This window comes from Pomacea canaliculata, linkage group LG11, assembly GCF_003073045.1.
Source record: "Pomacea canaliculata isolate SZHN2017 linkage group LG11, ASM307304v1, whole genome shotgun sequence".
NCBI lineage: Eukaryota > Metazoa > Mollusca > Gastropoda > Architaenioglossa > Ampullariidae > Pomacea > Pomacea canaliculata.
In genome coordinates, this window is record NC_037600.1 from 16,428,842 (window position 1) to 16,993,158 (window position 564,317).

The 564,317-nt window shown below is 40.9% G+C and overlaps 18 protein-coding genes and 4 long non-coding RNA genes across 67 annotated transcripts; 14 read left to right on the forward strand and 8 right to left on the reverse strand.

The window, feature by feature from the left end:
- Nucleotides 1-7,794: 7,794 nt before the first annotated feature.
- On the forward strand, nt 7,795-32,150 carry LOC112575399 (serine-rich adhesin for platelets-like). Of its 2 annotated transcripts, none has more exons than XM_025257251.1 (29): nt 7,795-7,845; nt 8,937-8,993; nt 9,382-9,421; nt 10,041-11,792; nt 12,711-12,744; nt 14,110-14,163; nt 14,389-14,442; nt 15,207-15,946; nt 16,322-16,441; nt 16,699-16,842; nt 17,411-17,610; nt 17,834-17,934; nt 18,239-18,311; nt 18,794-18,876; nt 19,357-19,463; nt 19,774-19,896; nt 20,298-20,399; nt 20,795-20,899; nt 23,010-23,125; nt 23,415-23,453; nt 24,710-24,773; nt 24,949-25,052; nt 25,574-25,718; nt 26,246-26,323; nt 26,574-26,689; nt 26,974-27,060; nt 27,235-27,313; nt 28,264-28,439; nt 28,582-32,150. In XM_025257251.1, the coding sequence occupies exons 4-29, from the start codon at nt 10,041-10,043 to the stop codon at nt 28,736-28,738; spliced, it is 4,953 nt and encodes a 1,650-aa protein (XP_025113036.1). In that variant the 5' UTR covers nt 7,795-7,845; nt 8,937-8,993; nt 9,382-9,421; the 3' UTR covers nt 28,739-32,150. The 2 variants fall into 2 exon arrangements, with proteins under 2 accessions (XP_025113036.1, XP_025113039.1); XM_025257254.1 differs by having other exon boundaries at nt 7,797-7,841.
- Nucleotides 32,151-48,732: 16,582 nt separating this feature from the next.
- LOC112574940 (voltage-dependent calcium channel type A subunit alpha-1-like) lies at nt 48,733-327,047 on the forward strand. 29 transcript variants are annotated; one of them, XM_025256343.1, is made up of 51 exons: nt 48,733-49,560; nt 127,434-127,558; nt 207,467-207,731; nt 248,148-248,342; nt 279,289-279,394; nt 279,961-280,100; nt 282,238-282,344; nt 282,993-283,160; nt 283,508-283,722; nt 283,947-284,050; nt 285,174-285,289; nt 286,421-286,480; nt 286,734-286,856; nt 287,695-287,776; nt 288,343-288,470; nt 288,980-289,092; nt 289,500-289,612; nt 289,795-289,926; nt 290,143-290,215; nt 290,494-290,614; nt 290,984-291,081; nt 291,381-291,502; nt 291,924-292,075; nt 292,730-292,750; nt 294,362-294,506; nt 294,737-294,926; nt 295,199-295,305; nt 297,565-297,582; nt 300,528-300,624; nt 300,756-300,916; nt 301,313-301,456; nt 301,750-301,951; nt 302,239-302,403; nt 305,656-305,781; nt 307,928-308,011; nt 312,766-312,882; nt 313,057-313,122; nt 313,399-313,490; nt 313,662-313,833; nt 314,328-314,455; nt 314,980-315,076; nt 315,360-315,465; nt 315,634-315,738; nt 315,890-315,999; nt 316,221-316,235; nt 317,177-317,191; nt 318,007-318,122; nt 318,503-318,596; nt 319,648-319,764; nt 321,494-321,803; nt 322,285-327,047. In XM_025256343.1, exons 3-51 carry the CDS (start codon nt 207,499-207,501, stop codon nt 323,424-323,426), a joined length of 6,963 nt encoding a protein of 2,320 aa, XP_025112128.1. In that variant the 5' UTR covers nt 48,733-49,560; nt 127,434-127,558; nt 207,467-207,498; the 3' UTR covers nt 323,427-327,047. The 29 variants fall into 29 exon arrangements, with proteins under 29 accessions (XP_025112128.1, XP_025112114.1, XP_025112109.1 ...); XM_025256329.1 differs by lacking the exons at nt 48,733-49,560; nt 127,434-127,558; nt 282,238-282,344 and adding exons at nt 153,949-154,649; nt 281,039-281,130; XM_025256324.1 differs by lacking the exons at nt 48,733-49,560; nt 127,434-127,558; nt 297,565-297,582 and adding exons at nt 153,949-154,649; nt 297,469-297,480.
- LOC112574942 lies at nt 161,267-164,235 on the forward strand. Its single transcript, XR_003101527.1, has 2 exons — nt 161,267-161,337; nt 161,544-164,235. It is a non-coding gene; the product is annotated as an uncharacterized LOC112574942 (long non-coding RNA).
- A 413-nt stretch (nt 327,048-327,460) lies between the features above and the next one.
- On the reverse strand, nt 327,461-330,065 carry LOC112574941 (ubiquitin-related modifier 1 homolog). The gene is made up of 5 exons (XM_025256354.1): nt 329,890-330,065; nt 329,322-329,389; nt 328,568-328,649; nt 327,967-328,015; nt 327,461-327,722 (listed from the first exon to the last, which is right to left on the reverse strand). Exons 1-5 carry the CDS (start codon nt 329,916-329,918, stop codon nt 327,654-327,656), a joined length of 297 nt encoding a protein of 98 aa, XP_025112139.1. The 5' UTR covers nt 329,919-330,065; the 3' UTR covers nt 327,461-327,653.
- An 11,515-nt stretch (nt 330,066-341,580) lies between these two features.
- LOC112575898 (galactoside 3(4)-L-fucosyltransferase-like) lies at nt 341,581-362,384 on the forward strand. Of its 5 annotated transcripts, none has more exons than XM_025258036.1 (6): nt 341,581-341,780; nt 357,925-358,295; nt 358,852-359,164; nt 359,523-359,629; nt 359,772-360,147; nt 360,464-362,384. In XM_025258036.1, the coding sequence occupies exons 2-6, from the start codon at nt 357,946-357,948 to the stop codon at nt 360,788-360,790; spliced, it is 1,473 nt and encodes a 490-aa protein (XP_025113821.1). In that variant the 5' UTR covers nt 341,581-341,780; nt 357,925-357,945; the 3' UTR covers nt 360,791-362,384. The 5 variants fall into 5 exon arrangements, with proteins under 5 accessions (XP_025113821.1, XP_025113820.1, XP_025113822.1 ...); XM_025258035.1 differs by lacking the exon at nt 341,581-341,780 and adding an exon at nt 345,586-345,617 and having other exon boundaries at nt 357,922-358,295; XM_025258037.1 differs by lacking the exon at nt 341,581-341,780 and adding an exon at nt 345,586-345,606.
- Nucleotides 362,385-362,503: 119 nt separating this feature from the next.
- On the reverse strand, nt 362,504-369,266 carry LOC112575897 (alpha-(1,3)-fucosyltransferase C-like). Of its 2 annotated transcripts, XM_025258030.1 has the most exons (7): nt 369,087-369,266; nt 367,794-367,962; nt 366,953-367,347; nt 365,713-366,025; nt 365,232-365,338; nt 364,485-364,860; nt 362,504-364,139 (listed from the first exon to the last, which is right to left on the reverse strand). In XM_025258030.1, exons 3-7 carry the CDS (start codon nt 367,312-367,314, stop codon nt 363,813-363,815), a joined length of 1,485 nt encoding a protein of 494 aa, XP_025113815.1. In that variant the 5' UTR covers nt 367,315-367,347; nt 367,794-367,962; nt 369,087-369,266; the 3' UTR covers nt 362,504-363,812. The 2 variants fall into 2 exon arrangements, with proteins under 2 accessions (XP_025113815.1, XP_025113816.1); XM_025258031.1 differs by lacking the exon at nt 369,087-369,266 and having other exon boundaries at nt 367,794-368,476.
- A 4,547-nt stretch (nt 369,267-373,813) lies between these two features.
- On the forward strand, nt 373,814-397,316 carry LOC112575004. Its single transcript, XM_025256485.1, has 9 exons — nt 373,814-374,443; nt 374,631-374,754; nt 376,309-376,447; nt 376,691-376,753; nt 377,397-377,447; nt 378,005-378,315; nt 378,403-378,507; nt 378,987-379,522; nt 396,185-397,316. The coding sequence occupies exons 2-8, from the start codon at nt 374,752-374,754 to the stop codon at nt 379,488-379,490; spliced, it is 1,176 nt and encodes a 391-aa protein (XP_025112270.1). The 5' UTR covers nt 373,814-374,443; nt 374,631-374,751; the 3' UTR covers nt 379,491-379,522; nt 396,185-397,316.
- LOC112575001 lies at nt 384,633-405,141 on the forward strand. Its single transcript, XM_025256482.1, has 7 exons — nt 384,633-385,146; nt 385,488-385,626; nt 387,114-387,176; nt 388,094-388,144; nt 388,649-388,959; nt 403,954-404,058; nt 404,531-405,141. Exons 1-7 carry the CDS (start codon nt 385,069-385,071, stop codon nt 405,032-405,034), a joined length of 1,251 nt encoding a protein of 416 aa, XP_025112267.1. The 5' UTR covers nt 384,633-385,068; the 3' UTR covers nt 405,035-405,141.
- A 6,555-nt stretch (nt 405,142-411,696) lies between these two features.
- Nucleotides 411,697-446,253, reverse strand: LOC112575002. 2 transcript variants are annotated; one of them, XM_025256484.1, is made up of 7 exons: nt 446,181-446,253; nt 440,202-440,340; nt 439,899-439,961; nt 439,403-439,453; nt 438,504-438,814; nt 413,082-413,141; nt 411,697-412,567 (listed from the first exon to the last, which is right to left on the reverse strand). In XM_025256484.1, exons 1-7 carry the CDS (start codon nt 446,199-446,201, stop codon nt 412,061-412,063), a joined length of 1,152 nt encoding a protein of 383 aa, XP_025112269.1. In that variant the 5' UTR covers nt 446,202-446,253; the 3' UTR covers nt 411,697-412,060. The 2 variants fall into 2 exon arrangements, with proteins under 2 accessions (XP_025112269.1, XP_025112268.1); XM_025256483.1 differs by lacking the exons at nt 411,697-412,567; nt 413,082-413,141 and adding exons at nt 437,145-438,092; nt 438,261-438,365 and having other exon boundaries at nt 446,181-446,250.
- LOC112575006 lies at nt 429,387-430,747 on the reverse strand. Its single transcript, XR_003101549.1, has 3 exons — nt 430,683-430,747; nt 430,301-430,351; nt 429,387-429,693 (listed from the first exon to the last, which is right to left on the reverse strand). It is a non-coding gene; the product is annotated as an uncharacterized LOC112575006 (long non-coding RNA).
- Nucleotides 446,254-448,019: 1,766 nt separating the features above from the next.
- Nucleotides 448,020-455,490, forward strand: LOC112574999 (galactoside 3(4)-L-fucosyltransferase-like). Its single transcript, XM_025256477.1, has 6 exons — nt 448,020-448,210; nt 451,346-451,740; nt 452,317-452,629; nt 453,484-453,590; nt 454,113-454,488; nt 454,910-455,490. The coding sequence occupies exons 2-6, from the start codon at nt 451,379-451,381 to the stop codon at nt 455,234-455,236; spliced, it is 1,485 nt and encodes a 494-aa protein (XP_025112262.1). The 5' UTR covers nt 448,020-448,210; nt 451,346-451,378; the 3' UTR covers nt 455,237-455,490.
- A 2,857-nt stretch (nt 455,491-458,347) lies between these two features.
- LOC112575000 lies at nt 458,348-468,445 on the forward strand. Of its 4 annotated transcripts, none has more exons than XM_025256480.1 (7): nt 458,348-458,988; nt 463,090-463,225; nt 463,471-463,533; nt 463,978-464,028; nt 466,082-466,305; nt 466,515-466,619; nt 467,117-468,445. In XM_025256480.1, the coding sequence occupies exons 1-7, from the start codon at nt 458,887-458,889 to the stop codon at nt 467,618-467,620; spliced, it is 1,185 nt and encodes a 394-aa protein (XP_025112265.1). In that variant the 5' UTR covers nt 458,348-458,886; the 3' UTR covers nt 467,621-468,445. The 4 variants fall into 4 exon arrangements, with proteins under 4 accessions (XP_025112265.1, XP_025112263.1, XP_025112266.1 ...); XM_025256478.1 differs by having other exon boundaries at nt 458,349-458,988; nt 466,082-466,392; XM_025256481.1 differs by lacking the exon at nt 458,348-458,988 and adding an exon at nt 462,511-462,742 and having other exon boundaries at nt 466,082-466,392.
- Nucleotides 468,446-475,841: 7,396 nt separating this feature from the next.
- LOC112574998 (alpha-(1,3)-fucosyltransferase fut-1-like) lies at nt 475,842-482,720 on the forward strand. Its single transcript, XM_025256475.1, has 6 exons — nt 475,842-475,895; nt 478,402-478,761; nt 479,198-479,510; nt 480,581-480,687; nt 480,986-481,361; nt 481,609-482,720. Exons 2-6 carry the CDS (start codon nt 478,430-478,432, stop codon nt 481,996-481,998), a joined length of 1,518 nt encoding a protein of 505 aa, XP_025112260.1. The 5' UTR covers nt 475,842-475,895; nt 478,402-478,429; the 3' UTR covers nt 481,999-482,720.
- A 158-nt stretch (nt 482,721-482,878) lies between these two features.
- LOC112574995 (galactoside 3(4)-L-fucosyltransferase-like) lies at nt 482,879-494,555 on the forward strand. Of its 2 annotated transcripts, none has more exons than XM_025256470.1 (6): nt 482,879-484,351; nt 487,953-488,317; nt 488,771-489,083; nt 490,865-490,971; nt 491,264-491,639; nt 492,132-494,555. In XM_025256470.1, the coding sequence occupies exons 1-6, from the start codon at nt 484,268-484,270 to the stop codon at nt 492,456-492,458; spliced, it is 1,572 nt and encodes a 523-aa protein (XP_025112255.1). In that variant the 5' UTR covers nt 482,879-484,267; the 3' UTR covers nt 492,459-494,555. The 2 variants fall into 2 exon arrangements, with proteins under 2 accessions (XP_025112255.1, XP_025112256.1); XM_025256471.1 differs by lacking the exon at nt 482,879-484,351 and adding an exon at nt 485,464-486,740.
- Nucleotides 494,556-498,066: 3,511 nt separating this feature from the next.
- Nucleotides 498,067-500,517, forward strand: LOC112575007. The gene is made up of 2 exons (XR_003101550.1): nt 498,067-498,292; nt 499,910-500,517. It is a non-coding gene; the product is annotated as an uncharacterized LOC112575007 (long non-coding RNA).
- Nucleotides 499,893-501,951, reverse strand: LOC112575005. The gene is made up of 3 exons (XR_003101548.1): nt 501,671-501,951; nt 501,058-501,260; nt 499,893-500,256 (listed from the first exon to the last, which is right to left on the reverse strand). It is a non-coding gene; the product is annotated as an uncharacterized LOC112575005 (long non-coding RNA).
- Nucleotides 501,952-512,016: 10,065 nt separating this feature from the next.
- On the forward strand, nt 512,017-523,011 carry LOC112574997 (galactoside 3(4)-L-fucosyltransferase-like). 3 transcript variants are annotated; one of them, XM_025256474.1, is made up of 6 exons: nt 512,017-512,074; nt 518,156-518,541; nt 520,337-520,649; nt 521,637-521,743; nt 522,053-522,428; nt 522,590-523,011. In XM_025256474.1, exons 2-6 carry the CDS (start codon nt 518,189-518,191, stop codon nt 522,914-522,916), a joined length of 1,476 nt encoding a protein of 491 aa, XP_025112259.1. In that variant the 5' UTR covers nt 512,017-512,074; nt 518,156-518,188; the 3' UTR covers nt 522,917-523,011. The 3 variants fall into 3 exon arrangements, with proteins under 3 accessions (XP_025112259.1, XP_025112258.1, XP_025112257.1); XM_025256473.1 differs by lacking the exon at nt 512,017-512,074 and adding an exon at nt 515,837-516,140; XM_025256472.1 differs by lacking the exon at nt 512,017-512,074 and having other exon boundaries at nt 517,435-518,541.
- Nucleotides 523,012-526,027: 3,016 nt separating this feature from the next.
- LOC112576247 (complement C1q tumor necrosis factor-related protein 4-like) lies at nt 526,028-528,239 on the reverse strand. The gene is made up of 3 exons (XM_025258553.1): nt 527,907-528,239; nt 527,415-527,594; nt 526,028-526,993 (listed from the first exon to the last, which is right to left on the reverse strand). Exons 1-3 carry the CDS (start codon nt 528,127-528,129, stop codon nt 526,779-526,781), a joined length of 618 nt encoding a protein of 205 aa, XP_025114338.1. The 5' UTR covers nt 528,130-528,239; the 3' UTR covers nt 526,028-526,778.
- A 1,106-nt stretch (nt 528,240-529,345) lies between these two features.
- Nucleotides 529,346-543,311, forward strand: LOC112575305 (anaphase-promoting complex subunit 5-like). Of its 3 annotated transcripts, none has more exons than XM_025257063.1 (18): nt 529,346-529,431; nt 530,692-530,817; nt 532,492-532,733; nt 533,216-533,298; nt 533,792-533,907; nt 534,144-534,348; nt 534,930-534,996; nt 535,293-535,394; nt 535,858-536,048; nt 536,366-536,447; nt 536,972-537,064; nt 537,894-537,961; nt 538,320-538,433; nt 538,746-539,180; nt 539,880-540,027; nt 540,284-540,446; nt 541,109-541,189; nt 542,230-543,311. In XM_025257063.1, the coding sequence occupies exons 3-18, from the start codon at nt 532,494-532,496 to the stop codon at nt 542,439-542,441; spliced, it is 2,400 nt and encodes a 799-aa protein (XP_025112848.1). In that variant the 5' UTR covers nt 529,346-529,431; nt 530,692-530,817; nt 532,492-532,493; the 3' UTR covers nt 542,442-543,311. The 3 variants fall into 3 exon arrangements, with proteins under 3 accessions (XP_025112848.1, XP_025112850.1, XP_025112849.1); XM_025257065.1 differs by having other exon boundaries at nt 541,112-541,189; XM_025257064.1 differs by having other exon boundaries at nt 529,358-529,431; nt 530,710-530,817.
- Nucleotides 543,312-543,460: 149 nt separating this feature from the next.
- LOC112575307 (1-acyl-sn-glycerol-3-phosphate acyltransferase alpha-like) lies at nt 543,461-549,303 on the reverse strand. Of its 2 annotated transcripts, XM_025257069.1 has the most exons (8): nt 549,176-549,303; nt 548,305-548,621; nt 547,388-547,521; nt 546,839-547,014; nt 546,498-546,593; nt 546,214-546,286; nt 544,624-544,748; nt 543,461-544,427 (listed from the first exon to the last, which is right to left on the reverse strand). In XM_025257069.1, the coding sequence occupies exons 2-8, from the start codon at nt 548,487-548,489 to the stop codon at nt 544,401-544,403; spliced, it is 816 nt and encodes a 271-aa protein (XP_025112854.1). In that variant the 5' UTR covers nt 548,490-548,621; nt 549,176-549,303; the 3' UTR covers nt 543,461-544,400. The 2 variants fall into 2 exon arrangements, with proteins under 2 accessions (XP_025112854.1, XP_025112853.1); XM_025257068.1 differs by having other exon boundaries at nt 543,461-544,748.
- An 81-nt stretch (nt 549,304-549,384) lies between these two features.
- LOC112575306 (dimethylaniline monooxygenase [N-oxide-forming] 5-like) lies at nt 549,385-554,250 on the forward strand. Of its 2 annotated transcripts, none has more exons than XM_025257066.1 (6): nt 549,385-549,806; nt 550,537-550,775; nt 551,345-551,689; nt 551,903-552,112; nt 552,354-552,519; nt 552,825-554,250. In XM_025257066.1, the coding sequence occupies exons 1-6, from the start codon at nt 549,422-549,424 to the stop codon at nt 553,079-553,081; spliced, it is 1,602 nt and encodes a 533-aa protein (XP_025112851.1). In that variant the 5' UTR covers nt 549,385-549,421; the 3' UTR covers nt 553,082-554,250. The 2 variants fall into 2 exon arrangements, with proteins under 2 accessions (XP_025112851.1, XP_025112852.1); XM_025257067.1 differs by having other exon boundaries at nt 549,742-549,871.
- Nucleotides 554,251-557,412: 3,162 nt separating this feature from the next.
- On the reverse strand, nt 557,413-563,539 carry LOC112574740 (dimethylaniline monooxygenase [N-oxide-forming] 5-like). The gene is made up of 8 exons (XM_025255973.1): nt 563,415-563,539; nt 561,242-561,679; nt 560,360-560,598; nt 559,512-559,675; nt 559,043-559,229; nt 558,569-558,778; nt 558,148-558,313; nt 557,413-557,778 (listed from the first exon to the last, which is right to left on the reverse strand). The coding sequence occupies exons 2-8, from the start codon at nt 561,624-561,626 to the stop codon at nt 557,525-557,527; spliced, it is 1,605 nt and encodes a 534-aa protein (XP_025111758.1). The 5' UTR covers nt 561,627-561,679; nt 563,415-563,539; the 3' UTR covers nt 557,413-557,524.
- Between the last annotated feature and the right edge of the window lie 778 nt (nt 563,540-564,317).

The following is a 564,317-nucleotide window of genomic DNA, read 5'->3' on the forward strand; positions in this document are numbered from 1 at the left end:
ATTCACATCCCCATTACAAGACTGCACAATATTCACACACACACAAACACTGACATTCTTAAGATTGTACCAGTTCACGTAAACCTCAAATAGCGCATACCAGCTGAACTTCTGTTAACTTCCTCATTCGGATGAATGTCCAACATGCAGAACAGTTGCTTTTTGACGAACGTGAATCGCATACATCTGCGCACCAGGGGTGAGGAGTCCCTTTTCCTCCAAGGACCATTTTGATATTGATAACATCATTCGCGGGACATAAAATTATCTACTTCCGACTTTTCGCTAATATTAGTTCGTGGTTCACATAGACCGCTGGCAGCCAACGAGAAGTATACGTATCTGTCCCGTCATGTACTCACGTGTGTCGATCCTGTCTATCCCGTATCTGAAGTTCTTTGATTGTCCCTCATAATTTACGTTATTAATATTACTATTACTCACATAATAGTCATGTTTGTGTTGCGTTGAAGAAAGTTTATAGATCAGACCGTCTATATATTCGATATCTAGTCATGGATCGAGTTTCTAATGCAGGGGTTCCTCATCTGGGGTGCTCGCATCGCACCAAAGGCATGGGGGATCAGGGGAGTGACAAAGGATGTCTTAGACTTAGAAGATGATCATGCACTAATCGAGCCAGCTGCCAGAGCCTTGCCAAGTTGTGCTGCGTATAGAGACTAGCCGCTCGTTGTTTATTTAATCAAAATGAGAGAATAACATAATTAACATAAGTAATGTGACTGATTATAAAAGTATTAGCCGTACAATCATTATAAAGCAACATCTGTTCACAGTTGGGATGATGCTATTTAATTTTTTTTTCAAAATTAGAATAAGAATGTAATTGCTTAATTTACCTTTGGATTTTTTCTCTGAGTTAAAAAAGTTCAGGTTGTTAGCCCGCCGTATTTTTTGTGTGTGTGGTTCAATTAGTGGTTACAAATGAAAAATTAGACTCCATCTTCATATATGATGTTACTTTTGTAGGGTGATCCAGTATAGGGTGTGAGGCATACAGCTTGGTCTAAGGCTTCCTTTTATTCTGGATACCATAGATACGCTCGAAGATACAAATGTACTCAGCAAGCAGTAATACTTTTAATGGACTCGTTATGTTTAGAAACATTTCTAGGAACTTTGGTCATCTGCTAGGCACTAATGGGAACACTGAAAAGTGCATTTAATGATGTAGATGTTATAGTCGTGTGCTGTTGGTGCACCAGTTGTGTGCCACTGACTGAACCTGCTCAAAAATCTGACAAAGCGAGAGACCACTTCATCGTTGCGAGCTTGCAGCAAACGAACGCGGTCTCATAGACGTTTTGAGCAATGACTAACTCCTGTTCATTTAATAGAATTCGACGGTTACATGCTCTTTAATGGCTGAGCCATCAAAGAGACATTTCGTTTAATTGAATTCGACAGTTACATGCTCTTTAATGGCTGAGCCATCAAAGAGACATTTCGTTGAATAACACATCGATGTTAACCTTTTTACTCGTCTGGCTGTGCTGGTTCTCGGCAACCCTGGCTCCCATTCTCACAATACGTTGGTAACTGAGGGAGAAAGTCTGGTCCTCTATGGACATCATAAATCAGCTGTCTGCTGCAGAAACTCCGACATACTCCGGTGGCTAAAATAAGCAAGGTGCTAGTATGCTCAGTTTGGTCTAGCTGCCAGCTAGCGCCCTAGCGGCGTTCTGCGCACCTAAACAACAATAATAATAAATAATAAATGCTGATTTATACAGTGCAGAATGTTTGCCTTATTAAATCTCATCAACTTAAAGAAAAAAGGTGATTACAACATACCCCTAGGGGTACAGCAAGGGCTATATAGGGGTACACAGCGACATAAGCACAGGCCAGACGGGATCTGTGGACTCACCCTTCATTACTGTACCGAACAACTTATTGGAGTTTCAAAACATCTATTCCAGCTGTCTGTGGATTCTGGTCACATTCCTGATATTTGGAAACTTTCACACCTTGTGCCTTTCCCTAAAATCACTAGACCCAGTCAACCCAACTTCTTCAGACCAGTCGCTCTTACGCCAATCATGAAATCACTTGAAGCAATTGTAAGCAGCGAGGTTATGACTGCTGTTGATTCCCATCTTGACCTGCTGCAGTTTGCCTACAGAGCTGGAAGAGGTGTCAGTGATGATAAGCTGTTTATACTAAATACTTTGTGCGAACATCTGGAGAAACCCAGAGCTCATGCCAGGTTTCTCTTCGCTGATTTTTCTTCTGCTTTTAACTCTGCGCAGCCTCGCGTGTTGGCAGAGAGTCTAGTTTCAGACTTCCATCTGTCTCACCAACTCTCTGGATTCTGGACTTTATAACAGGCAACAGAGGGTTTCTGTTAGTCTTCTCTCATATCTTGTTGCGAACTTGCGCGCGAAGGGTACCCGCGGACACACTTTCACCCTTTGGGCGCGAAAAAGGTTGAGAATCTCTGTCCTTCTCTCTCCTAGAAGACAGAGGAGAACGGGGAAATAATCGTTAGCGATAAGATAAGAATGGCGTGACTGTTGCAAACATCCTATGTGTCATCTTTTGCAAAAAGAAAAAAGCGCTTATTGTACAGAGTCTTCGGTTTCTACATTAAATACATATTATCTATTTTTCTGTGTTTTTGACAATTATTTTGCGAGTTGGTCGCTGAGCTGTGCTGGCAGTCAAAGTGCCATCTTAAAGACACAGAAGAAACAGTCGTTTTTATCAGCGCCTTTTGGCTTTATTTGGCGAGAACAAATGTAACTAGTTATTTTGAATATTTATGGACTGAATAATCTGAATTTTAGTTTAAATTAAGGCATGTACTAGATGTATGAACAATACTTTTACAGACTGACAAACCGAATAGCCATCCACTTTTTTAAAAAAGGAAGTAGTGTCACAGCAAGGTAGACAAAGAAAATTCAAACAATAAGACTGTGAAATTCCAGTTCCAGAGAACGAGTAATTTTTCGCGGCTTCGTTATATAATTATGGTATGGTAGAAGCAGAAAGAAAGAAAATTCACCCTTTTCTTATTTGTGTCACCTAAGTAATAATTTGAAAAAAAGTATAAAAATCACACTAATTTTTGTTTTGGGGTTTTTTGTTAAATTTTTTCTTATTGTTTCATCTGCCTGTTTGTATCTGATTAGCTTTTAAAGACGAAAGAGAAAGAATTAATTAGACACTTACGTGTCATATGATACAGGCCGTTTTTGAATTCTCATGAATTTATCAGCGAATATCACATATTGCTTTTATTTTTTGCGTTCTCTTTTTTGTTCCAAAATAAAGTTGTACACGGCCGGCTGCTGGGCGGCGAGTCAGCTTTTTTCTGGAAGTTTCTGACTCTGAGTAGGACACAAACTCCTTTGCCCTCCCTAAGATAAAGAAAGGAATTTCAAGCAACGGTCACAATGCAAATTTGTTTTCTGCATACTGACATGGTTTGTTGGTCCTACTTCCATCTCATGTACTGCTCCACTCCACCGGCTCTCGTACTCTGCTACCAGGATCGTAGAAGCTTGTATTAGTGATGACAAGTACTGGATGATACCAAATAAACTTAAACTGAACGATGATAAAACAGAATTTTTCCTATTTCGAGAAGAATCCATCTTCACTCGTTTGTCCACCAAATCACATCAAGGTTGGCGAAACATCACCGTCAGGAATCTGGGATTCATTGTCACTGCAGAGATGACTGCTGTCCGCGCTGTGTTTTAATTTCTTTGCTGGCACCTGCCCTGATTATTTCTCTGAACCGCTCTTTCCTTTCCCAGCTATACAACTCCGCTCCTCGTCTGATGATCGTCTCCTTACTCTTCCTGTTCACCAAAACAACAACATATGGCCACAAGATTTTTAGTTGTATAGCGAAACAATGGAACTCTCTTCCTTTCCATATCCGACATCTAACCACTATTGAATCCTTAAACATGCACTGGAAACGCACCTCTTCCGTTAACATTGCTTCTAACAACCTTTCCCATAATGCTAGTCCTTGTTCACACCCTTCCTTTTGCAATATCATGTTATTCTCAGCTCTTATTCTTGTTATTTGGTTCCTCTTTGTGTTTTTCTGTACTTTATTTTATTTTGCATTAGTACTGTTGTTTATTCTTTGATAGTTCATATGTTATTTGTTTGTTTTCCTGTCCTTCGTGTGCTGTTCATGTTTCGTCCTCGTTCTTAAGCGTTAAGAGCATGCTCCTTAGGAGTGCGAGTATATTCTTTACAAATTTTGCATTTATTATTATTGTTATTATTAATAATAGAACTGGATTGTAAGGACTGATTGTGTCCTCAGAGACCAGTATCAGTGAAGGGACGAGTCAATGAACGAAAACAGTTTTGGATCGCTTACCTGTCCTCGGGGATCATTAACCACTACTCGAAGCGCTTGTCAGTTTATTTAGCTAAATACCTAGTTTATATACTTTGCATAGTTTGACTTATTTTTATGCAGTACTATATACACTTTAACCTAGGTATTCGTTTTAGTGTAATACCCAGCATACTCTAATTGCACTTTTTTTTCTCATTTGGTCCATTCGACGTGATTGGGAGAGAGATAGTATGAGCTGAAGAATAAAGAAAATCAGAAATATTCAATTATTGTTATCGTTCACAATATGACGCTTAAAATCTGTTTAACTCTAGAACGAAAAATATATTGACATAGAGACATGCAGATAACCAGCTGTCAGTATTAATTAATAAAAATATCAAAGCATTAGAGTAAGCTGTGAAAAGAACAGTTCTGCGACTGGCCAGGTGTGGTTCAAAGGCTCATTTATGAGCACACGTGGGATTTTAACCAGTTCTTCATTAACTTTGTGGAGCGTTTTTTTTTTTTTTTAAATTTAACAGTAGATAAATCAAGGGTTTCCCCTCTCGTTTATGCTGATATTAGCTTCATCTATCTATAACATACGTTTTCAGATCGCAGAACAAAGTGTATTAATATACAAGGCATGGAGAAGACGGCACAGTAGAAGGCGCTGATTGTCACGGGAAGTATAAAGCTGCACGCTCGTTGACTTCCTTGTCAGCAAAACCACGCAGACCCCAACAGGGTGTTCGTTGGATGATAGTGCACGCGCCTGGTGCCGCCAGTCACAGATATGAAAGTTTATGTAGGTGACCTTCAGTTGCTAGCTAAAGAAAATCACATCAGATCAGTGAATGACACAATCACACAGCGGTCACCACCCGGGCATAGCACGATCACACAACACCTGCCACCTGAACGCGAACTTTTTTCCCCTCCACCCGCTGTGCAGCTTGCCGATAATATGCACTTCTGAAGCTGAGCTGTTGCTTTGATGTGAATCCAATGGAGCTTGGTGACAAAGCGTGTGTGGGTGTCTGAGAGAGAGAGAGAACATGCGTGCATGCTTAACTCTCATCATAGTTATACTTTTTTCATTTTCTAAAGATTGTGCTCGTTTCGGTGGGTTTCTGTAATTTGAATATCTTGCGTAATTTTTTTAGAAACTGGATTACTGCATAAGTTACTGTCAGAGTTAAATTTTGGGTTATAGTTAGGGTCTATGCTTGGGGCTTGAGACTTTCAGCACGTGTGAGAAGAGTAATGTTGCCACCCGGACACACGCAATCCCACCACGCCCACCACCCGGATGCAGTCGACAGTGGTGCGGGTACGAGAGAAAGGGTATATTCTGCAATATTCATAACTGTGCGAAAATAAAGCAGTGGCAGTCGCTCTGTCGGCATACTTAAATCTGGACTGTTGGTGCAACCAATCGCTATCGTGATAAGTGAATGAAAGCATGTGAGACAAGACCATTCACCTAATGAAATGTAATATATCTGTGAACTGTTGTCAAATTTGGAGAAAATAGTCCAACTGTTCACTCTCTTGAAGACACATATCGACATATAGCTTTTGTAATTTACAATCCTGAGAAGAAATTCTTTTTTCCCTTCTCTTTAATCCGAGACATTTAAAGACAACGCATATGTAATAGCACAAGGTGTTTCCGATCCTTGTTTATGCACGTAGAGTCTATGTAGACGGAAATGGGAATGCTTATGGATGTTAAGTAAAACAGTGTTAATAAACAGCAACAGATTCGACGGTGATGGTCCTATGAAAACTACTTCTAGCTGAAGTCAAAGCAAGTATATATTCTAAGCCATTAAAAACATAATGAAAATACCGTAGACAATGTGTATATTGGTAAAAAAAAAAAACAAAAAAAAAAAAACCAACAACAAAAAAAACTCTTGCCTAATAGGTTCATTTCAAACAGCACCTAAACTGAGTCGGAATGGAGAAATGATCTCGCGTTGTTTTGTCATCTATCCACTGCAATCAAGTCTAGTAAGTGACAGACAGAAACTTTAACAGCGACGACCACAGCAGCAAATTAAAATTCCATATACTTTATTTGTGTGTATCAAGATTAAGCAATACATTGTTGGTTTGGTGTCTGTTTTGAACACACGTGCAACAAAAAACCAAACCAAACCAAAACAAAACAACAACAACAACATACAAACCAACAAACAAAACAAAACAACAAAAATATATATATATCGACTGACGCACGCATTTCTCTCTCCTACCGCCTTTTCTCTCTCTCTCACACACATCACCGTAGAGGAAAGTTAATAGAGACCCTCTCCTTCTTTGCAATGCCCTTCTGCATCCAGTGGATGCCATGTCTGTCTACTGACTACAGTACAGCACACCCGAGTTTACATTATCTATATGGAACAGGGAAGGTGTGACAATATAGGTACATATACTGCAATTATTTATGGTGGTTGAATGTATGGTCGTATAACGCCATTCAAGTCCATAAAACTGCTCTCTGCAGGCAAAACGTTTCCAAGATGTGAAGCTTCAAACACAAAAGGAGGAGATCCTGAGATGATGAGCAACTATATACATGGTGCTCGCATTTAATCAGCTTACTATATCCTTCTAACCCTCGACTTGCGCAAGGAAGCAAAGATGGCAGCCACAGCGAGCTGCGCCATGGCCAACAGCCAATCAGAAGAGGCTCGTGACGAACTATGACACGTGGGTCCACATGAATGATCTTTGCAGCGATGGCTGAAGCCAGTCGAAGCTTTATTTGTGTCAATTATTTTCACTCACATGTCTCTGCACGTCTTTCGCCATTTATTCTCGCTGTCTGTCTAGAATTATTCTCGCTGTCTGTCTTGATCATTTCCTGCACAGATCATATGAGCCAGGGTTATCAACAAAATATGTTCAATCACAAATAAATGTCGTTTAATATGCTTTATATATATTATGAAAAAGTAAATTAAGAGCATGCGTTGGCTACTTAAAAAGCATTGTACGTATTGTGACATAACGTGTGCATCTCATAGTGAAAGACACGATTCTCGATGAGAATTAAAAATTGCAGAATGGGATAAAATTGTGAATAAGTATCGCTTACTGCATTAGCGAAAACCGCATAAACGCTGTGTATATATATATTTATAGTTTGAAATTTGTATACTTGTGTACAAGAGAAGCTCGCACTGCTAATTATTTTTGAAAGAAAGTGATAATCAAGAGAATGGTGAAAAATAACGAAAATAAATATTCAAACACATGATGCGTGCGTCGTAAATATAAACAATCGCGTAGGTTTGTACCTCGTAGGCACATTTCTTAGTTTTGCTTTGTTGCTCGCCACTCGCATCATAACTTTGAAGTTTGTAGGGCAGATGACTGACATCGATGCACGCCGACTGTCAGCGCGGGAAATTCAGGCTATGAGAACAGTCGCCAGTGCGCATGCGCGGTAGGTTTGTTTCTTCATGGCGGCCTCCGAAGATTTTGTGGAGTGGGTACTGTATGCTTTGCTTGTGGCCTAAATCCTTCAGAATGCTCGCAGTGTGACCTATCTATATCTTTTATGCCCTTTAGTATCTGAAATGTAGATTCTTCAACTTTCATCCAGGATTAGTGCTTATTATTATAACAAAACTTCAAGCAAGCATGGTGGTAATCATTCTTCACGATTGGCGAGAAGTCGACCTTTCATGATGGCCAATGTATTACATGTGGGAAAGTACGCTTTTGCCTGATATTTACTTGGGGGAAATACAGTGTTATGCGACAGATATATACAGCATGAAAATTATTTTGGTGTGGAATGAAGGGATTTCTATTGTTCATGAAAGAAACAGAGAAGGTACTTTGATTTTTGCCGTTGGTGCCCGGAAGCAGTGGTGACAAGTTAACTGACAAGTATGCGTGCTGTCAGTGTGTTTGTAAGAGACATATTTTCCTGCTTCCTTTGCATTTAAGGGTAGTATTGCATGCAGGACTTTCCCAAGCTTAAGTGTAGATCCTGGCTAGAGGGAGCGTCGTCTATTACTACCTCAGTGAATTCTGTTTTATGTATCCACTTCAGCTTGCTCTTAAACTAAAGTATTTGCTTAAAACTAAACGTCAAAAACTATAGATATGAATTTACAATCAGTATTGTTTAACAGATGTATATGTCATTCTTTGGCTACATAAGCTTATATAAGTGCGATGAAATTTCCCTGAGAATGATCATGCGAGAAAAAGATTATAACAGTGACATAGTTTACAAAAAGACAGCTGACATCATTCTGTCATAACTTTTTGGAGAGGAAAGGATTGGTAGTCACTGATAGACTTTCACTCCATACACCTGTCTTGTCTATAGATGTTAATTGCCAGTGGTCATAATATCTGTTTGCATACAAGATTTAGATGTCTTATTGACTACAACAGTCTACTAATTAATTTGCTTTTAGAAGATTCATATCAGTAGTAACAGAAAATTTGTTTGGAAATAATATAATTCTAAGGTTGATAAATTTGCAAACAAAGAATATTAACAAAGTAGGTCAATTACAGAGGATAAAAGAAATAACAAAGTGTAAAAAGAAATTTTCTTTCACAGATACTGACAAAGGATTTCACAAATCTGCATTAAACTGAACTGTCTGATTTGCTGCAGGTGAGTACCATTTATTTGAAATGTCAGTCTTTGAACCAGGTAAGAGATATGCATGTCCAAGTTATATTTTCAGTGTGCTTTTAAAGTAATTAATTGAATGACCTTAGGCATTCAGGAAGTATCATTTTTGTGATCTGTAGTGGAAATAAAAAAAAAAATGTGTTGGCCAGCTTAGTGTGTAAGCCTTGGATCTAGCTGTTTAACAGGGGAGTTCATCTTGTTTGTTTCCTTTCTGTTTAAGTGACACTTCCTGTTCATCAAGTATGAAAAGAGACCGAAGCTGTCTTGTATTTTGTGCTATTCACTCAGTACTAATGTATTCTATAACATGCTTGTTGGAACTTTATTTTTACATATTATTTTTACACATAGCTTTTTGTCATTTTAGGACAGGAGATTAGATGTTGCTGCTGCACTTGCTGTAGGAGGTGAGTTGTGGGAGGGAGGAATTGTCTGTACACACTTGCACATTGATATCAAATACAGTATATTTTAAGAAGAGGTTTGTACAGGTTTTGCCAACAGAAATATTAGTTTGTCCTTCATATTAAAAAAATTGTCTTTGGTATTTAATTCCGTCTACACCTCATAATAGGCAGAAAATGGAAAAAATTCCTTTTTTTAAAAAAATCTGACTTTTGAAATCTTGGGAAATTTTAAGGTTGCGCAGTGGGATAAATAACAAATTACCAATTCTACTGACAATCATTTATCATGAAGCAAAAAATGAGTAATTTGGTAGATGCTGTACAAACTAATGATTAAATAAAAATAGAGAAGGTATACATGTTTGTAACCTTGAGTGAATAGCAGATTTAAATAAGATGCAAATGTTCTCCAAAATAATTAAAATCAACCTTTTTTCATATAAAATAAATATTATAACCTTTTCCCATGGAGATAGTTTTTCACTCTGTTAACAGTTCTATCTTTACATAGATAATCATGTATAGTAAATACAAAATAATCTTTGCTGAAAAGATAATGTGGAATATTAGAATAGCCTCAGATCATTTAAAAAATTATTGAGAAAAACATTTAATGCAGATGGAGACAGTGGAGCAGTCAGAAGGTCAATCATCTCTTGAAGTGAAGGAGACCAAAATGGTGACATCTCATGGAGTTAATGGGGAGACAGAGCCACATCTTCCTGTAAAAGATGCCTGCAAAAGACAGTCGCCTCCATCTTCACCATCCTGTAATTCTCCGGAAGCACTGGTGAACTCTGGAACCAATAATCCCCTGAATGTCAACTTGAAAGAGAGCAAAGCCTCTCTTTTAGATGCAGATGGTGATGTTGAACCCAACAAATCCATTTCAGTTCAGCCGATTGAGCACGACTGTGTAGAACGCTTTTGTTTGTCTGAAGTGACTAACTCTGAAAAATCAGATGTATCAGAGAAGGCAACAATAGAGAAGGTAATTTCCAAAGGCAGGTGTGATACCGATAACCTTGATTGTGCAGAGGAAAGGGATGCTTCTAGCACAGGTTTTGGTGAAGTCTTGCCAAAAGGTGGTATTGCCTCAGAAGTTTGCTCCTCAGATAAAAACAGCGGTCAAGTGGAGAGAGGGAGTGATCAAGTGACCAAAGCTGCAAATGAAGCAGAAATATGTGCACATGATCCAGATGCATCTTCTGAGGAAAGCAAGAACGGTGGAAATGAGTCTGAAAAAGAAAATATTCCTGTGGCTGACCACATGAAAATCAAAGAAGCTCAAAGTGAGACTGTGGGTGGACTTTTTAATGAAGAAGGTAAACAGGATGATTCTAAAAATTGTTCAAGTGGTGGCTGTGTACCTCATGTTGAGAATACTAAAGCTGTTTTTAGTAAGCTAGTTGAAGAGAGAATTCCACAGAATGCAGAATCTGTCAGCATGGATGATGGGGAGAAGGGTATTGCAGAGCATCCAACAACTGATGACGATGTCAAGCCAGTTGTCATTGTGAAAGAGAGTGAAGCGGATAACATGAGAATAAAAACAGAACAGCCTTGTAGTGAAATGTCCTCTGGAAACAGTAACTTTCAACACCCCCTTGGAAAATCTGTGCCAGACTCCTCGGCTACAAAACCCGCAAGCAAGATGAAGGCCAGAAAATCAGGACAGCCTGTCCGGCAGGCACCCATGATAATCCGCAAAGATGGCAGCACTTCTGAACCAGGGACCATCAAGATCACCAATCTTCATCCAACAGCAAACATCACTTTGAAACTTTCAGAGTTGGAGGAAATGTTAAAAGTGAAGGACAAATGTGTCAGACCATTTGCAGGTGGGGAAAATGCAAAGAAAGATCGAAGCAGTGATGGTGGAATGTCAAGAATGGATACAGCAAACAGTGTTGCAGATTCAATCAAGGTGGAGCCTGAGGATTCTGAACCTTCAACTTCCCAGCAAAGTAAAGACGTGAAGGCCAAAAGAAAACTCAGGGTTAAACTTAGAAAAAAGCGGCGACGTGGCACTTACGATTTTCCTGGCAAAAAACCTCAGAAAAAGAAACGACTTTCTGGGAAAGAAAGTGATGATGAATCGTGTTTCCCATGTAATGATAAGTTGTTTGATCCTTTGAGACATGTTGGTCGAAAATCTATAGGATCACCTCGTAAACAATACAACGTCCTGGATTTATTGACCAAAAACTCACACAGGGCTTTTATGAAGAGGCGTAACACCTTTATACGTCGCAAATGTCGTGAAAGTCCTCTGAAAGGAAAATCTATTATGGACATGTTACGGGGAAAAAGGCGGACTTCTGGAGACTCTGGCACTGAATCTGCAGGTGTTGTGCATGAAAAAATGTCTGTAAGTGTCATTTATTTTGTTTCAGCTTTTGTGTAAATTTAAGGTGACTGCAATTGGGATTAAATTACTGGAGATGTTTCTGTATTAGTTGAACTTACATTGTAGCATGGAGATGTTTAATACTTTGAGTCTGGACCTTGACTTTTGATTCTGATATCCATAATAAACTTAACGTGGCATGAAGATGAATTCATTTATAAATTCTTATTAATTATTAATTTATTCATAAATAAAAATTATAATTAAAGTTCAAAGTTAAGAGAAGCTGTACTTGTAAAGTCAAAGGAAAAGTATATCAAATCACATTTCAAAAAAAGAAATTTTGCTTTAGACCTATGCAAAATTGATGGTCACTGTAATGATTAGTCCTGTATTCATGTGATTTTATGAATAACGTGACATAAAAATGAAGAACTTTAGTGTTGGAAAAAGGCTTGAAAATGATGAAAATTGCTTACCATCACTGTTTGTGCCCTCATGTCACGGTCGTTTTTAAAAAGAAAAAGAAAGGTACATCCAAAAATATTCAAAATCTTCAAATTAACGATTTTATTTTAATTTGCAAAGGGATGTAACTCAAATGTGATTTACCTAGCTAAATGACTAGATGTTGCCTCTTTTTGTTTATATAGTTGTGCAGCAAAAATTATTGAATATGACAGACATAAGTGGGCGGCCCGATCTCAATAGCTGCTCAAAGAAACATATTTGTCTAATGAATTAAGAAGTTTAGAATTGGTTATACCTATGGTGCAAATCTATTAATCATTTTTCATATAAATGTCTTCAGTAGTTTTGCACACTTGAGATTAAACTTGGGGATTTACTGTTTACCCAAATGTGTAATTGCTAATGCTGTGATCACAAATATTTACAAGCTATTTCATGAACTGTTTGTTGTGTGTGTTTTTTTTTCAGGCAACTCACAGCTCACCAAGTAATTTGGCAACAGGTAGTACAATCTGCAACTGTTTTAAGGTTTTCCAAAGAACAACATTATTTTCAGAGGATTGTTGTGTTTAAACAAAGCAGTCTAAAACAACTATTAATAGTAATTCTCTTTCATAAAGAGAGGAGTCAACCCCATTGATAGGTTTTGTTTTTATCTTGCCTAATACTTAATAAAAATGCTTAGGATTTGTCTTTGAAGTGTGTATGTGTGTATATATTTAGTGTCAAACTTCTGTAAGTCAATCTTCCGTAAGTCAAAATTCTCCCTAACTTGAATTTTAAACATCAGTTGGCTGGTTTCCCATTAAAGCAATGCATATTCAACTTCCGCAGCTTGAATCGGCCTTGCCAAAATCTTCTGCAGCTTAAATAATTTTAAGCCGGTCAGCATGTTGAAAATATGTCAGAAAGTGTAAAATTGCTCCCATATTTTCCTTTCTGTATAGGAAATACGTGTACGATAAGTGCAACTCCATCTCCGCAGAGTGTCGGAGTGGATTTAAAAGAATGACAATGTTTTACTGTCATTGACTTGTTTATTTTAAAAGAAATGAAGAGAAAATACTGTATTTGCTGCCAGCACCATAGAAGCCTTGATTAATGAAGTCAAAGACTGGATGGAGTCAAAACAAACAGAAACTTAACTCATTGAACTCGGCTAGGCTAGAGAGCAGTTTGACCCACTGGTAGGGATGACTTGTTCCCTTTTCCAAAAAATTATTAAAAAACAACTAAAGGAGGTAGAAGAATAATTCAAACTGATAATGATAGATCAAAATGTGTAGAGAAGGAACAAACTATCTGAAACTTGCTCGAGAGCTCACTTTTATTTTTGTAATTCATACAGAATCGGGTAGATGAAGTGAAGTTTTTCAAGCACCTGTTTACACAGGTTGTCATCAAACAAGAAGTTAGACTAATAGGAACAGAGTGTGATGTTTGAAAACCAAGATGAAATGCACACACATTGTTCTTGTCCATAGAAATTCACAAATGATGCCAGAATTCTTTAAAAAAAAAAAAAAACAGTAAATGGTTGAATTGACTGCTCTCTACACCCCAAATCTGGTTGTCATTTATACATAAGAAGTTATGTAGTTTTTGCTTCTAGTATCATCACTGCTGCAGAATGTGTGTTTCTTTAATAATAATTATGAAGTCTGTACATACAGGTTTTTAGTAGTGTAGTTATTGGTTTCTTTACATTGGTTGCTTTAACTGTCATTACAACTGACACTGACATGCAGTTACTGTGTGTTGAAATATACATTTTGCTAGTTTGAAAAAATATGTAACTATAAGTTGGTGTTGCCTTCTTACTTTTCCCACAGTTCAGTTTATTAAAAATATTTCACCATCTTTTCAGGGGACAGCAAAAACAGTGAACGTTTGGAAAAACAGCGAAAGCGAAGAATTTCAGGTTGGCTAGCTTTACAAATAGTTAAATTTCTAAACAAAGTGTGCCCTTTAAACTGTACTTTTAAAAAAAAATACTTTATCAATATTTATAACTATATATTCTGTCCATATCTGCTTATCCCACTTTGGTCCTCAATTGTACGGGACAATGATACAAGCTGACTGTCCATGCGTGAAACTATGTTGCACCAGTGTTTTGGTTTTTTTTTCTTTGTGTGATTTCCAGCTGAAAGTGTTCAGTCTTCAACTGTGCGGGAAGATGACAGTGCAGCCATTGCAGGTAAGCTTATTAAGGGAAAAACTTTGGAGTCCATTTTACTTTAAGAACCAAAAGAATGCAAACCTAAAGTAGGTCTTTCATCCCTTGCTGGAAGTAGATGCATCATGGGAACTGAATTTATTAAGTAAAAAAGTAAAGGTTGTCCCCTAATCTTTTCAGATTGTTGGGGAGTGAGGTGACAGAGACCCCACTTGGGGCCAGTCTTATGTGAGGGAAATGCCCATCCTCTCCCTTGCTGCCTTATCTTCTCCCAACTCTCTAAAGAGTCATGTACCCATTCCTGCCAGCTGGGTCAGCTGGGGAAAGTTTGCTGCACTACATAGGTATCGAACCTGTGTGCCTCTCATTTCAGACACCAGCCCTTTGATCACTTAGCTACTTCCCCAAATTTACTAGATTCAGTAAATTTTATTTTTCCTTATTGAAATTTGAAGCTGTGCAAGTAGGCTGACACATTTGAGACCAAATGAACATTCAGCTGCCTTTATAAGAAATAGAAAAAATCCCCAAGGAATTGACAAGTGTCAACTATGGGTGTTTTTTGGTTAAGGCTGAGAAGACAGAGAGGGACACAATATGGAGGTTGTTGTGCTTGACCTTCCAGTTAATGTCCTAGACACTTAAACCACTTCTGCCACCTGTCCCTGTAGTCACTGAATTGTATGAATCAGGACATTTTACTGGTAAGATGAGCTGAGCTGTTGGCCCAGGAGTGTTACTCATATATAAAGTATGTTTGCATCAGTCTGTTGCATCCTCCACAGGAAAACGTCAGAAGACAGAGGATAGTCCTGACACTCCTCCCCCTGTGCTGCAGCCGGTGGTGATGGTGGTCACCAAACATCTCCCCAACACACCAGGGCTGCGCTCCATCTTACCAAAACTGAGTGCCTCCAGCACTCCTTCCTCCCCCTCCTCCCAAGCCACTCCTGTTGTGGTACCTGCTGGACAACCAATCCTCCTGGCCGCGTCCTCACTGCTGGTGCCAGGAAGTAAAGTCTCTCTCGTGCCTGCTACGTTGACCGCTGGTGCCAAGACTGCACTGCCTCTGCTGACCAGCCTGGCTCCTTCGTCTGCTGCTGGTGTGACCAGAGGCGTGGCAACCTTGCTCAACTTTCAGCCCAAATCCTCACACCCCCTTGCCAAAAGCTCAGATGCCTTGAGAGCGTTGCTGACAAAGTCCGCCTCCCTGGGAAAAACTGTGTCGGTGATACCAGGTCCTCTCACCACAGCCACAGTAGTTTCAGTTCCAACCTCAACCTTGATGACCTCAACAACCATGTCGGCAGCTTTAGATAAAAGTCAGGTTGTAAACAAGATAAGCATGTCATCCAGGTCTACAGCCAAACCGATGTCTTCATCTTCCTCCACCACCTCCTCTTCCTCTTCATTATCGGATGCTGCCGAGGCCAAGTCATCGAGATCAATGCCAAATGGTCTGTCTCTGCCTGTGACACCACCCAAGACACCAGAAGAAGAATCAAATACGGATGGGTCTGTTTCGGTGAGCTGTCTTTGTGGTTTTTTTTTTTTTTTCCAACTTCATACCCCGGTGCAGTTCATAGTAAATTAAATATTTACTTTCTTTAAGCCGACAGCTAATTTGCAAATCTTGCAGAGCTTTGTCTTTATAGATCTTTTGTGCATGGAGACAACATAACTATTTGAATTTGTTGTGACACTTCTATTATTGCATCCAAACTACTTTGGAACATTTTTAAGTATCTGATATTTTTCTTTACTTTTCTCTCTTTTTTTTCATGGTTTTGTAGGGGCTAGAATACTTTTAAAAAGAAAATTTGTTCATAACTAGTTGAGAAAACCAGGGACTAGTCATAGATTGTGCTGAAAGATGTATGCTTGTTTGATTTTGATGCAGTTAACAACCCCAGACAGTGATGTTGTTCCACTTTGTTGCTGCAAGATTGGTGGTGCCAATTTCTCCCGATTATCAACAGGGGCAACTTATTGCCAAGCTCTGGACTCTGTTGATGGAAAGGTTAACATTCATTAATCATTTCTTTTTAAACACTTGTCTATGTTATAAAACTACAGGAGTGAAGGTTTTTTTCTTGTGTGTGTTTTTTTTTTCAAGATGCTTGTTGTGAAGGACAGTTATACAAGCTGGTTAGGTTCTGAGTTATGCTCTTGGGTTTCACTAATAAATTGATCTGGAAATGTATGCAATGTCCATCATGAAAAGGATTCTTTGCATTCATCATCATGAAAATCAGTCTGGACATGGTTTGTTAACAGGTCCTTGGTTGCTGTAACAAAGTGACAAACACACAACTGGTGCGTCCAGGTGTTAAGATTCCATTCATGGCAGTCTGCGAGGTGCATCGCAAGCGCCTTAAAATGCATCAGTGCTGCCCTGGCTGTGGACATTTTTGCACTCAGGTGAGAAGATTTTGACACATACACAGTCTCTCTCTCTTTTCCTAAAATGGTTTAGGAAAGCAAGCACAAAGGCGTTTGCTATTACCTGTTGTTTATTTTATGTGTAGTCTTGCATTTGCAAGTAAAGTACAACTCTAAGCTTGACATTTTCTAAATTTTTATTAGGTCTAGTCGTCTTTCTTTGGCAGGTAAAGTATAACTTTGAGCTTGTATAGCAGGAATATTATGGTATATGCATGCACTGGTTCTGTTATGTTTTGTAGTTTTTCAAGGGTGAAGCAGCAATTACAAAATGCAAATACAAATTTAAATAAAGAACGAGTAACTAATTTTATGTAAAGAGGAGGCATGCATTTTGTTTTTACTCTTTGGGTAAAGGAAGTTATAATCAAAATTACTCTGATGTGTTTTTTTAATATGAGTTTGTATTTTATTCATCCATTATCAGAGATTTGTGTGTTATTAAAAATGCTGTCAACTTCTCGAGTCAGTTTTAAATGTTTTGGTAGATGATGAGACCGTAGATTATATTGAAGTGCAGGAGCCATGCTTGCATTATTTTTGACAGGGAAAATTTTTACAATGTCGTCGAGAAGGGGGAAGCTCAGTGCACAACTTTCACAAGCAGTGTCAGACAGTTCGTGATGCACGGCTTTTCTGCCCTCATTGTGGGGAAGAATCGGGACAGATGGAGGTTAATCTAACACTCCACGAACCTAGACCTAACCAGTCAACAGAGCAGATCCGTGCCAACCTTCGAAAGACAATGTAAGTGGTTTTCTTTTTTATCTGCTAAAAAGAAAAATGTCTTTTGCTCTTCTTTACAATAGATATTTTGTTTTTATTGTTGTGTTTGCGTGCTTGAAAAACAGACCAAATGGCTAGGGAGGGTCATTGATGGCTGCCTATATGTACAGTCCAGAGGATTAAAACTGGATGAGATTTTAGAATACAACTTACACAGCCTTTCTTTTTTCTCTCTCTCTTGCAGTTTAAAGGCCAAAATGAGCTTTTCCATGCTTAAAAAATCCACAGGAGAAGCACAGCCTGGGACAGCAGTCACTCTTCCTAATTCTAAAACAATATCCACAGGTAATTAGCATGTGTGCTAATATGTATATTAATATTTAATATAAATAAAAATTTGCACTAATACTATATACAATAGATTTTATCATTGTGTTTCACAAATCATAGTATACACCTGCAGTTGCTGGTATTCATTGGTTAGAGGGTTTGTACATCATAAGTTTCACTGTATTTAGATTTTTAGAATAAATTGATAACTTAAAAGTTATTTTTTTCATCAAGATAAAAAAAATTTTTTTTTTCTTTGACATTACCAAATGATATAAGCATATGGAGAGAAAAAAAATGTAGAGTATCTTTTTTTCAGATGGTTTACCAACAGGTCCAGATAAAGGTTATCTCGAGAAGCTTTTGAAACTATGCATTGCAAAGGAAGAAAGGTAAGATAGAATCTGTTTATATCTGAGAGAGAGAGAGAGTGTGTGTGTATGAGAGAGAAGGTGCACATGTGTATTTGTATGTGTGCAAATATCGGTAGCAAGCATGGACAATAAAAAGGGAGAACTTTCATTTTATTTAGTAGTAATTTATTATATTTTTAATTGATAGTAGTCTGAAAATAGCTTTATAACCTAAATCTCGACAGATACTCAGTCTAATGACAAGGCATTTGTAATCTGGTCTTGCTGTAACCTAATGTAATAAATTTGTGAAAGCAGACAAAATAATTAGCAGATTAATGTTTTCATGGTCATAACTATCATTTCTTTTCATTACAATATTGATTGTAACATAGCCATTATTTGGATTGGAATCATGAACTGTGATGGCTGACAAGATGACAAAGGAAACTTTAATTGCTTTCGAAATGTGAAATATTGATGTACATTTGCCTGAAATATGTGGTAACTGATTCTGCTAGGCCAAAGAAGTACCGTGTTCTGCCAAAGAGCATGTATCAGCCAGCCTCTGAAGGTGACCTGGATAAAGTTTTTTATATGCTGAGTGAGTATTTTTGTGATGCATTTGTAACAAATTCATAAAAACACATGTTTTTCCATTAAGAATAGTAAAGCTAAAGTTTGAATCGCAAAGATTCAGCTGATCTTACAAAGCTGTGATGCAAAGATATGCTGAAACTAAGTTGTTAAGGTGTATTAGTATATGTTTTTGGTAGCATGGGTAGTTAGTGTTTCAGGCTTGCACATCAGCTTGGCAGATACCAGCAGCCACCTAACTGTTTGTAAGTGGACTGTTCCAAAGTGGTGCAGAAGGCAGGTCTGGTATGCCATGAAAAGATGCATCTAATGGTTTGCAGCATTTAAGGAAAAACTTTCTAGCATTAATATTTTTCATTCTTAATATTTTTCCTCACCAACCTTTGTTTCAGTCATTACAATCAGGTGGTCTTAAACAAGTAAGAGTTTTTAGATAATTATTGATTGATGATAACTCTTTTGATAAATTTTTATAAACCACTTGTAGTGGATGGCATGGATCCAAACCAAAGGTGTGAAGAGCAGGATAACCAGACAGTGATGCATGCTGCAGTGTACTCTGGGAATTTAGGGCTTGTCTATCTGCTGATACATGTAAGTGTATGTGCAGTCTTGTGAGCTTTGCTTTCTTTTGTGTTTCTGATTTTACTTGGTCCTTTATGGGTATTACTTTTGGGGTTTTACCTTTTGGAATGTTTTGAAGAGGCACAACTGCTCCAGGGATGGACTTTAAAAAAAAATTTCTGTTTTTTTAAAAATATATATCACAGGTAGTTGATGCATGGCAAATGACGCAATATCTTTTTAGTAATAAGCAGATAACTAAACACTTGAGAAAAGTTGTTAGGTAGTTAAGCTGGCAAGCTGGCGTCTTGTGAAAACAAAAATTTATTTTTATCTGCAGTCAGGAGCAGCCATACACACACCAGACAAGTCCCTGAAAACTCCATTAATGGTTGCTGCAGAGTGTGGTTATCTCAGTATTATGAAACTGTTGGTCACTGCAGGAGCTCGTCTTGATGATAGGGTGAGTGGAGTGGTGGTGCTGATACTTACATTGCTTGTATGAACAGTGTGTGAACATTACATTGACAGATGTGGTTCACCAGAGCATCTTGTAGGTTGTTCTCTCCTCCTGGAGCCCTGATTTTTTAAGCTTGGCCAAATTGTCTGCCTAGTCTCAATAATTCCTCTCTGCCAACTGTTAGGATGATTTTTATTCCTGTGACGTCAACATGCAAAACCTACCTCATGATTTGTCAGCATGTAAAACCTAATTTTCAAAACCTGCCTCATGATATGTCATGCAAAACCTAATTGCAAAACCTGCCTCGTGATTTGTCATGCTAAACTTAATTTTGCCTATCCTGCCTCATGATTTGTCAGCATGCAATACCTAATTTGCAAATTCTGCCTCATGATTTCCAGGGAGAGGACAACATGACTTGTCTGCACTATGCTGCCAAGGCAGGTCACTTGGAGGTCATTCAGTACATTCTGGATGTCAGTGCTGTAGACATCAATGCCACTGTAAGTTCTGGTCTTCTGAGTCTGTGTATTTAGTTTCTGACTATGTCTTATGTGGTTCTTGGCTAATGTTTTGTGTGGGTATTAATAACATTTTGAACTTATGACATAACATAATATCTTTACAGCCCTTTACTAGTCTTTGTATTGTTCTTTGTTTTACATTGATTGTGTCGTGGATTCTGTTCTGTGCAATGAACTTACTTGTTGGCCAAGATATTGTGCTACACAAAGAAACTTATTAATGATCAAGTTTGGAGGGAGCTTGATAGGAAATGACCTAAAACTCGTGAACAGAGTTATTCTTCCCTTTGAATCATACTTGAAGATTTTACAAGTAGTAGTGCAAATATGCATTGAGACATGCACAGTTTTCTCTTCTTGTTTTTGGAGCATAGGATGAAGGTGGCTGGACGCCTATCATGTGGGCTACAGAGTCACAGCTGGTTGAAGTAGTGCAGTACTTAGTCTCACGTGGTGGTGATCCCAACAAGAAGGACAATGTGAGTACGACCTGTTTGGCTGAATTCTTTACAGTTTTTTTTCCTTATCCACTTACTCTGGTTGCTTGTTGTGATAGAGCCTTAGTTCCTGGCAGTGTAAAGCACAAATATCACTGTAGTTGCTTTTGTCCGTTAGTAACCAACAGAATTGTGAAGAATTAAAGGTTAAGGCTCCCATAGCTTAGAGCAGGGGTGGGCAACTTCTCCGGTCGGCGGGCCGGATATGGGGAAATGAAGTCCTTGGCGGGCCAGACTACTGGATCAATACCTTAATCGCGTATTTATCTACATATGCAAGGAATAAATCGTGTTTAATGTAAACTCGTGAACTTTAATTTTAAAGCATAGAGACCGAAAACAGTATTTAATGATGTTAAGGTAATGTACTTCAATAGCTGCTAAAGTCAATGAGACAGCTGCGGTCGATCAAAGTTGTCAACAAGTTGCTTGAACTCTGGGTGCATGTCGGACATAGAAATCCTCAGTAACGACTGCACGTGAATATCAGTTAGACTGGAACGCAGATTTGTCGTTAATGTTCATGGTCGAAAAGTAGTTTCATGGCCATCTTTCTCAGGTTGGCAAACTTGGACTCATTCAGTGATGCATAAAATTTGTCAATGAGTCACACTGCAGGTCATCAATTCCAGCTGTAGACCATCCGGCACCTTTTCAAAGTCAGTTGTAAACGTTGATGACAAGATATCAAATTCAGCAGCAAGTGTCTGGAAGTCACAACATGTTTCATGTCAAGCACCCTTTTACATAGCGCTTCCTGGTGTATTATGCAATGTAGAAATATCAGCTCCCTGGTGCAAGCGACCTCTGCAACACGGTCACCCAATCTCTTCAGTAGACCAACTTTCTTTCCTGTCAAAGATGGACAACCATCCGTAGTACTACATGTGTACTGGCCATTTTCTGCCATGGTAATTGCATTGTATACATGGCATTTTCCACACATTCAAAAATATCTTCCCCGGGAGTAGTGTCTTTCATTGATTCCATTGACAGCAATTCTTCTGTGATTTCAAAGTTTTCTGAAATGCCTCGTACAAAGATGAGCAACTGTGCAGTGTAATCGATGTCAGTGCTTTCATCCAATGCCAAAGAAAACAGCTGAAATGAAGGTACCCGCCTTTTCAGTTATGATGTCAGGTCTTCACCAATTGCTTCAATGCGGCGAACCACAGTTCTTCTCGACAAACTGCTTTCTTCAAACTTCTTTCTTTGTTGTGGACAGACTTGATCAGCTACATGGAGCATGCACTTGTTGACAAATTCACCATCACTGAACGATTTGCTGTGCTTGGCAATGTTGTATGCGACCACAAAGCTGGCATGAGTAGCAGCTTTCTGGGCTACGTTTTTACGAATACACTCTGCTGCTTTACAAGTTTTCTGTCCAGTTCTGTTGCTCTTGTTTGCTGTTCCGCTGCCATAGCCTGCCTTAGCCTGCCATAGCCTGCATGTGTCGTCGCATAATGGCGGCTAACGTTCTACTCTGTCATCACGGCAACACTTTCACTGCACAACAAACATACTGCTTTCTTGCCGACTTCTAAATCTAATTCTAACTGAAAACTAAGAATCAAAAAACAAAGAAAACAAAGAACCAAAAAATAACTAACAGTCACTATTATTCCACGCAGTAAGCAAGTAATTAGCAGTGGGAGATTGCGGCAGAATGTGGCCGCGGGCCACATTATCATGTACCACCAGAAACAGTCTGCGGGCCAGTCAAAATTCCGTCGCGGGCCGGATCCGGCCCACGGGCCGTATGTTGCCCACCCCTGGCTTAGAGGCTGTGAGTGCGATCCACTGTGTCTAGGGCACATTGTGTGGAGGAGTCCAAACCCCCTCCTTTCTGTCATTACCTCCCCTGATAAATCAAGTACCAATTTTCTGCCTGCTGAGGAAGTTGTCCATCAACAGGTCTGTCATTCACTGCAGAAAAGAGAGGTGGTGAGGGAGGTTTATGTTCAGATGAAGAGGAGTCTGTGGTGGAGTAACCATTTAGTTATGGTAAAGAAATACTGCAATAATTTTATGTGCATTAATTAAATAAACGACTTTGTTTATTGATGAATAATTTTGTCATGCTTATTAGGAAGAAAACACAGGACTTCACTGGGCAGCCTATGCAGGCAGTGTGCAAATCACAGAGCTTTTTATGGATATGGGTTGTGAGTTGGATACACCCAATGAACATGGTGACCGCCCACTGTAAGCCTTGTTTTAATTTCTGCTTATCAGTACCTGTCTCTGATTATCTCCCTCTTTCTCCACTTGGCTTTGTAGTAGATTTTAAAGACAAAAATTCTTTTAAAAGTGAAGCTGTCAATAAAAATACTGATTTATAAAAACAGTCATTAATTGCATGATGTCGTTTGTACTGTATCTTTTATTTCCTTACCTGTAAACAGTTAAAATGGTGAGAAAGAGAAGAACTTAACAGAGGAGTTTCAGACTCTTTTGTTTGTGGCCTTCATTAATCTTTTTCAACCATTTTCAGGCACATTGCGGCACGTCAGGATCATTATGAAGTGGTTGTGTAAGTTTGCTTTTTCCTGCATTACAAAATTCTATAGGTGAAACTAAAAATTACCATTCAGTAATTTTTTTTTTCAACTGTACCAGACAACCCACCCATAAGAAGCTTATTGGCTACAACTGCTCTTTAACCAAATGAACCATTGCCTGTGGTCAGTGAGGGTGGTCCAGTGGTGCAATGCTTAGTACCTGTCACCAATACAGTGAGATTTGCATGTGGTATCTGTTTACAGGGCTTGCTGCAGAATCTGTCTATAAGTTGTTTGACCTGAGGAAGCTTATCTGTTCTTGATCTGTTCTTTCTAATGACTTCTCTTATGACTAACAATTGCAGATCTAAACTCTAAATCTTTAAATCTTTAACGATGAAATGTGTCACCAGGCAGTACAGGCAAATCTGGTCCTCTGTTTTCTTGTCTTCAGGACTTCTTTTTCCATAATTTATGCATTTATTTAAATTTCAGACTTATTGGATAACGGAGTACTATATTAGTTTAGTTGTTAATAAGATAGCACTACACTTTTTTGTTTCCCCCAATCCATGCTTTTATCTTCTTTTCTTTCCTGTTGTCTTGTTTGGCTTCTTCAATTTCTCCCTATTATTGTTATTGTTGCTATAATCAATATCATTTGTAATGCACCATGAGCTTGTTCATAGGGCTGGGATGTGGTGTTATAGAAATTCACCTTTATTACCAGTAGTTGCTGGGTCAGAGTAAAACACTAGTCTTCCCCATCATTCCTCCCTTGGTCAATGGGGTTAATGACCCTGGCTGCCAAAAGCTCCTGCTGGACCCAGGGGCTTCCTCTGTTGGGGACGGGGTGATAAAAAGACTGCTGAGCTCTTTTTTAGAGCATTCACTATAGACTGGGTTCAGTGGGGCCTTTAGCAGCCATGGCTACTAATCTCACTGACCAGGGACAGCATTTCATTTGGTTAAAAAACAGTTGCATCACCTAAGCTTTTAATAGTCGGGTCATTTGTTAAACATTGAAGCAAGATAATTTATAAGTAAATATCATTTTTCAGTTTATAGGCTACTGGTTACATGCCTTATTAAAAGTTTGCAGCATGAAGAAAAGATTTACTTTTTGCTGTCTTATTCTTGTGTAGTATTTGGTTAAGTGTTTTAGTCATATACATGTGAAACCATCTAGAATTGGGGTGTGGAGGAAGTATTTGCATCCAATGCAGAATTATGTTGCTTTGTTTGTTTTGTTAGTTAGATTTTCATGTTCAATGTGATTGACCTACAGGGTTCTTCTTGCAAGAGGGGCCAATGTTGATGTCAGAAACAACAAGGATGAAACTCCAATAGCTGTGAGTACCTTTTTTGTTTGAAAGGAAAGGTTTGACCGATTTAATTTGGTGTTATGAATATGAAGATTAAGTGGTTCAAATATGCAAATGCCTTTTATTTGCCCACTCACTTTATTCATTTGGTATTGGATAACAAACAAGATTAATTTGAGGCCCCATTTGCATTTTCTTTTAGTGCTGCTTGGATCAGAACAGTCAAGTATGCATGGCACTCAAAGTTAATCGACAGCTGCGCAGTTTTGCATCAAAACTGTCCAGACCAGAACGCCTCTTGCACAGGTACTTGCTTGATAATTTATATTTTTTTAGAGGTAGATCTGCAGTTTTTCTTTTGTTTGTTTGTGTGTGTGTGTTGTTTTTGTCCTATGGTTATATACAATTTTTATATGTAGTGCAGATGTCTTGAAAGTGCAGAATGTCTTTTCTCGTAGGTGGAGCTATGGTGTCAAATGACCATGAAAAACTTATATTAGTTGTAAGGTGTAAACAGCACACATTTAGCTGTTGTCATCCCAGTAGCACTTATTTTAATGGTATTAGTTTCCCACAATTTTGTGTGCGTTTGGGAAGGATGTGTTGTGTTTTGGGGAGATGTGTGTGTGCGAAAGAGAGAGAGGGAAGGAGTTGGGGGGGAGGGGAGGAAGGAAAATATAGAGGAAAAAACCCAGCCTTTTCTCTTTTGAGAAAAATTTTAACAGATTTTACAGTTACCATTTTACCTTATAAAAAGAAGTAGCTTTTGTACCACTAGTGGCACTTGTCAAAGATGCTTATAAATTTACTGTTTCTTCCATATACAGAGATATATCTCTGGGTCGAGAGAAGAACCCTCTGCCGTGTCTGAATGCTGTAGACAATGAGCCATACCCCACAGACTATCTGTATGTCAACCACAATGTTGAAACACAAGATCTCCATATCAATGCCATTATCACTAGCTTGCAGGTACCTTTTTTTTTAGTTTTGTTTTATAATAAATATAAATTAAAAAACTGGGAAATTATTAAATATTTCCTTTAATTCATATTGACATTTAAAGAAAAGAATTTTTAATTGCAGCTTATTGCTCTGATCTACATTTTTAGTAGAAATGAATGCTAAGTGCCTTTATCCTACACGATCCAGTCAACCTAGCATAATTATTAAAGGATGCTATCAGTTTCAGAATATATACATTTTCTAAAGCAAAGTTAATTTTTGTTGCAAAGTTTGAAAAGTTTCCTGTTGCTGGGATTAAAGCTCACTGCACACACTGAATCATGTGACAAAGAGTAAACTCAGAACAAATTGCTACGGCCTGTCTAGAACTAGTTTTTTTTCCTCTGAGGTCCTATTGTGCTTTTTTTAAGTATGCTTCCAGTGACTCTTATGTTTACTTCCAGAATAAGCTTATCATCTCTGTCATGACCATATTTCTTTCATGGCTGAAAAACCACTCAATTTACTATGCATAATTTTGTTTTTATAAACAGAGCTGCCGATGCAAAGATGATTGCTCATCCCTATACTGTGTTTGTGCACGCAGTAGCATTAAATGCTGGTATGACAAGGTGGGTCTTTGTACCAGGCTCTCAGAAATGTCTTTCTGGATTCAACCGACCCTACTATTTCATTCAGCTGCAAAAAATAAAAAATTTGTTCTCTGCTTGTGATTTTTAAAGAGAAGGAAATTTAGTGGGGTAAAAGTAACTTTAATTTTTTTAAAAATGCAAGAGCGTATAGTCTTGTTTTGCTTTTAAATATATTTTTATTCCACTGTCACTAAAGTCATGTATATTCTTTTCGTCTTGCTCTTTTTAGTTTGGTCATCTTATGGAGGACTTTAACATGGTAGATCCTCCACATATATTTGAATGCAACCGAGCATGTCGATGCTGGGTCAACTGTAACAATCGTGTTGTTCAGAATGGCATTACGTAAGTGTAACATGATATTTATTTGTCACATTTACTTCTTTATACTATTAGCAACCAATAAATTTGTGATAATTTAAATGGTACTTTGATGTTATTCTTTCCATTTTTTATTACATAATTAGGTGCTGTGTTTGTTTCTAAAATTTATCATGACAACATATACATTTATTTAAATGTTAAGCTGTCCCCAAAACCTAGACTGCTGTTTGAGCAACTTTTAATTCACTAGGACAATAGACAAATGATCTTGGTGTTGTAGTGTACTCATTTAAAAGCTTGTGCAGGTGCCGGCTCCAGGTTTTCCGTACTGTAGGTAGAGGTTGGGGAGTGCGATCTCTTATGGACATTCCAAAGGGAACCTTCATATGCGAGTGAGTAAAGATCTGATCAAGTTCTTTTTGATTACCTGCCTTATAAATTTTATATTACCTCTACACAATTTTAAATTAACAGTTACATGTTTTTGAAAATCACTACTTCTTAGTTGATCAGGAATGGAGATTAAGACTAAGTTCTTGAACATAACTCACCTTTGTCATGTCCAGGTACATTGGGGAATTGCTATCTGATTCAGAAGCTGACCGACGTGAAGATGACTCTTACCTTTTTGATCTGGATAACAAGGTACCAGGAAGAGTGAAGAATAATGTTTGATAAAGACATTTTGCATAAACTTACTCTTCTTGGCTTCTGGATATTACTTACGCATGGAGGCTAGTCTCTGAAATCTGTTTTTGCTATCCTTTTATCATTTGGCTAATAGCATAGGGGGCTGGTCTCTGAAATATGGTACTTTGTTATCGTTTTTATCATTTGGTTGAAGCAGGTATGAGCTGCTGCAATCAGCTGTCATTAGCCAACCAAGAAAAGAGTAAAGTGTTTTCACAAGTATCATGAACTTTAGACGACTACTGCTTGACCCAAGCGAGCATGATTTGCATGGCATATTGCAAGAGCCAAAAAAATCTTGTGCTTAATTCATGAAGGACATTTGATTGTCTCTTCAGAAGTTGGAAGTAGTCACGCCTTAAGAAGTCAGAGAAAACAATTTTAAAAAAAAATCCTTACTAACAACCTATAGATATTTTAAAATGGATTGTATATTTCTTACTTCTGTTCTTTTCACTGTTGCAATATTTTGTGAGAAAATCTCAAATTAACAGTAGCTGCATTGAAGTTATACAAAGAATTTTGTTACTTCTTCAGATGAGGAAAGCCCTTGTGCAGTTCTTATCGGAGAATTATGTGGGGGGTGGTGGAACCCTTCCTTAAGTGGTCTAACAGCAATATCCACCCATCAGCTATTCTTATTAATATGGCTCATCAGATGGTGGTGGTGGTTGTAATTTCTGCTCAGTCCACCACAGTCAGCTGGTGATTGTAATGGATACTAGCATTGCTATTTAACTTCCTTATGGAAGCAGTTGTACTGTTTGAATATACTATGCTGGGTTTCTGCAGGTGGAGAAGGAGTACTTAAGTTTATAATCATCACTAGTGTTATTAGAGAATTGGATTGAGATTTTGATGATCAAAAAGAAAAACTGCTATGACATTTTCTGTTTATGACACAGGATGGAGACACATACTGCATTGATGCTCGCAGATATGGAAATGTGGCTCGCTTTATCAACCATCGATGTGAGCCAAACTTAATCCCTGTGAAGGTCTTTATTGAACATCAGGACCTTCGCTTCCCACGGATCTGCTTCTTTTCATCATGTGATATTAAAGCCTACGAGGAACTGGGGTAATTATTATGAGCCATTTACTTAAAATAGGCAAATAACAATGTCAGTTATGACAACTGAAAGCTTATGTGGTAGTCGATACTTTACACTTCTTATTATAAATTATTATTATTTTTTCGTTTTTTTATTTGTTTCTAACAGATTTGACTATGGAGAAAAATTCTGGATCATAAAGTGGAAGCAGTTTACATGCACATGCGGTTCCCCCAAATGCAAATACTCCAGTGAAACCATCCAGCGCACATTGGCCGAGTACCGGGCTCGCCACGAGGATGAGGAGGCCACGCAGGAGACTTGACGGGGGCATCTTTTGCCATCTTGCCAAATTTTTGTATTTTCCAGTTCTGCTCTAGTTCGAAGAACTGGTTCTAATTTGAGAAACTGGTTTTAGTTGAAGGGACGTCCTTTTCTGCAGCAATTGTTCATATTTAGATGCCTTGGGTGAGGAGCATTGCATGGAAATTCTTAAAAACTGATTTAGCCTTCTTGGCAGCAATGTTAGTGGGCCTTGCAGCAGGGGTGTGTGTGTGCGCACGTATGTTTGTGAGGGAGGGGGAGATAAATGAAGAGAGTGAAATTGTGTGCGTGCACCCAGAGGAGCACACAATTCATGTTTGCATATCAGTTTTTTATTTGTGAGAGGCTCTGTATGGTTGTCTTTCAGTTTATATTATCTCTTTTTTGATTATTTTACATTTTGGGAATGTAGTCGATACCATGATTAAGTGACAAAATACCATTAGCTGTTTGATGACTACATTATGGTTACGTTTAAGTGTACATGCAGCATAAACTATATAAGGTACATAGGCCATATGTAAAGAAGAATTTTTTTTATTTATTTATCATCGGGACACTTTATGGAGCAAATTTTTAGCAGTGAGTTAGGAATATTAGTTGCCCCACGCAAAAAAATGAAATTTAAAAATAGTGGGAAAAGAGATCAATCACCAAACAGCAGTAGTATTTACACAAAATGTCGGCTTTTTACCTCCTTTTCTTAATCATATTTGTAAGTTTTCACACATTTTGTTCACTTTACATTTATTCAGAAATAAATTTATTCCACAATTGCATAAAGTCATACTGATGTTGTAAAAGTTATCATTGTACATTTACTGTCCTTACCATTAACGTTTGTTATTGGTATATAATGTCCATATGTCAGTCTGCTAAAAATGTTTGCAGTGAGAAGCAATCCTTTAGAGGCTTATAGCAACTCTTTGATGCTCTGTTATATTGTGAAGAAGATTTCAAGATTTAAAAGATAAATTGTGTTGAAATTTTATGATAGATCATTGGCTGCTTGTGAAGACGTGAACTTGAATGTATCGTGTCAGTCGTTACACCATAGCTTTACTAGCTGTCCTCACGTCGTTACATCGTGCCTCTAATGCTTGTGATTAACAACATTGCATTCAGGCCTAGCAGTGCAAAATTGAATACATAACTGCCAATCTATTGGTTTTTTAAAATCCCTATTGTATTAGATACATGTTTATGCATCTTCCTGGGAAAAAATATTTATGATTGTCCTTGAAATTAAATTATGTATTGAGATTTTTAATAAAAGTCATATATGTTGAAAGCATTGAATGAATCTTCTGCTCTTTCTTTTTCTCTTGTTCTTTTTTGGAAGATAACTTGGTTAATGCTAATTGTGGCTGGTGAAGCATTGTTTTTCCATCTCATCATCATTATTTTCCTCTCATTATTTTCATCTGACATTTAAAAGATGTCTGCTTTCTGCCTTTACAAACTTCATAGGATTTGCTAGTAGCATTTTTCTTAGTTCTGTTTAATAGCAATAACTCTGTGATGTCTGTATTATTGCTTCAGCTTCTGTGGGGAGTGTCTGTTTATGTCCCTTTTTTTAAAAAAAAGCTTTGAAAATGTAGTTGCAGAAAATTTCTGTTACTTGTAGAAATTGAATACATCAAGAATCATTGTATCTCCTCACTCATGTCAACATCCACTGATCCACGTTTCTCATGTCTTTATTTTTTATTTATTTTTTATGTTTGTAGGGGGTTGGGTGGGTATGAACACATGTCTGCAAAACAGCATGAACACAGTTCAGCATCTGACCATCATTTATCCATAACATGCATCAAGAATTATTTTTTTAATATTACAGGACATTTGGTATAGATACAGACCTGTTCATTCTTTTAGAAAGTTGGAAAACGCAAAAGAACAGCCTGATATCTACATTGTACAAGTTTCTGATGAGCTAGCACCATTGCTGAGCTTAGACCAATAAAAAGGGAAAAAAAAAACATTTCGCCCTAAAATTTACAAAACACCAAAGAAATAAGCCTTGTATTCCTGTAAGAAAGTGATTAAAAGGTTGAAGTGCAACACGACTTTATTCAGAGATGCAATTCAGTTTATCGCTCACCACGATTCAGGCTATGTTGCTGGTTACAGCATCAAGTACCAGCAAAGCAGTCCTGTTTAGCACGTATATATTATAAATCTTTATATGCTGTACATTAACAATTGTACAAAAATGTTTTTGAAGTCTTTAGGGTCACATGAATTATTAAACTGTTGTGTACTTGTTAATTCTTGGTGAGGGAGAGACAAGATGAGAAAATGTTTAAAATGCACTTTAATGATAACCATTTACTCATGATCTTGTGAATGGGTTTCTTTTCCGGAAAGATTTATCTTAGTATCCTTTTTCTTTAATGCAGTAGTTTTATTTATTTTACAGACAAAAAAGGTCTTTTCTTTAAGGTCTTTCAGGAATTTGGAACCGTCATACACAAATTGAACCTCTGAATTATATAACACTATATATAGTTTTCCTTATGTGTGATTTCACTGTTTTTGTATGCTATACAAACAGTATTGCCTAGTCTTCTCACATGGGTTTATTACTCTTTAGGACATACAACTGTTTTTTTTTCTGTTTTCTATTTTCTGATAATCAGAAAATCCTAGAAAGATTGTTCTCTGTGACTGAACTGATCCATGATAACAGAATGACAGGATTTGTATTTTGTCTAACACTGTGACCTAAAAATATTCTGTTGTAAAAAAAAGACTTGCTTCCTGGATGGGAGTACTCTTTGCTTTGGCCTAGAATAACCAGGTCTGGATGTGGTTTAAAGAACACATAAAGGGCAGATTGAAAACACTTCTCTTCCTCTGGTTTTGTGTGGAATCTGCGATGCTCTTCAGATTTACAGATTGTTGTTAATATTGTTTCATTGTTTAGAACCTGACATGAAGACCACGGCAGCATCTTGACTTTCTCCCAGATGTTTATGTTAAGGCTGAAAGTGATCATACCATTTTCATGCAAAACAAGAATGTATGTTGACCGCTCATTACGTTTATCGTGTATGGACTTTGAATGCCAAGCCATACATAAACTGTGGATTAAAACTAACAAATGATATTTTAATTGCACCTTTGTCAGTAAATACCAAGCTTACAAAGGGCTCACCATCACTAACTGCTGATCACTATATTCTAATTATTTTTCTAGAGGTTGAGTTCTGGTTTCTCATGTGTTATATTCACAGATGCCTTGCAAAGGTTGGGAAAGGGGAAATGGTTACTTTTATTACTCTGATAACATAATAAAGGTAGTATTATATATTTAGAGTCGGGGATGCAGGCCTTACATGTAATTTCATTGTATCTAATGCTCAGTTCTTTTGTCGCTGGTGCAATATTAAAGACCCACGATAAACTGAGATATGGCTTGCTGTCACGTGTCTGGTAGAAGATAAAAGTAAATTGTCCCACCAACTGAATTGTAAGCGTGCTTGGAGTACAGAGGAAGGTGACGCCCGGTCCTCTCTTTCACCTCCATATCGGACACCAATCTGCTGGATGTGCAGGAAGTTTCCAAGTTGAAGGCTTGATTGGAGCTGAGAGGAATCATGAACCCACCACCCTCTTCTAATAATGTCCATAAATGCCACAGATATCCCTCTTTCCAACCCCTACTTTCTTGATTGTTTCCCCCATAAAACGATGTTATATGCCTCGCATGCCCACAGTAGGGCACGTCACATGAAGATGTATCCCACTAGAAAGTGAGTTCATTAGAAATGGAAAAGGAGGTGAACTACACATTATGACAAAGCCCTAATGAAAGGAAATATATGTTCAGAGGCTTTTATTCTTTTTTTCTCTCGCTTATACCATTGAGTCATGTTAGAGCAAGGATGGGGAATGTCACCGAGGGCGGACTACCCTGAGGCATGGAGCCCGGCCCTGTTCTTGTCTGGTGGATCTTCACATGGCGAGGACTATTTCTGTCAGTTCTGTCTCCAAATGTCATGGTGGCTGTTGTTGCATAGTTTTATGGTTGAGTGTCGTGTGTGGCCAAACACCTCAGGACTCCCTTTGTTTTTTTATATGGCTACTTGCCCGTGTATCATGGCCGCTACATTCTACACTGAGCACGGGATCTCGCCCGAGAATGATGTAATGACCATCGAAATGGCCCTTGGAGGAAAAAAAGATTCCTCACCCCTGTGTTAGACAGATGTAATGTGTTTGTCACACTGATAGCAAAGATTGAGAGAGAGTTCATATAGACATGACAAGAGTACCAAGGTAACCTGCGCTGTTACCTTAAAAATTATTGAGGTCAATCAAGTGAACAAAATTAATCTTACAAAGCGAGATCAGAACCGGAAGTCAGAGCTACTATTTCATATCCTACTATTCGCATATCTTTTCTGCTTTTTTGTTGTTAATGAAAAGTAAAATTTTCATCAGAATGGCTTCTCCTGTAAATCATATATTTTCTGTTTCCGCTCAGTTTTAAATATGTTGGAGCTTCTTCGTCCCTTTACAAAGTGTCTATCCAAACGACAGTCAATTTAAATAAAGAGAAGCTTGTGTGACATTAAACTAGTGACATTTAGTATTTCAAAACTGGAGGCACATAGTAAACAGAAATGTTTTTGTCATATAATGGCATTTAGAGCAACCACACAGCGCTGACAGTGAACCAGACAAAGTAGTCTCAAGAAAAGTGTTTTCCAGACCTGTCTTGTTTTCTCAGTCGATTTCTGCGCACCAGACTTCCAGATAACCTTTTGTCTCCCAAAAATGAAGTTTGCATTTTCGAAAGAGATGTACTTATTTCCGAACAACCGTATTTGGGTTTGTCGCTGTGTGGTAGAATGACACTATAAATTTTATTTTAATCTTTTGGTTTTGTTTTGTTTTCTTCCTGATGTCTTGCTTTATTTAGTTCCTTGTCATCCTCCATCCTTTTCTCTTTCCTCTTTTCTCTGTTGCCTGTCGCCAGTTTCAGTTAGTACAGCAGTGTAATGTCGATGGCGCAGAAGCTACATCCCAATCATGTTGCCACCGAAGCAGACACATCGGCATGGTCGTCTACAATCAGTCCTAGACGAGTTAGGGTTTGGGTTTTGATATTTAATTGAAATTTTTCCCAAACCACTAAGAGATGCATGATCCGAATATTAGAACAGACAATTTAATTAAGTCTTCTGCTCCTCAACGCATCTGCAACCTCGTCCACCACTGCAATCCAATGAAAGTATTACAAATTCTCTTCTCCCGCAAAAATCCAGTTGTCCATGGAATCGCAAAAACAGAAAAGCTGTTTCCGGAACAGTTCTAAAATCTGTTTCTCATGCTTTTGACAGAAACCTGGTCTGGCAAACATAATGGAAAAAAGTGTTTTATTTTTCTTGTGATAACCTTAAAAGTTTTCTCAAATTTCTAACAAAAATGTGATGAAAAAAGCGTTAAACCGATCCCTGACTGTACGCACACACAACAAAGATGGAAAGAACACATCCCAAGAGTATACAATACAGAAAAATGTCAGTACTTTCGGCCACCAGCTGTCTGAGAACTGTTTATGATGCGCAGATCAACGACAGTTATAAAAAAAGTGGCCCCTGAGGTGAAATTAAGTCACGGCTGTGGCCGCAAACGAGAACGTGAAAGCAATCGAAAACGAGGCTTGGTGGGCATTGCTATCCCCCGACATCCGTCCCGTGGTGGGGCAAGAAAGAAGAGAGAGATTTAACTGTCGAGGTGTGATAAATGATCGACAGGCAATTACAAGGCAAGGATGTAGTGGTGCTGAGAGAGCAGGCCATGTTTTCACACGGGCCACCAGCACGTAGGGGGACATTCGTCTGGGAGGGCTTTCTGCTGGGTGATCTACTTGGAGTAACTCTTAGACTGAAGTTTCTGTGGATGATTTTCCTTTTGGAAGGAGAGTTTTCAAACAATGAAAATGATCAGTTAATTTTGTTATTTCTCATTACAGCACACGTTTGGAAGCTATGTATGTGTGAAAGAGAGAGAGAGTGAGAAAACTAGGCTCGATGCGTGGTTGAGAGTGCGTGCTCGCGTGTGTGTCTGTGCATGTTTGTGTGTGGGTGGGTGTATGCAGAGGGGGAGAGGGGTGAATAGTAGACGGGTATAATATCCTGGAAAGGCCTTGAAGAAGAGAGGAAATGCAACTCAGAAGCAGCTGCCGAGTACAGGATGGTCAACAACTATATCAGGTAAGGGATGAAGGCAGCTTCGGAGAATTGGATGGAGGAGAGATCCCGTGAGATGGATGAAGGGATGGCATGGGCGGACAGCTTGAAGGCCTTTCACTTACTGGCGACCCTCACTAACGAAGGTCAGCAGAAAACATCGGTCATCAAATCAATGAGCCACCCGACTCAGGTTATGTTGAAGGTGATCTCAACCACCCCACCCCTGTTCTGATGAACTGTCAGCAGAATAGCAGGCCGGCTTCAGGACAGGCAGAGCACCAACGGCGCCCTTGTCGCTGCTGTGTTTAATCGGGTATACCACTACCCACACCCCGACGACAGGTATCGGCAGTGTTGTCCATAGGAATGGGAATCCCATGGGAATCCCATGGGAAACGTCCCATGGGATGGGATGGGACGGGACAGCACACACTTGTATTTCCCATGGTAGTCGATACTTGATATTGCAAAATAAATTTACTGTTATTTCATTCATCAAGGATTTAAATCTTTCATCTGAATCATCTATTGTATGTGAAGTAGCAGGAATTATAGAACAAAAGCCGAAAAGTGGTTTTCAGTGTTGTCCATAGGATTGTTAATACCATGGGAATCCCATGGGAAACGTCCCGTGGGATGGGACGGGATGGGACAGGCATAAATTGCCATGGGACGGGATGGGACGGGATAGAAAAATATGTCCCATGGACAACCCTGGGTATCGGTGGGCCGGCTACCATCATATGTGTTGTTGACAAAATATACAATATTTTAATATATATCTTCGGAAAATACGAGGATCTGATTTAAGCTCTACCAGCTCTTTGTGAATGGGGTTGGGGAGGTTACTATTTTTATAGACGGCCATGTCTGGTCATTTTCGAAGTGTGAGGTCAGTCTGGGTTCATCCCTGCAAATGGAACTGAAAAATGTATATATGTATATAAAATGTATATGGACATAAACTTGCCCTTCTGGCAGAAGCCTGGTCATAGCGCGTGGCATTCTGGAGGGTCTGTTGACTTTACAGACATGGATTCAGTGAGGTCACGGAGGTAAGGTGTGAAGTCATTTTTTTTCTGTTTGAAATCCCATGGGGATAGAACACCAATGTTCAAATTTTGTATTTCTCAATCTGTGAGCTTTTTGATCACATGTCGGGAATCAGTATAATTCTAATGGTGAACTAAACTCACTCCCTTGAAAACACTTTTTCACGCGGGGTAGCCTTTAAGGTATTTTTGGACTAAGAATTTAAGGTTGTATACAACTCTTATCTTTGCTGGAATACTTAAACTTAATTATATCATTGACATAGCAACCTTGGGTGTCGAGGACACGACGGCCGGCGAGCCATTATGAGGCTCAAACAGACGGACAGATTCTTAGACCAACTAAGAAGGGCTTCCATTTATTTTACACTTAACACTTCCGATCTGCCTTCTGGCTTCTGCCTGCGATGTAGAAGTTGCTGACTATCGCAGCTGATGGCCCTATGGATGTAGCTCTACCGGTCCTTTTCCGAAGGCAAGGAGGGGCGTGAGTGGCACTATGGGAAACGGACAGCTCTTTTCACGCTGCGCGCACTACATCACTGACCGCGCAGTAATGTCATCATACGGGCAACTGAACCCTCTCACCGCCTTTTGATCCCTGCGCCCAGTTTCTTGTCTGCGGAGTCTTTGATCCGCTGTAGGCGTTCAGTGGAGTCGATACAGACACACACCCAACCTCCGGGTGGCGAGGTCCTTCTCCACTTGACGAGGTTTTAAAAAGACAAGGCGGATTTGCAAGCTTTGAGCTCGAAGTTTCAGTTTCCAAACTGTCAAAATTAAGTGGATGACGATCCCCACAGCTGCTTTAGAAAATTAAAAAAAAAAAAAAAAAAAAAAAAAAAAAAAAAGGTTTCGCAGACTGAAGTAAATGCCTTACTTGGCCTCATCGACATGCTAATGTGTGTTGTTGTTGTTGTTGTTGTTGTTTTTCTGGACGTGACAAATAGTCTATGTACCCGGTTAACAGGCTTACCTTATTAACATTTCTCACATGGCAGGAGAGATGACACTAGTCACGAATTGTCTCGTTTGACATAAGAGGGTCACAGTAGTCATCACGAGAGGTGGGAGGTCACACTAGTCACAATTTTCCCATTTTTACGAACTTACTAAACATGATAGAGTTATGGCCATCGCACTAGACATCAACTGCCTTATGAGATATAACAGGTCACGCTAGTCACAAACACACCTATGAAGTATATCAACAGGTCATACAACTGCCAAAACTGCCCTTTATGAAGAACTTGTAGTCAGGCCTGACGAGAGGGGGGGACAGGGGGGCTGGTGTACCCGGGCCCGCGGCTGTCAAGGGGGCCCGGCCTTGGTCAGTGGATTTTTTTTTCTTCTTCTCCTTTTCTTTTTCTTTTAAAGAAAGGTCTAAGGACAGAACACCCAAGCATTACACATGCAGAAGTTGAGTTTGAGTGTAGATATTGAGATTCGAATTGTAAACATACATTATATACTGGGAAAATAATTTACGATCACAAGTACAAGGGGCCCGGAGAGGTCTGTCCCGGGGCCCGGGCTGGCTCTCGGCGGCCCTGCTTGTAGTATTCTTTAAGCCTTCTGAATTTTATAAGTGATTTGACAAATTACTTTGTTGAAAAGTGATCTCCCAGTTTGCATTTGCTTTATGGAAGATGAAGAGAGGAAGCGGAGAAAACCAGGGTAGCCGGATACCTCCACATCCTCGAAAGTTAGACCTTTCAAGAGGAACATATCAAGTTCAGGATACCCAGAAGTCTTCTAGAAAGTACTTTCAGAAAACCCGCTTGCAGCTCTTTGGCTTTGATGCCATCTGACGCCATTCACGAGGACCCCATACCTCCCGTGGTTCCGACACCTAGGGCAAGAACAACGGCTTATCCCTACCCCCTGTCTCCCCCACTACCCACCTAAACATCACTACCCCCTGTCTCCCCCACTACCTACCTAAACATCCCTACCCCCTGTCTCCCCCACTACCCACCTAAACATCACTACCCCCTGTCTCCCTCTCTACCCACCTAAACATCACTACCCCCTGTCTCCCCCACTACCCACCTGAAATCTCGAACGTTCCATCACATCTGCGTGATCGATGTGCCGACGGTTGCGCAAGAGCGCGTGGCCGACCCGCCACTTTGTGACAAGGCCCCTCGCACGCCAAGAGCGCGCACCACGACATTCTACAAAATTAATCAACGCCGACCACATCCCCACCAGGGTGTAACCCAATTAGGCATCCCGGCGTGCACTCGGCGCGAGAAAGACCAGCCAATGGGGATGCAGCACCGGGCAGCCTCGCTTTGGCGCCGACCGAAAAAAAAATTAGCGCCGAGGAGAGGCAGCACTCGCCAGATACAGAGAGAGAGGAGTGGGGAGGATGTGGCAATGGCTTGTCCCTCGTCCCAGCCCCCAGTAATCCCGCTGTAGTGGCGGGTAATGAGTTGCCAGACCGCTGCGACGGATCGCCTGTCGCGTGCAGCTGTGTGCGCTGTGGCGCATCCTTCCGCGGAGGAGGCCGGGGGGATGAGGTGGTAGAGCGTGGTCCCTCCCTACGACACCTGTTTCTGCGGTTAATCGCTGTGCGGGTCCCGCTGCTGCGACAAGATACTGCATTATGCAGCGACGGTGACAGACTGTCGAGTTCTCGGAAGGATGGGGGAGTGGAGGGGAGTGTTGGATTCTTTTTTTTTTTTTTGGTTTTATTTTGAGGATAGTGGTCACGGCCTCAGTTGTGAGGTGCACATCGCTGTCTGCGGTGCATTCTGCGAATCTATAAATATAAATGGTTCATCGTCCGGTGAATTTGGTGAGAGGTGAAATATATATGCTGCAATGAAACGTTTCATCAGGCTGAGGGTTTTTTTTTTTTTGGTAGGAGCAGGGGTGTTCTGGAACACCTTTCCAAATCTTTCTCTTTTACATAATTTCTCGATATCTTTTATCAACAGCGAGAGCAGTAGGATGCTTAACAAAATGAGAAACTTCGAGAAAGAAATAAAATGAGAAACAGAAAACAACCATCATCAGTGGTCGACATCGTAGTTAACAGCATTCCCCTCTCAGCACGTTTTTATTGGGTTCAGATCTCGTCTTGGCCACTCAGTTTTTTTTTAATTATCATTATTTGCCTGTGGATGTGCAGGGCCGGGTGCTCGGCAGCGATACAAACTGACTGTTGGCTCGGCGTCAGATACAAAATCATTTCCACCAATACCCGCAATAAGTAGCAACACCAGTAGACATTGATATCAATCACCATAGCCAACAGTAAACGAATCAGAACCATCGAACACATCATCACATCGAAGGACAAGAATAATTGCTACACCTATAGCCAGGTCCACAGTCAGGACAAGAAGTACCATCCCCACTTCCTGCAGTGGACCCCTTTTCAATAAAAGAAATTAGCCGACAGGACTGGCGGACTGTACCCTAAACACCGCGAACCTGTTGAAACCCTCGGCGACGCATGAGGTGCGGGCGCTGTACATTACTTATGTATGAATATATGTATGCACATCGGTTTGTACATCTTGCCACACACACATTTATAAGAAAAATTCTTAAAAGATCATCTCATTTAAAAATCCTGTTATGCACTATTCGTGTTTGTTATGTACATGATTCTTTCAGTCTACGACGTTTCCTCACGGGAGATAATACACGGAGAGAAAGTGAATATGAGTACTCTCCCTTGTCGACAGTAATGTCTAGCGAATGTCGAGGAAAGGAAGACATTGGAAATGAATGAGATGAAAAGCTCCCAAGGACAGGTTAAACTTCGTCTCCTGAGAACAGTTGGTAATTTTTTACACAACACAGTTGTCAGTGGTCCCCGTCCTGACAGACCTCAGTGAAGAAACGAGAAAAGCTGTAGTCGCCGACTTTTGCTGACTACACTTGTCATACAGCTACCCTCCACTCAAGATAAATGTTAAATTTGTTAGAGCTTTTTTCGAACAACAACAATAAACTTACACATCCAGAGCAGACGACACCTGTTACAGACCAAGAAACACTAAGTTGAAAAAAATTACTGAATATCATGAGATAAATTTTTATTCCAGTTTATTTCATATCGATCACAATAATGACTTTAATTTTTTCATTTCAAGAGCCTGTCAAAAATGAAATACATATCCCAACACACGTATTAAACGTGGGGAGGACACTCAGGGCACCAATAATAATAATAATAATAATAATAATAATAATAATAATAATAATAATAATAATAATAATAATAATAATAATGTGAGCTTTTATAGCTGGTATCGCAGCCAAAGCTAGGGTCTCCACGCTTTACAAACACATCGACCTCATCACATGACAGGTTGCATGGTTGGTTGGCTGTTTCTTTGTCGTTTGTAACAAGAAAGTGTTGATTTCTGCCTTCAAAAGTGTGTTAATTCATTTATTTACTCCAGTGACTGGGTGAGGAGGACAGAGACGTGGTGAGGTTAGAGACGATGATGGCGGTAGCTGACAAGGCTAGACTCATCAGTCGATCAGTGGTGTCGGCTTTGTTGATTAATTGATTGCAAAGTGCGTCCACCTCGTGGTATTTTCGCATTCAAGAGGAAAGGGTAATGAAGCAGAATAAAAATAGGAGTACCCGGCAAACCTCCCCGACGGCCAGTGAGGCGGACACACAGGAGTAGGCGTTCCTTTGACAAGATGTGTACAGGACCTTGTAGTCGTAGTCGTAGTGTGTCATAACCTGACATATCACGGTCTGTGATGTAGACGGGTGGGCTGGGGCGACCGTGTAACTTCCTCTCTGTAGACAGCCAGATAATCATTTAGGTGTTCAATCATACAACTGTTCAAAATTATAGACTAGAGGACATTGTAGCCGAGTGACATGAAATGTAAGTCACGCGAAATCTTTGTCTGGGTAGGTGGTCAAAGTTGGTAGGTTTATGTAGGTGTGTAGGTCTGAGAAACTTGATAATACGCTGTAGTCAGGACAAGGAATTTGGGCTGTTTTTGCTTGAAATGGGTAGGTCTGACTGTGCATCTGTCGGGTAGGATTAGTTTTACCAAAGTTTGTCAATGTGTGTGAGAAAGAATTTATCCAGCACAATGTTAACTCCGCGGTTTGAGAACCTTCGTGGCACCCGACTGGTCACTCACACTCACACCCGAGCTGAACCATCTTAGAGACAGCCAGTCAGGCATCTAACGGGTACACGACAGACAAAGCCACCCCGCCATTAGCATCTCCTAGTCACCTGACCTCACCTTACCTGGTCCTTTGCCAAACCACCCAGGCTGACAGATGTGAAGTGCGCATGCCCCACCACACCAACTCTGGAATCGAGTCGCAGACGGCGCTAATAAGCCTCTTTGAAAAGTAATTATCAAAGTATCCTCCCTTCTATGCTTTCCTGTATAAACTTAAACATTCGTTAACAACAGCTAAACTGCAAGTTGGAAACGATTATAATAAGTCAAGAACTAAAAGATGAAGCATGTGAAGACTATCAAGTTTTAGTATTTGATAGAAAAAGGAGTCGAAATCGTATCTTGTATATACTGCGGTGATATACTTTCCACATACTTAGGCACGCTGGACCACCAGAACCTGCTACTTGTGTACTTCTACATGTTACTACAGACTGTAAAGATGTGGAGTAGAGCAAGGCTTGGCTGGTGGCATCACTGTCCACGTGATCTTTGATGGCGGAGGTGTGTGAGACACACAACAACTCTTGATGATTAGCTTCTGTCATGCGCAGCAGCAAAGACAAATGCGGGCGGCTGCACCGAGTTACCGATCCGTCAGAGACTCGAAACCCGCTAGGGGGCGCCCACTGACACATCCTGTCGGCTGCGGACCCCAAGTCTGGTGGCTGACGACTAACTCGGCGAGAAGGGCAACATGGAGAGGCTCGTCCACTAACCTGTTTAGTCCTTGTCGCTCCCAGTTGACTAACCCGGTTATGCACTGTCGCGGTTAGTCCATCAAACTGCATGGGAGGTGCTGTTTGTCTCTTCCTCCCTTGTATACGATGTTTACCCACCCACCCCTTCACCCTTCCTGGACTGGTTGCTAGGCAACACTTTTTGAACGGTTGGAGAGCGTGCTTGTTTTCCGTTTTTAGAGGCGAACTTGTGACTAGAATTGTCGGCTTCATGAGTAAAAATCTGCATGTGAATGTGTCTTCAGCCTCACATCGTAGTTTAACTGGTATTGAAAACGGAATGAATTTCCTCCTCTTTTGTCGGTTGCGCATATAACAAACCCTGCGGCCTGCCATCAGGCCATGAAAGCTGTTGTGGAAGAGGAAGCATCTCCTTTACCGCCATAAGCTTCAGTTATCTCCCGTCCTAATCTCTTTCCTCCCGTTCCATCTCTATCACTTCCTCGTCTCCTCCTATCGCCTCCCCCACTCTTTCTCTCCCCTCTGTCCTCCCTTCCCTGCTATCTGTCTTTCCCGCTCGTGTGTATGCTTATTTGTAACATAACCCGCATCTCGGATTACCAGGAAGAAACTGTTCGATTGACAAACTGAGATCGGGTTCGTGTTAAAAATGAACTCCTTGGCAACGGCCACATGTTTCATGGAAGGAAAAAAAAAAAAAACAAAAAACAAAACAAAAACAAAAACCCCAAACAAACAACAACAAAAAAAAAAAAAAGGAGGCTATTTTGGAAAGCCATAGTTTGTGGCCACCAACCCCTCACCCTACCCCAACCGTCATTAAGTAAATTTTTGTTCCTGAGCACAAAAACAAGCTCGTAAGATGCTGGACTCGAATTGCACGTGCACATGGGGGCGTTTTAATCGACCGCCTCGCGTCTGTAACGGTCAAAAAAATTTGTTATCTCATAATCAAGCCAGCACGTACACAAACACAGATGCACAAAGGGAGGGACATCTAGTCAGAGGAAGAGGAGAGAGACTGAGGGAAATAATTCAGGCAGTAGCAGCTCAGGTCTGTCAGACCTTTTTTGAAGGTATAAGAATGACACACACACACACAAAATAAATGTCAATTTAGAATTGTAGATACATACATATCCACTTCCCACATCAAAGCTATGAAGGAGAGGTTAAGATGAAGAAGACCACATAGAAATGGCGGATATTAAAGCATTGTAACAACATGAAGTAAAGTAGAAACGAGATGAAACAACCAGGAGCTTAATTTTTTAATTTCTTTAAATTGAAAGTGATTTTGTTAATGTCATGCTTGTGTAGAGCAATAATCCAGATAATAATATTATAATAATAAAACAATAGACTCTAAACCCTTTACAGTAATAAGAGTGCAGGTGTATAGAGTGCATCGCTTTCAAAAAGACAAACTGAGTAGGAAGAGCAAATAACTGTCCAACGAAGAAACAAAACTCAAAAAAGATGAAGCAGTGATGTGACACATCACACAATATGGCGATAGCTTCTCTTCTTTGAGTAAACCCTGTACCTTTTTTTTTTCGTGTAAAATGTCTTGGTAGGAAATAAAAAAAAACGGTTTTGTGAGATCGGTCACACCTACGCACGTTTGTCGGCATGCGCGCTCACTGACAGAAGCACGTGCAATATGCGTTCACACTCTGCATGCTCTGTGTGTGTGTGTGTGTGTTGTTGTTGCAGATGACTTTCTCAAAGCCTTCTAAATATAGAAAGTTTCGGATGTGCCAGGCTGGAGGCTGGCTTGCAGGTGAGCAAAGAGCTGGACGGTCACGCGATGACGTTCAGGCCAACCTGCAGGTGGTCAGCTGGGCTCCAACATCTGTGTGGATGCGTGTTCATGCGCGTGCATGCTTACATTTTCATCATTTGTGTGTGTGTTTTGGTGGTTTTCGAGGAACTATTTTTCTATGAGGTCTGTCACAACCTCGCCACTCAGGCGTGCGACGTTCAACCGTTCTTTCTTTCCACACACAACAAACCATCTGCCAGTGGATTTTTAAATAACAAGAAACTATTGTAATAACAATTAATTAATGAATAAAAAGTTTGTACTTCAGACAGTTTCCTTCCATAGACTCTCCGTCAAGTCCACACAGTCAACTCACTGGTCACTTCAACAAAATCCAACGAATTGCCTCCTCACACAAATATAAATCTCCACACTCGCCCCTTCACAGCGGGCCTTCACTGAACGAACTTTTTCTTCTCTAAACATCATCTGTCACACATCTGGAGAGTCCGTACTCACCTCACAGCGGGCTTTGAACCGAGTGTCCTCTTCTTCTCAACTTTCTTTAAACTCTCCTCCACTGGACAGCAAGTTGCTGCTAGAAATATTACTATCAATACGTATAATACTTTAATAAGTTTCTGCTAGAAATATTAGTATTAATACATGTAATGCTCTAACAAAGTCCAGGACAATAAATCTGTACCGACCGGAAGAATCCTATATGGACTAACTGTGCTTAGTGCCTGACATCGAATGAGCATCGTGCAGAATGGAAACAGATTTACGACTGAGAAAGTTCGAGAAGCTCTGCCAATTAGTGGAGAGAAAAGCATGCTTGGGTTTTCGATTACACGCAGTATTGTGCAGCAGATGGCCATCACCAAGCTTAACGGTTGCGCACCGGAAGCTATCAGCTCGCCATTGGTATCCCAGAATGCTTGTTTCCAAAGAAGAAAAGACGTTGAAGAGCCTGTCATCATAGGTAGTCATCGCTGGACGACCTGAAAGATAAAAGAAGTTGATGGATGTATGTGGTAAAAATGTAGGTATATAGCGAGATTTTCTTCTTAAGGGACGAAGGATACAAAAGGAATAAAAGAGGGTTTAAATAAAAAAAAAAAACTACGTTTAGAAGCGTTAAGTTGTAAAAGTATTTGTGAGTGGACAATGCAGGGATCAGATGAGTTGGAAAGCCATTTCCGGTAGGATGGGGTGGCTGGGTGGGGTATAGACGTCATGGAAATAGAATTAGGATTCTCTTATCACTGAATACCCGAGCGCGTGAGAGAGAGAGAGGGAGGGAGAGAGGTTTTTCTCAGAGAAACACCAGCAGATCAAACAGAAATGGGCAAGGCAGAAACTATTATTATAAACGAAGAAGGATTTTTGTTTTGGTTCTCACTTTTTTTTTTTTGCTCTTGTCTTTCCGCTCGCCGCAGCCGATCCCCGCAACATGCCATTGTATTTATTTTCCTTTGGGAATGTTAAGGAGTCGGCCTTTGCCGGGATGAGAGAGGCTCCCCGAGTGTCGAATGCAATGGATGTCTAGGACCTGAGGTGACGTCAGTCCCATAATTCACACATCGATTTTAGTTTCTTGATGAAGGCATCTGTGACGAGTTGAGGCTGATAAAGTTATGTACGATGTTGGTGAGGACGTGGAGGAGAGGAGGGACGATGCAGAGGGAGTTGGCGGGTGGGTGGGAAGAGACAAAAGGGGGGGAAGTTGATTATGAGACAGACATAGAGGAGAGAATCCAGGAACAAGGACTAAAAAGTGTATGTCCACACACGCACACAGGTAGACAGACCCCACACTCCACCACATAGATACACTCATAGAAAAGTGTCATTGGACATTTACATCATCAATCATCATCATCATCAAACATTAATCATCCTCAAATGTTATCAGACAGTCTTTGACATTTCCTTTGAGAGTACAGGGTGTGTACTTTAAAGAAGAGCCGCTTTTACCCATCGCCATGCTTTTAAGGCACAAGCTAAATTATCATAAAATAATAAATAAATCTCAAGTGTCCACCTGTGGTCAGATGAAAGATGGACGATATCTGTTGGACATTTCTACTCCCCCGCGCGATGTAGACCCTCGGGTATGCAGCTTTGTATCAAGTGAAAGCGCGGGGAATGGGTGGGGTTGGGTGGGATGACTGAGCCAACCTTGACAGATTCCGTTTCTGCAGACGCAGGTCATCAAAGCCAAAGCGATGACATGACATCGTTACCTGAGAAGACTCTGATGGTTTATTTACTCTCTCTTTCTCTCTCTCTGCACGAGCTTGCATGTGTATTCTTACAAACACTTTGTTTTTATGACATCGGAGTCGATTGATACCATACGCTACTTATCTTGCACTTTCATTACATCGCTGCCTCAGAAATCGTGCAGAGCTGCTTACATCGGCTGGTAATCAATTTAAAAAAAAACCAAACCATTAAATCGCTTCCACACCCATTAAATGTTATGGAGGACACGAGCAAGTCAGCCTGTTGCAAAGGCTGTTTTCCAGGTCTTGGCATTTCCGTAATGTTCTTCAAGAAACCCGTAGAGAGAGCAGGCGACATTTTAAGGAAAGCAGGCTCTTAAAAAAAAAAAAAACTGAAGTAAAAATCGAAGAACGCAATTGGTCACAGGAGACAAGCATTATGAATCTGGTCTATACTCAAATTTTCATCTGATTTAAAATTACTTATTTTGGTTCTCTTCATCTTCTAACCCCCCATGTAGAAAGTGTATTTGATTGTTTGTGTATTTTTTTTTTACATAGTAAACAATTTGAACTTACCTGGTATAAAATTTAATCATCTTCTAACTAAATTGATATCTCAAATTTATAAATGTGGAATTTGAAAATTACGAACTTGAAAAATGTCGCACGTTTGTCCGTGTTTAACTGACAATTCATTGGAAAGAGCAGGGAAGAGGGGGATAAAGACATGTTGTGGAAAGAGAGATAGAGAGACAGGTTGGGTTGAAACAAGGAGCATTTTCTCGAAGCCAGCCATCATATCAACACCATCATGTGAATGCCAGCTCCGTGGAGCGGGGATCTCGGCAACTGCCATCCTGGTCGTTAGACCTTTCACTGATTTTCAGGCCAGCTTCTTGCCTGCGGGTTGCAGACTGCTCACCGATGCTTTGTTGCAAATGTCAGGCAGGAATCCTAATTATGTTCACGACATTAACCAGCTGAGCCGTTTGGTCAGCCCTAGCTGACTACTTGTTAGACATATGAAGGAGGTTGAGCAGAGTGGTGTATAACCAGTAGGTAGTATAAAACCTAATCGTTTGGAAAGAGAGTTTTGTTTTGTTTCTTGCCCCAGTGGCATCAGCCCACAGTCATCGCCGATGTCGCAACACTTGTACGAGTGGATTGATGAGAGAATCAGTTATTTTTAATCTTCGTGCCTGACCTTTTATTGAATTATATGCAGTCATATGAACATCACATTAAATACAGTTTTAACGCCTACCTTTGTTGTGAAGATATTAAGTACTTTTTCCCAAAGAATAAACCTCGAAGGACAAGATCGTGGGTGTTCTCGAACGGTAACTCCCCGGCCCTGACCCCCATTAGTGTCACGAAGATCCGTAGCAAATTGATAAGAACCTCTTACATCCACGAAGACGTGGACAAGGATGCTAAGCTCGTCGCCATAAATTGAAATAATTCATTTTCCGAGACCCTTTTGTGTCACTGTCTGAACTCCAAGAAGAAGATGCTGCTACAGATGGCTTCTCCGGATACTGGCCATTATTACTCACGAAGCCGTGCAGCAGACATATTGCACGATTAGAAAGAGAGTCGAACCGGTTTCCAGATTGGTAAACCAGAATGGTTTCTGGTTGTTCCAGTTATTTCGATGGTCAGAGGATGCAGGTCTGAGATGAGAGGTTCTTCGGGGATGAGGACATGGAAGGTACTGGTGAAAGGCTGTAGCTCGTGACAAACGGTTAATCACCACCACCATCACCACCACCAGCACCACCAGACATACACACCCAACCCAACTGATCTTCTCAGTCATCAACCATGCCAGTCACTGCTTTCTTTAACATGTCTCCACAATTTCTTTTCTTTCTTGGGTGTCTGAGTCGTTTACAAGATTATTTCCCTGCACATCATGTCAGAGGACCAGAGTTTATTAGCAATAAGATGGACCATGGCAGTACCTAATAAGCTCATTGACGGAAAAAAGCTCACCACCAGCGGGTGACATGTCGCCAACAGACCCTGGAGAAAAAGGCGGTAATCAGAATTCCCATTTTACTGCCTTGACAGGCAGTTACGACTCCGCATTATATCAGATGTTCACAAAAATGTCTTAATGAGCTTGGGTGAGTCGATTTGCATCGATTGTCCGCCTTCTTTTTGTCACACCACCTCTACTTTTCTCGTTTTCCAGCAAAACGAGTCGCTCAGTTACAATTTGATAAAACATTTATTTTTGAGTCTGCCTGTGGGTTTGTTTCATGTCCACCTCCATCCTTAAAGACCTGAACATTCATACAACAAGGTCTGTTGTTCACCCGTCCACCCAGCAATCATTCAGTCATTCTGCCCAAAGCCGTTTGATTACGAACGAGGCGAGTGTCAGAAAAGGAACATTATTCTTTTTACGATGGGAAACTGAAAAATTTTCACACGACATATCTCAGGGGGTTGAGGTTTAAAAAACCAGAACCTGTGAGAAGGAGGTCTGACGTGTCACTGAGGAACAAACAACTTTTGTCAGCTGTAAAGGCAATTAGACCCACCTCCTCCGGGGTGTAGGATGTTTTTGTTTCTTTGCTGGATCGTGCTGTTTCTTCAGAATCAACCGAAACCGCCGTGGGAAGAAGAAGAAGAAGAAGACTCGATCGCCTCTCAGAACCAAAGACAAAAGACAACTGGAATCTTAGCCGCGCAATCTCAGTCTCACTAAATCAGTCTCGCCGTTTAAGGACCCGTCCTCCCTTCCCCCCAACATCACCAAACCTCCTCCATCCCTTCTTCCTTCCTGTCTTCCTCCTGCGTCAAGTGGCAGACGATGGTTTCTGTGTGTGTGTGTGTGATCCCCCGATGGAACTCGACACACCTCCGTGTCACTGGCGACGAATTGGTCACGTGGCCAAGATCGATGGTTCGATTGGCTGCCAGCCGGCCTTTGACGAGCCGCCGAAGCAAGCAGGTATGTTTCAGCCGCGCGGCGGGAGGTGTGCGGGTGGAAGGGGAGGGTCTGGTGAGGGTGGACCCACGGCAACGCTTGTCTTGGGAGGGACTGGCACATTCCAGTCGCCCAGGCCTGGCAGTGTCGTCTGCTGGCGCTGCCTGTCTTGTGCGCGTGCCCGCGCGTGCACTCCGGTGTCAGTTTGCATGCCGAGACCTGGCGGCATCAATAGGCTTGATGAGAAATTGCGCGCCAGGGCCTCTCTGTCGCCGCTTCCGAAGATGCTAGCCGTTTTTTTCTTCCTCCCTCTGTTTTTCTACCTTTTCCCAGCCTCATCCCTGCAATAACTGGCTCTCCTGGTCGCTGCGAGGTCTCACCGTAGAAGAACATATGTCTTTCTCCCATGCATGATTGACTAGAGCAGTTGTTACCCTCATTATTTATTTTCTTCTTTTTTTTTACCCTTTTTAATTAGACATTTTGTGTTTGAATCCTCCTTTAGACGATTTTTTTTTTCAAATTTTTGTTTTCCTGAGATTGTGGAAAATTTTACCTACTGTTCCGCGAACGACGATTTCTGTGAACGGATTTCGAAATTCTGGGGAAGAAATCGCCCCTGGCATGATCCTCCTGCCACGTTTGTGGAGAAATAGCAGCAGTCACTAAGGGACAGCATCCAGCATCTCAGGCTCACGAGGCTTTGACTTCTCAGTCGTGTCGCTGGGCGTCGCTTGAACAAGGTAAGTGGTTCATCGTTCTCACCTGTCACACAGCCATTGTCTTCCGCAACTGTGGCCAACGATAATGAGTGTTGTATGTCGTAAACATTGTGTGTTTGTGATTTTGGAATTTTTGTTGTTTTCTCCCTTTGAAAATTTCAGCATCGTCCCTTTTTTGCAATCAGCGGATAATAATTGTCTGCCATCGCTGAAAGGAAAAGACAAGAAACTTTGTAACAAACATGTAAGAAATATACTCACGGCAATGTTCGAGACTTGAACAAGAGCGTGTAGTCATTATAATTACAAAATTACTCTCGTCAACTCTAATTACTCTTGTCAATGCTGTCTTAACCTACTGCAGTTTTAGATTTTTAAATGTTGAGTTCTTGGACATTATTTGGTTTCTCCGTCCTCTAATGAATAATATTCTTGTTCTAGTCCCACTTCTTTATTTCCCAACTGTATTATTATTATTATTATTATTATTATTATTATTATTATTATTATTATTATTATTATTATTATTATTATTATTATTATTATTATTATTATTATTATTATTATTATTATTATTATTATCGTCATCTTATGCTAAGACGTTGTGTGTCATAAGCCATCTATTATGTTTTCATTATCTGTGGAATCTTGCTAAATATGGTAAATTTTATGTTAGTCAAGATGTCCGTGACGATGAGAAGAGGAAGCGGAAGAATACATAAGATAAAATATTGCTTTGTAAATTGGAATGTTGTGGAAGGAAAAAAAAAAACCCTTGCACGTTGCCTTGTAACAAGTTGCCGACAGGCACAAGGTGTGGAACCGTGTGACAGCTGTTGGACAGCTGTGGGAGAACCAGCTGCAGCTGTGCCTGGATTACTCTTCACGCGGATTCATTGAAATGTGTTGCTTGCACTTTACCTCGCAGGATGATTTTTTCAAAGATGAAAAATATTCCTACGATAAATGTATTATTCATTGCTCTTAGTTTCCATGGTTGGAGTTTCCTTCTGAAGAAAAAGTGATAAAAATATCCTGCAGCTGCAATGACAAGTAGAGTTTTTGCCTTAACAGTTATTTCAGCACCAAATATACTGAATAATTCAGCTCCAAGTATATTGAATAATTCGGTAGAGGATACTGAATATTTCATCAGTTTCTGCAGCACTTTTGTGAGTGGTGTCCGCGAGGTGCTGTTAGCTGGCTTTACTTTCTGTAATTTATGTGAGAGCAGTCCTTTGATCGTCACAACAGGAAAAAAAGCTTCCGAGGTAACCGCGGGTGGCCCGCCATTGTCTAGTCTTAGACTAGCGGCGGGTGAGATGGTTTCCATGGATTACCGGGGACATTAGCTCTCCCTCTGTCTGCCTGTCTTTTCTTTCTCTCATTCTCACTTTCTGTGTGTGAGAGTGTGTAGGCACTTATGTCTCTTACACACGAGTGTGTCGCATCTTTAATTATCTTACCTTCATTTTACTCAAGTATTATTAACTTGCTGATTCGGAAAGTTTTCGTTTGAAGTAGTTTTTCTTTCCTGCCTGGAATTTTTTTTTTATGTATATATGTACAGAAAAGCAGAGAATCTATTGATGGAGACTTACTGGGGAGAGTATTCAAATATTCCATCTGTTCATGCATTAGTGATTCAATATCTGAGTTATCCGTACCTGAATTATTGAAGGGGAGGGTTAGGCTCCGGCTTTCACATTCCGTGACCTAGACACAGTGAACCACTTCCAGAGCACCAGACAAACCCAGCATTGGGGAACATCTTTACATTTCATTACATCCGTGACACTTAACAATCTGTGACCTTTGTGTCAGATTCTTTATAATTCCCAATATTTACCATTAAAAAAAATTTTCTTTCATTTCTTTTCTTTCTCTTCTGTACTCATTCACCTTCGAGCGGTGTTCTGAGCTCCTTGCGACCAGATGGTGATCATGGAATAATTCCTGCCGGCAGGTCTTTGCCAGCCTCAAAAGTGACAATAATCCACAGAGTCCCTTTTTTTTAAACCTTTGTTAGGTAGATATATTTTGTTATATATTTGATGCCCTGTGTTTTAAGCCAAAGTTCCTGGACCATTGCTACCATGTTTTGAAAAATTTACCAGGGCTTGGCTATAAGCATTGGATATATTTTTATGTTTGTCTTAAAAATATCGTCCTTCATTCTTCCTGTCTTTAATTAAACTAAAATATTTATCCACGTCATACAGCGTGCTTTCTCCATCTATGCATCCTCTTTTCGTTCTTTCATTTTCTTTTCATTGATTCATTGATGTTTTCCGCGTTGATTTATTTTGTTCATTTTTGGGTTGTTTTTTCTTTTACAAAAATCTTTGATGTTAACTAAAAGTTGGAATGTGTTTAACTCTGGACGGCGAACAGGGAAAAGGAAAAAAAAAATGGCTGTGCTTTTTATTGTACTGTCAGGCAACTGTTGACAGTTATTTGGTCCCTGGAGTACACTGAAGCTGGTTGTCATTGTATGCAGTCGCCAGGCTGGCACAAGCAATATTTGTCAAAAGATTACTTTTGGTTGGGCTGGCGTTATTGATACGCCAACGTCCAACATGCCGGACTGCTCATGCGCACTGCCACTACTAAACGAAAAGGGAGCTAACGCCAAGGGAGAGAAGGGAGAGAAGGAGAGGGAAAGAGAGAGAGACAAGCAGAGCGACATGGGGAGGGGGAGAAACGGCGACACAGATTTTGAATTTGATTTTTTTTGACATTGAAAAGGCTTTCGGTCTATCCTAAGGGGGATAAAAACAACACAAAGAGATAAAGCATCACAAACTTCAGATGTACAGAGAGATTGTAGTGTGCTGAATAATCAACTATTAATTTTAATTTCCAACTTCAAATGCTTCAAAGATGTAATTTGCTACATTGATACATGAAGACTCTCTAACATTAGTTGATAACAGGGACGAATGAAAACCTGGCGGATAGTTAGGAATATACTTCCTTTTCAAGTTTTGTATACAAAGAGAGAGAGAGAGAGAGTAAGAAATACACAGTTACATGGATTGATAAGCTGTTATGGCATAAATGTTTTTTGTGACCATGGTGCGTGTGTTGTATGGTCAACACATTTTGAGAAAACAAAGTCAATAACAGTAAATACACTGTTAAAACATTCTGTCTTTTCTGATTTACTTACTATTTTATTACTTGTGTGTGTGTGGTTAGGTTTGTTGGTGTGAGGTCGTTTCTTACCTAATAATCGAATCTCAAGACTGATCATAGAAAAGACAGATATTGGCAGGTACATTGACATTACTCTGAAAGAAAGAAATAAAATGACATCCTACCCGACATTTTGATTCCCTGCTATTATTGCTATTCCAGTTTATTGGATAACAGTCTGGAAATATTCCATGTTCTTCGTGGCGTTTAGTGTTTTGGTTGGCGAAGACTTATCTCTCTTTTTTTCTCTCTCTCACACACTCATTCACTCACTCACACGGAGAAACATATTGGTACGATTGAAAAATGATGTATGGACCTCACAATGAAACGATAAAGGAGAAAGTAAGATCAATCTCAACACTCGCAGTATCGGTAATCGATACTTTAAACAGCTGCCATCGCTTTGCCACAACGGCCTTTCACCAGACTATTCTCTCTTAATTGCTTTCTGATTATCGACCCCTGGCTTGAATCTCCAATGCACCGACTGCATTCTTCTGTCTTCCGGAAAACATTGCGTAATAGAAATGCACGAGTGTGAAATCAGTCTTCCTCAGTCCTCTCCTCCCATCACACCCGCCTCCCTAGCGTGGCTGTGTGAAAAGTGGTGACAGTGTCGATCGACTCCCACTTCCGGCGAGAATGGTACACCGGGCGAATTGCAGTTTAAACTGGCCAACAAGTTTTTGTTCCGAGCCACGCGAGCTGCTGGACAATGAAAACCCTGGGTCGACGAATGGGGGAACTGTTGATGCGGCATTTGCATCGCCTGCATTTGCCTTTTGATTTGATGTCAGCCGCTGATTCGGGAAATGCAATTTAACAAACTGAAAATTGGTTCTGAAAACTCTTTTTGGAAAACCTTAATAAGATTTTTTTTGGCTTGGTTGATGACGCAGCTACAGACTGGCGTTGGATGCTGCGAGTGGGATTATCTTCTGTCCTCCTGTCCTCTTGTGTGGCCAATGTGGGCAATGTAGGCAATGGATGCTATGATCATGGCTATATGGCGTGAGTGGGATTATCTTCTGTCCTCCTGTCCTCTTGTGTGGTCAATGTGGGCAATGGGGGACATGATCATGTCTCTATGGTGTGAGTGGGATTATCTTCTGTCCTCCTGTCCTCTTGTGTGGTCAATGTGGGCAATGGGGGACATGATCATGTCTCTATGGTGTGAGTGGGATTATCTTCTGTCCTCCTTTGTGGGCAATGTGGGCAATGGGGGACATGATCATGTCTCTATGCTGTCTCACAGTGAATGGGAGCCAAGATCATGTTTATCTTCTCTTACAGGGAATGTTTGAGACCAGAGATACACTTTAAGGATTTCAAACGATCGTTTCTAAGGTAGAAAATTCTTTTTAAGAACCACTAGGCACCAACCAAACGCAACCGGATTTTGAGTGAAGATTTCCTCTACTAGTGCTCCCATAGAACTCGGAGAGTAACGGCGCTAATTAGGATCACTGGTTGCGGATATTGTTCAGAAAACTCGTGGAATTGTTAATATTCACTCAGAAACCAAATGACACATTCCATATCGCTGAAGAATCGACTGACCGTGAATTACAATAAACTAGCAAAACGAGTCTTTCTTGGCGGTACGTGAGGCAAGTGCCTCTTCATCCTTTTCAAAATGAAATTTCAAGAAAAAACGGACATCATGCCATTGTGTCGTGCAACAAAAGTAATAATGTCTCTCTTCCTGGTCACATTTCCCTACAAGTTTAGATATGGCTTACATTCAACAGCATCACCACCTGTCATCAGAAATTTTTTTTTAAATGTTTTTGCCGTCGCTGGTGACTTCTTACCTCCAAGTCTCGTTAATTAACTCCCCCTTTTTAATTATTCCCCTTGCTCAGCCTAAGAGACGTGTATGCATTTTGATTCCTGATGTCAGGAAGTGGGGGTTGATATTGGAGAAGCTTGGTCCTGAAGCAAGTGTTCACATCCAACGTGGGGATGAATTATTTACGGACACCTGACAGTCGTGCTCGGCGGTTATAGAAACTCAAACTGCTCCCTTTCTGTCTCTCGACATCTTTCATAACAAGAAGACTAGAGATGTCTGGGGGTGAAAAAATGTCATATAAACAGCCTTGAGCATTTCTTGAATCTTGAGCGAAAGTAGCAAAGCAAGCAGGTTCACCTGAAGTCAGTCATCATCATTTCATGGAGGTGCAAGGCGACCCTTTATGTTCCGGGAACTGACCAGGAATGGGAGAGCTGGAAGAGCTGAGGAGAGGGCTCGATCTCGGCTTCTCTCGGCGACAACGAGAACTCGGCGAGATCTGCTCAGCTAAAGGGAGGTCACTGACGTGTGGCGTTTGTTGACTCCCTGTGATTTGTAAATATTGGTCATGTTTGTCTTGCTGTGTCAGGACAAAGAGCAGATACTTCGGAAACACCGCGGAACCGATGGCTGTGGGATTTTTGTTAATGCAGCGAACCTTAAATAAACACAGGGAGGCGCTGTGATAATAACAGACCATTGACTTTTGCTCTTTCTCGCCCTTTGGCACCATCGGTGACAGTTTACATAACCTTTGGTATTTTTGTTTATTATCTTACAAGATTAATTGTAAACATACAACAACGAACAGCGGAAATTTGGACTGTGGGGGTACTTTCAAGCCAGACAAGTTGAGGTTGCAGCGAAAATACAGTAAATTACAGGTGTAAACAGCTATTCCGTAGGTATTCAAGATTTTGCTCAGCATCAGAGCAGAATTATAATTATGTTATAATCTGTTATAGTTTCAAGAAGCTATTGAATAAGTTGAATGATTGTGTCAAATCCAGATAAACTCATTAAAAAAAATTGCAATGGCTATTGCGAACCTTGAATGGCTCACCGTGTCTAATTATTGTGTATGGATGCACGTCTCGTTTCAACATTCCTCTTCAACTAAATGCTCACCTGAGAGGTGATCGAAAGTTTCTGCTTCATAGTCGTTAGTTCCAACCCCATCTCAGACTCCAGATAACTTTTATCCACCGTTCAACCAAACTCTTTCTTCCTGCGATCCTTCGTGTTCATTAGTTCGGAGTCCGCTATTTTAATTAAAAAAAGTGTTATCACTGGCCACGGGTGTTTTTTTTTTTGTTAATTTATAAACGATTTTCCCTTTAAATTTAAGGGGTTCATAGCAAGGAGCTTACTCACCCCACACAAAAATGCTTCTTTAGAAGTTCAAACAGTTTTTATTTTGCGGCGCCAAGAAGTGATTACAGTTGAGGACAGGGTTCTTTTACAACCTTCCTTTAGTTTTTAGTTTACTTTTGTACACTCACTCCTGATCTCTCCTTGCACACATAACGACACCAGTCTAGCCAGCCAATACTGTCCTCTCACAGCAGTGCCAGATATTGGCTGGAATTTATGGCAGTCGGGACTTTAAAATCGCTCTAGACTTTTCTTATTTCCTAAATTTCATTAACTGTCGGTGAGGATTCTTGCCTGTTCTTGTCACACTTACATGAACCTTGCGACCCCTGAACTCAGAAGTGATTGTGTTTCTCGCATAAAATCAGGCTGAAGTTTGCTCCTATGCTCATCAGGTTCATGGACATGTGGATCCAGTGAGCTTTCAAACCTTTGTTATACAGAGGACATTCAGTTGTGGTGTGTGTATAGCAGATACGATTCATTACATAAAATATACGGATAATTAAAGATTAATATGAGTGAACTTTCCTCCCATCCCTATAACAGGAGTTAGTTATTAATCATTCTATACGAATAATTGTCTCGTGCTAAACTACAACAGTGCTTTTCTCACCTGACCTTCTTTTGATGTTTACTTTTAAAACTGGAAATGTACAGGTGTGTAGTATTTTCATCTGCTTTGTCTTATTTTACCAAAAATGTTCCGTGCATAAATTAAGATACGTCCATGCAGTGGATTGAATAGCAAAATTAAAACCTTTAAAACATCTGCTCACACAGTGCGCCAACTACCTACAGTGATGGCGGACAGGTAGCCAGGCTCCATGATTACAAGTCTTGTCTTGGGCAGAAATTTAATGGGACAGACGCAGTAGGGTGTAAGTGGGGTCGATGTCATGACAACAGTTAGTAAACAGGTCTGCAGCAAACACGGTGCCAAGTGGAAACCTCGTCGACAAACATTTTTTTTTCCTTTCTTGATGATGTGGAAGGATCGTGGATATTTTACAGCCTGTGACATGTGACATGTTGGATGTAAGCCTTCATGCTAAATTGTCTTTGATGACACACTAGACACAGAGAGATGAACACACACACACACAGATACACACCCTTACACGCTGATATAAAAAGACACATGTATCTTGATGCACGTGTCAAAAACTTGATTACGGATCTTCCAGCGCCATTGGATGTGCTGAAACGAGATAAAGAATAGAAAAACAAAAAACCTGTTGTCTTTGTTGTCAAAGGGGGGTGAGAAACATCCAGAAGAAATATTTCCCAGCACGTTGCAAATTAACGGATTTTCTGCACACAAGACAGTTCCGCCAGATGAGGCTCGGAAATGTGATATTTGATTTCACACAACAAACATAGGGAAACAATGCCGACGGCGTTGAAGAATTTCTTTGTTACTTTTGCCACAATTCTTTGAAAAAATCATTGTCAAGCTCCATTTTCTGGTTTGCACAGGTCCACAAATAACTGCTCGTCCAGAATACTGTTTCTGTTTTCTGGTAATTTGTTTCCTGTCCAAAAGTGTATGAACAGGACTACCGACGGCTGTTTGTCAAAGGTTTTGGGCCAACAGGGTGGGCCAACGTTTAGGCCCCGTGCAGTTCTCGATGGCGAAGACGTTGGTCACATGGATTGGCACCAACTGCAGGACTGTCGATGGTGGTGCACAGACCTCACATAAATGGCAGTCTGGGTTTTTTTGTGTGTGAGAGTAGACTACTCCTGTAACCATGACAGCATTTCTGTATTTCATCCTTCATCTTACTGACTTGTCTTTTCTGGTTCAGCTGGGAAAACGGTTTGTGAAAGATGACAAGTCACAAATCCGTAAAAACAGAATAACTTCTTTTTTTGAAACGAACAAGACCTTTTGGGTTAGGTGAACTGCAAAAATGAACACAAATCGACAACCAGAGTTGATTCACAAATATTCTCTTTCCCCACTACAGGGAATTCTTGCCGAAGAAACAAAATAGAAATATTGTCGCTGTCACCGGGGCATTGGAAAAAAAATACATTTGTGACAGTGGGAGCGTGCTTGAAGATATGAGATGTCAAAGGGTACAAAACCTGTTTACTTTTTTGTTCAAAATGCTCTGAAAATCCAGGTCACCAGTCACATTTTATTCTAGTTTCTGCTAATTAGGAGTGGTCCACCATGTCTAGGACTTGACTTGTGGAAGACGGCGTGTTTTACATTTTTTGATAAACCTGTTGGTAAGTTACTGGTTGGATGTGGGGAACAATTACAGACTATACTTCATTTGCTGATGTCTGCCTAAAGTCTTTAAATAAGCAAACATTAAACAAACAAACAAACAAACAATCAGTTGCCTGAGCGAACCACCAGCACACCCACAAATTTCGACAGGTGTGTTTGATGTTTGCACATCTCGAGAAACGGGTTTCCACCCAGGTTTTGAGACAGAGCATATTAAACTCGTCTCAGTCCTGTGAAAACAAAAGCTTGCAAAAAATTCTTCAAAGAGTTTAGAAAATAAACAAAGAAGGGATAGAATCAACCCGTTCAGTCAGGTATAAATTTTGACGATTTTCAGTCGGCACCCTTCCCAAAAAAAAGCGAAAAAAAAAAAAAAGAAAAGAAAACCAGAACACAGTTTTCGTAATTTTTTTTTAAGACTTTGTGTTTCAAATTATTTGAGTTTCTAGAAGGCTTTGGGTGTCAGTGAAATTGTGTCCAAGTCGGAGAGATTGTGAGAGCACCACACCGCGCCATTGCGTCTACCTGATTAATGTGTTTGAAGGAAAAGTTACCGATGCCCTATAGGTGGCGCGGCTGTCTTGAGGGAAAGTTGACTTTTTTGTCCACGTGATTGTAAGTTTAACCTGGTTTTGTCAGTGAGGTCTCAAGTTTTCATCCCGTGTACTTGCTTCCAGGCTGCTTGATACAACCGCCATCGACAAGAAGGGAGCGAAAGGGATTTAGCAGACGCATTCATTTGTTCACAACGAGTGCTTTAACCGCCATTTCTTAGTCCCCCCCCACTTCTACAACCCTCCCCCCATCGATCGGCTGGCTCAGAAAAGCTGAAGCACTTTTCCTGTTGGCCACAAGGACCATATAGATCAAGCCTGAAAATATATTTCGATCATATTAGTGGCATAAGAAGCGCCCCTTCCCACCAGCAGATTGATCAGATGGTAACCAATATATCTTACTTAGCTTCATCGACGCCTCCAGTAGGGGCGGGAGGTGAAGGGGATTGACTGTTGGGGATGGGGATAGTGGAGGGGAGGAGGGGATGGTAGATGGGGATGCCTACTACACAAAACTCCTCTCCTCTCTCTCTCACCCACCCACCTCCCCCACCAACCCACTCCCTCCAGCACAACCTCTCACCTTCCCTTTCTCACCCCGCGCAGTCTGGTGACCTGAAGGGCGAGCTTTAGTCGCTTGGTTTAATCAGCTTCCGGTCACGTGATGTGCGACGTCAGATGGCTGGAAATGGAGCTGCACGCGCGGAGCCGTAGACTGGTCTGCGTTGGGTGCGCATGCGCGCAGCACCCCGGCGATGACCTTTGGAGGGAAGCTAATCTACACATCTGCTCGCGCCGCGCCGCACGTCGCAAATGTCATCGCGAGAGGAAGAGAGGAGGGGAAAAATCAAGCGACGTGCCACGTGACAGCCGAAGATTTGCGGCAAATTGCAAAATATTTAATGATGTAAAACTAAAAGCATTTGTGATTTGAATCGAGCTTTCCTTCCTTCCTATCTCCCTCGCTCTCTTGCAATTTTTATAACCATTCCTCAGTATTGTATTCATCTGATTAATGTTTCATGAAAGTTGTGTTATTTTCTTGGTAAACAAATTGTTTTCCTTTTTTTAAGAGAGAAGGTTACATGAAAAACCCTCGTTCCTTGCGATCATCTTTCTCAATAAAGAATTGTCATGGTAATTGTGACAACGATGGTAAGTTGGTGGGAATGATAGAGAGAGTGAGTATTGCTATCTGTGCTTACCTAGATGAAGACATCTCGCCATGGTATGACAGAGATGTCAGGATGCGCGGAGGTATGAAGGTCAGACCGTGCGAGGATTCCTCTGTCTCTTTGCTGAGATGAACTCCGGTGGATTTTTTTTTTCGGTTATCCGTCGGATGGTGACAAAGTTCGCAGACATTTTCTTTCGCAGACTTGACCTTTACGACTTATTTTGAGGCCAGAATGGCTGGAAGAAACTCTTAAAAGGCGCCATTTGCAGGGAGGAGAGCACAGAGGTTGATGGTACTGTCTGTGAAAACGCAGGAGCACGTAAAAAGAACGTAGTCACGCTTAACGCACGTCAACACGTAAAACACATGAACTGTCACAAATTACAGACAGGTAGAGCAACACACTGGCCTCACTCTTAGGTAACGTGTAAATTCCAGTTCGAGTAAGCAAGTAGTCAAACAGATTTATCACCCCCAGAAAATAAGGGTGTGTGTGTGTGGGGTGGGGATGACAGTTGCTAAACAAAGGGCATGCCCACACTTGGGCGCCTCGAGGATGAGGGAGGCTGTCACACTTCTCAGTTGGCCGTCTGGCAGATGACAAATCTGAGACAGAGGGCTAATGTACTTCAAAAAGAAACACAAAATTAGGGTGAGTTATTTTCGTAGGGTCGGCGGAGTGACGTCAGGAAAACGAGCCGTTGACAGGCTGGCGACAGTCACGTGCTTGGTATAACACGTGATTGGTTGTCCCGAAAATGAATGGACCAGTCAGATTCGCCACCAACTGTTCACGGACTTTGAATTCAGGAATGAGTGTATAGTGGGGTGTGTGCTAACCCAGTATAGGAGTCGACTCATTTGTTACCTGGATTAGTCGAAGAATGAATATTACTGATACCCTTACAGAAATAGATGATCAGAACTATTTGATGTTTTATGGCATTTGTGTAAATATCATTGAAACTCTTTCATTTAATTGTACACTAAACTGAGTTAAGATGTCCACTGGAGACATACCCTGAAGGCTTGTAGTCACAATAAAAACATGTTAGCAATTTCAGCGTTTTGCGTAGACGCACATGTCGGCGCATGCGCAGGAGCGGGGTTGAGGTGGAAAATCGAGAGTGGTACTGAACAAGGCAGAGACACATACCCTTCAGTTTACCTGTACCTGTCTTTACTATACACTCGTCTTTTATTGAGTCAAACGTACACAGAAACATACAAATCAGCGAGCACAACAGTCACACACACACACACACACTCAGAGACAAACACAAGGATGGATAAAGAAGGGGAGGGGAGAGAAGGGTAGATGACTGCTGAAGTGCAGGTGTCCAGTCTCTTCTGTAAAACTCCACCCTCGTCCACCCCATTATCTACTCAGTCCTCGACATATAAATAGAACTTTAACGATTCCTGTCGAGTGTTCTGACAGTCGCTGACACTCTTTGGTTTCCATGGCATCGTCTCCCAGTCTAGGAGACAAAGCATCCTCAATAATTGAAATCATAATCATTACATTTAAAATGCTTTTTTTGACATTTTTTATACGTTAAACCTTTTTGTTTTCATTTTCGTGTCCATTCTCCTCTCATTCTGTATTTGTGTGTGTGTGTGTTCGCGCTTTGGATGGTCCTCGTCCAGGCTCGCAGTCCGTTATGACAAAATTGCTGGCATGATTACCACCAATTCAGCCTCACGCACGAAACACGAACTGTGCGCGAAAATAGACTGCAAGCATTTAAACTTCACGGTTCGGCTCCAAGCTAAGCTCACCCGACATCAGAATAGCGCCACCTAATGGTGGACATAGCGCCACCTAATGGTGGACGGCTGGACCGGCGCCAACACTTCGCCTCGGCGGCGTCCGATGGTATGGCGGAGGATCGAAGACAACCATGGCGAACGACATATATTATTGTTGAGCCCCTGTGCATTTAGACGGCTGCACTAATGACCCTCTGAGTGGATTTAGAACTGGAACTAGAACCACGTGACCAGAGGACAGCCAAGATGGACCCGAGAGGAGGCGACAGGTGGGCAAAGTAACCCTGAGACACGACAAAGACCGGAATGACCCGAGAAATCCCACAGTGACCCTTCACTGCTAGCTTATTCATCAAATAACTTTCCACGTACCTTTATCTACAGTTTAAAAAATATATCAGACATGCAAATATAAACGTTTTTTTTTTTTTTTTGAAAAACCAGAGAATTGAGACGAGTAAACATGAAAAAATTCGGTTTGTCCCAAATTCAGTTCCGAAAAAAGCTGTGTGTTAACTTTGTAATCAGCATGGCATGATGGAAGCTTATTTTTCAGTCTCTCCACAGGACCTGCCTATGTTCATGAAGCCTTCATCGATGTCGTTTTAAGGTCCATCGATCTGCGTCACCCAAAGGGTGCGTAAAGGTTGGCGCATGCGCATTGAAGCAGATAAGCGATGAACGTAGTGGCAGCGTGGATGACCGTGTCACCGACACAGACATGTCCATAAGTCACACCTGCTGACCGGCTTATCGACATTTTTTAAGACCGAGCGAGCGAGAGAGAGAGAGAAGGACAGACAGACAGAGAGAGCGGCACGCGAGTAGCTTCCCCTTGCCAGCTCGGTGGTAAGATGATGGAGTTGTCTGCCCTTCAATACCGTTTTGGCGGCTTGCAGCCACATGGCCTTCTTGGGTCCCATCCACTTCCATGTATTCATTAAGCCCTAAAAACAGACCCCTGCTCAGCTTCATTTGTTGGGTCCATCTGGCCTTCTTCCTGCTACGGTCAATAATGTCAACGCCCGCACAACCGCCAAGGTGTTAGGGAAAAACGTCGATAGGTGAGGGAGAAAAAAAAGTCCAGCTTGTCAAAATTCCTTGGAGCTTTAATCAGCTTCTTGCAATCAAGGCTCTGCCAGAAGTTTTAGACCTTTGACAACAGACGCTCATCAACATGCAGGGTATCTCTGGGTATCAGAAGTGATGAGCAGGGAGAGGATCTGATTCTCGGCCCAGCAAGCCATGAAGGGTGTTTCAGGACTTCTGATTGAGTTTGGCCTCAACTTCCGTTGGTGAAAGAAAATGCAGCAAGCAGGTCGTTAAGCTCGTGCGTCACGTGTCACCGAAATAAAAATGTAAACTGAAAGACATTTGCGAGCAGACAGATGACTGGACACGAATCTTGGAATGGACGTTTAACCCAGTAGTTACTTTATTGCACACTTAAAGAAGTAGGTGCTGGTGTATATAATATAAAATTTCTTGTACTTTCACGAATGACACACGAATGGCTGTAAAAGTCTTGGAATGAACTCTTGATGACACGACTTCTCTCTGTGTCTGACTTGAAGACCCCTGGTTTATCACATAGCAACCTGTAATTGGAATTGTTCCACAACATTTATTCTTATTCCTAAAAAGTTCTTGTCAACAGCCCTCCGCTCTCCCCCTCCTCCCCAACCCATTGCCACGACAACGATCGTCGTGTCGGTTAGTACAACATCGTCTCCGTGTTTTAATGTTTCGTTGCCTCATCTGATTGATGGTTTGGCTGTCTGTTCCCACCTGAGCATGTCTATTGATCATGCTATTCCAAGCTGCTTTATCTCTCATCTCTCTTCTTGTCAATTGTCTTTAAAAACATTCACTCAATTAAAAGAAGCAGTCAATCTCCTTGATTGAAGACAGTTATCAGTTAGCTTTGAACTGTGATGAAACATGGTCAGCTGGACGGTAATGAAGCGAATTCCTGGATGAAGAACTGAGAGGATGCAGACGGTAAATAGACAACAATGATCCACTCCTGTTTGCACCGTACCCCCAAGGGGTACTGTAAATATTAACACACTTCCATCCATACCACATTTTACAACCACCCACCCACACACACATGTTATCAAATCATCGAGTTCACCATCCTTAGTAAAATCTTCACGAATCGAGCAAATCTGCTGAGGGTCTTTTTATTTGTTGAAGTTAATAATGACTGGAATTTATAAACATCTGGGTTTGAAGGAGTGGAAGGAAAGATGTGAGGTCTGCTTTCTACAAAACCCTAGACACAGTGAACCACACACCCTTACTGCTGGCTGGACCTACTGTACGAATCTGCCCAGACATTTTTATTTCTGCATGGTTGTAATTTATGATATACTTAAAACCCATCGAATTCGGTTATACGTGGTCTGTAATTTTGGTGAGGTTAATCCAGGCAACAAATAAACTTATTTTGACATTTTATACAATAATAAAATGTCACTGATTACATTTCCCTAGAAGAAAGTAAGAGAAAGACATTTTTCTCTTTTTAAAACTAAAAGCAAGATTTTAAAAACAGAGGAAAAAAAAAACTAAAGATCACACATCATTAGTTTCACGAGGCTAATTTTGACGAGGGTTGGAGTTTGTTTCTTGTGTTCAAAAGCGACTCCTGCTGTTGGACAAGAAAAACATGGGTTGGGTGGAGGACAGGAAAACTGATTTGAGTGCACTTCTGAGGCCAGTCTATTTTGAGAGTTCAGGGAAATTCGGAGGCAAATAAAGATGCCGTCCACGCATCCGGGGGTCGCCAAGGGAGCGAGCGACTAGTCTGGGGGTCGTGTCTCGGTGGAAGATGTTGCTGGACCTACCCCGGGATCATGTCGACTTCCTTAGTATCACTTGCTGACTAGCGGCGGAAAACCTCACCTCCGTCGACAAATCTGGATGATAGCTTTTATTAGGCTGGGGAAAGAAAGAAAGAAGACAATAGACTGTGTATAGAGAGGAGGAAGAATAACCAGAGATGAAGACACACCACAGAGATGAAGACACACCACAGAGAAGAAGACACACCACAGAGAAGAAGACACACCTTCAGAAGACATGGAAGAAGAGATTTACACTGAAAAAAAGCCGAAACGATCGTTGTTGATAGGTCCTGACTACCCGCCGGTGCTAAAATTAGTCTGGGCTTTAGTTTGAGGGAAGATTTCCGATGTCTGGTCCTCCCGTGAGACATCAGCGACATTTCTTGCTTTCTAATGCTGAAGATCGACGACTGCAGACGGCTGGAGGGAGAGCAGGGGGATGCAGAATGAAGAATGCACTCAGTCTTGCTGTTGACCGTGTCTACACACCTTGAGGAGTCAGGGTCGCCCGCAATGTCTTATATGATTGATATCGACCACGAGGGTCCTTGAAGGTAGTAAAGTATCAACCAAAGTCTCTGGCAGCCATCTTGAGGCACTCACGATGAGAAATTTACTGCGGAAAAAAAAGAAGTCAATCGCGTTGTGAGACTGAAACACTGGGATTCGAACTTCAAGCATTACAATCTTCACTGAAGTCAGATATTCTCCATTTTTGTTTATTTCTGCAGAATTACAGAATTATTCAGATTGCTTACCCCATTTTTATTGTTTGTAAACAATAAGTGTCTAATTCAATTACATTGTACTGTACACAATTTTATTCGTAACCATTTCCTCCAAATTATTAGTTTAAAAACTTGGTTGAAGTTCTGTAGAGATCAGTCAAGTATGTATGATCGATTAACCTGTCTAGTCGCTAGCTGATCAAGAAGCCCCGAAATGTTTAGAGTGAAAAAAAATCTTTTGCATTGCATGCGGATGTGAAGGCGTCGGCTTTATCACAATGCTCATAAAGACAGACTAGAATCTTCTTCAGAAGTACTCCAGACATAATGTAACTTGAGCGCATAAAAGCCTGGTGTGTTTCGGCTTCCGAATCAACAGGAAATTAAATTCAATCCCAGCAGCCCTACATGAAATTACACGAGAAGCAGGCGGCGAAGAAGTGTTAGTCCAGCTTAGACTCGCTTGCGTGAGTATTCCAAGTTTTCCCTTTCCATTGGCGAACGCATCTGTGTATATCCCGCTGGCTTTTTTTTTATTTAAAGGAGCTGGGGTGTGTTTCATAAACACATCCGTCTGTTTATGTATGTAGTTTGCTTAGAACTTGACCCATTGTATGTTTTTGAATTTTCAGTCACTAAGTGGACTACAAATGTACAAAGGCCGACCTGGACGCCTTCATGTCTAGAGTACCTCCAGGACTGGTTTGCATGTTAGAGTTTGAAAAAGTTTTGACTCGCCTGTATCAAATGTATGTCGACTTTGTTAAGTTTGGTCTTAATAGTCGACTTGCTTATTGAGACCGTTGACTTAAAAACTTGCACGGCAATATTTCTTTTGGAAACCGAGAAAAATGTGGGTTTAACACCCTTCCATGCAAGCCACCCAAGGTGCTAAATAAATCGGCTTAACTGTTGTCTGTTTTATATTACCTAAATCCTATTATGCACTACATCGCACTGTATGTCTATGTTCTTGTCTACCTTACCCCTCGACATTCGCGAACTGACTGGAGGCTGAGAGGGTTAAGTGAAAGAGAGGACACTACTAGTCGCAAGACAGAGCATACGCACACTCATGCAAGCCACTCCAGACCTTAAGTCCACTTCGTTAACACCGTACAACGTGCGCGGCTTGGTGGATGCTGCTGTACATAATGCGATCAGACGATGACGTCAGCAACGGTTTTAATACGGTTTTAACAGTCATTGATGAAACGGAAATTTGTGTTTGAAGGAAGCTTTTATTTTGTTGACAAAGGGAACTGCATCGGGATATTTGCGAAGTCAATTTACAGCCGTACATCCGCAGCAGGGTGGAACAATTTTTTATTCCGGTGGAAGAAGAAAGCACCAGCACGCGCTATACAGATACGAAAATAACTTTAAAACGGTTTCTAAGTTGTTTTCTCAGTTGATCAAACTTCCATCCATCAGATTTCCATGCCATACCTAACAAAACATCACGAAGATGTCGGTTTGGTGGACATAATAGCAAAGAGGCAGCAATCATCCCTCGAAGAAAATAAATGTCCTTTATTTATAGTTCCATGTATGAAAATTTTATTCTATATGAAAAACGGTCATTTTGGTGGTCTGGCACCCTGCGAGTACCCTGACTGTGAGAAGGAGAGGGTTGGTCAGACTTTGCGCCACAAATGAGGTCCGCTTGTAAATGTCAAGGGATCGGCGGTTGATAGGCCGGACAGGACGAGAACAAGACTGACAGAGATCCCGAAAACGAATTTAATATTGACTCGCGCTGGTCACTGGAACTGCGGGCTCTCGAGTCTGAGCGAGACTTTGTCGAGAAGTCCCTGCACCTATACCCGAGCCTTAAGGTGAAGGTTTGAACTAAGAGTCGGAAATCTTGGACTGTGACTCCACAAGGGAGGAGTCTGAACACCCATCACCATTTGGATCCACAAGATTTCTATATTTCACATCTTTGTGTTGTACTCTGTTGTTGATGTGCATTTTTCTGTGACAGTCGCTTCCATTTCAGCCGTGCGTCTCTCCAACGACTAAATTGCTTTCTCAAAGGGCTGTTGGCGATTAATGGTCGAAACAAAATTGACGGTTAGGGTAAGGTTGACAGACATGCGACAATGAGGCTGGAAAGATGAATAAATTTTCAAACTTTTCCATAGGCATACTTCTGCTTCTTCCATACCCACCCGACTTTAGGGGCAGCGGGTAGTCTAGTGGTGAGGACCGCAGCGTCAGAGCTCGATGGTTTGACACCAATGTGACGTAGCCTGCTCGACACAGTTGACCCAGCAGTGGTCATCCGTTGAAGGCTGGGTGGAGAGGACATGTACATTGTACCCACCGAATCTGTCCCTGAAATAATCCTCGAGTTTCTAACATCTACCTCCATTGACATCACGGCGCAACCTTGACCCCACTTCACCTCGTCCTCCTTGCAAGCAAAGCTCGAGAGCAAGTTTCAGCAAGTTCTTTCTCTTTTTCATTCTCAGGGTTTGACGAGGGTAGATGGCCGTGTCCTGCTCGCGCCATTAATTAAGCAAAGTCATTTAACTTGTTGTCCACATGCCGGCACTAACAAGGTTCCTTCATTCGCCAGTCGTCGCCATGATACCACACGGAAACCACCGGCTATCCAGGGGCCAGAAGGTCTAGACGCTATGCGCAGTCCTAGTCAGGGGCATAGCCTCCATTTGGCTCACGAATTGCTGGTTGTGAATGCTGGGACCGCTGCTTCATAACGGGTCTGAATGGATGCCATTCTTGCCGCTTTCACTGACTATGAGAGCGCCCCAGCGGGAGACTACTGCCTGGCATTAACTTTTGCAATCACGGTTACCTTCCCTTATTAAGAACCCAGATTTATTTTCGCCGGCGCGTGGTTTGTTGCCGGCGGGGAGGAGGGATGAGGTTGGACTGTGCTGAACAGCTTTGCAGTGCCGAGGATGTTTACGTGTGCAACAATAATCTCATTACATTCTCATCTACATGAATTTTTTAAAACGAGGGAATGGTGCAGCTGTCGATGAGGCTGCTGTGAAGGGTTCATTAGCAAGGACATGATTGAAAGGAGATCGAACTGCATGTGGTGTCTGCGACAGGCCTTCCGCAACTGGGCCGTCAATCATGGCACTAGCTTTAAGGGGCGGTTAACTCGAAAGGACATTAGTACATCTCAGACACTGAGAAAAAAAACCCGCCACACACACACACAATCACACCCACCCACACACACACACACACACACGATCAGATGACTTGGTGACCGTGGATAGAACCCGTCTGGACAGCTTTTTGGTGCTGGGTCGCCCCACAAGATGGCCGTACCTGAAGGTCTGTCTGACTGAAGTCGAAGGGAAGACAATCGGTCTCGTGCTTCTAATGCCAATTTATTAGGCTCAAGATGACGGTGGGTTGTGGATCCTGATGAAGAAAGCTTCTAGGGAGGTCTATTTCACACAGTTTGAAAACGCCTTTGACTTTCCTAAAATACAGGATCTTTGTGTCATCTTCTGTCACAACTGTCGGCAGGCTCTAACGGGGCTTCGTCATGCTAGGTGCTGTCACTTCGGAAGTCTTTTAATTTATTTCTTATTTATTGTAACGAGCTAGCGCCAGTATTACAACTGGAGGGGTGGCTGTGGCGGATAAAAGCTTAGAACTAATATTTATGCTTTTTTCTTCCATTTCAGAAACAATAACAGAAAAAAATCAGACATGCATTATTTGTTGTGTTTTTAATATTGTAGCATGCGTTGCTATGGCAACAGCTTTGAGATACTCCAGGAACTAATATGTACGTCCGTGGATACACCTGGTCTTTTGCTGAGGTACCTTTGCTGCTTGTAGTCAACTCCTTCATGTTTACCGGCTTCTTCTTGCTCTGTTCACTTCGGTCCCCACCACCTTTCCAGGTACCTTGAATGAAGATGTGAGACTACAGCGTTCTGCCGGGTCACGTGGTCGAGCCAAGACCGATTGGATCACTTCACTGTTGCCAGGAGAGGTTCATGGAGGCATACGAAGGTGGCACCTGGGGTGTGTGTGTGCTGGTGAGAGTGAGTGACGGAGGGAAGGAGACTGAGAGTGAGAGAGATGCAATCAGATATCGGTCACCAGACCTAGAACATCTGAAATTCCCAGCTCCATTTGGATCAAATGGCATCGGATCCAGGAAGTGTTTCCAGCTGCATTGCAAGGACACCAGAAATTGAATTCTTTGTAGCCTAGATGCCAATTTTTGTGAGAGGATAATGGATTCTGGTAGGCAGACTAAATTTTTTATGGGTAGAAATATCGGCTGCCATGATTACACAAACACATGTTTTCTTTGGAGGGACGGGGGACTCTTATAGGTCGCTACATTTGACTATGCTCCTCGAGGAGTAACAGGAAATAAACTACAGGTGTGAGGCACTTGGGTGTCTGTACTTAGGCCTGGTGACTATGCTAACATTTCGTGACTATGCTGACAGTTTGTGACCGTTCTCATAATGGTGACTGCTTTCATTCTGTGATAGTTCTGAAATTTACTTACTGTACTCGTCTTGATATATTTTGGAACTACTTACATGTGGTGACTCAGGTGACTGATAACAAACTCGGCAGATTGTTGCTAAAATGTCTCCTACAGTCCAAGCAACACCGACAGCATCGTAAATCGTAGCCAATAAAACTTTTGTTCCCGAAATATCCTGTAACCATGGCTAATAAACTTTTCGACAACACAGAGATTAATATTTACTTCTCTTCTTACTTGAACATGTCTCAATCTCTTTCCCTCCCCAACCCTCTGTCATTCTATGGATAAATAAAAAAAAATTATGATGATAGAATAGGTAGGTTGTAAGACGATGGTCATCAAGTGACGAATCTTAGTGGACATGAGTAAACCAACGGACAATACCTTTTATATAAATGCCTGTATATGCTTGGAAAAAAGGGGGAAATCCCCTAAGTCTGGAAGGCAGGAGATAAAAATTTACAAACTTGTGCTTAAAAGGTATTTATCTAGACCCTCTTCTTGCTTCAACAATTTTTGGCAGAAGTTCATAAATGAGCTCATGGACAAACTGTGGCAGAAGAAGGTGACATGCCGAAATACCAATTTTCTGAATACCAGTTATATTGAATGTCGGTGGTACAGGGGGGTACATACAGACCTTCTGAGGGCAACAGTGTGACCCAGGGTGCAATCTGTAGGTGCTGGTTCAGTGCTGGGTGTCGCACCAAAGCTTGAAGCTGGCAAGATGGCAGTCTTTCTCCAGGAGGGTGGATTTCAAAAAACGAATTCGGGCCGCTAGACAAGATGCCTGTGGAGCCAAGGGGGGTGTGGAGGGTCGGACGGGGGACAGGGCATTGGGAACAGAACGGGAGGAATCAATGTCGTGAGCGGAGATGGCGGTAGACAGTCTCTTCCGCTTGAGATCCTCCTGGGAGTCTTTAGATGTCCTGGATCGGTATTTAAGTGAATGATTTTTGCTCGTCACCCTGCCTGGGAATGAGTGAGTGAGCGAGAGTGAGAGAGAGAAAGAAAGAAAGAGAGACTGTGTGTGTATGTGTGAGAGAGAGAGAGAGCGTGTTGGCACCCAGGCAAGGTTGGCAATGCGTGTCTCGAGGAGCAGGTTCCCCATTGCCCTCGGTTATCTGAACTCGATCAAGACTGTAGGGAAGGTGCGTGACGCTTGAGTGGCTGTCGTCTCTGTAGTAGCAGCAGCTCTGTGGATCGCTGATTCAAGATGTATCTGGTTAAAGTGAGTACACATTGCCAACGAAATTTTATCTTAAATTTATGTGAGGAAATTGACTTTGAAACTTTTAAACCAAAAAAGAATAAAAAAATACCACTTTGTATGCGTAAGTGCAAGTGGCCTTGCTTTTTCTTTTCTTTTTACAAACTAAGGGCCGTTAGGTCTGTACCCTGGGGCTTGATTTAACCCCGATAAATACCTTCAACTTAAGCAAGTCCTTTACAGCCACACCCATGGACAGTACTATGACAGAAACTGTAGACTGTAAGTCTTACCAATCCTTCTGTAGTCACAGCTGTGAACCCAGACCAAGACAGAGGTCACTTCGGTCTGCGCCTGCTTCCATGTATAGGACCCTGTCATTGGCTAATCTCGAGGTAACGGGACCTCTTGATTCACGACAACAGCTGCAAGTGCAGCCAACATCAGGGTTAGTGTTGTCGATAGTTGTAATAGTCTATGGACTAGCCCAACTACTCGTCTTCCTCAACAGATTTATGACACTCTCCATCTTTACTGTTTGTTCCCTGATTTCTCTTTGTGTCTTCTATGTTTGTTTATTTTTATTTCCGTCCTTCGTATTCTCTCAAACTTGTCACAAGCGCCGAGAGTTTGCTCCTTTATGATCGTAATTATGAGCTATTTAATTCACACACATATTATTATTAATTTTTTATTGCAATGGTTAGGTGGTTTAGAGTGGCTTTCTGAAGACATCCTAATGGCGAGGCGGTGTAGAGATGTTCTGGACGGTTCTAAGATCGCCGTTCACTAGTCGCACTCGCATTGTGAACATCTCACCTGAGAGCTCATTCCTAGCAACACCTGCAGACTGTAAAGAGGTCAGGAGAAATCGATTTGTCCACGTGTCGGATGAAATTAGTCCATTTTTGGCATCAGTCCTCGTGATTTGAACCCACCTGGACTTGCCTCTGGTAGAGACAGCCTCTTGAAGTCTGCTCATAGATGAAATGGCATCCGGGCATCATCATATCATCACAGGTATTTTCGTAGTCTTGGCTGCAGAATGTGAAAACCTGACGAGTGAGAAAAAGATATATATATATATATAGAAAGAAAATAGAGAAAATAAGAGAGAAAGAGAAAGAAAGAAGGTGCAGAGTCGTCAGAGAAAGGACTGGTCAGTAGTGACAGGATGCTCGTGGGTCATGACCTTTTTGAGCTCTTGCAGCCGAGCCCAGCTTCCTCTGAGCAAACCATTTTTTCACACTTTATTTACTACTGACAACCATGACATCCTCATCTACACACAAACATCTGTCAAAGTCTGACAACTTCTATGTCAGTGGAATGAAGCTATGGTTGTTCTGGAATGGGCTGCAGGTAAAAAAAAAAAATTCGACTCACAAACAAAGCCCCATATTGGATAAAATAAAAATAACATCAGTAAATACATATTAGAGGAGAAAGTGTCACAGTCTCACCGACACACGCGCGCGTGCACGCACAACAGCACTTGAGAAGCGTGTAAGATCGGCGAGACAACAAACAGGAACAGCTCTTCGCGCATGCGCTGAAGTTTATTCTTGCTCGAACAGTCTTCAGCGGAATGGAGGTTTTCAACCCTCCACCCGAACGTACACAAACATGGAGTGGTCGTCTGGTGTCGCGAGAGTCTCGTAACAACACGCGAGATGTCGACGGTGTTGCTGTCAGTTCATATTTGGCTCTCGAAAGGTCTGCGATTACTTGGCGATATCTTGGAGATGTGTTTTGTCAAAACACATCCATTGCATTCCACATTTTGAGTATTTTCTGCAGATCATATCAAACCACTCCAGCTCCTGATTTTATTCTGGCTTTTAACGATTTCTCCAGTTCAAGGCTGCAAACCCTATTGAATTAATGTCAGGAAATTGTCAGCACCATATCCTTGTATTCAGAAATCACCACTCCTCAATAAACAACTTTATTATCATTTGAATATCCTAAACTGTAATTATAATAAAATATTTTATACCTTAAACATAATAATAAGCAGTAATATTCATAAAACTAATTATCTAATAGAACACTTTCATGTCATTCTTAACCACGAGATCCAAAGGATCCTCAGAACGGATATAAAGAGTTCAGATAAAGAACAACAACTCAGGAATATTTGTTATTTACACTGATTTACAACTTTCAGACCGAGTGTTTACTCCAATAAGTGTTAAAAGTATTGGGACCTGGCAGCTTCAGAATTTCTTTTCTGCCGACAAAACATCAGAACACAAACTAAGAGAAACCGGAAGTGACCTGTCACGATTTTCAACCCCGGCTCATTAGCTCCACCATTATTTTTAGCTACAAAGAACATAAAATGTGTGTGTGGCTCAGATACATGTGAAAAATCGGGTTTTCGCATTTACGGTCTGCTTGTTTTGATCTTCTTGCAAAGCCCAATCGTGACTTCAAAGCTAATGAGTTCTGCAAGTCCGGCAACTCTGGACGAGTAGAGAGCGAGTGTGAGGCTGGTGTATCTGTGTGTACACTACGTGTGCGGCTAAAGTGAGGCCTCAGCCTCGGTACAAACCATATGCTAATCTGGAATCGATGGTGCGGCCACGACTCTTTGAGGAGGAAGCCCCCAGTTTCCTTTCGCTTCTTTGATGGATTTTTGCTTAAGTCCCCTTGGCTAATTTTTCTTCTTTTTTGGATTTCTTTCTTCCGTGATTTATGAGATGGATACAGTAAAAGTGTTACATTTTCGTTCAGATGCGATTTCACCATTTGGTAGTCCACAGGGATCATTATATTAGTTATCCTTCGTGCGTGAGTTTCATGGAAAAACAAGAGAGCATGCTAGCAGCATCATGAGCTCTCTAGGAAGAAAGGACGAAATAAAATCGTTTATTTTTATTTTCAATTTTTTTTTCTTGGTAACTGTAGCTTCCAAAAAAAACCCACCGTTTATTTTCTTGTGATATTTGCCCTCTCATCACTCACATCTAATATCCTTAACATCTCACAATTCTTGCAAGGGTGTCTTCTCACAGCCAGTCATTGTCTCCCTTCTATCAACAGACTCTTTTTCCCTTCTTTGATTTCACAAAATAGCCACCCCTCCCATCCATCCACCCATCCACCCATCCACATTAGCTCACCTGCTTGGGCTTCCCTTTGGGAATTTTTAATTGCCTGTAAAAGAGTTATCGATCCTGGAGTGGACTGAAAGAGAAGATAATGGTCCAGAAGACATCACATGGAGACTGGTCTGCAGGCTCGACACTGAGTGCACGCACGAGCAGCGACGCAGAATAAAAACTTATCTTTATCAAGCTTACCTCCTGGAAGAAGAACCAGATGTAAATCTACGCAAGTAAAAACGTGGTTATCATTAAATGTCAAAAAATGAACAGAAACGAGGTTTATCAAGAAAATGGCGAAATGATGAGAGAAGAAGATTTACAGTCTCATTTTTTTTTAATGGAACGAGCGCCTCACTTTCATTTTGTGAGTGGCGAAAAGGAATATTGTTTAATAAAAATGTTACTACCCTCTCTCCGACAGCGAAGGGAGAAATAAGAAGAGAAAATAAAATTAGCGCTTAAGCCCCCTTAGGAAGTCTTTGGAAGCAACTATACATCCTCCAGCCATTTTATTAGCAAAAAATACTTTTTTTCTTTTAGGTTTTTTTTGGTCTTATTTTTATTCTTTTTTTGCTTGTCGGCGCTGCCTATCGAATGGTTTCCAGTACAAAAGCGTTCCACTTACTTCTCTATTGCATTGATCTCCAAGGCCGACCCTCGCTTTGTTGTTGGCGCTTTATGGCCCGGAGACCAAACTTCCGGAACCCGGATCCTGGAGTCGAGGAGACGTGGTGGGGCCTGACAGGAAATATGCGGTGTTGACCGTTATGGCTGCTACGTCGTGACTACGTTCACACAACGTGCTGGCGCCGACGTGCGCGGTCACCTTCAGACCACTGCCCTCGTTAGGGGTCGCCAGGTCTCGAGCTGTTTCCCATTTTTTCTCCTCTTCTTTCTTTATTTTTTGGGTGATGGCTGCCAGTCAGGGTTTTGTAATTCTGTTTTTTTAAACTTTAAGTAAACGTCACGAGGTTTTGTGCCTTCCTTCAAAGAGTTATCTGTTCCTGGAGACTTTTGATCTCAGTCTTTCATCACGTGACTCATTAAATAAAAGAGGAGTACCGCTGGCATGTGAAATGTGTTTCGTTTTCATCAGCTCTGACATTTTTTTTTTATTAATGGATATAAAGCGGGAAGAAAAGAAAGCAGGATATCGACTGAACTGTGAAATAATGGGCGAGAGTGTATACAGGGAAGTCACTCTGCTCGCTGATTGCAGACAACCAGAGAGAAAAACAGAAAGCGATTGATTCCGAGCTTGACAGACTGAGAGATTGAAGAAATATGAAGTTACGTTTTCTCTTTCAGGCCTGAAAGAAGACAGAGAGAAAGGATGAATATGAGATTAGTTAGAGCTCACAGAGCTAAAGTAACACAGGCGGGGAAGCTAAATAAATCTGAAATTACTTTTCAGATAAAGACACTGAAAAAAAATACTGCGATTATTTTACACAGAGCTTTGGACAAACTGAATAAACATGCGATTACTTGGCTCTCACGGAGACGAATAAAGCTGGAAAAATTCCTGTGCGCGCGCTGAAAGGTCATGACAATAAAAGAAAGCTGAATGTTCTTCTGTTAGCGCAATGAAAAACCAGGGCAATGGCGGCCGAGTAAGAGTTCGCTCCCATTAGCCCACTAAAAGGTCACGGAGATGCAAAGAAAGGAGAGTTGGCTCCCATTAGCCCGCTGGAATGTCATGAGATGGAGGAGAAAAGTGAATGATATTGCTGACGATACAGTCGAGGTACAGACCTCCAGCAACGACTTCATTCACAGTAAACATTCACAGGCGGGGTAGGGATGGTTGGGGTAGGGATAGGGGTCAAAGGTTTATTATTAGGAGCGGGTAGATGTTTAGGAAATGAGAAAAAGGTTGCCTTTATTCCTTCGATGATAGGGATGGCTAGATAACATCTTTGGCGCTGAAGGTAGTAGTGATAATGAAGAGGACGAAGATGATGATAACAATGATGACAAAGTCGTTCATTCCTTCCACCGTGGTTATGTGATGTTATTCACATTCCTTCAATCTGTTCATAGTTTAAGCTTTTTTTTTTACAAAATCAAGTCACATTCGTATGTATAATATAAATAAAATAATATATATATTATTTTTTTATATCTTTTTAGCCGAAGGTATTGGGTAAGAAAAAGAAAGTGGGATTGATCGATCAGGGAATAAAAGGGAGAGAAACGTGAGAAGTAAGAGAAGAAAAGATAAACTGAACTGTTTATTTGAGGGTTCAACGATCGTTTCATTACAAACAAAGATTACGAAAGATCAAAATCACAGGTAACAGATATGCTGGAGCTCTACAGCAAGGTAAATGAAAAAAAATCATATGAACACGAGAGAGAACTTTGAACTTTTGTTTTTATTTTCTTGACAATTGTAGACAATCTTTTTCTCTTAAATCCGAGTGGGGAAGCAATACAAGGAGTATAATATAATTTAATATAATATATTGTGGGTGTATTCTGGACCGGTAATGAGAACAAATGAAGACAAAAGTTAATGAGAGAGAGAGAGAGGGATGACAGCTCTTCATCCACTTGTCCTGTTTTCAAGCAGACTACCCCACTAACTGTGATGTTTCTCGACCTTTGTACTAACCACCCGTGTGGAAAGCAAAACCGTTTTGTTGCTTGCAGTAAAAGCTGGCGATTAGCACGTGTCTGGAACTGCAGGCAGCAGACAGACTGGAGGAGAACGGTTACAATTACCTTTGCTCTCCACCTCGCGCCGGCTTACACGAGGTTTTATCGAGGAGAGTATCGAGTTCTCTCTGTGTCAACAGATGAACAGAACATTGCCAAGGCTATGTTATCGTCCAGATTTTTACAATTCCTCCTTTTTCACCTGTTCAGGCTTTTGTTGAGAGAAGTGTGGAAGGAGAGGAAGAAAAAAAGATTAAGACGGAATAGGTTGCTGACATTTTCAGCTTGGATTTGAAACATGCAAACTGTCTCAGGAGGAATCTCTGTGTATTTATCTATCCATCTTCTGGAAATTTCTATCTGTAAGACATTTATAAGTAAGAGCTAGCAGTGATGGTGATCACAAAACAGAGCAGAGACCTTCAACAACGGAAAACAAGTGGAAGAGGAGAGCAGTACCTGGGGATGGCAGCTCCATGGCAAACATTTTATCAGAATTCCAACATAGTAGTAGTGGTACAGCAATACACCATCAGCAGATTGTACAACTCATTGTATATAGAGTGTACATAGTCCACTTTCTGATATATATGTATACATGGACACTGCTTGCTATTAAAGATCAAAGACTCCAGGAATTAGAGACCAGGTGCGACAATTTTTTTTTTCAAATTTCTAAATTTCTTGTAAGTAAATTTAAAGGTCAGTAATTATGTTAGGGTCACGGTTCTGAACCCGGGTGGGCTACCAAATGCTCCCTTGGCAACAGTGAAGCAGAGTAAGGTGGTTTGGCCATGCCACCCAGGCCAACATTTGTGGAGGACCATCTTTGGGGGGGAGGGTACCTTGGAAGGTAGGAGGCGCCGCGGATGGAAGAGAAGCCAGTGGTTCTGTGGACTCCTGGTGACCACACCATCTACTGGTCACCACACCTTGCAGGACTTGCTTAGTGGCCTAAGTGGCAAGACTTGTCAGCCCCTGTGTCTGTCCAATTTCCCAGGACGACTTGTAGACCAGCATGGCTAAGTCGTCAGCTGCTACCAGTCAAGGAAGGAAAGAACGAATGAAATAATTGAAAAGGATGTGTGTGTGTGTGCGCGAGCGCGTTTCTACATGTACACGCGTATACTTCTCAAAAGACACACACACATATTTTATGTATAATTACTGTATGTGTAATGAAGGTATGAACACATGTCTACATTACATGCTCACTCATCTAACATGCACAAACTGAAGGCAGTGTCAAATAAAATATCCGGGATCGATTCTCCTATCTTTTTAATTTAAAAAACCTTCTTGTTACATGCAGCGTGTTCTCCTGTCACAAGAGGAGAAAACAGTCTCATCAAAGAGTTGCCTTCTCTTGTCATTACCCGCTCTTTGATCAAAAAGGAGGGAGGCCTGAGTCTGCATACGGAAAGCCTTAATAACCTCCCTCGGACGAAAGTGAGTCACGGGTCTGGGCATGGTTCTCATTACCTCCTGTTTTCAGAACCCAATCTTTTATTTGTGATGGCTGCCGCGCAGGTAATGGGAGATATTTAAGATTGGAAACCAGTCTAACAGCTGAAATAGATACTGGCATCTGGCTTTGTTTGTTGTTGTCGAGGTCGTTTCTTGATACGGGAATGCATTCAACACAAAATGGTGAAATCGAAGCACAACTATTTTAAGCTCGAAAGTATTAAATTAATCGCTCCATCTTGTTTAGTAAATTCTATCTAGCGACAATAAAGCGTCTAATTTAATTAAAAGATTTTTTTGAAGTCGGTTCGTTGGAATGAGTTTTTTTTTTTTTAAATTTGCATTAAATCATGTGATTGATTTATATGTTGGCAACACTGGTGATCTTGACAATGCTTTCGTAGCGGAACACTAGTGAACACCGACTTCACCTCCCCACCTCTCGGCAGAAAACAAAAATTTTACTTACTTTCTTAAAATATTTTACATTTTAAAATGTCTGGGAGGATTAAAGGGTAGCAGCTACATTGTGGATTCAAAAATGCCAGGAATGGATGATTCTAAAATTACTTCCATCTTAGGTCTAACAGCTGATGAAGGCGCTTGTAAATTTAATTGCTGAGTTGTCCATGTTGTCTGTTTAGCGACGATGAGTCAACTGTTTCATTTACTAATATTTTTGTGAAAAGTTCAGTTTGTGACCAGACAATGATGAGCAACTGTTTAACAGGGTGTTGTGATAATGACTAACCTGTCTAATTATGATAATGACTAACCTGGCTAATTCTTTGTCAATCAATGAAGCCAAATATTTATTCAGCATTGTGAGATGCATCATTGTGCTAGATTGCATCCTTTCTGTTGTCCAACCTTTCCTTCGCCATTAGAATTTCTAGAGAAACGTTAACTCTTTTTCTTGTGAAAAGCAAAAAGGAAAAAAAAAAAAGAAAAGAATGAGCTAGCTACCTCCAGAATCATTAAAGCTGTTTTTATTGTCCTGAAATATCAGCCTCAAAAGGTCTCTAAAGCACACACAGAGGGAGGGAGCGAGAGGTCTCGTTCCTCCAATAGATTGTGGACTTCCCGGCATGCTTTATGGGCGGCAAGGCCAGATGTCAGCTCCACAGCCAGCGACCCCTAGCTGTAATTAAGCCAGCGTGATGGCCCTTCCTTTCCTCTCATTCTCTCTCTCTCTGCGGAAGGGCGAGCGGGTACATTTGGAAGACGTTAACCCTTTGTCACCTCGTGGACGTACCGTGCACAGTCCGTTAATGGCTTCCATAGCAACTGCCGTCCAGGCGAGGATGAAGAGGCTTAAGGTGATGATGGTGATGATGTGATGATGATGTAAAGATGATAATGATGATGTGATTCGAGTCTGGAAGGTCGTCGCCTCGGTTAGGTTTGACTTCTGCTCCTTTTCTTTTAGTGAATCTTTGACCACAAACCGATCCCATCGTTAGGAGAAACAGAAGAAGAAAAATAATTTTAAGAAGGTGAAGACATAGAATAGGATTATAATAATAAAAAAAGTAGAGCAGGAAGGAAGAAGATTATAAAGAAAAAGATTAGAATGAGAAGGAGGAAGATGACGAAAAAAAAAAATAGAAGACGAGCAAGGAAAAATTAAGAATGGAACACGAAATAGATGGGAAGTAGAAGATCGTGACGTGAGGTCGAGACAGTCAAGTGACGTCCATTGGCTGAACACTTATTGTCACGTGATTATCGAACATCTGGTACGTGACGTTAGCTGGGCACGAACAACGTGACGTCACCGGAGTTCAAGAACGTGACATGAGGTCCACACAGTCAAGTGACGTCCATTGGCTAAAGACTTATTGTCACGTGCTTATCGGCGTACATCTGGCACGTGACGTTAACTAATCATGAACACCGTGACGTTACACAAGAAGTGACATGAGCTCGACACAGTCAAGTAACGTCCACTGACTGCACACACCAAAGCTGACGATGTGACGACACGTAACTACGACACCCGACACCCGGCCGTTGTGTCAGTCGAGGGCGGACTAACATTTAAAGTTCGCCGAGGAGAGGACGTGCCGAGGAGGCGCTCTCACGCTGAGGAGAAACAGTAAACCATCGTCCAATCATCGCGTGTCCGCGCATGCGCAGTTGTGTTAGGAAGAGTGGAAGGGCCGACAAATCTGATTTCTTACACGAATTAATAGTAAAGGCAAATTTTCTCTATCGAGTTGAACGCTCTAGAGTAGTTTTGTTCCCTTTTTTTTTAAAAATTCTAGTTAAACACTTCTGCCACACAACTAACTTTTCTGATCCATTAAAAAAGGAAATTTTATTTTATTCTCTAACATTCCAAAGACATTTTCTTTAAGAGATTTCATTTCAACTGTTGTAAGTTTTATGAATACTTACAATGCAGGCCTTGTAGTGGGGTCCAGGACTTAGTTTTAAATGTTTTGGTGAATTTTTTCTGAAGGTACCATCAAATGGTTATGTGGTGATGAGCAACTTTTACTTCATTCACAACTTTGAAAGCATCGTGGACTGAGGACTTTGTGAGTGAAGTCGATGAAAACCTTATTACAGCATCGACACAAATAATTTATGGCTTGTGCCTTGACCTCTAGTTTGTCCACCCAATGGGCAGTGATCACTTGGAACTTGTCCTCAGACATGAAAGAAAGCAGAAAAATTTTCAGTTAGAAGATAAGGCAAGCAGTGCATCAAAACTTAACCTAGGTTAAAAAAAAACCAACAAAAAAACAAAACAAAAACGAAAACAAAAAACAAAAAAAAACAACAAACAAAACAAAAGAAACAACAACAAAAAACAAAACAAATAAAATTAAATTAAAAAAAAAACAACCCCACCCCACTCTTAGGTCTCTCTCTCATACAGAGGCAAACACACGCACAGACAATTACAGATAATCACACAGAATTTCAAGTATGTATTAACTTGTCTATCTATATACAGGCTTACCATAATGTTTGCCTGAATTCCATTAAACAAATTCTCTTGCCAGGAGAAAGTATGTGTGTGTGTTCGTGCATGTGAGTATGTATTTATTTTGAGATCTGCTTTGTAACACTGAGCTGACGAGAACTGTGTCCACGTTGCGATCACCTGTAGCAGAGTAAATTAAAATAGAAATTTAGGGCATTAAGCCATTAGTTTGTTTACAAACGCCTTCTCCCTCACTTTCATAACAAAATGTTTCCAAAAAAATAAACAAATAAAAACCAATCCCCTGGCGGTTAAGCGTTGTAAAATGCCTTTTGCCGGAACTCTGTCCACACGTGACAACACTCTCCAATCGTAATGGTGTGGAATGGTCTGTTCCCTGTCTGTGCTGGAACTCATCGACCCGGCGGCGGCTACTTTTGATGCCATTGACCACAAGATATTGATCCTCGTTGTCGTCCTCCACGGTGTCCATATTGGCCCACAGTTTGGTTCAGGATCCGATCTTTGGAAGACCGACACTGAAGATAGCAGCTGCTGCGTTAACCTTCATTTTGTTCGTCTTTCCTCCGACTAGTATTCTTCATGATTGTAGGCTGTAATCCACCTCATCACGAAAATGGAGAAAATCACACCATCTTTTTTTTTTCTTTCCATCCTACTTGCTACCTCTTCCTTTTCAATCTCACAAGACGCGGTTAACCTCGGAATAAGAATCTGACTTCTTTCTTCCCTCCCAAGATGCCGGTAATTTTTCTAAAATTAGTTATTATGTTTTGAATGTTGAGATATACACATATATATATATCTCCTCACCAACATCATCTGTAATTTGTATGTAGCAGCAGCTGTATATGTTTGGGCTCACGATAAAATAAATTGTAGTATCCCACATCCTCCTTTTTTAGTCTGTTTTATTTATTTATTCTTCGTCATTTATGACACATTGAGCGAATGTAAAAATTTTTCAGCTCCATCAGTCATCTTTCTTCATTGTATAAACAAGCTTCAGTGTAAACCTGGATAAACACACCCAGGTGTCCGTTTACATGCTTGTCGGAAACTGGATTTTGGTAAAAAAAAATTTTCTCTTCTGAAGCAAGCTACTTTGGTCAAATTGACACTCCGTCACATACACCAGAACATAATACTAAGAAAATGCTACCTTGTTTTCATCCCCTCCACTCTCACTATCCATCTTTCTCTCATTGTCTCCCTTTGTTTTGAATACCTCGAGCGTTGCGGAAGTACACGAGCGACATCTGACGACGCGGACGTGGCAGTTCAAATTTCACAGAGAGACGAGATTGCTAGAATCCGACACTGCAGCCGACAGCCGGTGGTGGGAGGGTTATGTGTGGGTGTGGGAGGGATTCTTGTCCAGGGAGGTGGTGCGAGAACACAAGACTGAACGCTGCTCACTGTTGTTGCGGTAAGTGGTTCAGCGGGCAAGTCTGATTTGTTTAGTTTTGAAGGCAGGTGCGTTCACAATCTCCAATCCAAACATTCACACCAATGAGTTTGCAAAACCAGAAAGAACATATAAACACTTAATTACTTTTTTAAGACTCGAATCTTTATTTACTGTAGAATGAAGGAGGGAGGTAACTAAAAGAGTAATTGTAATCATTTTTTTGTTATTCCCGACAAGGACCGTGGCTTCATTTTATATTTCATGTGATTCCTCCGGAAATTGAGACAAAAGCGTTTTCTAAATCGGGAATCGCTTGAGGAGTGCTCGCTCGATCCCCAGCTTGAATGTGCGCCGGACATGGAAATTTCAGTGGATTAATGGATTCATGGATAAATCAGTGGTGATGATATCTACCAGAAATAAAAATCACCTTTTTTTACTCAAAGAACAATAAGGTTGCATATTTTAAAGCCTAAATGTCTACATCATAATAAAAACCTTGATAATTCACAGGACAAAAAGCGATGGGTGCACGCCTGGGCGGACCTTGGGGCCAGCTGCATGGCATATCACTAAGTCTGTGGTTGTATAAGCATTTCAGTTGAGTGTTTTTACCGACCTGCAGTGGTGTCACCTGGCCAAAACGGTTCCCACCTCGTCACCAACACCCAGGCACCAGCACCAGACAAGATGGCGAGACGCCTTCAGCCGCGACAATCTCTGTGGGACTCGCCTTGTCTTTAAAGAACCTCATTATCTCCCTCTCATCTTCCTCACTGCCAGTGGCGTCACCGTCTCCATGGCGACCTATGTAAATCATGTTTTTCCCCTGGCAAGTGTTCCCGCTAAGGTGAAGGCGGCGGGCGGGGGATTAAAGGAAGGGTGCATCAACGTTCCGCAGGTGATGGCGACGGACGGAGTGCGTGGTTACTCCGGGTACCTATGCGGGATGCGACCGTGGACAGGAACGGAGGAGAATGTCTTCGGGTATGTGCTCCTGGATATACACATAACACGCTTACATAACAGAAGTTCTGGTTGTCTCATTACAAAAGAACGGAACAAAGGATATCAGCCAGTGACGTTACATCACAACGTGATACCCACGTAGTTGTGGTGAAGCTGCTGTATGAAAATCTACGTTGCCAGTCGTCTTGAAAGTATAGGACATGCACTTGCATCCAGTATACATTTTTTTTTTTTTTTTTTTTTAGGCCCTTTCACCCCCCCTGGGGCATAGGCCATCGACTACAGTCTTAACTGTTGTCGATGTTTCGGTAGCAAGGATTTGTTTTACGGGATGGGGGTGCTGGCCCCACGCCCAACCCTCCTCCTTTTTCAGCCGGGCTTGGGACCGTCCTTGGCGGAGAGCAGGCCAGCCCTGTAAACAGATGCCACGTGCAGAGAAAGAACAGCGTGCCCGAGACGAGAAATGAACTCAGGGCAGCCAACCTTCACTGTATTGGTGACAGGCGCTAACAGCGCTAACCGTTGCGCCACCGGGCCGCCATCCAGTATACATTAGGAAATGATAATAAAATAAGCATCTATTTCTATTCTGAGTGCTAGTGAGTGAATATGTGTTTTGATTTCTAAGCTTTCTCACTCGCACGTCCACTCGTGGTCCACCCTCCTCCCTCACAGGTGTTGATACTGTTGCCAAGTTACTAGTGGCCAAGTTGTCGCTGCCTTGAGTGTGTGGTCATTCGCACGTCACTGTCATGTTTGCTCAACCCATCGGCCTCCCACCCTTCAGCTTGTCCGCTGCCTGCTTCGACACAAACAAGTGTCCGTTGTTGACACGACTTGTTTTTCTTATGAGAAATTATCTTCGCCGAAAGTAGTGCAAACGGTTTGCAAACAATGCTGTGGGTGTATGACATTAATGAAAGCAATGGCACAAGACAGCAGGGTAACCGAAACGAGACTTTCCGTGGGTGTGACGTGATGGTCGTTATTTCGTGTGACGTCACGGAAAGCGCGGAATTAGACGTGACGCGCCAGCTTGCCAGCACGTGCAAAGGACCTCAGTCTTGATTGGACGCAATGACTTGAGTGTGTGAGGGGAACCGCAAGATCGTGTGTGTGCGTTCGTGTGTGTGTCCTCTCGTGATGTTAATGACAAAATGCATGGCAGAAGAGGAAATTAAATTTGAAACATCGGCTTGTCTTTCTCTCTACAATCAGCTCTTTCCTGTTATTCATCCCTCCTCTGTTCAACAGCGCCAGGTTGTGTGAATCTCAGTCATTAGCTCGGTTCCTTTCTTCTCTTTCCCAACCGACCCTCTAAAACCGCCGGACCCCATGTTTTACACACTTGGTTGAACACTCCTGGAACTCCAACATCTAGGATGCGATTACAACCAGTACAGTCCACCACAACCGCATTGCAACTTGAGTGACAATAAAACTCGATATCTTTTATTGAACTTTTATAAAAGCGGTATAGATGAAGCAAACTAAAAAAGCCAGACAGAAAACAACTGAAACATCAGCAAATAAAATATTTTCGTCGCTAAGATTTAAGAGAAAAAAAAAACAACTTTATTATGAAAGATTTTAGAAAATTTGCAAAACAGAAAAAATATATGATGAGCAAAGTTTTCCAATATTGAAAGTTGTGTTGTACGAGTCTTTACTACAGGAACCGACAGACTGTTGGCTTTGTCGTTCTCTCCCAAAGGAAGCCGAGCAATTTATTTTGAGTGAGTACAAGCCCCTGCGATAATATCTTTACAAAAAACCCCCCAAAAAACAAACAAACAAACAAGAGCAAACAAAACAAAACAAAACAAAAAACAAAAACAAACAAAAACACACAACCCCCCCCCAAAAAAAAAACTCAAACAAAATAAACAAAACAAAACAAAAAACAAAGAAAACTGGACAGGAAAAATAATATTTGCGGCAATCTGTCTATTTTTTTTTTTTTTTTTTTTTATCGTTGAAGCTTTCGTTATCAGTCCAGCCTCAACTCTCCTCCCCTGGACGCTCGTTAGCTGCCATCCAGCAGTCATAGCCGGGTACATTGGGTTTTGATGGACATCTGATGTGGCAGTCTGATCTAAATTTAATCGAAACCTCGATGGAGTTATATTGTTCTAGTATGATGGTTGGAGTGAGAGAGAGAGAGGGAGAAAGAAAGAGCGAAAAAGAGAGATTTGCTTTGCCTTATGCATAACAACAAACGACATTTTTCGTATCAAGAGATGAAAATTTACATACAACTTAAAAAGTAAAAACAAGAATAAATAAAATGAAGAAACTCCAAAACATATCATCATCATCATCATCATCATCATCATCATCATCATCATCATCAACAACAACAACAACAAAAAACAACAAAGAAGTAATAACACAGAGGGAAACTATTAAAAACCGCCCTAAAAACAATAAACATATCATCATCATCATCATCATCATCATCAACAACAACAAAAAACAACAAAGAAGTAATAACACAGAGGGAAACTATTAAAAACTGCCCTAAAAACAATAAAACAATAGAAACTTTAAAACAAAAACAGACAACAATTTATTTTCACTTTTTTAACTGGTCTGACTCCTCATCCTGGTTCGTACAACTGTCAGTCACGTGGGCCGTCGACAAGAAGTGTGACCAGGTCACACCCATGTCTCTATTCTCAGACCCCAGATGGCTGGGGGTCAAATGGTCAACAAATTTCTCGGGAAAAGAAAATCTTTCGGTTTTTGTATTGTAACCCCAAGCACATATTCGATCACTGAGTGTAATCCAGTTTACCACCGGGGCTGAAACGTGTGACAAGAGGGAAGCAAGATGGCCGCACGACAAAGCCCTTTATTCCTTTTTCATTCTATTTTTCTTTCTCTCGGAACCCTCCACCACTGCCTTCCGCCCTCTGCATCCACCGTTTGTTCATCATCTCTCTGTCTCCCCCTCACATCATATCTCTGTCTCTCCTTCACATAATCTCTCTGTCTCTCCCTCACATCATCTCTCTATGTCCCTCCCTCACATCATCTGTCTCTCCTTCACATCATCTCTCTGTCTCTCCCTCACATCATCTGTCTCTCCTTCACATCATCTCTCTGTCTCTCCCTCACATCATCTGTCTCTCCTTCACATCATCTCTCTGTCTCTCCCTCACATTCTCAGAAAGCCACTCTGCAGCCAGTCTCCCCGAAGCTCTATGTTGGTCGCGGAATGTTTGTCGCTGTGGCTGGTCCGCTGAAAGGGCGGTCTTCTCCGCCGGTTTCCATGGATCCTGACGACTGCCGGAGACTGGCTTGTCGAGCAGATGACGCAGCAATGCCTGCGCAGACACTTCCTGTGTGCGCACTGCACTGTCCGCGACTGTCAGTCAAGGCTTCCTTCCTCCTCCCATCATCATCCCCATCCACCCAACAACCTTCACCAAAAGTAGTTCCGGCTGTTAGTGGTGTGACAACAGATTTGTCGTTTAACGACAACGACGATAGCGACAACAAAGGGACACAATGATTGTAGGAGTCAGGGGAGGTCATATGACACTAGGAGTCAGGAGAGATGATTGAAAGACACTAGGAGTTGAGGAGTAGGTGGGGACTTTTCTAAAAATATTATCTAGAAGTGATTTGGTTCCTGAATTTTAAACAGGTTAAGAGTTTTGACCGATTACAATATTAATTTCACATGGAATATTATCGATAGTATTTGAGATAAAGACTTCAAAATGGAGGTAGACTAAGTCGGGTGTTATCTTAATTATCGTTTCAAGTGTGTTTGTATTTATGCATGCATGTGTGTGTTCGTATGTATGTTCATGTATACCCGACTGTCTAATTCGTTTTGGCTGTAGCTCCCTGTTGTAGTTAGTGATGCCGGGTGGAGGATGGAGGCGGGGTAGTGTCAGAAGGAGGCTGGTCACACTCTGATGATTTCATTGCATTTGAAAAAACCGATCGCCAATATCTCGGCCTCAGACAGCACCAGCGTTGAAAGTGAAAATAGTCCGGACCTCGTTCCCTCCCCTTTGTGCGCCTGCCTGCCGGAAATGAAACATCGCAGTGGAAGAAACGCCAGGCGGAAGTGGTTCGCACGCATGGGCGAGAGAAAGTAAAGGCGCCCCCTGTCTACCTTCTCCTCCTTGTTGTTGCTGGCACCAGGCATGTTAAGGTGACCCCCTGGCACCCGGGGGCAGGATTGCAGGGTCTGTGCTGAGGATCGGTGCTGGGCTAATTTTTACCTCGGGGGGAAAGACATGGCGCATCGCCAAGCACCTCCCTCTGCCCTCGGGCAATGACACTCGTTAACAACTTAGTTATCGAACTTAACCTTAAAATCTCAATAGCTTTGCTTTTTCCTTTGAAAGAGACTTTGAGCTCTTTTTGGGTGTTATTAACATATTTGTTTGCAAAAAATTCTATTGGATAATGTGTTCAGATGGCGCTCAGTAGGTAAAGTTTCTAACCTTGTGTTCAGATGATTTATGATTAGGATCAGCTTTGACAAGTTTTCTTTCCAGAGGCAACACAAACCGGGATGATTAGTGTAATTCTGTGATACTGAAATATTAGTTACAGGGTCTTGAGTAGTAAAATTTATTTTTTATAAAATTAAAAAAATTAATTAAACTCCGCGGTGAAAGTTTGGACTTTAAAGTCCATTCCTTTTCTGTATCTCGGCTCTAAAAGAGGAGAAAATACTTCTACACTTTTAATATAAAACAGCGATGAATCAGTTTATTTTACAAAGGAAATTTGTTATTATCCAGTTTGTGAAATTCATTGGACATTTCTTTAAAATCCTCACTAAAGGAAAAATATGTTACGTGAAGAAGTTTTTGAAGAGACTGCGAGAAAAATGAAACGAGAGGTGGGGGGTAGTTTTGATTGCAAATGAAATAACAAAAATTATTTTGACTTTAATTTATCGAAAGAGGGGTTTCTGTTGTTTATCTCAGGCCCAAGTGTTGTTTTTCTGGAAAAGAGAGGAAAGCCATGCGTGAAATAGACTATCACTCTTCTTGACCTCGTGTCATGAATGGCTCGAGAGTCGCACGAGACGGAGAAGGGTGGCTTTGGGTTGAACCAAACTCATGGACGAATGAGATCGTGCTGGAAGCCCTCTTCCTCAGGTGAGGAAGCAAGCAGTGAGGATGGCGGTGGAGCGTGAAGGGGAATTAGATGTGAGGAGAATTGGATGGAAATCCCCTGGGCAGGGCCAGCCACCTTTGTCCAGTGTGAGAAAGTTATTTCTGTCTTCAGCCACACATCGTGGGTTGAGGTGAAACCGGAACCACTTCCTTGACCTCGATATTCGAGAGTACAAGGTTGCGGTAAGCACGCCAGGGGAGATGACCAAAGCGGCTGGACGTGTCCTGGTTAGTCACCAGCAGGCTGTTAGTGATGAGGTAGCGTCCCCAGTAGGCAATAACTACTTTTTTCCAGTTAACTACTAGAACGAGGCTGGTGTGTACAAAGCTTCCGGTTTAGTCACATTCATTGTAAGTACTCAAGATGGTAAACAATTAACCACTTTTGGGTACATCATCAATAACCATTACGACTCATTGACTTTGTGAGGAAGAACTACGGACGATAATCAAACTATACTTTTATACACAAAAATGCGAGTTCATCAGAGGTTGCTCAGACTTTGCCAACGTCTCTCCTCTCTCTCCTCCCCCTCACGCTCTCGACATGTAGGACACACCCTGCACGCCATGTCATGGAATAAAATTTTTTTGTGCGACATTTATAGCTTCCAAAGACCCACACCATCTCTCTCCATCTCTCTCATTCCTTTTTTTCCCACAGCCCAACAAAGATGTTCATTAGATGTTACTTGAATTACAGACAAGAAAAACGAAGACGGCTCATTTTGGACCAAGTCTTGGGAAGCGGCAAAAGGAAGGTTCTCGGCCTCGAAGAACGAAACTTGAAACCTCGCGTTTTTCTCGTTGCCGTGAGGCCCAATCAGGGTGGGAACACAAACCACCACCGCTTGTGATTGCCAATATTCCCCGTGAGAAGGCATCGGAAAGTGCCTCTGGGCATAATTAGTGCCTCCTTGGCTTTAGCAGCTGGGGTCGCCGCTAACCACGGCCAACCAGCTTTTCTTGTGGCGTCCAATGACTTCTTTGGCCGTCGTAACTGTGTTTGATGTCTGAGATTTTCACCCAGACGTTAAATGAAACACTTTGAAACGGCCGACGAGAGATACATCAATGACCTTAACACCCGGCTGGACTTCAGACCCAAGATGTCGCCTGGTGAGGTAAGGACGCTCTCGTGCACGCGTGAACTCACGAGAACACGAACATCCTCAAACAAGAGAAGAAAACAGCTGAACAAAAATTAAAACATCAACCTTTGTTGTTTAAAACATCTTCTGCTAAGGAGGCGAAGGCGAGGAAGACTAAGACTAAAATACAGTTGCCTCCCTTCGTTGCTAGCGACGCCTGTCAGAGTCGATGGTGACCGGTCCTTGCTCCGTACCCTGAGCATTGCCTAATGTGACTACATACCCTGTCAGGGTGCCTCCTCTCACATTACTCTCTCATTTGGCGCGGTCTGTCGGCGCCCTCTAGGCGCGCCTTTCAAGCCGGTTATCGTCCCTAGTTTCCGCGAACAGCAGCGGAGGAAGAAAACCTGGAAGGTTTAGAGGGAAGTGGCTGTCTATTCCAGTGCTGATGGGCCCTGCCAACCTCCGGGACAGACTGGCAGGCGGAGGATGTTGCCTAGGAAATCATATCATAGCCATGTCCCGCGGCGATTATCTCCCCCAATGAGGAGGCCACTCGATTGGACAATTTGCCCTTCATCCGATCCTTGCAGCAGCCGCTGGCAACCCACGTCTTGTGTCTCGTCCTGATAATAGCCTGCGTCATGTCCTCTCTCTCTGTGCCTTCCTTCCTACCTTTATTTTTTTTTCCTTCTTCGTTTGTCCGTCCGTTTGTTGTTAGTCTTTTTCTGTGCTACCTGTAGTTGGTCATGATAACATTATTGGAAGCTGGTACCTACCGTACCTGTCGGTAAATTTCTCTAAACTGCAAGATGGATAAAGATAGAGAGATTTGGTTTCGCTTCTCTTTATCCTAAAGTTTTTCACAATTAATTGCCTCGCACGAGATATTTCTTTGCCCTCAGAACATCCCAGGCAGTACTTGCTATAAAGACTGATATGAAGGCTTCATTATAATTCACGATAAGTCATCAGAGGTAGATGTGCATCAACTTTTCCACCTGTCCCCTGCATCATCATCTTAATACTAATCTGCAGTTTACTATTTCTTACATTATTACCTTCTGTGACCAGCATCATTACCCTTTGATGACAAACTGATTCGATTGAAAGTTAATTTATCGTCTACGACTTAGTTCTAGAAATGGACAGTCTGTAATTTCCAGGCAAAGTATAAAAATAACAAATATCGTGACTGACATGTCTGATGGATTCGTGAAACATGGCTACCCTCAAAAAAAAAAAAAAAAAAAAAAGACTTGATGTAGGTGTTTCCTATGTTGCCGGTCCGCCGGTTAGTTTAGAAATTTGAAACCAGCTCCACGAAAAAAAAAAAACTTTGCCCACGCCTGGTCTAGCCTCGTGATATCCAACTGTGAACCTGAAGTCAATGGTTTTCAAGTTCTTGCCAACTCTACCCACTGTTGGCTGGATCGTGATGACATAACACAACAGTTTCCATTAAAGCCGAGCTTGAACAACGAGTTTCCATTCTTTTGAACCTGGCTCGTTTTCATTTCCTTTTATGCCTCCTGAAACACCCGTTTCCTTTTGCGCGTGACAGGTACAGAGAGCTAAACTTAGCGAGGCGTATTTCATCCTGTATATGTAACATTCACCTGCACAAAAGCGAATTGTGATGACGAAGGTCTGGTATTAATCGATTTCAAGGAACAAGTCTGGCATCAGAATGGACATTTTTTTTTCTCTCAATCGTTTGCTATCCACCAACGCCAACAAACCGTCGACAATCGGCCCACCAGGGAAAGGGTGTGATTGTAAAGCAGGGGTAGAATGCACCCTCAAGTAGCCACGAAGGGTTAACAATTAGCTGAATGGAGGTGGCAATGTAACCAACACATGGAGGGACACGAGAGGACCGAGCAGCTGATGGCAACATTAAGTCTCTCGACGCTTTAGTAGCCTCGCTTTGAATAATGTCATCGATCTTCTCTTTCTTCCCCTCATCGCGTGCCTGCTTGTCACACCCGCTTGCTTGAGCTCGGCCCAGCTCCCCCTCTGTCCCCGGCTCTCCACCCTTCGCGGGACGACGGGTACCAAGAGGTAACCGGCACGTTTCCCGAAGATCTCGTGCTGTCACGTGATTGACAGGTCACAGCAGCGCCCCTTGTTTTTTTTTTTTTTAAAGAAGATTGAGTGATTAGTTTGAATTAATAGCCAGTCTCATAACAGACACAAACTCGAACATTTGAGTTGGTATTGTCTTTCTCACACAGATCGTGAGTGTAGTCTGAACGTTCACATCTGGATGATGACTATGAACGTTCAGTCCTGTGTCCTGAGAACCTTTCACATTATTATAAACTCTCCTTTCAGCAATTTTGGTATTTCAACCAACTGACACATCTTTCTGCATTTCGAGATCGACACTCGTTTCATGTGATTTATGAAACTACTTTTTCGAACACTCCACCCGGCATCCACCTGCACCCGTTGGTACCTGCCTTTCGTGTTCACACAGACTTCCATTCATCGGGGGGGGTCCTTTGAGTGCACGACCATGTCAAAGGGAATCGATGAGGAGACCGGCAATGAAATCAGAGCTCAATGTTTTCCTCTTGTGTCAATGACTGAGAGTAATGAAGCGACTTCACAACCATTCTCTAGCGCCGGTGTAGAGAGAGTTAACGACGACATCACAGACTAGCTCAACAATAACTGTTGCCACTGCAGCTGTTGGAGATCAGTTCTCTTGTATCATTTCTATCACAACTTTGTTTACAGAGCTATTTTCTCAATATTTATTATTGCATGTCACACACTCGCTCACTCATTCACTACTTTACCATGCTATTCAAAAGGTAAATTTTCAACGACTTATGTACAGAAAAATGGAAGTTTTATATACACATGTATATATATAATTATTTGATGTTGAACATGAATTTTTGTACTGTAACATATGTTTGTATCCCCCTCCCATGTCATAATAACCACGAGTCATTGGCATAAAAAATGTCATTTCCCTTCCTTCATTCAGTCACTCATACACTTAATGTTTATCTATCATGCCAACAGATAAATGATATCTAAATAAAAGGAAAAAACTGTCAAGCATAGAAAAAATTAAAAACTCCCCAAATTTCAAAATAATTTTTATTTTTTTTTTAAAAAGAGAAACAGTGAAATAAAGACACTGGGAGAGATATACGACAATAAATGGTCTGGACGAACCGAAAAAAGTTGAAATAATTTCACGACACTATGAAAAAAAGGGCAGGGAAGGTTGTCGGAATACAAAAATTCTGAGATTGCCAAATATGGAGGAGAGAACGTGTGCACGTGGGGCTGAGAGTCTGGATGGCGGGGAAGAAAATCTGAAGGAACCCAGAGGAGAGAAGACAAGGTTTAAAAGCCTTAATGGAAGTCTGGCATACAAGGAGAGTGAAAAGCATGTAAGTATTTCGAGAAGTAACAGGATAAAAATTCGCAGAGAGAAGCAGCAAGTGATGGCAAATTTGGGGAAATTGTTATGAAAGAGATTTTTTTTTTTTTTTTGGGGTGGAAAAGACAGAACATTCACAGAGGGGTGGCAACCAAATTGAGAAATGCACACAGGAGAGCCTGCTGTTAACGGCTTGGAACCGGAGGAGACAGCTGAGGATAGAAACATTTCAGTGATGCAGCAGCTTGGACAAAGAATGGACCTGGAAACAACATTTTAGTGGCAATGGCATCAAAAGACATTCGAATGAGAGTTCAGACTGGTTCAAGGATAGTAGGAATGTTTAAAATGTATTTATACGTGATCAAGCCATCGTATATGTTTATGTATATAGACAGCATACATAGATAAAATCACAGTTGGCCTCACAGTTGATGCCAAAGATCCGTTACAAGGTTCACGCGCGATGTTGCGGAGTTTGCCAACGGCTCTGCGGACTATTTGTCGCCGCGGACTTTTTCCAGACCCGGTCACCGTGTCGATGCTGTCGACTACAGTGATGCACCAACCGACAAACCTTGTGAAGCGTTCGTTATCACATTTCACAAACACTTGACCTTGCCTTCCAAGCCATCAGCGGCGGCTGCGGAAGTGAGGTGCGCACGCACAGAGTTACCTCCCCTTTAGCCGAGGACATGCCACAGGGTTGAGGATAGTAAACGACATGTTGTTGGTGGGACAGGTACCAAGGAACTTATGTTAGGGTTGATGTTAATGATCTGAATGGAATTCTTTTACTGACCAGGCCAGTGGTTCTCAAAGTATTTCGGACCGCGGACCACGTGACATGCGTGCAGCCCACAAGTGGTCCTCTATTCCTGATGTAAGTGAGATTTGTTGCATTACAGGATGTCCGCAAAAGATAGTTCACAGGGTTGAGTTAGTAAGTGGGATGTTGTGCTTTACAATAATAAAATTATAATAAATTTTAATAATTTACAACAACAACAACAACGTTAACCTTTGACACTGCGATGCAACTAGCCTTGTGTCCCAGTATCATCTCCTGGTCTTGTCCTTCCACATCCCGAATCCTCCACTGGTCGTCATGGACACGTGGGGATTCCGAAGTATTGTCAGTCGCCCAGATCCTTGGCGAGGGCAATCGGTTATTGGAGGCCAGTGGATCTACGGGTATCGACCCGAGATCAGTCGGCTGCGGGCCAGGGATGTTCGGTGGTGGTCTCCTCCTGCCAGCCTAAGCTACTTAGGTCCCGATGCCTGACCCACGGACATCGGTCATCAGATACTAATGATGCCAATCAGATGTAACTACATGACAGGACCAACGTCTGCGTCGGTCCGGCAATCTGCCTCGGCTTCCTGTTTATAAGGAAGTCTTTGGATCCATTCTTAACCATCCCTAAGTCGTTTTATTAAACAAAATTGTCGTCGTTGTATTTAGGACTATTTATAACTGGAAGCTGTCGGATGTCGTTTCAAGAGAAGGAGGTAAGAGTGGTCTGCTAACGGAATTTCTTACTAAGATAGCCTGGACGGATAAGATGGGATAATACAATCCCGCAGACATTAACATGTCCGTCAAACTGCTACACTACAGCTCAAAGTGGTTTCGCCAGAAACAGAAGGAAAATGGTCTTTGTCAGAGAAGGACAGTGGGAGGTAATTGTAACTGCATCACACACACACACACAAACACACACACACAAATCTCAGACACGAACACCGTGATGTTCTTTTGAATGGGTAACTGCCCACCAAACCTGGAGTGAGAAAGAGATATTTTTTCAAACTTGTTTGGCAAACCCTGTATTAAAATGAGATTACCTTTTGAATATTAAAAAGTATAAAAAAAAAAGAAACCTGGAGAGGGCGAGAAACGAGAGGAAGTGACGTCAGACGTCCAACTGTCGAGTGACTTCATCCTGTAGACTTTCCAATACTTCCCTTGGACACTCAGCTACTACTCACTGCAGACCAGTTCCAAAATCTTTCCCAAAATAAATTCCAGCATTATTTTTTCTAACCGGTTCGAATAAGTTTGCTTTATTTGTTCATTCGTTTCTTTATTCTGTTCGTTCTCTCTTTCCGTGTTTGTTTGTTTATTTTGTCTGACTGCCTGTACGTTTGGCTATAAAAAAATTGTTTCCACCAGACTCCTGACAAGTTTAGCAACTTCCAGTGTTGGCACAAGATAACAGGCGCGTCTGCTTTCCTCGGCGCATGCGCAGTGACCGATCTGGCGCGCGCCGATCGAATCCTGGCAGTAAACGTGCACATTTCGTTACAGCCCAAATTGTTTTCCATTAAACTTCTTTGGAAAAACAAAAGTGTGTGTGCGTGTCTGTGTATTTAACGCAAGAACTCGATCGATGTCAGGCGGAGGGGTTGTCGCACATGCGCACTCCACCAGGGGACGTGCTCGTTATCTCTCGCCAGGCACTCGACCTGCCAGGGGGAGACTATCGGACTATTGAACGCCGGGCAAGACCACCGAGGTAGGCGAGGAACGCCAGTCCCCGTGTGGTCTGTCCCCCTAGTCACCGGGGGACCATGGGACTGTTTTACGCAAACTACGCTAATTTATCTCTCCCTCTTTCTTTCTCTCTCTCTGGAGTGACCCACGTGACTGGATGGATGCTCGTGCATCTGGGGTTATGTCCAGCGATGACTTTACCAAACTAAGACATGGACAATTATGGGTTCTGGAAAACTAAGCACAACTTTTCATGATGGTGGGTTTGTAGTCTTTGGTTTCATCCTCAGGTGCTTTGCCAGGTGAGACCTGGAAGCGTCGAGTTTATTCCTGACAGCTCTGAGTGTCTACTTGCTGTCATGGCACGTCGATGGCCGTGCAGGTGTGAACAGACTACAGACTGAGTACTCTCCAGACCTGTCTGCCACGTGATCGGACACTGACTACGAGCCATGATTTATGTCGAGGCAATGAGGTCCTTTTAAATATATTTTATGAGAAATCTATAGAAGTGGTAAAAAGGTGTGTGGATAGACAGCACATCGGGCTATCGCATGCTCATGGAGGAAATATTTCTAGATGGTCTAGCACTTCCTGTGTCACGTGACCTGAGTCGGCGGTCCATTAGCGCAGGTCCCTGCAGATGTCTGTGCACATTTTATAGACACACCAGAAGGTCTGGATGTTACATTTGCACACTCAGCTCTATGATAAACCCATTACCCATCGGATGGAAATATTCGATTTAGATGATTGACTCCCACATAATTCAATGAGCCTTTGTGTGTTTAGTTTATAGCATGTCGTGTTATTCGAGATGAGTCTGGTCTGATTTTCCTACTAGAACCAATGGGCTATGTCCGCATCACTTAATGACGAGGCATGGTGTGCTATGCCAGCATAGCTTCTTCTTTTACGAAGCTCTTTTCCCAAGGGACCAACCAACTATTTATAAGTTTGTTTGTTTTTTTGTGGAAAATGCAATTCAAGCTGCTTGTTTGCTCTCGTAAAGCTGACAGCCGTCTGAAGATCCAACCTCATCAAAGATCAGTCGTGTCATTTCCCCAAAAGTTTTCTTTTTTCTCGCAGTTCAATATTAGAAGCAGATATTCTAGTCACGAATGAAGAATTAGCATCGCAATGCTTTAATTAAGGTTTAAGCCTCGGGTCCCTGTATTAGCAAGTAGACTGCACAGCCACTGACAGTTGTCATCACCCACAGCTCTTCCTCCCCTCAGTCGTGTTTCACTCTTGGTTTAAGTGATTCTTACAAAATAATTTCACACACATCATCGGGGTGCCTTCCAAGAGTTGTCTAGCGCCTGGGAAAAGTCTCCTATCTCTGCCACAGCTTTCAGAGTATTACCTGATCCTTCGATCAAATATTTGAACATATTTTCCACTGAATATTTTTTTTCACCTTTTTAACGGTTTTGTATTTGTGAAAACTGTTTTCCGGCGTTATTCTTGGCAGTTCCACTCATATCACACGCATTCTTAAAGTCTAGTGAGTCAAAGGACATTGGAAGTAATAATGGAAACAAAATTTATTTCATTAGAAAAAATAATAGCAGGGTGAATATACGGGTGGCTGTAATAAAATTCTGTATATGCAGCATCTAGACATTTACTGTTTAGGTTGGTATATATGTAACCAATAGATGTATAAATCAAACAGCTCTATTGTGAGTGTATATATATATACGAAATCGCCCTCGGGTGGAAGCACTTTCCCATCTAAACAACCAACCAACCATGTATCTGTGTGTTTACATTTCTATCTGCCACAATATCGCGATAACCGTGTAGACGAAGGGAGACCAATAGCGCGAGCCCTTGTCATCCAGAGTTCACTCGTCCAACGTCATCCCGGGTGAGCAGCGCGCGCTATTGGGAGGACGACTTAATTGGCGGAGATCCGCTTGTCTCGTGCAGCCCCGACCAATTCCGCGAGAAGATGCGAGAACAATGGGGTGGGTACTAATAGCAGAAAACGAAATTTGTTTCAGCGACTTCGTGCGATTGGTTCGCTTTGTTGCAGCTACTCCATCACGATCATGGAATTACGGAGCCTGTGAGAGAAAAACACTTTAACTGCCTCCCTCCTCATCTCTCTCTCTCCTACTATCCCACAATTTAAGGCGATTTATATATATATCGAAATATGGGCTCAGAAGCCTTGTTAAGGCAATGTGGAGATCACGTGCAAAGACGATCCCATAGAGAACAAGTAGAAGAGGAAGAAGAAATATTTGCAGACAACATCCAAGAGTGGACTTGCTGGTCATCACATCTCTGAGAATGGTAGAGCAAAAGCTGTCCTGTAGCCTTTCTTAAACAACAGTCACCTATTTATGTTTGTTTATTTACATCAGTGTGTCTGTTGATCGAAGTAAGGAAATAAGTCAATGAAAAATAGGAGAGAGTGAAAGAGAGAGAGAGAGAGAGAAAGGAATGAACGGGAGATAAAGAACCGTAATCTCGAGTCCAAATTAGTTTCCTGCTTCACACCGATTTCTAGACACTCCAGCAGTGATATTGTTATCTCCCTTTCAGGATGGTGCAAATTATTTCCCCTGGCCGATGCTTGTAAGATGTCATGTGCTCTCGCAGTGAAGGATGGACAGTCTGTGGTCAGTCTGCTTGTTAGTCTGCTGGTTTCTCGAGGAATACTTGCTGACATCACCCTTTGTTGTGCAGTTAGGAATCCCTTCCCACCTGTCAGGTAACGTTTAACCACGGCCGCCATCTTCTCCTACGACAACCTAGTGAGGGCGGTTTGGCGCTCGTGTCATCGGCACGGTGATCGGGGATCATGGGTTCATGTCTCGTCCCGGGCACTCTATTTTTTCTCTGCATTCACTGCGCCATTGATGCTTCGCCATGACAATATATTCCTTACTTTCTGGCTGGGTGTAAAATAGCAATTTTTTCTGCTCCCACTTGCAACACCATAGCTTTGTCATTTTATTGCGCTGTCCCAAACGTTGCCTCCCTACCCCCGGAGAAATAACAGCCGGTCACGAAACACTGACATCAGTTAGGCCCGTTGAGGGTTCCACAAGCACCTTTCCACCAGCAAAAACAAAAGAAGATTGAAATCGTGGTAAGAAGGTTCTCTGGACTTATATTACACATCCATTTTCTACTGTACTCTGCTTCCACCATCACAGAAGTCAGAATTAATGAAGTCAAAGACCTTCCTATATATACATAGATTAGTTGATGCTTCCACTGAGTCACCCAGGTTCAGCCTCCAAATTTCAGAAGTGTACAACAATATTTGTACAATCTAAGTGTCAAATATGTTTAAAAACATTCGAGCAGAATTATATTTTAGCTTGCTCATGGTTGTCAAACTTTCAGATGTATTCTTCTTAACTTTAATACCTACATCATTAACTGTATACTTAGTTTTATAGAGAACCAAAGCCTAATATAAATGTATGCATTCACCATCTCGTTTCTTCCTCCCCATAAATCCATTTTCCCCTCATTGCCAAGTGACCACCTTTTCCACAACAATTTTACAGAAGCCATGTTAACCTTGAAACAAATTCTCTGAACTGCTTGATGTAGTGTTCTAAGTTGATTTGTAGTCCTACAACAGTTATTGATATTAATGACAAGTCATCTGCAAATAATAAGATTAAAAGCTCCAGCTGATGGAGTGATCATGGAACCCCTGGTGTCTACCCTTTGATAACATGTCTTGGGATACTGAGTTAATACGAGGTGGAAAGAGAGTTGAGGTTAGCACACAACCCTGTTTAAATCCTATCAAGCATTTAAAACTGTGACATTTTCTGGTTATTTGATATTTGCTTGGACATCTTTGTACATATTTTTTATTATTGCCTTGTGTCCCCAATCTTGCTGGCTCCTGTAGTCATGTTGTAGACTATTGTACACCTGAAGAAATATATAAATACTACACAGAGCTTCCTGGTTGGAATTTGTTTCTCTACCTACATCCCCCTTTCTCTCACTCACGCATCTTGACTGTCTGAAACTTCAGATGTTGTGGAAATGTCTCCCGCGATTAATGTTGAGATCTCTCCTGCGTAGTAGTCTATCGCTTGTAGCCGCTGGCAACATATTAGAATGGAGGGAAAACACATCAACAACAATCAGGCTCCACAGCAACTTACATCAGCCCAACAAAGCCTCCATCTTAGAGATGCCAGAAACATTTCTGTCAAATGTGGTGAAGATAGAATAAAAAAAATGTGGGGCTTTGCTTGGGAGTAGAATGGAAAACTGAAAACGACAAACAAATTCGGGTTTATATATCCATCCATGCTTTATTTTTTTCTCTCCAGGAAAGACATCCTTGTTTTATTTATATCTTGATGAGTGACATCCCTGCTTGATTTACATCTGTATGATGAGCCTCAGTTTTTGGACTCTGATTCCAATGTCTGTCGATAAAGTTGGCAAATCACGTGACATACGTCACGTGTAATCATCATGTGATGCGATGTGATTAAAGCCAATTTGTTAACCCGGGAAGTGTGCTTCAGTGCACGAAAAAGAAAGAAAGAAAAAAAAAAGGTTTGAATAGAGACAACAACAGCAGAAACTCTTATGTCGTTAGTCTGCCCACGACAGCTCACTCGTCAGCACGAGGCTTCTCGCCGGAGTCTCGCGAGGGTCTCGCCGAGGACGGGAAGTGTAAGTTATTGTGAGGCGTAGCTCATGGTTAGCTCAAGCATTTCTCTCAACACGATGCTCCCAGGCTCCATTACGTCTCATAATGGGTCCCCAGCCTGCAGATATACTGCTGGCTAATCTGTAGCTTGGTCCAGCAAGCACCGTACACATCTTTCTTTATGTACCCTTCGGGGGGAGAAAGTGGTCCTCCGACTCTCTCCTCTCTTCATGAAGTGTCAGTCTGTGTGTTTGTGTGTGAGCACGCGCGCACGCGCTCTACCTCTCTTGACTCACACCCTGCCTCAACCCCGGAACCAATCCATGTGAAATATGCACCTTTTCTCATTCTTTCTCTCCAATCTTTTTCTTTTATCTCGTCCTGTATCGGACAGAAAATATTTTTTCTGAAACAAAAATTCAGCCTGATTGCAACAGTCATCCCCCTTTCGTTGACGACTGAGCTGTCAACCTTCATAAAATGTGAGACTAATGTTTTTGTGTTTAACTTTACTAAAATGTGTCTGAAAGGGTTAATGGAATTGTAGTTGGCCAATAATTAAAAAAAAAATTATGAAAAATTTATTAAAAAGTTTTAAAAAATTGTATGAAAGGCAATCGCTGTTATGGTTCATTTAATTTTTGTGGTTCTCTTCTTGAGAGGACAGCGAGAGTGTGTTTATTAATGTAATTAAAGTTTGTAATTATAAATTCAGAATCAGGTAGAGTATGATAGAATTAAAAGTAGAATAATTGTTTATGCATAAATGTAAAGTAGGAATGGTGTTAGAGAATGAGAGAGAAAAAGAAAACATGTGAGAGAAACAGAAAAAGAGAGAAAGGTGTGTGTTAATAAAATTATCTGAGTGCGAGAGTGCAAGTATGAGAGAGAAAGAGAGAGAAAAAAATGTGTGTATGAAAAAAAAAGTGTCAGAGAGAAAAAAAGTGTGTGTGACAAAAAGCATGTGTGTGTGAGTGATGGAGAGAGAGAAAGTGTGCTTGAGGAAGAAAAAGTGTGTGTGAGTGTGAGAGAGAAAAAGAGAGAAAGTGTGAGTGAGAGAAAGAGGATGTGGGTATGAGTGTGTAAGATAATGTGTGTCAGAGAAAAAAAGGTGTGTATGAGCGAGAGAAAGTGTGTGTGTGTGTTCGTTCAGTTTTACGAGCAGCGCCTTGTAGTCATTCCATGATGTCCTCCCCACACCTCAGACAATCCAAGAAATCACAAATGTCGGTAACTAAAATTTTATTTTCCCTCACGCTGGTCAGATGTGCGCCAGCTTGAATACCCTACGTCCGCTACATGGACTAAATCCGTCTCCTAGCAACGGACCAGTCCTTATCTGTTGCTGACCAAGGTGCCAAGTGCAATCATGTGGTGCCACATGGAGACGAGGCGGGGATCTTGGTTTATTTTTGACAGTCTTACGCGGGTGTATCGACCCCAACATTAAATCTTCTCAAGATCCCATCCAAATGATGCACGTGCGTGTGTGTGTGTGGTTATCTGTGAGTTTGTGTACGTAAATTGTCTCTGTCTCACCACTCCTCTCTCCTCTCCTCTCTCCCACGCGCGAAGACGATGGACGGCACGCACGCACGCATTATCCAACGGTACAATAGTGGCATCCCCCAACCCATTGAAACAAAACCCTTGGTGACAAAGACTGACATCAAAACGCTCACTTGTCTCCCAGGTTTCCATTGATCTGTTGCATGATGGGAAACTGGAGCCGCCATGGGTAGTACGGTCTTCTAGGCACCTGGTGCCAATTATTCTACATTTCAAACCCAGTCAAGACAAAATCTCCACATCTCTTTTCTTTTTATTTTCCAGAAAAGCTTTGGCGAGGCTCTGTTTTTATTTTAGTGGAAGTCGATCTATAGTGTTTTTTTTCTCAGTCATACCGTTTCTAAATATTTTCGAACACTTTTCGTATGACTTCAAGATGGATGTCTCTCCTTCGGCATAGACCGTCATGCAAAATATCGTTTTGAGTGTCTAGTGTTCGAACAAATATATTTTCGATTAGTTTTCAAGGGCCTGGAAGTCGTGACAAACACGTGACGGTCTTGAGAACAGCGCCCTCTGGGGCATTCGTCTACCGCGATGTTTGATTGGAGCGGAGCACGTCCACCGGAAGAGACCGTCCTGCGCAGTGCGGAGCGACACCCGGTCTTCCGTCTTGTTGATCTTGTCAGGCAGGCATGAGGTCCGACAACATGGCCACGCACGCACAAGAGATCAGCTGCACTGATATACAGGGCGCGTGAACTAGTTCTCAAAGGGAGAGCTGGGATATATGTTAATTAGACCAATCGTGACGTCACGACTCTCACCCAAACTTTAGGCGACGGGGAGGGAGGAGAAAAGAAGGGAAGCATGCATGGAGAATGAGTGTCCTGCACTGACATTTCCCCAGTCATCAGAAGAAGGACTGCGACATCGATTGACAAAGACACTAACGTGGATAGTTTGTCAGTGACGAGCTACACATGAATAATTTGCCGACAACGAACTGCACACGGATAGTTTGTCAGTGACGGATTGTACATGAATAATTTGTTAGGAACGAACTGCACAGGGACAGTTCGTTAGTGACAAATTCTACATGAATAATTTGTTAGGAACGAATAGTTTGTTAGTGATGACACGCGCATGAAAAATTTGAAAGAATCCCTCATGGATAATTTTCCGGTAAATTATTGCGCATGGATAATTTCTGAGTAATGAATTGCATAATTTAATAGCGATGACCAGTGATGACATGGACAATAATAAATTGAAAATGATAAACTGGACAGGAATTATTTTCCAAGACAGTCTGCACGCGCATGACTCACCAGTATCCATCCTCCTCCGTGCATGTCCGGTGTAAAAAGACAACATTCTGCACTAAGAAATTTCTCTGACATCTGGAAAATTAAAACCCCTTTCCGAACATCTCGGAAATTGAAGTAGCTCAATTTGCTTTTTATATTGCCATTTCGGACAATTTTTTCTATACACTTTCTTCGCAGGCTTACAAAATACTTGATCGCTTTAAGAGGCTGCGTTCGAATTTCCGGTTGAGAGCTACTATCTCCTCCACATTGCGGAGGACAAAAGTGATCATTGGTGAAAGAGCGAGAAGGGAAAGGCAAAAAGAGACATTAAATCAGGATCTTGAAGACCACAGGCCTCAGCAAATCCTTGAAACCGTACTTGTTTCTATTTATAGGAGATGAACGTGAGTCCCGATGGCGCATCGGTTAAATACTTCACGTCCTGCAGTCCAGAGAGTATCGTTAGTGACGTCATTCAGTCCAGAGAGACTACCCCAGTAATAGAAAATATTATCTACAATAACTGCTTCCTCTCAACACAAGATACTATTGGCCGAAATCTCAGTATCTCTAGAACAAAAAGTAGATATTTATCCAGAATTGGGTTAATATATTTACCTAGTCATCAGTAAACTATTGCATTCCACTAGATTTTTTAAAAGTGATGGAAGGTTGCAAAGAATCATTCTCCTCCAGATAGCTGTTCTCTTTCTGTGTTTCATTATGTTTTCCCCCTTCCCTCTTTTCCCGTCTGCCCTTTACCACTTCCGTTTTTCTTTCTCCGTGTCTCACTCCATCTCAAGCGTGATCGAATGGAAGAAAGAAAGAGCAAGTCCTGGTTTGTGAAGGCGTGCACGCGAGGAACCCTGTCGCGTGCGAAGAGCGTGGTTTCCAGGGACGCTCTCTCTCTCCTGCCCTTGGTGGTGTCACGTGATGAATAAACGGGTGTCTTTCCCCGCCCCTATCCCCACTATCCCCGCTATCCCCTCTCATCACCGCCGCATGGCCAATGGGCCAGAAGGACAGGCGGTCTTGCGAGTGACCTGTGGAAATCGTGTTGTCAGCAGGTCGTCCCACGTTTTGCTTGGCAATGCTCGGATTTTATTTGTAGGTGTATGTGGGGGTGGCCTCTGGGGGAAAGGGGGCCGGGAGGGAATAGTCTTGCACCTTTTTTTGTCATCATTGACCACAGCTATAGAACTTACATGACTAATAGGAAAATCAGTTCTAGATTTAAAATAAAAGTGAAATGCTACAGGTGAGTAAAATGTCAGAAAGGAAGATGGTCTGACGAATGAAAGATTAAAGGACAGGTAAGTGACTGTTACAGGATAGGTACAACGACTACTGATATGATGAGAATCAGCGAAAGGTGTGAGGAGATTAGGAGTTAGAAAAGAAGACAGGAAAAAATGGTGAGACGAGTGGTTAGAGTGTTGGCGTCTGAACTGAGAGGCCCGCCAGTTCGATACCCGTGTGGTGCAGCGAACCTTCCCCCAGTCAGCCCAGCTGTCGGGAAGGGATGCCTGACTCCATAGAGAGAGGAGAGAGGAGATGGACACCTCCCTCGCAGCCAGGAGTTCAAAAAAGGAGGAAATATCAAGGAAAAATAACCAAACTTCAAAACAAAAGCTGTGACTGAAAGAAAGGATTTAGAAATGTTTGGAATCATTAGCAACAGCAGGAGATCAACATGACAGTTGACTCACACACCTCACGCACGTGAGTGCTAGCCTGTCAGGTTGGACCACGTGGGATGAAAGATGTGGACAGGAACCAGACCCACGAGAGTGCAACATCTTGTTTGATCGATGCATTTCCTCCGAAAAGTTTCCTTTACAAAGACTGTAGCGATGATGACAAATGATAACTAAAATGACAACTGTAGTTTACAGCTGGAATATGTTGCTTAAATTGCAGCTGGAAATCGTGACGTCAACGACAGCTGGAAATCGAAGCTGAAACTGTAATCACAGTCTCCTATCAGTAGAAGTCGAAATAACAGTTGTAGTGTCTTGCCAAATGACAGCTGTATCTTGTAGCTAAGCTACCAGCTGTCGTTGTGTGAGGGACATATTACAGCTGCGTTGTAGTCGAAATGACAGCTGTCGAGACAGACCGAGTGAGGGAGGCAGGTTGGCAGTCAAGGTTTTGCCCGCGGTTTCTGGGTCAGACCCCTGTCCTCACACTAGACACCCACATCCATCGATTCATCATTTTCATTATGCCCGCTGCCCCCCCCCCCAACCGCCATCCCCGACTTCTCGCCCCTCCACCCGACTGTTATTTTATTAGTTTCCTCGCCTGGAGAGTGCCAGTGCTCGCTGTTCGCCGCTTGACAGCTCTCGGATGTTGGAGGCCAGGATGGCGCACAACATGTTAAGTGCGCCACCGGCGACAGGTCCGACTGGTGGACGTCCACCTCGCGGAGGTGAAGAAGTAGCGCGTGCAGGTCACGTGGACGCGGCTCCCCACTCCCAAAGCCAAGTGCAGCGCCATGTTGCCCCAAAGGGTGTCGGAGGGAGGCAAGGACGGAAAATAAACCTAATTTCACCCTGCATCTTTTTTTTTCTTTGGCGTGCAATATATTTAAAAAAAAAAAAGATAGACAAGACAGGCGTGAGCTGACTTTTCCTCCCTGGCCATCTACTTTGCCCGACATGTTTGTCAATGAATTCACACCCTCAGTCCACGGACGTACTACTACGTGAACGTAGCTACGTACACCAGGTTAAAGTTCATTGCGGACTGATCTTAAAATGTGGGATGGGGCGAAGGATGGAGGAAAGACTTCCACTGAGAAGATAGGAGGGTTGGGGTGGGAATGAGAAGTCCTCATGTACACCGATTCGGGGTTGGTGGAATGGGGTTCGTCGCTAAGCGACTGTCAGAGGAACAGTAAGCTTACTACACTCAATGCTGTTCCTTCTTTCTATCGATGCTGTCTGTTCCTTATTTCTCTACTATCAATACTTTCTTCCGCTGCTGCTGTTTTCTCCTGATATCGGTGGCACACATTTGTTAAGTTGGCGCTAACCATTTGATATTTCTTTGCAGTTCTGTCCTTTTTGCCTTGGGCACAATCCTGTCATTGTTTTTCTTTGAGCTTTTATTTGTTTGTTTTGTTTTTCTTTTGCTTTTCCTCCTCACAACCTTTTTTCTTTGTATCCCAAGATTTTTAATTCATTTTGTCCCATGCGAAATAATAACTGTTCTCAACCCCTCAAAGAAGACTGTAGTTCATTGGCCAGAAGGAAATTATTTTCTTACCAAGCATGCAAACCTCAGGACACATGACTTACCTCCCGACAGTCATAGAGACCAAGCATTAAAATGTAGTTTTGTCCATCTTCACCTTTCATAAACTGAACAAGATGTCTCGGCTTTGATGTGAATGAAAGGCGTATAAAACCCTTTTAATATGTCACTATGTTCATTTTTATATGTCACTGTCAGATTGAAGTTTTCGAAATCATAGTCACAGAGAAGGACTGTCTGGCGAAGAAGGTCCTCAAGAGAGAGGGTGGGTGGAAGGAAATGCCCAGAAAAGGGATAGCACTTAGAAGACAAGCAGACAGGAACAATGATTCAATCAGTGCTGGGAACCAACACGATGCCCGTCAATTGAACCCGCTCCCCCGGGACGTGCGATGCTCAAAGGAACTAGGTCTCGCCCAACGGAAATATTATGCCTCCATTTTTTCCACCTAAAAGCACGAGCGAAACGAGATACTAAATCCTTTTTTGAAAGCATTTTTGAAGACTTGACGTCCTTCAGGAAGGTAACTCTAGGGTATCAATAAACATCATCCCCAGTGACCGCTTTCTCGTCTGTCAGTTATCTCCCTTTGCCCGTCCCTGTATCTACTCTCCTTGTCTCGTTTTGTTTGAACTCTTTGATATCTGTGTGTGTCATCTGCTCTAATAATTGGAGATGTAAGAAAACTGAGTGTTTTCTGTGTAAACAATAAAAATATTCACTTAAATTTAGGTTTAAAAAATAAAATATTTATCAGCCAAACTCATGATTAAAGGATCACATTAAAGCAGAAAATATTAAAAATAATGATAAAATAGTAAGTGTAACCGACTATCCAAGCAGGCTTTGAAAGAGGAGAGAGGGCGATAAGGTGAAGTGGTCCCTGGACATCGGCACACGGTCAATGAAGTCTAGACCGAGTCTACACTTACTTGCAAAGTTAGTTTATCTAGTCTCCTACAACTCGGTGTCAAGTTTTCACCGCCAGGTTCCCGGTGGCCGGGCTAATTCTTGTTCTGTCAGGATGTATCCTGGCTTTGCAGCCTCATGATGCATGTAGCAGACAGTAATGTAACCTTGGCAAGCCCCGGTGGTAGTGTTTCCAAACATTGTTTGCTTTTAAAATGGTTTTACTCGCATCTCGGGGTGTTTGCTCTCCTTCCTGGTCTGGTGTTTCTAGGGAGAACAGTTCCTACAGTCGGCTGATTTTAGTGCACACAGTAAACAATTTTAATTAATTGGGGCGCTCTGTAGTGTGGTTGTTAAACAGTTGTTTGTCACCATTGCAAAGAAAAAGATGGAGACCATGGGTTCAAAACCCGTCTCGGAACACCTGTAGGTGGAAGCACTCTCAGCCAGAGCATCCAGCTATTCGATATGCACGAAATTAAACAAAAGATTTTAAAGGGTCATACTGATATCTACCATTAGAGCTCAGTAGAAACACACACTAATTTGGTTGATTTTAAAAATTAATATCAAAACCTACATCAAATAAAAGTGGTCAACCCTATAGGTCGTCCTTAGAGATGCAAAGTTAAAGCATCATACCTTAGCTCAGCTCTGCAGTCGTATAGATATGGATTGGATCATAAGGTTGCCGGTTCGAAATCTGGTGAAATCAAAGCCAGAAAACAGCCTGTGACTCCCCATCAGTGAATGGGGTACCTGGTATTTCAGACAAGCCTGGAGGCAGGGTAGGAAGAGGGTTGCAAGGCGTGCCTTAGACACGGTGAACCACGAACATTTCACTAGCCTCACGGCCACGTGGCAGAGTCCTTTGCCCTTTAACTTCACCTCTGTGACCCCGACACGAGTCTTGTAGTAACCGCCATTAGTCGCTGTGTCTGCTGGTCCGGAGGGCAGGCTGCGGGTGATGCTATTTTGTAACTGTTCTTGGCATTTCCATCATGGCAGGTCTGTAAATTTTTTTTTATTATTTTTGTTTTTTTATATCCCGGAGGTGAGTTCAGCATACTACATTATTTTTAAATAACTTTTTTTTGAGACTAACTCTCCTTTTTTCACCGTTCACGCGTTGCCATGCACGGGAGGAGGTAGACCTTTGACCTCACAAATTGATACCCTTGATCGGCACAAGGTCCCTCCCTGACAACCGTTGAAGAGGATGTTTCTAGACCTTAGTCTCAAGAGGTCGAAGCAGGGGAATGTTCCCTCAGATTTAGGGAAATACTGTACTGAGCTCATCCAGTCCGTGATTTCCTACCTGTATGTGACCGTATGTCCCAAGGAATATTTTGCTTTAGTCATTTCAGCAGGCAGTTTAATTAATTTTTATATTTTTCTTTCTGTTATCCGATCTTTAAATAATATCATTTATCACAGAATGTAGAAGCTCCATTTCAAAAGAGTTTTTTTTTTAAATTTAAGAAATCAATAGTCCTGAGAGCAAATATTTCTGAGAATAAAAGCATGAAACTCATAAAGAGGGAATATTGAAAAATTTGGGTAATAAATATTTTCTTTCAAAGATTCGTTTCAGCCAAATTTATGATTATTTTCAAATTATTCTGAAAAAAGACACAAATATTGAAAATTGAATATTTCTTTCTGCTGCAATTCTTCTCAGCTGATTAATTAATCTAGTTACTGACCACTATTTACAATTTTATTTTGCAATACATATAATTTTATTTTTAATGATGTCGAGCTTTTAAAAGGTTTTGAATTTTACAGTTAAACAAATATTTTAAACAAAAATATATCTTACTGGTTATATCAGAGTTCATAATATAAAATATCACACTCATTAAGCAAGCTTGCATCTCACCACACCTGTAATGAATATTTGCAATGAATAAAGAGTAAAGGAATAAAGAGAAGATAATAAAAAAATGTATGTTAATGGAGAAAATAATTAAGGAAATAAGATTTAAAAAAATAGCGAAAATTATATGTTGAGGGGGAAGATAAAATAAGACGAGACATGTCAGGCAAACGAAACAGTAAATGAGATAGTCAAGCATTAAATAAGAAAAGCTCATTACAAAATGTTGATAAAACATGTTTATGAGGTGTTTTAAATGTGTGCTTTAACGGTTAACTGTCGCATGGAAGAAAAAAAAAACTAAAGACCACATTTGAATGTTAAATCAACGGCAGCAATGAAGACACACGGAGTGCACGTTCCTTGTGAGAAGAATCCTTGGATGTCCCATTCCATGAAGCTTTTTTTTTCTTTTTTTTTCTTTTTTTTTTTGAAAGCGCTGATTTGAATAAAGTGTTTAGGTCTTGTCAACGGCCACTCGTCGTCAACACTCCCCCCAGAGTCTGCTGGCCAGACAGGTGGGGCGAGGCTGCATGGAGGACAACAGAAGCGAGGGGGTTAATGGGGTTTGGCCAGCGAGTCTCAAGGAAATTTGCGGATGGAGACGAGCAAGGTTGGTGTGGGAGCCCGGTGGACTCTCACCTAAGTTAATTGGACACTCGGACATCCCCCACTCCTCGCTAAATATGGCAAGCCGTGTGAATCAGAAATTATATGCCGATCCCGGGCGTCTGGACTGTTAGCCAAGACCTGGGAGGTACACAGAACCCGGAATATTCCTCCCCTTCATCCTTCCCCCCCCCCCTCGATGCCAAGAAAAGTCGGGCAGGCAAGGCACGCAACTCCTGTCTGGCAGAGTGGTCGTTCCTTGGGGTGTGATGGTGGGTACGGTGAGCTGGAATATCGTTAGGTGAATAGAGCGATTGCGTGTCTTAGTACATGAGTTATCCTAGAGAGTGACACACACACACACACACACACAGGTATAAAATATTTATAGAATGCATCGAATCGCTGTTAGACAGCAGGCCACTAACATCTGAGTTGATTTGTTGAAGTGCATTTTTCAAGACATTTTTCCGTCTTATTTCTCACAGTATAGTTTGTCACGAAATTCTGTCTTTTGTTCTCATTCTTTCTTTCTCTCTGAGAGAAAAGGGTATGGAGGTAGTGCAATTGTCCCTTACCAGTACATCTGAGTTTTCCCATCCTCAAAGAACTCAGTAATGTGTCCACAACCTCGTCCAGGCAGGTGTCTTTTCGCTTCGCCTCTGTTGACATTTCAAATGTTCATCCAAATATAGACCGGAAGTTTAAATAAAACCAACAACCAATCAGGACTCGAAATGTTTCCCTTCATTAACCACCCCGACATCAAAACTGAACACACCTGTTTTAATGTCGGCTTTAACTTTTATCATCACGTGTCTCGCTAGGTGGAACAGGTAATCACAGTGTCCAGTCTGCGTAAATGATGTCATTTCCGGATACACACAGTAACGGTCGATGAGGTCATTTCTTCATTTACACATAATACGCGTGCGTGGGATTTTATGTCGATGCAAATTAATGGGCAGAGCAGTTGGTTTATTGATGAGTTTATAGGTCTGGGTCCAGTTTTTGGCGACATGAAACTGTTCAGAAATGTTTCGCACGTTCTGATTGGGTCTTTAGCCACACGCAATTTCCGGTTCAATTAAATCTTTCGTAAACAACAGGAGCTAACAGTGTTTTGTGAAGAAATTGTTTCCTATTCAAAGTACATGACGGTTTCACACTTTTATTTAAGCACGGGTTCAGGTGCACAATTTTAAAAACATTTAGGTCTTAAGTATATTCGTCAATTTTATAAAATATTTCTAAAAATAAAACAACGAAAATTTAGAAAACTTTTGACTAAAATCCCTTAAAAGGATATAAACCTGTTTATGATGAAATTCCACTCCAATGCCAGTTTAAACAATAGAGGCTTCCACACAAAATCAGTCAAAGGAAAAACTTTTATACACAGTAGGAGACGAATTACTAAAATAATGGATTGCTTACTCATCAAATTTAACAATAGTATAACAAATTAAGTTTCATCCATGGCGGTAATTTTTTTTTAAATACAAAGAAATACGTGAGTATACTATGTAAGAAAATCGAGTTGATGGACGAGCATTGAATTTATTTTCTTGAAACCTCAGATGTGCTTACGTCACAACGACCTCGTCAATAATTCTGTTGATGTCTTTTGTTGAAATACAAAACGCTGAAACAAATCGCCGTTGATGATTAATTTCATCATACAGTCTTTGGTTTTTTTGTTTTATTTTTTTTTGTTTTCTTTTTAATACCTCCAGTTCCCTCAAGCTGATTTTAATACCGATGGTATCGCTTTCTAAACTGATTTAGCGACTTTATAACAGCTCCGAGAGGTTTTGAATTATAAAAGTTAATATTTCTGAAAACGACTTCAATGCAATTTCCAAAAACACTTAAATTTTCTTCTACAAAAACCGTTTAAAGATGTAAACGTGTAGTGCAAGGGAACTCAACGTAGTGTGTACAATAAGGGTATCTGGACAGTCCTGTGCTTCGTGTACCCGTTTCTACCCCGCTGTATTACTGAACACTTCTCATGCTATGTCGGTAAGCGATGGATGAGAAAGTGGGATGGCATGCATCTAAACAGCTGGAGGTTCGGTCAGAAAGAACTAGAATATCGCCTGCCTCTCTAATGGTTGCGAAATGAAGTTACGTAAGTGCAACCGGAGCTTGGAAGCCAAGGACTGGACAGACCGCAGGCCGATGGCTGGTGGTGATCCATTACTTTCACACCCCGGGTGTTGAGGAAGCTCGGAGAGTTCCCAGCCACGATTAAATTTTTATTCTAGACGCACAGTCTCTTTGTTTGGCCTTTAGTCCACCACTCCCATCTGGTCCCGTTTGAAAAGATGGAGCCGCATTTGATCGCATGAATAAATCATGTATGTGGGGACAGGATTTCTTTCCAAAGTCTTTTTCTAAGTGCTTATTATTAAATGCAAGCCTTCCACCCACACCCACACCCCACCCCATACAGAATGACAGTTGATGATTCGTAGAACTAATTTTTTACGTAGCCGTCGTTATTAAATAAATCATCAGCGATGAAGCTTGTAACGATGTGGCAGTCAAAAGCTGAATTGTGTAGCTGGACATTCGCGAGAGGAAGGACATCCTATTCTCCTTCCTTTCTGTCTGATTTTCTCCTTCTATACAAGTTCTTTCATGCTTTCATCAGCCAATCAAAGAGCTTGAAATGTACATTAATTAGACACATCGTGCTGTCGCCATTTGTAACCTCCTTCTGTGTATCATGATGCTTGATTCTAAAGAATTGAACAGTAATATTCACCCATACTTTGTCCTAATCTCAATCTGTAGAAAAGATGGCACCCCAGTTGTCCTTTAACTCGTTGGAAGCAGTCGGGTTGCTTCGTGGAAGAAGAGTGAGGGGTGTGTGGCTGGGTGGGTGATGGAACCGCTGGGCAAGGACACCCATGCCCAGCCTGACAATTCTTTCTGCTTGGCTTTCTAGACATGAAAGACTATTAAACAGATGCTGAGGTACAGAAGCGACTTGGTTGATCCCCTGTAGCGGAAACCTCGCCTTCTCATTAGCACCAGGAAGGGAGGAGGTGAGGAGGTGTCTGGAGCTCTGGATGGGGGCAGACAGTGGATGCATGAGATGCGTGCTTGGCTTGCACATAGCATGCATCCTGCGCGTGCCAACGGCATTGGGAGTTAGCTCCCTTGTCATCGTTTGTTCAGAAAACGTTTCATCTGATGTTAGCTCGGATTAAATTTGCAACTACAAACAGATTGTAGTGAAAAGAAAATTTTTTTTGCATGATAATGAACTAAAAATAACGGTAAATAAAAGGATGATTAATTGTGTTCAATTTTGTATTTTTCTATCGATTGTTTGTGAAAAGTTTCTTGTTTGGTTGTTTGTTGCCCTTTTTTAAAAAAAAATCACTCATCTTTTCTTAAAACAAGTATTTGATACAATAATGATTCCAAAAAGGTTTCTCAGATAAAAGATGGAAAGTGAGAGAAAGTCAAGAAGAAATGAGGGAAGAATAAACGATTAGAGGTAACCATAGGCCGAGAATAAAATAACTGTGGTAGATGAATTCGAGATGACATATCGATTTCGCTGCACTTACGCAGACGTTTGGCCAGTCATCCATTGTGCACGCTACTTCCCGACCCCTTCTCGGTCTCGATGACCCTCACTTCCGTTTCGGCGACCCAGTGGCTACCAGGAAAGTGTGAAGGTAATGCAAGCCTGTAGCTCTGGCCCTTCTTCACACGCGAAGAAAGAAAGAAAGAAAAAACCCCGTCGCACTTAGTTTTCCCATAAGTGATTTGGACAATTTCAGAAATTTCTTATGTAAAAATATTAGAATGGCTAAAAAAATGTGATATGAGTTTTCAAAGTGTGATCTCTGTTGTGGTTTTAATTAATATTTAATACCGTTCTTTCTCTGTGTTTGGTGGGCAAACAGAAAACTTTCACAGGGCTGGCGATCTCTTGAAATACTAGTTCAGCTCGTTGCAGTGATAAAATGAAGTCCGGATGTTTGAGGGCGATAATACTACAAAGTATAGTCACGATAAATACATTTGTGTCACGTGATGGTGGGTACAACACGGCGATAAAGTGTGTGGACATATCTCCTCGGGATGTTTTGGACATTTCTCCTCGGGACCCATGATGTCCATAAGAGTGCTCTTTGACAATATGTCCACCTTCAGGAACTTTGGACATTGATCAGCTGATGACATCGTGACATCGGCAACATTTCTGCATGATAGTCTTGTAAAATTTTGGCAAATATTCAGTAAGGTGTGTCCGGTGAAGACAGTACCATGCTGCTCTTCTGTCCATGAGGGCAAGAGTGGATTGCCCCCAGAGGGCGCAGTCTACAGACTGATGCAGCGAACACGTGTGAAACTGTGATCTGCAGCACAAAACAAGATTTAAAGAGAAGCAGAACAGCTCTAGGGATGGCTTTGTAGTCAATGTCGCTTTTCTTTTTGAATCGTCGAATTGAAATTGAATTGAACCTGGAAAATAGCCTCTGGAGTCAGGAAAAGAAAAGGCTGTAGGCGTTGTAAATGAAGTGAGAAAGTTTAGTGAGTAAGCGAGTGGATGGGAAAGTGAGTGAGAGAACTCAGGTTCCTTTACTGAACAGATCCGTGGGCTGTTGCAAAGACATGGTGTGAACGACAGCAGCATCAAACGCATTCTTAAGGTTTACTAAGAAATCATTTACATTATTAACGTGGGTGTTTCTAAATATCGAAAGCAATAAGACATTCAAATGCACACACACACACAGAGCACATAGAAGAAGAGAAAAAGTGAGGAAAAATAAAAAAGGAGAACATAAGGGACTGAGAAGAATTGCAGAGAAAGAATTGAGGGCTTGTGTGTAGAAATGTGTGTGTGTTCCTCTTGCTGCCCCTGGCACTTTGCAACTGCGTGCCCTTATCTTCCGGTGCTTATGCTCCACTTCTCGCAAATGCACTTGAAAATTGAAATTTATTGATATAGTTACGCTTTTTGGGATTATCGATTTTAGCATCAGATGTTTTCTCATTCTGTCATCGCAGTAACCTCCTTTGTTTCTATCTCGCGTCCTGTCTCCACGTACATTTATTTTCTTATTATTTTGAAACGCAATTTGTTGACCACAGTCAGCACTGTCCATGATTGCCAATTATAGAATTTTATTTTCTTTTCTTTTCCTGACTGAATTCTTATTAGAACAAACTTGTCCTCGATGTTCACGGTAAAACCAGTTTCCATGTCTCCTCCTTCTTGTCTTCGTCCTTTGCCTGTTCTTGTCTTCGTCCTTTATCTGTTCTTGTCTTCGTCCTTTGCGTTCTTATCTTCGTCCTTTGTCTCTTCTTGCCTCCGCTTTGCCGTCTGTTTGGGATTGCTCATTTAAAATACACATTCAACTCTTCTCACATTGTGTTTGTATGTCAGCTTCCATGGGATGCTGTGGGAGGGAACTTGATGGAAAGCACGAATGGCAGATTACAAAAAGGAGAGTATGGCTTTGTGATAGACATGTACGCGTGATTTCCAGTATGTTGTAGAAGAAAAAAAAAGATGTCGGACCAATATCAGGTTGCCTACAAAAGGCAACATCTCCTTGCCATTTGAGATTTATTTCTGTTGAAGACAAAACATCGTCGACACTTGAAATCAGAATTCTTTATCCCATTACGTTTGTTGGAGGAGGGGAAGGCAGATCGCGTGCATCCAGCATCGTGTTCCTTACCGCAAGCAGCGCCCTCTTTAAAGGGAGACTAATCTCGACACGGCATCTTAGCCAATGCAATCGTCTTCTCGGCATGATGACCTGAATTGGTTTCCATGACAATCAATGAGGCTGGTCAGCGGTGCCACGTGAGCTAGATATTGTGTCAGTAGATTGCTAGTACACCGGCTTGCGTGATCTCCCCTGTTTTTCTCCTCTAGCTCTTCTCCTTTCGGATTTTCTTCTATTTTATTTATCTGTTTAGAGAGCAAGTGTGGTCGGCTGTGGCTGTAAACATTGTGAATAGTAGTCACGTGCACATTGCTCGACATGGTGTAGTTGAATGCGTTTCCCAGTAAAATTTCGCGTTCAGTTGAAAGCTTTTTTAATGTCGTGTGGACAAAGATAAACGTGCGTGAGGTGTGTATGTATGTGTGTGTGCGTGTGTGGCGCTCCCCCCTCTAACCCCTAACCACACATAAATAACTACTTTGCATATTACATTTTTTATTTGGTTCCATGGACACATCAGCAAAATAAATAAGTCCCACTCTCTTCTACGTCATTTCCGCTTCGTTCTTCTCTCGAAAGTCTGTTGCGACAGTTGGATGGACTGTGCACGCAGACCGTGCGTGGTGCGTGAACTGAAGCCTGTGTGTGGTGGAGTGTGTGTGTGTGTGTGCAGGACTACTTGCGTGTGGCGGAAGGTTCTATTGATTGCGCGGCACTACAAGCAAGTGAGGAAGAAAGCGCCGGGCGCACGGACGCTGTTGCCAGGTCGGCGACAAGAGCTTTTAGGCAAAAGATTTAATCTCGGCACATGCCAAGCGCCGCTGCATGTTGCCATATCTGGAAACAAGTTTCTTGAAGTTCTGCTGAAGAGAGGTCAAGGTAGAATCACACCTTGGTTCCCAGCCCTCGCTCAGCCTCGTGCAAGATGGTCAACCACAGGACGCCGGTAGTCGGAGTTCTACGCTCTGTCCAGTCGTGGCGAGCAAGGCTAACCGAGACTGTAATGATCATATCATTAATAAAGAATAAACAAAAGACTGAGCTTTCTTAAGCAGCTTTTAGCCTGAATTTCTGGCTGTAGAACTTTCCAGTCGTCGCTCACCGCAGGCTGCCAGAGTTGGTATTCGAGCCAGTCTCTCAGACCGGATGTGAGGGGGAATTAACTTTGGTGATTGCCCGGATGTTGTTCAGCTGCCTGCAAAGAGAAGGCATGGGGAGCAGTCTGTCATTCATTTCTTCCCACTCGCTCGCTGTCTCAGGAGGTGACTGAGATTGTTTTCGCCTTCAAGAGGAGGGCCGAGGATGACAGTAATCGTGAAGAAGTTGCTGCCATCAGTCAATCAACCAATCACGCTTAGTCTTTCTGCTTTCTTGACACACTTTCTTTATTTCCTCCTTTCGTTGTTGATATCATTCATTCAATCAATCCAGTGATACTTATTTCAAACATTTTTTAAACACATTTTGTCATTTCTTCTTTTCTCTAATTCCTATTTTTCTTTTAGTCTTCCTTTCTTTTCCTTTGACCCTTTATCTATACAATTATTGTCTTTCTTCATTTCTTTTGTTTTTTTCTTTGTTTGTATTTCATTAGAAGCATTTTGGAGCATGTCATCATGAGTAGTTTAGAGTGATTCAGTCCCGACGGGTATTTACACAACGTGCCAGGTGTGCTTCGTCAGGTGTATGTTGGCAGAATGCATGTTCTTGCAAGGTGACATCACGTGGGCTTCAAAATCGATGGATAATGCAGGGAACACTTTCACAGTTCTCTCCCTTGCACTCATCTTCTGACGAAGGCGTAAGATGGCGACGATGATGGCCTCGGTGCCGGTGTAGTCCCACGGCAAAGTCTCGTTGTTGACAGCTACATTACTCGACTGTGTGTGTGTGTGCTATTTTTAATTCTAGATGTATACAAAACTCAACATCCACAATACAGTCGAACTGCAGGTAAAATTCATACCCACGTTGATTCTCAGGATGGAGGGATGTTTAAATTTCAGTTGAAGTCCTGAGTATTAGTTTTGCCTCGTCACCTTCCATTGTTTCTTAGCCTTTTTCTTCTTTTTCATTAAAAAATTCCCTTATTTCTTATTTGTTTCGTTTTTTTGTGATTGTTTCTGTTCTAACCCTGCTCAATGCAGCTCACATCGCCTTCTCACCTCCAGGAACATGAGAGTTGATAATGATTGGACAAGACAACCAGAAACATGGCCTGCGTGCCTCGCATTCTTCTCTTGCCTTCCTCCAACCCACCCACCTTCCAAAATGTCATCAGCTTCCTGTCGCATATCTTGTTTCTTTCGCTGGGTTTGGACTGCTTTTTCGCTTCAAGACATAATCATGATTATTTTGTCGCCGCGGGCTATTGAGTGTCACCGGACATCGGTTCAATTTCGAATTTCACCAGACGTTAGGGGGGGTATTATTCTTTTTTTGCGTGGTTTCTTGAGGCAGACTTCATTCTCACTTGCTCAAATAGGCGCGCGGACACACGCACAATCATGCGCGCGCATCCCGGATCCAAACAGCAAGAGCCATGGAACTAGACATGTATATCTTACAGACGATCATAAAATCTCACGAGATAACATATTGGATGCCGACAATAAAGGAGCTTTCTAAAAAATAGCAGAGCAAAAATTGTGTTCTTATGGTTGGCCATTGTGGGTTCTTCTGTTCTCGAGATGCACCTAAAAAAAAAAAACCAAAAACCAAAACAAAACAAAAACAAAACAAAGAAACAAAACGACAAACAAACAAAAAACAAAACAAAACAAAAACGACAAACAAACAAAAAACAACAAAGAAACAAAAAACAACAAACAAAAAAAACAAAAACAAAAACAACACAACAACCAACAAAACAACAAAACCCTCGGAAGCACGCGATCTCTCTCTCCCCCGACGATCTTCTCCCCCGTCGTCTATTTTTTTTAAACTTTAGTTACAAAACATGGCCGTCACCCTTTCTCTCCTCCCCCAACTTGCTTGTCTCAATGTCAAACAGAGTTATCTTACCGCGGTACCGGCTGGAATATTTGCTGAGCTTCTCCATCAAAATCTTTTGTCCTTCTGCTTCCGAGGCCGGCGACAGCAGGTCACGCAAAACCGCCTGCAGCTTGCCGGCAAGGGAGAAAAATAGGAGAAAAAAGACTAGGGGAGGTAATTGGAGCAGCCTGCTTGGCCAAAAGACGTTGGCTCTTCACACTTGTGGACAGGGGGCGCCATGTCAGCTGGCTGGCAAGATGATCATGGCTGGTCACATTGCACCACAAGAGATCTGGTTGTCTCCCCCAATGCCTCACATTTAAGCTGTCTAGAGCCAGTCGAGATGGATGCATGCTAATTCCCATTATTCTCTCCCTTGTCCGGTTGGCGAGCAACGGCCAGGGTCGAGCTAATGCTCTTAGAAAGAATCCGATTGCACTATTTAGTTCGAGTTGTAATAATAATAATAAAGGATGATGGGAATACTTTCTGGGGGGGAGTGGGAGGGCTTTCTTAGCTCCTGAGGATATTTGTCAAAAATTACACATGATCCTGCTCTCCGTGAGTTCTCGTGCCACGTGATATTGACAGGAAGGTTTGATTTTCACATCAAACAAACATAAATTCGATTCTTCAATGTGAGGCACGGGAGGAGTGTACCTAGGAGAGGTAAAGCAGGGTTAGCGCTTAAAGATCATCGACAATCGATGGCAGAAGCTGTCACAGGCTGTGTAAAGTTGAAACAGCAGCTGTGGGAGGTTACGTGAAGTCACGTGAACGTGACGTAGTAGTCACAGCAGGTGTGGAGAGCCGGAGGTAGCGGCTACGACAGATTATGTGACATGGAGACAGGACTGGCAACAGCTAAGGTGAGATAGTGATACAACATTTTATGTCAAGAAGCAGCTACAGAAGGTCTGATGTAGCGGCTACAACAAGTTATGCAATGTTCATGTAGAGAAAATATTAGATGAAGTCGGTGTAGCAGAGGCTGTGTGAAGTCCAGGTAGAGGCTTCACCAGCTTATATGAAGATTAGATTGTATCTACAACAAGGTGTGTGAAGCAGATCCCCGGGTAATATTATCATCAAGGTGTAATATTATTTCTCCTGGAGTCCAGACTTAATGAGTTTAGACGTGTTCAGTTCAGTTCCTGCGGTATCACAAAGTAAAGATGAAAAATGAGTTTAAATACGATTTCGAAAACCAAGTATATTTTTGTTTTTAAATATGTTTTCTGAGTCCACTGTAATTTTGTTTTGTGATTTGTAATTTTGTTTCTTTCTACGAAATATCAAAGGGTTTGAGACACATATCCCTGGACAGGCGAGAAAAAATGCATCCTATGGTCATTCAAAACTTCTTTCCATGTCTGAAACGACTGTGGGATGGCAGTTTTAGATAATTTTGACTGCTGATAATTTTATAATGCAAGACGTATGAAATGAAATTATAAACACACCACACCACACGCGCGCCTTCACACACATTTGGCCGCGTGCTTTCACATTTAAACAGTTTCTTGTTAAAATGAGTAAGCCAGTTCTAGTTATAGTTTCAATTCCCGCTAGCCAGTGTATTTTTTCCCTCCAAGACTTTGTCAGCGGGTGTCGCGAGGACTCGACTACACGAGACGTCGCCTGAACAAACCCTCGCACTCCTACGGACATCGCCCTCGCAGGCTCTCGCCACTTCTGCGCACGTCACTTAAGACCGTAATTCGCTGACTAATGACCACAGCGGCAACTCTTTGCACCACAGCAATTGAGACCTCCATCCCTCCATCCTTCACTCTCCCCCACCACACCATCCCCACCCCTCGGTCTATCCACCTTCTCCACTCCCCACCATCCATTCCCCCCGTTCTATCCATTCTCCCCACCCCCACCATCCATCCATCCCAAAGGGCATTGCGGTTGTTTCCCCCTTTCCCGCAGGTTGATCCTTGAGCTCCGTGCATGTTGCAAAATTTCGGGGAGGAATGAATCTGGCAGGAAAATCAATTTTGCATTATCAGTATGAAAGCCGCTCTTTTGTGGCACGAGAAATGGCATCGGTGCAGGCGGAATCATTCCCCTCCCCACTACCTCCGCCATCCCTTCTGGTCATGCAGGATCCGGTTCGTAAATACTGCTATTTCCTCCCGGAGCCAGGAAACGGGCGTGAGCCGTGCGCAGCCTTCACGTGTACGGTTCCTTAAGGTTCGAGCGCGAGAAAGTTGATTTGATTGATTGATTAGGTTCGTCAAGAGGTCGTTGCCCTGTGGAATGTTGATGACGCAGTCATGGTGAGGAGGTTAGTCTGAGCTACTACAGTGACGACAATTAGCAATTTTTTGTCGTCTGCGCCGTACGGCCCTCCGTTGTCACCTTTAAACTAGTGATCGGAGAACCTAGGTTCGCATCTCGTCTCGGGCACCTTTTTCTTTCTTTATTTACATCACCTGTTTACGGGGCCAGACAATTTTCGTGATATAACTTTACTTCTGAATAAGGAGTAAACAGCGATTTCCCATAATTTGAGCAAAAGATTCGATTTTGACCTGAGCGAAGACAGTGCAAGGCCTTCAACCACACGATGCTGCCGTTCTTCAGGCGTAACGTGGTCACGTGGTGTGACGTGCCGTAACTTGTCCTGCGTGACGAGGTGAGAGAAAGGGCAATAACCACGCGAAACTCTAGGTAAGCCGTTACCTCTGCAGTTACTGCCTCCTTCCCTCCCCTTTCCCTTCATCGCCACATCCCCCTTCCTTCATGGCGTCCCGGTCCATTAAACCAGACACACGCTTGAAAGGTCTTGGTGTTGACAGTCACCACCAAGCGAAACTTGTTGTTTCCGCCTGGGTGAGCACTGCACCATGACACTGCACACTGTTAGATGGAAATCGGTTGCCAGAAAGATTCGTCCTATTCCACCCCGGGTGGCATGGGGAGTCAGATAAAGGTCCTCCATCAGCAGGGAAACTGAACATAAACAACAGTGTTCTACTACCCGGTACCTCTGGACTACAGAAAGTGAGAAGACAGCTGTGTCATCCGGTGTGCATACCCAGCTGTGTCATCAGGCGTTGATCATTATGTGTCACCAGCTGTAAGGAAGTGTGTCATTAACCATGTCATCAGGATGGTTCTTCTAGTAAGTGTCACAGCTGTGGGTGTGAAGCATGATGCTGCGCCATTGCCTCTCTCATCTCTTGTCCATCCCAGTCAGTGTCATCAGCTGTGGAGCTAGCTGTTCGTCATCAGCAATGTGTCATCATATGTGTCATCCAGCGGGGTATCTTTCTCTACGTCACCAGCTATGCCTCTTCAGCTGTATTCTCAGGTCTTTGCCATTCATTATATCTATCAGCAGCTGTGCGTCACAACTGTTTGTAGGTAATGGTGTCATCATCTGTGTCACAGCTTTGTGGTTAATGATACCATCGACCTAAAACGAGATGAGAATGAGGTCTGGACCTTCATTCACAATCCAAATTTGAATAGTGATAACTGTATACCCGCGAACGAAACAAAAACATTTGGTCATAATTGGTCGATGATGACGATGATGATGGTGATGATGATGATAATAATAATAAAATTTGTAGAGTATATTCCACGGGGAGTGGAGCTTAAAAGGCTGTTCATAAAAGTCTGCAGAGGAACCAAACCTTTTAACTATACAACAAAAAACTACAAGCTTCCGCCAAGGGAGGAAACTATGATAAACATAAACAAACCGCACGAACGAAGACGAGGAATTGAACAGTGAGTCGAAGAGTTCTCAAAATTAAGAAAGATTTGAGGTCGGACTTGAAAGCATTCAATGAAGACACTCTTCGAAAAGAAAAAGAGAAAAGGCGAGGTGTAGGAAGAAAAGGAGGGTCTGTCGACTTTCTCTCGTCTGATGGGAGGACCAGGGAGGAGGACATCAGCAGCAGGCTGGAGAGACTGACTCTAGGGTGGCAGGGCGTCAGACGTCGATCTCTTGAAAAATATTTGACTTGTGGCTGACTTTGCCCGGGTGCTTGGGTGGTAGTTGGCTGTGGAATCTCTCGTGACGGATCACCTGACTAGGGTCGATGCAGTGACCAATGTTGCCAGGGCAACAAGCAATGGACTTCTTGCTTGAGGCTGAACAAGCCAACAAACGACATCACACACACACACACTCACAGACGAGAGGTTTATTGATGGACTGGTTTATTTAGCAGATAAGATGAGAGGTTTATTGAGAAGCTAATTAAGAGAGAGGGTTGTTAAGTACTGCATTAATATAAAGGGTTAATAAGAGAAAGGTTTATAAAGAGACCAATTAAGAGAGAGGTTTATTGAGAAGCTTACTAAGAGGGAGATTATTGAAGAAGAGGTTTCTTTCTCGTTTCACTTTTCCTCTTTTAACCTGAGAATAATCAGCGCCATCTTTAATGTGTTTCGGACATGCCACAAAGTGGAAAGTTTATCATTCATAAACACACGTTTATCTAGAGTAAACATATGTTGGACGTGTCTTTAAAGTTGATAGGGAGTCAGTCGATAAATATCATGACTTTTACGAATAAATAAAATAATAAATAAAAAAATTAATAAATTTTCTTACAGACTGCATCATGCAGGGTAGTAAGTAGTAGGGCATGGGCAGACAACCGCACTAAAGGCAGACTATAGTCATCATGTCTGTGGAGGAGACACGGGCGGCGAGTTGTCCGCCCTCGGCGACGCGCATAGCAGAAAGGAAGGAGAGAGAGTAGAAAAGGAAGAAGAAAAACCTGTGCAACTCTCCATCTCCATTATTTCTTTATTGTTGTTTGTTTTGTTTTTTTTTTCTTTTTTGCCTCCTGTGCCTCAAACTCGTGATTGTTCCGTCAACACTCCCAGAGATCTTTCGCGAGCACGCGCGTTGGCGAGGTCATCGACGAGCCTCCGCCGAGAGGTCTGCGCTGTGGGAAATTAGGGTCCCTCCCCCCCCCCCACACCAGCCTCGGAGTGACGGAAGAGCAGTTCTTTTATCGACGGTTGGCCGCTGCCACAGTCTGCAGCAACGTCGTCAACTGCTTCCTCGTGCGGCAGCCAAAGCTCGTGTGGTTGTAGCTGCTGCTGTCCCGCTCCTCACCCTCGCACCATCCATCTCCCCCTTTCTTCATTTTCTCTCTTATTTGCTCGTTAGCTCCGGAGTGTTTGTTTCTGCAGGCGCCTTCCATGAGGCCGACCTTCTCAGAGGGACGGATTGGTGTTGGGAGACGGGAGGAGAGGGTCTGGTGCAGGATTGTCAAATGGAAGGCGAGGACATTGGGTGGTCTCGCGAATCCGTGTTAGTCGTCACCGACTCTTTCTTATCCGAACTCGAGCACAAAAAATATGTATGTACATGTCAGACATTTATTAAAACTGAAAGAATTCAATAAACAAAGGCCTTCATGGTTTCCATTAATTCTTCATATAAAGAAATCCCTACTCCCTTACTTTGAGAGCACGTGTCCGGATCTTGAAGTGAAGCAGGCAGAAAAGAATGACCTGAACTGAGGATAAAGAAGAACGAAAAATTAAAAGTCAAAATAAAATAGGAGAAAAAGCTAAAACTCAGCATAAAAGAGAAGTAAGAGGTAAAATCCCAGGATGGAAAAACAGTTCTGAGACTTCTCAGTACGGGTGGATGTTTTTTTTTTCACTTAAGGACCGCAGAACAAGCTTTAATTAAGAAATAATGATGGAGCAAGAATAATATCCTCCATTGTCCTATTCACCAGACTTTTCTCTCTCTCTCTCTCTCCACCTTCTCTGATCCTATAAAGGTCCCTTCCTCCCGAAAGTCATATATTTCGACACAGGAATCGACCGCCCGTGCAGAAGAGTTCCACGCTGCTTTAGCCACGGTCCACGACACGTGCATGGCCCTGGCTCATGATTGATTTCGATTAGGAGATCAATACTCGCAAGGCTTTGCTCATTATTTTGCCTCATAAAATAAAAAGGCCGTGTATTCGTTACAGAATGACAGTGTATTTGGCTCGAAAAAAAAATGGTTGAAGGTTGCGCGAGGTAAAGTAAGGAAACCGTTGCAATCAGTTGTCGTGACTGCACTTTACGACAATCGTAAAGAGAAGCCTATTTCTGCTTTTCACTCTCGAGAGAGGCATTCGATTGTTTTCTTTTGCCAGAAATAGATTTCAGTGGAAGAGTGAATTTCATATGCACAGTAAACAACCTTAAGAGCCATCGTGAGAAAGAAGGAATGTAAACAAAATGATGGATGACAGGAAATAAATTTTTTACTGTCTTGCGTTTACTAGTCGCGTGGATGACTGTTGGGTGGTGTTCCACCCGGAACTCCTTCAGAGCTAAGGTGGGAAGTTGGAATCTCTGGATTCTCAACTGTTGAATATTATATCTTAGTGTGGTGGGTGGTGGTTGTCATGACTACTCCGTCTCTCGTTGTATCTGTCATGTTCAGTGTCTTGTTTTATTGCCTGTCTTCTGTTTCATTCTTTATATTATTTATATACTTTCTTGTTCTCTCTCTCTCTTGCTGTAATATTAGCATCCTTGTCTGTCTCTGTATTATTTGCGGGTCCTGTGATCCATCATTCGCAGATATCACCTTCGTAACGGGTGGCGAGAAAATGGCGCGCGGGCCACTTCAGTTTCCATTTGGCCACCACGGCCCGCTCCTGCGTGACAGTGACATTTCCTCGCACGTGCCTCGACAGAACCCTCTCCCTCATCCCCCATCTCCATCCTCTCTCACTGCGCATGCCTGCCGCCGCCGAGCCCTCCCACCCCTTCTTCCACTTCCTGCTGCCCGCTTCTCACTTAGTGGTCTGCCCTTTTGCATCGGCGAGCAAATTGTCTGCCCCTTGCACGGGGAGCTAACAGCCAGTCTCTGCAGACACAGTTACATGGCCATTGCAAATTAAACTTTTTCCTCCCGAGTTTGACGTTTCGAGAAGTACAGCCGCGCTTGCTGGACAGCCGAGCCCGGGGAATAATTGGTGTGCTGTGCTGACATCACCAGAAAGGTTTGTTTCAGCCGAGATCTGTCGAGGGGTGGTGGGACGGGTGGAAGAGACTTTTTTTGTCGGCGGATGGTAGGTTCTGATGATGTCATCGAAAATCACCCATCCACACACACACACGCAAACACCTGACCACCTGACGACTAGCGGGTCATTAGTTGCCATGGTGACAGTCTGTGAGATTAGGAGGACGTGGGGTTGCAAAAGATCCTCTTGAGGCAAACTCGACCCGTCTTTGACCTGTCAGGCGTGGGCAATTCTTTTTTTCTGCTGGCTTGGAGATTTGTCAGGCTTATAACACCGGGCAGACATTCAGTCTGAGATATAGTTATCCAAAGTCACAGTCTCCTGCAGTCTCCCACCACATCAGCGGAAACTTATCTTTGGCGGATTTGCTGTGTCTGATATTGGAATACCTAACTTGGCAATATTCGATGTGGAAGTTTCTGAGGGGGTGAGGTTCTATCTGTTGAGGCTAAAATTTCAGAAATATTTATTTGAAATAAAACAGCTGCAATTTTCTTTTCTTTTCTTTTCCGTCTGTGAGTCACATCAGGAGTAACAATGGGGCAGGCGCGAGATTTTCCGCCAACACCGGATGTAAAGTACAAGGATGGTCCAAAGACATTTTTTAAAATTGCAACAAATTCGACAAGCTAACTGACTAATTATTGTAGCTTTCCACCGTTAGTCAACGTTCAGTCTCTAGTCTCTCACCCACCCACTCTTCCACTCGCTACAAAAATAGATGACCAGCAGTAACACGATTACTCTCAAATCGACCCTCCCCAAAATAGCATCCCTCGCTCCCTCAAGCCCCGGATGTAAGTGAATTTGAGATTAATTAACACTGAAACTGGAACTTGTGAAGCAGATGAAAGGCCTGGCATCGAAGATGAAGAAAATCTGATCTGATTTCATGAACAGTTGGAGTTGGCAATCTGGAAGCAGGGTGGAAAGGTTATAGCAGGGTGGAAAGGTTATCAAAGTGGACCATCTGTGGGCTCTCTGTTAGTGGGTCAAATATGGCGGCAATAGAAAAGATATGTGGGCTGAGAGGGCGAGGGGATAGATGATGAAAAAGAAAAATGTAAGTATGCGCTAGTTCCGGAGAACAAGGGACATCACTCTCAACCTAAAATAATAATGATGAGGAAGATGCAGTAGAGCATGAACAAAGGTGTCGCTGAGAGAATCGGAGGCTGCAGCCGATTGGTGAGAGTGTAACCAGACCTGCCTCACCTTGTCACCCGCTGAACTGCTCTTTAAAATAAAATTTAAAAAATCTGTATCCGCCATTGTGGTCGTCGCTGCCACTGCTAAGGTCTACTGGTCTTCACGCTGAGCTTCAGTTACCCAGTCATCCCGCTTTTGCTATGTTGTGACAACTCCCGTTTCTGACAGTAACCTCCCCTTTCTAGTAGTAATTTTGTTATTGTTGTTGTCAAGGCCTCCCACAGACTCTTATAATTCATACATGCTCATGTCTCACCTGTTCAGATGAGTTGCTTTTCAGAAGAGACCTGTCCTGTCTACCAGTTACCTGTCTTTTTCCGTAGACTCACCTGACCACCCCAAATAGATAAATTTCAAAATCGGTGAAATTTGTGTATGATGTAAGCACTTACTTCTTGTGGTGATAAGAACCTTCTGGTGCCCCCCCCCCAAAAAAAAACCCAACCAAACAACAACAAAAAACAACAACAACCAAAAAAACAACAAACAACCAAAACAAAAAAAAAAAACAAAAAACAAACAACCAAAACAACAACCCCCCCAAAAAAACAACAACAAAAAACAAACAACCAAAACAACAAAAATAAAAACAAAACAAAAAACAAACAAACAAACAAACAAAAAACCTTCTGGTGCATGCTGGGAGTCGACATGCAACTGATGAACTGTTCGTGTTTGTGTGATTGTTGCAGGAACTATGTGAGCGCCGTGTGGATTTACTGTTGTTGACAGCTGCAGCTTCGTTCAAGATGGAGTAGGCCGTCAGACAACGCGAGATCTCGCGCCATGCACTGGAGTTTACCGTCAACAGAATAAGGTAGGACGTGAATGCCTCTTCCCTGCCCTGAAAAACGAGGGCCAACACAAACAGAAAATACAGGTTTATTTTCTCTGTCTGTCTTCTTGTCCTTCCTGCGTTTCTATTGCCTTGTGCAAGTATTATCAATGATAAACCTGTCTCTACTGCTTTCTGTAGGTACAGATAAACCTTCACGTGCATACCTGGTCTATAGCATCGTCTGTCTCTTCTTTCTGATTGTCTCTTGTATAAACTTTTTCTTCTTTCTGCGCCCAAGTCGTAAGTTCCACTCGACCAAACTGTGTTTACACAAGCCTGCGTCCTCAACCAGGATTTTTGCCATCGAGCCATGTTTACACAAATGTTTTTTTGCTGCCTGGGATTCAACCCTTCACATTCTCTTCTCTCTTTTATTTTTGTGTTGTTGCATCTGTCACATAACTTAGAGAGCCATTTTCTGTCTTTATTTATTTCGGTTAACAATTTTCTTTCTACTTCAACATCGGATGAGCTAAGGGTGGGTAGGTCCACCCTCCCTCTGTCCTCATATTGCAGTTGATCAAGGTTCTCAAACATTTTCACCAAGCGAGCCTTTCTCTGTCCTTTCTCTTCTCCTCTTATCTAAGTTCTTCACTTTTTTGTCATCTTCATTTTCCTTGCTGATTGTCATGCTTGCCTCTTGTTTTACTTTCCTTCCATCTTGCCGCGCCAGGTTTATTTACGCGCTATTGCTGCGTTCGAGAAATTCGGAATAAAAATAAATATTTTTTTGAGACTCTTAAGGGTCAGTGTGTGGAGGGTGGGCAGGGGCTGGGGCTGGGGATGGGTGGGATTCTGTCGGAAGGAGGGATGAAGCGTTTTATGTGAAATATTCGTGACTTCAAACATTCGTTCCGTGTCAGAGCAAAAACGTTATCGCTCGATTCTATCTTTTATCTCTCTCTCCCCATCTCTTTCAACCTCGTTCTATCTTTTATTTTTCTGATGCTCTTCCCTTCTTAATTCTGCTTTTCTCCATCTGTTTCTCCTCTCCACTTTACTTTTCTCTTCTGTCTCTTACTCATTCCCTTTTTTCCTCGCACTCTTTTCTTTTTCTCTTGTTCTCTTTTCTTTGTATCCTATTTCCGTTTCCCCTCTCCTTATCGGGTTCTGCTTCTTCTCTCTCTTTAATGTTTTCCTTTCTCTCTCTCTATTCCTCTTATCTCTTCTCTCTATCTCTTATTTTCTTTCCTCATTTCTTCTATTTTTCTTTTATTCGTTCTGTTGTCGGCATTTGTAAGATTAGACATAAGAAGAAGTGTTTGCGAGTGTTTGTTGTTGTGTGTGTGTGTGCGACTGTGTGTCTGAATGCGTGTGTGTGTGTGTGTGTGTGTGTGTGTGTGTGTGTGTGTGTGTGTGTGTGTGTGTGTGTGTGTGTGTGTGTATGTGTGTGTGCGACTGTGTCTGAATGCCTGTGTGTGTGTGCGTGTGTGTGTGTGTGTGCGACTGTGTCTGAATGCCTGTGTGTGTGTGTGCGTGTGTGTGTGTGTGTGTGCGACTGTATCTGAATGCCTGTGTGTTTGTGTGTCGGTGACCACTCTACCAAGCCTGACAAGATCTGATGCTATTTACTTTCGTTTCGTGTACCGCTGGTAAACAAAATCGTGAATACAAAACGAGAGAAAATGGAAGGCTGAACTAGCGAGAAAACAGAGAAAGGAATAAAAAAAAAGAGCGAGAGAGGAAAGAGAGCTAAGAGGGAAACTAATTAAAAAGGCGGGGAAAAACCCTAGTTCACAACCTTCACCCCCGGGGTACATACAGACCTACATTGCCACCCCTTCTCACGAACCTTGAGGTGAGAGTCGCCACCATGGGTGCCAAGACCTGCCAGACCTTCTAATGGCTAGAGATGCTAGCCTGAGTGCTAGGTCCTTGCTAATTGCAAACTAACAACGTGCTCCGTCGTAAATGTTTGAGGTGACCAACTCGGCCCTCCACATCGATCTTGGTGGGGGAAAACCCTCGCCACCCCTCTCTCTCTCCCTCTTTCTTTCTCCTCTCATCCCGGCTGTCTTCAGACTGCCCTTGATCATGCTGCTGTGGCAGATTTTTGTTTGGCTACATTGTTTCGCCCATAATTGATTTGCAGACGACATCTAGAGTCGAGGCAGTAGCGGTCGGAACCCACCGGTGTGCACAAGATAATTTCACCCGCTGCCGGGGGAATCTTTTGGCGCCGAGTGCATCAGCGTCGGACGACGAATGTATGGGTGGGTGGGGAGGTGCAATGATGAAAGGCGAGGACCACACTTCCAAGTTTGTGCACGCAAAGTTGTGTTACTGTTTGATCTTCCCCTCTGGATTTTTTATTTATTTATTTTTTCTCTCTCTCTCTCTCTCTCGGTTAGCGGTGGGTTTTGAAACTCTGGGCGTTAAGACGAAGAAATAAAAGAAGCGAGCAAAAAGATGATCCTTAGCTGCCACTCTTGAAAATATTGACTCTTGGACGAACTGAAATGAAATTACAGAAACGAGGGGCTCAGACCAGAGCATACCATCCTTCTTCAGAGAGGTTGAATTACAGTCATTACAAGATCGGTTTCAGGACAAGTCCGGAGCAAGTTTTTTTATTATTAGGTAAAGCTTAATGCAAGATATTATTTCCCTAAATTTGGGTTAAGAGACCTATTCGATTCTCGAGATACGAACATCATCCTGTACCGAGTTCGAAGCGAAACATTGTAGTTGCTGATGCAGTTTAAAGACAGTGAAGTGCTTAAGGTCTTGTTGGTGCAAAGCTTCTATAGTTTCTGAAGAATTTTTAATGAATAGTTCAGTGAAACGTTCACATTTTTGTCCCCTTAATATATATATTTTTTTGAGTGAGTGGTTGCCCCCTAACCCTTGACCTCTCCCTCTGGTTCCTACGTTCTTCTCTCTGTGCTTGGTGCTATTAATAAACACCTTTCCTTCCTCTCCCTGATTTTTATTTTATTTTATTTTTTTTGGTTATTGGGTCCTGCGGTGTTTAGGGAATTATCTTTGAGCATGCCGCCAGCTGGTTCGTGCAGATGACATCTTACCTGGCACAGACCAGGTAGGTGCTTAGTGGATCAAAGAGCGCCGCTTCATCAGCATTAGTGGCTGTCAGTCAACACACAGCACGTGCGACAGGCGTGCACAAGAACAGGTCAGCAAACACACAGTTCTGTACTCGTCCATGCCACACCTGGTCTGTCCTCGCTGTCCACGTCGTCAGGGATGCTCTCCAAAACATCTACAGACGATAGTCACGATGTAGCGAGTCACACACCTACCCTGTAGGACATCCCTTTTTTTGAATGATCGAGATTTTGATTTTGTCACGAGGGGTTCATGGTTCGATTCCTAGAATCCGCTTCCAAATATAATAATAACAAACAAGAAAAATAAACAACAAAACAGATAAACCATGCAAGAATTAATTTTTATGATTAAATAAATAATTCTAAACAGAAAACATTAACATCTAAAATCTTTCATCTAGTTCTGGACGAAATAAATTAACTGTTCACAGGATGTTTTATACAATGTCTTAAACTGTTTTGTATTCAGATCTCGGGTAAAACAGCAATTCCAAGTCACCTCGCTTACAGATAATTAAATCACAAAATGTCGAGTGTTTTCTCTATCAACCCAGTTATCTAATCTTGAACATGTGAAAGGACGCACTCATAACTCCTGCGAACATCCTTGTAGCAATCGAAACTCGTGAAAGCATCTCGAAATACAGAATTTCTTTTTGACTCTTTTATTTATTTATTTATTTTTGAAAGTCATTTCAATTCCACGATGTGTGGCTGGTCATCGTGTAGAGTTTGTAGAGAAAAATGGTGGAATGTGAAATGTTGACAGGTGTATTTCATGATGAATAACGGTCACACCTGTCACGACACAAATGGAGAACACAAGTCTGTCATTAAGAGTCTGATACCTCTAACTTCCCCAAAGAAAAACATCCGGTCTGTGAGGAAGTACAAAATAATAACAAAGTCTGTAATGTCCCCAATTTTCGGACGCCTTGCAAATGGCCAACCTACAGTTGTAAATATTCATCAGGCTATCAGACACCCGCCATGATGTACGCCTGTCACGAAGGACACGGGTAGCTAATCTGTAGTGACACAAAAGGGGATAACACACGCTTGTAATGGGGAAAAGAGGGAACACTTGACCGTTCGGAGTAAATGGCGAAATTTGGAAGTGATCACTCGCACCACTCGCAGAGATGGATGGCTGGCCGTGCGGCCAACACAAAGCCTGGAGTCATGCGCGCGGTGTTAAGGCAAGAAAGCTTGTTAATTATTTTCGTGTCGATCTTTATGCCAGTCAAATGCGTTTTCAGCATCGTGGCCCGTCGCTCCCACGTGAAGGGTTCGGGGAAGGGGAGGTTGGGGAGGATGGGATGGGAGGATGGGAGGATGGAGGGTGAATTTTCTATCGTTCAGATCGCGAGGACCGGAATCAATATGTGCGGCCTAGGACTGCAAGATCTACCCAAATATTCCCCAAGCACGACATGCCAAGACTAATTGCTCCTAATAGCTTGTCCGGACGTGTAAAGCACACGAATAAATCATACTCTGCAGGGCGACAACTGTCATGACGTGACGTCATTGTCTCCCTTACCTGTCGCTGGCGAATCGTTGGCGACATGACGACGGTATGTATATGTGTGTATATATATATAGTGTAGACATCAGTCACATACATTAATTGTCACACTCACATACACTCTCTTCTTGACCTAGAAGTAGTAGAGAGAGGAGAAGGATGAAGAAGTGAAGATTCAGTAAGAGAGAGAGATAGAGAGAGAAAAAGAACAGAGTGAAGAAACTAGTATGAACAAATAGGTTGAACAAAGAGTTTACTCTGTTTGCATTTAATAAAGGGGTTTACTTTAATACAACGAACTTCACACTAGTTGGATAATAGCCTTTGTTTGTTAGCAACCAAATTCTTAGGCTCTGCGTGTGTGTGTGTGTGTGTTTGTGTGTGTGTTTGTGTGTGTGAGAAAGAGAAGAAAGAAGGGGATAGATAAGGAGTGGAGATGAAAGAAAGGGAAGAACAGTGGAAGATGTATTTTGTTTGCACCTAGAGACCTTCACGATGCATTATTTCTGAACAACGATGACGTCAATGGTCACGAGGTCGTTAAGCCTGATGCATTTCGGGAACGAGAGGTTGCGAGTGATGGGGGAGTGAAACAGATCTCAACATGGTAAGCTAATGGACGAGTCAATAATGCTACCCAGCTTCCACTTTTAGCATCACTCCGCCTGGCCTGTGACCAAGGTGATCACTCACTCCGGGCACACCTTCCGGCCTCTCGTGACGTCACCAGCTGAGCCTTTGACCTGTCGCCACGCGCTCACAAGCTGCGTGGCTATGTACACAGGTCATGTTCACAGTTCACTGGCAGGTATCTACCCTGAGTTGATGCCTTTCCTCCGTTCTGGCGCAAGTATCAGGGTTATGCACTCCTCCATGCAGACTAGTGCAGTCTGGGTAATGTAAACAACAACATTAAGAGTAAGCCCAGAATAATTAGACCATGGAGAGTGTGAAACGTAGGAAAGATCCGGATGAACAACTTCGTCAGCTGCCTCGTCTTTCTTTCTTTCCTCCTGGTGGGTGGGGCTCATTTAGATCATCTAACCTCACCGAGGGCAAATCCTCGGAATATTTTGTTGTGGATGTTGTTGTTTTTTCGAAATGTGTGAAACGATCCTCCGAGGCATCTTATGCACAAAAGTAGTGAGGGAAGTTCGTACTGAGATGAAGATGCTGAAACAACTGACTAAAAACAATGTAATAATAGTCACAAGGGGACTCAACTCAGCGTGGAATCAAACCATCTTACTTTGTTGTTCCGATAAGTTCCCTTTGATGGATCTTTTTCAAACAAACATTTTAAATCCGTTTGTATGTCTGACTCGCTTCTCTATGTGTGTAAGAGAGATTGTGTATGTGTGAGTCTCTGTGTGTGTGTGTGTGTGTGAGAGAGAGAGAGAGTCTGTGTGTGTATGTGTCTGTGTGTGTGTGTTTGAGAGTCTGTATGTGTATGTCTGTGTGTGCGCGCGTGTGTATATGTGTCTGTGTGTGTGAGAGAGAGATTATGTGTGTGTGTGAGAGAGAGAGTCTGTGTGTATATGTGTTTGTGTGTGTGTTTGGGAGTCTGTGTGTGTATGTCTGTGTGTGTATGTCTGTGTGTGTGTGTGCACATATGTCTGTGTGTAAGAGAGAGAGAGATCGGTGCCGCTTCCAATAACTCCACAGTTGAAATGCCAACCGACAGGCATGTCCATCGCCAAACACAATTTCCACAGTTTTACAGAAATCGTCGATACGCTCAAAAGAAAAGCATCAACCCCAATGTTGCGAGGCGAGGGGTGGATGAGGCTGGGTGGCCGGGAGGGAGCAGCAAGTGGATGGGATTTTCATGGGCACAACAGCTAGTTTATCCCCAGCCCTCCACGTTGGGAGCATTAATTCCCATAATGCAGCGGAAATAAATTGCAGAGCTCTCGTACCCGCTGATCATATCCGTCCTCCTGCACCCGCTTGCCCCCTACCCCTGGTCATCAGGGTGGGTGTGGGTGTGTGTGTGGTGCTGGTGAAGGGGGAGGGTCAGACGGAGGAACATTGCTTGCTTGGTGCTTTCAAAAAACATGGCCGACTTCTTGTGTCGAAAGGAAAGCCTTTAGACGAATGAAATGAAAAGTCAAGAAGCACATGCAACAGTTTTTTTTTGCCGCCAACGGGGTCTGCAGGCTGTCATTACGTTTTCTTTCTCTCCCTTCTTTTTTTTTCGTGTCTTTTTCTTTCTCTCCCAATCCAGCGCCGTATTAGAATGTTACGGAATGTAGAAGCAGAAGGTTTCCACCACCACCACCCACCTACTCTGTCGTTGCATCGAGAAACTTAAAAAAATTTCAAAGAAATGATCAATAAAAATCCATTTGTGTTTTCTCTCCGCCTTGGAGTGGGTTGCATGAAGTTTTCTTACTTTTTCAGTACAGTAAAATGGTTTTATCTTGTAGAGGACGAGCGCTCCCAACTGGGACGAATATATGGAAATGGGGGGCGAGACTGTTCGTGTATCCTGACTCGGAAGTCGAAGAATCCAGTTGATGAAAGTTAGAATATTCACCTGCGGCAGCGTCTGGGAGAGTTTGTGTGTTCACTGTGTGTGAACTGAGAGAATGTTTGTGTTCAGTGTATTCAGACTGTGGTGGTGATGATGATGATGGATGGGGATGGATGGATGCATGGAGGATGAGGAGGATGTGGAGTATGAGGATGAGGATGAGGATGATCATGATGGATGGAGGATGAGGAGGATGTGGAGTATGAGGATGATGATGATGGATGGGGATGGATGGATGCATGGAGGATGAGGAGGATGTGGGGTATGAGAAGGAGGATGAGGATGAGGATGATGATGATGATGCTGATTCTTCACAAAATACTATTGAAGACTGGGTATCAGATATCCATCGACTGTGGTCTGATGCAAGACAAGACAGCGAAACTTGCAGATGTTGACTTTGCAGTTCTATTGTCCTTGCTGTTGTTTACGAAATATAAACATGGATTTTTTTTTCCATCCAGTCAACAGAACTTCAACGAGGACAGTAACGAGGCAGGAGCTCTAAGGCAGTTGAAGTGCAATTTTTATTTTTTTTTAAAATAAAATATTTTTTTTAGCTTTCTTTGCCCAGTTAATTTATGTGTGGGTATAACTAGCTCGGTCCAGCTCGGTATACCTTGGTCTTTGTTTGTAATGCTAATTACGAAAGTTTAGAAAGAAAACTTGGGAGAAACTTCCCAGCTGTGTCCTCCTTATAACGCAAACCAAGGATCAATCTGTCTAGATGTTTCTCTAGACCTTTGACCTATGGAATCGGAGCGGAAAACGAGAGACAAAGTGTCTGACATGGATCTCCATCGGGGTCTGTCGTCTGATAGACACTCGGGTGGGTTACAGGAGGGTAGGGGTAGTAGATGAGTCCGCACTTTCCTGTGTTTCAGACAAGTTTTAGTGCTGTCGTCACTTCCTGCTTGCAGCATAGCCTGGCAATGACTGCTGATGCATGTCACGTGTCCAATCCATGCCAGGAAGTACAAGAGATTCGACAGAGACAGCCCCTCTCTAACCCCGAAGAAAGGTCAAAGGTCAGACCAGACAGACCTGAGAGGTCGGTCTATAAAGAAATATTGAAACACTAAAAACAAGTTAAACAACAGCGAACAATCCTAATCTTAAAAGAAATACTCGAGGTAAGATAAAATAGTCAAAAAAGTCGTTTAACTAAAATCTCGAAAGAAATTGTTGCAGAGGGTAGAACGAGGGTATAAAAAAATCAGAACAAATACATTACAGAAAGAGATAAAAGCAGATAAAATAAAAAATGGAAAAGTAAGTGAAAAGAAGAAAGTGAGCAGAGAGTCCCACTCCAGGATAACAGTTAGGCAAGGGGCCAGAGGCAAGTCTGGACAGATCATTGGAAGGATTTCTAAAAATAAAAGCGAACTCCGGGAATCGATCGCACAAAACAGAGCAGCCCCATGTACAAGAAATCAATGGCTTAGAAAAAAAAAAATCAGCAGGCGTTTGGCTTATTAATTATTAATTGATTAATGATCTGGATCCACTCTGCATGGTGTCACTACTTGCGGTGCTGCTAACACTCTCGCACTCATCGATTGACGAGAGGAAAGCGCGTGTGTGATCGCTTCTTTCATCGAGCAAGACGTCACTGGTGTTGACCTCTGTGACCCAGTCAGAGAATATGCTGGCAACTGTGTGGTAGTCCAGATTACAGTCAGGTTTGATGTCGGTTTGTGAGTGTTTTTTTTTTTTTTTTTTTTAAGTCGATTGTAGGCGAGAGCTGGGGGAACGCGGATATTTCAATCCTCAGAAAAATTGCGTCCGAGGGATGATGTATTCAAAGGATCGCAGGTTCGATACCCATGTAGCTCAGAGTATACCTTCTTCACTCAGTATAACTGAGATTTCTTTAAAACACTGTTAATACTGTTAAACAGCAGAATTAAGACAAGGTGAACCAGTCATAGCCTTGTATATAATTGTATAATGGAGGCAAAGTGACATTACTGAAAAAAAAAAACCTCTACAAGATCTGCTCTCTCTTAAAGAAACGGGAAGAAAAACAAAAATGGAAGCAATTAAAAAGAATTAAAAAGCCTGTGAGAGAAGTTGTCACCTGTACTGCAAACAGCCTCATCATCGTGTTCTTGATGCAAATGAAGACAGAGGTCCTTGCACATCGCTCTGTCCCCCTGTCGTGTTTCAGCCCAAAGAACGAGTTCGACAAAGTTCGACAGCTTTCGGTCGACTAAGATACAATAAATCTATTCTTTTTTTGTCATTATTTTCTTTACTCTTTCTCCTCAAGATCATTAACAATATCATTATTATAATTATCATTATTTTTTGTGTTATCTGTGACACCACGGAGCTGTTCCCTCATTTCTTTAACGAGACCAAGTTCGCACATTCTGAAAGTTAAAAAAAAAACATTTTCTTAACCGATTTTTTGCCTTCACCTTTCTTCAGTGATTGGATTTGCTTCCCTCTCTCTCTCCACCTCTTAGCTTGCTGAGTACACAGTGGCCGGAAGCTGGGACCGGAGGTGTTTGGTACCCGAAATAGCCAAACAATACTTTCCACCCATAACAGTGCTTAACGAAGGAAACCATATCATTACCATAACAGAAAAAGCCCAGTCGATGGTGTTCTCTATCGCCTGGTCGCTCTTGTTGCCCAAGAATTCGATTTTCTGTACAGCGGCACGCCATGCCGCACGACGGCCGGCCATGCGTTGTAGGGGAGACAACTCGCTTGTGATTAGCTGCCGCTTGACGTCCCCTTGTCTCTCTCTGGCGATGACCTTTTCTTTTCGGGTGGGTTGGGGCTCAGATGGGTATCTGAAACGGGATCGGGTAGGTCGGTAGGGTTGGTAGGGACGGGGTGGATGAGGTGGAAGAGTGTGTGTGATTTTCTGTCTGTCGTTTATTCGTTCATCACTTTATTTGTCTGGTCGATCCGTCCCTCCTTTCCACATTCCAAAGCACGACTTGGGAACGAAATAATACCAAAAACTCATTCATCCGTTTGTATTCTTCGTTCAATCGCTTATTCCTTCTTTCGTTTGATCCGTCCCTCAACCTTTTTTTAGATGAGTTTGTCACGCAAACATGCGCAGGCCGCCGTATAATTTATTTTGTGCGACCTTCTGCCCCAAAAATGTTATTAACTACCTCGGTGAGATCTATTTACTAATGTTGGTGTCACGTGGAATGCAGGAATACAGACCACATACACAGTTTATTAATAATGGATGACTTTTGTTCCAAGCCTTTCTGGATGATTAAGTGTTTGCCTCCAGGATTCTGCGAGCAACTCGTATTATTATTTCTCGAGAGTATAGTGTCAAAGGTCACGAGCATACATTACGTGGCAGCTGTCGTTAGAAGCTGGTGATGTTTCTGGTGGTGTTTCTGTGCAATGTGATGGCAGCACCTTTGGAGTAAAGGTCGTGGAACAAGTAAGTTGACAAACGAGTGACAAGACTATTAATTATGCACAATTAGAACCCTGAGGAATTATGGGTAAAAACGATTGTGCCACAAGTTCTCCAAGCTACAGGGAAATCACCATGTCCCTCACCTTAACTAGACCTTTAATTATACTTTATGTATGCGTTGTTCTTTACCTTCTTTACCTTTCTTATCTTCTTACCTTCTTTACCTTTCTTATCACACCTAAGGTAGAGGTTGTAGTCTCGTTCATGGCGTGACTTCACGAGAATGGACGGTATTTTGTTTTAATCACAGAGCATCTGTTTGGCTATACTGGGCAGACTACAGCAAGTCCTTAGCTCTCCCCATCAATAAAGCACACTCAGAAAACAATTTAGGGGAGTACTGAACCTTGCTGATAAAGGCGGGGCATTCTGTTTGATTGGCAGGCAATTAAGTCACAAGAAAGTCGGCATTGTCACCCCGCCTCCTCCACCGATGCCCGCTTCCCTCGCTTAGGTGACTGAAATGAATGTTATTATTTGTTTTTAACCCCTTACAACCATTTGACCTATGAAATCGTGTCGACAGATGCACTTCGCTACTGAAAGGTTTGATGCAGGCAGTTCCTAATACGGTTACAAAGATGTGATCAGAGTTTTTGTCTGTCAATAAGAAGGTAAACTGATAGAAAATGTTCTATTCTTGAAAACACTAATTAACTTCATAGAGGTTTTTTTTAGAAGAGTCAATTCGTTTCTGCATTCTTTATCCATTGTCCATTTCTAACCAGCTGCTGTGACGAGGATTACTCTGTGTGTCCTCCGAGGTCAGTGAGTTCAGTAGGTGCAGGATGGTGACGTGGCGAAGCAGAATGATGGGTAGGAAGAAGGGAGGGTGAAGGGCCACTGAAAGCATGCCAGTGCCCTTGCCCACACCTTAAATCTTCAAAACGGTTCAAGAGTTTTGGAGAGAAACAGGGAGGGGAACGATGGTCTTTGGTGATCTCTGCCTGGACAAGTATTTTAGGGCCGACGTGGGTACAGTACCCGCCTACCCGACTAGTCCTGTCTACACTATCCTGTCTCATCTGGTAGCTGGAAGGCGCTTGGTGTATTCCCGGGATTGTTTTGGAGACAGCTTTTGGTCGCAGTTGGTCAAAAAATAATAAAACCCCCCAGAAAAAACAAACAAAAAATGTTAGAACAGATTTCTGACAGTGAACAGAGCTCTCTCTCTTCTTAAACATTAATGCGAGTACAGTCACAAAGAGTACAGGTAGAAAGGGTATCGTTTCTTGCCTTACCTAACGCTGGCAAACGATTATGATCTTGGTCACATGACCAGCCTGTGTATGTGTATATACATATATGTGTGCTTGAGTCTCATTGTACTATGGCGCAAGAAAGGACAAGAAGGAGAGAGACTATTTCCATGGCGCCCACGACTTATCGGCAAGTGAGGACAAACATGTCTGTCAGCTTGGCTGTCACAAAGTGATGCCGTGGGCGAAGTCTGTGTACAACTGATCGACATATTGAGCCACAGCCTCTGCCGACAGTCCCTTTGCGAGATGTTTGCCGGCCTGTCACAGCAACACATCATCTCCATCTCCTGTCCACAAACCTTTATATTGCCATCGACAACCGCTATCTTGGAAAGAAACATCCAGGTGTGTTATGAGTGAAATAAATATGAAGTACATATTAGTATGAATTAATACTGTGGCTATAGGAGAGGTGAACTAGAAGTGGTTCACTGTGTCAAGCGGATGGCATGGCCTTCTACCTGTCCCGATTAAACAGGTAGTAGTCTGTTTCGGAACCTTCGTACTATCACTATCAAGGAAGATGTGACAGCCAAGTGTGACCAAACTGCACTCACTCAGAACACAGAACAAAATGATTTATTAATAATAATTTAGTTATTTTAGACAGGACAATATAAAACTCGCCTTCCTAACAGATTTCAAACCAAGTCCAAAACACATTTGAAAGCTAAACCAAACACAGAGTGTGGAAAGATGAAGACAGCCAAGCGATGAATCGCAAATAACATCAAAATTCACTTCAAACAAAAACCAAGTTCCGACCCACAAAACCTGGAGTCAAAATTATAAAAAAAAAAAAACAACCATGGATTCAACCCAAGCAATGTCTTTAATGCAGGGGTGGGCAAACTTTTTTGTTGCGAGGGCCGCATTGCTGGGTCATGACTAGTCCGAGGGCCGCACCTTGTAATTGAATACAAAAACGACGTAAAATCGCCAAATTGTAAACAAACGCATTTATTTAATAATGAGCACATGAAATATGTAACACTGTAGGAATAAATATAAAACCAGAATGAACAATTAAGCACACACAATTTAATGAGAAAAATGTTTTTGAATACAATTTTGCTGAACAATTCTTTTAAAATTTGGCTCAAAATTACTGGTAGATACTCTCATAACTGACTGCAAGTTAGCATCTGAAAGCAAAGACCTGTTCTTTGACTTGTTTATATTCATGCAGGAAAAACTTTGCTCACAGATGTAACTTCAACCAAATATTGAAAATAGCTGGGCAGCAAATACTCTTAAACAAGGAAATGATTTGTTGGAGAGGCACTTATAAAACTCAACCAGTGACAGGGAATAAAACCTTTCCTTCAATGCATGATCTGATTGAAGGTGTATCAGTTCAAGTTGTAATTCATCAGGTGCATCAAGGCTGGCCATTACGTACGCAGCAGGCATGGGAAGGGACTAAGCGTAACTTGTTTTCGGTAATATTTTTTATGTGTTGCCAAAGGGCTTCTGCGGGCCGCAGAGAACCACTTGGCGGGCCGCATGCGGCCCGCGGGCCGCTATTTGCCCACCCCTGCTTTAATGGAACCCTCCCGTGAACTAAAGAACACTTTTACGCACTGATCTCCCCTGAACTGCAAAAATTATGAAAATGGATCAGGTACCTGGCCATGGCATCCGTCGTCCCAACTGATAATTGTTAATAATAATTGTCAATATTATACAATCGTCGGCAGCAAAAGATCATGGGTGGGCTATTGAGTCCTTTGCATCTGGATTTTTAAGTTGATACAACTGTGACGTCAGTGCAGGATCAAGAGGCGTTGATAAAATCCACTGGCCGAGGGCTGATCTCACCTGCAGTGTTTGCAAACAACCTGACGAAGGCATCAGGGTGACGTCACGAGGGAAAGCGAGGTTCTTTCTGGACGGACATTTCTCTCCTCACGTGCCACAGATGACGGTGCACTCTGGGATCATCCATCGTGTGGCGTAAAATGAGTCCAGCACGTGACCTAGCGACATTCGGAACAGGTTACAAAGATGTAGACTGTCAACTAAGAGCAGGGGTGGGGTAGGGAGTTCGTTGACCCCGTGTCCAGGTCACGCCCCTCGAGGTCATGCCCGTTGGTCGTATGCGGCTCTGCTATCAAGACAACTTATAACTCGGGCGTTACGGTTTACTGCACACTTCTACAGTGCTTACATTACACTCGCCCCTCAAAAAACATCTCATTACACCGCAAACCTATTGGCCATATATTTTCCGTTATTAACTAACCGTAGAACTGTTTTGAAATCAATGAGCTATACTTTAACTGCCATTGCAAATATGACAGAACAGAAGGGCAAGTATTTATGACCGCCATTTGCCGTCACGCCGTCTGCCTCACCAAGTGGCTACCCCTACCCTAGACCCCTACCCTAGTCCTAAACCACACCCTGAAAAGAACTCTAAGTTTCGGTCTGACGACTGGTCCATATTATGGACACTACCTTGTTCCTCCCTAGCGCCAAAAAACACTCTGAGTGTAACTCTAGCCACTTCATGAAATCACTTGGGAAACCATTCCGGAAAGATAATTAGGTCGCTTGGGATTCGCAGCATAAGGGATGGGAGTATAAATTCGGTCTGATTAATAGGGTACATGGTGGATCGCCCAGATAATAAGTCCCAGAGGAGCAGCCGGCTGATCGGAATACGCCTTTAGCAGAGGGAGGAGGAATTCCTCCTCCGGCATTTGTGAGGAACGGGGGACATAGAGAGTAAGCGGACACACACACACAAGCGCTGAGATGAATCCAAAAAACAAGAAAGATATTAAACTGTTGAAAAGATGGGATTGGGGTCAATGATTTTACGACCTACACACCCTCTTCCCACCCTCTATCACGATCAGTCTCGAGATGACTTTCCGATGGTGTGAAGGTTCGCTCCATGCTTGTCATTGGCTGCTGCTGGCTGTTCGTGGAGGTGAGGACGTCCATAGCTGTCGTCAACTTGTCTCCCCTGCCTCAGGGAGATGAACACCACTCACAACCTCGGCATGGAGACTGTATTCCCGACACGAGGAATTCCCCACACGGGGAACACTCTACGCGTGTCAGGCTTAGATGACCGTGGCGAGCACGTAGTGCCCCTCGGCACGTGACACCACATCGTGATGACGATGGAGATGAGTGGTTGGTGTTCGACTAGGGTCGTTCTCTTGGCACATTCCTTGTCTCGAGTGTGTCCTTCAGGGTTCCCGGGTCTCTCCCACAATGCTGTTGCTTTGTGTAGTAGGGATGTCGCCGGGGTCATGTTTCTTCATTGGAAAGCTCATCCATTTCTTTCTTTCAATTTTAGTTTACCACTCTTAAAAATTTTTTTTACCACTTTCTCTCACTTCCTTTAGTTCAGCAGCTTGTCTCTTCGTTGTCTGCTCCTGATTTTGGCTGCACATGCCAGGGGTGGTCCGTCAGTAAACGCATTTTGTCTGACGACGGAATAGGACAAGTAAGGGTCGAGGTTTGTGGGTCCTGTCACGTGCCCCTAGTCGGTGGGCTCCATGTCGCAAGCAGTCTTTGTCATTAATGGCTTCTTTCAGGAGTGAAACCACTCTCTCGACACATGTTTGGTAGAATTACGCAGCTGACTCACTATCACATCAAATAATTTGACATTTGAGAAAGAGAGAGAAGAAAGACATACAGACGGTGAAGAAAAAAGTATGATGGATAAAAAAATCGAAGATAATTTTGGACACGAGCTGGTAGCCCACGGACTCAGGTTTTGCAAAATAGCTTTGCAACGATCTTGCAAAGCTTTCTATCGTTGCAAAGCTTTCTACTACATTGATCTTCTAATTGTGTGAACGAGAGCCACGTTGTTTACGCCGAGACACAAAGGGAAGTAATGCAGAGCCAGAAGAAGGGCGAGTTCAAGGGGGAGGGGGAAATGGGGGGATTTCCTTTGTCGGCTTTTGTTGAGCTTTTTCCATCTCGCAATGAAAAGACAACTCTAGTAGTAACGACGGTTGGAGCCGGATGACAGCCATGGCGTTGCTAGGAGTCACGTTGCCAGGGGCAACGGCGGCGACGCGCGTAAGCCATCAGAAGCCGGTGAGCCGAAGATGAGGAAGGGAGGCTAGTCGCAGCACTGCCGTCAAGGGCTCTGGTACCGCCGCTTGCTAGCCTTACGGGGGATGCTGGGAATTTGATTAGAAACACGGAAAGGAGAAGGCAACGGTCGTTTCCTTGGCAGCTGTGTTGACATCTTCTATCTCTTGTATTCTTTGCTTTCTGACTCTCTTTCTTCTTTTTTCTCTCGGTCCGCTGTTTCTCTGAGTGTCTCTTGTGTCTATTCTGGGAATATTTACTTGAGGACTGCACTTTAGAGGTTTATCGTTTGCATCTCCATCTTACTTTCCCTTCATTCTCTTTTACACGAACAGCCAAAGACAGACAAAGACAGAAACAGGTAAGGACAGGCATTCAGACAAAACACAGGCGACACCAATAAGCACAGGAAATGACAGGCAATGGTAGGCAAGGACAGGCAATGGCAGGCAATGACAGGCAATGGTAGGCAATGACAGGCAATGGTAGGCAATGACAGGCAATGGTAGGCAAAGACAGGCAAGAGGACAGACAAGCGCAGACAATGACAAACAAAAAAAGGCACGAAGAGATAAGAACAGGCAAGGAAGATAAAAATATACAAGAGCAGACACCAAGAAGCAAGGGCAGGCAAGAACAATCTATGTTCCACGCTGGTTTATATGATATCACCAGTAATAATTTGTTTGTTGATGTTGTTGACCGGCTTGTTTATAGAGCAGCAACTAGCATCAACTTCATCGTCAGGGTGAAAGGTCATCCAACAGTTTTTTCTCTACCCTGTCGACATCTATTCCCTGCCCTGTGATCGGAATCTCATAATATTTTTTTCCTAGCAACTGTGAAAAGCTTTGTGTAATAGCTTGAGCAATGCTATTGCATCCACAGACCTGCGCATGCGCAAATGGGTTAAAATGTGTAAACAGGTAAATGTGTTCATATTAGTGGACATGAACGTTGTTTAAAAATCAATAGACTTTAAAAACCATCTTGCATTCTGACACGTAAACTACATTTGCCTCAAGCAAACTATTGGCCATTTGGTGATTGTCAACTGCCGGCGGATTGCTTGCCAGAATGTCTTGCTGTCACACCAAAGGTCGATGACAAGCATCGTCAAACGTTTGCTTCACAACGCTCTTAGAAACAAGAGGTCAGGCCGACACTGTCATTGAATAACCGGGGTGCACAAATAAAAGCCCTTAACGATCATCGATCAAAGGAAAAAAAAATTTTTCTGTCCTCGAAAATTTTTGACCGTCATCGATGATGATGTCGGGATGCCTGGCTAGCCGCCATCTGAATCACTCAAGCGAAATCTTCCTGGCAGCGACTTTCAGATATCATCCACTCTTCCTCATCCTTCCTCACCCTACCCTTGATAATCAGCCACCATCAACCCCTTCATCTAGGTCACGGCGCATGCCCCGCATGCACGGAATTACGTGCGCGTGATGCTAAAAATAGACATGGCCGGGACAGGACCGATGAGCCAGTTCCTGAAAAAGACTTGGCTGTAATTTGACTACGTCGATAGCTTTCGTTTGGTTGATTGTATTTTTTTAAAAATTGCTTGGTACAACTAATGGTGTGCAGACAGCGACTTGCCCTGCAATATACAGGTCCCCGGGAAAAAAAATACCCTTTTGGGGGGATGGGGAGTTTGAGGGAGGATAGAATGATGCTAGTTTAGCCAGGAAGGTTGCCATTTTTTTCTTGCGTTGAGGAGATTGTCAATGAGTGTTGGCAGTCTTGCTTTACGGTTTAGTGTGAGTGCAGAAGACCCCAAGAAACCACGACTCCATATTCCGTAGAAACTCACTCTTTCTTCTGTCCATTTAGAGGCGAAATCTTCTCTTTTCTTCTACAATAGAAATTACCTTCCTGTCTTGCATCGGTGTGTAACTATAGATCAACCATTGTAAAGGTCCTACTCCAATAAACATTTCTCATAAGAAGAACAACGGCAAGAAAAGTTATTGTACTCTGACATGCTTTAAACAAAAGAAAGAGGTCGAGCTATGGTTTACAATACAATACAATACAATACAATACAATACAATACAATACAATACAATACAATACAATACAATACAATACAATACAATACAATACAATACAATACAATACAATACAATACAATACAAATGTATTTATCCACAAGAGAAACTCAAGACATGGGCGATATAAGTAATTGATGACAGTCTCCATTCCAGGCCATCGTGGAGGTCGTTCAACTGTCTCTTTTTTGCGCAGTTGCATGCAGCGATGTCTTGCCAGTTCCCGCAACCCGCTCCTCCCGAGCACTTTCTCCACCTCCACTCCAATTTTCCTGCCTCCATTTTGAATAATTTATGGCCTCCTGGCAAAGCGGATAAAGGCCGGAGACCCAAGGCCGCGGGGAGACAACCGTTACGTCACCGGAGCAGGCAGCGAACCACAACTACCCGACAACTCCTGCCACAGCTCCGTCATGCGTGAAGCTGTGATCCAACGCTCCTGTGTGTGCGAGTGAGAGATAGACAGACAGAGAGAGAGAGACATAGAGTGGCAATGTGACAAAAAATATTTTTCCTTTTTTAAAAAAAAAATTTAGCCGTTGGACCTCGAGCTGTCCTCAGGAGGTCTGAGGAACAAAAATATTTCAAAAAAGTTTGTCGTCTGTCCCATCTCTGTCTGATCATCGTGTGTGTGTGAGAGAGAGAAAAAAAAAAAGAAAGAGAAAGAGAAAGAGAGAGAGAGAAGCCAGGTTTTCTCAACTAAAAGTTATTAAGCCAAAAGTGTCTACACTCCTTATCTCACTCTCCGATCTTTCTGCATGTGTGAGGTGCAAACAAATATTTTGATTCCCTTCTTTCGTTCGTGAGGACCTCAGCACTCCTCCTTTCCCTCTCACTCTATTTGTCATTCACTCCTGTCATCTCAGTGTCTCTCTTTCCACATCATTCCCTCGCCCCTTCCAGAGTTAGGACTGGAATTGTTTATCATAACTCATCTCTTGTTGTCAGCGGAAAATGAACTCTGACCTGCTGCGGCATCTACTGCAGAGCTGTGTGCTTGTGGATAGCCGAGCGGTTAGAGCGCTTGCATCCCAACTGAGAGGTACAGGGGTTCGATATCCGTGTAGCGCAGCTCACTTTCCCCAGTCGACCAGTAGGGGGAATGGATACCTGAGTCCATAAAGGGTTGGGGTAGATAAGGCAGCGAGGGAGGGGGAGATGGACACCGCCCTCACCTGGCCATCGAGATCTCTGACACCTCATTCCCTAACGACCTGAAAAAGGTCATGAGGCGACCCTTACCTGTTTACTTTTTTCATTTGTATGTGGTGACCATAAATACACAGCAAATAATATTGAGCATCATCTCCAAGTAGCTCAGCGAACATTCCTCATTGCTTGTGGTCACTCTCCTTCCTCTCCCATCTTCTCTGCCTCCAGGTTAAGTATTTGTGTTTGTCTGTCTCCAGACCTCCATTTCCTCTCCTTGTCCAACCTCTCAGTCTTCAAACCCCCTCTCCGATTCCAGACCCCACATTTCTCTCTTTGTCTCCAAGACAACCATTCCCCCGGTTTCTTTTTACTTTCACCCCACTTCCTCTCCCCACCCGCCACTCATTGTCTCTTTCTCAGTTTCGTTTTCTGTGAATTTTTCGGTGGAAACTGAAAAAGGTGCATCTTTGTAAGGGTCGTCGGGGTCATGTTTGTGGGAAGTGGTCTTACGATATAGTCATATGTGGGACGACATGGAGGGAGGTCGAGATGACACTGGCCCTCATTGGCTGTAAGCAGGGGAAGACTTGATTGCTTAAAGACATACCCGAGTCAAACATAAAATTAAGGTCAAAGTTTGTAGCAAATTAGAAAACAACCTAACACTCTTGTTTATGGCAAAGATAAGTAGTCAGTTATTAATTTAATTTTTGTTGAGAAAAAGACACATGGACTGACCTCAATTCGTAATAAATTCAATGTAAGAGAAAGAGAAGGCTGGAATTTTCGATGGCCGCCTGTCTAATGAGATATAGCCAGCCGACATCTGTCAGACTGGGACTCCATTTTAAAGTATCAGGACAGGTTCCAAACTCTTTATGACATGCCTGCTTTGACAGGAAATTGGGGGCCAACTGACATACCGGACATGCAGACCAATCACACGCCAAAATAGAACAGACAGAATTAGTCAATCAGCGAAGAACGAGACAGTACGCCGCCATCTAATTGCTGGAGGAGTCGCTTGACAAGGGCGCGAACCCCCGAGCAGCTTCCGGCGAAATGAAGGTGACAACGAAAGTACAAAATGGCCGCGTATCCGTCAAGATCGGTGCTGATGAGACGATATTCACAATTTCTCTGCGGGCAGCACTGCCACTTTACTGCATCTTTAATATCGAGAAAAAGTTTTGAAGTTTCCTCGCAATCAATAACAACAAAGACGGTTATGCAAGTCTGTGGTTAGCCTGGTCCTGCCGGCCCGGAAATTTCTCTCCGTTTGATCTCTGTCCAGGCTCAGTCCACCTTCGGAAGGCAGCCTGTGTGTGAATTGTATGCCCACTGTCATAATAATAATAATAATAATAATAATAATAATAATAATAATAATAATAATAATAATAATAATAATTCGTTAGAAACATCGTTTATTTGGTTGCTCCAGCGTCTTCATCTGGGGCCGTAGTCATGAGGCGAGGGTAAGTCACTGCCCTCAGGCAAAGTACAAAACTCAAGTATTTTTATTTTAAAAATTTATAAAAGATGTTCAGACCCCAAGGATGTTGTTTTATCCGGAGATATAATGCGGTGGCAAAAGTGTCATGTGATCAAGAAACACGAAATAGTGTCCGGATGATTTCGACTTTGCTTTTCTTTGAGGTCGCCATCTTGCCCTGGGGAAACGACTTACTCTCGCTTCATAACTACGGACCCAGAATCTGTTCACTATACACGGAGTTAATCATCTGCTAAACGTTCATTTAAACTGTTTTTATTTATTTTATTTTTTTGTGTGAGATAAAGGACTTTGTTGGTTTCATTGCCGTAGAGAGGGCTGCGTGGACATAAAGTCGTCTGGCCAGAGACAACCTCTGGATGTACAACAGGTGGGGACAATACAATGATAAACACACTTTTTGTGTTCACTTATTGTGTTCACTAGGCGAGACCCTCTGTGGTTCATGGCCACATATGAAAACGGGCTTCCGCGTTTCGCAAGCAATTGAATAGCAGCAGCCATTGGTGTTACTAAGAATAGCTTTTGTGAAGAGGACTTTTGCTTCAGTCATACGGCTGCTCTTGGCTTAGCAGAATATCAGACTTAGCATCTTTAACAGTTTTCATCTTGTTTTTGGAAGTACGGACAAAAGTGGTGTTGGAGCATTTAGTAAAGATGGGCAGAAGATGAAATAAAAGATGTAACGGCTACCACGAGGATAGCAAGTGATCAACGTTCAAAGAAAAAAAAAGCGATCAATCAAAGAAGTCTTGACAATTTTTACAAATTTCTTCCACTCACAAAAAATTCGATAAAATATTTAATGTTTCTGAATTTGTGGCTTTGTATAAAGACACTCAAGTGGAATTGCTGCCTGTTTCTTGTAGAGCCACCCACGTGATTAAATATATATATATAAACTTCAAAATAAACACAACCCCGCATCTCAATCTGATGTCAGTTATTACCTGCGCGTGTAAATATACTTACCTTGAAAATAAGGATCGATGATGATGCGATTTGTTGAAATCAACAAGGTGTTTACAGACTTTAATGGGAAAACACATTGAACGTCAACGATTTCTTTTGTTCTGTTGCATTTAGGTTTTAGCATGTATGCGCGCGCACACACACACGTGCGGAAACACCAAACCAGAAAAATAAATAAATTCGCACACAAGTAAATAATTTGTACATCGACAACACACATCATGTAGAAACCTGTTATTTATTTGTTTTACTTCTAATCTAAACGTCAGTTAGTCGAAGCCCCTGTTGTAGTTCACATGTAAGGCCTTGCTCGTGGACGCCGACAGGTGTCGCACACGTAGGCACCTACCTGTCAGGTAGTCAACAGCAACAGCTGTGATGACAAACTGATCCCCTGACATACTCCGAGCTGTCGCAATGGCGTGTTGTGTGTGTCTACAGTTTCGCAGGTCAAAGGTGGGCGGACATGCGCAGGTGGCAGGCCATGCACGTGCTTCCACCGGAGTGTGAGCACGCGCGGTGGCTGATGGGAGAGCTTGGGTGACTAACCCGTTATGACAATTGTGTTTAGGGTGTAAATGCCAGAAGTTTCTGAAATACCATTGAAACTTTGCTGTATGTTAGCAGGTCACGTGACCCAAATATTTCCACATTTTTTATTTTTTTATTTTTTTTTTTTACCTGAGTTTCCGTTTGTCTGTTTTTAAAACTAAGTCTCGAAATATAAAAAAAATATATAAATCAACAGTAAACATATTTGCTGCCGGGGCAACTGAGTTTCTAGATGGCGAGATTTTCTATGCCAACAGTTCATTGAGTCAAAGGTCGACAATGTTGACAGGTTCCGCAAAGACTTAAACAAAGGCGATTGTCTATCACCATGGCAACAGTACAGTTAGTTCCCTCACTTTGTTTTATTCATACTGACGAATTATTTGTATCATGTATAAAGAGAAGTATTTACAAATTTGTGTTTAATGGGTGGTCCAGTCTCTCCGACGCTTTAATTACTTGTTAATTAATTCATTCGCCATTATTCCATTCTTTCTTCTTCTGCATCCGGGTCTTTTCGCAGGGCTACTTGTTAGGAATGTACCATATTCCTTCAGGGAATATTTCGTTGTTCCTGCATTTGTGTGTTACCTCCCAGGTGAAATGATTGCTCTTCAGTCGCACTGCTCCCAGTGGTGGGGCAGAGAGAAAATGCTGTTCCTCCGGTTCTAATTCCCCGTCAGTTCTCTCCCTGTCTGAGCTCGACACTAAATGACTTCCCTTTGCATGCGATTTCCGCCATTGTGTGTCACTTTTTAATCCAATGATCAAAGGATGCGATAGCCCGCTGTGTAGAGTAAGTGTAATGGACTGTACCCGGCAAGTCCTGTCTTGTTCCTCCCCCAGTCGCCTTTACCCTCCTTTCCTCCCTCTCTTCCACTCTGCTATCATTTCCTCTCATCTCTTGCGCTCTGTCTCTCGACTCGAATGCTATATTCCTCTTTCCTTGGTTCTCTTGTCTCACCCTTTTCTCTTAGATGAGGTCGTGGTGATGTGTTGAAACGTTTATCCTCGTTCTTTATCTCTCTATCGGTTTTTCGATCTTTCCAGGATTGAAGTATTTAAGTTGTCCTTCGTTCGTAATCTGGATTCTTTTGTCTTATTTGTTTTTCGTCTTTTGTCACTCTGTCCATGTAAAGTGGTAAAAGGTCATCGATGTCAGTCTATTTTTTCTCTCTCTCTCGCTGCTTTACCTTACACACCCTTCAGCTGGATAGAGAGAAGCCGGCTGCGGTATACGGGAATGGAACCAGGGGGTCTCCGGGTTCAGGCACAGGTGCCGTCTAATCACTCGACTCTCCGCTTTCTGGTCTCTATATCTCCGCTTTTGTCTATGTCTTCTTCTTCTCGCTTATCTATTTTCTTGTCCCCTAGCTACTGTTTGTTTGTTCCTCTATCTTTCTGTACTTTCTATGTATGTTCCTGTCTATATTCGTCTGCGCCTCTCTACATGTCTGTCCCTATGTACCTATTCCCCTCTCACTCGAGCATATTTTCCTGTCCCCTACCATCTTCCCCTCCATCAAAGCATTTTTTCTCTTCTTACTACTCTCCTCTGCTTCTTTTCTTCTGTCCCTCTGTTTATGTTTCTATGTCTCTTTTTGTCTCCGTCTCTCTCTCTCTGTTCCCCTGCACTCAAGCGCTAATCCGTTGGTGGTTCTGGTGGCTAGAAGTGCCACTTCGATCTCATCGACCTGGCCCGTAGGAAAACTCTGCGAGAACAAATGGGGGGAAGCTGGAGGGGAGGGCAGCCAGAGGATGAACCGAACTGGCAGCGAGTTAACTCCCCGCTTCTTTGCAGGCACTCCGTCAAGGGCGCAGAATTAAGCAGGTTCAGGCTCGCGCCCATCAAGAGCCGTCAGGCTCTCCGCGCGCAAGACGACGAGCCGAGGAAAGGGGGAGATAATTAATGGTTCTACTGCAACATGATGTGACGTCAAAACACGTCGTAGTGGTGGTTGTAGAAGTTTGGCGCAGCACGAGACACTGGGGCAACTCATAACGAACAAGGGGAGGGAACACAGGGTGGATGGGGGTGGACGAGGCGAGAGCGAGCGAGAGAGAGTGAGAGAGTGGTAGGTAGGTTGTAGCGGTCGCTGACGGAGAAGGCTGCAGCAGCAGCAGCTCACATGCGCAAGACAGATCGTTGACAGTGTCTCGGTGTGGTCGTCGCTACCAGAGGCACCGACGCCTGCCGTTTCTGCTGCTGCTGCTGCTGTGCTTCGGCTGCAGGATAAGCAGCAGTTGTGGGATGCCGGTACACGACAGTCGCAAGGTGTGTTGGGAAGCTTCCAGAACTTGAAATCTTTTCTCTCAGTTCTCGTCCGAGGTCTCACGACAGACATGGAATATCCTGCATCCTAACAGAGTTATCTCCCAGTTTTCTTTTCAAAAACAACAGGTACAATTTCTTTATTCAATCGTTTATTCTGCTGGTTAATCCGAGTTGTGTGTTCAAAATCCGCTTTCTTCATTTTTTTTTCTTGATTTGTTGTAAGTGATTACCAAACTTATTCCTGGATTTTGCTAAAACCTGTTGTACGACCACCTGTGTCGGTGATTACAGTAAAATTGTGGATGTGGACCAGACTTTTTTCTGTTATGAAAAAAAAAAAAATCCGTGATGAAAGACGATAGTCTGAACCAAGTACCGACCGCCTGACCCCGCGTGACCTTTAGCACCACGTGATTGAGAGGTGAAACAGGCGCCGTTATACAGTTCCAGACTAGCCAAGTAAAAACACTTCATCAAAGTCTTCATAAGATTGAACAGTGTGCGATATTCTGGAAATTGATTTGGGTAAACTTGCGAAGTGAGTCTTTCTTTCTTTTTTTTTATACAAAATACTTGTCTCTCTCTCTCTTCCTCGCCTTGTGTTTGAGTAGAAGTGAAATCCCTAAAGCTACCTCGCACTGATACATTTCCCTGGGAAGGAAAGCACCATCTTGGCACCGGAATAACCCTCATTCGCCTCCTTCAGACACGTTGATGGACATTTAAGATGTGAGTGCGTCTACACTTCACCCACGAGATCTGAAGAAAGGACGAAGAATAGGTTTTAAAAGCTTAGGAAAAGACTTGCTCAGCCCTGAATGTGGGAGTGGTTCAACTGGTCTAAGCCAAGCTCTTAAGATAAGTCAGCAGGATTTTTCCATTCCCCCGGCATATTCTGGACCGTTTTTCTTGACGTGTTACTAGCAACAGCGTGTGTCCTCATTAAAAACCTAATACCGAGTGTGTGACAACAACAACAACAAAAAGAAATTAACTGCAGCTTCGAGAGAACAGTTATTCGTACATCGGATATTTTATAAAAAGTATTTTTAGCAAGTACATGATTGACGACAACTCGCAGCTGTCACCACCGGATGGTTTGTACTCACAGCTGTGTCGTCACGAGGGTTAGAGGAGGGGTAGACCCTCGGAGGAGTGTTTTCACCCTCTCGCCACGTCTGACCAGCTTGCAGACGATCGTGGTTTCTCGCAGCAGCCTGCAGCACGGAGAACCAGGTCGAGCATCACTGACGCACGACACTCGTTTCAGAAAGAAGTTTAAGAAAGACACAAGTTTACGACGAAGTCTTGATATCAGGCGCTAGAAATCTTTCTTTCCCTATCCACCCCAACCCTCATCCCCACCCGCTACTACCCACCTGTAAATTGTCAAGTCTACCCAAAGCCTGCAGTTTTGCTTCCAACCTGCAATGACACGTGTGACAAAAGTTGTATCACTACACGGACGTTAACGGTGCGACCTCCAGAAGAAAGACCACGTAGCTCGACACCCACAGTCACGTTCCCGTCACGTAGCTACGTCTCGTGCGTTTGTATATTCGTACCTGGACATGATGATCAGCAAGTGCAGTGGACTGTGAGTGTATCTACACATACAAAACTTTCTCGGATGTGCTGACTGGCGGAATCACATTTGACAAGTGGCGAATGTTTGTTGTTGATTGGTCATCCGGGTCTCCAAACAGCTAACCTTCACCAACAGCTGACGGTTTTTAACAAATGGAATAAAAGAATCTGTGATAGGACAACGACGACAACAAGCTGCTGTCATCAAGTTTCCTCCATTGCTACACAACTTCCAGTTTATTTGGAGGCACAGACTCGTTCGAAACCTCAGAAATTTACTGTTTACTAAAAGACAAAAAAGCAAGTTGGATAATTTTTTTATCGGTTGTTCTGCATCTACTAACAGTTCGCCACGTGAACCAAAAGATTTCTTTGAGAACCCACGACAGTTTTAATAATAATTATTGTTATTGTTATTATCGGATGCTTTATAATTCTTTTAAAAATGTTCGCAGAACAGTGAAAGGAAAGGAAATGACAAAAAAATTGGATTATGTGCCTGTGGTGATGATTTCTTGGGAAGGACGGGAGGAGTGTTAGCGGGAGGAAATCGCCGGTGGTATGCGTGTATCGGCCTGTCAGGTGACTGACTGGGCATGAGTGGCACTGCCGTGCAAGATACCCATCACCGCCCGCAGCACGCCTGTGTATAGAGAGAAACCTCCAATCTTTTTTTTCCTTTTAAACGATTTCTTCCTACAGCCGAGGGTAGGTCGGCAGCTGCGCCCCGCACGCGAGGCAGCGATTCCTGTGATGAATGTTTGATGAAAGTTCATCGCGATGAAAGTTCTCCGCCATGCGTGGAGTCGCCGGTGAAACTTCTACCATTGTGCACACCGTCGACAACGGGGACCACCCGACGTAATGAGCCATGGAGTTGCTGCTGCCTCTGATGTTGTTGCTGGAGCTGTTGCCGTGGTTGGCCGTGAGAAACGGGTGGATTTAGAGTCGGATGCAGGCGGAGTACCCGTATCAAGGCTTCATGTACGACGCCTCGGATGAGGGCGAGGAGGAGGCGCTCGCTAACGATGCAGGTAAACGTTTGATGTTACAGGTAAACGTTTGATGTTACAGGTGAACGTTGGATGTTACAGGTGAACGTTGGATGTTACAGGTGAACGTTTGATGTTACAGGTGAACGTTGGATGTTACAGGTGAACGTTTGATGTTACAGGTGAACGTTGGATGTTACAGGTGAACGTTGGATGTTACAGGTGAACGTTGGATGTTACAGGTGAACGTTGGATGTTACAGGTGAACGTTTGATGTTACAGGTGAACGTTGGATGTTACAGGTGAACGTTGGATGTTGCGAGTAAACGAGTAAACGTTTGGTGGTGATGGTGGTGGAGAAATGCATACTTGCGGGTATAGCTGTCCTTGCTAATTTATAGTTTATAAAGTTGTGGGTAAAGAAATGGCAAACCTTTGATGTTGCGGGTTAAGAAAAGGTAAGCGTTTGATTTTGCAGATGAAGACGATTTTGTAGTCATCAGCGTTCACTTCGACTACCTGCTACCCCAAAACCCACAGAAAGACACACACACATACACCCGAAGGGGAAACATTGAAATGCTGCACATACAAAGTAAAATAACTAATTAATCTCACTCATTACCACCTGTCTGTTAACCACGTCATCCACTTACATTTACTACTCAAAATTCTATTCAGTTGTGTTTTCGTGGTCGAATATTTCGATGTCTTCCTATCCATGTCCTCCCATGAAGTTTTCATGTCAGAGGGAATGATAATGAACTGGTTTATTTTAACTTCTGCCTCTAAAAATAGTTCAAGCATCATTGTTCTTTTTAATTACATTATTAATTTATGAATCCGGCCTACCCTCGGTAATCAGAAACAATTATTTCAGACAGTTTACTCTCTTTTTAAAACGACATATGTTCAGACAAAAGAACTAGACTGGAGAATTTTGTAATCAGTCTCTCCCCAAAAAATAAAACCGCATACAATAAACAAAATGTCTAATAGTCAGCATTCACTGAACTGACAAATGTCATACGGTGTACATTCTAAAAACTTAAATATCTTTTCTAAATCCATGATTCCTGATGTCTCATTCACTGAAGTACGTAGGATGGCAATTCGGGGTCGTCCAGTGAACAAAGCAAAGACACGAATAAACGGAATAAAATTCTTTTCATTGGAGGAGAATCAAGATTTAAATGTCTCCTTTCCTGTCGACTCTGTGAAGAAACAGTGGCAAAGATGGGGGTAGGGATGATGTGAGAGAGAGAAAGAGCAGGAATGGGAAAGAACTACAAATATACAAATATAGAAAGTAAATGTCAATCCCAAATCCGATGCAGAAGAATACAAAACACGGCATTTAGCTCATCGCCCACCCGTAACACCACGTGAGGTCACGTGCTTTTTACCCTCGGCTCCGTAGTTAAAATAATTCTTGGTAATGTGGATCAGGTCTGTTTGGATTCGGCATGTCACCATCTGGTTTGCTTATTGTGGACAGACATTTATCTACAGTAGATGGCGTGGCATGGAGGACATATTGTGGTTGTGTATTATCCTGTCACGCGGCACGCATCGTGCACATTGTTGTTTATCCTGAGAACAGGATCCACTTTCAGCTCGGTGATGTGCACTGTTCTTTCTTCCATGCTTCGATGGCAAGGAAGATCATGTGACGCAATGTTAGTTTGGACATGCGCATAGTCTATGATGCGCGAACTATTGATTCGACATTGTGAGCAAACCAGTGACGTGTACAACGTACCAGTAAGATATATATTTAAATTAATAATTCATCTGCGGGAGGACTGTTACTGGGCCGAGTGTTTGACGAGAACAGGTTTACCTTTCATGTACGTATTGCCTACAGAAGCCAGCTTGAGGTCTTCAACGATCGGCAGACGATTGTTTGTCGAGCGTCCGTCCTCTCGTGCATGGCACGTGCAGTCGATAACATTTCGACGTCACTGACCTACCTTTACTCTTCTTGTTTGACGAGGAGGATGTCCGCGCGAGTCCACTGCACCAGCGTGACGTGTTTCTGTCACGTGGTCCCCTCAGAGTGTTTGAATTGGATGTCAAACGGTCGTGATGATACAACCAATGTGACTGACATGGCGTTAACTACAACTGACCGACTGACCGTTTCCAACTCTTATTTCGTTTTCCTCTTCCGTAAACATTACTCCTAACAACCTATCCCATAATGCTAGTCCTTGTTCACACCCTTCCTTTTACAATATCATGTTACTCTCAGCTCTTGTTCTTGCTATTTGGTTCCTCTTTGTGTTTTCTGTATTTGATTTTATTCTTTGGTTATTACTGTTGTTTATTCTTTTATAGTTCATGTTATTTGTTTGTTTTCCTGTCCCTCGTATGCTGTCAATGTTTCCTTCTTGTCCTTAGGCGCTAAGAGCTTGCTCTTTAGGAGTGTGAGTTTGCACTTTACAATTTTTTGCTTTTATTATTTATTATTCATGTATTTCTCATCATAATACTTTTGATCCACATCCCTTTACAACTCGGAGTTATTCATAATGTGGAAAATCCCAGGCAGTCGGTTCACACAATAGGATTAATTGTATGCAAATGCAGGTCTTGTGTATTAAACGACAGTTCTAAGCTTCCGACAAGATACGCATTTCCTACCCGGCAGTATCTGACATTTTAATTCCATTATTCATTCTTGATTACCGTTTTTACATGCATTTGATTGGCTCTAATAGCAATAGGGCCATCTACGTTGATGAAATCTTCTCTTTGCACTTCATACTTTGTTGCTGCTGTTGTAAGAGTCCCAACCAACCTATTTCCTTCGACATTTGTGCAGCTAGGGTGGGTAGAGGAGGTCATTGGATGGTGGTCCTGTCCCGCTAGGGTGGGGTATAGGGGGGAAGTCATTGGATGGTGGTCCTGTGTCTCTAGGGTGGTGTAGGAGGAGTCATTGGATGGTGGTCCTGTGTCTCTAGGGTGGTGTAGGAGGAGTCATTGGATGGTGGTCCTGTGCCACTAGGGTGGGGTATAGGGGGAGGTCATTGGATGGTGGTCCTGTGCACTCTTAGAATTGAAATATTTGCCAAACATACTGGCCGCTAGGTGGTCTCAATCGATCTGGTGTGCCGTGGATTACGGAACCCGAAAAAATTGTAGCCGTATGGACACAGCGTAGGAACACAAAAATAAAATTGCAAATTTTGCAGCTATGGGGTCATAAACCGCCAGGCAAAGACGGGAGGCGAGAAAACGCCGGTAAGTTCCGAAGGAACCATAACTTGTCCAGGCGTGCAAGAGGCAACATTGGTGGAAGTGTGGCTGTATTTCAACACCACTCCTCCTCACATTCGATTAGTGTCTGATCCGGAAAAGAAAGAGCTTCAGGGGTCTTGTATGTTATGCTTTCAGGCCTGGGAAAGCGAATATTGCCTCTAAATTACCTTCTTGGTGCAGTCCTTCATTTCAGCCTGTCATTATTACTTTCGGTTTGTAATTATAGGATACAATGGCATAATTTCGTAGTAAACTGTTGTTAGCATGCCACCAAGGAATGCAATTAGGACGAAAGTTTCCAGATGTCATTATGTCATCATTTTCTGTGTCAGTTTGGCATGACATGTAGATTTGACAGTTTGTCATGCCCTTTCACGTAGCTTTCTTCCTGAGGTATGTTAGTTCAGAGTGTCATGACACCAGATATGACTTTTCATGTGCCTGTTAAGAATATAATCACTGTCATTAGTCATGTCATGTCATTGCCAGATTCATGTTGGGAAGACGCGTCCAGAAGCACGATGCAAACAGTTCAATCACTTTCTCTAATACATCTCAGCGTGTTTGAAGGCTGGTGAACAAAAGAGATATGATCATTCCTAAGTTTTAATTAAATCTTTAAATGAATTTAGTTCAATTTTGGAAAAAAAAAACGATTCGATCTGCACAATTTTACATGATGTTGGCTTGAGAAGAAACGCGAGGGTCGTTGACCTTATGACCTGACAGACTGTGTCTTAGTTCAGAAAAAACAGTTTGAGTCCGTTCTGTGTTGACAATTTTTACTGTCATCTTTACGATTATCGTGTCTCTCCGAGCCATTAGTGATCCGTGTACGTGCACGTGTGTTCACAAGTGTTCACAAGTGCGCGAGAATTCTCGTCTCGTGTTCGCACCCGTGCGTGACGGCGCGTCATGTTCTGAAAGATGGAATCGATAGAGGTCGCTGACTCAATCACAGGTCAAGCTTCGACACATTATTTCATTCGCTGGTAATTTATCATCTTAACCTGATGAAGCTGCTTGCTACAAGCGGAAATTGCGAAGCACACGCCTGTCCCACTGCCATACGTCCAGTCCTTGCACGAACCTCGCATGTTGGCCGTTACTGACTTGCAACAAAGTTAGGTTTGAGAATTTAGAGCACTACATGTATTTCTTGAGCATGAATACAGTTAATAAACCCCGATACACTATCAAAGAGGTTTGTTGACAAACACTTTCCAGGAAACAACTGTCATAGCAGCGGACTTCACAGTTCTGGAACTCAAGTCTGTCTGTCATTTCCCTCGCTGAACAAAGTGTAACACAACATCGTATGTTTGTCGGATGTGAAAATTTATATGTTTGATTCATATACTTTCACAAAATAAGCAAAACGAAAAGAACAACACGTGGATTAAAATTTGAGTACTTGTGTAAGCTCGCATAACAGACGTTGGACGGGTACCTGATCCCTTACGTGCTTGGGAAAATAAAGGTAGCAAGTTCGATACCCGTTTGACTTGTCTGTTGAATTTCTTATATAATTGAGGATGGAAAGATTAAAAGGAAGCAGAGACACCCCCACTCAACCTGACAGAAATGCGGACCCACAGAAAACTGTGGTAGCTAACACATTATCTAACACATCATGTGACACACCACTGCCAAGTATTAGTCAACACCGGGTGGATGGGGAATTTTACACCGGGTGGATGGGGAATGTGCAGACACAAGCTTCAGTTCTCTGAGGCTTGAATTTTATGACACTGATGGCAGGTCTATAATTATTGTGTATTATCACTGTCGGATAACTGCATACAACATCATTCACTGAAAATTAACACCTGTTTTATAACCAATGACTCACCTGTACCACGTGTGGCCAAGAACATGCTTGAAAGCCGTTAACAGCTGGCTGCGTGTGACGTCACTAGAGTGTTATTCTAGGCGGTTAAGTCAGTTTGACATTGTAGCACCTGTGCATTTTCACATTTTTCTCCTTACTTCTCATTTTCTCATTGCTCAAAAGTACCTCAGTCCTCATTTTCATTTCTACTGAATTGATCATTCTTCAGTTTACTCATTTTTGTCGTTACAAGTCTTTTTCATCACTGTTTTTTCTACAATCACTATTCCTATCATTATCACCATCGTCATCTATCATTAAATGTTTCAAACAACCTTTCCACATCCTATTGTAAGTGTCCCGCCTGGGAGTCTAGTGAACTCTAGACACGACCAGCAGGATGGACGCAGTGCGTAAATGCGCGTGCAGCAACAGCAGCAGCGTGGTGGTTGCTGGTTCGAGTCCCGTATCCTCATCACTATGAAAAGGTCACCAACGTGACCTGAAGAACGGGGCATCTTTTTATTTCTCAGACATACGTTCCTAATGGCTAAGTTGCTTGGGTGATGTCATTCAAAAAAGTCCCTTCACGTGGCTTGGACGTTGAACCCCGCTCGTTTTCGTTAGCACGTGCGTTGTGGGTGATTTGATCAAACCATGGCTGTAAATACGGTCATGCGCAGATTAAATTTTTTTGTTATAAAAGTTTCAGCTTAAAATAAATTTTTCCTAATTCTAAAGGTCGGCGAATTTTAGACAGACTGGTTTGTGAAGTCGCCCACACTCCACAGACATTTTGTTTGCCTTGGGGCAAAATCTTCCCCTCGTTGGGACCTCAGTAGGACTGAAGAGAAAGATGGAGGGCCAGACAGCCATCCAGCTGCGAACATCTGTGTGTATTTCCGGAGCTGTGTTCAAATGTCGGCGATGTAGCAGACGATAAGGAAACAGCTCCCAAGACTCTAAGGTGCGCACCTTGCCATCTGGTCTCCTAGCAACGAGCTCTCTGTCCACCAGTACAATCCTGTGACGAGTGTAGTCTTCAGCTGGGATTAGCAAATAGGCCAAGACCTCATTTCTCAGGACATCGCAAACATCGACTCCCTGATTGGTCAACAGCTCATTAACATAGACTCGACTCTCTGTCGTCGATTATGACCTTTGGTAAGGTCAGGAATAACAGCTTATAAGACCAATGTATACATTGTTTTGTTAGCTACATGATCTGCTAACAAATAACAGTTGTACTGTCTGCTAACAAACCAATAACATCTGTACATTCTGTTGACTTAAAATATGTTTTCAGCTTATTTTATGTTGGATTTTAAGACATTCTAGAAAATTTTCTTCCTGATGAATTATTTGTTTTATTTTCCTTTCTGTACAAAACCTGAAAAACAGTTTCAATAGTCAACTGACATTAAAAACCCCTAAAACAAGAAGACAGGTCATAAAAGGTACAGGAAAGTTACAAAACTGATTATTTTAAAACTATTTTTACAATTTGTAATTGAAGGAAAACTCAGAAAAACTTTGTTAATCCAATATTACAAGACTTGCCACCAGGAACACCATTGTAACCATCACAAGAGGTCAAGGAAAAATCGAGTGCATCAAAGGCACGAAGGAAGCGAGGTGAGGTACGAGGGGGGGGGGCATTGGTGTTTTACGCCGTGTCAGCAACTGAGGCTATATTACGGCAAGCAGCCAGCCCTGTAAACAGATGCCACGTGCAGAGAAAGAATAGCGTGCCCGAGACGAGAAATGAACTCAGGGCAGCCAACCTTCACTGTATTGGTGACAGGCGCTAACCGTTGCGCCACCGGGCCGCTCGAGGTGAGGTGAGGTACGAGGGTTTACAGACACAAGACACATTGCCTTCAATCACTTCAATCCCCTTTTTATGTACCCGGCGCCCCCGGTTTCGGTTTCCCTATAATGGCGGCCTCACATCTATACAAGCGGGTGACTGGCGTTGTGCAATGTTCAGATTGAGGCAAGACAAAAAAGGCGCAAACAAGCCTTGTCTGGCACGCGCTAATTAGCATACAGTGACGTCACCAGGCTGCTAATCGATGGCCCGGTAATGTCAAACGGCATGTAGGTAAAACAGGGTGGGTTGTAGAAGATGTCGCTGGCAGCTGCTCTCAAGGAGGAGACACACTCCGCAGGTGAAAGTGAGGATGGCCGCGAGCGGTGTTCGTCGAGAAAGTGATCGACTGGTTTATTTTCTTCTCTGTTTTCATTCAAGAGGCGTTCTTTAAAGCTGGTTGGCCTATATTCAATAAATAAAAGAAAAGAGAAGAAGATACAAAGAAGAAAAGCAAGAACATAGTGGACAAGACTGGCGGCGAATACGGAGCTTTCATGTTCTTGTTGCGAAGACGTCCTCAACCATCGACTGCTGATGACATTTTTAAAAAAAATGGGAATAACGGAAGATCACGAGCAACACCTGATGAAATTTAAGATATAGAAAGTAGCATCATCAGCTTCATCGCATGCATCATCATCAGAGCCCCACATACAAGTAGTTCATTCCCTAGCAATCCTCATCCTTCTGTGTTAATATAAAACAAACTTGCTGTCTACATCACTCATTCATTCATCCCATTACTGGTATCAGCTGACAAACGGATATGATGGTCCTCTCGGGGATGGGGAGGAGTTGGGGGAGTTGGATAGATGCCGCGGTTGACATGACTCACGAAAGGAACAAATAAAACATAAATAAAAAAAATACAAATAAAAAAGAGAGAGAGAGTTTGGAAAACTATTGTAAGAAGCACGGAAGAGACCAAGAGATCAGACGAGCTCACAAAATGATGCTGCAGACATGTGATGCAGTCATCTAGCACATGCCGTAAACTGGAAATAGTTGCTTACTAGGATTGGCCGAGCGGCAAGCATTGAAAGGGAGCCGCTAGAAGCGGTTGGCAAAAGACGGAGGGCAAACAGCCATCGATCCCCTCAGCCTCAGCATCTCTCACGGCACTGCCGCCCCCCTACGTACCTTGCCCACGTCGCCTGCTGTCTGCAGCAGCTGTTTGCGTCTGGCCAAGCAACTCGCTGGAGGGTTTGACGAGGTTCCAAAGTGACAAGGAGGGTGGCGTGAGCACAGTTTGACGTGGCTTTGGGAGGAAATAAGGGCAGAGATATTCGATGTCTTTTGGAGGAATAAGGCAGGGCATACAGCTTGACAACGTTGGGGCAGGACAGGGCAGGACAGGACAGGGCAGGACAGGGCAGGACAGGGCAGGACAGGGCAGGACAGGGCAATGGTTGACGTCGCAGGTACTTAGAAGGCAACAGACAACTTGCCTGAAGCTGTGTCTCTGACACCAGGATTCACCAGCAAGAAACAACCTGCAGACTAAATTAATTGTACACTAACATAATAAAATACACACGAGTCGTTCCCTTACTGTCAGAGCACGTGTATGCGTGCGTGTCGAGCGCATGTTTCTTCAATTTGCAGATTAAACACCTGACTGGTCAGCAGACTGAAGATGACACCCTGGGAGCAAAGGTCATGATCAGACTGTCTCTTGCCGATCGTGCTAATCGATAAAGCCGTTGACTAATGTCTCAGAGCAGACACATCAATAATTGTTCTTCTCCCGTCGTCAGAGCTTTCGTCTGGTTTTCCATTTAATCTTTGGGTGACACTGAAGTTGAAAATATTGGGGAAAAGATATCGGAATAATAATAATAATAATAATAATAATAATAATAATAATAATAATAATAATAATAATAATACGATATGACCAAGATGACGCAAAAATAAAACAAATTCTTACAAATTAATGTAAAATAATAATTTATTATCTCTGAAATCTGATCTCCACATGAATGTCACGTAATCCCATACATAATCTGTGTTTTATCGTTGGTTTGCCGTTTCTTGAGTGCAAAGAGGATGAGGTTCAGATTTCGCCTCGGGCAGGCTTTACTTTCTTTGCACGTGGAACGTTTCTCGGGCAGGCATGCTTTGCCACGTGACACAACGTGCTTCTGCTTCCACGTGAACCGTAGTTCCCATCTCTCCAGTCGCCACCCGGTTACTTCCTGTCACGTGTGGGCTAAGTACCCGCAGAGCTATGGCGGACTCTGCACCCTCGTGACGTGGCTGTGGATAAGTGGATACAAAAGCAAGCATCGCGTGCACTCTTCAAAAGTTTACAGGAAAGATTACAGAACAACACGCTTGGCTGCCCGGCTGATCATGAAAGATTGGCCACAACACAAAGGTCGCATTTGATTAGCTTCTCCTCAGAAAGGACCGCTAGCCTTAAAATCTGCGTCCAGCTCGCAGACAGCAGCACTTGCCCCGCGAGACCTGCTGTAGGTCTGCACTTGTCCATAAAACATTCACAAAGTTGGCAAAAACAATTTTGAAATGCAACAGAAATAGTTGTAATTGCATGTGACCCTTGCTTTACTTTTTACAATAATATTGAAAACAGTGGTAAAGATGTAGATAATAATGAGTGGCCCTGGAAAACCTGTAGCCGTGTGCAAAAAAAAAAACAAAACAAAAAAAAACAACAAACAAAACACCTTTGCTATGCGTAAGACGGATCTTAAAGACCGCGTGTTTATAGTTTAAGATCAAGCTACCTGGGCCCAGAGTCACGAAACGCTGCTAAGGGTTAGCTGGGTTGTTGTGATCGTGAAGCAGTCAGTTAACTATTAAAATAAGCCATTTTAGCTGGGAAAAAATGAAGGCTGGAAGTAACCGATTATTGTTAAACAGGTGTTTTAATGTTGGTAACATAAAAGGTTTGCCAGAAAAGCGAAAACGGGGCTGGATAGGACACACCCTGCGCAAACCAGCTGACACCATTGCCAGGCAGGCACTTGACTGGAATCCTCAGGGGAAGAGGAGAGTTGGGAGACCAAAGCAGACTTGGAAAAGAACAGTAGAGAGCGAGGCAAAGGAAATCAGAAACACCTGGGCCCAACTGAGGGGGGCTGCCCACAACCAGGTCCGATGGCGAGGTGTTGTTGCGGCCCTATGCTCCTCAAGGAATAACAAGAAAAAAAAACTAACTCAACACGATCTAAAAATCACTAAAACATTGCAGCATTTAAAATTTAAGCATCACACCTGAAAGAAATCAAAACCTCATTTCTAAAATACTAAAAATAGACTCTCTTTAATTGGTTAATTCCTCAACAGCTTATGGTAAAAGCCCTTGCTTTGCTGGCCGTGGTCTTTGATGATGTGAGTGGTTAGACGTGTTCAACGTGCGATTTTCTAGACGGAAATAGTAACTAAAAACATTAAACCACAACGGCTTTTTTTATCAGAGTCTCATCCAATGGAATAACTACGTTCTGATAACCTGTCAACAACTTTCTAACTTCCTTCTATGTATGACCCTTGTTTGCCTTTAACCATTCAGCCTGCGAGTAGGGGCAGGTTGCGCACCTACCCCCATAATCATCATCCGTTTTCAAGGCGAGGACACGAAAGAGATGGAAGAAGGAGTGGAAGAAAGAAAACTTTGAAATTTGTTGTACAGAGCACAGCGAAAACACCGGGATGAATGAAAGCTTCCTGCTTTTTGGCCAGCAGCTGCAGTTGACAAAGCCCTGAAGATATCTGTCCCGCCGGCCGAACGTGTCTGGAATCTTCTGACACAATCTGGATGAAGAGCTCTCTCTTCAAGAGAAACCGCTCCCCTAAATGTTTTCCTTTCACGAAACCAATAATAGAGAAGAAAGATTTGTCCACAAAGCTGCCTCCGCCATCGGCGCGGACACCCCTCCTTGCGCTCCGTCCGTCATCTTTGACCTTTGACCTGCTTAACAATGATTCATCTGCATCGGCCGAATCTCCCTTCGTTTAGCTTTATTTTTTTTTTCAGCAGAAAAAAATGTTTTTCTTTTGCTCTTCCTTGTTTGTGCGCCTACAGATGCTTCTTACTGACAAGTAGTCGTTTTTTTTATTCGTTTATTCTTTTCATCTGAGCAGGGAAGGATAGAAAAGATGGAAGAACTCCTTTATGTTCTTTGTCCTTCAGTCTAATAAATCTTGTCAAGGTCCTCTGAAAACAAAAATCGTTAGACGATCAAAGAAAAAGACAAACCATGCCGGTATCTTTGTGCAGTTTGTCTCGAAATGATGCAAACAATTGATTGCCCGGAAGTATAGCCTTCAGTTGCGTACCTTGAGTGCTCCCCCTTTCTTTCCCTCCTCCGTGTGTGTCGCAGCAAGGGGCGGCGACTGCTTCATGATGGAGAAATGTATGAATAATGGAGCGACTTGATAATGTTTGGGCTGCAGCTGTGGAATTTCATTTTTAAGTGCTCGCGCACGATACTCAACTTCCGGTTCAAACATGGCCGCCGCTTGTTTGTCTCGTCCTTGGCTTTTACGAGGACCGCCATCGCTGTGGTGGTGACGTGCATTGCTGGTCGAGGGATCTGCGCATGCGTGAAATGAAATGCAAAAATGAAGTACCGCAACCGTCGGTCTTGTCGCAACAGGCAGCACTGAAAAATTAACGTTTATAGGTTTATGGAATATGAGTCACAGGTTTATTATTATGAGTTCGAAAGTACTCAAGACGAGATTTTCAATATTAATTTTTTTCTTTCTTTGTTCACTTTTTAATTTACTCGTTCTTTTTTCTTCTTTCCCATCTTTTTCATTCTTACTATCCAAAGCAGTTCGTCTGTTGCATCAGCATCCCATCATGTGTTACAGTTCATCCTGTGTTTTTTTGAAGATGTGAGTGAATATTTAATGAGTGTGCGAGTGTGACAATGTATAGAAACTTATATTTGTATACATGTTGATAAGTATGTCTATTTGTTTGTTTGTCCATGTATGTGTTGGCTTTACCTTTATTACTTTTAAATTTGATGGTCGCTGCGTGGAAAAGATGGGAAAGTTTTTAATTTCTGTTAAGGCCGGTGAGACTGGCTTCAGCTGGGGAACTGAGCGCACTTGTTAAACTCTCTAATCATATTATTGCAATTATTATTGTAATTATTATTATTATTCAGCGTGATATTGAGAATTAAATTTTCTTCTAATTCCATTTTAAAAATGTTTTTAGCTTTAATATTATGACTAGATGCGATGAAATCTGTATCAGGGGATATCCGACATCTGGCTTCTGTTAACGAAATTTCACTGGCACACGCATGAACACATTTCTGTGTGTGTGTGTGTGCGCGCATGCGTTCTTGCGTGCTTGTGTCTGCATCCCCATCTGCAAATTTCTGTTTGTGCTCTGTATGGATGTGGATCTGCGTTCACGCACATGGAGCCGAGGAGAAGGACGGAGGAGATCGAACCCCTCTCCAGAGCCAGTCCTGGACGCATGCGCAGCGGTGGGTGCAACGTGTCGGTGGCAGAGCGCTGGCCCTTGTAAAGATATCTGACGAAGATCGATGGCTTGCAGCCTCGACCACCAACCACCCCACCTCCACCACCACCCGACACTCCCGGCGGGTAGTTTGTAGTCTACCGTTTCCACACCCATCTACTCTTGCTGCGTCTGCATCGCTTGGGAGCTGCTTCCCTCGTTTTTTTCCTCTTCACATATTTTTTTTTTAATATCACATCGCCACTTTTCTCCTCCTCCCTCTATCCTCCCCCACCACACACACACAGACCGGTCCAGCAGGAGCCAGTGGAGCGTGGAATCAGTCATGCAAGGACTGTCGGAGGGCAGATGAAGGAGAGGAGTCTGTCTAACACAACCTTGAAGTCCAAAGCTCGGCAGTTGATACACAATGGCGTCTCATAGGAGCCACGCTGCATGCCGGGACTTAAGTCGGACTTAACATTAAGTCCACGTAGGTTGGCTTAACTTCCAACTAAGGTTGTTGTGTGCTTCCTTCAATTTCTTGTCACAACCCTGTCTCTGTCACAGAACTCATTCCCTGCCAATAGTCATGTCCATGCAAGAAAGTGACTGAGGCAGGGTGACATGTTCCCATAGTCCACAGAATATGAATTGGAGCTCTAACCCTGAACTAAACATTTTCGAAATAAAGTCAAGTATTGGGCAATAGGAGTTCCAGAGTTTTTAAAGCCGGTATATCTTCTAATCTTTATTTCTGGAACATCTACCATTGTCCAGAGGCGCATTCAGAGCCTGTTCTCTCACCTGACACCAGTCTCCTACACGAAATGTTTGTTCATCTTAAATAAGATTTGACTAAAGAGTCATAACAAAAGTTCTGCTGTTACAACATTATAGGATTGTTTCTTTATCTTATCTGTTGTATTAGCATATCATTTATTTATTCATCCACATTTCATCATTTTTTTTTCTTGTTCGTATTCTCTCTCTCTTTCTTTACTTCCATCCTTTGCATAGTTAATTAACTTTAAATGATTCACTGGCAGCATAGCTACACTCTGGACTTCAAAGTACTTGTATTTTAGCCGACAAAAACAATAATCGATTCCTTACTTTGAACAATGTCTAAAATTAGAAATTCCAAGTGATCTGTTGACAATAGTTAGAGTCCCCATTCATCCTTTGCCTTCATGTCAGAAATGATAAGCTGGTGGGGACACTTGTCAGTTAGCACTGTTGTCGAAGTTGTGTTGTTGTTTTTCCCTCCTCGATCTTGTTTTCATTTGTTGGCTGTTTGAGGTAACAGGATTTTTATGATAATGCTATTATTTTAACAAGATTAACCGTTCGATCTTTTTTCGAGTCCATGGAAGGTCATGGAGGAAAGCAAAAAAATTTGCATTACATATTTTATCGTCGGTGAATATTTCTGACAGTGTCACGTATGTGTGTGTATGTGTGTTTGTGTGTGTGATCATTTAGGGACAGTTTACTTACAGACTCATAGAGGAAAGACAGACTGTACACATGACATGTCATCTGTAACATCTGTGACAGTCTCACGGTGTGCGTTTATTAAATGGCGAGCATCTGTCTCCCATCGCCGTGTTTACTTTGTGTGTTTTAAACATCAGTTAAACCCTGGCTTAGTATTTTCCATACAAGCATACCGTCAGCAGCAGCCAGATCTCTCCAGCGATTTGCCTTATTTTTCAACCAACAACAAAAATTTTATCTTTTGCACCATCCATCATGTGCGAGCCTCCTGCGCTGCTCAACCCCTCAAACGGCCAGTCAACACCAAGCAGGTGAATAATGAAATCACCAACACACAAAAGAAAATGAAAGAAAAAAGAAAATGAAATAAAAAAGAAAATGAAAGAATAAAATAAATCATTCGATCATTAAATAATAAGGATATGTTGAAAGTGAAAATAAATATTTTTTGTATGACCAGTCGTCGACTTCGCTCCCCACTGACAGCCTAACAATCAAATTGTGAAAAAGAAAATTAAAAAAAAAAGGTGGAGAGGAAAATTTCAAGAAACATGGCAGTTGGTTGGCTACTTGTTGCAGGGTCCTGGGACATTGATTTCTGTCAAATTAGTGCCCTTATCTGAAAATAATTTGGCGCGGGGAGCGAAGCGAACAGCACTCATTGATTGGCGCGCCGCGTCCTTTCCTGGCAGCAATTCCCTGACGTGCCACAACATGGCGGCGCTGAGCACAGGGGGCGCTGTATGTCCGCTATAGCACAGGGGGCGCTGTATGTCCGCTATAGCACAGGGGGCGCTGTGAATACCAATGGAAGGGCTCGAAGAAGATTGTCTGTCACTGGACCATGTGGATGACATCACGGAGGTGTATAGGTGGACTGCTGTCTGTCTGCCAAGACCAACGCTTAGTCTCTTGCGAAGTGATCCGCTGTGAGTCTCGGCGAGTCTATACAAAGAATATGAACAAACCGCAAGCTATGTCGTCTAATGCCTCGTTTTAGCAGTTAACTGGAAAAAATTCATCTGCCAGCAGTCCAGGGATCTGTTCGTGGTGACATGTGTCGCGCTGACAATTCCAATGAAAAAAAAAATTGATGAAAGGGATAATGGTGATGAAGATGACCGTTTTTGGTGATCTTTTGTTAATTGAAGTAAGAATCAGCACAAATAAACAAGTCTGTAAGCATTCTAGCATCCTAAGAGAGAGAAAATGAACATGAGACAATGCGTTGTTCGAGAAGTAAAATCAAAATACATTAAATTATCGGTCCACCAGGGTCTAACCTCTTCCATTTTATTCATTTGTCTAATTTCCCTCACACGTTTTACCCTTTCTTTATTTCGTAAACGGAAATCTCTCCTGAGACTGGCTCATGTCGACATGTCCATCTCCCTTACCGAGAGCACTCTGCAAAAAAAATATTTGAGTGATCACAACGACCTTTGCCCTTCTCTCCACGTTCCCGAAAACATATTCACACACACGCGCGTACATTGTCCCACTTCCGGTTTTACACGTTGTTTTGCGGTGTCTTCCTCATTACTTGTAAATATAATGTTAATGTTGATAGCTTTGTTATACATTTTATCTTCAGCTTTAAAGGTGTAATTATAATGTTGATGATGGCGGTTTTTCTGTTGCACTCTTTCCTTTCAAGAAATGGCTCAAACCGACTCCCCCTTTTATGTCTCTTTCCCTCGTTCTCTCACTCTCTTGCCCACTTTTTCTGCGCATGACAGCCGAGGAACGACCAGCTGCCAACGATAAGTTGCCGCGCCCAGTGGGTGAGTCGTGTTCAGCGGAGGCAGAGTCCACATGGACATTACAAACATCACAATAATCATACAGTCACGTGACCACCATTACCTCCTCCTCCATCACTCCGTAATTTTAGGCTTCCTTACAGTTTATCGCTCTTCGACTGACATCTCGTTTATATTTTGCCCAACACGTGATACGGGGACATTTGGCAAAGAATCCACATCATCACTAACCTCTTTTGTTTTGTTAACCCTGTTGTTGTCATGGATATAACCACAGCTCTCTTGGTAAATTCATTATAACTCCGCCTCTCGTGGCTCTAATGTTACTAGCAGCTCTAATATTACGACTAGCTTATTAATGGCTGAGATATTACAGGTAGCTGTAGCATTACTAGTATTACAGGTAGCTCTAGTACTACTAGTAGCTGAGACATTACTAGTAGCTCTAATATTAGAAGTAGCTCAAACATTTATCGTTGTCGTATGTACTGCATTCACTAATTACAATGCATTATTAAAGAAGACTTTCATTTCATTTATCTGATTTGAAAGAAGGAAGGAATGGTGAAATACAACTACCTGTATGAGGTTCGTTTCTGTCTTATTTTAGAGCCACTCTTGGACATTTTCTACCACCTATACACTCACAGAATGTATTTATTCTCATACATCTCATGTAGAACGTAAGGGTTAACCTTTAATCACGTGATCATACAAACGATTTGTGTTTGTTGTGACCGTTGTAAGCTGGTCCCGCCCGACACTAAGGTTTATGACACAATGACAAGCCCACAGTTCCTGTCACACACAGCTCATCTGACAAGCTGACTGCAAGGACGAGAACATCTTTTCTATTCCCTCCTCCCGTGATTTGTCCTAACGGAGCAATATTCTTCCCCTCATGAACTTAACTGTAGGTTCACGTGTCTCATTAAATTTTGGGGGATGTCAGCCAGTTCTCTCCTCCCTCCATTCAACCTCTGCCATCTCGACCTCTTCCGTTGTGCCGAGCATCGCAGGACGAGCCCACCCTCCCAGTCGGCTTAGGACGAAGATGGCAAACAAGCAGTCAAGGTCCTCGCAGAGAGCTGTCGGCACCGAGGTGGACTTTGGCCATTGTTGTCCCCCCCTGGGAGGATGGGGGGTAGGGTGAGGGGAGACAACCGTGGAGTAGCGGTACCTATTGTTGGGGCGCAGATTGGGGGCAAGTGGGGGCTGGGGCTGCACTTGTGGACCGGCGCAGACCGGAGACAACGAAGGACGATGTCGTCTCGCGCCTGTACAAACTAGATTTAACAACCCCAAGTCTGGTCTCACACTGTCTCGCGCAGGCGCGTGCAACACCAACGGACATGTCTAGTGGACTGCGGAATAAGGTCACGTGATCCAGCAAGTCCTAGCGCTGGCGTGAGAGACCAGACACGTCCGATTTTTTGTTTATTTGTTTTGACATTAAGGATGTGTAAGTTTGCATTTCAGGATTGTGAGTCCAGCGCTCCATCCACACTGATTATTTTTGTTATTAATATTATAAATTATCCAGATACTCCATTTATCCTTCTCTCCATCTTACGTTCTTACGTGGCGACACAAAACTCCGTAACACACATTCCTCAGGATCTTTTATACTTTCGTTACCATGGATACGCTTACGTTATCAAGGCTTCAACCAATGGGATTATTTTAACTTTTTGTGGCAATGATTGTATGCGGGCGTCTGGAGAACGGGGGGAGATTATTTCTGGAAATATTATTTTGCTGTGAGAGTTTTCCAGCCATTAGAAGAAATTGCATCCCAGGGGCTGGATGCAGGGAGCAGTCCTAAGCGTTAGGTGGATACTAACTCGAGGTAGACGAGATTTCTCACAGTTGAGGTAATAATACCAAGTCAGTAACCTTTCACCTACCAGGCAGGTATGCACTGTACACCTGGGCACTGTCAGTACTCATATCCCACAATTCTTAGAGTCAGTCATTAGTCGCTGTACTTAGCGAGAGTACAGTCCTAAGCTTTCTTAAGATCACGAACCGTGACAATTCCTCGTCCAAAGCTCCGCTTGTACAGCCAAGACGATTGGCTCTCGGAAGTTACATCAGCAAAATAATCGCTCTGCACTTGATTCCTTCCTTTGGATCGAAGGCACTCCATCAGCAATCAACCTAATGTATTTACGGCGGCCACAACAAACCCTTGATTACCAAGCATCTACAGCGATGCAACCGCCCAACAGTTGCAAGACCGTACTATCACTTCGTCTCTCTTGTTTGCCGTTCAAAAGCGGGGAAAAAACCTCAAAAGAATGTTCAAGAAACCTTATCCTACATGCAGGGCATGGAAGTTCGTTGGCAGGACTGTCTGGACGATGCCATCTGACGACCGGGAGGAACAAGTCTGGCGCCATTGCAGCCAGTGGTGCGGGTCTCTCGAGTGGAACTATTGGCCTGTGATGGAGGGCTGTAATTGGGGGTTACGATAGAGAGTGGGGGGTAGTACACGTGCTGGACTGTACGTGTGCCGTGCGAGCGGGTGCATGGGTGGGACAAGATGGAGGCAGCAGATGTTTGCCGAAGAAACTGAGATATACGCGATTTCTTTCATTTTTTTTTTTTGTGTGTGGCTCCATTCACTCACTCTTCCTCTCCCTCCCTCCGTCTCTCTCTCTCTCACACACGGGTAATTATACCTTTGCTATTTTATCACTCCTATTCTACTGGTGGTCTTTAGGGGAAACTAAAAAAAAAACATAAAACATTAAAATTGGCTTCTGTTAAACACTTTCAAAATTTGGGCATGAATTGAGCAATTGAACTCTGGATTATAAGGCTTCATCGGCTTTCCCGTGTATTAGTTAAAAGACAAGAAAAAAAGTTATTCTATCCACCATGATCTTGCTAAAAAGAAAATAATAAAAAAAAATAGCTTGCCTCCATACGACAAGAGGAGAGTTGAAAATATCCAGGGTACGGGGATAAAGTGGAGTGACGATGAAAAGTAATCCAGGATAATAAATAAGAGACGACATCGATTTCTTCTCGCCAGTAAAGCAGGTGTGAGAAGTGAACTCACTGAGTTACAGGCTGTAGAAAGTCCGTTGGAAGTGTGTAAGCCGGGGTGATGGTCAAATCTTGACGGAGAAAGTCGCATAAGCATCGAGGTTGAGCCCTGGGATAATGTTGTGGGGCTGAGGGTATGACACTGTCGAGCAAGCTGCTTGATGTGACGAACACACGCGAGGTTCTCGTGAAGTTCTCGTGAAGTCACGAGGTATTTCGCGCCAGTCGTTACATGTTACCAATTACATACAGGAGGTAAGTATACACACCTTGACGGATGTAATGTACACAAGACTATCTCAATACCGACCTCAAAGATACAAACATGTCTGAGGACCTGTTTATGAGATGCCCTGGAGACGTCCACCCCACCCTTGACACCCTCCACCCCGGTCTGGCACTAGCCTGCAACCACGCTATTGAGTTATGCCCCTTAGCTTGACGTTGGTCCCTGGTTACTACTATGTCCTGTACTAACAGCAGGCCCCAGTATTAAATTACGCCCCTTGCAAGTGACGGGGAGGCGTACGAGGGCGCTGCTAGCAGCGAGGGCGTGAGCACGGTTCACGCACTGGCGACGCGATCGTTTCAACGATTGCACAAAGCTGCTTCCGGAAAGGCTTCTAAGGTTGCTGTTGGCAGCGCTGCAGGTCATCATCTTTGGTGATCGGTTATGGAGATTTGCTTCTTTAGTGTGTAAAGAGAGAGAGAGATAAAAATGGTCTCGTTACCATCACGTGATTATCGCGCACGAGAAACGCGCGAGCGGCGGAATCAATCAGAAAGTTTTGGCATGCAGTCAGGGAGCCAGCGGTTTGTGTTTATGTCTCTGGACTATTCTGTCAAGAAGTTTTGCCAACAGCTGTGGGATGCCCGTGGGTTTCTGAGATTGTATCAACAACCCGCCTCGCGCCACATAAATACATTCATCTGTAGTGTGGATGTTGTGGATGGTGTGGATGGTGTGGATGGTGTGGATGTTGAGGCTTGCTCGTCCCCAACTGTGTGATTAACTACATGATTCCCTACATGTGCAGCCAACCTACCACCTTTACTCGCTTTTTGCTTCCGAAATAGCTCCAGGACTGTTACTGTGTGTAAATAAATAAAAGTTCCTAGACTGCTGGTGTGGAAATAAAAAAAAAAAATATAGTTCCTTGATTACTATTAGGTATAAATGAAAGAAATACTTCACGGAATATTGTGTATAAATGAAAGAAATAGTTCATGGACTGCTGGTGTGTACAAATGGAAAAAATAATGTTTTTATTTATGAAGTGGTGATTAGGAAGAGAGAAAGAGAACACGAGAGAATGAAACATGAGAGAGATGAGAAAAATAGAGAAAGAATGATACTGAGGCAGAATAGAGAGACAAAAGTAGTGACATTTTACAGATTCTTTTTAAGAATAGTGGAGACCGTGGCATACCACAAGAGTAGTGAGGCAAAGTGGTACACAGACAATATAAACAAATAAATAAACAAACAAGAACAAACAAACATTCAAGCTGTGAACTGCTTTACTACTATCCCCTGTGTTCACTGCCTTTAATCACAGCTTTATTATGAAACCTGGTTTTATTTGATATATTGTCGGAATATTATATTCTTTGAACAATCATACTTGTATTTGATAAAATATTTCATTACATTGAGTATTAACATTGAAATTTACTTTGCTAAGATTTAAGACAGTGGGATGCTATCCTGTTCTGAGAGCGACTGCACTACATTTATTCAGATATCAAGGAGATTGAGAGTAATCATACAAAAGGTAAACATAAATAAACAGCTTTAATCTTCGCGAGTACAACATTTTGATCTCTCATCGATCTCATCCATCTTCCTCTACAAGAAAAAAAACTGAGCTCTCCCACTTTTCCCCTTAATTCCAAGCCCTCCAAATGTTTACATACTTAAAATAACATCAGAACAAATATTCCAGTCTGACAGCAAACAGCTTACACCAGGCGGTTCAAGGATGGAATGTAAACGAGACCGCATCTCTTTCCTTTTTGGTAAAAAAGGGAAAATGTTGGGAGGCAGGTCACATGACCAATGGCGACGAGGCGTGAGGTAAGCTGCAGCTCAACAAGAACAGAAAGCTCTCGAGCTAAAAGGTAGGGTCCCCCTCCCCATCCACTGAAAATACGATCCTTTCTAATGACCTGTAATTTATATTCCCGGATGTTTGCCTACATTTCTTCTTCCCTCAACCTCCTCCGCCCCCGTGAAAAAGCTTGCGCCAGATCATGAATGTTTAAAGATGTCACAGACTTACACCAAATGAAATTCATTCTGAGAGGTTTTATTAACAACAAAATATCTTCATTTGCCAAAGAAGGACTTAAATTTTAATGTTTGCACTTAATGAATCTGCCTCAGAAAGAATAAAAATTTTAGTTTTTGGCCAGCTTGTAGAGGGAGTGCTCCTCCTCCTCCTCATCTTTTCTCTTTCTCGTCCTTTCTGTCTCCCTTTCTCTTTCTTTTTCCACTTTCTCTCATTTTTGTGTTCTGTGCCACATGTTAGACCTTAAAACCATCTGTAGTAAGGAATGGCAGGAAAGAGATGGAAAGTTCGTTCCAGAGGGCACTGCGGCTGCTCCACTTTGTGATGTACGCCAAGACTTAGCGATGACCTGTCCGAGACCTGAAGAGGGCGACCCTTTCCTGTCTCTCCGGGTCTTGGAGGTCATCGACGTCAGAGCCAATCTCGTGCTTCCTTTCCGAGGCAGAGGCTGTATTCATGACACAGATGCCCAGGAAGAAAGGCAAATCAAGGACACACTTCTTGTCTCCATAGCTACCACGCACTGTCTGCACCCGGGAATACTGCTATCCTTACTTCGCCCTCGGGAATCTTTATAATTACAGTAACAGGGAGAGTGCATCTACCCTCAGAGTCTGGGCGCTGATATCATGATAACTTACTCTTCCGTTTATTTCCCTGGATTTACTTACCCCTCGCTTTATGATCCACCACCAGAACAGAAGCGAATCTGTAACACAGCTTGTGCTTTAAGCCTATTGGCTGAAACTAGTAACGAGTCGTTACGTCACTTCCGCTCCGTTTCTCAGTTCCAGCCTCTTTTTTTGCAGACGCACCCAAATGCCGCTGTGGATCCACTTCAAGATCGCTGCTCGCTCCAGGGGGAAAATGTCATTGCATCGGCAGCATTTAAGTATGGATTCCGTGAAAGTTCTCCCGTGCTATAGAAAGTATTGATCACCACAGAAGCTTATTTGTTCTTCGTGGACCGTATAACAATGGCGGTGAAATTGCTATCTTTGTAGAGTTCTCCGGGGACGCACGGCTTCGCTTCTCGGACCCTACACACTTCTGTACTTCAGTGACGTCACAGTCTCCCACCGATGTGCACACAGAGGGCGCAGGGTGTGTGACGTCAGTGTCGAATCTCTTGATATTTCTGCAAGAAAAGGTCCGTGATTCGTCTGAGCAGCGGGCGAGTTGGAAGGGAAGTATGGATCGAATGGACGGGTGGTGCAGAGGACACTGCTTTGTCTGTTGTTACCTTCCTTTAATGAAGCGACAGGCAGACTTACTCATGCATATGCACACAATAAATCTTAAGAAACGAAAATAGAGACGGTTATGAAAGTAGGAAAAAACTTTTGAATTCCTTGCGCCAGATCATGAATACTTAAAGATGGCACAGATTTTAACCAGATGAATTCATACTAAAAATCTAATGAATTTTCCTGACTAATATTTCTCATAACATACTTAAAATGTAAGAGATTCTATCCCTGTCATGCTTCTTTGTAACAAATATTTCTCATGAGATAATTGGAACATAGGAATAAAAAATGTGTCCTTAATTCCCAGAGTAAGAGATCAAGAACCGGAAATTGTGACTCCTCTTGAAAGTCATGAAGAAGGCCTAAACCTTCCATCCAAATAGTTCTAAGTTATGTTGCTGATTCCCTAGAGAGCCAGCATCCTTCTTGTCTACCTCCAGGAGTTAGTGGTTGTTGGCAACGTTTGCCTAGCATTTGTCTTTGTTGGCAACGTTTGCCTAGCATTTGTCTTTGTTGGCAATGGTTGTCTAGTGCTTGTCTTTGTTGGCAACGTTTGCCCAGCACTTGTCTTTGGAGCCCACTCAATCGCCAACACCTCCCCTCCACCATCCTCCCAACTGCTGCCTTCGTGTCGCACCTATTGCGATAATTGAAAAAAAAAAAAAAAACGGGGACGAAAGTTCTGACGGCTTTCACACCAGAGCAGACATCAGGGCTCGTGATTTACGTCATCAACGACACGTTCGATCGCACACGTCGCTGACCGACGAGCAGAGAAGTCGCTGGGCCAGCCCCACCGACACACCCCCTCCCCGTGGCTATCCCTCGCATGCAGGGCCCAGCACGTGCGACTCGACAAAAACCCACAGCAGCTCACCCGGGGGAAAGCCCTTCAGTCTCTCCGCTAAACCGAGCAGGAACTTGTTGAGATGATGGTATGAGGGAGGAACACTGAGGGAAATGACTGGGAAAGCTGTTTGGGAAGAATAATCTGTGCTCTTACGTTCGCCGCTGTGGCCCAAACAAAACGACGAGCTCAACGAGGGCCCCCTGGGGGGCTGAGAATATACCCCTCGAGGGCTGCCCTGGTAGTGCCCCATTCATGTGCCCCTCGCATGAAGGGCTGGCTGTTATTTGCACACGGCTGTACCTCATTCACCTGGGCTTGCACACTCACAGCCCTCAACAAACGCTTCAATGCACTACCTCAGCTCTCACCCAAACCTTTAAAGCCCTCCCTGGCTCCATCCTCTCTCACCCTTCAAAGCCCACCGGCCTCACTCACCCATTGCAAAACATTCAGTATCTCCTACCCTCCTATCAACCAATGACCAAGCTTTCACTATATCGTATACTAGGATTTCAACAGATTAAACATTCTTATGAATTAATTTTACCTATACTATTATTTATCAATGGTTAAAATTTTTATTAAGTATTTTGTCTGAACTCGGCGAGAACATAAGTAGTTCGATACCCGCATGACGCAGATTGTTTGACACATCGGGTTCCTCTTCTTTTCTTCTTTATTATTATTATTATTATTATTATTATTATTATTATTATTATTATTATTATTATTATTATTATTATTATTATTATTATTCCTGCAGTACTCCAAGATGTCAGGGTCAAGCTAAAGCTGTAAAAAATCCTAAACTCTAACTCCCGAGGTGTAATTTCCCTAACCGTAGGAAGAGAGAATTCAAGAGACTATAATTAGCTGGCTCGTGGAGTTAAATTGTTTACCAGCCTTAACTTCCTTGGAGACAGCCAATCCATCACTCGCTTGATGTGCAAGGAGCGAGTAGGTTAATGATGAGCTGTGCTCAGCCTTCATTCCTCTTATTTCTTCCTCTCCACTCAGGTGCTGCTGGTGGAATGTTCTAGACTATTGGTCAGTTTTCTTTTGTTTGGTCTGCGTGTCCCTCAACAGCGGGATTCGCAAAGCCCATCCATAAAAGCCAGTTGGCTACCATCTTGGCTAATGCTTACTTTGAGCCCAGCATCTGAGCAAAGCTTCCCAGGATGCATTTCTATGCAAATTGTTTAGAGACGAATTTTTTGGAAGGTACAGTAACATTTTTGTTATGTTGAATGGGGAGTTGTGTGACCTTTGAGGTCAATGTCCATAACACAATATAAAAAAAACAAACGGATACGACGTTGATCCTTCCATTGATCGTTGATGTGTTCCACAGGTTTAGCAAGTAAACTAAATTGATAAGGATAATAAATAAATAAATAAAAATAATAAAATACATCTTTATACTTTGGCACGAGTGGACCTATCACTGTAACCCATTCATTTACTTTAAATTAAAACTGTTAGCTTCTCTCAAATGTTTTTGTTTCGTCTGTGGAAGTCAGGGGTCATTGATATTCATCTCTATTCTTGGTCCTTAAGTGTCATGTGACGTCATGTGACTTATACGGTAGAACGTGCCTATGCACACGTCACCCTGTTACTTTTAGAATAACTGATTTAACGTCTGAAACCTACCATTAATATTACTAGACAGCCAGACAGAAAAATTTATTTATGACTACTGGTGACTCGTTGCCATGGCGCTGGTACAGAAGGACGCCCAACGCTAGTGGGTGTCACGGCAAGAGAAGATAACTATCGCATCCAGTGGGTTGCCAGGCGAAGAAGAGAGGGAGGACGATTCCGATTCCATTTCTCGCATTCTCTTCTTACTGGAACCGGTTTTGTAGCATTGACAACCCCCTCAGTCTCCTCATCATGCGTCTCGACATCATGCTAACCGTCATCCTACCCCACCACCACCACCACCTCCACCAACACCCACACTCCTGTCCCAGGTCGTCCTGACCTGGACGAGTTGAAGTCTCTGTCTCTCTCGGTTGTCCTTGTCGGCAAACAGCATCTTCCTCCGAGACGTCTTTCAGCTGCAGTGCGTCATGCGCAGCTCGACCTGCAGAACGCCCCCTGGCGGCGTGGAACCTATTTAGCAGAAATATGGAGGCGGTTAGACATACCTGACAGACAGCGCCAGGCGTGGGGCCAGAATTTGCTGCGCCTGCCCGTCCAGGAACATGGACATTGAGATCTGACAAATGTTCCTCGTCTGATGGCTGACATTCATCTGAGACGGAATTTATTTCAAGAAGTATGGGTTTCAAAAATTAAAAAAGGACAGATAAACCAAGACAAAAAAAGATAATAATTAAAAAACAAAATTAAAAAAAAAGTAAAAATAGAACGATATAAATAGGAAGACAAAATTGTGAATAAAGAAAGAAGAAGGACAAAGGAAGTCAAATAAGAATTTTGGATAAGGTGACTACCCACTCGTTTATTACATAAGGGTGAGAAGATTCGTATGATATACACACATTACATCGTTTTAACATGGAGATGCACATTGATTTTTGGGAGTTCAAAAATAATTACAAATATTTACAGAAGCGATACCCCAGGCGCCTGGCTTTGTTTTTATTGTTTCACACGCCAAGCAACTGTGACCACGGTTATACTGAAATGACAGCCCTGGAAATTTCATTTTGGCTTCGAATTTTTATCTCGTCGACATTGCATTTTGTGAATGTGTGAACAGCTTGTCCCCTGGGAAAGGTTTTTTCCCTCGCGCAATAATGAAGACGAGGCATGGCTGACTGTGTTATTACTTCACGCTTCGCGGAGTTTTCAATGAGATCCAAGCAAACTGGTGTCCGTGTTTTATAGCTTCTATTTATACCCAAATCATCTTTTTTCATATATATATAGATATATACACACATTCACCCACGCTTCGGAAAATAAATTTTTATTTCGTTAATTAAATCAAAGAAAAGGTTTCATAATAGTTTGTGCAATTTATTTCTCAGCTGTTCTTTTGTTTGATGGTTCTTTTGTCGGTTTATTTATTTTGGCAAAGAATTGAATTTTTGGAAAAAACTTAAAATTTATATTTCTTTTCCAGCTTTATACCTTATTTTTTATGTAAGTCTTCCGCTTGTGTTCTTCCTTCTCTTGGTTTTTTAGTGCTGCATGATGGTTTTTAGCTCGCGGATATGAGAATGTGTCTTTTGAGCCTGAAATCTTCAGGGCCCCGATACAGAGTGAAACAAAAATATGCTGAGGCCAAATGCAATTAATGAGGGCAAAGTCAAAAGCCGGGACTTCAAAATTCAATACATCAACAGTAAAAAAAACCCCAGTTTCAATTTCATCATACAAGAAAGTTTTGCATCAAAATTTTCGCCGAGTCTCTAAATAAGAATTATTGTCCTTTTTTGCCCATTTGGCCAAACATGAAGGTGCACCTACGTCTTGAAAATATTTCTAAAAGTTTGGTGTCCTCATTCAGTTCTGGGTACAGACCCCCAGAACTATGAAAGCTTCACAGTTCCAACGAAAGCCAAACTGAGCAGAGTTTGATGGACATATCTTTTTGTCATAAGTACACCGCAGCTTTCCCTTGTGACATACAAACTTTTGATTTTGGAAAATCAAGAATCTTGAGAGACCTCGCTTATCTTTCATCTTTTATCTCCTTCATCAGGAAGCTGTTTCCTGGGAAAGTATTAGAGCTTGAGAACATTTTCTACAGTCCTATCAGGACACAGCTTGGCGCAAGCTGTCTGAAGTCCAAAAGTCCGTGGATGGAATAATTTAAAATCCGCTCAATCTTGGGTTCCAGGACAGTAACTATGACATCCAGAATAATAACTATGTCTAGCGATTTCATCGACTGACTTCAGCAGGAACTCAGATGGTATGTTGACGAGAACATGGCGAATGTGATCCTTCAACTGATCCAGAGTTTTTGGCGTAGCAAGATAAGCTTTTTTCTTTGCCCATCCCTCCGCTATCCCCCACACAGGAAAAAGCCACATGGCGTGAGGTCATGGCTTCATGCTGGCCATTTATGAGGACCACGACCACCCAGCCGTCCTCCCGGAAATAGGATGTCAAGCCACTCCCGAACAGTGCGTGCAAAATAAGAAGGGGAGGCCATCTTGTATGACGTGCAGACAAGTTCTAATATTCTACTGTCTACATTAAAACTTGTCCCCCTACAATCGGCTAATAATTTGTAAAGTTATCATTAATTTTAAATATAGAATTTCTTACTACCCACCCTGTACAGCAACACCCGACATAATAAATCTTTTCCAGATTTACTTTCATACAGGTCCTTACTTGAACTTCTTATTGAACTTCTCTTTCCATGAGGTTACAATTTTTATATTTATTATTTATATTTCTCTTTTTCCTCTTCTTCGTTTTTCAAATGTAAATAAATAAACACAAATCAATGAGGACGGACCGACCTCAGTGAAATGGACCGAGGTGGAAAGTACACATAATATTGGGAGACAGGAGTCTAAGAACCTTTTTTTTCTAAAAGCCAATTTGAGAAATCCACAAATTCTCTTAAATTATTAATACGGGGCGCACTTAAGCCTGGTTGTTGAGAATTCTGTAAAATGAAGTCGAGTTTACTGGGTTTTTTTCCTTCAATCTCTCATTTGTTACAGATTTCCAATCATTACGAAGCCAAACGAAGGAAAAGTCGCAGGAGTCGCCAGTCGATTCCAAGAATCGATCTTGTTTAAAGATGTTTTTGTATCAGAGCTCACGACCATGCAAAATAATTCTTTAGATGAGGACAGTGAGGGTGAATAGTGGCAAAAATCCGCAACAACAGCTTTGAGGTTTTGGTCACCAGATTAACAAATATTTGCTGGGAAGATGTGACAGATTGTTTCCGATATTTTCTGACAAATTGATGGCGAGGACAGTTGGTCGCCATGTTGAGTCAGACACGGTTTTTATTTTCCGACATGTTCTGATGGACTCAAATTGTGGAAAGTTTTCAACAGGTTCGAACACATGGCAGACATATTCCGACAGGCTCCACCATTTTATGCCAACAGCTCTTGCCGAAATGTTATTCCGGACAAAGGAGATTATCTCTCGTATCTAGAAGACCTGTTGCCATGACAAATCGTCAAAGTTGGACGGATGTAGTTCGTGGAGTAGAAAATGGAAGCAATACTTGGGAGGGACACGTGGCTGCAAAAAGCCTCCAGCTCCTGTCTGGGGTCTGGATTGATTTATGTCTAAATTTAGGAGGACAGGGAAGACAAACCATTATGAGATTGAATCAGATCCAGTTACAATTTAAAAAAAAATTAAATCACCTCGTTTCCTCTCAGTTTTCCCCAGCATTCTTGTCTATTTATTTTTCTACCTTTTCTACATGTGTTTCTCTGCTTCCTCTCTCTCTCTGTCTCTCTCGCTTTGTGGCTCATCCTTCTTATGTCGCATTATTTCAACGCATTCCAGAACATTCCAGCATGATCCCTGCTGATACTTGCAGACAAAAGAATGTTATTTTCTTTTTCTCTCTTTAGTCTTCAAGTTTGTCCCTTTTTTTTTCAATTTACCTCCGACGCGAAAGACTAGCAAGCCGGACACGCCGCAACATGATTGTCTGCCCTTTAAAAAGACTCCAGTCGTAGAAATCCAGCTGACCTCCCTTGATGCCAGAATGGGACTCTTTTACCTGCCCTTCGCCCATATCTCATTTAGGACTGCCTCTAAGGAATGGATTTCTTAATCTTCGAGTCGTGATGCCGGAGCGCTTGACAAGAAAGCATAGGCAACAACAAAATAGAAAAATGGACGGACGGGGAGATAAGAAAGGGTGAATGGGAAATTGAAAATCAACCACATCATCCATTTTTTAAAAAAGATGGGGAGGGGACTCTTGGATCAGAACATTCTGTTGTTCTTTTGGTCGCTGCTGAAAAATACAAACTTAGAACGCGAGTAGTTCATTTGTTAATGTCCTGTTTGTCAACAAAGCCATCTTGGCTCATGTCGTTCCTCCTTGTCATCAGGACGAGGGAAAACTAAAGAAGTCAACTGCTCTGTGACATTGCTACACAAGTCCTTGTCGGAAACTCATGTAAACTTTGGTGTGTGCACGAGGGAAGGGCTGGCAGGGAACAGGGCGTGCTTTGTTTGTCCTATTGATCTCGGCAAGTCGGTCTCGGCTACCAGGTCGAGGTGTGCAACATGCGTGTCTACATCTGGTGTAGACACTGACGGCAATGACAGATGTGAAGCAGATGTAGTTCTTCATCAACCCATTTCAGCGTGTCCAGAATGTAGGTTGTTGATCAAAGATCAATGTGTGTTTGTTGTTGCTGTCCTCAAATACAAACTTTATGCATGTTCATGAACGGTAGGTGTACAGAGACGGTTGTCCATAAATCAAACTTTTCAGTGAATACACGTTACAACTGGGAAAGATTCCAACAGCAACCACATCTCCCTACAGCACTGTCAAGTGCTTTTATAACTTCTTTTCTTATTATTCGACATTTCACGTGTTCATCTCAGTTGTACAGGTGGAGTTTTAAATACTCAGATATACAAACCTACTTTGCCTCTTGACAAGTTCTGAAGCAAATCTCATATTTGTAGACTAGAAAAAATATCGTTGGGATATCAGAGTGAATATTTTATTTTTCAATGGGTTAGTTTTAGCACCTGAGCGTTAGATACAGCCATGTGTCCGATGATTGTTTACACCTGACTGTCCACTGGACAGCGGCTTCTGCAGACGGCTGATGGTTCGCGTCTCTTCAGTAAACAAAGGAATCGGACATCTAAAGGTTTGCGAGATCTCAGAGACATCTATGTTACGTCATTTGTTGGGACTGGCGTCACTGCTGACGAGAAAGAGACCTCTACGTCATTTGTTTGTACAGCGTCACTGCTGACGAAAGAAAGAGACCTCTGTGCTACGTCATTTGTTTGTACTGGCGTCATTGCGGACGAGAGAGTGACCTCCATATTACGTCACTTAGCGTGACGTCAAGAGATCAGGTGTAGTTTGTACAGGTAGTCGCTCCACACCTGGCTGACGCGATCAAACGCCATGAACACCACCAACTTTATTTGCCAGCAGACGATGCTCACACTGGGTATTCGCCGGTAAAACTATTTCTGGGGTAAAGTCCGACTATTTCCCAGTATTCCCACGTGTACACAGCTAGGTAGTCTGTAGACTAAACACAGTAGACAACACGGAAATTATCTTTGTTTTAACTAAGGTAATTATTCAGCAAGACATTTATTGCGCAGTGGTCATTATCTGTGACACAGGTGAATCGATTACTTAACTATTTTCTCGTTACACCTGTCCTTTATCAGATGTCCTTCTATTTCTTCTCTTTTGTTCTACCATTTACTTTCATTTCTACCATTACAAACTTTATTGTTGGTCACATTATTACCTCACTATATTATTGGCGTTTGTAAGCAGTCAGGGACCTAATTTTAGGCCAAATGTATAATTAAGTCCTTCGAGGTTTTTGGTTTATAAATAAATAACTAGAGCTCAGGCTCAAGGCGCTTTACATACAGGCATGCAAGAACATCATATTAATTTATTCATATAATAAATATAATATTAATTAATACATCATATTAATTGAAGAAGTATAAACATGTTATTGGTAGGTGCCATGTAACAGGCATTGCCAATTTCTGTAGTGATCCAACCTGATGGGATCCAGCAGGCCCTGCAGGAAGAGGGGGTCAACTTGCTAAGGAACATATGGACATGGAAGACATGTTACTGACAGCAGAATCTGATATCAAACTTGTCAACATGTCCCTGACATGTAGGTAGTGGCTAAGCTCTGTTGTAAACACAATGGACTGGTGTATGGACTTAAAAACCTCAGGACACAGACTGACGCCAAACAAATAAATAATTTTGTTCAAATCCTTGACAGCAGCAGCTGCAGCTCCTGCATCCGCCAAACGATGGAGAACCTGACCTCTGGCTGAGTTCTTGATAACCACCAACCTTTCTTTCTTTGAACACCGCCTTCCTATCGTCGTCAGATAATTATTTGCTTGTTTTACGTTTCTGTGTAACAACAGCTTTTTTGTAAGGAAGCACGGAACAATTTCCTACCAAATGACCCAGATTTTCTCCCAGTAAGTAAAAATTGGAACGGAAATGACGCAGCTGGGGCACTGCGCAGGGGAAGGCATTTGTGTCAGTGCAATTACGATAATCAAAATTCAGGCTGTTGTCAACTAAAACTCTTTTTCCTTCCATGTTTACACGAGAGTTTAAAAAGCCAAGGGCAGAATAATTTATTAAGTATGTCCGTGGCTGATGGGATAGGAGTGAAAGAATGGAGTATAGTTGCTGTGGTTGAGTTCTGGTAGAATTGTTTGACACATTTGCTTCTCGTGGTTTTTTTTTAGGTCGGTTTTGCACTTTCCAGAAGATAATTTGTCGAGCAAAACGCTGTCATTGTAAGGTGGTGCTTGAGTTGAGGTAAATGTCAGAAGTCACCCAAAGTTTGCGATCACCCAGCAAGCATTGCAGCTCAGTCCTCTACCTCCAGCCTGTGTTGTGAAGACATTCCCCACAGTCACGTGATTCCACCCCGGCCTGGAGTTCACTCTGGCATCACTTTCCGCAACTGCTAATTAGTCAAAAGGGTGCTGAGCACGCGCAAGGGGCGTGTAATGCACGCCGGTAGTCACTCGCGCGCATGCGCACAGCAAGGGAGCGTACTCTGTCGCGGCAGAAGGGAGGGTAATCTGTCACTGCACACTGTTGCGGTACCAGAGGTAGACGCGGGACTTTAAGACAAATGTAGAGCAAAGGTCACGAGAGTTTCCTCCCTTGACTACATTTTTCGATCTGTTTCTCGCCAAGTTTTATCTTTTCACATCCTAAGGCGATGGCCAGATTCTCGTTTACGGACACGGAAAAGATGGCGCTGCAAGATAGAAATGTACTTTCATGTGTAGAGGAAGAATAGGGAACATTTTTCTGCAACTGAATTTATTTTCGGTTCTTTCTGTGAGTTTTGTTAGTCTTATTGAATAAGAATAATAATAAAAAAAACAATTAGACGGAGAAATAAATATCACGTGAGGTATTCCCTTCCTCTAAAACTCTCTGAGAGAGGGCTGAAATAATGAATTGTAGGATGAACAAAATTCTGTTTTTCTGTTAATCCATGCTTTTGTGGATGGTGGTTTAGTAGATAAGCAACCAACAGTTGAAGAAAAGAAAGATAAAAAAAATAAATAAATAAAAAAAAAAAAAATCCAGTGAAATCTTATGTCGGAATCGAACAGTGACAAGTCAATTTTCTCGCCTTCACTCACTCACTGTCTGTCGGGTACCTGTCACAATCACATTCGCAGTCACACATCAAAAGTAGGTCGCAACCATAAATAAATACGAGGAGTTTGAAATCTTATTTGTACTACACACACACACATGATAGTGTACGTAGTCACCTGCCATCACAACCACATCGTCGATAAAGTCGTGAATGCAAACCTTCTGACAGCTGACGGCCATGTCATGGCGTTTTCGCGATCTATTCTAGAAAGTACTTTCATGGCGGCCTCTCTGAAGGCAAAGCTTTTAGTCCAGATTTAGCTTCCTCTCATGGATTTTCCTCTTCTTGATAATCACGTCAATGCAACTGTAACCCCAAGGCTTGTTTGTCTTTCTAACAGCATGCCATCATGTCTTTATACCTTCTGCATGTAGATGTTGAGTGAATATGTTTCGTTATTAACCAGAAACATCGTGACCTTTTGCCAGTAACCTGGTCAAGGACCTTGCTTTGCATCCTTAAGGCCTCAAAATAAATTTTTAAAGGCAAGAAGTCACATTACAAAAGTTTCAAATTTTTTTTAGATTGCCGGAATTTCACTTATCTTACATTTCTAAGGCTTGGTTGTGAAAAACATGCTGTTGTGTGGGCGAGAGATGTGTGTCGAGTCGTTGGCGCCTGCGCGCGCATTCTGTGTGGGCTGCACTCGCGAGTGGAGATGGAAGATGGAGAGTGTAGTTGGATTGAATTGCTTTGCTGTGTTATCAAGTGTGATTATTGCCGCAACATCACCAACAGTTTAAGTTTAACGTGCTTTTCCATGACAACAAAGCCCCGAGAACAGGAAGGAGTCCGCCATATTGATTTGCAGGGTCAGACGACAGACACCTGTATTTACCGCGCGGCTGGCTTTTGGGCGGTCAGCTTCTTGTCCTCCACATCTGAACAAATAAGCAGAACACGGGAGATGGGAGTCAGTCCGACACATTGCAACAAATCTTCTTTTTATTCTGTAACAAATTTCTGACAAGCTTTGTGTCCGCGTGCGATTGGTAAGCTAGGAAAGGAAACTACACACTGAGTGACCGCGGGACTGAACATGGACAAGGATGTTCCGATCACGTGACTGGGTTGAAAATCTTAGTCTCTCGACTTTGGTATGGGCGGTGGGGGTGGGAGGTGGTTGGTGGGTAGTAGGGTGGGGGTAACAGCAGAAACTTGCTTTGTCACCACGTGTGTTTGTACACACCGTCAATCGTGCTGTCTCTGCGGATGTTGCCGCAGACACTTTTACAGAATCGATAACTATTCACTCCCAGCTTCCATCACTCCATCCCCCGGTCCCACCACCACCACCACCACCACCACAGCCTCCACAACCTCCGACTTCTGAGTTCTTTCCGTGTACTTTGAAAAAGATCCTCCCGTCGCCTGTGAGCTCTCTCACTTGCTAACGAGATTATTGATCGATTGATTGAAGAGAAAAGTGAGTCCGACTGGCAATGATTTCTTTGGGCGATTGCTGGTCTTCCACAACCACCACCAGCATCTTACCCACAATGCCACGCTCTCCTCCATCGTCCCCTCCAGCTGACAAAGAGACTCTTCTTCTACAGACATCGCTGTGACAACCGTTAATTCACGTGACCAGAAACTCGACACAAATGGTTTCTTTGTTTCCTAGAGACGCGTTTAAAAAAAAGACAACACCAACAAACAAACAAACAAACAAACAAACAAACAAACAAACAAACAAACAAAGACAGAAACAAACAAAAAACACCTTTAAGCCTTTTCTTTAGATTTTACTTTTTAAAAAGTTCTCTAAAGAGATATGGCCTGCAAGAAACAAATTGCAACTTAAGATTCTGAGGCTTTGGAGAATTCACTTGTGTTGTTTTGTGTTTTGTTTTCATTTGTTTTCGTTGTGCTTTATTTTATTTTGTGGTGTTGGGGATGTGCTCGTGTTGTGATTATTATGTTTTGGGGAATAATTTGGTTTGTCTGGTTTTGTTTGTGCTTTTCCTTGTTTGGCTTTGTTTTCCTCTAAGCCTCCTAGTTGTAATTCATGGTAAACAGCTGCTATTTTTTTAAAAGCAGTTAAAAGTGTCTGGCTATCATAAGTAGTTATGAAAAAAAACTTTTTCAATGAATTGACTCTCAGCCCAAACCCCAAAACAGAGATGATCGGTAAAATCCTGCAAAACTAAGTGAACCCACAGAACATAAGTCGAACTAAAATCATAGAAAGTTTGAATCCCAATCAATCAAATCAATGTCCACATTATCTTGACTATTGAATATTTCACCTTTTTTACTTAATTTAAATTCAAATACAAGTACCTTACAGACAAAGATAACTTACATAGGCAAGAAGCTGAAGGAGTGTACAAATAGTTGAATAATTCCCTTAGAGACGATAAAGTGATTCACACCTTGCAATAACCCGCTCTGTGTTTCTGCAAGGAACAAGGAAGCAAGGATTGTAAGGATTGGATGTTCTGTTTCCCAAGATGGCTTGCCTGGCATGTCCTAGATTGCTATGGTCAATCAGAATGCTTAAATAAGGTAGGTTCCCTTCTACCCCAAATTAAAAAGAAAAACGCCCACAAGTTTGGAGACTTGATCAAAGGAAAGGTGCTGTGATCGATGTTTGGAAAATTTTTCTGGTTTTTGCAGTAAACTGAGCATAAGCCGTAGCTGATAGCACAAAATTTTTTCGTTAAAGTTTTTCCAAATTGCTGACACCAATCATCTTCGGCACGAATGTTTTCATGTCAACTTAAAAGCCAGCTGTGAATGACATTTGCTTCGTGAGAGAAGAACACTACAATGCTATACTGCAAATGCAATGATGCACGCCCAAACCTTAAAAACATTGAAACTCATAATCACTCGAAAAGTAGTACCTGAAATAATGGAAAAAACCCTCCCTGCTAATTTGACAGTTCAGCAGCAGCTGTAGTTTAGCCTGTCAGGTATAAAATGTCTCCTATATCAAGACCTGTTGCCCAACTCCACATCGTCAAAACAATCCAAGGGATTCGCTAATAACAGGTTTTTGGTGCAAAATCCCCCAAAAAACCAAACAAACAAAACCACCGTATGATTGGGTTCAGTGAGACTAAATCCGCCATGACACTTATTGGTATGAAGACAAGATAATGGTAGGATGAAGCACCGATGAGGTTACAAGCATCGGACTGCACTGCATAGGAATCTTCCCACGGTATCGGACTGATAGACCTATCGTCCCGACTGCAGGGTCTAACGGGTCACCGTGCACACCGGCTCACGGTATCGGACTGATAGACCTATCGTCCCGACTGCAGGGTCTAACGGGTCACCGTGCACACCGGCTCACATTGCTCAGAGGCAGGTCCCACTAAACTGTGAATCATTCTCACGAACCGGATAATCGCCAGTCTTCAAAAAATAAGTTGCCTTGCCTTGACAGTCGGCACGTGATCGATCAGGCTACACAGTCCCAGAGAAACAGCTTTCATTGAAAGGTCTTCTTTGAGGAATTTTCACCAGAACGTTCTGAAGACAGAAAAAAAAGCGAAAATTAATGTAAGGATTCTTTTTTAAAGTATGGAAATAGAAACAGTTGTTAATGCAAAACTTATAATTGGACTGAACCAATAACTGCCACTAGAAGATGTTTGCAGGATGTCCAGGAACCAGACCAGCTCTTCACAAGACGATACCGGCACTCTTTAATAAGAAAAAGAAGCCGGATCCATGAAATTTTTTTAATGAACAATGTTACCTTTGACCCCTTTGCCAGCCATGCGGTGTTCACCTGGCTCCTTGATGTCCAGCAACATCAGCAACATCAGCCATACTGGTGATTCCCCCTTTTTTGAAAGGTATAGGAGGGAGGGGAATGGGGAGGAGAGGTGTAGGAAGGTGCTGTCGTATGCGCGTGACTGCCTTGCTGTCTGTCCCAGCCTCCCTGATGGAAGATGGATGGGCAGACAGCCTCGCTTTGGTCGTAATTGACTGGTGTACCGCGCCTTGTCGATGTCCTGCAGGGAGTGGCGGAGTGTGGAATCATTGTGTTTCATTAGCGAACCATCCACTCACTTCTTGCTGTCCCGCCGGACAGGCTAACGACAGCCATGTGTACACTGGTACCTGTCTGCTGAGTAGTTTGTCTTCATCGCCAGCCTCGCTGTGAGCAGACTGTCACAAGCGGATGCAATTTATTATAATTTATCTTCTCAGCCTCGTTCGGAGTGTTACATAGAAACCAAGTGCTGAACCCAGGCTACACAAGAAATAGATGTCAGCTCAATTCTTACTTTCTTCAGTTTTGTTTTTGTGTCTCCGTCGAGCACAAGTGTGTGTAAAGGTTTTAGGGACTCCTTAGCAAGTTATTATCTAATTTTTCTATATGCTTGTTAATTAGTTAAGCAATCATGTAAATATTTTCTAATACAATATCGTCGACACTATATAACCGGATGAAAAATAGCGAAGACGAGACAGACGATAACTGAAGTTCAAATAAATGTTGAACATGCCACCACCACCACAAATAATTATACTAGAAGACCCTAAACTATTCATAGATTGTAGAATACAGAGTTAGAAATCAGAATGATCGGTTGGTAATTACCTTTAACTGTATTTCACTCGAGATAATTGTATTTATTTTATTTTTCTTGAACCTGGATCAGGAAGATCAGAGATCATCGCCAATCCCAGTTTAGTTTTTGAAGTTGGAAAACTGAACATCCCAAACCTCGGTTGGTGATTAAATTTTAAAGTGGATTTTAAGATGGAGAAATGATCTGACATTCTACTATAGGAACTTAAAGGGCCATCGATCCTTGCAGCTGATTGGCTGAAATGCTTTGTCTACTCTCTTGGGAAAACTTATTTTGAGCTCTTGTACAGAGAAAAGAGGGAAAAAATATTGAAATTCACACCGTGAACAAGACACCACTTAGCACCGACAAGCTGGTGCTTTTAAATAATTTGTGGGAGTCGCAGGGAGGTTGAGGGACCTGCTGGTCCGGTCCTTGCAGGCAGCGGTTAGGGGCGAGTCAGGTTTGAACAAAGTTTGAATGGAAACCTGTGTCACTAGTGAACACGAAACCAGTTCCTTGCTGGTAGGATTTTCATTCACACCGAACCTCAGACTGTCTGAGCCATGTTCACACCGAGGCTAGTCGCTAGACTGGGTCATGTCGGTTGACACCTGACCGGGGTACGGGTGGACATGGCTGGCAGTGAGTGAGCAGAGCTCATGATGTGTCCGTAGGAAGATGTCGTCTGTCAGGTCTGGAGAGGGGAATGGAGGGGCAACTGACAGTGAACGATGTTCACATTCTTTACTCCTCAATATCTTTCTGAGGGGGGGAGGGCGGCTTTCCACTTTGCCCCAGTCAGGGTAGCTCGGCGATCTGCTAGGTCACGTGGTCAGAGGACGTGTCGCCATTTTGTACCCGAGAGCGACTGTCGACTCTGGAGTTTGTCTGTCATCACTCGTGTGACAGACTTTTGGAGGCGTGTCCTTTGATAGGTGTGTAGGCTTCGGGGCGTGGCTAAGCCTTGAGGCGTGTCTAGACGTTAGGGCGTGTTCAGTGTTCACACTCGGTCATCATGAACACTCAGCAGTCAGCTTCCGGTCCCGGGGGAGCCGCGGGTAGGTGGGGTTCAACTGGCTGCGAATGGGAAGAGCGCCTAAAACTCTTTTGCCTTCAAAATTTCTAATGTCAATAAAATTTAAACAAACTTATATTCCTTTATCTTTGTCTTTTTTTTTTCTCTCAGCTTTCATCTAGGATAATAATCTCATCTTTTACTTTAAATTCCCTAAATTTCTTTTTGAATTGTCTTCTAACACCCTCACACACATATACTCACACACCCTCACACAACCCCACATATATATCGCACACACATACTCACACAGCCTCTCAAATATACTCACACAGCCTCACACACACACACGTGCATCCATACCCGCCCACACACACGCGGGTTTTCCTATTGTTCCACTCCTGTTTGCTCTAGTAATATTTATGTTGACCTTTTCTGGAGAAGCTGAGGATGTCAAATAATTTTCAAAAGAAATGCATCCAATCGTTTTTACGTTGACACATGGCTGGCAAGCGCACGTGTCGTAATTCAGAAATTAAAAAAAAAATCTTCTTTCATTGATTTCACCGGTCTTCTCATTCTTCCCCTTGGGGAAAAAAATTCCAGAACCTTGAAAAATATTGTGACTGTACATACGAATCTTGAGGGCAATAGAATGGTGTCATGGCAGTTGTTGTCGTAGTTGTATCGACACCGACATCGAAACGCGCTCATCTTTTGGAGTGTACATGCACGTGCAAATATTGCATTCGCGTGCACAAAATCTTAGTCTATCCACTGTAGTCTACACATAAATAAAGGTACATCAGCAATCTTGAGTGGTTAGTCCTCGTGAACAAAGATCAAGTGAGATCGAATCCCGTGAACTCCGCTCGGCGAAGATTGGCGATCTAGTTTGTCAGGACTCAGGTCCTCGTGCCGAACCTGTGAATGTGACAAGAGTAATGCTAAATGTGTGAAATAATAATACTAAATGTGTGAAAGCTTGCTGCTCGTTGGTCGGAAGCTGTCCAGACATCAGCCCCCGCCGGCAGTATCGACCACGTGACCACTCCTGCTGGTGTCTGGACTGCACTGAAGGACGCGTTTATCAATAATTGAGGACTACGACGGTGTCGATGGTGTTGATGATGAGGACTCAGTGTTGGACACAGCCATAGGGGGCTTGGGGCTTAAATATGGTTTCGATAATAAATAGGGGAATAAAGAAGGAAGAGATATTAAAAGTATAGAGGGAGGAATAGAAACATAGATGGATGTAGATGTTACATCAGTTACGGTATTACATGTAAATCAAATTCATCCTCTTCTCAAACTGAAATAAACTCAAATAAACAAACAAAAGTAATTATTGAAAACACAAAACACATACTACCATAGCTTAAACCAATTCTTGTCCTTCCTCCTTTCATCCTACTCGATGCGTTCCTGTGGTGCAATGGTTATAACTACACAGTGACTGCCGTGGGTTCAGATCTCGTCTCGGGCAAGCTGGTTTTTTTTCTCTGCATCTTGCATTTATTTACAGGTTGGCTGCTTTGCCTTAGTTGCTGGCTTGGAGTAAAACACAAATACCTCTCCTCTACTCCTTCATCTCGCAAACTTTTCTCTAACGATTTATTCAAACTTGTTTCTCTGAACAGAAAACGGACATTTGTGCGTGCTGAGTTACCATTTACAAAACTTTGGCAAAGAAGTAGCTGGCTGAAAAAATGGTTCCTTGTCATGCCTTGATGAGATAAATGTAGGGCTTGGCTTGCAAGAAAAGTGTCAGCGACTGGCCTGCTGGGCTTGAGGCATGTCCAAGGGGCGGCCCGAGACCCGGATGTGACGTGGGCTACAAATGACCGCAGGGCCACGTTCAGCGGTGCCGCCGCCCCGTGAAATTAATTAGTGTCTGAGAGTGCCGCCTCTTGTCCCTGTCGGAGGGCGACCATGAGACTCGAATGCAGCCGAGGTCTTGGAAGTCACCAACGGTCTTTGAGAAACACATTCTTAATGTCATCTCATCGAGACTAAGCGATGACTAGTACCCGTCATCTAGAGGCTTAGAAAGAGGATATTTTATCCATTCCACCACCTACCCCCCAACTAACCCATGTCCATGTCTTCTAGCCAAGATGGCTTGTATTTGGATCATCATCTCAGAAGGGTTTCGAGACCTCATGGACACGTCAGTTAAGCCTTTAATATTTATATCCAAGCCCAGAAAAATAGTCGCTTGACCGGGAAAAAGGGGCTGTGCAGTTATTATTACTGTGGGGAAGGGAATCAAAAAGAAAGATAGATAGACAATAAGCCAAGGAAAGTTCCATGCCAGCCATTTGTCAAGCCTGGCGGCAACAAGTGTAATCAGGATTTGCTATACTTCATCGCAGCCAACGGCGTGCGTGTGAAACGAAAAGATTTCATCGTGCAGCGTGTCACTTGCACGCGCCGGCGCTAAGAAGGAAAGAAAAAAGGATGAAGTTACTTCAGGCAGCACAAGCTCTGCTCTCATTTGTGAAAACAGACGAACGCGAAACAATCACGCCAGCGAGGAGGAGTTGAAGGACAAGAATGTGTTTTTTTTCTTTCTTTCTTTCTCCACCCACTTCCTTGCTTGAAGCCTTGCAGAAGTCCTGTCCTCAAGAACCATCTCTCTCTCTCATTCTTTTTTCTCACTTATTGATGTGGGCGCGAAAGACAAGGCGAGAGGATAATCGATGAACCTGGCGATGGTGGCCCCTTGGAGTGCACCTGATGACATGTGTTCTCAGCACGCCACCCAATTAATAAATGGAGTAAAGGGAAATGACTGTGCATGCATCCTCCGCAGTTATCTGCCTCTGGAGGGGCCGGAGAGGTGAGCTTAAAGTCTATGTCAACGTGCATGACGACGACAGCGATGAATCCTCACTTCCCTCAACATGTCTTGTCAACCTTTGAGAAAAGTTTGGAGGAGTTGCTCACCCCTTCCTTCCATTACTGTTGTTGCACAGGCGTCGATAATAATTTCGTTAATAAAATATCCAAAACAGGAACACACAACCACATAATGAAATAATAAAAATGTTTGACGATTCTGTGTTGATAAGAAGAGGCAGTGAACATTTTTTTTTCTTATTTCGTTGGCTCCGGGTTCCACCGCCGATTAAAATGGATTTAAGTGAGTCATTAAGTGCAACCTGTATCTTTAATGTAGAAATTGTTTTAGTTTGGAAGTGTTGGGTTCGTTTCTACATTTTATATGACATTGGTTCCAATCTCATTAGAAATATATCGAGCTTTTTTTTTTTTTTCTTGAAAGCTATTGAACCTGAGATCGTTTGAGTATTGGGATGTGGTTTCATTTTGCCATAGGTAAACTTGAATGACAGATTCTGACCTCTGAACCGTTTCCACTGAAAATGTGGGGCTGGAAAATAATCGTTGACTTATAATCTCACCGAAAGCACAGGTCAAGAGGTCATCGTGATTCGTGGTCGTGTGACGTCAACAGACGGTAGGTCACCAAATGTGGTCAGACCTCTGCGACCTGAAGCTCAGCAGACACGACAGCCTCCGCCAGGTGACAGGATGGAGGTGAGGAGGATCGACCTGGCTTGGTGGGAGGGTGAAGGGATCGGGTGAGATGCTAAGGGGAAGGGGGAGCTAATGACTATTGCGTGCTGATCACGTGACACTGAGCTCCACCGCTGATGGAGAGTGTGGCTCCCTCGTCCCTCTCATCACATCTCTTTCTCTTTTCTTGCGCATGCGCTCTCTAGAGGCACGTCACCATCAAAGGCCGCAATGACCGATCCGTCCTGACCGACATTCCATCGTCCACTGAGCTAATTAGCCGAGTGGAGGGGTCGCCGAGAGTGAGGGTCGCCGGGGTCACAAGATAAAGCACTTAGGCGTGGAGCGCCACGTCACGACATGCCGTTGGCCTAACAAATGCAAACAAACAAAAGGAAAAATAACCCCTAGGCATGATTAGTGCACAACACTTCATTAGTGTCGACTTTCTTTGGCGGCAACTAGAGCTAATTGTCTGTAGCTTATTTTAAAAGAAAAAGTTGTGAAGGACTCGACAGATTTTTTTTAAATTATATTTTTGGAGGATGAGGGTCCTGATGTCAAGGTTGGTGCTTCTTGTAACTAGGTGGGTGAGCCCTGCTCACTTACCTGTACATCACTGATAATTCACCTGCAACACGTTTCGTTGCTGTGTCTCCAGGAAGACTGACGACAGCCGCTTACCACGACTTCAGGCGCTCACTCCTTTATTTCTTCCTTCTGCTCATCCTTCTTTCCTTCTTCTCATAACCTTCTTTGATCCTCCACACTCCAGTCTTTTATCTTGATTTTGTTTTTGTCTACAGGACATGTAATCGCAGAAAAACGGATAAATATATCTCCTCCGGAGATTTTAAAAGGGTTTAGGTGTTAATGACATTCGTTTTTTCCTCTCTTTTCCTCGGTTAAAAAAAGTTGTAGTTGTGTTTCATGATAAAACCTCCCGTTGATGTCGTAATTCACTGCTGTATCTCTTTTATTCTCGCCTGATCATTTTGTTTTATTGCTCAGTTCCTCCCCACTCATCTCCCTCGCCGTAGAAATGGCCCAACGGTCAATTAAATATGGAATTCAGTTATTTCTCGTTTTCATCCTCTCTGTAATTCTGGCTGTCCCTTTCCCTTTCCCTCTCTCCCCTCTCTCTCCCACCCCTCCACTACACACGTGTATTATTGTATATTTATTGTTGCATCTCTCATTCGTGTATAAATATTGATACACAACATTGATAGACGACTTTATGTCAGCATGAAGGTGTAAATGTTTATATACCTGTATACATTCACATGTCGCGTATATAAATATTTACATTCAGTGCATGGTTTGATCACGTGTATTTTTATTTAGAAAATATGTATATACACATAAGTGTATAAAATGTATATATGTGTGTACATTATACATATATATGGGAATAATTACCCAAGGAGTGTTCTCTTCTCTATTCCTCCTCTTTCTCCTCAGTTGATTGAAGACATTTCTGGACGGTTGTGGAGAGCCCCAGTAATGGCAAGCTCAGCCTGAAGAATATAAAAGAGTTGGATGCTTTGCACGCGCACACACTTGCAGGCTGAATTAAACTCTTCACGCGCTTATTTTATTTGTTTGCGCGCAGTTTCACTCTCTCTACAACATAACATCATATCGCGTATAGTTATCTTCTCTTGAATTGGGTGCGCGGTTCGTTGAGTTGATCGCAATAAAACTGGTTTTGCTGAATAAGTGTAGCTTTGCCGTTAAAATAATTTCTCCCTGAATCGATGAAAGAAGGGAATGGGATAGACAGATAGATGGACAGAGGGAAGAAATGCGCTGGACTTGAAGTCGAGGATGTCTTCAATATCCCCCTTAGGGTCTCTTGCATGAGGCCTCTGCCAAGAAGGGGAATGCACCCCATACAGGTTTCCAGGGTGAAAACAAAGCAGGGTGTTCATCATCTTAGACTCAACAGTGACCACGGAGGTACAAGGGGGATGACTGTCCACCTCTGTGGGTTCTGTCCATTTTTCTGCATTAAAAAAGTGGCCTCTGCTGCTAAGACGGCGAAAAAAGCAGCTAACCTTGCCAGCTGCTGATGGCTAAGCACAATTTCTCTTTTTAATGAGTTCATTTCACTAAGATTCACTAAAAAGTCTTCAGTGCTTTGCAAAGATGTCCAGACTGTCTGTCCTTCTTCGTCATAAGTTTGGGCTCTTTGATTGGTTAACGCTTTTTTTTTGTCTACGATATCATTGGCTACGGCCTTCTTTGATGTCAGAAGTAAGAAGCTAGTCAATCATGCCTGGTTTTCTAAGGAAAAATTGAAATCATTATACATTGTTTTAAAAAACTGATGACAGTTGTGTATCCTCCACGTCTCACTCGAGAAGGCCTTCAGTCTTATCAACAAATTTGGATGGTGAGTGGTTGGCACGAAGCCACTTCACGTCCGGTTGTGATATGGGCATGCGCATTAGGGAAGTTGTCTAATAAGTACGTTGTAATTGACAGTTGATTAAACATTTCATTTTTGACAAAATTATAAAGGAAACAATAAAACTGGACGACAATGTGATTGGCTGCAATGAGGATCATCGGCCAAAGCGCATGCGCAAACGAAACAAATGAGTTAATGCCCCTTCCCTTATTCACAGCAGCGGCACACTCTCACCAAAATCCTTTCTTGGGAAAACAAAACAAAACAAAAAAAAAGTAAATAAATGAAAAAATGCAGCCATAGGAAGATAGGCGACCTCATTCCACGATTACCGCCCTTCGCTCTGCGCTCTCGCGTAAATGAAGAGCGAATGGACTCGCGCGCGGTTCTCCAGCGGGGACACTTGGCGGAGGGACAACCGCGGGAGATGATCCCCCAGTCTGCGCATCAAGGCGGCAGTAACGACATTACACTTCAGCCTCACGCGGCGCGGTGCAACATTTGACCCCGAGTCCCACCCAGCGTCCCTACAAATACCCCACCTCACCCCACCGCCAACGTCCACAACCACCCCGCCAACGTCCACCACCTCTGTTAAAATGAAAGAATGGATTAAAACTGCGTCGGCCTGCTTAATGTTGTGGAGAACAGGCGGGCGCGAGCGTGAAATACTTTGTTTATTCTGCCATTACCAGCTTCGCTCCTCTCTTTTGCTCTTTTCACGAGCGCACCCTCACAGTTCCTCCCATGTACCCCTAGCAATAACGAAATACTGCATTTTCTTGGGTAGGATAGTGTTGTAGAGGTTTTCATTCACCAATCAAATGACCGAAGTGGTGTTGTGAAAACTTTTGTGTAGACATTAATTTAGATAAAAGATGTACATCATTATTTAATGATGGGAAGAACCTTTCTTAATATTTTCCTGTCAAGTGGTGCATGTGCGTGTGAGGAAAAAAATCGTCTAACATTTCCTATGAGAGAAAAATCGTCAAAAATTTGCTGTCACATAGACAGTCAAGTTCTGTGTATCTCTGAGACAATTCTTTTAGAGTTGTTGTTGTTTGTGTATTTCTGTGACAGGGAATCCTGTAAGATCTCATATTTTTTATCTCTCTGAAAAGGAATCCTTTAATGAATTTCTTCAGCAGCAGTGCCACGACTTAATGACATTGGCAAAGTCTCTCCAGTGCCACAGGATGTCATACAGGCCCCGTCAGCAATGTCACAGTCGATACCAGTGTCAATAGTGTCACCGGGTAGATGACACACCCGAGCTGAATTCAATTTGTCGGCAATAGTGTCACGGCAGAGGCAGCCATTGTGTGACACACAGCAAGACACAGTGTAACACGGACAGACACATCCCGGCTTAATTATATTTGTGAGCAGGAGGAGGCCAGACTGCGATCAGCGGGCTATTGAGCACTAATCAATACCATCCCGGGCTTGGCCGCATCTCCTGTCGCCATAGGAGACCATGTCCTGGCGGCTGGTGCTCTGGAGGTCAACTGTATGATGAGCAGCAATAACCAAGAGTCCATGCGAGGACAGGACTGAAGAAAACCCAATGTTGAACCTTGGTGTTGATGTCTGAGAATAGATGACAAACGACGATGCCATTCAAACAGTATCCTTATCATCTCCTAGTATTCACATGTATATCATGAATATATATTCACAGCAAGAAAGGAAAATGTTTATCTCTGTTACGACCAGATATAGACAATAAAGATGTATTGTATTGTATTGTATTGTATTGTATTGTATTGTATTGTATTGTATTGTATTGTATTGTATTGTATTGTATATGTCGACCCGGACATGACTTCTGTCTCCATGACAACCTGACTTCTGTAGTTTTCTTTCAATATCTTATACTCGTGTACATCCACTCATTGACCCTCCCAACTTTCATTTTTAATTATTGCCTCATATGTCTGTTTCAAAAGCTTCAGAACTGTTGTATTACGCAATCGCATCCACCCGTTGTCAAGGTAACAATACCCATAATGCTGGTCGATAAATGTTTCAAATGACATTGTTTTCTGAAAGATTATATTTTGCGGTTGTCATTTTTTTTATGTAACGCGCTGAATGCCTTGTGTCATTTTTATATTGTGACAATTTGAATATATTTTTTTAACGACGATGGCTTTATTAAATAATTAACGAACTCAGTAGAAGGCATGAAATTCTCGATACAAGGAAGTGAAATAATGAAAGAAATCTGCGAGGACAAAGGCTTCGTTGCTAGTGGGAAAGGGAAGGGTTGGAAAGACCAATCTCTATTGCATGGGTTTATTAAAAATATTTTTGAGGTGGTTGTTTTATTGAAATTATAAATCAAAAGACTCGGGTAGCGGAGTGTAAATAGGTCGTATCCTGTTTCTCTCTTTCTTTTCGTATATGTTTGCTTGTGCATTATTGTGTGTGCGTGTTAGTGGATGAGTTGGTTGGAAGGTGAATGTGTGGTCTTCTTTGTATGTGTGTTTGTCTGTGTGTGCTTCTTTCTCTGTTTAATCCGTTTTTCTAAGTCTGTCACTCCAAGCGTTACTCACAACCATGGGTCAGTTGGACATTTGGATATTTCATTCACAAATCCTCTTCCTAAATGTAGTAAATTCCCGCTGTGGTGACCACCATCGGGTGATCAAGATGGCTTCCACTGAAATCAGCCAATCAGATGATGTCCTTGAGGTGTGGTAGTGGAGTGGTGAGTGGGGTGGTGGGGTGGTGAGTCGCACTCAGTGACAGTCCAGTAAGATGCAAGCTTGCAAGACGACAGTCCTGATAGAACTGCAACCAAATCGAACTCTGACATTAAGAAGGCGTCTTACTAGCTTGGCGAATCACATGACACTTTGTCTACCTGCCAGGTATCGATCTGCTCCTCCGCTCCTGTCTCTTGTTGGCAAACTCTTTTTTTCTTTCTTTCCTTTTTCAAGTGAAACTATGTATACTCTGCCTTTTCCTTTCAAGATTAAAAAAGACAAGTTAGGAATGTCTCAAACAGTTAACATTACAACAGTTCACTTTGACAAACACATGATAACATTACATCATTAGAGAGAATTTGTAACAGCGAAATCTTCGGGACAGGCTGGTCCTACAAATAAAAAAAAAGAGCAATAGATTATAGATATCATATATATATATATCATGATTAGAAGGTACTACAACAGACTTTGTAAGCCTCACTACATGATTAGAAGGTACTAGAACAGGTTTAAAGACATCACTACAATATTAAACAGAATTCAAACAGGTTTGATAACACCACTACTTGATCAGAAGGTACTAGAAAAGGTCTCATACTGGAAGGAAAAAGAACAGGTCACATGACACTTCTACCTATTTGAACGCTGCCATCGCCATTTTCTTTCTGTCTTGGTAGTGGTCTTTTTTTTTTTCTTTTTCTTCTGGTCTGTGAGGGGTTGCTTAGCAACAAAACCCGCGGCAGGATAATGGCAGTAGATATCCGGTAGTCAGGGATAGATAGACCTGTGTGTCAGCACAAAGGAGGAAGGGAAGAGCGAAACACGTCTGGGAGAGGGGTGGCCACAGGGTGGGGTGGGGAGTAAAGCACTTGTCTTGATCACCCGGTACATTACCGCCCCACGTGAAATATTGATGAACCGCTTCAGACTACATAAGCTCTGCTGTAGGTGGCGCTGTGTAAGCAGATGACAGTGACGTTTGAGGATGGCGAAGGAATAGAAAAAAAGCAACAAAAACCAAGGAAAATCCTCGCCATGCTTATCCTTTACATCCTGTTTATGTCGGGCAAATGCTAACGCCAATTATTAAATTGATAAAATGTCTGAACGTTTTCTGAGCGAAATTCAGTGTAGTAATTATGTCAGTTTGATGATTGTTGTTTGGTTGATGATTACTTTGTCTGTAAGACCTTCAGCTACAATAAAATGGCATGTTACAATAATATGACATCAGCTGCAATAGTTCAAGCTGATAATTTAACATGTCAAGCTGATGATGTGACATGCCATGATGATGGCAGTTGTGCTTGTGGTGATTGGGACTAGGTGGTTGTGGCAGCAGCTGTAGTAAATCGGATAATATGTACAATTAATGTAATACAATAGAAGAAAACATCTTCAAGAGGCTGTGATTTGTCAACCATGTACACCTTGCTAGATTGGCAAGCAATATTTATGAGGAAGTATGCACTCTAGATAACGAACGAATGAAAGAAGAAAAAAGGAAGAATAAACACTTTAAAAGCGGGCAAAAGAGAAAAAGACAGTATAAATACCATATGTTTATTTTTTTAAGCCTTTGGATGCATTCAAAAGGATTGATAGACAGCATGTTTCAAGAAAAATATGTGATTCATATTAGGAGATGGAGAATGTGTTTATAGATAGTAGATATTTATAGTATAGATAGTATTTATTTTATACACTTAGCTAGATGTAACCTAGCTATCTCATTTTCTGTTGGCATTAGCATCAGTAGGTTAAAGATATTAGGTACTCTGGTTCATTTTTTGGAATGAAACTTTTCGTAGCTGTACCAGACATGGATAACATCATATTAAATGAAGTTTATCCTCTTTATTGATACAGAGCATAGGGCAAGTCTTACATTATTGCTGGAGTATCTTAGGGCATGATACAGGATGTCTGAGATTCTTGTGGCACATCACTTATGAAAACAAAACTTGTCACTGCTACTGGGATGTCATTAATTCATTCCGTCCAGTGACAATCTATAATCACGTGTTGAAAACATATTATAAACATTTTATAAACACTACTTACACCCTTTGATTTGACCAGACGTGTCCAGAACAACACCTATAGAGACTATCAACTTAATTTTCCCCAAGTCCCCAAATTTGTTTCTCATTATTTTCCAATCGTTCTAGCATTCTACAGGCTTTCCGTGGATGTATGTGTTGTTTCATCCTTGTTATAACTTACAGATATAAACATTTATGGTTGTATATATATATATGAGACAGACAGATAGAGATGCTTGAAACCCGACATCGATTTCAATGTGGAACACTTTCACGGCCCACATGTTGGGAGACCAAACAATAAACAGTGTCTTCCATCAAGGATGTTGTTTTCCCGTCTTCCTCTTTCCTTTGTCGGTTTCTCGATGCATCCACAGTCATCTGTCAAAAAGTCTTCTCTGTGTTTCCACAAACACTGGCGGGCATTTCTCTTGTCAGCCTCTGTGGGATTCGTACAGTCTGGCATGTCCATACACGGTGACTGGCATGGAGTTAGGAGAGACCAGGTCAGAAAAATACCGGATGCCGACGTTTAAGCGCAATACACGGTCGACAACTGCGCTTAACAGCAACATTCTAGTCACTCTGTTGTTATCTCCCTTCCATAGAGTTGCCGGCTGAGGTTACGAGGGATCTGTGTCTGTGTTAATATGTTTATTTTTCTCACTGGGTACAGCTCCTGGTAATCTGTAACTATATGCAAGCTGACATACAGGGACAAGGTGACAAAATCAAAGTGAAAACTGATTCAATATATATATATAACTTGTTGAGTAAGTTGCTTTCTTTGTGTACCGAATACTCACACAATAAAATTTGGATCGCAGTGACCTCTTTTGAGAAGTGCAGGATCCCTGCCCCGCGGTTATATAATATGGCTTATGCAAGGCTGAAATCGTTTCCTAAAGTTTCCTAACATTTCTTTTAAAAAATGTTTGGAACTCTTCCCAGACACCTAGTTTCTTGACTCGGATATAATGTTCTTACATTTTACTCTTTTTAAATTTTCTAAATTTTCGATTTTATGCATTGTTATTTTGTTACCTTTTCCTTTCTCTAATGCAAGACTTTACATTATATTTTAATTTCATTTGGATTTTTTTCTTAGCTAAATCATTTTTACGTAATATTTCTATCTTAATATTCAGAAGTTTTATTTTAGTTTAGTTTTATTTAGACAATTTTCGCTTATTTTTTTAAATAAGATGTTACACTTTTTTTTCCTATGCTTTTTTTGCCAAGAGGCAGTAAGGAGAGGAAAGCATCACATATTATCTCTGCTCATTATTTTATGATGCATGCAGCATGGGCGCAGACACACACACACACGTGCACGCGCGCAAACACTCTTTCTTTTTCTCTTTTCCACCGGCGACCATAAATTATGTCCAACGAAAGCTGGGAACTCTATTAATCTATTAACATTTATGTTGCACCAACTGCTGGTGTTTGAAGCGCCCTGGCTAAATTAACCCCGTTGATATGGATCTTAACCGCTAATTTTGTTATTTGCCCGGTATTCGCTAATATTGGAAAGAAATTGGTGCTCATTCAGTTCAGTAGATGGCCATTAAGATTTAAGTTAGATATTTAGTCCTACAAACGTTAAAATTCTATTTAATCTATCGCCCTTTTATTTTAAGGCATTTTAAGCTCCCATAAATATTTCTTGCATAGAAGTATTTTGTATATTTGTATATGTCTAGTAAGATAAAGCGTTCTTGTAATTGTTCACAGTTTCTTTATGTATTTACTTGTGATTCTACAAATTCCATAAATCAAGATCCTATCTATTCATGTACCCATAAAGCAATTAATTCCTTTGAAATGGGCTGATGGCCTAGTCAATAACGTTCGTTCTCTGTCTCTGCCTCTCTGTCTTTCACGCACTCCTTGATGTGTTCATTCTTCACGTCGATCTCTCAATCCCTCGAATGAAGGTAGTAAACACATATCGGCTCGGAAATTACAACCAGTAAGACTGTGTGGTTGGGTTGTAGTAACAACATTTAAGAAGTCTAAAAAACTACGAGGAGGACCACAATAACTGACGATGACAACAACGATGACAATGATGATGATGGCTGTGGCTGTTGTGGTGACTGCGAATTCCTTCCGTTGTTGTTTTTTCCATACACGAAGCCCGTTTTATCTTCATTCCCTAATGTGGGTGTTTAAATCTCTCTGTCACATGAAATATACAAACACATCAACAGCGTGCGGGGAGTTTTACTGGCGTCACGTGCACCCGTGTTTTAGTTGGAAACCGAGGGTTATTTCGCCCCGACACCAGACAGGATCCAGACATGGAGTCAGGAGTTATAAAAACTTACAGCAACAGCAAGTATTCCAAGATTTTATGAGAACGCTGTGGACCTCAAGTCTATCATTGCGCTTCCTACCCACCCCATCCACCCCAAAAAACTCCTACCCTTCCTTTCGTGCTAGTCTCCTCTACTCCCAACCCCTTACAAATTCCGTTGATTTGATGGCTTTTCATTCCTACTCTCACCATTGTGGCTGCTATGGCCACCGGAAGTGCAGAGTTTGGGATCTTGTTGACGTCCACCGCGGTTTGTTTTGCAAACGAAGCGGCCAAAGGAATTTAGTGAGAGTGAACAGACTCTGAGGGGGTCGTAGTAGTTGTCTTGTCACGTGACCCACTCACTTTGATGCCATTGGCGCACATTCCCGATCCCGAGGGCGTTAAGGCCGTGATGACATGGCGAGGGTGAGAGTTCCAAGATCTTTCTGTGGATGTAGCTGCTCTGGGGGCAAACACGCGATTATCTTCATTTGTACCAGAGCATGGATACCGTGTAAACACGTGCGAAAGCAGCTTGACAACAACACAGTACAGGTTGTTTAGTTCATTTGCTTTGTCTTTCTTTCATTATCCGCTCTTTCATTTTTTGTGCTCGTTCTTTGATTTATTTCTTCTCTGCTTTCTTTCTGATTTTTACTTCATTTTTTATCTTTCTTTTCTTTTCTTTTTTTCATTTTCTCTTTTGTTCGTTTTCTAATTCTTTCTATTTCTATGTTGTTGTTTTTTTATCCTTGGAAACAAACTTTCCTTTTTTTTTTCTTTTTTCGCTCTTTTTTTGATGATTTATTAATTAACTTTTTTTTCTCTCTCTCTCTCTTTCTTTTATTTGTCTTGCTTTCGTGCTTGTTAACTTTCTCCCCCTTCCTTACTTCAATCTTTGTTTCTAAACGACTTCTATCTTGTTTAACATTTTTAAACATTGTGTCGTCCTCTTTTACTCTCTCAACGTTAACGACAAATTCTTTTCTTAGCTGTAGTACCAATTAATAAAATTATTTCGGGACACTGGCTATTAAAATGAAGGGCTTTTTAAGCAACACCAATGGCTTCAATGGAACTCGTGCATCAAATTTTCATTATTACTAAAACTTCTGCTTTTATTTCTTGTCAATTTTTATTTCATGCTATTTTGGGCTTATCTTTTCCCAGCTGTTTCAAAATTTTATTTAACAAAAATTGGGGTAAGAAAGCCAACAATAAGATAGTAAATTCAGAGACACGACACAGTTGTAAACATATTGCTGCTACAAAATGTCGTAGATATTACATTTAAATTGTCGTCAGTCTGATAACATTTATTCAGACATTGGACTGTTGGTAACTGCGTCGATCTTTTTTTCTTATTTTGCCAGTCAAAGACTTCCATCCCATTAGAGTGTTGGTATCAGGATTGGGGGGTGGGGAGGGGATGAAGCTTATGTATTTTTGTTTTGAAAATGCAAAGGTAGAGAAGCACGGTCAAGCTTCGTCTCTTGCTTATGTTCGTGAAAGACAACGATGAACCTTTGAACCAGTTCGACAAAGAAATCATAGGAAAACTATGGCATTGCAATTTGAGCCAAAATACTAAGTGCGAACTTACTTTCCAGTACATTTTCCAGTACAATGAAACTTTGTGTTAGCTCGTCACCTTGTCTGGTTCAGAATGCAAATTAACAGGCATTCAGACAGGCTGAGGGGTCCTCACAGTAGCGGTCAGACCCACATGCATCAGAAAACTTACCCGTTGCATACATAGGAAAACTCACCTGTTGCATGCGTCTGTGTTGCAGCGAGCGCCAGGCTCCGCAGCAAGGGCCGCACGATGATCGGGGCCACAGGCAGCAGACACCTGGGCCAGCGGCGACGGGCCTCCTTGGCCTCCGCCTCGCTGGGTCTCACCCCGGGTATGCTGTCGCACCTGGAAGGTGTGGCCGAGGCGGACGAAGGTGGGGGTCGTTTTCGATCCGCCACCCGGCGGCGGGTGGTGGACACCAGCGACCTACGTACCTGCGCAATCCTGCAGACCCGCCTGAAGGAGATCAAGAACTACCCGGAGTGAGTACTCGATTTTGCAATTTTTTTTCATTGATGGTGTTTTGTTTTTTCGTGCATGCTTTTTTGGATTTTGTTTGTTTGTTTGTTTGTTTGTTTGTTTGTTTGTGTGTGTGTCTGTGATTCACTCTGACATTTGCCTCCGATATTTTTAGTGGCACGTGCGATTTTTTGAGGCTTGAAAATCTTGATGTTTTGTTCCAAAGGTCGCAAACACACCATTCAGTTAGTCTTAATAATTTAAAAAAAAACGGAACTCGTTGAAACAATTACATATTTTTTCTATGTTACTCTGAATGTGCGATGAGCTTCGTTTGCCCTCATTTTGTAGACACTTTTTTAGAAGTTGTTTTCTTTTGTTTATATTCGATTTCATTTTGTGCATGTTCTCAAAGCATTCAATTTTATTTATCTAAACAAATTTATGTAAAAGTCTATAAATTTTGTGCCTGTTTTCTTTAAAAAGATTCAATAGACACTAAAATGTTTCGCTCAACACGCTGAAAAGCGTAAATAGAAGGGAGACAACACTCGCAGCTAAAAAGATTTTATTTTGTAGTGTGCGAGTGAACTCCCTCTTCTAACTTTTCCTGAAACACGTACAGCTCGAAATTAAAACTAGTAGCAAGTCTTGCTAAAAGTATGGACTACAGGACTCAAAAGAAGCCTTCAGAGTTTGAAGGGGAGAGCTCTTGAAGTTGATGTTTCCGTCAAGAATTTAATTTAATGTCATTTAGCTTGATGCTACCTTGAGAGGATGTTTTCGTCTGCTGCCTTTTGAATAGTTCTGTATTTATTGTCCACTTTATTCCCTGCTTACCACTCTGAAAAGTCTGGCTCAGTATTTGATTTTTTTTTCTTTTCCGATAGCTCAGCAGCATTTTATGTGTGACAGTTCCAGACGTTGTCAAACTCGTCCACTGTGAAGGTGCTTCTTTTTAACTGGGCTAATACTGTTTTGATAATTGAACAGATTGACAAAGTTGTATGTGAAGTTCACCAAAATCTATATTTTGGAGCGAACATTTGAGACATAAGAACTTTGGTCTACATGTGCTGAGTTCAAATTTGTTTACTAATACAATAGGACGGGTGTGTGTGTGTGAGAGAGAGAGAGGTAGGAGAAAGAGGAGTGTAAAGGTTTTTCGCTTCAGCAATGGCTTTTAATCCGACTTTGTTTGGTTTAATGGATTAAATATCTGCCACGGACAGTGATTCTGTAGTGACATGTCACACTGATCTGGATCAGTGACGGTAGTCAATTCTGTTCGTGACACCCACACGAGAACGGGTCTACGTCCATCGTCGCATGGAGCCAGCAAAGAAGGACAACTGTTGTCTAACACCAATGTTCTTTTATTTAGGGCTTATCTCCCTTCCAACTCTTTCGCGTCTCTGGGCCGTTCTAGCCCGGATTTTTTAAAAATACAAACATATAAACGAGCTCAAAAGAACGGAAGAAATCTTGCAGTCTTGCTTCTCCCCCGTAAGTCTGTTAATCTATTGCTCTGTTAAAAGCTTCTTGCAAAACCATCCATGAAATAGTAAGCTACTCCATGCATTCATTCTATGTCAATCTTTCATTGGTCTCTCCCCTGTCCGTCAGTTAATCGTTCTCTCCATTGGTCACTTCAGACCATTCCCAAATATGAATAAACGCTTGATAAAAGTCTGTCAAAGCTTTTACATGAAGCTTTAATAAAATCTTCTGCAAACCCTTCGGTATAGCTGGACTGTCACAACTGTAGCTTCAGCTACACAATCATGCACACTGAGGAATATTGTGAACCTCTTGAACATCAGGACACGGATTTGTGTCTATATTGACACTAGTAGATGTATGGATAACAAGCAGATGTGAATGTAGATGTGAGTTTTTGTGTGTGTGTTGTATTACAAGTCGAAGTAGAGAGAGTAGCTAATGCGCATTAAGTACTAAATACTTTCATTGGTGTAATTAATAAACGAGTGCACTAAGGGACATTTCCCGAACAACCACATTAATGAGCTGTTAATGAGCAGCTTCATTACGGAGCATTTCATGGAGGAAAATTGTAGGAAGGAAATACATTTGCGTAGAGTATTTTCATCCGTGTTGGCAAGGTTAAACTGTTTAGTTTTGGAAGCAAGAAAATAATGAAACCTAGAATTGTAAATTGAATAGAATTGATGGCGGTATTCATTATTTGCTATTAAGGGTTCAAAAAAAAAAAAGAAAAAAGGATCGGTTGTTGAAAGTAACAATGCAGGAGAGATTACAAACACAATTCAATTTCACCTACACACGAAGAGTATAAATGGTTTAATTAGCTACTAAATTGCTGTAAAATTCACAGATATTCGAATTCTTGCCCTTTGAGTACTTGTTACCATGTGCTACAGATACAGACACGAGTTCAGTTGCATTAGCAGTGAACGGTAGTAAAATCTGTTTCTCTTTCTTCCAGCTTTCTCTCTTTCCTCCCTCTCTTTCTCTCCTGTTAGTGTTCCTTTGATAAGACCTCTTATTAGCGTTCACAGAAGGGCTATCAGCTCGGTGTTACTCAAACTAAAAATACAGCCTCGTGATTTCCTGTGTCTATGTTTTACCAATACTAACCAGATTAAAATTCAACGAAATTATGCTAATCTTTAAAATATTAACAGGCAAATTGTCCCCTAGATTTTCTACTATCTTCTCTACTATAATAGGATCTCTCAAGCTCAATATTTCAATACCAAGACCTGAACTCTCCAAGAAATATTCTGACAGTGTTCTTTGGATCAACCTTCCCTCAGATGCCCAAAGAACAGAATCCAGTCTGTACAAATTCAAAATGGGACTAACACCTTTTCAAAACCCTTTGATTATCTACAGAGGCTTCATTCCCAGCTTCATCATCTGTACTCGCACCGACAAAGTAAACATGTACCACATGTTGCCAGTCCCCTAGCTAACAACAACAACATAATAATAATAATAATAATAATAATAATAATAATAATAATAATAATAATAATAATAATAATAATAATAATAATAATAATAATAATAATACCACATACAAGAGATCGTGATTAGGAATGATACGAATCAAAGAATCAGGAATGAACAGGCTGTTCTCATAAACGCATTATTTTGTTTTGAATAGTTGTAAGTGAATGACGGAATATGGCAGAAACTGATGTGTAATACATAATATTGCAATTTATTATTATTCGAATGCTGCACTTGATTTTTTTTAAAGAATATCTCTGTCTGACAAAGCGATATTCGCTAAACGAGGCTGATATTTTCCCTTGGTGACCGAGCATGTTGGCTGGTTGTTACATCAGTGATATTCCTGCAGCCCGCCCCCTGGTGGACATCGGGGTGTGTGGTGGAGACTGGTTCAGACAGATGGACGTGTCACCGCGTGTCCACAGGTCTGAACTCAGCAAGCCGACTGTTTGTGAGGAGACTGGCTACCCCGCTCATCCCCCGCTTCCGATGCCACACTCCCCCGTGTGTTCTGTCTCCTGCGTCTTGCCCGGTGTGAAGGCGACGTGAACACGTGACATCAACAAGTGCATCACTGCCAGCGAGTGGGGTGGAGGGTGGGTGGTGCGTAGCCACGTTGGAATAAACTATTGGTGGGGGGAAGGGGAGAAGGGGGAGGCCGTTGTGCCGAGGCCGATGTGCTTATCGATCAACCATTGTCTGGCACCAGGCCGGCAGTCGCGGAGACCCGGGTGCGACATTCCTGCAGGCGTCTGCCGCGCACCGTTGGTATTTTGCTGCCAGCAGACAGGCAGAGCACGTGGTGACAGTTGTTGCCAGCTGCTTTCTGCGTGTGTCCTGACATTGTGCTGGCAGTACGTCACCATGTCCTGCCATTGTGTCTTGTGTGTACATGCAATACGTCACCATGTCCTGCCATTGTGTCTTGTGTGTACATGCAATACGTCACCATGTCCTGCCATTGTGTCTTGTGTGTACATGCAATACGTCACCATGTCCTGACATTGTGTGTTTGTGTACACGCAGTACGTCACCCTTGTCCTGGCACTGTGTCTTGTGTGTACACGTAATATGTCACCATGTCCTGGCATTGTGTCTTGTATGTACACGCAATACGTCACCATGTCCTGGCATTGTGTCTTGTGTGTACACGTAATACGTCACCATGTCCTGGCATTGTGTCTTGTATGTACACGCAGTACGTCACCATGTCCTGGCATTGGGTCTTGTGTGTACACGCAATACGTCACCATGTCCTGGCATTGTGTCTTGTGTGTACACGCAATACGTCACCGTGTCCTGACTTGGTGTGTTTGTGTACACGCCGTACGTCACAATTTCCTATGGTATGGTGTGTCCTGGACACCCAGCATGTCAAAATATTTATTCTAGTGTGCAATGTATAAACGAAGTACGTCACGCAGTAAACAATATGCTGTGTGTATACAACATGTCACAGTACCCTGGCGTGTGTGTCATTATATCAGTTCGGTGCAGCGGTAAACAGTAGGCTACAGTATTGTACCCTGTGAAGATATCAGGGTACAGTGTTACCTGTCGTGTAAAGAGTAGGGTACAGTGTTGTACCCTGTGAAGATATAGGGGTACAGTGTTACGTGTTCTATAAAGAGCAGGGTACAGTGTTATACCCTGTACAATCAGCAGGGCACACATCTTATTGATGCCATATTTTACAATACTTTTCAGGCGTGAGTCTGTGTTCCGGTCTGTTAAACATTGCAGTAAAACAGCATTCTGTCTTTAGTGTCATTAATGGTGTGTGACATGCCCCACAACACTAGCCTTATTATCGCCTGCCATCCATGAACGACTCACTAAAGGTTTCTGTCGTCCTCATCACTCGTGCACGAGCTCGTCACTTACCCCACAAAAGATCTCTTAAGTCCTTTTCCCGCGATCAATATCCACAGACGCACCCACACATTATGCTACTCACATGTTCGCAATTCTTTGTTGACAAAAAATAATAAATAAATAAAAAGTGCCGTCTTCGTGCGCTTGCACTCCGAGGTTGAGGCTAAAAATAGCAGCACGCGGTAGACCCGGGGGGTGGGGCAGGACGACGATGGTGGTGTGTGTACACGTGCAATCAATGTGTTCAATACACGTGGCGGGGTTGTAGCCTTGTAGCCTGCATGTTCATAGTCTCTGTCGACATCTACAGAGTAAAACAGAAGTGGTGAGCGCTTCTCCTACCAACGGCCATTTTGATATTTATGACATCATTCGCCGGCCATACAAAATTATCTACTTAAAGATTAGCCTGAGCTGTTTGGTCAAGCTGTTGTTTCTCCAGTGTTTTAATACTTTGCAATGTGTGCAATCCCAGCCTGCCTGGCACTGCTATCCTCTGAGTCACCGCAATCCGATTTTTGTAATTAGGTCCATGAAAAAAATAATGACAGACCTGTTTAGTGTTTGTAAATATATAATTATTTATAATTAGAAAGTACCCAGAGAAGACAGAGTATACAGTAGCAAACCCTTTTTTTCTAATGCACAATTTTCTGTTTGTGGTTGTGCAATATAATAATAATAATAATAATAATAATAATAATAATAATTATTATTATTATTATTATTATTATTATTATAAATCTTCACAGAGCTGCTGAAATTTGCGGTTGCCCTGACAATCCGGATCAAGTGATTTCAGTTGGCCCGCGGGCCGCACGCTCCCTGCCCCTGGCGTGAAAGGACAAAAGTGCAAAGCCCTTATCTTTAAAAAAAAAAAAATGCTGAGGAGGAGAGTATGGAGAGGGCGAAGGTGCGAGGGAGGGGGATATTGTGTGAAGTGCTGCTGCTGTCAGTTTTCTTCACTGCTGCTTGTCTCGGCGCCTGGCTTATTCCCGGGCAAACAAAGGACAAGCAAATAAATACACAAAATGGTGTCTGGCTTCTGTGGTGGTCACGTCCTCGAATAATTGTGGGTCTGTCCTTGTTCTTTATCTTCGTCTTATTCTCGATCTTCATTTCGATCTTGAAGATAAAGATGGCCGCATTCTTTTTTTTTTTTTTTTTTTTTTTAAGCTTCGGTAAATTTCCAACGTGTTCTGACTTAAAACAGTAAATTACTGTTTGTACCAACGCCTTTTAGTATTTGTTTGGCTAAGTTCCTTTGAGTAAGGACTTTTTGGACTGCTTATTGCAGCATCTCTAAAATACTTATTGGTGTTTGTTTACAACGTCTCTAACGATCAAAGATTCAAAGAATCCAGATTGTCCTCTCCGTACTGCAGGCTGAAGCTCAAGGATAGACCTTGGCTGACTGCTTGAAGACGATAAGCCGCCATCTTGGTCCTCGTAAGGCCAACTGTCTTGTGGTCTTCATGTCCTGCTCTGCCTGACACTTTTTTTTTTTTTTTTATTATTAAACTGTCAACATTGCGAGGTTTTTTTTTTTCTTAACTAACTGTAGTTCTTGGATTTCAAAACTGAGTAGGTTTGTGTTTATGCTTCGTGTTGGTTTATTATAAATCCATAAATATGAAGAGATGATACAGGTGGACGATGCAAAAGAATTCAGATAGGTCATAACCATAGAAAATGAGAATTGTTTGTCTTTATTTTGTCAGAATTTAGTAGTACAAACCATTCATACGCGCAGTCTTACCCTTGTCAAACAAATTTCATCAAACTTTGTTTCTGAAAACCACAAATGTTCCTGAGATGAATTTTAATGTTTGGTATCCTCGTGATGAATATAAATATTTTTTTCGTAAATATATTAATGTCGCGTCATCTTGTAAGTGTTTTAAGTCCATCGATGGTGTGATGGACCTGGTGTAGCCAGCATCACGTGGTTAAACACTCGCCAGACCACGACTGACTGCGCATGCTCCCTTCTCGCCGAGGAGAGGAAGCGGTGATGGAGGGAAGGGAGGGGAGAAGTTGGTTAACACTGGGCGAGCTGGTGGGCGGGTGTGCAGGCCTTTCTCACTTGTCTGTGACTGAGCACCGCTCATCAGGCGTGGGTGTGCATGCAAGGAGCCTGGCATGTGAAAGGGGAGCGGCTGCAGCTTTCACTAAATTTTCCATTCTCTCTCTCTCTCCACACGTTCTTTGTAGACAGCTGATATTAACTCATCGATCACCCGGGGTGCTAATCCTGTTAACTGTCCCCATCACTGTTTGCGAGGAGCCTTGTTTTTTTAAGGATATTACAGTCCGACTTTTGTCTGGCAACTACATCGGTAGGTGTCAGAGCTGGAAATCTGAGGATCGGGTGACGGTCGGGTGAGGGGTGGGGTGGGTCGGTCTGGTGAAGCTAATTCATCTTTTAGTGTTTGACTTGTTCACTGCAGGTCCTCGGCAGTCACTAGATGCTGGACATGGCCGACAAAGTTTACAAAATTACAATGAAGAGTATTTTTAGACGGTTTTCCATCGCTTTTAAAATTTTTTCTCTCTAGAAATATATTTGTCTGTGCTAATTTCATCTTTTGGGTAAATGAATTTACTCATCACACAATCCCTTCCTTCATCGACTGCTTGGTTTATTTATTGCCTCCATCTGGCGGTGTTTTAGTATTCTGGATAATGAAAGGGATGATGACGAGTAGGAAAATGATTTTCTCTGTTGTCTGTGACTACCCTGAGGAAAATAACTGTTCTTAACCGGGCAAAGTGTCGAAGATTCAAATGAACGAAGTTCCACGATGTCCCATTGTACTGTCAACATCTTGGCAAACATATCTGGACTTCGCTGCATTTTGACCACAGTCCGGGTATCCCTAACCGCTTGCCACCCCAAAAACAACGGTTTCCTGTAATGGCACACAAATCTCGGTTAACCATTGTAAAGCGATCCTCGGGTGGACATGACGACAAGGACGAGCATGCCACCCGAGGTGAGACCCAAGCTTTATTGCAATCCTCAGTTTCACCCACTGCGCTGTCTGGGTGGTTGCCCTTGCAAGGTCGAGGGATGGCGCTGTACACACACATCCATGTCCTAACATGGCGGCGCAAACCTCCAGCAGCGCCCAGCGATTGGTCGACGACTGACGCGCGTTTGACTCGGCAAGGGCAGACAACCATCGATCTGACGGCTGTGGTTTCATCTTTTTCTCGACACTGCAGTTGTCTACTCGAGGAGGCTCCAGCATTAATGCTAACAGGGTTTAATCAAAAAGATGAGCAGAGCTCACTCGGACGGGGGACCAACGTTTTATATCTCCATTTCCGTCAAGGAAGGATTTCTTCGTGGAAAAATGCTAGGTCAAGGGTCATTGTGGAAATCAAGTCAACGGCAATACAGATGATTTGTCTTTCTTCGTTTTTATTTAATTCCTGTAGAAATCTGCATTTCAAACTAGAGAGCAGGTGATACGGGAATATTTTTATTTATTTATTTGTTTTTTGTTGTTGTTGTTTTTCTTTTTGTTTTTTGTTGTTGTTCTTTTTTTTTTGGGGGGGGGGTTGTTTGTTTGTTTGTTTGTTTGCTTTTTAGTTTGACATCCTGGGTATCGGTGCTTAAAAAAAGTAAATACAACTCTAAAAGTCAGTCAGAAGAGTGTCTTGATTCTCCCTTGACACTGGAATGTCAAATCTCGCCGGAAACGCGATTCACAAAACTTGTCAAAGATCGAAACAAAGATATATATTTCCAAAGATGTATACAAAGATGCTGGCAATCAACCATGACTTTGCAACAGTACAGTCAAACTTTGCTCTATTTCAGGGCTTTATGACTGAATTGTCTCCAAAGCAAGTTATCGGCCTTTAAGAGGGTTTTTGGCAGGGACTTGTGATCCTGTGCGACCTCAGCGAAGAGCAGGGCATTCAGTCCAGTCCCTGCTTCATATCAAACCGCAGGCTCTCTTGGCACTGAAAGCATCCAGACATTTTGTCTGAATACTGAAGATTTATTTACACGGCCCGCACTCATTCCATTAAAGCAATGGGAGTAGTATAGTTACCTCCCCTGACTCATTGCATCAGTTGGTGCGGGGGTTCATCTGCCCTTGGGATCGATGGACTGTCTGATCGTGATCAGTGATGGAGCGGAACCGAGAAAAGCTGAATGGTATTCTTTGTTGTGATGGAGAGGCCATAAACTATATTGGGGTTGGTTTATTGTTTATGAATTTTACAAAGAATCACGGGTTCCCTTCCGAACCCTTTTAAAAAACAAAACAAAACTACATGATATAAAAATTATTTCAAGAGGTTAAAAATAATAAATTTGAAATTGGCATTTTGTTGAGTTTTTAAACTGTTGTAGTGTAGGGAAAGTATTTTGTGAACCTCTGTATGCACGTGTAGCATCTTTGTTTCCTTTTTATTTTATTTTTTCTGTTTGTTTCTTCTCGTCAATCACCCAGTGTGAACAGCTGGTCTACTAAAATAGAACCCGATGACATGAGGATCCTTTCAAAAGAAGTCATCCTGAAACCTTCAACATTTTATTTGTAGAAACAGTTTTCCTGTTCCATCCTGCAGCTTGCAGGATTCTATTTATAGCTGATGCCGCGGTTTGTTTGAACGGGGAGATTATTCTTGGTTAACGATGGTACCTCAGTCATCTTCACATCCTCACACAGCCACATTGACCTGCATACACCATGTTCCTGCACACTAATTAACCCTTAATTAACTACACTTTCAAAATATTTCCTGCTGAAACCCTTTTATTCAGCCTCAAATTTTTATTTGCAGGAACAGTTATGTTTTCCTATTAACTCCTGCAGTTGGTGTGCTTCTATTTATAACTGAACCACCAATTTGCTCTCATATTTTTTTATTGTTGTAAGCCGATTCTAAAGGCAAACATAAAAGTTTGCAAACTGGGAATGTTTGTGGGACTGTGTTGCTTGCATTTTTGCAATGCTTTGCATGACTTGAGCTCCTGTAAAGCGATTAGTAGCCTGTGAGTCCGGCGTTTACCCAAGTCACATCATTAAGGACCGTGGAATGTTCTGGTAAGTCGGCGACATTCGACTTCACCGTCCACAGGGGGACAGAGGGACATTCTTGGCAGACGACTAATTGCGTGCAGTTGCAAAGGACGAGGATGTTGAAGAGGATGGCGATGAGGAGAGTTAATAGCGACCCAGAGGACTTGAGTGAGGGTGGGTTGGAGATGAGGCTCACCCGGCAGCGAATGAGCTTGGACAGAGAACAACTGTGGTTTGAAAAGTTGTTTCTAGCTTCCTTGCAACAACTGCGAGAAATTTTGTAAGAGAGAAAAAAGAATTGCTGGAAGTGTTGAAAAAAAATGTTAACAACCACCTCATTTAAAACAGATAAAAATTACTAAAAATGGTTGTTAATCCCACTCCACCCAAGACCCAGATCATCAACGTTGGCACAGTAGGTCGGTTGATGATTAGTAGTTCTTCGATGTTAAAGGTTTGGGAAAAAAACAGCAATGTTTACCAATGGTCAAGAGGAAGGTCAGTTAGGTTAGGATTATTTGAAGAACTGTCCTTTCTTTTCTGTAGTCGCATTGTCGACAGAGTAAAGACAGGTGAGCACCAATGGTTCAGGACTTCTCTCTCTCTCTGTTTCTTTGTCAGTGATGATCGAAAGGCGAGATGAAACATCGACAGATCTTCTGAATATCTCAGCCATCTTCACATTCTCATTCAGACCTGTTCATTCACCTGTAGCCACCTCACCAGGTGTGTTGATTGACCAGCACAACATGTTCATCGTGGATAAAAATCTCAGCAGGTGTATTTATTCTTCAATAGGTATCTCAGACAGGTATAGCCAGGTGGTGTATCTCACTCAAGTATGTTAGTCTCAGGTAGATATCTCATAATCATCTCATTAGACACAGTCATGACATTTGTCCTGTGTATTCATCTCATGTAGATACACAAGTCACATGTAGATGTCCATGAGACAAATATGTCAGTCAGGTGTATTCCTCCTGTGTAGACATCTCTTCCTCTCTTGTCTTCTTGTCCAGATACCTTACCCAACCCCTCGTGTAAATATATCACTCGGGGATATTTGTCTCGTGCACAATATCTCAGTCATGCGCACTCCTGTGCAGAATGTCCACCTCGTGACAGTCGCATCTCGTGACCAGCGTGACCCTCGTGCCGGCAGGTCCATCCCAAACCCATTTCACAAGATTGCAGCACGCGACAGCTGGCGCCCCCTAGCAGATGCTGGCGACACTGATGGCCTTTTGATGTCGTCTGCTGCCAGAGACTGGCCAGTCTAGACAACTGTGAGACCCCCCAACACCTCACCCTCCCACTACTGCCCGCGGTCCTGCAGCTGTCGGAGAAAATGTCCTCTTTGTTCCTGATTACAAATTGTGGGTTGAGGAAGATGGTGGGTCGCTGTGCAGCTGTCACCCTCACCCCCGACCCTCCCACATCGTGATTTGCAGACTGAAAAAGAAAAAAAAAATGTGGAATGATTAAAAACACCAACAGGTCTGAGGAGAGACTATCATCCCCCTCACCTGTGGGGGTCGGCAGGGGTGACCCTCAGCTGAAGATATGGAAGAACGTGACTTGTTTCCTGTCATTTGTTATCTTCATTCTTCCTTCACTTCTATTTCTCTTATACCTTCTTGCTCCTTGCTTGAGGATGACGAGTTGAGAGAAATGGAAAGAGGGAGAAAAAAAGTCAGATTTGAAAAGCTGCTTTGCTTGTCTCCACACTTTCTTCCCAGTTCTTTGTCTTTCTCTCTCTCAGTTGAACATTTGATGAAAACATCAGTACCCCACTTTCCAAGATGGCTGATCTAAGTAACTGTGTGCTCCTGTTTGTCAGAGAAGGTAATCCAAAACAGGATCCGGTTTCCAGGGTTCGTATCTCGCATCGGGATTTTTTTAATGTACAAATACATCTACTATGACGTATACCAGCTGTAATTTTGGTCGAAGCCTTGACACTGTCAACGCACAATGCTGACGTCAGTGCTATTGACTTCTCACTGCACATGTTTGTAGACATCTATCTCGAGAACAATCGATGCATGTGTATGTCAAAGCTGTGATATTCTCTAAACTATCCGTAAGTTGATAGAAATGAGACAGGATGGCTGCTTGGAGGATTAAGATTGACGGATTGATGAAGGTGGGATGGATGGACTGGTTGATGCGCAGTTAGTTTAACCACTCAGTCGCTTGTAGACAGCATTCAGAGCGTGACGACGATGTTCATCCTAGCAAATAACGGTAATTGTCAGCCGAGGGTATCTGGTTTCGTGTCAACTATTTGCGGCAGCTACACCCACTTGCAACGGTAATTAACGCACAATCACCTGCAATCACTGAGCGGATGAGGCGCCGCGTGGTCTGCAGGTGCATTAGCACCACGACGATCGACTCGGGATGGAGATCGGACTTTGCGATGTCGGTGGAGGCAGTTGAGGGAATCGATCTCCAGGTAATACTCGCATCCACACCTGTGTAAACGGCGCCGCCTTCTCCGGCATCGACACCGGGAGGGTAGTGTTGTTGGTGGCGAGCTTGTGTGCACGGTGGTCACGCTCGGGTGCACGCATGCGTGGTGCCAGTGGTGTCTGCTGCTGACAGTTGGCTGAACCCGCAGCTGGCTTCAATATGATGTTTAAAAAAAAAAGTGATCGACACAGGTGGTTTGTGGGCAGGTGGTCCAGGTGTACACCTACTGACCTGGGTATACTGTCACGGCTGACAGTCACGTGACTCACCAGTTTGCGGACGGCTGTAAAATCGGTCAACAGAAAAACTTTTGTCAGTTTATTTGTATTAATACACTGGCATTGATACGAGTGGCTGAACACAGTCATTAAGCCTCGGTTTCCCTTTCATGTGTGCGCATGCGTGTAAAGCCTGACTGAGTGCATGTGTGAGCAGGTGTCGACATTGTGAGTGTGGTGCAGCATGGGAATGTCAAGTGTGACAGCTGTGTCAGTGTGGCAGTGTAAGGTGTGACAGTTGTGTCAGTGTGGCAGTGTAAGGTGTCACTGCTGTGGCAGTGTGGCAGTGTAAGGTGTGACAGTTGTGTCAGTGTAAGGCGTGACAGTTGTGTCAGTGTGGCAGTGTAAGGTGTCACAGTTGTGTCAGTGTAAGGTGTGACAGTTGTGTCAGTGTGGCAGTGTAAGGTGTCACAGTTGTGTCAGTGTGGCAGTGTAAGGTGTCACAGTTGTGTCAGTGTGGCAGTGTAAGGTGTCACAGTTATGGCAGTGTGGCAGTGTCAAGTGCGACACTTGTGTATGTATGTCAGTGTTTAGTGTGACAGTAGTGTCAGCGTGTCAGTGTTTAGTGTGACAGTTGTGGCTGTGTGTCAGTGTCACGTGTGGGTGTGGAGCCAGACACGAGTGTGGCAGTGTTCCAGTGTCAATCAATATTTTAAGGAACGTTGTTCATGGCGGGCTGCCAGTGTCCTGATTTAGCCACTGCCATTTTTAGCCTTCCTCCCGTCACAGCCTCGTCCTCCTCTCTGTCTCTGTCTACAACTATGTACAACTATATACAGCTATATATAACTATATATATAACACCGAGGGCCTACATACTATAGTTCAATTAGCTGCCGTTGATGCTCTAATGGATGATGATGATGATGAGGAGGAGGAGGAGGAGGAGGAGGAGCTTAGACAATTGTACTATCATAAATTACATATCTTCCTAAAGATGTTCGAGATGATTGTTGTTGTTCCTCTTCTCCTTGAAGTGATTCACGTCTGTTCAATAAAAGTTGCGTTCTCTCTCTGAATCCCATTCTCTCTTACACATATATATTACACATATTGTACTTGCAAATATACACATGTGCACACACAAACATATTTGCATACACGAACGTACACACATGCCAACAGCTGGTCTCACCATGTGTGTGCGCACGCACGTGTGAGAGAGAAAGAGAGAGAGAAAGAGAGAGCACGCACGCGGAGCACAGCTGCCGGGGTGAATGGGGCACACAGCAGCTTCCGGTAGTTAACCCAGCTGTGGATCGAAGGGTACTTGGCCCCATAGAGGTGTGTGGAGGGTAAGGCAGTGACACCGAGGAGGTGCCGACGATAAAAGTGTGACCTCGCCATCCAACAACCAGGACAGCTATACTGCTCGACAATTGTGTGGCAGTGGCACTATACTCCTCTATAATTGTATGGCAGTGGCACTATAGGCTCTACAACTCTATGGCAGTGGCACTGTAGGCTGGAGCCAAGAGAAGACCATCACGGGACCTGCGCCCAGTCATCTGTCGGCAAGACCTGTGCACGACAGGAGGACACTGTGCAGCCTCCAGGCTCCCCATTGCCCGCGCTGCCTTGATCGCCACTTGCGACCCTCCAGGGGAATGTGGGGAGGGGGAGTTGGGAGAGAGGGGGAGAGGGTATCACTGGTGGCGACCCACGGCGCTTGATGTCACTGACGATGCCAGCAGTTGCAGGAAAATGACAGCCATGCCTCGCCATCGATTAGGCTTCCCATGTGTGTAGGCGTGTTTGGCTGTGTGTGAGTGTGTGATGGGGGTGGGCTGGTGCATGGATGGACGGAAGGTAACCTCCCTAGTCACGTGACCCTTCCCTCTCAGCTACCAACACCATACTGCTGCCTCAGCCATTGAGTCTTTATGAGAAGTATGATGCTGGATATCTAGTGTTGTTGTTGTTTACAGTAGACCATCCCAAATAAAATTCCACCAGAGCACTGCCGGGTGGAAAAGAACAGTTATCCAATCTGTTAGTTAACCCCTTCGCTGTACCCGAGAACCTCGGCCGTCAGGGTTCTATGCGATGTTTCCACCCTGTCCTTAGTTTAACGGAAAGCAAAGGGTTAACGAATCTGTAGAAGCCAAAGGCAGACGCCTGGAGGTCTGTTGCATAAATTCATGTCTTGGACGTCAAGACCGTTGAGACTGACCCCTCCTCTCTCTCTCTCAAAGAAAAAAAAGGGAGAGGTGTTGAGAAACTGAAGGGATCGGGAGACTAAGCCTTGAATATTCATTGATACTGATCACTCCATCCACCAATGCAAAGTGAAGCAAGTTCCGTGGGCATGGCAGTTTGCTGTTGGACTCTTTCCCTGGTGGGCAGGTCAGAGGTCAGTTTGTGGTATTGGGGACAGGCTGTACTAATGGGCGATGCATGTACTGAAGGACAGAGTGATATTAAGCTGATTACACTCTCTCAATACAGGTGATCACATGATCTCAAGATTGAAGATTACAAAATATCACAAGCAATGTGATGTGAACAAAGAGTACAGCTTGTATGAACTCTGCTGCCAAACTCTGATACCAGAGGAATTAAAGGGAAAACAAGTCAAATGGTAGGTTGGACTTAAAGATAGACATCAATATTCTGATAGGCATTGAAGAACGGTCTTTACAACCGCGTGTACAACACAGGTGTGAGGCGACTCAGGTGGACCGCCATGGTGTCCCTGTGTGTGACAACTGTCAGCAAGACGTTGACAATAATGAATGAACCTCCTTTAGTGTGACTTGCATTGAGGTGGCTGTAGTGACAGGACAGTTTGTACAGACCATCGGACACAAAACCAGGGATTTGAACTACTTTTCAAAGGGAAGAATGTAACTAAGACAAGTCTGCTGACATTTCTCGTGACTGCTTGGCACAGACCACCATCGCTCGTGCTTTTCATATTTTTCAAACTGTCATAAGTCACGGGTGTGCTGGCCGATTGGCAGAGCTGTAGTTTTATACCACCGCCCGACATTTTTCTTGTCAAATGGAACTACTACTGACACTACTCCAGAATTTCGTGAGTATTTTTTCGTCCACTGACTGTTTCACTAAGTTTGTCTTCTCTTCCCAACGAGTCGGCAAACATGGCGGCCTGGAGTCTACCCGAAGCTGTTGTAGGCGAAATCGCTTGGAAACCTGAAATTTTGCTCGGATATGATGCCCAACATCAGCATCTATCAGTTAATCCCAGCTTAGCATTTGAATTGCTTCTCCTTTTAGACTTTGATGCTGTCCCCCAAAATGTCTGCCCAGGATCAGCAAGATACAGAGATAACTCTGAACAGTTCAAGTCTCTATGTGTTGAGCAAATGGCGGGCGTGTGACGAGGGAGCGAGGAAGAGATGTTGATAAAAATAAATAAAAAGATAAATAAATAAAAAAATCGACACCCCACTCTGCGTGCGAAACGGGAGAGAGAGAGAGAGTAAGAATAAAAATAGTCAAACATTTGTTTATATTTTACAGAGAAAGATGAATCTCGTGCACGCGTGTCTTTGTGTGTGAGAGAGTATCTGTGAAAGAGAAAAAAAGATTGTGCGTGTGTTTGTGTGTGTGTGTGTGTGTGTGTTGTCAACACAAAATATGCATCACTTCTTCACAATCATGTAACCTGCCTCTAGAGGGCGCGAAGGAGCAGGTGGAACCGCGTTCTTGGAGAATCTGCCGAGTGTTGCTCCGGAAGTGTCAAAGGTTACGTCAAAGACGACATGACCTGAAGGGAAGAAGACGAGGAAAGAATAGAGAAGCCACACGTGGGGGAGGGGAGGAGAGGTCGGAAGGAGTGAGGTAGGGGGAGGGATCAGGTCATGCATTATGAATACAAAGGGGCCGACTACCATGTACCTCCCAACGACAAGTGCAGTGCGTGCACGTGCCTCAGTCCCTTCCTGTGGAAAATCCAGCCTCTCGCTCCTTCCTGCAGATCGATGACGGCGGCGACAGCATGTACACCACGGCTGAGCACAGCGAGTGCAGCACATTCCTGTTGCTAACGGTTCTCCGTGGTGTACAGAAGTATCGGATTCCGGAAGCGCTACTTTCATGTATTTATTAATTTTTTTGCCAGGAAGGAGTTGCAGGTGAATAAATCCAATAACAAGCTGCATAAAATTATCTAGCTGTTCCCGGTTTGTTTGTTTTTATTGTTGGCTTTTTTTTAAGCAGCCTCCTTATGAAGCTAAATAAAGATGCCCTATATCCACATCGCACAAAAATCAATCCGCGCCTCGCAGGTTCTGCTGCTGAGCTTGGAGTCCGGAGGCTCGCGAGAAAATGCGGGGAAAAGAAGAAAATTTGAAGGAAATGATTGTGAAGAAGTCCCTGTCACTGGGATGGTAGTATGATGGAGATGTGATGCCGTGGACCAGACTCGAGAAGCCCTGTTCAAGACATGGTTGGATGTGGGGTCACCATGATGTCAGTCCTTGTCGACATCCGGGGTCTTCATCTGAGAACCTCTGCCATCCTTCTTGGAACTTCTTGTTCTGTGGGATGTCCGTCATCAGAGTCTTTGAACCATTATATATATATATACATTGTCTGTGTGTGCTTGCTCCTTACGAATACTGAAACATTTGGATTAAACAACATAAAAATTTTGTTTAAATTTTTTGAAATGCAAAGATGAAGTCTGAAACCGGGAGTGGCTAGAACTGGACAAGTGGTTCATCTGGTGTAGACCAGGCTCAAAAGGGAAACAAATCTCTACTTCTATCACTTTTACCTCCCTCTCATGAATCAGGTGCCAGTCGTTTTCAGTTTGGCAGGAGTTGTTTACTCAGCCAATCTCACCATTTTCTGTTTCCATCGAAGTTCTATAATTTTACCTTTATTTATTATTTTATAAATTTCACTTGTATGTACATTGTCCTCCGTGGTCCTTCCTGCAGTCACACACGTGATTAATTATGATAATCTGTACTAATTAACGAAGAACCTTAACTCATCTATTAAAACTCAATAGCCAGATATTTTCAAGTCAATAAAAAACTGAAACTGTGTTTTTTTTTTAATCTTCGCTGCTATTGGTCAGTTCAGTCAAAACGCCATCTGCTGGTGGAGCTGTGTTTATTAATAAGTTGGATAACTCAGTCTGCCCCCTGGATTGGTATAAACATTTGCAATCATCCAGCTTATCAGCATGGCCTGATCTCACACCACCCGACGCTCGGTCGTTGTGTCAGGAAACGCTGACAACACCATGGCGGCTGTCGTGGGTCTACGACGACGTCGACACTGACAGCAGACGGTTCGTGGGTCTGCAGTCCTCGGTGGTCTGATAGGACACGAGCCTTGGGTCTGTGATGGTGAGTATGGTGACAGGACGCGTGATGTTAGGGTAAGGTGTGTCATGGAGTGGCTCATCGTGTCAAGAGAGAAACACAAAGATATTATCTTGATACTTTTTGGGGGGTACTTTGGAGGAGACGGTTACTTGGGGGGACGGGGACGATTTTAAAGGCAGTATCATGAACAGGACTGGACTCAAAGTCTTCCGAGGATTGACTGAATAAAAGAAAGCAATGGAAGCATCGACCTCAGATGATAAAAGTGCGAGAACTGTTTAATGTGCTGTGATGTATGGTGTTTGCACGGGTGCTGCCGGGAAAAGAAAAGAAATGAAACTTTTACTAATTAAATGTGTTGGTGACTTCCCCTTGGACGTGGCTTCCGGTTGAGTTCGTGCACGCTTGCCTGGAGGTGTGTTTGCTGGAGTTCTTGAACTTTGGTGCGTGCTCGCGAAAATACAAAACCGAAGAATGTCATTCTGGGACTTTAATATGTGCTCATTATTTTTTTCCCTCCTTCTTAGACAAAGAAAGTGCGATGATCCACGCCCGCTAGCTCAGTGGAAATTGAAAAAGTTGATGATGTGAGATATTTGGTATTTGGGAATAATAACACAAACAGCCACGTGGATTTTATTTTAAGGTTTAAGTACGAGAACGAGATTGCTTAGATATCTACTTGAATGGAGATCCACCTGAGAAACTGAGATGTAGTAGAGATCCATAGATAAAAATGAGATCCCATAGAGATCAACAGATGAGATTGAGCATGGAGTTACAAGACTAGAAATTTATTCAGAACAGGTATATCCGGGTGGTAAGATGATTATAATTTTGTTCTCAACTTGACAGTCTCAAACACTGTGTAAGTATATATTTTTATTTATATATTTATATATTTTATTTATATATTTTTATTTATAAATTTATTTATATATTTAGCACTACTGTGATGTTTATGGGAAAATGTGAAAATAAAATAATGTACGGATGTCCAGAAAAAGAGAATCAAAAGAGAAAATGGCAGAAACCACCATTAAGCTATTTTAGGTATCATCTATAAAAGCAAGAGTTATATGACAAATAAAATCCTTGTTCAACGACAAGATAAAAGTTTCTTGTGATCATTAAAAACCGAGCTAGTTAGAGAAAAACTGAGATGAAAAAATAAAGAAGTAAAAAGATGAAAGAATTAAGATTTCATGTAAGCGGCGAAAAGAACAAGGAGACAAGAAGGACGAGAAAACAAACCAACGATCAAAATCCTGCAGGAGATGGAAATGATGGCGATTGGGCCACCGGAGACTGGAGGGGAGCTCAAAGGCGGAGTTCGATTTCACATTAGCGCTGTTTACGTCACGAGGTGGGAGGGGAGGGTGACGGGGCCTGCTTTTCGTTGATTTCTGGTGGTGTTGGTGTGAAGAGGGTGGCTTTCTGGCATCGTGGTTTTTTCTTCAAAGCCTCGCGAATCTGCAGTGACATGTTCTTTGTCATCTTAGACCATCTTGGGGGAAACTGCGCTGGTAAACACGTGGTGACGTACAGAGGTCAGCATGTCACGTGACCCCACTCCTACATTTCAGATGAACTTTCTGTACGATGGGATCCGAGCCCCGCATGTCGAGGGCTGAACACACGGTGAACCATTTACATTTACTGCCCTTAAGGCTATCAGGGTATGGGATTTCTTTTCTTTTTTTTTTTTCTTACTTTGGAAAACGATGGAAGAAAGAAGGGTTTTGCTGGGAAATTGTTTTTGTTTTTTTAAGTGGTCAGAAGAAAGCGGTCGTTTGAAACCTTTAATTGCAGAATTCGATCGTGAAGGGGAGAGAAGTTTGGAGCATGTATCGCAGCACGTGCTGAAGCCAACAAGGGCCTGGAGACTGTAGCATCTCCACGACCGACCCTTGATGGCAGCTGCCTGCCTGCTGGGGCAGGTGAGGTAGGGTGGCGGGTGAGGGAGGGGTAAAGGTCACGAACAGTGGACAGGGTCAGGAGTAGGCTGGCACCAGCTTCCATGGGCGGCCGCTGGGACTGTGCTGTGTGTGCGTGCGTGTGTGTGAAAGAGAGTGATATATATATATAGAGAGAGGGGAGTGAACAAAAGCTGGCAGCTAAGGGAGAATCATTTGACTGCAAATTCAGTATCTTCTCTACATGATGGTGGTCGGTGATGGCTGCAGACCTCTGACACAAGGCGGCGGCTGCTGTTGCGGCTGTCATCATGCAGGTCACGTTGACCAGCTTACCTCAGCATCACTTCTGTCGGTGTCCCGACATGCTGCGCGACACAGCTGACACGCACTTGAGAATGCATCATCATCATCATCATCATCATCATCATCATCATCATCATCATCCATCATCCATCATCCATCATCATGATGAAATAATCATTGTTTTCCTGGTGTCCGGTCTTGGTACGACTGCCATCGACTAACATCCTGGTCTTCATACCATCGATTCTTGTCCTAAAGCTTTTGGACAAGTGTTCTCCCTCCAAACATCATTAACAATGACTCATCAACAATAAAGAAAACAGCGATCACTGAAGTCCGTTCCAAAAAATCTTTTAATAAAAATTTCCCACGTTGAAAGTATTTACTACTGCGACAATGTTTGTAAACAGACTTGTAACAAGTCTTGCCATTCGTACTACTCCACAGAAAACAGTAAAGTAACAGTTAGTTTGTCTAACCTGTCTGTGTTTATTTATTATATTTATCTACCGCTGTTTGATGATCTCTCTGTCCAGCACATTTATTTTATATTCCTGCTGCTTGCATTGATGATGATTGAAGAGAAGATGTTTGTTATTGGTCGAGGAACTCAGCGCTCATCCACCTTCTGTAAAAACTTGTCTTTATTCATGGCGCACCTGCTGCCTTCTTTTGTCACCAGATTTTCTCAGTTTGTGAAGTAATTAATAAATATTGATAGAAATTCAAATGATGGCGAAGTGATGGGACATCTCACTCATTGCAGAATTCGATCGTGAAGGGGGGAGAACGTTGGACCTTAGACACAAACAAATTATGCTTGAATTCCGTAGTAAGAATTTCCTGCTTGAAAGTTTGGGGGCGAGTTGCTTGGTTGATTGGTTGACTCCTTCATTCATTCATTAAAAAAAAAACTTTTTATTTTATTTATTACGTTTGACATTTGGGGGATATGTGCTAGACATGTAAGAAAGAAAAAAGTGTGAAGTAGACCCAAAGTCTTACCAATCTGTGGTTTTTAATTAAATGTCTTATAATAGAAATTACTGAGTAATGAGACTATGTTAATACGCTTGACCGAGAACATTGCAAAACATGTTTTTATTTAGTTATTTAGCTTCAAACCTTTAAACATGACATTGTCCTGCAATGAATACTTTTTCTGCCAGCAAAGACGGTTGTTCAGGTGGGTCACAGTGGAGGAACTACATCAACCGCCATCCATGATGTACCGGTGTCCTGTTTATTTATTTACCACCGAGTAACAAGGGAAAGCAACTCCATTCCTTCCACAATTCCTTAGGGACTTTTTTTCTTTGAGTGAGGCGAGGAACTAGACTGGCAGTCATCTACGGGTGGAGGCGTACAGAGGGTCGGGTAGTCGGGGAATCAGTGCACTTGCACCTGGAGAGCATCCACAACTTGATGCGACCTTAACAACCTTTCTTGTCAATGTCCATGGTGAGGTTGCTTCTTGTGGACATCCCCCTCACTAAACACCCGAGAAACTCGATGCTATGGGTACCGTTGACACAGACTGAACTTCCTGGGGTCAAAGCAGGGTGGAAACCCTCAGTGAGTGTAAGCAAGGACAACTGTACTCACCTGACAGGTGTCGTGGTCATGGAAACTCTTGTTGTGTTTTTACCACCTTCTACAAGTAAATGATGTGTTGCACGGGTAGCAATCATTTTGAGAGAAAAAAAATATCATTTTGCCTGCAGCGCATAATCGGTGTTAAGACGATTCCCAGCTGCGCATGCGCAAACCTAAAACCGTTGACACTGGCCATAATTCTTTGTCCACTTAACTGCAAAATTACGGTTTACGTCAGAAGCGAACACAATCCACAGAATTTAAAATCCGTGCTTCGTGTTTCTGGTGGAGAAGCTGGTGGCATCAGCAGCTCTGGACGATGTTTCCATTAGAACAGGCTTCAGGAGATGTTGACTACCCCAGGGTTAGGTTTAGAAACCGTTATACCGTTTTTAATTTCAAGGCAAGCACAAATATCGGAGGTTAGCTGCTACTCCCGGTGTCCCAACCTTGTGTACGGGCCACAGTATGACTACTTGGGTTAGCCAGAGATGCAGGCATCAAGGGGAGGGAAAAGAAACCTGAATGTGTTGATGGTTCATCGCTCCTGTCCACGTGCCTTGTGTCTGTGACATCCGCTGAATGTCGGATCATTGCACTTTTACAAGTGGTCCTCCTCTTGTCTCGCTCCCTGTTCCGCTCGATGCAGGATCCTCTAAACAAGTCCAGATAATCGTGAGAGGAGTCCCTACCACTCCAGTCTGTGTATCTTCATTGAAGACGGGAGGTTCTCGAATCGCCCAGTAATAATGATAATATTGTGCGTAGTCATCTACTTGTCCACATTGCTACATCACACCCTTCCACCCAAGAATTGTGTAGATACTATCAACCCCACTCCTTGTTCAGTCCAACATTTTCAAATTAAAGGACAAAACTCTGAATGGCTCTGTTTTCAACCAACTACCTGACATCTTATCCCTCGTGTCCATTTGATCTCAGTATTTGTGGATGTCCTGTCTGTTCTGTATATTATCGGACTTTTCCTAAACTGTCAACATTCCATTAAATATTTTAAATTTTTTCTGAACTGTTTTGGCTCATTTGATTCCAGAACTCAGGAGGTAAATGTTTTTGTTCATTTTCCAAACGTGTAATTACAAGTGGTAAGATGGCTGCGTGATGGCTTCAGGAAGTTCTGTCAGATGGCGCTCGGGATACATCCAAGTAGTTGTAGACCAGCTCACCACCTGTCCTCCCACCCAGCCACCCACACACCAACCCTGTGAAACCTGAAAATCAGACTAGTACACATACCACAGAGCATGGTGTCGGAGTCATGGCGCTGGTGGTGAAAGGTAGCTACCTCGGTCCTGCGCCATCGATTCCCTTTGTTCCTGCAGATCGATGCGCTGACGTGTCCTCGCCTCTTCCTCTGCAAAGCATCTCGGGTAATTCCGGGTCTCGCGCCCGTGCCGGCTCCACGCGTGCCCTTGGTGTTGGAAGAGTTAATTAAAATCTTCTCAGCTGTCGGGAACCCATTTATCTGAACACGCGGCGCTCCACGCGGAAACTTGCCTCTCGATTTAGTAAAAAACCCAAATGGCTCTCGCTCTCATCTGTTTGTCTGTGCTGACCAGATTACACAGAAAGGTACCCTAAAAGATACAGAGAGAGAGAGAACGGTAAACAAAAAAAGGATGATAAGAGAAACGGAGGAAAAATAAAAGAAAATACTTCATTAGAGGACAAATATTTGTTCTTTTACCATTTTCTCCGTATTAGAGCTAGTGAACATTTCTTAGTGATTGTAGTTTTTTTCTTCTTTTCACCACTCGAGATTTTGTTTTATTTCTTCACGTGTCACTGCGTCGCCGTTACTTGCCGTTACGTTACCGTTACTTGTCATACGTCACCGTTACTTGTCATTATACTGTTGTTGTTTTGTTCCAAGCTACTTTTCATATCACTGTTATTTTTAACATTACAATTTTTATTTTAAATGTGACTGTTAGTACTCTTCATGTGTTACTCTTCTCTAAGCACGTGACGCGAAGTTTTAGGAAGAGAACAAAATATTGTGACCGGTTCAGACAGGTGGGCAACAGGAATGTGTTTTCCTACCTGCTTATTGATAGTGTGTGTACTGTAAATGTTTTACACACAGACCAGCACTTGTGGCACCTGTTGTTAGAGCAGCTGTTACCTACTCTTGCGATAAACATGAAAGCTGTAGTCAGATAAACAACATGTTGCAAGATGAACATAAAGTATGCGCAGCTTAGCTGTCTGCTTCCCATGAACCACTCACCACGTTTAGCGATGTATTGTACACCTGGCCCCCAGATGATGTTTTTACCTTTAAAAAATCGTAAAAGATAAAAACTCTCATAGTTGTTAAACCGTAAGAATATTGTGAGTGGCTCGGGACTACAACATGTGGAAGGCGAAGCTCAACTCTCTCCTTTCGCCGTCTGTATTTCTACGAGGAGATAACTGGATAACGGCGAGGTGTGGAGGCGGAGTTTGTAACCTCTAACCTCCAACAGGAATCCAGGAGTTACTGTCTATCCATCAGGTTGTATGGATTATTGTCGCCGGTGCAACAGAACTATACGGCTAGACTTTAGACACCTATGTATACACCTACAGCTATTTATAGTGTCCTTTGAACTCTTTCCTGTGAGGTCAGCTGTTCACCAGAGGACAATGTGACTTCAACTCTCGGCAATGTATAGCTCTTCCTTTTTATCCTCCTTCTTTAATGAAATATCGATGGGGCATCAAGTATATGTTGACCTTTAAAGGTCCCCGAGTTGCATTCACTTTTCTTTTGAATGTCTTGTTCAATGTGTGGATCTGTGATCCCTTGATTTTCTGTTTTATTTTTAATCGACCTATCCAGACTTAGGTTCAAACGGGGGACAAATGAGCTTATTGACAGCATCCTCCTGTAAGTCTGAGGTTTGACAGTAGATGGAGGTAGAAGAATTGCAGGCAGCAGCAGTTGTCCTCACTATACTGAGCAGACATAGAATTTTCTAGAAGCTCGCCATGCTGTGTAAATGATGTCCAGGTGTTGTCATACATGTTGTTCAGGCGATGGACGGGAACAACTAAACTTTCGCAACCGTGTTTGAACAGGGGTATCATGTACCCTCCCGTAGAACAAACAAGTGGAGCTAAGCCAAGTGAACAGAGGTGATGGGGGCATGAGTTGCGCGCCATTAATGAACTGCCGTTAATGAACCGGGTGAGAATTTAGGGTGGTTTTTTTTTGGCAGATAAAACTGATAGCACCGCGTGCCGGCCAACGGATTTGTTTATAGAAAGTTTCCTTTACATCTCGTGAATAAAAGTTTTTCTCTGTGTGTGTGTGTGCTGTCTACTTGGCTTCTTAGACTGGGTGGACATTACACTACTGGCTTCTTGACCAATGACTAGCGCCTAGCTAAAAGGCTTATCTAATGGATATGACCACCCGTACACCCGGTATTGGTAACCGAACAGCTGCAGCATCTACTTGTTGCATGATTTACATACTACATTCTCGAAACAACCATGACCACATCGTTATTTTAACAAAAATATTGATCATTTCATCCATCCATCATCCAATAAGTCAGTTACTATCGGTCATCGCTGTCGTTTGTTAGATGATGCTGATGTCAGAATTTGTGGATAACCTTCCGTGGATAACATGTCACGATCTAGCTCTATGTCCAGAACCCACATCACTACCTACAGTACCTCCCCCCAGGATTGGACCAACCAAGACCGAACCACTCCTAGTCTTGGCGACAAGCGGGTACCTGACCCCCTGTGACACCAGTCGCCATTTTGCCCTCCCAGTGCGTGCTTGTTTGTCGGAGGGAGCCTCGCCGTGCCTCAGATTTACGTGTGATTACACTTTTTTAAAAAAAAAGACACCATAGCACCTTCCTGTTCAGCTCACAGCTCCAATAATCATGGCAGGCAGGCCAGGCTTCGTGGAAAGCGCGCATGCGCAGTGGGGCTGGTGCCCTTGTTTGATCACGCTTCAAGCTGCGGCGAGAATTTAGAGTTATCGATCCTGCGTGGAGTTCATGGGATGTGTGTGTGTGTGTGGAAAAAAAGAAGAATGTGTAGATGGAACTGTTCTGCCACAGCGTTGGATTCTGAGAGCAGACGACAACAAGGTTGCTGTATCCGGACTCTGCTTACATGGAGACTGTCAATAGAAGTAACCACCTTCGGCTGCTGCTGTATTCATGACGATGATGATGATTGATTGATGATTGATGATGATGATTGATGATTGATGATTGATGATGATTGATGATTGATGATGATGATTGATGATTGATGATTGATGAATGATGATTGACGATTGATGAGCGATGATTGATGATGATTGATGCCTGATGATTGATGAGTGATGATTGATGAGTGATGATTGATGAGTGACGATTGATGAGTGATGATTGATGATTAAATTTTGTGCTGTGTGCAAAGATACAACTTTACATGCCATTTCAAGAAGGAGACTAGACAGCTTTCACTCCTCGGGTGGTTTTCCCACACCACATCCTGTCCCGAAGGACGAGAGCTCAGATGTGTCCCTCACACTTGTTGTTATTGACGAGGCGCCATGAACTCAAAGTAGTTTGACCTTATTGGCTATTTCTGTCCTGACCTTCTGCAGCCGCCATCTCCAAGCAAGCGTTTGTAGTGTCGGACTCTAGTTCGTTTCCTTTCATGTTTTTTTTTTTTATTTTGTTTTTGTTTTGTGTCTCTGTTTGTTTGTTTTGTTTGCCTCTTTGTGTTGTGTCTCTATTTGTTTTTTGTTTTAGCTTTTGTTTATTTTATTTTATTTATTTATTTATTTTGCTTTATTTTATTTCGATTTTATTGCCTTAGTACATTTAACTTGTTTGGTTTATTCCACAAAGGAATCATGTAAAATAATCCACTATAATAAACTTTCAAGCCTTACAATATCATTTGATAAATAATAATATGGAGTAAGCTCTTAGCGCTTGAGATCAAGAACGAAACATGGACAGCACACGAGGGACAGGAAACAAACAAACAAATAACATATGAACTACAAAAGAATAAACAACCTACTATATGAAGAATAAAATCAAATACAGAAAACACAAAGAGGAACCTAATAACAAAGAAGTAACACGATATTGCAAAAGGAAGGGTGTGAAAAAAGGACTAGCATTATGGGATAGGTTGTTAATAATAATAATTGAGAATTTATAAAGTGCAACATCTCAGCGTTGGGACGCCATTGACATAATAACTAGACTGTGCGGTCCTCCACAGCTTTGACTGTCAGGTGTCATGGCTTTTCTTCTCTTGTCCTTTCTTCTTTCGTTCATTTTACTTTGTAAAAGGCTCAACGATAGAACAATGCTAGAGAAAGATGGAAGGAAGTGGACTGGGAGGTTAACACGCTTGCACATTCTTGAAATGTCACGTGGCTTGTAGCAGGCAGTGCGTCAGTCATTCATCCCTTGTAGCGATCTTTGGGTGGAGGACACAGTTGGCAGGCTCCCCACTCAACACCTGTCTCAGTCAGCAGGTCCTGTACAGGACAACCAGTCTAGTCCTTCATGTTTGTCAGCCAGTTCTTCCTCTGACCACTGTGATCGCCCTTCGAGGTACATCAAAAGACTGTTAGACACAGCATTGGTTTTATGTTCCCTGTGCGAGATTCGACTCAGCCTCCTTGAAAAGTTGTTCGCCAATTCCTGGATTCTACCACCAGTATCGGAAACCACAGTCTCCTTTTCACATTCGCAAAGCATGATGGGTACTACGAGGAACCTGTAAAGCGGACTTATGGATGCCTCAGACCCTGTCCAGTCTGGTCATTACCCTTGTTTCTCTTGCAATCTTGATGCGGGTATCTGTCGGGAGAGAGGGTGGCTCTCAAGTACTTAAAAGCTGCTTACCTCTCTGATCCTCACTCCGTCCACGGAGATCTTTGCTTCAAAGTAACCATTGGCTGTGAGTTTGCTCTTGTCAGTGCTCATCTCCATTCCATTTGCATTGGACTGTCTGTCAGTCTGTTGGCAAGGTCTTGCAGGTCTCTGTCAGCATCTGCCAAGTCAGATCGATGTCATCTGCAAATCGTAGGGTGAAAATCGGTCTTCCATCGATGGAAATGGACAGTGTGAGGATCATGAAGGGTTTCGTGCTCATGCACATTGTTCTACAGAAAAATATTGAACAGAACAGGCGATCGGGGGACACCCTTGTCAGGCGCCAACTGGTGCGTGAACAAAATCTGGGTTTCGGTTATTCAGTACTTCGCTTCAATGACTTTGATGACATCCTCTTCGATTTTGAATTTCCGCACCACATGCTGCATGCTAACCCAGCAGATTAGGGCTACACTCTGTCAAAAGCTTTTTTAAAATCCATGAAGTTTTGGTAAATAGTCCCTCTGATGTTGAAGATGTTTCCTTATCACCATGATTAACATGACTCCTACCTGCGTCCATTCTTTGAGTTTTTTTCGCACAGAGCAGTCACTGCTTTTGTTGTTTCATTCACACCTTGCTTGAGCAGGTTAGTCAGGTGATTTTCTTCCTTTCGGTTTTCTTACCCTCTCTTTTATCCTCTTCATCTGCAGGCTGTTGGTTCTTGTCTTTTTTTTAGCTTTATGGATGTTACTGTCTGTCTTCAGTTAGACATTGTGTAGGTCTTCGCAATATTAAGTCCCTAGGTTGAGTACAAATGTGATTGATGTGAGGTGGCCATTGTTGTCTTCGAGGTTTGTGTTGACCTGACGATGAGAGGCTATAGTACATCCACGAGCCAGACATCACCCTAGCACCTAACTGGCATCTACACCAAGCAAACCTCACCAGACCCAAGCCAACATGAGACAGTAAAATTAAACCAAAAACACCGGAACGAGATTAAATCTTTATCTCACAAACGTTCACGTATACCCTTGCGTTGTCCTGGCAACACCCAGAGGGAAAGCTAGAATAACGAACTAAAACCATATTTTCATCACTGCCTGTCGTTTTTGTTTATCTGCAAGAGAAGCAATTGATAATCTGGTTCACTTCCTCAGCAACCACTATTGTCATCTTCGTGGATAATAACTGTTGCTTATGGTTACAATCTGCCTGATGTCAATTCTGGTCGTTTTCCATTCCGTCCTCACAAGTTACAGAAATGGACAGAAGGAGCCATTCAAGCTCGTCCCGAGCGTAGAACCGGAGGAGGAGGATTGTGTGGTGTGGGGAGGAGGAAGAGGAGGAGGAGGGAGAGGTTGAACTAGAGGGCAGTGAGTCGCGGGTATGGATGGATGCAGGCCATGAAGAAGGTCGATACCGAGAAGGTATTTTTGGCCGAGTGATTCTGTCAGAATGTGACCATCAGGTTGACGTGTGTACTCACCGGAAGTGCAAGAGGTCACGACCTGACGCTTCTTTCACGTGGTGCGCGCGCCCTGCGAGAAAACAAAGCTTTTATACAGGGTTTCATCGATGTCTCTGTGCATTTACCACACACCCCGCCATAGCTCTGTACCCTCACGGGTGGATGCCTGCTTTGTAAAGTGTCCTTACCTAGAGGTGAGTTCTCTTTCAGGAGGAGAGTGCGACTAACGGGAAAGGAAACCGGAATACTTTGTGAACATTGTAGAAGTGAACATAATGATTTAATCTCTATGTGATTGTCAGGCGCTATCAGCAAATCTTTGGAAATCCGCTATATAAATCCTCATTTATATTATCACCCTGTTGTACTCCTGTCGACAACTCACTCTTGTATTTATTCCCGTTTAGAAAGTGTGGATTGGACAATTAATTCGAATACTTAACTAATTGTATTGAAGGCAGAAATTGTATCCAAATGTTTATTTGAGTGGATACTAAATTGTATTGTTGTTGTTTACTACCTTTTTTATGGGTTGTTCCTTGCGAGTTGGTGGGTCAACACGGGTACAGGGGGTTGCTGACAGAGATACCGTTGTCCAGAAAGGTATCAATCATCATCGTCTCTCGGATTTCGAAGCTGCAAATGGATTACATTTATAGGGGTAGAATAACAAGGTTTCTGTCTGTGTATGTGTGTGGCTTGTGTGTTGATATATATATATCCACAGACTATTCCTCTTCCGGGGGTCTGTTTAGTGATGTTTAGTCGTAGCGCCATCTGCATAGAATATGTGTGATTGTGTGTGTGTTTGTGTGTGTTTGTGTGTGTTTGTGTGTGTGAGAGAGAAAGACCTCCCGTGTGAGTATTTGTGTGAGTGTGAGAGAGACAGAGACCTCTCCTGTGAGTATTCCTGTGTGTGTGTGACTGCCGAGGTCTCTCACATTGCCAGTGCTGCCCTCATTGCCAACCACGCGTCTAGCGACCTCCGCCAGTGCAGCTGACGCATTACAACAGCAGGGACAACAGCAACATGAACACGAGCAGCGACAACACCACCAGCAGAAGCACGACCACACACCAGCACTGACGGCACCAGCGAGCGAGCAAGAGAGGAGGAAAGAAACAGAGATACACACAGGGAGAGAGAGAGCGCGCGCTGCGACAAACGCAAGCGGCCTGCCGCACGAGGTCCAAGTGCTGTGCTGCGTACCACAAGCTGACGTGGACCGCCGCCACACAGCAGCAAACGGCAGCAGACGACAGCAGTGCTGCAGCTCCCGTCGCTCCCAGACTGCCTTTCTCCCCTCACTCGTCCCTCGTTCTCTTCCCCCCTTCTCCCTCCGCCTCCTTCCGCTTCTTTCGTCCGCCTGCTTCCCTCCCTTGTCTATGGACCGATTCCCCGGCTGGCCTACTTGGGCCAGCATCAGCCCAAGGCATGGCTAGTCGTCGCCCTTCCTGCTGTCGCCTCATCGACGTCGTCGTCGTCGTCGTTTCTGTGCTCGTCTGCAACTGTCGGTCTGTTGTGTTTCTTGGATTAACCTCGCGGCCGTCAGCTCCAGCAAGCTGTTAGAACACGAGAGGGGGGGTGTCTTCAAGATGAATTTCTTGACAATGGTATGTACGCAGAACTGGTGATGTGCTGTCGCCTTGACTTTTGCATGGCTCTCAGCCCTCAGTCTCCCACCCGTCCACCCTTCCACCCCGATATGTCCATATCTCCTGCTCTTAATTTAGTATTTTCTCTTTCTTTAACTCTTTGCATTCCATCACTATTTCATATGTCACTCGTCAGCTTGCCTCTCGTCCTTTCTTTCTTTTTAATTTCCAATGCACTCACACACTCTCGAACACACAGATAAACACGCGGATGGAAGCATAACATGTGTCAGTCTGTGAGAGTGTGTGTATATATATATATTTTTTTATTTACCATATTATTTTGTTGACGACCAATTAATTACCCGGGTGTCCTGTGCATTTTGTTGCACATTTTCCAGAAAGCTATTTTTCCACAAGAGGGCGCCTCTATCATTTTCTACATTATCGTTGATGTTGTTTGCGGCCCACCAAACCTTCGTCAACATGGGAACTGCGTTTGTCTCTCCATCCCACCCACCCTCGTACAATTTATGGTTTAGTTTATCGTTTGTCGATTTGCTGCTGGAGGAGCCGCGAGCTTATTTATCGTCGATGGTTGACAACCCACGACGATGTTGCTCAATGAGCGCTGAGTGAAGACGAGAGTATATCTCGCACTGGAGAGAGAGATGCCCGGTGAGGAGCGTGCTCCTCGTCTGACTCCACGCGCGCGGTGCTGACGTCATCGGGATGTCGACGGCCGCGAGGTGTCATGGCTGTCCAGCCATCGTCCACCTCATCTCCCCATGAAGAAACACATTCCCATTTTCTTCTTTCTTTATTCCCATTTTTTTGTATTTTTTGTCTTTTCTGTCTGCCGCCATGGTGAGTGGCTAGCTGTGTCAAGGAGCCGTGGTCATGCAGCACCAGCGACGGTTGGCTGTCAGTACAAGACCTTACTACCCGTCCTTGTGTTTGTTTACACAGTCTTGTGTGCTCTGTGTCGACAGGTCCTCGTTAGAACAGCATAAGAATCTATTATTATCATTGTTGTTGTTGTCGCTTCTGTTCATTTTATTGTTGGTACTGAGAGTAGCTTTATAAAGTTATGTAAACATCTTGACAGACAACAAAGGACAGTTTTCTAGAGGTAGGTTGATTTTTTTATAGTATAGTTCTTCTAGTAAGTGGGAGGAGGGCAGGGAGGATATCATGAATAGATATGAAACTACAGAGGAAACCAACGCTGTAAACATCTGGTACAATCAGAAAGAACCACGCACACCCCAAGCTGAGATTCGAACCTAGAACCTCTTAGGATGGGAGAATTTTTAAACACTGTGTGGGCTCCACGAATTTTTATTTGTCCACGACCTCTGTCCCTCACTCACTCTCTCTAACACACACACGCACACACAAAGACACACACACACACATACACATGCACGCAGACACGCGCACGTACACACTATCATAAAGAACATGTTTGCATCAGTATCAGGTACGTGTGCACTCGCACTAATTTCGGTGATTTTCTTAGAAACCTCTACGTGTTGCTTCATTTCTTGTGAACCTCGCACAAAGGGGCACGGCCTCGATGGATTGAAGTATTCGTTCATTTCTTTTGTCTTTTTCTCCTCTCTTTCCGCTGCTTACCTGCTGTTCGTCTAATTTCGTGATCATCGAACAGTCGCGTTTGTACCTGCGGAAGAATAATGGCGACCAACGCGCCACCTACGGCTATCGATTGAAATGACAGGGAGGGGGGTAGCACAATTACCTACCTGACAGGTAAACGGAACCAGGTGGCGGAACTGGCCCCGCACTCGGCGCACGCGGCCTCGTGCGAGGGGACACAATGCAGTCGCATGATGTGCAGGGTAGTGGAGCGAGAGAAGTTTTGTTCTTCCCTTTGCCAGTCACTGATTCAAACAGACCTACATTGTCAGGGTGGCCGCCATGTTGGATGGTTGAGTGCGCGTTCGACATGCGCAGACGACGTGGTGCAGCGCCGAGCCGACTTTTCAGAGTTCGAAACCTGTGATGTTCATCTTGGGAGTAAAGTGATGGCCGATCTTTTTCACATCCTCAGGTCGCTCAGGCGTTAGGAGACACAGAAGGGTGAGTCCTAGCGAGAAAGAAAATGTCTTTTGTCTGACATACATACATCCGTTAACATACGTCGCACACCTGTTACACGTCACAAGCTACGTCAGCAATCATTACAAGTATTCGTCACTTACTTGTTACCTGCATTACCTACCTTTCACACCTACGCTACACATTCATTACTTGCGTTATTCGCATGCAACAGGTGCTGCACACCTTCCTGTCTTCACACGTGACCACAGGTGATGGCTTTTATGTGTGTCGTGTATTGATCCACGTGTCATCGCTTATTGAACACGCTTCGCGGAGTTTCTGTATATATTGGTGTACATATAGAGCGTGCTAGCAAAATACTTCTATAATGAATTTTTTGTCTCTCTTTCCCTTTCAACAGAATAGAGAGAAAATAATTAAACGTAGAATAATAATTCCATTGGTACGGTTGAAAAAATGATCGTATCATTAATCTCTTTTGATTGAAGAAATGCAATCATTTTTATTGAAAGGTGATGAGGCGCGCGCGCGCACACACACACACACACACTGATTATTCCTCCGATGTCGGTTCCTCGTTCGTGCAATCTTGCGGTAGGATTTCAGATCGTTGGCTGGTTCTGCAGGGATGTGAGACAATTTGTTACCTTCCTAAGGTGCTTTTGGTCAGCAATTACTTCCAGCTGGGAAAAGCATCGGAAGTGCAGTAACGGCTGACACTCGTTAACCCGATCTCGTCAAGTACGTCACCGATCAACTGTTGCATACATACGTCACCGCAATGCTGTTGCCACAGCTGCTGTCCAGTCGTGAAGAGCAAACACCAGCTGTTTATCCAAGTCAGCCCCGGCCAGCCTAGCTTCTATTCGTCGTTTGGAGCTGAAAGCAGTTCACTGACAGCGCCAGCTGTTTGGTGACGTCACGGAGCTTACGGACCAATGGGTATTGATTGGTAGCTGGACACACTGCTCGTGCGTGCGTGTGTGTGTGGGTGAGTGGGTGAGTGGGTGAGTGGGTGTGGATGCTTGTGTGCCGCATCATTGAATCCCAACAGTTCTCTAGAAGGCAGTAGCAGGTGTAGTGGATGTTTGTTTGTTTATATTACTGAGCTGGTATCACAACAAATAATTTCAGGAACGTTTGCAAAGCTCGCAAAAAATTCTGATGAACGTCGTCAAACCCTCGCGAATGTGATGAGCCAATGGTGGGTTGTGTTTCATCCAGCAACGGTCACCATGCGCACGCGCAGTCACGATCGCTTGCGTAAACAGGAAGCGGAGACAACTCGGCTGATTATCACGTGACACTTCTCTCTGGCAGGACTGGGCAGGTCACCTGGTGCCCTGTCATCGATTTGCAGGTAACAGCTTCTGAACGTCCGACTATTCGGCTCGTGGACTGCACCAGTGTTTGTTTAATAACTGCCTTCCTGAACCTCCGATAAAATCTTTGGGAACAATGGCAGTGTGTTTGTGTGTGTGTGTTTGTGTGTGTGTGTGTGCATTTCATACACAAGGCCGGGATATGGCGCTAGAGACGCAAATAACTGTTCAAAGGTGAATTATTTAAAATTATAAATAGCGACAGACATGTCTAATCAGATTATCCTGAAACTTAACGACAGCAGGAGGCAAAACAAGGATTTCATTGCAGACTGTTAGCGGTTGAACACGTAGTCAAACATTTATGACTACAGCCTGATATTTATGCAAACACCTGTTCATAGATTCCTTATCATAAAACAGAATACGAACGAGACGAGGACGAGGTGCGATGTCTGCATGTCCTCCACCCCTTCACTACAACACACGTCATATCTCGGGTAGATCTTCCAAATCGAGCAGGGTATGCGAAAATCAGATTTTGTTGCTGCTGTTGCACCTGCTGTTTTATCTGTTCTTCCCAAGGACCCTTTGCAGTCATCTTCAGTCTGTCCTCAACAGCAGTTGTGAAGATTATAAAAGAACCATTCTGTCCATTCACCTGTGAAGCATGACAGCCAGGAAGCCAGTCATCACTTTATACCTCTGTTTATTCACCCATGTTCTTCACACTCTCCCTTCTGCCAGGCAGTCATCCTCCCTCTCTATAAATGTATCTGTTCATCTTTCAGTTCACTTTGTCCTCCCTACAGACGTCCAGCAAGTCTGTCCACTTAGCCAGCCAGCGTTTCATCTGCATTCATCATCGACTCGTCAGCTATCATCCATTTATCAATCACCCGTCCACCTCTACCTGTCCCTTCCCAAGATTCTATACTTGCAGTGGCTTGTCCCTTCAACATGTCTTTCTTTCCCCAGGAGGTTGGGGGAACGTGGTCCGAGTCTAGTCGTTCAAAAACACTTCACCACCCTCCCACCACAGCCCCACCACCGCCACTGAATACACGACAAGTCCATTGGCAGCCTGTCCCTCACAATGGACCACAAGAAGCGGCAGGCGGTGGGTCGAAGTCAGACAAGTTCACGTGTGGATGGCGAACCGGACGAGATGACAAAAAACCTTGTCACATCCAAATCTTTAGAGTCAGTCGGTCCATCGCAGGTGGCATTGAAAAAATAAACACTTACCTGTGTATCTTTGGCGCGGCTTAGAGTGTGAGTCAGGGCGTGCATGTGTGTATTATAATGTCATCCATAATATATATCAGGGTGGGGAACATCCGAGAGGCCCGAGAAATCATTGTCTGGCCCGGCCAAGGCAATCCCAGGTCAGAGGTATCTTGTCTCCAATCCCTACTCCGGTCCTTGGTGAGTACAGACGACCTGGAGCATAGATATAGGTCTAGAATAATCTCATGGATTATCTGTTTATGTGGACTTTGAACAGAGATTAACGGATTAGCTCCCCGCATCAGGGAACAAAGCCCATGAGTGCTTTACCACCCTTTGTCCTTCTTGTCACCATGATCTCAGAGATTTCTGTGGATACCCGGCTTCCGTCTGGAGGATCAACGGTAGAGGTTTATTCTGGAGTAAGGTCGACCAAGAGTTGGTCTTCTGAAGAATTTATTGACAGCATGATCTATAAACAAGAGAAGACTGATGATTTCCTCGTCTTACATTCATTGGTTATTTTGTTTAATGAAAGCAGCCAATCAGAACTAGCGTTGCTCAGGTTCTTGTCGGACTGCTGTCCTGTAAGTAAAGTACACGACTCCGGTAAGGCGGCAGATTTTTTATGACATAATCGATCTCCACCACATGTTCATAGGCTGACTTTTTTCTTCTTTTTTTTTCTATTTTTTTTTTCTTTTTTTGAATGAACCAGCTTCAAGTGAGCCAAAATTTCGTCCTCATATTTGTTCAAAAGGTTTTTATTGTGTGAAAAGCTGATATACATGATTTTATTTAGACGCAGTTATCACCTGCGGTTAACATTGCCCGTGAATTTGATTGGTCAGACCAGTCACAAAATGTACCGAGGCAGCAGCTGGACTATATTCTCGAACACAGGAGGGAGTGGTGAATAGTGACAAAGAGTACTTTGATGAGTCATCATGTTGCTGAGCGAGTAAGATGGAGTCAGGAGATGGATAGAATGTGGAAACTAATAGAACAGCTAACCACTTGCTTTCCACCCGCCACAAAGTGACAAATAATCCCCTGCCCCTTGTAGTATGGAGGACACCAGTGGTCTGCGTCGAGGGCAGTTGATTGTTGATGTTGTCTGTCGAGGGCATCAGTGTTGTGAGTGGAGGGCTGTAGATCGTCGTTGATGTTGTCTGTCGAGCTCGACAGTGTTCTCAGTGGAGGGCTGTAGGTCGTCGTTGATGTCGTCTGTCGAGAGTGTTGTGAATGGAAGTCTAAGTGGCAGAGACACGTGAACACCAGGTGCAGTCTGCTGACAGCGATGGGGACCGAGAAGGGAAACAACAGCACAAGCGTGACGTAAGCATTTCTGTTCAACATCTTTTAATCTCGATCACATGGCGGCCTCTTAAAAAAAAAGCGGCTGGCAGAACAGACATTACGAAAGAATCTTGTCGCCAGAAAGAAGCTGCCAGGAATGTATAATTCATTTTTTCTCTTCTTGTCTCTAGTTCTGTCCATCCTTTTTATCTCTCCTCCTCTCTCTCTCCCCCCCTCTCTCTCTATACCCACCCAACCCACCAAAAAAAAAAAAAAAAAAAATCCTTCTTGTTCGATCCCTTTTTCTCATCCTCTGTTGTCATTGCCTTTGAGGTCTTAAAAACTGTGTGTCGGGACGGAGAGAGATAAGAGAAGGTAGGTGGACAGGCAGAAAAAAAAGAGGACAGAAATGGAAAGAAGAGGAAGGTAAGAGAGTTTTTATTCATCCACTGCTCAATCTCCCTCGATGGCCTATCTCATGATTTGCATGAAAAAGAGGCTATGGGGGGCAATCTAGTCGGAAAATGTGAAATTTTGAAACTGAAACGAGATGGTGAAGACAAGGATCAATGTGCAAATTTCTTGGATGAGAGAAAACTCGAGAAAGGAGGTTAAACATGAAAATAGACGTTAGCACAAGCCGCTCTTGATGTCTTCGTCAAAGCCTTTTGGGTTTCTTGATCGTTTCTCGAAATCTTTATTTTTCTGTGTTTTTATACTTCTATTTATCTCTTCTTTTTCAGTCTTTATAATCTCTTTACCTTTGATAGATGGTGTGCATGTGTGCGCGCACTCTCTCTATGTCAGTCAGACGGTTTCAAGTTCCCATGCAAGGACCTGGACGACAGCAACAAAATAAAACATGATATTGATGTTAGTGGGTTAGGTTAGGGTGAGGCTGTTTATTTGTTTACTTGGCGCCACTAGTAGTAAATGAAAATTAAAATATAAAGGCTTCTGATCGAAATATATGGTTAGGATCGGACTTTCAGCGCCGACCACACAATCCCAAACTCGTCCCCTCCGCCATATATCTGTAGAGAGAGAGAAGGGAAAGAGAGAGAAGTAAGAAAAAAAAAAGAGAAAATAAGTTAAGAAAGTGGATGTGTTTGAAGATAATGGAATGAGATTGTGCTGAGCTGAAAGGTGTAAAGCAGGAGATGCAGAAGCTAAAGGATGAAAGGTCATGGAAGTCAGAGCAATGGCGGTAAAGTGTGGAAGGTGAGAGAGAGAGAGAGGTTACTGGAGATTAGGTCACATCTGTGAGGTGGAGAGCACCGACCCAGTTACTACTTGCCCTTTGAGAACTGGTTTTTTGTGAAACTGAATTTTCGCTCGTGTCGTCAAGAATTTAGGCCGAAATGCAAACCAGCGAAAAAGAACTTTTCATCTCCCCAATTTTTCCTCTCTTTCTCTTGCCGTCCATTTTGTCTGTCGAGGGAACTCTGGCATTTGGACATTGGCCTGCATGTGCAGCATGCTAGTGATGTCGGATGGTGCTGCAGCCATGGCGCATGCGTCAAGATGACTTGCACGTGCAGTCCATGCACTTCTCGAGACGTCCTGTCTCTGTCAGTCATCGGTTGCATGAGTTGGATGTGGTCCTGGCTTCAGGACAAGGATCGTGCGATCCTTCCTTTAGTTGGTATCGGCATCGTGCTCTTCATCGTCTAGAATTCCAAACAGGACTTCATCGCTAAAAGAGTTAGTTGTATGCATGAAAAATATTTTCTACAAATAAAATAATGCATGAAATGCTAAATATTAATAAATATGCTGATTTTAGGGATAATGGGGAAAAAATTTTCATGATAGGTCATGCCGATATCGAATGACAGACCGCTGGATTAGTCTCTTTTATCTTTTACAAACATCCTGGTGTTGTTTGGATGTCCAGCATGGCCATGGCCTGTGCTTCGTTGTCATTTCTACTGCGGCATTAATTCGTGATCGTCAGGGTATCGACCATGAAGACGATTATGATAATATTGGCAATGTCCAAGATGTAAATCGCAGTTCCTCCATCTTGCTATGCTGCTGTCATCCTTTATGAACATTAACTAGACTCTCATTCAAACTGAATATCGGCGATGTTATCGTCAGGTCATCGTCATTGCCGTGTTCTGTTGCTGTTTATATTAATGATCATTTGAATTGTTTTCCCTGAGTCCATTAATGTTACCTACTGCCTTATTGAGGGATGTTATATTATTGCTATTTTGTTCTTATTTTTACTGTTAAATTTGTTGTTACTTTCTCTTTGTTTATCGTGATCCTTATCCGGGATTAGGCAAACGGTTGAATACGCCGACGATTAGGAATAATGCATATTTCACTGTTGATTATGAGGCTTAAGATGCCTGTTTCCTCTTAGACATGGTGTAAAACCTCTCATGGATACCAAGCAAACATACTCTCAACTTTACTTTGAGAAGAGACAAGAAGATAAATGAAATATCTTGTGGAATCTAAGGAAAAGAAAAAATAAAGATGGAAAAAAGACATTCATAATTATTATGAATTTCTGTAGACTTTCCGATCTCACCGGAAGCAGGACTGTCGAGCAGATGACCCGTTAGACCTTAAAACATCATGCACGCCTGTCCACCCATGCGTCTGTAAAAATTCAAGGGCCGTCACTCTCGAAGCACTGGGCGGAAACGCGACAGCGTTGCCCTCTAGCGGAGAGGGGACAAGACTCTCGAGCTGTTCCTTGTCAGCTGGCTTTGACACAAATAGCAGGCTGCTGTCTGTCTGACACGCCACACTGGAAAGTAAGAAGGGGGATACAGTATGGCTGTCAGTGGAGGAAGAAGGACGGGGCTGGATGAGGATGGGGGTGGAGCCAACGGTTTTTCAACCCGAAGGATGAGAGGATTGGTGGGCTTTTTTTATTTGAATACAGAGGTTCATTTCTTTCTTTCTTTCCTTCTCAGAACATTACAAACCATCATCCTTGAGACATCTGGAACTTTTCTACTCTATTGAGAACATTTTGAAAATTATTTAATTAATATTTTGTTTTTACTTCTCTTTATTTTTTTTTTACTTATCCTCATGTCCTTTAAGAGCATCACATAGGTCCTTGCCTTGACTCTACTATCTTTTTTATTGATTGGTTGTTTGATTGATTGAATAATTGGTTGAGTGAGTGAGGGATCGATTGATTGATCCTCACATATCATTGCTTGAGAAACCTAGTGATCATATTTTAAAAACAAATCAAAAACATTTGCAGTCATGTTTCCAAAAAAAAATTTAAGATCTTTAAACATTTTGCTTGTCCTGTTTTCACCCTCCGAGCTTACATACAGTTTTTGTTTTGCTTGGATGGTGCTTTTTTTTTAATTCTCAGGGATTTTTCCACTTCTTCGTTAATATATTCACATTATTTCTGTTTTTCTTACAATTTTTGTTTACTTCTTCCCCTTTTTCCGACATGACACATATTAAGGAGGCTGAACTGCTGCTTTTTTAGCAACAGTGTTTTTTTTTCTTCGAGTTTTACCCATAATTTCTGAACAGTGTTTGTAAATTTATGGACGTACCATGTTGTTGTCATTTATGTTGTGGTTGTCGTAGTTGTCTCGTAGCGAGTTTGGACATCTGTGTTGTGGGATGAAAATTATGTTGAATGTATTCACCTGTTCGAACATCTTTCTGTCCTTTCGAGGGATGAAGTTAAACTTCTTCACCCGCTCGATGTTTCTTATGGCATTGCCAGATGAATTATAAGCCAAAGGTCTTCACCATTTTCTCACCTGTTGTTTGTGTGCAGGATGGCCACCTTTCAGGCGGACTCAGTCGGGCGTGACGACGCTGAGACCGGGTCAGAGGGAGCTTTCGGCACCATCAGCAGAAAAGCAGCGTTAATGAGCATCCCAGGCATGGCGACCCAGAGCACGCGCTCGCTGTTCATCTTCAGCGAAGAGAACTTTATCCGGAAGTACGCCAAGATCATCATAGAATGGGGATATCCTTTTGTACAAGTGGGAAAAAACCTACAGTCTCTTCCTGTTGATCGCGACTAAGACCGAGTGTACGTGCGCGAGCGTCAGTGAGAGAGAGAACATAGTGAGCGCGTGCGAGGTCTTCTGTTGGACACGTGGAATGTTTTGTTGGACTTGTTTAGTATTTTGCTGTGTGTGTTGGTTGTTGTGGGGGGGACATGTTGAGTAGTTTGTTTAATATGTGTTTATTGTTCTTTTATACTCCCCACATTTTTTTGGCCGCGTTTCTCCGCGGCTGCTTGTAACAGTTTGTTTCCATGCACACAGAAGACGTGTCCAGAACCCCTCATCCAAACAGCACTTCCGTGGACGACAAGGACGATGATCATTTTAGAGTTGAAGACCATCGTTGCTAAAATGTCTTGCTTGCAGAGTTCTTGTCCTTTTCACCAGAACAGGCAAACCTCTGTGGTGGACATACTTAACAACATTTGACTCCATTTTTTTTTTTGCACTGTGAAGCTTCTGGACAACACCGTGAATAACTGGAATCCTACCTCTCCCTTGTCCAACTAACATTCCCTCCCCTTCCTGACGACAACGTATGGCCAGCCAACATCGTAGTCTCTCTTCCCCTGGAGAAGCACAGCAAGGAATTCGATGCCATGGTCAGTGTTCGTCACAGTTCGTGCACATGGATTCTATACAGTGAAGTGTCATGGATGGTACAGTGATGACGAGGATATGGACCGTTGGAGAGCAGGACGTTGGATAAGGTTTGACGGCGGGGTGGTCAGCTGGAGGTAAGTCCATTTTCTATAAACTTTTCATTTATTTTGTACTTAGTCATTGTGAAAACAGCTTTAATTATAGGGCAATGATTTCGCCAAAATATTTCTACAAATGCGGCTTTATTCAATTTCTGTGTTCATTTCTGTGTTCATTGTTGTATTTTTCATGTAATGAGTGCTTATGTTGGTGAAAAAGTAAAATATTTTCTAGATTGCAAAACCATCGGAGGACTTCTATACTAACCCTGTCGATTCAAATGAAAATGCCGACAGTTGTTCACAGGTGGCACAAGCAGTTATTGGAGTGCTGCAAAATGTGCGATTGTTGTATTGTTTAGGAATCTTTTGTACACGCTTGCCTGATGTTTATTCCTGACAAAAAGTAATACTCCCTTCATTGTTACAGGACAGGTAGCATGCTTTGTCGTACAAAGGTGTTTGTTTGATAGGCGACTGGATCTCATTTAGAAATCATTATGGCAAAGTATATCGATAATGACTGGATGAGTCATTACCTGACTATGTCAAAATACATCGATGATGATTTGATGACAAATTACATAACCCTGATAAGGTATACCGATGATAACTAGATGAGACATTGTCGTATTTAGATAGTATCCGAATATTTAACACATTTATACATATTGTGAGTTAAGATTGCAAATACATGAACATCTATTCGAATGACTTTGTAAATGTCAAATTATAGAAAACTGACAAATTTTGAATAAATTCAACTTCTTAAGTGACAGAAAACCTAAAATAACTCCATTCATCTTTATCCTAAATATTTTTTTTCAATGAACAGCACAATAAAACCTTCAGAGCTTTTCTCCATTCTCATGTATCACAACATAAACATCCATTTAGAAAGCAGACTGTAACCGGTTCTTAGTTCCACGTGTCTATCACCTTGTAGCATATACCTTGAGAGTTTTAAGACAATGCCACAGACATTACACATCCCGGTATATTTTCTGACAAATCTCTTGTTCCTAATCAAAACATTCTTCTTCATGTCCCTCTTTCTGTTCGTAGGCATACGCAAACACCATTGGTCACACCCTTCCACTCTGACACCGGAAGTAAACATTCAGTTGATCATTTCAGCGGATTAATTGATTCAGTGTGCTTGGGAATTATGGTCGCCGTAAATCTGGGTACAAGGGTATGTTTTTTAAAAAAAGCATTAAATTTCAATCCACTAAAGCATTTTTTTTTTTTGGAGTGTCGGTGAAAGGTGAAGTTTCGAACACACAGCAGCTGCGGGTAGCCATGTGTTGTGCTCAAGCAAAGGCAGAACTCGGTCACGTGTCTGTTCAGCCAATAATCGGCTTGGTGCTTCGATCTGGACGCCTGTTTCACAGCATTGGGTGAGCCAGAGACTCCATGGCGGCGACCGGTGGATCGAATGTTGTTCAGAAAAAAATTATCTCGTGTAATTGAGCGACCTCGATCTGGGAAACGCGTTACAGGATAATGCCAAGTGGTTGGATGTGTTGGTATCCCTTGTTGCGCTGAGGAACCCGTATGTACATGCACAGACCATTGTTGTCTGATGGTGGCTAAGGTATAAAGCTTCATAAAATTAATCTCGATCTCACAAGTTTTGTCTCCTCCATCTCCATCCCAGTATATCTGTGTGGGTTGTCTTGAATGTGTCGAGCGCCATGAGCCTGTCCAGAAGACTGCGATATGGCGCTGTATATTTTTATTAGCAATAAAATCTTATCGCCTTAGTTGCTGACACGGTGTAAAATATAGACACCCAACAAAAAGTCGTATGACTGTCGTAAATCCATCTGTTTAAAAAAAAAAAGATGAGTGTGATCAGGCTTTGCTCTTGTGTGGCTGGGACAGAGTGGTGTGAGACGCATGTGGGATGTGAGCAAGACGTGTGATGAAGATGGACTAATTTGAGAATTGATACCCGTTGTTGTGTTCTACATATCTTATTGGTAAACAATTGCACAGTACTGATATAAACACTTTGTATGAACACTGTAAATGGACAAATAGTATGTGCACGGTTAATGGAGATGAGTAGGTAAACGTAATTACTGGCTGGTGAGGAAGAACGCACTTTTGTGCGAATCCGAGATGAAAAATGAAACCAACCTCACAATAAAAATTTAAAAAATAAATAGAAACCGTAGCTCTGTGGATCATCTGCAAGACAGCCAGCCTGGCATGCAAGCGGCTGCACATTTGCACCGATTCCTGATTCCCTCCCATGTTACATTTGTTGACGAGTAAATTTGTAATCCTGAAATCATTTGGTGTCAGATTTGTTGGTGCTGTTGGTGACAGTGACAGGAGACATCCATCAACGATCTCCATAACGACGATGATGAGGTTATTGAAATCGCTGAGAATCCTGTCCATTCTTTTCCACAGGAGTGACACGCAACGAAAGTCACACAAACTTTATTAATTCAGATCGTCTTTGAAAATTCGGACAGCGTATCTGGACTGACTTCATTTTTTTTTTGAGTTGGGGAGGGGTTAAAAGGTTAACCCGCAGTCGCCATAGCATCTGTACCAGCCTCGGCTTAAGGACGGGCTCCTGCTTGTCACCAAGGAAGCCTCGGTTCAGATGGTCAAGAACCACTGCTGCCGCCTAGCGATCGATGTGGCAGCGCCCCCTACGTGGTCAGGCTGTCGAGCGGCAAGCAAGGAGCACTCTTCTGTAATAGCGTTGGCAAGCGCTCTCCGAGAACGGCAAGGTCGTATGCTAATGCCGCTGGTGTTGGCGATGCTTTTGTCGGCTTTTTTTTTTTTTTCTTTTGAAGTGCTGCGGGAGCGTGACGCTCGAGAGCTCGTGCATCACGAGAAAAACAAGATGGCGTGCGCCGGCGTTAATAATGAAACAAAGTGAAATGCTTCAGAGTGCATGAGGCAGAAACGAGACAGCAAACATTTATGTCTGTAACGGTGAAGCAAGATGGAAGGCGGGAACGTTGGTTGTAAAGATGGTGTGGCTCGCACTCGTACTGACATGTGATAGTAAACAACAATAACTGTAACAATAAATCCTCAACAACAGTTTTGTTTCTGTCTCTACAGTACTTCTGACATTTTCAGGAAAGAAATAAACGAACATCGGCCTACATTTCTTCTGTTTCCGCGATCTGGAACAAGACATATTCATCTCTACTAACTGCTGTGGGGTTTGTTTTTTTTTTAAATTTTATTTAAGAAAAAAATTGTGGCGATGGTTTATCCAGATCTTGAGCAAGACCTGTGAGCTTCTTGTCTCTTCACTCTTTCTGACAGTCACGCTGTTGACCTTTCTGACAGTCAGACTGTTGATCTTCCTCACAGGAACACAAAACTGAATGTGGATGTCGAGGGAAAAGAGGGGAGGTGTGGGCGGTCTTTCGAAATTCGTTCTGGGACTACGACTACGAGTTGACCTTGACCTGTCTTCACAACCGAGTCATCGATAACCTCGCAGCTGTCCTTGTCCTGAATTTTCAAACACATTAGTATCTGCAATGCGAAGCATCGTTAACATTCTGTCAACCTTTAATTGATTGTTCTTGAACATTGGTATTGATGGCTTTGGTGTAGTGTCAAGGATGCGAAACATGAACACTGTCGTCTGCAGAAATCAGAACAAGAGATGGAAAGGAAGCTAAAAAAAGTGTTATGTTTCCAGAGCAAAGGTATTTCAAAGTTTACAACTATTGTGCCTGATTATAACTCAATTTTATATCAGTTTGTATTAAATACCTAGATGAGTGCATTCTTTTTTTCTCTTCATTTCGTAGAATACCCTCCTGGGTTCTCGAGATACACGCTGGAATGACCAGAAAGAGGACAATGTCCTCGGCATCAGGATTGTATAGATAAGATTCGTTGCCAAAACAACAGCCAATGAGAAGTAGGACCATAATATCATACTATGATAATTAGACTTCTCTGTATACAAATGTGATATCACAATGAATGGCTGCCGACACTTTATAATGACTTCCCGAGAAAGGGTTGAAGGCAAATGGTTGGTTGCAATACATTGGAAGACGGGTCAGAGTAGATTCCGTCTGTAACCCTATCCCCCTGCCCATCAACATGCTAATGTCTGCCGGCGCCATAAGCCTCGTGTATATACCAGACCTTTGACCTTATCTTCGGCAACGCTGAGCGAGGTGGTGCATGCATGTTTAAAAGAGATGCTGTTGCTGGGACTGGTGGTGTTGTGTGGCTGTTGTTGTTTCTGTATTTGTCCGGATCCCTTGTATATTGGTTTTGGTTTCGCCTGTAAGCTTGTGAGTGTCCCCAGTGTATCCTGTTTCCATTGGCTACTTGTCAGCATCCCTTTCTTCTTCGCCACTTACACAGGAGCTATTTTTAGCTGCGCTATGGGCTCATGCTTTAGCATCACGCAACCCCTCCCACCCCTAGACCTCGCCTGAGCTCGTGTACATCGGGGATCGATACCTCGAACCACAGGCGAGAGCCAGACGCTACCCCGCCACCAACGCCATCACCAACTCCACCATCTTCCTCACCACCAACCCCACCACTAACCCCGCCACCAACCCCACCACCAACTCCACCATCAACCCCACCACCAACGCCATCACCACCGACCCCGCCATCCTTTTTCCACCCCCTACTTTCACCATCATGTACCGTAATATTGACGAAAGAACATTTCCATACATATTGGATCGGCCTTCGTGTTGGAACTGTACTGATCCGTGGGACGAGTTACATAAAACGACAGAAATTCCGAGCTGGAAGACGAATGCTTTCTGCGGGGCTTAAGGAAGTCTGGGAGCTGGCGATATGGGCCGGCATCTTGGGAAGAGGTCGTGCAAAACTGTTCACAAGACTGAGCCAACGGATCTTCCCTTCCATCGATTCGTGAAGGATTTTGGAAGGTGGGGACTTCGGTCTCCCCTCCGGCATAAGTTAAAGCACAGGAGCCTGCTGGCGAAAAAAACATGGAGGTCTTTTGAGAAAGGAAAGAAGGGCAGAACTGACATTGTAGCTGGAGTGGATGTATGGCAGGGTGGGGTGGTTGTGTGCGGCTGTGTTGGTGGTGTGGTGGTCGCTGACGTAATCAACTTCGCAGGAGATATTATTTTCTCGGGGTTTTGCGCAGACGGGATTTTTGTGAGAGTTGGTCGAGACGATTAAGTATATATATATAAAAGTGACATGAGTGAAAGTGTTTCAGGCCAGCTCTGATAATGAGGTTGGTTTACTGGACTGGTTCAACAGATAAACATGCTTTAGTTTTTATTTTGCTTGACCATTTCGTCTAATGAGTCTCGTGGCTTTGGGATCGGGTCTTGTCTTTTAATCGGTAAACGATATTTACATTGACACCCACATGGTTAGGGTTCACAATATGGAGCTATGTAATGTAAGAACTTTTGACTTTCATCTCACCAATTAATCTACAATGCTAAACATTTAGCCGAGGTCCTTGGAAATAATTAAACCTTCTCTACATGTATGCTCAAAACAACAAGATTCACACGTTTCAGCACGGGAATGATGTGAAACTACAGCTCTCTATAGATGTGAAACTACGGTTCTTGACAGATATTAAAGAATATTTTTTTTTAATAAATGTCAGAAGACAGTTCTATACAAATGCCAAAGTATTTTTCCTCGCAAATGTAAAAACTCAGTCTTTACTAATGCAAAAGCCCCGTCAAAGGTCAAAGGTCAAAGCAAACGTTCATCGCCCGGTGTCAAGATCGTGGACCGAGATGAACATTAGGCACATGCGCGAAGTACAACTCATTGTTTCTCTGAGAGAATTAGTGGTATAACACGGCCTTGTAATCAGGTGTTATACTCAGAAAAAAAGAGCTTGCCTGAGGTAGGATTAGAACCCAGGACAGCCGATCCTCACTGCTCTGGTGGCAAGTGCTTGACCCAGAAGACATAAATTGTCTCTTTTTAAAATTTCCTGCAGTTTCCTGCAGTGGGTAGATGTAGGAGGGAAGTGTAGGAGTAGGGGAGGGAAGTGTAGGTGTAGGGGAGGAAAGTGGTGTGATATGACGTCATCAACCCAATGATCAATGTATGGAGGGGAGGAACAGTTCGCGCCTGGGTGTCTGTCGTCTGCTTCACTCGACTGCTCTAGGAATCTGTCCCATGGTCCCGTCGGGTGAGAGAGGTTCCTGGAGGGTGGACTTCAATCAAGGAGCAAACAAAAGAAAGGGTGAAGTGGAAGGAGAGACAGAGATGACGAAAGAACGAACGGATACTTGAACTCTTATTTTGGTTCCCATTTATCAGCGGAAGCTAGGCAAGACTTATATCGTCTTAGGGGACAAATAAGTTACAATAAAATAAAACACGATTTAAAGCGTTCAATACAACTCCCACCGGCAGGTGGAGGTCATTTCCGGTAACTCAGAACTGGATGCTAAGGTCAAAGCCTTACAGCTCCTGGCTCTTTGCTTTGTGGGTAGGTTAGGATGCAATCAGATAATGTATATTGTGTCATTACAAGTTCTTTGATGTCTAAGTATGGGTATTTCAACGATAGGAGCTCATCAAGTATGAAATCTTCAAGCTGATGGTATTGATAAAGAAGATGCCGATCATTATTTTGAGGAGTATAGGAAAGAGGACATTTATATCTGGAACTGGTTTTATTGGGTTCGTAGAAGATACGGGACCGAAATTCTAAAAATATTTCTGATACAGTTTTTAACATGTGGTTGTATGTGAAGCTTCAGTGGTATTTGCATTCACGTAAAATCTTTGCTTGTAACATGAGGGACAGAGGTGCGACAATTTGGCAGCAAGCGAAATACCCTACGATCATGAAAGAAAAAAATTGCGATGATAGTTCTTTATTTACAAAGGTGGTAGAAAAATCAGAACGTGGATTTTTTTTTAACCAATTAAGGACAACACAGAGAGGGTCCTACTCCTTCTATTCCTCCTCTTCCTCCTCCTCCTCATATTTTATCTCTTGGTGTTGTACTCCTTTGTAAAAGGCATTGATTTCGCTGCCAAGCAAGGAAATACACTCATCAATCATCAATCATCGTCATTATCATCTTGTGGACGTTAGTATCAGTTGGTATCAGCTATCTAATATGCAGACATTTTTCTATTGTCTGTCTCTGCCTCGTTTTATCTCTCTGCGTAGTATGTGCATTGTGGTGTGTATGTGTAAGTGTCTTTGGTGTGTGTGTGTGCGCTTACCGTTGGATTGACTTTGTACCGTGTGTATCTTAAAGAAAGATAAACAGTAACCGTCTACCTACAAATAATGTCTGCTGTACCCACTACCCCACAAAGTGTTTTAATATCTGTATGGATGGCCATCCTGGCTGACCCTGACTGCCTGGTGTACGTTCGACCGGAGCGAAACAGCTTTAGTGTTTATCTATACCTGGGTCACCACCCTAAATCATCAAGCTTACATCTGACAGGACGAAAATGACTTATTTTATTGCCACCATCTTGACTGTACCGGCATGCATCAGGCCGGGGCGTCGCTGACGTGCACGTGCCGGCCCTCGTCCTCAGGTGCATTCTGGGGTAAGCCGCGTGTAGGTTATTCCAGTTATCTCCGCATGAATATTCAAGCATATTCGATGCCCACGGCCACTGGGGACATCCCATAATTCACACTGCACGTGCAGCCATGCAATTTACACACTCAGAAAACCGAAAGTAACGTGTAGCTTGATGCATCGACCTCGCTTTGTGATGTCCTGCACGAGCAGCACGAGGATGAGACAGTGTCATCCATGTACACTGCTGTGCATGAAAACTGTCACCCTTTCATAAAATTAACTGTTTGGTCATTGAAATTACTTTCGTCTTACTCTCCCTGTCTGTCTGTCTGTCTGTCTGTCTGTCTGTCTTACGCAGTGGCTAAAGCGCCTATCACCATGACAATGACAATAGATTGTTGTGGGCTTTCTCTCCCTCTCTCTGTTTGTGTTTGTCTCTCTCTCGTTCTCTGACTCCGTGGAGGTGATAAAAATATACCACGTTAAGAAACGAACAGGCTTTATCTCTTTCTTTCTTCGTTCCTTCTATTCTTTTCTCTTCTCCTTTTATTTATAGAACTCCAGTACGAAGGCGCGTATGCTCATCGTGCTCCCTGCTTTCTTGTTTGCTAATCAGTTCTATTCAGAGTTGTCTCTCACCCTGTTATTAAATGTTGTAGCTGCGTGGATTAGAGTCAATTATTACATGAACAAATTAATTGAATTATAATCTGAGATTGCATGGGCAGATAACGTGGATAGTAATCATAGACAGAAATTAACAAACAAGAAGTTAAGTGTTTGGTGTCTAGGTAATGAGTGCCTGGGAAGACTGACAGGATCAGTACTAGTTCTGAATGGCTAGATATAGCTCACCCACCCCTTTACAAAAGTAAATAACTTCAAAACAGTCCTGCACAGTCAACAGAATGTCCGTTTTTGCAGGTAACCCAACCACAAAGCATTCCTTACCCTGAGGATTAATGTTCCTGGGTTCAGATCCGACCTCGGTCTAAACACATAATTATCTCAGGATGCGGCATCTGTTGACACGACCGCTCGCCGGGTGTTTTCCGGGTACACCTGTACTCTGAGTACTGTGCTTTCCTCTCCTTTCATATTCTATCTCAGCATAATGGAAATTGCCGCGGTAGGCGGCGGCGGCAGCGGTTTTCCGATTAACTCACGCAAGCAGTTTATACAAACCAAGTCAGCCCACCTGGAAAGTCAATGATGCATGACGAGTCCTCCTCCTCATCATCATATCATGCACGCGCTAACAAACTCTGCATGCGCGAACACATTCTGCACGAGGCAACAAATCGAACACCGGAGAGTTTGGTCAGGGTACCTGCAGATGAAGCCTCCGCAATCAATCAATCAATCAATCAATCAATCAATCAATCAATCAATCAATCAATCAACATGTCAAAATACATCAACATTTCATTATGCTGTTGAGTTGCGTTTGACAAAGAAGTGGACAGTAAAGGAAGTCATCCGACAAGTTGTGTTACAATGTTAATGACAACAATGTTGGGAGGGTGAGTAGAGAAGACCAGTCGTAAAAACCTATTTCGGTTTTCAAAGAGATCAACGATCCCTGGTCGTTATTTTTGACGAGCACTTCCTGATGAGGACCGGCGCATGCGTGCAGATGCCAGTTGTCATTACACCCGGATATAGGCCTTTGCAGGCAGGATGATGACCGGTGTCCCCGCGGTCATTGTCATTTCAAAGAGCGAGTACACACAAAAAATGTTGTGAGGACGGGTGGGGAGAGGGAGGCCGGGAGAAGGGGAGAATCGTTCACATGTTCAGACCTGATTCATTCAAACCACGCACCTGCACGCTACCCTGACCCATAAAAGATATAGAATCAATCAACCTTGGTTTTGTTTTTCTATGTTCATATTTTTTTCTCTTTGATTTGTGTTTGCTATATTGTTTTTATTTGTTTTTGCTTTGTTTTAAATTTGTTTGTTTGTTTTTGGAACGTTCCCGTTCGGTTTACAAACTCTTGTTGCGTTTAATTTCTTGGGTTGAAGGTTACATTCACTGCCCCAGCAGCTCGGATGCCTGAGAGTCCGCCGTGTGCTTCACAGACGCCGATATCTGATCTCCTCCTCCCTTCCTCCCTTCTCACCCTCCTTGTTGCCGACTCGCTCGCTAGGAGTCAGCTGACGGTTGCCATGGCAGCCAGACCGCGCTTGCCGTCGGAAGTACACACGCGTTCCATTGTATCGAGCATCGCCAGTCCCATCGACTCATCCAATCAATGATTCGCTGCCTTGTTTCCTACGAAAGAAAGAAAAGAAGAAAGGGTGAAAGGGTGAGGGTGGGAGGAGAGGAGAGGGGTGGAAGTGCACGTGCGTTCATCAGATAGAACCGAGCAAAGATCTGACTCTGCCATGCGTGGAAACCCGTTCAAGATTGAGGGTACAGAGAGAGGGTACAGCGAGTGACGAAAGGAAGAGGGAACTGAGAGAAACAACAGGACTGAGGACAGACAAACTGACGATAAATAAGGCAGAAAGAGAAGGAAAGAAGAAAGGCGAAACTTAGGAACATGAAAGGAATTCAGATGAAAACAAAACAAAAATGTCAAGAGAGAAAAGAAAAAGATTCTGAGAGAAAGAGAGATCATAACTGAAATTAGAGACGAGACAGCAAAGAGGAACGCTAGACAGCAATAATTATAGCTAACATTTATACAGTTCTCTACCCCTGACACCCAGACTCGAACACATGCACAAACCTTTTCAAAAACACACACACAGAAAGGGTGGATGGAACCAGAACATTGAGAAAGTGACAACGGTAAATAAAAATATGGAATGTTGGTAGAGACAAGGGATGGGGACACAAAGAGTGAAAGAATGTTAAAGGAGGAGTAAGAAATAAAAGTAGAAGGGTGGAAAAAACAGAAGAGAGGAATAAAAATGATTGGGGTGGGATTAAAAAGAGACACACAAGCAGATGAAGGATAGAGAGAAAACGAAAGATGGTCAGTTCAAGGCTGCAGGACCATGTCTGTGCCAAGTCCAGGCTCAGATGACTAGTCACACACTTGTCATGTTGTTGAGCTCTGCTCACGACGATAACATTATTGTTATGACCTATTCGGTGCTCCGTATTTCGTGACAAACATCGTCTCTTACACGTTAATGGACGAACGTGCAAACAAGGACTTCAGCAACTGTAGTTGTAGCAATGTGTGTAAACATTTCTTCTACAAACTGACAAACTCTTCTGACGAACGCTTTTCACGCTCATTCAACAGACGAAGCACATCGGGTGGGTCAGAGGTCACCTGTCACGGACCAGTCCATGCCTTCCATTTTGTTTAATTGCGGGAGGGAGGAATGTCACGGACTAGTCACAGTTAACCCTTTGATCTAATGTTTTCGTCCCTTCAGCCATACATTCAACATACACTTTTAGTCCGTTAGTCGCAAAAGGGTTAAATATTCTGAAAAACATGGGAGGCACGGACTGTCCGTCACAGCACCGTAGACACTGGGGATAGAAGAGGGAGGACACATCATATTCCATCTTGGATCCACAAGTTGCATGGCTGGTCGCTGGCGGTTTTCTCCAGTGTATCCTGGATTCCTCCCTCCTTCCTCAACCCTTCCCATAGTGCAACATCGCCACTCGAACACCACCACTTTCCTGACAAACCAATCAACGAGGGAGATTCGACACGCTGTTCAGAGAAGAGCCATAAATGATGAGGCTCCGCGAAAAGAGGACGGTCGCCCATTCTTGACCCCATGACCTTAGCCCATGGAGGTCTTGAGACGAGAGCTGAAGCACTCTCCAGCTCGCAAGTATGTAACGGACCGGCGTCTTCCCTCATCAGATGTGAGACGAGCGCCCTCAGACTGACCTGTAACTCAATTGCCACCCAAATGATGCTCAACCTTTAAACCAAAAATAAACAAGAAGCCATCATATTTAAAGTGCATGCACATTATCACTGTTTTACTTACTGATCTTTGAAAGGCTTTCAACTTCTTCCAGGTGGTCGTAAAAATTCTATCCTTTGATTACAGTCTAGTATAAGTAGTTTCTAATTTTGTTGGACACTAGTAGCTCCAGTAATTACTATATTGATTGATACACCCAACCCATCAATCGATCTTTAACAATATTTCTTGTGACATAGATGTTGTGGAGATTCCTGGTATACACGCACCTCACATCCTATTGTTTGTTGTCGACATCTTGGATGCTTCCTTTAAACTGCATTTAGACACAAATTAATTTTCTTTCTTCTGATCCTCTAATTGTTAATATTATTATTATCAGCTGACAATGGAGTTAAACTGGATATTTATCGTGTAGAATGTGAAAAGTCATGTGAAAGCTGATGGTGACGACCTGTGTTAAATGGAAAATTTGCTGATTAAAGACCTTTTGCAGCGGCACAAATGTCAGACATATTAGACAGCCGATAAAAATGTCATGTCGTTTAGCCAGGTCCTAGTCCAGGCTTGGGGCTGACATTTTCTGTTACAGAATTTGCTGCTGTTTAGTGACAAACCGCGAATTTGTAAAGCGTGTGAGTGTGTGTGAGTGAGTGAGAGTGAGTGTCAGTGTGAGTGAGTGTGAGTGTGTCTGTGTGTGCAGCTTGGTCCCTGAGCTTTAAAGGAAACCAAAACCTTATCAGTTCCGATGTATATCAATAAATCGAAGCATTCCTAACCCCTATCATCTACTTTACTGGGGCGGTAGTTATGAACCGGAAGAACATCCCTAGGGCTTGGCTAACTTCTGCTCACTTCTTTTAGCCTTAGCAAACCTTCTGAAGCCTCTCAGGACCTTGTCAAGCTGATGGTAAAAAGTTTTTTTCGGTGGTTGGGGAGAAAGGTGTTAGAAAGCTTCCTTTTCTCGAGGCAAGCTTCATGTGAGGTCATTTTTCTCCCTCGCTACCTCGCCTTTACCCAACCCTCTTTAAAGTCAGTTACCCATCTTTAACATCTGAATCGAAATCAGGAAATGCGATGCGCCACACGGGTATCGAACCGGCACCAGCGCTCCAACTACTCGGCTATCCCTTTTCCCTTGTTAAGCTAATTCTGGGACTGACATTACAACCGTTTTATAAAAATCACCCATGTACCTAGCAGATCAACTTTTGAAAAAAAAAACCTGTATAGAAACATGGGGCAAAACATGAATACTGAAAACACAGGAAAGTCTTTAAAACGGTTACAGTTCACGAGGCTAAAAATAAAGCATTTCGTATTCGGTTATATTGGAAACCTTCATTAATTATTTACATAGCAAGTGCGTTTAACTGTCTGCTAATATTACTATTAACTTTAATTAAATAAGTTATCGTATAATTCGTCTTTCCTGACTGTGAAAGAGTTAATTATTTTAACTCACTTTACGAACAGGGACGGAAGGACTTGTATTTGGAGCCAATGAATAACCTCAGCCATACCTGGATAGTCTTTGACAGGACACAGGTTATATCTCATCTCTCCAATTTCACACAGTACTTGCCAAGATATATATGTATCTTTCAAACATTACAGCTTATGTACCTGAGATTCGTTATGCCGTAATTATTCTTATTCCTAACTGTATTCTTGCTCGCTGTTTACAAGGCTAGTCAGAGCTGGATATCTTCATCATACATCATGGCTTTTTGTTTGTTTGTCTTGTTTGTTTGTTGTTGTTGTTGTTGTTGTTGTTTTGTTTTGTTTGCTTTGTTGTTGTTGTTGTTTTTTTTGTGTTGGTTTTTTGTTTTTTGGGTTTTTGTTTGTTTGTTTGTTTGTTTTTTTGTTTTGGAGGTTTTTTTTTACGACATATGCCGAGTTTTCTCTTCTTGTTTTACGACATACACCGCTTTCGGCCTTTATACCCATTTTCTGTTCAAGACACGTGTTGGTGTGGTGTGAGACTGCATTGCCACACATTGACACTGTCTTGCCAACCTGCCAACAGGGCAAACGTTGGCAGCAGTTGCCACGTGTAACCACCAGACTGCTCCACGTCCTCCTTGCTCTGCATGCAGGCCTTTGACCTTTTATTCCTCACCTAACGACTGGCAGTAATTATCTTACGCGAAATTACACCCAGTGTTGTGACGGTTAGTAATTATGCGATTTGTAAACTTTCCGCCATCTTGCAAAAGAATATTAACGAATTAGCAAGTATTTATGTAGGGACAGCCATTGTGTTTTTTCGTTTTGTTTTGTATTTTGTTTTGTTTTTTTGTTTTGTTTTTTTTGTGTTTTTTTGGTTGTTGTTTTGTTTTGTTTTGTTTTTTGCGTGTTTTTCGTTTACAGTGTGCCTAGAAGGCGGCTCAAGTTTCGATTTTCCAAAACACAGACCCTAATGTTTACGGTTTTACATTTGTTGTTTTTGTAACCGTGCTAATTGTAGTCTCTTCAACATTATTCTCAACTAATAAGTGTCACAGGTACTCGAAACAAACAAGTGTTGCAGGTAACTGATGTTCTCGCGAACAAATCAATAAACCTTATTTGATGCGCTTCTGTGTCTCCCAGAAAAAACATTTAAATCTGTTTGCTGTCTTCTCTGGAAACTGAACCCTAGGACAGTGTCTTATGTCAAGCAGACTGCCATCAACCGATGTAAGACAGCTGAGCTGTACGAATGTGGACATAAAACCCGCCATTTGTCTGAGGGCATTAGTCTGCACTTTGATGTTCGCCTGGTGTACAACATGTTATTCCACACTTTGAAGTCTGCTTTTAACTCGGAATATTTCATCTCCTGTTGAAAGCATCGCGTTGGGAAAATTATGCTTATTTTGGACCAACAGTAAAACACTTAAAATGTAAGCCTTTTGTAAATACTTTTGATTGTTTTGTTTTTTGAAAGGCTTTCTTTCTTTCTTTCTTTCTTTCTTTCTTTCTTTCTTTCTTTCTTTCTTTCTTTCTTTCTTTCTTTCTTTCTTTCTTTCTTTCTTTCTTTCTTTCTTTCTTTCTTTCTTTCTTTCTTTCTTTCTTTCTTTCTTTCTTTCTTTCTTTCTTTCTTTCTTTCTTTCTTTCTTTCTTTCTTTCTTTCTTTCTTCTTTTCACAATGTCCTCCAGGACTAAATGCTTCATTTCAACTGAGGATCGTCTTGCATTGTCCAACATCCTTTGAGCATCTTTCATTGTCTGTGGGTTCCTCGAGGTGACACCGGATGATGTTGAGTAGATAACTAGTTGTCAAAACTATTTTCTTGTTTGTTCTTTCCTTTCTTTCTGAATGTCTGTTTTTCTGTTTAATCATTGCTTTGTTTCTCATCAACTGTTTCAAATTTCCGTTTGTCTTTTGTGTACTCACGTTCTGTTCAACCAGGAAGCTAATTAATCTTGTGCTACACTCCACGACTGTCAGAAGGAAAAAAAAGTTACCAGACATTCCACAGGAACTTCATCATTTGCCAAAACTATTTACTTGAGAGGTGAAGCTTGTCTGAGAAAAAAGACCAAGGCCATTTTCTGGAAAGATCTCAAGACTTTGACCATGAGTGTTTCTAAACTCTTGTTGACTGTGAGAGAGAACTGTCAAGCAGAATATTTTTGTTATTTTATGCAAGCTCTCCTCTCTTTCTCCTCTTACTTTCCTGCTCTCTCCATCCCTCTCTCATAAATGCAAGCAAACATTCTCTCCCCTCTCTGTTAAAATGAGTATGAAGTTCAAGAGAGGGGAACAGTGGAAAATAAATAGTGTGTAGAATGCTAAGTTAACACATCCCACCCATCTTTCAGGTCCCACTCCGCAAGACACTACTTAAGAAATCAAGCACATCTACTGTCCACTCCAGGGTAGCCAAAAAATGGTTTCGATGCTGAAGAAAAGGAGGAGCTCAAGTCGACCAAATATCCATTTCTATCTCTGGGGGTCTCCTCGTGCGTCAGACGCTGGGGTAGGGAGGGGCAGAGGTGTGGAAGGCAAGGAGGGCAACACTGGAAAGGCTCGAAGTAGGAGGAGAAGAGGCTGGTGGGCTGGAGGAGTGGGTTGGTGGGAGGGAAGCCATCCTCCCCTTTTCTCCCTCCGCTTCTCGACAGCTGATGGCCGCGCGCTGTGATGTCACCCAGCTTGGCTCGGAGCCAGAGAGATGGGAGGGAGGGGGTTGCCATGGCGATCGATCTCAGCAGCTCGCGCGTTCTTCCCCCTCCCCCAGCTCCCTCATCCCCTGCACTGCCCCGTTGCCGGGCCTTCAGTTTGGAATGCGTTTTGGAGGATAGTTGGGATCGTTTCACCCCATGCAGGGCCTCAGTTAAGAGACCCAACGACTGCAAATGGACGAAACAATGTTAAGCGAAAATAATTAATAAAAGACTAAATATTGGTATGATAGGGGTGGCGTTGGTTCTCTACCTTTTACAATATTGAGGTACAAGATGATACCTCATACATGAAAGCAGGCAACTAAATCAAACAGCGCCATCTTGTTGACTGGGGTAGTCTAATTAGGGTATAAATTACTGGTACTACATTGTCTGGAACTGTATTGGATGATTCCATTCTTGGCATCCTATTTGGAAGGCAATCATATCCAAGTTTCAGTGTTGAGGGTCAGTAGCTATGACCAGAGACTGGCGGCTCCATTGCTCTTCCTCCCATGTATAAAGCCACAGCCACATGATGCCTCCAGCGGCCGGAGATGTGGACATGATACCAGATGGACACCAGACCCGCACCTTTAATTTACCTGTCAGCCCCTCGAGGTCAGCACGCGTGAATAAAGATTCTTGCTGTGTCTCCCAAGCTACTCCAGAGGTAGTTACACCTCCATCCCACACAGCTAGCTAGGTGAGGACTAGAGGACGGACAAGACCTTCATCATTGTGGTCACAGCTGTGACCTACAGCCTAACCTTTTGTTTCCGATATAACCGGCATGACAGGTCGATGGGAATGCTTTCGTTTGTGGACAGTCTGGTCACGGCCAGGTCGCAGTGCTAGGCAGAGCTCCGGGGTCGAGCAAAGGTGAAGAGTGTTGAAAGGACAAGTGTTTCTGACCACATCTTGTGACAAGCGTATCTTTGCTTCTTATGAAAGCCTCGCCATTAGAATTTCAGTGCTCTTCTTACATTCACTTCATCTTCCTCTGAAATCGCTTGCACTGAGGCTTCTCTCCGTATTCCAGTTAAAAAGCCTAAATTATTTTTTATGTAAGACATTTTTAGCCTGTGCCAGCCGACAGAAGTTGGTCTTTTGTGTGTTCTCTCTTCAGCTAGTCTTCACAGACATAGTTCTTTACTCACCCTGATATTTATATATTTTGTTTGTTTGTTTGTTTGTTTGTTTGTTTGTTTGTTTTATCCATATGTCTGATGGCTATCACGTGTATATATACTGGCACAAACATATACACATCAAGACACATGCAAACATCTACAAGTTAGTCAAACACCGCTGATTCCGTCATGCTCACATTGACAAACAGCACTGGCCGAACTATACCACTAGTTTAAGTTATTCAAACTTCTGATTGAATTATACAAATGCCTGTGGTTGAATCATACAAAGATGACTGGTTGAATTATACGAACACCACTGATTACGTCTGTGCGTGTGTGCGTATGCGTTCCATTCATTGCCTTTGGTTCGGGTGGTCCAGTGGCATAACGGTTAGCACCTGTCACCAGGACACCGAGGAATGTTTTTCTTGAGTAAAGATCTTGTCTCATGCACTGTCTTTATGTTTTTTTATAAAATACTATTTTTATCAAATACTCTCTCGTTCTCCTTTGTTCATTTCGATTTTGAAAATAGATCACGACTTCCTTTTTCAGTGACGTCACAAAAGCAGGTTCTCTGATTGGACAATTCCTGTCAAAACTTACGATCATATTTATATACTCATATTTATAACATTTTTAAAAGCTACTCCGTGTTCTGTTGACCTATGTCGTGGCAGAACGCGAGAACAGTATAAATAACATTTACCGCTAACCGTGACAAACCCAAACTTTGCATGTTCGAAGTCTTATTTTTGTGCCGCATCCCAGCCGTTTTCCTCCCACTTTACGCCAAAAATAGTGCCGAACATCCACCATTCTCCGCCCCCGCCTTGCTGCAAACGACTTGACCTCCTGTCTTGGAGCGCTCGTTTTACGGCGCTTTGACCTTCGACCTCTGTGCGCGAAGGCGTTGGACAGCATTGATTGGTCCCCTGCTGCACATGACGTCAACAACCTCATATTTCCCTAAGCCCTTAGCCCCGTTGGACTCTGGCTGGTTGGACATAAATCAGGTTACGTGAGCATAATTCACTGTTTACGATGGGAGCGAGGGATTTAGGGGGCGGCTCTTGCCTGCTGACTCCCGGACACTGGGAGACACTTCCACATTGAAGTCTTCCTTGACCTCGTGAGAAACTTATACCAGAGGGAGAGTCACAAATATAAGGCTAATAATTATTTGCATATAATCTTTAAGGCATATAACTTCTTTAAAAAAAATCCGGTCCTATTCCTGTAAATTTATCATAGAAAGTTCTATAAATATATATATAGACATGTATTTTTCTTTTAATTTTCTCAAAATAAAATTAAAAATTTATTATTTAAGTATATATAAAATTATTTTTAAGAAAGTCACAGTATACACTTGTAACCCAGAAAAAGATTATTTTTTTTTTAAAGTTTTGCTTCATAATAAATAAGTCAAATACACGTGGGAAGCTGCTTCAAGGTGAGGACAGTACAGGTAATAAATAATGTTTGATAAATGATAAATTTTTGAAGTATGAACCACGAGGTATAACCAAAGCCGTGCATCATGCCATACAAATTTTTCTTGAACAAGTCTTTCATGTTGCTGTCAGTCCATCCCTTGTGCTTTTCTGCGAATTCTTCCTCCATCGGCTTCATTGAGTAAAAACGAAGGTGTAAACCGTTCCTGACTATATCGCAGCCATACTAATATTCGTGATTCGATACTGTCTCAATATTTGGAATTCTCTGACACTTTATTTTTATTATTTTGCACATTGTCAACGTTGCGTGTGTCTTTATTGTTGTTCGTGTGTTTGTTTTCTATAACTGCTTTAGTTGTTTGACTTCCTTTATGCGAGTAGAAGTAGGTAGATATCAAACTGTTCATGTTTCAAGCAGACCAGTGCGACTGGTCGTCAGCTGATAGCAGTGACGAATCATTCAATGATGATAATGATGATGAGGATGATAAGGATGATGTGTGTGTATTGGGGTGTTTTTGTACATGCGTGTGTATGGCGTATATCTGTGTTGCGCACGCGCGGTTGGCATACATGGATCACTGTTATAATTATAGACAATTACAATTATAGTGATTGGTATGTTTTAGGTCTGACATTTTGAATTCTCCTTCCTTTTTTCTTGCTGACAATCAAAAACTTTGTGACCTGGTATTTTTTCCCCTAAAGCCACGCTAATGCCTTTTTAAAGCAAACTCATTTGACATATACGATATGTCTAAAAAATTTCCAAATTCATTCCTGTTTATCATCAACCGTATGGGAATGAATTAATTATTAATAAGATAAATTATCAATAAACATAGTAATTTATGTATTCTTTGCAGTGACAATAATCTTTTTCGGTGACCTAGCTGCCTGTTCTGAGGTATGTGGAAATCAAATGGTCAACATTTGTCATAAAATGCAGAGTTTTTCTTTAAAAAATATTCTGTATTTGTTGGCACTATGAGGACTGTGCGCCAGGCAAACCCGCGGTTGCCATGGCTGCAGACGCAATATAATTTTGCCCGCTACGCTAGTTGTGAGACGAAAGGTTCAAAAGGTCAGCGGCGATGTGTGGTAGGAGATAGCATGATTTGCAAGCAACTGTTGTCGGGTCAAGTTTCACCCCGTATACCATCATCGGGAGAAGTAAAGAGGTGTCACGTGTTCCAGCTGGCCTGGCAAGGATGAGGCTACTTCCGTAACTAACTTCATTGCACCCGCGCGCCCTTCCTGCCCCGAACATTTCATCATGGGGCCGTAGCTATGGACTAGAGATACCCTGCCCCAGGTCTGATTTACCCCTTGGCCCAATACCTACAGTCCACAGCCTTTGTAACCAGTAGTGGATCGTAAGTAAGCCATGCATGCATCTCTAAGGTATGCGTCTGCTTCTAATCAAAAGAACACGCAGCGTGTCCGGTGACCTAGGGTCACCCAGGTTACCTCTTCTTGATGAATACGACCCCAGGTGGTTCAAAGCAAAAAGTAAATTGCTCGAGCAATTTTAAAGGTGGCATCGGAACCACACTGCCAAGTCCTGTCTGCTGGCGATGCCCTCCCTGCATCATGGCGACTGCGCACACAACCTAACTGCTTCCGGAATGGGAATACTGTTATAGCTTATGCGTTTTTCCTCGATTATCGTTATCAAACTCCCAGAGGGAGGAAAATAATCAGCTTTGGACGAGTCGCCAGCGACCGGAACTTGCAGGAGCTGTGCACACACTGTGGCTTGGGGTGGGTTAGGGGTGGAGATGATGTGTTTAACAGTGAGCAGCATTAGTTCTCTCCCCTACTTGCTGCCCTCAGTGTGGGCCGTTAGTTCCACTTTCTGATTTTCTCCCCACAGTCCTTTAGCCTGTTCCTGTTTCACTGGCTGCACATCAGTAATAAAACATATTGCAGTGAAATAAAATTTGAACATTAAAATTTGTTTTAATCGTTATCGATGAAATAGCAGGGTTAGTGTTTCATACCATAGCCAATCACATCCATGTCAAGCCTGTAGAAATACCTATATTATAATAACAACAACAACAATAATAATAATAATAATGTTTGCTTGTATATTGTCATATCCTGGCCTGTGGACAGCTCAAGGCGCTTGACAAATGACGAAAGGTGCAGAAGGAGATGTGACTTCAAACTAAGGTGACGACACAATAAGATGACGTCAAACTAAGGTGACGACACAATAAGATGACGTCAAACTAAGGTGACGACACAATAAGATGGACAGAAGGTGCACAAGGAGATATGACGTCAAAATAAGGTGACGACACAATCAGATGACGACAAAATGTCGGTGTTCAGCCAAGTTATTTGACTGATTGGCAGCGTCACTCAAGTACTGACGTCAAGTGACAGGAGAACTTAGAATGGCGCTCATGGAGATGAAAATAAAAGCACTGAGTACCACTAAGTCCACAGTCGGACTGGGCTGCAGGTGGGGTACAACATTAGTCGGACATAATTGTGTTTGGTCATGTATTAATTCCGGTTCAAAGGGTGGTTGGAAATGCCACAATTATTTGTGCAATTTGTGAAAGTTAGTCCTTGTGTAATTATATAGTTGGACTTATGTCATTATACAGTAATTTTCTTTCTCGTTAACCTAGCATAGTCTGTAGGTACTATTCACCACATATTTGTTCTCAGGAGTTTAGTTTTGACGGTGACTGTGAGAACGATGGTGCTGTTCTCTTCCTACCACCAACGGTGATCCCCATCCCCATCCCAAAACCCTCGACCAACATTTGCTGTCTTTTGTTTTCCACGTTTGTGTCAGAAAAATGTGTTATGCACTATTTCTTCCTTGTCTTCCTCTGGTATATATGTTGACAAGGAATTGCGTGGTCTACCTTTGTTTATACAGAAGTCTGTGATTCCAGTGTCTTGTTGATGTGCATTAGTGATTGGTTGTTTATCTTTCCGCAGATGCCTTTTACTTTGTTGATACGCATGTGTGTGTGTGTGTGTGTGTTGCGGTCTATATTTTGCAGATTTATCTCATTCCAGTGCAATTGCTAATGAGTACTAGTGTCTTGCTGTCTGTCTTTGCACAGTTGTCTCAATAAACTTTTTCAATTCTATTTGATCGCCATGTGAAGTCCCAGCCTCAGCTTTATCTTGAAAACTCTACACATTGTAGCCTTGGGCTGTTTCAAGCCTAATCATTTAGTTCTCCATCTATTTCTTTTCTTTCTTTCTTTCTTTCTTTCTTTCTTTCTTTCTTTCTTTCTTTCTTTCTTTCTTTCTTTCTTTCAATTTCTTAATTTCTAATCTTCCTTTCTGTGTTTCTATCTTTTTTCTTCTTTTTTTTCTTTGTAAAACTTTTGCAAGTCATTGTCCGCACATTTTTGAACTCTTGTCAGCGCTGATTTCGCAACACGTTCCTCAGACTGCTTTCTCCCATGAAGCCCGGACAGGGAATTATGGGAAGACATAATCATGCGCCCGTGTAAAGAACGTCTGCTGGAGTGAATAATTCACAAGGCGAGCCCCCTGTTTGCCCACCCCCTCCTCCTGTGATCCCCTGTCCACCCTCATTGCCTGTTGCAGAGCCTGGGGTGGTTTCTCACTTTCCTCCAGCGAGCATCGATCTCTGGCGGCGGTCACCAAATGCCGGACTATGATTTGTCTTCTTGCCCCTGCCTGCCCTTCCAGAAACTTCTTGCGCTTCGGATAAGGTCTTCAGAAAGATGTCTTTCTCCTGTCTCTTGTGTTCACACTGATTTTTACAATGTTGGTGGCAGATCTGTTTTCACCTGCTTTTTTCACGGCTTTACTGGATTTTTTTTTTAAAAGATGTCATGTTGAAGAAATGTCAGCGAGTGTATCTCCTTCTCGTCATCGTCCCCATCTTTGTCATCATCATTATCATCATCACTACCAGAAATTTGTCTACCGTTAAGATTTCGTACTCGCCTTCTTTGTTTATAAAGTATAAAGTTACAGGATAAAATACAGACTACATATATAACTGTTGTAGGCTCTTTTTTTAATAAATGCGCGTAGTGATGTTTTTAATTTTTTTCAGAAAAATACACGTGGGACTTAATTTAGTATTTCTGAAATCATTGAAGACCATAGTCAATATAGAAGTTTCGAAAATATACTTATAATTCGTTGTTGAGCCAGCAAACCGATCTCTGTGGCATTTCAGGATTACAGGTCTTAGTACAAGGAGACAAGAAATTTCAGGGATGCTGTGAGGCTTAAATCTCGAATACCAAACCGAGATTTTTCTCATATTTATGGAATCCATATCTTTAGAAAAAGTATGTCTCGAACTTTCAAAACCATATTGATTCCCTACGACCCTGACACACAACTTTGTCAAACTTCGTTAAGCCTTCTGCGACATAATTTGGTTGATGAAGAAGGGCCTAATGGGATTGAGTTTTAGTCATTTAGCGCTGTTGTTATGGGTAACAAAGACACGCATAATTTCTCTCTAGTGGACAATCGTGCTGAGCTTGTCCATTCAGCTCAGTCGCCCCACTGGAGATAAGACAGCCCGAAGATCAAAGGAACCGCAGAAAGCGGGCTTACCGGTTCGTGATGCGGTCTCTTCCTGCGCGGAGTGATCCAGCAAAGTCCGGCCTTAGCTACCCGGGCAACGACCTACTTTCGGATAAAAACAGAACCACCCGAGCTATCATTCCGATTCCACGATGTTTTCTTATCAGTTAAAAACCCATATAACGAGATAATGGCCCTGCCTACAAGGATGTCAATATTCCTTAAGACTTTGTGAATATTTACACAACCCTCAGTGTCTGAATTTTCTCATTTAGCGATAACATTCCTCAGATTAGGTTAATCGTCCGTAACTTTCAAATCTTAGTCGGGGATCATGTTAAAATGCGTTTTGTAGTGATTTTAACCGTTAAACGATTTCAATGATTCTAAACATCGCTTTCGACTTCCGACATTTATTCGTCGGATTTTTTTTTTCTTTTTTGGTGAAGAATTTGAGAAATCAAAAAGTTCGAAGTATGTGACAAGTTGTCGTTACCTTGTTCAGATTTGATATTATTATTATTAAGATATCGCACGATTTATCATGTTCATTTTTTATATTTTTTTTTCGCGATTGTTATTCTCAATACCACGTTGACATCTATGTGTCTTTGCAATGTACACCTAGCTTTCTTTTGAAATCGGAATGACAGTAAGATGTTATTACCAATCATCTTGTATCACGTGGCTCATTTTACCAGTGAAGTCTATCTTCAACGGAACATTAATCAGCTTGCTGCAGGATATGCATTATTTCAGTGGTTGATTGGGCTTTTCATCTCCATCTGAGCCTGAAGTTGTCTTTACACTGAGAGAGAGAGAGAAATTCTATGTCTGTCTTTTGTCCCGCCGATACTTCGGTTAAAAGACCCTTGATATGCAGGGAATGTTCATTTTGTTCTTCAGAGAATTAAAAGTTACAAATACCACACATTATATTGGGCTTCAAACATAGCTATATCATTTATTTTCATTTATTTTACTGACTATAAACCCAGGGGGAAACATTTCGTCTTAACATCGTATGATAGACGCGCGGTTCTTTCAGACCTCTTGAAGTTTTTTTTTAAAAAAATGAGGACCAAAACAAAAGATACATCGTTTAACTGAGAATGTAGACATTAGAACATTACACTGCTCACTCTATTTGACTGTCTTAAATTTTTTTCCCCCGTTGGTGTCTGATGTCGGTGTTACAAATGTGGGTGTTACCAATCCATCCATCAGTCCGGACATGGCCACGTCGTGTAAACGGAGACAGGCCGGATGTTACACATTAACGGATCTGTGCCCGGTGATTGCTGTGGTTTTAATGGTTGTAAGTGATGTCTGTCTGTCTGTCTGTCCACTGGGCAACATGTAATGCTGTGTCTGCAGCTGTAACAGCCAACCACATGTAACACTTATGTAGATAGATAGTATAATATATAAATATATAGTAAGACAGTAAAAAAATGTAGATTTTTTTTAACAGACTTAGAATTACTATCTATGGAGAATATTGAAGCAATTTCACTTTTTTAATGCGTACGGCAAGCATGTTCTTCTCTCTCTCTCTCTCACCTATATATATATAAACTCATACCTGAGACACACACACACTGTAGTTACACGCTAACAATGTACCCTCTCTCTAGTGTAACATATGATCTCTCTCTGTAAAGGCTATAAACATAATAGCTCTGTCTCGGTCCAGTAAGCTAGGACTGTGTGCAGCCATCAGTGAAGTCTCTGCTCTGAACACAGCTCTCCACTAAACGCTCGTGTAAGCCGTTAGCAGCATGCACGTGTGATCAGCACTCAGCAGAGAGGCTTAGCAACGCTGGGGTGACTCCAGGTCACTCCAGTGTAGGTCCAGTGACCTCAGGTCACACTATCGACCACCTTTATTCCACATTCATTTCCAGGAGCTGCGCAAAAGTGCGGAAAGGATGAAGAACGAGAAAGGAATATCAGAGTGGAGGTAACGGGTGGCGGTAAGGGTATTCCACAGCACGTGCGTGACTAGGGTATGTCATGACGATCGCAGATGCAATATGCACAGAAATAGCATAAGAAGCAGGCATAAACAAGTAATACAATGCCGTTATTATGCCAGTCCATTAAATATTGCCTCGATATCGTGGTGATTACCCCGGCAACGCCAGATTACCTGCAGATCTTGATAAACCGTTGCACCAACAGGGTCCAGAAGGAAAACGCATGTTCCAAACGCATGCTGGGTACTCATGTGATTTTCAAATCCCCAACTGCAACATAAACTCCCCTTTTAACAGACCGGCGCCATTGCAAAATCATTCAGTCTGTGAGTCTTGAGCTCAGAGCGTGAGCAACAACAAAACGCCGACACGGATGGATGTCTCTCGGCATTTACTGACATTTGCATGTTGTAACACTCATGCGCGTGCATGCTGACCGTGCATTCGACAGGAAATCAATCCCAAAGTCTGAAATAAAGGTCAAACTCGTGGAAAAGATTAATATACTTGTAACGGGATCGATGTCGTTCACAAAGGAGGGAAAGAAATGGGACAGGGGGTCAAATCCATTGCGTGTCTGGCTCGCTATCTCAACTTGTTTGTGTTGGTTTGAAGTATGGTTATTGTCGATGTCAATAAAACAATCATACTTAATCCACACACAAAAAAAATAAAATTCTGAATGCTTACTCTTGCCATTACAGTGTGAAGAGCACTATTACAAACATTGAAACCTTGCCCTCATACTTCTATATTTCATGTTATATGAAAGAAAATCCAGAGACCTAGGCGAAAGCCTGTTTTACCCTTTTTAGTACAGTTCAAATAAAAGTGTTTAAACAAATTATTTACTTACTTTATTTTAAACTTTGTTTTGAGAAAAGAGACAATCTGTCAGGCAGTTTGTCTACTGACACTCTAATAACCTAACTCTAGTCGGGTATCAAAGCATTTCAACTGTTTGACTGCTTTCCGAAGTTTTCAGTTTGATGGGTTGTTAATGTAGTCATCTAAGAAGGAGAACTATTCCTTACAAAAGCGGAATCACATTTCATATCAAAATATTACTTTTCAGAAGAACAACAAAATTTAAAGAATGATGGACTGCTGGAAATGATTGAATATTGCGTGGTCACCGCAAATGAGGAACTGGTGAAAGTTTCAGACCTCTAGGACAATGGGAGGTGGGTGAAACATCGGTTACAAAATTGCAGCTGGACTCATAGACACACACACACACACATGACTTGAATAAAAGTGTGTAATAACAGTGTAATAACAAAGAATTAAAGCTCGCATGTGAAGTAAGATCGATGTGAAATGCACGAGAGATGGATTCGGTTTACATGAGCCTGATTTCCTCTTGGATGTAAGTCTATTACTATCCACCATCTTTTGGTATCATGACACGCAGATGACCATGAAAAATGTGTGATGATAAAAACCAAAGTGGAAAGTGTGTAAACTTCAGCTGACAGCGCCCCCTTGCTGAAAATTATCTTCCCACCGAAAGTGGGCAAACGGGTATGACTGGGTATGCGCCGTGGGTGGCTGAGAGATAGTTACAAGATCGCCCACCTGTGAAGTTTAATGGTTGACAAGATTCTTCACTCAAGCAAAAAGGATGCTGCTATAAAGACAGGTTTATTAGAAATATTGCCATCCCAATCACGTGAACATTGCGCACGTGCAGACACACACACACACACGAACATGCACAGAGAGTGAGAGAGGGGTAGCTGCAATCATGGCCGCAAGGCCAGTCTGAATTAGTCTAAAGGGATGAGACAACGTTACGGGGTAGGTTCAGAAATAACCGTTGGGACCGATCTATCCTCCTAACCCTGACGATAATATCGACGAGTGCTGGCGCTTTCTGGGAAACGAGTCTAGTCTCCTTGTTACGGCTACAAGCTCCAGGCAGTTGTCCTACTAGTTCCTTTCCTCCCCCAACATTCCCCTCCCTCCTCAAACCTCTCCCCTCCCTCATCGGTTCATCTCTGCCCTTGGTCCTGTAGCAGCCTCGGTATTTATATCGGAGCATCATGGCCTGGCTGCATTGATCTTGTCAAGTGTGACTTAACAACCTCAGGCGGGGCAGTGATGGTGATATGATGACATGTTTGTTTTCCTATAAAATCTCAGATCATACTCTGCAACAAGAAGATGGAATCGGGGAAAGGGTATGATGGGAGGAAGGAGTGGGAGGGGAGCACAGCAGTCCCAGCATGGCAGTCTCACAGTGACGTCACAGCTAGCCGGTGCTCAAACAGCAAAATGGGGGAGCGGCGGGTGAAGGTCGCTGGCAGAGAACCACAGAAAGCTGGTTACCCATGGCAGCGGCAGGGCTCCGCCCCAAGTTCCATCCACCCGCCCACCCTGAGAACGGAAGGGCAAGTTGCGCGAGCTGACCCCAGGCCGCTGGCTGGTGGCGGAGGGACACACCATCGAGACAGGGGGGGGAGAGAGGCTTTTAATGGCGGGCCTCGAATGAAAGAAGTCCTGCGGGATTTTCATTGTGGATGAGGTGTGGCCCACCGAGCCCACTGGCAGTCGATAGCTGCGGAGGTTCGGTACCAGCGAGTGTAACGGTGTGGGAGGGAATCAGATATGGGATGGCATGCACCTACGCGTTGAGAAAAACTGCCAAATGTAACAAAAATAAACCTACATGTCAAGGCAGCAATGCGTTGACTGGATTATTGTTACATAATATCCACCCAGGCTGTGTTTTATTATGATAAGTGGAATAGTTATTGTTGTCAATAGTTGTGTTTATAGTCCGTTGACCATTGTCCTCGTCTTTCTCTGCAGATTTATGACACTCCCCATCCTTATTGTTTGTTCCATGATTGCTCTTTGTGTCTTTTATGTTTGTCTGTTATTTGTTTGCGTAGTTGTTTATCCTTTTGTCTTTTGCATTTGTCTCCTACGTAAGCGCCGAGAGCATGCTCCTGCGCGAGCTTATGTGCTACATAAATCTCACCATTATTATTATTAAAAGAAGATACATTAATTGTTGAATGTATTATAATTCCTTGAAACTTAGGCGGTGAAGGTACGTGAGGTTAGTGGTGTGGCCACTGTTCTTGTCTTTTCCCTAGATACAATATACCCTAGGAGGGATCATGTATCCACCTTATATATCATGTATATGATTCGTATATAAATGATTTCTCCTTTTTCTGTGTAAGTCTTTTTTATTATTTATTCTCTTCTTATTTATTGTCGCTGTGGCCACACTGTTTCATAACAACGTGGACACTTAGTTTATTGAGTATGTACTTTATTTTTATTTGCTAATTTCTGGAAATAAATGCATGAGGAAATAAATATAATCACAGTGTGATTGTGGGAAAGAAGAAATGAAGAAACATGTATCAAGTTAGGACTCGTTCCCTTGTGTTCGACACATCCACAGAATGACTGAGATATAAAGACAGAGAAATGAAAAGAACAAGAAAAGAGAATGAGGTAGTACAAAGTATTTTAGTAAATTTATTTTGGGTTTTTTATTACTACGGGAGGTTACTTATTGAAATCACCTGGGAAGCGACTTAGGAAACTAAAATTTTAAAAAGTAGTTATTCTTAAGAATCGAGCAAACAGCACGCGTGGTCGTCTGACAAAACTCTTTTTCCTCGGCGTGGCACATCTAACATCCTCCAGCCTCTTCGTCTTCCACATAAACAAGGGGTTTACACAAGGTGACCCCTTTTCTGACCGGTTTATTTTGCATTCTGTGCCACGGGCGTGGAGTGTTGTAAAAGATGGGGGAACACAGGAACAAGAATACCTGCGATCGGTGATTCAGTCTTGCGTGACGACTCTGGAGGTGGCTGAGGGGCCGCACGCATGTAGAATATTAGGCCACGCTGCCGACTGTAGAAAATCGAAGAGATCGATGGAAATGAAAATGTTTACCTTCCTCCTGGTTCGGCCTTTTGTTCCGGTTCCACTGCTCGGTGGTGTGTGCAAGCGGAGCCTGGAGCATGACTGCTGGAAGCATGCACGTCCTCCGTTTTGTCCATGGCCTGGACCTCGGCAAATGTGTGGGGCAGGGGAGAGCTTAAAATATCAGTACATGTTGTTGTCATCATCATCATCATCATAATCACCATCAGCAGTAGAAACATTTTGATCTTAATTATGTATAAACTGTTTGGAGCCCAGCTGCAGTACCTGTGGCACAATCGATGGAACCCTGCCATCACTTTTGGTTGGTTGATTACAACTTGCACTTTCGACTTCCAGAATCAATACATAAGTATAGAACATCACGATTCGTGTATTTCATTTGCTGTATAGCTAATCGTGTCGTTGTCTGACTGGTTGCATGTCCGCTGCTGTCTGTACCTTGGCAAATTCCATAGTGTGAAACTTTAGGACTGAAGCTGTAGGTCTTCTTCAAACAGGTAGACTGAAAATTTCGCGTACCACAAGAAATGAAATACGTTCTGTAGCAGCACGTGGTTATTGCTCTGATATGAAAGCTGTTGTCTTTTAATTTTTTTTTAAAGTTAATAGTTATATTGCTTTGTCTAGAAGCGTGACTGGATTACATCAGCTCTTATTTTTTTCTGCGAAAATAATGAAGTGAAAGAGAAGGGAAATTAGTGTTTTAAAATGTACAATTAAAGCCACATGCAGAAACAAAAATGTCTGTGTCCGCAACGAGATCTGAACCTAGGATGGTCGATTCTCACGGCATTTGTGACAGGCGTTACCGTTGCGTCACCACACGGCTTCAAATAATTAGGTGAGACATTGCAGAGAGGGGAACAAAGCATACTGAGAATAAGCGAAAGCGTATACATAGAATCAGATCCTGAGAAGCAGATTACAGTTAGGATACAGAATTCCACAAGCACTGGGTATTATGAGTTTACTTGCGACTTGTCGAGGGCTGTTTTACTTGCATGCCCACCCACGGCTCCTGCCAGAGGCAGGGGGAACAGTCTACTAGAGATTAAATCCAAGTTTTTTCACCTCTATCCTTGCTTAAGGAGGTTAGTTGATTGAAAAGTCCTGGGTTCAAATCCCATCTCATGGCCCAGGACTTGTTTTAGCCTCTTTGCATGTGTAGACCCTGAATATTTTCTTCACCCGGCTGCTCCGATATCCCCAATACTCATTAGTCCAAACTTTAGGATAATTATTTTGACAGTGACATGGACGATTCCTATATCCTCTGAACATTACCGTTCACTATATATGGATCACCAGCCTAGCTAGTACTTCATGATTTTTATGAACACTGACCTTAAAGTGTGATTTACTTTGTTTCAGAAGTCAGCAGTAACATCTCTCCTACACCCAAATGAGTGAAGTGCAAGAAAAATCTCTCAATTTCTCTCTCTCTCTGTGTTTGCCAATAGGTACAAATGAGATAATAATTTATTAGCAAATAATACATTAATTGATTAGAGAATTGATGTTATAAATTACCAATTTTGAAAAGCAATTATCCTTAACCCTTTTCACACCATTCGAGTATATGGTGCTGCTTACCATCATCGCAAACTGCATCGTGCTGGCCTTGGAGGAGCACCTACCCATGGGTGACAAGACACCTTTAGCATTGCAACTGGTAAATAGAAACATCTTTATTGTAAGAATGTATTACAAATATCTGTCTAGTAACTCGTATTTTCAAATCATTTGTATAGTTTCATATTTTGCTTTGTTTGCCTGAATGTTCAATTGATTTGTGATTTGCAGTGTTATTGTTGTTTCACATCCATTGATATGCAGTTTTTCTTCTTTATTTCAATAGGTACTCATTAAGTATGATATTGTGCTATGCAAGTCTTATTATTATTATAAGTAACCTTTTCCCTACACCTCTCATAATAACTATCACATAAGAAATTTAAAAGGAATATAATTTACTAGCTTACACTAGGGGTGTGTGAAAAAGTTAAAACTCAGTCCTGATGTCATATAAAGACAGATTTCAAGGTATGTAGCTTTAAAGAGAATTCATTTGGCTTTTGAAACCAGTGGTTCTTTCTCTCAAACATTGTTAAGAAAAAAAATATATAATGACTGTAAGCCCAGATTTTCAGAAGGAAATACTGGAGCTCTGGCCTTTCAGTACATCAGCATTGTGTTGGGCAGTCTGCAATAACATCAGCATTACCTCTCTTCCCACAGGACCAAACAGAAGTGTACTTCCTGGGTATATTCTGCGTGGAAGCATTTCTGAAAATTGTGGCCTTAGGCTTCGTTCTTCACAAAGGATCTTATCTGAGAAATGTGTGGAACATCATGGATTTTATAGTAGTAGTCACAGGGTAGGTATTGTTTGTGACGTCTGTCTTCCATTTTTCATTTGCTAACAAAATGTTTATCTCATACAGCTGTGTGTGTGTGTACTCAATCCATCCAAGTGTGCATCTGCATGTAAGCCTGCTGTTTCATTCAGCCTCTTGCTGTTTTGCAGAGGATAATATGGGGGAACAAGCAGTTTCATAGAAGGATAATTTTTACTTGTAAAGATAATTTTAAAAAAGCACCAGAAGGGTGGAGATTTTGATAATCATGTGTGCACATACCTTCATTTTCATGACATTAAATTAAAGTCTGTGTATGGATGATGATGACTGTGGACATCATTTTGACATCAGGATCAGTGACTTCATTGTCAGAACAGGATTTTGAAGTCATTCTGAATGCAGTGTCAATGAACATCTTTCTTAGGTTGTTTTTAATGTCTGAATGATCTGAAGCAATTTGATGACAGACATACAGATTTTACTACTTACCAACTACTTTATAGGAATCAACATTTGTAGTTATGCAAATAGTTATGTTAGTTTTACTGTCAGAGTTTATTAACATCATAAGCATGTCAGAATTTATAAGAAGAAAAATTCACTATTTAAAAGTGTATTTATGATAAGCTACAATAAATAATCTAGTTCAACAAGATGCTCCACTTATCTGTCCATAGTTCTTTCAGATTTGCTGTTTGAACCGACTTCATATTGGAATTTCCTTGATGTACTTTTTATAGAATCAATAACATCATCAGCACCCATCCAAAAATATTAAATATTGCTGAAAGTGCTGGATTTTGTTGTCTCACCAATACCATTGGTCTCATGACAAGAATCAATCATGCAACACTCTGACCAGACTCTCTTCATAAAAATGAGAGAGCAGGAATGACTAAAAACTGTCCAAAAAGTGCTACAAATAAAGCAACAATCTTCTTGTGTTTTCTTTCCAGATTTTTAGATTATATGTTGGAGTCGCTCAATCAGCCTTTTATAAGATCTTTACGAATTTTGAGACCACTAAAGCTTGTGACAGGTTTTCAAAGTGAGTGACATGAGTAGCATTCGGTGTCTGGGATGGTCACGCTTTTTTCTTAAAAACATTTTTTATGTTAAGTTTTCCTTTTGTTGTCTCCAATACCCCCTTCTCAGACATGAACAGAAACTTCGCTCTTTTAAGCTGCATGTCATAAACAAAATTTGCTATTTTTTGGCTGGATGTTAGAAATAAAATTCAGATGACATACTGACCACTCTAATAAATGTATAGATCTTTCTTTCAAAGCATAAATATATCTGTTATAAGATCACAAATAGAGAAGCACATTGAGTTTGTTGTAAAAGTCTCTAGGGTATTAAGCTAAACATTGGAATAAGCAGAATGTTTGCAAAATGACGTTTCTCTAAGACTTTAAAATTAAAGGCAATTCTTCATGCCATCATGGTGTTTCAGCTTTTTCTTCTTTTTTTGTAATAAAAAATAATTTAATTGAAATCACCTAGATGGCATATAACTCTTTTCTTTAAAAGAAAATTTTGGCAGTAATTGTTACTGCTGTAAATTGTTTCCTAAAATGTTATTCAAATATAAAATTCGATATGAATTAGGTCTTTAGTTAGAGTTACAGATCTTTGTGATGTGGAAAGTGCTCTTTTGGCAGCACTAAAATTTGATTCTTTTTGTACAGCTTATAAGCCTGTTCTAATAAATAAATCAGTTACAGAATAGAACATATAAATAGAACATATAAATATGCAGATAAAACTGATGTAAGATATTGCAGAAATAGGTGTATTATTAAAGATACACCACTGACAACCCTTCACATGGTTTCACTTTCATCATGATACATCCAATCTAATTATAATATTTCTTGAAATACAAATCAGAATTATTTGAAATTCTCAGAGCGGAATCACCCAGTGCTTTGGTGGAGATCACCCACTATATTTTTATGTTTAAAGAGGGATTCAAAGGTTCTTTTTTCAGTTTCTTGTTTTAAGTCCTCTGCTTCTTATTTATTTGATGTAATAGATTTTAAACTGCTGCGTCACTCTCACCTGCTTAGTTTGGCCTCAAGAACATCCTTCTTATGCTTTCTCTGACTTCACTGTTTGGGATGAACTGGAAGGGCAAAATTTATTTCTGCAGGTTTATAACCCTTTTTGCTTCTACTTCTTCCACGGGAAATTTTGATCTGAGAACCTTGAGAGCTGTGAGGGTCTTACGGCCCCTCAAATTGGTGTCGGGAATACCGAGTATGTATGGCAGGCTTTGATGAGAGATGTTAAAAATAGAAAACGTCAAGAAAGTTATGACCTTTTAAAAATGTACAGACTTGGTATGTGTCATATTGATATGGTCATAGTCACCAGTCTGCACAAATCAAATATGAATAGTTTATGCAGCCATGTATTATTCTTTTAGTCAAATTGGCACCAGATATAGTTTAATGATGTTTCTAACTGCACCAAAACAAACATTAGTGCTGTTGGCTTATATACTCAACGGCACATATATTTTACTGTTTTTGGCATCTCTGACTTTTCTGTGGTGGAGGTTTTATTTTATGATAATATTAGCTTATTTTCTTATTATATTAGCACACCTTTGTGTAAGTTCTGCTCACATGTGTGTGTGCATATGCATTACACTGTTCATGTATATGTGAATGTAGGTAGTTGTGTGTAGAACTATGAGGATCAGAATATGGAAGCTGATTTGGTTTTAAGTTGGCATATTCTGCGACCGTTTTCTAATCACTAATATATTATTTTTGTTTCACTAAAAAAAAGCAACACTTTTTCAAATGTTGACCTGGCAAAGCTTTTAATGAAACCATTCTGCTTAACACTTATAGCAGAAATATGTAACAAGAAATTCACATACCCAGTCTCTACATCTAGGCCTGCAGGTAGTACTCAAGTCTATCATCAGGGCCATGGCTCCCCTGTTGCAAGTGTGTCTGCTGGTGCTCTTTGCCATTGTCGTCTTTGCTATCATTGGTCTTGAGTTCTACGTTGGTGCTTTCCACACGGCATGTTTCAAGATGAACACGCACACCCGCACAGAAGGTGGACAAGACTTCTTTCTTTTCAATATCATCTTTTCAATGTTCAATCTTTTCTTTAGAAACTGCAAATTACATGTATGTCAAAAGATTTTAAAGTACAGGATAAATTTGTATTTATTTAAAGACTTCTTCAAATGAAAAAGCTCCCAATTCAACAGATTTTACAAAATATGTTTCTTTGTTTCTTTTTTCCTACATTCATATTGTGCCTTCCCCACGCAGAAATAAGGAAAACAATTATTTTAAATCACTCGTCTAGAGTTTAGAGTTAGTCAGAATTTTCCTTTGTGAGCTGTGTGTGGATGGTAGTTTAAATATGACATCAAAACATACTGTTTCTCCAAACAGATGATATTGACAAAGGAGATGAGGAGGACATTCGACCATGTCTTGCTGATCGTAACTCTGTTGGGTCATACAGATGCCAGAGTGGCATCTCCACATGCGAACGGGGTTGGCAGGGGCCCAACTATGGCATTACTAGCTTTGACAACATTGGGTTTGCCATGCTCACAGTGTTCCAGTGCATCACCATGGAGGGCTGGACAACAGTATTGTATTACGTATGTGGATTCTCTCCCGTGAATTGAACAAACCACGGTATTATTATTTACGACAATATTACGTCTGCAAAGTCTGCCTAGTTCGAAATATTCGTTAAAGGATACTGCTGCCATTGAAATAAACTGTAATTTAGATATATTAAAACATTTTAAAGAAATATCAAATGCTGACTAGTTTTTCAGGGGGAACAACTCGCGGCACTGATGACTATTTCTTGTTGCAGACAAACGATGCCTTAGGAGGTTACTACAATTATTTATATTTTATACCACTCATCATCCTAGGATCATTTTTCATGTTGAACTTAGTTCTTGGAGTCCTCAGTGGGTGAGTATGTCTGCCGTGCATTCATTTTGTTTTTATTTCAGTATAAAAATAAAATTCAAATCACTTCTGCTGGGGATCAAGAAAAAGGGAGATAAGGGATGGATGAGCCTGATCAGTGATATATCAAAACAAACGAAATTTGTCCCCTTTCCCGATAATTTAAAATACTTTCTCATGTTAATTGTAGATAATACATTTAAGGAACTTTTTAAGTTAAAGTATATAACTCTATATATATAAAATGCCTTAAATGTAAAAATAAAATACATTGGTGTCCAATTTTAAGAACAAATAATTGGTGCATTCATACCAGCTTATTTAGTAGATTGTAATTACCAATTCAATTGTTTACAAATTGTGTGTAATACTATTACATCAGCTTTTGTTTTCTTTCCCGACAAAAAAGAAAAAGTTGTCTGCTTTTTTTGAAAGATGATGTGCTTGAAGAATATGTTTTCGACTGTTATACAAAACATAAATTAATAAGTAAAAAGAAAGAAAGAGATTGAGGGTTAAGATTATAAGACTTTATCTATCCCAGAAGGCAATTATAATATAAATGCACGAAAGCACAACACTAAAAAAACAACTCAAAACATTCATATCTGCTTCACCAAGCAGATTTTTATACAATCATGGTTCAGGTTTAGATATGATCTACATTCATGCAAAGAAAATTAAGATGACCTGTGAAAAAAGTCCTTAGTTATTAACTGGACTTCCCAAACTGATGGAATGTCATGTTTGCCTTTTTTTTTTAACCTGTTGGTCTTGTTGCTCATGCCAGAATTTCTGGTCAATTTCATCATCAGTCTCTGCATTTCACAATAAAACCAGCATTTTTGCTTTGATAATTTCGATTGGATAGCATTTTGTAGTTTATTAATTCTGATCGAGGTGCATGAATGCAGACATCCAAGGTTCACAACTCCCAAGCTGTTTTCAGCTTGTCCCCTTTTCATGTAGTTCTAGAAATCTCTGTTTCAGGTGTGTAACAAATTCTCCCAATGACATTATATCTCAGGCCTGATAAACATAAACAAAAATTTCTTGGCCAGTATCAGCTGCAGAGCTCACTGGTAAAAGGCTGTTAATGTCTAAATTCCAACTTGTCTTGTTGCAGAGAATTTGCCAAAGAAAGAGAAAGAGTAGAAAATCGTAGAGCATTCTTCAAACTACGAAGGCAGCAACAAATTGAAAGAGAGCTAAATGGATACCTTGAGTGGATATGCAAAGCTGGTAAAATATTGATACATCCATCAGATTTTCAGGAAGCAACAAGAACAAAAATAGTTGCCTAACTACACTCAATTATGGCTTCTCAATTATAGCTTGTTTTATTAAGGAAATGTTGGCTTGTTGTGAGCATGCATATCTGTGACTTGTCAAATATGATAAGTCTTCCTTTTTGTCTATGAGTGCTACCTGATTTATTCCTCTTTCTTTGGAATTGCAATTAAAAGCTGATTAAAAAACTTGTATTTGATGCTATCTCTGGTTAATTACAAGGCTGGGTCTTAAAACCCTCTTTCTCTACATGTTCGTCTTCTCTGTTTAATCTTCCCACATTTCTGCATTCTCTTCATATTTTGTAGTCTGAATTTTTCATTTTTAGTCCATATATATTTTTCTTGTTTTCTTATCATTGTGTCATAAGGAAACCCTTTTCTGCTCAATCCTTAAACACTAATTAGTGCTTTAAAAGTATTCTGGAATTTTTACACTGTCAGTTTAATCAAGCTTGTTTGGTGCTTATTTTCCATAAGAGGATCTGCAAATATTCCTTTCTGAATTTCAGTGAATATGATTACAATTAAAACTTGATAAATCTGTTTTTTCAGATATGGAGATAATCCCTTCTTGGAATTCCCAAAGATATTTTAAATATTTGTATTAAATAATGCAGGGTAGAATTTCTAGTACACCTCGTTTAGATTATTGTCATTCATGTTTAGTAAATCATGTTGTTTCTTTTATTATTTTTCATAAACAGTTTTACTTTCTCTAACTATTTCATGTACAAATTTCTGACCTCCACATTGACAACTGTTTTTCCTGATCATATTTACTGGAGAGAGTTGCAGCAGATATTTTGCAGTTACTGAAGCATAAGGACAGATGTTAACCTTTTGTTGACTTCAACTTCTTTAGGTTTTGGAGCTAGTTCTGCATAGCACTGTCTTTCTGTGGTTTATATGAGCTTTATTTATGAATCATTAACTTCATCATTTACCCTGTCACAAAAAGTAACGTAAAGTGTGTTACTTGTCATAACCATAGTCTTCTCAGCGTAGAAAGTATTGAAAGATTTAAGATGCTGCTTATGTTGTACTATTGGGTATTTTCAGTTGTTTTTTTTTTGCTTGACAGAAGAAGTGATTTTGAATGAAGAAAGAACAACAGATGAAGAGAAGCTGAAAATTATTGAAGGTAAAACAAAAATAGATAAAACTTTGTCATGTTATTCTTTCAAGTTTTTAGTCTCTTTGAGTCTGAGCCCTTTTGTGTGTATGTGCTTGTGTGCATGCATGTTTGTATGTATTACAGACTTCTTTCATCAGGGCTGGTGTGAATGAAATTTCTATATGTATGAAAGTGTTGGAGTTTATACTTTTGGGAAAATCAAACTAGTTTCATAGAATTTCCCCCATTTGTTATAACTGTCCCATGCCTTTTTTCTTAGCACGGCGGTTAGCAGCCGCTCGGAAGATGAAACAGCTAAGGGGTGAAGATCCAGACAATGACAACAATGAACCGAACGATGATGACCTGCTGGCAGAGATAGCTCCAGGAGCACTGCGTCCAGGTATAAGTGAGGAAATGTATTTGACTATATAAAACAAGGGAAGTTCCATAACCTGCAGAATGTGCTCAGCTCTGAAACAGATCACTGGGCCTGTGATTGGAAAAGTCTTCGAACACACCCAGCAGCTGTCTAGCAGTAACGGGTACCTTGTTTATCATTATTGGTCTGCACAGAGAGTGCAATCTGTCTTGGTCATGATGCTGCACATTATAAATTCCCATTATTATTATTATCAGAAAAGGCAAAGGCAAAGGAAGGAAAGGGTTGGACTCCATCATTGACATGTGGAGCATGAGACATGATAAAAAGGCTCTGGACCCATCGAAACAAATGAAAGACATTTTCAGACATGTTTGATTAATAAAACAGCAACTTTATGAAAAAAATAAGTGATTGTTCCCTGAAAAGATTTGATTTTAAAGTTGATAAAAATGCAAAGTGAGCTGGCTTAGCTCATTAAAAGATGCTATAATTACCATAAATCTGAGGGGAACATTTTATTCTGTTCACAAGATACAATACTCTGCATGCAGTTCATACCTGTGTTGTGGAATGACATAATCTCATTTCCTATTATACCACAGACTGAAACGCTTTATTAACATAGAATATGCTTAATGCTCTTCTATTTTATTTGATCTTCAGTGACATAGGAAGTACATAGTCAAGTCATTCTATGTATGCTCCTTGAAAAAAACAAAAAATTTACTATGCATTTTTGTAACAAATTAAACAGCTGTATGTCTTGCGAGCATTCTGGCAGTTGTAGATTCAACTTTATATTTTACTCCGGTTAACATTTAGGTACTCAGAATAAAATGTTACACCTCATTTCCAGGAGTTCCCCTCAACAAGAATCTACGAAACAGAAAGACAAGTGGTCGATGTGCTGCCTTCTGGAGAGCAGAAAAACGCTTCAGGTATAGAGTTAAAAAGAGCATGCTTTAAACAAATCATGGTAGTTATGGTCAAAGGGAGGTGAATCCTGTTAGAAAAAAATTAACAAATTGTAGCTTTCCAACAGATCTCGTAACTCGTATATGAATTTTTTTAAAACTAGTGTTTGTCAGTAAACTTTTGAATGAGAAAAGATGTTTGTATCATGATAAACCACTGTGAACGAGCTAGTTCTAGACTGTAAAAATGAGAGTAAAATGAAGTTATCTGTTGAAAACAAATACCAGTGGCAAAATGCCACTTATACTACTGAAGTAACTGTTCCAGCCACAGTGTGAAATTTCCTGAATATATATCCCTCTGTCTTGACAAAGTTTTTAAATAAATTGCTCATCCCTATTACCTTATTACAAGACTTCATGTAAAACTCCAACAGTACGGCCCTCCCTCCACTTCTCTATTAAGAATAAGAAAAATACGCAATCATCCACTTTCCATGGGGGATTTTTCTCGCTTTGTGGAATGTTTATCTGTAAAATATGTCTCAGAAGCAGGTATATAAAAATGAAGATGTGTTTACTTATTGCAGATTCCAAGTGCGTCACTTGGTGAAAAGTCAGACATTTTACTGGATCGTCATTGTGCTTGTTTTCCTCAACACTGTCTCAGTTGCCTCCGAACATTACAAGCAACCTGCCTGGCACACTCATTTTTTATGTAAGTTTTGTCCATGAAAACACCCCTGTTTTTCTATTCCTTGAAGCTGGTATAAGTTAAACTTATTAGCCATTAGAAACTTGCTATGGTGCTGCTCAAATTGTCAGCAAAGTTTAAAACATATATTCAGACATATGGCTGGCTTTCAAATTTGATTTTTTTTTAAATCAATATTTTTATTTTGTTACCACATCTCTGTTATCAGAAATTATTTGTGAATCCATTTGTCTCTAGTTGCTCTGGTTCAAATTTGAGTTAGTTCAATGGATAGTCCTGTTAAAGACTGTATGTTTTTAAGTACTTTTTAAATTCAATCTATTTAATTCTCAGATTTTTGTAGGGGTAGATTTAGAGAAGCAGCTGAAAGCATTCAAAAGTGGAATAAGGTCTTTTCTGGAGTTGTATACATTGAAATTGATGGATTTCTAATACAACAAAAATTGAAATGATGCCTTTTCCATGTGATGTTATCATATATTTGTGACAAACATGAATTTTGTGTGTTGCAGTCATCAGTGAATATGTGTTCCTGGGTCTCTTCATCTCAGAGATGCTGATCAAAATGTACGGGCTTGGTGTCCGCATGTATTTCCAGTCCTCCTTCAACATTTTTGATTGCCTTGTGAGTTGGTTATACTTTTTGTCAACCACTTAGGCATTTGTCTGTTTAATAATAATACATAATGAACGTGTGATTACTGTAGTAATCATGACCAAATCATGTTCACGAAGGAGCACACTCTCAGCACTTAAGACAAGTAGGAGACAGAAAACTAAGGACGTAAGGAGAAACAGCTATGCAGACAGGTAAAAGACAAGCATAGAAGACACAAAAAGGAATCAGGGAACAAGTAGTAAGGATGAAAGTTGTCATAATTTCTTCAGGGGTGTGTGTACATTTATTTGCATTGATACAAATTTAACTACTTTTCCTTGAGAATGAGCAAAAAATAAGGGGGAAGGAACATACACATATTAGTTAAGAGTATATGTGTTGGCATTATACTTGATGTTTGTGCTGTTTTTCAGGTGATAGTAGGTAGTATTGTAGAAGTAATCTGGGCAAGCATTAAGCCTGGTTCCTCCTTTGGCATCAGCGTTTTGCGTGCGCTCCGCCTTCTCAGGATATTCAAGGTCACCAGGTGAAAATTTCTTTCTGATCCCTATCTCTGTGCCACACATTACATGAAAAATTAAGTCAATGCTCCTTTTTACCAGCCCGAATGGCTGCTAAAACTCTGTAGATAAAATATGTCTTTCAGCTAGCTGAGTCTCTGCAGTAGACAAGGGAGAAATGTGCTCATTCTTGATACTTGTTTTGCAGGTACTGGTCCAACTTACGGAACCTGGTTATCTCTCTCCTCAGCAGCATGCGCTCCATCCTCAGCCTGCTCTTCCTGCTGTTCCTCTTCATCCTCATCTTTGCCTTGCTTGGCATGCAGCTCTTTGGTGGAGAGTGAGTGCCTTTAGCTTCCAGTACAGTTGCTGATGATCAGTAAAAGATACGCATGAATTGCACAGATGCTTTGCTCTTATGTAGCTCTTATGAGTTATGATAAGAGCATTATAAGACAGCCTGCACATCATATATTTAATTTAAAATTCACTTTTATTATTGGGTGTTTTTTTGGCATTATCTTTTTTTGTTGTACATACACACTTCCATTTTCAGAATGAATTTTGAAGAGGGAAGACCTTCCAGCCATTTTGATACATTTCCAATTGCACTTCTCACTGTGTTTCAAGTAAGTATTAGCAAAGATATAGTTTTAGCTGGTTTGATTTTATGAATGAATGCAAGAACCAGTTAAAATATCTGCATAACTTGATCTTGTACTGAGATATATTACATATACTGGAATCACCTGTAATTTTGATAGTGGAAAATGATGTACCATCACCTAACTGGCTAAAGGGTGACTGCTCTCCCTCACTTTCATATTTGCCTGTTGATCGGCAATGACAACAAGATCTTGCTGTGTTCAGGTGAAATAAAACTAATAATCTTGTTTTTCTGGGGCAGATACTCACAGGTGAGGATTGGAATGAGGTCATGTACAATGGCATCCGTGCACATGGTGGCATACATGAAGGTGGCATGTTTTACTGCGCCTATTTCATTGTTTTGGTGCTGTTTGGTAACTGTATCCTTCAAGACGTTATGTTTTGCTCCAAAGACTTATACATTACAAATGAGATTACAAGGTTACTTTAGTGTTGACAAAAATGTATATCATTGCATATAATTTTTAATAAATTTAACTTCGATTACATGAAAATTAACTATAGTTTTATTACTGCATATTAAAAGTGTCATTTGTTGGTCATTCGGTTTACCTTTATTTTAAAAAACAAGGGGATATGACTTGTATTTATAGATACCATTTATTTTCATGAGAAATGGCTTCCATTAAAACTGTAAGGAATTTTTAAATCTCAGTTGTAAAGATGTAGAACATCTTTAGTATTTTAATAGTTTGGGCTTACCTTAAGTTTCCTGACCACGATCTCAGACACATTGCTCAATGTCTTCCTGGCCATCGCTGTGGACAACTTGGCCAATGCCCAGGAGCTGACTGCTGCTGAAGAAGAACAACAAGAGGAAGAAGCAGTGGGTTGATCTTTCCTATTCATTAGTGCTAGAGCTTGTCTAGTGCAAGTGGGATGTATAACATATTATAAGTTGAGATAAGACTAAACTATTGTACTTGAATACTTTCAAATATATGTTTGTTATATGGCTATTAATTATTTTTCATGTGTATTGTCAACTGCAAGTTATAAATGCCTCAAATCTGATCAGTTTTTGAGCCCTCTAGCATATTACACCACTAGACAGTATAAATATTCTTTGTTTGTGTAATGAAATTTAAAAGAAATAAAACTCTCCTCTTGTTAACTGATTTTCAGCATCGAGAGGAGATGGCAGACCAGTTTGCGCTGGTACCAACCAAGGGTGGGCCACCCCAAGTGAACATATGTCCCCCTTCGCCTCAAAACAATGAGGACATAAAGACTGGCAACTTTAGCTAGTAAGTTTTTCTGGACACAAGCACTTGAGAAGCAAGTTACTATCTGGTGTAGTGTTTATTATAAAAAATATATGTAGCAAAGTTCGAAAATTTTAAGTACAAAATATAGAGAGGTTCATGAAAGACAATCCTCTATATTATACTAGCTGAATCTTTCTAAGCTTGATAAATATGCACCAGAAACATTTTTGAATGATTTTTTTCTTAATTAATAAAAATATAATTTTACTGCAAAAGTGTTATCTTTAGGGTTTGTTTTTCCTTTCTTTTAAAACCAGTATACATTGTCTTTGTTATATTTATGTCTTTTGATTTGCTTATTTTCAGCCCTTTTTTTCTGTCGCAATTATTTCCATTCAATAAGTTTTCTAAGATCATGTGATGCAGCTCAACCAATCATGACATGAATGTTGACCTACAGCTTTCCTTTCAGTAGTGGAAACCGTATTGACATCAGCCTTAGTCAAAACAACCTCAAGGATAATCGGGAGAAAAAGGGCTCAAGTCTTGACCTCACTGCATCCAAAACAAATGCCATTGCAAAACCTGCTGAAGAGGAAAACTCAGATGCAGGTACATTATGTGTTCTGTGCTGCTGGTAGGGTGTAAAAGACTTTGGTTTTTCAGATACAGTGTTAAGCACTTCCATCATCATTTACCCTGTTGTGAACTCTTTGGTCAGTAAGCATCCTTGTTGATGTAGGACTCTCTATATCCAGATTGAAACTTTACTGCACAAAGATAAGTGACTGAAATCCCATTAAATAAAAGAATGGAGTTGGGGAGGGGTGGAGGATATTTATCATTGTTGCTAATCTCTTTAAAAGATATGTGTAAAAAAAGAAATGTTTAAAAGTTTGAAAGTAAAATAAAGAAAAGATTGACAAATTTCTTAACTATTCAGCCCTTTTGTCTTTATGTCTTTTTAACAGAATCTGCATCGGTAAATAGTCAAAAATATAATTATGCTCACCATGGTCACCTTTGACCTTTTACTCAAGAATTTGTTTTAGCATTTTTTCCAGGTTCCTGTAGCAAAACAGACTATATTTTAATGTTTATTAGTACACTGAGAAATAGATCGAATGGGGACATACACTGTTTGACATTTTTATGCTTTGAAGACTAGTCTTTGAAGTTCTTTTTCAAAAAGATTCTGTCAATGATTTAGACTCACTGTAAGTATCTTTTTACTTCATTGTTATTTTTTGCATCTTTTCATTTCAGCTAAAAGAACTAATAAGCAAGGTAAAATTGGATAGTCTTTACCAGTTTACAATGGTCGAAACACCTATTTTATTTCCTGCATTTGCTTTTCTTAAACATTCAAGTGGCTTATAATCCTTCATAAAGCTGGCATTTGGTACTTTATAGTAGAGGTGCTTTTTGCTATGTTTCATTTGGTGAAGACAGTAACCAAAGAGCTGGAAAAGAATTTATGATATTATTCATTCTGTTCTTTCTGACTTATTGGTCATAAAAACATTGCATGGGAGTGCCCAGTTTTATTGCATTTTTTATAACTACATTATCCTTTTTACTTTTGTACATGCATGTAAGAAAAGAAAACATTAAAAAAATAATATGCACATCAAGTTTTTTTTAAGTAGTAACTGAAAATTCAGCAAAGTTTTATTTATTTCTATAAAAGATATATTCATGCTTCAAAAACACCCCACAAAATGTACATCTTCATGCTCAAAAAAATTTTAACCCTTGGGATTGGCTTGATGAGAGGTATTGTGCATGCGTTTGAAACAGCCAGCTTACATTGTTATTGCATTAACTGACTTGGTGACTGCTGGCCAAAATTTGTCAACTGACTGATATAGTTGGTTGATATAGAGCACCTGGTTCCTGTGGTTGTTTCATTTAGCAGTTATGTGACTACTAATAACTATACTAATGCCAGTTAGATAAGAGCACTTGTATTAGCCAGAGAGAGTATATGATATTTTTTTACATTCATGACCAAGAAAGCAGTCTATGCATACGAATGAGTGGTGGGGGCAAGGGTGGTATGCGTACAGATGACTGCATGTGCATATGTAAATCTTTACATATGGTAAGACAGTTATTCACCTTTTAATTTGTGCATGCATAAATATATTTGCATGAGGGTGCTTATGAATAAGAAGTAAAAAAAAAAACCCATGATATTCTAAATTCAGCTTTTAATACTGATCTTTTTTCAGCTGTTTATATCCAAAGCTACTATATATATATATTTTGGGCAGTTTGTAACTCTTCTCAGTATAAGATTTACCTAAAACCCTTGGATTTTAGTGTTTGTTTGTTTTTTAAAGTGTAGGTGAGGTGTGCTATTATTAAAGCAGGTAGTTTTTTATTTTTATTTAATGACAAATACTGCTGAGAACTTGCACAACATTGGTAAAAATTGAGCAAATTATTTATTGTCATTGTTATTAATATTGCTATAATTTTAGAAGTAAATGATTCAAGGAAATGTCCTTTCAGTGCTAACAGTCCTAAAATAATTACTTCAGGCAGGTAAAGAATAAAAACTGCAATAAGACAGCAACACTCAGAAGTGAAAAGATGGTGACACGCAGAATGTTGACAAGACAGTGACACTCAAAAGCAATGGTACAAATATTAACAGACAAAAATAATAAATGTCAATAAGACACTAGAGTATCTGAGCTATGGGGTCACAATCAGTGCCTATCAAGACTAAATGATAACTAAATCACACACAAGAAATAAATCAAACCCCCATTTGTAATGTACACATACATTCATATGGCACCGAGGATTGCTGGGTCATGTAAAGGTCCAGTACAGCAGTAGGCAAGAGCTGTTGACTTTCTAATGCTAGCTTGTTGTGTGTCTTTACAGCTAGCACCACTAGCAGTAGCACCATTGATATACAACCACGAGCCAACAGTCAGGCTGAGGGAGAAGGGACCGGCGGTGACCCATTGACCTGCCCCAAGGCCATGCTGCCATACAGCTCAATGTTCATCTTTGGACCAACAAACCCGTGAGAATTTGCTTTTCAATTTTATTTTTTTAGGTTGAGACAAAGTTTTCCTAGGTTGTTTTGCGGATATAAATAAAGGTCTCATTTTAATTGGCCTTTTTTTGTTTGCCAGTGTTACTTTTGCAATGTGGCAGAGGAGTTTCAAAAACATTGAGTAATGACTTCTTTTGCCTTTTTTTTTAAACCTTGTCTTAATGCTGATAAAATTTTTTGGCTTTCTTTTTCAACAGTGTCCGGCGGTTTTGCCATTTTGTGGTGAACCTACGATACTTTGACCTATTCATCATGATCGTCATCTGTGCTAGCAGCGTGGCCTTGGCAGCAGAAGATCCTGTGAGAGAAGATTCAGAGCACAACAAAATCCTCAATTACTTTGACTATGTCTTCACTGGTGTCTTCACTATTGAAATGATTCTCAAGGTTAGCTGTCAGCATTCAAGGTGTTGGTCTGCCTAGAGCATTATGTGTTGTCCTGCAGGGGGAAGTTTCAAAGATGGTTGCCATCCTTAGAAGACTTTGAATATCTCAGTAAAATTTCATTCGTCTTCTTCTTAAGATCACATTTTATAATACCACTCAGAGGCACAGTAGTTAACTAGTCTGCTATGAATATGCTACTCTGGTCAGTCTTATTTGTCTTCATTTTTGTAAGTGTAAACATGAACGACTGAACTGTGGTAGTCTTTTTGCAGGTCATTGACCTTGGAGTTCTTTTGCATCCTGGATCCTACTGCCGTGATGTGTGGAATATTCTGGATGCCACTGTTGTTATATGTGCACTGGTAGCTTTTGCTTTCAAGTAAGTTGATGCACTTCAGTAGATATTACTAGCTGTCTTACCTGTTACTTGTGCTGTATAAACATGGCTACCTACACATGGCTGAATTTAACATGCAAGTTGATTCTGGTAAAGAATGACCACACAAAGAATAGTAATTTTTGTAAATAAAAGACCACACTCAAGCAGCAGTAACTCTTGTGAAGAAAGACAACCTAACCCTAACCCAATTGTGGTAAATAAAGCCCACACAAACTAATTTAGACAAAAAGATGTAACTGTTAAACAAAATGGTGTTGCTTTTCTTTGCAACTAAAAGGAAGATATGTATCCACAATAATTACACAAATATTGGCTTTCTCCATATTGGCTGAGTGAGCTAAGAAGACTGTGGTATGAGTAGAGAGAAGAACATGTGCTTTGTCTTTACATGACTTAAAAGCCACTAAGAGGCTTTCTAACCAATTCCTGAATTTCTTTTTTTAGTGAAATAAATACTTTGAACATGGACCAAAAGACAGAAACTTCACAAAAGGATGGGCCAGACATTTAGAATACGTTTATGCTAACTTTGAAGAACACTGTCATGCGAGCATACTAGATAAGGCAGAAGTCAAAAATTTATCAGAGTTAGAGTGCCATCTAGCTATTGCTTGACATTTCTTAAAAAGTATAGTGTCAAGCAGATATATGCCATATGCAAGTTTAAGTTTCCTTGTAGCATTTAATATCATTGAGTTACAATGAAATCTTGACATGAACAGCTCATATCATTTTTGGTTCAAACTCTCGCCATATTCAGCTTGCATTATCCTGTTTAAAGCTCGTGCTTTCCTTCCTGCCATCAGGTCTGCTACAACAGCCTTGTTGTCCACAGTCACTGGAAACTTATTTTCTAACCTCCGCATGATATTGTCAACACACGCTTGTGAAAAACATTAATGTTGCAGGTTTTTATCCATCTGTTGTCAGTTTGAGCTGATGTGTTTACTTTTGCAGGGTGCTGCAAGTGGAAATGTGTATCATAAAATGTTTTGCTCCAAGCTTTGTCTGTCTTTGATTTGTTTAAATTCTGAAACTTTCACCAGCAGTGTTATTCCTCCTACCAGCTGTTTTGTTCAAAAATGGATTGCAGCTTTAGTTGCCCTGTGACCTTTGGTTAATGCAATGGTGGTCAGAATTAATGCAGTAACCTAGAACAAGTTACTTAAAGCCTATAAGCACCATAATCCTGTCAGAATAAGTTATTGAAAACACTTTACACAATAGTGCCATTAGTACAACCCTGCTGAAAAAGCTTCTGTTAACAGAACGTGAACTGTAGGGCATACGATGAAGTATACTTAAGCAGAGAATATGAAGAGAAATAGAATACTTAATGAATTGTGTTACTTCTTTGAAGATTTTTTAGTCTGTAACAGTCTACTGGACAGAGACAATGGGCCACTAAGACTATTAATGTTTTTTAATAATGATTTGAGCTTTTGGTGGACTTTTTATTTTTGCTGACTGACTTTGGTTCAGTGTTATATTTTAGCTGTACTAAGTTGAGGAAATGCTGCTCGTCCAAGTTTTGTTTTTGATTTATATATTCATTATTTAAACAAGAAAATCATCATTGCCTGACCTTTCCCTGGTCTAGTTGCCTGGGTTTATTTTTGTGAAAAAAAAACCTACTAAAAAATGAGCTCTTATTGTATGTACTTTGATTGTGACCCTTGCCACTTGTGTGCTTTTATTATCGTCAAGAAGTGGCCTCGTTCAGTTTAAGGTGGTGATATACATGTCCTGTAGCTTAGGTAGGTTTCAAGTCTTGCTCATGAAGAGAACACTTTTCATTCATTTTTATTTGAACTCAGATGTTAGTCTGGTTACTTTGTTCTACAGATCATAATATCACAATAATTTCTCATTTACAATAAAACTGGACATATCCACATTCTTCTTGATTTCAAATAACTTGCTTCCATTGATCCATAAAGTAGGGGATGAAAAGCTTTTATCACTGTTCTATTTCAGGTGTGCAACAGATGTAGACATCTTGACATAATAATTAAAGTGATAGAGCATCGCATGTTTGTTTTGTGTTCCTAATTGCTTTATTTCTCTCGTCTTTTGCCTTTCCCCATGTTTTGAAATATTCTGGCTACTTAATTCTCTTTCTCTTTCATTTGGTGTACCCAGCGCTCTAAATAGGTAAGTCATGGTTTGTCAAGTCCTCCTATGTAGTTCTGTAGCCATGCTTAATGCTTTAACTTTTTGTTTTCTGTCTGGATGAAGATTACACAGTGGTGGCAGGTAATTATCACTTAGTGGGTTGATTCCTGAACTATTTCATTTTTGAGTCATTATCCTTTACGCATGCATTTGCCAGATAAATTTCACACTTACATGCTTTAAAGTGTCCTCACCTTGTTGGTTACATGTTTTGCACTTTTAACAATTGGATTAACATTAATATTTCCTCTAAGAATTTTTTTCACAGCAAAATCACAATTTGAACTAATTTTCTTAGCTTTAGCACTAACAGCAGGTCTCTTAAGGAATTAATTTTCCTTTTTGACTTGTGTTTCTGTTATAGACTTGGTCTTTGTATTTATTGTAAGCTTCTTGTAAACATAGTAGTCTGAAATGCATATGCTATTTGCATATGAAACCTAATGTGATTTTTTATTTCTTGTGCATTTAAATTTTAGCAGTGTTGTGATGAAAATATTTATTCAAATACATTGAAGTTGTAAACATATATACTGCATGTATTCTCAGCCTTCATTAGCTGTGGATTTCTTGTTGCAGCTCTGTCCTCAATTTACACTTGTTTATTTCATACAGTTATTTGATAATGAATTTTACATGACCAATTATCTGTTCATCACTTTCTTAAGAGTGAGGAGAATAACTAAAGCTTACTATACTGCTGAGTGGTCCAGTGACAGAATGGATAAGCCTTCGTCACCAGTACAGTGACGATTGGCTGTCCTGGATTCAGATCTTGTCTTGGGCATGCTGTTCGTTCTCTGCATGTGGCACCTGTTTATAGGGCGGGTTGTTTGGAGGCCATGATGTGGCTTGGCATAAAAAAAAACTAATTCTCTTCTCTCACCACCCTTTTTACTGGTGAAGCTAAGAGCCTAAGAGAATGTACAAGAGTGATGGAGCCATAGATGAGGAGTCTCCCAGTGCTATCTTTGCTTAGTAAAGCTCTCAGCCTCAACAAAAATGGTGTCCATTTAATGTCAACAAGCCTGGTTGATGGCATCAAGGGACTACTTTATCAGCAGAAAGTGAAGCCATTTGGTGCATAGCCGGCAGGAGTATTATATATCGGACTATCAGCATTCCTTTGGGAACACACTGTTTCTTAGGACTTGTCAATCATTTTAAAATAGGAACAAAGGGAGAAGAAGCAGTTTTTGGTACTCGTGATGGTTCACCTGAGACTTCTAGCATAAGACATTGCATTGCAAACTGCAGTTACCAATCCTGTTTGGGTAGTTTATTCAAGTATGTAAATGTGTACATTATCCAAATGTATACTTTGCAGCAGTACAAACATCAGCACAAAGCGAAAACCTTTTCTTTTACATTTTTGTGCAAAAATGTTGGGTGATTCATTTTAGTTTTTATTTATTTATTTTTGCATGTCTCTGCTGAATAATTTTATGCATAGAGTATATACTACTAATATTATTTCATTATTATTATATTTAGGTGTCCTTCTTTTTACTTATCATTTGCTATCAAACATTAAAAGAAAGCATTTTTATCAGAGAACTGTCTTTTTCACTAAGTGAACTAAATTGAAATTTAATATCCATCAGAGCACAGAACTAGCCTCTGTGACAGCTTTTGAATAAAAATCTGATTTTCTGTTATACTCTGCACAATAGTCTAGACTTGCAACTAGGTGTATAGTTGCCTTCCTTGTTAAGGTACATGAGCCCCTCTGTTTGTGCATGTGTTGAAAGGCTAGACTGGGTTCAAATTTTTTTTTTAAATTCATCAAAAATACTAATTCCCTAAATCTGAGTGAAGAACTCAAGTAGCAGTGTTCACCTAGGTTTTTTTAAAAGGTCAAGACCTCATTCTGCACAGCATTGTAAAGATGGACTCATTGATTGGACATATCAGCTTATCAGCATATTTTTGAACTTTCACATTGACTGTAACATCCACTGATATCAGAAATTGGGATTTAGGTCAATCCAAGTGTACATTTCCTAATAAAAGTTTTCATTCATTTTTATAACAAATTTAATGCTTCCATGTCTTGCTAAGATACCAGAACTCAGAAGCTAATTTCATTTTTGACTTGGGTCAGCCTTTAATTATCAGTCATTGAAGTTGGGTGTACACATTCTTTCATAAATAATAAAACAGTAAAAACTGACCATTGCAATGGAAGATACTAAAACATTATCAGAAAGAACAGCAGTGGGGCTCTTGTGAAGTGGGCTATATGGGAGTGAAGTCATTGTTTTCAAGTTTAGGTAACTGTACATTATTTTTTTTTAAATAAACTGTATAATTGAGTGCAGTAATTTTATGTTTGCAGTTTTATCTCTAAAAACATTTGCTATGATGATTTTTAAAGTCCAACTTTCAACTAGCAAAACAAATTTAATTTCATCCCATTAGGGCCTTGTGCCTGCAATAATTTGTGTTACTTTACAAAGTGCATGCATGTCTTTGTTTCAAGAACTGTGCATGCTGAGAGGACAGAGCAGGAATACCCTGCTTATTGTCTGTTATTTATGTTTGGTTTCCCAGCCAACAAACATGTATTGAGAACACTAGTAGGCATGATATTACAATTTAGTCAGACTTTTTTGATGAGTGTACCTTTACATATAATGGATTATCTGCTGTTTTGAGAATGCTAAAGGTTTGTCAAAAGCAAAGTCTTCAGGCTCTTACATTTTTACATAGTTTTCAAAGGTTTTATTATAAAAGAAAGTATATTGCAATCATCAGTTGGCAAATTCTTGAACTCTGCAACTTTAATATTCATATATATGCCAGTGCTGTTCTGAGGGGAAAAACTGCCTTTGAGATCATGACTCATAAAACTATTTGCATTTCTGTGTATTGCCTGAAGAAGTCTTTTTTCTTGATAAACACGATAACCAGGCGGCCAAGCATCTTTTGGATTTTATAAAGTTTTATATGATAACCCTACAAGGTGCTTATTGTAATTTTCTGCTTTTAAGACTTATTGAATATCTTTTTCTTAATTTGTACAGTGACAGTGCTGGAAAGAATCTCAATACATTCAAGTCTCTACGAGTACTGCGAGTGTTGCGTCCCTTAAAAACAATTAACAGAGTACCAAAACTGAAGGTATGGAAATATTTTGTTACAAAGGCTAGCTTTATCATATAAAAATACTTCCAAAAAAAAAAAGGAAAAAAGAAAGAGTAATGATAATTTCATTGGAGTATTTACATGATATTACTTTTCTTGTGTTGCAGGCAGTGTTTGACTGTGTGGTGAATTCCTTGAAGAATGTGGCAAACATCCTCATAGTGTATATACTCTTCCAGTTCATTTTTGCTGTGATTGCCGTGCAGCTGTTTAGTGGCAAGTTCTTCTACTGCACAGATGAGTCAAAGTCCACCAGTGAGGAATGCCAGTAAGTGATGTTTGTCATGCTTTCAAATCTATCAACTTAATTAACACTTACAAAATGTATTCTAAATATACACAGTGTTTATATACGACTATATTCTTTACAAGCTGATCCCATTGAACTGTGCAGGAATAACAGATAAGATCAAATGCAAACATCCTTGAGATGTAGTTCATATGCCATAATCTTTAATGATGTTTTAGCCCATGGCTTTCATCAATCATTTCAGCTTTATGGAAACATCTAGAAACTATTTTAAATGTAATACAAAGATCTTGTTGTTAAATCCTTGTTATCCTTATCCCTTCTATATTTTTGTACACCTAGTGTCATCACGTACTGTCCCAAACTGTTTGTATAAATGTGTCATTTATATGTTTTATTATTTCTCACTTATAGGGGTCAGTACTTTGAATATGAAGGGAACTCTGATTCACCAACGGTCAAAGATCGCATGTGGCTTAGGCAAGACTTTCACTACGATGACATCATCAATGCTATGCTGACACTTTTCACTGTCACCACAGGCGAGGGCTGGCCAAGGTAGTCATGATACGGGTTTACCATCTCCTGCTGTGTCTAGCTTTGCATTCTGATGGCAAATATTACAGCTATGACTTTGAAAAATTATATTTTTATAAATCTGTAGTCATTTATTGTTTGCTTGCTGGTTTAAAATGTGATGAGATGCTATGACAAACTGAGAACATTGAGTAAGCATTGACAGTAATGTTTGAAAATTCAAGTACAATGGAAAAATCATTTGTGCCTGTCATTACAGTTTTAAACTGCTATACCATTGTAATTGAGACTAAAACTAGCTAATATTATTTCAGTGTCCTGAAGCATTCCATGGACTCAACTTATGAAAACAAGGGACCAAAACCAGGCTACCGCATGGAGACAGCCATTTTTTATGTTGTCTTCTTCATTGTCTTCCCCTTTTTCTTTGTTAATATCTTTGTTGCTCTCATCATCATCACTTTCCAAGAACAAGGTGACAATGAGCTCATCGATCAGGATTTAGATAAAAATCAGGTAACCAATCCTTGGGACGTCAAATTCTAGGTTGTCTTTCCTACATTATTACGCTATAAAGACAGCAGTAAACTATGTGTTTTTTGTGGGTGATAGGGCTATTTTTTGGTATTGTGTTTGGAAAACAATTTTTCGCACTTTAAATATTAATATTTGAAAATAAGAAATAATAAAACATGTCAGGATACATATTTTTCTCAAATAGGCAGATTTTGTTTAGAGTTCAGTGTCCTCAATGCGACTGTTGCTCATGCATCTCATGTTTATGTTTCTAATTTGTCTTGCAGAAGCAATGCATTGACTTTGCAATCAATGCAAAACCACTGTGTCGATTCATGCCAAGGAATCGTAACTCCATCAAGTACAAGATCTGGCAGCTGGTAGTCTCCCCAAAATTCGAATATTTCATCATGATTATGATCACTCTCAACACTGTTTTCCTCATGATGAAGGTAAAGCTGTTATGAGCGATGACAAGTACAATTGTACAGTGTAACTGATCATGTAGGATAAAGGGACTGATGAAAGTCGCTGCTGTAGGAGAATTATATTGAGTAAATGACCACATTAAAAAAGATTTGGAGCCATTAGTTTTGTTTAGCACGTGTAATTTCTTTCTTAGGTATAGCAGTCTCTGTTGAAGAAGTAGCAAGTTAGATCTCCCTTGGCACTAGTAAAACATTAATTATTTATAGGAGAAAAAATCTTTTGAAATCACAAAATCCATGTCACTGTAGGAAGTAATTTACTAGCTTCATTTCTTCAAATGTTAACATATGTTGTCTCTTTATCCCAGTATGATGGAGAGCCCAAGATAAACAAAGACATACAGAAATATTTGAACTACACCTTCATAGCCCTGTTTATTCTTGAGAGTATCCTCAAGATCATTGGGTTTGGGTTACGGGTAAGCGTCTTCAGATAAACGGAAACTTTGGAGAGGGTGCATGCACAGCAGCTTTGAAGACTTTTTTCTCCTTCTGCAAGCTTGTACATTTGAGCTTAGTGTACAGCCTCAACAGCCAGAAAAACACCCAAACAGTAATGTACGCAAAAAAAAAACCCCACTTTTGAAAAAAGATGTTTTGGCAAGTATACATTACTCTAACTGTTTTTAATTATTCCTTTTCATGTAAAGATTTTGATTTGCGGAAAATTTCTTAACCTTTTTTTTTTTTTAAAGTCAGTTTGGCTTTCTGGCTGATAAGGCCGACTTAGATTTTCAACAAATATATCGGGCAATGGGTTTATTTTATAATCTTTCTTGTCATTGCACTGAAGACAGTATAGGGAACTTCTTAGAAAGAGTAAAAGCTTGATGTTGCCTTCTTCCCAGACTTGGTCACCTTTTCAGAAATGAGATTATTAATCTAGTATGTCAGTTTCTGGTTTATCCAGAACAGCTGTAGTGATTCTGTTTATAGATGTCTGTTTCATCAATCATTTATTCATGAATTAGTCTTCTGACTGGTACTGGTCATTGAGGAGATAAATGGATAAACATTGCAGCTCATAATACTTGCAACTGAGGCCAGTCTTGGGCAGTGGTGAGCAGATCCCGCAGGAGATGACTAGTCTACTCCTTTACATTCATATCCCAGTTTTTTCTCTGGCCACATTTGTGTCAACCTCCTTCCAAGGTACCTTGAAGGACTGTTTTGACAGAATGTCATGCCAGGTCACATAGCAAAACCAGACCAGCTTTTTGCTGCTTGACTTGCAAGTAAGGGGTCTTCTGCCATTCCAATCTAATGACCTTGCTTCATTGTTTTCATTGGTTTCATTGGGAATTTTTGATTCCCTCTGTAGGAGATCCAGAGGTGCCTATTCATGCACTTGTTTTCAAATGCCTGGATTCTCCTCTACATACTGGCAAGCAGAGTGAATGTTTCATTCCAGTAAAGCAGGATTATTGCCTTGAACAGATTGGTAAATGTCCAGTCTAGCCATTGCTGCTGTAGCTGTCACGATCCCAATGCAGATATCTGTCATGGAGCTGCTGTCTTTGGAGAGGAGGCTCCTAAGTACTTAAAGCTATTTAAATTACCTCTTCAACTCCATTTGTTGCCTATGACCAAGACTTTGCTCTTGTCAGTGCTGGTCTGCATTCCATTTACATTTTGTTAATCTGTTGATAAGGTCTCGCAGTTCTTGGTTAACGTCTGCTATTGGATTGATGTCATCTGCAAAATTTAGGCTGCAAATGGGCCGTCCACTGATAAAAATGGAAGAGTGACGGTCGTTAAGGTTTTTATGCATAATGTTCTCCAAGAAGATGCTGAAAAGCACAGGTGATGGGTTATCCATCAGTATTGCACTCATTGAGTTATTTTACAGCACAATGACTTGGACAAGACCTTCAATGTCAAATTTTTGAATCACATTGTCCCCTGTCCCAGGCTGTCTAAAATCTTAAAGCTCATAAAGTTGTGCTAGAGGTCTTGCTGATGCTGAAGATGCTTGTCCATCAGGATGCGACAGTTGAAGCAGTTGAAGATCTGCTTAACCATGCTCCTATTTGGTCTGAAGCCAGCCTATTCTTCTGTCAGTAGTTGGCATAAAGTTCCTGTTTGTGGTTAATAGCCATAGTCTTTTCTTTGGGTGACACTTGGGTGAAATCTTTCTTCATCTCCAAGTTAACCACAGCCAATGGTTGGCCTCCTCATGAACATGTGAGCACTGGGCTCTGGATGGTACTTTCATTCCATAAAGCCATAACACCATCAGCCATTATTGATTTTTAAACAAATGTTCTTGCTTCACGTGTTGATTAGTCATTCAGGCAGGATGTGGAATTTCAAAATTACCGACTGCATAGCTCATTGACTTGAAATCAGAGACTAAGTGAAAGACACAAAGAACAGTTTAATTTATTGGGTGTGGATTCGAGATTGAAGTGAATGGAGGGCAGGGAGAGAGAGACTAGACAAGTTCTTGGGCTTAACTAGACAGCATTGGAAAGAAGGAATACCTACCGTTTTCTATGAGACATTTTGCAACAGACGATTTCTATAACAAAGTTGATTTTCTGGCTAGAACTAGATACCAAGTCTGATTTAGATGCTGACATTTTGAAACCAGGTTACGAGAGTCCATTGACAGTCTCATGTGTAACACACCGACTCCATAGATATGTATGCAAATGATTTATTGATGTGCATCTTGTGCCTTGAGCTGGAAGGACAGCAGAGAATGCGCATGCTAACTTTCGCAACATTTTATCCATGTAATTAATGCATTTAGGAAAAGATACTCCTGGTTGATGATTTTTTTTTTTTAGTAAAATAACTCCCTAAAGATTAGTCATAGCTTTAAAAATCCTTGCATGGGATAAAAAAAAAAAAAGGCAGTGGTCTTGTGTCCTTAATTGATGATTATTTCAGTAAAATAACTCCCTAAAGCTCAGACATAGTTTTAGAGATTCTAGCATGGGATGAAAAGGGATGTGGTCTTGTGTCCTTAGCTGTATATCTCATAAAATGGAAACAGCCTGCATTGTTTCTGTCATGCAGTAGGTCTTTTCTTTAACCTGCTTTACACCAAATGCATTTAAGAGTTTAACAGCTCAAAAGTACAAATGTGAACATATTCATCTGCATAACAGATTCATTCAAGAAATAGTTGCACTTCATTGTAAGCTGCAGCTGGATAGTGCAGAGTGCATGAGACAAAACAAAAGTTTGTATGGATTCCTTGACTTTCAGTTTGAGCCCGCTGAATCTGCAAAAGAGAATGGACAAGGGTTTGGTCACACGCTCATAGTCATTAACATAGTCTTCACTTGTCTCTACACACTGGAGTTCCTTCTCAAGCTCTGTGCTTTTGGAAAGGTTTGACCAACTAGCTAGGCATGGTCCTCTTGTCTGGAAGTTTTGTGCACCGCTGCAAGAGCTTGCTGTATTGTGCAGTACTGCTGGCTTGATGTTATGTTTCTACACTCCTGCTTTCTTACCTGAACACGTGTTTAGTTTTAATTATTTATTTGCATGAAATCTCCTTTGTGCGCAATATTTCCTTATATTTTAAAATATTCAGTTTCCATTTCAGCTTTTCCATTTGATGTGAGTAAGATGAGAATGAAAAATTACATTTTAGTTTTCAAGTTGTCTAGTTAAATCACTTACCTATCTAATGGCAGTTACTCCACGCATTGTCTAGTGCTGCACATGTGGACTGGTTTAGTTGATGTAGTACTGCACAATGTTTGACTGGAAAATTTCCAGCCATTTTGAATATCTCAAGAACTGGCTGTGGCAAAAATGGCATTTGCATTGCCAAAATTAGAAGTTCTGAAGATTCCATAGACCAGTGTTTGAAATATTTTGATAGAAGATCTTGTGAAACATGTGGCAGCAATATTCATTCCAACAATTTTCTTTGATTGCAGCTTGCTTGTATCAAATGTGTAAGTTGCAGCTCAGCCATTGTGGACTTGACAATCACACAGTCCTATAGCCTCAATACATCTCATTTTTGACTGAGTAGCCTCAGAGGAGGATTATTGTTCATACATACACAGTAGGGTCCCCTTGGAGTGGCTGGCAAGTTACATCAATGCCACATGGCTGGCTCTTGAGATATTGGCAATGGCTGGATACTTTCTGAACAGAGATCATACACAAATACAAGTTTAATTTTTGGTCTTTTGACTGTGAGTAGTATTCAGAAGTTATCAACAGCCTATAAACAAATAATTATAAAAATAAGAACACTTTCAGAGTAAATAATGCTGTAGGGCAAGACACATTTTTTGTGGTATAAAGTTTACTGCCACTAAGTTTGCAGTCTAACTGATAGGAAATGAATTCCATCCATGGTTTGTGCTATGACTATTAGACCTTCCTTTGGCTGTTTGTTTGCAACACCTTAAGTAAGTGTTCCTTTGTTGTTTCATGTAATGTCTTTTTTGTTTCAAACCTTGCATGGTTATTCAGTTTTACTTGTGTGTTAATAGGGGATAGTTTGCATGCACGTGTGTGTGTTTGTGTGTGTGCACATGCACATACACCCACATGTGCATACATTTAAATGATAAATATTACTTATATGTTTCAATCAAAGCTTTTTGACTATAACTAATTTTTCTCAGAAAATCATTTGGAAAGTGAAAAAAAATCCAATTAGAAATCATATAAAATAAAGAAAGAAAAGAAAGCATATGGGAAAGAGGAAATAAAAGAATTTATACTAAGAAACAATATGGGAAGTGAGGGAAACATTGACAGCTCAAGTATATACTAGTAGCAGGTGATGTGTGAAGTAAGAACCCACCAAATACACAAGATTCGGCCAAGCTTGAGCCAAGCTTTTTAACATTGGCCCAAGCTTGGCCGAATCTTGCGTGTTTGCTGGGAAATAACTAATAGTAAATCAAATAAGGGACATACTGAAGATGTCATATGTGGAAGCTTGGCTGTACAGATTTCTGGTGAAGACTGTGTCTATGTATAAACAACTAGAATTTTTTTTCTGATTAAAACTGTGAAAAAACATCAGATCTTTTCTAAGCCCTTGTCGTATTTACATTTTGCCTTGTACAGTAATGATGTATCTATCAATATACATTTTTGATGAATGATAATAGGTGTACAGATGAACTAAAGAGTAAATGAAAAATTGAGCATATGCTACACATTAATATGTATTTTGCTTTGAGAGTCTGTAATATATGCTTTTCAGTTTTAAACCCAGTTTCAGCCTCTATCATTTTACTCGTTAATAGTTTCATTTAAGTGCTTGATAAATAGTTAAGCTCAGTTTATAAATTCAATGTTTGCTAGAGTTGTGTCACAGTAACATACTTTTTTAAACTGATGAAATATAACAGTATCAGTTTATTATGTGAGATGTTGTTTACTCGCATAGTGAGGAAGGGAAAAGAAGCTAGGAAATATCTTTATTAGATTTAGCAATACTTTTTCTGAAGGAATATGGCTGTATGTGGGGTACTGACCATTTTTAATGTTGGATGTGCAGAACTACTTTCATGACCCTTGGAACGTGTTTGACTTCACCACTGTTCTTGGAAGTATCATCGATGTTCTGATCACCGAGTTCTCAGTAAGTCACCTAAATGAGCTATGCACGTCTATACATTTCAGCCTGTTCTGTCTTTATTGTGCACTTTTTTTGCAAGTCTGGGAAGATGTTTCAAAGAGGATTATGGGATGGCAGACATGGGACAGATTCATTCATGCACTGGATGCATTGCAACCCAGATAGCAAATGAGTAGAAGAGATAAGATCCCAGTTAACCCATTTATGCCGAAAGTTAAAAGTATTTAATTTGTGCATGAAATGTGACCTACAGATATTCAAGGAACTAGATTTTGAAGAGAAAATTTTTTTATAGTTTGTTCCAGTAATGGAGTGCGAGGCATAAATGGGTTAAGCTAAGCAATCCCTGCATTCCCAGCTAGCACCTTCCTCTCTGCTAAACTTTGAGCATAGCAAAAATCTAAGAGTGAAGTCTTTTCTGTCCTATTATATCCATGTGCTAAAATGGGCCAGTTTAGTACTGGAATGAATGAGACATATGTCCGATAGACTTTTCCAGCAGAGAACCAAATGACTAAGTCACATGAAAATATTTTAATGTGCAAAACACTGATTGTACACATTTAGTTTATGTTTTGATTGGCTGTCCTTGAAGTCCTACGAGTGCAATAATTGATGCTGCTCAAATCAAATCTGTTGTTGTAAATAAGTGTAACTGGTAAAATTAGCCACTGCATCAATGCATCAACCCAAAGCTTTATGTTGCTGAATGAAGAGATCACACTATAGTTAAAGAATAGAATTATTCTTATGTTTATTAAGCATGTAGCCAAATAAAAAGTTAGCATATATTGAACAATTAATAGCCTCAAACAAAATGGCATATGTGGTCAGAGCATGGCTAAAAATGTTTAAGAAATTATAATATAAGTTATAATATTTTTCTTTGCCCAATGCCATTGGAAGCTTGAAAGGTTAATACACATTTTTCCAATGGGCAGCAAGTCTAATTTTTCAGAAATTAATTCAGGTCAGATTCTGAATGAGAAATTGACAAATTAGATTATTAATTGTATAATTATAAAATTGTCTTAAGAAACACAGAATGTGAAGCATTGAAGTGCACATAAAACCAGCAATGGAGAACATAGCAAATGAAATAAACCACAAAACTTAAGAATGAAACTTCTGATGTTAAAAATTATCACAAGTTGTTCTTTTGAAAGTGGCAAAAAAGTGGCGTTTTAGTATCTGTGCTATGTCTGCTCACGAGGAATCACAGGTAGTACATTTTCCCCACCTTGCCTAGGTGGCCTTTCTGAGCTCCAGTGTCCAGCCCTGCACTCAGATTTTGTGCTGTATTTTGCTCAGTCCTTGACTTGTGAGGCTCAGGGCAACATGTGCCAGACATTAGAAAAGCAATGCATGAATGTGCAGTTTTGTACAGCCTGTGCAATGGCGAAATATTTTTGCTTAAATGCATGGTCAGCGCATTGCTTCATTGTCGCAACAGAGATAGAGCTCTGCAAAAAAATAAAGCCCAGAGGGGGTGAGGATGCCAGAACAATCTATTGGTTCACTGGCTGATACTATAAAGTAGTGCATCTGAACAGCAGTGCCAACTGTCACACATTTCTAAGTCCAATGACATGTATAATAAATCCAGTTAAAGCAAGCTGAATTTTTATAAAAGAACTCTAGGACACCAAGAAATGAATAGTTCATAATAAATTTTGTGGCATTCTTTTGTCTCTAGTGGAGAATAAGGTTTAAGGTTTCTCACTCAACTTCCTCATTCTAGGTAAGAATAAAACTCTGGCAGTCCTTGAAACATATCTGACCTACTGTTAAGTTCTTGTCCACTCCACATGTAGCACAAAGCCGTGTTTTTGCAGGTAGTGCCCGTGCATTATTTCAGCTTTTCTTCTGCATAACAGCTTGCATTTCTTGCTTTTGCTGATATCTAGCTGCTCCGTTTTCTTCTTTGAGCAATTTCAAAGAGGCTTAGGATTGTCTGACATTATTTTTTGCAATGATTATGATAAACAGAAGGCTGCATACCTTTGACATTTTAAGCTTCAGGTGTAATGGGATTAGATAAAAACTTTGTTGGTTAACATTGCAAGCACCATCGGCACAGTATAGTTCTTAAGCATACTGTCAACCTGAATTACATGCATTATGCAATTGCAGGAAATGATTCTTTCCCCGTGGCATGATTAGAGGAAAGAAGTCACTCAGAGAGGAGGGCAGGATTCTTTGTAGAGGAAGCAGCAGTTAAATGTCAGGAGTCATTTCAAGGTCCAGAAACCAATTTCGTGTTTTGTGGCCATTGATGACTGATTGAAACAAATCTTTGCCAGCTTGCAAATCATAACTTTTGTTTGAGCTTACTTTAGTTTCATCCCGAACTAAAGATTTTGAAAAATCCAGGGCTTTATAGAAGGGTTTTATGCTCTGATCTCATTCAATGCGTTTTTTGCCATCTTTGTATTCTGGCATCTGAGAAGTTAATACTGTTTACAGCATGGGACTTGCTTTCTTCCATTCTTCTTGCAAATGCATTGGATACTGGCGAAGGCTTCATAGTCCTGTGAACAAATTTGGAGCAGAAGGTTGTGGTCTGAGATCAAATGAGGCATGTGGCTAGCCAACTCTTCCTGTCCACCCAGCAGAGGAGAGTGTGTAGTTTATCAGGAAGATAATGGCAGCTGAAGCAGAGGGTTGTACTCTCCACATGTCATGCTGCGAATAGTGTCTACCACCTATATTGCCTTTTATAGGAATACAAATATTTGTTTTCCACATAATCACCATCCAGGCAGCCATTAGTCAATGGGACTGTAACTAGATACTGATGTCTGCTGCCATGCAGATCTGTAAGTGATGATTTATGTTAATGTATATCAATGAATAATTAATATTCATGACTGTCATCTGATCAATAACTTTAAATGATCTTCTGCTACCCTATATTACCAAGATACAGTATTAATGCACTGCCACCATTCACATTCTGCTTGGCTTTTTAATTAGTGTGTGTGGCTCCATGAAGAATTGTTAAAATTTTGAAACAAAAACTAAAGTAACAATACTAAAAAGTAGTAAAACAATCATTTTAACAAGATAACCTTGAAACTGGTAAGCAATTTGCTTGACTGCATTGTCAGGTGTCGAAGGTCCTCTTCCATTTATCAGATTTCTTTTTTGCTGCCTTGAAAAATGCTGAACCGTGAGCAGGAAAAGCACTCAAATAATGATTTTGTTGCCCACCTGTTACTTGGGATTATGCACAATAAATCTTTCTCTCCTATCTTCCTTCTTACAGAAACATCTCCCCTGCAGATTATATCTTTGATTTTTCTTTTACTTGCAAGTCAAACTCGTCAGCTTTTCGTTGTCTTATTTTCATTTATTTTGTGGGGTATTTTTAAAGTTTTGGGACATTATGAGTTTCAAATAGTACCTTAGTTTCATGAAGTGTGGAAGAGTGCCTGCATCCATGGAAGAATTCATTCTTTCTGTTTTACTTTTGTTTTGTTGCTTTTTATGTACTTTTTATCTAAGTGCATTGTTTGAAGCTGTTATTTACAAACTCTGAACAGTTAAACTGCTCCGTCCACATCTTGGTATACAGACCTCCAGAGACTGCTGTCTGTTAATAGTTTCTGAGCTTTTGAGAGAGGTTAACTCTCTGTCAGCATACCATCTTGACTTTCCTGAGACATCTGTTTTTAAAAATGGTTTTGTACAGTGATGTCAAGGATTGTTTTTTTTTTTAATAGGTAATATTTTTGTGAAAATGACAGATTACATCAGCTGACATATTTTTTTCCTGCCAAGTACAGGATGCTTTTAGTACATCGAGAGCTTATAATATTTCAAAGGGTGGGGCAGGGAAAATGACCCAGGAAGATTGAAAAATAGTATGTGTGATACCATCCCCCTCTTTTCCCTCTGCCCTTGTGAGTACAACTGAGATGTAACTGTGCAATCAGTTGCAGTGTGCTTTTGATGTCCGCGTTTGTTGGGAAGCCTTAAATTATTTAATGTCAGTGGTGATAAATGTTTGTTGTCCCACATACTGAAATGAAGAAAGCATCTTGAATGTGCAGTGTTTGTGAAAAGAATACTACAGCTTTTTGTGTTTCAGTCAAGCTGTTCTGCCTTTCTACTATGGGACCCTTTATGAGGGTTAGCATTTTTTGTGTATGCCTTTTTTTTTAAATGGCAGTGACAGTAGCCAGAAGCTTTTCATCTGTGTGTCCATGCAGATGTTTATGTGTGGCATGTATATCTGTGTACTATTCATCAGTCATATATATAAAATTCAAAATGTCTGAAGGAGTGTTTTAAGATTGCTTTTGCTGCATTTTTTGGGGCACAATCAATTATTTCTTGGTTTCTTGTTATTTATTCTTAACCGTGTAATTGCATAAGGTATATGAATTATAAAAGTAATCTGCGGCAAGTTGAATGGATATTATTTTTTTACATGTCATGGAATTGTTTTTATTTTCTTGTTGATCTCAAGGTGTGCATTCTTTTCAAATTTTTATTTCCACCATGTTCTTATGATTATGCACATCGGTGTTCCATCATAACTGTTTCAGGGTTGATATTAAAAATTGCAGCTCAAAAAGTCACCACTTATTTGGGGAAGGAACTACTTGAACTATCTGTAATGAGACTGGAATTTTTAACTTCATAATTTTGCAGCTGATGGTATTATTTTCAGGCAGAGTGCACCAGTGAACAACAGAGCATGTACTTAACTGAATAAAACTCTAACAGAATAACGATTTTCTATATTTCAGACTAAAAGCATCAAATTTGGTTTCTTCCGTCTCTTTCGAGCTGCACGTCTGGTGAAACTACTCCGTCAAGGCTATACAATTCGTCTTTTACTTTGGACCTTCTTCCAGTCTTTCAAGGTAGTAATCCTTTTGAAGTTTAAACATACGTTGTTAGAACTTCCTTAAAAATGCAGGATTCTTAATCTGATGTATACTTTCAAGACTTTCTTTGGACAGTCAAGAGATGAGACAGACAGATGAGTTGACAGCAGTGAGGAATGTATTTGCAGTTGCATCTTGTTTCTGTTTCAGGCACTGCCCTATGTGTGTCTTCTCATCTTAATGTTGTTCTTCATCTATGCCATCATAGGGATGCAGGTTAGTTGAGCCTTCACTAGCTTGCTCTTATGACTATGGTGACCTCTGGAATGTCTGTAGTATTGTTCTTGTCATAAGTAAGCGCAATAGTTCATATGCCCAGTTGTACAAAGCAAACTATTACCTAATCATTTCTCTTTTACGTTCTGTATAATACAGTGCTGCCATTGTTTTGTCATCTACAAAAATGGAGAGAGAATGTGTATCTGGGAGAAAGAGAAAGAGTGTGTGTATGTCAAAAAATTGGTGTACATGTGTTTTTAATTTGGTCCACAGGTGTTTGGAAACATCAGACTAGATTCACGAACTGCCATCAACCGCCACAACAACTTTCGTTCCTTTTTCCAGGCACTAATGCTGCTGTTTAGGTAAAAAAAATGCTTCTTCTGTCACAGCTTATTTGGTTGAAATTTATGGGATCTTTGATCAACAATGTCATCATGTAAGTTTTTCATCAGATACATCCAGATAAAATGCAGCAATATGGATCATGCTCTTTTGTTGCTTTGTGAGAATTTCTTAAATTCTGAACATTGCAGGTGTGCAACTGGGGAGAACTGGCAGAGAATCATGTTGGACTGCTCCAGTGGACGGCCATGTGACCCAGAGTCTATACGACCCAATGACACACTGCGCTCAATAGAAACAGGCTGTGGCCTTGATATTGCATACATCTATTTTGTTGTGTTTTTCTTCCTGTGCTCTTTCTTGGTGAGCAACTTTCATTCTGCTAAATTTGGGAGCATTTGGCAATGCATCAAAGTTAAAGGTGCTCAAAATTTGCTGTGCAAAATACCACTTATGTTAGACTCTACTTCTTTTTCATTGGCCTGTGGTTGACAGCCACAAACCTTAGCAGCACTGCATAAGAAACTGTGCGGCAATTAAGATAGGTTAAGCTAGCAGTACACGGGAAACTAGGGTAGGTATTACATCGGCTTCCACTACAGCTCATTGACCATAGGCGTCTATCCAAAATCACCATACATTATCTCAGCCATAAAGATCCCCAAAAAGGTTCTAGACCTTCTGATCCCCAGAGAAGTCATCTAAGTGTATATCAGATTAGTTCCTCAAAGTAATCCAAATATTGGAAGTTTCTAAAATGAAAATCCATTTAGTCAAGAAGACTACGGAAGGCCATTTGGTCTAGTATAGTCTAGCTTTAGATTTATATATAACAGGAGATTTTTGTACATCTGCAGATGTTGAACTTGTTTGTTGCTGTCATCATGGACAACTTTGACTACCTAACCCGAGATTCCTCTATCCTTGGGCCACACCATTTGGATGAGTACACGCGGGTTTGGGCTGAGTATGACCCAGGGGCAACGTGAGTTCCAGAGACCTTGTTATAAACCAAATCTTTTGCAATTAGTATCAAGTTTTGCATCACTTTTATAAATAAGCAAAGAGTCCTAGAGACCTATAGTTACAATCCAAAACATTCATAATTAACATCAGGTTTTGCATTACTTTTTACTTATTTAAATTTACATTTACAGTGCATTGTGGACATAGATTTTTGTTTTAGTTTTCTTAATTCCCAAAAGGAGATAGTACAGTTTTCTGGCCTTCTGCAGGCTTCTGTTCAGATGCTGCCATTTCTTATGATTATTGTGTATCCCAATTTCCAAGAGAAAATGTTTCTTACCTGTAGATGCACTATTCAGGCTTCTGCTCAGGTACTGATTTTTCTTGTTATTTCCTGTCCCATTTTCCAACAGAAATTTGTTTAAGCACCTTTGAATTACATTCAAGTTTTAGTGTTAACATTCAGGCCTTTGCAAATAAAATACGCATCATTTTTTAAATCTATCCCGGACTAAGGGAAAGATGTTTTATTGTCTATTTCAGGGGTCGCATTCATTACACTGATATGTATGAGATGTTGCGCAACATGGAACCACCTGTTGGGTTTGGAAAGAAGTGTCCTTATAGATTAGCTTATCGAGTGAGTATAGGCCATCACTGCAAACATATATATATATAAGAAGAGAGATTAAAAAAATGTCTTATGAATTATTTGTTATATGTGCTGGGTGAGAATGAGATCGGCCATGGTGTGATGTTTCCTGTAGATAAAGTATTTGAAAAGCATGATGTGAATCAATCATGTGTTTTATAGATTTGTATGTCGTTGGATAATTTGTACATTATTTTTATTCATTCTGGTCATTGCTGTTCTGATCATTTTGCAATGGGCAGCAGGTAAGCAACTTATTTTATTCTTGCAGAAACTCATCCGCATGAACATGCCTGTGGCTGAGGATGGGACAGTTCACTTCACTACAACCCTGTTTGCCCTTATCCGTGAATCTCTTATGATCAAAACTGGCCCAGGTGTGTGTTGAAATTAATATTAGTGCTTTCTTTTAGTTAAAAATATTTAAAAAATTACCAAATAAATTATATCTTTTTCTTGAAGTAGCTAACACTGCCAACAATGTGCATCTCCATTGGAACTGCACTGTCAAGCAGCATATATGTGAACAAAGGTTTTCTTTCCAGCTGAAGAAATGGACAAGCTGGATGAAGAGATGCGAGAAACAATCCGACGTCTGTGGTCTGTTCAAGGTAGAAAAATGCTCGACCTCCTCATGCCCAGTAATGATGGTTAGTAGATTTGTGACTCTTATCTATAGTATCATCATTCTTTAGCAAGCATTTTTTTAAATCCATAATTTTCTGGAAGATGTCTTTCTTTGCTCAGAGATTTGCTTTCTTGTGTGAAATATTAGCATATTATTTTTTGTTGTTCCACTAGAACTGGATGAAGGAAAGATGACTGTAGGAAAAATTTATGCTGGGCTGCTGATAGCAGAAAACTGGAGAGCCTACAAAGCCAGCCAGTCAGCGAACTCAAACTATAGAATGGTGAGTGAAACTGTAGCATCTTTTCTGACAAGAAACATGATAATAAAAAAATCTTGTTCATGCTTTAAAGCACTGACATGATCCATCTGTCTGTGTCCGTGTCTGTCTGTCTGCCTGCCTGCTGTATTTCTCTGTCAAAGTGCAGTAGAAGTATAAGAGATTTGTGCTTGTTCTGTTGATACCATCATAATCAGATGATTGGTGTTTTGTGGCATTTCCAGGAAGAAAAGGATGAGGTTAGTAATTTTGGCACCTTCATGCCTATGCATGACGACACTGACACTAACACGGCATGTTTCTATTTGACCAATCTTTCACTTTTGAAATATATATATATCTGGTGAATCGATTCACCTTTTTTTGGCGATTTGTTACTGTGCTTTATTGGGTGGGTACAGGTCTTTTTTTAAAGTTTCTTTTCTACTTTATTACATAAGTACAAAGATGTACTTTTATGCTATCATTAAGGCCTATAGGTTGATAGTTTGGCACTGCACGTTAGATATATAGTTAATGCACAAATTACTCAGCTGTGCAGATTGTGCAAGTTTTGCATGGGATAAAGTACTGGAGTGTATCAGCTGTATCTCTTTCATAGCCTGATGTACTATTGTTGACATAAGGCTACATTAGTTTTCTAAATCTTGGCATTACTTCTTTTCTCATCTCTTGTCAGATCTGTTGTTAATGGCTTTAAGCAAGGAACACATGAACGATAAACACTTAGGAGAGGAAACTGTTTATCATCTTTCTTAAGGACTGTGATAGTATTTTTTAAATGCTGAAAGTAGTATTATATAGTTGTGGTTTGTAAGAATCCACTTACAATATACTGAATGCAGTAGTGTGATGTTAAATAAAGGAGGTCTAGGTTTTTATTATAGGCAATTAAACATGGAATGGATTAAACTCTTTCTACTTCATTTGTTAATGGAAAAACTATTTAGATATACCACGCAGAAAATCATTTGCAGTTCCCAACATTTATTTTATATTAAATTTTTTCACACTATCTGTTTCAATTCATTTCTTTTTTTATAGATAAAAGGCTATTTCCCCACCATACATGAAATTCAGTCTTGAATATAATATACAATTATGAGCACATCACTACAGTTACATACTGCCATTACTGAACTAGATAGTAACTAAGAGTTGTTGTCAATGTCTTTACTAGCATCATGAAGATGAGGTAAAGATATTTCCTTATTTTTTTTTTTACATTTTTTTGTCTTCATCATTGGTATTTTTTCAAAATTTTTGTTAAAAGCAGTTACTGTACTTACATTCGGTTTGTTCACTTTGATGGCATTTCATTTGTAAGTAGCTGTAGAAGAGTTCTCTGCACACTGTTTCTGCACATTATTTTCAACAAACACAGCCCAGAAACACCTCCATAGAGTCCCTTTTCTCTGACATTCATCACTCTTTGCATGTATGCATACATATTGCCCAATAGAATCCTTTCTTTTAAAATCGTTCATTGCACTTAAAACCTTTTTGCACTTATATAACTGGTACATCAGATTGGCACCAAGCTGCAACCGCATATTATGTTGGTCTTGTTGAGCCATGGACTTAAAAACTTTATTTTTATTCACCAGCATTTATCATACCTTTTGTTGATTTATTATATTTTTAAAACTACGCTGCACCAGCATCTGTTCAGGCCGGCTGTCAGTGAAAAAAATAAACATGGCAGTGTAGCCTGTAGTCACTGCAAACATATTCTTGAAACAAAAATTTTGATAGATAAGTACTTTATGATGTTTAAAAGCATGTGCTGTAATACTGCTTGGTTGGCATGTGAGAAATTATAGCAAGTTATTCATCATATATCGCCATTATGGTTAGGAGGAGGGTACGGGAATAGGAGACACACGTACCTCACCTCCCACAACAGCAGAATAAGCTAAGAAGACGTTCAATTCCATGTGCCCATCAGAGGTAAAACATGAGCAGGAATGTGTTATCCAGTGTATGTTCACAGTCTTATATGGATTTCAGAGGCCACCGTCACTGTTTCGTCGACTGATGGGGGTGATGAGAACACCTTCTACCGCTCGATCCAGTCAGAGTATCGACTCGGAACACTCAGATGACAATTTAGATGGCGGGCATAGGTAACATAAGATGTTATGTGGTGTTAATTTGATGTGGTATCATGCCTCATGTTTGGTATACAAGTTACTTGCTCCAGGATTCTCAGAGCTGACTTCACATTCTTTAGTTGATGAAGATGATTCTTATGTTCTCAGCTTGTTTTACTTTGTGTGATAGGTTTGCTGATTGTTCATGTTGGATATGTGTCATGGACTTTGGTGATTAGTTCTAGAGTCTTGTGGCTGTGGATTAAACTTGAGTTGGTCTTTGTTTGTTTGTTTTGTTTTATTTTCTTTTTGTGGTGTTGGGGAAGACATGCACATGTACAGCAGTGCCCATCCAGAAGGACCAGACGTACTGTGCTGTTCCCATGTGTCAGTGTGTTGTATTTTTTGTGCAGCATTGATAAAGGGCAACATTCTTTCAGCTTTCTCAGGAGGGGCAGCAGCAAACGCAGGCGTGACCCAGCCTACAGCGACACATCAAGTGTGCAGGTATGTGTACCACAAACCTAACGTCAGCATAAACTTTGAGTCTTTGATCATCAAGTGTAACTTAGACCTGCTGATCAACTGTCAAGTGTGGGTTTGTTTCCAGTGGAAATCTGAATTTCTTTTTTGATCTCTAAACATTTGCTGCACATCTAATTTATAATTGTCTCACTTCTATGTATTTTGTTTCAGTAAAACAATCCTCTGCTTTCATTTGCCATGCGCAGCTGCTGAGATGTTTGTAGCATTTAAACAAGCTTCCCTCTACAGATATAACTGATCACCTTTGTAAAAAGCTTTTGTTTCAGTATCTTGCACTGTTACTTTCTGAAGTGTACTGCAATCAGCACATGCTTGCTAGAGCATCGTGCTTTGTACTTTTTGTAGTGTTGTCAGTGTGGGAAAACTGGCCCAAGCCTGTGGTCAGGCATGAGGGTTATGCTTCATGTGAACTCAACTCTTGTTTGACAGGCACACTACCACAAAACGATTGGTGGCTATATAAATGCCTCATATTCACATGAGGGCGAAGAGATTCAGGCAAACTCACTTTCAGCAAAGGTAGAGAAACTTCAACCATGTCTGAGGGATTTGTTATTAGGTTGCGGTGGAGGTGAAACCGGTGCTGCTTTTTTCTGTTTGTGGATTGTTTTGTTTATTGGCTTGATCTGCAGAGCAGTCTGCTTACACAGTCTACATTTTGCCATGTAGAGTGGTTTGAGTGCGTGAAACAGTCTTCCTTCTGTCAAGAAAAGTAAAGGTGTATGAAAAATACTTGGCAATTTCATTTTATTTGGCTGAAAATTCTTCCCTACAAGCAGTTCAACAACCAAGATCCACTTTCATTTCCATCACTGGCATGCCTGTAGTACTTTGACATTTGCTGTTGGTGATGGGCTTGGCAAGATGCACAGTGTGTGTACCGAACCCGTCTTCTACGCAAAAATAGTCAAATACCTGAACAATGCACATCTAGGCTTAGGAGGTCACAGAACTGTGCTTAGAAACAAAAAAGTTCTAGTGATGTTCTCATATGTGACTTATGATTTCTTAGAGCCTGGAGTTGAAAGACGTGCCCAGTGTGTCGAACCAGAGCTTACGAAGCCAGGACAATTCTCTTATAGCCCTTGCAGCCAATCAAATCACAGCCTCCTTCTCTAAGCTGAATGAGGTGACAGTATGTTGTCGTGAATGTGATACTTCCTCATTCCATTTCCTGCCCCTCTTTGCCTAGAGTTTTCCTTCTTTTTCTTTTTTTGTGCCTTGAGTGACTGGTCTGCAGTGGTCATATCTGCTAGTTCTTGACAAAGTCCAACTTGTGCTTATGCTGTTGTATGGTGCAACCCTACCTTTCACATTACATTAACCCGTATATGTTACACACACAGTTGAATGGTTTTATGAGCATCCTTAAAGTATTTATTTATGGATCTTCATTCCCATGTTTGTAGTGCAGGCATTCTTTCTATTATGCAGACATGTTCAAAAGTAATGCATAAATGTGTGCCACTCAAGAATACCATCAGCAGACTCCAATGCTCTGTCCCCAGATATTGGATGAAATTCATTTTTGTATAGTGAAATTTTTTTTTCTCTCGACACCATTGGTTGGATGGTTTTTGTCATATCCACAGATTCATCTCAGAAACATGGATTTCTAGATGCGTTGTAGTCCCATGAAGTAGCTAGATGCTCAAAATGTATTGCTCCCTAGTCCGAATCCAAAACACTTGTACACAGCTTTAGATGTGCATGCATATTCAAGATGTGCAATTTTGGAACTGTGTCGTGGCTCAAGGCAAATCTCACAGCATGAAGTTGGCAAGAGTAATGGTAATTGCCGAACTTCAGCTGCACTAACAATCCACTGAAAGATTTAACTAGTCGTGAATTTATCACTGTATGAGATTATTTTTTCTGAACTCTTGAACACAGTGTGGTCAGTAAAGGTGGAGATTTATACAGATAGTTCAGAGGATACATAGGATACAGAAGGGTACGTAAGGTACATAGTTTATTGTAGAGATCAATACCAAGGAACCTTTCATTGTTCAAAACAGTATTAAAGAACCTTTACATTGTAGAAAACAAGAAACGCACATATTGGTACTTGCTGCATCTGGAGCTTATACAGAAGGACACATTGTACAGATTAACAGTGAGCAGATTTAAATAAATATAGACAAACAGTGTGTAGATTTTTACACTTAAATAAGTATAGAGGGATACATTGTACAGATCTATACAAGGATTATGGAGCCACAGTATATAGATACACACATAGGAATGCATTGTATAGATCTGTACAGCACGGCACAGAAGTACAAATACACATAATTACTACAGAGAAGGTGTACTGCACATAGCACAGAGGGACATGGTCATTACAGAGGGTGGATTGTACAAATCAGTACTGAGGGACATGACAATCACAGAGAGGCTGTATTGTACATAGTATAGAGGGACATGATCATTACAGAGAGTTACCTGCATCATAATGATGGTGCTCTGGGATGGGCTGGGATGACTGCATGTTTTGTAGTATACTGCATGCTAAATATTTATTTGTAGACATTTGGTTGCTTTTATGTGCATGACATGTGAATCTTTCCATATCACAATCTATCATTTCAAAATTGTATCTCTAGAATGTTTCAAATGCATGATATAATAATAGTTTCTGCTATTTTTATTAATTTCTTGTCTGCAAAATTTTTCTGTTCAACGTTTTCTATAGTCTCTTACATATAAAATAGTTCAGAAAGTTTTTTTTATTTAAAAACCGCTGGACTGCCTCATGTATTACTGATTTTGACTGCCTAGGGAACAAGTGCTTAATGATATTTGTTTCCTCTGTTTTTGTTTTTTTAATTCTTTTTTGCTTTACTTCATTCTTGTAGCCAGCAGACCGTCAAGATTTTTCACGTGGGTTGCGACCAGAACATGCAGGTCACCAGAGTGCCCCACGGATGACACCAGACAACCACCAGCGAAGTGGCAACCGATCACCTTCTCTGCCAACAACACCTGTCTCCCCCCGATCTCCTCTTGGTTCTATACATAGCCCATACGGCTCACCACGTGCTTCACCTGTTCCATCTCGTCGTTCACCTTCTCCTCGCAGATTTGATGTGGGTTTTGCTGCAGCTGTGACAAACCTGGTAGAGCAGGCACACACTATTGCTGACCAGGACAGAAGAAAACCATATGGTGTGTAAGACATCCACTGAACCACTGATTCATTTTGGCACAAAGAATATTAGTTTTATGTTGGATTTTTTCATGTGAAGCCTTCTGTGGTTTTCCTGAAGCCACTTTAAGTAATAAGACATTAATTAATATTAAATAAGTAATATTAATCTTCAAAACCAATGGGAAAAATACATCACAAGTCTGTGTTTGCTATTGGATATTGCTGTAGTGTGCATCACCACTTCATGCTTCTCCTAAAAAAAATCTTATGTAACCATACTTGAATGAATGCTTCTTGCTTAACTTCATGCTGAAGTATTATCAAAACTGAATATAAAATCATGAACCAGATATGGCTTTTGCAATGCTAACTTTAAATACTTTAAAGTGTAGAATATTAAACCTGTGTGTTAACACCATGAGAGCCATTTAAGGAAATTAAATTACTTTTTGTGATTTAATAGTAAATTCTTTCCCTTCTTTCTTTTACGACTGCCAGTAGCAAAGCATGAAGACAGTTTGTCATCACCTCAGCTTCGTGGTCGCAGTAGAAAGCGCCCACCACTTCAAACGCAGTCTCCAGTTCTTGGCTCTCCTCTGCCTAGTCCCGGACCTATGCACCGTGGCAAAGGTAGAGAAGAGCGTGGTTTCTACAGGTCCACTTCACTAGAGACACGTTCCCGCACCCCCTCCCCCAACACTGGCCACTCCCCTTCCCAGCAGGAGTACTATGGCTCCACAAATTTGATTGACAGGTCCAGAAGCCCTAGCCCAAGCCCAGCCCAGTCTCCCCCCAAAAGAACACCAAGAAAACTTCCTCCTGTACCCTTTGTGCCAAGCACTCCACCACCCGGAATGGGACCAATGCCATCAACACCTGTGCAGGTTTCTGGCCGAGGATCGAGCTCCTCTGGGCCAGTGACTAAGCCTGCTACGCTGAACTTGACTCAGCCCAAACTAAAAGAGACGATGCCAAGGGTGATGCCTTCCCCTACGGTACCTCAGGCTCCAAAGTCACCCAGCAGCATCAACTTTCCTCGTCTCTCCACATCGCCCACCCGCTTGCAGAAGAACAGTGATCCCAAGGCAGGTGTGGCTGGTGCACATTCTCACCATAACCAAAACAGATCTGCTGCTGCTACTGCTGGGAGCGTACATCAGGCACCTCCACTGTCTCACCATGTACCTCCTCCAGGTCGACTTGCACGTCCAGAGCCCTACAGCCCTACAGAGAGAAGTAATCTGAACAAAGATGAAGCAAACTCTCACCAACAACACAAAGCCAACTCTACTCCGAGTAGGACTTCTGTTAGAGGCTCCACCCATCAAGATGATCCATCCTGGAGTCGAGGGGAGAGAAATCCTGATAGAGGAGCATCCCCACAAGGACCTTCTGGGCGTTCACCAGACTTGCGTAATTCTGAGCGTAGTCGTATTTTAGCACACCAATTTGACAACGCCCCAGCAGAAAGTAGTAGCACTAGTGGAACTAGCAGTGAAGGTAGAGGTCGTTCTCGGCCTTCTGCAACTCTTCCGAATGGTTTCAAACCAAAAGGTAAAAAGACTGAAAGGTATGAAATGCGTAGTGATATAAATGTTCCACTTAAGGAGGATTCCGATGAAGATGACGACTGGTGTTAATGAAGTACTTTTGTGATCTCTGTTTTGATCTGTCTTGCAGCACTGTCATTGTGCTGTTGTCAGTCATCCCACATGCTCCTAGTGTGCTTGCTTAGCATCACAACATCTTGTGGAATGCCACCGACAACTTACTACAGTTGTGGCCATCAGCTTGTAGGACGGGTTCTATTGCCACATCAAGGAAGCAGCAGAAAAGAGAAAGTTGATTTAGGCCCTGATTTCATCTGCCTTCAGTTTTCACATCTGCAACCTGCTGTGCATTCTTTTCGTGAACAAGAGCTCCAGAGTATATGGACACACTCTGTATGGACTAAAAATTTTAAAAAACCATGTTCATGTATTTTTGCAATTTAAAAATAAGTGACTTCTTTTGGTTTTTGGCTACCAAGAAAGTTTTTCATTCATAATTGTTTTGTATGAATTGTTTTCAAACGATAGAATCTTGCTTCCAAGCAATTCAACAAGCTTTTAACAGCTCAAGCAACTGAAATAAAAATGCGCCACTTGCTGGTAGCAACAGTCAGCTAACTTTTTAATAGTGTCACCATCATAATTGTTTCTATGCTCTCCTGCCACTTTCCGGCTGGCCGGATAACTATGGATAAAATGTTACAGTCAACAGTACCACCACTGTTAATCCTATAGAACAACTTTCTACATCATTCGCTTCCCTAGTCTAGCCACAGTAAGAATTTTATGTCATTTTACACTCCTGAAAGAACATTCCATTGCCTGTTATACACGTTCTAGTCACGTCTTTTTGCTGTTTTTACCTTTTATTACTGTGCTTATTCTGTGATAGAATTATTAAGTTTTACATTTCGTAATTCTTGTTTTAATATCACTTTCACAAATATACTTAAGGGCTTTCTTAACCGTCAGTTTGGCTACATTTTGATACTGTTTGGTTGGTTTGGTGTGATTGAGAGGGGGAAAAAAGTATGTGATTGTTGTGCTTGAGGTGTAGACGAATATCTAAGACATCCTTGTTGTAGCTGTAAAATGACTTGCACAGGACATAAAGTCAGCAGTCTTAAAGAAAGGTGTATATATATATATTTATAGTTATTTAGGATTAGCATCCTTGCCAACATTGAACTGAGGTTTTTGCACACAAACTTATGCTAGCAAGAAATCAGATAACAGAAGAAATTACTTGTAGCCACATGAGTTGAAGTGATGAAGAATTTCTGCTATCCCCAGTTGGCAACACCGCATTATATCCACAGAATGATTGGCTAAGATGTGATTGACTGTGACAAAGTGGCCAGTTAAGAAGGCCCTTAGGAACACTTTTGCTTATTTTGTCACAGGCCTTGTAACAGTGAAGTATGCATCTGCTGTCTGTAATGTATTATCAATTCAAACCCCATTTTATTTCTTCTTATTCTTCATAATTTCCCGACACGAGGGTGTGGTTGAGTGAATTCATAACCTAAGAATGCAAAATCACGATGATAAAGCCTTTAGTATTGACCCCAAAAGCTCATTCCAGTAACGCTGAGGGTAAAAGATGCGGATGACCTGCAAACATTATATTTTACCCAAATTGCTGTTAATACTTTTTTGTGGGCATTTTTTTCTGAAATATGAACAGTTTGGATGGATGAGGCATTAATATCCTGTGGACAGCTCAGGCATGAATGTGTGCAAGCATGCGTAAAGTCCACTCATCATCATCACCAATGAAATATTCTAGTTTTGACCATTTCATCACTTCACACAACACCTTCCAAACCTCGGAACATCTTGGTGTGCACATCTGTTTGTGGCATGACTCACATCTGTTCATACTTAGTGTAATTTCTTCAATGATTTTCATCAACAGTTTACTGTGTACAGTGGGTAACCATATCTCTTGCATTTTCATGAAAGCATGCTCAGATTATGTGACATTTTCCATTTGAAAATACTCCACTCTACAGACCGTTTTATTTAGCACAGGCCCTCTCCAGGCTTTTCTTTGTTACTTGTTGTACCAGAAATTCTACTGTTGCCACCTTCACTCTTCAAGCATATATCCATCGGACATTCTGTGAAATTTTGACCTGAAAACCATACATGCCTTCCCTTAAACATTCATATTTGATTCCAGTTTAAATGATTTTTTTTAATCTACCAGTTTTGTTAAAATGTTTCATGCTTACATTTTTAAAGGTGCATTCCCTGGGGTTGGGGGCTTTGTGTACATGTGTGTTTGGGGTTTAGGGGCGATGGAAGATGGACGTGCTTCATATTCACCATAACTCCTAAAATATCTTGAATTGATGAAGATATTTTCCATTTAAATGGTTGCCTTGACTATCTCCAGCAAAATGAATATTGTGGTGTAGCCCATTCCTCCCTCAATTGTGTATCTCTATTGCTTTAAGCAGCAATACTGCAGAACAGCTTGCATACTGTCCATTCAGCTGTTAACCATATGGAAGTCAGCATCTGCCATGACTGGCCTGCCCAATTGGAAAAAAATAGTCAAGTACATAGTCTGTGCTATCATGGGATGTAACTTCACTGCTGGGTGCAGTTTCCTTAATGTTTCCCTGAAGTCCTATGTGAGCGTGTGTGCATGTATGCTTCCTGCTCATCTGCATGCTGCAGCCCATCTTTTTTCCGTAACAGCATGCGTTCAAGTTCAAAGTTTTCTATGCAAAGTTCCTTTTATTCATTTCTCAGTATGTCTCTATCAGTACCAAAACAGTCTGTTTGAATACCTGTATATAACAGTGTCAAAAAGTTATATTTATACATGCTACGCATTATATTTATAACAAAACATGTCTGCTCACTCCAGTCCTTGAATTTTGTTTATTGGTTTTTCTTGTCTTTAGTTTGTTAGTTTACCTGATCTGAACACAGTTGTTGATTGTGTGTTTGTTGGTTGTTTGAGTGGTTATACGTAGTGTGCAATGTCACATTGACATGTTACATTTTTTGCATGTTTATTTAATCTGACTGAAGTTCAGTGCTGTGTATGCTGAAATTAACTGTTGGAATTAGAACAAGGGTTTGCATGTTTCAGTTGTGGAAGAGCATGTATGCAGATGCTGTCACATAAATCTTCTCATCCATTGCTTTCCAGCTTTCCCCGTTTACCACACAGGTAACCATCAGAGGAATGTACATAGATAACATTCTGCAACCCATGAAGAACTGGTCAAGGCTATGTTTTGCTTTCAAGAGAATCGACCAACAGGGTCCAGAAAATGACACCACTTCACACCCTCCTCCTCACCTATCAAGTCCTCTGTTAATCAGTTTTAAAAAAAATCATTTTAAAGCACAGATACAATGGCACTGTCACAACCCCCATCATGAAACTCAGCCTCCTTCCTGTTGCTAGACAGTGCACACAATTAAGTTTTTTTTTCTTCTGCTCAAGTTATTTGTTTTTATCCCTGTTATGCATAACATTTGTGAGGTGTTTTTAATGGTATTCTTTTTTAATTGTAGTCTGTGAAACCTGACTGATGAACTATGAACTATTAAATCAGATGTTTTACACTTTATACAGCCTTCTTAAATGCACTTTACACCTTCACTCACCCTTCTTCCTTCTAAACCAATATCTCTTTATCAACTGAAAATATCGCCTTGAAATAAACTTGAATTTACTGCTATTTATATTATTGATTTATGAGTATATTTTGTATGTGTGTTCTTAACAGCATACTAAGCACAAAAGATTGTTGCAGTAGTACTACTGTATTATAAAATAGATTGCCATCCTCAGAATGGCTTAGTCTTGGCTTGTCTGACCATAAAAAAACTTTGTGCAATACCAGATGAGGAACTAAGTAAACATAGATCATATATATAGAAAATTGTTGACACATCTAAAGCAGTTTGGAAATCCTGATTACGGTAGTAGTTTAACTTCTGTGTTTAGCTTGTTATTATTACTGTAACAGAAGTTACCCAGGGTCCTTGGTTCTGAACCAAAATCCATCTTTTTCCCTGAAAATCTATTAAATCAATCACACTACTACTCTAAATATTTCTCTATCCATGTTGCACTGTCAGTGTACACACAAAACTTTAAACACAATCATATTTATTAAATGTTTCAAGACCATGAACAAATATGCCATGCCAGCACCAAAAAAAAAGGCATGAAAGTATGAAAAGTAGTGCACAGACAATAAATACAATTTGGTAACGATGTTCCCCTATTTCCACATACACCCTCACTTGCATACACATACTAACACACAATCTGATAGTGTTGTGTCATCCACCATGTAGTGTGGAGATAAAAACAATTCTGTCCATTGGTTGTATTTCATACTCCAATTCACCCTGAAAATAAAAGTTGGTTTACCACTAGGGGCACTATCCGGTTACTAAATGTATAGTTATATTTGTAAATTGACACTTTGCAAAATGTTTCCATTTAACTGATACTTAATGCTTGATAACATCAGAAACCTAAATCTTTAATGTGCACTAAAATAAAGTTCTTTCTTGGAACTTAACATTTACAATAGCTGATAACCCTACCAGCAACTTAGCCAAACCAGTGAAATGCAGAAAGAAGACTTACCATCAGCTCCCAGTCTGTGTCATTCACAAGCACCAGGATACCAGGACGACTAAATGCAGCAAAAAAACCAAAAAACAAATTAAATTTAAAAAATCTAATAATAATGGCGGGATAATACATGAATTTTCATAGCACATAATTATGTTTGATATAATTACCTGACATACAAGATAGACAAGGAAAAAAAAACTAATAAGTGAAAAATGGACATCAATGTTAAGAAATCCCTCAAAACTCTACATCAGACAACTAAACAAAAGTCAGACAGACTGAGAAATATACTATACTATTACTTTGAGGTACTGGCAGAATCAAAATGTGACCACTGGATGATGAGAGAAAAAAATGTAGGAACAATGAGGAAATGTGACTGTCTGGCCAGGAAACAGAAAAGTAGAAAACATGGAAAGCCAGTGAAGAAATCAAGGGAGATAAAAAAATCCCATTTAAGTTTTCAGTAGACATAGTGTGCTGCAGAGATTGGAAATTTCTGCTGATAATTTTTTATTCTTTATAGCTAAAATGTAGTTTCTGTTGTTCTAAATAAAATATTTTTAGTTTATAGACACATTTTTCAGTGGTCGGGAACCAGACAACTTACACCGTTGCTCCTTGAATAAAAAGTTCTGGCCTCTCTTTCAGAAGATTTTCTTTAATCCAGATCAGCAAATTGCTAATGGTCCCTGACAACACAATGACATACTTGTATGAAGAAACAGAAATGTATACATATCTTGGCAATGAAAGATGATGTTAATCTATAGTAATTATTTACAAGCAAAATTCAAAAGAGAAATGAATCTTTTGTTTATCCAAGTTTTCTCAAAACATGCGGCTAAAAGCACATGCATCCCCTCATGTATGATGCTTGGATATGAATGTGTGTGCCTGCGTGCATGCATGTATGAACACCAACAAACAGAAATACACCTTCAATATATTAACTCTTTTACAGTTTGGTAAAACAGTACCCCAAAAGTCTGCGTTTAATAGGATGATAAGCAAGATTCCAAACTGCAAACAGTGAACTGTTATGATATCAACAATGCTTTTAACATTTGTAGTTTATGCAATGGATTAGGATAACCTTTTATTAGTGTCTTTTACATGATCTAGTTTATTTATAAGTTTTAGTGCTGCATAGCTTATACAATGAGATCATGTTACACTGGACTGTTATTGTATCTTATGATACCAAAAAAAAAAATATTAAAGAAAGCCGAACGTGAGATAAGAGGCAGCATGCAAAAAAAAAAAAAAAAAAAAAGACTCAATTATATGATCAAACTTGCTGTATTAAACACCACAAATGTATATGCAACTTTTCAAATAGCATTAATAATAATAATAATTACACTTCTGAGTGTCCTGAAGTTCAACGTCGTGTTTTTTCACGTTGTTAAACAACAACTCTGCTCCTCCACTGAAAAAAAACAAACACTTGTCATATGAGTGCACACACACACACACAACCAAAACACTTGTGATTTTGCCGTTTGTTTGTCAAAATTCAGTCAATATAAGCAGATTCAGCAAACAACGAAAATTTCCGAATGTGATTTCAATGAGTAAATCGCTTAACACTTAAGCTGAGATATCCATGTCTCTAAACAGTAAACACTGAAATAGGACCCGAATATGTATTAATATTAGTTTATTCTTTGTTGCCCCCTTGAGGAGCAAAGGGCAGCAACACCTCGCCAGCAGACCCTGTTTTAGGCATCCCCATTTAGTTGGGCCATTGTGGTTCCCTTGCCTCACATTTTACAGTTCATATTCAGATTGCAACAGCCGAAAGATCATTTCAGGAAAATATCACTAAACAGGAAGATAACCACAGAAAGTTTAACAGCCTTCATTATCAATCTCAAAGTACTAATAAATCCAAACGGATAGTGCGAATTAAATAAAGTTTCATACTACCTAAATTCTAGAGTGATGGGTATCGCCATGATGAAATGAAGCAAGTCATAATTCAGACTTCACCATATGAAGATGATTGTCACTTGACAATTAGAAACTTATTAGAATCGTGAAACAAAATTGAAAAATAATTGAAACTTTTCTTACTTCACCTACACACACGGCACGGGTGATATTTACTTATATTCTAAATTCTTTATTCATCAGCCATTCTGTTACTTATATAACCAAACGAGAATCATGCCTTGCCTTGAGATTTGCGAATTCGTGCAATCTGAGGATAGAGTGCTGTTAGCAACACGGACGTGTATTGGTGGACTGCTGTCTGCTGACAAGACAAACAAAGCCGCTTGCGAAGTTCTCCGCTGTTAACTCTTAGAGTCTCGAAGAGCCGTAACAAAAGAATGTGACTAAACAGGAAGTTTTTTTTAGCCTAATGCCTCGTTTTAGTAGTTCATTGAGCGGGGTGGGGGATCGTCTGTCAGCAGTCTAGTAATACAAGCACTAACTAATATCCCTAGACTGCTGACAGACGATTTTTTTTTTCCAGTTAACTACTAAAACGAGGTATTAGACGACATAGCTTCCGGTTTCTTCACATTCTTTGTTACGGCTCGCCGAGACTAACAGCGGATAATTATGCATTTGTGTGGGAGGTTCTACAAATATTGGAAAAATCAAGGTATGTAGATATATTGTAGCTGATTTTTTTTCCATAGGAATTTCATTACTCATGGGTTGATTTGTTTTGTATTATTTTTAAATTATCTTTTATCTTCTATGTAAATATAGATTGTTTAATTTTACGTTGCAAACAACTATTTCAAAAATAGCTTTCATGCTGTAAATAATTAATGACTAATGTTTATGTAAATAATTTAATTAATGTTTGTTGCACATAGTTTGTTCAAAAACAACTTATGTTGTAAATAATTTAAACTGTACCTGTTATAATTTTTGTTGTTAATAATAATATTGTTTAATTGTAACTTTTGCCTTCTAGTTGTACATAGATGAAGGTTAGGAAAGGAAAAGATTTTCAAAAGCTGTTGAATGTTTTCTTCATGGTGTGCCAGCCAGCAGTGGTGGTAAAAGTGTGAGATTGGGTGATGGAGGCAGCAAACGGGAGAAGTTGACGGGTTAGCTACTGGGCTTTCGCGGGAAACGATGATTACTAGCAGGAATGCCTACCTGGCTCCATCGGCTGAGACCGGTTAGGTGACACACCCGCTTCGGTGTGCGTCGTAAATTAATGGAGCAAAGAGCTCACACCTGATATGGTCTTTTGTCGATGTTCTTCACGAGTCTTGGATAATAGTCGGGGTCGTGGCGAATTCACTGAGCAGTACGGAAGGATTTAGCAGGGAGTCGCCCCAGGCAGTGGTCCGTCAGGGAGGGGATAGGCTTTGCTTTGTGTAGTCTAGATTTTTTGCTGTGGACCCATTATAGTTTGTTTGTTGGATCGAGTATTTAAATGTGCGTGTTTTCAATAGCATTTTTTTTTATCAGCTAAAGGGTTCTCTTCCGTTTGCTTTTCTCATGATTTGATTTACTAGTTTTTTTTCTTTTCTTTTGGTGGGTCACACCTTGTGAACACTAATAAACTGTTTTGTGTCCACTGAGGAGCGATTGGCTTCATTGCTGGCGTCGGGTGTGTGAGAGTCTGCTTGTGTGACTGTCAGCGTGCCTGTGAGAGCGAGTCCCACGACGCCCGATCGCGTTACGCGACAACAACATTCAAGTTTACAAGTCATTGAGTTGTTACACAACTTAGCAATGACCACTTAGCTTGAAAGTTGTTTTTTAGGACAAAAGCCCGTGTGGAGTGACATACATTCTAACATATCACAGAAGACCGCAGCCTATAGGAACATTTCAAGCAGTAATGGATCTTATTCACGCAAGCGCCATCTTGAAACCTGAACAGGACCTCATGTGCCAGTGTACGTATATAGTGGCTACCGAGACTAATCTATGTATCAAACGGTCAATGATACTGGATTTTGTAACCACTCTCCATTCTCACAAGAAAGGCAGTCCTACTGTAAGGTTCTGAAACCTTGAGAGTGACAAACACATTCAACAACAAGCTCCAGACCTTTACCAACCAATCCCTACATAATATTCTGCGAATAAGATGGCATGAAAAGATCTCCAACAGCTGCCTGTGGAAAAGAACCCACCACCACAATTCCAGTAGCAAAGACATCAAAAAGAGCAAATGGATAGGACACACCCTTCGCAAACCACAAATGTACAAAGGATACAGATAAAAAAAAAAAACCTGGACAGTTAAATAAAGTTCTTAAATATAAGAATAATTCTGCTTTAAGTTCACGATGCTGCCAATCAAATATTCCCTGATTAATAATTTTCATTCAGTCATGAGATATATTATTTGTGCTTGTTAAACAAACATAAAATAAATGTGAATTCAAATAATACCCTTTGTCCTACAGTCAGATGTTTGCTGCTTTATTTGTTTCCCTGCCTCCGTATTTCATGTTAACCCCTTTGTAAGCAACTCAGCTGAGGGTGTAGGGCGTGTGAATGCGAAGACGTGAAAGTATGTTAGTGGTGAAAGAGATAGCGAACATTTGCAAACAAATAAAAAAAGATAACCGTTCACTCGCAAAGTTTGGAGAGAAGAACCGCAGAAATGGCATTCATGTTAGCGATCGTCGAGGTGGAAACACGCACATGGTAAAGATTCTTGTAGCCCAGGGAAGCTCTTCTCGTCTAGACGAGAAAGAAATGAAGGACGTGGAGCTCAAGATAGCGATCGCCGATGTTCAAAGCCGTACTTCGTCGCGGCAATTGAGTAGATGGTAATTGTCCTCGACAAGACGGGGTGTAGTAGTAACTTTTTCTCCTCGACACAAACCACACCCTTGTAGGACTCTTGTATTGATGATCAGAGTGTTCGAGAGTTTTCCTCCCAAGCTGCTCCTTTGTGGCCTGTCCCGGAGAACTTCCCTCATCCAGTCGATCCAGACCACGTGATGCATTGACGTTTGGTGCCTGGAGGCGTCGTGATAGCAAATGTAGTTGAATGGTATTGAAGGCAGATGAAAAGGTCCATGAACACAATATGAGGGCAATATGGGTGTCGCTGTTTTAGACTGGAATGAACATGTTAATAGAGACTATACTTCAAATTACTACAAAGCAAGTGTTCAGCACAACCAAAGACGACTTGGACAACGCACTTAAAAAAAAATAAATAAATAAACAAACATAAACTAATAAAGGATATCTGGAGATATGTCGTTGAACAATTCAAATTTGATTCCGAACATGAAGAAAACACATGAACTGAAACAGACAGTAGTTTTGATGAAGATTTGGAAATGAATAATATAATTTACATAACATTGATATCCCGATCGGTTATGAGGAAAGAAAGATAAGAGATAGAGAGAAAGAAAAAAAGCAATAAAAATAAAGTTTGAAAATTCAGTTCTTTTTATGTTTGTGTCATTTGCACTGTTCATCCTTCTCTCCTTTATATATTCGAGTTTTGTTTGTTGGTGGAGAATACATTCAGTCCTGAACCTGATAGTTTGTTCAGTTGGAAACATTTCACTTCAGCTTTGTACACGCCGACAGCAAGTACCCGGCAGAGAAAGACATTGTATTGCTAGGTTAGAGCCTGTGACAGTAGGTTCACATGGAAGCCGTTTCGCCTCAGTGCTCAAACCCTACAGCAAGTACTGATCGGGTGAGGAATACGTTTTATTGCCAGGCTAGTCGGCGGTGCCTCGATCGTTACCCCGCCTTTTGTCCGGGTAGTAATTGGAGTCAGCACCACGCGTGTACTCTACCTTTCCTCGCACGTGCGATGCCATTGTCTTCCGTCCGGACGAAAAAAAAATTGTCCTTTAACAAGAATAGGGGTCAAGGGCACTGAACTTCAAATCCTTGGCGTGTGACGCGGAACTGGAAAAATGATGGAGGTCTTCCATAGCTTAGGAAAGAACATAGTTCAGGAACAAGTGGAGCAGACTTGTGACCTTTGAGCAATGGACCTGAACACCCGCCCTTTCAGACAATCCAGGGTAGTTTGAAGGGATTTATTTCCGGAGAGACATTGCTACCCCATTATCATCCAATCTAGTAACCTGATAACCTGACCTTACCCAGGGCTCGTTTGTGAGTGCCCTGATTACATGAACCCGAAATTACACCCCGCATTAGCTCGACCCCAGAGTAGTTCTTTGCCTTTGTGTTATTTGTCTCTGTCCCTTCCCTTGTTTTGTTTGCCTTTGTCCCTTCCCTTGTGTTGTTTGCCTTTGTCGTGTCAACAGTTTCACGTGTACTCAACTTTCTCACTCACGTTGGAAATTTGAGGTCAAGGTTTCAAAATCCATGATTCCAGGGTTTTGAGGAGTGTACCTAGGAGACTAAAAGTTAACGCTCTCGACAACAGGTCACCTATTGTACTGCTCGAGCGATGTTTTGCTGTCGATTGACCTACCATCATTGTGGCCCACATTATTATTTCCGTTGCTTTATTCCACAGCAAGCTACATTGATTGTAGCAACAGGTGCGAAAGCTTTTACCGAAATTTGTGTAATGTATCTACAACCGTGCAGTGTGTACCATGCAGCTCATTAAATGTGCAGAAGTGATATCATGTAAACCATCTCACAGTTCTTTGGTAAAAAAATGTGTTAAATATGTCGATACCTAGCGCATGTGTGTTTGTGTGCATGTGTGTGTGAAACAGTGAGTTTGTAATTTGCGGTCATAACACTAACAGGACCATCAACCACTAAACACACTTGCAAGCAAAAACAAAGGAGAGTGCCCACCACTAAGTAAAAGACAGCCCTGTCACCCACTACAGCCACGTAAGCCATTACTTTTGCATAATTATTGCTGAACCTTGATTATACCTTGCTAATTAAACCTAACAAGGTGATATATCACACCTCCTCACCCCATTCAGGCACATTGATAAAAATGTTTGATGTTTTTGTTGATGCATTTTGTTCTTAAAGACATAATCAAAAATTTTCGAAGTGTTATTTATTTATTTTTAATTGTTTTTTTTTTTTTTTGAAGATCCTTCAAACTTTGCCGTGTAGCCAGACTTTGGATGCCAGACTGGTTCCCGGATGTATTTATTTACTTTTTGAAGAATGAATATCACTGGTTACACTGGTTACCGGGCTACTCTACAAGCTTTGCGACAAACAGTAGTTAGCTCCTCGTTTCCCACTTCTCTTCACAAAAGCTCAACGAAGCGTGAAAGTAAACAGTAAAAACATTTATCTTCTTAAGAAAAAGCTTCCCATTTAAAACAGTTCTCCATGCCCTCAAGCGCCTATAAAATGGCGGAACTCAAAGTCAGTGTACTTACATTGATATATTAAGTACATAAAACAGTAGGAATTACTATTCGGTCGGTTGGACATTTCTTAATGGTCCAGCTAGCTATCTATCTATCTATCTATTCCTCTTTGTGCATCAGGTTGCACATAAGGCCTCAACCAGAGTCCGCCACCGATGTCGATCGGCTGAAACCCGCTCTAGGTGACCCCATGTCCAGCCCTTTCCTTTCATCTCCCTTTCCACTGTTCTTCTCCAAGTTTCCTTTGGGCGGCCTCGTTTTCTTCGGCCGTCTGGAGTCCATCGTAGGGCGACTCTGGAAAGGTCTGCTGTCTGCTGGCGGAGCACATGTCCAATCCATCGCCAACGCCTTCGTTGAACCTGCGTGGTGATGGACTCGGTTTCACTTCTTCGGTGAGTTCTTCGTTGGTGATGGTGTTTGGCCAAAAGATGTTAAGTATGCGCCTGAGGCATCTGTTTTGGAAGACGTCAAGCTTGTTACTGATGGTTTTGGTCATCTTCCAAGATTCTGATCCGTAAAGGAGGGTGCTGATCACATTTGACTTGAAGATTCTCAGCTTGATCTTCTGGCTGATGTTTTTTGCCTTCCATGTGCTCCTGAGTGAGGCAAAGGCCTGACTGGCTTTCGCCAGTCGGGCTCGAATCTCCACCTCCGCATCCCCAGTGTTTGACATTTTGGACCCAAGATAGGTGAAACTGTCAACTTCCTCAATCTCTTCTCCATTTAGTTTGATGCTGTCTTGGACTCTGGCGTTCACTCTCATACTGTTAGTCTTTTTTGTGCTGACCTTCAAGCCAAGGTTTCCAGCTGTTTCTGAGAAGGCCTTTGTTTTTTCCTGCATGTCTTGGTGGCGGTGTGACAGCAGGGCAATGTCATCAGCAAAGTCCAAGTCTTCCAGTGCTGTTGTTGCTGTCATAGTCATGGTCCATCTGAGCCCTCTCCTCTCGCTGTCGGTGGAAGTCTTCATGATCCAGTCCATGGCCAGGATGAAGAGGAACGGCGACAGAATGCAGCCCTGCTTCACCCCGGTACTGACGTTGAAGGGGTCTGTGAGCTCCGTGTCACAGACAACCTGGGATTTGAAATCGCTGTACAGCATTGCAATGACCTGAACAAGTTTTGCAGGGACTCCGTAATGCCTCAGGATCTTCCATAAGGACTCGCGGTGGATGCTGTCAAAAGCCTTCTCCAGGTCGATGAAATTGATGTACAGCGGTGTGTTCCATTCGTTGCTCTGCTCCAGAATCTGTCGCAGAATGAAGATGTGTTCGGAGCAGGATCGCCCAGGACGAAATCCTGCTTGCTGTGGTCGGAGGTCTTTCTCAAGAGTTGCCGTCAGTCTTGACAAAACAATCTTGCTGAAGACCTTGCTGGTGAGGGAAAGAAGTGTTATGCCCCTCCAATTATTGCAGTCTCCAAGATCTCCTTTCTTGGGTAACTTGAAGATGAGCCCTGTCTTCCACGCAACAGGGACCTGCCCTGATTCCCAAATTTGCCTGAAGATTTCAGTCAGCTTGGGAGCTGTCACATTCACGTCTGCTTTCAACATCTCTGCTGTTATTCCATCTGCCCCTGGTGCTTTGCCGCTCTTCATTGTCTTGACTGCTGCTGTCACTTCTTCCAGGCTTGGTGGGTCTGTGCAGATGTCAAGGTCTATAGCTGCTGGCTGGATGTCTGCAAGCTGAGGGGGATCTGGTCTGTTCAGAACTGACTCAAAATGCTCCCTCCAGCGCTGTAGTTTTCCTGCCTCTCCCTCGACGACATTACCGTTCACGTCTTTCACTGGCACATCACTGTTCTTAAACCCGTTGTTTAGCTGTTTGTTTATCTTGTACAGTGTCTTCAGGTCATTTTTACTTGCTGCATTTTCTGCTTCATCTGCCAGTTTCTCTATGTGATATCTTTTGTCGGTTCTTGTCATCCTCTTTACCTCTTTGTTCAGTTTTGCATATCTTTGTCTGTGTTGTTCCTTCAGGCGTTCAGATCTGGTGCTGTTGATTCTTTGTTTGGCTGACTTTCTCTCTTCTATCTTCTTCCATGTCTCTTCTCTGATCCACTGTTCTTTCTTTTCCGTTGGAAGCCCAGTATTTTCTCTCCTGATTCCTGTAAGACTCGATTGAAGTCGTCTAAGGTCATCTCTTGTTGGTCTCCTAGTGCCTGGAACCTGTTCTTTACTTCCATAGCAAAGGCCCTTTCGGTGGCTGGATTTTTTAGTTTGCCGGAGTCCACTCTCTGCTGACGTGCCTGTTCTCCTCGTGATCGACGCAGCTTCAGAGAAACTGTGGCTATCACAAGAGTGTGGTCACTGGCAATGTCTGCTCCTCTGTAGGCTCTAACATCTTGAAGTGAGCTCCTCCATTTTCGGTTGATGATGACATGGTCTATCTGGTTCTTTGTGATCCCATCTGGTGATGTCCATGTTGCCTTGTGGATGTCTTTGTGTGGGAAGAGTGTGCCTCCAATCAGTAGGTTGTTTTCTTCACAAAAGTCTGCCAGTCTCTCTCCGTTGTCATTGATGCTTCCGATTCCATGTTTGCCCATGACATGCTCCCTGCAGGTGTTGTCACTTCCCACCTTGGCATTGAGATCGCCGATAATGAGCAACATGTCGTGGGCTGGAACGCTTTCTGAGGCTGCCTGGAGCTGATCGTAAAAAGCATCCTTGTCTTCTGCCTCAGAGTCATTTGTTGGTGCATAGCAGGCTAGCACTGTCAGCTTGGTGTACTTGGAATGGAATCTTGCTCTCAAAAGCCTGGGTCCATAAGGCTTCCATTCCAGCAGTGCCTTTTCCGTTTTCTTGTTGAGGAGTAGAGCTACTCCTTCAGAGTGCTGAGCGTCTGATCTTCCTGAGAACAAGATGGTATGTCCTGACGCTAGTCTCCTCTTTCCCGTGCCGGTCCATCTGACCTCACTGACTCCCAGGATGTCCAAGTTGTAGTTGTCAAACTCCTTGACTAATTGGAGCATCCTGCCAGTCTGGTACAAGGTCTGGATGTTCCAGCACCCCACCCTCAACTTCTGCCTCGGCTTCAGTAAATCCGCTGTCGGGGCGCCAGCTCCCTTTCGGGTTTGGCTGTCGTCCGTCATTAGTCCAGTCTCCTGGTGTGCTTCATTACCTTCGCCATCTGTGACGAGTTCTCTGGTTTTAGTTTCTGTAACAGGATTTTTTTTACATGGTGGGGTTGTTAGCCCTACCACAACCTATTTTACCTCTAGGTGAGGTGTCCACCTTAGTCGCCTCTTACGACATGCCTGGCTGGATGGCAGGGACCCTATTCTTGCAATGCTTGCTAGGCAAGCATACCCCGGGGTCCCACAGGGGGGGGTCCAGCTAGCACGCACTTAATATTTTCGTGCCTCACCCACACTAATGTGAGCATTGCAGGAGGGAACAATAACAACCAGGTAGAAAAACAGTTTGGGGGCCGAGGTGTACTGCAAGAATGATATTAAAATCCTGAATTTTAAAACAAATGCTTTAAACAGCAATCACTGATTTTTTTTTTTTTTTTTTTGGGGGGGGGAATCGCAGGTAAAGCGAATTATTCTTTCTTCTTTAACTTTTTTTGTAAATTGTGGATTTATTAAAAGACAATAAAAACAATTATTAGCAGCAACAGTGTTCGGATACAAAACGAAGGTTTTGAGAAGCTTGAGAAACTATGTAACCACGTGGCATAGTTCGTTTAAAGAGGTCAAATGTGGTCTGACCCTGAGTAGTGGGACATGTGACAAGTAACCGTTTGCAGTGGAAAGTTGTGTACCCACACCTCAAGCTCATCAGTCTTGCCACGACTCGACTGGACCTTAGACAACAGGACAGATGGGAGGGGTTGATTCTTTCGTCGATCGTCCAGGCAAAACTTCTCTCTTCTGTCCGCCAATGCCCACGAACACAAACATGAGAAATGTATTGAATCAACTGAGAACGATGACATTTGTATATAACAACTCAGCATATTACTTATTTTATATGACTAAAGCTCGTTTTGATATGTATGCATTCATTTCGTTGTCATATGGACCGGAAATTTTCAATTTAAAAACCGTAGAATTAAGGTTAAAAAAATGATTTGTCAACAGGACACATTGATAATGTTCTTTCCTGTAGATGTCACTGATGTAATGAACTAAAGGGTTAATCCCTGAACGATCAGATTAGACAACAGACACAGTACCATTGGACTTCAGGAAGGTTCAGGTTAAGAGGGATTTGTTTGCGAAACAAACTCCACACCCCTTCTCCCCGCCCCCCTTGTTTAGTCTACTCAGCTGTTCTTTCCTTTTCTTCAAGCGCTTTAGTTTTCATGACCTTTCAGAGTTGGGGTCAGCATAGGCTCACACACTTTTTAGTCTACAGTTGACAGTGTGACTGAGACAAATCATCAGCATTGTGACTAAAAGCCGCTCAACTGTGACAAAGCTCCTACCCCGAAACACGATAATGTTTTTACAATCCAATAACAGCCCTCGGAGGGCGAGGCTTAGTAATGTCTGCAGCGGCTCGGTAAAGTGAGATTTTACAGCATTCTGTGGTTAAAGATTCAAGTTAAAAATACCTTTTCCTGCCCGTCTGTCTCCAGTCCTGCTAATCTGATTCGACTTGTTATTTAATGTGACATATTTATTGCTGCCCTTTCCACCTGGCTCCTCGTACTTTCAGTCGTTCACTTCTCTCTTTCCAATCTAACAGACGAACAATTGCTCAAGTTCTCTAAAACCAAAGGTCGATCCTCCCGAGTCTCGCCCTCTTGGTTTAGGACCCGGTCTCGAGGTACAAGTGAAGTCGGCCTTAGAGATGCTCTTCGGCTGTTGACCGGTTGCTCCATCAACTCGGAGGTTGTGCCGAAAAGTCCTCGTTCCCCTACTTCACTTTGCACCTTTGCAACGATACATACAACGAGGGATGCCATTGGTCACTCCCTCATCATCCAATCATCAATTATCCAGGGTCGATGAGAGAGAGAGACCACTTCCTACTGACTCCTTGCCCCCACCTATAAGTGTCGTGGTGAACTGGTGACTAACCTCCATTCCCCTTCAATGTGGCAGACAGGTGTGGGACCTCTGAGGTTTCACGACCTCCAAATGGCCGTTGACGCCTCTGCCAGCTGGCTGGTAAACCCAGTAACCTGCAAGCTGTCTCCTCCTTATACCCCGTACAACACCTGACACATACAACCCCTTTGTTGTCTAGGAAGCCTCAGGCTTGTAAACAAGCCTCCCTTGACACTAGTTTGGGCGATTGTTATTTCCCAATTAAACTTACCACATGCCAGCTTATCAGTTGGATATTTCAAACTCTCGTGTAAACGGCTTTATGGAGTGACGACACTGATGCAGACAAGAAATCCGCAGCACCCTGCTCTGGTCATATTTTGTTGTTTGGAGTAAAACTCCAGCTATCACATCTACCACCTACACCACCGAACATTCTATCCCTTCTCCCTAACCCATGTTCCCATCCCGACTGTGTGCCTGACAGGGAGGTGTGGCGGTAAGAGGGAAATTCTAAACAACACCAAAAATACGAAGTCGTAAAGTTGTAAACCACCGGAGTCAGGTGCTGCCCACAGACATTCCAATAGTCAGCGCTGCTCAGTACCCGGCCTGATAGAGTTTGTTGAAAACTACAGAAGTATATACACTATAGGTCTTAATACACATTATCTCAAATTTCAAATATTCTGTCAGTAGAGCAAAACAACAAGCTATCCTTTCACACTGTATGCAAACAAACTCTCAGATAATAAAAATAAAAAAATAAAAAAACAAGCATTACAATTTGAGAACTAAATTAAGCGTGATACACTCGTTGAACACAGAACAATAAATTTAATAATTAAGAAATTCAAAAATATTGGCCATGAGTCACAGCCGTAAGTACTAAACTACAGGTCAAGTCTCCATCCCCAGTAGTGTCCCCGCTGTACACAGCCCTAACGACACAGGGACTGAATAAATAAATAAATTTATCTGAAATTTAACAAGAAAATAGATATATTAGTTAGCTAACTTTACTTGATTTGTTTGTTAAAAGCTTTAATACTCTTATTAACTAAGATTGTGGCATTAGCTAAGTTCCCTCGGGTTCAAAGTTCAAAATATTGAGCACGAGGTCAGTGCTGTTGTCCCTGAGCTCAGCTGGAGTGTTTTCTATGCACGAGTACGGAACTTTTCCAACTTAGGATAGAAGAGAGAAAAGTAAGACTAGCATAATTATGGTCCTATCCACCCCAACCATCTTCTTCCCCACCCAATCATCTCCGCCCTCCTCAGCACGCCTCCACGACACCACGCCCTAGGGGACTGTCTCGTTCGCCTTAAGGACAGAGCCAGCCCCGACCAGCTGCCGGCATTTTATGGAAGGTCAACTGAGAACTTAAACCTTCGTGTTCAGAGGTAGTTCAGGTATATTAACTTTTGTCTCCGTGCACTGTGTCGACAGTGATGTTGTGGCTTGTTGACCATTAAACATTCTGCTTTTCAAATACAAGGATAGTCATCTTTGGTGCGCGGATTTACTTTATAAAAGTAAGTAAAAAAATACAGTTTTGAAATGTTATTTGCTCTAGTTTCCCTTGATCCTTTGTTCCCTATTTCTTTATTTAAAGCGGGGATGATAAAAGTCAACATTTTTAGCTCATTTCAACTTGTGACCGACAAACGATACTACATCCGGTCTCGGGTACAATGCTCTCATTTTATGGACGACGCAAATAGATGGATGTCAGTCAGTTCACCCCTGGGACACACTGCTCATTCACCTTCTGCAGTATCAGTTTTTTGTTTGTTTTTTTTTTTTTGTTTTTTTTTTTTTTTTGCTCCAGATATATATTCCCTCAAAGTCTTCAATTTCCAGCATCACATGTATAATTTGTTTCATGGACCTTGATTTTTGGGAACGTCTGTCTTACGCCTGGTTAAAAACTTTTGAATATTTGTGTAGACATACGCTTTCAAAGATCAAGAAGCGAAAAAAGCATTTAGTGATAAGTTTGAACTTGGACAAAACAAAAATCAGGGTATAAGCCCAGTTCTTTTCTTCTAGATCATTTTTGACCAGCGAAAGTCTCTTTTCCTGCGGTCCAGATAGTGGAACTGATAATGTATCAATCCAAGAAAAAAGAAAAAAAAATTACCAGCAATTCCATGTTTGTTTGTTGGCGAGCATGGCGGGATGAAACACATCGTGGATTAATTTCATGCACTCTAATATCAGTGTGACGATTTCAAAAAGAGGATGGACATGTGCTGATGATCATTTTTGGCTGTTCCGACGGTCATGTTAATAATAATAATAATAACCAACTTTATTTGTCCCAATGGGCAATTTAAATGGGAGGTGTGCTCTGTTTTCAATATATATATATATATTAAAAAATGTCATTACAATGACAATGCAGTGGAATATTAACATTAACAAGAGCAATGAGTTATCGAGTGGCTTGCGTGTCCCAGCGAGGCGACAACTATTTGGTGAAAGACAGAATATATTTTGTGTACATGACATCAGGGATTCCACCTGTTCAATACAAGAAATCGTCTAAATTTGTTAATAGGAGACTTTCATGCGATTATTTTTGAGTAAGCCCCGGTTTTCTGCAGTCGCTGCCTTTATGAAGTTACAGTCTGTAGCAGCTGCACTTGAAGTAGAATCGACTACTCTGCCAGACGAGTTAGTGTGATGGCAGATGCACTTCAAGTAGAATCGACTACATTGCTAGACGAGTCAGTGTGATGGCAGATGGACTTCAATTAGAATTGAATACCCTGCCAGACGAGTCAATGTGATGGCAGATGCAATGGGCGTGACAACAACATTCATGTCACACCGACGGTGCTTGTGTTATTCTAAGACTGTCGACCCATAAAATCAGAATCCTTCAACACACCACCCGGAATGGAGTGTGAACCCAGTGCACGAGGCAGTGGGCTGCGAAAGAATTATGAGAGTACTAACGTGTCAGTTAGGAATGTTGACAGTTTTAATGGTGTTTACCTTATTTTTTTTTTCCTATCGTGCGTACATTGAAAACACAAGGCACTAGGACATGCGCATGGGTCTCGCTGTTTTAAAGTGGAATGAAAATGTCAAAATTAAATTGCACTACAACAGGTGTTCGCCACAGCCGCCGGCGACTTGGACAATATACGACGAATTTGATTCTGAGCATGTAGAAAACACATTAACTGCCACAGTAGTTCTGATGAAGAAAAATAATTCAAGTAATTTAAATTACACAGCTCACTGATACAGGAGGAGATATTTAACTATCTGTATGTTTGCATTTTCCACATCGAAACTGTGCTAATCAACGACACAGCTCCACCTGAGATCTTTTGTAAGGTTTTTTTTTACAACCTCTCCAGGTAAGGTCCTTTGTGTACCTCGCTTGCATGGTTTAATGTATTGTGGGAGCGAGACTGAAGAATGAGGCGCCTTCAAGTTTTACATAGTATATTTAGCTGATTTTGAAGACCAACATCAGCATTTAAAAATCGTGCTATGTCATTAGAAAGAAGGAGGACACATAGTTTTATCAAGTCTGCTGATAGCTGGATACCATAACAACCTCTGCATCATAGTTCGTTAATAAAAAGTGCAAAGGATGCTGATGAAGAAATCACCTTGTTTCAAACCACGAGGACATTCAAACCCATCTTTCAAGTTACCATTAACTCTAACTTGAGCTTTGACAACTTTGCATATACTTTTCAATAAATTTAATTTTTTGTGAAATAATATTCTTACTTAAAGCATCGTCCAGTTTGACACGGTAAACAGAATTGAAAGCTTTATAATTCTGTATTACTTGCCTCTATATTATTCCCATAAATATGAATACCTAACCAACAGGTATATTTCCTGTTATTTAGATATTTCCCAATAATCTCAAAACTCGAAGTATCGCAATTTCTAGCATCTAGAGTATACTAGACCACCCTGATTTCAGTGTCGGGCTTTCATACCCCGCCCCCTTCAAGCACTTTGCCGTTGCAAGAGGTGTACGTACCTTACAGGTGGGCGGTACGAGAGAAGAGACCCCGAGACACTGATAATACAAACAATGACAAGTTGTAAACACCGGTGTCCATTCCAAGAACCAGCGCCGCAACAACATAACAACAAGCTATCTGTTCAAACTGTATACCAATAGATCAACTCTTAGATAATACAAATAAAACTAATAAGCATATCAGTATAACTCGCATTGAAACTAGAATAATAATGAATGTAATAATTAAATAAGAAAGTTAAATATTCAAGAGCACGAGTCACCACAGTTAGTACCAAACTACAGGGCGTCAGTCTTCCTCCCCAGTAGTGTCACTGCTCTACTACACACCAGTAACGACAGAACAGGCGTGTAGCTCCATCCATTATAAACCCCGACCAACCTCTTCCCAATCTCCCCCTCCTTCCCCACTTTACCAACTTGTAAGCTGCCTTGAATAAAAAAAAAATTGAAAGGAAGGAATGAAGACTACACAAACAGTTGTGATGTTAAAGTCAAGCTTCAGTGAACATACCTGAGGCAGTCAGTCTGATAGAATCTCCACACAGGCTGTTTCACTCGCCATCTTAACTCTCTTCTGTTCATAGTCACGAGTACAGTTTCTTGTAATCATACCTAATGCTATCAAATGTAAGCGAAACAGGAATCTTTACTTTCTTCACAACTTTAAGTCTTCCTCACAACAACAACATAACATCTCGTCTGCTTTATAACTAGAGAAATCTGACTTATTCTGATTACCATCCCTACTCATTACTATACTACTCATGTTGTAACAGTTTTTCTTCTTCATTGCTCTCCTTTGATGTTGCCTAGTGACCTAACAAACTGATAAACATTAATTACCTCCTCATCCCTTCATCCGCATTGATAAAAATGTTTCAACCTCTGTTGCTTCGTTTGTTTTTAAAGAGATAACCAGAAAACTTCGAAGTGTTACTATTTCTCTTTAAAGATCTTTCAAACTTTGCCAGTTAGCCATAATTTGGATGCGAGACTGGTTCCCGAATGTATTTATTTACATATTGAAGAACGGCGATGGCGGAATATCACTGTTACACTGGTTACAGGGCTACTTGACTAGCTTTACAACAAACAGTAGTTAGCCTCCTCTTTCCCACTCCTTTTCACAAAAGCTCTTGGAATCGTGACAGCAATCACCGTATATACATTTATTGTCATAAATAAAATGTTTTGCATTAAAAATAATCGCCAATACAATGACGGATATTACATAATATTAGCACCCGGTCACATGCGCATTTCTGATTGGTCCGTGTAGACAGTTACCTGGCTGCTCGCTCATTTCTTTTTTCGGTCAATAGTGCCGAGCTGAGCAGGTGAGAACAACCGGATCAGGAAACAGTTTTGTGGACCCTGAGTATTCCATCTTTGTCTTAATGGCGATCGTTGACAGGTAGATGTTCGTGGAAAATCGCAGGTAAAGCCAAACATTTTTTCTTTGTTCACATGTCTGTTCACACACTGTAGCTGTGTGAATTTTACAGTGAAAATGTTTACAAATAGCAGCAGTGTTCAGAGACCAGACTAAGCTCTTGAGAAGCTAGAGAAACCTAACAGCTCCTAATGGCTTTGTGTTTTACCTATAAGGTTCCTCTCCACACGTACAAACATGTAGCCTGTTATGTTAAAAAAATAAATAAATAAATAAATTATTCTTAGAAAATTATATGTGAACCGTTTTTTCTTAGCTACTCAAAATTTTCTTTGCGTGAAACATTTTTTCAATTTTTTCCCTCCGTTTTAGAGTTTCGAGTAGTAATCATCAAACAAAGAATAGAATATACTGTCCAAGACTATGGACTCAGTGGAGTTGATTGAGTAAAACTATCTTGCTGTTTGCTTTATACATACTTTTTATAAATTTGTGCATTATCCCTAATCAATTAAGTTTGAAAATTCAAGAAGTTTTAAAGATATTTATGTCTTATATCTATGCTGTTATATTCAAATATAACCTTCCTAGCTTTGTAGAAATGAGAATCAAGACAAGGTAATTGAATTTATCTAACAAGAGGTCGATTTTATACGATATCATTTCTTTGTCGTATTTGATCAGAATTTTCAATTTGAAGACCACCCAGAATTTTTTTTTATTTTTTTTTGAAAGCAGACCACATGTCGACAGGACACACTGTCGTCGTCATTGCATGTGGTTGTTAATCTAATAAAGCAATACTTTTATTTTATTTTCTTCTTGGTTTTGGAAACAATGATATTCTGTGACAGGGACTTATTTGTTCAAAGACATATCTACATGTATATACAAAACTATGCAGAAAAGCGCTTTTAATGAAAGAGTTTTAGAATCTGAACATCATCCACCCTCTGTTCAGTCTACCCGGCTCTAGTCCGCTCTCTGACATTTTTCTTCAACCTATTATCTCTCAAATTATTATTATTTTTTCAGTAAGTTTGTTTCCATTGTTTAAAATATATGTTATTTAGAGTCTCCGGAGCAAGAAGAATTTTAGTGGATTTTTTTTTAGTTTTGCTTTTGCAAACACAGCCTGTCCTCTAAATATGACATTAGGATGACTTGGGGGAAAAGAACCTTTGCACGATATGAGAATATACTCATGTATTGCTGGTAATTATAACAAAGCATTAGGGGAATAATATTAAAACTGATAACACCATGTATTATGATATGGCTCAAAGCATGAACTGAAGAGGGTTGTATTGCATCTTCCTTAATGTGTTTTGGTCTTGCCTTTGCATCCTTTATGTTGACAGCGCTGCTGGTTGTCGCCCGGGTGTCAATATGTCCCACTCCGTCTTGTCGCACCTGTTAGCTCCTGTTGGTAATCTGGGTACCTTGGGCCTTCCTGTGTACCTTCAATAGTTGAATCTTCAAATAAACTGAGGAAAATCCTTCAGTGACACTGCGTTTCGCCCGTTGATAATTTTGTTCATTTGTGCATTTGCTACTGCCATGACAACGCATCGAGTAAACAAGGAGAAGTATCACTTCTTTCCAAGAACAGAAATACTGTATTTTGAAGCAGGTCTGTCGTGACTCTCGGCTTCATCTTAGATGATCACTCTCTTTATTGCTGTCTGTAGTGGAATTGTCAGTGAAATGAATATTACTCTTAGATTTCTGAAATCGGTTTCTATACATAGTATTCTTGACAATAGGTACAAGAGGATCTACTACATCGTCCCAATAGTCTGCTTCTGACGGTACCTTATGGTATTCAAATCCACAAAAAACCTTCAGTTCTTGAGGTGATGTGTGAAATTCTAGTCGCTTCAAACATTAGTGGAATAAGGAATTGGTCTCTAGCCATTACATCCTATGCATCTGGCAAAAAGAACTCGTCCAAGTTGCACAGGAGCATGTCGGCATAAAGTTTATCTCACATTATTGTCTGTTGTGGCAGCTGTCTGTCAATCCAGTCCCTTTGTCCTCGGGAAGGTTGTATTTTTCTTAATGTACCTTGAACGCTTCTGAGGAGGTGTAGAGCTTTTTGATGCCTGCAGTATAATTTTTTTTCATAACAAAGTATATAGCTCATATCATGCCCCCAACTTTCCAGTCTACGGCTCACTGCTGCGACTGACAAAGGAGCGTGAAGATCGCACCCCGATCAACGCTCGTCGCCTCTCACCTGTGACAGACCTGCCTAACCTGTAACATGGAAATCTCTTTAATCTTTTGATAATGCCGCGTCATCGGAGGTTAAGGTTGAGGACGGATTGATGATGAGGGAGAGAACCCAGCGGGAATGTTTTCAATTCTGTAAAAACTCGCCCTCACAATCAGTTGAACTGCAGGTCTCCATGCATTCATGCACCCAGCACGCCTACCCATTCACGTATCCTCCTCCTTGCACAGGCATGTTTGCACAAGCCCAAAAACTCACAAACCCAAACTAGCTTTAAGAAGCCAAAATTGTCCAAAAGGGCCGCGGGCAGTCGATGAAACACAGTGTCTATCCCGTTGTTTGCTCGTATGTGTCCTGTCTATCCCGTAATAAATGTTCTGTCTATCCAGTAATAAATGTTCCTTGCTTTTCCCTCAAAGTAATTATTATTATTATTATTATTATTATTATTATTATTATTATTATTATTATTATTATTATTATTATTATTATTATTATTATTATTATTATTATTATTATTATTATCATCATCATCATCAGGGCCGTGCTTAGGGGCAGGCGGACTAGGCATCTGCCTAGGGCCCCGCGCTTTTGATTGATATGGTAACTAGGCATATGGAAGTGTAGTCAGCCGTGGCGTGAGGGCCCCGCACATGCCCTTTGCCTCGGGCCCCGCGGGGGCTAAGAACGGGCCTGATTATTATTATATGAAAAAAGCATAGATTTACTGAAATTTGCGATTGCCTGAGTACTTACATAGATAGAAATTTTGCATTTTATGTTGCGTGATATGTGTCTGTCTCTGTGAGAGTGTTTGTAAGGGATATGGTGATATATAACTTACTTTTATTATTATTACAGCACACACATATGTGTATGTATATATATACACATGCACACTCGCGCCCTTTGTCTCAAGAAAAAAAAAAATCAGAGTCAAGCTACATTAAATCTTTTGATGGCTGTTTTTTAAATAAATTTAAATCTGAGTTTGAAGACCTGCAGGTGTAGTCGAAAAAAGTAAAAAGGAGGCAGATTATTTCTTGCAGTCAATACAAGAACTTCTCTCCGAGTCTGCCGTGTGTTTGCACCATAAGAAGACAGACTGATTCGCAGCCACTGAAAGCACGCAGAAAAAAATATTTAGAAGGTTGTAGAGGGGGTACTTCATTGTGAAATGTAAATGTATAATTTCCCACTAATTACTGTAACGATTCGCGATTCAAAGCGAATGTTATTATTTTTTTATTTTTTTTTTTTTTTTGTGTTCTAATTGTTTGTTGTCTGTGGTACCAGGGGAGAGCAGTCACGCGAATGCTGACGCAATCCCCACGTGGATTATTTCACGTCATTCGATGTGTTTTGACGTAGGGAAAGTTGTCATAGGCGTAACTACGGCGACTGCGGCCCATTCAGGTGGGAGCCATGCCGACTACACGGTACAGAGATTATGATTGGTCGGCATGGACCGACTACACGGGACAGAGATTATGATTGGTCGGCATGGACCCCACGCAGAATCGCTCAGCAGTTGTCCTAGTTACCTCGTTGCCAATGGCCTGATTGGTCAAAAGAGGTAGAGGAGAAAGTTAAGTTAGGCAAACTAACCTTGCCATGGACAGACAGAGAGAAGAGCAGCTTGAGGAGTAAGACCTCCGAAGTAAAGCGCGATACGGACGCCAACGTTCATCCTCATAAGAGGTCGAGCTAAATCATCAGTAGACAGTAGGCAATGGAACAGTTTAGTGTTTTCTTTCTTATTTCATTACCATTTTTTATAAAAAAAACCCATTAAATGTGTACTGTTAACTGTTGGCCGAACCTTTTTGTTGGAAAAAGGTGGAAGAGTGCGGCGAGCGAAGTTTACATGTAGATGTTTACACGCGCTCGCATACATTCGTAACGCACTCTCCTCAAAATGTTACAATGATGTACACCTATAACTACCTGGCTGTAATCTATCTCCCTATTTGTGCAAACTTTGGATAGTACCCTCAGTCCAGGCATCAGGGTACTCACCATTATCAAATAAATAATTAAAATATACTACAAAAAAGGCAGTAAGCGTTTGAATGAATTCATAAATTATTTATAACATATTAATACATTGCTCTCTGTGTTTGATTAATCATCAGAATGCCTTTTTTCAATAAAAAGTACGCTTGTTTGTCAATTGTAGGTGTGCATCATGCACACACGGACACTTGCATACCTACCAGATGTGAGTAGGCTACCAGGCTTTATGGAGAGGTGACATGTCCATTGCACACTGATGCAGACAAGAAATGTGCAGCACCGTCCTCTGGTCTTATTTTGCTCTTTGGTCCAAAACTCGAAGTATCGCAATTTCTAGAATCTAGACCAGGGGTGGGCAATTAATTTTCCCAAGGGGCCGCATGAGAAATTGGGATGGTTTTAGAGGGCCGGACTAATATAGTTAACTCAGTTTTACCCAATACTGTATATATAGTATATATACTGGGGGGCGGGCCAGCGGGCGGGCCGGTCAGTGACAGGAGGCGGCCCGCGGGCCGCCCCTTGCCCAGGTCTGATGTAGACCACCCTTATTTCAGTGCCGGGTTTGTTTTCATATCCCGCCCCCTTCAAGCACTTTGCCGTTCCAAGAGGTGTACATTACAGTGGGCGGGCGGAACGAGAGAAGAGTTCCCGAGACACTGATAATACAAACAATGACAAGTTGTAAACACCGGTGTCCATTCCAATAACCAGCGCCGCAACAGCTAACAACAAGCTATCTGTTCAAACTGTATACCAATAGATCAACTCTTAGATAATACAAATAAATCAAACTAATACATGTAAGCATTTCAGTATAACTCTCATTCAAACTAGAATAATAATGAATGCAATAATTAAATAAGAAAGTTAAATATTCAAGAGCACGAGTCACCACAGTTAGTACCAAACTACAGGGCGTGCAGTCTTCCTCCCCAGTAGTGTCACTGCGCTACTACACACCAGTAACGAGAGAACAGGCGTGTAGCTCCATCCATCAGAAGGTCCGCCCCGACCACCCCCTTCCCAATCTCCCCCCTCCTTCCCCACTTTACCAACTTGTAAGCTGCCTTGAATAAAAATGAAAGGAAGGACTGAAGCCTACACAAACAGTTGTGATGTTAAAGTCAAGCTTCAATGAACATACCTGAGGCAGTCAGTCTGATAGAATCTCCACACCTTTCTTTCTGGCCAAGAAAGTAAACGCACTAAAGCCATGTAGTCCCTAAGTGTGTGTGTGTATTTGAGTGGCTGTGTGTGTGTGTGTGTGAGAGAGAGAGAGAATGAAATAATGACAGTGACTTTGTAGTGTCCTTTGAGAAATAACACTGAAAAAAATATCAACACTGAACAGGTTTACAAACAAAAACAAGGCAGTATGCCCATCACTAAAGAAAAATCCGGTTCCATCCTCCGCTACATTAATTGTTTCTTTTGTACAAATAACAACAGTTTTAAATTCACTTTCTTTCAAGAGAGAGAGAGTACCCATGAGTAAGCTCTGAAGACAGAGGCAGATATGTCACAGGCTGTTTCACTCGCCATCTTAACTCTCTGTTCATAGTCACGAGTACAGTTTCTTGTAATCATACCTAATGCTATCAACTGTAAGCGAAACAGGAATCTTTACTTTCTTCACAACTTTAAGTCTTCCTCACAACAACAACATAAAATCTCGTCTGCTTTATAATTAGAGAAATCTGACTTCTGCTGATTACCATCCCTACTCATTACTATACTACTATTGTAACAGTTTTTCTTCTTCATTGCTCTCCTTTGATGTTGCCTAGTGACCTAACAAGCTGATAAACATTAATTACCTCCTCACCACCTTCATCCTCATTGATAAAAATGTTTGAACCTCTGTTAACTCGTTTGTTTTTAAAGACCTAGCTAGAAAATTTCGAAGTGTTTCGATCTTTCAATCTTTGCAGTGTAGCCATAACTTGGATGCGAGAATAGTTCCCTAATGTATTTATTTACATATTGAAGAACGGCCATGGCGGAATATCACTGACTACACTGGTTACAGGGCTACTTGACCGGCTTTGCAACAAACAGTAGTTTCCCTTCCCACTGCTCTTCAAAAAAGCTCTTCAAAGAGTGATAGCAATCACCGGATACGTTTATTGTCACAAGTAAAATGGTTTGCATTAAAAATAATCCTCCATGCCATCCAACGCCAATAAAATGGCGGATACTACATAATATTAGTACCTGGTCACGTGCGCATTTCTGATTGGTCCGTGTAGACAGTTACCTGGCTGTTCGCTCATTTCTTTTTTCGGTCAACAGTGTCGAGCTGAGCAGGTGAGCGCAACCAGGTCAGGAAACAGTTTTGTGGTCCCTGAGTATTCCATCTTTGTCTTTATAGCGATCGTTGACAGGTAGATGTTCGTAGGAAGTCGCAGGTAAAGCCAAACATTTTTTTCTTCCTTCTCCTGTCCGTCCACACACTTGGCTGAGTGAATTTTACAGTGAAAATGTTTAGAAACAGCAGCAGTGTTCAGAGACACGACTAAACTCTTGAGAAGCTAGAGAAACTGCTTCTGATGGCTTTGTTTTTTACGTATATGGGTTCAACTCCGCACCTACAAACCTGTAACCAGCTTTGTACAAAAAAAAAAAAAATAAATAAAATAAATTATTCTTAGAAAATTTAACTGTGAACCGCTTTTTTTTTTTTAGCTACTCAAAATTTTCTTTGCGTGAAACATTTTTTCCATATTTTATCTCGACATAATTTGATAACCTAACCCTGAAAACTCGGAAAACTTTTGACAACCAAACAACAATTTGCGCGTTCACGTGGTGTCTGTAAAATTTATTAATTTATACTTCATCGTTAATTGAGTGAAAATTCTATCATGGACGACATTGAAAGTGAGTTTACGTATACAGGGTACATTCTTCGCCTTGGTTGCAGAGTTTCGAGTAGTAATCATCAAACAAAGAATAGAATATACTGTCCAAGGCTATGGACTCAGTGGAGTTGACTGAGTAAAACTGTCTTGCTGTTTGCTTTATATATACTTTTTATAAATTTGTGCATTATCCATGATCAAATAAATTTGAAAATTCAAGAAGTTTTGAAGATACTTAAGTCTTACAACTGTACTGTTATATTCAAATAGAACCTTCTTCCAAGCTTTGTAGAAATGAGAATCAAAACTAAGTAATTGAATTTATCTAACAAAGGCTAGATTTTATATAATATCATTTCTTTGTCGTATTTGATCAGAATTTTCAATTTGAAAACCACCCCGAATTTTTTTTTTTTTTTTTTGGTTTATAAAGCAGACCATATGTCGACAGGACACACTGTCGTCGTTCTTGCATGTGGTTGTTAATCTAATAAATCAGTATTTTTTATTTTATTTTCTTCTTGTTTTTTGGAAAAAAATAAATTCTGTGACAGGGGCTTTTTCGTTCAACGATATATCTATATACAAAACTGTGCAGAAAAGCGCTTTTAATGAAAGAGTTTTAGAATCTGAACATCATCTTCACGCCATTCTTTCAACCGCATTAGACAACACAGTAGCACGGGACTTTATGAAGGTTCAGGTGTAAAAGTGGCCTACACTCAGAAAACCTAAATTATTCAGCTACATCCGGCTTATTAAAGGGAGTTCATCCATAAACTCCACGCCTGCCATCCACCCTCTGTTCAGTCTACCCGGCTCTAGTCCGCTCTCTTTGACATTTTTCTTCAACCTATTATCTCTCAAATGATGATTATTTTTTTCAGTAATTTTGTCTCCATTGTAAAAAAATGTGGTATTTAGAGTCTCCGGAGCAAGAAGAATTTTAGTGGATTTTATTTTCAGTTTTGGTTTTGCAAATACAGCCTGTCCTCTAAATGTGACATTAGGATGACTTGGGGAAAGGAACCTTTGCACGATATGAGAACATATTCATGTATTGCTGGTAATTATAACTAAGCATTAGGGGAACAAATTATTATAAATTATCAGGGTTGTCCATGGGAATGTTATTACCATGGGAATCCCATGGGATGGGATGGGATAGAAAAATATGTCCCATGGACAACCCTGGGAATAATATTAAAAATGATAACACTATGTATTATGATATGGCTCAAAGCACGACCTGAAGAGGGTTGTATTGCATCTTCCTTAATGTGTTTTGGTCTTGCACTTTGCATCCTTCATGTTGACAGCGCTGCTGGTTGTCGCCCGGATGTCAATGTGTCCCACTCCTCCTTGTCGCACCTGTTAGCTCCTGTTGGTAATCTGGGTACCTTGGGCCTTCCTGCGTACCTTCAATAGTTGAATCTTCAAATAAACTGAGGAAAATGCTCGTCTGAAATCCTTCAGTGACACTGCGTTTCGCCCGTTGATAATTTTGTTCATTTGTGCATTTGCTACTGTCATGACAACGCAGCGAGTAAACAAGGACAAGTATCATTTCTTTTCGCGAACAGGAACACTGTATTTTGAAACAAGTCTGTCATGACTATCAGCACCGTCCACAAGCGCATTGTAGATAGAGATTAAGGCATATTTATCATGCTTTTTTCTGGTCCTGCGCGTTATAAATGATCATGATGATCATAATCATCATCATCATCATCATCATCATCATCTTTTACTTCATGACATCTTGAGGTGGCTCACGGGCTTTGTGAACACTGTTACAATGTTATTGTCATGCCAATGCACCTGAAGTACCTCCAGCATTCTGTCGTAGCCGTACTTGCTGGTTCATCAATGCTGATGTTGGGTGTAAAATAGCGAAACTTGCCAAAATTCTCATTGAAAGGTTCCAACAACGGCAATATCCCCCCAAAAAAAAACCTTCATTTCTTGGGGTGATGTATTAAATTCTCGGTCGCTTCAAACATTAGTTGAATTAGGAACTAATATCTAGCCATTACATCCTATACATCAGGCAAAAAAAAAAAACCAACTCGTCCACGTTGCACAGGAGTATGTCGGTGTAAAGTTTCTCTCACATCATTGTCTGTTGTGGGGGTGGTCTGTCAATCCAGTCCCGATGTCCTTAGGAAGGTTTTTATTTTTATGTTTTGCCAAGGACGCGCTTAATGTACCCTGAACGCTTCGTAGGAGGTACAAAGCTTGCTGATCCCTGCAGTGTAAACTCCCTATTATATAGCAAGTATATATATAGAGCACAGCGTAACCGACTTTCCCGTCTACGGTTCACTGCTGCAGCTGATTAAGGGAGCGTGAAGATCGCGCCCCGACCAACGCTCGTCGCCTCTCACCTGTGACACACCTGCCTACCCGTAATAGGGTAAGATCTTCAGATCTGACAATGTCGTGTCATCGGAGGGTAAGGGTGGGGACGGAGTGGTGAAAGTGAGGGAGAGAACCCAGCGGGGATGTTTTTAAAATTCTGTACCAACTCGCCCTCAAAATCGGTTGAACTGCAGGTCTCCATGCATTCATGCACCCAGCACGCCTACAATAATAATAATAATAGAGAATTTATATAGCGCAATATCTCAATCAAAGGCAAGCTCATTGGGCTGAAAAGATCGAAGAAATAAAAAAATGAATCACCCAAATATTTCCGGTGTATCATGATCACATCCGCAAGGAAGAAACGGAGGGCAGGACTGTTTGAGCTGCTTTATTTCGAATTAAAATTGGTCTTTCTGGATAGAATCTCGGCGGAAATGTGTCTATTCATGGCGATTGTCTTCATTTAATCGCGAAAAAAACACTGGAAGGAGGTTGAGAGAAAGGTTGTTAGTAGGTGGGTAAGCTACAACAGTTGCTTGTTTTTCTTTAGTGTATAAGTTTAGGTTTTTTCCTTTCTTGGTTTCTGTCTTCATGAAGATGGTGTACTGTAGCACCTCTTACAGTAGAATGGTTCCTTACCTATAGGAGCAAAGAGGATCAGGTGCGAAGATCTGCTGAAGAAGGATGTAAACATTTCTATAGTTCGGGCTACTTTCTGCACGTGCAGAGACCTCAGTGGGGCTGACATCACAACCCTTGTCTTCTGTACCAGCCTTTCATGTGCAGCTTGCACAATCGAATATCATTTGTTTGCATTGCACGTTAGGTAGTCTACAAACTGAGGGTGAAGGTTTGTAGCTATTGTAAAAACAAACTTACCTGAAAAGTTTCCGATGCATAACACGAGCACTGCCAAGTTACTGCCGAATATTCAGTGGGTTGTAGGCAGGTGTGTCCTAGCTGCTTCACTACTACGATGCCCCTCCACACAATGCCCTGAACAAGAACCAGTTCCTGACTGAAAAAAGGAAAGCCGTACCGAACAAGAATCCTATTCACCTGCTATTGCTCCACGTGACTATTTTCTTGTCCCCAAACCCCAGGGGATGATCACGGGAGACCATTTTTGAAAGTGTGGAGGCTATTAAGAGCGCCATACCGGCGGAGATGTGGGGTATCCCAAAGAAATCCTTCAAGCATAGAAGCATGACAGAGAAGGATGGAACATACAATTACACTAAAGGAGGGTTACTTTGAAGAGGAAACCATGTAGTTTGTTGTTTAGAATTGAAATAAATGTTTTGTGACATAAGTCCTGTTATTTTTCACAGACTTTTCAGAAGACTACAAATGTCACTATGCACAGAAACATGTCAAAAACTCTCTTACACCATCTTTAAAATAAGTCACACTATGACATATGTTTACTCCTGACGATAATTCTTGATCTTTATTGAAGGCCAATATATAATAAGACATACTGTCAGTCGCAGCATTGGACTAAGTCACCTATGTGCTGATAAGTTTGTTGATTTTGTTTGCAAAAGCAGGCCTTAAAAGTGTTTACTTCTAGTGAATAGGTCCTTTAAATGGCCGTCAGGTACTTAAAAACAAGAGAGATGCTTATTAGTGCTTTTTGTGTATGTCACAGTGAGCTGATACAAGGTTAACCAGCTAGTATTAGTTCCTGTAACATAAAATTTGATTAATATAATTAAATTTATTTAGGACCTGCCAAGAGGCATAGTTGTCTTGAAGAGAAAGAACGCGCAATGTTCAGACGACTACGTGAACTCATGTCTGTGACCGTGTCAGGTGTGTTCCTATTCTTCAAAAACTAGTCATAGTCCTGTCAGAATCTAGGGGACAACCACAGCTGCTATTAAAATACAAACTTCTAAAGACTGTCATAAAGGAATGGGTACCACTCAGGCAGAGAGAGTTGAAAAGACTTGACAGGCCGCACTTAATCAGCGAAGCATGACAAGCCGACGACTACTATAACCACACCGCGTGTCCTCCTCAGCTCCCCACCCTACTTTAAACCATTCTTTCCTTCCGCAAGTATGGGTGGGACTTCTCCATCCTAAAAAAAAAAAGACCGATTTAGGGTGGAACATAAATGACTGGGAGGGTACAGGGAGTGAAAAAGCACGAGGGACTCATAACTTGGTAAGAATAAGGAGGAACTACACGAAAACAATTCAAGCAATCGTAGTCACAAGTTTTAATCCGATCTTCAGTTGTAAGGGGATGAATATAAACCGACCACGGTGTCTAGTCATTTTAAATTTATGATACTGATGCATTTTCATGTGACAGACCATATTTTGGTCTGGTGGGGTGTGGTTTCCCGCTTTAACAGGTTTGGTTTTGGTTTGTTTTCCCCAGAAGTTCAGCCCTGAGCTTTCCTAGGGTATCAGGCCCCATATGACTTTGATATTTTACATTGTATGGAAATATCTGCTCTTAGAGGACGAGTGCAAATGCATGAAAGAAAATCATAGAATCACCAACATAGTGGCGCCATCTGCTGACTGGTTTATCTTTGCCCGCCAGATGTACTAGCAGCTACATTCTAACATCCAATTATTTATTATAGTCTGAAATTGTTATTAAACTGGTCATTGCCCATCACTAGAGTAACATATTTTTGTTTAATAAAATAATCAAGAAAGTGATGTAAACCAATATTTTAGATGTCTGGAATTTAGAAAACTGCTAATGTAAAAATTATGTCTAAACAGCTTTTCATGCTGTTTTCTTTTCTAATTTTCAGATTTATCGAAAGTCAACAGTTATGAAGATCGTGTATTTCCTGACCACTCTTGTGTGTGGGTGTTTAATATGGATTCTAGTACTGAACTCTTTCAACCAGAAATCTTTGAACGAACCCAAACCTGACACAGTTGTAAGATTTACGCCTTCCTCGAGTTATCCCTGTATAAACATGAGCATTCAGAATGATGTCTCTCTCCGTTATTTCCAACCCCAGCCTTTTGTTTTGAACCTGGAGCTGCCAGTGTGGCAGAGATTCCAGAAGAGCCAAGGTGTCCTCGGGTACACGGTCCCCCTCGATAGGTCCCAACGAGGGGCAGAGACCAACAAGACGTATGAAGAAGTTCAGACATCTGACCACTGGCCAAAACTGTGAGTGAATGAATTAATGAGAGAGAAAGAGAGATACAGAGATGGCGAAAAAGTGTTTGTTTGTTTAAAATAGAGAAAAAGACTGTTGAAACTGGTAGCAATACTTCAGTAACTGTACAGAATATTTTAGGTTACTCAGAGCCACTGTCGAACTACATGGCAAGATTTTAAACTATAAAACCGTATTCTGTCCTGTGGCACAAGTTAGTGACACTCAGGTTGTACTGTAAAGATGTCTGTCCTGTCTTATGATAGGCCTTTATAACATTCTACCAAGATTATGATTACAAACGACAATTTGGTGGACCATTATTTTAAAACACAAAACCTTGTTTTCTCTCTCTATCTCTCTCTCTCCCCAGTAATGCCGCTTTTGGATTTCATTACCCTCTACAAATTCTATTTCTAGAAAATTTTCAAAATACTTTTTAACAAGTTACAAAATTGCAGTTAGACAATTTTGGACACGATTTGTTCTGTCGTTCGTTGTTGTTTTATCATATTTTTTCACATTTCGATACGCTAATTGGACTCGAAATGACTTGTCTGAATGTAGGTCTAAGAATTTCTACAAGAACCCGATTCCAGAGAGTCCCTTTCATCCAGATCACACCATTCGGTGGGAGTTTGATGCCAGTGAGCTACTCAAGAGAGATGATGTCGTGAATAAGCCACCGAAAATCATCACCTGGATGAAAAAGCCCCGCCATATTCCAGATCTTCCGGAACCTGTGCGCCTGCGCGTGTGTCCGGAAATGCCTTGTCGTCTGACTTCTAACACATCATTTCAAGGGCAGAGCCAAGCTCTCGTGTGGGCTGGAGAACTGATGACAGAAAGAGAACCACCAAAAAGATCGCATCCAGATCAGGTAAACAGGTCCCTTGACTACCACAACCCGACACAAACCCTCCTCCCTCTTCACCCAGTCTCAAGACCAGCATGCAGGCCCCCCAACTCCCATCATACTAGTATTAAGGTTCCCAGAAATTACCAGTGTCTTCCTCGATCTTTGTGACCAAAGGAAAGGGTTGAAGAAACAGCCTACAATAATAATTGAGAAGTAGGCTCATCTTCAATCATTTATAATATTGATGACAAAATAAAGCAGTTTTCTACAATAAAACTAAATTCTGCAATTTTGATATTTAACTAAACAAACAGGAAACTAGTTCTTTTATTTCTGTTTCTAGCTAACTTATTCCTCATTTGAATTTTTCTCCATCAAGGTTTTTGTGTTTCACGACCTTGAACCCCCGAGGTCCAGCTGGGTGTGTTCTTCCACATTCCGCCTGGACCCCTGGAAGTCGGCCTTTAACTGGACCATGCATTACAGGTAATTGCACACACGCACGCGCACGCACCACACACACACACACACACACACACACACACACACACACGCACGCACACATGCACACAAGCGATGAGTGTGGTTTTGAACGATGCTGTAAACTTTGTCCTCGGCCATGTTGAAGGTTTGACGCCGACATTCTCAGTCTCCATGGCCTGGTGGTCAAGCGAAGACGTCCAGTCAAGCGGAACTACACGGACATCCTGGCCAAGAAGACCAAGTTCGCTGCCTGGGCTGTCAGCAGTGTTATAGATCAAAGCAGACGGAAAGAGTTCGCCGCCATGCTGCAGAAGTACATCCCCATCGACATCTTCGGGGAAAGTTCTGCACACAGATGTCCTCGAGACCAAGACGACGCCTGTTTTCAGACATTCAGCAGGGACTACAAGTTCTACCTGGGTTTTGAAAGCTCTTTGTGTAAGGACTACATATCCGAGAAATTCTTCCGCTATCTGAACTTAGACACGGTGCTGGTTGCACGAGGCAGTAACGAATACAACGTGAGTAGAACTTTCTTCTTCCTTCTCATCTCCATATCATCTCTTCCCTCCTTATTTTTAACAACGAACATAAATAAAAAGTCAGAACTGATGTTACATAAATACTTTGGCATCTTCAGGATGAAGGAGGAAAATAAACTGTACTTCTTTAAACTTTAATCACTTGAAATTCTCTCTGGTAAATAATGGCTTACTTAGAAATAAAAAAGATAAATAACAGTTACTTGTGACGTGTCGGGTTAAGTATTTGTTGATTTATACAGACGATAGCCACTTCCTCTGCTTACACTTTGTCTTGCTATTAACTTGGTTGCAGTTCCACGCTCCTCAAAACATCTTCATCAACACGGCGGACTTTGCAACAGTCAAAGACCTCGCCGACTACCTTCTGCACCTCGACAAACACCCCGAAGAGTACCTTGAGATTCTGAAGGCCAAGGACGAGTACGAGGTTCTGTTCGAGGACTACCCGTTGCGTTATGGTGACGGGCAAGTGTTCTTCATGCATTACCAGTACGAGGCCACAGCTTTCTGTGAGATGTGTCGCCGCCTGTGGAACCTGGACTCCTACAGACAGACCATTCCGGACATACGGAAGTGGGTTGAGAAAGAGCTGTGTTATGAGGCTACAGACTTACGCTAACAATGTGTAGAATTTTGTAAAAAATTTTGTAACTTTTTAAAAAATCATCTTCCTGTCTCATTGCCCATCGCTATTTTTGTCTTAAAAATCATTTCATAAGAAATTGTTTGATGAGACAGACACAATTGTGTGTGTTAGCTTTGATAGCTGCACTTGTTTCACAAAGAAAGAGAAAATCTAGATATTTAAGTCAATTATTGTTTACATACATATATATACACATAAATTTATTTATGTGTTTTTGTTAAAGATGAGGTGATAAACTGCATTGTCTATAGATTAAATGTTGGAGCACCATTCTCTAACCAGTTAGTTTACACGTAGTCAAGGCAAGGAGAACACATTCACACTTCCATTGACATTCTTGTTATAAAAGACAAACGATTGCTGGCAGTCAAGACTGGTACAATCTACTTTTGAAGGTTACTGACAGAGACCAGGCCCCTGAGCCTAAGCAAAGATTACAATAATTTATTGTTCGTGGACATTAGGATATAGTCTCCCAAATAAACAATTGAGTAAATAAAGTAGGCCTGATTGTTTGGACTTTGGCCACATAAAGTTACCGATGGCATCATGAGTGTTCTCCAACATACATAAGCTAATAACAACACATCCAAGATATCCCTAGCCTCAGGCAAGAGTAAACTGAAATGAGTTGAACGTCAAGGTGTGGTAGCCTCGAGGCAGGGGAATATAAGGACTATGTCGAGTCCCCTGTGGAGGTACAGCAAGTGTCTGGCAGGGAACCGTGGTACGATTGCTGGAAGGGAACCGTGGTATGATTGCTGGAGCCGCTGATGCCGTACCACATCGTCTCTTGACGTCACGCATCAACGGACTAGGTCCCCCACTGCTCTGTCCTGTCAGGGTGGACGATGAGACCGACGGACCAGGAAAGGCTCGTGAGGAAGACAGCATCACACAGACACATTGCAGAAAGCGGGACCTAGTATGTCGGGCAACAATGAGCAGCCATCGCCTCCTTCCCTGCCCAGTCCAGACATGTAATCACGTGATGCAATCAGCATTTGTACCGCACGGTGGACTTTGGGTACAAAAAGTAGTTCCGTAGTAAAAAGTAGTAAGTCCTAATTTTCCTAGAATTACCTCTACATTTGTAATAATATGAATACAGTAACTACTTTCATAGAGGTAACAAATGTAATAGGAATATTTATTTGAAAGAATAAAATGTTTACTAAAAGCAGTCTCATGGGTGGACAAGCATGAACAGTCCCAAAAGCGAATCCACGTTCAGTTGCCAAAAAGAAGTGCAAAACTTTTTATATAAATACATGTCTCACTTGCGTTCGTTGTGTGGCAGGTGAACACAAAAAGTGCCATTACCTGTTGGCTGCTATTCACCCTTTCGCTGCTGACACCTTTCATGTTTCCTACCTTCACCTTCTTGCACCTCCTCTACACTGTGATATTAGTCCTGTGAAACCGGTGATACTATTGCATTGTTTGTTATATGTTATATCTATTCTTAGAATGGTTTATCCTACACTATGGTAAATTTTAAAAGATATTTACAAATCCAAGTAATTAGAGTTGCCATTTTTAATCCAATAAATAAACTTTTTTTCCCAAAACGTGGGAATTGTGAAGTGTTACATTTGTGAACGCGAATGAAAGCTTCATGAGGCAGTCTACGGTTGTCTATCAGACTTACGAAAATTTATGATTATAGTAAGTATTACATGCATCAGCCGATTTTTTTTTCATTTTATTTGTTTCACCCACACACATTCGTTTTGCCCTCACTTCCAGGGACTGGTATACACAGGTCTACACTTTCAGCTTCGTCATCAAAACTGTCATGCTATTAATGATACACGAAAAAACCATCAACATAAATCCAAATTCAGATATTTGAAACTACGTGAATTAATGACAGGTCTGAAAACAACCAAGAATGAATGAAGCATGGCCATTCATAGAAACTTGTAGCCAGAGATTACCAAGTACGAATACAGAAAAGCCGTATGACAACAGATCATGGCAACCTCCTCGTACTAAGAGCTGAGTTTTACTCACGAGTATTAGTACTCAATTGTCAGCATGTATCATTGAAGCTTTTCTTGTCATTCCAGTTGTTTTGAATAAAAATGGAAAACCCAATTACCCCTCATCCTCCATGCTGCAGACAGCACAGACGTGTATGTGTGTTTGTGTGTTTGTGTGCATGTGTGTGCATCCGGGTGTGACAGTGTGTATGTGCTTTTAGGAACAATAAACATTCTTACAAACAAATACAAGGGAGAGTACTACAGAAAATTCAGTCCCATTACTCGCTACATTATCTATCCTTCTGTACAGATCACCGCAGCTTTAAATGTTTGAAGTTTTTGTTGATGTTGTGCTTGCTTGTTGCGATATCGCGTGCAAGTGTTGAAGTTAAGAAGAAAAAGCAGTTTGACTTTATTCCACTGAAATAATGACTGTAAACATTGTTTTGAAATGAAATAAAACTAAAAATTAATTATCTTGAAAGTCACAATTTCGACATAACTTTAATATCAAAAATATATTGGTTGTTTGTTGGGACCACAGATATAAACGTTATAAATAATTTTCTTTTAATAATTTTATATGAGACTTTTATGTAGTTTTGTCATCGCTGGAGACATAAACATGTTTTCGTAAAACAGCTACATTAATTACAAAATATAATTTATGAAGAATATTTTTAATGTAAAGTGTTCCAAAATGCCATTAAAAATATTATCGCTCACATACACGAAGCACAGCGCCAGCGACCATACCTTACTATATTATGAATACACAGTTTAGTGAAATGTATTAAATGAGTCCTTGTTATTAACCCCGTCTTTACATACTATCGATACAAAGGTCAGGTCAAAGTTGACCGTCAGCTGACCTCGCAGGCCATGGTGCTACAGTTCTCAAGATTCTGATTGTCAAAACAAGTAACGGTTGTACTTGAACTCGACAAATAAAGATCGCACGCTTCGCTTGACAGTTCGTTTGAGTTCGAAATTTTAAAACTACTCTACTATTGTAAATCTGTGGCCTCATAACACAGCTCTTTATCAAACCACTTTCCTGCATCTGGAATGGTCTGTCTGTAGGAGTCCAGGTTCCACAGACGGCGACACATCTCACAGAAAGCTGTGGCCTCGTACTGGTAATGCATGAAGAACACTCGCCCGTCATCTCTACGCAACGGGTAGTCCTCGAACAGAACCTCGTACTCGTCCTTGGCTTCGAGAATCTTGATGTACTCTTCGGGGTGTTTGTCGAGGTACAGCAAATGGTCGGCGAGGTCTTTGACTGTTGGGAAGTCCGCCGTGTTGATGAAGATGTTTTGAGGAGCGTGGAACTGTAATCAAGTTGACAGTAGAACAGAGTAAGTAAATATATTGGCTTTCATAAGTATAAATGAACACATGGTCTACCAGACACGCGACGTGTTGATAAACAAATGTTATTTGTTATTTCACCAATGTCTGTTGTTTCTAAACTTTAGCAGGAACAATTTTTAGGGTAAAATAAATCAGAACATAAGGACGCAAGTGCCTGTGTGCAACTTCTTGCCATCATTATTTTTTTTATATATCTCTGTGTAAGGCGATTTGCATCTCTAGAAAGAAAGCTTATTCACCAAGAATGAGCAGACGAAGAAGAATAATAAATAAAAGCAAAACGATGAATTGGTATCACTTACCTTGTAATCGTTGCTGCCTCGTGCAACCAGCACCGTGTCTAAGTTCAGATAGCGGAAGAATTTCTCAGAAATGTAGTCCTTACACAAGGAGTTTTCAAAACCCAGGTAGAACTTATAGTCCCTGCTGAATGTCTGAAAACAGGCGTCGTCTTGGTTTCGAGGACATCTGTGTGCAGAACTTTCCCCGAAGATGTCGATGGGGATGTACTTCTGCAGCATGGCGGCGAACTGTTTCCGTCTGCTTTGATCTATAACACTGCTGACAGCCCAGGCAGCGAACTTGGTCTTCCTGGCCAGGATGTCCGTGTAGTTCCGCTTGACTGGACGTCTTCGCTTGACCACCAGGCCATGGAGACTGAGAATGTCGGCGTCAAACCTTCAACATCACCGAGGGCAGACGTTTCAACACAAGTAATTATTCTTGTCGTGTCCATGTGTCTGTGTAAACGTCTACGCGTTTTCCCCTTTTGGATACCCAGTTATAAATCAACTTATCCGTTTATCAGACTGCTTAGCTTCAATAAACTGTTGACAGGGACGAGAACAAACAAACGGGAAAGAGTTGTGAAATGGTTGGATCGCCACATTATTGTTTAACCTCTATCATCAACGTTTTGTTTTTTTGTTGTTGTTGTTGTTGGTTTTTTTTTTTCAGTAAGTTCACAGTTATGGCGACTGGTACTTTTCATCAAATAAAAGGACACAGCCACACGCATATTTCAACACCATTGCCTTAGTCCGTATTACCTATAGTTCATGGTCCAGTTAAAGGCTGACCTCCAGGAATCCAGGCGATACGTGGAGGAACACACCCAGCCGGCCCTCGGTGGCTCAAGATTGTGAAATACAAAAACCTTAAAAATATGGAAATAAGGATCAAGAGTGGTGTTCCTGCATCTAACAAGCTCCAGGGCGCTCGCTATCCTCATTTTTTGTTTTTGTTTTTTTATTATTTTTTTTTTATGCTTTGATCTGTAGTGCTTTCGTGCCTTTTGTATCGACCTACACTTTTTGATGAAGTCTGAGGCTTTGTGCTAGATATTTAAACTGCTTTCGTTTCCAGCAGATGGATTATTCTGAGTAGCTGAACATTCTTTCTTAGTCACCTTACTGTGAGATACAAAGGAAGCAGTGCTCTTGTATGTCTAGCAGATCGCTTCTTTTAAGATAGTCTTCAGGGGATGAGGGCTCCTGTTAGTCTATAAAATGTTCGGGAGGACATCTTTACCTGATCGGGATACGATCTCGGTGGTGGCTCTGTTTCCGACATGTGTTCCACAGACCACAAGAGGGCCGAGCTTTGCTCCTGAAATAACGGGTTAGAGGTCACACGACAAGGCATTTCCGGACACACGCGCAGGCGCACAGGTTCCGGAAGAAACGGAATATGGCGGGGCTTTCTCACCCACGTGATGATTTTTGGAGGCTGACTCATAACATCGGGTCGTTTGAGTAGCTGACTGGAATCAAACTCCCACCGGATGGTGTGATTGGGATGAAAGGGGCTCTCTGGAATCGGGTTCTTGTAGTAATTCTTGGAGCTGCGTTAAAAGCAAGTTATTTAGGAGACCAACAGGTAAAAAAGTCAGATCAGAAGACAAGAAAAAAATAGAGTGTGAGGTAAGGCGTTATGATGTATTTCAAACAGTAAGAAACAAAGAAAAATCTCCTGACCTGGAAATTTACAAATCCTCAGCTCGCCAATCTCAACATTAATATTTTATAAGCAATAAGAATAATAGCCATCAAACCAGCAATAAAATAAGATGGCAAGAAAAATACAAAAGTAAAGCTAAAGTAAATAAGAAACTACCAGATGACTAGTCTAGGAACACTACTTTACTACAAATGAAGTAGGTCTTATCAATTCAAAATAGAATTCAAAATATGTCCAGTTCCTTCTATATGAATATGTGGAGACAGACATAGCATATGTACTACCAGAGTATAATAAAGCCAAATAAGAAAGGGAATAACTCATAAAATCTTAAATGTAAAGTGACAATGAATACGTTGTTCACTTTTAACACAAACAGTTTGGTGTTTCATTTGTTGAATTAAGATTATATCTTGACTATTACTTGTATATTGAAATTCCCTTTAAATTAAAGATATTTTCTAAAAGCAAAGTTTCGATGCCCTTAGGACTTAGATTGAACTAGACATGTAATGAAAAAAACCCCTAAATTGAACATTATCAGTTTAAACATTGACTTTGCTTTAGCAGAAGGAAAGGTATTTAAGAAATGAGAAACTGCGCAAAAAAAAATGGTAGCAATCCATCGAAATTCTATCATACAAAAGAAATTTAAAAAAATGAAAACTTAAAAACCCAACAAAGTTTTAAAACAGGTAAAATAAAATAACACATAAACCTATGCTACTCTGGGTGAGCTGAGGTCGGGTAGGTACATCTCAATCACTAATTAAATACACATATTTTAATTAAAATTGACTCACACACTTACAACTTTGGCCAGTGGTCGGGTGTTTGCACTTCCTCATATGTCTTGTCATTGTCTCCATGTTGCGATGTATTGAGGGGCACTGGGTACCCCAGGATACCCTGGCTTGTCTGGTGTCTTTGCCAGAGTGGAACATCTGAATTCAAAACAATGGACTGCGGCACAAAAGAAGTCATGCTGATGTTACCTTGAGCACTGTTGTTGACACAGGGATACTTTAGAAATTTCCTAAATATTAAAATCGGTTCGGGCTGCACGAAGTGTAAAGAGCTCCGACCCGCATTGATATTTCTTGATATCCAGATGAGACTCACACAGACGACAGCAATGAGGCAAACTGTCAATGCACGCCGAATTTTTTTCATATTTTTTGAGCGTTTACCAGTCGGTCGATAATTCTGTAGAATACCATAAAGAAAGCAAATGTTTACAACATGAAAAGTTGTCACAACTTCACTACTCAAGCTTGTGACAGTTATGCATTCTTTCTTTCAACACAAACAAGCGATCTGACAGAGAGCCTTGAAAAAAAAAAGTTATTTTAACAATAAACAAATAGTTAAAAACTTTTACGAGCCCACATGCAGGGAAAGCCACCACGGAAGGTGATCCGACTCACGAAAATAATTCTCCACAAATCAAACTTGTTTATCCTCTGTCTTGGAATATCACGATATCAGTACACCGTCCCTCAAGTACACAAAGTGAGGTCCCTGGTCACAACAAAATCCAATAAATATAACCATTAAACAAACATAAAACTCTGCAATCTCTACTTCCCAGCAGGCCTTCAGTTTCGTTTGATAAGGACACCTGTCACACAGCAATGAAAATCCATACTCGCCTCAGATAGGTGTTTCAATGAATGAATAAAACATCGTCTTCTTCTCAACTTTCTTTAAACTCTCTCCGTCTTCGGACAGCAGACTGTCTGTGGTTTTTTCCGGGTACTCCTGTTTCTGGACCTGTTATGTGCGTGCGTCCGTGTTTTACAACACGTGTTGTGTGCTTTTCTATTAAATGAAATCACAGATAGCATTTTAAGATTGAATCCTTTTCAATTCCATCCAACTGCACTAGCTATACATGCAAACTCCAAAATATTAAAAAAAGTAAAGTGAAAGATTTTCAAAGCTATCAGCTCCATCTGGCAATTCCTGCTAATCGTTTGGAAGCAAGTTTACTCTTTATTGTTGTTTTGTTGTGGAATAGATATCAATGCAACAACACAGAGACCCCAGATTAAGCCTATATTGACCTTTACTGGACCTTTATTGTTGCTATTTGCAGATTTCTTATGGATCGCATATTATTTATTCCTACGGCTTCTCAGCATTATAATTAAATGTGTCTGGACAAATTTGAGTTTAGAATCAAAGTTGATTTAAAATTAATGACAAGTTCAGAAAAAGCATTTTTTTTCGGTCAACTATTTCTTGAGATCGGGAAATTGGCCAGTGAACAATTCATATAAACCAAGCTGATTTAATGTCAGAAGTATGCAATGTAATTTTTAATAGCAGTTTATAATTACCTTTATATAACGTATAACCCGTGATGTTACCTTAAGCTTGCTAATTTTTTTTTCTGATGGAAACCAGCAATAAAATGTTTGTTTCTGAGATGTTTGATGTGGCTATTTGTGGCGTTCACGAAGTACTATCCCTGAATTACTGTTCTTAACTCCTGGCAATACTGTCTGTCATGCTAATCATCATGTAACGACTCCATCTTGCTCTGTTTATAGTATCTGCATCCCTTCATACTTACATCCATTGCTGTACGTTCTACTCTGTATCTCATCTTTATGTTGCTCAGTGTGTCTATACTTACCTCACTGTCCACTGGCTGTTAGCTTTCATTTATCATTATTGGTCTGCGCATAGAGTGCGATCTGTCTTGGTCATGATGCTGCGCGTTGTAAGTACCCATCATTATTGTCATTATTCCTTATTATTATTTATTGTTCCTTAACTGAGTGTGTTTGAAGAACAAACATTATTTGCCACTTATAATAATTACAAAACTATAATAATCTAAATAATCAACAAACATTGACATTAATCAGCAGAATGGAATATTAATTTTCTGTTCAGGAAGTTTTAGTAAGCATAGGTAAAAAAAATGTTACATTTACCTTAGATTTTCCAAGAAGTGCTAGTGACATGGGGTATTAAACACTCCTTTAAAATTTAATCTTTAAAACAGAGTAAGTCTGTCCTACACTGTTTCCTGACTAAACACCACCTTCTGCACCGCGAAGAGCAGGAAAAGTCGTTCACACGTGGTGTGGAGCTGTGCGAGATGGACCAATCAAATCGTACAACCTCAAGTAAATAACTCCAGCTTTTTATGTTTCCCGTACGATTTGAACGCTTCGTATTTATAATGCGAGCAAATTCATTTCAACAATTTTCAAAATATTTTTCAAAAAAGAGAAGAAGAATATCAGTCTCTGATTTCGATTATCTTTTTTAACTCGCCACTACTTCCTGGTACAAAGCCTAGTTGACAAATGTGTACCGCAATGTACGAAACAGGAAACAAACAGCATCAGTATCACATTTTCTTTTTGTTTTAGAGTTTATCAGTTGCACAATAGCACATGTCAGATCCTGCAAGAGAAAACTGGCAGGAAGCAGCCGCTGGGTAGCTTTGCCCTGGATACTGCGCTTACGCAACCTCGATTGTGAGAAAGGTCAGGCATTCAGATAAACCAGGGATGCCCAACCTACGGCCCGCGGGCCATATCCGGCCCGCGACGCGGTGCCATCCGGCCCGCGAAACTTCTGCCCACAGTGCAGGAAATCGGCATGTTAGTAATAAAATAAAAAAAAACGAAAAAAAACCGAAAAAAGGGAAGAAGTATTTATCCCCACGTAGGGGCGTCTCTCAATCTTTTTTTTTGATGGACGAACATTTCAATTCAGTGCTCCAACTTGGTGTCTCTACGATGCAGCTGGACATTCAGAAGTTGGTTTCGGGTAAACAACTTCAAATATCCAACTAATTACTACATAATTAATGGTAAGTACAACTTGTTTCTAATAAAAAATGGTATTTGCTCTATTTTTTTTCTTTTTTTGTATTTTTGCGGTGAAGTGGCCCGCGACACGGCTGTCCGAAATGGATATGGCCCGCGACACGGCTGTCCGAAATGGATATGGCCCGCAGGCCGAAAAAGGTTGGGCATCACTGAGATAAACCAATCCGGTCACTCCTATCAGAAGAAGCAAGATATGGGACAGAAGAGTGTTTGATTTCGATAAGCCAAAATGAAGATCCCAGACACTCTCTTTGATGTCCCCCGAAAAATCCCGTGTAAGTCGCGCACGATTATCTGTCTACTGGTGCCCCCTCCAAGGCCCCGCGAAAGGATATTCTGTGGTAATTCGCTCAGGGCTCCGCGTAGGTATCTGGACCCCGCGCTGCCCCTTCCGGCGAACTGCACAAAGAACCAATAGGCGAGAAAAAAGATGTTATGGCAGGAAGTCGCTGTGAGGTGGTGTGTAGATCAGTGATGCCCAACCTTTTTCGGCCTGCGGGCCATATCCATTTCGGAGAGCCGTGTCGCGGGCCACTTCACCGCAAAAATACAAAAAGGGAAAAAAAATAGAGCAGATACCCCCCTTACGTGGGGATAAATACTTCTTCCTTTTTTTTTTTTTTTTTTCGTTTTTTTAGGTCTTCTTTTATTACAAACATGCCGATTTCCTGCACTGTGGGCAGAAGTTTCGCGGGCCGGATATGGCCCGCGGGCCGTAGGTTGTGCATCCCTGGTGTAGATGAAAACGGTTAGGTGTATGCACAGAATAATTCAGATAAGTGGTAAATGCACACAAAATACGCACCACGAACAAGATCAAAGTGGGAGAGCGCAGTCCCCTCAAGCCATGCAGGTGAAGGGGCATCACTCTCCTTTTGATGGATATTTATAGTGTTATTTTATCACAAGCTATGCTATAAAATATCAAAAACCCAGGCCAGGTGACTACACAACAAACCTAGTGATGATGAAATGGACAACAAATGGGTACATAACGGTCTTCACTTACATAATTTACTGTGTATAATGAAGCTGTTTGAATTTCCTCGCATTAAAACTTTAGAACCAGCCTTTCCTTCGAAGCAGCCACCCCCGATGCTCTCTAACGACTCCATCAGACATGTCAGCCATGTTATTTGTTATCTTTGTACCTTGTGTGTGTTAGAATGTTACGGACTGCCCATTTCTAACGCTGTTGTACTTGATAAATTAAATTTCAATTAAATTAACATATACTAAAATTAAAAAAGGAAAAGAAGTGCACTTTAGATTTTGACACATGCCGGTTCAAAGACGTCTGGGGGTCGTATTTTCCGCACCCCTGCGCTATAGTAACTGTGGTTTAACACCCAGAACAATTCATCAACGAGCAAAGGTTACTTGCCCATTATGCTGTGTTACATCCGGAGGAGTAATTTTCCGCCCTTACTCTTACTCGCCGAAGGAAGTCCGTTTGAGGAATATCTTTGCGCCCATTACTTGAGGAATCTTCGAGGATGCTCCGGTGAGTTGCTCCTGTAGACGGTAAGTGGAGTCGGTGGAGGGTTTGACGGGAAGGAACATCTTGATGTACACTTAGTCTGATCAGACGGTTGAAGCGTCTGTCACCGACGTCCTGCACGTCTGGACCTCAGGAGTTCGTTGTTCTCCCTCTAAGTAATTCCTAACAAACTCATCTATATTAATTCTCCGTGCAAAATATTTCCTTCTCTTTCATTCTACACTCGACTAGCTATAACTCATCAGTTATCTTAACTTGCCTCCGTCTTATCAATTCATTGATTTCGCCACTAACTAAATTGTTGACAAAGCAAAAAATAAAGCATACGAGTAGAATAAAATAAGTAGTGAATATGTTTTACAAACGTTACCTTGGCTAAGCAAAGGAATTACTACTTGGCTGACTTCGAAGCTTCCTTGCTTCCTTCGACTATCATGTCAGCCGATGTCGTCTGCTTCTATTTTCGCTAGAGTGAACTCCCCTCGACCAACGCTCGTCTCGACTTTTCAACTAGTCGTATACTCTCACACACGCACCACAACTGCATTCCTGACATAGAACGCCAAAAAGATTATAATAATTACAACTTTTATAATTACAACAACACTGAAAACGTGACTAACAATACATGTACCTTCTGCAGAAAGCTAAACAAAAATTTCAGTTAGTCAAGCAATCTTATGCCCTTTCTACCAGTCGCTTATTGAGTCTTTTATAATTTTCATTTGTATGCAGGTTTCGCAATCTCTCTATCCATGATAGGAATAGTGTGAACAATATTGCCTACATCTGTTCTAAGATAATTAGTATCAAACAGAGGGACTTAGCTTTTTTGCTTTGTTACCTCTCCAAATATTATTATTAGCTTGGAGTGCGGGCTGTGCGCCTGTGTGAGGTAAAGGGAGACAAACACAACCAAGACAGTAACATGCGAGCCTTACTCATGGTTGAGGGTCGAAACCAAAGTATTTAAGACATAGCACAATTTTTAAATTACCCACAGAAGCATAAGATGAATGTGTTCTAAAAAAGTTTATAAGTAGACGATTTTAACAGCTGATCACGGAGCTTTCTTCTCTCAAGGAAAACCCACAAGGAATGAGTGAAATTATTTTTCAATGGTTTAATGCAAGGATGCACAACCTACGGCCCGCGGGCCATATCCGGCCCGCGACGCGGTGCCATCCGGCCCGCGAAACTTCTGCCCACAGTGAAGGATATCCGCATGTTAGTAATAAAAGAAGACATAAAAAAACGAAAAAAAAAGGAAGAAGAAGTATTTATCCCCACGTAGGGGCGTCTCTCAATCTTTTTTTCGATGGACGAACATTTCGATTCAGTGCTCCGACTTGGTGTCTCTACGATGAGGCCGGACATTCAGAAGTTGGTTTCGGGAAAACAACTTCAAATATCCAACTAATTACTACATAATTAATGGTAAGTACAACTTGTTTCTAAAAAAAAAATGGTATCTGCTCTATTTTTTTTTTCCTTTTTGTATTTTTGCAGTGAAGTGGCCCGCGACACGGCTGTCCGAAATGGATTTGGCCCGCAGGCCGAAAAAGGTTGGGCATCACTGGTTTAATGGAATATAACAAAAAATTCAGCAAAGTCTCATTTAATAAAACTAATCAAAATTTAATAAGTCTAATTATTAAGACTAACCGATGACCTCGAGAACATAAAGGACAACAGTAACAACAATATTTTTATTACTGCTTAAACTGAAACCAGCATTGAGGAACTGGGGCCCAAGTGATAAGTTTCTTAATAATATTCAGTTTTGTGAATTATTAGCAGCTATATGCTATAAAGTATGTGTACCTTCATGGTAAGTGAGTATTTACTAATGACAGACTGTGGTATCACAAAAAATATCAAAAAATGAACTTTTTGTGCAAGTGAAACTTAAAAGCAACTATGTCCATGTCATACAACCACGACATCATGAGAGTTTGATAAGATAAAGTCTGCATGATTTTTATACACTATCATATAGTTGTCTATATTTTATTAACAAGATTCAGCTCGTTACCTTAATTACATTTCATTATTAATTACATTACTTTTTTTGCTTGTATGGATGCAAGTGGTTGTGTTAGTGGTGATGTAAAACTTAACAAAACATTCCATTGCGCGAGAGGGTCTGTAACAGTTCTGTTTGTAGTCTTCATCAGGTCATCACCACGCCTGGTGAGGTCTGAAGATAGGAAGGCAAAGAGGAAAAAAAAAACCCCAGAGTGAATAAGCTTGCCTCTGCTATTGTGTGGAAGGAAAGAATGTTACACAGAAGTAGATAGAACGGCACGAGTGGAAGAGATGCTTTGGATAGTGGGTTGTTTTGACACGGGCGGCCTGGGTGTGGTGTTTGTTAGCACTTGCAGCCAGGTGTTGACAGACAGGCATGTCGGGGATCGAGGTGTCGATTGAGCCACAGTTACTCATCATCAGGTTTTGAGAGACAGTTGTGTCTGGGATCGAGGTATCAGTTGAGCCACAGTTACTCGTCGTCTGGTCAGTTGTATGAGAAGCATGAACTATCTCGCCGTGAAGAGGTCCAAGATTTAGTTCGACATCTCCAGCACACATAAGAAGACTTGAAACAATAACAGCAAGCAATACACTCTGTGCTTTCCTTGAGCTCACCTTGCCATGTATGACTGCGGCAGCTCTCGTCTTCTCCACATGAAGTGAGCAAATCGCCACAAACGACACGGAAAGTTGACATTTCCAACGGCATTTCCACAGGATATGCAACACACAATTCAGTTTACAACTTTTTGGTCCAGATGATATAGATAAACTAAAATAAATAAGTTTTCTCAAGCTTTCATGTAGAGCACTCAAAAACTCGTATAGCCTGGAGTCGAGCTTTGTGTATAGTAGGGTGGTGTCCATCGACGCTGGCTGAGGCGCGGTGCTGACCCGTTGTTGGATTAACCACGAGGTATGACATCTTTTTCTGTTATTACTTATGGAATTGTATTAACGATATCTTTTTCTTTTATTTCTTGTGAAATGGTAATAGTAATTACGTAGGTTTCGAAGTTGGAAACATGTGAGAGAAAGATGTGTGAATTGGAGAACATTGTTTAGAATGGTAGTATAGTGTAACCTCGAGTTAAATGTTTTAGTTGTATGGGCTGAAGATTTGGAGCCATTCTGGGTAAGGAAGAATCGCCTCCCAGGACCATTCCATGATCCACGTGATTTTGGTTCAGCACCCAGCAGCACGTGCTAGGAGCCAATCAGTGAATGGTAATCAGATTTTTAAATACAAGCGGGACATTGATGGACTTGTCAGAAAGCGGGACATTGAGCGTCCTTCCCGGACATTTTATGAGCAGTCGGGACACGAGCTCAAAAGCGGGATGTCTGGTCACCTTAGTTGCGAAAATACAGATAATAGTTTCGAAGATATAGATCACTTAAACTACGACAGGAAAATACTTTAATTTGTTACCTCTCCAACTCTTAACATTGTTGTCAGGAACTACGGATGAAAGGCTTTACAAAACAGTCCACTGGGCGAGAGGGTCGGTTAGAGTTCTGTTTCTAATCTTGATCAGGTCATAACCTAGCCTGATGAGGTCTGTAGGAGGGCATATGGGAACAAAGATGCACAAAATGAGTGGATAAGCTTGTCTCTGCTACTGTGTGGAAGGAAAGAATGTTACACGTGATGCACATTCGGCTGCGTTATAACACATGTCACCAAAAATCGTTCTTTAAGGGTCGATTGGCAATGTCTGTGGACTTGTCTATCTATCTATTCCTCTTTGTGCATCAGGTTGCACATAAGGCCTCAACCAGAGTCCGCCACCGATGTCGATCGGCTGAAACACGCTCTAGGTGACCCCATGTCCAGCCCTTTCCTTTCATCTCCCTTTCCACTGTTCTTCTCCAAGTTTCCTTTGGGCGGCCTCGTTTTCTTCCGCCGTCTGGAGTCCATCGTAGGGCGACTCTGGAAAGGTCTGCTGTCTGCTGGCGGAGCACATGTCCAATCCATCGCCAACGCCTTCGTTGAACCTGCGTGGTGATGGACTCGGTTTCACTTCTTCGGTGGAGTTCTTCGTTGGTGATGGTGTTTGGCCAAAAGATGTTAAGTATGCGCCTGAGGCATCTGTTTTGGAAGACGTCAAGCTTGTTACTGATGGTTTTGGTCATCTTCCAAGATTCTGATCCGTAAAGGAGGGTGCTGATCACATTTGACTTGAAGATTCTCAGCTTGATCTTCTGGCTGATGTTTTTTGCCTTCCATGTGCTCCTGAGTGAGGCAAAGGCCTGACTGTGGACTTGTCAGTGACTAAAAAATGTTTTGATAGCACGTGTGCTCACGACAACGATACACAGGATTACACAGGGCCTGCATGCAGTGCTATGCTTCCTTGTGTTTAACACTCGCACACTCCCTCAATCCTCTTACTTTCGTCACCGCCATTGTCCAGGTAGGTCACACTTGAGAACTCAAAATCAGTAATTTATAAATTTTTTTCTCTGACTAATCAACACCAACTCGCAACTATCGCAACTGTAAGAATTTTGAGGGAGAATTGAAGACGACCTTATAGCGAAATTGGGAAGAAGAATTCTTATGGAGTGCTATCCATTAAAGGCTATAATATTGGTCATTATTATACATGTTTAATATCTCCGGTGTCCTGTGACTTGATTGATAACTCCTTTGATGATGTTATATTCTTCCATATTGATTGAAAATATCAAAGAAGTTGTGTGGTTTATTGCTGTGTCGGAATGCATTCTGTGTACATCTTACTATTTTTTTTTATTCGCGAAGCATTTTTGTTTCAGACAACAATGATGACAAGAAAAGTTCAGCTGTTCCTTTTACTCATTCTTCTAGAGATTATACTTGTTGTTCTTGTGACTTACACTGACATCACAGGTATTCACGTGACTTGGTTGTCTTCTCTAACACCAGAAAATAAAGGTAAGTATTTCAACATCATGATGCTGTTCAGTTATCTGTCAGGCTTGCAAGCTCTAAACCTTCTTCATTAAGTGATTTTGCCTTTGATGAATTTATTTATTTCATGACAAATTGAAAATGATAAAAAAAATGTTAATGCACTGCATGGCATAACAAGAAATTATGCTTCATTGATCAAGTGGTCCAAAGATCTTCATGAAAATAACATTTACATTGCATTTTGTGTATCTTATAATGTTTTAGGTCATACCGTGAGTGCGAAATGCGACAATGAAACAATGAGCCTGTATCTTCAAAGATACGAAGGTGAGTTTGTGAAGATAAATAACGTCTTTATCTTGATCATTGATCTCATCGTCAGCACAATAATCATCATCGTCATCGTCAACATAAACATCATCATTCTCGTCATAATCATTAATTTGAATGTTTTATTCTAATTATTTGACCGTCTAACATTTACTATTGTATGTGACTTAACTATTTCCATTAGCCGTGCTGTTTTATTTTCCATGAACCTTACTGTTTTTTGTTTTCCAACTCCTACACCCAAGACTACCAAATGTTAAGATAAATGATATAGAATGCAGTGTACGAGTGTTATCTCCCCTGCTGCATCAAAGCAGGACAACTCCGACACCATGAGTCACTAAGACAGGAAGGACAATCACTTTTTGGCCTCCACTGTAGTCCGGCCGCAGACGTTTCCAGTATGAATAGTGTAGAAGTGAGTAAGTAAAGAGACGAGACATTCGACACTACCCACCCATCCCCTCTACCCCGGACTGTAGATCACGAGGTTGTGACATATACGTACTCGGTGAATGCACACACCTGGACACAGATATACAGGTATACAAATACAACAACGCAACCGTACAGTCACAAGTATTTAGAAAAGTCCAATTCATGAATTCTTAATCTTGCCTTGAAATGTCTATCTTTTCAGTTTTGAATGCAGCCAAGGGGCATTTTGCCAGCAGGATTTGTGACAATAAAGGTACAACATGCAAACATAAGTTAGCTCTTAATTTATTTTAAAGGTACTCAAAAATGAAAAAAAAATATTGTAAGTAAAATTACGTAATTGTAAGCTTGGTATATTTGTACCAACTTGACATCATTTTCGGTAATTTTCTGTTATTCTGACAGGGCCAAAATTTAATAATGAATAAAGTCTCCCCGTTTACAAAGACGATTATCATTCTCAATTGAGTTGTTAACGGTATTGTTAATCGTTCTGTTTTAATACTGACTGCTAAGTTTAGGTGACATTATTATAGATAATTGAAATATTTTGTTGCTTAAATGATACTTTAATAACAGTTATCTGTTCTTGCTAACTTATGTTGAAGTGCTAAAGATATAATAATTAATTTTTTTTATATTTCCAGTTAATGCTATGTAATTAAACAAAGTGGGAAGCTCGCCACCTCTCTGAGCCACTTGAACCCAGCTTTCTCTTATTGACAGGACTTTCATGTACAGGAAGATAATCTATTCCTACCTATGTGACTGTTATAATGTGATGTGTTTGTTCTCGTGTTTATCTCTCAGATGGCGGACCCTGTGTGGATCCTGCTTGTAACACGACCTTCCTGCCGCCCAGGGCGAGACTACAGCGTCTTGTGAGCACCCAGTACAACGTCAGCTCCCGCCATCTTGAGGTGCTGCGCTCCTTGGGGGCCCGGGTGTCGCCCGCCGACCTCGTCTTCCTCACGGCGGCCTCAGAGAACCATTTTGATGAGAGTCAGGGTGTCATCAGGGACCTGCATTTAAAGGTCTTTCCCTGGCTCAGCAGCAACACCAACTATTCTTATAACTTTATCTACTATGACCTGGGACTCGCCAACAACAGCTTGGCTCTGGTAAGATCTGTGTGCTAAACTGTCCGTCCGTCCGTCCGTCCGTCCGTCCGTCCGTCCGTCTAAAAATGCTTTCTCTTCTTTTTTCAGCTCACTAAGTACTGCAGATGTCACGTGCTGAGTTTCCCATTCCAGTCGCTACCTGATATCTTCAGGAATCTCAGAACGTACCAGTGGAAGCCCTTACTTGTGAAGGTCAGCATCTATCTCTCCCAATATTAAATATATATTTCAAGTTGTCATTAATCACCGTTCTAAATTATCAGTGTGTTTGAAATAAGCCTCGTACTGCTGCCTGTATCGTTAATTGACTATTGCATCAAGCCACCACATCTGTCGATAAAACTATAACTGTTGTTACTGCTGTGTCTTATGTTTTCTAGACGAATGGTTAGCAGCAACTAGATCGATTCTGCTCAGGTTTTCTTTTAACTTAGAAGTTATTACAGTGCAAAATATTCCATTCTTTTCGTGCTTTACAGAAGCAGGACCGATGATCAACTGTTAAAATCGTCTCTTTATGAAACTTTTCAGAACACAGATATTGTATGCTTCTCAAAGCAGTTAAAAAGAGAGTGACCTCTTAAATACTGTGGTTTTGACCCTTAACCATGAGTAAGGCTCGCATGTTACTGTCTTGGTTGTGTTTGTCTCCCTTACACTACCTCACACAGGCGCACAGCCCGCACTCCAAGCTGCTGATGTGGATGGATGCCTCGGTCCGCTTCAAGTCCGGTGATGTCAGCCTTATCATCCAGCGTGTCATGGCCGACGGATTTTTCATGAAACACGGCAACTACATGATGCCGAGACACGTGATGCCAGTGATGCTGCAGTATTTTCACACTGAAGCCTGTCTCCTCGCCCCCTTCTATGAGACGGAATCAGGCTTCGTTGTGGTCAAGAACGAGCCGCTGATGAGCAAAGTTGTACTGGATCCTTGGGTCGCCTGTGCATTTGCCCCGAGATGTGTTTATCCAGGTGATGACTGGAGAAAATTCTTACCGTGTCCTAGTAACAAACGAGGCTATAGTGTGTGTCACAGATTTGACCAGGCGGCTCTAGGTGTGATTCTTGTCACACTGTTTGACTTTAAATCGTCACAGCTTGTAGTTCCTGACAACAGTTTTTATATTTGGAGAGACCACAAAGTAAAGTATTTTCCTAACACAGTTTAAATAATCTTGATTACGAAATTTGTTTATAAAACATATTAACTATATCCTCGCGGGACACCATGAGAGTCAAGGGAGAGCTGTAAAAGACTGGTAAAAACACCACTTAGTTGACTAGCACACTCTTTGAGTACCTTGCCTCTCACGTGGTCAGGTCCAGGGGCTTTACGTGGGTTCACATGAGAGAGAATTCTGACATCTCCCTCACAGATTGTGACAGTGGCTGCCGACAGTGAAGAACAGATATTTTCTGCTTCATTGCTGAAGTCTCTCATATCAAACCGCGCGTAGAAAGTGTTGAGCTCATTAACAAATGTCACTGGGTCATCACACTTTACTCTTTGTGTCTGTTGTGCTCTACCCATCATGGTGTTCAGGCCCCTCCATGCTTCCCTTGCGTTGCCCTCACTCAGTTGCTTTTTTACCTTCTTTCTGTATTCCACTCTAGCTGTTCTTGCCTTTGCCCTGAACTCCTTCTCTTTTTCTTTCACTTTCTGTTTGTCTCCCTGCATAAAAGCTAACTTTTCATTGAGACAGTGTTTCAGTTCTTTACCCAGCCATGGTTTGTTATTGGGATAGCTGCAGATCTGGTTGGTAGGGATGACATACTCTTCACAGAAGGTGATGTAAGAGGTGATTGTGTCTGCCAGACAGTCCAGGTCGTCTCCACAGCTAGTGAAGAACAAATCCCAGTCAGTGGCCTCGAGGCAGTCTCTGAGCAGCTCAGTTGCTTCAAATGTCCAGGTCCTAATACATAAAGTTGTTGGCTTTTCACGTTTAAGGAGTTGTCTGTATGTGGGTAGCAGATGAACAATGTTGTGGTCCGATCTACCCAGCGGCGGACGGGGTGTACTATTCTCATTTGCAAGCATACAAAAGCCTCCCCCTACATGCTTATTTGTCGCTTGTGCATTCCTGTCAAATCGAATCGTTGTGTATCCTTCTAGTTTGACTGTTTTCTCATCTGCTAGCTATGTTTCAGTAAGACAGAAGAGGTCACAACGTCGGTAGTCCCCATACAATTTAATGAGCGCGGAGAGTTCATCCTGTTTGTTGTATATTTTGTTACGACTTTTAATTTACGATTACTCTAAATGTCACTGAATAAAGGCGAGTGTCTACTGAAGTAGAATTATAATCATACATTATGCAGGATGTATAATGAAGGTACAAACTTTTAAAATTTGAAAATGGAGATGTAGATTCTAACTAGTGTGTTAACTTGTCTTATTGTGACTATCACTATAAATATCAATCAATAAAGATGAACTCCTATTATACAATTAAAGCTGGAAGTTGTGATGGAGGGGGTGCATTAGGTCAGAAATGATGTTATGTGCCATCCTTCTGACTGCATGAAGGTACAAGTCAGAAAGTGGCAGCTGTGATTTACCAATAATTTTATTGGCCTGGTGGATGACTCTGGCCAGCCTTGCCTTGTCTTTGACGAGGAGTAGACCATACCAGACAGCGATGTTAAATGAGAGGATGCTCTCAACAAGAGACCCTTTACACAGTCTCAATCACACCAGAGCTGACGTTGAACTGCGAAGTCTCCTCAGAAGGTACAGCCGTTGCCGGGCCTGTCTGTACACTTGGTTCACGTGATCACTAAAGGAGAGCCTCCCGTCGATCACTGTACCAAGGTACCTGAACACAGCAGCCCTCTGCATCAGCTGTCGCTTGATTTGGATTTGTGGGGAGAGAGAGGTTGTGTCATCTCGTCCTTCGTATGCTCTTCCAAAGGCCATCTCCTCCGTTTTTTTCAACGTTCAGCTCCAGAAAGCTGCGGTCAAACCACTCCTTCAGTTCCCCCACGCAGGCCAGGTACTGTGATAGGGACTGCTCGTCTTTCAGGCAGCCCACAAGGGCCATGTCATCTGCATATTTCACAAGTTTGAGAACAGCACTGTTGATAGTAATCTCATTTGTATATACAGAGAACAGGATGGTGGAAAGCACACATCCCTGAGGGGTACCCGTGTTGAGGATCTGCTCATCTGAAAGAATCATTCCATCCATTGACAGATTTACTCCTTCAGACGAGCTGTTGGCCCCTATAGTACTGTCAGGGACGCTTTCGATTTACACTTTCACTCACTGTACGCACACGTCCCATTACGTGTTCTTTCATTCACAAATCACAAAGATTTGTCGTGGGCAACAAATCTTTATATCAATCAACATTAAACTCACACACACGATACTGCGAACTATATAAGGTTATAACAAAGTCAGTAGGTCTTCCACGCCGCGGCCTGTAAATCAAAGTTGTCGTATGTTTTTGAATATTTCGTTAAAGTCTTAGTTACTCACACCGCACTGCCTGAAGAGAACGTCTGAGCAACGCAAAAATAAAACGTCCTGGTAAATTCCTCCCTTTCCCTGGTCCAGAAGTTGTGCAGTCTTGGTAACACTTGGCTGATATCCACAAACAAAACTTTTAGGGGAAACCACATACACGTTCCGGTTCTTAATAAGAGTAAGTGCTGACTTGGCAGACACCTAGTCGACGACTAAGAATATATTCTCTGGGATCAACACACAAGATCCAAAGCGAATACCACGAATATATTCCCTGGGATCAACACATAAGATCCAAAGCGGACACCACACACTTTCAGTCCGCCTCTCTTAACTCCCACAGCCGTCTGCTTCCTTCGAAATAATTTTCACGTTACGTCCCTCTCCAATTGCGTCATAGAATGACGTCGGGTTCTGACGCTAACCGCGACGCAACAAAAACACTCTCATACTGGTAAGGGCTATAATCCCTGACTAACAACAGACAGGGGCAACAACCTCCTGTTCCTAACAAGTACCTGTCGGTGGAACTCTGAGACCCACCCTCTGTGGTCGGTCCTGCAGGAATGATTGGATCCATAGAACTAGGCCAGTGTTTACATCCAGGTCTAGTAGGCGCTTTACTAGAAGGTGTGGCTAGACTGTGTTGAAGACGTTTGAGAAATCCATGAACAGGACCTGAACATAGGTGCCAGAAGTGTCCAAGTGTTGTAGGATAGCATTGAAAAGCGTGAGAGTTGCATCAGACACACCCCTACGTGGCTTGTAGACAAACTGCAAAGGATCCAGGCCATCAGCCATGGTGGGGATTAACAATCTTCCCACAACCCTCTCCAAACACTTGGCCACAACAGACGTGAGAGCCACAGGTCGAAAGTCTTTCAAGTTTGTAGCATGAGGCTTCTTTGGCACTGGTATGATTGTTGATGTTCGCCACACGCGGGGGACACTATGAGAGTCAAGGGAGAGCTGGAAAAGTCTGGTAAAAACACCACTCAGCTGACTAGCACACTCTTTGAGTACCTTGCCTCTCACGTGGTCAGGTCCAGGGGCTTTACGAGGGTTTACATGAGAGAGAATTCTGATAACATCTCCCTCACAGACGGTGACAGTGGCTGCCGACAGTGAAGAACAGATATTTTCTGCTTCATTGCTGAAATCTCTCACATCAAACCGCGCGTAGAAAGTGTTGAGCTCATTAACAAATGTCACTGGGTCATCACACTTTACTCTTTGTGTCTGTTGTTCTCTACCCATCATGGTGTTGAGGCCCCTCCATGCTTCCCTTGCGTTGCCCTCACTTAGTTGCTTTTCTACCTTCTTTCGAGGTAAATAATGCGGCCTGAAGGACACTGTCTGTATCTCATAATGGGGGGTACTTAACACGATTGGCCTCGTTACCTTAATTACATTTCATTATTACTTACATTACAACTTTTGCTTGTATGGATGCAAGTGGTTGTGTTAGTGGCGTTGAAAGGCTTAACTAAACATTCCATTGCGAGAGACGGCCCGTTACAGTTCTGTAGTCTTTGTAGTCTTTGTAGTCTTCATCAGGTCATCACCACGCCTGGAGAGGTCTGAGGGCAGGAGGGCAAAGGAAAAAAAAAAACCCAGAGTGGATAAGCTTGCCTCTGCTATTGTGTGGAAGGAAAGAATGTTACACAGAAGTAGACAGAACGGCAAGAGTGGAAGAGATGCTTTGGATAGTGGGTTGTTCTGACACAGGGCCGGCCTGGGTGTGGTGTTTGTTAGCACTTGCAGCAAGGTGTTGAGAGACAGGCATGTCCGGGATCGAGGGGTCAACTGAGCCACAGTTACTCGTCGTCTGATGTTGACAGACAGGCATGTCGGGGATCGAGGTGTCGATTGAGCCACAGTTACTCGTCATCAGGTGCGGAGTTTTGAGAGACAGGTATGTCTGGGATGGAAGTATCAGTTGAGCCACAGTTAATCGTCGTCTGGTCAGTTGTATGAGAAGCATGAATTATCTCGCCGTTAAGAGGTCCAGTTTTTAGTTCGACATCTCCAGCATACATAAGAAGACTTGAAAGGATAACAGCAAGCAACGCACACTGTGCTATCCTTGAGTTCATCTTGCCATGTATGATTGCGGCAGCTTTCGTCATTCGCCACATGAAGTGAGCACATCGCCACAAACCACACGGAAAGTTGAAATTTTCAACTGCATTTCCCCAGGATATGTATTTTTTTGGTCCTGATGATATAGATAAACTAAAATAAATAGGTTTTATCAAGCTTACATCGAAAGCACTCAAAAACGCGTATAGCCTGGAGTGAAGCTTTGTGTATAGCAGGGTGATGTCCATCGACGCTGGCTGCTGCGCTGTGCTCACCCGTTGTTGGATTAACCTCGTGAGGTATGACATCTTTTTCTGTTATTACTTATGGAATTGTATTAATGATATCTTTTTCTGTTATTTCTTGCGAAATGGTAATAGTAATTACGTAGGTTTCGAAGTTGGAAACACGTGAGAGAAAGATGTGTGAATTGGAGAACATTGTTTAGAATGGTAGTATAGTGTAACCTCGAGTTAAATGTTTTAGTTGTATGGGATGAAGAATTCGAGCCATTCTGGGTAAGGAAGAATCGCCTCCCACGACCATTCCGTGATCCACGTGATTTTGGTTCAGTACCCAGCGGCACGTGCTAGGAGCCAATCAGTGAATGGTAATCAGATTTTTACATACATTGATGGACTTGCCAAAACGCGGGACATTTAGCGTCCTTCCCGGACATTTTATGAGCAGGCGGGACACGAGCTCAAAAGCGGGTCTGGTCACCTTAGTTGCCAAAATACTGATAATAGTTTCGGAAATATAGATCACTTAAACTATGACAGAAAAATACTTTACTTTGTTACCTCTCCAAATCTTAACATTGTTGTTAGAAACTATGGTTGAAAGGCTTTACAAAACAGTCCACTGGGCGAGAGGGTCGGTTACAGTTGTGTTTCTAATCTTGATCAGGTCATAACCTAGCCTGGTGAGGTCTGTAGGAGGGCAAAGGGGAAAAAAGATGCACAAAATGAGTGGATAAGCTTGTCTCTGCTACTGTGTAGAAGGAAAGAATGTTACACGTGATGCACATTCGGCTGCGTTAGAACACATGTCACCAAAAAACGTTCTTTATGGGTCGATTGGCAATGTCTGTGGACTTGTCAGTGACTAAAAAATGTTTTGATAGCACTTGTGCTCAAGGATGTAAATCAGAGTCAGGCCACGACAACGATACACAGGATTACACAGGGCCTGCATGCAGTGCTATGCTTCCTTGTGTTTAACACTCGCACACTCCCTCAATCCTCTTACTTTCGTCACCGCCATTGTCCAGGTAGGTCACACTTGAGAACTCAAAATCAGTAATTTATCAACTTTGATGAAAATTTTTTTTTTTCAATGACTGATCATGAAGACGACCTTATAGCGAAATTGGGAAGAAGAATTCTTATATAGTGCTAACCATTAGAGGCTATACTATAATATTGGTCATTATTATACGTGTTTAATATCTCCGGTGTCCTGTGACTTGATTGATAACTCGTTTGATGATGTTATATTCTTCCATATTGATTGTTTGAAAATAACAAGGAAGTTGTTTGCTTTATTACTGTCGGAATGTATTCTGTGTACATCTTACTATTTTTTTCTATTCAGGAAGCATTTTTGTTTCAGACAACAATGAAGACCAGAAAAGTTCAGCTGTTCTTTTTACTCATTCTTCTAGTGATTATACTTGTTGCTCTTGTGACCTACACTGACATCACAGGTATTCACGTGACTTGGTTGTCTTCTCTAACACCAGAAAATAAAGGTAAGTATTTAAACATCAGGATGCTGTTCACTTATCTGTCAGGTTTCCAAGCTCTAAACTTTCTTCATTAAGTGATTTTGCCTTTGATGAATTTATTTATTTCATGTTACACATTGCAATGTTAATGCATTGCACGGCATAACAGGAAATTATGATTCATTGATCAAGTGTGTCGCGTACCACCCCCCCCAGCGTCAACAGAGCACGAACAATGCCACTCACACAGCAGGCCAAACACACTCAGTCACTCAGCCGGAGGCAGGATGCGACTTCCTTCTCGAACCCGTGCCCAAGCGAAGACCATGACAAAGACGAAAAAAACGACACAAATACGAAGTTTAATCCCCCAAAAAATACCCAAACACCCAAATACCTAATAAAACCAAGAAAAAAAAACCCGATGCGAGTACTCACAAAAAAAAACGAACAAAAAAGCGCAAACGCGCACAAATTGTAACACAGCAGTAAAAAATTAAAAAAAACAACAACCCGCGCACCGCGGCCCAGTACAGTCAGTTAAACGTATTTTTCCCCTGAGTCTTTAATTCTTAACACAGAACAGGGGCTTGAGGCGCTTAGTACACAGTCTCAGGAGCTGTTCACAGTACAGTTCCCTTTCTGAATGCAGGCGTAGAACCCGTAGACGTAGACGTCACAAATGAAGAAGTGCAGAAAGGTTGATTATATCTCAGACGAATGCTCGTCGAACAACAGGGCGTGGAGCCAGGACACAAGGCACGCACGCATAACACGTATACACAGGAAGTACACAGTAAATACACACCAAGGGCGTGCACCCCGGACATACACAAAAAGCCTGAAATAAATAAAAGAACAACGGTCACTAAAAGGCTACCGGAGAAAATAAGAAAACATCCCCCTCCATGACCACCTTAAACCAAGACATGAAACAGCCCTAAATTACACACATACAAAAATAAACTCATAAGGAGTAAACACATACTCGCTTATCCCAACGCTCAGGCGTGTGCAGCCTCTCATCCAAAACCAAACATAAAAAAATGGGGAAAATATGCACTCACCCACACGGCTTTTGCTAACGACCGACGGTCACCCCGAGAAGAAACGGAAGCACACTCCCGTAGACACTAGATGTCACAGCCCAGACTCCAGCCGTCTTCTCAAAAAACTCTCCGCTCTACTCAGCGCCTTGGTAACAAATCTCCCACCAGCAGCGACCAGCCCTCGAGCAGACCTCACGTGACATAGCAAGACTGTGACGTCAGGTGCTGCTACAGACAACGGGCGAAGGCCTTGACCTCTTCCCGCGAACCCGACAAAAATAGCCTGAAAACAAACGTTGACTGTCGTCTGCTGTGAGCTACCTTTCCAATGCAGGAGCGTCCCCACGCGCTGAAAGAGATACAGACCTAGACGAAATCATGACACGCGACAAAGTGGTCCAAAGATCTTCATGAAAATAATATTTACAATATACATTTTGTGTATCTTTTATAATGTTTTAGGTCATACCGTGAGTGTGAAATACGACAATGAAACAATGAGCCTGTATCTTCAAAGATATGAAGGTGAGTTTGTGAAGATAAATAACGTCTTTATCTTGATCATTGATCTCATCGTCAGAACAATAATCATCATCGTCGTCATCGTCAACATAAACATCATCATTCTCGTCATAATCATTAATTTAAATGTTTTATTCTAATTATTTGACCGTCTAACATTTACTATTGTATCTGACCTAACTAATTATTTCCATTAGCCCTATGAACCTTACTGTTTTTTATTTTCCAACTCCTACACCCAAGACTACCAAATGTTAAGATAAATGATATAGAATGCAGTGTAGGAATGTTATCTCCCCTGCTGCATCAAAGCAGGACAACTCCGACACCAGGAGTCACTAAGACAGGAAGGACAATCACTTTTTGGCCTCCGGCCACAGACGTTTCCAGTATGAATAGTGTAGACCAGTGATGCCCATCCTTTTTCGGCCTGCGGGCCATTTCCATTTCCGACACTCTTTTCACTGGCCGCTTCACCGCAAAAATCAAGACTGAAATCTATCGAAAGATTGAGAGACGCCCCTACGTAGGGGTAAATACTTCTTCTTCCCTTTTTTTTTTTTTTTTTTTTTTTTTTTAAATATTATTTTCGGTTTTTTTATTATTAACTTGCTGATTTCCTGTACTGTGGGCAGAAGTTTCGCGGGCCGGATATGGCCCGCGGGCCGTAGGTTGGGCATCCCTGATGTAGACGTTAGTAAGTTAAGAGAAGAGACGTTCGACACTACCCCACCCATCCCCTCTACCCCGGACTGTAGATCACGAGGTTGTGACATATACATACTCGGTGAATGCACACACCTGGACACAGATATACAGGTATACAAATACAACAACGCAACCGTACAAACAGTCACAAGAATTTAGAAAAGTCCAATTCATGAATTCTTAATCTTGCCTGGAAATGTCTATCTTTTCAGTTTTGAATGCAGCCAAGGGGCATTTTGCCAGCAGGATTTGTGACAATAAAGGTACAACATGCAAAGATAAGTTAGCTCTTAATTTTCTGTTAAGGTAATCAAGAATAAAAAAATATTTTAAGTAAAATTACCTAAATGTAAGCTTGGTATATTTTTACCAACTTGATATCATTTTCGGTAAAGTAATTTTCTGTTATTCTGACAGGGCCAAAATATGAATAGTCTTCCCCTCTATGAAGACGATTATCATTCTCAATTGAGTTGTTAACGGAATTGCTAATTGTTCTGTTTTAATACTGACTGCTAAGTTTAGGTGACATTATTATAGATAATCGAAATATTTTGTTGCTTAAATGATACTTTAATGACAGTTATCTCCGCTTGCTAATTTATGTTGAAGTGCTAAAGATGTAATAATTAAATGTTTTTTATGTCCAGTTAATGCTATGTAATTAAAAAAATTATTGACAGGACTTTCATCTACAGGGAGATAATCTATTAATACCTATGTGACAGTTATAATGTGATGTGTTAGTTCTGGTGTTTATCTCTCAGATCCCGGACCCTGTGTGGATCCTGCTTGTAACACGACCTTCCTGCCGCCCAGGGCGAGACTACAGCGTCTTGTGAGCACCCAGTACAACGTCAGCTCCCGCCATCTTGAGGTGCTGCGCTCCTTGGGGGCCCGGGTGCCGCCCGCCGACCTCGTCTTCCTCACGGCGGCCTCAGAGGACCATTTTGATGAGAGTCAGGGTGTCATCAGGGACCTGCATGAAAAGGTCTTTCCCTGGCTCACCAACAACACCAACTATTCTTATAACTTGATCTACTATGACCTGGGACTCGCCAACAAAAGCCTGGCGCTGGTAAGATCTGTGTGCTAAACTGTCTGTCTGCCTGTATTTCTGTCTGTCTGTCTGTCCGTCCGTCCGTCCGTCCGTCTAAAAATGCATTCTCTTCTTTTTTCAGCTCACTAAGTACTGCAGATGTCACGTGCTGAGTTTCCCATTCCAGTCGCTACCTGAAGTCTTCAAGAATCTCAGAACGTACCAGTGGAAGCCCTTACTTGTGAAGGTCAGCATCTGTCTCTCCCAATATTAAATATATATTTCAAGTTGTCATTAATCACCGTTCTAAATTATCAGTGTGTTTGAAATAAGCCTCGTACTGCTGCCTGTATCGTTAATTGACTATTGCATCCAGCCACCACATCTGTCGATAAAACTATAACTGTTGTTACTGCAGTGTCTTATGTTTTCTAGACGAATGGTTAGCAGCAACTAGATTCTGCTCAGGTTTTGTTTTAACTTAGAAATTATTACAGAGCAAAATATTCCATTCTTTTCGTACTTTACAGAAGCAGGACCGATGATCAACTGTTAAAATCGTCTCTTTATGAAACTTGTCAGAACACAGATATTGTATGCTTCTTAAAGCAATTAAAAAGAGAGCGACCTCTTAAATACTTAACTATGAGTAAGGCGCGCATGCTACTGTCTTGGTTGTGTTTGTCTCCCTTACACTACCTCACACAGGCGCACAGCTCGCACTCCAAGCTACTGATGTGGATGGATGCTTCGGTCCGCTTCAAGTCCGGTGATGTCAGCCTCATCATCCAGCGTGTCATGGCCGACGGATTTTTCATTCAACGCGACGGCTGGATGATGCCGAGACACGTGATGCCAGTGATGCTGCAGTATTTTCACACTGAAGCCTGTCTCCTCGCCCCCTTCTATGAGGTGGAAGCAAACTTCTTTGTGGTCAAGAACGAGCCGTTGATGAGCAAAGTTGTACTGGATCCTTGGGTCGCCTGTGCATTTGCCCCGAGATGTGTTTATCCAGGGGATGACTGGAGAAAACTCCTACCGTGTCATGGTGACAAACGAGGCTATAGTGTGTGCCACAGATTTGACCAGGCGGCTCTAGGTGTGATTCTTGTTACACTGTTTGACTTTAAACTGTCACACCTTGTAGTTCCTGACAACAATGTTTATATTTGGAGAGACGACAAAGTAAAGTATTTTCCTAACTCAGTTTAAATAATCTTGATTACGGAATTTGTTTATAAAACCTATTAACGATATCCTCCAAAGCAGGAGAATTATTCTCTTCCCTTTTATCTTCGTCGATTTGACTCACTTTCTTACTTTAAAATTATAGAAAAACTTTTGTACTAAGACCTCCTGATTACGAATCCCCCTTAGTGACGACCCACACATTTTTGAAGGCGCTTGAAAAATTCATGAACAGGACCCGAACATAGGTTCCAGAAGTGTCCAAGTGTTGTGGGATAGCATTTAAAAGCGCGAGAGTTGCATCAGACACACCCCTCTGAGTAGCTCAGTCGCTTCAATTGTCCAAGTCCTAATACATAGTTGTTGGCTTTTCACCTTTAAGGAGCTGTCTGTATGTGGGTAGCAGATGAACAATGTTGTGGTCCGATCTACCCAGCGGCGGACGGGGTGTACTATTCTCATTTGCAAGCATACACAAGCCTCCCCCTACATGCTTATTTGTCGCTTGTGCATTCCTGTCAAATCGAATCGTTGTGTATCCTTCTAGTTCGAATGTTTTCTCATCTGTTAGCCATGTTTCAATAAGACAGAAGAGGTCACAACGTCGGTAGTCCCCATCAAATTTAATGAGCTCAGAGAGTTCATCCTTTTTGTTGTATATTTATTTTGTTACGACTTTTAATTTACGATTACTCTAAATGTCACTGAATAAAGGTGAACGTCTACTGAAGTAGAATTATAATCATACATTATACATGATGTATAATGAAGGTACAAACTTTTAAAATTTAAAATGGAAATGTAGATTCTAACTAGTGTGTTAACCTGTGTTATTGTGACTATCACTATAAATATTAATAAATAAAGGTGAACTCCTATTATCCAATTATAGCTATTCATTATATATGTGGAAGGAAGGTAATGTATCACCAGCTTGACACACCGCATTACATCCCTCTCTCCTTTAACAGGGAACGTAAGACGCTTGGGGACACCAGAGGAATCTAGCTTTGTTCTCCTGCACTAAAGAATTCATATTCTGCTTTAGTCTTCTGACACTGCAGCCCCATCAGCACCACCCCATCCTTCATTACTCCCCTTCTCTTTCTCTATTTTCACTAATCGTTTTCAGATTTTCTACCAGTTTTACTTATTCTCATTGCCCATGAGGCTTTATTCCACCACAAACTACTTTTTATACATGACGTCATTTTCTGCTTCAAGTGACGAAGAACAAATGACGCACACAAGACGTCAGACTGTACATGAATGAGACGTACCACAACTCACTACACCACCCTTCCCCTCGCTAAAAATGAACTCTTCCAGATTTCTGACAACGAGGTCGCTATATTGTTTAGTAAACTCCACTACACAAAATGTCTTACAACCCTCCCCCTTCCTACTGAAACACTAGTCCTCCTGGCTACTCTCTGACTCTCCTCTCTGAGACAAGCGAGGCACTAAGTCACACAGCTAGTCATTGTTATGTACTTGTTGTTACTCCAAATGATGTAGCGTGCTGTATGTTATCGTCATGCACACTTTAGAACAGTGTAAACAAGTACAAACACCCGTTGCTAAGGAAAACCCTAGTTGAACTGCTGGAAATCTTTAAACCACCTACAATCTTTTTTTATAAAAAAAAATATACTATATCCATACAGAGACGTTATACCCTCTCTGATCTATATTGTTCTGGAGGGGAGGAGGGGGTTGCTGCGTCATTATCATCTGACGCAATTTTGTTTTTTTACGTGGGGCACGTGAAAAGAAAAAAGAAATGGAGAGGAGCGGTCATCAAAGGTGAGAAGGAAGTCGATGGCGGCTGATTGTAGAAAGTAATGTTTTGAGAGGTTGTTTAGAGAAGGAGGTAAAAACTGTCAGGACGACATTTTTTTTAGGGGAAAAACGTTTTCAGCTGCGACCTCTGTCTTCGGCTCCCTCAGTGTTGACATCCGTTCATCGTTCCTGTCGTGAGGGCGGACTGTGCGAGCAATGGATGTAGCTGTGGGCGGTGGACCATTGTAGACACAGCGGTCAACGGACTGTGAAGCCCGACTTTGCTCTGGACTGTTGGCGATTGAGAGCACAGCAAGTGGTGGATTGTTATATCGTAGTTGGCAAACTACAACTTTGTGAGTCGCAAAAGTCAGTCAGGCCGATGGTCACACACACGTGTGTAAGGGACACTATCCTCACCGTCACACTTAGAAGTCGGCGGAAGGCGAGGTGACAGACATTGGTCGAAGAGGAAGAGACATTCATCTGAGAGTTAGTTCGTAGTTCGTAGTTCTTTCCCGTAGGGAAGGCCTTTCAGGGTCGGACGGTGAGAGAAGAGGGGAATGAGACTGGGTAAACGTAGATGTCTACCTCTGTCCCCGACCCATAGGGGAATTTTTAATTCCCAGACTTGTTTCTCTTATTTTTTAAATTTTCTTCATTAAAAGTGTATTTGTATTGTTCTCACGTGTGCATGTCGTTTGTTTTGCACTGAAGAGCGGTCGGATTCGATGTTTTACGCGACAGTTGTTTAAAAATACAAAAAATATTTTTGCTTTGCCTCTGTGTCGAAAACTACTGTAAACATCTTCCAAATATTTGATTCGCGAATCATATTTGTTTCAGGCAACAAAGATGAACAGAAAAAGAAAGCTGTTTCTGATGTTCATTCTTCTAGTGATTACATATGTTGCCCTTATGACCTACACTAATGGCACAGGTATTCCTCGGCCTTGGTTGTCTTTTCAAACACCACAAACTAAAGGTAAGTATTGAAACGTGTCAGTCTTTGCAAACCTCGCTCTAAACTATCTTTACTAACAGGTTTTGCCTTCAATGAAATACATTTATTCCATGACAAATTGAAAGCAGTTAAACGATTAAAATGTCTAAATGCATTTCACGACATAATAAGAACAAATAACGCTTTAGTAATCAAATAATCCAAAGATGCTCTAAACGAAAGTATATTCCTTGCAGTATTCATTTTGTAAATATATTATACATATTTCAGATGATATTGTCAGTGCGGAATACGACAATGACTTAATCAGCATGTATCTTCAAAGATGGAAAGGTGACTTTGTAAAAGATAAATAACATCTTTATCACGATCATCCATCTCATCCTCCTTATAATCATCTTCCCCATATCGTCGTCATAATCATTAATATGAATGTGCTACTTTGACTTTTGTGACCCATGAACTTTTACAATCGTTTGTGACCTCGTTATTGTTTTCTGTTAGTCCTGATGTTTTATTTTTTAACTCGTACACTCAAACCCACTGAGACATTCCTTCAAGCACGTATTCAAAACGGTGTATTCACACATTCACACAGTCAGAAAGTAGAATAAACCTATGTGATCGGTGCCTGCACACACGTCAACACAAGCATACAGATATACTAACACATGTATGCACACAATCATGCAAACATACGAACAGCAATAAGTATTTAGAAAATAAGACTACATGGATTCTCAATCATGCATAAATAACAATATCAATCTAATTTTTGTTTAGTTTACAAACCTGCCGAAGGATACTTTGCCAACAGGACTTGTGATAATAAAGGTACATTAAGCCGCCATACTTAAGCTTTTAATTTACTATCAAGATCACAAAGAATGAGAAAATATTGTTAAGTAAAATTATGTAAATCCATTTCCGATTTCTTTTTGACTTTGTATGTGGACTATGGCTGCTTTACAGGTACAGACAAAAATTGTTACAAATTTGTTGCGTTTGGTGTCGACAATTTGCAATATTTTGGTGTCCAGTCACTTAATCCCCAGACACTTCATCCCCGACACTTCATCCCCGACACTTCATCCCCTAGACTTTTAATCCCCAGACACTTCATCCCCAGACACTTCATCCCCGACACTTCATCCCCGACACTCAAGAACAATTTTCATATCATATTGTTGAAGAACATTAAATTTACTAACTTATATGAACTTTAACTAATGTTGTAGATGTTCAAATGACGTTGAAGTTAATAGCATGATTTGAATTTGAATTTCAATTAAATTTTTCGCTGACTTCATAATTTTTATAGTTAAGGATTTAGTTTAGGGATTAAGTGTCTGGGGATGAAGTGTCTGGGGATTAAAAGTCTAGGGGATGAAGTGTCGGGGATGAAGTGTCTGGGGATTAAGTGACTGGGAACCCAATATTTTATTGCTCTAATGATACTTTAATAACAATTATCTTATCTAATTTATTAATGCTTAAATGCCTAGGATGGTAAAACATATAATGATTTTAGTGAGGAAAACGACATTTTTAGAAATAGTACTCACATTGAGTTTATGCTTAACATTTAAAGTAGGAGACTTGATGCCTGTGTATAAATGATTTTTATTTAAACGTAATGATATCTACTCAACAAATGAATGGTGAAGATTGTCTCCTCCCTGAGAAAAGGGAACATTTATTGACATGACTCTCATATATAGAGAAATAATCTATTCCTACCTATGTGAAAGTGATCATATGAGGTGTTAGTTCAGGTGTTTGTCTCTCAGATGGCGGACCCTGTGTGGATCCTGCTTGTAACACGACCTTCCTGCCGCCCAGGGCGAGACTACATCGTCTTGTGAGCACCCAGTACAACGTCAGCTCCCGCCATCTTGAGGTGCTGCGCTCCTTGGGGGCCCGGGTGCCGCCCGCCGACCTCGTCTTCCTCACGGCGGCCTCAGAGGACCATTTTGATGAGAGTCAGGGTGTCATCAGGGACCTGCATGAAAAGGTCTTTCCCTGGCTCACCAGCAACACAAACTATTCTTATAACTTGATCTACTATGACCTGGGACTCGCCAACAAAAGCTTGGCTCTGGTAAGATCGGTGTGGTAAACTGTCTTTGATAGTGTTCATAGCCGGTTTGTGTATCAGTCTGTCAGCCTGTCTATCTAACTGTATGTCTCTCTGTCTAAAAGGCATTCTGCTTCTTTTTTCAGCTCACTAAGTACTGCAGATGTCACGTGCTGAGTTTCCCATTCCAGTCGCTACCTGAAGTCTTCAAGAATCTCAGAACGTACCAGTGGAAGCCCGTGCTTATAAAGGTCAGTATCTGTCTCTCCAAGTCTTAAACATTTCCTTTAATACTTCACTGATCGCTATTTGTAGTTATCCGTGTGCATGGAAATAACCCATGTATTGCTGCGTATGTAGGTAATTGACTCTCGAATCCAGCCACAACAGCTGCCGTTTAAAAGGATAATTGTTGTTACTGATGTTCTTTATATTCTTGAGGTCAATAGTTAGCAGCAAATCTTTTGTCATTTCACTCAGTTACACTAATTAGATTCTGCTGAGTTATATTTAAAATATTACATAACAAAATATTTAATTCATTGAATGCTTTATAGATGATCAACTTTTAAAATCACCTACTCGTGAAACTGTATAAACTACAGTCAATGTAAGCTTCTATAAAATCCCTTGTCAAATACTATGGTTTCATACATTAGTAAGGCTCGCATGTTACTGTCTTGGTTGTGTTTGTCTCCCTTACACTACCTCACACAGGCGCACAGCCCGCACTCCAAGCTACTGATGTGGATGGATGCTTCGGTCCGCTTCAAGTCCGGTGATGTCAGCCTCATCATCCAGCGTGTCATGGCCGACGGATTTTTCATTCAACACAACAACTACATGATGCCGAGACACGTGATGCCAGTGATGCTGCAGTATTTTCACACTGAAGCCTGTCTCCTCGCCCCCTTCTATGAGGCGGGAGCAAACTTCTTTGTGGTCAAGAACGAGCCTCTGATGAGCAAAGTTGTACTGGATCCTTGGGTCGCCTGTGCATTTGCCCCGAGATGTGTTTATCCAGGTGATGACTGGAGTAAACTCTTAACATGTCCTTTATACAAACGAGGCTATAGTTTGTGTCACAGGTTTGACCAGGCGGCTCTAGGTGTGATTCTTGTCACACTGTTTGACTTTAAATCGTCACAGCTTGTAGTTCCTGACAACAATATTAATATTTGGAGAGACCACAAAGTAAAGTATTTTCCTGACACCTCTTAAATAATCTTGATTACGAAATTTGTTTATAAAACCTATTAACTATATCCTCCGAAGCAGGAGAATTATTCCCTTCTCTGTTATCTTCGTCGATTTGACTCACTTTCTTACTTTAAAAATGTAGAAAAACTTCTGTACTAAGACTGTACTAAGTACTTATTACGAACCCCTCTTAGAGACGACCCACATATTTTTCAAAGATGCATTTTCCTCCACAACCGGAGTTACAATCGACAGTTTAAGCTCTGTGACCAATTTGTCGCTCCTTGTTGTCTTTTTTTTTTAACAGATGCACGACTCTTAGTTGTGCTTCATGATGATCTTTGGGAGAAGTCACATGCAAATACAAATGAAATATTACATTATTGTTTGTCTATTCCCATATTCTCTCTCTCACTCACTCACACATATGCACAACTCGATTAGATTTTACTCACACAAAGTACATGTACAGCTGCCTACACATATACCAATTAATTATTTTCACATTGTTGTCAACTATAACAGGAAAGCAGACTGTCTTACATCTCGACCATCAAGATTACAATGTAAGAGTTAAGATAAACGGGAAGAAAATATACAAGAAAAGAAATAGTAATCATAAGTCAACATCCTTAGAAGGTATCACTCTAAATGTCACTGAATAAAGGTGAAATCCTATTATAAAATTATAGCTATTTATATTAAATGTGGAATGAAGGAAACTTCTCACCAAAATGACACACATCATATATCACTCCCCTGTAACAGGGAACGGTAGTAAAATGTACCGTTGGTCTCCTGCGTTAAAGAAGGCATATACTGCTCCAGTCTTCTGATATTGCCATTCCATCAGCACCACCCTCTCTTTTTATTCACATGACACCCTGTCCTCTTTTTTTCCAATCATTTTCACTTTTTTTTTCTTCTAATTTATTTATAATTATTGACTATGTTGTTTTCTTAACAGCACTGTTTTTAGAAGATGGGAATGGAGACATCAGGGATTGTTAGAATAACGCGGGTACTACTATTTAAATAAAAGGGGCAATGCCATTAAACTATTACACGAATTGACCAACAATCAGTTCTGTACAGGGTTTTACTTAAGTTTAAAAACGAAATAACGGTAATATAGCTTTTCAAAGAAAATAAACACAACATGTGGCCACGGGATTTTTAGTTATTGTGCAGCGAAACAGTGGAACTATTTCCCTTTCCATATCCGCCACCTACCCTCTATTGAATTCTTTAAACGTGCACTGGAAACGCACCTCTTCATTAAACATTACTCCTAACAACCTTTATCACACCCTTCCTGTTGCTATGTCACTCTCAGCTCTTGTTCTTTTTATTTGGTTTTTTGTGTTTTCTGTATTTGATTTTATTCTTTGTTAATATTATTGTACATTTTTGTAGTTCAAATATTATTTGTTTGTGTTCCTGTTCCTCGTATGCTGTCCATGTTTTGTTCTTGTTCTTTAGCGCTAAGAGCTTGCTCTTTAGGAGTGTGAGTATGAGCTTTACTTTATGGCTACTCTACAACTCTCCTCTCTTAGACAAGCGAGGCACTAAATGTCACACAACTAGTCATTGCTATGTACTTGTTGTTACTCCAAATGATGTAGCGTGCTGTATGTTATCATCATGCACACTTTAGCACAGTGTAAACAAGTACAAACACCCGTTGGTAAGGAAAACCCTAGTGGAACTGCTGGAAATCTGTAAACCAGCTTTTCTCAATAAGGCCACCACCGTACTTGCACACTTCCAACCTTTGTAACTCCCTCAATATGAGGATAAGAACAACTTTTGTCTCAAAACAAAGGTCAGAACCCGTCCAATCAAAACGAAAATGGAAGTTGTAATATCCTAAATTTCCGAGTTAAGACTCATTTCGTCGTGGCGAGTCATATATATATATGTGTGCGTATGATAACTACATATTAAACCCCCGAATTCAGCGCACAACACTCAACATGTATGTAAATGAGCAGATTAGTCACAATCCCCATATAATTTTAATTTTATTAATTTCTAGGTTGGTAGTTGAAGATCTCCACATCCCACCAGTTCGTAAATGTAAGGTAACTGTTTTCTTGTTTTAGTAGCCACGATGTGAAAACAAAATTAATTGATATATGTGTAGGCAATTGTACACATACTTTGTATCATCTCAAACTTTTGCATGTAGGTAACATATGAGAAAGAGGTGTGTGTGTGTGTGTCAAGATGGGAAAATGCACAACATGATCTCATATGTCATTTGATAACATCTGCAAAAAACAAAAAGAACACAAAGAGCAAGTAGTCGCTTTTAAAATACACTTGATTTATTTTACTTGTTCGATGCAGAAAAGCATAAGATAGGATAAATGTTTAGCTAGAAGCAGTGTATTTTAAAATGAACTTAATATTTCTCTTAACAGGTGACTATTGCGAGAAAAGGTCTTTTTTAAAAAAAAAATACTACATCCATATTTGTTGTTGTCGCGTGTCGCATGCTGGCTCAGCCCGAGCCTTAGTTCTGGAGGGGAGGAGGGGGTTGCTGCGTCATTATAATGTGACGCAATTTTGTTTTTTACGTGGGACACGTGAAAAAAAAAAAAATGGAGAGGAGAGGTCATCAGAGGTGAGAAGGAAGTCGATGACGGCTGATTGTAGAAAGTAATGTTTTGAGAGGTTGTTTAGAGAAGGAGGTAAAAACTGTCAGGACGACATTTTTTTTAGGGGAAAAACGTTTTCAGCTCCGACCTCTGTCTTCGGCTCCCTCAGTGCTGACATCCGTTCATCGTTCCTGTCGTGACGGTGGACTGTGCGAGCAATGGATGTAACTGTGGGCAGTGGACCATTGTAGACACAGCGGTCAACGGACTGTGAAGCCCGACTTTGCTCTGGACTGTTGGCGATTGAGAGCACAGCGAGTGGTGGATTGTTTGATCGTTGGACTCCCTTCTGCACAGTTGGCAAACTACAACTTTGTGAGTCGCAAAACTCAGTCAGGGTGATGGACGCACACAAGTGTGTAAGGGACACTATCCTCACCGTCACACTTTGAGGTCGGCGGAAATGACGTCAGGGTTGCCGAACCGAAAGGCGTGGCGCCAGACTTATTGGTCCAAGAGGAAGAGACATTCATCTGGGAGTTAGTTCGTAGTCCGTAGTTCTTTCCTGTAGGGAAGGCCTTTCAGGGTCGGACGGCGAGAGAAAAGGGGAATGTGACTGGGTAAACGTAGATGTCTACCTCTGTCCCCGACCCACAGGGTTTTTTTTTAATTCCCAGACTTGTTTCTCTTATTAATTTTATTTTTTTCATTAAACGTGTACTTGTGTTGTTCTCACGTGTGCGTGTCGTTTGTTTTGCACTGAAGAGCGGTCGGATTCGTTGTTATACGTGACAGTTGTTTAAAAATACAAAAAATATTTTTGCTTTATCTCTGTGTGGGAAACTACTGTAAACATCTTCCAAATATTTGATTCGCGAATCATATTTGTTTCAGGCAACAAAGATGAACAGAAAAACAAAGCTGTTTCTGATGTTCATTCTTCTAGTGATTACATATGTTGCCCTTATGACCTACACTAATGACACAGGTATTCCTCGGCCTTGGTTGTCTTTTCAAACACCACAAACTAAAGGTAAGTATTGAAACGTGTCAGTCTTTGCAAACCTCGCTCTAAACTATCTTTACTAACAGGTTTTGCCTTCAATGAAATACATTTATTCCATGACAAACTGAAATCAGTTAAACGATTAAAATGTCTAAATGCATTTCACGACATAACAAGAACAAATAACGCTTTAGTAATCAAATAATCCAAAGATGCTCTAAACGAAAGTATATTCCTTGCACTATTCATTTTGTAAATATATTATACATATTTCAGATGATATTGTCAGTGCGGAATACGACAATGACTTAATCAGCATGTATCTTCAAAGATGGAAAGGTGACTTTGTAAAAGATAAATAACATCTTTATCACGATCATCCATCTCATCCTCCTTATAATCATCTTCCCCATATCGTCGTCATAATCATTAATATGAATGTGCTACTTTGACTTTTGTGACCCATGAACATTTACAATCGTTTGTGACCTCGTTATTGTTTTCTGTTAGTCCTGATGTTTTATTTTTTAACTCGTACACTCAAACCCACTGAGACATTCATTCAAGCACGTATTCAAAACGGTGTATTCACACATTCACACAGTCAGAAAGTAGAATAAACCTATGTGATCGGTGCCTGCACACACGTCAACACAAGCATACAGATATACAAACACATGTATGCACACAATCATGCAAACATACGAACAGCAATAAGTATTTAGAAAATAAGACTACATGGATTCTCAATCATGCATAAATAACAATATCAATCTAATTTTTGTTTAGTTTACAAAGCTGCCGAAGGACACTTTGCCAACAGGACTTGTGATAATAAAGGTACATTATGCCGCCATACTTAAGCTTTTAATTTACTATCAAGATCCCAAAGAATGAGAAAATATTGTTAAGTAAAATTATGTAAATCCATTTCCGATTTCTTTTTGACTTTGTATATGGACTATGTCTGCTTTACAGGTACAGACAAAAATTGTTACAAATTTGTTGCGTTTGGTGTCGACAATTTGCAATATTTTATTGCTCTAATGATACTTTAATAACAATTATCTTATCTAATTTATTAATGCTTAAATGACTAGGATGGTAAAACATATAATGATTTTAGTGAGGAAAACGACATTTTTAGAAATAGTACTCACATTGAGTTTATGCTTAACATCTAAAGTAGGAGATTTGATGCCTGTGTATAAATGATTTTTATCTAAACTTAATGATATCTACTCAACATATGAATGGTGAAGATTGTCTCCTCCCTGAAAAAAGGGAACATTTATTGACATGACTTTCATATATAGAGAAATAATCTATTCCTACCTATGTAAAAGTGATCATGTGATGTGTTAGTTCAGGTGTTTGTCTCTCAGATCCCGGACCCTGTGTGGATCCTGCTTGTAACACGACCTTCCTTCCGCCAAACAAAAGCACACAGATATACTAACACATGTATGAACACAATGATGCAAACATACGAACAGCAATAAGTAGTTAGAAAATCAGATTACATGAATTCTCAATCTTGCATAACAATATTAATCTCATTTCTTTTTAGTTTACAAAGCTGCCGAAGGACACTTTTACAACAGGACTTGTGATAATCAAGGTACACTATGCCGCCATACGTAAGCTTTTAATTTACTATCAAGATAACCCAGAATGAGAAAATATTGTAAGTAAAATTATTATAAAATTATCATAAAATTATTAGAAAATTATTTAAAAATTATCCTTGGTTTACTTGTACCAACGTTTCCGTGACGCCCCGTGACGCTTTTATTCTTAATCGCTATAAATATTCTCTAAGGCAGACCTGGGGACCTGTCTCTGACCGGCCCGTTTGTGACCTCGTTATTGTTTTCTGTTAGTCCTGATGTTTTATTTTTTAACTCGTACACTTAAGCCCACTCAGACATTCATTCAAGCACGTATTCAAAACGGCGTATTCACACATTTACACATGTATAGAAACAGTCAGAAAGTAGAATAAACCGATGTAATCGGTGCCTGCACACACGTGAACACAAGCATACAGGTATACTAACACATGTATGCACACAATCATGCAAACATACGAACAGCAATAAGTATTTAGAAAATAAGACTACATGGATTCTCAATCTTGCATAAATAACAATATTAATCTAATTTTTCTTTAGTTTACAAAGCTGCTGAAGGACACTTTGCCAACAGGACTTGTAATAATAAAGGTACATTATACCGCCATACGTAAGCTTTTAATTTACTATCAAGATCCCCAAGAATGAGAAAATATTGTAAGTAAAATTATGTAAATCCATTTCCAATTTCTTTTTGACTTTGTATATGGACTATGGCTGCTTTGCAGGTACAGACAAAAATTGTTACAAATTTGTTGCGTTTAGTGTCGACAATGTGCAATATTTTATTGCCCTAATGATACTTTAATAACAATGGCTTTCATTTATAGAAAAATAATCTATTCCTACTTATGTGACAGTTATCGTGTGATGTTTTAGTTCAGGTGTTCGTCTCAGATCCCGGACCCTGTGTGGATCCTGCTTGTAACACGACCTTCCTGCCGCCAAACACAAGCACACAGATATACTAACACATGTATGAACACAATCATGGAAACATACGAACAGCAATTAGTAGTTAGAAAATCAGATTACATGGATTCTCAATCTTGCATAACAATATTAATCTAATTTTTCTTTAGTTTACAAAGCTGCCGAAGGACACTTTTACAACAGGACTTGGGATAATCAAGGTACACTATGCCGCCATACGTAAGCTTTTAATTTACTATCAAGATAACCCAGAATGAGAAAAAATTGTAAGTAAAATTATTATAAAATTATTATAAAATTATTATAAAATTATTATAAAATTATTATAAAATTATTAGAATATTATGCTTGGTTTACTTGTACCAACGTTTCCGTGACGCCCTGATAGACAAATAAAATATTTTATTGCTCAAATGATACTCTAATAACAATTATATTGTCAAATTTATTCATGTTTAAATGCCTAGGATGGTAAAACATATAATGCTTTTAGTGAGGTAAACGACAATCTTAGAAATAGTACTCACATTGAGTTTATGCTTAACATTTAAAGTAGAAGATTTGATGCCTGTATATAAATGATTTTTATTTAACTTTAATGATATCTTCTAAACAAATGACCGGTGCAGCCTGTCTCATCCCTAAAAAAACATAACTTCTATTTACCATAACAACAACATAATGCCACAGGAGTTTTAGTTATTGTATAGCGAAACAATGGAACTCTCTTCCTTTCCATATCCGCCACCTATAAACTATTGAATCCTTTAAACGTGCACTGAAAACGCACCTCTTCCGTAAACATTGCTCCTAACAACCTTTCCCATAATTATAGTCCTTTTTAACACCTTTCACACTTTTTATGTTTACTGTGACTAACCTCCTCGTCTTCCTTATGCAAAATCACGATGCTCTGTACTTTTTTCTTGCTTTCTCTGTACGTTTTCTGTATTTGTTTTGTATTCATTATCAGCACTGTTGTTTCTTCTTTCGTAATCCATATGTTGTTTGTTTTCCTGCCCCTCGCATGTTGCCCATCTCTCGCTTTTATTCTTAATCGCTATAAATATTCTCTAAGGGATGTGAGTAAGCGCTTTACAAATTTCGCATCCATTGTTATTTTTATTGACATGACTTTCATACACAGAGAAATAATCTATGCCTACCTTTGTGACTGTTATCATGTGATGTGTTTGTTCTCGTGTTTATCTCTCAGATGGCGGACCCTGTGTGGATCCTGCTTGTAACACGACCTTCCTGCCGCCCAGGGCGAGACTACAGCGTCTTGTGAGCACCCAGTACAACGTCAGCTCCCGCCATCTTGAGGTGCTGAGCTCCTTGGGGGCCCGGGGGCCGCCCGCCGACCTCGTCTTCCTCACGGCGGCCTCAGAGAATCATTTTGAAGAAAGTCAGGGTGTCATCAGGGAGCTGCATGAAAAGGTCTTTCCCTGGCTCACCAACAACACCAACTATTCTTATAACTTTATCTACTATGACCTGGGACTCGCCAACAAAAGTTTGGCGCTGGTAAGATCGGTGTAGTAAACTGTCTTTGTTAGTGTTCATAGCCGGTTTGTGTATCAGTCTATCAGCCTGTCTATCTAACTGTCTGTCTGCCTAAAAGGCATCCTACATCTTTTTTTCAGCTCACTAAGTACTGCAGATGTCACGTGCTGAGTTTCCCATTCCAGTCGCTACCTGAAGTCTTCAAGAATCTCAAAACGTACCAGTGGAAGCCCGTGATTGTGAAGGTCAGCATCTGTCTCTCCCAGTCTTAAACATATCCTTTAAGACGTCACTAATCGCTATTTTTAGTTATCCGTGTGCACAAAAATAAGCCTTGTATTGCTGCTTATGTAGGTAATTGACTCTCCAATCCAGAAATAACAGCTGCCGTTAAAAAAATAATTGTTGTTACTGATGTTCTTTATATTCTCGAGGTCAATGGTTAGCAGCAAATCTTTTGCCATTTCACTCAGTTACACTAATTAGGTTCTGATGAGTTATATTTAAAATATTACAAAACAAAATATTTCATTCATTGCATGGCTTATAGATTATCAACTGTTAAAATCACCTACTCGTGAAACTGTTTAAACTACAGTCCATGTATGATTCAATAAAATCTCTTGTTAAATAGTGTGGTTTCGACTCTTAACCATGAGTAAGGCTCGCATGTTACTGTCTTGGTTGTTATTGTCTCCCTTACGCTACCTCACACAGGCGCACAGCCCGCACTCCAAGATACTGATGTGGATGGATGCTTCGATCCGCTTCAAGTCCGGGAATGTCAGCCTCGTCATCAAGCGTGTCATGGCCGACGGATTTTTCATGAAACACGCGATCCACATGATGCCAAGACACGTGATGCCAGAGATGCTGCAGTATTTTCACACTGAAGCCTGTCTCCTCGCCCCCTTCTATGAGGCGGCAGCATACTTCTTTGTAGTCAAGAACGAGCCGCTGATGAGCAAAGTTGTACTGGATCCTTGGGTCGCCTGTGCTTTTGCCCCGAGATGTGTTTATCCAGGTGATGACTGGAGAAAACTCTTAGCTTGTCCTAGAGACAAATCAGGCTATAGTTTGTGTCACAGATTTGACCAGGCGGCTCTAGGTGTGATTCTTGTTACATTGTTTGACTTTAAATCGACACAGCTTGCAGTTCCTGTCAACAATGTTTATACTCAGAGAGGCAATAGAGTAAAGTATTTTCCTGACACACTTTAAATAATCTATATTTTCGGAGTTATTTATAAAACCTTTTAAGTATTTTTCTTTAAAGCAGGAGAATATTCTTTTGTGTGATCTTTGTCGATTTGACTTATTTAAAAATTCAATAAAAATTCTGTACTAAGACCGTTCTGATTACGAACCCCTCTTAGCTACGACCCACATATTTTTCAGAGATGCATTTTCCACCACAACCGGAGTTACGATCGACAGTTTAAGCTCTGTTACCAATTTGTCGCTCCTTGTTGTCTTTTTTTAACAGATGCACGACTCTTGGTTGATCTTCATGATGATCTTTGATAGAAGTCACATGCAAATAAAAATGAAATATTAGATTATTGTGTGTCTATTCCCATATTCTCTCTCTCTCTCTCTCACATACACAACTCGATTAGATTTTACCCACACAAAGTACCTGCACAGCTGCCTACACGTATATCAATAATTATTTTCACTTTGTTGTCAACTATTACAGGAAAGCAGACTGTCTTACATCTCGACCGTCAAGATTACAATGTAACAGTTAAGATAAACGGGAAGAAAATATACAAGAAAAGAAATAGTAATCATAAGTCAACATCCCCCTGTTGGATCACCACCTTGCCGCGGTCGGGGGGCTTGCGTGTCTCGATGACCCTAAGAGCTATGCCGACAGGAGCATCAGCTCCTAGCAGGGTCACCCAAGTCGGACAGGTCGAAGGGTAGAGACCAGACAAAGAGTGGTCCATGAGTGCTGAAGTCGGAGGTGGTGGGCCGCAAGGCGCACCCTGAAATAACCACACCACCACGCAAAACTGCCTATGCCACTTGAAGACAGTATTGATAGAAATGGTGCTCGCCCTGTGAAGATCCGCCAGGCAGGTGCAGTGCCGGGCTCCGTGCCTCAAAGGAGCCCACCCTCAGCTACTGGAGGTCCCTTCAACTCATCTCGTGGAGCCAGGGGACGAGGAAGGAAAGCGACTGGCCAGAGTACCACCAAAACCAAGGACAACACCATCAACATCATACATTGGAACGCAGAAGGGGTTGCCAACAAGAAGATAGAACTGGAACAGTTCCTGTACCAGAACAGCATTAACATCTGCTGTATACAGGAAACCCATTTACAAAAAGAAAAGCCCTTCAAGATCAGAGGGTACCAGACATTTAGGAGTGATCGTCAGGGGAGAAAGAAAGGTGGAGTGTTGACCTTAGTCAGAAACAACATGAATGCAAGCGAAACGAAAAGATACATGGATGAGGCAGAATACATAGAAGTCAAGGTCATCATCACAAACAGCGTCCTCCATGTCATCAACTACTACTGCCCCAGTGACAAGATGCTGTCCCTTGACACTATCCAGGTTCCAGACAGCGGCTTCCTCATCGCCGGAGACTTTAACAGCCAGTCCCAGAGTTGGGGATACAACATCCTTGACAAGCGAGGAGAAGATATCGAAACTTGGCAAGACGAGAACCATCTAATCCTTGTCAACGACCCTACAGATCCACCAACCTTCTACTCGCGCCGCTGGCACACAACAACAAAACCAGACCTGGCTCTCTGCACAGACGACATCCACAAGAATTTGAGCAGAACAGTCTTAGACCAGCTGGGAGGAAGTGACCATCGCCCAGTACTCCTTACCATCACAGGAAGTACGACACCTGAACCCCCGCAGCACGCCAGATGGAATCATAAGAAGGCACAGTGGGGGCTGTTCAGAATACGAACAAATGAGCTCACGAAAGACATCAAGGTGGAAGGACTAAACATCAACAACGTCGTCAAAGATTTCAATGCCAGTATCATCAAGGCAGCCAAAGAAACTATCCCACGAGGGGTGCGAAAAGACTACACTCCGTACTGGACAGCAGAACTTCAGAGAGCTCACGATGACCTGACAAAAGCCAGAGAAGAAGCAGAAACCAACCCCAGTTAAGAAAACAACATCAAGCTGCAAGAAACAAATGCCAAACTGCTAAGAACAAAAGTAGAGTGCAAGAGAAGAAGCTGGAGAGAAAAGACAGCAGGGCTGAATATGGAGAGAGACACCACCAAGCTGTGGAGGCTGACCAAGGCACTAAATGATGAGGATAGCAAGGGACAGAAGATCACCCTTGAAGAAGATGGACAGACACTGACAGATAAGGCAGCAGCAAATGCATTTGCGCAAGCATATGCAAAGGAGAGCAGCATCACCATCCCACCGCATCTGCAAAAAGAATTCAGAAAAGAAGAGAAAGAAAGGAAAACAAATGGGGATGTCCATGAGTCGATGCAGCAAGATATCACCATCCAAGAACTGAAGAATGCCATCAAACAGCTGAAGAAGAAAAAATCTCCAGGTCCAGACAACATAACGAATGAGATGCTACAACACCTTGGCAGCACAGCCCTCACTAAACTACTGGACATTTTCAACCTTAGCTGGAGAGAAGGCCAGGTACCTCAGTGCTGGAAGGAAGCCAGGATGATCCCTGTTCTGAAAAAAGGGAAGAACAAGTCACGAATCTTGAGCTACCGCCCCATCAGCCTGATAAGCTGCGTCTGTAAAACCATAGAGCGCATCATCAATCAGCGCCTGCAGTGGTACCTGGAATCTGAAAGCATCATCATCCCAGAACAAGCAGGCTTCAGAAGATACAGAAGCACCGAAGATCAGACAACGCACCTAGCGCAGGTCATAGAGGATGCTTTCCAAGCCCAGAAGGTCACCCTAGCGGTCTTCATTGATATGCAGAAGGCTTTCGACAAGGTCTGGAAGGATGGACTCCTGGTCAAGCTCCAGCGAAGCAACATCAGCGGCAACATGTACCGGTGGATCAAGTCCTACTTGCACAACCGAAGAGCCAGGGTGCTTGTAGACGGACACTGTGGCCGTAAGGTGCTGCTACGACACGGAGTACCACAAGGGGGAGTACTCTCGCCGACCTTGTTCATACTCTTCATCAACGACCTGGTACCAGAGCTTCCAAGGGGAGTCCAAGCAGCACTGTATGCAGATGACCTGGTCATATGGTGCTCAGAAGAGTATGCAACAACAGCAACCTACAGGATGCAGCTTGCACTAGACAAAGTGGCAGCCTGGGCAGATAACTGGTGCGTTACCATCAACCGTGACAAGACAACAGCCACTCTTTTCTCTCTCTCCACCAAAGCGCAAGCTGGCAGACTAAAGTTGGGAGACACTCCACTGACACTTGAAGACCAGCAGACGTACCTGGGAGTCACTTTTGACAAAAGATTGACATGGAAGCAACACATCCTAAACGCAGAAGCAAAAGCCAGAAGAAAGCTGAACATCATGAGAAAGCTGGCAGGAACACACTGGGGCGCCAACGAAAAGATCCTGAAGACCGTGTACCAAGGTACTGTAAGACCACACCTTGAGTACGGATCAAGCACCTGGATGACAGCAGCCAAGTCACACCTTCAGACTTTGGACAAGGTGCAGAACCAAGCACTGAGAGTAATAACAGGCGCCATGAGATCTACGCCAATAGACAAGATGGAGCAGATAACAGGCATACCCCCATTAAACAAGAGAAGGGAATGCAAAGCACTCGTGCAGGCCACCAAGTACAGGCACAGTGAAGACCACCTGATGAGTGCCAGACAGAAACAGCTGTCCTCGGGAAGGCTGAAAAGATCCAGCTTTGTGCGAGAGATGCAGGCACTACACAGAAAATACCAAACAAAGCTTCCTGCACAGGTCCAGGTACCGACTCTCTACCTCGATCCTCCTCCTTGGAAAGACAGAACAGGGAACATTACCATCTGCACCACAGTTCCTCACCTCACACAAAAGGATGAGCATAGCGACGTGAGCAAGAGAGCCCTGACGCTAGCCATGCTAGAAGAAAGGTACCCCCAGGAATCATGGATAAGGGCCTACACAGACGGGTCAGCCACAGACGCTATCCAGAGGGGAGGGCCGGCGTGTACATCCAGTTCCCAAATGGACAGTGGCAGGCAGCAGCAATACCAACTGGCCTCCACTGTACAAACTATAGAGCAGAAGTAGAAGCCCTGGTCCATGCAGCAAACATCATCAGCAGCAGAGCAGACCATGACAGCCAGGTCGTCTTCCTGACCGATGCTCTGTCGGTGCTGCAGGCAGTCAACAATAACAAACTGCCAGACCTGGAAGCCGCGCTGCTAAACATCAAGTGCCTCAGAACGGCTCTGCAGTGGATCCCATCACACTGCGGGATAGATGGGAATGAGGAAGCTGACAGGATGGCTAAGTTGGGTGCAGAGGACGAGCAAGAAGACAATGCAGTCAACATGTCAGAGATGAAAACCATCATTAAGTCTCTGTACAGGCCACAGCAACCACTGGACAGTTACCATCAGCTGTCCAGACCGGACCAGGTCGCTATCTTCCGCCTCAGGACTGGGCACAACAGGCTGCTTCACCACCTACACAGGAAGTTGCACCTAGTGCCGTCCCCGAGATGCTCTTGTGGAGAGGCAGACCAGACTGTAGAACACATCCTACAGGACTGTAGGAATCTCCGTACCCTGAGGAAAGAGACGTGGCCACAGTCGGAGACCCTGCACAACAAGCTGTACGGGCCGGTGGAGTCTCTGCAGAAGACCACCGATTTCATATCAAGAGCTGGTCTCCAAGTGTGAAAGAGGCGAACGACAAAAAAAAAAAAAAATAAGTCAACATCCTTAGAAAGTAGCACTCTAAATGTCACTGAATAAAGGTGAAATCCTATTATAAAATTAGAGATATTTATTGTAAATGTGGAATGAAGGTAACTTCTCACCAAACTGACACACATCATATCTCACTCCTCTGTAACAGGGAACTGTAGTAAAATGTAGCGTTGGTCTCCTGGGTTAAAGAAGGCATATACTGCTCCAGTCTTCTGATATTGCCATCACATCAGCACCACCATGTCTTTCTATTCACATGACGCCCTGTCTTCTTTTTTTCCAAATCATTTTTACTTTTTTCTTCCAATTTCATTTATAATTATTGACTATGTTGCTTTCTTTACAGCACTGTTTTTAGAAGATGGGAATGGAGACATCAGGGAATGTTAGAATAACGCGGGTACTACCATTATTTAAAAAGGCACAATGCCGTTAAACTATTACAGGAATTGACCAACAATCATTTCTTTGCAGGGTTTTACTTAAGTTTAAAAACGAAATAACGGTAATATAGCTTTTCAAAGAAAATAAACACTACAACATATGGCTACGGGATTTTTTGTTATTGTGCAGAGGAACAATGGAACTATTTCCCTTTCCATATCCGCCACCTACCCACTATTGAATTCTTTACACATGCACTGAAAACGCACCTCTTCATTCAACATTGCTCCTAACAACCTTTGTCACACCATTCCTGTTGCTATATCATGTCACTCTCAGTTCTTGTTCTTTTTATTTGGTTCCTCTTTGTGTTTTCTGTATTTGATTTTGTTCTTTGTTAATACTATTTGTTAACTCATTCGCCGTTACCAACCCCAGCGGAACCTTCGTTCAGCAGCACACTTCAGACTTGAACGACCGAGTGTTCAGTGAGGGAATACTAACAAGAAGACTGCGGGTTTCAGATCCTTCTCCAATGTAGCCCCGCTTTTGTGGAACTCGCTTCCCCTCTCGACCAAGGAGTCTGATAGTATTGGATCTTTCAAGAAAAATCTTAAGACTCACTTGTTTAAACTTATTTGAAGTTATCATTTGACCTGCAGTTTGGTGGCTGCTGGGATCACCGCGCATTGAGCGCATCTTTGTGATACGGATACTAGCGCGCTACAAAACTACATCATCATCATCATCATCATACTATTGTAAATTTTTATAGTTCAAACATTATTTGTTTGTGTTCCTGTTCCTCGTATGCTGTCCATGTTTTGTTCTTTAGCGCTAAGAGCATGCTCTTTAGGAGCGTGGCGTGTCATATATATATATGATAAATATATAATAAACCCCCGAATTCAGAGCACAGCAGTCAACATGTATGTAAGTGAGCAGATTAGTCACAATCCCCATATAATTTTAAATTTTATAAGTTTGAAGTTGAAGATTCTCCACATCCCAACATTTCGTAACTGTAAGGTAGACTGTTTTCCCGTTTTAGTTCCACGTTGTGAAAACAAAATTAATTGATATGTGTGTAGGCAATTGTACACATACTTTGTATCATCTGAAACTTTTGCATATGAGTAACATATGAGAAAGAGGTGTGTGTGTGTGTCAATATGGGAAAATGCACAACCTGATCTCATATGTCATTTGATAACATCTGCAAAAAAACCCCAAAAAGAACACAAAGAGCAAGTAGTCGCTTTTAAAATATACTTGATTTATTTTATGTGTTCGATGCAGAAAAGCATAACAAAGGATAAATGCTTAGCTAGAAGCAGTGTATTTTAAAATGAACTTAATATTTCTCTTAACAGGCGACTATTGCGAAAAAACGTCAGAGATGTCGAAGTATCGCTCGTAAATAGAGTATGGTGAGTAGTCGTAGTCGTAATAAAGATCGCGGTTTTATAGTGAAATGCACCCGTACAAAAATTGTGGGTCGTAATTAATAGGGTGTCTTAATCAGGAAGGTCTTAATAAAAAGAGCTTATTGTATTTATAAAGTGAGCAGTCGACGAAGAATGTAGAATGCAATAACACTGCGTCAGTGCAGCGTACAAAAACATTATCTTGGGTTGGTCCTTAGTCGCTCTAGTCAAGATATATTAACTAGACTCTTAACAGCATTTTTGGTGTTGAATTTACTTGCGTAGTATATCAGTGAAGGAAAGTATTGTTGTTCCACATGTTTTGCAAAATGTCGTAATAGAAATGGTGTTTATATAGCAAAATCGTGCGAAAGAATTCGTTGGCCATAGCTAAGATGGGACGCAATCGGGAAGATCTTATGAAAAAGATTTTACTATTTTTGAAGTAAGCAGTAGAGTCAATGAACAAAGATCACACAGAAATCTTCGGAGCAGCTTTGAAACGAAAACATTATCCTGGGTTTCGACAATAGTGGACACGAATAATTTCGAAAAAATATATTATTTCAGCTGTGTTGGGAAATACTTTACTTTGTTGTCTCTCATAAAAAAAACGGCGTTGTCAGGAACTACAAGCTGTGACGATTTAAAGTCAAACAGTGTAACAAGAATCACACCTAGAGCCGCCTGGTCGAATCTGTGACACACACTATAGCCTCGTTTGTCACTATGGCACGGTAAGAGTTTTTTCCAGTCATCACCAGGATAAACACATCTCGGGGCAAAAGCACAGGCGACCCAAGGATCCAGTACAGCCTTGCTCATCAGCGGCTCGTTCTTGACCACAACGAAGCCTGATTCCGTCTCATAGAAGGGGGCGAGGAGACAGGCTTCAGTGTGAAAATACTGCAGCATCACTGGCATCACGTGTCTGGACATCATCCAGCCGTCGCGTTTCATGAAAAATCCGTCGGCCATGACACGCTGGATGATGAGGCTGACATCACCGGACTTGAAGCGGACCGAGGCATCCATCCACATCAGCAGCTTGGAGTGCGGGCTGTGCGCCTGTGTGAGGTAGTGTAAGGGAGACAAACACAACCAAGACAGTAGCATGCGAGCCTTACTCATGTTTAAGGGTCGAAACCAAAGTATTTAACAGAAGATCGCACTGTTTGTGACTGTTCACAGAAGCATACAATGATTGTGTTTTGAACAGTTTCATAAGTAGCCGACGTTAACATCGAGCTTTCTTCTCTCAAGCACCAAAAGAATATAACATTTTTATGTAATATTATAAATAAAACTCACCATAATCTATGTTAAATAAACCTAATCAAAATCCAATTAGTGTAACTGTTTGAAATGGGATGAGAGTTGCTTCTAAACTTTGACCTCGACAACATAAAGAACAACAGTAACATGCTATATTTTTAGCGACATTTGTGGTGGCTGAATGCGATAGTCATTTATCTATACAGGCAGCATTGCAAGGCTCCTTTCAATTCATGCTGCTAATGAGGAACGGTCATCAGTGAAGACATACGAGAAATGTTAAAGATTGCGAGGGACTGATACTGACCTTAACAATCAAGGGCTTCCAATTGTACGTTTTGATATTCTTGAAGACTTCAGGTAGCGACTGGAATGGGAAACTCAGCAAGTGACATCTGCAGTACTTAGTGAGCTGAAAAAATATGAAGGATGCATATGTAGACAGACAGAAAGACGGACAAAAATACAAGCAGACAGACAGACAGTTTAGCACACAGATCTTACCAGAGTCAAGCTTTTGTTGGCGAGTCCCAGATCATAGTAGATAAAGTTATAAGAATAGTTTGTGTTATTGGTGAGCCAGGGAAAGATCTTTAAATGCAGGTCCCTGATGACACCTTGACTCTCTTCAAAATGGTCCTCTGAGGCCGCCGTGAGAAAGACGAGGTCGGCGGGCGGCACCCGGGCCCCCAAGGAGCGCAGCACCTCAAGATGGCGGGAGCTGACTTTGTACTGGGTGCTCACAAGACGCTGTAGTCTCGCCCTGGGGGGCAGGAAGGTCGTGTTACAAGCAGGATCCACACAGGGTCCGCCATCTGAGAGACAAACACCAGAACTAACACATCACATTATAACTGTCACATAGGTAGGAATAGATTATCTCCCTGTTGGTGAAAGTCCTGTCAATAACATTGGATTCACTTGTTTCAGAGAGGTGCCGAGCTTCCCACTTTGTTTAAATACATAGCATTTACTCAAAATTAAAAAAATAAACTTTATATCTTTTTTACGTTATTAGCATTTCAACATAAATTAGCAAGAGCAGATAACTGTTATTAGAGTATCATTTAAGCAACAAAATATTTCGATTATCTATAATAATGTCACCTAAACCCAGCTGTTAGTATTAAAACAGAACAATTAACAATACCGTTAACAACTCAATTCAGAATGATCATCGTCTTCGTAGAGGGGGAGACTATTCATTATTAAATTTTGGCCCTGTCAGAATAACAGAACATTACAAAATTACCGAAAATAATATCAATTTGGTACAAATATACCAAGCTTACATTTACGTAATTTTACTTACAATATTTTTTTCATTTTTGATTACCTTTAAAGTAAATTAAGAGCTAACTTATGTTTGCATATTATACCTTTCTTATCACAAATCCTGCTGGCAAAATGCCCCTTGGCGGCATTCAAAACTGAAAAGATAAACATTACCAGGCAAGATTAAGAATCCATGAAATCTACTTTTCTAAATACTTGTGACTTTTTGTATGTTTGGTGTGCTCTTAAAGATTAAGAAGTTCATTTGAGTATTCTTTTTTACATATTGAAGAATCATTTAGTTCTGACAGATGGCATAAATAATGAACACATTGACACCTCTAGAAACTCATGAGGCCTTTTTAACATTTTTATCAAATGAGATGTCATAAAAGAACAGAGCCATAAAGTAATTCAAGCTGCTGATGAAAAAAACCAATAAGTAAAATAATAACTGTTAATTTTAAAATTGATTTGATTTAATAAACCCCGCCACTTACACACACACACACACACACACACGGTGAAAAAGTTTGCATGGGTACATATATTAAGTGTGAGGAAAACATACATATATATAATTTAAAGAGACATGGGAGTACACAATGTGCGGTAATATGACTTTCACACTTTACGACTAGAATAGATACTGCTTAATGTACTGTCAATGAACTGCAAATAAAAGTTCATTATACATGCTCAGCTGGCAAATAATATGCTCCTTCTCATTGAGGATTCGCTTACACAAGGCCAGCTTATAACTACTGTAGTGTACCACAGTGTAGTCTATTTAGTTAAGGAATATTTCTTGACACATTTACCTTCAATCTGAACATCTGACCCAAAACAAACACTCGCTGTTCTAAAGTTGATGTTTTTATAACAGACCTAAAAACACATTTATGATAGGGAGATAAAAACATAGCACACAACAAGCACCTCCTCACTAAGCATGTTATATTTTTGGTCATTATTCTTTTCATCGTTGTGTTCATTATTCAAGCTCTTGCAATTATCAGAAGAATGTAAAACTGTGGGCTGCATTGTACACTGTCTCTTTCTGGTTTAGAGGCTGGATTTATAAAGGATATCATCGCTCTCTAAATTCTTATCATATATCCTCTTTGTCCAAGCATTACTCCTTCCAACCACAGCAGATTCACCAGAGTGTAACAAAATGTGAACATTTTGGGAACATCCTGGTCATTATGTAGCTACTTCCATGAAGAGCAAGTCGGCCCTGCAGACAGCCTGTTGAAATAAATGGAAATGTATAACTTTTCTTTTCTCATTTTAGCTTTTGACTTTGAAGTGCCTATAAACATATGCTTATATAACTAATACATGAAACTACTAGAGAAAAATTAGGGTTGCAATAAAGGGATAGTAATTGGCAAAAGTTTTCTTTTCAGGTGTATAAAACAAATTATAGCATGGTGATGCTCATCAATATGAAGAATACTTTGCACTATTTGAGAACACTCTTGAAACCAAATAGGGTAACACATGCTTTGAAAACCATTATGATGCAGCTTTGATAAGAGAAGATCAATGTAATACTGAATATATGCACAGCATTGCTGTTATATATCAGTTTCAATCAAAACTGTATATGTTTATAAATATTGAAGTCATTGTTACATATTATGTTAGTTGTGTGTGTGCAAGGGCGTATGCGTGAGAGGGAGGGAGAGAGAGAGAGTATAAAGCAATCAAATATTTTACCTTAACATTAAAAGAAGGATGCTTTCCTGTGTTGGTTGGTTCTTGGAGCAAGCTGTATTCCTACGTCCATTCAATGACACAGCCGTTTGAAAATCCACAAAAAAGCTGTGGTCTGTTGGGCTTGTAAATTTATCCAATTTTCAAGATAATGAAGTGTTATTTGTCCCAATTTAATTAATCCAATAAGCTGTCTGCTGGGAAAAGCTTGTAATATCGACACTCACGCTCTGACACCACGTCACGTAAAAACAATTGACGAGTATGTGTCGTTGTGGTCCTTATTCCAAGTTTGGAGCTGGAAGGCAAACATTCATCTACCATCTCTAGAAAGTCGTGACGATGAAATCTGAACTTTTGGTACACTTCTACGTCGTAGTATATATCTTTCGCAAAATATGTATTTTAACATTCGCCGTGAAGTGTCGTCTGCAAATCTAAATCTTACCACCATGGCAGCCATCTTTGATCACGTGGCGTACTACCGGGATCTAAGGTAGGCTCGCGGGAGCCCGTGACGAGCATGCCGTACCGGAGCGAAATCAGCGGGCGCTCGCGTTGCGGTACGCAGGGCTGGACTCGTCGACGGCAACGACACTTTCCGCGCTGCCTTGCATCTGTGTTGCACGAGCGAAGTGTGGTGCACGTCTCGTCCTGTGGCTCACAGTCGACGCTAGATACCCAGGCCCGGTTCTACCTATTAGGCGAACTAGGCAATCGCCTAGGGCGCAGCGACCGAGGGGGGCGGAAAAAATGGCTTACTGTTTTTTTTTTTTTTAATGAATAATTTTAGGGAAAAATGTCATTTTCACAAAACGATATTAGCAGGACACTTTTCCTCTGCTTGTAGACTGACCACCACGCTAGTTTCTCAGTACATGTATGATAGGAAAACCCCATTATCGCATTATACTAGGGCGCACCTGCAGTGACCAGCTAACCAGCAGGCAAGTAGAGGGCGGGAGAGGGGCGCTGAGAGTGGCGGCGTTGGTGGAAGGCACCTTTTCCTCTGCTTGTAGGTTGACTTCACCACCGAGTTTCTCAGTTCATGTAGTGATGTGGTACAGCAAAACCCATTATTACAGGGCGCACTTGAAGTGACCAGCTAACCAGCGGGGAAGAAGAGGGCGGAGGATAGACAGCGGAGGGGCGGGTTGGTGGATGGGGCCTGGTCAGTGCGGACCCCTACGATGGAGTGGACCGCATTCCACTAATACCAAGCTCACCTTTCTTTCCTCTATCTTACTATTGAAGAGGTTCCACACTTATGCATTGAAAACACTGCAGCTGATATCAGGGACAACAACACTGACTTGAGTTTGCTACGCGAGTTTCTCTGTGGTTATGACAAGTAAACAGTTGCTCAATATTGTTTACACTTACCAACTTTCAACCCGAAGGAACTTACCTAATGTCACCAACGCGTTCTTAGTTAATAAGAGTATTAAAGTCTTTAGCAGACAAACATTAAGGTAGAGCCATTTGAAGTTTATAGCCTATCTATTTACTGACACTGATGGCCTATAGTCTTGTACTTACTGTTGTGACTCATGGTCGTGAATATTTAACTTTCTTATTAATTATTAAATTTCTGTTCGATTGGTGTATTACGCTTAATTTAGTTGTCAATTTGTAATGTTTATTTTAATTATCTAAGAGTGCATCTGTTTGTCTACAGTTTGAATGGCTAGCTTGTTGTTATGCTCCATTGACATAATATTTGAAATTGGTTATTAAGAGATAATGCGTACTAAGACCTACACTCTATATACTTCTCTTGTTTTCAACAAACCCTATGCTGGACACCACGCAGTGTTGATCACTGGACTGTGTTTGGCAGCTGCCCTGACACCATTATTTACAACTTTGCATTGTTAGTGTCCAGAAGACTCTCTCTTGACAGACTCTCTCATTGCCCGCCCACCTGTGAGGTGTGACTTTGGATGGAAACAAAGTACATGTAGCTGCTATCAGGGTGGTCTAGAGGCTGGAAGCTGTGATAGCTTGAGTTTTAGACCACACAGCAAAATAAGACCAGAGCAAGGTGCTACAGATTTCTTGTCTCCATCAGTGTGCACTCCATAAAACCTTTTACACGAGTGTTTGAAATCCTCTACTCATAAGTGTAGGTCTGATTTGGGAGGCATGCAAGCATCCATGTGTGTTTGATGCACGCCTGCAATTGAAAAACAGACGTACCTTTTCTTGACAAAAAGTAGTTCTTACTTATAAGTTATTAATCAAATCTGACGGAAAATTCTCGAAAAAGATTTAATTTTAGTAAGCCATTCTTTGACACTTCTGGGTTCTAATGCCTCTGGTCGTAATGAGTTCTTGTAGAAAACCACTTTTCTACTATTTTTAAACAGCAAACATGTATTCAGTTCGGTTTTACTTGTTAGTTCGTCTGTAAGATGAGAAAGAAGAGAACCATTGAAAGCACTTGCCGATGGAGGTGCTAAGTGGACAGGCCCACAGGTAGCGATAAATCTGTCACAGTTAATGACCAGTCGGATCAGACTAGCAGACTGGACAAAGAAGGTGGTGCGATGTTACTTGATAGTTGTCCGTGAGAGAAGAAAGAGAGATGAGAGAAAGATTGAAAGGACCTCAGTGGGGTGGCTTAGTGGAGAAGGGTAGAGATAAATCTCTACCACTGTAAAGAAAGTCAGATCACATTACCAGGGCTGGACAGCCAGAGTGGGGAAGAGGTAGTTTGAACTTTTAACTTAAAACCCACAGGTCGATGTACAAACCTCACTTTTCTGAGCGGCTGCAGACATCTCGTGCTGCTGTTTGAATTGACTTTGTAATCGTCTGTTCGGGTGCTTGGAGCTATCATCCTTCCACAGCTGAGTCAGTAAAGGTTGTGAACTGCATTTAGCCGTGCCAGACTGAACAGTGCTCCTGTCCTACAGCCACTTCATGAGAGTTTGTAAAGATAAGTTCGCATGAATTTTATACACTGTGACATAGCTGTATATATTTTATTAACACGATTTATGTCTTTCTTTACATTAATTTCATTTCCTTATTTCTTATAGTGCTTATTTTGATTGTGTGGATGCAACGGGTTGCGATAGCGGTGGTGTAACTTTTTGCAAAACTGTTCATTGCACAAACGGGTCCGTGACAGTCTGGTGGTCTTTATCACATCACGATCGCGCTGAGTTCTGAGACAAACCGCCGCAATCATTACTGGTGATACTTAAGCCTTGCTTTCTTGTTTGAACTGCGTCCATTGAAGACAGATTTAAACAGATTCAGGAGCACAGTGCATTATTTGGATTTCTTTATGATATCCAAAGCATTTCTGAAAAACCAAGGAAGGACATTCTACTATCTTGCGAGGTCTTGGAAAAGGCACTAAAGCACACAGACAGCAAAGACATTGAAGCGGAGGAACTCTGTTCTCAATGACAGGTTGTGGATTGTGAAGACTTCCCAAGCCTAACATGAACCCCAAAGAAGTCTTAATATTCATAATCCAACATAAGCTATTTGATATTGTGCCGAATGTTGTAGTGTCTCTCAGAATTTTATTGACCCTTCCAGTTTCTGTTGCCAGTGCAGAACGGAGTTTCCCAAAATTAAAATTAATTAAAAACTATATGAGATCAACAATGTTGCAAGAGAGACTGACTGGCCACCATATCTATTGAGCATGACTTGGCAAAAGCACTCAATCTGAAGGAACTGATAACTCGTTTTGCACAGCAAAAAACAAGGAAAGTGAGGTTTTAAGCATCAATTTCATGACCAGGACTAAATAAATTGCAAAACAAATGATATAACATGGTTCACTTTTTGTGAGGTGGGGGGGGGGGGGCAGAATTTTTCTTTCGCCTAGGGCGCAACACAGCCTAGCGCCGGCCCTGTAGATACCCGAGCTCCAGGAGGAGGAGGAGGAGCGAGATGAACTGTTCTTGCGAGACTGCACGAGACGACAATCAGCTGTTCTACCTTTCGTACATTACAGTGGACAACACTGACATTACTACTGACTTAAAAAGGTTCTAATCTGTAGTATCCGTGTGCTGAACACAAATATGATCATAAAAATTGTGCGTTGTCTGTCGTTTTGAAGATATTTGTTAAGTTCGTTCTCTCTGTCTCGCCATGTAAACTTATACAGTAGGTTCACAGTGAGGTAGCCTCAGCTGCTGACACGGCGTAAAAACCTGCGAACTATTCAGGACTGTAACAACATTCTAACTAAGCTTATAATGATGTCATATTACATCACATTGAATAATACCGTCATGCACACGTCATCCAGAGTTTATTACATCATTTTCTGACGCATTGCAGTACCACCGCCAGACGGCTGCTGAAGTAAGTTGACGTCATCATTGTACTAATTATAGCCCAGTCAGAAGGTTGAGCATTTAAAATATTTCAGACTTGGTGGGATACAGTTCAAGCTACAGTTACATGAAACTGTTGTTATTTTATCCATTTAGTTACAGGACAGAAAACTTGTGCCTGGAAAGTGCGTCCATCCCGTGAACAATTTTCGATGTATTTGTTGGAAAGTGACGTTTGCCATATTAGCCAGAGGTCAATTACTAGTATCATGCAGTTCGCCATGTACATAATAATTATTGCAGATTACAAAAACAACTCGAGCAAATTTTGCATTGTCCCATTGGAGCTCTTTAGAATTTCTTCTTTTGTTGGCGACTGGGTGAGAGGTGAAGAGACAAGCAGGGCCGCCGAGAGCCAGCCCGGGCCCCGGGACAGACGACCTCTCCGGGCCCCTTGTACTTGTAATCGTAAATTATTTTCCGTTTGCCGACTGAGGATAGGTTGAGATTGCTTTTCGTCGTGGGTGATCGAGTGAAGGTTTTGTCGGTGTGTGTGTGTTGAGAGCAAGCGTGCCTGTGAGTGTGCGTCGGCAAGAGCCCCACAGCAAAGGCACGTACCGACTAGTCTTGTGACTATGTGTATGTGTGTGTGCTTGAATGTGTGATTGCGCTGCCTAGGCGTATGTTAGACTGAATGTCACGGTGGTCCTGGGTGTAGGAGTTAGAAAATAAAAAACAGTAAGGTTAGTAGAAAATAAAACAGCAAGGTTAATGGAAATAATTAGTTAGGTCAGATACAATAGTAAATGTTAAACGGTCAAGTAATTAGAATAAAACAATTAATTAGAATAGAACTTTTAAATTAATGATTATGACGAGAATAATGATGTTTATGTTGACGATGACGACGATGATTATTGTGCTGACGATGAGATCAATGATCAAGATAAAGACGTTATTTATCTTCACAAACTCACCTTCATATCTTTGAAGATACAGGCTCATTATTTCATTGTCGTATTCCGCACTCACGGTATGACCTAAAACATTATAAAAGATACACAAAATGTATATTGTAATTATTTTCTTGAAGATCTTTGGACCACTTGATCAATGAAACATAATTTCTTGTTAGGCCGTGCAGTGCATTAACATTTAATTATCATTTGCAATTTGTCATCAATAAATAAATTCATCAAAGGCAAAATCACTTAATGAAGAAAGTTTAGAGCTTGCAAGCCTGACAGATGAGTGAACATCATCCTGATGTTGAAATACTTACCTTTATTTTCTGGTGTTAGAAAAGACAACCAAGTCACGTGAATACCTGTGATGTTAGTGTAGGTCACAAGAACAACAAGTGTAATCACTAGAAGAACGAGTAAAAAGAACAGATGAACTTTTCTGGTCATCATTGTTGTCTGAAACAAAAATGCTTCGCGAATAGAAAAAAATAGTAAGATGTACACAGAATACATTCTGACAGTAATAAAGCAAACAACTTCCTTGTTATTTTCAAACAATCAATATGGAAGAATATAACATCATCAAACGAGTTATCAATCAAGTTACAGGACACCGGAGATATTAAACATGTATAATATATAATGACCAATATTATAGCCTTTAATGGGTAGCACTACATAAGAATTCTTCTTCCCAATTTCGCTATAAGGTCGTCTTCATGTCTCCCTCAAAATTCTCACAGTTGCGATAGTTGCGAGTTGATGTTGATTAGTCATAAAAAAATATTTTCTGTTTTCATCTAAGTTTATAAATTACTGATTTCCAGTTCTCAAGTGTGACCTACCTGGACAATGGCGGTGACGAGAGTAAGAGGATTGAGGGAGTGTGCGAGTGTTAAACACAAGGAAGCATAGCACTGCATGCAGGCCCGGTGTAAGGCTGTGTTGCGCCCTCGACGAGACGACTACTGGTCCCCCATATCACCTCCCAAAAGAGAACCTATTTAACCACAAAATTATTACAATAATTATACAGTGAGGCTTAACCCCGTTTTCTTAACTCCAAATGTAAACAATAAACATAGGCTTATATGATTGTTGTGGCCTGACTCAGATTTACATTCGCGAGCACACGTGCAGTCAAAACATTTGCAGTCGTTGACAAGTCCACAGACATTGCCAATCGACCCATAAAGAACGATTTTTGGTGACAAATGAACATTATAACCCAGCTGAATGTCATCACGTGTAACATTATTTCCTTCCACATAATAGCAGAGGCAAGCTTATCCACTCTGGGTTTTTTCCCCCTTTGCCCTCCTGCCTTCAGACCTTACCAGGCGTGGTGATGACCTGATACAGACTAAAGACTAACCCTACCCTAACCGACCCTCTCGAGCAATGGAATGTTTTGTTAAGCTTTTCAACACTACTGACACAACCACTTGCATCCACACAAGCAAAAAAAGGTAATGTAAGTAATAATGAAATATAATTAATGTAATGAGCCAAATGGTGTTAATAAAATATAGACAACTATATAATAGTGTATACAAATCATGTAGACTTTATCTTAACAAACTCTCATGATGTCGTGGTTGTAGAACATGGACGTGTATCTACTGATGAATCTAGCCACTTCAGCCCTTTCAATCTTTCTCTCATTCTCATTTTATGGACAACTATAAACTGTCACCGCACCGAGGCTATTGCGGTGTTAAAGTAGAAAACTGGTGAAGCTCCTTTGTCCAGTCCTGATAATAAGACCCGCCTGGTCATTAACTATGATAGATTTATTGCTACTGACTATTGCAGGAGTTTGCATGCATAAATAATGCAAGGCGAAGATATACAATCCATGCATTTTATACATACACATGCCATTCATCGCGTGGAGCAGCATGCTTAAAAGATTCTCTTCCCAGGTATACAATATAAATAACATCATTTACTCATATGTCTACATTCATGGCTACCTTTCTATGTGGGCTAATATTTGATATAATGATATACTATTTCTGTTGTGAAGAATAAACTACAAGTTTAGGTGTAGTTATAAGAGACTTTGTGAGAAGCCGATAAGTATCTGACAGAAAAATTGGAATTAAAAAGGATCCAATCTAAAAGTAATAGCTAGCCCAGGCTTAATCAGTTTGTTGCTGGACTCATAATTAATAATGTGTAATCAATAGGAGTGTTGGTAAGCTCTGTATGTAATTCATTATCAATAGTTTACCTCTAGTAATGTGCCTCCCCTGTGGGTTGCATCCAAGAGCTCGTCCTGTTAAATTGTCGGCTTGCTTTTGGAAGGTTTGACCGATTCAGCCCCACTTCCGCTTCTTGATGTCTTGGCTAGCAGGTTTTTGGTTGCTTCTCTCCCACAGGTTTGTATTGGAGATCTTCTCAGGCCATCTGATGTTGAGTATGTGGCACAGACATCTGTTGACGAATGTCTGAATCGTGTAGGTGATGGTGTTTGTCACTCGCCATGTCTCAGATCCATACAGAAGGACTAACTTTAAATTTGCGTTGAAGATGTGGATCTTGGTGGGTAGAGATAAAGCCTTGGAGTTCCATAGGTCTCTGTGTGTGGAATGTAAGCTTGGGTTTATTTATTCGGATTTTTACATCTTTATCTGTACTTCCATCATGGCTGACTATGCTGCCAATGTAGGTAAAAACAGGGCCTGGGCAAGACTGCTGCGTCCTAGGCGAGACAAATACTGTGCCTTATCCCACCCCCATCCCCACCCCAACCACCACATCGCTTCCAGAAAGAGAACCTTCTATCGACAAAAATATTGGAATAATTATACATTATACATTTAGCTCCATTTTGTTCTCAAAATTTAAACAATAAACATAAGCTTACATATTACTATTCATGATTCTCGTGGCCTATCTCAGAACTCATCAGGTTTTGACATCTATACTCCAAAGTTTTGTCTGTCAAAGTTATGGGCAGAAAGCATCAAACAACATCGTCGGTCTGCTGCAAGCTGGGAAGCAGAAGTGACTAACATCGCAGTCCTTTGCTTAACGTTCACTCAAGATGTGAACTTGTTACCTCTGTACTCAGGATCAGGTTTAGGAACAAGAGGACAGGTGTTGAAGGACTGGAGCCACCTCGTAAAGCCTGGTCGCCTCACACGAGCAATAAAGAACAAACAAACAAACAAAAACAACAAAAAATAACCCCAAACCCTGTCTCGCCTTCTGTGGACGAAAGAAAAATTTTATTGGCACGAGGGATCGTCAACATTTTGTTCTATTCTAGGCCGCTTAAGTGCCGTGTCATCAAAAGGTCAGTAACTTACTAAGCAATAGGAAATGTTAATTCAGTGAAGGAGCAGCTTTTAATTCGAAATTCAAGCCTTTGACAGAACGTTGCACAGGGGGCGCCAACACAGACCTTGGATGTTGTCTTGTCAGCAGGAGGCATTAATCAGGAGATAAAATAAAATCAGAGGAGGGATAGTATCATCACCTCACATTACATCAGAGACACCTTGTTAGACCCTTTCTTTAGAGTGGAAGATGGAGTCAAGATGGATATTCTCTAGAATCACGACAACAGAGGGCACAGTTCGTGGTACCAACGGACATATCGTCCTCCGACATTGTCACCACAGCCCAGTCTCTGGACACATTAAAAAAAAAGCAGAATGCTCAATCTCCTCTAGTGGCCAGCAGTACGAACGAATGGACATATGAACTTCAAAATTTGTAACTTTCTTTGAAGTGTAAACACGTAACAAAAAAAAAACAAAAAAACAAAACAAAAAAAAAAAGGAAAAATTGTAAAAGTCGGAAGGGAGACATGTTATGTCCTGGGGATGTGTCCGTACAAAAGGCAGAAGGCATTTAAGATTATGACAGTCCGTACACGCCTGTGTTGGCGAGAACTTGAGATCATGACAGTTCATACAGACCTGTGATGGGAAGAGTTTGCAATAAACTTTAATCATCTTTTGAAAAAGGGGGAGCAAAATATTCGCACGAAAAGGGAGGGAATAAGTAAACAGTGTGCACACTGTTCACTCTTAATATCTGAAACCGACGAGAAAAGAAAACAAATAAAACTTTTTTTAAAGTGCACCTACCATGGGCATAAGCAAGCTCGTCCTGGGGTTTAAGTTTGGACTTAAATGTGATAAAAGAATCTGTGTCGAAGGCTGATGGGTAAGCTGATGGCGATTGGTAGGAGAAGGAGCTCTGTCCACACGTCTTTGTCTTAGTGGGATTCGCAGAGACCTGGTGACAGGAGATGAGCGAAGAAGTCGTGCGGGTGTAGAGATGGAAGTGAGTTCGGAAAGGTACCGAGGACCAGTGCCAGAAACGGCAGAATATAAGGTAAAATGGAAATTTTGTAGCTTTACGGTCTACGACTGGCAGCCAGCAGCGTTATGTTGAATCCTTTGTCTGTTGTAATGTCTTTCATCGTCTCCATTGGAAGCAGCTCCTTGGTTATAAAAACAAATAAAACAAATAAAAAAGCTGTCCATTATCAGTGACATCTATTCAGCTTCAGAATATACCTGCTAAACGACTCACACCTTTCTCTCAAAAATCTTTTTCCATGTCTTCTTTTCGGTAGGCTGATATTCTCCTGGATGAACTGATATTTTTTAAAGTTCATTTTATTCTCTGGACACATGATTTCGACCACTTCAAGCATGAATTTCTTCAGGAACTCGTTGTCTGTGAACGCCCTCTTCTCGTTTATGAGATTATATGCCATAATAAAACTTGTTCATAATGCTGCCTGCTATGATTAAGTCTGTTTGGTGAAATGTTTTTGCTGTTTCAACTATATCACGTACTAGTGTGGCTTTCTCGCCATTTCTTTTTCGAAAACTTCACTGCAATACCCTGGATGTTTTGGGAGAAGATTGTGTTCTTTGAAAACAGCGATGTTTTCCCGGTAAATTAAACAAACAGTTTTACCCCCAACGTAAGAGAAAAACTACCCTGTTGTCCACTTTCTGTTTAACTAATTATCTTATTATTTCTCTTATTTCTGTCACCCATCATGCTGAACTTTTATTAACTGCACAAAAACTAACTTTTGCACAGGCAGACTCTGAACGATTGAACTTATGACTAGGATCAAACTATTTGGGAAAAGGGAAAATTAAAGTATATAATTATTAAGTCCCTAATAACACTTTTTGTCTAATTACATTGAACTGTAGCCAGATCTTGTTCCGTTCACAGCGTGGAGGACGAACTATGGATAACCTCATGCCGACATCTTGACGTCCTCGATGGAACAGTGAGCAGTTATCTAACCGGCGGGAAGCGAGCGCGCATGTGTGTGTGTGTGTGTGTGATTGTTTAATTTCAGTGTGAGGTTGGAGAATTTTAATCAGTTGAAACCACTGATTGAAGAAAGTATTTGCTGTTTATTAGTCTGGTTCCGATGGGTGTATCGATATGTTGAGAAATATTCCATACTATTTAAAGGGAGGTTACCGGTGTGCTGCTTGTTAAATCCACCTGCTTGCGACTTTTATTTCAAAAATAAGAAAGTAGCAAAATTTGTTTTGAGCTCAGTAAAAAAAAAAAAAAAGTAAGGTAACCCACAGGTACATCTTTGTCTCTCGTTGCTTGAAAGATGAAAGTGTGGAGGCAGTGAATGCATGTCTGCTACGTGTGTCGGGGACATTAAACAGTTCACTTTATTATTCAACAGATTTAAACAGCAATGTTTTTAACGTCTTTTAATCGCTTTTATGGCGATCAAGTGTTTGTCACGTGTCATGTGATAACTAGCATAGGGCTATAGTGTTGGTGTCTCACTTCTGCTACCCCCTCCCACCTACCCACGAAACAGTCGGACGCGCTGGTAAGCAGACTATCAGGTGAAACGGTAAGTAAGGAGACGTGTTAGCGGCGAGGTGTCACGACGGGCATAGATCACGGTCAGGTAAGAATGCGGAATGGTAGGTGTCGTTGACAGGATCTCTGCGCGTGAAGAAGGAGGCCGACACGAACGACGGAAGACCTCAGAAGATTCCAGGACGTCGATCAAGGAGGGCCGTCACGTGACTAGAGACTTGTGTGTAAAGATAAGTGGCGTGTGGTGTGTGCAGTGTGTAGTTTGATTAAGATTAGTTAAATCGTGGCTCATTAGATATCTGGATTAGAAGGAGAGCAATTAGAATAACGGGACACCCTAGATAACGACCATATGGTTACATTTGAAATTGTATCATTTGCCATAATTTGTATAATCCTCTCGATGATTAATAACCTTCTTTTATACACTAAATTGCCTTGAGTTGTTCATTGGGGTTATGCGTGCTGGGGGCTCGAGCTAATTAAAAGTGTTAATTGATAAGCAATTTAGTGTGAGAGCACGAGGTAAATGTCGACGTGATTTGGTAGAGGTATCGAGAGTGTGATAGACCTAAGGACGGAATCACAACCTCTACCATCTCCACGGGCTCTTCCCCAGAGTTACGCGACATCACGAATGAATTGTCTTTATATACGTATATAACCGGTGAGATTATTTATTTCACAAGTTTGCTGAGACCACAGTTTCAGGGTCGACAGACACAAATACCACAGATGGGGGCGACTTTGAATACGTGGGGCGGCACATCAAACATGTTTGCTGACATTTTCCCTTTTTGGCTAAAAAACTATAATTTTTAATCGGTGATAACAGTTGATGACGGCCTTCCAATAAACGAATAAAATATTTACTTTTATTTAAGCTCAGTGTACATGTATTCAAGCTTTACTTGAATAAATTACATGGGTGAACTGCTAATTGTGACTAATTCAATTTCTCCATACTCGTCAATGTTGAATGAAACAAAAGTCTGATCTCTGATGTCTGATGCGATCTTTAATTTTCTTGATCAGCTTTTGAAGATTTCCAAAGACTGTACAAGTGTTTAAGTGTTAGTAGAATCTACTATCAATGACTGCAGAAATATTTTACCCTAAATGCAGAGACTATTCTTGAATGCCTGTGAAAAGCAAGTGAATTCTGGGCATTTTTACAGATTGTAAAAATTACATTTATATTGTATTGCCGACTCTAGTCACGTGATCCACCAACAAACAGTGTCTGTGCCAGAGGCCAGCCAAGTCTGTTTTTGCCTAAAGTTTCTGTATATTACAGTATTTCATAACTCTACTGAACGTTTTCATCTTGAAAAGAATTTTAGTCATGGTTACGATTCCATAGTTTGTGAGTCGTCCCTTTCTTCTTATCAAGGAAATCTTAATAAAGATTTCACTGTTTTTTGAAGTGACCAGCACAGTCAAAGCGACAAAGGTCGCAGAAGGGAATTTCATTCTTGGGAAGAGCATAGGAAAAGGTCAACTCGCCAAAACCGTATCTTGGTTGCAAAAATAGAAATAATAGTTTACATGAATAATTTCGGAAATAAAGATTATTTAAATTGTGTTAGGGAAATACTTTACTTTGTTTTCTCTGCAAATATTAACATTGTTGTCAGGAACTACAAGGTGTGACAGTTTAAAGTCAAACAGTGTAACAAGAATTACACCTAGAGCCGCCTGGTCAAATCTGTGACACACACTATAGCCTCGTTTGCTGTCAAAACATGCTAAGAGTTTTCTCCAGTCATCCCCTGGATAAACACATCTCGGGGCAAATGCACAGGCGACCCAAGGATCCAGTACAGCTTTGCTCATCAGCGGCTCGTTCTTGACCACAAAGAAGTTTGCTTCCACCTCATAGAAGGGGGCGAGGAGACAGGCTTGAGTGTGAAAATACTGCAGCATCACTGGCATCACGTGTCTCGGCATCATGTAGATGTGGTGTTGAATGAAAAATCCATCGGCCATGACACGTTGAATGATGAGGCTGACATCACCGGACTTGAAGCGGACCGAAGCATCCATCCACATCAGCAGCTTGGAGTGCGGGCTGTGCGCCTGTGTGAGGTAGTGTAAGGGAGACAATAACAACCAAGACAGTAACATGCGAGCCTTACTCATGGTTAAAAGTCGAAACCACAGTATTTAACAAGAGATGTAACCCTTTTTTTTTTTACTGATTGTGACAACTTAAAAGATTTATTTAATACTGGGAGAGACAGATGCTGACCTTCACAAGTAAGGGCTTCCACTGGTACGTTCTGAGATTCTTGAAGACTTCAGGTAGCGACTGGAATGGAAAACTCAGCACGTGACATCTACAGCACTTAGTGAGCTGAAGAAAGAAGCAGAATGCCTTTTAGACAAAGAGACATACAGACAGAGAGACAGACAAACAGACAGACAAACAAACAAACAGACTGACTCACAGATTGACTATAAAAACTATCAAAGACAGTTTAGCACACAGATCTTACCAGCGCCAAGCTGTTGTTGGCGAGTCCCAGGTCATAGTAGATAAAGTTATAAGAATAGTTTGTGTTGTTGGTGAGCCAGGGAAAGACCTATTCATGCAGGCCCCTGATGACACCCTGACTCTCATCAAAATGGTCCTCTGAGGCCGCCGTGAGGAAGACGAGGTCGGCGGGCGGCACCCGGGCCCCCAAGGAGCTCAGCACCTCAAGATGGCGGGAGCTGACGTTGTACTGGGTGCTCACAAGACGCTGTAGTCTCGCCCTGGGCGGCAGGAAGGTCGTGTTACAAGCAGGATCCACACAGGGTCCCACATCTGAGAGACGAACACCAGAACAAACACATCACATGGTAACAGTCACATAGGTAGGAATAGATTATCTCCCTGTATATGAAGGTTGTGCCAGTGCAATAGAAGTTTATGTTACATTATGTCATAGATGTGTCGAACTGAACCCTTAAATTACATGTTAAATAAAAATGGTTAATAGTTCTCAAGTTTACCTCAAAGTAAATTATATTCTTAATATTGTCGTTTTCCTAATGAAAAGCTTTTTTTTTTCTATGCCTAACATTTAGACAAACATAAACAAATTAAATAAAAGCAGATAATTGTTATTAAAGTTTCATTCGAGCAATTTTACTATTATCTATAATGATGGCACTGAACGGAACAATCAACAAGTCTGTTACTAACTTAGTTGACAATAACAATCTACTCTGTAGTCAGTGAGAGTTTACCTATTATTATTAACTTAGGCCCTGAGTACAGCAGCATTACGAAAACTCATTTCCTAGAAAATAAATTCAAATGCGATAGGAATGTAGGACAAAACTAGTTAGTACAAGTAAACCAAGTTTGCATTTCCATGTTTATACAATTTTTTAAATTCTTATCTTCATAGTAAACTGTACTTACGTACCTTTATTATCACAAATCCTGTTGGCAAAATGCTCTTTCGCAGTTTTATAAACTGAAAAAAGATTGAAATTGTTATGCATGATTATGCATTCAGGAAATCTTAATACATGTTGTTATACGCATGTTTGTATGATTGTGCACATTCATGTGTTCGTATGCATGTATGCTTATGTTTATGCGTTTGCCTGATATCGAATAGGCATGAGTTTAATATATTTTATGTCTATTTATATAGGTGTGTAAGACGTGTGAACACAAATAACTGAATATGTTCATGAGTCACAGAATCAAAAAACAAAATTTATAATATTTTTAATGATTACGACGACGATGGTGTTGAGGATTTGAAGGAGAATGAGGTTATTTATCTGTTACAATATCACCTTCCCATCTTTGAAGATACAGGCTGGTTATGTTATTGTCGTGCTTCTCACTCACAAGACGATCTGAAATATACAGAAAAATACAGAGTATGATCAAATCGTCTGATCACTGAAAAATGCTTTCTTCAGTTTAGGTCGTAAAATACAGTTAGACACTTTTATCATTTAACTGCTGGGAATTCCTCACGGGAGAAATGTTATTTCTTGAAGACATGGTTGTAAAGATAGTTTTGAGCGAGGTTTGTAAGCCTGGGAGATGAGTGAATGCCATCTTGGTGAGCATCCTTACGTTCAACTACTTACCTCTACTTTCTGGTTTTAAAAAAGACCACCAAGTCACGTGATTATTTGTGATGTCAATGTAGTTCATAAGGACAACACACGTAGTCCCTAGCAGAATGAGCAACAATAACAGCTTAATTTTTCTGTTCATCTTTGTTGTCTGAAACGAACAAAATGCTTTAAAAGTAGCAAAATCTACATAATATTTTTCGACTCAGTGATTAAAGCAAAAGACTTATTTGTTACTATTGTTATTATTCAATTTTGTTTATTGCATGTTGTGCGTCTATCCAATGGCCGTAACAGCGACTTGCATATTTCGTGTAAGTCTCTGTGAGTTTTTCTTTCTTCTTTTTTTACATTAAAGACATTTCCCCACTGTGAATTTAAGTTTAATATTGTTCTTTTTTCTTTAGTTTCCAAGTCTATTTTTTGATAAGCCTCAAAATTTGCAAGGAGCGGATACTGGAAGACATTGGAAGCAGTCTGATCCCCAAAAGTTCCCCTTCCATGTAGGAGAGAGAGAAAGAGACAAGAGAGAGAGGAAGAAAGACTAGAAAGATAGAGAGTGGAAGTGCCCCCACTCCACGAAGCAGTAAAAATAGTTTTAGAAAATAAGCCAAAAATTATTTAACATGAGGCTGAATTAATTGTAGCTACAACAACTGATCACTCCACTAAGTGTGAGTACAACAATTAATCACAAACAGTAAGTGTAATTACAACAATTGAGCATAAAGCAATATTTAGGAGTAGCTACAATATAAAACCGAAAGAAAATATCAATTTGTCATTCATTCCTGCCCTCTTACTCGAAAGTCCTCACAGGTTGCAAGTCTTTTACTGACTAAATCAGAGATTTTCAACCTTTTTCACGACTGTACCCCTAGCGGGTGAAAGTATGTCCACGGGTACCCCTCGCGCGTAAGTTCGCGCATAAAAGTAATTATGTTCATGATGGCGTGTGCTTATTCATGTCAGTCTACCCCTGTACAGCCATTACCATACCCCTAGGGGTACTCGTAGCACCAGTTGAGAACCGTGGGACTAAATTAGAGGAGGACCTGATCTCTGAGAAAATGTTACAAGTGTTATTTACCGAGGAAATTCAGAAATGTACTTATCTCTGTGAACAAGTCAACACATTCTACTAATCCACACCTATGTGATTGCCTATGTTAGCTTGTTCGTCCTCGTGTGAGCTTACATGCGTGCATGTGTCAACTAATTTATACAGTCATAAAGGAACATCATAGGTCTAGTCAAAGTTAACTAGTAAAGTTAAAGGGATTCTAAAGGCAAAATAAAACTGCTCAGATTCAAATTTATCATACTCTTTACGCGATTCTAAGCAGTTTTATTTTGCCTTTAGAATCCCTTTAAGGCTGCTAAAAATATTACGAATAAAGGATGCGGTTGTTCTGTTTAAAAATGAGCAAAGAGGGTTAACAAGGCAGAACTTTGTTTGTTTCGGCAACACCGTCAACGGTCGACTCATCGGGTGGACGCGCTGTCGGCAGTTACCTGCCCTTTGCGAACACAATAACTGACTTACGCAGTTTGTGGCTGTGAATAGATCGTGGCCGATAATTCACTGATGACAGTTTAATATGGCATAGTTCTTTTGCCGGGTTGAGGCTTTCATTTATGCTTTTATATTATTATTTTATGCCATTTTCGAGGAATTCGCTGCTGAAAGCCCTGTTCTCCTTTTTGCAATATTTTATGCACAAAAAACCTCGGTTTTATTTATTTACTTTTTCTTTTGCCGTCTGCTAGGTTTCGTTCTGATTTGTAAACATGTTTTGTTGCTGCTTGAACTCTCACGCCTATTGACGTGACTTTTTCGTATTTCTTCTTCGGAAAGTTAACTGCAGTAAAAACTTGATGTTTTGTGAGATCGCTTTAAATGTTGCTCTTTACAATGCTTTGCCGGCAAAAAAATTAGAGTTTAATTCCCTAAAATGTCTTGTGTCCTTCACTGCTGAATATTCGACACCCCTCACCATTTTTTTCTTTTTCCTGTCACTCACGTTAAACTGCCATGGCACTAACTGCACGAAAACTGCGACTTTTTGCACAATGAGACATTGAAAGATTTCCACGGGCAGTGCTTTGTTCACCTCCACCCGTGCGGTATGGCATTTGGAAAAAAATTGCTTTTTACCGAGTAAGACTGGTCATAATTCTGGAATCAAAATGTGGGATGAAATTAAGCAATATCAAAATAATGGGCAATTGATTTCCACTGCAAACAATGTCTTTTATCTTTGTTGACTACCGAATAAGAGTGGAATATGTGGGATGAAATTAAGCAACATCAAAAGCATGGACAACTTACATTTATTCACTCATTTCCACTGCAAGCAATGTCTTTTATCTTCTTCGACTTACCTCTCAACTGGAGCACGAAGTGTTCAAGAACCATTTCTGGTGATGTCCCTTCTCCCAACTGTCTGGAGGGGACCAGCTCTTTGTCGTTTGGTTTTGTCCATGGATCTGTGTCGAGTTTTAGTGTATTTTACCGACCTGTGATGTTTTTTTCACCGTTTTTCTCTGTTCTTCACTGCTTGTGCTGTGTCGTTTCTTCCAGTCAAAACTTTCATCCCATAACTGCTTCTGTGTGGCTTTGCCATCTTGTTCTGGGTTTTTGACTAAACAGAATTATGAGCCTTCTTCATTGACACTTAAACTTTTCCCACGTTGTAACCCATGTTGCTTTTCATTGTATGGTTGACTGACCATGCAGGTTTCTACATGTGAAGTTTAGATATTCGACCTTCGATCTTCGATTTCTACACTCAGGAATGTCTGGTGATAAGAGTCTTTTGTGTCATCCTGCATCTTGCTCCGTCCGTGTTTCTGGTCTGTTGCTGTGTTCACTTGGTCAGTGCCAGGATTGTACTGTTTTCAAATGTGTTGCCCTAAAATGTTTTACTGGGATTAATTTGCGGTCACTTCACAGAAAAGGCTGGGGCTGGTGCCAGTAACGTGGTATTCTCGGTACCCACCATCATTCTTTAAATCATTTTGGAGCAGATTTACTGGGTTCTCCAGTGTTAGACAATGGAAACGTTTTCATGCGTTACGGTCAAGCCCACTTACTGCCAGAACGAGTAAGTTGCTGAACATTTTCAAGAAAGTCAGTGTTGGTAGTAATTTTGCCAACAGGTTAAGAAAAAAACCATAGAATCGAAGAGTACCTTCAAAGTTCATGGGTCTTGCATCTTAAGAAACAGCCGACTTTTTAAAGGTCTTATACTTGTCACGTGGTCACCTAAAATTAGATAAAAATGAAATCTCATTTTCAGCAGTTTACTTTTTTGTGCTCAGCCGTATTCCATGATGATAACATTCTGGGAGAACACTGGTAGCTGGTAATGACATTCACCGAAGACAAGGATGTAATAAGGAACGCTAGCGACCGCTCTCACGCACTCCAGAACGTTTTCAAAAATAGTTAATTGCTTACAGAAGTTCCAAACAGCACGCACCTGTAGCAGTATCGGCTGAAGGATGAAATGATGTCAGCTTCCTAGACTCTTGGTCCAGGTAGACATGCCAGTCAGACCCTGGTGTTAGTGTGTGGAGATCAGATATATCCTAATACAAGTAGAGAAAACTGTTTTCTGGCATTGTCCAAGAGTCTTATGTCGATGGAGGTATCCGACAATAACAACGCACCATTAACACGGTCACACCAACTGGAAGATTCAATAACAGGAGCATTGCTTTTTCATACTTTTATGGAACTAAGCTTTCCTGTCTGATGTTGAAGCTTAAATGTTACTCCGTGTTTGAGTTTGAGTGTGTGTCCTTTGTGAGACCAGTAGCTATCGCTGGGTGTAAACCTGAATTTAAAAGAAATTTGCTCCCCTCTCTTGCATGAATCTGACTTCAAAAGAACATTGTGTGAGGATGTTAAAGGACAACTACCAAATAGCTTCTCATTCAAAATTGTCTTTCACTCGGTCTTAACCGCAAAATAAACATGCGAGTCGTTGTCATAGTAACGTCATATGCATGCACCTGTGATCAATCACGAATGTGCATACATACACGTGCCCGTTCATCCAACATCACTTCTAAGCAGATTTGCCACTGTGGACCTGTTTATTTTTAATAACAGAATTGTACTGCGTTTTCACTCACACATCCGGTCTTTCCTAAGTATATGTTTTCTTTCTCTCTCTCTCTCTTTTCTCTCTCTCTCTCAAGGAGATGAATTGTGTTCACAAGCTGTGTGCACACGATTTTGGCCCGTGTTTCATTTTCTTGTTATAATTAAGGCAATTTTAATTTTCCCTTTGTGATTTTTGTGTGGTGTTGCCAACCATGCCTGCAAAATATTCAACTTTCAGGAGCATTTGTGGTCGATTTGTGTGGTATGAGCTTTACAAATTTTGAATTATTATTATTATCATCATCATCATCATCATCATTATTATTAAAAAACATACAGAAAAAAACTAACTACTAAGACCACACTGACTACATGCTTGCTGCTAAAAATAGTAGAAAAATGCTTTTCGACAAGAACTCATTACGAATTTACGACTGGAAGAGACAAAGAATGACTTATTAAAATTAAACCCCATTCACCAACGCCACCATCTCTGATCCCTCCTCCGCCCCTTCATCCCCCGTGGTGACTAAAAAATGCGCCCTCATGTGATAGACTTACCTGTAACACCTGAACTGAGGAACTCGCGTGTGAAGTGAACTGTTTTGCAAATGTCATTTTATAAAATTGATATTTTCCTAACATTTTTATCGCTTAGAAAAAAATCAACAGGCCATTTCTGCGCCTCCACCCCCAACTTTCCGTGACTGCCCGAGGCGATCACCTAGTTGACCTAATGGTAGAACCGACCCTGTTTGTTACCAAGAGTTTCTGTACATGTTTGTAATAGCTAACCCTCCTATTAACCCGCCTTCCATGCACGCATCCCCCTCTGAAAGTCTTGAGACTGTATGGTGCGGTTGTATGGTGTGTATGTGTGTGGGGGGGGGGGCAAAGGCTCACCTGGGCGTGGATTTGGTGAAGTGTAGATATGATTGATACGATTTATATTGACGACTTCTGCCGGCGTTTATTTCTGCAAGGATGAATAAGGTATTGATGTCCTTACGGTTGTCATTCTCGCCTACATAAAGATGAACACTGCAGTTAACAAGGGAACACCCGAAACGAACACCCAATGTTGTCCAAAAACAAGTCTCTCAGGTGTAATACTGCATTTGTTGAATTCTTGAACAGAGGTTAAACATCACTGGGTCGCGGTGTGGTGGAAACAGGTGTTCCCCGATATGTATCACTGGTCCTTTCCTTCGACTCAAAAACTTAGTGACACCCGTCTGGGGGTCACAGCCGATACATGTCGATTCTTTGTGAAAAGCCTTTGGAGCTCCAAGATATTTCACGATTTCCACAACAGCAACTTGTGCTTGTGAATAAAACATTGTAAAGAATCTCTTTAGAAGCGTCTTGTCACGAGCTTTTGATGAAACCGATGGACAATGTTTCGCTTGCCTGGACATTTTGCTTTTTGTCTCGACAATGGTGTTTACTTTGTAATGTCTTTTATCCGGTATTCTAAAGACAGTGCCAATAGCTTAAAGACTGTTTGGTGATTTCCCTGTGATATTTTTGTAGACACAGAAGTCAACCATTCTTTACTGTCTTGCGTCAAAACGTGGAGTGTGTCCTAAATGCACATAAATATTTTGACCGAGTTATACAGAATATTTTAGCAAACAATTAATGCTCCTGTCAATCAACAACTGCTGTTCTTTGTCTGTCGCACTATGAAAAAATTATCTCAGACATCTTCTTAACTCAATGCTAATGACCTGTGTAGGGAAGCGTTTGCTATAAACTTTAATCATCTTTTGAAATTTTGTCTTTCTTTTCAGTAGTAACTGTTACCTTGTGCTCATGATGTCTCCGATGTAAGTCTTTTTTCGTGTTCTAGTTAACCACTTCGATAAAACAGAATTAATTGGTATGTGTGTACAGATTGTATAGACACTTTATCTAATCTCAAATGGTTATATGTGTGCAACATGTCAGAGGTGTATGTGTGTGTGAATATGCACAAATTAATGTCAAATGTCATTTCATAACCACGTGACTTTCGCAAAATTCGTCATGAAGCACAATTAAGAGTCGTGCAGTTATAAACAAAGACACATAAAGGAACAAATGTTCTTTTAAACTGTGCTTAATTTATCTTACATGATCTGTGCATGTAATAAATGCAGAACAAATGGTCGGCCAAAATCAGCCTTTTATGTGTTAACTATTTTTCAACACATAAGTCTTAGGAAAAGTCATAATGGAGCTCAAACTGCGGTCGTTGTCGGGTTGGGGAGGCGTTTATAGAACAAATGAGTTCGTGAAACAGTTTGTCAGTCGTCCCTAAGAAGGATTCTTAATAAGGAAATCTTAACAAAGATTTCACTGTTTTTTGAAGTGACCAGCACAGTCAAAGTGACAAAGATCACAGAAGGGAATTTCCCTCTTGAGAAGAGCATAGGAAAAGGTCAACTCGCCAAAACCGTATCTTGGTTGCAACAATAGAAATAATAATTTACATGAATAATTTTGGAAATAAAGATTATTTAAAGTGTGTTAGGGAAATATTTTACTTTGTTTTCTCTGCAAATATTAACATTGTTGTCAGGAACTACAAGGTGTGACAGTTTAAAGTCAAACAGTGTAACAAGAATCACACCTAGAGCCGACTGGTCAAATCTGTGACACACACTATAGCCTCGTTTGTTGTCAAAACATGCTAAGAGTTTTCTCCAGTCATCACCTGGATAAACACATCTCGGGGCAAAAGCACAGGCGACCCAAGGATCCAGTACAGCCTTGCTCATCAGCGGCTCGTTCTTGACCACAAAGAAGTTTGCTTCCACCTCATAGAAGGGGGCGAGGAGACAGGCTTCAGTGTGAAAATACTGCAGCATCACTGGCATCACGTGTCTCGGCATCATGTAGATGTGGTGTTGAATGAAAAATCCGTCGGCCATGACACGCTGGATGATGAGGCTGACATCACCGGACTTGAAGCGGACCGAAGCATCCATCCACATCAGCAGCTTGGAGTGTGAGCTGTGCGCCTGTGTGAGGTAGTGTAAGGGAGACAAACACAACCAAGACAGTAACACGCGAGCCTTACTCATGTTTAAGGGTCGAAACAACAGTATTTAACAAGAGATCTAACCCTTTTTTTTACTGATTGTGACAACTTAAAACATTTATTTAATATTAGAGAGACAGATGCTGACCTTCACAAGTAAGGGCTTCCACTGGTACGTTCTGAGATTCTTGAAGACTTCAGGTAGCGACTGGAATGGGAAACTCAGCACGTGACATCTGCAGTACTTAGTGAGCTGAAAAAAGAAGCAGAATGCCTTTTAGACAGAGAGACATACAGACAGAGAGATAGACAAACAGACAGACAGGCAAACAGACTGACTCACAGATTGACTATAAAAACTATCAAAGACAGTTTAGCACACAGATCTTACCAGCGCCAAGCTTTTGTTGGCGAGTCCCAGGTCATAGTAGATCAAGTTATAAGTATAGTTTGTGTTGTTGCTGAGCCAAGGAAAGACCTTTTCATGCAGGTCCCTGATGACACCCTGACTCTCATCAAAATGGTCCTCTGAGGCCGCCGTGAGGAAGACGAGGTCGGCGGGCGGCACCCGGGCCCCCAAGGAGCTCAGCACCTCAAGATGGCGGGAGCTGACGTTGTACTGGGTGCTCACAAGACGCTGTAGTCTCGCCCTGGGCGGCAGGAAGGTCGTGTTACAAGCAGGATCCACACAGGGTCCCACATCTGAGAGACGAACACCAGAACAAACACATCACATGATAACAGTCACATAGGTAGGAATAGATTATCTCCCTGTATATGAAGGTTGTGCCAATGCAATAGAAGTTATGTTATATTATGTCACAGATGTGTCGAATTGAACCCTTAAATTAAATGTTAAATAAAAATGGTTAATAGTCATCAAGTCTACCTCAAAGTTAATTATATTCTTAATATTGTCGTTTTCCTAATGAAAAGCTTTTTTTTCTATGCCTAGCATTTAGACATAAACAAATAAAATAGAAGCAGATAATTGTTATTAAAGTTTCATTCGAGCAATTTTACTATTATCTATAATGATGGCACTAAACGGAACAATCAACAAGTCCGTTACAATAACAATCTACTCTGTAGTCAGTGAGAGTTTACCTATTATTATTAACTTAGGCCCCGACTATAGCAGCATTAAGAAAACTCATTTTTTAGAAAGTAAATTCGAAATGGGATAGGAATGTAGCAGAAAACTAGTTGGTACAAGTAAACCAAGTTTGCATTTACATGTTTGTACAATATTTTAAATTCTTATCTTTATAGTAAACTGTACTTACGTACCTTTATTATCACAAGTCCTGTTGGCAAAATGCTCTTTCGCAGTTTTATAAACTGAAAAAAGATTGAAATTGTTACGCATGATTATGCATTCAGGAAATCTTAATACATATTGTTATTGGTATGTTTGCATGATTGAATACATTCATGTGTTCGTATGCATGTATGCTTATGTTCATGCATTTGCCGGTATCGAATAGGCATGAGTATTCTATATTTTGTGTCTTTTCATACAGGTGTGTAAAATGTGTGAAGACTGTATTGTTCCGCGCGTACCCTCGCCTGTGAGACTGAATTTCATGGTGGCTTTGAATGTACAAGTTTGAAAATAAAACCGTTGGGCTAACAGTAAAGAATTAACCAGGTCACAAATAAGTGAATATTTTCATGAGTCAGAGAATAAAAAAACAAAATTTATAATATTTTTGATGATTACGACGACGATGGTGTTGAGGATTTGAAGGAGAATGAGGTTATTATTTATCTTTTACAAAATCACCTTCCCATCTTTGAAGATACAGGCTGGTTATGTCATCGTCGTGTTTCTCACTCACAAGACGATCTGAAATATGCAGAAAAATACAGAGTATGTTCGGATCGTCTGATCACTGAAAGATGCTTACTTCTATTTAGGTCGTAAAATGCATTTCGACACTTTTATCATTTAACTGCTGGGAATTCCTCACGGGAGAAATTTTATCTCTTGAAGACATGGTTGTAAAGATAGTTTTGAGCGAGGTTTGTGAGCCTGGAAGATGATTGAACGCCATCTTGGTGAGCATCCTTACGTTCAACTACTTACCTCTACTTTCTGGTTTTAGAAAAGACAACCAAGTCACGTGATTATTTGTGATGTCAATGTAGTTCATAAGGACAACACACGTTGTCCCCAGCAGAATGAGCGACAATAACAGCTTAATTTTTCTGTTCATCTTTGTTGTCTGAAACGAACAAAATGCTTTAAAATTAGCAAAATCTACATAATATTTTTCGACTAAGTGATTAAAGCAAAAGACTTATTTGCTGCCATTGTTATTATTCAGTTTTGTTTATTGCATTTTGTGCAATGGCTATAAAAACGACTTGCGTATTTCATGCACGTCTCTGTGAGTTTTTCTTTCTTCTCTTTTTACATTTAACACATTTCCCCATTGTGAATTTAAGCTTAATATTATTCTTTTTTCTTTAGTTTCCAAGTCTATTTTTTGATATGCCTCAAAATTTGCAAGGAGCGGATACTGGAAGACATTGGAAGCAGTCTGATCCCCAAAAGTCCTCCTTACATGTAGGAGAGACAGAAAGAGACAAGAGAGAGACAGAAAGAGTCAAGAGAGAGAGAGAGAGGAAGAAAGACTAAAAAGAGAGAGAGGGGAAGTCCCCCCACTCCAAGAAGCAGTAAAAATGGTTTTAAAAAATAAGCCAAAACTTATTTAACATGAGGCTGAACTAAGTGAACTAAGTGTAGCTAAAACAACTGATCACTCCACTAAGTGTGAGTACAACAGTTAATCACAAACAGTAAGTGTAATTACAACAATTGAGCATAAAGCAGTATTTAAGTGTAGCTACAACAGGTGAACATAAAACCGAAAGAAAACATCAAACATTCATCTCGGCCATCTTACTCGAAAGTTCTCACAGGTCTTTCACTGACTAAATCATAGATTCTCAATCTTTTTCGCGACTGTAGCCCGAAAGGATGTGTCAACTAATTTATTCAGTCATAAATGAACATCATAGGTCTAGTCAAAGTTAACCAGTAAAGTTAATCAAGCAGCTGTTTAATAGAAGAACACAACATCCTCAACACAGAGTAGTGTTCTGTACAATCAAGCAACATGCTCATTATTACAACCTTTAATGGTTAGTACTACACTGGTTTGTGTTTTATATGTTAATTCCTCTTTCCCATTTTGCTATGATCTTTTGTTTATGTCGCCCTTAAAATTCTTACAATTGTATTAAATTGTATTAAATTTTTTCCTCTTTTATCTAGGCTAGAAGTCTAGCATTGCAATATTTAAACGCCACAAATAAAAGATACACAGCAAACAAAAATTGTGAAGCTTGAGTCTCAAACCTGTTTTTTTTTATATTAATGATCTCGGAAGTTGGTGGAAAAGTTTAAAATGTAAAACCAAACAAGCAAAATTTCAATTGGGAACCATAAGTTTGGCACATACTTTCAGAGATAATCAAGTGTCACTATTTGCTTCAAACTGATGTGACGAGCTACATCAACCCATGTGACTATTCATTCACAAGTAACTGTGACTGTTTACATCAAATAAATGTGAGTGCCTACATTATATAGCTACGATTATTTACATAAAATAGTTTTGACTTTTTACATCGAATATTTGTGTTTACTCTGAATAGCTGTATCTGTTTATATCAAATCCCTGCGACTTTTCTCTTCAAATGGTTGTGACTGTTTTACACCAAAAGGTTGTGACTGTTTAAATCAACTTGTGAATGCTTTACATGGTATACCTTTGACTGTTTACATCAAATACACTGTTCAGCTCTTATCGAGAACAAAATTATTAACTAATTAAATGTTGCTTTATGCGACTATACAACGAACACCTGATAGTGACAATATTTAATTTTATTTACAGACAACAGTTACGAGCTGTAGTTCTTGTTGTACTCTTTTTAGCAATTTAGTTGTTCTATCACTGACATGAAACACCCAAGTGGGACCTACCTGACTGCGAAGGTGAGTGTGCAGGTGACACAGCACAAACAGGTGCAGCAGTGCATGCTGGGAGGGCGGTGCATTTATTTGTGAGGCTACCTGGCCGCTGATATCGCTTGTGTCACTGAACAATATTAATTCCTATTCTCCAACGAATTTTTTGCTTAAAAAAGTATTTTTGCTGGCTTTGTGCTGTGGAAAATACACTTTACAAGCTTCAAATGAACATTGAAAGACATTTTTGGGAGTGTTGTTTAAAATTCAGGCTTGTGTGTCGGAGCGAGGGTAAGGTTTGAGGGTGCATAGCCTCAAGAGGCTACACTTGGGTATCATTTATTAATTCAGGGTTCTAAGTTGTGTTAACCGGAAGTCAAAAAACGACTTTATTTTCTCAATTTGCTTCCTCCCTTCTGTCTAGTTCTCCTCACTCTTGGAAGAAAAGTATTAATAGTAGTGACCGACAATGGTCATCTAAAGTGACTACTTCGGTAAGAGCAGTCAACCGTGAAATTGTCTTTGAACTTCTCTTTGATTTAAATCGCTTTCTCCATGGTAATGAAGCTGACATCGCGAAGCTTTTAGAAGACATCCACAGTGAGTGGAAGAAAGAGAAGCCTCGCACATACACATGCCCCACTTTTCTGGTTTGCGCACGTGCTCAGTTCTGATTGGCTGTTGCCACAGGCGACCGATCTAAACGCAAGACCCTCATTTACTTGCAGGCGACCGTTTGTGGATTGAGTAACTCAGTGCTCACAAACATTCTATGCTTGGCCCTCAATTTTCTAAAAAAAAAAAAAGCTGGTGATGACTACCAGGTAAATACACGACCATAGTGTGTGACAAAGGGAAGTAATCTAGACGAACTATTTCATGAACTCATCGCTCAAGACGTTACTAAGGCTGTTTAAAAAAAAAATACGCACAAAGGACATGGCTGTTCTGTTTAAAAATGAGCCAACAGGGTTCACGAGGGAGTGCTTTGTCTGGTTCGGCAGCACCGCCAAGGGTCGACTCATCGGGTGGTGTGCGTGACGCGCTCTCGGCAGTTACCTGCCCTTTGCGAACACAATAACTGACCTGGTTGTGGATGAACTCCCTGTTCTCTTTGGCAATTTTTTTTTTTTATTTTTTTTTTTATTTTTTTTGCGCAATAAAACTCTTGTTGCTTTGCTTTGTTTTGTTTTTTTCGCCGTCGACTAGATTTCGTTCCGATTTGTAAACATCTTTTGTTTCTGCTTGAAGTGCTCCGCCTGTTGGCGTGACTTTTTCGCATTTTGTCTACGGAAAGTTCACTGCAATACGCTTGATGTTTTGTGAGATTGCTTTAAACTTTGCTCTTTACAATGCTGTTCCGAGCAACAACAAAAAAAAAATAATAGAGTTGTATTCCCTAAAATATCTTGTATCCCTCTTTGCTGAATTTTCGACATCCCCTTAGACAATGTTTTCCTTTTTCCTGTCCCTCACGTTAAACTGCCTCTAAGTGCACTAAGTGCACGAAAACTGTGACACTGAACGACTGAGCTTATTTCTCTAGGATCGGACTGTTTGGCGAGAACATCGAAACATGGTAAGCCCACAACAAGTCCGTCTCTCAGTCTCTATTGATGACACATTCGTGTCCTTGCGTTGTCACAACCCAGTAAACGGTGTTCAAACAATGTCGAAACGTTAGTCATTCTACCCGGCAATTTGCCGGCAATCGTTACTTTGAAGGCATCTGTCATCCATACCCTCTCACTACTCCAACAGAAACGACAGTCGTGTTATTTGTTTTTGTTGTACTTTGTGTTAGAATGATACGCGAGGCCGATTTACAACGCTCAGTCGTACTTGATAAATTAAATTTCAATCAAATTAAGTTAGGGTTAAATTATGATAAAAATTCTCAAAACAAGTACCGAGGTATTCGAACTTTTTCCCCACCTTTAACCCCTGAGGGTTAAACAGTGATGTGACCTGTTTGCGGATTTTTCAGATTCCAAATAATTTTTCGATGAACTCCATGTTAAAATGTGAACTGTTCACATTGTTACACTGTTAACTCTTCACATTTTAAACTCAAAAACGAACATTGGCTTTTTGCCGAGTAAGACTGGTTTATAAACTGGAATATGTGGGATGAAATTAAGCAATATCAAAAACATGGACAACTTACATTTATTCACTCATTTCCACTACAAACAATGTCAGTATTGGGCTATTTCAAATATCATTTTACGGCTTTTTTCTTAAATGGACTGTAAAGCGACTTGAAATGGTGGAGAAACATGTTATACAAGTGTACTCATTAGTATATCTTTCCCCTTATTGTACGCTCCAGTAACGGGGTATTCTTGATACCCACCATCATTCCTTAAATTATTTCGGAGCAGATTTACTGGTTTCCGAAGAATGGAGACTTTAATGGTCTTATGATCCCTCATGATCTTCACTTTATTAAAGAAATTTCTCCAGGGTTAGACAATGGAAAAAAATGAGAGGGCTGAAATGATCATCGTTTCACTTCTGCTACACTACTGTAGAGGTCTGCTTTAGTTAAGCGACGATGTAAATAGCAATTATTACAGTGGTGTCCCTGGAAACATATATATTGCAACGAAAACAAAAACCTTCCTTGAGGTGACAAGGGGCAAGGCAGAGCAGATACCCAATACTGCAACAACAAAAAAAATCCAGTTTATCACGCTGTTTATCATGTTACTATCACAGATCAGTTGGCAGTTGACTGAGAGTATCCATGTTGAGAAATTTATTCTGGGGCTATGATTTATCCATGGGTGCACCCGCACAGCACAACATTCGGAAAGCAGACCTGACTGTAAAAATCAGCCACAACTTTGCGTGCCTCCTCCTCTGATGCAGTCTTGAGAGCACAAGGTAGTAAAGTAAACCATGGTGTCCAGGCCTACACACATATTTCAATAGTCAACTCTGCTCAGTATCCAGCCTGATAGAGTTGGTTGAAAACTAGAGAAGTGTATAGCAAATAGGTCTCAATACGAATTATTTCTTATTAACTAATTTCAAATATTCTGTCAATAGAACATAACAACAAGCTATCCGTTCACACTGTATGCAAACAGACGCACTCTTGGATAATAAAAATAAATAAAAATAAACAAACATTACCATTTGACCAATAAAGCTTAATACATCCATCTAATCGAGAATATAACAATTAAGAAAGTGAAATATTCACGACCATGAGTCCCAGCAGCAAGTACTAAACTACAGGTGGTCAAATCTCAGTCCCCAGTAGTGTCACCACTGTTCTCAGCCCTCAGGTCAGTGTTGTTGTCCCTGAACTCAGCTGCAATGTTTCCTGTGAATAAGTGTGGAACTTCTTTACACTTGGGATAGAAGAGATAAAGATGATGCTGGTATGTGAGGTCCATCCTATGGATCCGCCTCGACCAGCCCTTCCCCAACCCCATACAAACCCTCCTCCGTCCCCTTATTCCCCGCCATTTACTGCAAATGCACCCTCAGGTGATAGACTTACCTGTAACACCTGAAACGAGAAACTCGCGTGTCAAGTGAGATTACAAGCAAAGGAAGGTGTTCTGCAAATGTCATTAGATGAAATCGATATTTTTCTGACATTTTTTATCATTAGGACAGCCCATTTCTGCGCCTCCTCCTCCCTCCACCTGTCGTGACTGCCCTGGGAGACCATCTAGTTGCCCTCATGGTAGAACCGACCTTGGTTGTTTGCCAGGAGTTTTAGTACATGTCTGTAACAACTAACCCTCCTTGCCCCCCGTCGTGAGACTGTGTAGTGCGGTTGTTGTCGTCGGGGCTAGCCAGAGGCTGTGTGATTGTGTGTGTGATTGTGTGTGATTTTGTGTGTGTGTGTGTGTGTTTGTGTGATTGTGTGTGATTGTGTGTGATTGTGTGCGTGATTGTGTGTGTGATTGTGTGTGTATGTGTGTGTGTGTATGTGTGTGTGTTTGCGGACAAAGGTGCATACGGGTGTGGATTTGGTGAAGCGTAGATGTGATTGATACCATTTATATTGACGAATTCTGCCGGCGATTATTTCCGCAAGGATAAATAAAGTATAGATATAATTACCATCGTCGTTCTCACATACATAACCAGGATGAACAGTACAGTCGACAAGGGGACACCCGAAACGAACACCCAGTGTTGTCTGAAAGAAGTCTCCCAGGTGTAGTAGTGCACTTGCTGAATTCTTGCACAGAGGTTAAACATCACTGGGTCGCGGTGTGGTTGTACCGGGTGTGCACCGATGTGTATCACTGGTTTTTTCCTTCAACTCAAAAACTTAGTGATACCCGTCTGGGGGTCACAGCCGATACATGTCAACTTTTTGTGGAAGGCCTTTGGAGCTGCATGGTATTTCTCTATTTCCACGACAGCAACTTATGCTTGTGAATAAAACATAACAACCCACAGAGCTGAACAATTATACATTTTCATACTTAAGGCGGCATTATCTCTATATTACATTTTTACGTTCAGAAGCTGTTCAAGTTGGTAATTTTTCTTTCCTGTATTTTTACATGTGTAATTAAACACCTGTATAGAAATATGTCAGTTTTAAACCGTTTGTGATATCTAGTAATAAACACATTCATTGTGTTTTATCAATATTAAGTCACGTGTATTCTAAAATCTCTCTAAAAAAATAATCCCGGGGCTGATTAGTAGGTATACTCTGCAATTCACAAGGTGCACATGAAAAACCTTGGCATAGTAAATTATTAATTAATTACCAAATTACACTCTGCAAAAAATGTGTGTGTGTCAGGGACCTAGTCAGAGTACTAGCACTGAGCACGTGAATGATGGACATTACCTGAATCTTTAGATGTTTTCAAAAAAAGAAAAAAGAAAAAAAAGAGAGGTGTGACTGGAAAGGGCGAGAGGAGGTGAGGTGAAATTGGATGCTTAATGGTTGGGAGAAGAATTATGCTTTTAGTTTTGGAAGTGAGAATTAAGTCATTGCCGAGACAATGTACTTGAATAGAGAAGAGAAAGGGATTCGGAGAGAGGTGGACGCTTGTTGAGGAGCAGAGAGCCATTGTCTAGACAGTGTGCCTCACTAGTGTGTAAGACATTGTCAAAGGAAAGGCCATTGCCAAGACAGTGAGTTTTAATAGTAGATTCAGTGGATTTTTGTGATTGTGTTAGAAGAGCTATTGCCATTGCCAAAACAGTGAGTTTGAATAGTGTGCAAGGAGTTCAGTGCACTTCGTAAATGTGTTAGTAGAAAAGAAGAGCCATTGACTGTTTCGATAAGTAAATATAGGCAGACTCGGACAGGCGAATCATTTTTCTTTCTTTTTTTTTATTGGAGAGAAAGAACCGTCTGACCCGCTGGTGTGCTGGAAAGAGTGTGAACGAGTGACACTACGTGGTGTGTCGTGACAGTGTGTGAGAATATGTTCGTGAAAATACATGTGCGTGTGTGTGTGAGAGAGAGAATGTGTTCATAAAAATACGCGCGTGTGTATGTGTGTGTGTCCTTTTCGAAACGAATTCCTCTTCACCGGACAGCGTGTCTCAGATATTTTTTGCTTTTGCCTGGAGTGACAAGAGCTTGTTCACCTGAATGCTCACCTTTCTCACACTCAGGATGTGTTCTCGCGGTACCCAGGGTAAAACTACCCAGCGACTGCGCGAGGTGACAGTGTGCTGCTGTGTAACGGATAAACTCTAAATCCAAAATAAAATCCGATACTCTTCGTGTGATGGTCTTCTGTTCAGCAGTACATCGCAATATACCTTTGACCTTTGTGATCCAGGTTCATCAACGGGTAAATTGTAATTCTTGTTCTGGCAATCAAAATCAGATAAGATACAAATTTTTGAGGTGTTTGTTAATGTCAAAGGAATTTGCTGACATCATTAACAGTGGAAGCTTCAAAAGCTGGAGCGTTGGACGATTTGATTGGTCCATCGAGCACAGGTCCACCCGACGTGTTTGCACTGGCTGAACGACTTTTCTTGCTCTTCGCGTTGCACAAGGTGGTGTTTAGCCAGGAAACAGTGTAGGACAAGCCCACCCTGTCATAAAGACTACGTTTTAAAGGATTGGTTAATGCCACTTGTCGCTAACACCTCTTTAAAAATCTAAGGTAAATAAAATTGTGTTTTTTTTGCTCACTAATATTTTATGAACAAAAAATAAAAATGAATTTCTACAGCTTAATGTTAATGTTTATTTGAAACAATTCATTATAATTGGCAAATTGGAGAAATTGTTTTACTTACAAATATACTTAGTGAACCCGCTTACCGTAACCGCGGGTCAAAGATCTGACAAAAACAAAAATTTTGTTTCTGGTTCCTGTCAGAAAAGATTTGGCAGGCTTCGGTTATATTAACATAGTTTATACGACCAAGCGACACCAAACTATGCCGGTCATTTATAAAAGGAAAAGGAATTTATTTATCTCTTTCTCCCCTCCATATAATTAAAGGTCCTTCTTTCATAAAAAAAAAAGAAGTTAAGCTAAATCAAGTTGCTCTAAAAGATTGCATTAATTTTTTTCTCCCACAATTCTAGAGTTGTTTATTTACAATCATATATAAAACTCCGCTTTGGCCTCTACATGGAGGCCATCATGATTTTGTACTTTTTATCAAACAAGTGTAAATTTAAATAGTTGACAGGAAAAGCCAAGTCTGACTAATGAGGGTAGCCAACACTATATTGCAAAGACTGTCATCGAAAGTGCTTGTACATATTAACAATTGATGGCCAATGGTCAAGTCCCTGATGCAATAGCTGTGTACATAAGAATTCTTTTAATATAAATATAAAATATTACTTAAAATATTTATACCAGCATTAAACTGTACACTTTCTTATAACTACAAAATATACATTCCATTGATTATAAACAAACACGTGCTGAATGCATGAAGGTAGCTATATATTTCTCTAGCTACACAGTTCATGTCTGCATCTTAAAGTTCATTAGCATCTCATGACAGACCAGAAAAAATGATTTTTCTATACTCATCAAGCTTACTTAAAACTCTATTCTAAAATTGACCAGACATATTTTATTATTTGTTTGCCAAAGCTTTAGGGAAGTAGAATATTTTTTCACAAAGATATTTGCAAATAGTGACAACAAAGGTTCAATGTCGGTTTAATTGGGCATCTCAACAGCTGTTTACCTATTCCCCAGCAAAGCAAACAACAGACAGGATGCCAGTTTTCAAACGAAGCGCATAAAATTGACAGATGGAGATGAATGCGAGCAGATTTTTAACACTTTAATTTTTTTTAATTTTAGGAGTTTGTATAGCAAAACTGTAAACGATAACTTTTGGCGCTGGTATACAAACATACATTCTATATATATATATCTGTGTCATGCTTCATGTATCTTCCCAGATATACAACATAAATAACACCATTTACACCATATGTTTACATGAATGCCTACCAGACTACAGTGATACCTCGGTTCTCGAACATAATTCGTTCCGGGAAGACGGTCGAGAACCAAATTGTTCGAGAACCGAAGCAATGAAACCCATAGGAAATAATGAAAACTGGATTAATTCGTTCCAAGTCCCAGAAAATGCCTATTTACTGGCCTAATTTGTATATAATATGTAGAAAAACATGAGTCTCAACAAGAAATAAGAAATAAAAGTGTATTTATTAAAACAAAACAAAAAAACAAACCAAAAAAATGTACTGTACAGTACAGTAAATTGTGTTTCATTTACTGTACCTGTACCAAAGTTTATGGCAGGAGGGAATGAATGTGGAGGGAGGAGGGAAGGGGGATGGTTATTGTTTTGAAGGGGAGTCCTCTTCAATAAAAACAGAGGGTAACTGCTCTTCGGGTGTTTCTGTTCTCTGTATCTTTTGCTGAGGAGAATCAGAATCTTGCTCTGCAGTTGCTTGTCTGATTTCTTTACGGAAGAATTTGTCAATTGTTTGCTGTTTTTTTTCTCCTTTGCAAAATTTTGCGGAAAGTGGACATAACATTGTCATTAAAAATGTTAACTGCTCTATTTGCTACCACTTTATCAGGGTGATGTTGTTCAACACAATTTGCGATTTCTGCCCATTTTGCACACATTTCATGACTCTCTCCACAAAAACGTGACTCTCTCTCTCTCTCTCTTCACTCACACTGATGACGCAAGCAAGGCGCGCTGGGCGAATGAACGCCATTCGGCTCAACTCGGCTCATCTCGGACTTTCGGATGTTCGAGTTCCAAATATTTGTTCGGATTCCAAGACAAAATTTTCTCGAATTTCCTGGTCGAATACCGATTTGGTCGAAAGTCAAGGCATTCGAGAACCGAGGTATCACTGTATTATTTTATATAAAGATGCACATTGTTCTTTATTTTATTTTGAAGAATAAGCTACGGTTAAGGCATAAGTTCAAAGGAATTAATAAGAAGGCGATGAATAGCTTCACTCATAAATTGGAATTTAAAAGAATGTAATACAGAAAATAACAGCCCAGACTTATTAATTCTGTAGGAATCCTTGATGTCTATCTAGATGATCTTTATATTCCAGCTCTTGCATTGTAAAGCTTGGAAAGCTCATATTTATAGAAGATACACACAGTATACAGAGCACCACGAACAACAAAAACACACACACACAAATACAACACAACACACCAAACACAAACACACACCACACACACACAATACGTCGAGAAAAAGCACAGAACAACTGGGGTGAGACCATGGACAACACGACAGCAAAGTATGGCCATCTTGAATTTCATGTGAGCCCGAAGTGGCAACCAGAGCAAATCGCACCAAAGTAGTGGGACATGATCAGCCTTTGACTTGTGGAGTACAATGGGTTAGCACTCCTCTCAGCTCTCTGGGACTGCTAACATAGTGGTCAGATAGATAAACAGACTGGACAATATAAATGTCAACATTAGCTGCTTGGTAGAAACAGCGGAGACGAGATGTCTAATGTGGCTGATCCTACTCAGTTCAACAAAAAAGGATCCAGTGGACAAGATGTCTTTAGAGAACTCAGGATGAAGTCTCACTTCCCATTTAATGAGCTCCAAATATCATATTGAATATTATGTCTTTTTATTGCGAAATCAATGATTTAGACGAGCAATAATGTAGTAGATGTTTTTGAACCAACATTTTATTTCTTTGTATTTTCCCTATTAAAGTAAACACTTTACCCTTCAAGGCAGGTGGCTATGGCATTTGAAACTCATGCTGTACATTTTTTTTCTGTCTTGTGTCTACAGAATCATCTACCGATTGGTAAAAGCTAAAAAAATATGGTGAAACATCTGCGTGCATTGACATTTTGCCTCATTGCTGTCACCTGTGTGAGTCTCATCTGGATATCAAGAAATATTAATCGGGGTCGGAGCTCTTTACACCTTGAGCAGCCCGAACCGATTTCAATATTTAGAAAATTTGTAAATTATCCCTGTGTCAGCAACAGTGCTCAAGGTAACATCAGCATGACTTATTTTGTGCCGCAGTCCGTTGTTTTGAATCCAGATGTTCCACTCTGGCAAAGACACCAGACAAGTCAGGGTATCCTGGGGTACCCAGTCCCCCTCAATACATCACAACATGGAGACAATAACAAGACATATGAGGAAGTGCAAACACCCGACCACTGGCCAAAGTTGTAAGTGTGTGAGTCGATTTCAGTGAAAATATCTGTATTTAATTAGTGATCGTGATGTAAAATTACGGTTTATCAATCTACTGGGAAGCAAGGACTACAAACTGTAAGAAGTACATTTATGTACTGAATCATGAGAGGATGTTAGAGGTCATATCTTATCACACACTTTAGTGATGTATTATTTAAAACTATATCTTCTTCTTGTTCCTCGTAGACCAGTGGTCGTCAACTGACTGATAAAATCACCTGCAACTTATATTTCTGGCCCATGATTTCCGGCCTCTTCGGGAACTTCACTGTACTTTGTATCCAGCTCAGCCTTTTCGAGAACTTGTTCTTGGATGCCTGGATTCTTGCCTTTTGTCTAAGTTTATTTCGTGAACAGAGATATTTATTGTATTTTATTTATTTTATTTATTTATTTTTATTTTATTTATTTATTTTTTTTTTTTTGTTGCTGTTTTATTTACTTACTAACTCCTGACCTCGCACTCACTCCATTTTATTTTCTTGTTTTTGCTTTGCTTTTCGTGTTGGTGATGTAATGGTCATTAATATAACTTGTTCTTAATGCAGCTCCAAGAATTACTACAAGAACAAGATTCCAGAGAGCCCCTTTCATCCCAATCACAGCATCCGGTGGCCGTTTGATTCCAGTCAACTACTCAAACGACCTGATGTTATGAGTCAGCCTCCAAAAATCATCACATGGGTCAAGAAGCCCCGCCATATTCCAGATCTTCCGGAACCTGTGCGCCTGCGCGTGTGTCCGGAAATGCCCTGTCGTGTGACCTCTAACACGCTATTTCAGGAACAAAGCTCGGCCCTCTTGTGGTCTGTGGAACACATGTCGGAAAAAGAGCCACCACCGAGATCGTTTCCCGATCAGGTAGATATTTTCTCTCGAACATTCTCTAAACTAACAAAAGCTCTAATTCCCTCAAGACTATCATGACCCACTGTAACGGATAAGTACTTAGTAGAGGGGGTAAGGCAGGAAGGTCGACAACCGTGGTTGATCTGATCTAGGGTAGTGGGCTGGAAGTTGTTTGCCCTTGAGCAAATGACGTAAATTGTGATGTCAAAATAACGTGACGAAAAAGATAGAGGAAAAGAACGTTAGGAAAAACGGTAAGCGGAGAGCAGACGGCGGAACAGAAGTTGGAATTGGTGGTTTTTCGACTTCAATCAATTCTTCAGTCTCAAACTCCAAGCAGATTATGTCTTACACTCGGCGTCATGATGTTTCTACTTGCCATACAGGCTTACCTCCCCTGAATATTACCTGCGACTGTCATCATACATAATGCTACTCATTTAATATTCCTAAAACTAATCAGGTGTAGCCAACTGAGGATAATAATTTAAATTTTTAATTATGAATATAGATTGCTTTTCTCTGCATGGTGATGTTTGTAGGCGTGTATTAAAAAAAGAGAACAGTTAGATGGTAGAAGAGAATATTTCAAACGGTTAACAAACATATTATATACCATAGACGTGAGCCTTTGAAAATCTCATTGATGATCAGAAGCTTTTTATTTGACATGATAAAACCTTCAACACTTTGATTAAATTACAAAAAGTATTACATATAAGAATATCTAGATAACTAGATAAACAAACTCAAAGACATGGCTTTCGTAAAATTTTATTGCCCAAAAAAGAGCTATATAGGAAATAAATAACTTGCTCATTGCTGATTACTTATACTCGTATACATATTTTTATAATTTTGTCAAGGTGTTTGTGTTTCACAATCTCGAGCCCCCAAGGAACAGCTGGGTATGTTCCTCCACGTATCGTCTGGACTCCTGGAAGTCAGCCTTTAACTGGACCATGAACTACAGGTAGTATGGTGTGGAAATCTGTGTGTGGTTGTTGGTGTGAGGACTGTGTCTATGTGCATGTCTGGATTCATACACTGATATATCTGTCTACTCCTTTCAACGTCCACAGTAATCAGTCAGTCATTCGTCCCTTGACCGGTACCTGTTCTTGGGGGGGCAACTCTTACTCTCTTCTCTTTTATCTTTCCCAAGATTACTCCCAAGGCAGGGGTGACACTTTGGCTAGGATAGTTTAAAAACATAGTAAGACCTATAATCTAATAAATAATCTTGAAAATAGTAAAAATATAAAGTCGACTTTTTTTTAATTAATGACATCTCTGTCGACCGCTTCCCACCATAGCTGGTGCCAAAATGGCGGTAATGACATCAACACGGTAATAAAGTTAATCAGTCCAATAAACTGTTAATTTATAACTGGGTGTTCAAAGAGGACAAAAACACATAGATGTTCGTACAGACACATACCCATGACAATAATATTTGTTTGCGTTGAAACGTCTGCCCTCGGCGATGTTGAAGGTTTGACGCCGACATTCTCAGTCTCCATGGCCTGGTGGTCAAGCGAAGACGTCCAGTCAAGCGGAACTACACGGACATCCTGGCCAGGAAGACCAAATTCGCTGCCTGGGCTGTCAGCAGTGTTATAGATCAAAGCAGACGGAAAGAGTTCGCCGCCATGCTGCAGAAGTACATCCCCATCGACATCTTCGGGGAAAGCTCTGCTCACAGATGTCCTCGAAACCAAGACGACGCCTGTTTTCAGACATTCAGCAGGGACTACAAGTTCTACCTGGCTTTTGAAAACTCCTTGTGTAAGGACTACATATCCGAGAAATTCTTCCGCTATCTGAACTTAGACACGGTGCTGGTTGCACGAGGTAGCAACGAATACAAGGTGACTAATTTTCTTGTTGCTTTTGTTTGTTTGTTTTTTTCCTCTTCTTCGTCTCTTTGCTCTTCTTTGCTCTACTGCAGATCTTTATTTATCTTAAAATTTATTCCCAATAAGATGTAGAAACAACAGACGTCGGTAAAACAACAGTTTAACAACATGCAGGGCTTCTGCTTACGCAAAAAATTGCGTACAGTACGCATTAAAAGTTCAGAGGACCCCTTCAATTTTCGTCAATGGGGTCCCCTTCAAATTTGGGCGAAGAACAGGGACCCCTTAAAAATCCGAAGAAGGGGTCCCTGGGACCCCAAAGAATTTAGCCTTAGCAGAAGCCCTGACATGTCTAGTTGATCAAGTCATCCTTTGTACAGAGAGGAGCCACACTATCTCTGCTTACTTTGTCTTGCCATTAACTTGCTTACAGTTCCACGCGCCGCCAGGCATCTTCATCAACACGGCGGACTTCGCAACAGTCAAAGACCTCGCCGACTACCTTCTGTACCTCGACAAACACCCTGAAGAGTACATCAAGATCCTCAAAGCCAAGGACGAGTACGAGGTTCTGTTCGAGGACTACCCGTTGCGTTATGGTGACGGGCGAGTGTTCTTCATGCATTACCAGTACGAGGCCACAGCTTTCTGTGAGATGTGTCGCCGCCTGTGGAACCTGGACTCCTACAGACAGACCATTCCAGATGCAGGAAAGTGGTTTGATAAAGAGCTGTGCTACGAAGCCACAGATTTACAATAGTAGTGTAGTTTAGCAAACTCAAACGAATTCTGTTACCGTTATTCCTGTGATCTCTTTCCTTTAAGGCCAAATACAACCATTATTTGTCAACAAAACCTTTTACACAGCAATAAGAATCGTGAGAACTACGACTAGTGACATAAGACTTTTAGCATTTTTGTTTGTATTTATCCTTGTACACTAACCTTTTGTGAACAATAAATATTTTTATTACTGTAGAACATTTTTTCATTTCCATTATATTCAGGCCCAACTTAAATTTTATAAACACACCTCGATTTTTATTTTTTAGTAGAATCTGAAATAAGTATAGTGTAAGGGTATTGGAGAAAAGGAAATGTTGTCAGTATACAATAATAAAAATGTTTCTTGAAGTCAAGGTAGATACTTCTTTTATTAGCAACGAAAAGATCAGGGGACGTAACTCGTTCAAATGAGATATATGAGATTGAAAAAAAATGTTTTTTACAGTCTTGACCTTTAGAAACAATGTGCAACTAGTCCACGGAGACATTCTGAGAAAGGCCGCTGAGGTAAGCCAGTAGCTTCTACATTACATACATCAATCTCTTCATCCATATCTTACAGCAGTTTCCAGAGTTCGAGTCCTCGATATATCAATTTCTAACCATCCACACTAACTTACCATCATACACTCTCTCAGCATCTTTAAAATACCAATCAGAGGTATCACACGGTGTTCCAACTGCCTAGTCACGTGTCCTCCATAGGACCGTTGGTCGAACTCCGACAGTGAGCCCACGTGCTGCTGGGTGTTGGACCGAAGGCGACCAAGGAATGGTCCGATGAGGCGATTCTTTCTCATCCAGAAGGATTCCAGTTCAATCAGCCCACACAATAAACCCTCGAAATATTCCCAACTAATACAAAACATTTCTTTATTTTTACAAATTTGGAAGTAGCATATATTTTAAAATCCTGAAAGAAAATTTCAGTGGCAGATTGGGAGATTCTATATTATATATATTAATAATATGTATAAATATGGAAATAAACATAGAAATAAATATTAATATAGAAATGAATATAGAAATAAATATAAATAAAAATATAAATAAAGAAATAAATATCAATACAGAAATTTATATAGAATTAAATATAAATATAAATATCGAAATAAATATAAAATTAAAAAATAAATAGAAATATAGAAATATATAGAAATAAATATAAATTTAGAAATAAATATAGAATTAAATATAAATATAAACATAAATATAGAAATGTAGAATATAATTAATATAGCCTGCAAATCACATGGTGTACACATAAATCTTTTCATGGTAAATTGCTAAATTATTATTAAATTACTAATTGACAAGTTACACGCTACAAAAGGGCGTGTCCACCAGTGTCGCAATGGAGGTAACTCGTGTGTGTGTGTGTGTTTGGGGGGCGGGTTCCCTGAACTAATGTTGACTTTAGTCCCTCTGCTGCCCAGAGCTTTATTTATTCTTATTAAACTGTAACGTGCGTGAGTGTGTGACAGGCGTTTTAGCCACCAGCCGCCTACATCCATGTTTAGTTGTCTCCCTTTGACCGTCTCCAACGTGCTGTAACGCTCCGACTCCATGTAATAATAATAGTAGTAATGATAGTAGGCTATATAGAGCGTTTCCCCCTGTTACAACTTCCCCACTCTCATATGATAACTAGGAGTCGGGCTAGAGTGTTCAACTTCTGCTCACTCCACCTCGAGCGGACGCGCAGGTAAACGGACTATCATAATGAGGAATGGGTAACTGTGGGGATGAGTGAGCGGATGAGGTGACGTTACGTCGGTGACACAGTAGTCGGCCGTAGAATGGACGTTTATCTCCCCTGGATTTAGTATGCCTGTGAACCGCGGACCGCTTACGTCACGACGGACCTCGCGCGGGGTCAGGTCAGAGACTTTGTGTGAAGAGATAAGTGTCGAGTGTGTGACAAGTATAGAGTGTTGTGTTTAGTAGTAAGGTCGTGACTCATGACACCTGAACTAAGTAGAGGGACTTATTTATTACACCATACACAAAGTAAAGATTGCTAAATGATATTGAATGGAATCGCAAATTAGGAAACATACAGATGAATATTTAATTACACGTATACACATTTATACAGATTATATATTTACTATATTGTCAAGGGGATGTGTCCGTATAATGTAAAGCGCATTTGAGATCCTGACAATCGACACAGGTCTCTCTTAGCAAGAGGTAACCACCTTTTGACAACAAGGAGGAAAATATTTACAAAAGAAAGGAGGATGTAGCCACTTTAGGCTGTGTGCACAAGTTTGTTTGTTGTTGTTTTTTTGTTTTTGTTTTTTTATTGGACATCGCATACCGATGAGACCAAAAAATAAGAAAATTAAAAAAAACTTTCAACCCGGATAAAAGCTCAATGCTTTCAAAGCTCACCATGGGAACCGAACATGAACCCTACAAATCCTCTAGGTAATAGCTAGACGAGATAAAACAATGTGCATATTCCGTGTAGTCTAGTCAAAGACATTACAAAGTAAGCACCATTGTCGACACAAAAAGCGAAATGTCCAGGCAAGTGCAACATTGTCCATCAGTTTCATCGAAAGCTCTTGACAAGACGCTACTAAAGACAATCTTCATAATGTTTTATTCACAAGCACAAGTTGCTGTCGTGGAAATAGAGAAATACCATGGGACAACAGATCAGTTGTGCCGTCTCCTGATATTGCCGGTGCCTTCAACAAATTTATGGGTGGCATCGATCTCATGGATCAGAAGAAGATTACATATGAAGTTCATCAAAGGTCAAAAGTGAAGTACTACTTTCAAATATTTTTCGATTTGTTAGACATAGCGGTGAACAACACTCACTGTATTTATACGTTGATGAATCAGGAATTCGATCTTGAATGAAAGGAGATATCACAGCTTGATTACAGACAAATGATATCAAGAGCGCTCATTGGAATTTATACAAACAGGAGAAAAAGTATTCCAGCAGGACATGTTGGAAACAGCAAAAAGACCATGCCACCCCCATGACATCAGCATAAGTCTGTCATAGACAAAAATTTCAAGATGTCAATATGCAGTCAATACTCTGTTTTGTTTGAGGATGTTGTGGTCTTCTATTAAACAGCTGCTTGATTAACTTTACTGGTTAACTTTGACTAGACCTATGATGCTCCTTTATGACTGAATAAATTAGTTGACACATGCACTCAGTTAAGCTCGCACAAGGACGAACAAGCTAACATGGGCAATCACATAATGTGCGGATTAGTAGAATGTGTTGGCTTGTTCACAGAGATAAGTACTTTCCTGAATTTTCTCGGTAAATAACACTTGAAACATTTTCACAGAGATCAGCGTTTCATAGGCGGACTTAACTCGAGTTAAGTCGGCTTTTAAGCCAAGTACGCGGACTTAGCCTGAGTCGCCTACAAAGCGGGTTGCATGTTCAGTCTCAACCCCGGTTTCCGTCTTAAAATTTAAGACTGCTGCCACCCTGGCTTAACTCCTGGCTTAGCCTCCACACGCTGCTTACGCATGCGCACACTGCAGTTGTCGTAGTTGTTTACTGAGTCGCCCTGAGTATACGATTGAGAAGATACAGAATGTTCATTACTTCACAGGGATGATCAAATCCATTTGAAATGTATGAAGTCGATATGTTTCATCGTTTTCGATTCCGTCGATAACTTAGTGGAAAAAGATTTCGACCATTTTCAACCAAAATTCTCTGTTCCGCCTTTGTTGCAGGTAAGACTATATAGTCACCGCCACTAAATAAATATATAATTAATAACAGTGTAATTGACAGCATTACGTTAAAAATATTTAATAATGTTAGCATGACATCAAAATACAATTATATAATAAAGCAAGGGCGTATAACTTAAGACGGTGATGACGACAGTGGGTGATGTTTGTTGTTATTATTGCTGCTCTCAGGTAAACATGAGACCACGAAACCTATACATTTTTGGAAAGGAAAAAACTTGAACTTATCAATAAAATTACTGAAAATTGACTAGGAAACAAAAGGAAAAAAACCGCGAACAATAATAAATTTAAAACCACAAAGTGGAAATGTCTGTGATACAAAGAGAGAAGAAAGAAAAAAATAGACACTCATCAAAAATGCAAATCGTTGTTATAGTCATTGGATAGAAGCACAACACGCAATCAATGAAACTAGATAATAACAGTAGCAGCACCGATCTGTTCAACTCCGCCAAGGACGGTCCCAAGCCCGGCTGAAAAAGGAGGAGGGTTGGGCGTGGGGCTAGCACCCCCAACCCGTAAAACAAACCCTTGCTACAAAAACATCGACAACAGCAAAACAATGGCCAACAGTCCTGGAAGAGGAAGGGCCTTCACCTAGAGGGAGTATGACGTGTTGCGGTGAAAGCCGATCTTCGGAAGCTACAACACCGACCACCCTTCTATCGACCAGGAAAACACTTTCCATGGGCACGTGGAACGTGCGAACTATGTTCGAGGCAGGAAAGGCAGCCAGATAGCAGCAGAAATGCGAGACTACAAACTGTCACTCCTCGGACTTTGTGAAACTAGGTGGACGCAGTCAGGACAACAGCGATTGGCAACAGGCGAGCTGATCCTCTTCTCGGGCATGAGGAAGACGGCGCACCACACACAGAGGGCGTAGCGTTCATGCTGGAGAAGGAAGCACAGAAGGCGCTTATTGGCTGGGAGGCAAGAGGTCCCCGATTCATCACAGCGTCCTTCTCTACAAAGAAGAAGAGACTAAAGATGAATGTGATCCTGTGCTATGCCCCAACCAACGACAGCAGTGAAGACGCCAAGGAGCACTTCTACGACGAATTGCAGAGCATCCTGAACAGACTGAGTGACAGAGACATCAATATCCTCATGGGAGACTTCAATGCTAAGATTGGAGCAGACAATACAGGATATGAAGAAGTGATGGGGAAGCACGGTCTAGGAGACATGAACGACAACGGGGAGCTGTTTGCTGACATATGTGCCATGAACAACTACATGATTGGTGGAAGCGTGTTCCCACACAAGAAGATCCACCGAGCAACATGGGTTTCACCAGACCATGTGACAGAGAACCAAATAGACCACATATGCATCGCAAAAAAGTTCAGAAGATCGTTGATGGATGTCAGGGTCAAGAGAGGAGCAGATGTGGCGTCCGACCACCACCTTGTGACAGCAAAGCTTAAACTAAAGCTGAAGAAGAACTGGACAGACCACGAAAGAAGAAAAGCAAGATACAACGTGAACTACCTGAAAGACCCCAAGATGAAAGAAGAATACAAGACAGCAGTCCACAACAGATTTCAAGCACTCCAAGAACTACTTGACGAAGAGACACCCCAAATATAGAGACCCAGTGGAACAACATCAGAGAGTCTTTCAATACAGCATGCGAGGAAGTCTTGGAAGAAGGAAACCAAAACAGAAAGAATGGATCACACCAGAAACACAGAAGAAGATCCTCGAAAGAAAGAAAAAGAAAACTGAAATCAACAACAGTAGAACTAGATCGGAGAAGGCAATAGCGCAGAAAGAGTATAGCACAGCGAATGCCGAAGTGAAGCGGAGCATCAAACAAGACAAGAGGAACCACATAGAGGAGCTAGCAACAGAAGCAGAAGAGGCAGCAGCAAGTAGGAACATGAAGAGACTGTACGATACGACCAAAAAGCTGACAGGAAAGATTAGACATTCAGAGCGACCAGTCAAGGGCAGAGACGGCAACACACTGATGGGAACAGACCAGCAGCTGAACAGATGGGCCGAACACTTTGAGGAATTGCTCAACCGACCACACCAGTAAATCCACCAGACATCGAAGAAGCAGCGAGAGACCTACCGATCAACTGCAACAAACCAACCAAAACCGAGATCAGAAGAGCCATAACACAACTGAAGAATAGTAAAGCCCCAGGACCAGACGAGATACCAGCAGAGGCACTGAAAGCCGATCCTGACCTATCCGTCAACATGTTGCACAGACTGTTTGAGAGGGTTTGGAAAGAGGAACAGGTCCCGGCAGACTGGAAAGAAGGACATCTCATAAAGATCCCCAAGAAGGGGGACCTCAGCCGATGCGAGAACTACAGAGGCATCACTCTTTTGTCCGTGCCTGGCAAGGTCTTCAACAGAGTCATACTGGAGAGACTGAAGGGCCCAGTGGACCAGATACTTCGAGAGCAGCAGGCAGGCTTCAGACAAGACCGATCGTGCACAGACCAGATAGCAACACTGCGGATCATCGTAGAACAACAGTCTATAGAGTGGAACTCGCCTCTCTACGTCAATTTCGTGGACTACGAGAAGGCATTCGACAGTGTGGACCGAGAGACGCTGTGGAAACTGCTGAGACACTATGGCATCCCGAGGAAGATCGTCAACCTGATCCGCAACTCATATGAGGGAATGACGTGCCGAGTAGTGCATGAAAGACAGCTAACAAGAAGCTTCGAGGTGAGGACAGGGGTCAGGCAAGGCTGCCTGCTTTCACCGTTGCTGTTCCTGATCGCAATCGACTGGGTGATGAAGCAAGCCACCAATGAAAGGCGAAATGGAATCCAGTGGACTCTGTGGAACCAACTAGACGACCTTGACTTTGCAGACGATCTGGCACTCCTGTCCCACAGCCACCGACAGATGCAAGAAAAGACATCAGAGATCCAGTCAGCCTCGGCACAAGTGGGGCTACACATCCATAAGGGCAAGACCAAGATCCTAAAGGTCAACACTGACTGCGAAGAGCCAATCAGGTTGGATGGGGAGTCGCTAGAAGAAGTCGACACCTTTACCTACCTCGGGAGTGTGGTGGACAAACAGGGAGGGACAGACGCGGATGTAAAGACAAGAATTAACAAGGCAAGAGGCGCTTTCATAAAGCTTGGAAAGGTCTGGAGCTCCGGGAGCATAGGCTACACGACAAAGATCCGTCTCTTCAACTCCAACGTCAAGTCAGTCCTACTATACGGAGCAGAAACGTGGAGGACGACCAAGGGCACAACGAAGAAGATCCAAACGTTTGTCAACCAGTGCCTGCGCAGAATCCTCAGAATTCACTGGCCAGAGAGGATAAGCAACACCGACCTGTGGCAGAGAACGAAACAACAGCCCATAGAGGAGGAAATCCTGCGGAGAAGATGGGGTTGGCTAGGACACACCCTAAGGAAACCAACATCCAACTTCACAAGACAGTCGCTGACGTGGAACCCCCAGGGAAAGAGAAAGCGAGGAAGGCCGAGAAACACCTGGAGACGGGACCTCGCCGCCGACACCAAGCTCACCGGATTTGGATGGGGTCAGCTGGTGACGGTAGCCCAGGACAGGAGGCGTTGGAGAGCGGTCGTCGATGGCCTATGCACCAGGAGGGGCGAAGGGCATAACTGAACTGACTGACCGATCTGTTCACACTTCACACGGGGTACTTCACACGGGGTACAATGACTTCCAGCCCACCACGTGCTGATGTACCAAGCGATGACGTTGGTTTGGGGTGAGCAACGTTACACCGACTGCTGTTGGCAACACTTCACGCAACAGTCAACACTTTACGTCACACGCTGACATGACTCTGTACGTCACACGCTGACATGACTCTGTACGTCACACACTGTCATCACGTACATTACACACAGACACGACGATATACATTACACGCTGACATCACACGCTGATATGACGCTGTAGACCTCACTCTGACATAGCCATCCATGTTTACATCACACGCATCCATGTTGATTGTTTACAAATAACAAATAAGTCTTTTGCTTCATCACTGTATCCAAAAATATTATGTAGATTTTGCTAATTTTAACTTACAAAGGATTTTGTTTGTTTCAGACAGAAATGATGAAAAGAAAAATTAAGCTGTTATTGTTGCTCATTCTGATGAGTACGTGTGTTTATTTTATGATCTACACTGACATCACATACAGTCATGTGACTTTGTGGTCTTTTCTAAAACCAAACAGCAAAGGTAAGTAGCTGAACGTCGGGATGCTCACCAAGATGGTGTTAAATCACGTGCAAGGCTTACAAACATCACTCAAAGCTATCTTCACAACCAAGTATGTCTTCAATAAATAACATTTCTTCCATGATAGATTCCCATCAGTTAAATAACAAAAAGTGTCTAAAAGCATTTTACGACATAACAAGAAGAAAGCATCTTTCAGTGATCAGACGATCTGAACATACTTTATATTTTTCTGCATATTTCAGATCGTCTTGTGAGTGAGAAACACGACGATAACATAACCAGCCTGTATCTTCAAAGATGGGAAGGTGATTTTGTAAAAGATAAATAACCTTATCCCTATCATCGATCTCATTCTCCTTACCATCTTTATCACCATCTTCCTCATAATCATCAAAAATATTATAAATGGGATTTTTTGATTACTTTTCTCGTGAAAATATACAATTATTTGTGACCTAGTTAATTCTTTTCCGTTAGCCCAACAGTTTTATTTTCTAACTCGTACACTCAATGCCGCCATAAATTTAGTCTCACACACGAGTTTTCACACATTTTACACACATATACAAACAATCACAAAATATAGAATACTCACACCTAGTCGATACCAGCACACACATGAACACAAGCATACATGCATACGAACACATGAATGTACACAATCATACAAACATACAAACACCCACATGTATTAAGATTTCCTGAATACATAATTATGCATAACAATTTCAATTTCAATCCTTTTTCAGTTTATAAAACTGCGAAAGAGCATTTTGCCACTAGGATTTGTGGTAATAAAGGTACAGTATGCCGTCATATGAAAGCCCTTAGTTTACTAGGAAGATAAGAATTAAAAATACAGTATTTGGTTCCTCTTTGTGTTTTCTGTCTTTGCAAACTTTGTAAAACGCATACTCACACTCCTAAGGAGCATGCTCTTAGCGCATAATAACAAGAAGGAAACATGGACAGCATACGAGGGACAGGAAAGCAAACAAATAATATATGACATGAACTATAAAACAATCAACTACCTACTAAACGGAGAATAAAATCAAATACAGAAAATACAAAGAGGAACCAAATAACAAGAACAAGAGCTGAGAGCAACATGAGATTGCAAAATGAAGGATGTGAACAAGGACTAGCATTATGGGATAGGTTGTTAGGAGTAATGTTCACGGAAGAGGTGAGTTTTCAGTGCATGTTTAAAGGATTCAATAGAGGGTAGGTGGCGGATATGGACAGGAAGAGAGTTCTATTGTGTCGCTGCACAATAACTAAAAAGCCTGTGGCCATATGTTGTTGTTTTGGTGACAGGAAGAGTAAGAAGACAAGGAGCGGAGTTGTCTCACTGGGATGTAAGGGAAGAGCTGTTCAGAGAAATAATCAGCTCAGGTGTCAGCAAAGAAATTAAAACACAGCACGGACAGTTTGTACTGGAGGCCAGAACGGATGGGAAGCCAGGGTAGATAATGAAGAAGACGGGTGGTGTGGTCCTGTTTCCTGCTGTAAGCACCAGATGTGCAGGAGAGTTCTGTACTTTCTGGAATTTGTGAAGAAGGTATACAGGGCAGCCAGCAAGCAAGGAGTTGTAGTAATCAAGTCTGGATAAAACAAACACACAGACAAGAGTGTTAGTAGCGCGTAGACAGAATGGGACTGATGGCGCTGATCTTGTGTAGTTCATAATAGACAGACTGACAGACAGCTGTGACTTGTTTATCATAATAGACTGACAGCTGTAACATGTCCATCATAACAGGCTGACTGACAGACAGCTGTGACTTGTTTATCACGAGTCATATCTGCAGTGACAATAAATCCCAGATTCCTGATGGAGGACACAAAGGTGATGTTAGGTTCGCGCACCTTGATGTGACTTGGTGGACAAACGAGTGAAGATGGATTTCTTCTTCTCGAACATAGGCGGGCTTCCGTTTTATCATCATTGAGTGTAAGTTTGTTTGACACCATCCAGTCTTTGACTTCACTAATACAGTCTTCTATGGTGCTGGTAGCAGAGTGAGACTCAGCCAGTGGAGTGGAGCAGTGTCATCAGCATATAATTGATGAGAAATTTTGTGAGACTGGATGCAAGATGAAAGTGGCTTCATATACAGAATAAACAGAACGGGGCCGAGTACTGACCCTTGAGGGACGCCACAAGAAAGTGGAGCAGGGGAGATGTTTGACCATCAACAAACAGTCTGTGTCCTGTCAGTGAGATAGGAGTTGAACCACGTTAGTGCAGGTCCAGAAATCCCAGAGGGTGTGTAGCTGTGAAGGCGCAGAGAGTGGTCAATGGTGTCAAATGCAGCAGAAAGGTCCTGTAAAGTTAAGGCGGAAACATTACCACTGTCAAGGGCAGATAATATGTCGTGGTCACTTTAATTAAAGTAGTTTCAGTACTGTGAAAAGGTCTGTCAGTATATCAACATGTAATGCCACTATATCAACAAGTTTTGCAGGAATCGTGGACTTATTTACATTTCAAAAAATATGTTAAATGCTTTCTTTTTCACATCTACAATGACAATGCTCCAAAGATTCGTGAAGCGGTCTGTTTGTAGGATGTTCTCTCCTTGAAGCTGGACTGGGAAATTAGGAAAACGATAATCTTAAGAATATAATTTACTTTGAAGTAGACTTGATGCTTATGTATTAACGATTTTTATTTAACATTAATGATATCTGCTTAATAAACAAAGGGTTAAGCTTGACACATCTCTATGATATAATGTAACATAACTTCTAGTGTATTAGCATAGCTTTCATCTACAGGGAGATAATCCATTCCTATCTATGTGACAGTTATCATGTGATGTGTTAGTTCTCATGTTTGTCTCTCAGATGTGGGACCCTGTGTGGATCCTGCTTGTAACACGACCTTCCTGCCGCCCAGGGCGAGACTACAGCGTCTTGTGAGCACCCAGTACAACGTCAGCTCCCGCCATCTTGAGGTGCTGCGCTCCTTGGGGGCCCGGGTGCCGCCCGCCGACCTCGTCTTCCTCACGGCGGCCTCAGAGGACCATTTTGATGAGAGTCAGGGTGTCATCAGGGACCTGCATGAAAAGGTCTTTCCCTGGCTCACCGGCAACACAAACTATACTTATAACTTGATCTACTATGACCTGGGACTCGCCAACAAAAGCCTGGCGCTGGTAAGATCGGTGTGGTAAACTGTCTTTGATAGTTTTCATAGTCTGTGAGTTAGTCTGTTTGTCTGGAATTTTATTATATTATTATTATTATGTCTAAAATGGTATTCCACATCTCTTTTCAGCTCACTAAGTACTGCAGATGTCACGTGCTGAGTTTCCCATTCCAGTCGCTACCTGATATCTTCAAGAATCTCAGAACGTACCAGTGGAAGCCCTTACTTGTGAGGGTCAGTGTCAGTCCCTCCCAGTATTAAATAAATATTGTAATTTAACGCAATCTACCCTTCCTAGTGAGCATCGTGGGTCGAAATGAGCTTTGTACTGCTGCCTTTGTAGTTCATTCACTATCGCATGCAGCCACCACATTTGTCTAGAAACACAAGTATTGTTACTGCTGTCCTTTATGTTGTCGAGTTCAATGGTCAGCAGCAAGTCTCTAGCCATTTCGATCAGTTACACTAAGTAGATTGTCTGAGAACGTTTATCATAAAAAATATGACATAAAATTTTTCATTTTTTAAGTGATTATAGAGGCAGGGCAGATTATCAACTGTGAAAATCGTCTATTTATAAAACTGTTTAGAACACAGATATTGTATGCTTCTTTAAGCAATTAAAAAGTGAGCGATCTCTTGAATACTTTGGTTTCGACCCTTAACCATGAGTAAGGCTCGCCATGTTACTGTCTTGGTTGTGTTTGTCTCCCTTACACTACCTCACACAGGCGCACAGCCCGCACTCCAAGATACTGATGTGGATGGATGCTTCGGTCCGCTTCAAGTCCGGTGATGTCAGCCTCATCATCCAGCGTGTCATGGCCGACGGATTTTTCATTCAACGCGACGGCTGGATGATGCCGAGACACGTGATGCCAGTGATGCTGCAGTATTTTCACACTGAAGCCTGTCTCCTCGCCCCCTTCTATGAGACGGAAGCAAACTTCTTTGTGGTCAAGAACGAGCCGCTGATGAGCCAAGTTGTACTGGATCCTTGGGTCGCCTGTGCATTTGCCCCGAGATGTGTTTATCCAGGTGATGACTGGATTAAACTCTTACCGTGTCATGGTGACAAACGAGGCTATAGTGTGTGTCACAGATTCGACCAGGCGGCTCTAGGTGTGATTCTTGTTACACTGTTTGACTTTAAACTGTCACACCTTGTAGTTCCTGACAACAATGTTAATATTCAGAGAGACAACCTAGTAAAGTATTTTCCCAGCACAGTTTAAGTAATCTATATTTCCCATTTTTTATGCAACCTATCAACTATATTCTCGGAAGAAGGAGAATTCCCTTCTCTGTTATTTTCGTCGATTTGACTTCTTACTTCAGAAATATAGTAAAACTTCTGTACTATGACCCGATTACGAATCGCACTCTGTCACGAACCACACATTTTTCATGGACGCATTTCGCTAAATAAACACCATCTCTATTGTGACTACCTCCACAACCCGACTTATGGCCAACACTCTGAGCTCCTTTACCACTTTATGCTCCTTCTTGTCTTTTTTTCACAAATGCACGACTCATGGTTGTGCTTCCTAACGATCATTTTGGAGAAGTCACATGCTAATAAAAATGAAAGAATATTATGTACGTTCTCATATTCTCTCTCTCTTTCTCTCTCTCTCTCTCTCTCTCTCTCTCTCTCTCTCACACACAGCTCTTAGATTTTACCCACATAAGTTTGAGGTGACACAAAGTGTCTGCACAGCTGCCTACAATATATCAATTAATTCTACTCAGTGGTACTACAACCTTAAGAACTATTAACATTTAGAAATGAAGGTTTGGATTGTAACTAATGTGTCAAGTTATAGACATTGTTAGTAGTGTGCTCTGGAATTATAGGTGTATTGTATATTTATATTGGTATGACTTTTAATTTACGATCACTCTAAATGTCACTGAATAAATGTAAACGTCTATTGGAGTAAAATATAAGTTATATATTATACATAATGTATAATGAAGGTACAAACTTTTAAATTTTAGAAATGGAGATGTAGATTGTAACTAGTGTGTTAACCTATAAAAATGTTTATCATTGAGCGTTGAATTTTGGGTTTTATTATTTAATTATATTGTTACTATCACTATAAATATCAATCAATATAGATGAACTCCTATTATGGAATTATAGCTATTCATTGGGAAAATCATGCACAGACCAAATCGCTAGTCTACGAAATATTATCCGAATGGCAGTCGCCACTATACATAACTTTTGTGGATTTTGAGAAGGCCTTTGACTCAGTAGACAGGGAAACCATCTGGAAACTGATGCAGCACTACGGATTACCACCAAAGTTCATTGCCATCATCCAACAGCTGTATGAGGACTCGACATGCCAGATGATCCACAACGGAAAGCTGACTGACCCCTTTGCAGTGAGGACTGGAGTGAGGCAAGGTTGTCTGTTCTCACCGGCAATCTTCCTGATAGTCATAGACTGGATCATGAGAAGAACAACCTCTAACAACGACACGGGCGTTCAGTGGATCTTTGCCAGGCAACTTTGCGGATAACATCAGCCTGTTGTCCCACAAGCAAAAACACGCACAGAGAAAGACAAAGCTCACTCGGCTCACAGAAGAAGCAGTGATGGCTGGCCTGACCATCAACATCAACAAGACGGAGGTAATGCGGGGAAACAACAAACAAGAAGCCCCGCTACAACTATATGGGGAATGTATTACATAGTTTCACCTACCTAGGCAGCATAGTCAGCAAAGATGGAGGTACAAATGAAGATGTAAAAAGCAGAATAAACAAAGCCAGGTTTGCATTCCACAACAAAGACGTGAAGATGGATTTCTTCTTCCAGAACATAGAAGAGCTTCCGTTTTCTCATCATTAGGTTTTCTACTATAAGAAACATTTACCTTGCATACGCACGACGTATTACTCACACACACAACACAACGCTCGACGAGTCATCGCAGATGACGACGAGGAAGAAGAGATTTGTGGGTGAATCAAATCGAAGAGGCGCAAGTTCAGACGAATGTCATTGAAAGAGTTCTAAAGAAGATGGCGGACAGAGACCGTTGTTTTCCCGCTCACTCGGCCAAAACGTCCTTTTTATACATGACGTCATTTTCTGCTTCAAGTGACGTGGACCAAATGACGCACACAAAGACGTCAGACACAAGACATCATTCGTACACGACACACTACGAGACCTACCAGAACTCACTACACCCCCCTTCGCTAAAAATAAACTCCCTCAGATTTCTGACAACGAGGTCGCTATATTGTTTAGTAAAGCCCACTACACAAAATGTCCTACAACCCTCCCCCTACCTACTGAAACACTAGTCCTCCTGGCTACTCTACAACTCTCCTCTCTGAGACAAGCCAGGCACTAAGTCACACAGCTAGTCATTGCTGTGTACTTGTTGTTACTTCAAATGATGTAGCGTGCTGTATTGTATCATCATGCTAATTTTAGCACAGGGTAAACAAGTACAAACACCTGTTGCTAAGGAAAACCCTAGTGGAACTGCCGGAAATCTTTAAACCAGCTTTTCTCAATAAGGCCACCACCATACCTTCACACTTCAAACCTTTGTGACTCCCTCAATATGAGGATAAGAACAACTTTTGTCTCAAAACAAAGGTCACAACCCGTCCAATTAAAACGAAAATGCAAATTGCAAAATCTCAAATTTCCAAGTTAAGACTCATTTCGTCGTGGCGAGTCATATATATATATATGTGTATATGATAAATATATAATAAACCCCCGAATTCAGCGCACAACACTCAACATGTATGTAAATGAGCAGATTAGTCACATTCCCCATATAATTTTAATTTTATTCATTTCTAGGTTGGTAGTTGAAGATTCTCCACATCCCACCATTTCGTAACTGTAAGGTAGACTGTTTTCCTGTTTTAGTTCCACGTTGTGAAAACAAAATTAATTGATATAAGTGTAGGCAACTGGACACAGACTTTGTATCATCTCAAACTTTTGCATGTGGGTAACATATGAGAAAGAGGTGTATGTGTGTTTAGCCACCAACCACCTACATCCTGAGGCATCTGTTTTGGAAGACGTCTGTTACTGATGGTACTGGTCATCTTCTGACATGTTTGTTGCCTTCCATGTGCTCCTGAGTGAGGCGAAGGCCTGGCCGGCTTTCGCCAGTCGGGATCAAATCTCCACCTCCGCATCCCCGGTGTTTGACATTTTGGACCCAAGATAGGTGAAACTGTCAACTTCCTCAATGTCTTCTCCATTTAGTTTGATGCTGTCTTGCACTCTGGCGTTCACTCTCATACTTTTAGTTTTTTGTTTTGTTTTGTTTTGTTTTTTTTGTTGTTTTTTTTTTTTTGGTGCTGACCTTCAAGCCAAGGTTTCCAGCTGTTTCTGAGAATCTTCATAATGTTTTATTCACAAGCAAAAGTTGCTGTCGTGGAAATAGAGGAATACAGTGTTGTCCATAGGAATGGGAATCCCATGGGAAACGTCCCATGGGATGGGATGGGACGGGACAGCACACACTTGTATTTCCCATGGTAGTCGATACTTGATATTGCAAAATAAATTTACTGTTATTTCATTCATCAAGGATTTAAATCTTTCCTCTGAATCATCTATTGTATGTGAAGTAGCAGGAATTATAGAACAAAAGCCGAAAAGTGGTTTTCAGTGTTGTCCATAGGATTGTTAATACCATGGGAATCCCATGGGAAACGTTCCGTGGGATGGGACGGGATGGGACAGGCATAAATTGCCATGGGACGGGATGGGACGGGATAGAAAAATATGTCCCATGGACAACCCTGGAGAAATACCATGGGACAACCGATCAGTCGTGCCTTCTCGTGATATTGACGGTGCCTACAACAAATTTATGGGTGGCATCGATCTCGTAAATCAGAAGAAGATTACATATGAAGTTGATCAAAGGTCAAAAGTGAAGTACTACTTTCGAATAGTTTTCGATTTGTTAGACATAGCGGTGAACAACCCTCACTGTATTTATACGTAGATGAATCAGGAATTCGATCCTAAAGAGATATCACAGCTTGATTACAGACAAATGATATCATTGGAATTTATACAAACAGGAGAAGAAGTATTCCAGCAGGACATGTTCGAAGCAGCAAAAAGACCATACCACACCCATGACATCACGATAAGTCTGTCATAGACAAAAATCTCAATCTGCAGTCAGTACTCTGTCTTGTTTGAGGATGTTGTGTTCTTCTATTCAACAGCTGCTTGATTAACGTCACTGGTAAACTTTGACTAGACCTATGATACTCCTTTATGACTGAATAAATTAGTTGACACATGCACGCAGTTAAGCTCGCACCAGGACGAACAAGCTAACATGGGCAATCACATAATGTGCGGATTAGTAGAATGTGTTGGCTTGTTCACAGAGATAAGTACTTTCCTGAATTTTCTCGGTAAATAACACTTGTAACATTTTCACAGAGATGCGTTTCATAGGAGGACTTAACTCGAGTTAAGTCGGCTTTTAAGCCAAGTACGCGGACTTAGCCTGAGTCGCCTACAAAGCGGGTTGCATGGTCAGTCTCAACCCCGGTTTCCGTCTTAAAATTTAAGACTGCTGCCACCCTGGCTTAACTCCTGGCTTAGCCTCGACACGCTGCTTACGCATGCGCACACGGCAGTTGTCGTAGTTGTTTACTGAGTCGCCCTGGGTATACGATTGAGAAGATACAGAATGTTCATTGCTTCACAGGGATGATCAAATCCATTTGAAATGTATGAAGTCGGTACGTTTCATCGTTTTCGATTCCGTCGATAACTTAGTGGAAAAAGATTTCGACCATTTTCAACCAAAATTCTCTGTTCCGCCGTTGTTGCAGGTAAGACTATATAGTCACCACCACTATATTAATATATAATTAATAACAGTGTAATTGACAGCATTACGTTAAAAATGTTTAATAGTGTTAGCATGACATGAAAATATAATTATATAATAAAGCAATGGCGTATAACTTAAAACGGTGATGACGACAGTGGGTGATGTTTGTTGTTATTATTGCTGCTCTTAGGTAAAAATGAGACCACGAAACCTATACATTTTTGGAAAGGAAAAAACTTATCAATAAAATTACTGAAAATTGTCTACTTTCACTATGGGGACAGCAATAATCCAAGAAAATCCTGTTTGCTATTATTGGGTCACATGAGCAAAGCACAACTCTGGCCCATCCATTGTCTCAGTGTTGTTTTAGACTAGAGTATGTAAACATTAACAAATTTATGTCATTGTTTTTAAGTAAAAAAACACAGAATAAAGTAGCAGAGCACCCAGAATCTCTGATATAGTTTGATTTAATATATGTTTATCAATTTGACAGGCAGTTTCTTGCAGTATGTCTCAGGTTGTAAGCATGTGGCTCAAGAGGTAAATACTCATAATAGGTTAATGTTCACATCGTCCTTTTTAGCTAAAAATGGACAGTTTCGTTTAGATGTGAGTACTAAACTATATTAATCATTGAGGTCAATAATGTTTCCGATGTTTTTTTGCAGGTGATGGTGGCATTTCAATTTTATGCAATAGGCACAATGCAAGTTGTAGTGCTGTCATAATTTCTAACTGAATGGTCATGTTATTTATTATTCAATTTGACTTTGGCTGAATAGCAACCTCTGCCTCAACCAGTTGGTCAACACTTAGAGCAGCCGGCATGACCGATTCATTTTCATCTGTTTTTTCATCTAGTATTTGTTACCTGAGCCTGTGCCAGATTTATTTTGATTTCCATCAATTGCGATTCTTTTTTAAACATGATCAAGTTCACTGTCCAGGAGATACAAAGTGTTTCTTTATTTTATTTTTGTTGTGCATTCTTTTGCAACATCAGGTATTTTGTTTTCTTCAGGTGACTCAGATGATGGATGGAATTCTGGCTGCTTGGTACATCAAAAGTTGTACAAGAGGTCTGTTCAAGGCTGTTCTGATTCTGTGAGAATTGAAGCACTGTATAATTTGTAAATTGATTTCTCGAACTTTCAAATATGAATAACTTCTTTATTACACTAAACTGCCTTGTGTTTGTTATTGGGGATGTGCACTGGGGGCTCAGAGCCAATCAAAGCATCACTTACAATTTAGAGTAAGTGTACAGGTACGTTAAATGTCGGCGTGAGTCGTTAGAGATGTCGAGAGTGTGATTAGCCCGAGACAATAGTAATCGCAACCTTTGATCATCTTCGCGTGGTCGTTACCCGGAGTTCACGACAACCACTCTGGTTTGAGACAGTTAAGTGTTGGCTTTTTTTTCCCATTTACATCTCAGTAGATTAACAGGAAATGCGACTTCTATTTGAGTGTGAGTGTGTGGAAGAGATATCTTCTGTTATCGAAATGAAGCCTCTTCACCCAGCGACTGCCACTCCTTCAATTTTGCTCCCGCACGACATGACAGCAATCTGAGGGATCAGCAGATAAACTCTGAAGCAAAAAAGATAATCGAACCGGGTTCATACACGTTTTCTATGTAGTCTCCAGTAGCAACACAACTTTGACCTTTGTAGTCCAGGTTTTCTACCTGGATGTTATGAATTATTAATTTCGATTATGTTTAATACCTGTGAAGCCTTGTACGATTTGACTGGCCCCCACACCTGTGCTGGACGCGTACCTGCACGTGACTGAACAACTCCTTGCCATACATTAGCAGGTGCAACAAGTGCAGCTTAGCCGGTCAACATGCAGACCTAAGCTTATCATGTCAAAAAGCCAAGTTTTACCTGGCTGTTTGATGTATTTGCTGCACACATTATCGGAGAATTTAAGGTAAAAGAAAATTTTCTTTTAGACATTTGCACATTCAATTATGCTGCTTAATGTCAATGTCTTTGATAATCATCGTAAGTGGTAGGCAATGCAGGCAGGTCCTCCTTCAAGGGAAAAGAAAATGAAATCACATTGCACTTAAAGGGTTCTTTTGATACAAACAGAAAATGCTATTATACTGTGTTTACCAAAACAAAAGAACCATAAATATGTCAACATGTATTGAGCTAGCACCCTTTTTGTATTTTATAATTTCAACAGTAAAAATACTGCAGAAAATTTTGGTAAAGTGTTTTAAACACTATACTTACAAGTTACATTGCATGCTTCTGACATTAACCCATCTTGGCTTCTATAAATCATCTAGAGGTACAAACTCGATCTCAACCAATGTATGACAAAAAGAAACTACCCTATCCCCATGTTTGCTAGTGTTACATCAAGCTAACCGGGCTTACCCGTCCAGACGCATTTGTAAACCTGTACAGGATGAAAAATAGTTGTCTACAAAGATATTTGTAAATAATAACAAAGAAGGTTGAATAAAGCTTTAGTATGGCACTCTCTCACTCACACACACACACACACAGAAGAGCTAAGATTGAAAATCTCGGCAACCGACAACCGATTCTCACCGTTGTGGTGACAGAAGTTCAGTTAAGTCCCACGACATGAATCACCACAACCGTGTAACCTCTGTTATCTCTGTTATCTCCCTTCAGACGGTGCACGCGATGATCTGGACCAGTTATGTTCCTTGTGTTTGTTGACAAATGGATTTCTAGTTACCCTTAGCGCATTACAAGTATCTAATCATGTCAATATTTATGTTAATCTCTCTCAGAAGAGATCATTAAATGTTTAATAGTGTAGAGACATAGAGACCTCTTGGGATCCAACTTGTAACATTGGCTCAAAGTTGAATATAAGACTTAAGTGTATTGGTTCCTTCATCACTTCATCTGCTGATGCTTGCTTAACACAATTTTTAAAAAAAATACAATATATTAATTGTTCAACAAACGTGATGTCATCTTCATTGCAATTTCTTTCCATTGTTGTTTACAAATATATCTTTAATCCATGAAAAATGTATTTGTGCCCAAAGCTACATGCACACAGTTTTCACTGTTTTTACTATTTACAGATAAATTACTTTTGTTTAACTGGGATAGCTTTAGGATAGCTTTATGACAGCTACTTTACCCACTAGTATAATAACTTTTTTAATGCATGTTTACATTAAATTTTGTTCAACATTTTTTCTGAAAGTTCAAATTCTATCTTTCCCACATTGTTATTAGTTTAAATTCTGATGTAAAAGTTTCCGTTTTCCTGTTATCTACCTAATTTCCTTCTATCTTTTTTAACAATTAGTTTCAGTCTTGCTGTATTTACTTAGTGTATTCGAAGTATTAGCTCCGGGTTAGGATTAGAGATATTATTGAAGGATAACTGGTTCATTAACATTTGTGTCATCTATCTATCTAATCCTCTTCGTGATGGTTTTGGTCATCTTCTGATCCGTAAAGGAGGGTGTTGATCACATTTGACTTGAAGATTCTCATCTTGATCTTCTGGCTGATGTTCTTTGCCTTCCATGTGCTCCTGAGTGAAGCGAAGACGTGGTTGGCTTTCGCCAGTCGGGCTCGAATCTCCACCTCCGCATCCCCGGTGTTTGACATTTTGGACCCAAGATAGGTGAGATTTGTGTCATCAGCAAACATTAATCTTTTGTGGTTTCTTTCGTCTGTTTGAATATTTTTATATCATTTTTATATTATTGCAAAAATTGTTGCACATAGTGTGAATAGGTACTGAAATACTATCACTAGTTTATATCCTGGTTCTATACTAAACCATTCTTACATTCATTAAAAATGAAAGCTGATTTTACATTTTTAATGGTATGGTCTTATTCGTTGACATAAGTGTTACCAAAATATAGAGACTTTAGTAATTTATGCATAAAAGTCCAAAGTATGGTATCGAAAGCTTTGTCGATATCTAAACTGAGCAAAAAGCAAACTAAATTGTTATGGTCATGGTATGCTATCAAATCATATATAAAGCAAATGTGGTCACTAACCCGTAAATTATTTTCAACAACTAGTGACGATAGTACTGTTTCTATAAGTGTTGCTATAAATTTTGAACCTTTTTATCTATAACAATTATATTTTCGGAGCTTGTCACCTTAAGGATAACAAGCAAATGGTCGAGGATGTGAAAGTCCTCATCAATCAGGCTGCTGCGTGTTGCATGTTGATATTAGCTGATCTGTAAGTCAACCCGGTCACGTGACACGAGCAACCACATTACATGACAACTGACAAAAGTGTGTGTGTGTGTGTGTGAGAGAGAGAGAGAGAGAGAGAGAGAGAGAGAGAGAGAGAGAGAGAGAGAGAGAAACACGACACGAAAGCCAAATAACCGAAAATACAACTTGAATTTCCTGCTAAGCGAAAGAACCCAAGTATTATATCTCAACTAATGAGTGTTACTTGATAAACAACCGTTGTTTGTACGTGCATAACAGTAAATACGTTATATATATTATGGCGTTGATATTCAATGTATATGAACTTACAATATATGAACACGCGCAGGCACACACACACCCAGAAGAATAAGAAGAAGAAAAAATAAGAACTCATTAACTGACCAAGTGTTAGTTCACGAGGAATTTGAAGAGACGATGGTCACCACTTATATGAACACAGTCACACTAAGACTAACAAACGCTACTGCTTGTGTTGTTAGTTATACACACGTAAATTTCCTCCACATTATTATATATGCACGCTCAGTCCACGGAGAGGTGGAGACAGCTGGCAGGACATGGTCCCAACTGGAAAGGGACACCCAGAAGCGGGTACGATGGCGGGTTGCAGTTGTGACCCTATGCACCACTGGGGGCGAGTAGGATCAAGAAGAAGACATATGCACTTACAGACATACTACCCCTCTTTGTTGCATGCTCTTTCTTCCACACTCCCTTGTAGCACAGACATAGACACTTCGATTTGAGATGTCCCACACATTGCAGAGCCAGCAACATACCCGGCTGCTTGCTCGCACACGCGCACCGTTGATGGCCCTCCCAGACAGCAGGATAGACACAGTAAACTAAATTGTTCCTGATGCAAGAGACGGCAGGTTTCAGGGAGGCTATTGATCCTGTAATCCATTACTCAGCCAGGATGTTCTTTATTGAACGATTCTATCCCTGACTCCATATGGCATGACACAAAACAAGCCATTGGCCAGGTGTCATGAATCATGCACAGTCTCTCAAGCTCTTAACACACTATGCACAGATTATGCCCACAGCTGGTAGGTGAGCCAGTCTATCGACTAGGCGCACGCGCAACCCCATTGAGTAGGACTCACGTGACACTGCCTTACCAGAGTGTGACGGAGAATGTCAGTACACTCCACCCTACCACGATGTCTTGCTTTATGTCCGATGTCTGCAGCTGGCGGAGAAAGAAAAGCCATTTTGGGGGATTCTTGAGAGTCGAAACCACATTGACATTCCAGCTGAATACAAGTATTAAGGGACTTATAAGCGGAGTAGTAAACAAGAGAAACAAAAGTGAAAACGTCAGCATCAACGACAAATAACAGACGGTAAAGTGTATATTTTGTAAAATATTTTTGTGAAAATTACAAAATGACAAACCTTTTAATATTTTTCTAGGAATGATGATCCACCTGTAGCTACTGACAGGTGTGTTGACATAAGGTCTTCCTGTTACTTCAATGAAATGATTTCTTTAAATCAATTCTTTCGTTACTTTTATTTAGAAAAACTGTTCCTTTATTATTTGTTCGAAAATAAGGATTATATAAATAACTTAAATACTTATATAGAAAGGTTTTGACTTTCAGCGTTGTATACCAGTTCTATACCTGAGTATTTGTTCAGTGTTACATACCCAAGTCAGGGTTTGGTCTCGGAATAGCGGGAATTTCTGGAAAAGGATGAGGTTTACGCATATGTTATCTGGTCAAGTTCAAACCCCACTACACCTTACACACAACATTTAGAAAAGGTTAGCTGCAGCTGTTTCTTGAACACTAATCATGGCTGTAAATATTTTCCGTAGACCTGTTAACTTTGAGTACAGTATATTTACCTCTTTCTTAAGATGCTTCCTAGCTACTCATGTTGCAGAAATCTGTTTTATTTTTATGTCTCCAGAATCATCGGTAACAAACGCTCACAAATTATGATAAAACGTCTGCGTGCATTGAAATTTTGCCTCACTGCTGGCACCTGTGTTGGTCTGATGTACATGATAGGAATTGTTGGATGGGGTTGGAGCTATTTCGAGACACCTGACCCGAGGTATCCCTGTGTCAACAACAGTGAGCAAGATGACCTCGGTTCGACTTATTTTGTGCCGCAGTCCATTGTTTTGAATCAACATATTCCACTCTGGCAGAGACACCAGACAAGCCAGGGTATCCTGGGGTACCCAGTCCCACTCAACAGGTCACAGCAAGGAGACAATAACAAGACACTTGATGAAGTGCAAACATTCGACCACTGGCCAAATTTGTGAGTTGGTAACAGCAATGCAACAAATATAAAGGCAGTATTCAGCAGTGTTTGTAGCATTTCGTTAGAGGGAAACATATTATTTTAAACTTTAGTTAGAGGGAAACATTATTTCAAACTATATTGACAGTTCTTTGTCGATTTCTTTCCTAGTTCTTTTGTTTGTATTTTTCTCACCACTTTCTTTTGATGCTAGCTTGAAAGAGCTAGATAGGAGTGTTTAGGATAGGGACTTTTGGATTTATAAACTCCCTGTCCGGTTATGAGACCATCCGTTATTATACACACAAATAGTCTTTTTAAACGGTGTTCATTTTTTCCTATTATTTTATTCTCTTGCAGTCTCCTTCTTTCCCCTTTTCTCCGTTTTCTTCTCGTTTCTTTTTTTCTTGTTGGTATAGTAATTATTTAAAAATTAACTTGTTTTTTGACGCAGCTCCAAGAATTACTATAAAAACCCGATTCCAGAGAGTCCGTTTCATCCCAATCACACCATCCGGTGGCAGTTTGATTCTAGTCAGCTTCTCAAACGACCTGATGTTACGAGTCAGCCGCCGAAAATCATCACCTGGATGACAAAGCCCCGCCATATTCCAGACCTTCCGGAACCTGTGCGCCTGCGCGTGTGTCCGGAAATGCCTTGTCGTGTGACTTCCAATACTTCATTCCGGGAGCAAAGCTCGGCCCTCGTGTGGTCTGTGGAACACATGTCGGAAACACAGCCACCACCGAGATCGTTTCCCGATCAGGTAAAAACGTTTTCTCGCACATTCTGTAGACTAGCATCCACGTTGCCATGGTTCCCTGGATTAAATACACATCTTTGAAGAAGGAGAATAACACCTCATTTACGTGTGTGTGTGTGCGAATGTAAGAACTAAAAAAACAAGAAAATAGCAAAACACTTCTCTACCCGACATCTGTTTATCTTTTTGTAAGCGGCGTAAATTCACATCGTTTGTTTGATCTTGACCTTATTCTTTTTTGTATATGCGAAGTTAAGAAAGGCGGTGAATCACAGACACACAGAATACAGACACTGACTACACGGATGTCAGATACTAAAGAACTTGACTCCACTAGAGTTGATAACCCGCATCGGGTGGGACATTAGACTGATATCCTCGTCAGTTGGGGACCTTAATTGCAGGTGCAAGAAGTCTCCTCTTCAAGCAGATATTTCATATATGGCTGGCTATAGATAACTGCCATTATTTATCAATACCAGTTAAGAAAATATAACGCACTTTGCATGATTTTTCTTTACACTCGACTTCGTGATGTTTCCACTTGCAACACCCTGACCGGCTTCTCTCCCTTGAATATTACCTGCGGATGGTTTATATTTTATACTGTATCATACAGTGAATGTTACTTCAAAGTCCTAAAGGCTAATTAATTGAAACCGACTTAAAACTATTAATTATATATGTATATTATATCAGAAAAAAGGTGGCGCCACCATTTTAATGCCTTTCTGTGCTTAGCAATGTCTGTGTGTGTGTGTCTCAGAAAGAGAACAGTGGGACGGTAGCAAAGAAACAATAGGTTAAAGATTCAAAAGGTTAACAAGCAAACATGTACAACAGACATGAGAATTTCTTTTGAAGATTTCTATTGAAAAACGCAAAAGTTTTATTTATAATAATTTAAAACATTCAACACTTTGAACATTAGGTGATTAATGCAAGAACGTCCGGATAACTAGATAAGCAGTCCACGAGACAGGGCTTTTGTGAAAGTTTTTACTTTGAGTAAAAGATTTAAATATGGACAAAAATTGTTGCTGGATGTTTATATCTGTTATATTTTTGTCAAGGTTTTTGTGTTTCATAATCTCGAGCCCCCGAGGGGAGAATGGGTGTGTTCCTCCACTTACCGCCTGGATTCCTGGACGTCAGTCTTTAACTGGACCATGAACTACAGGTAATACGGGCTAAACCTATGCTGTGGAAATATGCGTGTGGCTGTGTCTTAAACTGTCTGTGGGTGTGTAAGATAGGCAGAAAAGTGTAGGAAAATCCAGAACAGTAGTCAAGACCGTAAGCTTCTTGTTAAAGTAAACACAGAACGCAATGGTTACATGGAAATGAGACAAAGATTTCAATAAACCAAAACGATTTACTCATGTGCCCATAAGCTACTACTAATTAGTCCGATATACAGAAACGTGTACGCACAAAACGAATATTTCTTAAAACGTCTGCCCTCGGCGATGTTGAAGGTTTGACGCCGACATTCTCAGTCTCCATGGCCTGGTGGTCAAGCGAAGACGTCCAGTCAAGCGGAACTACACGGACATCCTGGCCAGGAAGACCAAGTTCGCTGCCTGGGCTGTCAGCAGTGTTATAGATCAAAGCAAACGGAAACAGTTCGCCGCCATGCTGCAGAAGTACATCCCCATCGACATCTTCGGGGAAAATTCTGAACACAAATGTCCTCGAGACCAAGACGACGCCTGTTTTCAGACATTCAGCAGGGACTACAAGTTCTACATGGCTTTTGAAAACTCCTTGTGTAAGGACTACATTTCAGAGAAATTCTTCCGCTATCTGAACTTAGACGCGGTGCTGGTTGCACGAGGCAGCAACGAATACAAAGTGAGTGGAACTAATCTTCTTGCTGCTTTTGTTTCTCTTCTTTCTTCGGCTGCTATTTCTTAGCGAATAATCTTTCTTTGAGATCCTCATACCCAAAATTGATGATTTTACCAAAATTGATGATGCCAGGAATTTGTGTACAGACAAGATTTACTTTCCTGCAATTTTTAATCGTCAGAAAAATTTTTACATAGACGGTAGCAACTGCCTCTGCTTACACTTTGTCTTGCTATTAACTTGGTTGCAGTTCCACGCGCCGCCAGGCATCTTCATCAACACGCGGACTTTGCAACAGTCAAAGACCTCGCCGACTACCTTCTGTACCTCGACAAACACCCCAATGACTACATCGAGATTCTCAAAGCCAAGGACAAGTATGAGGTCTTGTTCGAGGACTACCCGTTGCGTAGAGATGACGGGCGAGTGTTCTTCATGCATTACCAGTACGAGGCCACAGCTTTCTGTGAGATGTGTCGCCGCCTGTGGAACCTGGACTCCTACAGACAGACCATTCCGGATGCAGGAAAGTGGTTTGATAAAGAGCTGTGCTACAAAGCCACAGATTTACAGTAAAAATTTAAGCTCTGTCGTATTATTTATTGGGATGTTTTTTAACATCTTGTACCTCGAGACCTAGTCTCAAACCAAGAGGGCAAGACTTGGGAGGAAGGACCCTTGGGTTAGAGAACTTTGAGCTAGGGGGCAAGTCAGTGACAAAGAACTGTCAGGACTGCATGCGGTCGCCGTGGAATGCAAAGAGCTGGGCGACCAGGACTTGCACTACCTGTGAGAGGACTTGCACTACCTGTGAGAGGACTTGCATTACCTGTGAGAGGACTTGCACTACATGTGAGAGGTAGACGTTCGACGCCAAGTCCAGAAGTCATCAAAGGAAGAGAATTTCTTCTGGGTTCGCCGCAATCCAAAGAACCAGAGAGTTTTGCAGGAAGGTGATAATTTATTCACAGGCTGTACGTGGTTTATCAGTCGTCGACGACACCACGTGTATGTCCCTGGACTGGGATGTGTCTCCGGGGGTGCAGTCGTTGCTCTTTGGCAGGTGAAGCAACACTTTCGAGTGAAAGTCATCAGAGTGCTGTGACTGTCAGCGGAAGTATTGGTCTCCACCAAACCTCCCTCATTATTAAACCACGATAACAATAACAGCTTTAACATCAGAGCTAAGCTGATGTGTGAGTGAGAGTGAATGGTAGAGAAAGAGAGAGGTAACTTCACTGGAATAGTGGAAGTACGCTTAGCACGGATAGCACTGGGACTCACTGGGACTCTCCCCTAAACGAGTCTTTTTATTGTGTGTATTTGTATGTTTTTACGCTTATTAAATCTTTTTATACATCACACGTCGAGTTTTATGTTCGGGGAAAAGCAGGAGAGGGTCAAGTGAGTCACATGGTAAACTGTGTGATCGACCTGTGAGTATTGTATGTATGGTTCCGCTTCAACTTTATTTTGACGTGAGTAGTGAGAAGGGAGTTAACTCTCGCCCACGTGCCCAGTTCCCCGGGGCCAGTCTTCATGTTTCGGCTAAAAACCAGGAATACTCCGATACACACAAAGCACTGTGTGTGCTCATTTGCTTTGATTTTTTATTTTATTTTTAATTTTTATTTATTTATTTTGTGTGTATGTGTCAAAGACGCGTGTAGACTGCGATACTAACTGCTCATTAGTTCCAAGGGGAAGGGAGATAACTGTCAAAATTTGTGTGTACACATGGGAAGCTAACAGCAAAGTCTCGTTTCAAATACTTAATTAAACAGTATTATCATGTAGCAGTGTATGTTTGTATGCGGTATGACTCGGGTGCATGTGGTTATTTTCTTACATTTCATATTTTAGTCACAGTATCATAAAACATATATCCTCTTCAATAAACAATTTACTGATCTCCGATCTTGTAAGGAGACAATAGTCCGTAATAGAGGACGAGAGACACCAATGAATTCTCAGACTTCAGGAACATCAGACGGCCGTCCACATGGCGAGAGACTTTGTGTGAGGAGATAAGTGGCAAGTGTGTGTTAGACAAGTATAGAGTTGTGTGTAGTAGTTAAGGTCGTGACTCATGACACCTGAACTAGGTAGAGAGAAGTTAGCGGAACACCTAAACAACAGCCATGTTTGGAATTGAAGCACTGTATCATTTGTAAATTGATTTGTCGAACTTTCAAATATTAATAACTTCTTTATTACACTAAATTGCCTTGTGTTTGTTATTGGGGATGTGCGCTGGGGGCTCAGAGCCAATCAAAGCATCACTTTCAATTTAGTGTAAGTGAGCACGTACGGTAAATGTTGTTAGAGGTGTCGAGAGTGTGATTAGCCCGACACAATAGTAATCGCAACCTCTGACCATCTTCGCGTGGTCATTGCCCGGAGTTCACGACAACCACTCTGGTTTGAGACAGTTAAGTGTTGGCTTTTTTTTTTTTTTTTTTTTTTTTTTTTTTCATTTACATCTCAGTAGATTCACAGGAAATGCACATGTGCGACTTCTATTTGAGTGTGAGTGTGTGGAAGAGATATCTTCTGTTATCGAAATGAGGCACTCTTCACCCAGCGACTGCCACTCCTCCAATGTTGCTCCCGCGCGACATGACAGCAATCTGAGGGATCAGCAGATAAACTCTGAAGCAAAAAAGATAATCGAACCGGGTTCATACACGTTTTCTAGTTAGTCTCCAGTAGCAACACAACTTTGACCTTTGTAGTCCAGGTTTTCTACCTGGATGTTACAAATTATTAATTTCGAGTATGTTTAATACCTGTGAAGCCTTGTACGATTTGATTGGCCCCACACCTGTGCTGGACGCGTACCTGCACCTGACTGAACAACTCCTTGCCTTACATTAGCAGGTGCAACAAGTGCAGCATAGCCGGTCAACATGCAGACCTCAACTTATCATGTCAAAAAGCCAAGTTTTACCCGGCTTGATGTATTTGCTGCACACATTACCGGAGAATCTAAGGTAAAAGAAAATTTTCTTTCAAACATTTGCTCGTTAACACATTTATTTATGCTGCTTGATGTCTGTCTTTTATAATCATCGTAAGCGGCTGGCAATGTAGGTAGGTCCTCCTTCAAGGGAAAAGAAAATGAAATGATATTGCACTTAAATGAAACATACTGAAGTTCTGAATCCTTTCCACTCACAATGTCGAGGACAGTTTATTTACAGTCGCCTCCAACACTCCGCCGCGTGCCGCCGCCATGTTTTTCTACTCTTTTACAAATCAGTTAAATTTAACTCGGCAGTTGACACCAAAAGCCGAGCTTAATGTATAAAGGCAGCCCGAAGCTACAAACGCTGGCTTTCTAAGTTTAAAGTCAAATTAGTTGTTTGATTGTAAACTAAAGTGAGTTGCTGTCAAAAGTACGTGTGATTATTCACACTTGATGTCCACATTCGCTGGTGAACAAACTGTGAACACAAGCGTTCTTTTGATACAAATAGAAAATGCTATTACACTGTTTACCAAAACAAAATTTAGACTTTACATTTTCCTTCCCATAACTTAAACTGCTTATAAGCAAATTCAACTGATTTGATTACCTTTGACAGATTCTTTTTATATTCCTCTGACCACACATGCCATTATCTTAAAGTTCATTTCAATCTCCTTTTATTGTAGACATCTGGCTTGCAATACTAGGTAACCAAGACTTTTTTTCTAAACAGCAATCCCAAAATGTACTATGAATATAAAAATCAAGAGCAAAAAGAAAATATGATTTACAAAAAATATTGCTGAATATAATGATTATAAGGGTAAAAAAATTTGAAAAAGTAACACCCTATTACATGCATAGAAAAAACCATAAATATGTAAACATGCATTTAGCTAGCACCCTTTTTGTATTTTATCATTTTAACAGTAAAAATACTGCAGATAATTTTGGTAAAGTATCTTAAACACTATACTTACAAGATCACCACCACCGTGTTATCTCTGTTATCTCCCTTCAGACGGTGCACTGTGTTTGTTGACCAAATGGAATTCTAGTTACCCTGGCGCATTCCATGTATCTAATCACGTCCATATTTATGTGAATCTCTCGCAGAAGACATCATTAAATGTTTAATACTGTAGAGACATCAAGACCTCTTGGGATCCAAACTGTAATATTGGCGCCAAGTTGAATATAATACTTAAGTGTATTGATTCCTTCATCACTTCATCTGCTGATGCTTGCTTAACACAATTTTTTTTTTAAATACAATATATTAATTGATCACAAAACGTGATGTCATCTTCATTGCAATTTCTTTCCATTGTTGTTTACAAACAGATCTTTAATCCATGAAAAATGCATTTGTGCCCAAAGGAAAAAAAATAAGAACTCATTTACTGACCAAGTGATAGTTCACGAGGAATTTGAAGTGATGATGGTCGCCACTTATTCGATCACACTCACACTAAGACTAGCAAACGCTACTGCTTGTGCTGTTAGTTATACACCCGTAAATTCCTCCACATAATTATATATGCACGCTCAGTCCACAGAGAGGCGGAGACAGCTGGCAGGACATGCTCCCAATTGCAAAGGGACGCCCAGAACAGGGTATGATGGCGGGGCGGGGCTGTGACCCAATGCTCTACTGGGGGCGAGTAGGATCAAGAAGACATATGCACGTACAAACATGCTATTCCTCTTTGTCGCATGCTCTTTCTTTTATACTTCCTTGTAGCACAGACACAGACACTCCCCACTTCGACTTGAGATGTCCCACACATTGCAGAGCCACCATCGATATCAAACACATGAGCCAACAGCACACCCGGCTGCTTGGTCGCACACGCGCACCGTTGATGGCCCTCCCAGACTGCAGGATAGACACAGTGAACTATAAATGAACTATATCCTGACACAAGAGACGGCAGGTTTCAGGGAGGCTATTGATCCAGTAAACAATTACTCAGAAAGGATGTTCTTTATCGAACGATTCTATCCCTGACTCCAGAGGGCATGACATAAAACAAGCCATTGGCCAGGTGTCATAAATCATCCATAGTCTCTCAAGCTGTGAACACACTATGCACAGACTATCCCCACAGGTGGTAGGTGAGCCAGTCTATCGGGTAGGCGCACGCGCCACCCATTGAGTAGGAGTCACGTGACACTGCCTTACAAGAGTGTGACGGAGAATGTCAGTTCACTCCACCCGACCACGATGTCTTGCTTTATGCTCGATGTCTGCAGCTGGCGGAGAAAGAAAAGCCATTTTGGGGGATTCTTGAGAGTCGAAACCACATTGACATTCCAGCTGAATACAAGTATTAAGGGACTTATAAGCGGAGTAGTTAAACAAGAGAAACGAAAGTGAAGACGTCAACATCAACGACAAATAACAGACGGTAAAGTGTATATTTTGTAAAATCATTTTGTGAAAATTACACAATGACAAACCTTTTAATATTTTTCTAGGGATGATGATCCACCTGTAGCTACTGACCAGTGTGTTGACATAAGGTCTTCCTGTTACTTCAATGAAATGATTTCTTTAAATCAATTTTTTCGTTACTTTTATTTATGAAGAACTGTTCCTTTATTATTTATTTGAAAAAAAGGATTATATAAATAACTTCAATACTTATATAGAAAGGTTTTGACTTTCAGCTTTATATACCAGTTTTAAACCTGAGTATTTGTTGAGTGTTACATACCTGAGCTCGTCGTCAGGGTTAGGTCTCGGAATAGCGGGAATTTCTCGAAAAGGATGTTTGCTCATGTGCTATTTGGTCAAGCTCGCACCCAACTACACCTTACACACAAGATTTAGAAAAAGGTGAAGGAGTTAGCTGCAGCTATTTCTTGAACACTGATCATGGCTGTAAATATTTTCCGTAGACCTGTTAATTTTGAGTACAGTATATTTACCTATCGCGCACACTGTTCTCTGTATCTCTTCTCGTCACATTCATTCTTGATTACCATGAATATTTTTACTTTTTAATAAGGCAATATTTTAACTCCCATCTGTATGAGCCTTGTATACAAAATATATGAGCCTGTGACAAAATGGGTTAAGTGTCCTAAAGTTAATTTTAATAGTCTTGGGGTTTTGCTGTGTTTGTTGAAAGTATGTGGCATGAAGTGTCCATAAACGTAGTTGAGAAGATAACTGCTCCTCTGGTTCTTGTGGTCGACATGTTACAGAGTGTTAGTGAAATATTGCAGTCGTTACAATTCAAACACACAAAACATGCAACAAACAAGACACAGAAGGCCAGTGTTTTCATATGTATCTCCTGAAATCTTTATTTTCCATTGATGTAGTTTCATTTTCAACCAATAAAAACATAATGATGCTATCAGCAATCTAAGAACGACTGTATGACAAAGGGGAAATTTTCACACAAGCTCATTTGTCTTTTCATTAAGAGAGCAACAGGTTTCTTTCAGTAATGTAACAGATTAAATATTTAGAAAAATTCACTGTTTGAAGTTTCCCGAGGAGATAAGGTATTTAATCACTGGGAGCATGTAACTATGACATTAAAATTGCAATCTTAAGATGCTTCCTAGCTGCTCTGTTGCAGAAAAATGTTTTATTTTTATGTCTCCAGAATCATCGGCTTATTGGTAAACGCTCACAAAATATGATAAAGCATCTGCGTGCATTGACATTTGGCCTCTTTGCTGGCACCTGTGTTGGTCTGATGTACATGACAGGAATTGTTGATTGGGGTTGGAGCTTTTTCGATAGACCTGACCCGAGGTATCCCTGTGTCAACAAGAGTGAGCAAGATGACCTCGGTTCAACTTATTTTGTGCCGCAGTCCATTGTTTTGAATCAACATATTCCACTCTGGCAGAGACACCAGACAAGCCAGGGTGTCCTGGGGTACCCAGTCCCACTCAACAGGTCGCAGCAAGGAGACAATAACAAAACACTTGATGAAGTGCAAACATTCGACCACTGGCCAAAATTGTGAGTTGATAACAGCAATGCAACAAATATAAAGGCAGTATTCAGCAGTGTTTGTAGCATTTCGTTAGAGGGAAACATTTTATTTTAAACTTTCGTTAGAGGGAAACATATCATTTTAAACTATACTGACAGTTCTTCGTCGATTTGTTTCCTAGTTCTTTTGTTTGTATTTTTCTCACCACTTTCTTTCGATGCTAGCTTGAAAGAGCTAGATAGGAGTGTTTAGGATAGGGACTTTTGGATTTATAAACTCCATGTCCGGTTATGAGACCATCCGTTATTATATAGACAAATAGTCTTTTTAAACGGTGTTAAATTATCATGTGTTTATTTTTTTTCCTATTATTTTATTCTCGCAGTCTCCTTCTTTCCCCTTTTCTCCGTTTTCTTCTCGTTTATTTTTTCTTGTTTGGTATAGTAATTATTTTAAAATTAATTTGTTTTTTGACGCAGCTCCAAGAATTACTATAAAAACCCGATTCCAGTGAGTCCATTTTATCCCAATCACACCATCCGGTGGAAGTTTGATTCTAGTCAGCTTCTCAAACGACCTGATGTTACGAGTCAGCCGCCGAAAATCATCACCTGGATGACAAAGCCCCGCCATATTCCAGATCTTCCGGAAGCTGTGCGCCTGCGCGTGTGTCCGGAAATGCCTTGTCGTGTGACTACCAATACTTCATTCCGGGAGCAAAGCTCGGCCCTCGTGTGGTCTGTGGAACACATGTCGGAAACACAGCCACCACCGAGATCGCATCCCGATCAGGTGAAATTGTTTTCTCGCACATTCTGTAGACTAGCATCCACGTTGCCATGGTCCCCTGAATTAAATATCTGATTTATTAATTCTAAAGATCCCGTTGGAGCACCAAAGAACCTACTCGAAGGTCTAAAGCAATAAAAATCATCTCCGGGTGGTCAGAAGCGGCAGCGGGTAGCAAAGGGACTGAGGTTAGTGAGCGAGCCAGTCACCTGTACTCCACACTATATATAATATCTTTTCTTATTGTATCAGCAAACCTGGCAGCAAGTCCTGATTTCTTGAATTTGCTGCTTGCATTAGTTTTCCAGTTGCTTCTCTCCGAATTTCATCAGCACAAGTTTGTCCTGTTGCCTCGACTAGTCGGGCTAGTCTTTAATCTGGTCTTTACTGCTGACATGTCATTACATGACATAATACCCTTTTCGTTGCCTGTGGGAGGAATACAGAACCTGACTTCTCATTGCTTATTCATGAGCTGTGGCTGTTCACAAAAGGTCTCAGAAAGACATCATGCAGTTTTGTGATTGTGCCGGATCATAAGCATGGAAGACTGGCGATGAAAAGACACATGCTTGTTCATATTAGCAATGTCTAGCTGCCAAAGGATAATTTCTCTGTTCATATTTGTAGAAGTGCAGTGCTTCAGCATGCTGTCAGTCTTTTCTCTGCTGCTGTCCATACTTCCATCTTGTAAGAAGTCGGAAAGCTGGATGTGAATATCCTGCATGAACAGTTTAACTGGTCACCAACCGACAAAGATTTACTAAGAAAGCTATCCATGCTCAGTCAAAAAGCTACTCATCTTTGAAGAAGGAGAATAACACATGATTTGTATGTATGTGTGTGTGCTGTGAATGTACGAACTAAGAAAACAAGTTCATAACAAAACACTTCTCTTCACGACAACTACTCATCTGTTTGTGAGCGGCGTGAACTCACATCGTTTGTTTGACCTATATTCCTGTTGTATATGCGAAGTAAAGGCGGTGAACCACAGAGACACAGAAAACAGACAGAGTATACAGGTGTCACCTACTGAATTACTCGAGGCCACAAACAACTCGCAGCGGGTGGGACAACATTAGACCGACATCCGAGTCATTTGGGGACATTGCAGTGCAAGAGGCCTCCCCTTCAAGCGGATATTTGATATATAGCTGGCTATATATAACAGCCATTATTTATCAATACCAGTTAAGAAAATATCACGCCCTTTCCATGATTTTTCTTTACACTTGACTTCGTCATGTTTCTACTTGACCCTGACCGGCTTCTCTCCCCTGAATATTACCTGCGGCTGGTTTATATTTTGTATTGTATCATACAGTGAATCTTACTTAAAACTCCTAAAGGCTATTTAATTAAAGCCAACTTAAAAGTATTTAATTATAGATGTATATTATATCAGAAAAAAAGGTGGCGCCACGATTTTGCGGCGTTTCTGTGCTTAGCAATGTCTGTGTGTCTCAGAGAGAGAACAGTGGGACGGTAGCAAAGAAACAATAGATTAAAGATTTAAAAGGTTAACAAGCAAACATGTACGACAGACGTGAGAATTTCTTTTGAAGATTTCTATTGAAAAACGCAAAAGTTTTATTTAAAATAATTTAAAACATTCAACACTTTGCTTAATGAACATCAGGTGATTACATGCAAGAACGTCCGGATAACTAGATAAGCAGTCCAGGAGACAGGGCTTTCGTGAAAGTTTTTACTCTGAGTAAAAGCTATAGATATGGACAAAATAGTTGCTGGCTGTTTATATCTGTTATATTTTTGTCAAGGTTTTTGTGTTTCACAATCTGGAACCCCCGAAGGGAAAATGGGTGTGTCCCTCCACGTATCGCCTGGACTCCTGGAGGTCAGTCTTCAACTGGACCATGAACTACAGGTAATACGGGCTAAACCTATGCTGTGGAAATATGCGTGTGGCGGTGTCTTAAACTGTCTGTGGGTGTGTAAGATAGGCAGAAAAGTGTAGGAAAATCCAGAACAGTAGTCAAGACCGTAAGCTTCTTGTTAAAATAAACACAGAGCGTAATGGTTACATGTAAATGAGACAAAGATTTAATTTTTTTTTTTACTCATGTGCCCATCAGCTACTACTAATTAGTCCGATATACAGAAACGTGTACGCACAAAACGAATATTTCTTAAAACGTCTGCCCTCGGCGATGTTGAAGGTTTGACGCCGACATTCTCAGTCTCCATGGCCTGGTGGTCAAGCGAAGACGTCCAGTCAAGCGGAACTACACGGACATCCTGGCCAGGAAGACCAAGTTCGCTGCCTGGGCTGTCAGCAGTGACATAAATCAAAGCAGACGGAAAGAGTTCGCCGCCATGCTCCAAAAGTACATCCCCATCGACATCTTCGGGACAGATTCTGGACGTAGATGTCCTCGAAACCAAGATGACCTCTGTTTTCAGACATTCAGCAGGGACTACAAGTTCTACTTGGCTTTTGAAAACTCCTTCTGTAAGGACTACATTTCGGAGAAATTCTTCCGCTATCTGAACTTAGACGCGGTGCTGGTTGCACGAGGCAGCAACGAATACAAAGTGAGTGGAACTAATCTTCTTGCTGCTTTTGTGAATTGAAAACATTTAATTGAAATTGTCAACGCGTGCACAGCCCAACACCAGTTAGGTAACTAAAATGGTTTTGGCTACAGGCATTTGGAGAATTCCAATGTAGGGCAGATGGCTGTGATTGGCTAGATAGAACCAAACTTGGACAGCAGCAGTCACTCCAAGCAGGTCAAAAGTACACAAAGACGATGCAGTGAGAGAAATAGTATTACACCTTGTTGGATTATGTTAAAGAGGGTGTTAAAGGTTACATCATAGTCAACCACGTGACCATTTCCTCGGGGCCAACGTTTCGCGTTTGCGGAGGAAGCTCAGGAAGATTGTAACATTCGTAAATTAAAATGTAGTTATTACACAAGTTGATGAAAAAAATATATAACTTTTTTTAAACCTTACGTTTCCAGTAAACATTTATATAGACGGTAGCCACTGCCTCTGCTTACTCTGTCAACTTGGTTGCAGTTCCACGCGCCGCCTGGCATCTTCATCAACACCGCGGACTTTGCAACAGTCAAAGACCTCGCCGACTACCTTCTGTACCTCGACAAACACCCCAACGACTACATCGAGATTCTCAAAGCCAAGGACAAGTATGAGGTCTTGTTCGAGGACTACCCGTTGCGTAGAGATGACGGGCGAGTGTTCTTCATGCATTACCAGTACGAGGCCACAGCTTTCTGTGAGATGTGTCGCCGTCTGTGGAACCTGGACTCCTACAGACAGACCATTCCGGATGCAGGAAAGTGGTTTGACAAAGAGCTGTGCTACAAAGCCACAGATTTACAGTAAAAAATTTAGTTCTGTCGTATTATTTATTGGGATGTTTTTTTACCATCATCATCATAACCCTCATCCTCGTCTTCGTAGGCGGGGCAGAGGGCAGCCAAAGCGACTTCAGCGTCTCTAAGGCCGACTTCACTTGTACCTCGAGACCGAGTCTCAAACCAAGAGGCCAAGACTTGGGAGGAAGGACCCTTGGGTTAGAGAACTTTGAGCTAGGGGGCAAGTCAGTGACAAAGAACTGTCAAGACTGCCGGCGGTCGCCGTCGAATGCAAAGAGCTAGCAGGACTTGCACTGCCTGTGAGAGGACTTGCACTACCTGTGAGAGGACATGCAGTACCTGTGAGAGGACTTGCACTACCTGTGAGAGGACTTGCACTACCAGTGAGAGGACTTGCACTACCTGTGAGAGGACTTGCACTACCTGTGAGAGGACTTGCACTACAGGTGAGAGGACTTGCACTACCTGTGAGAGGTAGACGTTCGACGCCAAGGCCAGCAGTCATCGTTCTCAAAGGAAGAGAATGTCTTCTGGGATCGCCGCAATCCAAAGAACCGGAGTATTTTGCATGAAGGTGATGTAGGTGGTGTATCAGTCGTCGACGACACCACGTTTACGCTCATTAAATCTTTTTATACACCACATGTCGAGTTTTGTGTTCGGGGAACAGCAGGAGAGGGTCACGTGAGTCACGTGGTAAACTGTGTGATCAACGTGTGAGTATTGTATGTATGGTTCCCCTTCACCTTTATGTTGACGTGAGTAGTGATAAGGGAGGTTAACTCTCGCCCACGTTTCCAGTTCACGGGGCCAGTCTTCATGTTTCGGCAAAAACCAGGAATACTCCAATACACACAAAGCACTGTGTGTGCTCATTTGCTTTGATTTTTATTTTATTTTTTATTTTTATTTATTTATTTTATGTGTATGTGTCAAAGAGGCTTGAAGACTGCGATACTAACTGCTCATTAGTTCCAAGGGAAAGGGAGATAACTGTCAAAATTTGTGTGTACACATGGGAAGCTAGCAGCAAGGTCTCGTTTCAAATACTTAATTAAACAATGAGCCAACATCTTAATCTTCTTTAACAATTCCCTCACACATGTTGAGAAATTACTATGTCATTATCAGAAACAGGTAACTAAGTTACCTAACCTTACCACAATAACTTAACTATTATTTTGTCATCACACTCTCTTTCCCCTTCTTATTGCTTCCCTCGCCTCCCCCTTGCTGATTTCTTTGCTAAGGCATCTCTAACTTTCATATTATTTAGTACATCTTTCAAATCTTTACTTACTCAAGATTTGTTGTTTGGAAATATTATAATTAGTTACTTGGTATCACTGAATTAATACAGAAATGTAAAAAGAAACATCTGTTAACTCATAATAGCATTCTACAAAACACCTCGCAAACATTTAATACTTAAGAACACATCAACAAGAATACATTCAACTTAACAGCAGGCTCCATACATTGACTGGTGCCAGATACATGCAATGGTGGTGAGAAGATGGCACAGGCTGGGCTTTGTCCAGTCTATGTGTCACATCAGCTATAACACTTCTTACAGACAAAGCACTCACTTTGGGGTGAACATAAAATTTTTGTAAAGAACAGCTGGAGAAATCCTAATGGAAGATAAAAATTTTATTTTCGTTAGCAAACATGCATACACCCACTCCGATAAATTTACCGACGATGGCTGCTGCGTTTATCTGTCATCATGGTCATTTAAGGTGCAAGTCCAAGTTTGTTGACAATCATTTCAAACATTGTCACTAACAATGAGAAAAGTATTTTCACATAGTGTAAACAATACAATCTACAAAACCGAATTGCGTGCCTTGAGAAATGGCCAACGAACTTTATTTATTTTTACTGGTATTAGTGACTCGTCGAGTAGGGATAAGAGTAGAGGTTTAATGAAGGAAATAGGAAAGTTCGGGTGAGAGGTAGTGTCGTGAAGGTGTGTGGTGATGGTGATGGTAATAAAGGCGGGTAATAAGGAAACAATGGAATTGACTTTGTTCTAGCTTTGTTGTGAGTTTATTGGTGTGGAAGAATGTCATAACCGAATAAAACTGGTTCTCATCATCGCGCTCTGAGCATCGTGTACATTGTGCAGTACTTGTCTGAGAAGGAAAAGAACTAGAGAACTATTAGTTTGAACAGTTATGATTAGGTCACCTCTTTAAAATCCTATGTGTGCCTCGCAGATCACCAACATAGTCAAGAAGGTATACACCGTTAAACTTAAGTATATCCAGGGCATAACACTTCATGATGATCTGCGATCATGAAAACCGTGGATCAACTACACCTGAGGACCTGATATTCTCCACCTGACCAAGTGTAAAAGTAATCCCCATATCAGAGTGAATCAAACTGTCTGCTGAAGCTGGAGTGTGGTGCTAAACCTTTGGACATCAAGACTGTGATGAAAGGCGCTTCTTCCTACTCGATCAAGGTGATCAGCAAGTGCACTCTATTCGTCTCCTTGCTAGCAAAAGAATTAAAGCTCATTTTAATCTGCTTTTGCAGATGTACAGACTTCCTTTGTGCGCGGGACTTTGATACAGTTCAGCCAACTAATATCGCCCTTGTTGGAGAAGACATAAATTTTAAAAAGGCTGCTATCTAAGCACTGGTGAGGGTTGTTCTTTTTTTATTTATTTCTGCCTCTTTAATAAAGCTAGGCCAGGTTGTTTTCTGCAATGCATACCACATTATAAAAAACTTGCCTTATTTGTTTCAACATTGTTTATAGAGGTAAAGTATCTGCAATTTTATAATGTAATGTTTTGCTATTAAGAGTGTTCCAGAGTGATTTGACAGCTCTAGAACTTGCCATGGCTTATGTGGAATTACACAATTTCATTATTACATTTTATAACAGTTATTATTTCAATATTTAAAGCAACAAAGTATTAAATGTTTAAAGGAATTTTTATTATGTAAAACAATTTCTTATGAAATAAAATTTCCTTAATAAATTCATGAGGTTTCATATTTAGTCTTTAGCTGACAGATAAAGAGACCATTGTTATGGATTATATGATTTCGGTACATGTGTAGATAATGTGCTTTTTCATTAATATATATTTTAATAAGTATATGGTATTGAAAATGTAAAACTCAGTTACAATTTTGTGTATAAAGCTATTGATCATACTTAGAGTCATCCACTGAGTTTATTATCATTATTTTATAATGAAGACAAATTTGAGACAATTCCAAGACTTAAAAAAGAAATCTTTGCATTTAAAGTTTAGGGTACTTTGCCTTTTTGTGTAGTGTGTGTGTGGTGAGGGGAAGCATCACATTTCCATATTTATTTGAATACATGTGAACCTATTCCAACCCAGACACCGCTTAACAGCCATATTCAAAAGATTTTGAAGGCTGACGGTGCCCCAGTCTGCTGTAAAATTGAACTGAATATGTAAAATGAATTGGATAGCAACTTATAAGCATTATATAAATTAAATACTTTGGTTTTTCTGAAGTCTTTTCTGTCACTAGTAATAGAATGAATTGTATAGCTGTAGAACATATTCTACAATACTTCTATAATTCTATAGCTAGAAAACAAAAAATATAAAATGTCTCTTGCCGTCCCATAAGAAGTGTGAAGTGGCTCCACCTTCCTTCACCGCCATAAACACTGTCCTCGGGATCATGTTACAGTCTAGGGGACAGTTATGGCCTTTCTGATTGACTAGTGACATGTAGGAAGGGCCTACAGTTATTAATCTGCCAGTCTGCTTTTGGGTGCCTCAGATGGGAGGGTGACAACGGGCTCCGGTGCCATGATGAGCTGAGTTGGAGGTTCAATAAAACGTGTGCTGTCACTTCTTAGCTCCTCTGACCAGTGTGTATGTGTGCGCGCGAGTGCTTGTCTTACCAAGGGGGACAGCTTTTTTCTTTAGCTTATTTGAGTTTGATGTAAGCAAAGATAGAAACAGGCAAAATTACCTTGGTGCTATCATGTTTTGAACTCTTTTTTTCTGTTGCAGTTGCAGACCCATTTGAATTTTCTGTTTCCTCGGTTGACTTTAGGGCTTTAGTCCTGCGTCCCTACTGTTGTCGCAAAGTCCTTTTATGCGTGTGTATCTTGTACCTTTTGCATTAAATATTTTTATTTATCATTAGTACTATTGTTTATTATTTCACATGTTAGTTCACATGTTATTCGTTTGTTTTCCTGTCCCTCGTATCCTATGTCTTTCTTGTTCTTAGACGCTAAGAGCATGCTCCAGAGAAGTGTGATTACGTGCTTAACAAATGTTTTTAGTAGCAAATACCCATTATCCTCTGTTCATCGTTCTAGACTCTCTATCTTCCCTCGCTACCGCATTCCTTTTGTTCATTTCTGGTTCTTTTCTTTTATCCCTTCGCTTTATTATATTGCTTTGTTGATTTAGTGTCTCGTGTCTCGTGTCTCGTGTCTCGAGTCGAGAATCCTCCACAAGTTGACACCGAGGTCTTTCATTCGACCCCAACAAGTTAAGGAATATGAGCCTACCTATCCATGCTCTATCTGGAATGAGTTATATCTTTGTCTCCATAAATCCTCAGATTCTGAAACAGTGTTTATTTGTCACAAGCTGGAGAAATCTTGTCAAGGAGAAGTGTTATAAACCTAGACAGCTTAGACCACCAACGAATCTTTCCAAAAAATAACTTAGAGCTCTCAAACCTAAGATTTCTCACGAAGATTAGCAATGACATGAATGTTTCTGGCAGATCACACGAAGGTTGTCAGGTAACATGATTGGGAAAAACACACTTGAAAACCGTCAGGCGTGCCTCTCCTACTTGGACAACACCATGGATGGGTCTGGACGCCCTGGCATGCAGCCTGACGAACACTACTACACCAGCGACTACTACCACTACAATATCACCAACATCTCCTCCTCTGGTTAATGATATACCGGACGACTTCCTTAATATGAATATTCCAAAATGGATGGGGACGGAATTTTTGTATTCATGGAAAGGATATTAAACCGTGTCGTCTTATCCTAAAATAGTTTAAGTAGTGATAGAAAAAATACCAGAGCCAAAGAGAATAGTTTCAGTCAATTATTAATGTCAGCTCTCTCAGTCTCCAGACATTAATTCATTTTTTAATACAAATTGCGGTGGTTGAGAATTAGAGTAAAGGGATTAAATACAAGAGCACCAAACTATATACTCTACTTTAAATATTGTAAAAAGTCCATTTTTACAGACCTTTTAAGGATTTTTCTTTTACGAAAAGGCATATATAACTCTTTTCTACGTGTGTTGTGGTTTTTCTCTTATCATCACAGGAAATGAATTTTGTCTTTGTTTAATCATTACTTTTATTTCAAAAAAAATTTCGGGTTCTGTATTTGCCAGAAATATTATAGATAAAGAAACCTATTTTTGGCTTGCTGCATTTTGTCCCTTAATATACCTGGGCTTATAGTAATGGCAATCGTCCGTTTAGCAATAAATTCTGTTGTTGGGAAGGTGAATCAAAAGATCGTGTTAACCTTACAGACTAACTCCCCATTTTTGAGTAGATAAAACCTACTGCCACAGGAGATATTGACCTTTTCGTAATGAGGTGCGCGAAAAGATATGCGCAGACGTAAGTATGGACCGCTACTTCCTGTTCAAGTATTTCGAAGATGGTTGAAACGCAAACGTCAAACACCTCCTTAGATTACTGTCGAAATTTGCAGCGTGTTGCTAATATTTCGTTCGGAAATATCGAGGCATTTAGTTCCAGAGGCTCGGCAAAACGCGACCATGACAGTGGATACAACTATTTTGCCGAGAAATATTTATTCAACGTGCGGGGTAAGTAGAAAAGCCAGGTTGTGAATGTGCGATTGTGATCGCAGCTTATTGTCTGAATCTGCGATTGACTATATTAGTCTTATACAATATAATTGCAAAAAAAAATAAGTATATTCTTATATAAATATATTATAACATATACTGAGGTAGATCTTGATGAGAGAGCAAAACAATTTTAAGTAGTGGAGGTGAAAACTTGCATTGTTTACATTTTCGGTAACTGCATCTATCCAGGTATTTACATGCTTTCTTTTGTTTTTATATGAGGTATGTTATTGTTTGTATCTGATCCTGTGATGCTTTTCTGTTTTACTATGCATATTTATTACATTAAAAAAAAATAGTTGCACCGAATCCATACGACGATGGTTGCCGAACAACATATCTCGGTGCTACAGATCGTACACGAAATCAGGAATTCCCCACACACTTGAAGTTAGTGACGGATTACATTTTCTTCTCACCAAAATAAGCTAAAATTATTGTTGAAAAGGCATAGTGAAAATATAAGTTAATAGAGGGGGGAGAGAGTATAATCATTCTTTTCCCAGTGCAGAATTTTTTGTTTATGTAGTCGTGCAATGAAGTTACATTTATAATAATGATAATCATGAATATTTAGTACACACATACCTCCTACTGATAGAGGAACTCATGAAATTTGCAAAGTATCTACACGCAAAAAAGAGACATTCAACATTTATTTATTCCTGAAAGGGCATGCAAAAGATAACATATATTATATAAATTATATAAATTTCTTTATTTGCATATTCCACAAGAAATGGTTTTAGAGCAGATTGTTCCATTTGGAGTAGAATGAGCAGTAAATATCAAGTGGATACCACTGTGCTTTCAAGACAAATTATTCTTGTTCATCAAGTAATAAATAACATCTTTTAAAATTTAATGTTATCATGATTATTACAACATTGTAGTCCACAGCATTATTTCCATTTGCCTTAAGCAAGAAGCAGACTTCCTTGGTATTAACAAAATATGGAAAATATCGAAGGGGAAGGGCTCATCAACAGAAACTGCACGATAACTTTGTCATAAATATAAATGAATCAGAGGCATTTCCTGAATCAGATTGTCATGTCAGGAGAAATTCCTTCTTTATCAGAAGAAAAGAAGGACAAAAGGTCAAAAAACTCACTCAAAGTTTGTTTTCCAAATTGTCATGTATTATTTATTATTAGATACACTTTATTTTAAAAGTGGAAAGTACATTCAACATGTGTACAGTCATCTTTATTTATCACATTTTCTTTTATATACTCATAGATACAGTTTATGATGAAACCCTTTTGAGGGAAAGTTTTGGCAACAAACCAAATACCCTTTTGCACTAGAGCACAGTTTTGGCTGTCCTTTTTATGTGACTCATGGATTTAAAAAGTTGCATGTTGATATTAAACAATAATTTTGTAGGATCATCATTAGCATTTATATGGGTAAGGGTGGTGTCATAAACAATGGAGAATGTGTGCCTGCTTTAAAAGAATTTTTTTCTTTTTAATTACTATTGTATATTCTCTTTTAAAGTGGTAGGTATAGCCCAAGATCCACATGTGCATTTATTCTTTATGGAGTTCAATTTTTTTTTTTTTGCAGATCACTCAGCAAGAATCTTTTCAGATAGAAAGGGACACAAGGCTGCAGTCAAATATTTTTAATGTGTTATAATTTGGAAATCCGGTATAAAACTCTATTTTTCCATCATCTTGTGAAAAACGTTCTAACCCAAAGTTTTCGATTTTTCTGCTGCTGTCCATTTGCAAATGATGTTCTAATTGTTGTATCCTCTCTTGAAGAACTTTTTTACTTTATTCTCTTCTTTTGCCAAGGAGAGCTGCTCTTCAACAGAAGGGTTGTCTGCTGTTACAGACTCTGCAGCTGCTGTTGCCGGCTCTGTCTCTGCCGTTGCAGGCTCTGTTGTGGGCTTAGCATCCCCATTTTTGCTGATAAGAAAAAACATTTTACCACGTGAAATGGCTGATTTGGCACAGCTCACTTAACATTGACAGGGATTAACCCCTTTTGCTATTTGAGGGTTTGATGTGACAAAAAGAGGTTAACTGAAAATATGTTTTGACACCTGTCGATAGTCAAAGTGTCTAAATAATAATGACACAATTGATGTTCTTGTTCTTTGTTTATGTTATTAAATATTTTTAGCAATGAAAAAATTAAATTTGATAATAAAAGTCACTTTGCATTTATCTTTGTATTTCTATATGTGATTTAAACAATGATCTCCACGCACTACACATCTGATCCTATTATGTATACATCTTGAAAATACACGTTCTGATGTAGTGTAACGAGAATAGGTAATAATGAATGGACTGAAAAGACAACAAAATTCTGACAATTGTGGCAAAGTTGTATGCTAAAATAAAAAAAAAAAAGACCCAGAAGGAAAAGCAATTAACAAAGATCTCACAAAGTGAATTAGTAAAATGACACAAATGTGGTGATGCCTGGCCCTAAATGCTCTAAAATGATGCATCACATGAACAGCTTGTGAGAGGAAAGTCAAAGCTGAAAGTTCTCAACTAATTTTATTTCTAACTGAACAGGATCAGAATGTGCTTAAAAGAGCCATTACTTCTATCTAAAGTTATGTTTGACCAACTATAATTTGTTGACATTTCTTATGCTCAACACAATATCCTCTATAAAGAAAAAAAAATTATTACTTAATCATACTGTTTTTATTGAGATCATCCACTAATACAATGCAACTAAAGTGAGTTTACCTCTGATTGGTGTTGATATTTGCTAGTGACAGGGGATGGCTAACTGCCAGCTGCTTTCTCTCTTTCCCAAGCTGAAAGTTGTTTAATGTAAACAAGCTTGGTACAGCATCTGGCTTTAGTCTCCTTTGCTTTCCTTTTAAGGGTAAAAGGCGAAAATCTTCTGGCACAAAGTGCCTGCTACACACCTTTGTCCACCTTCCTATCTGAGAAAAAAAATTAATGAATTGTTATTTTCATAAACATTTACCAAAACACATGTAAGTGCATTGCACTTATGATTTTGCCTTTCTTATAGCAATATGCAGAAGTTTACTTTAACTTAATACAAATAATATTGGTAATATATGTTCACCTTTCTCAGCATTTCAATATAACTACTTTAATAATATGTACTCCCTTAGAAAATGTATGTTGGTATGTGCGATAACGTTTTCGGTAATACAAAATAGCTATGCCCATATGCAGTAAGTTAAGATTACGAAAACAACAATTATTCTAAAATAAGAACTTTAAATCTTTAGACTGGCTAACGATGGTTAAAATGGAATGAAGAAAAAGTGATACAGCGAGTGAAGAAAACGATTAATAGTGATTAGAATTTGATCACGCTTACCCGAAAGAGGGGTCCTTCGTCTCTTCAAATTCTTACAAGCCAAAGCTTCTTCATTTGCTCATCCTTTGAAATTTCATGGAAGGACAATGTTGGACATTTATAGGCCTTAACTGTACATTGAGGTACACAGCAAATTCGATTATCATTTTTATTTGTAAGAGCTCTCATGCTTGAAGAATGCTACGAGTATAAACAGCAGACAGCAAAACCGGAAGTAGCCTCACATACTTGCTGGGTGAAGGTCGTAACGTTCTGGGTGAAGGTCGTATGCATGCATAATTCTCCGAAATAGCGGATAGCCGTGCGGCAGTCAACAACCCTTCCTGACACAGTTTTGATTGCACGAATGAAGTAAAAACATTTCTGTTAGCTCTGACAATGCAAAAATAATCCCTTCGGACAATAACAGTAAATGTCCCAACAAAAATGGCTATAATTAAAAATAAAGTAGCAATTACCATCAGTCAGAAATAATTCATGAGACACCAGACTTAAAGAAACAATGTTTCAGGTGAAGTTTCCAGCACTGAAAACTCACCTCTTCCGTAAACATGACTCCTAACAACCTATCCCATAATGCCAGTCCTTTTCACACCCTTCCGTTTGCAATATCACGTTACTCTCAGCTCTTGTTCTTGGTTCCTCTTTGTGTTTTCTGTATTTGATTTTATTCTTTGTTTAGTACGGTTGTTGATTCTTTTATAGTTCATGTTATTTGTCTTCCTGTCCCTCATATGCTGTCCATGTTTCGTTCTTGTTCTTAGGTGCTAAAAGCATGCTCCTTAGGAATGTGAGTATGAGTAACAAATTTTTTATTTTTTTTTTATTATTATTATCATCCTCATCATTATCATCAACCCATGCACGTACCACTACATCAACCCTCCCTTCCTCCAATCAACACACACACACACAGAGAGTCTCTTTCTCTCTGAAGGTAAAAGAAAAACTAGCACCTAATAAATAACATGGAAGCTGTAGCTCTGTCTATCAAGAAAAAAATTAAGCTATAAAGTTTTTGGTGGAAAGAGGTGAGGCTTAAGGTAATCTTTTAAAGTTTTAAATCACTGAGCATGTCTGAACACTGGGAGGAGTTTTGATACCGTTGGTCCAAATACTGCAAACAATCGCCTGCCAAAGGTGACAAATAGGACATCAACAGTGACCTCAATATGCTGGTGGATAAGATAGGAAACTGTGTCACAGCCTCACACACGGGCATGTAGCAGTTGTGCAATCTCTTCTTTCGACAGAAATCACTTGAAATCGCTGTAATAGTTTTCCTCTGTACTGCCCAAATATTAATATCTGAATAATAAATAAGCAAACACTGCATTTATTCATTAAAAATCAAATCGATATGAAACACCACTTCTTCACTCTCTTCATGGCTGCTAGTTAAAGCTAGAATAGACTACAAGCTCAAAATATTCTCATAAGATGCAAGTGCTTGGCTTTGATGCACCTACCTCAAAATATTATTGTGAGAAACAACGGTTGTGTGTTAAAGACCTATCTCAATATACTACCGTAAGAAGCAGCTATTGGGTGATAAAACATCTTACATCATAGACTGCTATCATAGGATCCAACAACTGGGGTGTGAAACATCTGTAAGTCAGATTAAAAACAGCAAATTTCTCACACTTAATTTGTTGAAATCCTTTCTTCCAAGTGTTTCTTTCTCTCGCCTCTCAACAAGTCTCATCTCTTCAGAATCTCACTTCATTCAGACAATTTTGATGTGACATGATGTATTCAATCTGGACCATAACTTGGATGGTCTGCGGGTTATTTCAAAGCGATGGATTATGTCTGGGGAAAATATCATTCTCCTGTCATTACACTTGCAGGAATCTTAATAATAATTATAATAAGTGGAATTTATAAAGCGCAATAACTCAGCCAAAGGTGGACTCATTGAGCCGAATAAGATCACAAAATAGCAACAAAGATGTAGACAAGTAAACAAAATAGTAACAAAGATGTAGACAAGTAAACAAAATAGTAACAAAGATGTAGAAGGAAGAACAATGCTAGGACTTGCTGAGTGCCGGTGATCATGCATATTTAATGGTATATTCCAGAGAACAATGTTAGTGACATCAGGAGACAACTGGGAAGATACTGAGTAATCGTTCGACAGCTTTCACGTTGATTTAACTACACAAGTTTCTCCGTACACCAGCATCTGAGGGTGTCACGGGGTGTTATCTACTTGTGCCACATTTCAAGGGGCAAGCAAACCAGCGAGGAAGGAAGGAGGAAGTGGAAGGTCGGGTGGGATGGGAAGAGGGCGGATTTGTGGGGAGGGGTTAGCCCTGGTCGGGTGTGGACCCCAAGTCTGACCTCCTATAACGAAAACCTCACTTTCTGGGTGGATTTGACTGTGCTTGGAGCTGTCGTCTCATTGTTGCTGGACTGTCGAAATATCTGTGAATGAACTGTGCTTTAAAGATATATTTGTGAACCAGACTGTGCCGTAAAGATATATTTGTGAATTGAGCTGAGGTGTTTTGTAAAAGTACACCTGAGTGGAAAATATTTGTTGATTAGACTGTTCCAAAAAATAAAGTTGCAACCAGGATTCAACACTGGATAGTGTCATACATCCAAGACCTCATGAGAGTTTGTAAAGATGAGTTCACTTACTTTTTGATAATTTTGATGTCTTGCATGGTTTTCCCCTTTCTTTATTGGTTATAGTGCTTTCACTGAATGTCCGGATGCAAGTGATTTTGTTATTGGTGTTATAAAAGTTTGTAAAACATTCCATTGTGCGAACGCTTCTATTAGTCCTTTAGTCCTTATCACATGAACACTTAGTGGGTTCTGTTGGTGGAAACACAACTGGAAAAATTCAACAGTGTAGATAAGTTTGCCAATATTATTGTGTGCAAGGAAGAAATGTCACAAGTGATTTACTGTCACCTAGATTATACATGTTTGTTTATAGCCAGTCTCGCCCTTTAAAGATCGATTTGTATTGTAAGTGACATACAGAAATCCATCTTTAAGTTTATTTGAAATGGAAAAAATGATAAAATTAATAGAAAAATATACATTAAAAATATCTATGCTGAGGCATGGGCATACCTGATGTTAGAACTTATTTGAATGCTTTAAAATTATCATGACTGCGGTAAATAAAGAAAACCAGCCACAGCTAGAAAAAAATCTTTTATCTACACATAAAATAATAGATTATTTAGACAAACTGGGCCCTGCAGTTTGCCACTTTATAAATGCAAACAACGTCTGGACTGATGTGTTAAAAGCGTACAGGATATTTGGAGAGAATATAGTGTGTGAAAAATATGAAGAAATTTTGTCAGAACCTATCTTTTGTAATGACAGATTTACGATTGGGAATAAACCAATTCTATATAGGAGATGGCTGCAGAAAGATATCTACTTAATTAAACAATAGATGAAAGAGGTAACTTTTTATCATATCAAGCTGTTAAAAATAATATAGTATTAACATTAACTGTGTCTCTTTTAATGGTTGCATAAAGGCCATAAAAACGTATATAAACTTAAAAAGAATGAATAAAACAGATTTATCTTCTTCTACATATGACACAAACAAAACTCTAAGAATAATTCGATCAATACAGAGAGGAGCAAGACTGTATTATAATAAAATGATATCGAACGCATGTATGCCAAACTGTCGTTTGGGATGAAAGGATAAACAGAAATGTTGATTAGCATCTTATATTTAAAACAATGAGTAATATAAAATATATTAAATTAAAATGGCTTCAAATCAGAGTGTTACATAGACATCTGGGGACAAAAGTAATATTCCACACGGGACTAGAAGATGATGTCTGCGGCCTTTACAGAGGTAAAAAAAAAATATTCAGCATATATTTTGGAACTGTAAATATTTTCATGATTTTTGGAGAAGCATACAAAATTGTATATTAGACAAATTTACAAATGTTCCAGAGATAACTATCAGTGAACATTTGGTTTTGTTTGGATGCAGTAATAATTTTGAGACAGATGTTGTACTTGATTTAATTTTACTGCTCGCAAGGCATACATATATTCTTGTAGATTTAAGAAAGCCATCCCCCAGTTAGAACCCTTTATCTAAATATTGAAACACAGATATACAATTGAACAATTTAATGCATTTTTAGAAATAAACGAAGAAAAGTTTGCTAAACACTGGCTACTATATAAACAACTTGTTAACTAGACTAAATACTGACTATGTATATAAATGACTTTATGATTACCTAAAACTAAATATGTCTTGATAGTATATACATTAATATTGTTGTGCTGTCAGCCGATGACACATAAGACCCAAGGTGCCTTCTATGATGATTTCTTGGTTTGTGTGAGATGACAAAAAAACCCCATATACTTTGTTTCCGTTGTGTAAAAGTTTACATGGCTGGCTTCTTTAAGCAGATGGATGCATTCTTACAATGACTGTTAATCTATGTGCATATGTTTGTTTTTATGTTTCTATATTGTAAAATATTGCTTCTTGTTATGTATATTTATATTGTTATCTATCTGATAGATATAATAAATTTTTATAGTAAAAAAATACATTCTCAGTGAAGAAAATATAGTTAGGCCTGAGGGTATAACTATTCAAGTAGATAAATGTACAGTAAACTACCGTGTGGAACCAAATAACAGAATAAGCAACATATTTAGCAAACCAAGAAAGGGGATTGCATAATGCATTCGCCAAAGGGGTGTCAATGAGAGCCACAGCACTGTCGATGATCCTGTACACTCATCAAATTCCAGTGGATCCTGCATTCTCAAAATGTTCCAGTGTTCTTATGACTTTCACAGCTTTCAATGTTCTAACTGCTTCTGCAACTTTCGTTGCAGATTGTCAGACATGCTGCAATCACCTGAGGACTTCATAAGAAGAGCAAGGACAACAATGACAACAAAGCCAATGTGGATCCTATTCAAGTAGATAATCAAAATATTTATCATGAGAAGAACGAGAAACAGTTACAGCTTCATATAATTACCCTGCTATCAGTCCTCGAAATAAAAATATAAATATCTAAACTTCTTGTTCAGCATGGCCTACACCAAATACACGATTATAATTTCCAAGAAATGTGAAAAACAAAGGAGGTTCTCTACAATCAAGTGCAAAGGAATCTGGTTAAAAGAGAAGAGGTACAACATTATTCAAGTTCTCAACATGCAATATTTTGCGTTTTTGCTGTAAATTACTCAGCGAGAAATCGGATATCTCATCTCCATATAAAGTTGGATCAGAGAACTCAAAAAAATATTTTAACCATATTTCCTTCACACAAAGAAAGTGGAGCACACTTGGAAAATTAGCAGACATGGCCAGAACTTGAGCTGCAGAATAAACTGACTGAAAAAATGTAGAACCTTGTATCTCGTAATGCAAAGAAATTCTTCATAACACGAGAAAGTTTCATTTCAAATAAAAGAGGGATTTTTTTTTACTTAAAATTTTTTTTTTTTTTTTTTTTGGTTTACAGTCGATCTTTATCAAGAAGTTCTTCCAAGTTCAAACGCTTTTGGCTTCAGTCTCCGATGATAATTTCTGCCGATGCTTTTGCCTCTTCTTTTGTCGGCATCTTTATTTGCTTTAATTAAGATTTCACTCATCTCTGTTCTCTCTCTCTCTTGCCAGAGGGTCTAGTGTTGTCGCAGTGCGACTGTTCTTTGTCCTGTCTGACTGACTGAGCTGCCATATTTTACAGGTTTTCTGCAGGCCAGGGTTTAATGATTTTCTCGTAGTGTGACACACGGGTACATCAACAGCAAACATACACATGCACGTGCATGCCAGGGTTGATCATGTGACATGCATGTGTACATCAACAGCAAATATTTACATGCACATTTCGTTATGCCAGGGTAGATCGATCATTTACAACTATTCATTCGAGTATTGCAGCATATACATAAAACTGAACATTTCAGCTCATGCCTCGAAATGAAAGAAGATATAATGGCAATACAGTGTCACATATATAATTTGACACTTAGATATAAATATTTACAAGCCTCTCTTGTTTTCAAAGTCGTTTTGTAATGATGCGCCTTCTGCTGTATAACAGAATTGTTATGTACTTTGTGTGACATGCAATGTAAATTTGAATATTTGTATTAACGCAATATTATGGCAATAAATGTTACAGTCTCACATGAGTTTTTGTTCCATGCAACGCGAATTCTCCAAACCTTGTTGTAAACGATGCTGCTAAGAATTGTCTCAAACTGTCATATTCTTTGGATTAATTCAACAAATTTATAATTATTTCTCTGGGTCAACTTGATATTGTAAATTACTGAAAAATAATATCTCCGATTTTACAGTGAAACCACTAAGTGAAACTAGATGGGAAAGTAGAATTGATGTTCTGGGATATAGCTACAAAAGTTTTGGGGGAAAGTATATAGCTCTGATTTAGACTCATTCGAAAAATAAATTTCATTCCACTTCAGTTTGAACACATGTGTTTGTGTGCCCAGCTCGAGTACAGAGGGACCGGACCCATGGGTGGGCTGATATGCTAGTGCTGTTGCCAGGAGATCGTTCAACTCTCAAATCACATCTGTAAGATAAGTCCTTTTAAGATTATTTTTTCCTTGCACCATGGCAGGTCGCATTCGATTCATTTGCTCACCTCTCATGCAATGGCATTTATAGTGCTCCACAGTCCCAGATAAAAGTTTCCTAATATTATTTCCTAAGAGAATTTATTATCTCAGAAGTTCACTGTCTTCTGAATAAACACTTCTCAGCATCTCAGCAATATATTAAAACGTTTCTCATTTAGTCATGTGTTGTATATTATTTTTTTAAAGGCGAATTTTTTTAACAGGTACTAGGCGCTATCATTCAGTCATGTACACCATTTCATCAATAAAAAATTAATCCATCTATTACGATCATTACATACTCATACAAGAAAAATTAGAAGACTCTACCACATGTACAAATAAAAAGTCATTAGAAGCTTTGTTAGCTAGTTTAGTCAGCAGGTGCACAAACAGGTGTGACCATACAGAAGTTTGAGAGATCAGTGGAGGCCTTTTACCTCGATCTTCTCGTTGCATTTTTCTTCTAGTCATCAGTTCCTCGGCCCACCAGAGAGCCGCTCTTTGCGCTATGATACATGATAGAGATCAGACTGAACGGTAAACTGTGTACTGGACAAACACGTAGGTTCCCACTATAGGAAATGGGGTAATTGTTTACCATATGATACCTGTCGGGAGTTTTAGTACACAATGTCAGTTAACTTAAGAACAGGGGTGGGTAAAGTTTTCTATTTGCAGCCGGTCTTAAAATTCTAAACTATGCGGCGGGCAGGTAAAACCCAGACCAGGTGACTACACAACAAACTACTGATAATAGAACTGACAACAAATGAGAACTTAATGGCGTTCACTTAGTGAATTGATTGTGTATAATGAAGCTGTTTGAACTCGCTCACAATAAAACTTTAAAACCAGTCTTTCCATCAGAGTCGTCAGTCGTGTGATTTGTTATCTTTGTACCTTGTCTATGTTAGAATGTTACTGACCGCCTGTTTCTAATGCTGTTTTATTTGATAAATTAAATTTCAATCAAATTAATCTAGGCTAAATAAAAAAATGGAAATATGTGCACTTAACATTTTGGCAGACGGGCCGGTCCAAAGATGTCGGGTGGCCGTACTTTGCCCACCCTGCTTTAGAAGCTCTCTAGCATCAAACTCCAAATGGATGCTGTCTCTGGGATGTAAGGGACTCTCTGGAATCGGGTTCCTGAAGTAATTTTTAGCACTAAAATCTTTTATATCCACTTCTTGTATGAAACAATCTCCATGGACAAGAACAACGTGTTTATTTCTTCTCTGATTTGCAAGCAACAAAGTGAGCTTCCTGGAGGTCTAGCTTGCTCTTGGATGATATAAACTGTGTAAACATGTGAGTGAAAAACTCTCTCAAAATTGCACTTCATATACCTGGTTCTGTTTGGATTACCATAAAAAAGAGTTGTCAAGCAAGATTCAAATAAGATATTTTCAACTATCATTATCAATTTAAGTTGTTCTTGTACATCTTTTAGATAATGTTTAATTTTTTTAAATGTGGTAAATTCATGAATCCCAAGAGGTCTACCCGCCTCAGAGTATTTGTATACAAGGAGTTAGGTGAGTAAATTTCTCCACATATCTTAAGTGTCAAGAGAGGGCAATCATCTTTAAACTTTGAAACCATTCGTGACAGATGTGTGTCAGAAGATAAGACTAAAATCTTTTTAAAAAATATTCTAAGACAGTACAGTCGTCCTAAAGGTTGTTGTCCGACCCCTGCAGGTTCACAACCTTTGATATTGGAGCGCTTCTCACTGGCCTGTTACTGTATTTATGTTTGTTATTTTCTAGTCATCATATCACACACACATATCCAGCTGTCAAATGTTTGTACTCCAGGACACCATGGCTCTTTTTTGGTGTCGGTTCCAGACTGAATGCACCATGTGTTGTTGACACGGGACTAACCAGACACCATCTTGAATAAATGTATTCCTCTTTCATGAAATGCCTTCATTTCTGGTTTTCGGGAAAAAATCTTATTTAGTGACTACATTTTCGGAAAGATCCCTCGACTATCTTAACTGAGATAAGGTGCAACCAATATGAGGTGAATGTTTTTGTTCCCTTTTTCATTATTATTAACAGCAAAATAACTGTAGCAGTAGCAGCACAGTGGTGTGAGCGGTCATGACAATGACCAACTTTATTAATCCCAATAGGCAATTTAAACATGAGAAATGCGCTCACTTACTATATATATATACATGTATATAAAATTCTCGTTAGACGGTAAAAAAAATATCAGGAAATGACACAATTAAAATACAAAAATCTTTCATCTATATAATTCTTATGTACCCCTACAACATCGCGCGCACACATACAATTAACTGAAAATTTATCTGTGACTGAGCAGCTGGATTGCAAATGTCACAAACGATTTACTGCATACAAACTATAATGTTTGCCTAAGCCTAATAACACAAATTCTCCCATTAGTAAATATTCAGGTATTGATCACAAAAATCTATATCCCTATGCTTGATACCCATTATCTTAGAACCTATCTGAACAATACTGTTTACCGTATTTCTATCATGGACACACTGTGAAGCCAACACAGAAATGGAAAAAATATTTTTTAAAAACTCTCAAATAAATGATTGGTGCAAACGAATGCCCAAATGTTGCTTTAATGACTAACAATACTATTTAGCTTACTCCGAAGGTTGATTCCTTGCTGGCCATGTTTAACATGTTCGGTCTTTATATTCCATTTGAGCTGGCAATCAAAATCAGTACCTAGGTAACTGAAGGGGTTAACAGCATATAGTTCTTACTTAAAAAATGATTCTATTCTCGATAATGGCATAGACATTACTTGTATCAGTTAAACTTGGCTTCAAGAGGCTGGTGGTCGGGCAAAGTGTCATGATCTGGCAAAGGTGAACAGAGACGAGCAGACCGGGAGGCGAATCACTGGACTCAACATGTATCATCAGATTGTTCTTGCAGCCAGGACTCATGTTACAGACATTGTTTCCCGAACAAAGTCAATGTTCTAAAAAAACACTGGCCTAACCTTCCTTCATGTTGTGGGTTTGAAAATTCTTCTCTACCTTCTGTTGATACTTTCTTTCCCCTTCTTGATGGTTCTAAGTTCTTTGTGCGCTGACTTTAGTGTCTCCCTATCCCCGCCTCTGAAAGCCTGCTTCGTTTTGTCTGAATGAGCTTTGTTACCTAGTGCTTGCTGTTTTGATAGACTGTAATGGTTTTCTTTGTGACTAAAGCTTATCTGGGGCCTCCTCACAGTATTCATTACCTACTGGTATCTGAGATAAAGCGAACCCCGCTGTGAACAGACTTCTGAAAAGTAGACCTGCATCTGCTTGCATAACCATTTGAGATAACATTATTCATCTGTCCAACACACAATTCTGCTGAGTGGAACAGCTAGCATGTTGATACTCGGAAGGCGATTTGTAACTGCAGTTATAATTAATACACATTGTATTACTAGAATGAGTAACAAGATTTCTAACATTTAAAAAAAAAAAAACAGAAATATGAGTATCGTCTGCGGCCCTAGACTGCCATGGTTGGTGTAATACTGTGCACCCTGCTTCCCAAACACGAGAATTATCTCCCAGTCACCGCCACAGGAAACAGGTGCCCGGTTATGTCACTCAGATGAAAACGAGGTTCAGGTAAGCAGGTTATATATTGCACGGACATGTTACATCACTGGAACACACAGGCGCGCTTTGATTTCAGTTCCTCGTTCGGATTACTGCACCACATTTCCGATAAAGATTTCAATGCAGTTTTTTTCTGAAAGGTAAGGAATATATTTTTTCTGTTCAAATAAACTATAAAATGTTCGCTGAATTCAGATATCAAACAATTGCGATAATACATTTGTCTCAAATCTTCCTCAAAGGAATGTAGTAAATAACAACAAAAACTAATAATTTGTAACTAGACGGCGGAGCTGCTAACTATGCCTCGCATCCTAGAAGTGCAGCAGACTCGACAGTCTGACGAGCTCTCATTTCAGGTGTGTTTGCACCTGACTACTCCTTCAGGTGTTGACGTTGTACACCAAAGATGTCTTTTATTTGGAATGTATTCTTTGAGAGATTCATATATTATTTGTGTAAAAACTTTAGATAAATACTTGGCCACAACTTTTGATCTTTTGTGTATTCAATGGCATGTAGGATTATCATAATTATATATTTTTCTTTTGTTGTTGTTGTTGTTGTTGTTGTTGTTGTTGTTGTTGTTGTTGTTGTTGTTGTTGTTGTTGTTGCTGCTGCTGCTGCTGCTGCTGCTGCTGTTCGACTGCATCCTCATTTTTGTACTGCTCCTGAAATATTTCCTTCATGCAGAGAATCAATTTCGCTTGTCTGTTTGTCTACCAGACCTCTCATTTGCTCTTGCATGTTTCTTATTATGTTTTTTCTGTCTTGTGTTTATAGCTGTTGATGTGGGTCTGTCCATTTGTTTGCTGACAAGCTTTGATCTATGGTTCCCAGTCACTTCATCCCCAGACACTTCATCCCTGACACTTAACCCCCTAGATTTTAATCCCTAAGCACTTAATCCCCAGACACTTAATCCCTGAACTAAATCCTTTACTAAAAAAATTATGAAGTCAGCGAAAAATTTAATTGAAATTCAAATTCAAATCATGCTATTAACTTCAACGTCATTTGAACATCTACAACATTAGTTAAAGTTTATATAAGCTAGTAAATTTAATGTTCTTTAACAATATCTACAGTATATACGTATGCTTGAAGTAGGATAGAAGTTCCGGCATGCGAGCATGTTGTGGCATTGACTCTGCAAGCAATTCGAAGGAATCGACAATGTCTTCCTCACAGGCAAGTGCTGGGAGGCATCTGACCATTCCACATCACTCGTCGTCTTCGTCATCGTCACTTCTCATACCCTGTTCAGTGACTTAGCGTAATACCACGTGACTTAAGTAACAGTAACATCCCGTTACTCTACATGACTGAAACTTCTCTCGTCACCGCTGCTTTCTCAAAGTCTGTGACTATATATTGTCTCTGGGGCTGCATTAGGCACTAGCTCTCTAACTGCATCCAACAATCTATTATAGGCTGCACTTGATTTATAAAGGATTAAGTGTCTGGGTATTAAGTGTCGGGGGATGAAGTGCTTAGGGATTAAAAGTCTAGGGGATTCAGTATCGGGGATGAAGAGTCTGGGGATTAAGTGACTGGACACCATTGATAAAACATCTGTTCATCACAAAAATCTATATCCCTATGCTTGATACCCTTATCTTAGAACCTATCTGAACAACACTGTTTACCGTATTTCTATCATGGACACACTGTGAAGCCAGCACAGAAATGGAAATAATATTTTTTTAAAAACCCTCAAATAAATGACTGGTGCAAACGAACGGCCAAATCTTGCTTTGATGACTAAAAATGCTATTTAGCTTTCTCAGAAGGTTGATTCTTTGCTGGCCACGTTTAACATGTTCGGTCTTTATATTCCATTTGAGCTGGCAATCAAAAACAGTACCTAGGTAACTGAAGGAGTTAACAGCATATAGTTCTTACTTTAAAAAAAATGATTCTATTCTCGATAATGGCATAGACATTCTTTGTATCAGTGAAACTTGGCTTCGAGAGGCTGGTGGTCGGGCAAAGTGTCATGATCTGGCAAAGGTGAACAGAGACGAGCAGACCGGGAGGCGAATCACTAGACTCCACATGCATCATCAGATTGTTCTTGCAGCCAGGACTCATGTTACAGACATTGTTCCCTGAACAAAGTCAATGTTCTACTCTGAAAAAAAAAACACTGGCCTAACCTTCCTTCATGTTGTGCGTTTGAAAATTCTTCTCTACCTTCTGTTGATACTTTCCTTCCCCTCCTTGATGGTCCTAACTTCTTTGTGCGCTGACTTTAGTGTCTCTCTATCCCCGCCTCTGAAAGCCTGCTTCGTTTTGTCTGAATGAGCTTTGTTACCTAGTGCTTGCTGTTTTGATAAACTCTAATGTAGCGGTTCTCAACCTTTTACTTGTGACGCCCCCCCCCCTGACGAACACCGGTACGTCCGCGACCCCCTTAGCCAGCTAGGTCGGTGGAAGAGCGGGGGAAGCCTTAGCTAACCTCGAACGCCGCGTCGAGGAAATCAACAACGGAAGAACAAAGTTCGTATCTGCAAGAAGTATAACTGTTAATGAAATTTTACTAAAGCAAAATCTGCGGTGATAATAAATATTATTTTATTGGACACTCACTTTGATTAATGAGAAGGTTGAGCCTGCTTGCTGTTGCATAGAGAAGCGAACCTGTGTGCGATGTTCGTACCCACTGCTATTCGCAGCTCAGCCTCTGCGTCAACACGATTTCTGTATTTCGACTTCAGTGCTGCAAATGCTGAAAATCCTTTCTCACACATATACGAAGTTGAAAATGGCAGAAGAACTTTCATGGCTTTCTCAGAAAGCACCCTTTGACGCTAATCCACAATTTTGGCACTGGTGTTGTTTGGAAGACCATTTTCAGGGATTGGTCACTCGAAAGGTCGATGAGCTGCTCTTCTTCTTCCGTGGACAACCCGCTTGTGCTAGGATCAGCCAGAAATGGATTACGAATCCAATCGTATTTAGTCACATCAATTTCAGCGAAGTAATGCTGAAACCTTTCTTGCAGTCCGTTTAGATGGGCAATAATTACATTCTTCACCTGGTCAAGATTCAAGTTGTCAGCCTTGCACTTACACAAGCACGGAAACATCAAAAATATTGTCTCGGCGTGTCTTTTGCGTCCACAACGAAATTTTTCGGACGAAAGCATTCATCTTGTCAGTTGTTTGTAATATGATGGTGTCTTTCCCTTGCATAGAAGTATTCACAACGTTCAGCCTCTCAAATATGTCCGATAAATATGCCATTAGCAGCAGCCATCGGTCGTTCTTAAGCCCCCACCCCGCACTGTCTGGTCATGGCCTTCTGTCAGGGACCTAGAGTACTAGGACTGAGCACTTGGGGGAGAGAGAGGGCAAAAGGCGAGAGGAGGGAGACTGGAGGCTTGATTGTTGAGAGGGGGATTGTGTTTTGAGTTTTGGAAGTGAAAGGTCACTGCATTGCCGAGACAGTGTACTTGAATAGGGAGAAGAGATTTGGAGTTTGAGACCCCTCACCACTCGGTTACACAATGTAAACTAATTTCACTAATACCAGTATAAGAAACTTTTAAAAAAGGACCACCATCGCGCCCCCCTTGTAGGCACGTCACGCCCCCCAAGGGTCGCACCCCACAGGTTGAGAACCGCTGCTCTAATGGTTTTATTTGTGACTAAAGCTTATCTGGGGCCTCCTCGCAGTATTCATTACCTACTGGTATCTGAGATAAAGCGAACCCCGCTGTGAACAGACTTCTGAAAAGTAGACCTGCATCTGCTTGCATAACCATTTGAGAAAACATTATTCATCTGTCCAACACACAATTCTGCTGAGTGGAACAGCTAGCATGTTGATACTGGGAAGGTGATTTATAACTGCAGTTATAATTAATACACATTGTATTACTAGAATGAGTAACAAGATTTCTAACATTTAAAAAAAAAAAAACAGAAATATGAGTATCGTCTGCGGCCCTAGACTGCCATGGTTGGTGCAATACTGTGCACCCTGCTTCCCAAACACGAGAATTATCTCCCAGTCACCGCCACAGGAAACAGGTGCCCGGTTATGTCACTCAGATGAAAACGAGGTTCAGGTAAGCAGGTTATATATTGCACGGACATGTTACATCACTGGAACACACAGGCGCGCTTTGATTACAGTTCCCCGTTCGGATTACTGCACCACATTTCCGATAAAGATTTCAATGCAGTTTTTTTCTAAAAGGTAAGGAATATATTTTTTCTGTTCAAATAAACTATAAAATGTTCGCTGAATTCAGATATCAAAGAATTGCGATGATGCATTTGTCTCAAATCTTCCTCAAAGGATTATATTATTATTATTATTATTATTATTATTATTATTATTATTATTATTATTATTATTATTATTATTATTATTATTATTATTATTATTATTATTATTATTATTATTATTATTATTATTATTGTTGTTGTTTGTTGTTGTTGTTGTTGTTGTTGTTGTTGTTGTTGTTGTTGTTGTTGTTGTTGTTGTTGTTGTTGTTGTTATTATTATTATTATTATTATTATTATTATTATTATACTGTATCCTCATTTTTGTACTGCTCCTGAAATATTTCCCTCATACAGAGAATCAATTTCGCTTGTCTGTTTGTCTACCAGACCTCTCATTTGCTTTTGCATGTTTCTTATTATGTTTCTTTCCTGTCTTGTGTTTATAGCTGTTGATGTGGGTCTGTCCATTTGTTTGCTGACAAGCTTTGATCTATGTCAGTATGTGTATAATGGGAACTTCGTGTCTATCATTCTTATTGTGTTTACCTTTGTTTTAAATAGTATTGAGCCTTCTGTTTGTAAGGAAATGCGTTATAGAAATTCCATTCGTTTTATTATTGTTTTTAATTGTTGTTATCGATATCATAAATTAAATATTGTAGCTAACAGACTTTCATCAGACAGTTTAGTAGGATAAAGAATGCTTAACCTTTTTTGAACGAAATTATGCTTATAGCGTTGGAAACGTTTTAAATACTAAGTAGATAAGTGATATATTAGTAGGATACATAATATAGTAGGATACATAAGTAATAAAGGCATCTATGAGATAGTTTATCTGTTCAGTAAGTCTATATGTGGATACTGTTAAATGATAAGAAAGATCGGGGTTAGAAACAGAAGATTTGAAAATTGCTCTGACCTGTTATAAAAGACAAAAGTGACTCAAAAATATTTTTACTCAAAAAATCCACGGTGATGATGGATGTGGGTACTGTAAAGCCACAAGAGAATACAATTACTGAAAATAAATATTTATGATACTTAAATAACTATAATAATAATAATAATAAATAGAAAAAATATAATTATGATAATCCTATATGCCATTTAATAATAATAATAATAATAATAATAATAATAATAATAATAATAATAATAATAATAATAATAATAATAATAATAATAATAATAATAATAATAATAATAATAATAATGTGATTTGTATAGCGCTCGTAGGCAGTGTGCTTTTAGTTTTAGAGAGAGAGACAAGAACGAGACATGGAGAACCTATTTATCCACAGTTCTGATGACTAGTAAAAGACAAATGTAGAACACGTAAAGAGGAATCGTGCAACAAGAACTTTGAGTGTCACGATTCTGCAAAGAAAAACGATCAGGAAAGTAGCAATAAACGGAAAGAAGGGGTTAAACGGACTAGCATTGTGTGGACTGTTGTTAGAAGTAATGGTCAAGAATGAGGTGCAGTTTCAGTGCACATTTAACGGATTCAATGATTGGTAGGTGGCGGATATGAAGGGGAGATAGTTTCATTTTTTTCTGCATAGTAACTAAAAATCATGTGTCCATATGTTGTTGTTTTGGTGGCAGGAATATTTAGAATACGGTCATTAGACAAAGTGAATAGTTGTTTGGCTGGTATGTAGGGGAGAAAATGGTCAGAGAAATAATCATGGCATGTGTCAGCAAAGAAATTAAAACGCAGCACTGACAGTTTGTACTGGATGCCAGAACGGATGGGAAGCCAGGGTAGACAATGAAGAAGACGGGTGGTGTGGTACTTCCATTAAGAAGGTGGTTGCAGTGACTAATGATCATAATTCAGGTATTTCACTTTGTGGTGGTACAAGAAAGGTGTGTGAATTTATTAAAGCTATTTACATGCCCATTTACTAACCTTCTCAGATTGAAAAATAACAATTAAAAAGTGTTATTTCATGAGGCATTTTTCTGATTTGCAGGATCATCGAGCGACTGTTACATGGTCAGTCACTATGATGAAAATTCTCCGTCATAAGACCTTCTACCTCATCGTCTTCGCCTGCGCTGGCTTACTGCTGTTGGGAGCATCAATCCATTTCTACCAAATACCTTTTGTCTACCTGAAATCTTCTCCTACTGTATCCAGAATTGGCTCAGACTACCCATGTGTCAATAGAATCAATCTTCATCCGACTGATGTCCCGCCTCAATCTTTTGTATTGAACCTGAATGATCCAATCTGGCAAAGACACCAAAAAAGCCAGGGTGTCCTGGGGTATCCGGTCCCCTTCAACAAGTCGCAACACGAAGAAGGCAAGAACAGGAAACAGAATGAAGTGCAAACATCTGACAACTGGCCAAAATTGTGAGTGCGCGCGTGTATACCTGCTTGTTCGTGTGTGTGTGTGTGTGTGGAAGGGTTAACATTATAAGGAAAAGGTTTGGCATATGACCGTGTGGTTATGGTCGTGCAGTGCCACTTGGCCAACCAATTCGACTTCCTATTGAAGTGCCCCTTTGCCAATAAGCTCGACTTTTTTATTACCTCCCTTACCTAGAAAAAAATGTATTATGAGAGGTGGTGGTGCCTGTCACTTTGTCTCCTTTACTTTTTGTCAATATTTTTTTATTGTGGTCTTCCCTTATCTGGGACTAACTTTTTATGAGGGCAGTGACTGTGATTACGTTGTCGGGTACCCACTTTTCGCTAAGACGAGTCAAGGAAATACCCTGAGTTACACGGGTATGGCAAGTGCACACTCCTTCCTGTTGGTGCAACATTGCTCTACGTCAGGGGTGGGCAATTAATTGTCCCAAGGGGCCGCATGAGAAATTGGGATGGTTTTAGAGGGCCGGACTAATATAGTTAAATCAGTTTTACCCAATACTGTATACATAGTATATATATATACTGGTGGGCGGGCGGGCGGGCCGGTCAGAGATAGGACGCAGGCCGGCCTTTGCCCAGGTCTGCTCTACGTTATCAGTTATCCGCTTCATGTGTGTGTATGTGTGCGTGCATGCGTGATTTTGCTTTGTAGCAACAATGCAGTAAAAGTGAAGCTGGTCACCTTACCAAGAACAACATAATGAAGGAAATAATTCAAACTAAAAAGACGTTTGTGATCTTAAGAAACACTTTGTTTTCGTTGTCTAACTAAAGACTTCTTACACTGAAGTAATAACATTTATCTTCTGTACTGCATTTCTCCTCCTCTGAAGATGATCTTTTTGTGTTTAACATGGAAACTAATAACTCATGAAGAAGGATGTAGGGATGTGTACGCCCTCATAGTACTGAAGTTCTAAATTGATCGAGACCACTTCTCTTTTGGAGACCAACGAGATGTGAACACAGACTCAAATATGTCAGTCTCAGTCTGCACAAGGACATCACACTAATTTCTGTGTACTGGCAGAACAGATTAATTAATTTATTATTTATTTACTTATTATTATTTGCCTTGCTTCGCCACACTATTGTGCTCTTGACACGTGTACATTTCCCGACATTGATTTCACGAGCTTTGCCAAAATTTATTACACTTGAATGAACTGGTAGACTCTAAAACCGTTAATGGAAGGCGATGTTATCAAGAAAACGTCGGCTAAACAAAAGCAAAAACAACAAGCAGAAATTCAATCCAATTAAATTACAAAATACAAAACAGAACACTGCTGGTGACGCCTACTCACGCCTATGAAGCCAATGTCAAAAATGTTGCAGCAGCAAACAGGAGTCGTGAACCCAAAGACTGAATGAAGTGAAAACAAGTAAAGCAGAACAATGTGATTGACTGGTTTACGACTGTCGTACGTGGCTGTTAATGTTACTCCCTGGTAAGACAGATAAGAGCACATTGTCCGTTCAAAAGATGGACTTAAAGAAGGTTGACAAGAAAACTCTCTGAACGTCCAGGGACACTGAAACATCTCTGCTTTCACTTTGTGTCCTTTGTTTATTGTTTAGCTTCGATTCTTATTTTCTGAAAATTAAAAAACTGTACTTTCATAATAACAAATATTTACTATTTCTTTATTTTCTATATTTTGCATTTTTATTAATTTTTGTACGCTTTTGTGACATTAGTTCTTTCCCTGGTGCATTCCCTTTTATTCTAGTCTCCCTGGTTTAAAATATACTCTCATTTTTAATGTAGGTCGAAGAATTTCTACCAGAGCCCGATTCCAGAGAGCCCCTTTCATCCTAATCACAGCATCCGGTGGGAGTTTGATACTACTGAGCTACTCAAACGACCTGATGTTATGAATCAGCCACCGAAAATCATCACATGGGTGAAAAAGCCCCGCCATATTCCAGATCTTCCGGAACCTGTGCGCCTGCGCGTGTGTCCGGAAATGCCTTGTCGTGTGACCTCTAACACGTCGTTTCAGGAGCAAAGCTCGGCTCTCCTGTGGGCCGGGGAACTGATGACAGAAACAGAGCCACCGAGAAGATCGCATCCAGACCAGGTAAACGTCCTCCACTGCCCTGTCATGCTGCTCATGGTCACATCTGTTTGTCCACCTGCTGACTAGACTAACAGTAACATCACTGAAGACTACCATAACCGGGAAGGGATTTCGGTTTTGTGAGATGACCTCGTGGAGCTTTGGTCTAGTAGTAAGCTAGACCCTCACTAGACGGCTTTTATTTACTTACTCGAATAAAACATTCAGGTTGGCATTGTAAGAATAAAAATTTTAACATATTGTAAGCAAGGTCGAGGTGAAATGTTTTACATAGAAGGCAGTGGTTTTTTTTAAATTATTAATTTTCTTATGCAATATTTAAAACGTTTTCTCTTTTCTGAGAATGTCAGGTAGTATAAGTGCTGGTAACTGTGAGGTAAACGATTGCACGCCGATTACAACTGTTCGTGGTGCCATTTGACATGCTGGAGTGGACAGAATGATGGATTGATGTTCTCGACCAAACGAAAGTGGATTTGAGAACTTCATTGTCACCTAGCAAAAGTCATGCAGTGCCCACTTCCACGTACAAACGACAAATAAACGGCCAGTTGTATGTATCGCAAGAGGCTATTATGGCATGAGAAGTGTGCTCAGTTGGGAAAAAAACAGATAAAGAACGAGTGCTGGTTACAAGATAAAGATGCACAAAAACAGGCAATCATAAACCTAAAACCATTTGTAAAGCACACTTACAATATCATCCACTCGCATGCTCAAACAACTGACAACTCACCTCTGAGCAGCTGAACTGCAGAGGGTACAAATGATTTCAAGTGCCTCTTACTATAAAGGCATAGCATAAATCCGCATACTCGTACATCAACAATTGGTTTTGTTTGTTTGTTTGTTTGTTTGTTTGTTTGTTTGTTTGTTTGTTTGTTTGTTTGTTTGTTTGTTTGTTTGTTTGTTTGTTTGTTTGTTTGTTTTCAAGGTCTAGTTCGGAGCAACTTTTTATGATTGTCTACTTTAATTTTCTCCCTCGAGGTTTTTGTGTTTCACGATCTTGAACCCCCGAGGTCCAGCTGGGTGTGTTCTTCCACGTTCCGCCTGGACCCCTGGAAGTCGGCATTTAACTGGACCATGCATTACAGGTAACTGCGGGTCTGAGTTTTGTTTTCTTTGCTAGCGTTTGTCCACTTTGGATGTAGTTTATATGAAAGAGAGAGAAAGAAAGAGCACATGCGCTCTTGTGGGTGTGGGTTTGGGTGTGGGTGTGGGTGTGGTTGCTGATTTTTTTTTTTTCGAGTGTACATATGCTCACACTTTATTCGGTTGAAGTGTATTCTTTATTCTTAGTTATTACAAATCTTTTTTTTTTTAAGTAATGCACTCTACACTCCCTTAAGATCATATCCAAGAAACGAAATCAGTTCTAAGCTTCGTCCTCGGTCATGTTGAAGGTTTGACGCCGACATTCTCAGTCTCCATGGCCTGGTGGTCAAGCGAAGACGTCCAGTCAAGCGGAACTACACGGACATCCTGGCCAGGAAGACCAAGTTCGCTGCCTGGGCTGTCAGCAGTGTTATAGATCAAAGCAGACGGAAAGAGTTCGCCGCCATGCTGCAGAAGTACATCTCCATCGACATCTTCGGGGAAAGTTCTGCACACAGATGTCCTCGAGACCAAGATGACCTCTGTTTTCAGACATTCAGCAGGGACTACAAGTTCTACCTGGGTTTTGAAAGTTCCTTAGCGAAGGACTACATTTCAGAGAAATTCTTCCGCTATCTGAACTTAGACACTGTGCTCGTTGCCCGAGGCAGCAACGAATACAAGGTGAGTGTTATCTGTTTTTGGCTGTCATCATCATAATCGTCATCATCATCATCCTCATTATTGTAATTATCAAACCACGCTTTTTGTAGGCTTTGTGTTTTTTTCTCACAACCTGTAATCGTCTTTGCTTACACTTTGTCTTGCTATTAACTTGGTTGCAGTTCCACGCTCCTCAAAACATCTTCATCAACACGGCGGACTTTGCAACAGTCAAAGACCTCGCCGACTACCTTCTGCACCTCGACAAACACCCCGAAGAGTACCTTGAGATTCTCAAGGCAAAGGACGAGTACGAGGTTCTGTTCGAGGACTACCCGTTGCGTTATGGTGACGGGCAAGTGTTCTTCATGCATTACCAGTACGAGGCCACAGCTTTCTGTGAGATGTGTCGCCGCCTGTGGAACCTGGACTCCTACAGACAGACCATTCCGGACATACGGAAGTGGGTTGACAAAGAGCTGTGTTATGAGGCTACAGACTTACACTAACATAGCCTAGTGGTATTGTTATAGACGCTAGAATGTTTTGTGACAGTGTATCGGTGTGCCTCGGTTTGCTTTGGGGTTTTTTGTTTGTTTGTTTGTTTTTGTTTTTGTTTTTTTTGTTTTTTGTTGTTTTTTTGTTTTGTTTTTTGTTTGTTTGGGGGTTTTTTGTTTGTTTTTTGTTTGTTTTTTGTTTGTTTTGTTTTGTTCTGTTTTATTTTGTTTTTTGTTTTTTGTTTTTCTTGTTTGGTTAGTTGTTTTTTTTAGCTGGGAAAAGGAATGCGAGAATATTTGACATAGGTAAGACCCTGATCACAAATTTCTTACAGGAAGAAGATGAAAAAGACAAATGACTAGAAACTAATAATACTGTGATGAACATAAAGGAATATTGACAAATATGTGGAATTCAGGAGTGGGCGGAAGATATTTCGAGAGTTTATATAAGATATTTCCATAAAAGTATGTGTTTGGTGGCAGGACAGTTTCAAACATATACACATTTTATAGAGAAAGGGCAGACAATTGCAAAGGGCGGGGCCACAGAAGGATCGTCTGCTAAGTTTCTGCTGTCTGGTGAGTGGCACAGAGGGGAAGCAACACAAGTAAACCGAAGAAACCAACTCTGATGGTAGAGATGACAAAAATGTCTCATTTTACAAACTTGTCTTTTTTTCGATTTCAGTTCACATTCATCTGAGATCTTTCTGTTTTCCAAGTATACAAAGTTTTTGTTTATATGCTGTGTTTTGAAAACTCATGTCTATTACTGATGTCTACATAATTTTATTTTCAATAAGAAGTTGTCACTAGACCTATAGACTCTACATATTTATGCACTACTTAATTCTGTTCTCACTTAAAACCTGAAGATGGTTGTTCTCATCTCGGATGTTAAGACATCACTTCCTTGTTGACAGCAGCGCTGACTTCAGATGTTTCACCAAAGAAGGCTACCAATCTGTATTTTTAGATGCTATTAATATTTTAAAATAATTTTTAAAAATGTAATATTATAAAATATATTATCTCATACATCTCGCGTTTTGTCTCGTTAATTTATAGCATTTCGGGTGTATAATATACTGCATTTTCGGTCAACTGGTTTTTTTCCCACATTTTTGAAAAAAATGTTAACAACTTTGCTTACCCTAGGCAGAGTGTAAATTTTTGAGGGGACGCAAGACCGCAAGTAATTTTTTAATACCCTGTCGTCGTCTTAATTGTTTTTGGTTTGATTGCCAGATGTTTCTTGAGTATCGAACTTTTTATCAGTATTTACTCAATCTCTCAATAAACTATTATGTGCCAGTATGTTTACCACACGGGATTCTTTTTAAATATATAACCATTAAAAAGTGGGGTTAACATATCTGTTACATGATTTTTATTTCCTACAGCTTTAAGTTTCGCACAATCTTCATACAAAAACTTGTTCACGACCATCCAAGCTCGCCTGCTGATAACGCCAATAAAAACTGTTGTTATCACTGGCCGTAAGATTTGTTTTAAATGCGAGAAGGTGAGAGAGTGAGAGGTAGGAGGCAAATTCCAACTCGTCCCCAAGCCACTCTCAATATTCCATGAAAGAGTGTATTGGACATTTATATAGTACATGTACTTACACACCAAAGGCAAACAAACACCAGACAGCCTGACCAAACAAACTCGGCATCCCGGAACTGCTGACGTACATGTACAAGCTAATTATTCCTCCATTCCACTTCCTGTCTTTACTAAAACAAGCAAAAGTCATCGCAATTTCTAAGTCAGGTGACGTAGAAGATCATACAAACTATCCACCAATCTCATCTCTCATCATTCTCTAAATCCTTGGGAAAAATCACACCAAAACACGCCTCCAAATTCACCAATTAAAACATAAAGCTTTTCCGTATCAATCAGCCTGGATGTAGACTCAAACCACACAGCACTTACATTGACGGCAGAAGAGTGGTTAAAGCAATATAAACGACAACCAATATACAACAGCACTTTTTGTAGACATTGGGAAAGGAGAGCTAACAAATCGGTGCTACTCAAAGAAAAAAAGTGCAGCCTTGTGATTTCTCATTTCGAGTAGTCAGTCCTAAGACTATAATAAGCAGATTAAAAATTCAACAAAACTATGTTCGACTATATAATGTTAACATGAAAAATGTCCCCTAGATTTTCTCCTTTGTTCTCCACCAAAACGATAAGAGGGTTTCTCACACTTTATACTTCCATATCAACAATTGACTTCCAACAGCACCCATCAACCATGTGATAACAATGGCTGCTAGTGTATGTTGATCACGTGACTAATTTGCGTTATAAAATGTCGTTTCGTTTTGCTTCCAACCAGCAGAGAATGTGTCATTACAATGAAAACTAACTTCAGTAAGCGGTGTCGAATCAAATGAGGCCAGTTGTCGACTTGACTACATGGGATCTGCTTGAACTGACTCAGGTCGAATCGGCTCTGGGTTGTGGACGACTTGACTTAGGGTGGTGGTCGAATCCAATCGTCTGTGGTTGAATTGGTAATTGGTAAGAATCGACTTGTGCATTGTTGACTTTGTCAGCCTTTTGTTGTTGTTGTTGTTGTTGTTGTTGTTGTTGTTGTTGTGTTGTTGTTGTTGTTGTTGTTGTTGTTGTTGTTGTTGTTGTTGTTGTTGTTGTTGATCTTGAAAGGGAGAGTGCTTCCACCTCAAGGCGATTTCGCACTATGGGGGAGGGAGGCCAGGGATTTTCAGGGGAGGGGAAGTCTTTGGAGAGGGTAGGTGACGGTGGTAAGGAGGGGAAGGGAGTGGGAGAAGGGTTGCCGTTCGTTGTTTTTGCCGCAAGTGTTGTCTATTGGTGCTGGTGCCCTTTTGCCATTGGAGTTGCTGTGCTCGTGCTGTCCTGGAGTCCTGGCAAGTCTGCAGTGGTGGTGTACTATCCGGGTTGCCAGATCCTTTTTGTTGCCCTATTTCTATATCCTAGGCTTTTATCTGAGGTATTGCTTTTGCTTATGCTGCCCGCTTTTTTTTTTTTTTTTTTTTTTTGTTTCGTACTGGTGGTTATTCGCCCGTTGGTATTATTTTTTTTCCTATATAGTTTTTTTTCCCCTATGTATATTTCCCTATGTATATAGAAACTTATGCAGGGTTAGGCTTTGGCATTTTTTACCTGATTATATGAGTTTAGCATGCGGGTGGCTTGCCACCGTTGTTACTACTAATGTCAGTATGGAGTGCCATATGTCTTTTGGTGGGTTAAGACAGTTGTTAATGTTTAAGGCCAGCCTATGTTTATTTAAGACCTGACTTAATACATCTCTTTCTTCTTTGTTTTCATGGCACTCCAAAAGCACATGTGGGGTGCTAAGCCTATCTCCACATGTGCATTTCGGAGGATCTTTATATGTAGTTAGATATTCTCCGCTAAGCCTCATTCTGGCTATCTTGGATTGGTGGGGCCTATTTGTGCCAAAGAAAAGTAGAGTATTACTGGGTTGTTCATCTAGCAGTCTCCTAGTTCCTTTACCTTCGCTTTTGTATTTCTCTTGCCACCTTATGTTTATTGCTGGTTTTATTGCTATTCTTCTCTCTGCTGGTGAAATAGAGACGTTTAGGGTGGTGATTGTATGATTGCTAGTTTGTTTTACTGCCAGTTTGGCTAGTTTATCGGCTTCCTCGTTTCCTTTTATCCCAATATGGGAGGGGACCCAAAGGAACCTGACGTCTCCGTTTTCTTTGCTAATCTTGTCTTTGTCAGCCTTCGATGAAAGCAATATATATACTAGCTTACAACCAAGCCAAAACAACTTCATATTGTGATTCATTTGTTTTACTAAACGTGGAGGAATTTCAGGCTTTCGCGATGAGGATCTTTGCCACACAGGTTAAAGGTCAGCGTGAACTAACCAGCCCGAGAAAGTTGACCATGGTCCACCGTAGAGCTCCGTGTCCCCGTCCTTGTGACTGACCCATACCCGGTCTCCGGCCTTCAGAGGGACAAGAACGTGGGCGGTCTCCTGGTCATTAGGGTCGTTTTGCCCGTCCCCCCATGTGACGGCCAGTTCAGTGTCTCCTTTGCGTAAAGCCAGCTGGATGACCCCTGGCGAGAAAGATCGTTAGTTAGATGCTGCAAAGCTGGACACGCTTGTCAAACCCCATTCCCTCTACAGCCGGGTGCGATGGTCTAATGTCCATACCCATGGTATCATGTAAATTAATTCTGTAATGCGGGTTTAGGGTGACCATTGCGTGCTGATGTTCTTCTTACTGCAGTGTGCAATGCCCGATATTTTCCTGAGCAAGATAATTACAAGATGTGTGCTTTTTCAGATCAACGTTTGCCAGTGTACACTATATTAGTACCCGAAGTATGTTAGTTGGGTGTGTTTCAGTACGCAGTCTGCCTGTGGGATCGACATTATTTCAGTTCACAATGCATGGGTGTGGTTTGAATTGTTTTAGTACTCAGTGTCAGTGTAATGTGCAGTTTGTTGTTGTACAGACGTAAACAGGACTGTTACCGTGTGAGTTTTCAGACATGGCAGTGAGGAAGAAGACATAAACCCCGTCGTAAGGGGAGGTAAATAAGCCACTTCTTGAGTCGTAGGCGTTGCCAATGTTGGTGACGACTGTGTCGAAGACCAAGGTAGAGTGTAACCCAACACTCACAGAATGTTGAGAAAAATGCACGGTAAAGGCCACTGCAAGGGAGACATAAATAAGATGTCAGTTATTTCGCACAAAAAAATTGTCGGATATTGATAACCAGGGCAGCTGGCCTATGTGAGATGGGAGCTCAAAGAGCGTTAATTGCTGATACATACACACGGTCCTCGAATTACGACACATCCACCATGCACACTGTTTGTTTTTTGTCACTCTCCTTTTTTATTACCGATTTAACCCTTTTGAAGAGGGTGAATGGAAGAAGTGTATTTTAAACTCGCAGTTAAGTCTGTTTATTATCTGGTTGCACAAAGGAGGTGGAATGGCGAACTCCGATGATTTTGTACCTTGTTTTTGTAATCTGCTTTCTGCAGACTGCAGTCTAGCTTCCATCCCAGCCAGCTTGGCTTGTAGCGCCTGTATCGTCCTGGCCTGCTGCTCTACTACATCCTGCAAGGGGGCAGCGTCATCGGCTCTCGCTGTTATCCTCACTTTGCTCTGTACCAGCGACCTCGCAAATGAGCTTGACATCAACAGGCACACGTGTACTAAGAGAATCAGCAACGCCATCAGCAGAGAGACAATGTGGACGATATACTCGCACAGTTAATTGGATTTGCAGGAGATGTCGTGCTGAGCCTCTTTCTTCCTGTTAACGGTTTTCTAAAGCTGGAGCTGGCAACAGGGGTACGTGGTCTTTCTATAAACATCTGGGCGTATCTCTTTTTATAAAAAAAAAAAAAAAAAAAAATTCGCGATAACCATTCCTACACAACAGCAGATGTCTTTCTTTTCTGTCCTTGACCAGCTCCAAAACACAACCCCTTTCAACAGTGGAGTCTGTTTTCCAAGCAACGGACAGTAACCAGCATTTTTTTTTTTTTTGTACCCCGGATTAGTACATTCTTAATTCCTTTTATAAATTGTTAATACGCAGAGCAACTAACCCTGGGAAGATACTAACCGTGAATGCTTCATCAGACGAGCGAATTTTAATGGCCCAAGAGTCGGCATTGATGAAACGAGAGTTCGGTCTCCCTAGAGGCGGCGCCTTTTCTTTTCTTCTCGAGCGCGCATGTGTGTATGTATTCAGAAAACATCAGTTCCTAGCGTCTGTGATTGTGTTGTGTGACTACAGCATAGTGTGTGATCGGTGGATGGCAACCATTTATTGTGAGCACGCGCCGAACTATTTCATGTTTCTCCATCTCAAACCAACAGAAAAACAACTTATTCTTAATCTTAAAAAACTATTTATCGCTATATTACTACTACTACTAATCCTCTTCGTGCATCAGGTTGCACATAAGGCCTCAACCGATGTCGATCGGCTGAAACCCTCTCCAGGTGACCCCATGTCCAGCCCTTTCCTTTCATCTCCCTTTCCACTGTTCTTCTCCAAGTTTCCTTTGGGCGGCCTCGATCGTTTTCTTCGGCCGTCTGGAGTCCATCTTAGGGCGACTCTGGAGAAGTCTGCTGTCTGCTGGCGGAGCACATGTCCAGTCCATCGCCAACGCCTTCGTTGAACTTGCGAGGTGATGAATTATTGCTATATACCAGGCATTGTGAAAGTGGTAAAAAATCGTCTGTCAGCAGTCCAGGGATATTAGTTCGTGGTGAAACACTGAAAACTCCTTTACCTATCTGGGCAGCATTGAAAAATAGAGTGGGAGAGAGATGGCACAGATGCAAATGTCAGAGCCAGAAGGAACTGCATTTGTCTATTGACGTTTGAAACGTGAAATATTCGTAAAAGGTATTACTTCCCATGTAGCTTATTCTCATTTTGACACATTTTATAAACGTAAAGCTGGCTTTTCTTATCCAATATGGCGGGTGATTCAATATTTGCAAAGACGAAATGAAGCGATGGTTTGTTTAAACAAAATTACTTTTCTAAAGAGATGGGGCAGTTTTTGGACGTAATACGCATGTTTTCGTGACTGCATTTTCTAATTATATGTGACCTGTCAAATAGGTTGATCTACAAATAACTCAGGAGTATAAAATATGATAATCATACTGATTCTCATAAATCATTATTTACTTTGTGAGATAAGTATACGAGACCAATTTCAGCATTCACGATCAGTGCCCGTTGGGCAGTGCTGGACTGAAGGACATCAGTGTGGATATCATGTGTAATGATGGTCGTATTATCCATTTCTCTTAATCATTAACTAAATGGATGTTTTAAATTATTGAAGTACATTTACATTTTACGGTTTTCACCGATAATCTGTCCGAAAACAATCAGCGAAATCCGAGGCAATTATTTCCATATGAATCAATGTAAATCTAAATAATTTGTTCTAGATATTCCAAAATACATACCAAAACCACATTTTATAGAATAAATAGACTATTTAAAACTAAAAACAATAAGAAATTAATATAAATGAGTATAAAAGGCCAATGTAAAGAGTTGCTGGCCCTTAAAACTTTCTTATATCCCATGATGGAGTGAAAAGGTTAAACACTTAACAAAGGGAAAAGGGAAACACTTAACAGTGACAATGATATATAGTGTGTTTATGTACATTTTTTAAACTGAAAAAAACTAAATATAAACACTTTACACCAAATACTGTATACACAGTAATCACGTACATGTAATTGTAGTATTACCTCTCACAATCAATAAAAGAAAAAGCTAAACAAGCTAAATTCCTTCAGAGGATATGTTGTCAGTTCAGCCAGTCATGGCTCAGAGCACTATATGTTATGCAACTGTTGTGGCAAATAAATTCTATCCTTACTGGTTTTACAATGTTACGGATTTTCTTATATTTTTGTATGTACAGTATGCTACCATTTTATGGCAAATATTATCAACAAACTAATCTATAAAAGTGTTTTGTTGTGTATTCAAATAAACTGCTAGTTTTGAGATAATATGAAAACTGATGAAGACAGTTATACAGTTACAAATGTAACTTAAAAGAAATAAAACATCACATAGTAAAAGTTTAAACACATCAATTCTTTTGCCACAACAGAATAAAGTATGTTAAAAAATGCATGGAATGTGCTTATGAATGAATTTGAAACATTTGCTTGATGACAAAATAATATTGTAACTGATTAAAGAAGGTTATACATTAAAGTATGTTTGTTTTCTTTTCTTTGAAGAACATAATTTTGCAACAGGAGGCATCACCTTATATTACCAGACTAAACCAGTCTCTTTATTGAAGGCTTGCAACCATATCACAGCGGAAACTTTACATATAATCTGCAAAGGATTGAATGTGTCAGGTTAGTCTATATGTGGTGTTTTCTCTTATTTATAACCTGAAGATGCTTGATTATGTCTATAAAATATCAAGTCATTGCATTTTATATTTAATTTTCAACCACTACCTAAGTAAAATGTGGAAATAAGTTCAAAGCTGTTGGGAAGTTAACAGAACATAGCACTGTCTTTACTACAAAGAGGCATTGTAAACTTGTATTGACCTATAATTTAATGACTGATGTCACTGGAACCTGCAGCAGATACAAGAACTTCACAAACATACTGGAATTAGCAATAATATTGAGATACTGGATGCCATGTTTGTGTAAGCAATACTACTCAGTGTTTAAACCAAACAAGAGGATCATCAAGGCCACAGCTTATAAACACTAGATACAAGGTATACACATTGCTGGTGAAAAAGAAAAACTTACAAAAATTTTTATGTATTATTTCATATCGTCATAGAAAACACTAGTATAGACATTTCAAATCAGCCTAATGCTATGCTGATATGGATGTCCAACTTTAAATTAAATCAGCATTTGGCCCATGTAGTTCCAACATCCTTTGCCCAGCTCTCTGCTGTTCTTTTCCAAGTCTGCTTTGGTCTCCCAGCTCTCCTCTTCCCCTGAGAGTACCACGCATGTGCCTGCCTGGCAAAAGGTGACAGCTGGTTTGCGCAGGGTGTGTCCTGTCCAGCCCCTTTTGCGCTTTTTGATGTCTTGACCAGTGGCATTCTGGTTAGTTCTTTTCCAAAGGCTGCTGTTGGACATCTTTTCAGGCCATCTTATTCCCAGAATATGACGTAGGCATTGGCTGGTAAAGGTCTGGAGCTTCTTGTTGTTGGTGTTTGTCACGCTCCATGTTTCAGAACCATACAATAGGGCAGCTTTCACAGATGCGAGTCTTACTGTGGAAGGATAATGCTCAGATGTTCCAGATGGGGTGTAGGCTTTATGAAAGCATGCCTGGCCTTGTCAATGCAGCTTTTGATGTCATTGTCCGCTCTACCTTCCTTGTTGACAATGCTCCCCAGATACGTGAAGCGGTCTGTTTCTAGGATGTTCTCTCGGAGAAGTTGGATTGGAAGTTCCTGCTTGTTGTTGATTCTTGTCACCTCAGTCTTCTTTCTTTTGACCTTTAAGCCAGTTTTCTCTGCTTGCTCTGTCAGCTTACTCAGTTTGGTTTGTGCATGCTGCTGCCAATGAGACAGGAGACTAATGTCATCGGCAAAGTCCAGGTCCTGTTTGGTGAAGGTCCACAGGATACCGGTGTTGTTGTTTTAGGTTGTCTTTTGTATAATTCAGTCTATGACCATCAGGAAGATTGTTAATGATAATATGCAACCCTGTCTTCATTACAAAAGGTTTAGTGAGTTTGCCGTTGTGGATAACTTGGCAGGGCGAGTCTTTGTACAACTTTGGATAATGTTTATGAGCTTAAGTGGAATGCCATAGTGTATCATCAGCCTGCAGATGATGCCCCTGTCTACAGTGTCAAATGCCTTCTCAAAGTCCACAAAAGTTATATAACAGGAAGACTGCCACTCAGTAGATTGTCCATACTAGTTTTTTCTTATTGTTATGTCATAACTATCATTATTTATCAGATCATCGTCATCATTACCTTTTATCACAAAATGTTTGTCATATCAACAAGTGTTGATGATTTCACCATCTTCATGATTTCAGCAATGTCAGGATCAAGTGACGATCCATTTCACATCGGGCCTTTCTCCAGCAGGTCTACCAAAGAGCAGATAACACCACACAAACTCTCTCTGCTTGTTTTGCTGCATGAATATCAAGTCATGCGGGGCTTCATCCCAGCCACAGACATGGATGATAGCACCTCCTGCAGGGGTGTGGCTTTGGTAAATTTCACAGAGAGGGAGAAACGACATTTTATGACAACAATGCTGGATCTGTTACAGGTTAGTTAAAGATATATAAAAGCAAAGTTATTTGTAAAATGCACAGTTACTAGCAACTTTAGCCACTTGTCCGTGCATCTTCACTTTAAAAGAATACTTTGGTTTTCGTCTCAAAACTAACCAATAAAGAGGATGAAAGTTTACCTTGAGATGAATATATTTATTTTAGGGATATTTGTGGTTTTGTGAAAAAAATAATTCAACAATATGGTTAGAGACTTATCTAGAACGTTTGGGAAAAATTTATTATAATGTTTTCCCTCAGCATTATAATCATAGACCATCATTATAATCACAGACCAAAATTCATTCTTTTGATATAATGTGTTTTTGCTTACAAGGTTCTTTTTTAGGTTTTAGCTTGTGATATTGACAGCTTTACTTGATCAAATTTGTGTAGAAAACTGATATTATGTGAGAACCATATTACATGTCACTTGTGTTTTGACTTTGGTAACTTTTGCGTGTGTGTCAAATGACAGTGTCCTGATCTGAAAATTAAGGACCTCAAAGCCCGTCTTCAGCCTCTATTACATCCACAACTAATGAGTTCATTTCTGTACAGGTAATGAGTTTATTTCTATACAGTTAGTGAGTTTTATCTATAGAGGTTAATTCACAAAGAAAGCAGCATACTGAACATACCCCAGTGGAAGAGAAAGTGCTAGTGACAATAAGCTAGACAGAATGATTTGATCTGATTGCCTACAACAGTACTATGTGAAAGATACCATGGACTTGCATAAAAGTTTGCTTAAAAGTATTACGTTTGCCATAGGAAAGTAAAAGTGTTAATAAGCTTTGGTGTCAAATAATCAACCCAAGAAATTTAAGACATACTGTGACAGAGCATTTATTTCAGTCTTTTGCCATGTTAACCTTTAGATTGCTGGATGTACACACATCAAACTTGTGCATCATAGACTTCTGTTGTTCATTTATTTAGCAATCAATTTTGGCTTTTTAAGTGCTGATGAGCGATAGTCATGTATCAATTCCTAGAAATCTCACAATGTTATTTCAGACTGTACTGTTTTAGGGTGGGGTTTCTTTTTCAGGCTTGAACAGTTTAAGCTTGAAGGGTCAATGGCAGTAATGGACTTTATCGACACTCTGGGCTCCTACGTGTATAGCAATCACAATGACATGCTCATTCATCGCTCCAGTGTTGCAGGTATATTCTTTCATGGTTGACGTTTTCCTGCCAGTTACTAAAATATTTCAAGCGGTAAAGGCGATGAAAATAAACAGCATATTGAAGAGCTTATACAGGCACAAATATTCACCTCTGAACCTGTCTTTAGGTTAGCTTTTAACTGCAGTACTCATGTTGCTTGAGCTGCTTTCTTGTTTGTTTGTTTTTTGTTTTTTTTAACATTTGTCTCCACTCATACAATTATACAATTCCAGGGATTTTTGTTCGACGTCTTTGGCTGTCGTTTAGTCGGCTGTCTTTCAGCCAAGTATGTGATTTCCATGCTCGTCTATGCACTTACATTCAAGAAGGCGAGCAAATGGAAGTGTCATCTGCATGCCTGACGGATTCCTTTATGAATTTTTGTACCTCTCAGTCCATGCCACGTGGGCTGCATCTGGAGGACATCTCCAATGACAGGTGAGATGCAGATAGAAGTTAGGTAAGTTGTAGTTTGCCAACTACTGGTGGATGCAGTATTAGTTATAAACTAAATAAGCAACTTGATCTATCCATGAACTGTGTGGCAGATGCAATATTTTTTTTATCATAGAAGTAAAATTATTGGCTTTCACAGCTTTAAATAATTCTAGAAAACAATCTTAGTGCTTTCTGCATCAAAGATTTTACTCTTGCAGAAGTTTTATATGCTAAGAGAAATCATGAGAGAAGTGATGGGTTATTTAGGATTGCATTAAAATGTCTTCTATTTAAAAACATACTTTTTCCTGAGGGAAAGTTATTTGCAGAACGAAGAGTTTGTTAAAGTTATCAGACAACAGTACTCATGAAAGGGGCAGTCAGAATGGTATTGGATTTACTTATTATATAGATTCAAACATAAACATTTTATTAAATCATTGTTATGTTTGACATCTTCCTTTTCCAAATTAGTCTTTTCATACATTGGTCATTAGCTTTTACAGTTCGTGATTTGTGTGTGTGTGTGTGGTTGGTTAGTGGGCAATACACACATATGAGTATGTCTGCATATTTTTCAGTGATGACACGTGTCAAAATAGAGCATACTTTTCCCAAAAACAGGCAGAATTCTTCATTGCTCAACAGGTCAGACATAAGCTGCTAGAACATCCTGCTCTCCTTGAATAGAATGGCACTATATTCTTGTGTTGATTTTCAATGGTGGATTTTTTCCTGGCAAAAATGAATACTTAAAGTCATGCTATGACATAAAATAGCCTGAAACAAAATTCTTGCTCTATAGAGAAAAACATAGTAAAAGCATTAGTTATCAATTCATACAATTGTGTATCAATTCATTTCTTAATTTTTCAGTCAGGAGTCTTATTTAAATGACACTGAGCCACCAATCTTGATGTAAAATATTCATGTTTTGGTACTAGGCGCAGCTGCTATCACATGATGAGAACAAGGCCTTATCACCAAACAAGCTTCAAGAACAAGTAACTGCTATCCTCCAGGCAAACCCAGACTTGGCAGAAGCAGTAAGGGCACATCTAGACTTTTAGTTAAAAACAAATTTAACAAAAAAGTGCGTTTTTCATTTTTGTTCTTACTGCTGTTTGTTGGAAGAGTTTTTCTTTATAATTTCAAATTTATATGACAAAAGATATTGAATTTTTGTCACTAACTTTGATGGCAAAATTAAACAGTCGGTTTTTTTAATTGCTGGTTTGATTGATTTTAATAACTGCAGATTATCTGACTCTTTGTTGAGGAGAGCAGTTTTCCTGTGGCAGTTAATTTATTTTGCTAATAAAAACTAAGATATATTGATCAGACTATTTATGAACATAGCAGTGTACTATGTGTAGATAATTGTCAAATTGTCTATTTGTCATCATTCTTTGGGGTATATTGTAAAAATGAAGTTTTGTGTTTGTCTGTGGGTGCATGTATGTGTGTGCGTTGGCTTACGTGGCTTTGCTTGTGTGAACGTACATGCAGCATTTCCTAAGTTATCTTAACAGCCTACGAGTGAAGGAGTACTGCTCAGCCTTGCACAGTCTTTACCATTATTTTGATCGCAATGCTCGTCTTATGGGGGAAGTAACTCCATCCAAAAAATGGGAGGAAGAAGTGAGTCGTCGCTATGCAGCTCTGAACTTAGCAGCTCTGCACTCCCAGTTTGATCACAAGTGAGGGCTTGATTTAATCACAAGGGAGTACTTGGTGGAGGGATAGTATACTCGGTGGTAGAAGTTGATGTGACCATGATGTTATGTTTTGTGAATGTGTTGTCTTGGGTACTGTTTATGAAATTCCAATTTGTGTATCCACATGCTTGAAGACCTCAAGACCGACTATACTTCAAATTTCCAAAAACTGTGTTCTGTTGTGACTGATTTGCTGGGTAGCCAAATGTTTCTTTCCACACTCTGCTGTCAGATTATCTGCATGCCATACATGCCAGCCTGAATTCTTAGTTTTTGTTTAGAGTGCATTTTTTTTATAGGGTTGAGGCCAGAGCTGCACTGCTTGAAGCAATCCGAATGGCACAAGAAGCCAATGATCATGTCTGCCTTCAACATGCTCTGGTGTGTGGCCTTTCTAAAATTGTGTTTTGAAATTATTTTTGTTATAATCTGATTGATTTCCAATTATCTTGGTCTTTTGTGGGGAGATTTTAATATTACTGTGTTTTTAAAAAAAAGTATGGAGATTAACAAATTATTTTCATGAAAATTTTATCTTTTGCTACCATATTTAGAATAAAAGAAAGAAGTGTTCTGGTGTAACCCTTCGAATAAAAAACATTCTTCTAGATGATGGCATACTGTGTTCAGTTTGACTAAATGCATATTTTTAGCAGAAACAACAGAGCTTTCAGCATCTTCAAGGAGTGTGCCTAATTTTAACCTTAGACAGTTTGATATGTTTTCATTGGAAACAGTTATTCTTGCTTATTTCTGTGTTTTCTTTCACACAAAAACCAAATCATGCAAAAAGAACCGTTGTTATAGTGAAAGAACAAAAAGTAAAAATTCTTGAAGATAGAGCACTCAAAGTCAAGATGTTTTAGGCTTGAATGGATAATGTTTGGTTTTTTTTTAATGTACAGGCATGGCTTAACCTGTTGTCAGATCAGGGAACACAGAAGACTGCATCACAAATGGAACGTTCCATTGCCAAAAGTGGAGAACTCAGTCTGCCGGTGAGTCCTTTGGATTAATCAGAGTAAACACAATTTCTACACTTCTGCTCACCACATTAAGATCCTGTACATTTAGATCTCATATCACCTAATGCTGCGGTTCTCAAACGGTGGGGCGCGCCTCCCTTGGGGTGAGGGCGCAAAGTGCTTACAAAGGGGGGCGCGAAGGTGGTCATTTTTTAAAAGTTTCTTATGCCGGTATTAGTGAAATTAGCTTACATTGTGTGGCTAAGGGGGACGCGCGGACATACCTTTGTTCGTCAGGGGGCGTCATTAGTAAAAGGTTGAGAACCGCTGACCTAATGTATATTATCAGACATAAAATTAATATAATATAATATAATAGTCTCTCTAGCCTGTGTGATTCTGTTAACAGTAACCTCACTTCCTTCAATATTGATTTGAATAACAACAGACTGAAAGTGGGTTACCAGGTGGAAAGCAATGGTTAACTGTCGTTGGGAACATTGACTAGTCAAGCAGGAGGAGGATAAAGGGTTAAAGATCTAAGAGTTACCAATACATGTACTACACATTTGCATTGGAGCTTTCAGAGACAGGTGTAGTTCATAATATTCCTGTTTGTAAGGTTTATTTACATTTTGGAGCCATTCATCCAGCTTATTTATTTCAGCTTTTATTTTTGTAAGTACTGTTCACCTCTAGTTGGATGGCTATTGCAAAGCACCTTGACCATACCTTTGTTGATACGGAAAGTGCTTTCTAAGTGAACATTTATTATTGTTGTTAATACTCTCAAAGTTTTCTAGGGGATCAGACATAGCTTAGAGGAACTGTTTACATCATATGTGTGTGTGTTTGTTTTCAGTATTTGACATCACTAGGGGTGTTGATGCTGGCGAAACACAATGCCCTAGCTACAGCTAAACCAGCCAGGTGCGTGACTCATTAAGTGCAGTCAAGTCCTTTTGTAGAATGCAGGACGGTAATTTTTTGGGGAGAAGAGGGAAGGGGGAGTAAATAAGCTTGTTGATCTCTAAATCTGTCATTTAAATTTTATGCTGACATTACACAGTTCATTAACATTAACAAGGAAAACAGATCCTGCTTGTTCAATTTATCTTCTGGAAAGAAGGAAGGGATGTCTGAAGTATGAAGAAAGTTTTTTGAACTATTACATAGTTATGCTCAAGCTTTTTGGAATATTTGTGAAGTTAATAGATGTGACCATAACCCTATGTATGTGTATATGTGCATGCTTGTATGCATGTGTTTGTGTTCATGCAAATTGCAGTGTACTGGAGTACATGATGAAGAGCAACGTCATCAACTGTCAACATTCACTGTATGCAATGATGGCAGTCAGTGGAGCACAGAGAGCTGCTCTTTGGAGTTACTATGGCAACAGGTTTCGTGGAGCTTATCATTTTTTAGCACTAACTATGAATGTTGCATGACAAGTTTTATTAATGGTTCATTTCATTGAATACCGAGAGCATGTTATAATGATGAGCATGACTGCATTTCTCATAGTAAAATAAGAGATTTCTTGGTTATCACCTGATTGTTCCTCTTCTGTGACTGTGAAGTTTATTTAATAGTTGGTGGGTGGGTTTTGGGGGGTTTTTTTTGTCTGTAATGTGCACGTCCTCTTCTGATGGTTGTATTCTATGTTTCTAGAAATTGCAGCATATGCAGTTGTTTTCTATCATTCCAACAGAGAATGTGCTTCAATGTGTGCACAAACAGTGCTATGCCTCAATACATCTGAAAGTGGTGTTTTCTACAATGGTGAGCCAATCTGCATGGCACTTTGTCACCTGGCACGTCACCATGCTGACAAGGGAGCCTACTCTTGTGCAATGGAGATTCTGCAACATGCACGGCAGAGATTCCCGCCTCACACAAAGCATGCCTACCTGTGGCAAATGTGTCAGCAGTATATCATGTTTGAGCGAGCGCTGCTGGCTGGGCGATGGGCAGAGGCTGAGAGAGCAGCTGGCAATGTGCGGGCCCTTAATGATGCAGAAGGAAGACTATTGCAAGCCATCTTGCATCGAGAGCAAGGCGAAGTGAACACCAGTCTTTCCCTGTTGCATACACTGGTGGACTTAAGTTCATCAAGCAATGACTTCTTGCCAGACTTGAAATGCAGGTGCGGCATAATCTTCTTGTGACTATAATAAGCACTAATAGAAATGTATAAATGTAGAAAACTAAGGTCTCTTTGTTCTTTGGCCGACTATGCATTACCACACATGATGGATTCCTTTCTGCTATTTCTTAGAGACAAACATGGAACTCCAGAGCTAGAAAACACCATGGGTTTACCATGAATTAAAGGGGAGGAAAGCTGTGAACACAAAGGGTGACAGGGAAGTGGGAGGCTTTCGGTTACTGTCCAGAAATTTACTTTTTCTTTACAAAAATAACCAAAAAATAAGGGCTGTATCCATCTGCATACAAAAGGTAGCTTGGGGTCACTAGAAGGATAAAAATCTCAGTGATTTTCCTTAAATCTTGGCAAACAATGAAAAGACCATGCCAGGCTGAGGTGGACTCTTCCTAATCTAACTAGAATAGTGTCGTACAGTTACATGAAAACTTATTTTTCCATTTTGTGTTTTGTCCAATAATATGCTGTTTAAAAAAAAGAGGATATTTTCAGCTATTTTGTATTGCTGTGTTTTTCCAAGGCCAACTCAAAATATTAAGATTAAGTTACAAGAACAAATTCAAAGTTGTGAATAGAGACCAACACATTATATTTCAGTGGTTTGTCTGTGTCTGTCCTATTTGTTCCTGTACATGCATGTGTTGAATACAGACATGTACTTGTTATCCTTTTGTGCAGAATTCTGTTGGCACTAGCTGAGGTATACCTTCTGACTGGAAACCATACAGCTGCCTTGCCACATCTGGCCAACTGCTTGACCCATGCCAACACCCACCATCTAGTTTACCTGGCTGCTATGTCAACAATGCACCTAGCAGTTATACAGGTAGGTAAAGCATGCATTTATGTTTTTCAGTAATTTTCAAATTAATTTTTTTTATATGTAAAAAACAGGAAAATTTTAATGCTTTTGAAAGAATCAGATCTTGCCAAGTTTCATATTTTCTTTTGGACAATTAGTTTTAGAGAATGCAGTTAACTTTGTTATTGTCCAAGAATATTGGTCTGTTAACAGGCAGTAGTTATTTCCAGGTCTCAAAATGTATATATGTGCACGCTACTTTTTGACTTGATGTCAACAGCTGCGAATGAAGCTGCCAAGCCAGGCTCTTAATCTGCTGGAGACAGTTATGTTGACTGTTCTTTCTCACGGGTCTTCCTATGATCGTGCACGTCTGCTTTTCATTTATGTTCGATGCAAAGTGGCCTCTGCTTCTTTGTCACATTTTACACAAAGAACTTTTGGTGAGTGTGAACATAATGAGCCATTTTTCCCCCCTTGATTTTTAGCAAATGTTGACCACTTTCCTTTTCATGAGTGCCATGAAGGGCTAGGAAAGAAAAATCAGCATTAGCTGCACTCTGTTAAAGAGAGATGGAAGAAAGATACAAGCATGAATAGTTTTCATTTCAGTCTTGACTACCCATCTCAGGATGTACTTTAAGCAGATTTCCACACATTGTGACTGAATAAGAATTTTTAACATTTACATGTTTTTTTGAATCACTTATATTTGTTGCAAATTCATTATTCTTGCAGCCGGGCTGTTGAAATAGCTCTCAAGAGATTCTTTTTTTGCTTAATTTCATTACTTAGTTTGGTAGTTCAGATATATCAATATAGAGAAGAAATTAAAGGCAAAAGGTCAGTTTTCTGAAAAGCAAGGTCATTGAATTGGAATTCTGTTTTGCTATTTTAGTTTTCTCTTACTCCAAGTTGGAGCTGTTTGGGTGTAGTGAGGATGGAGGCTCTGTTCAGTTTTTCTTTCTTGAAACCATTTTATATATTTTGTTGTCATGGTTACTTTACCAGGGTACTTTACCACTTTACCATGGTTACTTTTTCTTTTCTCATCATCCGAATTCATTGGTTAACAGAATTTTATTTTGATTAAAAATAAAATTAGCAGGTAATTCTGATGCATCTGGCTTGCTTACTGCTGATGCCCCGATGGCAGACTGTCCCTTAACTGCACGCAACAGCAACGGTGAGAATATTTGATGCTTCTGATTTTTGAATATTTTGTTAAAACACCGTGCATCACTTAATCATACTTACCATTCCTGAAATTTTGATAAATGACTGCCTGTGATACTTTGAAAGAAGTGTTCTGGTGTTTAACTGAATATGTAACCCATCGATTTTTAAAGATTGTCAAATTTCCATTTCTTTCCCACTAACACGTGCACATTCTCTTTTGTAGCTGATGTTGAAAATCTAAACAAAATTTGTCCAGTCTCATTTGCCTGATGTTTGATGTGTAATATATATGGGTGAACTTGGCTAATCACTTTATTAGGCATGCATACATATGCACATGTGCATGCTAACAGTGCACATACACAGGCATCTATGCATGCATATGCATTCATGCACCCATGAACATACACATATGCCTGCCTGCATGGATAGTTACAGACACAAATCCCAAAGACATTTAATACATTAAGTGACCAGTACACACGTAAAGCCCATTTACAATCAGACACACATTGTGATATACTTGGCCATGGTTATTAAATTTGTTGCAACCCAGTCAGCTGACAGTATCATCAAATGCCTCACACAGATATTCAACAATATCTGACCAGTGAAGAAAGCTAATTCAAGAACAGAAATGTTTGGCTGTCAGCCCACCACCATCTTGGGCCACTTGTAGTAACAGCATCTTGGGTGACTTTTAACCACACCTTTTATAGTGGTGTTGGAGTGGATAGCCAAGTGATTTAAGTTCTGGCATCTAAACCTGGATGTGTTAGTCTGATGGCTATGTGGCAACACAAACTTCCCAGCTGGCAGGAATGGGTACCTGACTTCATAGAGGGTTGGGGAAGGTAAGGCAGCAATGGAGAGGAGAAGGTGCATTGTTCTCACACAGAACTATCTCTAAGTGTGGTCTCTAGCAAAACCCCACCCCTAAACTCTCAACTGAAAGGTTATGGGATTTCCTTTTTTTTTTTTTTTTTTTAAACTTTTGTAGGCAGTGATGCATATATATCTGAACATGTTTTGAAAATATTTTTCTAGTGATGTTGGATGCTTGCTGTCTGATGACAACTGTTGTCCGGCTCTTTGAATCCATTGAGGCCACCAGCAGAGTGAAAGATGCTGTTTACTATCTAGCTCGACTTTATCATCAACTGGGCAACACAGCAGAACGAAACCGTTGTGCACACCGCTTCAAGCAGCTGGACCAGCAAGTGCCCACGCTTGCTGCTGTTCGTGTTAACACCATTTAAGTTGTTGTATACAGGACATGTTATGCTCTATGTATATATTGACGTGTGAGAGCCTAAGATCCAGTGTTGAGTACAAGAGAGAAAAAAGAAAATCATGTTAGCGGTTGAAAAATCCTATCCTGGAATGCAATAAGCTCAGAGGAAGCCATCTCACACCTGGTCAGTAAATCAGTACTGCTGCATGTGCATCATGTCTCAGGAATTGTTTGAGTAGCATTTAAAACTACTCGTCTTAGTTTTGGCAGACCTCTTTTTTATTTAACAAAGGAGGTTGGAGCTTAGGAAGTTAACTGTTTGTGTGTGTATTTATATAGTTGTTTGTTTTTTTGTTTATAGGCACTTGACATCAGTCAACAAAAAATAAAATTATCTCAGTTCAGATTCTTTTGTAAATTTTATTATTTTTTTTTTTAAAGTTTTTGGGGTTTTTTTTTTAAATTCTAGTATCAGAACTATACACATGTAAGATGTCTCCTCGTTTTCTTGATCTACAACTGCCCTCAGTGTAAGAGATTCTGCTTCAAAGCAAAACTTGAGAAGCTGACATCTATTCATACTGATTCCTATGTATCACCTGCCATGCTGTCACCAGACTGATTCTCCAAAGCATACCAAAAAATCCAAAAGTAAAAGGGGAAGTGGAAGAAATTGTTTCAAACTAATCACAAATACCAAACACCAACTCAACACTCCTTTTAGACACATGCACTAAGAATTTCTGATGCTAGGGGTCTAGCACCAAATCTCAATAAAATATGCTTGGACTTGAACATTTGTATATATAATGCTAAAGCAGAATATAATGTTAATTATAATTAAACATTTACACAATTATCACAGAAATTAATACTACTGATTTGATTATTAATCGCATCCAGTAAGCATATATGGTATGATGCAGAATAATCCAATGCTATATTTCTGGATTTCAACAACCACTGACAGCCCATTGCTTTTCCCTCTCATCGTGCATTCAATTACAGTAACGGGTTTTTGTTGGTTTTTTTTTTTGGAGTGGGGGGGGGGGGGGTGCCTTTAAATCTAAGCATTTTTTTTTTTGGCAAAGGAAAACTAAGCTCCCTGATCATGTACATTCCAAGATCATTAAAATAAAGGTTTCATATGAACATATAAAATGAGATCTACCAGACATCTTTTAAAAATATTTTGGCAAAGCATGCACAAACATGTCAACTGACATGGAAACTCAACGTTTTTAAGGTACTAGTTACATCATGACTTGACTACTTTCAGACAACCATTCGTCTAGACAAGGAATTATAAATATGCGGACCTGTGTATCCAAACCATGAAAAGAAAGTAAGGTTTAAAAAATACCACAAGTACCAGAAAAAAAAAAAATAAAGAAAAATGCAACCAATTCTGTTCATTGAACAGAGGGAGAGAGGGTTTTTCCTCATATGTGTGTACACACACATCTCAATCTAAAAAGCACTGGCAATCTATACATATTTTAACTTTCTTGAAGGTCCCAGTTTGTTTAAGTAGAAATATATCTCTAATATAACGAACTTTTGATGAGGCTGAAAAAATATAAGATTATGAGACTCTGGAAGAATGCAATTTTTTTTTTGGGGGGGTGGGGGGTGTTTTTCCCCTTTGCCATTAATACAAGACCTTTTAACTTTAAGTATATCTATAAATCATGCAATGTTAAAAATGCATCAACTATATAAGCTTCTACCAATCAAACCTAGCAGCCCTATGCTCCTCAAAGGAGCAACAAGGAATAAACTAAACTAATCAAACCTTACTGAATACAGTTTCACCCAAACATTTTTTTGCTGATTGGGACTATAAATCTGAATCTGCATGAAGACCGTTGGGCTCATTTGTTGCTGAAGGTTGCCACTAGCATTCTGGTCAAAGCTTAATGTCTTTTGTTGTGAGTGGTTACTTAAAACCTGCTTGAACGAATTTCAGACATTGTTTGTTGGGCTAAGTGCTTCCACTGATGTGAAAGATCTACAGAGCAAAAAAGAAACACTGTTTGCATAAAGCATCTGCACCAAAATCATATCAACAAATGATATGGGCAACAAGTGTGAACTAAAGGATAGTAACTTCTAGATGCAAAAGTTAATTCCTTAAGAATTAAAAAATCTGACTTATTCTGGTAACTTTTTTATCGTAGCCCATTCGTGAACTTGGGCTGACGTACTTCAGCAGATGACTGGTTGAATATCTCCAATATTTGCTCTCTCACATGTTCCGTAAGAGCTGCAACGTCTGTCTGTTTCATCCCTTCTGTTGACACAGGGGGCAGGCAGGTAATTGTCAGCTTTCCTATGAAAAGTCAAAGTTTGTTTTGACAATTGGCCTTGGTGTCTGTAATGGCTGAAAACTATACAACACTGAACTTCCATTTTAACCAAATGCAACTTAAGAGCTTCAAATTGTGTATGGCAACATGGTGAAAAACAAAACTGATGAGACCACAGACAGATTACAAAAAAATTAATCCAAAGATCTAAATGAATCTACAGAATTAAAACAACAAAGAAATTTGCAGGGGGGGGTGTGTGTGTGTTTTGATGTTCAGCCAAGGCATGGGGTTTTAAAAAGATTTACAAATATATCTGAAAAGGGAGATTGTAACAAGGATACAGTAAACTTCAGTCCCCAAGACAGTAGTGAATGATACAGATACCTAAGGTTGACATTTCACACATCAATGCTGGAGTCTTATATTTTAATATTCTCTAATTACTAATGTTAATTCATTCCATATGGATGAAAAGCAAAGGAATTCATCGCTTAGAACTGAACTGGTGGAACAAAGTACAATGTGTTCCAATATTTATACCAATTAACCTACAATAAATACAACTGTCACTGACACGCCATTTTAGAGAGCATTTTTTGGAACATGTAAGTGATATGTTTGCCAAAAAAGTTTTTTTTTTAAGTACTAAATTCAAATCAAAGATTGTAACTGCATGAAATGGAGAGCTGCTGTCACGAAAGGAGGTTACAGAGCAGAAATTAAAAATTATTTACACAACATGATGAAATATTTTATTAGATTTCAAATATTACTATTTTCCTGTCATTTTTGGCTGCTGGAGTACAAATCCAACTCTGAGTAACCAGCAACTGTCTCAAACATGGTGTTTGACAAATGGACTCCTTGTTGGCTTTCAAATATAACAAAATACCTAATTGGTTGGTTATTTTAGCTCCCTAAGTGAAGTAATTCATAGTAGAACAATTGCTAAAGGTACAAACAGTTTCTTTCCTTATTTATTCATTTACACACAATGCAATGTGTTTTGTGACACTACTTTGTTTGCATTGCATTGTGCGAATCAGGTACTAGTTGTGAAAAGTTTACTTCTGCAGACACAAAATGCTAATTAATGGGAAAGAGAAAGAATTTAATAGCTGCAAAATGTGGGAGTGAGAAAATCAATCTCACTACTAAACAGTGCCCAGTAAAACAATCTCTAATCTGTGAATAACCTTATCAGAAGAAGGCACTGACAAGATCATTTTGCCACCTTAACTCCTAAGTAATTATTTTTGCAAGGACTAAAGCAGCATGCACATTTTTTGCCAGCACAGCTCAAACCTAATGGAGAGCTAAATTTAAAAGTGTTTGTGCATTTTACACAATTTAACAATGGCTTCTTATGATATGAGATACACTGGGGTTGCATTCTGAACCATCTTTTCAAACCAGAGAAATTATTATCTGGATCAAATTGGTTTTCCCTTTTGTTGTGGAAGTCATTGAAATACTGGTTCTTACCTGTATCAAATCGTTTTTCCCTCTTATTGTAGAAGTCATTGTAAGAAGAAAACACAACTGGAATAACTGGCACCTAATTATTTTCAAAAAACAGAAACACATTCATAATATAATATCAAATGATACTTTTACAAGAATGCAATTTAAATATCTGGATTAAAAACATTGAAAAAGAAATGTGATGCACTCATATCTAAGTACAGATCTGCAGATCTTGTTCCATGATTTGATAACCTATTATCATAATCCAACACTGCAAAATGCTTGGTTCTCATAGCATTTACCTGAGCCTGAACAGCCAGGTGAAAGGCACCTTTCTTGAAGGGTAAAACCCCTCCATCATGGTTGCGTGTTCCTTCCGGAAATATAAAAACCTTTACCTGCACAAGGTAAAAAAGCCCCCTTTTTTTTATATTGAATATTCTTGGCAAGTATATTCACACAGTATTACAGTTGGCCATGAGAGCAGTCTTGCTGGAAATCTATGACCTACACTGGCAACTACATGACAACTGACACCTTAAATCCTTAAACTTAGTTTCCCACAAATATAAGAAGCATGTGCACTCTAACACATGTACACACACACATAAACATGCACTCTTCGCAAGATTAGTATCATTGCCTTTTTATTGCGGATTCCAGCTGCTGTCTCCTCCATTGTACTCAAAGCTTTTTCACGATTCAAGCGATCGATAAAGATGGTTCCAGTCAGGATAGCCGCCAGACCGAATGAGAACATATAGCGGAGCTCCTTCTTGGCCAGTGCCACACAGCGATCTGGCCAGATCGCCATCATTCCTGTGGTCATGTGAACACTTCAAATATTTGGCAAACAGCTTTCATTCCAGCGAAAGGTTTTATACCAGATAATTTTTCTAACCAGAAGTATAGAATATATAATAAGAATATATTATTTCCACAATCATTTATTTCTTAAGGTTTCTTTCAACCACATCTAACCTAGCCCTATAAGGTTAACAATACACATATTTCACAAAACCAGGAGGCAATGCCTTCAAAATTGAAACAGGTAATCTGAGTATGATAGGTTGCATGACAATAACACTACTCTCAGAGCACAGAAACCCACAAAGATCTGTGATGACACAGTGCTAAAGGTCCAATAATAGCAGAAACAAAATGTTCCAGAATCTGTTTGTTGGTAGCTTACCAAAAAAATCAAGTGAAGTCTGATGATTGGCTACAATGATACATGCCTCACTTCCCTTCAGATGCTCCCGGCCCCGCACCTCAATGTCTATTCCAAACAGCTTTCTCAACTCATTGACAAAAGTGGCCACATAGCTGCATACAGCAAGAAAAGTTAATATATTAGTATGTTTAGATGCTAGCGACCAAAGAAAGTTAAGCCAGTGAATTATTGATAATGCATAAGAAATACAACTAAAATGATATGAAAATGGTTATTATTTTATCCCAAACCATCAATTAAAACTATGGATTTAAAAGCAGTTACTAAATCTTCACAAAAGTATGTTGCCAGAAGCAAAATCCAAATGCACAACCCATAATTTCCACTGTTTTGGTGATAAACCTTTTACTGGTACGTGCTTCATCAAACTTTTCCAGTTTGACAATATCCCTGATACTGCATGGTAATCACAGATTTTGATTATCAAGTTAGTAAGTATTAATGCAAAATTACCATATTATTAAACCTGCTGTGTTGTGTTGCTATTTCAAATACTATTTGTATTGATTATACTTGCCTGTCATACGTCATCAATTTTCATGTTGTTTTCCTAATACATCTAAAACATTTTTTTCTCTCTCTCTTGGTTGCATGAAATTACTTTAGAATTACGCTTAACTCACTGCAAATAATGATTAAGTTTTTAATTTTAACTTCTACAACACTGAGTTTTCTTTCGTTCCCAATACTTTAACTTATGTACTGCTTGCGATTCCCAGAGTTTTTACTCTCATATCTGCTCCCTCTCTCGCACGCGCGCAGACACACACAAACAAGGAACTAAGGGCTCGATTCAGCAGTATCAACACTATTTGTGATTGAACTAAACTCGCTGTTCAAACTTTTTTTTCTACATCATAATCGAAGTTACTCACCGATAATTTTCCACATCGCCTGGACGCCATAGAGAACACAATATAACAGCAACCGCGACAAGTTGTACGCTCGTATAGTAAAGAAATATTTTCGCATAGTATTTGAATGTGCCGTTTAATTCGTACAACAATGGTAAAACTAGAAGAATTGCAATGAAAACCCATTGGACGACTTCAAGCGCCATTTCCACATGGGTCTCGACTGCTCAGTTGTCTATATTGGTTCAAAGGTCGTCTGTCGTGGTGTTGTCTTGTTTTACAACAGGATACGCAAGAATTGATGACGTCCGAAGTCCTGTTTTCCGCTTAGTCTCCACCTAAGCAAATCAGTTTGAATATTTTTGCTATTAACAACAGTTTACGTTTAAATAATTACTTTAACAATCAATCAAAAAATGATTATAAAGTATAATTGCAGAAATCGTGTGCCAAGCAAGGTGTGTGCATTAACATAAGAGTGCACACAGTCATGGAGCTAGGGAGATATTGATAACGATAGTCTAGCATTCTTCTGGTCGCCCTAGGCGACCCAGGGGCAAAGTCCACCTCTGATAGCTGATGATGGTTTTGATAACAAAATTCTACGGCACTAACCGGTTAACTCATCAGCTAATATCAGTGATATGATGATAAAATATTGAAAACTGAAATACTGTTGTGTTTTAAACGTGAAGTTCCGGTGACCGAAATCATGGACGTGGGGTTATAAGTTCGTGCCGAAATGTTATCTTTTGTTTACTATAAACTGGTTTGTGCAACGACTCTTTTCGGCACAGTTTTCTTATCGCGTGAACTCTCGACGACAACAGCAAAAATGGTGTACATGTATGCGGAGTTATCAAATAAATAAATTAAAAAAATATCACTTAACCTCCGTCGTCTGCTCGCTGAAGTCTCCCGCTGTCGTCTGCTACCCGCACCAGACGCTAATATTAACCGGTACAAAAACTAAAATATCCCTATCACGCAGTTTATTAAAGCCAACTCATCGGCACACAACGAAGGTCAGCTCTTATACTATTTTTCGCTAGTGCGAAGTGGAACTGTGCTGCACTCTTTCCTTGTCGAGCCCTCAGATCGGCTTTCATTCAGTCCGTGTTCCCTTCGTGCAAGGAAAATGGCTAAACGCATAGCAGTGATTGGTGGTGGATGCAGTGGGCTTACAGCAACAAAATGTTGTCTGGATGAAGGGTTGGAACCTGTGTGTTTCGAGCGAACAGATGAAATAGGAGGATTATGGAAATACACCATGCACGTAAAAGATGGACAGGCCTGCGTCATGAGGTCTACGGTGATCAACACGAGTAAAGAGATGATGTGCTTCAGCGACTATCCTATTCCTAAACATTACCCAAACTTCATGCACAACTCGCACGTGTGGCAGTATTTCAAGGATTACGCAAAGCACTTCGGTCTCACAGACTACGTCCAATACAACAAAGAGGTGGTGATGGTGAAACGGGCGGAGGACTTCTCAAAAACTGGACGTTGGAATATAGAATGTATGCTTTTAAGGAGAGAAGTTTGCATATGAGTCTTTCATTGCATGTTAATGAGAGCTTTTTTTGTAAGCATTTACATTTTTTACAGGTATTGAGATAAACTTGAAGTCATGGGGGGGTACTTTTGTATGCGGTGCATTAGGCTCCTAACGATATGTTTACATAATATATTCACCAACTTATATATATATACATTACAAAATCTTGCCTTAGGCACCCACAGGACCAAAAGTCAGTTGCTAATAGGAATAGGTCTTTGCCTGTCATATTGTGGTTGATAATGAGAGCTTGCAGGATCTTGCTGCAGTTCATAAAAGGCCTCTGGGTTTAGATGGACAAAATGTCACAATGTGCTTGTTCCTGCAGCAAACTGAAGTCATGTGCTTTGACAAATAAGTCATGTGCTTTGACAAAGTCACTCTTGATATCAATGACTTGAGACTTGAGTGCCTCCTCTGTGAGATAGTCTTAACTCATCATCATCATTGTGATTGGCTGTGGTGACAACTAAAAACAATATACCACTAAATCTTGCCATCTTTGTTTTCTGCCATTATCTAAGTTAAGTTGTGTTGAAGAATGAGGTCAGTTGACTTTTTGAAGTGTATCTGCTTGTATTCCTTCTTTTGTTTCCCTCTTCTTCTGCATCCCTTTTCAGCTCCTCTCATGATTGTCTTCTACATACCTGTACTGTTTCTTACTGTCTCTGAACAGCAGCCCTATTTTTCAGTAATTGACCACAAGAATGGAGAGACATGGAGCGAGAGTTTTGATGCTGTTTTAGTCTGCACTGGCCACCATGCTGAGAAGAATGAACCCTCCTTCCCAGGACTGTCAGACTTCAAAGGCAAGGTTCTGCATTCCCATGACTACAGAGAACCATGGGAATTTGTGGGCAAGAGAATACTTATTATTGGCATTGGAAACTCTGGTGGTGACATGGCTGTTGAACTAAGCCGGGTTGGACAAGTAAGTGTGAGACAGTATTGTCTAAAGATGCTGTGCAATAGGGACTAAGTAATTTAGTTACCTTGAAACTTAAAGCCAATAAAGTATTTGAAAATGCCACAAACTGAGATACAATGTTTTATAAAACTCAAATCTGTGAAATTTTCACATATTAGCTTTTAGTTTCTCCTTGATGTTGTTTCTGTGTTGCTGCCATATTTAAAAATCTGGATATCAGTATTTGGTCTTCATGTTTCTTATTATCTCGGATAGGTTTTAATTGTTTCTCTCTTCTGTTCTGCATTTTTATTCAGTTTAATGCTCACTAGTAAATAGAGTGCAAACTGATTAGATATGCTGTCCAGATTTTCACTTAGGCATACTTCATTTACTATAGCAGTGACCTTAATTGAACTGTAAGGAGTATGCTGATCACCTTTTTGCTATTTAACATGTCACTGGTCAGTTTTCTCCTGCTATCACATTTTCGGCAATGTTTCTGCACATTTCAGACTTTTTTTTAAATGATGAATTTAAATAATACAATTTGTTATGTACATTCATAATATATACACATTAATTTTCTTCAGGTATTTCTTAGCACACGAAGAGGGACATGGATTTTGAGCAGAATCTCAAATGGTGGCATGCCGGTTGATATTGCTTACATTCGCCGATTTATTTTCAAGTTCGTTCACTTTTTACCCAGATCAGTTCTTAACAATTTAGCTGCATCAACTTTGAACAAGCGGATTGATCATGCCATGTTTGGTTTAAAGGCAGATTTTCCTCCCCTTGCTCAACATCCTATGGTCAATGATGACCTTGCTAACCGCATTGTATGTGGTAGTGTGAAGATCAAAACAGACGTCAAGCAATTTACATCCAATGGAGTGGAGTTTGTGGATGGAACTTTTGAAGATAACATTGATGTGGTCTGTATTAGCTTTATTATAACTGAGTTTGTTTTTGTTTTGTTTTTTAAACTCACCTTATTGGGAGTTGAGCACTAAAGTCTAAAGATTTATGCAGGTCAACTTACCATACTGACCAGTCAGACTTTTTAGATGCACAGAAGACTGTTTCTAGAATAATGAGATTTTCACTGTCTTTGGTTCTAATCACTTTGTTGCCTTTTGATACATCAGGTTATCCTTGCCACCGGTTACATCTTTGGCTTCCCTTTCATCGAGAAGGATGTGGTAGATGTCAAGGAAAACCGCCTGCCATTCTTCAAATACATGTTCCCTCCTGACCTGGAGCACAAAACACTAGCCACGATTGGTTGCATCCAGCCTCTTGGTGCCATCATGCCCATTGCCGAGCTGCAGTGCAGACTAGCCACTCGTGTGTTTAAAGTGAGAGCCTTAGCCATTCTCTCTCAAAACTGTTGTATCAAACTACAATAGATTGTTATCCATATTCTTACATACTTAAAATTTTGAGGGAAAAGTTTGAAAAAGGAGTTTATACACAGTGCAAATTACTTTTCGGCTATATTTTTCCTTGCAAATGTTCGGCAGGTGCTGTGAGTCAGATAAACATGGTTCTGGTTTTTCATATTCCTTTTCAAACACTTTGAAGTTGAATACTTTACAGGGAGACGTCACACTGCCGTCTAGAGCACAAATGTGGGAAGATATTCGAGCCAAGGAAGCACACATGGCAAAACAATATGTTAAGAGCCAGCGGCACACAATTCAAGTGGAATACATCCCCTTTATGGATGAGCTTGCAGAATTAGTAGGCTGCAAACCAGACATTGGTAAGCTCCCTTTTCCACTGCTTTTCTATGATGGTTCAAGTTTCTCTGTTTTAGTTACACCATTAAGGTGCCCATTACCTAATTATCACTGCATAATTACTGAGGTTCTGGGATGAAGTCAACGTGAGCAAAGGGCAAAAGAAATAATTATTTCATTATAAATGAAAGATGTTACTATGGTCCATTAAACTGTTACAATGTCACCATACAGATAATGAGAGATGCTACCTCAGGTCTTCAAACTGTTAACAATGTCACTGTAGAAAGGTGTACAGTTAAAAATATTCAAACATTTTTCTGTCCAGTTGAGATTTTTAAGAAAGACCCTAAGCTGGCCATGCACGTCTTCTTTGGTCCTTGCACGCCATATCAATTCCGGCTGACTGGTTCTGGTAGGTGGGAAGGAGCGCGTGATGCAATAATGACTACTATGGACAGAGTAAGGTTTCCACTGGCCACACGATGCAATCCACAGGAAAGCAAAGGTGCACTAGTTCCTCATCTCCTGAAGCTGCTAATCATCATTGCTGCGGTGATTCTTTTGCGTTTCCTTTTTGCTTAGTGTGGATCTTCCTCATTGACTGAAAGTCATATATATTTGTTTTTGTTTGTTTTTTTTTGTTTTGTTTTTTTGAAAGAACTTTATCTTAAAGACTAATGAAAATATAACTTTCAACATGACAAAAACTTTTGTAAATATTCCTGGGGAAACTGACTGGTGTTTCTGGAAAATTAACATGACCTCAGTAATTGTGGAGATTTTGTAATGATGACTCAGGTTCTTTTCACACTGTCCAGTAAATATACCTCAGTGATTACCAAACTTTTTAACTTGTGAATGAATGAATTATTTCAAACAGGGCCCAGTAAATTGTCTAGGAAATATCAAAACTAACTGAAAAATTGCAATGAATTTATGAATGTTATTCAGTAATTTTTTCATGCCAATATTTTCTACCTTCATTTATAGCTTATTGAAGAGTGAAACTTTGAATTAACATGTATTGAAGAGTATTTGCATACATTTTGTTTTAATGTTTATGCATTATGATTGCTGATGATTTATAGGTGATGTTAATAAAACTAATGTTTATACACCTTTTATATATACAGCTTTGCATGTTGAACTTTGCTTTACTCTGTATGCATTTTTAAAAAGCTGATCTTTGGAAATATCTGTGAATAACATGTAATAATGCCAACATTTGGAAGCATTTTAAATGTATCACTATTCAGTATTATATATATTCTAAAATGGATATGATATCCCACCATTTTTGGTTTTCATTTATTTTTTATATTTTTGTCATTCTACCTGTTGATGATTTTTAAGTGGTAGAGAAAGGCAATTCCTATTGTTTTCTGCATAAAAGTCATGAGGAGAAGGTATCCTGGAACACTTTCATTTGTTATAAATTTATATATAGAGAGGGAGAGTTAGCTACATATTACAAATCTTTACAGATGCACGACTGATTTACTTGTTTATGTATTCTGCTAAATCATTCACTATTATCAGCATGTGGTGTTCCTTTGTAAAGTGACCAAAATATTTAAGTCTGCCTGAACCAGAACTAATGGATATTTGTCACTATCAGTTGATCTGGCATGTTTCTTTATGATCAGATGGCATTCCAGTAGCTATCTTCATCAAAACCTGAAGAATCAGGCAGCTATTGTGCTTCACTAGGATTTGTTAATCATAAGAAACGGGTAAAAGTTTTTAGAATGGTGCAAGCCATTCTTGGAGTAGAATGGTGCAAGCCATTCTTGGAGAGAACCAAAAATTTGTGAAATAACCATAGCCGGTGATACAATATAAATAAATATGAAGGATTTTTATTTACACACATTATTAAAATATAATTTACATACATCTTTTACTTTATTTTACAGTTGATAGTACGGAAGTCAGAGGACACTTTTAGCATATTTTGTACAGATAGTAATTTGTACTGATGAAGCTGGAAAATAAATTTGTAATTCATTACAGATAGAATTAGTTTGTGCCCTTTACTAAATATTGTACAAGTAAATGAGATCCAGAGTGTGAATGAAACACTTACCAGTAGCATAGGAACTAGGGGGCAGGTGCCCCCTCAAAAAAAAGATATACTGAGGAGGCAAGAATGTGAACGTCGTTCACTGTCTGCATGGAGTTTGATCCCATCCCTCTTCCTACTCCACTCCAAATTTGTGTGTGTGCGTGTTGCATCAAGTGATAGTCTGTATCTTATCTCACTTCTTTCTCCAATATTCAGTCCACGTTTCGCAAGGACATTCACCGTGACCTGAAGGGGTCAAAATCTGGTTCTGTGTACACGTCTCCAACAGCGTGTCGCTCAGTGCACATGGTATAATAGGTACCTGAGAACTCGATCTTTCGTGTCAGGGACCGTAGACGGTACGTGAGTTCCTAGAAATTGCTCTAAAGGTATGTAGTAGTACAGTGTGGACCAATACCAGCAACTGTCAGATTAACCGTTTTACAATCTCCATCTGTCGCTCATCCAGTTTTGTGTTTTGTTCACAAATACAGTGATACCTCGGTTCTCGAACGCCTTGACTTTCGACCAAATCGGTATTCGACCAGGAAATTCGAGAAAATTTTGTCTTGGAATCCGAACAAATATTTGGAACTCGAACATCCGAACGTCCGAGATGAGCCGAGTTGAGCCGAATGGCGTTCATTCGGCCCAGCGCGCCTTGCTTGCGTCATCACTGTGAGTGCAGAGAGTGAGAGAGTCACGTTTTTGTGGAGAGTCATGAAATGTGTGCAAAATGGGCAGAAATCGCAAATTTTGTTAAATAACATCACCCTGATAAAGTGGTAGCAAATAGAGCAGTTAACATTTTTAATGACAATGTTATGTCCACTTTCCGCAAAATTTTGCAAAGGAGAAAAAAACAGCAAACAATTGACAAATTCTTCCGTAAAGAAATCAGACAAGCAACTGCAGAGCAAGATTCTGATTCTCCTCAGCAAAAGATACAGAGAACAGAAACACCCGAAGAGCAGTTACCCTCTGTTTTTATTGAAGAGGACTCCCCTTCAAAACAATAACTATCCCCCTTCCCTCCTCCCTCCACATTCATTCCCTCCTGCCATAAAGTTTGGGTCAGGTACAGTAAATGAAACACAATTTACTGTACTGTACTGAACTGTACAGTACATTTTTTTGGTTTTGTTTTAATAAATACACTTTTATTTCTTATTTCTTGTTGAGACTCATGTTTTTCTACATATTATATACAAATTAGGCCAGTAAATAGGCATTTTCTGGGGCTTGGAACGAATTAATCCAGTTTCCATTATTTCCTATGGGTTTCATTGCTTCGGTTCTCGAACAATTTGGTTCTCGACCGTCCTCCCGGAACGAATTATGTTCGAGAACCGAGGTATCACTGTACCTCACTTACCCGTCCTTCTCGATGGTATGATGACTGTTGACAAGTCACCATCCCCTACAACGTTTTGATGAGCCATCACGGTCAGTGGACGCAGCCGGTAAAATGGACGCGCTGTATTTTAAATTTATTGTTTTTAACGGAGAGGTTTGTGAAACTATAATATAGTATATAATATACAGGTATACACTCGCCCACTCACAGACACACATAACGCACGCGCGGGTTGTTCACACGCCCACTCTCGATCACACATTCACACCGCAATCGCGGGTGCACACACACATGGAAGAAAAGCGAGCGGTAGATGAGTGAGAAAGTTGACGGGGGAGGCCGGAGTGAGTTGGAGGAAACTACTCGATCTTTCATCTTTTGACCCCAGACAAACATGAGAGGAATATATGATAGCACTTATCTTTCCCTTCACTCAGCCGCACGGCACGAGACAGGGACTACATCTCCTCTAGTTCTGATTTCAAGTACTTCCACAATGGAGACGTCAGTTAAAGTTAGTGAACAAAACACAAAGCTTAGAAAGAAATAATTTTAGAAGTTACAAAGTATTTTAAAGACCAGCCTGAATGGTTTGCGTTTTTTGCACATATCGGTAGATATATGCGATATAATGTATGGCAACACACGACAGCACGAAACCATTTTTGTATTATGTATTTATTTCAAGCCTTTAGTTTTCTCTTTGTCTATAGCCATCACCCCATTTCAGGGTAGACTGCCAGCTGAAGCAGGAAAGGTAACACATTATAAAGTACTGCAGAGCACCATAAAACAGTAACATTAGACATTATTTTCAAGATAAAACCGCAATATGAAACTCGTGACGAAAAAATAGAAAATAATAATAATAAGAAGAATGCGTGATTTGTAAAGAATATATACATATTGACCAAGGGAACATTCAAGAATCACAACAATACTTTGGCGTTATTAAGGAAATTTATCGAAGTTTCTTGCATTAATGAGATGGTTTAAATTTATAATGAGCCTTTTTGATTTATGTATGAGCTGGTAAAACGTACTGCCGATCAGATGACTTAGAAAATATTTTGGAAGGAATCGAATTGAGCGTGAACCTATCAACAATCAATGAAGTCCCCACCACCACCTTCTCCTATTCCCACCATTTCCTTGTTATGTAAAGGTATCTTAATTGGTGTTTAGGTAATTTATCACAACATAACATGTTACATTTCCAACAAACGAAAAGTTAGCGGTAGGGATTTTAAAAATTAAAAATTTTCTTTAAAAAATATGTTTGAACATTTGTCTTTTCTAAATCGTACTTTTCAGTCAGTATACCCCCAAAAAAAAAAAAAATTCCTGCTAATTCAGAAGGTTCATTAACGATTTGCAAATATATCTAGTTAATCTTTGACGATAATGTATAACTACCACTGTGAATAACATTAATAATCAGAGGCAAAAAGAATAAATCCTGTGTACATGGAGCAGCTTAACTGTTAAACATGTTGTTAAACATGTTGTACAGCGGATTTGAAAGTGTCGGTTTTCTCCTGTGTTGTACAAGCCATAATCTCATATAATATTGCCCTGTATCAGCATTTTCTATCATGTGCTTTTAGAGAAAAATAAAAAGTATGAGGATGATAACCACAGCGATGGCTAACAGGTGAGCGAGCAGTCTCAGGTTGGCGTCAAAGCGGCGAGGGACGGGCTTAGTGCTGAACGGGAATCGAACCCTGTCCATGGTGGTAAGGACAGCCTCCCGAGCTCCAGCCCACGACCCCGGACCGTGCAGACGATATGTGTAGGGGGTCACGGGCCCCGTCAACAGGGTCCAGGCTAGTTTCGGGTCAGACAGCAACAAGGAACCTGTGGAGAGAGTTCAGAGACAATGTAAATATGTATTAAGAAACTGTTCATAGGTACATAAGAAAATGTTTCTGTCAGACAGGAACAAGAAACATGTGGAAAGAGGAGACAAAAGTAGGTAAGGAGAATGTTGACAGACTATTGCACGTGCTCTTGCTTTGACTTCTTAGACTGGCCGAGACTAGAGCTGTGGCCTGGGTCAGTCCACAATAGACCGAGTCATTTTGAGAGGGTCATAATTCACATGGACAGCGAATCTTATAATTTTGCAGAACATGAACAATTGTTAGTAACTGATGTTCTCTACTACGTATTAATATGACACATCACCAGCAGTAAGTTAAGTCACGGACGTGCTGCCATACTCACCAATCTGCGGCTTGCAGCCGATGAGATTTGCCAGCTCGTCCATGAAGGGCACCCAGTCCACCTGGATGGTGTGGCGCTGAGTGTGCACGTAGCGTTGTGCCACCTCTGACTCCTTCTTCCTGATGTCCTCCCACATCTCGGACCGCGACGGCAACTGTGCCTCGCCCTGCTCCGCCACCCACAACAACACGAGTCAGAAAAGGTCGAGCTGTGTGTGTCTGTGCGCTTACGTGTACAGTGATTATCATGTTATGTGCGTCTGTCATCATTATCAGTTAATCGCTAATTTGCTTTAACCTGCAAAACAAAAATGTCACTGAAACATTCTAGCAGCCAGTTAACCACTCTGATAACCAGTTGACAACTTTAAACTAGATCACGTGATCACAGCCAGCAGTCCATGAGAAATGTCAGGTCTTGCCTTAAAGACTCTGGCCGCCAGTCGACACTGGAGTTCAGCGGCTGGCATGATGGCGCCCAGAGGCTGGAAGCAGCCAATGAAGGCGATGGTGTTGTGCTGCAGGTCGGGTGGGAAGCAGAACTGGTAGAGCCGAATACGGTTCTGCTGGACGTCGATCACCTCCTTCTCCACGAACGGGAAACCGAAGATGTAACCCGTGGCCAGCAGAACCTGTGCACGAGGCAAATAACATCAACGTGTGTTTGTGTGACGAGAATTTACTGGGTCAAAAAATCCACCTCATAAATAACAGTATATTTGTATTGCATGACAAAACAAAAACAAAAACAAAAAAATGTAGCGTGTGTTGCACTCGACGGTACCCCTCGGGTATTTATATTTTTGTACCATTTGTACCACAGTTATATCGTTTGTAAGTCCTTTGTCCACAGTCCTATATTGTCGTGATCAGTCAATTTATTAACTTGTACATACTGCGTCTATGTTGTCCACGGCACTCTCGTCCACAAACTCCACTCCATGTGAAGTGAATTTCTTGACGTCAGCCATCACCTTCACTCGCCCGGTGATGATGGCATTCGGCAGGTCATCGTTAATTACAGGGTGTTGTGAAAGAGGAGGATCTTCCGGTGCCAGACGATACAGGTAGTGGTCAAATTTCCTGCGACAGAGACGAGTATGCCATCGATCCCTGTCGTCTCTTCATTGGTTTCGTACACGTTACTCATCACCTGTTCCTTTTCTTCAGTCCTTATTTGTTTTCTTTGTTCGACAACTATTCTCGTCTTTATTCATCACCTATTCTCTATATTTCAAGAATTTAGTTTAGGTTTAAAACTCATTTTTTCCATTCAGTTTTTTTTTATAATTGACTAATTTCCCCCTCTTTTCACTTGCCTCAATTAACAAACTAAGGTAGATGAAAACAAAAGTGCCAACACACCTGTTGAGTTTTGCCTTAAGGAGTTGCTGCACCAACCACAATGGAAGAAAGCTTCGTATCACAGAAACTAAACGGCTGCTGAATAAAAGATCGGATGGCAGACCATTTCCTTCGTTGACCCTGTGGAATAACCATCCGCCCCGTCGGGTACTCAAGTACACTTGCTGAAAAATATCAAAGCACAAAAAGGTGGCAACACATGAAGCATACTTTAAATCGAAGACATTCAATCAGTAATCTGCTGCTGTGTTTCTAGGCAACAAATAGGATGTTTCCCTTATTGACTATGTCTGGACCAAATGTGAGGTGTTAGATGCTTATATATAGGAAGAGCAGAGCTGTACTACCAATGGCAGGTACAAAAGATTTTTAAAAAGTATTCTCAAGCTCTCGGTTACTAACAGAATAATATAGAATGTTATGACGAGCGCTAAGAGGATATTGTGCTTGTTAAACGTTTACCGCCGCGGCCTCTGAATTACGCCTGCTGTATTTTGATCTACTGGAAAGAATTTTGTATTATCTAGAGATGGATGAATGAGAATAGTGATTATGTGTGGTTTACATATTATTACATAAAATGGATGAATAAGAATCGTGGCTTGTGATGACATTTTCTAATAGGGGATATGGGAGACGAAGGGGAGGAGACTGGAACACCCGGAGAAAACCTCCGATGGCCAGTCCTTCGAACAGGTGTCACAAAGAGAGAGTGCCCTGAGACGAATTCCGAAATAAGAACAGCTACTGAGCACCACTAGTGTTTTGTTTTGTTTTTTATGTCGATTTTATTCTACTGACATCGATTTGCAATGTTTACCATGGCGACGTCCACGTGTTATTTTTACCTTGGACACTTTGCTGAGCTCCACCGCCAGGTCCACACCGGAGTTGCCAAAGCCCACCACCACAACCCGCTTGTCCTCCAGCCCCTGGGCAGTGCGGTAGTCGTGGGAGTGCTGTACCTTGCCCTGGAAGTCGCTCAGGCCGGCGAAGTGCGGCACGTTCTTGTCCGCGTGGTGGCCCGTGCACACCATCACAGCGTCAAACGTCTCGCGGCTCGTGTCGCCGGTCTTGTGATCTCGCGCTGCAACACGTGACAGTGAACACCCTGAATAAACCGCTGTTTCTTGAATGGCACAAACTCCTTGAAAGGTTGTCTACTTTGAAAGTAATTAAATATGCACGCAATGTATTGACACATTAAAGAATAAATAAAATACTAAGCTGATTCAAGATGAAGATGCGTACACTTCGCCGAACAGACGTGGACATCGTCATTTGAGTGAGTGCCCAGACTGAGTGCGCGTGCATGCGTGCGTGTGAGAGAGAGAAAGAAGAAGATCGAGATATCTTTATTTGCCGCACCCACTAAGCTGCATCACAACATGTCCTCCCCACCGCGAGTCATCGACAATTGACTATGTTATTAAATTCAAGACATATACATGTCCTAGCACACGTGAACTCGTCTCAACCGCTGGTTCCTTTCACTGTAAACAAGATGGCCTCGGCGTGCTACACATCTGCGCACTGTGAGAACATCCAGGTCATCTCATAATTACCAACTTAGATTGTGACATCATCAACGACCGTGTTATCTAATTGACACTGCGGAAAGGGTAGAGGTCGTTGGCGTGTAGACGTTAGAGGCACTGACTCTCTGACTATCCAACAGCAACAACAACAACAACAACAACAACAAGAGGAAAGAGGAGTTTGTAACTTACTGTCAATGAGCCAGCGTCCAGACTCCAGGAAGTCAGGGGCTCGCTTGACGCTCACCACCTCCATGTTGTAGCGAATGTAGTCAGTCAGGCCGAAGTGTTTGGCGTAGTCCTGGAAGTACTGCCACACGTAGGTGTTGTGCATGAAGTTAGGGTACTCCTTGGGGATGGGGTAGTCGCTGTAGCACATCATCTCCTTGCTGGTGTTGATGACCGTTGACCTCATGACGCAGGCTTGGCCGTCCGTCACCTGCTCCGTGTAGTGCCACAGGCCGCCCAGCTCGTCGCTACGCTCGAAACACACGGGTTCCAACCCTTCATCCAGGCAGCACTTGATGGCCGCTAGTCCACTACACCCGCCACCGATCACTGCCACCCGCTTCGCCATGCTGGAAGATCAGCGACCCGCTACGAGATCTCAATAGTGTCAGCTGTAGCGTCCTACACAGTAATGATACAATAATCATTCATAAATTAATTTTAGTAATAAGGAATTATTTGAAAACTGTCACTTGACGGTATCCCGATTATTGTGGTGTCTTAGGTAACTTTGTCTGCCCCTATTATACCAACTTCTTCCAAGTCTTGAAGCCTTGTTCAGTACAGCGTAGTACAAAGGTTTCATAGTTTTATTTCTCAAGATAATGATTATAAACAAGATTTTGCTTCGCGCGAGGTTCGTCAAGTTCCCGAGGGTTTCTGTTGTTCCACTCACTGGAACGTTTAACAACAACAAAAAAAGAAAACCAACAAAACAAAACAAATCAAAAAACAAAAAAAAAAAAAAAAAAGCTCAGCGTCCGAGGTCGTCGGCGGGGCGGGAAAACGACCTGGCTTGACCCGGCTAGTGACTTGCCAGTCTAGTCACGAACTTGTATTCCGTCATCTACTTGAATAAGTAATGTGAGATGCTAAAGGGTGACGATGTAGGCTCATTGGTTTTGGTGACGCATTTCAGATGTACATTGGTGTTGTGATCTGTCTTGGTGCTGTGTTGCGTGTGTGTGGTTGTCACTTTTTCTATTTTAAATAAATTAAATGTATGTATACTGTTAATCCCTGGGGATTGGCTGGAATAGTCCATCGCCTCGGGCGGATCAGCGACCTCTGACGGTGGCAGCTGTGAATTAATTAACCTTTTACTGTGGACCTACATTCAGGACCGAAAGTCGCAGTGCAAAGGTGCACGAAATTTTTAATAGTAGGAACTGGGGCAGACTTTTCAAGCTTTTAAAAACCAGCGAACCAAGTCGTCTCGCTGCCATCTTCCTTCACTCAAGTAAAAAAAAAAAAAAAAAAAAAAAGACTACAAACAAACCGACAATCAACAATTTAATAAAAATAAGCGTCAGCAAACAAATCGAATAAAAAATAAAAGTGCAAGAATTGAGGAGTGAGAGTAGAGCAGATTTTCAAGCCCGTTGTTTGTTTCAGCTGATAATCGCATGTATGTAAACCACTACCAGAGGCTAGCGTTCCTGTCCTAGGACTTAAAAGTACACAATGTGACTATATATATATAGTACACAAGATGACTATGGTGGCTCGAAGCTTCTCTAATCTTGATTCCTTCAAATGAGGTTGTCTCGACCTGCCAATGATCTTTGTTTATGTCTCACGTTCTCAGAGCTGACCTGAGGATGAACTCGATTTTATACCTGCTCGTGCTGGTACTGATGTTACGAAAGCTCAACGAAGTAATGTATGGTTCATTTGCACTGACCAGGGCAGTGTGTATGTTGTATGTGTGTGGAGGGGAGGAGATAGATGGTGTGTGTGTTGTGAAACAATGTCCAGGAAAATTTGATTTCCTTCGAGAAACACCAACAAAGTCGATTTGTCCAATGTTCGATTCTCCTCGTGTAGCGGTGAAGTTTCTGTGTAACTCGCCTGTCAACTTGGTAATGTTCAGATGGGTGGTTTGGTGGTGAGGGCTTGAGTAATGTGAATACATCTTTTCCACCAACGGAACACTGTTTACACAGCCTATACTGATTAACATTAACTCGTTCTTGACCCAACAGCTGCATTGCCTGGACAATGGTAGGCCTCCGTCGAAAAGGAATTTCTGTAAATGGTTAATCTTCTGAAACACAAGTGTAAACTGCTAGTTTATTTTGTTTCGTGAGCAGCTGTTTGTGTGTGTGTGGTCTGCTAATAAACATCTGTTACTTACCTTCGTGTGATGAGAGTCTGCGGAGTAAGATGTTTGTTCTCAACAGTCCTGTGTATCGAGGTCTTCACGCTTTATACAGGCGGCCAACAGCGGGCAACCATTGAAAACTTATCATTGGACGCCGTTTCTTTTAGGTCACGATAAAGAATAAGTAGGCCACACTTGTTTTGTCAACAGGCTTCTTCACCAAAACATACAGCTGACATTTATCAAGGCTAAGGTCGTTCCCTGATTATGTTCGGTTCTTCAGGAAGTGACGTATTAGAGAACCATCTTTTCTCCAGGCCAGCTCTTTTGTGAGGGCAGTACTCACCCATCCACCCGTTACCGTTTCTGGGTCGACTGGGAAAGTTCTCTGTGTCACACTGCGCTGGCAGTACCCGGGGTGTGTTGCCTAGCACGTAGGGAATCGAGTGAAGCTAGTCTAGCGAATCTAGCGGTTAGCGAAAGCTAGCGGTCCCGGTGCAACCGGAAGACAGAGCTTCAAGATGGCCGACATGAGGTGAGGTTTGAATGCAATCTTTGCTTCGGAAGCTACACCCCGAAGTGCTGTAGCCAAGTTGTCGCAAATGAATATCGAGCTTGCGGCCCACCTGTCCACAGAAGTAAATCAGGACAAAAGTGAAAATTCCAACGCGCATGTCGTCGATTTCGTCGCAGTCACCGTTCCACCATACTCTTTCAAATCTCACTTTCGAATATTCCCGAACGCCTTTGATGCATGTTTATGTAATAAAATGTAAATAAAGTAAAATTTAATTAACTTAATAAATAATGTAATAAACTTAATAAAATATAAATAAAAAATGCCAAAATCAATTATACGGAATGTGAATATATTAGATATGTATATATCTCATAAATGCATTTACTAAATGTATCTATAATTATACTCACACACAC

Bases quoted from the DNA above. Each gene is read 5' to 3' on its own strand.
- LOC112575399 (XM_025257251.1), top strand. From the start codon at position 10,041: ATGGAGACAGTGGAGCAGTCAGAAGGTCAATCATCTCTTGAAGTGAAG. The intron at 16,442-16,698 runs GTTAACATTCAT...GTTTGTTAACAG, and splicing joins TGGACTCTGTTGATGGAAAG to GTCCTTGGTTGCTGTAACAA. The intron at 18,877-19,356 runs GTGAGTATTTTT...AACCACTTGTAG, and splicing joins TAAAGTTTTTTATATGCTGA to TGGATGGCATGGATCCAAAC.
- LOC112574940 (XM_025256322.1), top strand. From the start codon at position 154,568: ATGCAGGCGGAGTACCCGTATCAAGGCTTCATGTACGACGCCTCGGAT. The intron at 289,927-290,142 runs GTGAGTGCCTTT...TTCCATTTTCAG, and splicing joins ATGCAGCTCTTTGGTGGAGA to AATGAATTTTGAAGAGGGAA. The intron at 308,012-312,765 runs GTAAGTCACCTA...TCTATATTTCAG, and splicing joins TTCTGATCACCGAGTTCTCA to ACTAAAAGCATCAAATTTGG.
- LOC112574941 (XM_025256354.1), bottom strand. From the start codon at position 329,918: ATGGCGATACCCATCACTCTAGAATTTAG. The intron at 328,016-328,567 runs GTAAGTTGTCTG...TGCTGCATTTAG, and splicing joins TTTATTCAAGGAGCAACGGT to TCGTCCTGGTATCCTGGTGC. The intron at 327,723-327,966 runs GTAAGTCTTCTT...TTTTATTTTCAG, and splicing joins ACACAGACTGGGAGCTGATG to GGTGAATTGGAGTATGAAAT.
- LOC112575898 (XM_025258036.1), top strand. From the start codon at position 357,946: ATGAAGATCGTGTATTTCCTGACCACTCTTGTGTGTGGGTGTTTAATA. The intron at 358,296-358,851 runs GTGAGTGAATGA...GTCTGAATGTAG, and splicing joins TCTGACCACTGGCCAAAACT to GTCTAAGAATTTCTACAAGA. The intron at 359,165-359,522 runs GTAAACAGGTCC...TTCTCCATCAAG, and splicing joins AAAGATCGCATCCAGATCAG to GTTTTTGTGTTTCACGACCT.
- LOC112575897 (XM_025258030.1), bottom strand. From the start codon at position 367,314: ATGAAAAAAATTCGGCGTGCATTGACAGTTTGCCTCATTGCTGTCGTC. The intron at 365,339-365,712 runs GTAAAGATGTCC...CATATTTTTAAG, and splicing joins CGAGATCGTATCCCGATCAG to GTTTTTGTATTTCACAATCT. The intron at 364,140-364,484 runs GTAAGTGATACC...ACTTGATTACAG, and splicing joins GAGGCAGCAACGATTACAAG to TTCCACGCTCCTCAAAACAT.
- LOC112575004 (XM_025256485.1), top strand. The intron at 378,316-378,402 runs GTAAGATCTGTG...TTCTTTTTTCAG, and splicing joins CCAACAACAGCTTGGCTCTG to CTCACTAAGTACTGCAGATG. The intron at 378,508-378,986 runs GTCAGCATCTAT...TACCTCACACAG, and splicing joins GGAAGCCCTTACTTGTGAAG to GCGCACAGCCCGCACTCCAA.
- LOC112575001 (XM_025256482.1), top strand. From the start codon at position 385,069: ATGCAGTGCTATGCTTCCTTGTGTTTAACACTCGCACACTCCCTCAAT. The intron at 385,627-387,113 runs GTAAGTATTTAA...ATAATGTTTTAG, and splicing joins TCTAACACCAGAAAATAAAG to GTCATACCGTGAGTGTGAAA. The intron at 388,145-388,648 runs GTACAACATGCA...TTTATCTCTCAG, and splicing joins CAGGATTTGTGACAATAAAG to ATCCCGGACCCTGTGTGGAT.
- LOC112575002 (XM_025256483.1), bottom strand. From the start codon at position 446,201: ATGTATGTGAGAACGACGATG. The intron at 439,454-439,898 runs GTGATTTTGTAA...ATCTTTTTTCAG, and splicing joins GTATCTTCAAAGATGGGAAG to TTTATAAAACTGCGAAAGAG. The intron at 438,093-438,260 runs GTCAGCATCTGT...TACCTCACACAG, and splicing joins GGAAGCCCTTACTTGTGAAG to GCGCACAGCTCACACTCCAA.
- LOC112574999 (XM_025256477.1), top strand. From the start codon at position 451,379: ATGGTGAAACATCTGCGTGCATTGACATTTTGCCTCATTGCTGTCACC. The intron at 452,630-453,483 runs GTAGATATTTTC...AATTTTGTCAAG, and splicing joins CGAGATCGTTTCCCGATCAG to GTGTTTGTGTTTCACAATCT. The intron at 454,489-454,909 runs GTGACTAATTTT...ACTTGCTTACAG, and splicing joins GAGGTAGCAACGAATACAAG to TTCCACGCGCCGCCAGGCAT.
- LOC112575000 (XM_025256478.1), top strand. From the start codon at position 458,887: ATGAAGTCGATATGTTTCATCGTTTTCGATTCCGTCGATAACTTAGTG. The intron at 463,534-463,977 runs GTGATTTTGTAA...ATCCTTTTTCAG, and splicing joins GTATCTTCAAAGATGGGAAG to TTTATAAAACTGCGAAAGAG. The intron at 466,620-467,116 runs GTCAGTGTCAGT...TACCTCACACAG, and splicing joins GGAAGCCCTTACTTGTGAGG to GCGCACAGCCCGCACTCCAA.
- LOC112574998 (XM_025256475.1), top strand. From the start codon at position 478,430: ATGATAAAACGTCTGCGTGCATTGAAATTTTGCCTCACTGCTGGCACC. The intron at 479,511-480,580 runs GTAAAAACGTTT...ATTTTTGTCAAG, and splicing joins CGAGATCGTTTCCCGATCAG to GTTTTTGTGTTTCATAATCT. The intron at 480,688-480,985 runs GTAATACGGGCT...GCGATGTTGAAG, and splicing joins AACTGGACCATGAACTACAG to GTTTGACGCCGACATTCTCA.
- LOC112574995 (XM_025256470.1), top strand. From the start codon at position 484,268: ATGCAGACCTCAACTTATCATGTCAAAAAGCCAAGTTTTACCCGGCTT. The intron at 490,972-491,263 runs GTAATACGGGCT...GCGATGTTGAAG, and splicing joins AACTGGACCATGAACTACAG to GTTTGACGCCGACATTCTCA. The intron at 491,640-492,131 runs GTGAGTGGAACT...ACTTGGTTGCAG, and splicing joins GAGGCAGCAACGAATACAAA to TTCCACGCGCCGCCTGGCAT.
- LOC112574997 (XM_025256472.1), top strand. From the start codon at position 518,132: ATGAGGCATTTTTCTGATTTGCAGGATCATCGAGCGACTGTTACATGG. The intron at 520,650-521,636 runs GTAAACGTCCTC...TTCTCCCTCGAG, and splicing joins GAAGATCGCATCCAGACCAG to GTTTTTGTGTTTCACGATCT. The intron at 522,429-522,589 runs GTGAGTGTTATC...ACTTGGTTGCAG, and splicing joins GAGGCAGCAACGAATACAAG to TTCCACGCTCCTCAAAACAT.
- LOC112576247 (XM_025258553.1), bottom strand. From the start codon at position 528,129: ATGGCGTTGCTGATTCTCTTAGTACACGTGTGCCTGTTGATGTCAAGC. The intron at 527,595-527,906 runs GTACAAAATCAT...TCTCCCTTGCAG, and splicing joins AAGCAGATTACAAAAACAAG to TGGCCTTTACCGTGCATTTT. The intron at 526,994-527,414 runs GTAACAGTCCTG...CTTTCTCGCCAG, and splicing joins CATGTCTGAAAACTCACACG to GGGTCATCCAGCTGGCTTTA.
- LOC112575305 (XM_025257063.1), top strand. From the start codon at position 532,494: ATGTCAGGATCAAGTGACGATCCATTTCACATCGGGCCTTTCTCCAGC. The intron at 533,908-534,143 runs GTATATTCTTTC...ATACAATTCCAG, and splicing joins TCATCGCTCCAGTGTTGCAG to GGATTTTTGTTCGACGTCTT. The intron at 537,065-537,893 runs GTGAGTCCTTTG...GTTTGTTTTCAG, and splicing joins GTGGAGAACTCAGTCTGCCG to TATTTGACATCACTAGGGGT.
- LOC112575307 (XM_025257068.1), bottom strand. From the start codon at position 548,489: ATGGCGCTTGAAGTCGTCCAATGGGTTTTCATTGCAATTCTTCTAGTT. The intron at 547,522-548,304 runs GTGAGTAACTTC...TGCTGTATGCAG, and splicing joins GGCGATGTGGAAAATTATCG to CTATGTGGCCACTTTTGTCA. The intron at 547,015-547,387 runs GTAAGCTACCAA...ACATGACCACAG, and splicing joins GACTTCACTTGATTTTTTTG to GAATGATGGCGATCTGGCCA.
- LOC112575306 (XM_025257066.1), top strand. From the start codon at position 549,422: ATGGCTAAACGCATAGCAGTGATTGGTGGTGGATGCAGTGGGCTTACA. The intron at 550,776-551,344 runs GTAAGTGTGAGA...AATTTTCTTCAG, and splicing joins AACTAAGCCGGGTTGGACAA to GTATTTCTTAGCACACGAAG. The intron at 552,113-552,353 runs GTGAGAGCCTTA...AATACTTTACAG, and splicing joins TAGCCACTCGTGTGTTTAAA to GGAGACGTCACACTGCCGTC.
- LOC112574740 (XM_025255973.1), bottom strand. From the start codon at position 561,626: ATGGCGAAGCGGGTGGCAGTGATCGGTGGCGGGTGTAGTGGACTAGCG. The intron at 560,599-561,241 runs GTAAGTTACAAA...CACGTGTTGCAG, and splicing joins TGGACGCTGGCTCATTGACA to CGCGAGATCACAAGACCGGC. The intron at 558,779-559,042 runs GTATGTACAAGT...CCTCGTGCACAG, and splicing joins CCGTGGACAACATAGACGCA to GTTCTGCTGGCCACGGGTTA.